At 62.3% G+C, this 549,465-nt stretch overlaps 2 protein-coding genes and 1 long non-coding RNA gene across 3 annotated transcripts; all 3 read left to right on the top strand.

The window, feature by feature from the left end:
- The first annotated feature begins 204,330 nt into the window (after positions 1 to 204,330).
- LOC126037116 (uncharacterized) lies at positions 204,331 to 206,262 on the top strand. The gene is made up of 3 exons (XR_007505513.1): positions 204,331 to 204,412; positions 205,248 to 205,382; positions 206,186 to 206,262. It is a non-coding gene; the product is annotated as an uncharacterized LOC126037116 (long non-coding RNA).
- Positions 206,263 to 221,341: 15,079 nt separating this feature from the next.
- LOC126037114 (electroneutral sodium bicarbonate exchanger 1-like) lies at positions 221,342 to 468,661 on the top strand. The gene is made up of 8 exons (XM_049797344.1): positions 221,342 to 221,395; positions 222,008 to 222,259; positions 223,090 to 223,158; positions 223,702 to 223,875; positions 223,975 to 224,112; positions 224,591 to 224,694; positions 225,216 to 225,320; positions 467,753 to 468,661. Exons 1-7 carry the CDS (start codon positions 221,342 to 221,344, stop codon positions 225,301 to 225,303), a joined length of 879 nt encoding a protein of 292 aa, XP_049653301.1. The 3' UTR covers positions 225,304 to 225,320; positions 467,753 to 468,661.
- On the top strand, positions 227,757 to 245,778 carry LOC126037113 (collagen alpha-1(XVII) chain-like). Its single transcript, XM_049797343.1, has 3 exons — positions 227,757 to 228,171; positions 228,553 to 229,064; positions 245,759 to 245,778. Exons 1-3 carry the CDS (start codon positions 228,032 to 228,034, stop codon positions 245,776 to 245,778), a joined length of 672 nt encoding a protein of 223 aa, XP_049653300.1. The 5' UTR covers positions 227,757 to 228,031.
- Positions 468,662 to 549,465: the final 80,804 nt, after the last annotated feature.

The raw sequence follows: 549,465 nt of genomic DNA on the forward strand, positions 1-549,465 counted from the left end.
CGGGCCGAGCCGGGCCGAGCCGGGCCGAGCCGGCGGGCAGGGGCCCGGCCTTGGCCGGGCCGGGCCGAGCCGGCGGGCAGGGGCCTGGCCTTGTCCGGGCCGGGCCGAGCCGGGCCGAGCCGGCGGGCAGGGGCCTGGCCTTGTCCGGGCCGGGCCGAGCCGGGCCGAGCCGGCGGGCAGGGGCCTGGCCTTGTCCGGGCCGGGCCGAGCCGGGCCGAGCCGGCGGGTAGGGGCATGGCCTTGTCCGGGCCGGGCCGAGTCGGGCCGAGCCGGCGGACAGGGGCCTGGACTTGGCCGGGCCGGGCCGGCGGGCAGGAGCCTGGCCTTGTCCGGGCCGGGCCGAGACGGGCCGAGCCGGCAGGCAGGGGCCTGGCCTTGTCCGGGCCGGGCCGAGCCAGCGGGCAGGGGCCTGGCCTTGGGCGGGCAGGGGCCGGGCCGAGCCGGCGGGCAGGGGCCTGGCCTTGGCCGGGCAGGGGCCTGGCCTGGGCCGGGCCGGGCCGAGCCGGCGGGCAGGGGCCTGGCCTCGGCTGGGCCGGGCCGAGCCGGCGGGCAGGTGCCTGGCCTCGGCCGGGCCTTGGCCGGGCCGGGCCGAGCCGGCGGGCAGGGGCCTGGCCTCGGCCGGGCCTTGGCCGGGTCGAGCCAGAGGGCAGGGGCCTGGCCTTGGCCGGGCCGGGCCGAGCCGGCGGGCAGGGGCCTGGCCTTGGCCGGGCCGAGTCGGCGGGCAGGGGCCTGGCCTGGGCCGGGCCGAGCCGGCGGGCAGGGGCCTGGCTTTGTCCGGGCCGAGCCGGGCCGAGCCGGCGGGCAGGGGCCTGGCCTGGGCCGGGCCGGGCCGTGCCGGCGGGCAGGGGCCTGGCCTTGGCCGGGCCGGGCCGGCGGGCAGGGGCCTGGCTTTGTCCGGGCCGAGCCGGGCCGAGCCGGCGGGCAGGGGCCTGGCCTGGGCCGGGCCGGGCCGTGCCGGCGGGCAGGGGCCTGGCCTTGGCCGGGCCGGGCCGTGCCGGCGGGCAGGGGCCTGGCCTTGGCCGGGCCGGGCCGAGCCGGCGGGCAGGAGCCTGCCCTTGGCCGGGCCGGGCCGAGCCGGCGGACAGGGGCCTGGCCTTGTCCGGGCCGGGCCGGGCCGAGCCGGCGGGCAGGGGCCTGGCATTGGCCGGGCCGGGCCGGGCCGGCGGGCAGGAGCCTGGCCTTGTCCGGGCCGGGCCGAGCCGGGCAGAGCCGGCGGGCAGGGGCCTGGCCTTGTCCGGGCCGGGCCGAGCCGGCGGGCAGGGGCCTGGCCTTGTCCGGGCCGGGCCAAGCCGGCGGGCAGGGGCCTAGCCTTGTCCGGGCCGGGCCGAGCCGGGCCGAGCCGAGCCGGGCCGAGCCGGCGGGCAGGGGCCTGGCCTTGTCCGGGCCGGGCCGAGCCGGGCCTAGCCGGCGGGCAGGGGCCTGGCATTGTCCGGGCCGGGCCGAGCCGGGCCTAGCCGGCGGGCAGGGGCCTGGCATTGTCCGGGCCGGGCCGAGCCGGGCCGAGCCGGCAGGCAGGGGCCTGGCCTTGTCCGGGCCTTGTCTGGGCCGGGCCGAGCCAGCGGGCAGGGGCCTGGCCTTGGGCGGGCAGGGGCCGGGCCGAGCCGGCGGGCAGGGGCCTGGCCTTGGCCGGGCAGGGGCCTGGCCTGGGCCGGGCCGGGCTGAGCCGGCGGGCAGGGGCCTGGCTTTGGCTGGGCCAGGCCGAGCCGGCGGGCAGGTGCCTGGCCTCGGCCGGGCCTTGGCCGGGCCGGGCCGAGCCGGCGGGCAGGGGCTGGCCTTGTCCGGGCCGGGCCGGGCCGAGACGGTGGGCAGGGGCCTGGCCTTGTCCGGGCCGGGCCCGGCCGGCGGGCAGGGGCTGGCCTTGTCCGGGCCGAGCCGGGCCGAGGCGGCGGACAGGGGCCCGGCCTTGGCCGGGCCGGGCCGAGCCGGCGGGCAGGGGCCTGGCCTTGTCCGGGCCGGGCCGGGCCGGGCCGAGCCGGCGGACAGGGGCCTGGCCTTGGCCGGGCCGGGCCGGGTCGGGCCGAGCCGACGGGCAGGGGCCTGGCCTTGGCCAGGCCGGGCCGGGCCGAGCAGGCGGGCAGGGGCCTGGCCTTGGCCAGGACGGGACGGGACGGGCCGAGCCGGCGGGCAGGGGCCTGGCCTTGGCCAGGCCGGGCCGGGCCGAGCAGGCGGGCAGGGGCCTGGCCTTGGCCAGGACGGGCTGGGCCGGGCCGAGCTGGCGGGCAGGGGCCTGGCCTTGGCCGGGCCGGGCCGAGCCGGCGGGCAGGGGCCTGGCCTTGGTCGGGCCGGGCCGAACCGGCGGGCAGGGGCTGGCCTTGTCCGGGCCGGGCCGGGCCGAGCCGGCGGGCAGGGGCCTGGCCTTGTCCGGGCCGGGCCGGGCCGGCGGGCAGGAGCCTGGCCTTGTCCGGGCCGGTCCGGGCCGGCGGGCAGGGGCTGGCCTTGTCCGGGCCGGGCCGGGCCGAGCCGGCGGGCAGGGGCCTGGCATTGGCCGGGCCGGGCCGAGCCGGCGGGCAGGGGCCTGGCCTTGTCCGGGCCGGGCCAAGACGGCGGGCAGGGGCCTGGCCTTGTCCGGGCCGGGCCGAGCCGGGCCGAGCCGGCGGGCAGGGGCCTGGCCTTGTCCGGGCCGGGCCGAGCCGGGCCGAGCCGGCGGGCAGGGGCCTGGCCTTGTCCGGGCCGGGCCGAGCCGGGCCTAGCCGGCGGGCAGGGGCTTGGCATTGTCCGGGCCGGGCCGAGACGGGCCGAGCCGGCAGGCAGGGGCCTGGCCTTGTCCGGGCCTTGTCTGGGCCGGGCCGAGCCAGCGGGCAGGGGCCTGGCCTTGGGCGGGCAGGGGCCGGGCCGAGCCGGCGGGCAGGGGCCTGGCCTTGGCCGGGCAGGGGCCTGGCCTGGGCCGGGCCGGGCTGAGCCGGCGGGCAGGGGCCTGGCTTTGGCTGGGCCAGGCCGAGCCGGCGGGCAGTTGCCTGGCCTCGGCCGGGCCTTGGCCGGGCCGGGCCGAGCCGGCGGGCAGGGGCTGGCCTTGTCCGGGCCGGGCCGGGCCGAGACGGTGGGCAGGGGCCTGGCCTTGTCCGGGCCGGGCCGGGCCGGCGGGCAGGGGCTGGCCTTGTCCGGGCCGAGCCGGGCCGAGCCGGGCCGAGCCGGCGGGCAGGGGCCCGGCCTTGGCCGGGCCGGGCCGAGCCGGCGGGCAGGGGCCTGGCCTTGTCCGGGCCGGGCCGAGCCGGGCCGAGCCGGCGGGCAGGGGCCTGGCCTTGTCCGGGCCGGGCCGAGCCGGGCCGAGCCGGCGGGCAGGGGCCTGGCCTTGTCCGGGCCGGGCCGAGCCGGGCCGAGCCGGCGGGTAGGGGCATGGCCTTGTCCGGGCCGGGCCGAGTCGGGCCGAGCCGGCGGACAGGGGCCTGGACTTGGCCGGGCCGGGCCGGCGGGCAGGAGCCTGGCCTTGTCCGGGCCGGGCCGAGACGGGCCGAGCCGGCAGGCAGGGGCCTGGCCTTGTCCGGGCCGGGCCGAGCCAGCGGGCAGGGGCCTGGCCTTGGGCGGGCAGGGGCCGGGCCGAGCCGGCGGGCAGGGGCCTGGCCTTGGCCGGGCAGGGGCCTGGCCTGGGCCGGGCCGGGCCGAGCCGGCGGGCAGGGGCCTGGCCTCGGCTGGGCCGGGCCGAGCCGGCGGGCAGGTGCCTGGCCTCGGCCGGGCCTTGGCCGGGCCGGGCCGAGCCGGCGGGCAGGGGCCTGGCCTCGGCCGGGCCTTGGCCGGGTCGAGCCGGAGGGCAGGGGCCTGGCCTTGGCCGGGCCGGGCCGAGCCGGCGGGCAGGGGCCTGGCCTTGGCCGGGCCGAGTCGGCGGGCAGGGGCCTGGCCTGGGCCGGGCCGAGCCGGCGGGCAGGGGCCTGGCTTTGTCCGGGCCGAGCCGGGCCGAGCCGGCGGGCAGGGGCCTGGCCTGGGCCGGGCCGGGCCGTGCCGGCGGGCAGGGGCCTGGCCTTGGCCGGGCCGGGCCGGCGGGCAGGGGCCTGGCTTTGTCCGGGCCGAGCCGGGCCGAGCCGGCGGGCAGGGGCCTGGCCTGGGCCGGGCCGGGCCGTGCCGGCGGGCAGGGGCCTGGCCTTGGCCGGGCCGGGCCGTGCCGGCGGGCAGGGGCCTGGCCTTGGCCGGGCCGGGCCGAGCCGGCGGGCAGGAGCCTGCCCTTGGCCGGGCCGGGCCGAGCCGGCGGACAGGGGCCTGGCCTTGTCCGGGCCGGGCCGGGCCGAGCCGGCGGGCAGGGGCCTGGCATTGGCCGGGCCGGGCCGGGCCGGCGGGCAGGAGCCTGGCCTTGTCCGGGCCGGGCCGAGCCGGGCAGAGCCGGCGGGCAGGGGCCTGGCCTTGTCCGGGCCGGGCCGAGCCGGCGGGCAGGGGCCTAGCCTTGTCCGGGCCGGGCCGAGCCGGGCCGAGCCGAGCCGGGCCGAGCCGGCGGGCAGGGGCCTGGCCTTGTCCGGGCCGGGCCGAGCCGGGCCTAGCCGGCGGGCAGGGGCCTGGCATTGTCCGGGCCGGGCCGAGCCGGGCCTAGCCGGCGGGCAGGGGCCTGGCATTGTCCGGGCCGGGCCGAGCCGGGCCGAGCCGGCGGGCAGGGGCCTGGCTTTGTCCGGGCCGAGCCGGGCCGAGCCGGCGGGCAGGGGCCTGGCCTGGGCCGGGCCGGGCCGTGCCGGCGGGCAGGGGCCTGGCCTTGGCCGGACCGGGCCGGCGGGCAGGGGCCTGGCTTTGTCCGGGCCGAGCCGGGCCGAGCCGGCGGGCAGGGGCCTGGCCTGGGCCGGGCCGGGCCGTGCCGGCGGGCAGGGGCCTGGCCTTGGCCGGGCCGGGCCGTGCCGGCGGGCAGGGGCCTGGCCTTGGCCGGGCCGGGCCGAGCCGGCGGGCAGGAGCCTGCCCTTGGCCGGGCCGGGCCGAGCCGGCGGACAGGGGCCTGGCCTTGTCCGGGCCGGGCCGGGCCGAGCCGGCGGGCAGGGGCCTGGCATTGGCCGGGCCGGGCCGGGCCGGCGGGCAGGAGCCTGGCCTTGTCCGGGCCGGGCCGAGCCGGGCAGAGCCGGCGGGCAGGGGCCTGGCCTTTTCCGGGCCGGGCCGAGCCGGCGGGCAGGGGCCTGGCCTTGTCCGGGCCGGGCCAAGCCGGCGGGCAGGGGCCTAGCCTTGTCCGGGCCGGGCCGAGCCGGGCCGAGCCGAGCCGGGCCGAGCCGGCGGGCAGGGGCCTGGCCTTGTCCGGGCCGGGCCGAGCCGGGCCTAGCCGGCGGGCAGGGGCCTGGCATTGTCCGGGCCGGGCCGAGCCGGGCCTAGCCGGCGGGCAGGGGCCTGGCATTGTCCGGGCCGGGCCGAGCCGGGCCGAGCCGGCAGGCAGGGGCCTGGCCTTGTCCGGGCCTTGTCTGGGCCGGGCCGAGCCAGCGGGCAGGGGCCTGGCCTTGGGCGGGCAGGGGCCGGGCCGAGCCGGCGGGCAGGGGCCTGGCCTTGGCCGGGCAGGGGCCTGGCCTGGGCCGGGCCGGGCTGAGCCGGCGGGCAGGGGCCTGGCTTTGGCTGGGCCAGGCCGAGCCGGCGGGCAGGTGCCTGGCCTCGGCCGGGCCTTGGCCGGGCCGGGCCGAGCCGGCGGGCAGGGGCTGGCCTTGTCCGGGCCGGGCCGGGCCGAGACGGTGGGCAGGGGCCTGGCCTTGTCCGGGCCGGGCCCGGCCGGCGGGCAGGGGCTGGCCTTGTCCGGGCCGAGCCGGGCCGAGGCGGCGGACAGGGGCCCGGCCTTGGCCGGGCCGGGCCGAGCCGGCGGGCAGGGGCCTGGCCTTGTCCGGGCCGGGCCGAGCCGGGCCGAGCCGGCGGGCAGGGGCCTGGCCTTGTCCGGGCCGGGCCGAGCCGGGCCGAGCCGGCGGGCAGGGGCCTGGCCTTGTCCGGGCCGGGCCGAGCCGGGCCGAGCCGGCGGGTAGGGGCATGGCCTTGTCCGGGCCGGGCCGAGTCGGGCCGAGCCGGCGGACAGGGGCCTGGCCTTGGCCGGGCCGGGCCGGGCCGAGCCGGCGGGCAGGGGCCTGTCCTTGGCCGGGCCGGGCCGGCGGGCAGGAGCCTGGCCTTGTCCGGGCCGGGCCGAGACGGGCCGAGCCGGCAGGCAGGGGCCTGGCCTTGTCCGGGCCGGGCCGAGCCAGCGGGCAGGGGCCTGGCCTTGGGCGGGCAGGGGCCGGGCCGAGCCGGCGGGCAGGGGCCTGGCCTTGGCCGGGCAGGGGCCTGGCCTGGGCCGGGCCGGGCCGAGCCGGCGGGCAGGGGCCTGGCCTCGGCTGGGCCGGGCCGAGCCGGCGGGCAGGTGCCTGGCCTCGGCCGGGCCTTGGCCGGGCCGGGCCGAGCCGGCGGGCAGGGGCCTGGCCTCGGCCGGGCCTTGGCCGGGTCGAGCCGGAGGGCAGGGGCCTGGCCTTGGCCGGGCCGGGCCGAGCCGGCGGGCAGGGGCCTGGCCTTGGCCGGGCCGAGTCGGCGGGCAGGGGCCTGGCCTGGGCCGGGCCGAGCCGGCGGGCAGGGGCCTGGCTTTGTCCGGGCCGAGCCGGGCCGAGCCGGCGGGCAGGGGCCTGGCCTGGGCCGGGCCGGGCCGTGCCGGCGGGCAGGGGCCTGGCCTTGGCCGGGCCGGGCCGGCGGGCAGGGGCCTGGCTTTGTCCGGGCCGAGCCGGGCCTAGCCGGCGGGCAGGGGCCTGGCCTGGGCCGGGCCGGGCCGTGCCGGCGGGCAGGGGCCTGGCCTTGGCCGGGCCGGGCCGAGCCGGCGGGCAGGAGCCTGCCCTTGGCCGGGCCGGGCCGAGCCGGCGGACAGGGGCCTGGCCTTGGCCGGGCCGGGCCGGGTCGGGCCGAGCCGACGGGCAGGGGCCTGGCCTTGGCCAGGCCGGGCCGGGCCGAGCAGGCGGGCTGGGGCCTGGCCTTGGCCAGGACGGGACGGGACGGGCCGAGCCGGCGGGCAGGGGCCTGGCCTTGGCCAGGCCGGGCCGGGCCGAGCAGGCGGGCAGGGGCCTGGCCTTGGCCAGGACGGGCTGGGCCGGGCCGAGCTGGCGGGCAGGGGCCTGGCCTTGGCCGGGCCGGGCCGAGCCGGCGGGCAGGGGCCTGGCCTTGGTCGGGCCGGGCCGAACCGGCGGGCAGGGGCTGGCCTTGTCCGGGCCGGGCCGGGCCGAGCCGGCGGGCAGGGGCCTGGCCTTGTCCGGGCCGGGCCGGGCCGGCGGGCAGGAGCCTGGCCTTGTCCGGGCCGGTCCGGGCCGGCGGGCAGGGGCTGGCCTTGTCCGGGCCGGGCCGGGCCGAGCCGGCGGGCAGGGGCCTGGCATTGGCCGGGCCGGGCCGGGCCGGCGAGCAGGAGCCTGGCCTTGTCCGGGCCGGGCCGAGCCGGGCAGAGCCGGCGGGCAGGGGCCTGGCCTTGTCCGGGCCGGGCCGAGCCGGCGGGCAGGGGCCTGGCCTTGTCCGGGCCGGGCCAAGACGGCGGGCAGGGGCCTGGCCTTGTCCGGGCCGGGCCGAGCCGGGCCGAGCCGGCGGGCAGGGGCCTGGCCTTGTCCGGGCCGGGCCGAGCCGGGCCGAGCCGGCGGGCAGGGGCCTGGCCTTGTCCGGGCCGGGCCGAGCCGGGCCTAGCCGGCGGGCAGGGGCTTGGCATTGTCCGGGCCGGGCCGAGACGGGCCGAGCCGGCAGGCAGGGGCCTGGCCTTGTCCGGGCCTTGTCTGGGCCGGGCCGAGCCAGCGGGCAGGGGCCTGGCCTTGGGCGGGCAGGGGCCGGGCCGAGCCGGCGGGCAGGGGCCTGGCCTTGGCCGGGCAGGGGCCTGGCCTGGGCCGGGCCGGGCTGAGCCGGCGGGCAGGGGCCTGGCTTTGGCTGGGCCAGGCCGAGCCGGCGGGCAGTTGCCTGGCCTCGGCCGGGCCTTGGCCGGGCCGGGCCGAGCCGGCGGGCAGGGGCTGGCCTTGTCCGGGCCGGGCCGGGCCGAGACGGTGGGCAGGGGCCTGGACTTGTCCGGGCCGGGCCGGGCCGGCGGGCAGGGGCTGGCCTTGTCCGGGCCGAGCCGGGCCGAGCCGGGCCGAGCCGGCGGGCAGGGGCCCGGCCTTGGCCGGGCCGGGCCGAGCCGGCGGGCAGGGGCCTGGCCTTGTCCGGGCCGGGCCGAGCCGGGCCGAGCCGGCGGGCAGGGGCCTGGCCTTGTCCGGGCCGGGCCGAGCCGGGCCGAGCCGGCGGGCAGGGGCCTGGCCTTGTCCGGGCCGGGCCGAGCCGGGCCGAGCCGGCGGGTAGGGGCATGGCCTTGTCCGGGCCGGGCCGAGTCGGGCCGAGCCGGCGGACAGGGGCCTGGACTTGGCCGGGCCGGGCCGGCGGGCAGGAGCCTGGCCTTGTCCGGGCCGGGCCGAGACGGGCCGAGCCGGCAGGCAGGGGCCTGGCCTTGTCCGGGCCGGGCCGAGCCAGCGGGCAGGGGCCTGGCCTTGGGCGGGCAGGGGCCGGGCCGAGCCGGCGGGCAGGGGCCTGGCCTTGGCCGGGCAGGGGCCTGGCCTGGGCCGGGCCGGGCCGAGCCGGCGGGCAGGGGCCTGGCCTCGGCTGGGCCGGGCCGAGCCGGCGGGCAGGTGCCTGGCCTCGGCCGGGCCTTGGCCGGGCCGGGCCGAGCCGGCGGGCAGGGGCCTGGCCTCGGCCGGGCCTTGGCCGGGTCGAGCCGGAGGGCAGGGGCCTGGCCTTGGCCGGGCCGGGCCGAGCCGGCGGGCAGGGGCCTGGCCTTGGCCGGGCCGAGTCGGCGGGCAGGGGCCTGGCCTGGGCCGGGCCGAGCCGGCGGGCAGGGGCCTGGCTTTGTCCGGGCCGAGCCGGGCCGAGCCGGCGGGCAGGGGCCTGGCCTGGGCCGGGCCGGGCCGTGCCGGCGGGCAGGGGCCTGGCCTTGGCCGGGCCGGGCCGGCGGGCAGGGGCCTGGCTTTGTCCGGGCCGAGCCGGGCCGAGCCGGCGGGCAGGGGCCTGGCCTGGGCCGGGCCGGGCCGTGCCGGCGGGCAGGGGCCTGGCCTTGGCCGGGCCGGGCCGTGCCGGCGGGCAGGGGCCTGGCCTTGGCCGGGCCGGGCCGAGCCGGCGGGCAGGAGCCTGCCCTTGGCCGGGCCGGGCCGAGCCGGCGGACAGGGGCCTGGCCTTGTCCGGGCCGGGCCGGGCCGAGCCGGCGGGCAGGGGCCTGGCATTGGCCGGGCCGGGCCGGGCCGGCGGGCAGGAGCCTGGCCTTGTCCGGGCCGGGCCGAGCCGGGCAGAGCCGGCGGGCAGGGGCCTGGCCTTGTCCGGGCCGGGCCGAGCCGGCGGGCAGGGGCCTGGCCTTGTCCGGGCCGGGCCAAGCCGGCGGGCAGGGGCCTAGCCTTGTCCGGGCCGGGCCGAGCCGGGCCGAGCCGGCGGGCAGGGGCTGGCCTTGTCCGGGCCGGGCCAAGACGGCGGGCAGGGGCCTGGCCTTGTCCGGGCCGGGCCGAGCCGGGCCGAGCCGGCGGGCAGGGGCCTGGCCTTGTCCGGGCCGGGCCGAGCCGGGCCGAGCCGGCGGGCAGGGGCTGGCCTTGTCCGGGCCGGGCCGGGCCGAGACGGTGGGCAGGGGCCTGGCCTTGTCCGGGCCGGGCCCGGCCGGCGGGCAGGGGCTGGCCTTGTCCGGGCCGAGCCGGGCCGAGGCGGCGGACAGGGGCCCGGCCTTGGCCGGGCCGGGCCGAGCCGGCGGGCAGGGGCCTGGCCTTGTCCGGGCCGGGCCGAGCCGGGCCGAGCCGGCGGGCAGGGGCCTGGCCTTGTCCGGGCCGGGCCGAGCCGGGCCGAGCCGGCGGGCAGGGGCCTGGCCTTGTCCGGGCCGGGCCGAGCCGGGCCGAGCCGGCGGGTAGGGGCATGGCCTTGTCCGGGCCGGGCCGAGTCGGGCCGAGCCGGCGGACAGGGGCCTGGCCTTGGCCGGGCCGGGCCGGGCCGAGCCGGCGGGCAGGGGCCTGTCCTTGGCCGGGCCGGGCCGGCGGGCAGGAGCCTGGCCTTGTCCGGGCCGGGCCGAGACGGGCCGAGCCGGCAGGCAGGGGCCTGGCCTTGTCCGGGCCGGGCCGAGCCAGCGGGCAGGGGCCTGGCCTTGGGCGGGCAGGGGCCGGGCCGAGCCGGCGGGCAGGGGCCTGGCCTTGGCCGGGCAGGGGCCTGGCCTGGGCCGGGCCGGGCCGAGCCGGCGGGCAGGGGCCTGGCCTCGGCTGGGCCGGGCCGAGCCGGCGGGCAGGTGCCTGGCCTCGGCCGGGCCTTGGCCGGGCCGGGCCGAGCCGGCGGGCAGGGGCCTGGCCTCGGCCGGGCCTTGGCCGGGTCGAGCCGGAGGGCAGGGGCCTGGCCTTGGCCGGGCCGGGCCGAGCCGGCGGGCAGGGGCCTGGCCTTGGCCGGGCCGAGTCGGCGGGCAGGGGCCTGGCCTGGGCCGGGCCGAGCCGGCGGGCAGGGGCCTGGCTTTGTCCGGGCCGAGCCGGGCCGAGCCGGCGGGCAGGGGCCTGGCCTGGGCCGGGCCGGGCCGTGCCGGCGGGCAGGGGCCTGGCCTTGGCCGGGCCGGGCCGGCGGGCAGGGGCCTGGCTTTGTCCGGGCCGAGCCGGGCCTAGCCGGCGGGCAGGGGCCTGGCCTGGGCCGGGCCGGGCCGTGCCGGCGGACAGGGGCCTGGCCTTGGCCGGGCCGGGCCGGGTCGGGCCGAGCCGACGGGCAGGGGCCTGGCCTTGGCCAGGCCGGGCCGGGCCGAGCAGGCGGGCAGGGGCCTGGCCTTGGCCAGGACGGGACGGGACGGGCCGAGCCGGCGGGCAGGGGCCTGGCCTTGGCCAGGCCGGGCCGGGCCGAGCAGGCGGGCAGGGGCCTGGCCTTGGCCAGGACGGGCTGGGCCGGGCCGAGCTGGCGGGCAGGGGCCTGGCCTTGGCCGGGCCGGGCCGAGCCGGCGGGCAGGGGCCTGGCCTTGGTCGGGCCGGGCCGAACCGGCGGGCAGGGGCTGGCCTTGTCCGGGCCGGGCCGGGCCGAGCCGGCGGGCAGGGGCCTGGCCTTGTCCGGGCCGGGCCGGGCCGGCGGGCAGGAGCCTGGCCTTGTCCGGGCCGGTCCGGGCCGGCGGGCAGGGGCTGGCCTTGTCCGGGCCGGGCCGGGCCGAGCCGGCGGGCAGGGGCCTGGCATTGGCCGGGCCGGGCCGGGCCGGCGAGCAGGAGCCTGGCCTTGTCCGGGCCGGGCCGAGCCGGGCAGAGCCGGCGGGCAGGGGCCTGGCCTTGTCCGGGCCGGGCCGAGCCGGCGGGCAGGGGCCTGGCCTTGTCCGGGCCGGGCCAAGACGGCGGGCAGGGGCCTGGCCTTGTCCGGGCCGGGCCGAGCCGGGCCGAGCCGGCGGGCAGGGGCCTGGCCTTGTCCGGGCCGGGCCGAGCCGGGCCGAGCCGGCGGGCAGGGGCCTGGCCTTGTCCGGGCCGGGCCGAGCCGGGCCTAGCCGGCGGGCAGGGGCTTGGCATTGTCCGGGCCGGGCCGAGACGGGCCGAGCCGGCAGGCAGGGGCCTGGCCTTGTCCGGGCCTTGTCTGGGCCGGGCCGAGCCAGCGGGCAGGGGCCTGGCCTTGGGCGGGCAGGGGCCGGGCCGAGCCGGCGGGCAGGGGCCTGGCCTTGGCCGGGCAGGGGCCTGGCCTGGGCCGGGCCGGGCTGAGCCGGCGGGCAGGGGCCTGGCTTTGGCTGGGCCAGGCCGAGCCGGCGGGCAGTTGCCTGGCCTCGGCCGGGCCTTGGCCGGGCCGGGCCGAGCCGGCGGGCAGGGGCTGGCCTTGTCCGGGCCGGGCCGGGCCGAGACGGTGGGCAGGGGCCTGGCCTTGTCCGGGCCGGGCCGGGCCGGCGGGCAGGGGCTGGCCTTGTCCGGGCCGAGCCGGGCCGAGCCGGGCCGAGCCGGCGGGCAGGGGCCCGGCCTTGGCCGGGCCGGGCCGAGCCGGCGGGCAGGGGCCTGGCCTTGTCCGGGCCGGGCCGAGCCGGGCCGAGCCGGCGGGCAGGGGCCTGGCCTTGTCCGGGCCGGGCCGAGCCGGGCCGAGCCGGCGGGCAGGGGCCTGGCCTTGTCCGGGCCGGGCCGAGCCGGGCCGAGCCGGCGGGTAGGGGCATGGCCTTGTCCGGGCCGGGCCGAGTCGGGCCGAGCCGGCGGACAGGGGCCTGGACTTGGCCGGGCCGGGCCGGCGGGCAGGAGCCTGGCCTTGTCCGGGCCGGGCCGAGACGGGCCGAGCCGGCAGGCAGGGGCCTGGCCTTGTCCGGGCCGGGCCGAGCCAGCGGGCAGGGGCCTGGCCTTGGGCGGGCAGGGGCCGGGCCGAGCCGGCGGGCAGGGGCCTGGCCTTGGCCGGGCAGGGGCCTGGCCTGGGCCGGGCCGGGCCGAGCCGGCGGGCAGGGGCCTGGCCTCGGCTGGGCCGGGCCGAGCCGGCGGGCAGGTGCCTGGCCTCGGCCGGGCCTTGGCCGGGCCGGGCCGAGCCGGCGGGCAGGGGCCTGGCCTCGGCCGGGCCTTGGCCGGGTCGAGCCGGAGGGCAGGGGCCTGGCCTTGGCCGGGCCGGGCCGAGCCGGCGGGCAGGGGCCTGGCCTTGGCTGGGCCGAGTCGGCGGGCAGGGGCCTGGCCTGGGCCGGGCCGAGCCGGCGGGCAGGGGCCTGGCTTTGTCCGGGCCGAGCCGGGCCGAGCCGGCGGGCAGGGGCCTGGCCTGGGCCGGGCCGGGCCGTGCCGGCGGGCAGGGGCCTGGCCTTGGCCGGGCCGGGCCGGCGGGCAGGGGCCTGGCTTTGTCCGGGCCGAGCCGGGCCGAGCCGGCGGGCAGGGGCCTGGCCTGGGCCGGGCCGGGCCGTGCCGGCGGGCAGGGGCCTGGCCTTGGCCGGGCCGGGCCGTGCCGGCGGGCAGGGGCCTGGCCTTGGCCGGGCCGGGCCGAGCCGGCGGGCAGGAGCCTGCCCTTGGCCGGGCCGGGCCGAGCCGGCGGACAGGGGCCTGGCCTTGTCCGGGCCGGGCCGGGCCGAGCCGGCGGGCAGGGGCCTGGCATTGGCCGGGCCGGGCCGGGCCGGCGGGCAGGAGCCTGGCCTTGTCCGGGCCGGGCCGAGCCGGGCAGAGCCGGCGGGCAGGGGCCTGGCCTTGTCCGGGCCGGGCCGAGCCGGCGGGCAGGGGCCTGGCCTTGTCCGGGCCGGGCCAAGCCGGCGGGCAGGGGCCTAGCCTTGTCCGGGCCGGGCCGAGCCGGGCCGAGCCGAGCCGGGCCGAGCCGGCGGGCAGGGGCCTGGCCTTGTCCGGGCCGGGCCGAGCCGGGCCTAGCCGGCGGGCAGGGGCCTGGCATTGTCCGGGCCGGGCCGAGCCGGGCCGAGCCGGCAGGCAGGGGCCTGGCCTTGTCCGGGCCTTGTCTGGGCCGGGCCGAGCCAGCGGGCAGGGGCCTGGCCTTGGGCGGGCAGGGGCCGGGCCGAGCCGGCGGGCAGGGGCCTGGCCTTGGCCGGGCAGGGGCCTGGCCTGGGCCGGGCCGGGCTGAGCCGGCGGGCAGGGGCCTGGCTTTGGCTGGGCCAGGCCGAGCCGGCGGGCAGGTGCCTGGCCTCGGCCGGGCCTTGGCCGGGCCGGGCCGAGCCGGCGGGCAGGGGCTGGCCTTGTCCGGGCCGGGCCGGGCCGAGACGGTGGGCAGGGGCCTGGCCTTGTCCGGGCCGGGCCCGGCCGGCGGGCAGGGGCTGGCCTTGTCCGGGCCGAGCCGGGCCGAGGCGGCGGACAGGGGCCCGGCCTTGGCCGGGCCGGGCCGAGCCGGCGGGCAGGGGCCTGGCATTGTCCGGGCCGGGCCGAGCCGGGCCGAGCCGGCAGGCAGGGGCCTGGCCTTGTCCGGGCCTTGTCTGGGCCGGGCCGAGCCGGCGGGCAGGGGCCTGGCCTTGGCCAGGCCGGGCCGGGCCGAGCAGGCGGGCAGGGGCCTGGCCTTGGCCAGGACGGGCTGGGCCGGGCCGAGCTGGCGGGCAGGGGCCTGGCCTTGGCCGGGCCGGGCCGAGCCGGCGGGCAGGGGCCTGGCCTTGGTCGGGCCGGGCCGAACCGGCGGGCAGGGGCTGGCCTTGTCCGGGCCGGGCCGGGCCGAGCCGGCGGGCAGGGGCCTGGCCTTGTCCGGGCCGGGCCGGGCCGGCGGGCAGGAGCCTGGCCTTGTCCGGGCCGGTCCGGGCCGGCGGGCAGGGGCTGGCCTTGTCCGGGCCGGGCCGGGCCGAGCCGGCGGGCAGGGGCCTGGCATTGGCCGGGCCGGGCCGGGCCGGCGAGCAGGAGCCTGGCCTTGTCCGGGCCGGGCCGAGCCGGGCAGAGCCGGCGGGCAGGGGCCTGGCCTTGTCCGGGCCGGGCCGAGCCGGCGGGCAGGGGCCTGGCCTTGTCCGGGCCGGGCCAAGACGGCGGGCAGGGGCCTGGCCTTGTCCGGGCCGGGCCGAGCCGGGCCGAGCCGGCGGGCAGGGGCCTGGCCTTGTCCGGGCCGAGCCGAGCCGGGCCGAGCCGGCGGGCAGGGGCCTGGCCTTGTCCGGGCCGGGCCGAGCCGGGCCTAGCCGGCGGGCAGGGGCCTGGCATTGTCCGGGCCGGGCCGAGCCGGGCCGAGCCGGCAGGCAGGGGCCTGGCCTTGTCCGGGCCTTGTCTGGGCCGGGCCGAGCCAGCGGGCAGGGGCCTGGCCTTGGGCGGGCAGGGGCCGGGCCGAGCCGGCGGGCAGGGGCCTGGCCTTGGCCGGGCAGGGGCCTGGCCTGGGCCGGGCCGGGCTGAGCCGGCGGGCAGGGGCCTGGCTTTGGCTGGGCCAGGCCGAGCCGGCGGGCAGTTGCCTGGCCTCGGCCGGGCCTTGGCCGGGCCGGGCCGAGCCGGCGGGCAGGGGCTGGCCTTGTCCGGGCCGGGCCGGGCCGAGACGGTGGGCAGGGGCCTGGCCTTGTCCGGGCCGGGCCGGGCCGGCGGGCAGGGGCTGGCCTTGTCCGGGCCGAGCCGGGCCGAGCCGGGCCGAGCCGGCGGGCAGGGGCCCGGCCTTGGCCGGGCCGGGCCGAGCCGGCGGGCAGGGGCCTGGCCTTGTCCGGGCCGGGCCGAGCCGGGCCGAGCCGGCGGGCAGGGGCCTGGCCTTGTCCGGGCCGGGCCGAGCCGGGCCGAGCCGGCGGGCAGGGGCCTGGCCTTGTCCGGGCCGGGCCGAGCCGGGCCGAGCCGGCGGGTAGGGGCATGGCCTTGTCCGGGCCGGGCCGAGTCGGGCCGAGCCGGCGGACAGGGGCCTGGACTTGGCCGGGCCGGGCCGGCGGGCAGGAGCCTGGCCTTGTCCGGGCCGGGCCGAGACGGGCCGAGCCGGCAGGCAGGGGCCTGGCCTTGTCCGGGCCGGGCCGAGCCAGCGGGCAGGGGCCTGGCCTTGGGCGGGTAGGGGCCGGGCCGAGCCGGCGGGCAGGGGCCTGGCCTTGGCCGGGCAGGGGCCTGGCCTGGGCCGGGCCGGGCCGAGCCGGCGGGCAGGGGCCTGGCCTCGGCTGGGCCGGGCCGAGCCGGCGGGCAGGTGCCTGGCCTCGGCCGGGCCTTGGCCGGGCCGGGCCGAGCCGGCGGGCAGGGGCCTGGCCTCGGCCGGGCCTTGGCCGGGTCGAGCCGGAGGGCAGGGGCCTGGCCTTGGCCGGGCCGGGCCGAGCCGGCGGGCAGGGGCCTGGCCTTGGCCGGGCCGAGTCGGCGGGCAGGGGCCTGGCCTGGGCCGGGCCGAGCCGGCGGGCAGGGGCCTGGCTTTGTCCGGGCCGAGCCGGGCCGAGCCGGCGGGCAGGGGCCTGGCCTGGGCCGGGCCGGGCCGTGCCGGCGGGCAGGGGCCTGGCCTTGGCCGGGCCGGGCCGGCGGGCAGGGGCCTGGCTTTGTCCTGGCCGAGCCGGGCCGAGCCGGCGGGCAGGGGCCTGGCCTGGGCCGGGCCGGGCCGTGCCGGCGGGCAGGGGCCTGGCCTTGGCCGGGCCGGGCCGTGCCGGCGGGCAGGGGCCTGGCCTTGGCCGGGCCGGGCCGAGCCGGCGGGCAGGAGCCTGCCCTTGGCCGGGCCGGGCCGAGCTGGCGGACAGGGTCCTGGCCTTGGCCGGGCCGGGCCGGGTCGGGCCGAGCCGACGGGCAGGGGCCTGGCCTTGGCCAGGCCGGGCCGGGCCGAGCAGGCGGGCAGGGGCCTGGCCTTGGCCAGGACGGGACGGGACGGGCCGAGCCGGCGGGCAGGGGCCTGGCCTTGGCCAGGCCGGGCCGGGCCGAGCAGGCGGGCAGGGGCCTGGCCTTGGCCAGGACGGGCTGGGCCGGGCCGAGCCGGCGGGCAGGGGCCTGGCCTTGGCCGGGCCGGGCCGAGCCGGCGGGCAGGGGCCTGGCCTTGGCCGGGCAGGGGCCGGGCCGAGCCGGCGGGCAGGGGCCTGGCCTTGGCCGGGCAGGGGCCTGGCCTTGGCCGGGCCGGGCCGAGCCGGCGGGCAGGGGCCCGGCCTGGGCCGGGCCGGGCCTGGCCGAGCCGGCGGGCCGGGGCCTGGCCTTGGCCGGGCCGGGCCAAGCCTGCGGGCAGGGGCCTGGACTTGTCCGGGCCGGGCCGGGCCGAGCCGGCGGGCAGGGGCCTGGCCTTGTCCGGGCCGGGGCGGGCCGGGCCGAGCCGGCGGGCAGGGGCCTGGCCTTGTCCGGGTTTTGTCTGGGCCGGGCCGAGCCAGCGGGCAGGGGCCTGGCCTTGGGCGGGCAGGGGCCGGGCCGAGCCGGCGGGCAGGGGCCTGGCCTTGGCCGGGCAGGGGCCTGGCCTGGGCCGGGCCGGGCTGAGCCGGCGGGCAGGGGCCTGGCCTTGGCTGGGCCAGGCCGAGCCGGCGGGCAGGTGCCTGGCCTCGGCCGGGACTTGGCTGGGCCGGGCCGAGCCGGCGGGCAGGAGCTGGCCTTGTCCGGGCCGGGCCGGGCCGAGCCGGCGGGCAGGGGCCTGGCCTTGGCCAGGACGGGACTGGACGGGCCGAGCCGGCGGGCAGGGGCCTGGCCTTGGCCAGGCCGGGCCGGGCCGAGCAGGCGGGCAGGGGCCTGGCCTTGGCCAGGACGGGCTGGGCCGGGCCGAGCCGGCGGGCAGGGGCCTGGCCTTGGCCGGGCCGGGCCGAGCCGGCGGGCAGGGGCCCGGCCTTGGTCGGGCCGGGCCGAACCGGCGGGCAGGGGCTGGCCTTGTCCGGGCCGGGCCGGGCCGAGCCGGCAGGCAGGGGCCTGGCCTTGTCCGGGCCGGGCCGGGCCGGCGGGCAGGAGCCTGGCCTTGTCCGGGCCGGTCCGGGCCGGCGGGCAGGGGCTGGCCTTGTCCGGGCCGGGCCGGGCCGAGCCGGCGGGCAGGGGCCTGGCATTGGCCGGGCCGGGCCGGGCCGGCGGGCAGGAGCCTGGCCTTGTCCGGGCCGGGCCGAGCCGGGCAGAGCCGGCGGGCAGGGGCCTGGCCTTGTCCGGGCCGGGCCGAGCCGGCGGGCAGGGGCCTGGCCTTGTCCGGGCCGGGCCAAGCCGGCGGGCAGGGGCCTAGCCTTGTCCGGGCCGGGCCGAGCCGGGCCGAGCCGGCGGGCAGGGGCCTGGCCTGGGCCGGGCCGGGCCGAGCCGGCGGGCAGGGGCCTGGCCTTGGCCGGGCAGGGGCCGGGCCGAGCCGGCGGGCAGGGGCCTGGCCTTGGCCGGGCAGGGGCCTGGCCTTGGCCGGGCCGGGCCGAGCCGGCGGGCAGGGGCCCCGCCTGGGCCGGGCCGGGCCTGGCCGAGCCGGCGGGCCGGGGCCTGGCCTTGGCCGGGCCGGGCCAAGCCTGCGGGCAGGGGCCTGGAATTGTCCGGGCCGGGCCGGGCCGAGCCGGCGGGCAGGGGCCTGGCCTTGTCCGGGCCGGGGCGGGCCGGGCCGAGCCGGCGGGCAGGGGCCTGGCCTTGTCCGGGTTTTGTCTGGGCCGGGCCGAGCCAGCGGGCAGGGGCCTGGCCTTGGGCGGGCAGGGGCCGGGCCGAGCCGGCGGGCAGGGGCCTGTCCTTGGCCGGGCCGGGCCGGCGGGCAGGAGCCTGGCCTTGTCCGGGCCGGGCCGAGACGGGCCGAGCCGGCAGGCAGGGGCCTGGCCTTGTCCGGGCCGGGCCGAGCCCGCGGGCAGGGGCCTGGCCTTGGGCGGGCAGGGGCCGGGCCGAGCCGGTGGGCAGGGGCCTGGCCTTGGCCGGGCAGGGGCCTGGCCTGGGCCGGGCCGGGCCGAGCCGGCGGGCAGGGGCCTGGCCTCGGCTGGGCCGGGCCGAGCCGGCAGGCAGGTGCCTGGCCTCGGCCGGGCCTTGGCCGGGCCGGGCCGAGCCGGCGGGCAGGGGCCTGGCCTCGGCCGGGCCTTGGCCGGGTCGAGCCGGAGGGCAGGGGCCTGGCCTTGGCCGGGCCGGGCCGAGCCGGCGGGCAGGGGCCTGGCCTTGGCCGGGCCGAGTCGGCGGGCAGGGGCCTGGCCTGGGCCGGGCCGAGCCGGCGGGCAGGGGCCTGGCTTTGTCCGGGCCGAGCCGGGCCGAGCCGGCGGGCAGGGGCCTGGCCTGGGCCGGGCCGGGCCGTGCCGGCGGGCAGGGGCCTGGCCTTGGCCGGGCCGGGCCGGCGGGCAGGGGCCTGGCTTTGTCCGGGCCGAGCCGGGCCGAGCCGGCGGGCAGGGGCCTGGCCTGGGCCGGGCCGGGCCGTGCCGGCGGGCAGGGGCCTGGCCTTGGCCGGGCCGGGCCGAGCCGGCGGGCAGGAGCCTGCACTTGGCCGGGCCGGGCCGAGCCGGCGGACAGGGGCCTGGCCTTGGCCGGGCCGGGCCGGGTCGGGCCGAGCCGACGGGCAGGGGCCTGGCCTTGGCCAGGCCGGGCCGGGCCGAGCAGGCGGGCAGGGGCCTGGCCTTGGCCAGGACGGGACGGGACGGGCCGAGCCGGCGGGCAGGGGCCTGGCCTTGGCCAGGCCTGGCCGGGCCGAGCAGGCGGGCAGGGGCCTGGCCTTGGCCAGGACGGGCTGGGCCGGGCCGAGCCGGCGGGCAGGGGCCTGGCCTTGGCCGGGCCGGGCCGAGCCGGCGGGCAGGGGCCTGGCCTTGGCCGGGCAGGGGCCGGGCCGAGCCGGCGGGCAGGGGCCTGGCCTTGGCCGGGCCGGGCCGAGCCGGCGGGCAGGGTCCTGGCCTTGGTCGGGCCGGGCCGAACCGGCGGGCAGGGGCTGGCCTTGTCCGGGCCGGGCCGGGCCGAGCCGGCGGGCAGGGGCCTGGCCTTGTCCGGGCCGGGCCGGGCCGGCGGGCAGGAGCCTGGCCTTGTCCGGGCCGGTCCGGGCCGGCGGGCAGGGGCTGGCCTTGTCCGGGCCGGGCCGGGCCGAGCCGGCGGGCAGGGGCCTGGCATTGGCCGGGCCGGGCCGGGCCGGCGGGCAGGAGCCTGGCCTTGTCCGGGCCGGGCCGAGCCGGGCAGAGCCGGCGGGCAGGGGCCTGGCCTTGTCCGGGCCGGGCCGAGCCGGCGGGCAGGGGCCTGGCCTTGTCCGGGCCGGGCCAAGCCGGCGGGCAGGGGCCTGGCCTTGTCCGGGCCGGGCCGAGCCGGGCCGAGCCGGCGGGCAGGGGCCTGGCCTTGTCCGGGCCGGGCCGAGCCGGGCCTAGCCGGCGGGCAGGGGCCTGGCATTGTCCGGGCCGGGCCGAGACGGGCCGAGCCGGCAGGCAGGGGCCTGGCCTTGTCCGGGCCTTGTCTGGGCCGGGCCGAGCCAGCGGGCAGGGGCCTGGCCTTGGGCGGGCAGGGGCCGGGCCGAGCCGGCGGGCAGGGGCCTGGCCTTGGCCGGGCAGGGGCCTGGCCTGGGCCGGGCCGGGCTGAGCCGGCGGGCAGGGGCCTGGCTTTGGCTGGGCCAGGCCGAGCCGGCGGGCAGTTGCCTGGCCTCGGCCGGGCCTTGGCCGGGCCGGGCCGAGCCGGCGGGCAGGGGCTGGCCTTGTCCGGGCCGGGCCGGGCCGAGACGGTGGGCAGGGGCCTGGCCTTGTCCGGGCCGGGCCGGGCCGGCGGGCAGGGGCTGGCCTTGTCCGGGCCGAGCCGGGCCGAGCCGGGCCGAGCCGGCGGGCAGGGGCCCGGCCTTGGCCGGGCCGGGCCGAGCCGGCGGGCAGGGGCCTGGCCTTGTCCGGGCCGGGCCGAGCCGGGCCGAGCCGGCGGGCAGGGGCCTGGCCTTGTCCGGGCCGGGCCGAGCCGGGCCGAGCCGGCAGGCAGGGGCCTGGCCTTGTCCGGGCCTTGTCTGGGCTGGGCCGAGCCAGCGGGCAGGGGCCTGGCCTTGGCCGGGCAGGGGCCTGGCCTGGGCCGGTCCGGGCTGAACCGGCGGACAGGGGCCTGGCTTTGGCTGGGCCAGGCCGAGCCGGCGGGCAGGTGCCTGGCCTCGGCCGGGCCTTGGCCGGGCCGGGCCGAGCCGGCGGGCAGGGGCCTGGCCTTGTCCGGGCCGGGCCGGGCCGAGACGGTGGGCAGGGGCCTGGCCTTGTCCGGGCCGGGCCGGGCCGGCGGGCAGGGGCTGGCCTTGTCCGGGCCGAGCCGGGCCGAGCCGGGCCGAGCCGGCGGGCAGGGGCCCGGCCTTGGCCGGGCCGGGCCGAGCCGGCGGGCAGGGGCCTGGCCTTGTCCGGGCCGGGCCGAGCCGGGCCGAGCCGGCGGGCAGGGGCCTGGCCTTGTCCGGGCCGGGCCGAGCCGGGCCGAGCCGGCGGGCAGGGGCCTGGCCTTGTCCGGGCCGGGCCGAGCCGGGCCGAGCCGGCGGGTAGGGGCATGGCCTTGGCCGGGCCGGGCCGAGTCGGGCCGAGCCGGCGGACAGGGGCCTGGCCTTGGCCGGGCCGGGCCGGGCCGAGCCGGCGGGCAGGGGCCTGTCCTTGGCCGGGCCGGGCCGGCGGGCAGGAGCCTGGCCTTGTCCGGGCCGGGCCGAGACGGGCCGAGCCGGCAGGCAGGGGCCTGGCCTTGTCCGGGCCGGGCCGAGCCAGCGGGCAGGGGCCTGGCCCTGGGCGGGCAGGGGCCGGGCCGAGCCGGCGGGCAGGGGCCTGGCCTTGGGCGGGCAGGGGCCGGGCCGAGCCGGCGGGCAGGGGCCTGGCCTTGGCCGGGCAGGGGCCTGGCCTCGGCTGGGCTGGGCCGAGCCGGAGGGCAGGGGCCTGGCCTCGGCTGGGCCGGGCCGAGCCGGCGGGCAGGGGCCTGGCCTTGGCCGGGCCGGGCCGGGCCGGCGGGCAGGGGCCTGGCCTTGGCCGGGCAGGGGCCAGGCCGAGCCGGCGGGCAGGGGCCTGGCCTTGGCCGGGCAGGGGCCTGGCCTTGGCCGGGCCGGGCCGAGCCGGCGGGCAGGGGCCCGGCCTGGGCCGGGCCGGGCCTGGCCGAGCCGGCGGGCCGGGGCCTGGCCTTGGCCGGGCCGGGCCAAGCCTGCGGGCAGGGGCCTGGAATTGTCCGGGCCGGGCCGGGCCGAGCCGGCGGGCAGGGGCCTGGCCTTGTCCGGGCCGGGGCGGGCCGGGCCGAGCCGGCGGGCAGGGGCCTGGCCTTGTCCGGGTTTTGTCTGGGCCGGGCCGAGCCAGCGGGCAGGGGCCTGGCCTTGGGCGGGCAGGGGCCGGGCCGAGCCGGCGGGCAGGGGCCTGTCCTTGGCCGGGCCGGGCCGGCGGGCAGGAGCCTGGCCTTGTCCGGGCCGGGCCGAGACGGGCCGAGCCGGCAGGCAGGGGCCTGGCCTTGTCCGGGCCGGGCCGAGCCCGCGGGCAGGGGCCTGGCCTTGGGCGGGCAGGGGCCGGGCCGAGCCGGTGGGCAGGGGCCTGGCCTTGGCCGGGCAGGGGCCTGGCCTGGGCCGGGCCGGGCCGAGCCGGCGGGCAGGGGCCTGGCCTCGGCTGGGCCGGGCCGAGCCGGCAGGCAGGTGCCTGGCCTCGGCCGGGCCTTGGCCGGGCCGGGCCGAGCCGGCGGGCAGGGGCCTGGCCTCGGCCGGGCCTTGGCCGGGTCGAGCCGGAGGGCAGGGGCCTGGCCTTGGCCGGGCCGGGCCGAGCCGGCGGGCAGGGGCCTGGCCTTGGCCGGGCCGAGTCGGCGGGCAGGGGCCTGGCCTGGGCCGGGCCGAGCCGGCGGGCAGGGGCCTGGCTTTGTCCGGGCCGAGCCGGGCCGAGCCGGCGGGCAGGGGCCTGGCCTGGGCCGGGCCGGGCCGTGCCGGCGGGCAGGGGCCTGGCCTTGGCCGGGCCGGGCCGGCGGGCAGGGGCCTGGCTTTGTCCGGGCCGAGCCGGGCCGAGCCGGCGGGCAGGGGCCTGGCCTGGGCCGGGCCGGGCCGTGCCGGCGGGCAGGGGCCTGGCCTTGGCCGGGCCGGGCCGAGCCGGCGGGCAGGAGCCTGCCCTTGGCCGGGCCGGGCCGAGCCGGCGGACAGGGGCCTGGCCTTGGCCGGGCCGGGCCGGGTCGGGCCGAGCCGACGGGCAGGGGCCTGGCCTTGGCCAGGCCGGGCCGGGCCGAGCAGGCGGGCAGGGGCCTGGCCTTGGCCAGGACGGGACGGGACGGGCCGAGCCGGCGGGCAGGGGCCTGGCCTTGGCCAGGCCTGGCCGGGCCGAGCAGGCGGGCAGGGGCCTGGCCTTGGCCAGGACGGGCTGGGCCGGGCCGAGCCGGCGGGCAGGGGCCTGGCCTTGGCCGGGCCGGGCCGAGCCGGCGGGCAGGGGCCTGGCCTTGGCCGGGCAGGGGCCGGGCCGAGCCGGCGGGCAGGGGCCTGGCCTTGGCCGGGCCGGGCCGAGCCGGCGGGCAGGGTCCTGGCCTTGGTCGGGCCGGGCCGAACCGGCGGGCAGGGGCTGGCCTTGTCCGGGCCGGGCCGGGCCGAGCCGGCGGGCAGGGGCCTGGCCTTGTCCGGGCCGGGCCGGGCCGGCGGGCAGGAGCCTGGCCTTGTCCGGGCCGGTCCGGGCCGGCGGGCAGGGGCTGGCCTTGTCCGGGCCGGGCCGGGCCGAGCCGGCGGGCAGGGGCCTGGCATTGGCCGGGCCGGGCCGGGCCGGCGGGCAGGAGCCTGGCCTTGTCCGGGCCGGGCCGAGCCGGGCAGAGCCGGCGGGCAGGGGCCTGGCCTTGTCCGGGCCGGGCCGAGCCGGCGGGCAGGGGCCTGGCCTTGTCCGGGCCGGGCCGAGCCGGGCCGAGCCGGCGGGCAGGGGCCTGGCCTTGTCCGGGCCGGGCCGAGCCGGGCCTAGCCGGCGGGCAGGGGCCTGGCATTGTCCGGGCCGGGCCGAGACGGGCCGAGCCGGCAGGCAGGGGCCTGGCCTTGTCCGGGCCTTGTCTGGGCCGGGCCGAGCCAGCGGGCAGGGGCCTGGCCTTGGGCGGGCAGGGGCCGGGCCGAGCCGGCGGGCAGGGGCCTGGCCTTGGCCGGGCAGGGGCCTGGCCTGGGCCGGGCCGGGCTGAGCCGGCGGGCAGGGGCCTGGCTTTGGCTGGGCCAGGCCGAGCCGGCGGGCAGTTGCCTGGCCTCGGCCGGGCCTTGGCCGGGCCGGGCCGAGCCGGCGGGCAGGGGCTGGCCTTGTCCGGGCCGGGCCGGGCCGAGACGGTGGGCAGGGGCCTGGCCTTGTCCGGGCCGGGCCGGGCCGGCGGGCAGGGGCTGGCCTTGTCCGGGCCGAGCCGGGCCGAGCCGGGCCGAGCCGGCGGGCAGGGGCCCGGCCTTGGCCGGGCCGGGCCGAGCCGGCGGGCAGGGGCCTGGCCTTGTCCGGGCCGGGCCGAGCCGGGCCGAGCCGGCGGGCAGGGGCCTGGCCTTGTCCGGGCCGGGCCGAGCCGGGCCGAGCCGGCAGGCAGGGGCCTGGCCTTGTCCGGGCCTTGTCTGGGCTGGGCCGAGCCAGCGGGCAGGGGCCTGGCCTTGGCCGGGCAGGGGCCTGGCCTGGGCCGGTCCGGGCTGAACCGGCGGACAGGGGCCTGGCTTTGGCTGGGCCAGGCCGAGCCGGCGGGCAGGTGCCTGGCCTCGGCCGGGCCTTGGCCGGGCCGGGCCGAGCCGGCGGGCAGGGGCCTGGCCTTGTCCGGGCCGGGCCGGGCCGAGACGGTGGGCAGGGGCCTGGCCTTGTCCGGGCCGGGCCGGGCCGGCGGGCAGGGGCTGGCCTTGTCCGGGCCGAGCCGGGCCGAGCCGGGCCGAGCCGGCGGGCAGGGGCCCGGCCTTGGCCGGGCCGGGCCGAGCCGGCGGGCAGGGGCCTGGCCTTGTCCGGGCCGGGCCGAGCCGGGCCGAGCCGGCGGGCAGGGGCCTGGCCTTGTCCGGGCCGGGCCGAGCCGGGCCGAGCCGGCGGGCAGGGGCCTGGCCTTGTCCGGGCCGGGCCGAGCCGGGCCGAGCCGGCGGGTAGGGGCATGGCCTTGGCCGGGCCGGGCCGAGTCGGGCCGAGCCGGCGGACAGGGGCCTGGCCTTGGCCGGGCCGGGCCGGGCCGAGCCGGCGGGCAGGGGCCTGTCCTTGGCCGGGCCGGGCCGGCGGGCAGGAGCCTGGCCTTGTCCGGGCCGGGCCGAGACGGGCCGAGCCGGCAGGCAGGGGCCTGGCCTTGTCCGGGCCGGGCCGAGCCAGCGGGCAGGGGCCTGGCCCTGGGCGGGCAGGGGCCGGGCCGAGCCGGCGGGCAGGGGCCTGGCCTTGGGCGGGCAGGGGCCGGGCCGAGCCGGCGGGCAGGGGCCTGGCCTTGGCCGGGCAGGGGCCTGGCCTCGGCTGGGCCGGGCCGAGCCGGCGGGCAGGGGCCTGGCCTCGGCTGGGCCGGGCCGAGCCGGCGGGCAGGTGCCTGACCTCGGCCGGGCCTTGGCCGGGCCGGGCCGAGCCGGCGGGCAGGGGCCCGGCCTCGGCCGGGCCTTGGCCGGGTCGAGCCGGAGGGCAGGGGCCTGGCCTTGGCCGGGCCGGGCCGGCGGGCAGGGGCCTGGCCTTGGCCGGGCCGAGCCGGCGGGCAGGGGCCTGGCTTTGTCCGGGCCGAGCCGGGCCGAGCCGGCGGGCAGGGGCCTGGCCTGGGCCGGGCCGGGCCGTGCCGGCGGGCAGGGGCCTGGCCTTGGCCGGGCCGGGCCGGCGGGCAGGGGCCTGGCTTTGTCCGGGCCGAGCCGGGCCGAGCCGGCGGGCAGGGGCCTGGCCTGGGCCGGGCCGGGCCGTGCCGGCGGGCAGGGGCCTGGCCTTGGCCGGGCCGGGCCGAGCCGGCGGGCAGGAGCCTGCCCTTGGCCGGGCCGGGCCGAGCCGGCGGACAGGGGCCTGGCCTTGGCCGGGCCGGGCCGGGTCGGGCCGAGCCGACGGGCAGGGGCCTGGCCTTGGCCAGGCCGAGCCGGGCCGAGCCGGCGGGCAGGGGCCTGGCCTTGTCCGGGCCGGGCCGAGCCGGGCCTAGCCGGCGGGCAGGGGCCTGGCATTGTCCGGGCCGGGCCGAGCCGGGCCTAGCCGGCGGGCAGGGGCCTGGCATTGTCCGGGCCGGGCCGAGCCGGGCCGAGCCGGCAGGCAGGGGCCTGGCCTTGTCCGGGCCTTGTCTGGGCCGGGCCGAGCCAGCGGGCAGGGGCCTGGCCTTGGGCGGGCAGGGGCCGGGCCGAGCCGGCGGGCAGGGGCCTGGCCTTGGCCGGGCAGGGGCCTGGCCTGGGCCGAGCCGGGCCTAGCCGGCGGGCAGGGGCCTGGCATTGTCCGGGCCGGGCCGAGCCGGGCCTAGCCGGCGGGAAGGGGCCTGGCATTGTCCGGGCCGGGCCGAGCCGGGCCGAGCCGGCAGGCAGGGGCCTGGCCTTGTCCGGGCCTTGTCTGGGCCGGGCCGAGCCAGCGGGCAGGGGCCTGGCCTTGGGCGGGCAGGGGCCGGGCCGAGCCGGCGGGCAGGGGCCTGGCCTTGGCCGGGCAGGGGCCTGGCCTGGGCCGGGCCGGGCTGAGCCGGCGGGCAGGGGCCTGGCTTTGGCTGGGCCAGGCCGAGCCGGCGGGCAGGTGCCTGGCCTCGGCCGGGCCTTGGCCGGGCCGGGCCGAGCCGGCGGGCAGGGGCTGGCCTTGTCCGGGCCGGGCCGGGCCGAGACGGTGGGCAGGGGCCTGGCCTTGTCCGGGCCGGGCCCGGCCGGCGGGCAGGGGCTGGCCTTGTCCGGGCCGAGCCGGGCCGAGCCGGGCCGAGCCGGCGGGCAGGGGCCCGGCCTTGGCCGGGCCGGGCCGAGCCGGCGGGCAGGGGCCTGGCCTTGTCCGGGCCGGGCCGAGCCGGGCCGAGCCGGCGGGCAGGGGCCTGGCCTTGTCCGGGCCGGGCCGAGCCGGGCCGAGCCGGCGGGCAGGGGCCTGGCCTTGTCCGGGCCGGGCCGAGCCGGGCCGAGCCGGCGGGTAGGGGCATGGCCTTGTCCGGGCCGGGCCGAGTCGGGCCGAGCCGGCGGACAGGGGCCTGGCCTTGGCCGGGCCGGGCCGGGCCGAGCCGGCGGGCAGGGGCCTGTCCTTGGCCGGGCCGGGCCGGCGGGCAGGAGCCTGGCCTTGTCCGGGCCGGGCCGAGACGGGCCGAGCCGGCAGGCAGGGGCCTGGCCTTGTCCGGGCCGGGCCGAGCCAGCGGGCAGGGGCCTGGCCTTGGGCGGGCAGGGGCCGGGCCGAGCCGGCGGGCAGGGGCCTGGCCTTGGCCGGGCAGGGGCCTGGCCTGGGCCGGGCCGGGCCGAGCCGGCGGGCAGGGGCCTGGCCTCGGCTGGGCCGGGCCGAGCCGGCGGGCAGGTGCCTGGCCTCGGCCGGGCCTTGGCCGGGCCGGGCCGAGCCGGCGGGCAGGGGCCTGGCCTCGGCCGGGCCTTGGCCGGGTCGAGCCGGAGGGCAGGGGCCTGGCCTTGGCCGGGCTGGGCCGAGCCGGCGGGCAGGGGCCTGGCCTTGGCCGGGCCGAGTCGGCGGGCAGGGGCCTGGCCTGGGCCGGGCCGAGCCGGCGGGCAGGGGCCTGGCTTTGTCCGGGCCGAGCCGGGCCGAGCCGGCGGGCAGGGGCCTGGCCTGGGCCGGGCCGGGCCGTGCCGGCGGGCAGGGGCCTGGCCTTGGCCGGGCCGGGCCGGCGGGCAGGGGCCTGGCTTTGTCCGGGCCGAGCCGGGCCTAGCCGGCGGGCAGGGGCCTGGCCTTGGCCAGGACGGGCTGGGCCGGGCCGAGCTGGCGGGCAGGGGCCTGGCCTTGGCCGGGCCGGGCCGAGCCGGCGGGCAGGGGCCTGGCCTTGGTCGGGCCGGGCCGAACCGGCGGGCAGGGGCTGGCCTTGTCCGGGCCGGGCCGGGCCGAGCCGGCGGGCAGGGGCCTGGCCTTGTCCGGGCCGGGCCGGGCCGGCGGGCAGGAGCCTGGCCTTGTCCGGGCCGGTCCGGGCCGGCGGGCAGGGGCTGGCCTTGTCCGGGCCGGGCCGGGCCGAGCCGGCGGGCAGGGGCCTGGCATTGGCCGGGCCGGGCCGGGCCGGCGAGCAGGAGCCTGGCCTTGTCCGGGCCGGGCCGAGCCGGGCAGAGCCGGCGGGCAGGGGCCTGGCCTTGTCCGGGCCGGGCCGAGCCGGCGGGCAGGGGCCTGGCCTTGTCCGGGCCGGGCCAAGACGGCGGGCAGGGGCCTGGCCTTGTCCGGGCCGGGCCGAGCCGGGCCGAGCCGGCGGGCAGGGGCCTGGCCTTGTCCGGGCCGGGCCGAGCCGGGCCGAGCCGGCGGGCAGGGGCCTGGCCTTGTCCGGGCCGGGCCGAGCCGGGCCTAGCCGGCGGGCAGGGGCTTGGCATTGTCCGGGCCGGGCCGAGACGGGCCGAGCCGGCAGGCAGGGGCCTGGCCTTGTCCGGGCCTTGTCTGGGCCGGGCCGAGCCAGCGGGCAGGGGCCTGGCCTTGGGCGGGCAGGGGCCGGGCCGAGCCGGCGGGCAGGGGCCTGGCCTTGGCCGGGCAGGGGCCTGGCCTGGGCCGGGCCGGGCTGAGCCGGCGGGCAGGGGCCTGGCTTTGGCTGGGCCAGGCCGAGCCGGCGGGCAGTTGCCTGGCCTCGGCCGGGCCTTGGCCGGGCCGGGCCGAGCCGGCGGGCAGGGGCTGGCCTTGTCCGGGCCGGGCCGGGCCGAGACGGTGGGCAGGGGCCTGGCCTTGTCCGGGCCGGGCCGGGCCGGCGGGCAGGGGCTGGCCTTGTCCGGGCCGAGCCGGGCCGAGCCGGGCCGAGCCGGCGGGCAGGGGCCCGGCCTTGGCCGGGCCGGGCCGAGCCGGCGGGCAGGGGCCTGGCCTTGTCCGGGCCGGGCCGAGCCGGGCCGAGCCGGCGGGCAGGGGCCTGGCCTTGTCCGGGCCGGGCCGAGCCGGGCCGAGCCGGCGGGCAGGGGCCTGGCCTTGTCCGGGCCGGGCCGAGCCGGGCCGAGCCGGCGGGTAGGGGCATGGCCTTGTCCGGGCCGGGCCGAGTCGGGCCGAGCCGGCGGACAGGGGCCTGGACTTGGCCGGGCCGGGCCGGCGGGCAGGAGCCTGGCCTTGTCCGGGCCGGGCCGAGACGGGCCGAGCCGGCAGGCAGGGGCCTGGCCTTGTCCGGGCCGGGCCGAGCCAGCGGGCAGGGGCCTGGCCTTGGGCGGGCAGGGGCCGGGCCGAGCCGGCGGGCAGGGGCCTGGCCTTGGCCGGGCAGGGGCCTGGCCTGGGCCGGGCCGGGCCGAGCCGGCGGGCAGGGGCCTGGCCTCGGCTGGGCCGGGCCGAGCCGGCGGGCAGGTGCCTGGCCTCGGCCGGGCCTTGGCCGGGCCGGGCCGAGCCGGCGGGCAGGGGCCTGGCCTCGGCCGGGCCTTGGCCGGGTCGAGCCGGAGGGCAGGGGCCTGGCCTTGGCCGGGCCGGGCCGAGCCGGCGGGCAGGGGCCTGGCCTTGGCCGGGCCGAGTCGGCGGGCAGGGGCCTGGCCTGGGCCGGGCCGAGCCGGCGGGCAGGGGCCTGGCTTTGTCCGGGCCGAGCCGGGCCGAGCCGGCGGGCAGGGGCCTGGCCTCGGCCGGGCCTTGGCCGGGTCGAGCCGGCGGGCAGGGGCCTGGCCTGGGCCGGGCCGGGCCGTGCCGGCGGGCAGGGGCCTGGCCTTGGCCGGGCCGGGCCGGCGGGCAGGGGCCTGGCTTTGTCCGGGCCGAGCCGGGCCGAGCCGGCGGGCAGGGGCCTGGCCTGGGCCGGGCCGGGCCGTGCCGGCGGGCAGGGGCCTGGCCTTGGCCGGGCCGGGCCGTGCCGGCGGGCAGGGGCCTGGCCTTGGCCGGGCCGGGCCGAGCCGGCGGGCAGGAGCCTGCCCTTGGCCGGGCCGGGCCGAGCCGGCGGACAGGGGCCTGGCCTTGTCCGGGCCGGGCCGGGCCGAGCCGGCGGGCAGGGGCCTGGCATTGGCCGGGCCGGGCCGGGCCGGCGGGCAGGAGCCTGGCCTTGTCCGGGCCGGGCCGAGCCGGGCAGAGCCGGCGGGCAGGGGCCTGGCCTTGTCCGGGCCGGGCCGAGCCGGCGGGCAGGGGCCTGGCCTTGTCCGGGCCGGGCCAAGCCGGCGGGCAGGGGCCTAGCCTTGTCCGGGCCGGGCCGAGCCGGGCCGAGCCGAGCCGGGCCGAGCCGGCGGGCAGGGGCCTGGCCTTGTCCGGGCCGGGCCGAGCCGGGCCTAGCCGGCGGGCAGGGGCCTGGCATTGTCCGGGCCGGGCCGAGCCGGGCCTAGCCGGCGGGCAGGGGCCTGGCATTGTCCGGGCCGGGCCGAGCCGGGCCGAGCCGGCAGGCAGGGGCCTGGCCTTGTCCGGGCCTTGTCTGGGCCGGGCCGAGCCAGCGGGCAGGGGCCTGGCCTTGGGCGGGCAGGGGCCGGGCCGAGCCGGCGGGCAGGGGCCTGGCCTTGGCCGGGCAGGGGCCTGGCCTGGGCCGGGCCGGGCTGAGCCGGCGGGCAGGGGCCTGGCTTTGGCTGGGCCAGGCCGAGCCGGCGGGCAGGTGCCTGGCCTCGGCCGGGCCTTGGCCGGGCCGGGCCGAGCCGGCGGGCAGGGGCTGGCCTTGTCCGGGCCGGGCCGGGCCGAGACGGTGGGCAGGGGCCTGGCCTTGTCCGGGCCGGGCCCGGCCGGCGGGCAGGGGCTGGCCTTGTCCGGGCCGAGCCGGGCCGAGGCGGCGGACAGGGGCCCGGCCTTGGCCGGGCCGGGCCGAGCCGGCGGGCAGGGGCCTGGCCTTGTCCGGGCCGGGCCGAGCCGGGCCGAGCCGGCGGGCAGGGGCCTGGCCTTGTCCGGGCCGGGCCGAGCCGGGCCGAGCCGGCGGGCAGGGGCCTGGCCTTGTCCGGGCCGGGCCGAGACGGGCCGAGCCGGCGGGTAGGGGCATGGCCTTGTCCGGGCCGGGCCGAGTCGGGCCGAGCCGGCGGACAGGGGCCTGGCCTTGGCCGGGCCGGGCCGGGCCGAGCCGGCGGGCAGGGGCCTGTCCTTGGCCGGGCCGGGCCGGCGGGCAGGAGCCTGGCCTTGTCCGGGCCGGGCCGAGACGGGCCGAGCCGGCAGGCAGGGGCCTGGCCTTGTCCGGGCAGGGGCCTGGCCTGGGCCGGGCCGGGCCGAGCCGGCGGGCAGGGGCCTGGCCTCGGCTGGGCCGGGCCGAGCCGGCGGGCAGGTGCCTGGCCTCGGCCGGGCCTTGGCCGGGCCGGGCCGAGCCGGCGGGCAGGGGCCTGGCCTCGGCCGGGCCTTGGCCGGGTCGAGCCGGAGGGCAGGGGCCTGGCCTTGGCCGGGCCGGGCCGAGCCGGCGGGCAGGGGCCTGGCCTTGGCCGGGCCGAGTCGGCGGGCAGGGGCCTGGCCTGGGCCGGGCCGAGCCGGCGGGCAGGGGCCTGGCTTTGTCCGGGCCGAGCCGGGCCGAGCCGGCGGGCAGGGGCCTGGCCTGGGCCGGGCCGGGCCGTGCCGGCGGGCAGGGGCCTGGCCTTGGCCGGGCCGGGCCGGCGGGCAGGGGCCTGGCTTTGTCCGGGCCGAGCCGGGCCTAGCCGGCGGGCAGGGGCCTGGCCTGGGCCGGGCCGGGCCGTGCCGGCGGGCAGGGGCCTGGCCTTGTCCGGGCCGGGCCGAGCCGGGCAGAGCCGGCGGGCAGGGGCCTGGCCTTGTCCGGGCCGGGCCGAGCCGGCGGGCAGGGGCCTGGCCTTGTCCGGGCCGGGCCAAGACGGCGGGCAGGGGCCTGGCCTTGTCCGGGCCGGGCCGAGCCGGGCCGAGCCGGCGGGCAGGGGCCTGGCCTTGTCCGGGCCGGGCCGAGCCGGGCCGAGCCGGCGGGCAGGGGCCTGGCCTTGTCCGGGCCGGGCCGAGCCGGGCCGAGCCGGCGGGCAGGGGCCTGGCCTTGTCCGGGCCGGGCCGAGCCGGGCCTAGCCGGCGGGCAGGGGCCTGGCATTGTCCGGGCCGGGCCGAGCCGGGCCGAGCCGGCAGGCAGGGGCCTGGCCTTGTCCGGGCCTTGTCTGGGCCGGGCCGAGCCAGCGGGCAGGGGCCTGGCCTTGGGCGGGCAGGGGCCGGGCCGAGCCGGCGGGCAGGGGCCTGGCCTTGGCCGGGCAGGGGCCTGGCCTGGGCCGGGCCGGGCTGAGCCGGCGGGCAGGGGCCTGGCTTTGGCTGGGCCAGGCCGAGCCGGCGGGCAGTTGCCTGGCCTCGGCCGGGCCTTGGCCGGGCCGGGCCGAGCCGGCGGGCAGGGGCTGGCCTTGTCCGGGCCGGGCCGGGCCGAGACGGTGGGCAGGGGCCTGGCCTTGTCCGGGCCGGGCCGGGCCGGCGGGCAGGGGCTGGCCTTGTCCGGGCCGAGCCGGGCCGAGCCGGGCCGAGCCGGCGGGCAGGGGCCCGGCCTTGGCCGGGCCGGGCCGAGCCGGCGGGCAGGGGCCTGGCCTTGTCCGGGCCGGGCCGAGCCGGGCCGAGCCGGCGGGCAGGGGCCTGGCCTTGTCCGGGCCGGGCCGAGCCGGGCCGAGCCGGCGGGCAGGGGCCTGGCCTTGTCCGGGCCGGGCCGAGCCGGGCCGAGCCGGCGGGTAGGGGCATGGCCTTGTCCGGGCCGGGCCGAGTCGGGCCGAGCCGGCGGACAGGGGCCTGGACTTGGCCGGGCCGGGCCGGCGGGCAGGAGCCTGGCCTTGTCCGGGCCGGGCCGAGACGGGCCGAGCCGGCAGGCAGGGGCCTGGCCTTGTCCGGGCCGGGCCGAGCCAGCGGGCAGGGGCCTGGCCTTGGGCGGGCAGGGGCCGGGCCGAGCCGGCGGGCAGGGGCCTGGCCTTGGCCGGGCAGGGGCCTGGCCTGGGCCGGGCCGGGCCGAGCCGGCGGGCAGGGGCCTGGCCTCGGCTGGGCCGGGCCGAGCCGGCGGGCAGGTGCCTGGCCTCGGCCGGGCCTTGGCCGGGCCGGGCCGAGCCGGCGGGCAGGGGCCTGGCCTCGGCCGGGCCTTGGCCGGGTCGAGCCGGAGGGCAGGGGCCTGGCCTTGGCCGGGCCGGGCCGAGCCGGCGGGCAGGGGCCTGGCCTTGGCCGGGCCGAGTCGGCGGGCAGGGGCCTGGCCTGGGCCGGGCCGAGCCGGCGGGCAGGGGCCTGGCTTTGTCCGGGCCGAGCCGTGCCGAGCCGGCGGGCAGGGGCCTGGCCTGGGCCGGGCCGGGCCGTGCCGGCGGGCAGGGGCCTGGCCTTGGCCGGGCCGGGCCGGCGGGCAGGGGCCTGGCTTTGTCCGGGCCGAGCCGGGCCGAGCCGGCGGGCAGGGGCCTGGCCTGGGCCGGGCCGGGCCGTGCCGGCGGGCAGGGGCCTGGCCTTGGCCGGGCCGGGCCGTGCCGGCGGGCAGGGGCCTGGCCTTGGCCGGGCCGGGCCGAGCCGGCGGGCAGGAGCCTGCCCTTGGCCGGGCCGGGCCGAGCTGGCGGACAGGGTCCTGGCCTTGGCCGGGCCGGGCCGGGTCGGGCCGAGCCGACGGGCAGGGGCCTGGCCTTGGCCAGGCCGGGCCGGGCCGAGCAGGCGGGCAGGGGCCTGGCCTTGGCCAGGACGGGACGGGACGGGCCGAGCCGTCGGGCAGGGGCCTGGCCTTGGCCAGGCCGGGCCGGGCCGAGCAGGCGGGCAGGGGCCTGGCCTTGGCCAGGACGGGCTGGGCTGGGCCGAGCCGGCGGGCAGGGGCCTGGCCTTGGCCGGGCCGGGCCGAGCCGGCGGGCAGGGGCCTGGCCTTGGCCGGGCAGGGGCCGGGCCGAGCCGGCGGGCAGGGGCCTGGCCTTGGCCGGGCAGGGGCCTGGCCTTGGCCGGGCCGGGCCGAGCCGGCGGGCAGGGGCCCGGCCTGGGCCGGGCCGGGCCTGGCCGAGCCGGCGGGCCGGGGCCTGGCCTTGGCCGGGCCGGGCCAAGCCTGCGGGCAGGGGCCTGGACTTGTCCGGGCCGGGCCGGGCCGAGCCGGCGGGCAGGGGCCTGGCCTTGTCCGGGCCGGGGCGGGCCGGGCCGAGCCGGCGGGCAGGGGCCTGGCCTTGTCCGGGTTTTGTCTGGGCCGGGCCGAGCCAGCGGGCAGGGGCCTGGCCTTGGGCGGGCAGGGGCCGGGCCGAGCCGGCGGGCAGGGGCCTGGCCTTGGCCGGGCAGGGGCCTGGCCTGGGCCGGGCCGGGCTGAGCCGGCGGGCAGGGGCCTGGCCTTGGCTGGGCCAGGCCGAGCCGGCGGGCAGGTGCCTGGCCTCGGCCGGGACTTGGCTGGGCCGGGCCGAGCCGGCGGGCAGGAGCTGGCCTTGTCCGGGCCGGGCCGGGCCGAGCCGGCGGGCAGGGGCCTGGCCTTGGCCAGGACGGGACGGGACGGGCCGAGCCGGCGGGCTGGGGCCTGGCCTTGGCCAGGCCGGGCCGGGCCGAGCAGGCGGGCAGGGGCCTGGCCTTGGCCAGGACGGGCTGGGCCGGGCCGAGCCGGCGGGCAGGGGCCTGGCCTTGGCCGGGCCGGGCCGAGCCGGCGGGCAGGGGCCCGGCCTTGGTCGGGCCGGGCCGAACCGGCGGGCAGGGGCTGGCCTTGTCCGGGCCGGGCCGGGCCGAGCCGGCGGGCAGGGGCCTGGCCTTGTCCGGGCCGGGCCGGGCCGGCGGGCAGGAGCCTGGCCTTGTCCGGGCCGGTCCGGGCCGGCGGGCAGGGGCTGGCCTTGTCCGGGCCGGGCCGGGCCGAGCCGGCGGGCAGGGGCCTGGCATTGGCCGGGCCGGGCCGGGCCGGCGGGCAGGAGCCTGGCCTTGTCCGGGCCGGGCCGAGCCGGGCAGAGCCGGCGGGCAGGGGCCTGGCCTTGTCCGGGCCGGGCCGAGCCGGCGGGCAGGGGCCTGGCCTTGTCCGGGCCGGGCCAAGCCGGCGGGCAGGGGCCTAGCCTTGTCCGGGCCGGGCCGAGCCGGGCCGAGCCGGCGGGCAGGGGCCTGGCCTTGGCCGGGCCGGGCCGAGCCGGCGGGCAGGGGCCTGGCCTTGGCCGGGCAGGGGCCGGGCCGAGCCGGCGGGCAGGGGCCCGGCCTGGGCCGGGCCGGGCCTGGCCGAGCCGGCGGGCCGGGGCCTGGCCTTGGCCGGGCCGGGCCAAGCCTGCGGGCAGGGGCCTGGAATTGTCCGGGCCGGGCCGGGCCGAGCCGGCGGGCAGGGGCCTGGCCTTGTCCGGGCCGGGGCGGGCCGGGCCGAGCCGGCGGGCAGGGGCCTGGCCTTGTCCGGGTTTTGTCTGGGCCGGGCCGAGCCAGCGGGCAGGGGCCTGGCCTTGGGCGGGCAGGGGCCGGGCCGAGCCGGCGGGCAGGGGCCTGTCCTTGGCCGGGCCGGGCCGGCGGGCAGGAGCCTGGCCTTGTCCGGGCCGGGCCGAGACGGGCCGAGCCGGCAGGCAGGGGCCTGGCCTTGTCCGGGCCGGGCCGAGCCCGCGGGCAGGGGCCTGGCCTTGGGCGGGCAGGGGCCGGGCCGAGCCGGTGGGCAGGGGCCTGGCCTTGGCCGGGCAGGGGCCTGGCCTGGGCCGGGCCGGGCCGAGCCGGCGGGCAGGGGCCTGGCCTCGGCTGGGCCGGGCCGAGCCGGCGGGCAGGTGCCTGGCCTCGGCCGGGCCTTGGCCGGGCCGGGCCGAGCCGGCGGGCAGGGGCCTGGCCTCGGCCGGGCCTTGGCCGGGTCGAGCCGGAGGGCAGGGGCCTGGCCTTGGCCGGGCCGGGCCGAGCCGGCGGGCAGGGGCCTGGCCTTGGCCGGGCCGAGTCGGCGGGCAGGGGCCTGGCCTGGGCCGGGCCGAGCCGGCGGGCAGGGGCCTGGCTTTGTCCGGGCCGAGCCGGGCCGAGCCGGCGGGCAGGGGCCTGGCCTTGTCCGGGCCGGGCCGAGCCGGGCCGAGCCGGCGGGCAGGGGCCTGGCCTTGTCCGGGCCGGGCCGAGCCGGGCCTAGCCGGCGGGCAGGGGCTTGGCATTGTCCGGGCCGGGCCGAGACGGGCCGAGCCGGCAGGCAGGGGCCTGGCCTTGTCCGGGCCTTGTCTGGGCCGGGCCGAGCCAGCGGGCAGGGGCCTGGCCTTGGGCGGGCAGGGGCCGGGCCGAGCCGGCGGGCAGGGGCCTGGCCTTGGCCGGGCAGGGGCCTGGCCTGGGCCGGGCCGGGCTGAGCCGGCGGGCAGGGGCCTGGCTTTGGCTGGGCCAGGCCGAGCCGGCGGGCAGTTGCCTGGCCTCGGCCGGGCCTTGGCCGGGCCGGGCCGAGCCGGCGGGCAGGGGCTGGCCTTGTCCGGGCCGGGCCGGGCCGAGACGGTGGGCAGGGGCCTGGCCTTGTCCGGGCCGGGCCGGGCCGGCGGGCAGGGGCTGGCCTTGTCCGGGCCGAGCCGGGCCGAGCCGGGCCGAGCCGGCGGGCAGGGGCCCGGCCTTGGCCGGGCCGGGCCGAGCCGGCGGGCAGGGGCCTGGCCTTGTCCGGGCCGGGCCGAGCCGGGCCGAGCCGGCGGGCAGGGGCCTGGCCTTGTCCGGGCCGGGCCGAGCCGGGCCGAGCCGGCGGGCAGGGGCCTGGCCTTGTCCGGGCCGGGCCGAGCCGGGCCGAGCCGGTGGGTAGGGGCATGGCCTTGTCCGGGCCGGGCCGAGTCGGGCCGAGCCGGCGGACAGGGGCCTGGACTTGGCCGGGCCGGGCCGGCGGGCAGGAGCCTGGCCTTGTCCGGGCCGGGCCGAGACGGGCCGAGCCGGCAGGCAGGGGCCTGGCCTTGTCCGGGCCGGGCCGAGCCAGCGGGCAGGGGCCTGGCCTTGGGCGGGCAGGGGCCGGGCCGAGCCGGCGGGCAGGGGCCTGGCCTTGGCCGGGCAGGGGCCTGGCCTGGGCCGGGCCGGGCCGAGCCGGCGGGCAGGGGCCTGGCCTCGGCTGGGCCGGGCCGAGCCGGCGGGCAGGTGCCTGGCCTCGGCCGGGCCTTGGCCGGGCCGGGCCGAGCCGGCGGGCAGGGGCCTGGCCTCGGCCGGGCCGGGCCGGGCCGGCGGGCAGGAGCCTGGCCTTGTCCGGGCCGGTCCGGGCCGGCGGGCAGGGGCTGGCCTTGTCCGGGCCGGGCCGGGCCGAGCCGGCGGGCAGGGGCCTGGCATTGGCCGGGCCGGGCCGGGCCGGCGGGCAGGAGCCTGGCCTTGTCCGGGCCGGGCCGAGCCGGGCAGAGCCGGCGGGCAGGGGCCTGGCCTTGTCCGGGCCGGGCCGAGCCGGCGGGCAGGGGCCTGGCCTTGTCCGGGCCGGGCCAAGCCGGCGGGCAGGGGCCTAGCCTTGTCCGGGCCGGGCCGAGCCGGGCCGAGCCGGCGGGCAGGGGCCTGGCCTTGGCCGGGCCGGGCCGAGCCGGCGGGCAGGGGCCTGGCCTTGGCCGGGCAGGGGCCGGGCCGAGCCGGCGGGCAGGGGCCTGGCCTTGGCCGGGCAGGGGCCTGGCCTTGGCCGGGCCGGGCCGAGCCGGCGGGCAGGGGCCCGGCCTGGGCCGGGCCGGGCCTGGCCGAGCCGGCGGGCCGGGGCCTGGCCTTGGCCGGGCCGGGCCAAGCCTGCGGGCAGGGGCCTGGAATTGTCCGGGCCGGGCCGGGCCGAGCCGGCGGGCAGGGGCCTGGCCTTGTCCGGGCCGGGGCGGGCCGGGCCGAGCCGGCGGGCAGGGGCCTGGCCTTGTCCGGGTTTTGTCTGGGCCGGGCCGAGCCAGCGGGCAGGGGCCTGGCCTTGGGCGGGCAGGGGCCGGGCCGAGCCGGCGGGCAGGGGCCTGTCCTTGGCCGGGCCGGGCCGGCGGGCAGGAGCCTGGCCTTGTCCGGGCCGGGCCGAGACGGGCCGAGCCGGCAGGCAGGGGCCTGGCCTTGTCCGGGCCGGGCCGAGCCCGCGGGCAGGGGCCTGGCCTTGGGCGGGCAGGGGCCGGGCCGAGCCGGTGGGCAGGGGCCTGGCCTTGGCCGGGCAGGGGCCTGGCCTGGGCCGGGCCGGGCCGAGCCGGCGGGCAGGGGCCTGGCCTCGGCTGGGCCGGGCCGAGCCGGCGGGCAGGTGCCTGGCCTCGGCCGGGCCTTGGCCGGGCCGGGCCGAGCCGGCGGGCAGGGGCCTGGCCTCGGCCGGGCCTTGGCCGGGTCGAGCCGGAGGGCAGGGGCCTGGCCTTGGCCGGGCCGGGCCGAGCCGGCGGGCAGGGGCCTGGCCTTGGCCGGGCCGAGTCGGCGGGCAGGGGCCTGGCCTGGGCCGGGCCGAGCCGGCGGGCAGGGGCCTGGCTTTGTCCGGGCCGAGCCGGGCCGAGCCGGCGGGCAGGGGCCTGGCCTTGTCCGGGCCGGGCCGAGACGGGCCGAGCCGGCGGGCAGGGGCCTGGCCTTGTCCGGGCCGGGCCGAGCCGGGCCTAGCCGGCGGGCAGGGGCTTGGCATTGTCCGGGCCGGGCCGAGACGGGCCGAGCCGGCAGGCAGGGGCCTGGCCTTGTCCGGGCCTTGTCTGGGCCGGGCCGAGCCAGCGGGCAGGGGCCTGGCCTTGGGCGGGCAGGGGCCGGGCCGAGCCGGCGGGCAGGGGCTGGCCTTGGCCGGGCCGGGCCGAGCCGGCGGGCAGGGGCCTGGCTTTGGCTGGGCCAGGCCGAGCCGGCGGGCAGTTGCCTGGCCTCGGCCGGGCCTTGGCCGGGCCGGGCCGAGCCGGCGGGCAGGGGCTGGCCTTGTCCGGGCCGGGCCGGGCCGAGACGGTGGGCAGGGGCCTGGCCTTGTCCGGGCCGGGCCGGGCCGGCGGGCAGGGGCTGGCCTTGTCCGGGCCGAGCCGGGCCGAGCCGGGCCGAGCCGGCGGGCAGGGGCCCGGCCTTGGCCGGGCCGGGCCGAGCCGGCGGGCAGGGGCCTGGCCTTGTCCGGGCCGGGCCGAGCCGGGCCGAGCCGGCGGGCAGGGGCCTGGCCTTGTCCGGGCCGGGCCGAGCCGGGCCGAGCCGGCGGGCAGGGGCCTGGCCTTGTCCGGGCCGGGCCGAGCCGGGCCGAGCCGGCGGGTAGGGGCATGGCCTTGTCCGGGCCGGGCCGAGTCGGGCCGAGCCGGCGGACAGGGGCCTGGACTTGGCCGGGCCGGGCCGGCGGGCAGGAGCCTGGCCTTGTCCGGGCCGGGCCGAGACGGGCCGAGCCGGCAGGCAGGGGCCTGGCCTTGTCCGGGCCGGGCCGAGCCAGCGGGCAGGGGCCTGGCCTTGGGCGGGCAGGGGCCGGGCCGAGCCGGCGGGCAGGGGCCTGGCCTTGGCCGGGCAGGGGCCTGGCCTGGGCCGGGCCGGGCCGAGCCGGCGGGCAGGGGCCTGGCCTCGGCTGGGCCGGGCCGAGCCGGCGGGCAGGTGCCTGGCCTCGGCCGGGCCTTGGCCGGGCCGGGCCGAGCCGGCGGGCAGGGGCCTGGCCTCGGCCGGGCCTTGGCCGGGTCGAGCCGGAGGGCAGGGGCCTGGCCTTGGCCGGGCCGGGCCGAGCCGGCGGGCAGGGGCCTGGCCTTGGCCGGGCCGAGTCGGCGGGCAGGGGCCTGGCCTGGGCCGGGCCGAGCCGGCGGGCAGGGGCCTGGCTTTGTCCGGGCCGAGCCGGGCCGAGCCGGCGGGCAGGGGCCTGGCCTCGGCCGGGCCTTGGCCGGGTCGAGCCGGCGGGCAGGGGCCTGGCCTGGGCCGGGCCGGGCCGTGCCGGCGGGCAGGGGCCTGGCCTTGGCCGGGCCGGGCCGGCGGGCAGGGGCCTGGCTTTGTCCGGGCCGAGCCGGGCCGAGCCGGCGGGCAGGGGCCTGGCCTGGGCCGGGCCGGGCCGTGCCGGCGGGCAGGGGCCTGGCCTTGGCCGGGCCGGGCCGTGCCGGCGGGCAGGGGCCTGGCCTTGGCCGGGCCGGGCCGAGCCGGCGGGCAGGAGCCTGCCCTTGGCCGGGCCGGGCCGAGCCGGCGGACAGGGGCCTGGCCTTGTCCGGGCCGGGCCGGGCCGAGCCGGCGGGCAGGGGCCTGGCATTGGCCGGGCCGGGCCGGGCCGGCGGGCAGGAGCCTGGCCTTGTCCGGGCCGGGCCGAGCCGGGCAGAGCCGGCGGGCAGGGGCCTGGCCTTGTCCGGGCCGGGCCGAGCCGGCGGGCAGGGGCCTGGCCTTGTCCGGGCCGGGCCAAGCCGGCGGGCAGGGGCCTAGCCTTGTCCGGGCCGGGCCGAGCCGGGCCGAGCCGAGCCGGGCCGAGCCGGCGGGCAGGGGCCTGGCCTTGTCCGGGCCGGGCCGAGCCGGGCCTAGCCGGCGGGCAGGGGCCTGGCATTGTCCGGGCCGGGCCGAGCCGGGCCTAGCCGGCGGGCAGGGGCCTGGCATTGTCCGGGCCGGGCCGAGCCGGGCCGAGCCGGCAGGCAGGGGCCTGGCCTTGTCCGGGCCTTGTCTGGGCCGGGCCGAGCCAGCGGGCAGGGGCCTGGCCTTGGGCGGGCAGGGGCCGGGCCGAGCCGGCGGGCAGGGGCCTGGCCTTGGCCGGGCAGGGGCCTGGCCTGGGCCGGGCCGGGCTGAGCCGGCGGGCAGGGGCCTGGCTTTGGCTGGGCCAGGCCGAGCCGGCGGGCAGGTGCCTGGCCTCGGCCGGGCCTTGGCCGCGCCGGGCCGAGCCGGCGGGCAGGGGCTGGCCTTGTCCGGGCCAGGCCGGGCCGAGACGGTGGGCAGGGGCCTGGCCTTGTCCGGGCCGGGCCCGGCCGGCGGGCAGGGGCTGGCCTTGTCCGGGCCGAGCCGGGCCGAGGCGGCGGACAGGGGCCCGGCCTTGGCCGGGCCGGGCCGAGCCGGCGGGCAGGGGCCTGGCCTTGTCCGGGCCGGGCCGAGCCGGGCCGAGCCGGCGGGCAGGGGCCTGGCCTTGTCCGGGCCGGGCCGAGCCGGGCCGAGCCGGCGGGCAGGGGCCTGGCCTTGTCCGGGCCGGGCCGAGCCGGGCCGAGCCGGCGGGTAGGGGCATGGCCTTGTCCGGGCCGGGCCGAGTCGGGCCGAGCCGGCGGACAGGGGCCTGGCCTTGGCCGGGCCGGGCCGGGCCGAGCCGGCGGGCAGGGGCCTGTCCTTGGCCGGGCCGGGCCGGCGGGCAGGAGCCTGGCCTTGTCCGGGCCGGGCCGAGACGGGCCGAGCCGGCAGGCAGGGGCCTGGCCTTGTCCGGGCCGGGCCGAGCCAGCGGGCAGGGGCCTGGCCTTGGGCGGGCAGGGGCCGGGCCGAGCCGGCGGGCAGGGGCCTGGCCTTGGCCGGGCAGGGGCCTGGCCTGGGCCGGGCCGGGCCGAGCCGGCGGGCAGGGGCCTGGCCTCGGCTGGGCCGGGCCGAGCCGGCGGGCAGGTGCCTGGCCTCGGCCGGGCCTTGGCCGGGCCGGGCCGAGCCGGCGGGCAGGGGCCTGGCCTCGGCCGGGCCTTGGCCGGGTCGAGCCGGAGGGCAGGGGCCTGGCCTTGGCCGGGCCGGGCCGAGCCGGCGGGCAGGGGCCTGGCCTTGGCCGGGCCGAGTCGGCGGGCAGGGGCCTGGCCTGGGCCGGGCCGAGCCGGCGGGCAGGGGCCTGGCTTTGTCCGGGCCGAGCCGGGCCGAGCCGGCGGGCAGGGGCCTGGCCTGGGCCGGGCCGGGCCGTGCCGGCGGGCAGGGGCCTGGCCTTGGCCGGGCCGGGCCGGCGGGCAGGGGCCTGGCTTTGTCCGGGCCGAGCCGGGCCTAGCCGGCGGGCAGGGGCCTGGCCTGGGCCGGGCCGGGCCGTGCCGGCGGGCAGGGGCCTGGCCTTGGCCGGGCCGGGCCGAGCCGGCGGGCAGGAGCCTGCCCTTGGCCGGGCCGGGCCGAGCCGGCGGACAGGGGCCTGGCCTTGGCCGGGCCGGGCCGGGTCGGGCCGAGCCGACGGGCAGGGGCCTGGCCTTGGCCAGGCCGGGCCGGGCCGAGCAGGCGGGCAGGGGCCTGGCCTTGGCCAGGACGGGACGGGACGGGCCGAGCCGGCGGGCAGGGGCCTGGCCTTGGCCAGGCCGGGCCGGGCCGAGCAGGCGGGCAGGGGCCTGGCCTTGGCCAGGACGGGCTGGGCCGGGCCGAGCTGGCGGGCAGGGGCCTGGCCTTGGCCGGGCCGGGCCGAGCCGGCGGGCAGGGGCCTGGCCTTGGTCGGGCCGGGCCGAACCGGCGGGCAGGGGCTGGCCTTGTCCGGGCCGGGCCGGGCCGAGCCGGCGGGCAGGGGCCTGGCCTTGTCCGGGCCGGGCCGGGCCGGCGGGCAGGAGCCTGGCCTTGTCCGGGCCGGTCCGGGCCGGCGGGCAGGGGCTGGCCTTGTCCGGGCCGGGCCGGGCCGAGCCGGCGGGCAGGGGCCTGGCATTGGCCGGGCCGGGCCGGGCCGGCGAGCAGGAGCCTGGCCTTGTCCGGGCCGGGCCGAGCCGGGCAGAGCCGGCGGGCAGGGGCCTGGCCTTGTCCGGGCCGGGCCGAGCCGGCGGGCAGGGGCCTGGCCTTGTCCGGGCCGGGCCAAGACGGCGGGCAGGGGCCTGGCCTTGTCCGGGCCGAGCCGGGCCGAGCCGGGCCGAGCCGGCGGGCAGGGGCCCGGCCTTGGCCGGGCCGGGCCGAGCCGGCGGGCAGGGGCCTGGCCTTGTCCGGGCCGGGCCGAGCCGGGCCGAGCCGGCGGGCAGGGGCCTGGCCTTGTCCGGGCCGGGCCGAGCCGGGCCGAGCCGGCGGGCAGGGGCCTGGCCTTGTCCGGGCTGGGCCGAGCCGGGCCGAGCCGGCGGGTAGGGGCATGGCCTTGTCCGGGCCGGGCCGAGTCGGGCCGAGCCGGCGGACAGGGGCCTGGACTTGGCCGGGCCGGGCCGGCGGGCAGGAGCCTGGCCTTGTCCGGGCCGGGCCGAGACGGGCCGAGCCGGCAGGCAGGGGCCTGGCCTTGTCCGGGCCGGGCCGAGCCAGCGGGCAGGGGCCTGGCCTTGGGCGGGCAGGGGCCGGGCCGAGCCGGCGGGCAGGGGCCTGGCCTTGGCCGGGCAGGGGCCTGGCCTGGGCCGGGCCGGGCCGAGCCGGCGGGCAGGGGCCTGGCCTCGGCTGGGCCGGGCCGAGCCGGCGGGCAGGTGCCTGGCCTCGGCCGGGCCTTGGCCGGGCCGGGCCGAGCCGGCGGGCAGGGGCCTGGCCTCGGCCGGGCCTTGGCCGGGTCGAGCCGGAGGGCAGGGGCCTGGCCTTGGCCGGGCCGGGCCGAGCCGGCGGGCAGGGGCCTGGCCTTGGCCGGGCCGAGTCGGCGGGCAGGGGCCTGGCCTGGGCCGGGCCGAGCCGGCGGGCAGGGGCCTGGCTTTGTCCGGGCCGAGCCGGGCCGAGCCGGCGGGCAGGGGCCTGGCCTGGGCCGGGCCGGGCCGTGCCGGCGGGCAGGGGCCTGGCCTTGGCCGGGCCGGGCCGGCGGGCAGGGGCCTGGCTTTGTCCGGGCCGAGCCGGGCCGAGCCGGCGGGCAGGGGCCTGGCCTGGGCCGGGCCGGGCCGTGCCGGCGGGCAGGGGCCTGGCCTTGGCCGGGCCGGGCCGTGCCGGCGGGCAGGGGCCTGGCCTTGGCCGGGCCGGGCCGAGCCGGCGGGCAGGGGCCTGCCCTTGGCCGGGCCGGGCCGAGCTGGCGGACAGGGTCCTGGCCTTGGCCGGGCCGGGCCGGGTCGGGCCGAGCCGACGGGCAGGGGCCTGGCCTTGGCCAGGCCGGGCCGGGCCGAGCAGGCGGGCAGGGGCCTGGCCTTGGCCAGGACGGGACGGGACGGGCCGAGCCGGCGGGCAGGGGCCTGGCCTTGGCCAGGCCGGGCCGGGCCGAGCAGGCGGGCAGGGGCCTGGCCTTGGCCAGGACGGGCTGGGCCGGGCCGAGCCGGCGGGCAGGGGCCTGGCCTTGGCCGGGCCGGGCCGAGCCGGCGGGCAGGGGCCTGGCCTTGGCCGGGCAGGGGCCGGGCCGAGCCGGCGGGCAGGGGCCTGGCCTTGGCCGGGCAGGGGCCTGGCCTTGGCCGGGCCGGGCCGAGCCGGCGGGCAGGGGCCCGGCCTGGGCCGGGCCGGGCCTGGCCGAGCCGGCGGGCCGGGGCCTGGCCTTGGCCGGGCCGGGCCAAGCCTGCGGGCAGGGGCCTGGACTTGTCCGGGCCGGGCCGGGCCGAGCCGGCGGGCAGGGGCCTGGCCTTGTCCGGGCCGGGGCGGGCCGGGCCGAGCCGGCGGGCAGGGGCCTGGCCTTGTCCGGGTTTTGTCTGGGCCGGGCCGAGCCAGCGGGCAGGGGCCTGGCCTTGGGCGGGCAGGGGCCGGGCCGAGCCGGCGGGCAGGGGCCTGGCCTTGGCCGGGCAGGGGCCTGGCCTGGGCCGGGCCGGGCTGAGCCGGCGGGCAGGGGCCTGGCCTTGGCTGGGCCAGGCCGAGCCGGCGGGCAGGTGCCTGGCCTCGGCCGGGACTTGGCTGGGCCGGGCCGAGCCGGCGGGCAGGAGCTGGCCTTGTCCGGGCCGGGCCGGGCCGAGCCGGCGGGCAGGGGCCTGGCCTTGGCCAGGACGGGACGGGACGGGCCGAGCCGGCGGGCAGGGGCCTGGCCTTGGCCAGGCCGGGCCGGGCCGAGCAGGCGGGCAGGGTCCTGGCCTTGGCCAGGACGGGCTGGGCCGGGCCGAGCCGGCGGGCAGGGGCCTGGCCTTGGCCGGGCCGGGCCGAGCCGGCGGGCAGGGGCCCGGCCTTGGTCGGGCCGGGCCGAACCGGCGGGCAGGGGCTGGCCTTGTCCGGGCCGGGCCGGGCCGAGCCGGCGGGCAGGGGCCTGGCCTTGTCCGGGCCGGGCCGGGCCGGCGGGCAGGAGCCTGGCCTTGTCCGGGCCGGTCCGGGCCGGCGGGCAGGGGCTGGCCTTGTCCGGGCCGGGCCGGGCCGAGCCGGCGGGCAGGGGCCTGGCATTGGCCGGGCCGGGCCGGGCCGGCGGGCAGGAGCCTGGCCTTGTCCGGGCCGGGCCGAGCCGGGCAGAGCCGGCGGGCAGGGGCCTGGCCTTGTCCGGGCCGGGCCGAGCCGGCGGGCAGGGGCCTGGCCTTGTCCGGGCCGGGCCAAGCCGGCGGGCAGGGGCCTAGCCTTGTCCGGGCCGGGCCGAGCCGGGCCGAGCCGGCGGGCAGGGGCCTGGCCTTGGCCGGGCCGGGCCGAGCCGGCGGGCAGGGGCCTGGCCTTGGCCAGGCAGGGGCCGGGCCGAGCCGGCGGGCAGGGGCCTGGCCTTGGCCGGGCAGGGGCCTGGCCTTGGCCGGGCCGGGCCGAGCCGGCGGGCAGGGGCCCGGCCTGGGCCGGGCCGGGCCTGGCCGAGCCGGCGGGCCGGGGCCTGGCCTTGGCCGGGCCGGGCCAAGCCTGCGGGCAGGGGCCTGGAATTGTCCGGGCCGGGCCGGGCCGAGCCGGCGGGCAGGGGCCTGGCCTTGTCCGGGCCGGGGCGGGCCGGGCCGAGCCGGCGGGCAGGGGCCTGGCCTTGTCCGGGTTTTGTCTGGGCCGGGCCGAGCCAGCGGGCAGGGGCCTGGCCTTGGGCGGGCAGGGGCCGGGCCGAGCCGGCGGGCAGGGGCCTGTCCTTGGCCGGGCCGGGCCGGCGGGCAGGAGCCTGGCCTTGTCCGGGCCGGGCCGAGACGGGCCGAGCCGGCAGGCAGGGGCCTGGCCTTGTCCGGGCCGGGCCGAGCCAGCGGGCAGGGGCCTGGCCCTGGGCGGGCAGGGGCCGGGCCGAGCCGGCGGGCAGGGGCCTGGCCTTGGGCGGGCAGGGGCCGGGCCGAGCCGGCGGGCAGGGGCCTGGCCTTGGCCGGGCAGGGGCCTGGCCTCGGCTGGGCCGGGCCGAGCCGGCGGGCAGGGGCCTGGCCTCGGCTGGGCCGGGCCGAGCCGGCGGGCAGGTGCCTGACCTCGGCCGGGCCTTGGCCGGGCCGGGCCGAGCCGGCGGGCAGGGGCCCGGCCTCGGCCGGGCCTTGGCCGGGTCGAGCCGGAGGGCAGGGGCCTGGCCTTGGCCGGGCCGGGCCGGCGGGCAGGGGCCTGGCCTTGGCCAGGCCGGGCCGAGCCGGCGGGCAGGGGCCTGGCCTTGGCCGGGCCGAGTCGGCGGGCAGGGGCCTGGCTTTGTCCGGGCCGAGCCGGGCCGAGCCGGCGGGCAGGGGCCTGGCCTGGGCCGGGCCGGGCCGTGCCGGCGGGCAGGGGCCTGGCCTTGGCCGGGCCGGGCCGGCGGGCAGGGGCCTGGCTTTGTCCAGGCCGAGCCGGGCCGAGCCGGCGGGCAGGGGCCTGGCCTGGGCCGGGCCGGGCCGTGCCGGCGGGCAGGGGCCTGGCCTTGGCCGGGCCGGGCCGAGCCGGCGGGCAGGAGCCTGCCCTTGGCCGGGCCGGGCCGAGCCGGCGGACAGGGGCCTGGCCTTGGCCGGGCCGGGCCGGGTCGGGCCGAGCCGACGGGCAGGGGCCTGGCCTTGGCCAGGCCGGGCCGGGCCGAGCAGGCGGGCAGGGGCCTGGCCTTGGCCAGGACGGGAGGGGACGGGCCGAGCCGGCGGGCAGGGGCCTGGCCTTGGCCAGGCCGGGCCGGTCCGGGCCGGCGGGCAGGGGCTGGCCTTGTCCGGGCCGGGCCGGGCCGAGCCGGCGGGCAGGGGCCTGGCATTGGCCGGGCCGGGCCGGGCCGGCGAGCAGGAGCCTGGCCTTGTCCGGGCCGGGCCGAGCCGGGCAGAGCCGGCGGGCAGGGGCCTGGCCTTGTCCGGGCCGGGCCGAGCCGGCGGGCAGGGGCCTGGCCTTGTCCGGGCCGGGCCAAGCCGGCGGGCAGGGGCCTGGCCTTGTCCGGGCCAGGCCGAGCCGGGCCGAGCCGGCGGGTAGGGGCCTGGCCTTGTCCGGGCCGGGCCGAGCCGGGCCTAGCCGGCGGGCAGGGGCCTGGCATTGTCCGGGCCGGGCCGAGACGGGCCGAGCCGGCAGGCAGGGGCCTGGCCTTGTCCGGGCCTTGTCTGGGCCGGGCCGCGCCAGGGGGCAGGGGCCTGGCCTTGGGCGGGCAGGGGCCGGGCCAAGCCGGCGGGCAGGGGCCTGGCCTTGGCCGGGCAGGGGCCTGGCCTGGGCCGGGCCGGGCTGAGCCGGCGGGCAGGGGCCTGGCTTTGGCTGGGCCAGGCCGAGCCGGCGGGCAGTTGCCTGGCCTCGGCCGGGCCTTGGCCGGGCCGGGCCGAGCCGGCGGGCAGGGGCTGGCCTTGTCCGGGCCGGGCCGGGCCGAGACGGTGGGCAGGGGCCTGGCCTTGTCCGGGCCGGGCCGGGCCGGCGGGCAGGGGCTGGCCTTGTCCGGGCCGAGCCGCGCCGAGCCGGGCCGAGCCGGCGGGCAGGGGCCCGGCCTTGGCCGGGCCGGGCCGAGCCGGCGGGCAGGGGCCTGGCCTTGTCCGGGCCGGGCCGAGCCGGGCCGAGCCGGCGGGCAGGGGCCTGGCCTTGTCCGGGCCGGGCCGAGCCGGGCCGAGCCGGCGGGCAGGGGCCTGGCCTTGTCCGGGCCGGGCCGAGCCGGGCCGAGCCGGCGGGTAGGGGCATGGCCTTGTCCGGGCCGGGCCGAGTCGGGCCGAGCCGGCGGACAGGGGCCTGGCCTTGGCCGGGCCGGGCCGGCGGGCAGGAGCCTGGCCTTGTCCGGGCCGGGCCGAGACGGGCCGAGCCGGCAGGCAGGGGCCTGGCCTTGTCCGGGCCGGGCCGAGCCAGCGGGCAGGGGCCTGGCCTTGGGCGGGCAGGGGCCGGGCCGAGCCGGCGGGCAGGGGCCTGGCCTTGGCCGGGCAGGGGCCTGGCCTGGGCCGGGCCGGGCCGAGCCGGCGGGCAGGGGCCTGGCCTCGGCTGGGCCGGGCCGAGCCGGCGGGCAGGTGCCTGGCCTCGGCCGGGCCTTGGCCGGGCCGGGCCGAGCCGGCGGGCAGGGGCCTGGCCTCGGCCGGGCCTTGGCCGGGTCGAGCCGGAGGGCAGGGGCCTGGCCTTGGCCGGGCCGGGCCGAGCCGGCGGGCAGGGGCCTGGCCTTGGCCGGGCCGAGTCGGCGGGCAGGGGCCTGGCCTGGGCCGGGCCGAGCCGGCGGGCAGGGGCCTGGCTTTGTCCGGGCCGAGCCGGGCCGAGCCGGCGGGCAGGGGCCTGGCCTGGGCCGGGCCGGGCCGTGCCGGCGGGCAGGGGCCTGGCCTTGGCCGGGCCGGGCCGGCGGGCAGGGGCCTGGCTTTGTCCGGGCCGAGCCGGGCCGAGCCGGCGGGCAGGGGCCTGGCCTGGGCCGGGCCGGGCCGTGCCGGCGGGCAGGGGCCTGGCCTTGGCCGGGCCGGGCCGAGCCGGCGGGCAGGAGCCTGCCCTTGGCCGGGCCGGGCCGAGCCGGCGGACAGGGGCCTGGCCTTGGCCGGGCCGGGCCGGGTCGGGCCGAGCCGACGGGCAGGGGCCTGGCCTTGGCCAGGCCGGGCCGGGCCGAGCAGGCGGGCAGGGGCCTGGCCTTGGCCAGGACGGGACGGGACGGGCCGAGCCGGCGGGCAGGGGCCTGGCCTTGGCCAGGCCGGGCCGGGCCGAGCAGGCGGGCAGGGGCCTGGCCTTGGCCAGGACGGGCTGGGCCGGGCCGAGCCGGCGGGCAGGGGCCTGGCCTTGGCCGGGCCGGGCCGAGCCGGCGGGCAGGGGCCTGGCCTTGGCCGGGCAGGGGCCGGGCCGAGCCGGCGGGCAGGGGCCTGGCCTTGGCCGGGCCGGGCCGAGCCGGCGGGCAGGGGCCCGGCCTGGGCCGGGCCGGGCCTGGCCGAGCCGGCGGGCCGGGGCCTGGCCTTGGCCGGGCCGGGCCAAGCCTGCGGGCAGGGGCCTGGCCTTGTCCGGGCCGGGCCGGGCCGAGCCGGCGGGCAGGGGCCTGGCCTTGTCCGGGCCGGGGCGGGCCGGGCCGAGCCGGCGGGCAGGGGCCTGGCCTTGTCCGGGTTTTGTCTGGGCCGGGCCGAGCCAGCGGGCAGGGGCCTGGCCTTGGGCGGGCAGGGGCCGGGCCGAGCCGGCGGGCAGGGGCCTGGCCTTGGCCGGGCAGGGACCTGGCCTGGGCCGGGCCGGGCTGAGCCGGCGGGCAGGGGCCTGGCCTTGGCTGGGCCAGGCCGAGCCGGCGGGCAGGGGCCTGGCCTCGGCCGGGACTTGGCCGGGCCGGGCCGAGCCGGCGGGCAGGAGCTGGCCTTGTCCGGGCCGGGCCGGGCCGAGCCGGCGGGCAGGGGCCTGGCCTTGGCCAGGACGGGACGGGACGGGCCGAGCCGGCGGGCAGGGGCCTGGCCTTGGCCAGGCCGGGCCGGGCCGAGCAGGCGGGCAGGGGCCTGGCCTTGGCCAGAACGGGCTGGGCCGGGCCGAGCCGGCGGGCAGGGGCCTGGCCTTGGCCGGGCCGGGCCGAGCCGGCGGGCAGGGGCCCGGCCTTGGTCGGGCCGGGCCGAACCGTCGGGCAGGGGCTGGCCTTGTCCGGGCCGGGCCGGGCCGAGCCGGCGGGCAGGGGCCTGGCCTTGTCCGGGCCGGGCCGGGCCGGCGGGCAGGAGCCTGGCCTTGTCCGGGCCGGTCCGGGCCGGCGGGCAGGGGCTGGCCTTGTCCGGGCCGGGCCGGGCCGAGCCGGCGGGCAGGGGCCTGGCATTGGCCGGGCCGGGCCGGGCCGGCGGGCAGGAGCCTGGCCTTGTCCGGGCCGGGCCGAGCCGGGCAGAGCCGGCGGGCAGGGGCCTGGCCTTGTCCGGGCCGGGCCGAGCCGGGCCGAGCCGGCGGGTAGGGGCCTGGCCTTGTCCGGGCCGGGCCGAGCCGGGCCGAGCCGGCGGGCAGGGGCCTGGCCTTGTCCGGGCCGGGCCGAGCCGGGCCGAGCCGGCGGGCAGGGGCCTGGCCTTGTCCGGGCCGGGCCGAGCCGGGCCGAGCCGGCGGGTAGGGGCATGGCCTTGTCGGGGCCGGGCCGAGTCGGGCCGAGCCGGCGGACAGGGGCCTGGCCTTGGCCGGGCCGGGCCGGGCCGAGCCGGCGGGCAGGGGCCTGTCCTTGGCCGGGCCGGGCCGGCGGGCAGGAGCCTGGCCTTGTCCGGGCCGGGCCGAGACGGGCCGAGCCGGCAGGCAGGGGCCTGGCCTTGTCCGGGCCGGGCCGAGCCAGCGGGCAGGGGCCTGGCCTTGGGCGGGCAGGGGCCGGGCCGAGCCGGCGGGCAGGGGCCTGGCCTTGGCCGGGCAGGGGCCTGGCCTGGGCCGGGCCGGGCCGAGCCGGCGGGCAGGGGCCTGGCCTCGGCTGGGCCGGGCCGAGCCGGCGGGCAGGTGCCTGGCCTCGGCCGGTCCTTGGCCGGGCCGGGCCGAGCCGGCGGGCAGGGGCCTGGCCTCGGCCGGGCCTTGGCCGGGTCGAGCCGGAGGGCAGGGGCCTGGCCTTGGCCGGGCCGGGCCGGCGGGCAGGGTCCTGGCCTTGGCCGGGCCGGGCCCAGCCGGCGGGCAGGGGCCTGGCCTTGGCCGGGCCGAGTCGGCGGGCAGGGGCCTGGCCTGGGCCGGGCCGAGCCGGCGGGCAGGGGCTGGCCTTGTCCGGGCCGGGCCGGGCCGAGACGGTGGGCAGGGGCCTGGCCTTGTCCGGGCCGGGCCCGGCCGGCGGGCAGGGGCTGGCCTTGTCCGGGCCGAGCCGGGCCGAGCCGGGCCGAGCCGGCGGGCAGGGGCCCGGCCTTGGCCGGGCCGGGCCGAGCCGGCGGGCAGGGGCCTGGCCTTGTCCGGGCCGGGCCGAGCCGGGCCGAGCCGGCGGGCAGGGGCCTGGCCTTGTCCGGGCCGGGCCGAGCCGGGCCGAGCCGGCGGGCAGGGGCCTGGCCTTGTCCGGGCCGGGCCGAGCCGGGCCGAGCCGGCGGGTAGGGGCATGGCCTTGTCGGGGCCGGGCCGAGTCGGGCCGAGCCGGCGGACAGGGGCCTGGCCTTGGCCGGGCCGGGCCGGGCCGAGCCGGCGGGCAGGGGCCTGTCCTTGGCCGGGCCGGGCCGGCGGGCAGGAGCCTGGCCTTGTCCGGGCCGGGCCGAGATGGGCCGAGCCGGCAGGCAGGGGCCTGGCCTTGTCCGGGCCGGGCCGAGCCAGCGGGCAGGGGCCTGGCCTTGGGCGGGCAGGGGCCGGGCCGAGCCGGCGGGCAGGGGCCTGGCCTTGGCCGGGCAGGGGCCTGGCCTGGGCCGGGCCGGGCCGAGCCGGCGGGCAGGGGCCTGGCCTCGGCTGGGCCGGGCCGTGCCGGCGGGCAGGGGCCTGGCCTTGGCCGGGCCAGGCCGGCGGGCAGGGGACTGGCTTTGTCCGGGCCGAGCCGGGCCGAGCCGGCGGGCAGGGGCCTGGCCTGGGCCGGGCCGGGCCGTGCCGGCGGGCAGGGGCCTGGCCTTGGCCGGGCCGGGCCGAGCCGGCGGGCAGGAGCCTGCCCTTGGCCGGGCCGGGCCGAGCCGGCGGACAGGGGCCTGGCCTTGGCCGGGCCGGGCCGGGTCGGGCCGAGCCGACGGGCAGGGGCCTGGCCTTGGCCAGGCCGGGCCGGGCCGAGCAGCGGGCAGGGGCCTGGCCTTGGCCAGGACGGGACGGGACGGGCCGAGCCGGCGGGCAGGGGCCTGGCCTTGGCCAGGCCTGGCCGGGCCGAGCAGGCGGGCAGGGGCCTGGCCTTGGCCAGGACGGGCTGGGCCGGGCCGAGCCGGCGGGCAGGGGCCTGGCCTTGGCCGGGCCGGGCCGAGCCGGCGGGCAGGGGCCTGGCCTTGGCCGGGCAGGGGCCGGGCCGAGCCGGCGGGCAGGGGCCTGGCCTTGGCCGGGCAGGGGCCTGGCCTTGGCCGGGCCGGGCCGAGCCGGCGGGCAGGGGCCTGGACTTGTCCGGGCCGGGCCGGGCCGAGCCGGCGGGCAGGGGCCTGGCCTTGTCCGGGCCGGGGCGGGCCGGGCCGAGCCGGCGGGCAGGGGCCTGGCCTTGTCCGGGTTTTGTCTGGGCCGGGCCGAGCCAGCGGGCAGGGGCCTGGCCTTGGGCGGGCAGGGGCCTGGCCTTGGGCGGGCAGGGGCCGGGCCGAGCCGGCGGGCAGGGGCCTGGCCTTGGCCGGGCAGGGGCCTGGCCTGGGCCGGGCCGGGCTGAGCCGGCGGGCAGGTGCCTGGCCTCGGCCGGGACTTGGCCGGGCCGGGCCGAGCCGGCGGGCAGGAGCTGGCCTTGTCCGGGCCGGGCCGGGCCGAGCCGGCGGGCAGGGGCCTGGCCTTGGCCAGGACGGGACGGGATGGGCCGAGCCGGCGGGCAGGGGCCTGGCCTTGGCCAGGCCGCGCCGGGCCGAGCCGGCGGGCAGGGGCCTGGCCTTGGCCAGGACGGGCTGGGCCGGGCCGAGCCGGCGGGCAGGGGCCTGGCCTTGGCCGGGCCGGGCCGAGCCGGCGGGCAGGGGCCTGGCCTTGGTCGGGCCGGGCCGAACCAGCGGGCAGGGGCTGGCCTTGTCCGGGCCGGGCCGGGCCGAGCCGGCGGGCAGGGGCCTGGCCTTGTCCGGGCCGGGCCGGGCCGGCGGGCAGGAGCCTGGCCTTGTCCGGGCCGGGCCGGCGGGCAGGAGCCTGGCCTTGTCCGGGCCGGTCCGGGCCGGCGGGCAGGGGCTGGCCTTGTCCGGGCCGGGCCGGGCCGAGCCGGCGGGCAGGGGCCTGGCCTTGGCCGGGCCGGGCCGGGCCGGCGGGCAGGAGCCTGGCCTTGTCCGGGCCGGGCCGAGCCGGGCAGAGCCGGCGGGCAGGGGCCTGGCCTTGTCCGGGCCGGGCCGAGCCGGCGGGCAGGGGCCTGGCCTTGTCCGGGCCGGGCCGAGCCGGGCCGAGCCGGCGGGCAGGGGCCTGGCCTTGTCCGGGCCGGGCCGAGCCGGGCCTAGCCGGCGGGCAGGGGCCTGGCATTGTCCGGGCCGGGCCGAGACGGGCCGAGCCGGCAGGCAGGGGCCTGGCCTTGTCCGGGCCTTGTCTGGGCCGGGCCGAGCCAGCGGGCAGGGGCCTGGCCTTGGGCGGGCAGGGGCCGGGCCGAGCCGGCGGGCAGGGGCCTGGCCTTGGCCGGGCAGGGGCCTGGCCTGGGCCGGGCCGGGCTGAGCCGGCGGGCAGGGGCCTGGCTTTGGCTGGGCCAGGCCGAGCCGGCGGGCAGTTGCCTGGCCTCGGCCGGGCCTTGGCCGGGCCGGGCCGAGCCGGCGGGCAGGGGCTGGCCTTGTCCGGGCCGGGCCGGGCCGAGACGGTGGGCAGGGGCCTGGCCTTGTCCGGGCCGGGCCGGGCCGGCGGGCAGGGGCTGGCCTTGTCCGGGCCGAGCCGGGCCGAGCCGGGCCGAGCCGGCGGGCAGGGGCCCGGCCTTGGCCGGGCCGGGCCGAGCCGGCGGGCAGGGGCCTGGCCTTGTCCGGGCCGGGCCGAGCCGGGCCGAGCCGGCGGGCAGGTGCCTGGCCTTGTCCGGGCCGGGCCGAGCCGGGCCGAGCCGGCAGGCAGGGGCCTGGCCTTGTCCGGGCCTTGTCTGGGCCGGGCCGAGCCAGCGGGCAGGGGCCTGGCCTTGGGCGGGCAGGGGCCGGGCCGAGCCGGCGGGCAGGGGCCTGGCCTTGGCCGGGCAGGGGCCTGGCCTGGGCCGGGCCGGGCTGAGCCGGCGGGCAGGGGCCTGGCCTTGTCCGGGCCGGGCCGAGTCGGGCCGAGCCGGCGGGCAGGGGCCTGGCCTTGTCCGGGCCGGGCCGAGTCGGGCCGAGCCGGCGGACAGGGGCCTGGCCTTGTCCGGGCCTTGTCTGGGCCGGGCCGAGCCGGCGGGCAGGGGCCTGTCCTTGGCCGGGCCGGGCCGGCGGGCAGGAGCCTGGCCTTGTCCGGGCCGGGCCGAGACAGGCCGAGCCGGCAGGCAGGGGCCTGGCCTTGTCCGGGCCGGGCCGAGCCAGCGGGCAGGGGCCTGGCCTTGGGCGGGCAGGGGCCTGGCCTTGGGCGGGCAGGGGCCGGGCCGAGCCGGCGGGCAGGGGCCTGGCCTTGACCGGGCAGGGGCCTGGCCTGGGCCGGGCCGGGCCGAGCCGGCGGACAGGGGCCTGGCCTCGGCTGGGCCGGGCCGAGCCGGCGGGAAGGTGCCTGGCCTCGGCCGGGCCTTGGCCGGGCCGGGCCGAGCCGGCGGGCAGGGGCCTGGCCTCGGCCGGGCCTTGGCCGGGTCGAGCCGGAGGGCAGGGGCCTGGCCTTGGCCGGGCCGGGCCGGCGGGCAGGGGCCTGGCCTTGGCCGGGCCGGGCCGAGCCGGCGGGCAGGGGCCTGGCCTTGGCCGGGCCGAGTCGGCGGGCAGGGGCCTGGCCTGGGCCGGGCCGAGCCGGCGGGCAGGGGCCTGGCTTTGTCCGGGCCGAGCCGGCGGGCAGGGGCCTGGCCTGGGCCGGGCCGGGCCGTGCCGGCAGGCAGGGGCCTGGCCTTGGCCGGGCCGGGCCGGCGGGCAGGGGCCTGGCTTTGTCCGGGCCGAGCCGGGCCGAGCCGGCGGGCAGGGTCCTGGCCTGGGCCGGGCCGGGCCGTGCCGGCGGGCAGGGGCCTGGCCTTGGCCGGGCCGGGCCGAGCCGGCGGGCAGGAGCCTGCCCTTGGCCGGGCCGGGCCGAGCCGGCGGACAGGGGCCTGGCCTTGGCCGGGCCGGGCCGGGTCGGGCCGAGCCGACGGGCAGGGGCCTGGCCTTGGCCAGGCCGGGCCGGGCCGAGCAGGCGGGCAGGGGCCTGGCCTTGGCCAGGACGGGACGGGACGGGCCGAGCCGGCGGGCAGGGGCCTGGCCTTGGCCAGGCCGGGCCGGGCCGAGCAGGCGGGCAGGGGCCTGGCATTGGCCAGGATGGGCAGGGCCGGGCCGAGCCGGCGGGCAGGGGCCTGGCCTTGGCCGGGCCGGGCCGAGCCGGCGGGCAGGGGCCTGGCCTTGGCCGGGCAGGGGCCGGGCCGAGCCGGCGGGCAGGGGCCTGGCCTTGGCCGGGCAGGGGCCTGGCCTTGGCCGGGCCGGGCCGAGCCGGCGGGCAGGGGCCCGGCCTGGGCCGGGCCGGGCCTGGCCGAGCCGGCGGGCCGGGGCCTGGCCTTGGCCGGGCCGGGCCAAGCCTGCGGGCAGGGGCCTGGACTTGTCCGGGCCGGGCCGGGCCGAGCCGGCGGGCAGGGGCCTGGCCTTGTCCGGGCCGGGGCGGGCCGGGCCGAGCCGGCGGGCAGGGGCCTGGCCTTGTCCGGGTTTTGTCTGGGCCGGGCCGAGCCAGCGGGCAGGGGCCTGGCCTTGGGCGGGCAGGGGCCGGGCCGAGCCGGCGGGCAGGGGCCTGGCCTTGGCCGGGCAGGGGCCTGGCCTGGGCCGGGCCGGGCTGAGCCGGCGGGCAGGGGCCTGGCCTTGGCTGGGCCAGGCCGAGCCGGCGGGCAGGTGCCTGGCCTCGGCCGGGACTTGGCCGGGCCGGGCCGATCCGGCGGGCAGGAGCTGGCCTTGTCCGGGCCGGGCCGGGCCGAGCCGGCGGGCAGGGGCCTGGCCTTGTCCGGGCCGGGCCGAGCGGGGGGGCAGGGGCCTGGCCTTGGCCGTGCCGGGCCGAAGCGGCGGGCAGGGGCCAGGCCTTGGCCGGGCCGGGCCAAACTGGCGGGCAGGGGCTGGCCTTGTCCGGGCCGGGCCGGGCCGAGCCAGCGGGCAGGGGCCTGGCCTTGTCCGGGCCGGTCCGGGCCGGCGGGCAGGGGCCTGGCCTTGTCCGGGCCGGGCGAGCCGGGCCGAGCCGGCGGGCAGGGGCCCGGCCTTGGCCTGGCCGGGCCGGGCTGGCGGGCAGGGGCCTGGCCTTGGCCGGGCCGAGCCGGCGGGCAGGGGCCTGGCCTTGGCCTGGCCGGGCCGGGCTGGCGAGCAGGGGCCTGGCCTTGGCCGGGCCGAGCCGGCGGGCAGGGGCCTGGTCTTGTCCGGGCCGGGCCGAGCCGGGCCGAGCCGGCGGGCAGGGGCCTGGCTTTGTCCGGGCCGGGCCGGGCCGAGCCGGCGGGCAGGGGCCTGGCATTGGCCGGGCCGGGCCGGGCCGGCGAGCAGGAGCCTGGCCTTGTCCGGGCCGGGCCGAGCCGGGCAGAGCCGGCGGGCAGGGGCCTGGCCTTGTCCGGGCCGGGCCGAGCCGGCGGGCAGGGGCCTGGCCTTGTCCGGGCCGGGCCAAGACGGCGGGCAGGGGCCTGGCCTTGTCCGGGCCGGGCCGAGCCGGGCCGAGCCGGCGGGCAGGGGCCTGGCCTTGTCCGGGCCGGGCCGAGCCGGGCCGAGCCGGCGGGCAGGGGCCTGGCCTTGTCCGGGCCTTGTCTGGGCCGGGCCGAGCCAGCGGGCAGGGGCCTGGCCTTGGGCGGGCAGGGGCCGGGCCGAGCCGGCGGGCAGGGGCCTGGCCTTGGCCGGGCAGGGGCCTGGCCTGGGCCGGGCCGGGCTGAGCCGGCGGGCAGGGGCCTGGCTTTGGCTGGGCCAGGCCGAGCCGGCGGGCAGTTGCCTGGCCTCGGCCGGGCCTTGGCCGGGCCGGGCCGAGCCGGCGGGCAGGGGCTGGCCTTGTCCGGGCCGGGCCGGGCCGAGACGGTGGGCAGGGGCCTGGCCTTGTCCGGGCCGGGCCGGGCCGGCGGGCAGGGGCTGGCCTTGTCCGGGCCGAGCCGGGCCGAGCCGGGCCGAGCCGGCGGGCAGGGGCCCGGCCTTGGCCGGGCCGGGCCGAGCCGGCAGGCAGGGGCCTGGCCTTGTCCGGGCCGGGCCGAGCCGGGCCGAGCCGGCGGGCAGGGGCCTGGCCTTGTCCGGGCCGGGCCGAGCCGGGCCGAGCCGGCGGGCAGGGGCCTGGCCTTGTCCGGGCCGGGCCGAGCCGGGCCGAGCCGGCGGGTAGGGGCATGGCCTTGTCCGGGCCGGGCCGAGTCGGGCCGAGCCGGCGGACAGGGGCCTGGACTTGGCCGGGCCGGGCCGGCGGGCAGGAGCCTGGCCTTGTCCGGGCCGGGCCGAGACGGGCCGAGCCGGCAGGCAGGGGCCTGGCCTTGTCCGGGCCGGGCCGAGCCAGCGGGCAGGGGCCTGGCCTTGGGCGGGCAGGGGCCGGGCCGAGCCGGCGGGCAGGGGCCTGGCCTTGGCCGGGCAGGGGCCTGGCCTGGGCCGGGCCGGGCCGAGCCGGCGGGCAGGGGCCTGGCCTCGGCTGGGCCGGGCCGAGCCGGCGGGCAGGTGCCTGGCCTCGGCCGGGCCTTGGCCGGGCCGGGCCGAGCCGGCGGGCAGGGGCCTGGCCTCGGCCGGGCCTTGGCCGGGTCGAGCCGGAGGGCAGGGGCCTGGCCTTGGCCGGGCCGGGCCGAGCCGGCGGGCAGGGGCCTGGCCTTGGCCGGGCCGAGTCGGCGGGCAGGGGCCTGGCCTGGGCCGGGCCGAGCCGGCGGGCAGGGGCCTGGCTTTGTCCGGGCCGAGCCGGGCCGAGCCGGCGGGCAGGGGCCTGGCCTGGGCCGGGCCGGGCCGTGCCGGCGGGCAGGGGCCTGGCCTTGGCCGGGCCGGGCCGGCGGGCAGGGGCCTGGCTTTGTCCGGGCCGAGCCGGGCCGAGCCGGCGGGCAGGGGCCTGGCCTGGGCCGGGCCGGGCCGTGCCGGCGGGCAGGGGCCTGGCCTTGGCCGGGCCGGGCCGAGCCGGCGGGCAGGAGCCTGCCCTTGGCCGGGCCGGGCCGAGCCGGCGGACAGGGTCCTGGCCTTGGCCGGGCCGGGTCGGGCCGAGCCGACGGGCAGGGGCCTGGCCTTGGCCAGGCCGGGCCGGGCCGAGCAGGCGGGCAGGGGCCTGGCCTTGGCCAGGACGGGACGGGACGGGCCGAGCCGGCGGGCAGGGGCCTGGCCTTGGCCAGGCCGGGCCGGGCCGAGCAGGCGGGCAGGGGCCTGGCCTTGGCCAGGACGGGCTGGGCCGGGCCGAGCCGGCGGGCAGGGGCCTGGCCTTGGCCGGGCCGGGCCGAGCCGGCGGGCAGGGGCCTGGCCTTGGCCGGGCAGGGGCCGGGCCGAGCCGGCGGGCAGGGGCCTGGCCTTGGCCGGGCAGGGGCCTGGCCTTGGCCGGGCCGGGCCGAGCCGGCGGGCAGGGGCCCGGCCTGGGCCGGGCCGGGCCTGGCCGAGCCGGCGGGCCGGGGCCTGGCCTTGGCCGGGCCGGGCCAAGCCTGCGGGCAGGGGCCTGGACTTGTCCGGGCCGGGCCGGGCCGAGCCGGCGGGCAGGGGCCTGGCCTTGTCCGGGCCGGGGCGGGCCGGGCCGAGCCGGCGGGCAGGGGCCTGGCCTTGTCCGGGTTTTGTCTGGGCCGGGCCGAGCCAGCGGGCAGGGGCCTGGCCTTGGGCGGGCAGGGGCCGGGCCGAGCCGGCGGGCAGGGGCCTGGCCTTGGCCGGGCAGGGGCCTGGCCTGGGCCGGGCCGGGCTGAGCCGGCGGGCAGGGGCCTGGCCTTGGCTGGGCCAGGCCGAGCCGGCGGGCAGGTGCCTGGCCTCGGCCGGGACTTGGCTGGGCCGGGCCGAGCCGGCGGGCAGGAGCTGGCCTTGTCCGGGCCGGGCCGGGCCGAGCCGGCGGGCAGGGGCCTGGCCTTGGCCAGGACGGGACGGGACGGGCCGAGCCGGCGGGCAGGGGCCTGGCCTTGGCCAGGCCGGGCCGGGCCGAGCAGGCGGGCAGGGGCCTGGCCTTGGCCAGGACGGGCTGGGCCGGGCCGAGCCGGCGGGCAGGGGCCTGGCCTTGGCCGGGCCGGGCCGAGCCGGCGGGCAGGGGCCCGGCCTTGGTCGGGCCGGGCCGAACCGGCGGGCAGGGGCTGGCCTTGTCCGGGCCGGGCCGGGCCGAGCCGGCGGGCAGGGGCCTGGCCTTGTCCGGGCCGGGCCGGGCCGGCGGGCAGGAGCCTGGCCTTGTCCGGGCCGGTCCGGGCCGGCGGGCAGGGGCTGGCCTTGTCCGGGCCGGGCCGGGCCGAGCCGGCGGGCAGGGGCCTGGCATTGGCCGGGCCGGGCCGGGCCGGCGGGCAGGAGCCTGGCCTTGTCCGGGCCGGGCCGAGCCGGGCAGAGCCGGCGGGCAGGGGCCTGGCCTTGTCCGGGCCGGGCCGAGCCGGCGGGCAGGGGCCTGGCCTTGTCCGGGCCAGGCCAAGCCGGCGGGCAGGGGCCTAGCCTTGTCCGGGCCGGGCCGAGCCGGGCCGAGCCGGCGGGCAGGGGCCTGGCCTTGGCCGGGCCGGGCCGAGCCGGCGGGCAGGGGCCTGGCCTTGGCCGGGCAGGGGCCGGGCCGAGCCGGCGGGCAGGGGCCTGGCCTTGGCCGGGCAGGGGCCTGGCCTTGGCCGGGCCGGGCCGAGCCGGCGGGCAGGGGCCCGGCCTGGGCCGGGCCGGGCCTGGCCGAGCCGGCGGGCCGGGGCCTGGCCTTGGCCGGGCCGGGCCAAGCCTGCGGGCAGGGGCCTGGAATTGGCCGGGCCGGGCCGGGCCGAGCCGGCGGGCAGGGGCCTGGCCTTGTCCGGGCCGGGGCGGGCCGGGCCGAGCCGGCGGGCAGGGGCCTGGCCTTGTCCGGGTTTTGTCTGGGCCGGGCCGAGCCAGCGGGCAGGGGCCTGGCCTTGGGCGGGCAGGGGCCGGGCCGAGCCGGCGGGCAGGGGCCTGGCCTTGGGCGGGCAGGGGCCTGGCCTGGGCCGGGCCGGGCTGAGCCGGCGGGCAGGGGCCTGGCCTTGGCTGGGCCAGGCCGAGCCGGCGGGCAGGTGCCTGGCCTCGGCCGGGACTTGGCCGGGCCGGGCCGAGCCGGCGGGCAGGAGCTGGCCTTGTCCGGGCCGGGCCGGGCCGAGCCGGCGGGCAGGGGCCTGGCCTTGGCCAGGACGGGACGGGACGGGCCGAGCCGGCGGGCAGGGGCCTGGCCTTGGCCAGGCCGGGCCGGGCCGAGCAGGCGGGCAGGGGCCTGGCCTTGGCCAGGACGGGCTGGGCCGGGCCGAGCCGGCGGGCAGGGGCCTGGCCTTGGCCGGGCCGGGCCGAGCCGGCGGGCAGGGGCCTGGCCTTGGTCGGGCCGGGCCGAACCGGCGGGCAGGGGCTGGCCTTGTCCGGGCCGGGCCGGGCCGAGCCGGAGGGCAGGGGCCTGGCCTTGTCCGGGCCGGGCCGGGCCGGCGGGCAGGAGCCTGGCCTTGTCCGGGCCGGTCCGGGCCGGCGGGCAGGGGCTGGCCTTGTCCGGGCCGGGCCGGGCCGAGCCGGCGGGCAGGGGCCTGGCATTGGCCGGGCCGGGCCGGGCCGGCGGGCAGGAGCCTGGCCTTGTCCGGGCCGGGCCGAGCCGGGCAGAGCCGGCGGGCAGGGGCCTGGCCTTGTCCGGGCCGGGCCGAGCCGGCGGGCAGGGGCCTGGCCTTGTCCGGGCCGGGCCAAGCCGGCGGGCAGGGGCCTAGCCTTGTCCAGGCCGGGCCGAGCCGGGCCGAGCCGAGCCGGGCCGAGCCGGCGGGCAGGGGCCTGGCCTTGTCCGGGCCGGGCCGAGCCGGGCCTAGCCGGCGGGCAGGGGCCTGGCATTGTCCGGGCCGGGCCGAGCCGGGCCTAGCCGGCGGGCAGGGGCCTGGCATTGTCCGGGCCGGGCCGAGCCGGGCCGAGCCGGCAGGCAGGGGCCTGGCCTTGTCCGGGCCTTGTCTGGGCCGGGCCGAGCCAGCGGGCAGGGGCCTGGCCTTGGGCGGGCAGGGGCCGGGCCGAGCCGGCGGGCAGGGGCCTGGCCTTGGCCGGGCAGGGGCCTGGCCTGGGCCGGGCCGGGCTGAGCCGGCGGGCAGGGGCCTGGCTTTGGCTGGGCCAGGCCGAGCCGGCGGGCAGGTGCCTGGCCTCGGCCGGGCCTTGGCCGGGCCGGGCCGAGCCGGCGGGCAGGGGCTGGCCTTGTCCGGGCCGGGCCGGGCCGAGACGGTGGGCAGGGGCCTGGCCTTGTCCGGGCCGGGCCGGGCCGAGCAGGCGGGCAGGGGCCTGGCCTTGGCCAGAACGGGCTGGGCCGGGCCGAGCCGGCGGGCAGGGGCCTGGCCTTGGCCGGGCCGGGCCGAGCCGGCGGGCAGGGGCCCGGCCTTGGTCGGGCCGGGCCGAACCGTCGGGCAGGGGCTGGCCTTGTCCGGGCCGGGCCGGGCCGAGCCGGCGGGCAGGGGCCTGGCCTTGTCCGGGCCGGGCCGGGCCGGCGGGCAGGAGCCTGGCCTTGTCCGGGCCGGTCCGGGCCGGCGGGCAGGGGCTGGCCTTGTCCGGGCCGGGCCGGGCCGAGCCGGCGGGCAGGGGCCTGGCATTGGCCGGGCCGGGCCGGGCCGGCGGGCAGGAGCCTGGCCTTGTCCGGGCCGGGCCGAGCCGGGCAGAGCCGGCGGGCAGGGGCCTGGCCTTGTCCGGGCCGGGCCGAGCCGGGCCGAGCCGGCGGGTAGGGGCCTGGCCTTGTCCGGGCCGGGCCGAGCCGGGCCGAGCCGGCGGGCAGGGGCCTGGCCTTGTCCGGGCCGGGCCGAGCCGGGCCGAGCCGGCGGGCAGGGGCCTGGCCTTGTCCGGGCCGGGCCGAGCCGGGCCGAGCCGGCGGGTAGGGGCATGGCCTTGTCGGGGCCGGGCCGAGTCGGGCCGAGCCGGCGGACAGGGGCCTGGCCTTGGCCGGGCCGGGCCGGGCCGAGCCGGCGGGCAGGGGCCTGTCCTTGGCCGGGCCGGGCCGGCGGGCAGGAGCCTGGCCTTGTCCGGGCCGGGCCGAGACGGGCCGAGCCGGCAGGCAGGGGCCTGGCCTTGTCCGGGCCGGGCCGAGCCAGCGGGCAGGGGCCTGGCCTTGGGCGGGCAGGGGCCGGGCCGAGCCGGCGGGCAGGGGCCTGGCCTTGGCCGGGCAGGGGCCTGGCCTGGGCCGGGCCGGGCCGAGCCGGCGGGCAGGGGCCTGGCCTCGGCTGGGCCGGGCCGAGCCGGCGGGCAGGTGCCTGGCCTCGGCCGGTCCTTGGCCGGGCCGGGCCGAGCCGGCGGGCAGGGGCCTGGCCTCGGCCGGGCCTTGGCCGGGTCGAGCCGGAGGGCAGGGGCCTGGCCTTGGCCGGGCCGGGCCGGCGGGCAGGGTCCTGGCCTTGGCCGGGCCGGGCCCAGCCGGCGGGCAGGGGCCTGGCCTTGGCCGGGCCGAGTCGGCGGGCAGGGGCCTGGCCTGGGCCGGGCCGAGCCGGCGGGCAGGGGCTGGCCTTGTCCGGGCCGGGCCGGGCCGAGACGGTGGGCAGGGGCCTGGCCTTGTCCGGGCCGGGCCCGGCCGGCGGGCAGGGGCTGGCCTTGTCCGGGCCGAGCCGGGCCGAGCCGGGCCGAGCCGGCGGGCAGGGGCCCGGCCTTGGCCGGGCCGGGCCGAGCCGGCGGGCAGGGGCCTGGCCTTGTCCGGGCCGGGCCGAGCCGGGCCGAGCCGGCGGGCAGGGGCCTGGCCTTGTCCGGGCCGGGCCGAGCCGGGCCGAGCCGGCGGGCAGGGGCCTGGCCTTGTCCGGGCCGGGCCGAGCCGGGCCGAGCCGGCGGGTAGGGGCATGGCCTTGTCGGGGCCGGGCCGAGTCGGGCCGAGCCGGCGGACAGGGGCCTGGCCTTGGCCGGGCCGGGCCGGGCCGAGCCGGCGGGCAGGGGCCTGTCCTTGGCCGGGCCGGGCCGGCGGGCAGGAGCCTGGCCTTGTCCGGGCCGGGCCGAGATGGGCCGAGCCGGCAGGCAGGGGCCTGGCCTTGTCCGGGCCGGGCCGAGCCAGCGGGCAGGGGCCTGGCCTTGGGCGGGCAGGGGCCGGGCCGAGCCGGCGGGCAGGGGCCTGGCCTTGGCCGGGCAGGGGCCTGGCCTGGGCCGGGCCGGGCCGAGCCGGCGGGCAGGGGCCTGGCCTCGGCTGGGCCGGGCCGTGCCGGCGGGCAGGGGCCTGGCCTTGGCCGGGCCAGGCCGGCGGGCAGGGGACTGGCTTTGTCCGGGCCGAGCCGGGCCGAGCCGGCGGGCAGGGGCCTGGCCTGGGCCGGGCCGGGCCGTGCCGGCGGGCAGGGGCCTGGCCTTGGCCGGGCCGGGCCGAGCCGGCGGGCAGGAGCCTGCCCTTGGCCGGGCCGGGCCGAGCCGGCGGACAGGGGCCTGGCCTTGGCCGGGCCGGGCCGGGTCGGGCCGAGCCGACGGGCAGGGGCCTGGCCTTGGCCAGGCCGGGCCGGGCCGAGCAGCGGGCAGGGGCCTGGCCTTGGCCAGGACGGGACGGGACGGGCCGAGCCGGCGGGCAGGGGCCTGGCCTTGGCCAGGCCTGGCCGGGCCGAGCAGGCGGGCAGGGGCCTGGCCTTGGCCAGGACGGGCTGGGCCGGGCCGAGCCGGCGGGCAGGGGCCTGGCCTTGGCCGGGCCGGGCCGAGCCGGCGGGCAGGGGCCTGGCCTTGGCCGGGCAGGGGCCGGGCCGAGCCGGCGGGCAGGGGCCTGGACTTGTCCGGGCCGGGCCGGGCCGAGCCGGCGGGCAGGGGCCTGGCCTTGTCCGGGCCGGGGCGGGCCGGGCCGAGCCGGCGGGCAGGGGCCTGGCCTTGTCCGGGTTTTGTCTGGGCCGGGCCGAGCCAGCGGGCTGGGGCCTGGCCTTGGGCGGGCAGGGGCCTGGCCTTGGGCGGGCAGGGGCCGGGCCGAGCCGGCGGGCAGGGGCCTGGCCTTGGCCGGGCAGGGGCCTGGCCTGGGCCGGGCCGGGCTGAGCCGGCGGGCAGGTGCCTGGCCTCGGCCGGGACTTGGCCGGGCCGGGCCGAGCCGGCGGGCAGGAGCTGGCCTTGGCCGGGCCGGGCCGGGCCGAGCCGGCGGGCAGGGGCCTGGCCTTGGCCAGGACGGGACGGGATGGGCCGAGCCGGCGGGCAGGGGCCTGGCCTTGGCCAGGCCGCGCCGGGCCGAGCCGGCGGGCAGGGGCCTGGCCTTGGCCAGGACGGGCTGGGCCGGGCCGAGCCGGCGGGCAGGGGCCTGGCCTTGGCCGGGCCGGGCCGAGCCGGCGGGCAGGGGCCTGGCCTTGGTCGGGCCGGGCCGAACCAGCGGGCAGGGGCTGGCCTTGTCCGGGCCGGGCCGGGCCGAGCCGGCGGGCAGGGGCCTGGCCTTGTCCGGGCCGGGCCGGGCCGGCGGGCAGGAGCCTGGCCTTGTCCGGGCCGGGCCGGCGGGCAGGAGAATGGCCTTGTCCGGGCCGGTCCGGGCCGGCGGGCAGGGGCTGGCCTTGTCCGGGCCGGGCCGGGCCGAGCCGGCGGGCAGGGGCCTGGCCTTGGCCGGGCCGGGCCGGGCCGGCGGGCAGGAGCCTGGCCTTGTCCGGGCCGGGCCGAGCCGGGCAGAGCCGGCGGGCAGGGGCCTGGCCTTGTCCGGGCCGGGCCGAGCCGGCGGGCAGGGGCCTGGCCTTGTCCGGGCCGGGCCGAGCCGGGCCGAGCCGGCGGGCAGGGGCCTGGCCTTGTCCGGGCCGGGCCGAGCCGGGCCTAGCCGGCGGGCAGGGGCCTGGCATTGTCCGGGCCGGGCCGAGACGGGCCGAGCCGGCAGGCAGGGGCCTGGCCTTGTCCGGGCCTTGTCTGGGCCGGGCCGAGCCAGCGGGCAGGGGCCTGGCCTTGGGCGGGCAGGGGCCGGGCCGAGCCGGCGGGCAGGGGCCTGGCCTTGGCCGGGCAGGGGCCTGGCCTGGGCCGGGCCGGGCTGAGCCGGCGGGCAGGGGCCTGGCTTTGGCTGGGCCAGGCCGAGCCGGCGGGCAGTTGCCTGGCCTCGGCCGGGCCTTGGCCGGGCCGGGCCGAGCCGGCGGGCAGGGGCTGGCCTTGTCCGGGCCGGGCCGGGCCGAGACGGTGGGCAGGGGCCTGGCCTTGTCCGGGCCGGGCCGGGCCGGCGGGCAGGGGCTGGCCTTGTCCGGGCCGAGCCGGGCCGAGCCGGGCCGAGCCGGCGGGCAGGGGCCCGGCCTTGGCCGGGCCGGGCCGAGCCGGCGGGCAGGGGCCTGGCCTTGTCCGGGCCGGGCCGAGCCGGGCCGAGCCGGCGGGCAGGTGCCTGGCCTTGTCCGGGCCGGGCCGAGCCGGGCCGAGCCGGCAGGCAGGGGCCTGGCCTTGTCCGGGCCTTGTCTGGGCCGGGCCGAGCCAGCGGGCAGGGGCCTGGCCTTGGGCGGGCAGGGGCCGGGCCGAACCGGCGGGCAGGGGCCTGGCCTTGGCCGGGCAGGGGCCTGGCCTGGGCCGGGCCGGGCTGAGCCGGCGGGCAGGGGCCTGGCCTTGTCCGGGCCGGGCCGAGTCGGGCCGAGCCGGCGGGCAGGGGCCTGGCCTTGTCCGGGCCGGGCCGAGTCGGGCCGAGCCGGCGGACAGGGGCCTGGCCTTGTCCGGGCCTTGTCTGGGCCGGGCCGAGCCGGCGGGCAGGGGCCTGTCCTTGGCCGGGCCGGGCCGGCGGGCAGGAGCCTGGCCTTGTCCGGGCCGGGCCGAGACAGGCCGAGCCGGCAGGCAGGGGCCTGGCCTTGTCCGGGCCGGGCCGAGCCAGCGGGCAGGGGCCTGGCCTTGGGCGGGCAGGGGCCTGGCCTTGGGCGGGCAGGGGCCGGGCCGAGCCGGCGGGCAGGGGCCTGGCCTTGACCGGGCAGGGGCCTGGCCTGGGCCGGGCCGGGCCGAGCCGGCGGACAGGGGCCTGGCCTCGGCTGGGCCGGGCCGAGCCGGCGGGAAGGTGCCTGGCCTCGGCCGGGCCTTGGCCGGGCCGGGCCGAGCCGGCGGGCAGGGGCCTGGCCTCGGCCGGGCCTTGGCCGGGTCGAGCCGGAGGGCAGGGGCCTGGCCTTGGCCGGGCCGGGCCGGCGGGCAGGGGCCTGGCCTTGGCCGGGCCGGGCCGAGCCGGCGGGCAGGGGCCTGGCCTTGGCCGGGCCGAGTCGGCGGGCAGGGGCCTGGCCTGGGCCGGGCCGAGCCGGCGGGCAGGGGCCTGGCTTTGTCCGGGCCGAGCCGGCGGGCAGGGGCCTGGCCTGGGCCGGGCCGGGCCGTGCCGGCAGGCAGGGGCCTGGCCTTGGCCGGGCCGGGCCGGCGGGCAGGGGCCTGGCTTTGTCCGGGCCGAGCCGGGCCGAGCCGGCGGGCAGGGTCCTGGCCTGGGCCGGGCCGGGCCGTGCCGGCGGGCAGGGGCCTGGCCTTGGCCGGGCCGGGCCGAGCCGGCGGGCAGGAGCCTGCCCTTGGCCGGGCCGGGCCGAGCCGGCGGACAGGGGCCTGGCCTTGGCCGGGCCGGGCCGGGTCGGGCCGAGCCGACGGGCAGGGGCCTGGCCTTGGCCAGGCCGGGCCGGGCCGAGCAGGCGGGCAGGGGCCTGGCCTTGGCCAGGACGGGACGGGACGGGCCGAGCCGGCGGGCAGGGGCCTGGCCTTGGCCAGGCCGGGCCGGGCCGAGCAGGCGGGCAGGGGCCTGGCATTGGCCAGGATGGGCAGGGCCGGGCCGAGCCGGCGGGCAGGGGCCTGGCCTTGGCCGGGCCGGGCCGAGCCGGCGGGCAGGGGCCTGGCCTTGGCCGGGCAGGGGCCGGGCCGAGCCGGCGGGCAGGGGCCTGGCCTTGGCCGGGCAGGGGCCTGGCCTTGGCCGGGCCGGGCCGAGCCGGCGGGCAGGGGCCCGGCCTGGGCCGGGCCGGGCCTGGCCGAGCCGGCGGGCCGGGGCCTGGCCTTGGCCGGGCCGGGCCAAGCCTGCGGGCAGGGGCCTGGACTTGTCCGGGCCGGGCCGGGCCGAGCCGGCGGGCAGGGGCCTGGCCTTGTCCGGGCCGGGGCGGGCCGGGCCGAGCCGGCGGGCAGGGGCCTGGCCTTGTCCGGGTTTTGTCTGGGCCGGGCCGAGCCAGCGGGCAGGGGCCTGGCCTTGGGCGGGCAGGGGCCGGGCCGAGCCGGCGGGCAGGGGCCTGGCCTTGGCCGGGCAGGGGCCTGGCCTGGGCCGGGCCGGGCTGAGCCGGCGGGCAGGGGCCTGGCCTTGGCTGGGCCAGGCCGAGCCGGCGGGCAGGTGCCTGGCCTCGGCCGGGACTTGGCCGGGCCGGGCCGATCCGGCGGGCAGGAGCTGGCCTTGTCCGGGCCGGGCCGGGCCGAGCCGGCGGGCAGGGGCCTGGCCTTGTCCGGGCCGGGCCGAGCGGGGGGGCAGGGGCCTGGCCTTGGCCGTGCCGGGCCGAAGCGGCGGGCAGGGGCCAGGCCTTGGCCGGGCCGGGCCAAACTGGCGGGCAGGGGCTGGCCTTGTCCGGGCCGGGCCGGGCCGAGCCAGCGGGCAGGGGCCTGGCCTTGTCCGGGCCCGTCCGGGCCGGCGGGCAGGGGCCTGGCCTTGTCCGGGCCGGGCGAGCCGGGCCGAGCCGGCGGGCAGGGGCCCGGCCTTGGCCTGGCCGGGCCGGGCTGGCGGGCAGGGGCCTGGCCTTGGCCGGGCCGAGCCGGCGGGCAGGGGCCTGGCCTTGGCCTGGCCGGGCCGGGCTGGCGAGCAGGGGCCTGGCCTTGGCCGGGCCGAGCCGGCGGGCAGGGGCCTGGTCTTGTCCGGGCCGGGCCGAGCCGGGCCGAGCCGGCGGGCAGGGGCCTGGCTTTGTCCGGGCCGGGCCGGGCCGAGCCGGCGGGCAGGGGCCTGGCATTGGCCGGGCCGGGCCGGGCCGGCGAGCAGGAGCCTGGCCTTGTCCGGGCCGGGCCGAGCCGGGCAGAGCCGGCGGGCAGGGGCCTGGCCTTGTCCGGGCCGGGCCGAGCCGGCGGGCAGGGGCCTGGCCTTGTCCGGGCCGGGCCAAGACGGCGGGCAGGGGCCTGGCCTTGTCCGGGCCGGGCCGAGCCGGGCCGAGCCGGCGGGCAGGGGCCTGGCCTTGTCCGGGCCGGGCCGAGCCGGGCCGAGCCGGCGGGCAGGGGCCTGGCCTTGTCCGGGCCTTGTCTGGGCCGGGCCGAGCCAGCGGGCAGGGGCCTGGCCTTGGGCGGGCAGGGGCCGGGCCGAGCCGGCGGGCAGGGGCCTGGCCTTGGCCGGGCAGGGGCCTGGCCTGGGCCGGGCCGGGCTGAGCCGGCGGGCAGGGGCCTGGCTTTGGCTGGGCCAGGCCGAGCCGGCGGGCAGTTGCCTGGCCTCGGCCGGGCCTTGGCCGGGCCGGGCCGAGCCGGCGGGCAGGGGCTGGCCTTGTCCGGGCCGGGCCGGGCCGAGACGGTGGGCAGGGGCCTGGCCTTGTCCGGGCCGGGCCGGGCCGGCGGGCAGGGGCTGGCCTTGTCCGGGCCGAGCCGGGCCGAGCCGGGCCGAGCCGGCGGGCAGGGGCCCGGCCTTGGCCGGGCCGGGCCGAGCCGGCAGGCAGGGGCCTGGCCTTGTCCGGGCCGGGCCGAGCCGGGCCGAGCCGGCGGGCAGGGGCCTGGCCTTGTCCGGGCCGGGCCGAGCCGGGCCGAGCCGGCGGGCAGGGGCCTGGCCTTGTCCGGGCCGGGCCGAGCCGGGCCGAGCCGGCGGGTAGGGGCATGGCCTTGTCCGGGCCGGGCCGAGTCGGGCCGAGCCGGCGGACAGGGGCCTGGACTTGGCCGGGCCGGGCCGGCGGGCAGGAGCCTGGCCTTGTCCGGGCCGGGCCGAGACGGGCCGAGCCGGCAGGCAGGGGCCTGGCCTTGTCCGGGCCGGGCCGAGCCAGCGGGCAGGGGCCTGGCCTTGGGCGGGCAGGGGCCGGGCCGAGCCGGCGGGCAGGGGCCTGGCCTTGGCCGGGCAGGGGCCTGGCCTGGGCCGGGCCGGGCCGAGCCGGCGGGCAGGGGCCTGGCCTCGGCTGGGCCGGGCCGAGCCGGCGGGCAGGTGCCTGGCCTCGGCCGGGCCTTGGCCGGGCCGGGCCGAGCCGGCGGGCAGGGGCCTGGCCTCGGCCGGGCCTTGGCCGGGTCGAGCCGGAGGGCAGGGGCCTGGCCTTGGCCGGGCCGGGCCGAGCCGGCGGGCAGGGGCCTGGCCTTGGCCGGGCCGAGTCGGCGGGCAGGGGCCTGGCCTGGGCCGGGCCGAGCCGGCGGGCAGGGGCCTGGCTTTGTCCGGGCCGAGCCGGGCCGAGCCGGCGGGCAGGGGCCTGGCCTGGGCCGGGCCGGGCCGTGCCGGCGGGCAGGGGCCTGGCCTTGGCCGGGCCGGGCCGGCGGGCAGGGGCCTGGCTTTGTCCGGGCCGAGCCGGGCCGAGCCGGCGGGCAGGGGCCTGGCCTGGGCCGGGCCGGGCCGTGCCGGCGGGCAGGGGCCTGGCCTTGGCCGGGCCGGGCCGTGCCGGCGGGCAGGGGCCTGGCCTTGGCCGGGCCGGGCCGAGCCGGCGGGCAGGAGCCTGCCCTTGGCCGGGCCGGGCCGAGCCGGCGGACAGGGTCCTGGCCTTGGCCGGGCCGGGTCGGGCCGAGCCGACGGGCAGGGGCCTGGCCTTGGCCAGGCCGGGCCGGGCCGAGCAGGCGGGCAGGGGCCTGGCCTTGGCCAGGACGGGACGGGACGGGCCGAGCCGGCGGGCAGGGGCCTGGCCTTGGCCAGGCCGGGCCGGGCCGAGCAGGCGGGCAGGGGCCTGGCCTTGGCCAGGACGGGCTGGGCCGGGCCGAGCCGGCGGGCAGGGGCCTGGCCTTGGCCGGGCCGGGCCGAGCCGGCGGGCAGGGGCCTGGCCTTGGCCGGGCAGGGGCCGGGCCGAGCCGGCGGGCAGGGGCCTGGCCTTGGCCGGGCAGGGGCCTGGCCTTGGCCGGGCCGGGCCGAGCCGGCGGGCAGGGGCCCGGCCTGGGCCGGGCCGGGCCTGGCCGAGCCGGCGGGCCGGGGCCTGGCCTTGGCCGGGCCGGGCCAAGCCTGCGGGCAGGGGCCTGGACTTGTCCGGGCCGGGCCGGGCCGAGCCGGCGGGCAGGGGCCTGGCCTTGTCCGGGCCGGGGCGGGCCGGGCCGAGCCGGCGGGCAGGGGCCTGGCCTTGTCCGGGTTTTGTCTGGGCCGGGCCGAGCCAGCGGGCAGGGGCCTGGCCTTGGGCGGGCAGGGGCCGGGCCGAGCCGGCGGGCAGGGGCCTGGCCTTGGCCGGGCAGGGGCCTGGCCTGGGCCGGGCCGGGCTGAGCCGGCGGGCAGGGGCCTGGCCTTGGCTGGGCCAGGCCGAGCCGGCGGGCAGGTGCCTGGCCTCGGCCGGGACTTGGCTGGGCCGGGCCGAGCCGGCGGGCAGGAGCTGGCCTTGTCCGGGCCGGGCCGGGCCGAGCCGGCGGGCAGGGGCCTGGCCTTGGCCAGGACGGGACGGGACGGGCCGAGCCGGCGGGCAGGGGCCTGGCCTTGGCCAGGCCGGGCCGGGCCGAGCAGGCGGGCAGGGGCCTGGCCTTGGCCAGGACGGGCTGGGCCGGGCCGAGCCGGCGGGCAGGGGCCTGGCCTTGGCCGGGCCGGGCCGAGCCGGCGGGCAGGGGCCCGGCCTTGGTCGGGCCGGGCCGAACCGGCGGGCAGGGGCTGGCCTTGTCCGGGCCGGGCCGGGCCGAGCCGGCGGGCAGGGGCCTGGCCTTGTCCGGGCCGGGCCGGGCCGGCGGGCAGGAGCCTGGCCTTGTCCGGGCCGGTCCGGGCCGGCGGGCAGGGGCTGGCCTTGTCCGGGCCGGGCCGGGCCGAGCCGGCGGGCAGGGGCCTGGCATTGGCCGGGCCGGGCCGGGCCGGCGGGCAGGAGCCTGGCCTTGTCCGGGCCGGGCCGAGCCGGGCAGAGCCGGCGGGCAGGGGCCTGGCCTTGTCCGGGCCGGGCCGAGCCGGCGGGCAGGGGCCTGGCCTTGTCCGGGCCGGGCCAAGCCGGCGGGCAGGGGCCTAGCCTTGTCCGGGCCGGGCCGAGCCGGGCCGAGCCGGCGGGCAGGGGCCTGGCCTTGGCCGGGCCGGGCCGAGCCGGCGGGCAGGGGCCTGGCCTTGGCCGGGCAGGGGCCGGGCCGAGCCGGCGGGCAGGGGCCTGGCCTTGGCCGGGCAGGGGCCTGGCCTTGGCCGGGCCGGGCCGAGCCGGCGGGCAGGGGCCCGGCCTGGGCCGGGCCGGGCCTGGCCGAGCCGGCGGGCCGGGGCCTGGCCTTGGCCGGGCCGGGCCAAGCCTGCGGGCAGGGGCCTGGAATTGGCCGGGCCGGGCCGGGCCGAGCCGGCGGGCAGGGGCCTGGCCTTGTCCGGGCCGGGGCGGGCCGGGCCGAGCCGGCGGGCAGGGGCCTGGCCTTGTCCGGGTTTTGTCTGGGCCGGGCCGAGCCAGCGGGCAGGGGCCTGGCCTTGGGCGGGCAGGGGCCGGGCCGAGCCGGCGGGCAGGGGCCTGGCCTTGGGCGGGCAGGGGCCTGGCCTGGGCCGGGCCGGGCTGAGCCGGCGGGCAGGGGCCTGGCCTTGGCTGGGCCAGGCCGAGCCGGCGGGCAGGTGCCTGGCCTCGGCCGGGACTTGGCCGGGCCGGGCCGAGCCGGCGGGCAGGAGCTGGCCTTGTCCGGGCCGGGCCGGGCCGAGCCGGCGGGCAGGGGCCTGGCCTTGGCCAGGACGGGACGGGACGGGCCGAGCCGGCGGGCAGGGGCCTGGCCTTGGCCAGGCCGGGCCGGGCCGAGCAGGCGGGCAGGGGCCTGGCCTTGGCCAGGACGGGCTGGGCCGGGCCGAGCCGGCGGGCAGGGGCCTGGCCTTGGCCGGGCCGGGCCGAGCCGGCGGGCAGGGGCCTGGCCTTGGTCGGGCCGGGCCGAACCGGCGGGCAGGGGCTGGCCTTGTCCGGGCCGGGCCGGGCCGAGCCGGAGGGCAGGGGCCTGGCCTTGTCCGGGCCGGGCCGGGCCGGCGGGCAGGAGCCTGGCCTTGTCCGGGCCGGTCCGGGCCGGCGGGCAGGGGCTGGCCTTGTCCGGGCCGGGCCGGGCCGAGCCGGCGGGCAGGGGCCTGGCATTGGCCGGGCCGGGCCGGGCCGGCGGGCAGGAGCCTGGCCTTGTCCGGGCCGGGCCGAGCCGGGCAGAGCCGGCGGGCAGGGGCCTGGCCTTGTCCGGGCCGGGCCGAGCCGGCGGGCAGGGGCCTGGCCTTGTCCGGGCCGGGCCAAGCCGGCGGGCAGGGGCCTAGCCTTGTCCAGGCCGGGCCGAGCCGGGCCGAGCCGAGCCGGGCCGAGCCGGCGGGCAGGGGCCTGGCCTTGTCCGGGCCGGGCCGAGCCGGGCCTAGCCGGCGGGCAGGGGCCTGGCATTGTCCGGGCCGGGCCGAGCCGGGCCTAGCCGGCGGGCAGGGGCCTGGCATTGTCCGGGCCGGGCCGAGCCGGGCCGAGCCGGCAGGCAGGGGCCTGGCCTTGTCCGGGCCTTGTCTGGGCCGGGCCGAGCCAGCGGGCAGGGGCCTGGCCTTGGGCGGGCAGGGGCCGGGCCGAGCCGGCGGGCAGGGGCCTGGCCTTGGCCGGGCAGGGGCCTGGCCTGGGCCGGGCCGGGCTGAGCCGGCGGGCAGGGGCCTGGCTTTGGCTGGGCCAGGCCGAGCCGGCGGGCAGGTGCCTGGCCTCGGCCGGGCCTTGGCCGGGCCGGGCCGAGCCGGCGGGCAGGGGCTGGCCTTGTCCGGGCCGGGCCGGGCCGAGACGGTGGGCAGGGGCCTGGCCTTGTCCGGGCCGGGCCCGGCCGGCGGGCAGGGGCTGGCCTTGTCCGGGCCGAGCCGGGCCGAGCCGGGCCGAGCCGGCGGGCAGGGGCCTGGCCTTGTCCGGGCCGGGCCGAGCCGGGCCGAGCCGGCGGGCAGGGGCCTGGCCTTGTCCGGGCCGGGCCGAGCCGGGCCGAGCCGGCGGGCAGGGGCCTGGCCTTGTCCAGGCCGGGCCGAGCCGGGCCGAGCCGGCGGGTAGGGGCATGGCCTTGTCCGGGCCGGGCCGAGTCGGGCCGAGCCGGCGGACAGGGGCCTGGCCTTGGCCGGGCCGGGCCGGGCCGAGCCGGCGGGCAGGGGCCTGTCCTTGGCCGGGCCGGGCCGGCGGGCAGGAGCCTGGCCTTGTCCGGGCCGGGCCGAGACGGGCCGAGCCGGCAGGCAGGGGCCTGGCCTTGTCCGGGCCGGGCCGAGCCAGCGGGCAGGGGCCTGGCCTTGGGCGGGCAGGGGCCGGGCCGAGCCGGCGGGCAGGGGCCTGGCCTTGGCCGGGCAGGGGCCTGGCCTGGGCCGGGCCGGGCCGAGCCGGCGGGCAGGGGCCTGGCCTCGGCTGGGCCGGGCCGAGCCGGCGGGCAGGTGCCTGGCCTCGGCCGGGCCTTGGCCGGGCCGGGCCGAGCCGGCGGGCAGGGGCCTGGCCTCGGCCGGGCCTTGGCCGGGTCGAGCCGGAGGGCAGGGGCCTGGCCTTGGCCGGGCCGGGCCGAGCCGGCGGGCAGGGGCCTGGCCTTGGCCGGGCCGAGTCGGCGGGCAGGGGCCTGGCCTGGGCCGGGCCGAGCCGGCGGGCAGGGGCCTGGCTTTGTCCGGGCCGAGCCGGGCCGAGCCGGCGGGCAGGGGCCTGGCTTTGTCCGGGCCGAACCGGGCCGAGCCGGCGGGCAGGGGCCTGGCCTGGGCCGGGCCGGGCCTTGCCGGCGGGCAGGGGCCTGGCCTTGGCCGGGCCGGGCCGGCGGGCAGGGGCCTGGCTTTGTCCGGGCCGAGCCGGGCCTAGCCGGCGGGCAGGGGCCTGGCCTGGGCCGGGCCGGGCCATGCCGGCGGGCAGGGGCCTGGCCTTGGCCGGGCCGGGCCGAGTCGGCGGGCAGGAGCCTGCCCTTGGCCGGGCCGGGCCGAGCCGGCGGACAGGGGCCTGGCCTTGGCCGGGCCGGGCCGGGTCGGGCCGAGCCGACGGGCAGGGGCCTGGCCTTGGCCAGGCCGGGCCGGGCCGAGCAGGCGGGCAGGGGCCTGGCCTTGGCCAGGACGGGACGGGACGGGCCGAGCCGGCGGGCAGGGGCCTGGCCTTGGCCAGGCCGGGCCGGGCCGAGCAGGCGGGCAGGGGCCTGGCCTTGGCCAGGACGGGCTGGGCCGTACCGAGCCGGCGGGCAGGGGCCTGGCCTTGGCCGGGCCGGGCCGAGCCGGCGGGCAGGGGCCTGGCCTTGGTCGGGCCGGGCCGAACCGGTGGGCAGGGGCTGGCCTTGTCCGGGCCGGGCCGGGCCGAGCCGGCGGGCAGGGGCCTGGCCTTGTCCGGGCCGGGCCGGGCCGGCGTGCAGGATCCTGGCCTTGTCCGGGCCGGTCCGGGCCGGCGGGCAGGGACTGGCCTTGTCCGGGCCGGGCCGGGCCGAGCCGGCGGGCAGGGGCCTGGCATTGGCCGGGCCGGGCCGGGCCGGCGGGCAGGAGCCTGGCCTTGTCCGGGCCGGGCCGAGCCGGGCAGAGCCGGCGGGCAGGGGCCTGGCCTTGTCCGGGCCGGGCCGAGCCGGCGGGCAGGGGCCTGGCCTTGTCCGGGCCGGGCCAAGCCGGCGGGCAGGGGCCTGGCCTTGTCCGGGCCGGGCCGAGCCGGGCCGAGCCGGCGGGCAGGGGCCTGGCCTTGTCCGGGCCGGGCCGAGCCGGGCCTAGCCGGCGGGCAGGGGCCTGGCATTGTCCGGGCCGGGCCGAGACGGGCCGAGCCGGCAGGCAGGGGCCTGGCCTTGTCCGGGCCTTGTCTGGGCCGGGCCGAGCCAGCGGGCAGGGGCCTGGCCTTGGGCGGGCAGGGGCCGGGCCGAGCCGGCGGGCAGGGGCCTGGCCTTGGCCGGGCAGGGGCCTGGCCTGGGCCGGGCCGGGCTGAGCCGGCGGGCAGGGGCCTGGCTTTGGCTGGGCCAGGCCGAGCCGGCGGGCAGTTGCCTGGCCTCGGCCGGGCCTTGGCCGGGCCGGGCCGAGCCGGCGGGCAGGGGCTGGCCTTGTCCGGGCCGGGCCGGGCCGAGACGGTGGGCAGGGGCCTGGCCTTGTCCGGGCCGGGCCGAGCCGGCAGGCAGGGGCCTGGCCTTGTCCGGGCCGGGCCGAGCCGGGCCGAGCCGGCGGGCAGGGGCCTGGCCTTGTCCGGGCCGGGCCGAGCCGGGCCGAGCCGGCGGGCAGGGGCCTGGCCTTGTCCGGGCCGGGCCGAGCCGGGCCGAGCCGGCGGGTAGGGGCATGGCCTTGTCCGGGCCGGGCTGAGTCGGGCCGAGCCGGCGGACAGGGGCCTGGCCTTGGCCGGGCCGGGCCGGCGGGCAGGAGCCTGGCCTTGTCCGGGCCGGGTCGAGACGGGCCGAGCCGGCAGGCAGGGGCCTGGCCTTGTCCGGGCCGGGCCGAGCCAGCGGGCAGGGGCCTGGCCTTGGGCGGGCAGGGGCCTGGCCTTGGGCGGGCAGGGGCCGGGCCGAGCCGGCGGGCAGGGGCCTGGCCTTGGCCGGGCAGGGGCCTGGCCTGGGCCGGGCCGGGCCGAGCCGGCGGGCAGAGGCCTGGCCTCGGCTGGGCCGGGCCGAGCCGGCGGGCAGGTGCCTGGCCTCGGCCGGGCCTTGGCCGGGCCGGGCCGAGCCGGCGGGCAGGGGCCTGGCCTCGGCCGGGCCTTGGCCGGGTCGAGCCGGAGGGCAGGGGCCTGGCCTTGGCCGGGCCGGGCCGGCGGGCAGGGGCCTGGCCTTGGCCGGGCCGGGCCGAGCCGGCGGGCAGGGGCCTGGCCTTGGCCGGGCCGAGTCGGCGGGCAGGGGCCTGGCCTGGGCCGGGCCGAGCCGGCGGGCAGGGGCCTGGCTTTGTCCGGGCCGAGCCGGGCCGAGCCGGCGGGCAGGGGCCTGGCCTGGGCCGGGCCGGGCCGTGCCGGCGGGCAGGGGCCTGGCCTTGTCCGGGCCGGGCCGGGCCGGCGGGCAGGGGCTGGCCTTGTCCGGGCCGAGCCGGGCCGAGCCGGGCCGAGCCGGCGGGCAGGGGCCCGGCCTTGGCCGGGCCGGGCCGAGCCGGCAGGCAGGGGCCTGGCCTTGTCCGGGCCGGGCCGAGCCGGGCCGAGCCGGCGGGCAGGGGCCTGGCCTTGTCCGGGCCGGGCCGAGCCGGGCCGAGCCGGCGGGCAGGGGCCTGGCCTTGTCCGGGCCGGGCCGAGCCGGGCCGAGCCGGCGGGTAGGGGCATGGCCTTGTCCGGGCCGGGCCGAGTCGGGCCGAGCCGGCGGACAGGGGCCTGGACTTGGCCGGGCCGGGCCGGCGGGCAGGAGCCTGGCCTTGTCCGGGCCGGGCCGAGACGGGCCGAGCCGGCAGGCAGGGGCCTGGCCTTGTCCGGGCCGGGCCGAGCCAGCGGGCAGGGGCCTGGCCTTGGGCGGGCAGGGGCCGGGCCGAGCCGGCGGGCAGGGGCCTGGCCTTGGCCGGGCAGGGGCCTGGCCTGGGCCGGGCCGGGCCGAGCCGGCGGGCAGGGGCCTGGCCTCGGCTGGGCCGGGCCGAGCCGGCGGGCAGGTGCCTGGCCTCGGCCGGGCCTTGGCCGGGCCGGGCCGAGCCGGCGGGCAGGGGCCTGGCCTCGGCCGGGCCTTGGCCGGGTCGAGCCGGAGGGCAGGGGCCTGGCCTTGGCCGGGCCGGGCCGAGCCGGCGGGCAGGGGCCTGGCCTTGGCCGGGCCGAGTCGGCGGGCAGGGGCCTGGCCTGGGCCGGGCCGAGCCGGCGGGCAGGGGCCTGGCTTTGTCCGGGCCGAGCCGGGCCGAGCCGGCGGGCAGGGGCCTGGCCTGGGCCGGGCCGGGCCGTGCCGGCGGGCAGGGGCCTGGCCTTGGCCGGGCCGGGCCGGCGGGCAGGGGCCTGGCTTTGTCCGGGCCGAGCCGGGCCGAGCCGGCGGGCAGGGGCCTGGCCTGGGCCGGGCCGGGCCGTGCCGGCGGGCAGGGGCCTGGCCTTGGCCGGGCCGGGCCGTGCCGGCGGGCAGGGGCCTGGCCTTGGCCGGGCCGGGCCGAGCCGGCGGGCAGGAGCCTGCCCTTGGCCGGGCCGGGCCGAGCCGGCGGACAGGGTCCTGGCCTTGGCCGGGCCGGGTCGGGCCGAGCCGACGGGCAGGGGCCTGGCCTTGGCCAGGCCGGGCCGGGCCGAGCAGGCGGGCAGGGGCCTGGCCTTGGCCAGGACGGGACGGGACGGGCCGAGCCGGCGGGCAGGGGCCTGGCCTTGGCCAGGCCGGGCCGGGCCGAGCAGGCGGGCAGGGGCCTGGCCTTGGCCAGGACGGGCTGGGCCGGGCCGAGCCGGCGGGCAGGGGCCTGGCCTTGGCCGGGCCGGGCCGAGCCGGCGGGCAGGGGCCTGGCCTTGGCCGGGCAGGGGCCGGGCCGAGCCGGCGGGCAGGGGCCTGGCCTTGGCCGGGCAGGGGCCTGGCCTTGGCCGGGCCGGGCCGAGCCGGCGGGCAGGGGCCCGGCCTGGGCCGGGCCGGGCCTGGCCGAGCCGGCGGGCCGGGGCCTGGCCTTGGCCGGGCCGGGCCAAGCCTGCGGGCAGGGGCCTGGACTTGTCCGGGCCGGGCCGGGCCGAGCCGGCGGGCAGGGGCCTGGCCTTGTCCGGGCCGGGGCGGGCCGGGCCGAGCCGGCGGGCAGGGGCCTGGCCTTGTCCGGGTTTTGTCTGGGCCGGGCCGAGCCAGCGGGCAGGGGCCTGGCCTTGGGCGGGCAGGGGCCGGGCCGAGCCGGCGGGCAGGGGCCTGGCCTTGGCCGGGCAGGGGCCTGGCCTGGGCCGGGCCGGGCTGAGCCGGCGGGCAGGGGCCTGGCCTTGGCTGGGCCAGGCCGAGCCGGCGGGCAGGTGCCTGGCCTCGGCCGGGACTTGGCTGGGCCGGGCCGAGCCGGCGGGCAGGAGCTGGCCTTGTCCGGGCCGGGCCGGGCCGAGCCGGCGGGCAGGGGCCTGGCCTTGGCCAGGACGGGACGGGACGGGCCGAGCCGGCGGGCAGGGGCCTGGCCTTGGCCAGGCCGGGCCGGGCCGAGCAGGCGGGCAGGGGCCTGGCCTTGGCCAGGACGGGCTGGGCCGGGCCGAGCCGGCGGGCAGGGGCCTGGCCTTGGCCGGGCCGGGCCGAGCCGGCGGGCAGGGGCCCGGCCTTGGTCGGGCCGGGCCGAACCGGCGGGCAGGGGCTGGCCTTGTCCGGGCCGGGCCGGGCCGAGCCGGCGGGCAGGGGCCTGGCCTTGTCCGGGCCGGGCCGGGCCGGCGGGCAGGAGCCTGGCCTTGTCCGGGCCGGTCCGGGCCGGCGGGCAGGGGCTGGCCTTGTCCGGGCCGGGCCGGGCCGAGCCGGCGGGCAGGGGCCTGGCATTGGCCGGGCCGGGCCGGGCCGGCGGGCAGGAGCCTGGCCTTGTCCGGGCCGGGCCGAGCCGGGCAGAGCCGGCGGGCAGGGGCCTGGCCTTGTCCGGGCCGGGCCGAGCCGGCGGGCAGGGGCCTGGCCTTGTCCGGGCCGGGCCAAGCCGGCGGGCAGGGGCCTAGCCTTGTCCGGGCCGGGCCGAGCCGGGCCGAGCCGGCGGGCAGGGGCCTGGCCTTGGCCGGGCCGGGCCGAGCCGGCGGGCAGGGGCCTGGCCTTGGCCGGGCAGGGGCCGGGCCGAGCCGGCGGGCAGGGGCCTGGCCTTGGCCGGGCAGGGGCCTGGCCTTGGCCGGGCCGGGCCGAGCCGGCGGGCAGGGGCCCGGCCTGGGCCGGGCCGGGCCTGGCCGAGCCGGCGGGCCGGGGCCTGGCCTTGGCCGGGCCGGGCCAAGCCTGCGGGCAGGGGCCTGGAATTGGCCGGGCCGGGCCGGGCCGAGCCGGCGGGCAGGGGCCTGGCCTTGTCCGGGCCGGGGCGGGCCGGGCCGAGCCGGCGGGCAGGGGCCTGGCCTTGTCCGGGTTTTGTCTGGGCCGGGCCGAGCCAGCGGGCAGGGGCCTGGCCTTGGGCGGGCAGGGGCCGGGCCGAGCCGGCGGGCAGGGGCCTGGCCTTGGGCGGGCAGGGGCCTGGCCTGGGCCGGGCCGGGCTGAGCCGGCGGGCAGGGGCCTGGCCTTGGCTGGGCCAGGCCGAGCCGGCGGGCAGGTGCCTGGCCTCGGCCGGGACTTGGCCGGGCCGGGCCGAGCCGGCGGGCAGGAGCTGGCCTTGTCCGGGCCGGGCCGGGCCGAGCCGGCGGGCAGGGGCCTGGCCTTGGCCAGGACGGGACGGGACGGGCCGAGCCGGCGGGCAGGGGCCTGGCCTTGGCCAGGCCGGGCCGGGCCGAGCAGGCGGGCAGGGGCCTGGCCTTGGCCAGGACGGGCTGGGCCGGGCCGAGCCGGCGGGCAGGGGCCTGGCCTTGGCCGGGCCGGGCCGAGCCGGCGGGCAGGGGCCTGGCCTTGGTCGGGCCGGGCCGAACCGGCGGGCAGGGGCTGGCCTTGTCCGGGCCGGGCCGGGCCGAGCCGGAGGGCAGGGGCCTGGCCTTGTCCGGGCCGGGCCGGGCCGGCGGGCAGGAGCCTGGCCTTGTCCGGGCCGGTCCGGGCCGGCGGGCAGGGGCTGGCCTTGTCCGGGCCGGGCCGGGCCGAGCCGGCGGGCAGGGGCCTGGCATTGGCCGGGCCGGGCCGGGCCGGCGGGCAGGAGCCTGGCCTTGTCCGGGCCGGGCCGAGCCGGGCAGAGCCGGCGGGCAGGGGCCTGGCCTTGTCCGGGCCGGGCCGAGCCGGCGGGCAGGGGCCTGGCCTTGTCCGGGCCGGGCCAAGCCGGCGGGCAGGGGCCTAGCCTTGTCCAGGCCGGGCCGAGCCGGGCCGAGCCGAGCCGGGCCGAGCCGGCGGGCAGGGGCCTGGCCTTGTCCGGGCCGGGCCGAGCCGGGCCTAGCCGGCGGGCAGGGGCCTGGCATTGTCCGGGCCGGGCCGAGCCGGGCCTAGCCGGCGGGCAGGGGCCTGGCATTGTCCGGGCCGGGCCGAGCCGGGCCGAGCCGGCAGGCAGGGGCCTGGCCTTGTCCGGGCCTTGTCTGGGCCGGGCCGAGCCAGCGGGCAGGGGCCTGGCCTTGGGCGGGCAGGGGCCGGGCCGAGCCGGCGGGCAGGGGCCTGGCCTTGGCCGGGCAGGGGCCTGGCCTGGGCCGGGCCGGGCTGAGCCGGCGGGCAGGGGCCTGGCTTTGGCTGGGCCAGGCCGAGCCGGCGGGCAGGTGCCTGGCCTCGGCCGGGCCTTGGCCGGGCCGGGCCGAGCCGGCGGGCAGGGGCTGGCCTTGTCCGGGCCGGGCCGGGCCGAGACGGTGGGCAGGGGCCTGGCCTTGTCCGGGCCGGGCCCGGCCGGCGGGCAGGGGCTGGCCTTGTCCGGGCCGAGCCGGGCCGAGCCGGGCCGAGCCGGCGGGCAGGGGCCTGGCCTTGTCCGGGCCGGGCCGAGCCGGGCCGAGCCGGCGGGCAGGGGCCTGGCCTTGTCCGGGCCGGGCCGAGCCGGGCCGAGCCGGCGGGCAGGGGCCTGGCCTTGTCCGGGCCGGGCCGAGCCGGGCCGAGCCGGCGGGTAGGGGCATGGCCTTGTCCGGGCCGGGCCGAGTCGGGCCGAGCCGGCGGACAGGGGCCTGGCCTTGGCCGGGCCGGGCCGGGCCGAGCCGGCGGGCAGGGGCCTGTCCTTGGCCGGGCCGGGCCGGCGGGCAGGAGCCTGGCCTTGTCCGGGCCGGGCCGAGACGGGCCGAGCCGGCAGGCAGGGGCCTGGCCTTGTCCGGGCCGGGCCGAGCCAGCGGGCAGGGGCCTGGCCTTGGGCGGGCAGGGGCCGGGCCGAGCCGGCGGGCAGGGGCCTGGCCTTGGCCGGGCAGGGGCCTGGCCTGGGCCGGGCCGGGCCGAGCCGGCGGGCAGGGGCCTGGCCTCGGCTGGGCCGGGCCGAGCCGGCGGGCAGGTGCCTGGCCTCGGCCGGGCCTTGGCCGGGCCGGGCCGAGCCGGCGGGCAGGGGCCTGGCCTCGGCCGGGCCTTGGCCGGGTCGAGCCGGAGGGCAGGGGCCTGGCCTTGGCCGGGCCGGGCCGAGCCGGCGGGCAGGGGCCTGGCCTTGGCCGGGCCGAGTCGGCGGGCAGGGGCCTGGCCTGGGCCGGGCCGAGCCGGCGGGCAGGGGCCTGGCTTTGTCCGGGCCGAGCCGGGCCGAGCCGGCGGGCAGGGGCCTGGCTTTGTCCGGGCCGAACCGGGCCGAGCCGGCGGGCAGGGGCCTGGCCTGGGCCGGGCCGGGCCTTGGCCGGGCCGGGCCGGCGGGCAGGGGCCTGGCTTTGTCCGGGCCGAGCCGGGCCTAGCCGGCGGGCAGGGGCCTGGCCTGGGCCGGGCCGGGCCGTGCCGGCGGGCAGGGGCCTGGCCTTGGCCGGGCCGGGCCGAGTCGGCGGGCAGGAGCCTGCCCTTGGCCGGGCCGGGCCGAGCCGGCGGACAGGGGCCTGGCCTTGGCCGGGCCGGGCCGGGTCGGGCCGAGCCGACGGGCAGGGGCCTGGCCTTGGCCAGGCCGGGCCGGGCCGAGCAGGCGGGCAGGGGCCTGGCCTTGGCCAGGACGGGACGGGACGGGCCGAGCCGGCGGGCAGGGGCCTGGCCTTGGCCAGGCCGGGCCGGGCCGAGCAGGCGGGCAGGGGCCTGGCCTTGGCCAGGACGGGCTGGGCCGGACCGAGCCGGCGGGCAGGGGCCTGGCCTTGGCCGGGCCGGGCCGAGCCGGCGGGCAGGGGCCTGGCCTTGGTCGGGCCGGGCCGAACCGGTGGGCAGGGGCTGGCCTTGTCCGGGCCGGGCCGGGCCGAGCCGGCGGGCAGGGGCCTGGCCTTGTCCGGGCCGGGCCGGGCCGGCGGGCAGGATCCTGGCCTTGTCCGGGCCGGTCCGGGCCGGCGGGCAGGGACTGGCCTTGTCCGGGCCGGGCCGGGCCGAGCCGGCGGGCAGGGGCCTGGCATTGGCCGGGCCGGGCCGGGCCGGCGGGCAGGAGCCTGGCCTTGTCCGGGCCGGGCCGAGCCGGGCAGAGCCGGCGGGCAGGGGCCTGGCCTTGTCCGGGCCGGGCCGAGCCGGCGGGCAGGGGCCTGGCCTTGTCCGGGCCGGGCCAAGCCGGCGGGCAGGGGCCTGGCCTTGTCCGGGCCGGGCCGAGCCGGGCCGAGCCGGCGGGCAGGGGCCTGGCCTTGTCCGGGCCGGGCCGAGCCGGGCCTAGCCGGCGGGCAGGGGCCTGGCATTGTCCGGGCCGGGCCGAGACGGGCCGAGCCGGCAGGCAGGGGCCTGGCCTTGTCCGGGCCTTGTCTGGGCCGGGCCGAGCCAGCGGGCAGGGGCCTGGCCTTGGGCGGGCAGGGGCCGGGCCGAGCCGGCGGGCAGGGGCCTGGCCTTGGCCGGGCAGGGGCCTGGCCTGGGCCGGGCCGGGCTGAGCCGGCGGGCAGGGGCCTGGCTTTGGCTGGGCCAGGCCGAGCCGGCGGGCAGTTGCCTGGCCTCGGCCGGGCCTTGGCCGGGCCGGGCCGAGCCGGCGGGCAGGGGCTGGCCTTGTCCGGGCCGGGCCGGGCCGAGACGGTGGGCAGGGGCCTGGCCTTGTCCGGGCCGGGCCGAGCCGGCAGGCAGGGGCCTGGCATTGTCCGGGCCGGGCCGAGCCGGGCCGAGCCGGCGGGCAGGGGCCTGGCCTTGTCCGGGCCGGGCCGAGCCGGGCCGAGCCGGCGGGCAGGGGCCTGGCCTTGTCCGGGCCGGGCCGAGCCGGGCCGAGCCGGCGGGTAGGGGCATGGCCTTGTCCGGGCCGGGCTGAGTCGGGCCGAGCCGGCGGACAGGGGCCTGGCCTTGGCCGGGCCGGGCCGGCGGGCAGGAGCCTGGCCTTGTCCGGGCCGGGCCGAGACGGGCCGAGCCGGCAGGCAGGGGCCTGGCCTTGTCCGGGCCGGGCCGAGCCAGCGGGCAGGGGCCTGGCCTTGGGCGGGCAGGGGCCTGGCCTTGGGCGGGCAGGGGCCGGGCCGAGCCGGCGGGCAGGGGCCTGGCCTTGGCCGGGCATGGGCCTGGCCTGGGCCGGGCCGGGCCGAGCCGGCGGGCAGGGGCCTGGCCTCGGCTGGGCCGGGCCGAGCCGGCGGGCAGGTGCCTGGCCTCGGCCGGGCCTTGGCCGGGCCGGGCCGAGCCGGCGGGCAGGGGCCTGGCCTCGGCCGGGCCTTGGCCGGGTCGAGCCGGAGGGCAGGGGCCTGGCCTTGGCCGGGCCGGGCCGGCGGGCAGGGGCCTGGCCTTGGCCGGGCCGGGCCGAGCCGGCGGGCAGGGGCCTGGCCTTGGCCGGGCCGAGTCGGCGGGCAGGGGCCTGGCCTGGGCCGGGCCGAGCCGGCGGGCAGGGGCCTGGCTTTGTCCGGGCCGAGCCGGGCCGAGCCGGCGGGCAGGGGCCTGGCCTGGGCCGGGCCGGGCCGTGCCGGCGGGCAGGGGCCTGGCCTTGGCCGGGCCGGGCCGGCGGGCAGGGGCCTGGCTTTGTCCGGGCCGAGCCGGGCCGAGCCGGCGGGCAGGGGCCTGGCCTGGGCCGGGCCGGGCCGTGCCGGCGGGCAGGGGCCTGGCCTTGGCCGGGCCGGGCCGAGCCGGCGGGCAGGAGCCTGCCCTTGGCCGGGCCGGGCCGAGCCGGCGGACAGGGGCCTGGCCTTGGCCGGGCCGGGCCGGGTCGGGCCGAGCCGACGGGCAGGGGCCTGGCCTTGGCCAGGCCGGGCCGGGCCGAGCAGGCGGGCAGGGGCCTGGCCTTGGCCAGGACGGGACGGGACGGGCCGAGCCGGCGGGCAGGGGCCTGGCCTTGGCCAGGCCGGGCCGGGCCGAGCAGGCGGGCAGGGGCCTGGCCTTGGCCAGGACGGGCTGGGCCGGGCCGAGCCGGCGGGCAGGGGCCTGGCCTTGGCCGGGCCGGGCCGAGCCGGCGGGCAGGGGCCTGGCCTTGGCCGGGCAGGGGCCGGGCCGAGCCGGCGGGCAGGGGCCTGGCCTTGGCCGGGCAGGGGCCTGGCCTTGGCCGGGCCGGGCCGAGCCGGCGGGCAGGGGCCCGGCCTGGGCCGGGCCGGGCCTGGCCGAGCCGGCGGGCCGGGGCCTGGCCTTGGCCGGGCCGGGCCAAGCCTGCGGGCAGGGGCCTGGACTTGTCCGGGCCGGGCCGGGCCGAGCCGGCGGGCAGGGGCCTGGCCTTGTCCGGGCCGGGGCGGGCCGGGCCGAGCCGGCGGGCAGGGGCCTGGCCTTGTCCGGGTTTTGTCTGGGCCGGGCCGAGCCAGCGGGCAGGGGCCTGGCCTTGGGCGGGCAGGGGCCGGGCCGAGCCGGCGGGCAGGGGCCTGGCCTTGGGCGGGCAGGGGCCTGGCCTGGGCCGGGCCGGGCTGAGCCGGCGGGCAGGGGCCTGGCCTTGGCTGGGCCAGGCCGAGCCGGCGGGCAGGTGCCTGGCCTCGGCCGGGACTTGGCCGGGCCGGGCCGAGCCGGCGGGCAGGAGCTGGCCTTGTCCGGGCCGGGCCGGGCCGAGCCGGCGGGCAGGGGCCTGGCCTTGGCCAGGACGGGACGGGACGGGCCGAGCCGGCGGGCAGGGGCCTGGCCTTGGCCAGGCCGGGCCGGGCCGAGCAGGCGGGCAGGGGCCTGGCCTTGGCCAGGACGGGCTGGGCCGGGCCGAGCCGGCGGGCAGGGGCCTGGCCTTGGCCGGGCCGGGCCGAGCCGGCGGGCAGGGGCCTGGCCTTGGTCGGGCCGGGACGAACCGGCGGGCAGGGGCTGGCCTTGTCCGGGCCGGGCCGGGCCGAGCCGGCGGGCAGGGGCCTGGCCTTGTCCGGGCCGGGCCGGGCCGGCGGGCAGGAGCCTGGCCTTGTCCGGGCCGGTCCGGGCCGGCGGGCAGGGGCTGGCCTTGTCCGGGCCGGGCCGGGCCGAGCCGGCGGGCAGGAGCCTGGCCTTGTCCGGGCCGGGCCGAGCCGGGCAGAGCCGGCGGGCAGGGGCCTGGCCTTGTCCGGGCCGGGCCGAGCCGGCGGGCAGGGGCCTGGCCTTGTCCGGGCCGGGCCAAGCCGGCGGGCAGGGGCCTAGCCTTGTCCGGGCCGGGCCGAGCCGGGCCGAGCCGAGCCGGGCCGAGCCGGCGGGCAGGGGCCTGGCCTTGTCCGGGCCGGGCCGAGCCGGGCCTAGCCGGCGGGCAGGGGCCTGGCATTGTCCGGGCCGGGCCGAGCCGGGCCTAGCCGGCGGGCAGGGGCCTGGCATTGTCCGGGCCGGGCCGAGCCGGGCCGAGCCGGCAGGCAGGGGCCTGGCCTTGTCCGGGCCTTGTCTGGGCCGGGCCGAGCCAGCGGGCAGGGGCCTGGCCTTGGGCGGGCAGGGGCCGGGCCGAGCCGGCGGGCAGGGGCCTGGCCTTGGCCGGGCAGGGGCCTGGCCTGGGCTGGGCCGGGCTGAGCCGGCGGGCAGGGGCCTGGCTTTGGCTGGGTCAGGCCGAGCCGGCGGGCAGGTGCCTGGCCTCGGCCGGGCCTTGGCCGGGCCGGGCCGAGCCGGCGGGCAGGGGCTGGCCTTGTCCGGGCCGGGCCGGGCCGAGACGGTGGGCAGGGGCCTGGCCTTGTCCGGGCCGGGCCCGGCCGGCGGGCAGGGGCTGGCCTTGTCCGGGCCGAGCCGGGCCGAGCCGGGCCGAGCCGGCGGGCAGGGGCCCGGCCTTGGCCGGGCCGGGCCGAGCCGGCGGGCAGGGGCCTGGCCTTGTCCGGGCCGGGCCGAGCCGGGCCGAGCCGGCGGGCAGGGGCCTGGCCTTGTCCGGGCCGGGCCGAGCCGGGCCGAGCCGGCGGGCAGGGGCCTGGCCTTGTCCGGGCCGGGCCGAGCCGGGCCGAGCCGGCGGGTAGGGGCATGGCCTTGTCCGGGCCGGGCCGAGTCGGGCCGAGCCGGCGGACAGGGGCCTGGCCTTGGCCGGGCCGGGCCGGGCCGAGCCGGCGGGCAGGGGCCTGTCCTTGGCCGGGCCGGGCCGGCGGGCAGGAGCCTGGCCTTGTCCGGGCCGGGCCGAGACGGGCCGAGCCGGCAGGCAGGGGCCTGGCCTTGTCCGGGCCGGGCCGAGCCAGCGGGCAGGGGCCTGGCCTTGGGCGGGCAGGGGCCTGGCCTTGGGCGGGCAGGGGCCGGGCCGAGCCGGCGGGCAGGGGCCTGGCCTTGGCCGGGCAGGGGCCTGGCCTGGGCCGGGCCGGGCCGAGCCGGCGGGCAGGGGCCTGGCCTCGGCTGGGCCGGGCCGAGCCGGCGGGCAGGTGCCTGGCCTCGGCCGGGCCTTGGCCGGGCCGGGCCGAGCCGGCGGGCAGGGGCCTGGCCTCGGCCGGGCCTTGGCCGGGTCGAGCCGGAGGGCAGGGGCCTGGCCTTGGCCGGGCCGGGCCGGCGGGCAGGGGCCTGGCCTTGGCCGGGCCGGGCCGAGCCGGCGGGCAGGGGCCTGGCCTTGGCCGGGCCGAGTCGGCGGGCAGGGGCCTGGCCTGGGCCGGGACGAGCCGGCGGGCAGGGGCCTGGCTTTGTCCGGGCCGAGCCGGGCCGAGCCGGCGGGCAGGGGCCTGGCCTGGGCCGGGCCGGGCCGTGCCGGCGGGCAGGGGCCTGGCCTTGGCCGGGCCGGGCCGGCGGGCAGGGGCCTGGCTTTGTCCGGGCCGAGCCGGGCCGAGCCGGCGGGCAGGGGCCTGGCCTGGGCCGGGCCGGGCCGTGCCGGCGGGCAGGGGCCTGGCCTTGGCCGGGCCGGGCCGAGCCGGCGGGCAGGAGCCTGCCCTTGGCCGGGCCGGGCCGAGCCGGCGGACAGGGGCCTGGCCTTGGCCGGGCCGGGCCGGGTCGGGCCGAGCCGACGGGCAGGGGCCTGGCCTTGGCCAGGCCGGGCCGGGCCGAGCAGGCGGGCAGGGGCCTGGCCTTGGCCAGGACGGGACGGGACGGGCCGAGCCGGCGGGCAGGGGCCTGGCCTTGGCCAGGCCGGGCCGGGCCGAGCAGGCGGGCAGGGGCCTGGCCTTGGCCAGGACGGGCTGGGCCGGGCCGAGCCGGCGGGCAGGGGCCTGGCCTTGGCCGGGCCGGGCCGAGCCGGCGGGCAGGGGCCTGGCCTTGGCCGGGCAGGGGCCGGGCCGAGCCGGCGGGCAGGGGCCTGGCCTTGTCCGGGCCGGGCCGGGCCGAGACGGTGGGCAGGGGCCTGGCCTTGTCCGGGCCGGGCCCGGCCGGCGGGCAGGGGCTGGCCTTGTCCGGGCCGAGCCGGGCCGAGCCGGGCCGAGCCGGCGGGCAGGGGCCCGGCCTTGGCCGGGCCGGGCCGAGCCGGCGGGCAGGGGCCTGGCCTTGTCCGGGCCGGGCCGAGCCGGGCCGAGCCGGCGGGCAGGGGCCTGGCCTTGTCCGGGCCGGGCCGAGCCGGGCCGAGCCGGCGGGCAGGGGCCTGGCCTTGTCCGGGCCGGGCCGAGCCGGGCCGAGCCGGCGGGTAGGGGCATGGCCTTGTCCGGGCCGGGCCGAGTCGGGCCGAGCCGGCGGACAGGGGCCTGGCCTTGGCCGGGCCGGGCCGGGCCGAGCCGGCGGGCAGGGGCCTGTCCTTGGCCGGGCCGGGCCGGCGGGCAGGAGCCTGGCCTTGTCCGGGCCGGGCCGAGACGGGCCGAGCCGGCAGGCAGGGGCCTGGCCTTGTCCGGGCCGGGCCGAGCCAGCGGGCAGGGGCCTGGCCTTGGGCGGGCAGGGGCCTGGCCTTGGGCGGGCAGGGGCCGGGCCGAGCCGGCGGGCAGGGGCCTGGCCTTGGCCGGGCAGGGGCCTGGCCTGGGCCGGGCCGGGCCGAGCCGGCGGGCAGGGGCCTGGCCTCGGCTGGGCCGGGCCGAGCCGGCGGGCAGGTGCCTGGCCTCGGCCGGGCCTTGGCCGGGCCGGGCCGAGCCGGCGGGCAGGGGCCTGGCCTCGGCCGGGCCTTGGCCGGGTCGAGCCGGAGGGCAGGGGCCTGGCCTTGGCCGGGCCGGGCCGGCGGGCAGGGGCCTGGCCTTGGCCGGGCCGGGCCGAGCCGGCGGGCAGGGGCCTGGCCTTGGCCGGGCCGAGTCGGCGGGCAGGGGCCTGGCCTGGGCCGGGACGAGCCGGCGGGCAGGGGCCTGGCTTTGTCCGGGCCGAGCCGGGCCGAGCCGGCGGGCAGGGGCCTGGCCTGGGCCGGGCCGGGCCGTGCCGGCGGGCAGGGGCCTGGCCTTGGCCGGGCCGGGCCGGCGGGCAGGGGCCTGGCTTTGTCCGGGCCGAGCCGGGCCGAGCCGGCGGGCAGGGGCCTGGCCTGGGCCGGGCCGGGCCGTGCCGGCGGGCAGGGGCCTGGCCTTGGCCGGGCCGGGCCGAGCCGGCGGGCAGGAGCCTGCCCTTGGCCGGGCCGGGCCGAGCCGGCGGACAGGGGCCTGGCCTTGGCCGGGCCGGGCCGGGTCGGGCCGAGCCGACGGGCAGGGGCCTGGCCTTGGCCAGGCCGGGCCGGGCCGAGCAGGCGGGCAGGGGCCTGGCCTTGGCCAGGACGGGACGGGACGGGCCGAGCCGGCGGGCAGGGGCCTGGCCTTGGCCAGGCCGGGCCGGGCCGAGCAGGCGGGCAGGGGCCTGGCCTTGGCCAGGACGGGCTGGGCCGGGCCGAGCCGGCGGGCAGGGGCCTGGCCTTGGCCGGGCCGGGCCGAGCCGGCGGGCAGGGGCCTGGCCTTGGCCGGGCAGGGGCCGGGCCGAGCCGGCGGGCAGGGGCCTGGCCTTGGCCGGGCAGGGGCCTGGCCTTGGCCGGGCCGGGCCGAGCCGGCGGGCAGGGGCCCGGCCTGGGCCGGGCCGGGCCTGGCCGAGCCGGCGGGCCGGGGCCTGGCCTTGGCCGGGCCGGGCCAAGCCTGCGGGCAGGGGCCTGGACTTGTCCGGGCCGGGCCGGGCCGAGCCGGCGGGCAGGGGCCTGGCCTTGTCCGGGCCGGGGCGGGCCGGGCCGAGCCGGCGGGCAGGGGCCTGGCCTTGTCCGGGTTTTGTCTGGGCCGGGCCGAGCCAGCGGGCAGGGGCCTGGCCTTGGGCGGGCAGGGGCCGGGCCGAGCCGGCGGGCAGGGGCCTGGCCTTGGGCGGGCAGGGGCCTGGCCTGGGCCGGGCCGGGCTGAGCCGGCGGGCAGGGGCCTGGCCTTGGCTGGGCCAGGCCGAGCCGGCGGGCAGGTGCCTGGCCTCGGCCGGGACTTGGCCGGGCCGGGCCGAGCCGGCGGGCAGGAGCTGGCCTTGTCCGGGCCGGGCCGGGCCGAGCCGGCGGGCAGGGGCCTGGCCTTGGCCAGGACGGGACGGGACGGGCCGAGCCGGCGGGCAGGGGCCTGGCCTTGGCCAGGCCGGGCCGGGCCGAGCAGGCGGGCAGGGGCCTGGCCTTGGCCAGGACGGGCTGGGCCGGGCCGAGCCGGCGGGCAGGGGCCTGGCCTTGGCCGGGCCGGGCCGAGCCGGCGGGCAGGGGCCTGGCCTTGGTCGGGCCGGGCCGAACCGGCGGGCAGGGGCTGGCCTTGTCCGGGCCGGGCCGGGCCGAGCCGGCGGGCAGGGGCCTGGCCTTGTCCGGGCCGGGCCGGGCCGGCGGGCAGGAGCCTGGCCTTGTCCGGGCCGGTCCGGGCCGGCGGGCAGGGGCTGGCCTTGTCCGGGCCGGGCCGGGCCGAGCCGGCGGGCAGGGGCCTGGCATTGGCCGGGCCGGGCCGGGCCGGCGGGCAGGAGCCTGGCCTTGTCCGGGCCGGGCCGAGCCGGGCAGAGCCGGCGGGCAGGGGCCTGGCCTTGTCCGGGCCGGGCCGAGCCGGCGGGCAGGGGCCTGGCCTTGTCCGGGCCGGGCCAAGCCGGCGGGCAGGGGCCTAGCCTTGTCCGGGCCGGGCCGAGCCGGGCCGAGCCGAGCCGGGCCGAGCCGGCGGGCAGGGGCCTGGCCTTGTCCGGGCCGGGCCGAGCCGGGCCTAGCCGGCGGGCAGGGGCCTGGCATTGTCCGGGCCGGGCCGAGCCGGGCCTAGCCGGCGGGCAGGGGCCTGGCATTGTCCGGGCCGGGCCGAGCCGGGCCGAGCCGGCAGGCAGGGGCCTGGCCTTGTCCGGGCCTTGTCTGGGCCGGGCCGAGCCAGCGGGCAGGGGCCTGGCCTTGGGCGGGCAGGGGCCGGGCCGAGCCGGCGGGCAGGGGCCTGGCCTTGGCCGGGCAGGGGCCTGGCCTGGGCTGGGCCGGGCTGAGCCGGCGGGCAGGGGCCTGGCTTTGGCTGGGTCAGGCCGAGCCGGCGGGCAGGTGCCTGGCCTCGGCCGGGCCTTGGCCGGGCCGGGCCGAGCCGGCGGGCAGGGGCTGGCCTTGTCCGGGCCGGGCCGGGCCGAGACGGTGGGCAGGGGCCTGGCCTTGTCCGGGCCGGGCCCGGCCGGCGGGCAGGGGCTGGCCTTGTCCGGGCCGAGCCGGGCCGAGCCGGGCCGAGCCGGCGGGCAGGGGCCCGGCCTTGGCCGGGCCGGGCCGAGCCGGCGGGCAGGGGCCTGGCCTTGTCCGGGCCGGGCCGAGACGGGCCGAGCCGGCAGGCAGGGGCCTGGCCTTGTCCGGGCCGGGCCGAGCCAGCGGGCAGGGGCCTGGCCTTGGGCGGGCAGGGGCCGGGCCGAGCCGGCGGGCAGGGGCCTGGCCTTGGCCGGGCAGGGGCCTGGCCTGGGCCGGGCCGGGCCGAGCCGGCGGGCAGGGGCCTGGCCTCGGCTGGGCCGGGCCGAGCCGGCGGGCAGGTGCCTGGCCTCGGCCGGGCCTTGGCCGGGCCGGGCCGAGCCGGCGGGCAGGGGCCTGGCCTCGGCCGGGCCTTGGCCGGGTCGAGCCGGAGGGCAGGGGCCTGGCCTTGGCCGGGCCGGGCCGGCGGGCAGGGGCCTGGCCTTGGCCGGGCCGGGCCGAGCCGGCGGGCAGGGGCCTGGCCTTGGCCGGGCCGAGTCGGCGGGCAGGGGCCTGGCCTGGGCCGGGCCGAGCCGGCGGGCAGGGGCCTGGCTTTGTCCGGGCCGAGCCGGGCCGAGCCGGCGGGCAGGGGCCTGGCCTGGGCCGGGCCGGGCCGTGCCGGCGGGCAGGGGCCTGGCCTTGGCCGGGCCGGGCCGGCGGGCAGGGGCCTGGCTTTGTCCGGGCCGAGCCGGGCCGAGCCGGCGGGCAGGGGCCTGGCCTGGGCCGGGCCGGGCCGTGCCGGCGGGCAGGGGCCTGGCCTTGGCCGGGCCGGGCCGAGCCGGCGGGCAGGAGCCTGCCCTTGGCCGGGCCGGGCCGAGCCGGCGGACAGGGGCCTGGCCTTGGCCGGGCCGGGCCGGGTCGGGCCGAGCCGACGGGCAGGGGCCTGGCCTTGGCCAGGCCGGGCCGGGCCGAGCAGGCGGGCAGGGGCCTGGCCTTGGCCAGGACGGGACGGGACGGGCCGAGCCGGCGGGCAGGGGCCTGGCCTTGGCCAGGCCGGGCCGGGCCGAGCAGGCGGGCAGGGGCCTGGCCTTGGCCAGGACGGGCTGGGCCGGGCCGAGCCGGCGGGCAGGGGCCTGGCCTTGGCCGGGCCGGGCCGAGCCGGCGGGCAGGGGCCTGGCCTTGGCCGGGCAGGGGCCGGGCCGAGCCGGCGGGCAGGGGCCTGGCCTTGGCCGGGCAGGGGCCTGGCCTTGGCCGGGCCGGGCCGAGCCGGCGGGCAGGGGCCCGGCCTGGGCCGGGCCGGGCCTGGCCGAGCCGGCGGGCCGGGGCCTGGCCTTGGCCGGGCCGGGCCAAGCCTGCGGGCAGGGGCCTGGACTTGTCCGGGCCGGGCCGGGCCGAGCCGGCGGGCAGGGGCCTGGCCTTGTCCGGGCCGGGGCGGGCCGGGCCGAGCCGGCGGGCAGGGGCCTGGCCTTGTCCGGGTTTTGTCTGGGCCGGGCCGAGCCAGCGGGCAGGGGCCTGGCCTTGGGCGGGCAGGGGCCGGGCCGAGCCGGCGGGCAGGGGCCTGGCCTTGGGCGGGCAGGGGCCTGGCCTGGGCCGGGCCGGGCTGAGCCGGCGGGCAGGGGCCTGGCCTTGGCTGGGCCAGGCCGAGCCGGCGGGCAGGTGCCTGGCCTCGGCCGGGACTTGGCCGGGCCGGGCCGAGCCGGCGGGCAGGAGCTGGCCTTGTCCGGGCCGGGCCGGGCCGAGCCGGCGGGCAGGGGCCTGGCCTTGGCCAGGACGGGACGGGACGGGCCGAGCCGGCGGGCAGGGGCCTGGCCTTGGCCAGGCCGGGCCGGGCCGAGCAGGCGGGCAGGGGCCTGGCCTTGGCCAGGACGGGCTGGGCCGGGCCGAGCCGGCGGGCAGGGGCCTGGCCTTGGCCGGGCCGGGCCGAGCCGGCGGGCAGGGGCCTGGCCTTGGTCGGGCCGGGCCGAACCGGCGGGCAGGGGCTGGCCTTGTCCGGGCCGGGCCGGGCCGAGCCGGCGGGTAGGGGCATGGCCTTGTCCGGGCCGGGCCGAGTCGGGCCGAGCCGGCGGACAGGGGCCTGGCCTTGGCCGGGCCGGGCCGGGCCGAGCCGGCGGGCAGGGGCCTGTCCTTGGCCGGGCCGGGCCGGCGGGCAGGAGCCTGGCCTTGTCCGGGCCGGGCCGAGACGGGCCGAGCCGGCAGGCAGGGGCCTGGCCTTGTCCGGGCCGGGCCGAGCCAGCGGGCAGGGGCCTGGCCTTGGGCGGGCAGGGGCCTGGCCTTGGGCGGGCAGGGGCCGGGCCGAGCCGGCGGGCAGGGGCCTGGCCTTGGCCGGGCAGGGGCCTGGCCTGGGCCGGGCCGGGCCGAGCCGGCGGGCAGGGGCCTGGCCTCGGCTGGGCCGGGCCGAGCCGGCGGGCAGGTGCCTGGCCTCGGCCGGGCCTTGGCCGGGCCGGGCCGAGCCGGCGGGCAGGGGCCTGGCCTCGGCCGGGCCTTGGCCGGGTCGAGCCGGAGGGCAGGGGCCTGGCCTTGGCCGGGCCGGGCCGGCGGGCAGGGGCCTGGCCTTGGCCGGGCCGGGCCGAGCCGGCGGGCAGGGGCCTGGCCTTGGCCGGGCCGAGTCGGCGGGCAGGGGCCTGGCCTGGGCCGGGACGAGCCGGCGGGCAGGGGCCTGGCTTTGTCCGGGCCGAGCCGGGCCGAGCCGGCGGGCAGGGGCCTGGCCTGGGCCGGGCCGGGCCGTGCCGGCGGGCAGGGGCCTGGCCTTGGCCGGGCCGGGCCGGCGGGCAGGGGCCTGGCTTTGTCCGGGCCGAGCCGGGCCGAGCCGGCGGGCAGGGGCCTGGCCTGGGCCGGGCCGGGCCGTGCCGGCGGGCAGGGGCCTGGCCTTGGCCGGGCCGGGCCGAGCCGGCGGGCAGGAGCCTGCCCTTGGCCGGGCCGGGCCGAGCCGGCGGACAGGGGCCTGGCCTTGGCCGGGCCGGGCCGGGTCGGGCCGAGCCGACGGGCAGGGGCCTGGCCTTGGCCAGGCCGGGCCGGGCCGAGCAGGCGGGCAGGGGCCTGGCCTTGGCCAGGACGGGACGGGACGGGCCGAGCCGGCGGGCAGGGGCCTGGCCTTGGCCAGGCCGGGCCGGGCCGAGCAGGCGGGCAGGGGCCTGGCCTTGGCCAGGACGGGCTGGGCCGGGCCGAGCCGGCGGGCAGGGGCCTGGCCTTGGCCGGGCCGGGCCGAGCCGGCGGGCAGGGGCCTGGCCTTGGCCGGGCAGGGGCCGGGCCGAGCCGGCGGGCAGGGGCCTGGCCTTGGCCGGGCAGGGGCCTGGCCTTGGCCGGGCCGGGCCGAGCCGGCGGGCAGGGGCCCGGCCTGGGCCGGGCCGGGCCTGGCCGAGCCGGCGGGCCGGGGCCTGGCCTTGGCCGGGCCGGGCCAAGCCTGCGGGCAGGGGCCTGGACTTGTCCGGGCCGGGCCGGGCCGAGCCGGCGGGCAGGGGCCTGGCCTTGTCCGGGCCGGGGCGGGCCGGGCCGAGCCGGCGGGCAGGGGCCTGGCCTTGTCCGGGTTTTGTCTGGGCCGGGCCGAGCCAGCGGGCAGGGGCCTGGCCTTGGGCGGGCAGGGGCCGGGCCGAGCCGGCGGGCAGGGGCCTGGCCTTGGGCGGGCAGGGGCCTGGCCTGGGCCGGGCCGGGCTGAGCCGGCGGGCAGGGGCCTGGCCTTGGCTGGGCCAGGCCGAGCCGGCGGGCAGGTGCCTGGCCTCGGCCGGGACTTGGCCGGGCCGGGCCGAGCCGGCGGGCAGGAGCTGGCCTTGTCCGGGCCGGGCCGGGCCGAGCCGGCGGGCAGGGGCCTGGCCTTGGCCAGGACGGGACGGGACGGGCCGAGCCGGCGGGCAGGGGCCTGGCCTTGGCCAGGCCGGGCCGGGCCGAGCAGGCGGGCAGGGGCCTGGCCTTGGCCAGGACGGGCTGGGCCGGGCCGAGCCGGCGGGCAGGGGCCTGGCCTTGGCCGGGCCGGGCCGAGCCGGCGGGCAGGGGCCTGGCCTTGGTCGGGCCGGGCCGAACCGGCGGGCAGGGGCTGGCCTTGTCCGGGCCGGGCCGGGCCGAGCCGGCGGGCAGGGGCCTGGCCTTGTCCGGGCCGGGCCGGGCCGGCGGGCAGGAGCCTGGCCTTGTCCGGGCCGGTCCGGGCCGGCGGGCAGGGGCTGGCCTTGTCCGGGCCGGGCCGGGCCGAGCCGGCGGGCAGGGGCCTGGCATTGGCCGGGCCGGGCCGGGCCGGCGGGCAGGAGCCTGGCCTTGTCCGGGCCGGGCCGAGCCGGGCAGAGCCGGCGGGCAGGGGCCTGGCCTTGTCCGGGCCGGGCCGAGCCGGCGGGCAGGGGCCTGGCCTTGTCCGGGCCGGGCCAAGCCGGCGGGCAGGGGCCTAGCCTTGTCCGGGCCGGGCCGAGCCGGGCCGAGCCGAGCCGGGCCGAGCCGGCGGGCAGGGGCCTGGCCTTGTCCGGGCCGGGCCGAGCCGGGCCTAGCCGGCGGGCAGGGGCCTGGCATTGTCCGGGCCGGGCCGAGCCGGGCCTAGCCGGCGGGCAGGGGCCTGGCATTGTCCGGGCCGGGCCGAGCCGGGCCGAGCCGGCAGGCAGGGGCCTGGCCTTGTCCGGGCCTTGTCTGGGCCGGGCCGAGCCAGCGGGCAGGGGCCTGGCCTTGGGCGGGCAGGGGCCGGGCCGAGCCGGCGGGCAGGGGCCTGGCCTTGGCCGGGCAGGGGCCTGGCCTGGGCTGGGCCGGGCTGAGCCGGCGGGCAGGGGCCTGGCTTTGGCTGGGTCAGGCCGAGCCGGCGGGCAGGTGCCTGGCCTCGGCCGGGCCTTGGCCGGGCCGGGCCGAGCCGGCGGGCAGGGGCTGGCCTTGTCCGGGCCGGGCCGGGCCGAGACGGTGGGCAGGGGCCTGGCCTTGTCCGGGCCGGGCCCGGCCGGCGGGCAGGGGCTGGCCTTGTCCGGGCCGAGCCGGGCCGAGCCGGGCCGAGCCGGCGGGCAGGGGCCCGGCCTTGGCCGGGCCGGGCCGAGCCGGCGGGCAGGGGCCTGGCCTTGTCCGGGCCGGGCCGAGACGGGCCGAGCCGGCAGGCAGGGGCCTGGCCTTGTCCGGGCCGGGCCGAGCCAGCGGGCAGGGGCCTGGCCTTGGGCGGGCAGGGGCCTGGCCTTGGGCGGGCAGGGGCCGGGCCGAGCCGGCGGGCAGGGGCCTGGCCTTGGCCGGGCAGGGGCCTGGCCTGGGCCGGGCCGGGCCGAGCCGGCGGGCAGGGGCCTGGCCTCGGCTGGGCCGGGCCGAGCCGGCGGGCAGGTGCCTGGCCTCGGCCGGGCCTTGGCCGGGCCGGGCCGAGCCGGCGGGCAGGGGCCTGGCCTCGGCCGGGCCTTGGCCGGGTCGAGCCGGAGGGCAGGGGCCTGGCCTTGGCCGGGCCGGGCCGGCGGGCAGGGGCCTGGCCTTGGCCGGGCCGGGCCGAGCCGGCGGGCAGGGGCCTGGCCTTGGCCGGGCCGAGTCGGCGGGCAGGGGCCTGGCCTGGGCCGGGCCGAGCCGGCGGGCAGGGGCCTGGCTTTGTCCGGGCCGAGCCGGGCCGAGCCGGCGGGCAGGGGCCTGGCCTGGGCCGGGCCGGGCCGTGCCGGCGGGCAGGGGCCTGGCCTTGGCCGGGCCGGGCCGGCGGGCAGGGGCCTGGCTTTGTCCGGGCCGAGCCGGGCCGAGCCGGCGGGCAGGGGCCTGGCCTGGGCCGGGCCGGGCCGTGCCGGCGGGCAGGGGCCTGGCCTTGGCCGGGCCGGGCCGAGCCGGCGGGCAGGAGCCTGCCCTTGGCCGGGCCGGGCCGAGCCGGCGGACAGGGGCCTGGCCTTGGCCGGGCCGGGCCGGGTCGGGCCGAGCCGACGGGCAGGGGCCTGGCCTTGGCCAGGCCGGGCCGGGCCGAGCAGGCGGGCAGGGGCCTGGCCTTGGCCAGGACGGGACGGGACGGGCCGAGCCGGCGGGCAGGGGCCTGGCCTTGGCCAGGCCGGGCCGGGCCGAGCAGGCGGGCAGGGGCCTGGCCTTGGCCAGGACGGGCTGGGCCGGGCCGAGCCGGCGGGCAGGGGCCTGGCCTTGGCCGGGCCGGGCCGAGCCGGCGGGCAGGGGCCTGGCCTTGGCCGGGCAGGGGCCGGGCCGAGCCGGCGGGCAGGGGCCTGGCCTTGGCCGGGCAGGGGCCTGGCCTTGGCCGGGCCGGGCCGAGCCGGCGGGCAGGGGCCCGGCCTGGGCCGGGCCGGGCCTGGCCGAGCCGGCGGGCCGGGGCCTGGCCTTGGCCGGGCCGGGCCAAGCCTGCGGGCAGGGGCCTGGACTTGTCCGGGCCGGGCCGGGCCGAGCCGGCGGGCAGGGGCCTGGCCTTGTCCGGGCCGGGGCGGGCCGGGCCGAGCCGGCGGGCAGGGGCCTGGCCTTGTCCGGGTTTTGTCTGGGCCGGGCCGAGCCAGCGGGCAGGGGCCTGGCCTTGGGCGGGCAGGGGCCGGGCCGAGCCGGCGGGCAGGGGCCTGGCCTTGGGCGGGCAGGGGCCTGGCCTGGGCCGGGCCGGGCTGAGCCGGCGGGCAGGGGCCTGGCCTTGGCTGGGCCAGGCCGAGCCGGCGGGCAGGTGCCTGGCCTCGGCCGGGACTTGGCCGGGCCGGGCCGAGCCGGCGGGCAGGAGCTGGCCTTGTCCGGGCCGGGCCGGGCCGAGCCGGCGGGCAGGGGCCTGGCCTTGGCCAGGACGGGACGGGACGGGCCGAGCCGGCGGGCAGGGGCCTGGCCTTGGCCAGGCCGGGCCGGGCCGAGCAGGCGGGCAGGGGCCTGGCCTTGGCCAGGACGGGCTGGGCCGGGCCGAGCCGGCGGGCAGGGGCCTGGCCTTGGCCGGGCCGGGCCGAGCCGGCGGGCAGGGGCCTGGCCTTGGTCGGGCCGGGCCGAACCGGCGGGCAGGGGCTGGCCTTGTCCGGGCCGGGCCGGGCCGAGCCGGCGGGCAGGGGCCTGGCCTTGTCCGGGCCGGGCCGGGCCGGCGGGCAGGAGCCTGGCCTTGTCCGGGCCGGTCCGGGCCGGCGGGCAGGGGCTGGCCTTGTCCGGGCCGGGCCGGGCCGAGCCGGCGGGCAGGGGCCTGGCATTGGCCGGGCCGGGCCGGGCCGGCGGGCAGGAGCCTGGCCTTGTCCGGGCCGGGCCGAGCCGGGCAGAGCCGGCGGGCAGGGGCCTGGCCTTGTCCGGGCCGGGCCGAGCCGGCGGGCAGGGGCCTGGCCTTTTCCGGGCCGGGCCAAGCCGGCGGGCAGGGGCCTAGCCTTGTCCGGGCCGGGCCGAGCCGGGCCGAGCCGAGCCGGGCCGAGCCGGCGGGCAGGGGCCTGGCCTTGTCCGGGCCGGGCCGAGCCGGGCCTAGCCGGCGGGCAGGGGCCTGGCATTGTCCGGGCCGGGCCGAGCCGGGCCTAGCCGGCGGGCAGGGGCCTGGCATTGTCCGGGCCGGGCCGAGCCGGGCCGAGCCGGCAGGCAGGGGCCTGGCCTTGTCCGGGCCTTGTCTGGGCCGGGCCGAGCCAGCGGGCAGGGGCCTGGCCTTGGGCGGGCAGGGGCCGGGCCGAGCCGGCGGGCAGGGGCCTGGCCTTGGCCGGGCAGGGGCCTGGCCTGGGCTGGGCCGGGCTGAGCCGGCGGGCAGGGGCCTGGCTTTGGCTGGGTCAGGCCGAGCCGGCGGGCAGGTGCCTGGCCTCGGCCGGGCCTTGGCCGGGCCGGGCCGAGCCGGCGGGCAGGGGCTGGCCTTGTCCGGGCCGGGCCGGGCCGAGACGGTGGGCAGGGGCCTGGCCTTGTCCGGGCCGGGCCCGGCCGGCGGGCAGGGGCTGGCCTTGTCCGGGCCGAGCCGGGCCGAGCCGGGCCGAGCCGGCGGGCAGGGGCCCGGCCTTGGCCGGGCCGGGCCGAGCCGGCGGGCAGGGGCCTGGCCTTGTCCGGGCCGGGCCGAGCCGGGCCGAGCCGGCGGGCAGGGGCCTGGCCTTGTCCGGGCCGGGCCGAGCCGGGCCGAGCCGGCGGGCAGGGGCCTGGCCTTGTCCGGGCCGGGCCGAGCCGGGCCGAGCCGGCGGGTAGGGGCATGGCCTTGTCCGGGCCGGGCCGAGTCGGGCCGAGCCGGCGGACAGGGGCCTGGCCTTGGCCGGGCCGGGCCGGGCCGAGCCAGCGGGCAGGGGCCTGTCCTTGGCCGGGCCGGGCCGGCGGGCAGGAGCCTGGCCTTGTCCGGGCCGGGCCGAGACGGGCCGAGCCGGCAGGCAGGGGCCTGGCCTTGTCCGGGCCGGGCCGAGCCAGCGGGCAGGGGCCTGGCCTTGGGCGGGCAGGGGCCTGGCCTTGGGCGGGCAGGGGCCGGGCCGAGCCGGCGGGCAGGGGCCTGGCCTTGGCCGGGCAGGGGCCTGGCCTGGGCCGGGCCGGGCCGAGCCGGCGGGCAGGGGCCTGGCCTCGGCTGGGCCGGGCCGAGCCGGCGGGCAGGTGCCTGGCCTCGGCCGGGCCTTGGCCGGGCCGGGCCGAGCCGGCGGGCAGGGGCCTGGCCTCGGCCGGGCCTTGGCCGGGTCGAGCCGGAGGGCAGGGGCCTGGCCTTGGCCGGGCCGGGCCGGCGGGCAGGGGCCTGGCCTTGGCCGGGCCGGGCCGAGCCGGCGGGCAGGGGCCTGGCCTTGGCCGGGCCGAGTCGGCGGGCAGGGGCCTGGCCTGGGCCGGGCCGAGCCGGCGGGCAGGGGCCTGGCTTTGTCCGGGCCGAGCCGGGCCGAGCCGGCGGGCAGGGGCCTGGCCTGGGCCGGGCCGGGCCGTGCCGGCGGGCAGGGGCCTGGCCTTGGCCGGGCCGGGCCGGCGGGCAGGGGCCTGGCTTTGTCCGGGCCGAGCCGGGCCGAGCCGGCGGGCAGGGGCCTGGCCTGGGCCGGGCCGGGCCGTGCCGGCGGGCAGGGGCCTGGCCTTGGCCGGGCCGGGCCGAGCCGGCGGGCAGGAGCCTGCCCTTGGCCGGGCCGGGCCGAGCCGGCGGACAGGGGCCTGGCCTTGGCCGGGCCGGGCCGGGTCGGGCCGAGCCGACGGGCAGGGGCCTGGCCTTGGCCAGGCCGGGCCGGGCCGAGCAGGCGGGCAGGGGCCTGGCCTTGGCCAGGACGGGACGGGACGGGCCGAGCCGGCGGGCAGGGGCCTGGCCTTGGCCAGGCCGGGCCGGGCCGAGCAGGCGGGCAGGGGCCTGGCCTTGGCCAGGACGGGCTGGGCCGGGCCGAGCCGGCGGGCAGGGGCCTGGCCTTGGCCGGGCCGGGCCGAGCCGGCGGGCAGGGGCCTGGCCTTGGCCGGGCAGGGGCCGGGCCGAGCCGGCGGGCAGGGGCCTGGCCTTGTCCGGGCCGGGCCGGGCCGAGACGGTGGGCAGGGGCCTGGCCTTGTCCGGGCCGGGCCCGGCCGGCGGGCAGGGGCTGGCCTTGTCCGGGCCGAGCCGGGCCGAGCCGGGCCGAGCCGGCGGGCAGGGGCCCGGCCTTGGCCGGGCCGGGCCGAGCCGGCGGGCAGGGGCCTGGCCTTGTCCGGGCCGGGCCGAGCCGGGCCGAGCCGGCGGGCAGGGGCCTGGCCTTGTCCGGGCCGGGCCGAGCCGGGCCGAGCCGGCGGGCAGGGGCCTGGCCTTGTCCGGGCCGGGCCGAGCCGGGCCGAGCCGGCGGGTAGGGGCATGGCCTTGTCCGGGCCGGGCCGAGTCGGGCCGAGCCGGCGGACAGGGGCCTGGCCTTGGCCGGGCCGGGCCGGGCCGAGCCGGCGGGCAGGGGCCTGTCCTTGGCCGGGCCGGGCCGGCGGGCAGGAGCCTGGCCTTGTCCGGGCCGGGCCGAGACGGGCCGAGCCGGCAGGCAGGGGCCTGGCCTTGTCCGGGCCGGGCCGAGCCAGCGGGCAGGGGCCTGGCCTTGGGCGGGCAGGGGCCGGGCCGAGCCGGCGGGCAGGGGCCTGGCCTTGGCCGGGCAGGGGCCTGGCCTGGGCCGGGCCGGGCCGAGCCGGCGGGCAGGGGCCTGGCCTCGGCTGGGCCGGGCCGAGCCGGCGGGCAGGTGCCTGGCCTCGGCCGGGCCTTGGCCGGGCCGGGCCGAGCCGGCGGGCAGGGGCCTGGCCTCGGCCGGGCCTTGGCCGGGTCGAGCCGGAGGGCAGGGGCCTGGCCTTGGCCGGGCCGGGCCGGCGGGCAGGGGCCTGGCCTTGGCCGGGCCGGGCCGAGCCGGCGGGCAGGGGCCTGGCCTTGGCCGGGCCGAGTCGGCGGGCAGGGGCCTGGCCTGGGCCGGGACGAGCCGGCGGGCAGGGGCCTGGCTTTGTCCGGGCCGAGCCGGGCCGAGCCGGCGGGCAGGGGCCTGGCCTGGGCCGGGCCGGGCCGTGCCGGCGGGCAGGGGCCTGGCCTTGGCCGGGCCGGGCCGGCGGGCAGGGGCCTGGCTTTGTCCGGGCCGAGCCGGGCCGAGCCGGCGGGCAGGGGCCTGGCCTGGGCCGGGCCGGGCCGTGCCGGCGGGCAGGGGCCTGGCCTTGGCCGGGCCGGGCCGAGCCGGCGGGCAGGAGCCTGCCCTTGGCCGGGCCGGGCCGAGCCGGCGGACAGGGGCCTGGCCTTGGCCGGGCCGGGCCGGGTCGGGCCGAGCCGACGGGCAGGGGCCTGGCCTTGGCCAGGCCGGGCCGGGCCGAGCAGGCGGGCAGGGGCCTGGCCTTGGCCAGGACGGGACGGGACGGGCCGAGCCGGCGGGCAGGGGCCTGGCCTTGGCCAGGCCGGGCCGGGCCGAGCAGGCGGGCAGGGGCCTGGCCTTGGCCAGGACGGGCTGGGCCGGGCCGAGCCGGCGGGCAGGGGCCTGGCCTTGGCCGGGCCGGGCCGAGCCGGCGGGCAGGGGCCTGGCCTTGGCCGGGCAGGGGCCGGGCCGAGCCGGCGGGCAGGGGCCTGGCCTTGGCCGGGCAGGGGCCTGGCCTTGGCCGGGCCGGGCCGAGCCGGCGGGCAGGGGCCCGGCCTGGGCCGGGCCGGGCCTGGCCGAGCCGGCGGGCCGGGGCCTGGCCTTGGCCGGGCCGGGCCAAGCCTGCGGGCAGGGGCCTGGACTTGTCCGGGCCGGGCCGGGCCGAGCCGGCGGGCAGGGGCCTGGCCTTGTCCGGGCCGGGGCGGGCCGGGCCGAGCCGGCGGGCAGGGGCCTGGCCTTGTCCGGGTTTTGTCTGGGCCGGGCCGAGCCAGCGGGCAGGGGCCTGGCCTTGGGCGGGCAGGGGCCGGGCCGAGCCGGCGGGCAGGGGCCTGGCCTTGGGCGGGCAGGGGCCTGGCCTGGGCCGGGCCGGGCTGAGCCGGCGGGCAGGGGCCTGGCCTTGGCTGGGCCAGGCCGAGCCGGCGGGCAGGTGCCTGGCCTCGGCCGGGACTTGGCCGGGCCGGGCCGAGCCGGCGGGCAGGAGCTGGCCTTGTCCGGGCCGGGCCGGGCCGAGCCGGCGGGCAGGGGCCTGGCCTTGGCCAGGACGGGACGGGACGGGCCGAGCCGGCGGGCAGGGGCCTGGCCTTGGCCAGGCCGGGCCGGGCCGAGCAGGCGGGCAGGGGCCTGGCCTTGGCCAGGACGGGCTGGGCCGGGCCGAGCCGGCGGGCAGGGGCCTGGCCTTGGCCGGGCCGGGCCGAGCCGGCGGGCAGGGGCCTGGCCTTGGTCGGGCCGGGCCGAACCGGCGGGCAGGGGCTGGCCTTGTCCGGGCCGGGCCGGGCCGAGCCGGCGGGCAGGGGCCTGGCCTTGTCCGGGCCGGGCCGGGCCGGCGGGCAGGAGCCTGGCCTTGTCCGGGCCGGTCCGGGCCGGCGGGCAGGGGCTGGCCTTGTCCGGGCCGGGCCGGGCCGAGCCGGCGGGCAGGGGCCTGGCATTGGCCGGGCCGGGCCGGGCCGGCGGGCAGGAGCCTGGCCTTGTCCGGGCCGGGCCGAGCCGGGCAGAGCCGGCGGGCAGGGGCCTGGCCTTGTCCGGGCCGGGCCGAGCCGGCGGGCAGGGGCCTGGCCTTGTCCGGGCCGGGCCAAGCCGGCGGGCAGGGGCCTAGCCTTGTCCGGGCCGGGCCGAGCCGGGCCGAGCCGAGCCGGGCCGAGCCGGCGGGCAGGGGCCTGGCCTTGTCCGGGCCGGGCCGAGCCGGGCCTAGCCGGCGGGCAGGGGCCTGGCATTGTCCGGGCCGGGCCGAGCCGGGCCTAGCCGGCGGGCAGGGGCCTGGCATTGTCCGGGCCGGGCCGAGCCGGGCCGAGCCGGCAGGCAGGGGCCTGGCCTTGTCCGGGCCTTGTCTGGGCCGGGCCGAGCCAGCGGGCAGGGGCCTGGCCTTGGGCGGGCAGGGGCCGGGCCGAGCCGGCGGGCAGGGGCCTGGCCTTGGCCGGGCAGGGGCCTGGCCTGGGCTGGGCCGGGCTGAGCCGGCGGGCAGGGGCCTGGCTTTGGCTGGGTCAGGCCGAGCCGGCGGGCAGGTGCCTGGCCTCGGCCGGGCCTTGGCCGGGCCGGGCCGAGCCGGCGGGCAGGGGCTGGCCTTGTCCGGGCCGGGCCGGGCCGAGCCGGCGGGCAGGGGCCTGGCCTTGTCCGGGCCGGGCCGGGCCGGCGGGCAGGAGCCTGGCCTTGTCCGGGCCGGTCCGGGCCGGCGGGCAGGGGCTGGCCTTGTCCGGGCCGGGCCGGGCCGAGCCGGCGGGCAGGGGCCTGGCATTGGCCGGGCCGGGCCGGGCCGGCGGGCAGGAGCCTGGCCTTGTCCGGGCCGGGCCGAGCCGGGCAGAGCCGGCGGGCAGGGGCCTGGCCTTGTCCGGGCCGGGCCGAGCCGGCGGGCAGGGGCCTGGCCTTGTCCGGGCCGGGCCAAGCCGGCGGGCAGGGGCCTAGCCTTGTCCGGGCCGGGCCGAGCCGGGCCGAGCCGAGCCGGGCCGAGCCGGCGGGCAGGGGCCTGGCCTTGTCCGGGCCGGGCCGAGCCGGGCCTAGCCGGCGGGCAGGGGCCTGGCATTGTCCGGGCCGGGCCGAGCCGGGCCTAGCCGGCGGGCAGGGGCCTGGCATTGTCCGGGCCGGGCCGAGCCGGGCCGAGCCGGCAGGCAGGGGCCTGGCCTTGTCCGGGCCTTGTCTGGGCCGGGCCGAGCCAGCGGGCAGGGGCCTGGCCTTGGGCGGGCAGGGGCCGGGCCGAGCCGGCGGGCAGGGGCCTGGCCTTGGCCGGGCAGGGGCCTGGCCTGGGCTGGGCCGGGCTGAGCCGGCGGGCAGGGGCCTGGCTTTGGCTGGGTCAGGCCGAGCCGGCGGGCAGGTGCCTGGCCTCGGCCGGGCCTTGGCCGGGCCGGGCCGAGCCGGCGGGCAGGGGCTGGCCTTGTCCGGGCCGGGCCGGGCCGAGACGGTGGGCAGGGGCCTGGCCTTGTCCGGGCCGGGCCCGGCCGGCGGGCAGGGGCTGGCCTTGTCCGGGCCGAGCCGGGCCGAGCCGGGCCGAGCCGGCGGGCAGGGGCCCGGCCTTGGCCGGGCCGGGCCGAGCCGGCGGGCAGGGGCCTGGCCTTGTCCGGGCCGGGCCGAGACGGGCCGAGCCGGCAGGCAGGGGCCTGGCCTTGTCCGGGCCGGGCCGAGCCAGCGGGCAGGGGCCTGGCCTTGGGCGGGCAGGGGCCTGGCCTTGGGCGGGCAGGGGCCGGGCCGAGCCGGCGGGCAGGGGCCTGGCCTTGGCCGGGCAGGGGCCTGGCCTGGGCCGGGCCGGGCCGAGCCGGCGGGCAGGGGCCTGGCCTCGGCTGGGCCGGGCCGAGCCGGCGGGCAGGTGCCTGGCCTCGGCCGGGCCTTGGCCGGGCCGGGCCGAGCCGGCGGGCAGGGGCCTGGCCTCGGCCGGGCCTTGGCCGGGTCGAGCCGGAGGGCAGGGGCCTGGCCTTGGCCGGGCCGTGCCGGCGGGCAGGGGCCTGGCCTTGGCCGGGCCGGGCCGAGCCGGCGGGCAGGGGCCTGGCCTTGGCCGGGCCGAGTCGGCGGGCAGGGGCCTGGCCTGGGCCGGGCCGAGCCGGCGGGCAGGGGCCTGGCTTTGTCCGGGCCGAGCCGGGCCGAGCCGGCGGGCAGGGGCCTGGCCTGGGCCGGGCCGGGCCGTGCCGGCGGGCAGGGGCCTGGCCTTGGCCGGGCCGGGCCGGCGGGCAGGGGCCTGGCTTTGTCCGGGCCGAGCCGGGCCGAGCCGGCGGGCAGGGGCCTGGCCTGGGCCGGGCCGGGCCGTGCCGGCGGGCAGGGGCCTGGCCTTGGCCGGGCCGGGCCGAGCCGGCGGGCAGGAGCCTGCCCTTGGCCGGGCCGGGCCGAGCCGGCGGACAGGGGCCTGGCCTTGGCCGGGCCGGGCCGGGTCGGGCCGAGCCGACGGGCAGGGGCCTGGCCTTGGCCAGGCCGGGCCGGGCCGAGCAGGCGGGCAGGGGCCTGGCCTTGGCCAGGACGGGACGGGACGGGCCGAGCCGGCGGGCAGGGGCCTGGCCTTGGCCAGGCCGGGCCGGGCCGAGCAGGCGGGCAGGGGCCTGGCCTTGGCCAGGACGGGCTGGGCCGGGCCGAGCTGGCGGGCAGGGGCCTGGCCTTGTCCGGGCCGGGCCGGGCCGGCGGGCAGGAGCCTGGCCTTGTCCGGGCCGGTCCGGGCCGGCGGGCAGGGGCTGGCCTTGTCCGGGCCGGGCCGGGCCGAGCCGGCGGGCAGGGGCCTGGCATTGGCCGGGCCGGGCCGGGCCGGCGGGCAGGAGCCTGGCCTTGTCCGGGCCGGGCCGAGCCGGGCAGAGCCGGCGGGCAGGGGCCTGGCCTTGTCCGGGCCGGGCCGAGCCGGCGGGCAGGGGCCTGGCCTTGTCCGGGCCGGGCCAAGCCGGCGGGCAGGGGCCTAGCCTTGTCCGGGCCGGGCCGAGCCGGGCCGAGCCGAGCCGGGCCGAGCCGGCGGGCAGGGGCCTGGCCTTGTCCGGGCCGGGCCGAGCCGGGCCTAGCCGGCGGGCAGGGGCCTGGCATTGTCCGGGCCGGGCCGAGCCGGGCCTAGCCGGCGGGCAGGGGCCTGGCATTGTCCGGGCCGGGCCGAGCCGGGCCGAGCCGGCAGGCAGGGGCCTGGCCTTGTCCGGGCCTTGTCTGGGCCGGGCCGAGCCAGCGGGCAGGGGCCTGGCCTTGGGCGGGCAGGGGCCGGGCCGAGCCGGCGGGCAGGGGCCTGGCCTTGGCCGGGCAGGGGCCTGGCCTGGGCTGGGCCGGGCTGAGCCGGCGGGCAGGGGCCTGGCTTTGGCTGGGTCAGGCCGAGCCGGCGGGCAGGTGCCTGGCCTCGGCCGGGCCTTGGCCGGGCCGGGCCGAGCCGGCGGGCAGGGGCTGGCCTTGTCCGGGCCGGGCCGGGCCGAGCCGGCGGGCAGGGGCCTGGCCTTGTCCGGGCCGGGCCGGGCCGGCGGGCAGGAGCCTGGCCTTGTCCGGGCCGGTCCGGGCCGGCGGGCAGGGGCTGGCCTTGTCCGGGCCGGGCCGGGCCGAGCCGGCGGGCAGGGGCCTGGCATTGGCCGGGCCGGGCCGGGCCGGCGGGCAGGAGCCTGGCCTTGTCCGGGCCGGGCCGAGCCGGGCAGAGCCGGCGGGCAGGGGCCTGGCCTTGTCCGGGCCGGGCCGAGCCGGCGGGCAGGGGCCTGGCCTTGTCCGGGCCGGGCCAAGCCGGCGGGCAGGGGCCTAGCCTTGTCCGGGCCGGGCCGAGCCGGGCCGAGCCGAGCCGGGCCGAGCCGGCGGGCAGGGGCCTGGCCTTGTCCGGGCCGGGCCGAGCCGGGCCTAGCCGGCGGGCAGGGGCCTGGCATTGTCCGGGCCGGGCCGAGCCGGGCCTAGCCGGCGGGCAGGGGCCTGGCATTGTCCGGGCCGGGCCGAGCCGGGCCGAGCCGGCAGGCAGGGGCCTGGCCTTGTCCGGGCCTTGTCTGGGCCGGGCCGAGCCAGCGGGCAGGGGCCTGGCCTTGGGCGGGCAGGGGCCGGGCCGAGCCGGCGGGCAGGGGCCTGGCCTTGGCCGGGCAGGGGCCTGGCCTGGGCTGGGCCGGGCTGAGCCGGCGGGCAGGGGCCTGGCTTTGGCTGGGTCAGGCCGAGCCGGCGGGCAGGTGCCTGGCCTCGGCCGGGCCTTGGCCGGGCCGGGCCGAGCCGGCGGGCAGGGGCTGGCCTTGTCCGGGCCGGGCCGGGCCGAGACGGTGGGCAGGGGCCTGGCCTTGTCCGGGCCGGGCCCGGCCGGCGGGCAGGGGCTGGCCTTGTCCGGGCCGAGCCGGGCCGAGCCGGGCCGAGCCGGCGGGCAGGGGCCCGGCCTTGGCCGGGCCGGGCCGAGCCGGCGGGCAGGGGCCTGGCCTTGTCCGGGCCGGGCCGAGCCGGGCCGAGCCGGCGGGCAGGGGCCTGGCCTTGTCCGGGCCGGGCCGAGCCGGGCCGAGCCGGCGGGCAGGGGCCTGGCCTTGTCCGGGCCGGGCCGAGCCGGGCCGAGCCGGCGGGTAGGGGCATGGCCTTGTCCGGGCCGGGCCGAGTCGGGCCGAGCCGGCGGACAGGGGCCTGGCCTTGGCCGGGCCGGGCCGGGCCGAGCCGGCGGGCAGGGGCCTGTCCTTGGCCGGGCCGGGCCGGCGGGCAGGAGCCTGGCCTTGTCCGGGCCGGGCCGAGACGGGCCGAGCCGGCAGGCAGGGGCCTGGCCTTGTCCGGGCCGGGCCGAGCCAGCGGGCAGGGGCCTGGCCTTGGGCGGGCAGGGGCCGGGCCGAGCCGGCGGGCAGGGGCCTGGCCTCGGCTGGGCCGGGCCGAGCCGGCGGGCAGGTGCCTGGCCTCGGCCGGGCCTTGGCCGGGCCGGGCCGAGCCGGCGGGCAGGGGCCTGGCCTCGGCCGGGCCTTGGCCGGGTCGAGCCGGAGGGCAGGGGCCTGGCCTTGGCCGGGCCGGGCCGAGCCGGCGGGCAGGGGCCTGGCCTTGGCCGGGCCGAGTCGGCGGGCAGGGGCCTGGCCTGGGCCGGGCCGAGCCGGCGGGCAGGGGCCTGGCTTTGTCCGGGCCGAGCCGGGCCGAGCCGGCGGGCAGGGGCCTGGCCTGGGCCGGGCCGGGCCGTGCCGGCGGGCAGGGGCCTGGCCTTGGCCGGGCCGGGCCGGCGGGCAGGGGCCTGGCTTTGTCCGGGCCGAGCCGGGCCTAGCCGGCGGGCAGGGGCCTGGCCTGGGCCGGGCCGGGCCGTGCCGGCGGGCAGGGGCCTGGCCTTGGCCGGGCCGGGCCGAGCCGGCGGGCAGGAGCCTGCCCTTGGCCGGGCCGGGCCGAGCCGGCGGACAGGGGCCTGGCCTTGGCCGGGCCGGGCCGGGTCGGGCCGAGCCGACGGGCAGGGGCCTGGCCTTGGCCAGGCCGGGCCGGGCCGAGCAGGCGGGCAGGGGCCTGGCCTTGGCCAGGACGGGACGGGACGGGCCGAGCCGGCGGGCAGGGGCCTGGCCTTGGCCAGGCCGGGCCGGGCCGAGCAGGCGGGCAGGGGCCTGGCCTTGGCCAGGACGGGCTGGGCCGGGCCGAGCTGGCGGGCAGGGGCCTGGCCTTGGCCGGGCCGGGCCGAGCCGGCGGGCAGGGGCCTGGCCTTGGTCGGGCCGGGCCGAACCGGCGGGCAGGGGCTGGCCTTGTCCGGGCCGGGCCGGGCCGAGCCGGCGGGCAGGGGCCTGGCCTTGTCCGGGCCGGGCCGGGCCGGCGGGCAGGAGCCTGGCCTTGTCCGGGCCGGTCCGGGCCGGCGGGCAGGGGCTGGCCTTGTCCGGGTCGGGCCGGGCCGAGCCGGCGGGCAGGGGCCTGGCATTGGCCGGGCCGGGCCGGGCCGGCGAGCAGGAGCCTGGCCTTGTCCGGGCCGGGCCGAGCCGGGCAGAGCCGGCGGGCAGGGGCCTGGCCTTGTCCGGGCCGGGCCGAGCCGGCGGGCAGGGGCCTGGCCTTGTCCGGGCCGGGCCAAGACGGCGGGCAGGGGCCTGGCCTTGTCCGGGCCGGGCCGAGCCGGGCCGAGCCGGCGGGCAGGGGCCTGGCCTTGTCCGGGCCGGGCCGAGCCGGGCCGAGCCGGCGGGCAGGGGCCTGGCCTTGGGCGGGCAGGGGCCGGGCCGAGCCGGCGGGCAGGGGCCTGGCCTTGGCCGGGCAGGGGCCTGGCCTGGGTCGGGCCGGGCCGAGCCGGCGGGCAGGGGCCTGGCCTCGGCTGGGCCGGGCCGAGCCGGCGGGCAGGTGCCTGGCCTCGGCCGGGCCTTGGCCGGGCCGGGCCGAGCCGGCGGGCAGGGGCCTGGCCTCGGCCGGGCCTTGGCCGGGTCGAGCCGGAGGGCAGGGGCCTGGCCTTGGCCGGGCCGGGCCGAGCCGGCGGGCAGGGGCCTGGCCTTGGCCGGGCCGAGTCGGCGGGCAGGGGCCTGGCCTGGGCCGGGCCGAGCCGGCGGGCAGGGGCCTGGCTTTGTCCGGGCCGAGCCGGGCCGAGCCGGCGGGCAGGGGCCTGGCCTGGGCCGGGCCGGGCCGTGCCGGCGGGCAGGGGCCTGGCCTTGGCCGGGCCGGGCCGGCGGGCAGGGGCCTGGCTTTGTCCGGGCCGAGCCGGGCCTAGCCGGCGGGCAGGGGCCTGGCCTGGGCCGGGCCGGGCCGTGCCGGCGGGCAGGGGCCTGGCCTTGGCCGGGCCGGGCCGAGCCGGCGGGCAGGAGCCTGCCCTTGGCCGGGCCGGGCCGAGCCGGCGGACAGGGGCCTGGCCTTGGCCGGGCCGGGCCGGGTCGGGCCGAGCCGACGGGCAGGGGCCTGGCCTTGGCCAGGCCGGGCCGGGCCGAGCAGGCGGGCAGGGGCCTGGCCTTGGCCAGGACGGGACGGGACGGGCCGAGCCGGCGGGCAGGGGCCTGGCCTTGGCCAGGCCGGGCCGGGCCGAGCAGGCGGGCAGGGGCCTGGCCTTGGCCAGGACGGGCTGGGCCGGGCCGAGCTGGCGGGCAGGGGCCTGGCCTTGGCCGGGCCGGGCCGAGCCGGCGGGCAGGGGCCTGGCCTTGGTCGGGCCGGGCCGAACCGGCGGGCAGGGGCTGGCCTTGTCCGGGCCGGGCCGGGCCGGCGGGCAGGAGCCTGGCCTTGTCCGGGCCGGTCCGGGCCGGCGGGCAGGGGCTGGCCTTGTCCGGGCCGGGCCGGGCCGAGCCGGCGGGCAGGGGCCTGGCATTGGCCGGGCCGGGCCGGGCCGGCGAGCAGGAGCCTGGCCTTGTCCGGGCCGGGCCGAGCCGGGCAGAGCCGGCGGGCAGGGGCCTGGCCTTGTCCGGGCCGGGCCGAGCCGGCGGGCAGGGGCCTGGCCTTGTCCGGGCCGGGCCAAGACGGCGGGCAGGGGCCTGGCCTTGTCCGGGCCGGGCCGAGCCGGGCCGAGCCGGCGGGCAGGGGCCTGGCCTTGTCCGGGCCGGGCCGAGCCGGGCCGAGCCGGCGGGCAGGGGCCTGGCCTTGTCCGGGCCGGGCCGAGCCGGGCCTAGCCGGCGGGCAGGGGCCTGGCATTGTCCGGGCCGGGCCGAGACGGGCCGAGCCGGCAGGCAGGGGCCTGGCCTTGTCCGGGCCTTGTCTGGGCCGGGCCGAGCCAGCGGGCAGGGGCCTGGCCTTGGGCGGGCAGGGGCCGGGCCGAGCCGGCGGGCAGGGGCCTGGCCTTGGCCGGGCAGGGGCCTGGCCTGGGCCGGGCCGGGCTGAGCCGGCGGGCAGGGGCCTGGCTTTGGCTGGGCCAGGCCGAGCCGGCGGGCAGTTGCCTGGCCTCGGCCGGGCCTTGGCCGGGCCGGGCCGAGCCGGCGGGCAGGGGCTGGCCTTGTCCGGGCCGGGCCGGGCCGAGACGGTGGGCAGGGGCCTGGCCTTGTCCGGGCCGGGCCGGGCCGGCGGGCAGGGGCTGGCCTTGTCCGGGCCGAGCCGGGCCGAGCCGGGCCGAGCCGGCGGGCAGGGGCCCGGCCTTGGCCGGGCCGGGCCGAGCCGGCGGGCAGGGGCCTGGCCTTGTCCGGGCCGGGCCGAGCCGGGCCGAGCCGGCGGGCAGGGGCCTGGCCTTGTCCGGGCCGGGCCGAGCCGGGCCGAGCCGGCGGGCAGGGGCCTGGCCTTGTCCGGGCCGGGCCGAGCCGGGCCGAGCCGGCGGGTAGGGGCATGGCCTTGTCCGGGCCGGGCCGAGTCGGGCCGAGCCGGCGGACAGGGGCCTGGACTTGGCCGGGCCGGGCCGGCGGGCAGGAGCCTGGCCTTGTCCGGGCCGGGCCGAGACGGGCCGAGCCGGCAGGCAGGGGCCTGGCCTTGTCCGGGCCGGGCCGAGCCAGCGGGCAGGGGCCTGGCCTTGGGCGGGCAGGGGCCGGGCCGAGCCGGCGGGCAGGGGCCTGGCCTTGGCCGGGCAGGGGCCTGGCCTGGGCCGGGCCGGGCCGAGCCGGCGGGCAGGGGCCTGGCCTCGGCTGGGCCGGGCCGAGCCGGCGGGCAGGTGCCTGGCCTCGGCCGGGCCTTGGCCGGGCCGGGCCGAGCCGGCGGGCAGGGGCCTGGCCTCGGCCGGGCCTTGGCCGGGTCGAGCCGGAGGGCAGGGGCCTGGCCTTGGCCGGGCCGGGCCGAGCCGGCGGGCAGGGGCCTGGCCTTGGCCGGGCCGAGTCGGCGGGCAGGGGCCTGGCCTGGGCCGGGCCGAGCCGGCGGGCAGGGGCCTGGCTTTGTCCGGGCCGAGCCGGGCCGAGCCGGCGGGCAGGGGCCTGGCCTGGGCCGGGCCGGGCCGTGCCGGCGGGCAGGGGCCTGGCCTTGGCCGGGCCGGGCCGGCGGGCAGGGGCCTGGCTTTGTCCGGGCCGAGCCGGGCCGAGCCGGCGGGCAGGGGCCTGGCCTGGGCCGGGCCGGGCCGTGCCGGCGGGCAGGGGCCTGGCCTTGGCCGGGCCGGGCCGTGCCGGCGGGCAGGGGCCTGGCCTTGGCCGGGCCGGGCCGAGCCGGCGGGCAGGAGCCTGCCCTTGGCCGGGCCGGGCCGAGCCGGCGGACAGGGGCCTGGCCTTGTCCGGGCCGGGCCGGGCCGAGCCGGCGGGCAGGGGCCTGGCATTGGCCGGGCCGGGCCGGGCCGGCGGGCAGGAGCCTGGCCTTGTCCGGGCCGGGCCGAGCCGGGCAGAGCCGGCGGGCAGGGGCCTGGCCTTGTCCGGGCCGAGCCGGCGGGCAGGGGCCTGGCCTTGTCCGGGCCGGGCCAAGCCGGCGGGCAGGGGCCTAGCCTTGTCCGGGCCGGGCCGAGCCGGGCCGAGCCGAGCCGGGCCGAGCCGGCGGGCAGGGGCCTGGCCTTGTCCGGGCCGGGCCGAGCCGGGCCTAGCCGGCGGGCAGGGGCCTGGCATTGTCCGGGCCGGGCCGAGCCGGGCCTAGCCGGCGGGCAGGGGCCTGGCATTGTCCGGGCCGGGCCGAGCCGGGCCGAGCCGGCAGGCAGGGGCCTGGCCTTGTCCGGGCCTTGTCTGGGCCGGGCCGAGCCAGCGGGCAGGGGCCTGGCCTTGGGCGGGCAGGGGCCGGGCCGAGCCGGCGGGCAGGGGCCTGGCCTTGGCCGGGCAGGGGCCTGGCCTGGGCCGGGCCGGGCTGAGCCGGCGGGCAGGGGCCTGGCTTTGGCTGGGCCAGGCCGAGCCGGCGGGCAGGTGCCTGGCCTCGGCCGGGCCTTGGCCGGGCCGGGCCGAGCCGGCGGGCAGGGGCTGGCCTTGTCCGGGCCGGGCCGGGCCGAGACGGTGGGCAGGGGCCTGGCCTTGTCCGGGCCGGGCCCGGCCGGCGGGCAGGGGCTGGCCTTGTCCGGGCCGAGCCGGGCCGAGCCGGGCCGAGCCGGCGGGCAGGGGCCCGGCCTTGGCCGGGCCGGGCCGAGCCGGCGGGCAGGGGCCTGGCCTTGTCCGGGCCGGGCCGAGCCGGGCCGAGCCGGCGGGCAGGGGCCTGGCCTTGTCCGGGCCGGGCCGAGCCGGGCCGAGCCGGCGGGCAGGGGCCTGGCCTTGTCCGGGCCGGGCCGAGCCGGGCCGAGCCGGCGGGTAGGGGCATGGCCTTGTCCGGGCCGGGCCGAGTCGGGCCGAGCCGGCGGACAGGGGCCTGGCCTTGGCCGGGCCGGGCCGGGCCGAGCCGGCGGGCAGGGGCCTGTCCTTGGCCGGGCCGGGCCGGCGGGCAGGAGCCTGGCCTTGTCCGGGCCGGGCCGAGACGGGCCGAGCCGGCAGGCAGGGGCCTGGCCTTGTCCGGGCCGGGCCGAGCCAGCGGGCAGGGGCCTGGCCTTGGGCGGGCAGGGGCCGGGCCGAGCCGGCGGGCAGGGGCCTGGCCTTGGCCGGGCAGGGGCCTGGCCTGGGCCGGGCCGGGCCGAGCCGGCGGGCAGGGGCCTGGCCTCGGCTGGGCCGGGCCGAGCCGGCGGGCAGGTGCCTGGCCTCGGCCGGGCCTTGGCCGGGCCGGGCCGAGCCGGCGGGCAGGGGCCTGGCCTCGGCCGGGCCTTGGCCGGGTCGAGCCGGAGGGCAGGGGCCTGGCCTTGGCCGGGCCGGGCCGAGCCGGCGGGCAGGGGCCTGGCCTTGGCCGGGCCGAGTCGGCGGGCAGGGGCCTGGCCTGGGCCGGGCCGAGCCGGCGGGCAGGGGCCTGGCTTTGTCCGGGCCGAGCCGGGCCGAGCCGGCGGGCAGGGGCCTGGCCTGGGCCGGGCCGGGCCGTGCCGGCGGGCAGGGGCCTGGCCTTGGCCGGGCCGGGCCGGCGGGCAGGGGCCTGGCTTTGTCCGGGCCGAGCCGGGCCTAGCCGGCGGGCAGGGGCCTGGCCTGGGCCGGGCCGGGCCGTGCCGGCGGGCAGGGGCCTGGCCTTGGCCGGGCCGGGCCGAGCCGGCGGGCAGGAGCCTGCCCTTGGCCGGGCCGGGCCGAGCCGGCGGACAGGGGCCTGGCCTTGGCCGGGCCGGGCCGGGTCGGGCCGAGCCGACGGGCAGGGGCCTGGCCTTGGCCAGGCCGGGCCGGGCCGAGCAGGCGGGCAGGGGCCTGGCCTTGGCCAGGACGGGACGGGACGGGCCGAGCCGGCGGGCAGGGGCCTGGCCTTGGCCAGGCCGGGCCGGGCCGAGCAGGCGGGCAGGGGCCTGGCCTTGGCCAGGACGGGCTGGGCCGGGCCGAGCTGGCGGGCAGGGGCCTGGCCTTGGCCGGGCCGGGCCGAGCCGGCGGGCAGGGGCCTGGCCTTGGTCGGGCCGGGCCGAACCGGCGGGCAGGGGCTGGCCTTGTCCGGGCCGGGCCGGGCCGAGCCGGCGGGCAGGGGCCTGGCCTTGTCCGGGCCGGGCCGGGCCGGCGGGCAGGGGCCTGGCCTTGTCCGGGCCGGGCCGGGCCGGGGGGCAGGGGCTGGCCTTGTCCGGGCCGGGCCGGGCCGAGCCGGCGGGCAGGGGCCTGGCATTGGCCGGGCCGGGCCGGGCCGGCGAGCAGGAGCCTGGCCTTGTCCGGGCCGGGCCGAGCCGGGCAGAGCCGGCGGGCAGGGGCCTGGCCTTGTCCGGGCCGGGCCGAGCCAGCGGGCAGGGGCCTGGCCTTGTCCGGGCCGGGCCAAGACGGCGGGCAGGGGCCTGGCCTTGTCCGGGCCGGGCCGAGCCGGGCCGAGCCGGCGGGCAGGGGCCTGGCCTTGTCCGGGCCGGGCCGAGCCGGGCCGAGCCGGGCCGAGCCGGCGGGCAGGGGCCTGGCCTTGTCCGGGCCGGGCCGAGCCGGGCCTAGCCGGCGGGCAGGGGCCTGGCATTGTCCGGGCCGGGCCGAGACGGGCCGAGCCGGCAGGCAGGGGCCTGGCCTTGTCCGGGCCTTGTCTGGGCCGGGCCGAGCCAGCGGGCAGGGGCCTGGCCTTGGGCGGGCAGGGGCCGGGCCGAGCCGGCGGGCAGGGGCCTGGCCTTGTCCGGGCCGGGCCGAGACGGGCCGAGCCGGCAGGCAGGGGCCTGGCCTTGTCCGGGCCGGGCCGAGCCAGCTGGCAGGGGCCTGGCCTTGGGCGGGCAGGGGCCGGGCCGAGCCGGCGGGCAGGGGCCTGGCCTTGGCCGGGCAGGGGCCTGGCCTGGGCCGGGCCGGGCCGAGCCGGCGGGCAGGGGCCTGGCCTCGGCTGGGCCGGGCCGAGCCGGCGGGCAGGTGCCTGGCCTCGGCCGGGCCTTGGCCGGGCCGGGCCGAGCCGGCGGGCAGGGGCCTGGCCTCGGCCGGGCCTTGGCCGGGTCGAGCCGGAGGGCAGGGGCCTGGCCTTGGCCGGGCTGGGCCGAGCCGGCGGGCAGGGGCCTGGCCTTGGCCGGGCCGAGTCGGCGGGCAGGGGCCTGGCCTGGGCCGGGCCGAGCCGGCGGGCAGGGGCCTGGCTTTGTCCGGGCCGAGCCGGGCCGAGCCGGCGGGCAGGGGCCTGGCCTGGGCCGGGCCGGGCCGTGCCGGCGGGCAGGGGCCTGGCCTTGGCCGGGCCGGGCCGGCGGGCAGGGGCCTGGCTTTGTCCGGGCCGAGCCGGGCCTAGCCGGCGGGCAGGGGCCTGGCCTGGGCCGGGCCGGGCCGTGCCGGCGGGCAGGGGCCTGGCCTTGGCCGGGCCGGGCCGAGCCGGCGGGCAGGAGCCTGCCCTTGGCCGGGCCGGGCCGAGCCGGCGGACAGGGGCCTGGCCTTGGCCGGGCCGGGCCGGGTCGGGCCGAGCCGACGGGCAGGGGCCTGGCCTTGGCCAGGCCGGGCCGGGCCGAGCAGGCGGGCAGGGGCCTGGCCTTGGCCAGGACGGGACGGGACGGGCCGAGCCGGCGGGCAGGGGCCTGGCCTTGGCCAGGCCGGGCCGGGCCGAGCAGGCGGGCAGGGGCCTGGCCTTGGCCAGGACGGGCTGGGCCGGGCCGAGCTGGCGGGCAGGGGCCTGGCCTTGGCCGGGCCGGGCCGAGCCGGCGGGCAGGGGCCTGGCCTTGGTCGGGCCGGGCCGAACCGGCGGGCAGGGGCTGGCCTTGTCCGGGCCGGGCCGGGCCGAGCCGGCGGGCAGGGGCCTGGCCTTGTCCGGGCCGGGCCGGGCCGGCGGGCAGGAGCCTGGCCTTGTCCGGGCCGGTCCGGGCCGGCGGGCAGGGGCTGGCCTTGTCCGGGCCGGGCCGGGCCGAGCCGGCGGGCAGGGGCCTGGCCTTGTCCGGGCCGGGCCGGGCCGGCGGGCAGGAGCCTGGCCTTGTCCGGGCCGGTCCGGGCCGGCGGGCAGGGGCTGGCCTTGTCCGGGCCGAGCCGGGCCGAGCCGGCGGGCAGGGGTCTGGCCTTGTCCGGGCCGGGCCGAGCCGGGCCGAGCCGGCGGGCAGGGGCCTGGCCTTGTCCGGGCCGGGCCGAGCCGGGCCGAGCCGGCGGGTAGGGGCATGGCCTTGTCCGGGCCGGGCCGAGTCGGGCCGAGCCGGCGGACAGGGGCCTGGACTTGGCCGGGCCGGGCCGGCGGGCAGGAGCCTGGCCTTGTCCGGGCCGGGCCGAGACGGGCCGAGCCGGCAGGCAGGGGCCTGGCCTTGTCCGGGCCGGGCCGAGCCAGCGGGCAGGGGCCTGGCCTTGGGCGGGCAGGGGCCGGGCCGAGCCGGCGGGCAGGGGCCTGGCCTTGGCCGGGCAGGGGCCTGGCCTGGGCCGGGCCGGGCCGAGCCGGCGGGCAGGGGCCTGGCCTCGGCTGGGCCGGGCCGAGCCGGCGGGCAGGTGCCTGGCCTCGGCCGGGCCTTGGCCGGGCCGGGCCGAGCCGGCGGGCAGGGGCCTGGCCTCGGCCGGGCCTTGGCCGGGACGAGCCGGAGGGCAGGGGCCTGGCCTTGGCCGGGCCGGGCCGAGCCGGCGGGCAGGGGCCTGGCCTTGGCCGGGCCGAGTCGGCGGGCAGGGGCCTGGCCTGGGCCGGGCCGAGCCGGCGGGCAGGGGCCTGGCTTTGTCCGGGCCGAGCCGGGCCGAGCCGGCGGGCAGGGGCCTGGCCTGGGCCGGGCCGGGCCGTGCCGGCGGGCAGGGGCCTGGCCTTGGCCGGGCCGGGCCGGCGGGCAGGGGCCTGGCTTTGTCCGGGCCGAGCCGGGCCGAGCCGGCGGGCAGGGGCCTGGCCTGGGCCGGGCCGGGCCGTGCCGGCGGGCAGGGGCCTGGCCTTGGCCGGGCCGGGCCGTGCCGGCGGGCAGGGGCCTGGCCTTGGCCGGGCCGGGCCGAGCCGGCGGGCAGGAGCCTGCCCTTGGCCGGGCCGGGCCGAGCCGGCGGACAGGGGCCTGGCCTTGTCCGGGCCGGGCCGGGCCGAGCCGGCGGGCAGGGGCCTGGCATTGGCCGGGCCGGGCCGAGCCGGGCCGAGCCGGCAGGCAGGGGCCTGGCCTTGTCCGGGCCTTGTCTGGGCCGGGCCGAGCCAGCGGGCAGGGGCCTGGCCTTGGGCGGGCAGGGGCCGGGCCGAGCCGGCGGGCAGGGGCCTGGCCTTGGCCGGGCAGGGGCCTGGCCTGGGCCGGGCCGGGCTGAGCCGGCGGGCAGGGGCCTGGCTTTGGCTGGGCCAGGCCGAGCCGGCGGGCAGGTGCCTGGCCTCGGCCGGGCCTTGGCCGGGCCGGGCCGAGCCGGCGGGCAGGGGCTGGCCTTGTCCGGGCCGGGCCGGGCCGAGACGGTGGGCAGGGGCCTGGCCTTGTCCGGGCCGGGCCCGGCCGGCGGGCAGGGGCTGGCCTTGTCCGGGCCGAGCCGGGCCGAGGCGGCGGACAGGGGCCCGGCCTTGGCCGGGCCGGGCCGAGCCGGCGGGCAGGGGCCTGGCCTTGTCCGGGCCGGGCCGGGCCGGGCCGAGCCGGCGGACAGGGGCCTGGCCTTGGCCGGGCCGGGCCGGGTCGGGCCGAGCCGACGGGCAGGGGCCTGGCCTTGGCCAGGCCGGGCCGGGCCGAGCAGGCGGGCAGGGGCCTGGCCTTGGCCAGGACGGGACGGGACGGGCCGAGCCGGCGGGCAGGGGCCTGGCCTTGGCCAGGCCGGGCCGGGCCGAGCAGGCGGGCAGGGGCCTGGCCTTGGCCAGGACGGGCTGGGCCGGGCCGAGCTGGCGGGCAGGGGCCTGGCCTTGGCCGGGCCGGGCCGAGCCGGCGGGCAGGGGCCTGGCCTTGGTCGGGCCGGGCCGAACCGGCGGGCAGGGGCTGGCCTTGTCCGGGCCGGGCCGGGCCGAGCCGGCGGGCAGGGGCCTGGCCTTGTCCGGGCCGGGCCGGGCCGGCGGGCAGGAGCCTGGCCTTGTCCGGGCCGGTCCGGGCCGGCGGGCAGGGGCTGGCCTTGTCCGGGCCGGGCCGGGCCGAGCCGGCGGGCAGGGGCCTGGCATTGGCCGGGCCGGGCCGAGCCGGCGGGCAGGAGCCTGGCCTTGTCCGGGCCGGGCCAAGACGGCGGGCAGGGGCCTGGCCTTGTCCGGGCCGGGCCGAGCCGGGCCGAGCCGGCGGGCAGGGGCCTGGCCTTGTCCGGGCCGGGCCGAGCCGGGCCGAGCCGGCGGGCAGGGGCCTGGCCTTGTCCGGGCCGGGCCGAGCCGGGCCTAGCCGGCGGGCAGGGGCTTGGCATTGTCCGGGCCGGGCCGAGACGGGCCGAGCCGGCAGGCAGGGGCCTGGCCTTGTCCGGGCCTTGTCTGGGCCGGGCCGAGCCAGCGGGCAGGGGCCTGGCCTTGGGCGGGCAGGGGCCGGGCCGAGCCGGCGGGCAGGGGCCTGGCCTTGGCCGGGTAGGGGCCTGGCCTGGGCCGGGCCGGGCTGAGCCGGCGGGCAGGGGCCTGGCTTTGGCTGGGCCAGGCCGAGCCGGCGGGCAGTTGCCTGGCCTCGGCCGGGCCTTGGCCGGGCCGGGCCGAGCCGGCGGGCAGGGGCTGGCCTTGTCCGGGCCGGGCCGGGCCGAGACGGTGGGCAGGGGCCTGGCCTTGTCCGGGCCGGGCCGGGCCGGCGGGCAGGGGCTGGCCTTGTCCGGGCCGAGCCGGGCCGAGCCGGGCCGAGCCGGCGGGCAGGGGCCCGGCCTTGGCCGGGCCGGGCCGAGCCGGCGGGCAGGGGCCTGGCCTTGTCCGGGCCGGGCCGAGCCGGGCCGAGCCGGCGGGCAGGGGCCTGGCCTTGTCCGGGCCGGGCCGAGCCGGGCCGAGCCGGCGGGCAGGGGCCTGGCCTTGTCCGGGCCGGGCCGAGCCGGGCCGAGCCGGCGGGTAGGGGCATGGCCTTGTCCGGGCCGGGCCGAGTCGGGCCGAGCCGGCGGACAGGGGCCTGGACTTGGCCGGGCCGGGCCGGCGGGCAGGAGCCTGGCCTTGTCCGGGCCGGGCCGAGACGGGCCGAGCCGGCAGGCAGGGGCCTGGCCTTGTCCGGGCCGGGCCGAGCCAGCGGGCAGGGGCCTGGCCTTGGGCGGGCAGGGGCCGGGCCGAGCCGGCGGGCAGGGGCCTGGCCTTGGCCGGGCAGGGGCCTGGCCTGGGCCGGGCCGGGCCGAGCCGGCGGGCAGGGGCCTGGCCTCGGCTGGGCCGGGCCGAGCCGGCGGGCAGGTGCCTGGCCTCGGCCGGGCCTTGGCCGGGCCGGGCCGAGCCGGCGGGCAGGGGCCTGGCCTCGGCCGGGCCTTGGCCGGGTCGAGCCGGAGGGCAGGGGCCTGGCCTTGGCCGGGCCGGGCCGAGCCGGCGGGCAGGGGCCTGGCCTTGGCCGGGCCGAGTCGGCGGGCAGGGGCCTGGCCTGGGCCGGGCCGAGCCGGCGGGCAGGGGCCTGGCTTTGTCCGGGCCGAGCCGGGCCGAGCCGGCGGGCAGGGGCCTGGCCTGGGCCGGGCCGGGCCGTGCCGGCGGGCAGGGGCCTGGCCTTGGCCGGGCCGGGCCGGCGGGCAGGGGCCTGGCTTTGTCCGGGCCGAGCCGGGCCGAGCCGGCGGGCAGGGGCCTGGCCTGGGCCGGGCCGGGCCGTGCCGGCGGGCAGGGGCCTGGCCTTGGCCGGGCCGGGCCGTGCCGGCGGGCAGGGGCCTGGCCTTGGCCGGGCCGGGCCGAGCCGGCGGGCAGGAGCCTGCCCTTGGCCGGGCCGGGCCGAGCCGGCGGACAGGGGCCTGGCCTTGTCCGGGCCGGGCCGGGCCGAGCCGGCGGGCAGGGGCCTGGCATTGGCCGGGCCGGGCCGGGCCGGCGGGCAGGAGCCTGGCCTTGTCCGGGCCGGGCCGAGCCGGGCAGAGCCGGCGGGCAGGGGCCTGGCCTTGTCCGGGCCGGGCCGAGCCGGCGGGCAGGGGCCTGGCCTTGTCCGGGCCGGGCCAAGCCGGCGGGCAGGGGCCTAGCCTTGTCCGGGCCGGGCCGAGCCGGGCCGAGCCGAGCCGGGCCGAGCCGGCGGGCAGGGGCCTGGCCTTGTCCGGGCCGGGCCGAGCCGGGCCTAGCCGGCGGGCAGGGGCCTGGCATTGTCCGGGCCGGGCCGAGCCGGGCCTAGCCGGCGGGCAGGGGCCTGGCATTGTCCGGGCCGGGCCGAGCCGGGCCGAGCCGGCAGGCAGGGGCCTGGCCTTGTCCGGGCCTTGTCTGGGCCGGGCCGAGCCAGCGGGCAGGGGCCTGGCCTTGGGCGGGCAGGGGCCGGGCCGAGCCGGCGGGCAGGGGCCTGGCCTTGGCCGGGCAGGGGCCTGGCCTGGGCCGGGCCGGGCTGAGCCGGCGGGCAGGGGCCTGGCTTTGGCTGGGCCAGGCCGAGCCGGCGGGCAGGTGCCTGGCCTCGGCCGGGCCTTGGCCGGGCCGGGCCGAGCCGGCGGGCAGGGGCTGGCCTTGTCCGGGCCGGGCCGGGCCGAGACGGTGGGCAGGGGCCTGGCCTTGTCCGGGCCGGGCCCGGCCGGCGGGCAGGGGCTGGCCTTGTCCGGGCCGAGCCGGGCCGAGGCGGCGGACAGGGGCCCGGCCTTGGCCGGGCCGGGCCGAGCCGGCGGGCAGGGGCCTGGCCTTGTCCGGGCCGGGCCGAGCCGGGCCGAGCCGGCGGGCAGGGGCCTGGCCTTGTCCGGGCCGGGCCGAGCCGGGCCGAGCCGGCGGGCAGGGGCCTGGCCTTGTCCGGGCCGGGCCGAGCCGGGCCGAGCCGGCGGGTAGGGGCCTGGCCTTGTCCGGGCCGGGCCGAGTCGGGCCGAGCCGGCGGACAGGGGCCTGGCCTTGGCCGGGCCGGGCCGGGCCGAGCCGGCGGGCAGGGGCCTGTCCTTGGCCGGGCCGGGCCGGCGGGCAGGAGCCTGGCCTTGTCCGGGCCGGGCCGAGACGGGCCGAGCCGGCAGGCAGGGGCCTGGCCTTGTCCGGGCCGGGCCGAGCCAGCGGGCAGGGGCCTGGCCTTGGGCGGGCAGGGGCCGGGCCGAGCCGGCGGGCAGGGGCCTGGCCTTGGCCGGGCAGGGGCCTGGCCTGGGCCGGGCCGGGCCGAGCCGGCGGGCAGGGGCCTGGCCTCGGCTGGGCCGGGCCGAGCCGGCGGGCAGGTGCCTGGCCTCGGCCGGGCCTTGGCCGGGCCGGGCCGAGCCGGCGGGCAGGGGCCTGGCCTCGGCCGGGCCTTGGCCGGGTCGAGCCGGAGGGCAGGGGCCTGGCCTTGGCCGGGCCGGGCCGAGCCGGCGGGCAGGGGCCTGGCCTTGGCCGGGCCGAGTCGGCGGGCAGGGGCCTGGCCTGGGCCGGGCCGAGCCGGCGGGCAGGGGCCTGGCTTTGTCCGGGCCGAGCCGGGCCGAGCCGGCGGGCAGGGGCCTGGCCTGGGCCGGGCCGGGCCGTGCCGGCGGGCAGGGGCCTGGCCTTGGCCGGGCCGGGCCGGCGGGCAGGGGCCTGGCTTTGTCCGGGCCGAGCCGGGCCTAGCCGGCGGGCAGGGGCCTGGCCTGGGCCGGGCCGGGCCGTGCCGGCGGGCAGGGGCCTGGCCTTGGCCGGGCCGGGCCGAGCCGGCGGGCAGGAGCCTGCCCTTGGCCGGGCCGGGCCGAGCCGGCGGACAGGGGCCTGGCCTTGGCCGGGCCGGGCCGGGTCGGGCCGAGCCGACGGGCAGGGGCCTGGCCTTGGCCAGGCCGGGCCGGGCCGAGCAGGCGGGCAGGGGCCTGGCCTTGGCCAGGACGGGACGGGACGGGCCGAGCCGGCGGGCAGGGGCCTGGCCTTGGCCAGGCCGGGCCGGGCCGAGCAGGCGGGCAGGGGCCTGGCCTTGGCCAGGACGGGCTGGGCCGGGCCGAGCTGGCGGGCAGGGGCCTGGCCTTGGCCGGGCCGGGCCGAGCCGGCGGGCAGGGGCCTGGCCTTGGTCGGGCCGGGCCGAACCGGCGGGCAGGGGCTGGCCTTGTCCGGGCCGGGCCGGGCCGAGCCGGCGGGCAGGGGCCTGGCCTTGTCCGGGCCGGGCCGGGCCGGCGGGCAGGAGCCTGGCCTTGTCCGGGCCGGTCCGGGCCGGCGGGCAGGGGCTGGCCTTGTCCGGGCCGGGCCGGGCCGAGCCGGCGGGCAGGGGCCTGGCATTGGCCGGGCCGGGCCGGGCCGGCGAGCAGGAGCCTGGCCTTGTCCGGGCCGGGCCGAGCCGGGCAGAGCCGGCGGGCAGGGGCCTGGCCTTGTCCGGGCCGGGCCGAGCCGGCGGGCAGGGGCCTGGCCTTGTCCGGGCCGGGCCAAGACGGCGGGCAGGGGCCTGGCCTTGTCCGGGCCGGGCCGAGCCGGGCCGAGCCGGCGGGCAGGGGCCTGGCCTTGTCCGGGCCGGGCCGAGCCGGGCCGAGCCGGCGGGCAGGGGCCTGGCCTTGTCCGGGCCGGGCCGAGCCGGGCCTAGCCGGCGGGCAGGGGCTTGGCATTGTCCGGGCCGGGCCGAGACGGGCCGAGCCGGCAGGCAGGGGCCTGGCCTTGTCCGGGCCTTGTCTGGGCCGGGCCGAGCCAGCGGGCAGGGGCCTGGCCTTGGGCGGGCAGGGGCCGGGCCGAGCCGGCGGGCAGGGGCCTGGCCTTGGCCGGGCAGGGGCCTGGCCTGGGCCGGGCCGGGCTGAGCCGGCGGGCAGGGGCCTGGCTTTGGCTGGGCCAGGCCGAGCCGGCGGGCAGTTGCCTGGCCTCGGCCGGGCCTTGGCCGGGCCGGGCCGAGCCGGCGGGCAGGGGCTGGCCTTGTCCGGGCCGGGCCGGGCCGAGACGGTGGGCAGGGGCCTGGCCTTGTCCGGGCCGGGCCGGGCCGGCGGGCAGGGGCTGGCCTTGTCCGGGCCGAGCCGGGCCGAGCCGGGCCGAGCCGGCGGGCAGGGGCCCGGCCTTGGCCGGGCCGGGCCGAGCCGGCGGGCAGGGGCCTGGCCTTGTCCGGGCCGGGCCGAGCCGGGCCGAGCCGGCGGGCAGGGGCCTGGCCTTGTCCGGGCCGGGCCGAGCCGGGCCGAGCCGGCGGGCAGGGGCCTGGCCTTGTCCGGGCCGGGCCGAGCCGGGCCGAGCCGGCGGGTAGGGGCATGGCCTTGTCCGGGCCGGGCCGAGTCGGGCCGAGCCGGCGGACAGGGGCCTGGACTTGGCCGGGCCGGGCCGGCGGGCAGGAGCCTGGCCTTGTCCGGGCCGGGCCGAGACGGGCCGAGCCGGCAGGCAGGGGCCTGGCCTTGTCCGGGCCGGGCCGAGCCAGCGGGCAGGGGCCTGGCCTTGGGCGGGCAGGGGCCGGGCCGAGCCGGCGGGCAGGGGCCTGGCCTTGGCCGGGCAGGGGCCTGGCCTGGGCCGGGCCGGGCCGAGCCGGCGGGCAGGGGCCTGGCCTCGGCTGGGCCGGGCCGAGCCGGCGGGCAGGTGCCTGGCCTCGGCCGGGCCTTGGCCGGGCCGGGCCGAGCCGGCGGGCAGGGGCCTGGCCTCGGCCGGGCCTTGGCCGGGTCGAGCCGGAGGGCAGGGGCCTGGCCTTGGCCGGGCCGGGCCGAGCCGGCGGGCAGGGGCCTGGCCTTGGCCGGGCCGAGTCGGCGGGCAGGGGCCTGGCCTGGGCCGGGCCGAGCCGGCGGGCAGGGGCCTGGCTTTGTCCGGGCCGAGCCGGGCCGAGCCGGCGGGCAGGGGCCTGGCCTGGGCCGGGCCGGGCCGTGCCGGCGGGCAGGGGCCTGGCCTTGGCCGGGCCGGGCCGGCGGGCAGGGGCCTGGCTTTGTCCGGGCCGAGCCGGGCCGAGCCGGCGGGCAGGGGCCTGGCCTGGGCCGGGCCGGGCCGTGCCGGCGGGCAGGGGCCTGGCCTTGGCCGGGCCGGGCCGTGCCGGCGGGCAGGGGCCTGGCCTTGGCCGGGCCGGGCCGAGCCGGCGGGCAGGAGCCTGCCCTTGGCCGGGCCGGGCCGAGCCGGCGGACAGGGGCCTGGCCTTGTCCGGGCCGGGCCGGGCCGAGCCGGCGGGCAGGGGCCTGGCATTGGCCGGGCCGGGCCGGGCCGGCGGGCAGGAGCCTGGCCTTGTCCGGGCCGGGCCGAGCCGGGCAGAGCCGGCGGGCAGGGGCCTGGCCTTGTCCGGGCCGGGCCGAGCCGGCGGGCAGGGGCCTGGCCTTGTCCGGGCCGGGCCAAGCCGGCGGGCAGGGGCCTAGCCTTGTCCGGGCCGGGCCGAGCCGGGCCGAGCCGAGCCGGGCCGAGCCGGCGGGCAGGGGCCTGGCCTTGTCCGGGCCGGGCCGAGCCGGGCCTAGCCGGCGGGCAGGGGCCTGGCATTGTCCGGGCCGGGCCGAGCCGGGCCTAGCCGGCGGGCAGGGGCCTGGCATTGTCCGGGCCGGGCCGAGCCGGGCCGAGCCGGCAGGCAGGGGCCTGGCCTTGTCCGGGCCTTGTCTGGGCCGGGCCGAGCCAGCGGGCAGGGGCCTGGCCTTGGGCGGGCAGGGGCCGGGCCGAGCCGGCGGGCAGGGGCCTGGCCTTGGCCGGGCAGGGGCCTGGCCTGGGCCGGGCCGGGCTGAGCCGGCGGGCAGGGGCCTGGCTTTGGCTGGGCCAGGCCGAGCCGGCGGGCAGGTGCCTGGCCTCGGCCGGGCCTTGGCCGGGCCGGGCCGAGCCGGCGGGCAGGGGCTGGCCTTGTCCGGGCCGGGCCGGGCCGAGACGGTGGGCAGGGGCCTGGCCTTGTCCGGGCCGGGCCCGGCCGGCGGGCAGGGGCTGGCCTTGTCCGGGCCGAGCCGGGCCGAGCCGGGCCGAGCCGGCGGGCAGGGGCCCGGCCTTGGCCGGGCCGGGCCGAGCCGGCGGGCAGGGGCCTGGCCTTGTCCGGGCCGGGCCGAGCCGGGCCGAGCCGGCGGGCAGGGGCCTGGCCTTGTCCGGGCCGGGCCGAGCCGGGCCGAGCCGGCGGGCAGGGGCCTGGCCTTGTCCGGGCCGGGCCGAGCCGGGCCGAGCCGGCGGGTAGGGGCATGGCCTTGTCCGGGCCGGGCCGAGTCGGGCCGAGCCGGCGGACAGGGGCCTGGCCTTGGCCGGGCCGGGCCGGGCCGAGCCGGCGGGCAGGGGCCTGTCCTTGGCCGGGCCGGGCCGGCGGGCAGGAGCCTGGCCTTGTCCGGGCCGGGCCGAGACGGGCCGAGCCGGCAGGCAGGGGCCTGGCCTTGTCCGGGCCGCGCCGAGCCAGCGGGCAGGGGCCTGGCCTTGGGCGGGCAGGGGCCGGGCCGAGCCGGCGGGCAGGGGCCTGGCCTTGGCCGGGCAGGGGCCTGGCCTGGGCCGGGCCGGGCCGAGCCGGCGGGCAGGGGCCTGGCCTCGGCTGGGCCGGGCCGAGCCGGCGGGCAGGTGCCTGGCCTCGGCCGGGCCTTGGCCGGGCCGGGCCGAGCCGGCGGGCAGGGGCCTGGCCTCGGCCGGGCCTTGGCCGGGTCGAGCCGGAGGGCAGGGGCCTGGCCTTGGCCGGGCCGGGCCGAGCCGGCGGGCAGGGGCCTGGCCTTGGCCGGGCCGAGTCGGCGGGCAGGGGCCTGGCCTGGGCCGGGCCGAGCCGGCGGGCAGGGGCCTGGCTTTGTCCGGGCCGAGCCGGGCCGAGCCGGCGGGCAGGGGCCTGGCCTGGGCCGGGCCGGGCCGTGCCGGCGGGCAGGGGCCTGGCCTTGGCCGGGCCGGGCCGGCGGGCAGGGGCCTGGCTTTGTCCGGGCCGAGCCGGGCCTAGCCGGCGGGCAGGGGCCTGGCCTGGGCCGGGCCGGGCCGTGCCGGCGGGCAGGGGCCTGGCCTTGGCCGGGCCGGGCCGAGCCGGCGGGCAGGAGCCTGGCCTTGGCCGGGCCGGGCCGGGTCGGGCCGAGCCGACGGGCAGGGGCCTGGCCTTGGCCAGGCCGGGCCGGGCCGAGCAGGCGGGCAGGGGCCTGGCCTTGGCCAGGACGGGACGGGACGGGCCGAGCCGGCGGGCAGGGGCCTGGCCTTGGCCAGGCCGGGCCGGGCCGAGCAGGCGGGCAGGGGCCTGGCCTTGGCCAGGACGGGCTGGGCCGGGCCGAGCTGGCGGGCAGGGGCCTGGCCTTGGCCGGGCCGGGCCGAGCCGGCGGGCAGGGGCCTGGCCTTGGTCGGGCCGGGCCGAACCGGCGGGCAGGGGCTGGCCTTGTCCGGGCCGGGCCGGGCCGAGCCGGCGGGCAGGGGCCTGGCCTTGTCCGGGCCGGGCCGGGCCGGCGGGCAGGGGCCTGGCCTTGTCCGGGCCGGTCCGGGCCGGCGGGCAGGGGCTGGCCTTGTCCGGGCCGGGCCGGGCCGAGCCGGCGGGCAGGGGCCTGGCATTGGCCGGGCCGGGCCGGGCCGGCGAGCAGGAGCCTGGCCTTGTCCGGGCCGGGCCGAGCCGGGCAGAGCCGGCGGGCAGGGGCCTGGCCTTGTCCGGGCCGGGCCGAGCCGGCGGGCAGGGGCCTGGCCTTGTCCGGGCCGGGCCAAGACGGCGGGCAGGGGCCTGGCCTTGTCCGGGCCGGGCCGAGCCGGGCCGAGCCGGCGGGCAGGGGCCTGGCCTTGTCCGGGCCGGGCCGAGCCGGGCCGAGCCGGCGGGCAGGGGCCTGGCCTTGTCCGGGCCGGGCCGAGCCGGGCCTAGCCGGCGGGCAGGGGCTTGGCATTGTCCGGGCCGGGCCGAGACGGGCCGAGCCGGCAGGCAGGGGCCTGGCCTTGTCCGGGCCTTGTCTGGGCCGGGCCGAGCCAGCGGGCAGGGGCCTGGCCTTGGGCGGGCAGGGGCCGGGCCGAGCCGGCGGGCAGGGGCCTGGCCTTGGCCGGGCAGGGGCCTGGCCTGGGCCGGGCCGGGCTGAGCCGGCGGGCAGGGGCCTGGCTTTGGCTGGGCCAGGCCGAGCCGGCGGGCAGTTGCCTGGCCTCGGCCGGGCCTTGGCCGGGCCGGGCCGAGCCGGCGGGCAGGGGCTGGCCTTGTCCGGGCCGGGCCGGGCCGAGACGGTGGGCAGGGGCCTGGCCTTGTCCGGGCCGGGCCGGGCCGGCGGGCAGGGGCTGGCCTTGTCCGGGCCGAGCCGGGCCGAGCCGGGCCGAGCCGGCGGGCAGGGGCCCGGCCTTGGCCGGGCCGGGCCGAGCCGGCGGGCAGGGGCCTGGCCTTGTCCGGGCCGGGCCGAGCCGGGCCGAGCCGGCGGGCAGGGGCCTGGCCTTGTCCGGGCCGGGCCGAGCCGGGCCGAGCCGGCGGGCAGGGGCCTGGCCTTGTCCGGGCCGGGCCGAGCCGGGCCGAGCCGGCGGGTAGGGGCATGGCCTTGTCCGGGCCGGGCCGAGTCGGGCCGAGCCGGCGGACAGGGGCCTGGACTTGGCCGGGCCGGGCCGGCGGGCAGGAGCCTGGCCTTGTCCGGGCCGGGCCGAGACGGGCCGAGCCGGCAGGCAGGGGCCTGGCCTTGTCCGGGCCGGGCCGAGCCAGCGGGCAGGGGCCTGGCCTTGGGCGGGCAGGGGCCGGGCCGAGCCGGCGGGCAGGGGCCTGGCCTTGGCCGGGCAGGGGCCTGGCCTGGGCCGGGCCGGGCCGAGCCGGCGGGCAGGGGCCTGGCCTCGGCTGGGCCGGGCCGAGCCGGCGGGCAGGTGCCTGGCCTCGGCCGGGCCTTGGCCGGGCCGGGCCGGGCCGGCGGACAGGAGCCTGGCCTTGTCCGGGCCGGGCCGAGCCGGGCAGAGCCGGCGGGCAGGGGCCTGGCCTTGTCCGGGCCGGGCCGAGCCGGCGGGCAGGGGCCTGGCCTTGTCCGGGCCGGGCCAAGCCGGCGGGCAGGGGCCTAGCCTTGTCCGGGCCGGGCCGAGCCGGGCCGAGCCGGCGGGCAGGGGCCTGGCCTTGGCCGGGCCGGGCCGAGCCGGCGGGCAGGGGCCTGGCCTTGGCCGGGCAGGGGCCGGGCCGAGCCGGCGGGCAGGGGCCTGGCCTTGGCCGGGCAGGGGCCTGGCCTTGGCCGGGCCGGGCCGAGCCGGCGGGCAGGGGCCCGGCCTGGGCCGGGCCGGGCCTGGCCGAGCCGGCGGGCCGGGGCCTGGCCTTGGCCGGGCCGGGCCAAGCCTGCGGGCAGGGGCCTGGAATTGTCCGGGCCGGGCCGGGCCGAGCCGGCGGGCAGGGGCCTGGCCTTGTCCGGGCCGGGGCGGGCCGGGCCGAGCCGGCGGGCAGGGGCCTGGCCTTGTCCGGGTTTTGTCTGGGCCGGGCCGAGCCAGCGGGCAGGGGCCTGGCCTTGGGCGGGCAGGGGCCGGGCCGAGCCGGCGGGCAGGGGCCTGTCCTTGGCCGGGCCGGGCCGGCGGGCAGGAGCCTGGCCTTGTCCGGGCCGGGCCGAGACGGGCCGAGCCGGCAGGCAGGGGCCTGGCCTTGTCCGGGCCGGGCCGAGCCCGCGGGCAGGGGCCTGGCCTTGGGCGGGCAGGGGCCGGGCCGAGCCGGTGGGCAGGGGCCTGGCCTTGGCCGGGCAGGGGCCTGGCCTGGGCCGGGCCGGGCCGAGCCGGCGGGCAGGGGCCTGGCCTCGGCTGGGCCGGGCCGAGCCGGCGGGCAGGTGCCTGGCCTCGGCCGGGCCTTGGCCGGGCCGGGCCGAGCCGGCGGGCAGGGGCCTGGCCTCGGCCGGGCCTTGGCCGGGTCGAGCCGGAGGGCAGGGGCCTGGCCTTGGCCGGGCCGGGCCGAGCCGGCGGGCAGGGGCCTGGCCTTGGCCGGGCCGAGTCGGCGGGCAGGGGCCTGGCCTGGGCCGGGCCGAGCCGGCGGGCAGGGGCCTGGCTTTGTCCGGGCCGAGCCGGGCCGAGCCGGCGGGCAGGGGCCTGGCCTGGGCCGGGCCGGGCCGTGCCGGCGGGCAGGGGCCTGGCCTTGGCCGGGCCGGGCCGGCGGGCAGGGGCCTGGCTTTGTCCGGGCCGAGCCGGGCCGAGCCGGCGGGCAGGGGCCTGGCCTGGGCCGGGCCGGGCCGTGCCGGCGGGCAGGGGCCTGGCCTTGGCCGGGCCGGGCCGAGCCGGCGGGCAGGAGCCTGCCCTTGGCCGGGCCGGGCCGAGCCGGCGGACAGGGGCCTGGCCTTGGCCGGGCCGGGCCGGGTCGGGCCGAGCCGACGGGCAGGGGCCTGGCCTTGGCCAGGCCGGGCCGGGCCGAGCAGGCGGGCAGGGGCCTGGCCTTGGCCAGGACGGGACGGGACGGGCCGAGCCGGCGGGCAGGGGCCTGGCCTTGGCCAGGCCTGGCCGGGCCGAGCAGGCGGGCAGGGGCCTGGCCTTGGCCAGGACGGGCTGGGCCGGGCCGAGCCGGCGGGCAGGGGCCTGGCCTTGGCCGGGCCGGGCCGAGCCGGCGGGCAGGGGCCTGGCCTTGGCCGGGCAGGGGCCGGGCCGAGCCGGCGGGCAGGGGCCTGGCCTTGGCCGGGCCGGGCCGAGCCGGCGGGCAGGGTCCTGGCCTTGGTCGGGCCGGGCCGAACCGGCGGGCAGGGGCTGGCCTTGTCCGGGCCGGGCCGGGCCGAGCCGGCGGGCAGGGGCCTGGCCTTGTCCGGGCCGGGCCGGGCCGGCGGGCAGGAGCCTGGCCTTGTCCGGGCCGGTCCGGGCCGGCGGGCAGGGGCTGGCCTTGTCCGGGCCGGGCCGGGCCGAGCCGGCGGGCAGGGGCCTGGCATTGGCCGGGCCGGGCCGGGCCGGCGGGCAGGAGCCTGGCCTTGTCCGGGCCGGGCCGAGCCGGGCAGAGCCGGCGGGCAGGGGCCTGGCCTTGTCCGGGCCGGGCCGAGCCGGCGGGCAGGGGCCTGGCCTTGTCCGGGCCGGGCCAAGCCGGCGGGCAGGGGCCTGGCCTTGTCCGGGCCGGGCCGAGCCGGGCCGAGCCGGCGGGCAGGGGCCTGGCCTTGTCCGGGCCGGGCCGAGCCGGGCCTAGCCGGCGGGCAGGGGCCTGGCATTGTCCGGGCCGGGCCGAGACAGGCCGAGCCGGCAGGCAGGGGCCTGGCCTTGTCCGGGCCTTGTCTGGGCCGGGCCGAGCCAGCGGGCAGGGGCCTGGCCTTGGGCGGGCAGGGGCCGGGCCGAGCCGGCGGGCAGGGGCCTGGCCTTGGCCGGGCAGGGGCCTGGCCTGGGCCGGGCCGGGCTGAGCCGGCGGGCAGGGGCCTGGCTTTGGCTGGGCCAGGCCGAGCCGGCGGGCAGTTGCCTGGCCTCGGCCGGGCCTTGGCCGGGCCGGGCCGAGCCGGCGGGCAGGGGCTGGCCTTGTCCGGGCCGGGCCGGGCCGAGACGGTGGGCAGGGGCCTGGCCTTGTCCGGGCCGGGCCGGGCCGGCGGGCAGGGGCTGGCCTTGTCCGGGCCGAGCCGGGCCGAGCCGGGCCGAGCCGGCGGGCAGGGGCCCGGCCTTGGCCGGGCCGGGCCGAGCCGGCGGGCAGGGGCCTGGCCTTGTCCGGGCTGGGCCGAGCCGGGCCGAGCCGGCGGGCAGGGGCCTGGCCTTGTCCGGGCCGGGCCGAGCCGGGCCGAGCCGGCAGGCAGGGGCCTGGCCTTGTCCGGGCCTTGTCTGGGCTGGGCCGAGCCAGCGGGCAGGGGCCTGGCCTTGGCCGGGCAGGGGCCTGGCCTGGGCCGGTCCGGGCTGAACCGGCGGACAGGGGCCTGGCTTTGGCTGGGCCAGGCCGAGCCGGCGGGCAGGTGCCTGGCCTCGGCCGGGCCTTGGCCGGGCCGGGCCGAGCCGGCGGGCAGGGGCCTGGCCTTGTCCGGGCCGGGCCGGGCCGAGACGGTGGGCAGGGGCCTGGCCTTGTCCGGGCCGGGCCGGGCCGGCGGGCAGGGGCTGGCCTTGTCCGGGCCGAGCCGGGCCGAGCCGGGCCGAGCCGGCGGGCAGGGGCCCGGCCTTGGCCGGGCCGGGCCGAGCCGGCGGGCAGGGGCCTGGCCTTGTCCGGGCCGGGCCGAGCCGGGCCGAGCCGGCGGGCAGGGGCCTGGCCTTGTCCGGGCCGGGCCGAGCCGGGCCGAGCCGGCGGGCAGGGGCCTGGCCTTGTCCGGGCCGGGCCGAGCCGGGCCGAGCCGGCGGGTAGGGGCATGGCCTTGGCCGGGCCGGGCCGAGTCGGGCCGAGCCGGCGGACAGGGGCCTGGCCTTGGCCGGGCCGGGCCGGGCCGAGCCGGCGGGCAGGGGCCTGTCCTTGGCCGGGCCGGGCCGGCGGGCAGGAGCCTGGCCTTGTCCGGGCCGGGCCGAGACGGGCCGAGCCGGCAGGCAGGGGCCTGGCCTTGTCCGGGCCGGGCCGAGCCAGCGGGCAGGGGCCTGGCCCTGGGCGGGCAGGGGCCGGGCCGAGCCGGCGGGCAGGGGCCTGGCCTTGGGCGGGCAGGGGCCGGGCCGAGCCGGCGGGCAGGGGCCTGGCCTTGGCCGGGCAGGGGCCTGGCCTCGGCTGGGCCGGGCCGAGCCGGCGGGCAGGGGCCTGGCCTCGGCTGGGCCGGGCCGAGCCGGCGGGCAGGTGCCTGACCTCGGCCGGGCCTTGGCCGGGCCGGGCCGAGCCGGCGGGCAGGGGCCCGGCCTCGGCCGGGCCTTGGCCGGGTCGAGCCGGAGGGCAGGGGCCTGGCCTTGGCCGGGCCGGGCCGGCGGGCAGGGGCCTGGCCTTGGCCAGGCCGGGCCGAACCGGCGGGCAGGGGCCTGGCCTTGGCCGGGCCGAGTCGGCGGGCAGGGGCCTGGCCTGGGCCGGGCCGAGCCGGCGGGCAGGGGCCTGGCTTTGTCCGGGCCGAGCCGGGCCGAGCCGGCGGGCAGGGGCCTGGCCTGGGCCGGGCCGGGCCGTGCCGGCGGGCAGGGGCCTGGCCTTGGCCGGGCCGGGCCGGCGGGCAGGGGCCTGGCTTTGTCCGGGCCGAGCCGGGCCGAGCCGGCGGGCAGGGGCCTGGCCTGGGCCGGGCCGGGCCGTGCCGGCGGGCAGGGGCCTGGCCTTGGCCGGGCCGGGCCGAGCCGGCGGGCAGGAGCCTGCCCTTGGCCGGGCCGGGCCGAGCCGGCGGACAGGGGCCTGGCCTTGGCCGGGCCGGGCCGGGTCGGGCCGAGCCGACGGGCAGGGGCCTGGCCTTGGCCAGGCCGAGCCGGGCCGAGCCGGCGGGCAGGGGCCTGGCCTTGTCCGGGCCGGGCCGAGCCGGGCCTAGCCGGCGGGCAGGGGCCTGGCATTGTCCGGGCCGGGCCGAGCCGGGCCTAGCCGGCGGGCAGGGGCCTGGCATTGTCCGGGCCGGGCCGAGCCGGGCCGAGCCGGCAGGCAGGGGCCTGGCCTTGTCCGGGCCTTGTCTGGGCCGGGCCGAGCCAGCGGGCAGGGGCCTGGCCTTGGGCGGGCAGGGGCCGGGCCGAGCCGGCGGGCAGGGGCCTGGCCTTGGCCGGGCAGGGGCCTGGCCTGGGCCGGGCCGGGCTGAGCCGGCGGGCAGGGGCCTGGCTTTGGCTGGGCCAGGCCGAGCCGGCGGGCAGGTGCCTGGCCTCGGCCGGGCCTTGGCCGGGCCGGGCCGAGCCGGCGGGCAGGGGCTGGCCTTGTCCGGGCCGGGCCGGGCCGAGACGGTGGGCAGGGGCCTGGCCTTGTCCGGGCCGGGCCCGGCCGGCGGGCAGGGGCTGGCCTTGTCCGGGCCGAGCCGGGCCGAGCCGGGCCGAGCCGGCGGGCAGGGGCCCGGCCTTGGCCGGGCCGGGCCGAGCCGGCGGGCAGGGGCCTGGCCTTGTCCGGGCCGGGCCGAGCCGGGCCGAGCCGGCGGGCAGGGGCCTGGCCTTGTCCGGGCCGGGCCGAGCCGGGCCGAGCCGGCGGGCAGGGGCCTGGCCTTGTCCGGGCCGGGCCGAGCCGGGCCGAGCCGGCGGGTAGGGGCATGGCCTTGTCCGGGCCGGGCCGAGTCGGGCCGAGCCGGCGGACAGGGGCCTGGCCTTGGCCGGGCCGGGCCGGGCCGAGCCGGCGGGCAGGGGCCTGTCCTTGGCCGGGCCGGGCCGGCGGGCAGGAGCCTGGCCTTGTCCGGGCCGGGCCGAGACGGGCCGAGCCGGCAGGCAGGGGCCTGGCCTTGTCCGGGCCGGGCCGAGCCAGCGGGCAGGGGCCTGGCCTTGGCCGGGCAGGGGCCTGGCCTTGGCCGGGCCGGGCCGAGCCGGCGGGCAGGGGCCCGGCCTGGGCCGGGCCGGGCCTGGCCGAGCCGGCGGGCCGGGGCCTGGCCTTGGCCGGGCCGGGCCAAGCCTGCGGGCAGGGGCCTGGAATTGTCCGGGCCGGGCCGGGCCGAGCCGGCGGGCAGGGGCCTGGCCTTGTCCGGGCCGGGGCGGGCCGGGCCGAGCCGGCGGGCAGGGGCCTGGCCTTGTCCGGGTTTTGTCTGGGCCGGGCCGAGCCAGCGGGCAGGGGCCTGGCCTTGGGCGGGCAGGGGCCGGGCCGAGCCGGCGGGCAGGGGCCTGTCCTTGGCCGGGCCGGGCCGGCGGGCAGGAGCCTGGCCTTGTCCGGGCCGGGCCGAGACGGGCCGAGCCGGCAGGCAGGGGCCTGGCCTTGTCCGGGCCGGGCCGAGCCCGCGGGCAGGGGCCTGGCCTTGGGCGGGCAGGGGCCGGGCCGAGCCGGTGGGCAGGGGCCTGGCCTTGGCCGGGCAGGGGCCTGGCCTGGGCCGGGCCGGGCCGAGCCGGCGGGCAGGGGCCTGGCCTCGGCTGGGCCGGGCCGAGCCGGCGGGCAGGTGCCTGGCCTCGGCCGGGCCTTGGCCGGGCCGGGCCGAGCCGGCGGGCAGGGGCCTGGCCTCGGCCGGGCCTTGGCCGGGTCGAGCCGGAGGGCAGGGGCCTGGCCTTGGCCGGGCCGGGCCGAGCCGGCGGGCAGGGGCCTGGCCTTGGCCGGGCCGAGTCGGCGGGCAGGGGCCTGGCCTGGGCCGGGCCGAGCCGGCGGGCAGGGGCCTGGCTTTGTCCGGGCCGAGCCGGGCCGAGCCGGCGGGCAGGGGCCTGGCCTGGGCCGGGCCGGGCCGTGCCGGCGGGCAGGGGCCTGGCCTTGGCCGGGCCGGGCCGGCGGGCAGGGGCCTGGCTTTGTCCGGGCCGAGCCGGGCCGAGCCGGCGGGCAGGGGCCTGGCCTGGGCCGGGCCGGGCCGTGCCGGCGGGCAGGGGCCTGGCCTTGGCCGGGCCGGGCCGAGCCGGCGGGCAGGAGCCTGCCCTTGGCCGGGCCGGGCCGAGCCGGCGGACAGGGGCCTGGCCTTGGCCGGGCCGGGCCGGGTCGGGCCGAGCCGACGGGCAGGGGCCTGGCCTTGGCCAGGCCGGGCCGGGCCGAGCAGGCGGGCAGGGGCCTGGCCTTGGCCAGGACGGGACGGGACGGGCCGAGCCGGCGGGCAGGGGCCTGGCCTTGGCCAGGCCTGGCCGGGCCGAGCAGGCGGGCAGGGGCCTGGCCTTGGCCAGGACGGGCTGGGCCGGGCCGAGCCGGCGGGCAGGGGCCTGGCCTTGGCCGGGCCGGGCCGAGCCGGCGGGCAGGGGCCTGGCCTTGGCCGGGCAGGGGCCGGGCCGAGCCGGCGGGCAGGGGCCTGGCCTTGGCCGGGCCGGGCCGAGCCGGCGGGCAGGGTCCTGGCCTTGGTCGGGCCGGGCCGAACCGGCGGGCAGGGGCTGGCCTTGTCCGGGCCGGGCCGGGCCGAGCCGGCGGGCAGGGGCCTGGCCTTGTCCGGGCCGGGCCGGGCCGGCGGGCAGGAGCCTGGCCTTGTCCGGGCCGGTCCGGGCCGGCGGGCAGTTGCTGGCCTTGTCCGGGCCGGGCCGGGCCGAGCCGGCGGGCAGGGGCCTGGCATTGGCCGGGCCGGGCCGGGCCGGCGGGCAGGAGCCTGGCCTTGTCCGGGCCGGGCCGAGCCGGGCAGAGCCGGCGGGCAGGGGCCTGGCCTTGTCCGGGCCGGGCCGAGCCGGCGGGCAGGGGCCTGGCCTTGTCCGGGCCGGGCCAAGCCGGCGGGCAGGGGCCTGGCCTTGTCCGGGCCGGGCCGAGCCGGGCCGAGCCGGCGGGCAGGGGCCTGGCCTTGTCCGGGCCGGGCCGAGCCGGGCCTAGCCGGCGGGCAGGGGCCTGGCATTGTCCGGGCCGGGCCGAGACAGGCCGAGCCGGCAGGCAGGGGCCTGGCCTTGTCCGGGCCTTGTCTGGGCCGGGCCGAGCCAGCGGGCAGGGGCCTGGCCTTGGGCGGGCAGGGGCCGGGCCGAGCCGGCGGGCAGGGGCCTGGCCTTGGCCGGGCAGGGGCCTGGCCTGGGCCGGGCCGGGCTGAGCCGGCGGGCAGGGGCCTGGCTTTGGCTGGGCCAGGCCGAGCCGGCGGGCAGTTGCCTGGCCTCGGCCGGGCCTTGGCCGGGCCGGGCCGAGCCGGCGGGCAGGGGCTGGCCTTGTCCGGGCCGGGCCGGGCCGAGACGGTGGGCAGGGGCCTGGCCTTGTCCGGGCCGGGCCGGGCCGGCGGGCAGGGGCTGGCCTTGTCCGGGCCGAGCCGGGCCGAGCCGGGCCGAGCCGGCGGGCAGGGGCCCGGCCTTGGCCGGGCCGGGCCGAGCCGGCGGGCAGGGGCCTGGCCTTGTCCGGGCCGGGCCGAGCCGGGCCGAGCCGGCGGGCAGGGGCCTGGCCTTGTCCGGGCCGGGCCGAGCCGGGCCGAGCCGGCAGGCAGGGGCCTGGCCTTGTCCGGGCCTTGTCTGGGCTGGGCCGAGCCAGCGGGCAGGGGCCTGGCCTTGGCCGGGCAGGGGCCTGGCCTGGGCCGGTCCGGGCTGAACCGGCGGACAGGGGCCTGGCTTTGGCTGGGCCAGGCCGAGCCGGCGGGCAGGTGCCTGGCCTCGGCCGGGCCTTGGCCGGGCCGGGCCGAGCCGGCGGGCAGGGGCCTGGCCTTGTCCGGGCCGGGCCGGGCCGAGACGGTGGGCAGGGGCCTGGCCTTGTCCGGGCCGGGCCGGGCCGGCGGGCAGGGGCTGGCCTTGTCCGGGCCGAGCCGGGCCGAGCCGGGCCGAGCCGGCGGGCAGGGGCCCGGCCTTGGCCGGGCCGGGCCGAGCCGGCGGGCAGGGGCCTGGCCTTGTCCGGGCCGGGCCGAGCCGGGCCGAGCCGGCGGGCAGGGGCCTGGCCTTGTCCGGGCCGGGCCGAGCCGGGCCGAGCCGGCGGGCAGGGGCCTGGCCTTGTCCGGGCCGGGCCGAGCCGGGCCGAGCCGGCGGGTAGGGGCATGGCCTTGGCCGGGCCGGGCCGAGTCGGGCCGAGCCGGCGGACAGGGGCCTGGCCTTGGCCGGGCCGGGCCGGGCCGAGCCGGCGGGCAGGGGCCTGTCCTTGGCCGGGCCGGGCCGGCGGGCAGGAGCCTGGCCTTGTCCGGGCCGGGCCGAGACGGGCCGAGCCGGCAGGCAGGGGCCTGGCCTTGTCCGGGCCGGGCCGAGCCAGCGGGCAGGGGCCTGGCCCTGGGCGGGCAGGGGCCGGGCCGAGCCGGCGGGCAGGGGCCTGGCCTTGGGCGGGCAGGGGCCGGGCCGAGCCGGCGGGCAGGGGCCTGGCCTTGGCCGGGCAGGGGCCTGGCCTCGGCTGGGCCGGGCCGAGCCGGCGGGCAGGGGCCTGGCCTCGGCTGGGCCGGGCCGAGCCGGCGGGCAGGTGCCTGACCTCGGCCGGGCCTTGGCCGGGCCGGGCCGAGCCGGCGGGCAGGGGCCCGGCCTCGGCCGGGCCTTGGCCGGGTCGAGCCGGAGGGCAGGGGCCTGGCCTTGGCCGGGCCGGGCCGGCGGGCAGGGGCCTGGCCTTGGCCAGGCCGGGCCGAGCCGGCGGGCAGGGGCCTGGCCTTGGCCGGGCCGAGTCGGCGGGCAGGGGCCTGGCCTGGGCCGGGCCGAGCCGGCGGGCAGGGGCCTGGCTTTGTCCGGGCCGAGCCGGGCCGAGCCGGCGGGCAGGGGCCTGGCCTGGGCCGGGCCGGGCCGTGCCGGCGGGCAGGGGCCTGGCCTTGGCCGGGCCGGGCCGGCGGGCAGGGGCCTGGCTTTGTCCGGGCCGAGCCGGGCCGAGCCGGCGGGCAGGGGCCTGGCCTGGGCCGGGCCGGGCCGTGCCGGCGGGCAGGGGCCTGGCCTTGGCCGGGCCGGGCCGAGCCGGCGGGCAGGAGCCTGCCCTTGGCCGGGCCGGGCCGAGCCGGCGGACAGGGGCCTGGCCTTGGCCGGGCCGGGCCGGGTCGGGCCGAGCCGACGGGCAGGGGCCTGGCCTTGGCCAGGCCGAGCCGGGCCGAGCCGGCGGGCAGGGGCCTGGCCTTGTCCGGGCCGGGCCGAGCCGGGCCTAGCCGGCGGGCAGGGGCCTGGCATTGTCCGGGCCGGGCCGAGCCGGGCCTAGCCGGCGGGCAGGGGCCTGGCATTGTCCGGGCCGGGCCGAGCCGGGCCGAGCCGGCAGGCAGGGGCCTGGCCTTGTCCGGGCCTTGTCTGGGCCGGGCCGAGCCAGCGGGCAGGGGCCTGGCCTTGGGCGGGCAGGGGCCGGGCCGAGCCGGCGGGCAGGGGCCTGGCCTTGGCCGGGCAGGGGCCTGGCCTGGGCCGGGCCGGGCTGAGCCGGCGGGCAGGGGCCTGGCTTTGGCTGGGCCAGGCCGAGCCGGCGGGCAGGTGCCTGGCCTCGGCCGGGCCTTGGCCGGGCCGGGCCGAGCCGGCGGGCAGGGGCTGGCCTTGTCCGGGCCGGGCCGGGCCGAGACGGTGGGCAGGGGCCTGGCCTTGTCCGGGCCGGGCCCGGCCGGCGGGCAGGGGCTGGCCTTGTCCGGGCCGAGCCGGGCCGAGCCGGGCCGAGCCGGCGGGCAGGGGCCCGGCCTTGGCCGGGCCGGGCCGAGCCGGCGGGCAGGGGCCTGGCCTTGTCCGGGCCGGGCCGAGCCGGGCCGAGCCGGCGGGCAGGGGCCTGGCCTTGTCCGGGCCGGGCCGAGCCGGGCCGAGCCGGCGGGCAGGGGCCTGGCCTTGTCCGGGCCGGGCCGAGCCGGGCCGAGCCGGCGGGTAGGGGCATGGCCTTGTCCGGGCCGGGCCGAGTCGGGCCGAGCCGGCGGACAGGGGCCTGGCCTTGGCCGGGCCGGGCCGGGCCGAGCCGGCGGGCAGGGGCCTGTCCTTGGCCGGGCCGGGCCGGCGGGCAGGAGCCTGGCCTTGTCCGGGCCGGGCCGAGACGGGCCGAGCCGGCAGGCAGGGGCCTAGCCTTGTCCGGGCCGGGCCGAGCCAGCGGGCAGGGGCCTGGCCTTGGGCGGGCAGGGGCCGGGCCGAGCCGGCGGGCAGGGGCCTGGCCTTGGCCGGGCAGGGGCCTGGCCTGGGCCGGGCCGGGCCGAGCCGGCGGGCAGGGGCCTGGCCTCGGGTGGGCCGGGCCGAGCCGGCGGGCAGGTGCCTGGCCTCGGCCGGGCCTTGGCCGGGCCGGGCCGAGCCGGCGGGCAGGGGCCTGGCCTCGGCCGGGCCTTGGCCGGGTCGAGCCGGAGGGCAGGGGCCTGGCCTTGGCCGGGCTGGGCCGAGCCGGCGGGCAGGGGCCTGGCCTTGGCCGGGCCGAGTCGGCGGGCAGGGGCCTGGCCTGGGCCGGGCCGAGCCGGCGGGCAGGGGCCTGGCTTTGTCCGGGCCGAGCCGGGCCGAGCCGGCGGGCAGGGGCCTGGCCTGGGCCGGGCCGGGCCGTGCCGGCGGGCAGGGGCCTGGCCTTGGCCGGGCCGGGCCGGCGGGCAGGGGCCTGGCTTTGTCCGGGCCGAGCCGGGCCTAGCCGGCGGGCAGGGGCCTGGCCTGGGCCGGGCCGGGCCGTGCCGGCGGGCAGGGGCCTGGCCTTGGCCGGGCCGGGCCGAGCCGGCGGGCAGGAGCCTGCCCTTGGCCGGGCCGGGCCGAGCCGGCGGACAGGGGCCTGGCCTTGGCCGGGCCGGGCCGGGTCGGGCCGAGCCGACGGGCAGGGGCCTGGCCTTGGCCAGGCCGGGCCGGGCCGAGCAGGCGGGCAGGGGCCTGGCCTTGGCCAGGACGGGACGGGACGGGCCGAGCCGGCGGGCAGGGGCCTGGCCTTGGCCAGGCCGGGCCGGGCCGAGCAGGCGGGCAGGGGCCTGGCCTTGGCCAGGACGGGCTGGGCCGGGCCGAGCCGGCGGGCAGGGGCCTGGCCTTGGCCGGGCCGGGCCGAGCCGGCGGGCAGGGGCCTGGCCTTGGTCGGGCCGGGCCGAACCGGCGGGCAGGGGCTGGCCTTGTCCGGGCCGGGCCGGGCCGAGCCGGCGGGCAGGGGCCTGGCCTTGTCCGGGCCGGGCCGGGCCGGCGGGCAGGAGCCTGGCCTTGTCCGGGCCGGTCCGGGCCGGCGGGCAGGGGCTGGCCTTGTCCGGGCCGGGCCGGGCCGAGCCGGCGGGCAGGGGCCTGGCATTGGCCGGGCCGGGCCGGGCCGGCGAGCAGGAGCCTGGCCTTGTCCGGGCCGGGCCGAGCCGGGCAGAGCCGGCGGGCAGGGGCCTGGCCTTGTCCGGGCCGGGCCGAGCCGGCGGGCAGGGGCCTGGCCTTGTCCGGGCCGGGCCAAGACGGCGGGCAGGGGCCTGGCCTTGTCCGGGCCGGGCCGAGCCGGGCCGAGCCGGCGGGCAGGGGCCTGGCCTTGTCCGGGCCGGGCCGAGCCGGGCCGAGCCGGCGGGCAGGGGCCTGGCCTTGTCCGGGCCGGGCCGAGCCGGGCCTAGCCGGCGGGCAGGGGCTTGGCATTGTCCGGGCCGGGCCGAGACGGGCCGAGCCGGCAGGCAGGGGCCTGGCCTTGTCCGGGCCTTGTCTGGGCCGGGCCGAGCCAGCGGGCAGGGGCCTGGCCTTGGGCGGGCAGGGGCCGGGCCGAGCCGGCGGGCAGGGGCCTGGCCTTGGCCGGGCAGGGGCCTGGCCTGGGCCGGGCCGGGCTGAGCCGGCGGGCAGGGGCCTGGCTTTGGCTGGGCCAGGCCGAGCCGGCGGGCAGTTGCCTGGCCTCGGCCGGGCCTTGGCCGGGCCGGGCCGAGCCGGCGGGCAGGGGCTGGCCTTGTCCGGGCCGGGCCGGGCCGAGACGGTGGGCAGGGGCCTGGCCTTGTCCGGGCCGGGCCGGGCCGGCGGGCAGGGGCTGGCCTTGTCCGGGCCGAGCCGGGCCGAGCCGGGCCGAGCCGGCGGGCAGGGGCCCGGCCTTGGCCGGGCCGGGCCGAGCCGGCGGGCAGGGGCCTGGCCTTGTCCGGGCCGGGCCGAGCCGGGCCGAGCCGGCGGGCAGGGGCCTGGCCTTGTCCGGGCCGGGCCGAGCCGGGCCGAGCCGGCGGGCAGGGGCCTGGCCTTGTCCGGGCCGGGCCGAGCCGGGCCGAGCCGGCGGGTAGGGGCATGGCCTTGTCCGGGCCGGGCCGAGTCGGGCCGAGCCGGCGGACAGGGGCCTGGACTTGGCCGGGCCGGGCCGGCGGGCAGGAGCCTGGCCTTGTCCGGGCCGGGCCGAGACGGGCCGAGCCGGCAGGCAGGGGCCTGGCCTTGTCCGGGCCGGGCCGAGCCAGCGGGCAGGGGCCTGGCCTTGGGCGGGCAGGGGCCGGGCCGAGCCGGCGGGCAGGGGCCTGGCCTTGGCCGGGCAGGGGCCTGGCCTGGGCCGGGCCGGGCCGAGCCGGCGGGCAGGGGCCTGGCCTCGGCTGGGCCGGGCCGAGCCGGCGGGCAGGTGCCTGGCCTCGGCCGGGCCTTGGCCGGGCCGGGCCGAGCCGGCGGGCAGGGGCCTGGCCTCGGCCGGGCCTTGGCCGGGTCGAGCCGGAGGGCAGGGGCCTGGCCTTGGCCGGGCCGGGCCGAGCCGGCGGGCAGGGGCCTGGCCTTGGCCGGGCCGAGTCGGCGGGCAGGGGCCTGGCCTGGGCCGGGCCGAGCCGGCGGGCAGGGGCCTGGCTTTGTCCGGGCCGAGCCGGGCCGAGCCGGCGGGCAGGGGCCTGGCCTCGGCCGGGCCTTGGCCGGGTCGAGCCGGCGGGCAGGGGCCTGGCCTGGGCCGGGCCGGGCCGTGCCGGCGGGCAGGGGCCTGGCCTTGGCCGGGCCGGGCCGGCGGGCAGGGGCCTGGCTTTGTCCGGGCCGAGCCGGGCCGAGCCGGCGGGCAGGGGCCTGGCCTGGGCCGGGCCGGGCCGTGCCGGCGGGCAGGGGCCTGGCCTTGGCCGGGCCGGGCCGTGCCGGCGGGCAGGGGCCTGGCCTTGGCCGGGCCGGGCCGAGCCGGCGGGCAGGAGCCTGCCCTTGGCCGGGCCGGGCCGAGCCGGCGGACAGGGGCCTGGCCTTGTCCGGGCCGGGCCGGGCCGAGCCGGCGGGCAGGGGCCTGGCATTGGCCGGGCCGGGCCGGGCCGGCGGGCAGGAGCCTGGCCTTGTCCGGGCCGGGCCGAGCCGGGCAGAGCCGGCGGGCAGGGGCCTGGCCTTGTCCGGGCCGGGCCGAGCCGGCGGGCAGGGGCCTGGCCTTGTCCGGGCCGGGCCAAGCCGGCGGGAAGGGGCCTAGCCTTGTCCGGGCCGGGCCGAGCCGGGCCGAGCCGAGCCGGGCCGAGCCGGCGGGCAGGGGCCTGGCCTTGTCCGGGCCGGGCCGAGCCGGGCCTAGCCGGCGGGCAGGGGCCTGGCATTGTCCGGGCCGGGCCGAGCCGGGCCTAGCCGGCGGGCAGGGGCCTGGCATTGTCCGGGCCGGGCCGAGCCGGGCCGAGCCGGCAGGCAGGGGCCTGGCCTTGTCCGGGCCTTGTCTGGGCCGGGCCGAGCCAGCGGGCAGGGGCCTGGCCTTGGGCGGGCAGGGGCCGGGCCGAGCCGGCGGGCAGGGGCCTGGCCTTGGCCGGGCAGGGGCCTGGCCTGGGCCGGGCCGGGCTGAGCCGGCGGGCAGGGGCCTGGCTTTGGCTGGGCCAGGCCGAGCCGGCGGGCAGGTGCCTGGCCTCGGCCGGGCCTTGGCCGGGCCGGGCCGAGCCGGCGGGCAGGGGCTGGCCTTGTCCGGGCCGGGCCGGGCCGAGACGGTGGGCAGGGGCCTGGCCTTGTCCGGGCCGGGCCCGGCCGGCGGGCAGGGGCTGGCCTTGTCCGGGCCGAGCCGGGCCGAGGCGGCGGACAGGGGCCCGGCCTTGGCCGGGCCGGGCCGAGCCGGCGGGCAGGGGCCTGGCCTTGTCCGGGCCGGGCCGAGCCGGGCCGAGCCGGCGGGCAGGGGCCTGGCCTTGTCCGGGCCGGGCCGAGCCGGGCCGAGCCGGCGGGCAGGGGCCTGGCCTTGTCCGGGCCGGGCCGAGCCGGGCCGAGCCGGCGGGTAGGGGCATGGCCTTGTCCGGGCCGGGCCGAGTCGGGCCGAGCCGGCGGACAGGGGCCTGGCCTTGGCCGGGCCGGGCCGGGCCGAGCCGGCGGGCAGGGGCCTGTCCTTGGCCGGGCCGGGCCGGCGGGCAGGAGCCTGGCCTTGTCCGGGCCGGGCCGAGACGGGCCGAGCCGGCAGGCAGGGGCCTGGCCTTGTCCGGGCCGGGCCGAGCCAGCGGGCAGGGGCCTGGCCTTGGGCGGGCAGGGGCCGGGCCGAGCCGGCGGGCAGGGGCCTGGCCTTGGCCGGGCAGGGGCCTGGCCTGGGCCGGGCCGGGCCGAGCCGGCGGGCAGGGGCCTGGCCTCGGCTGGGCCGGGCCGAGCCGGCGGGCAGGTGCCTGGCCTCGGCCGGGCCTTGGCCGGGCCGGGCCGAGCCGGCGGGCAGGGGCCTGGCCTCGGCCGGGCCTTGGCCGGGTCGAGCCGGAGGGCAGGGGCCTGGCCTTGGCCGGGCCGGGCCGAGCCGGCGGGCAGGGGCCTGGCCTTGGCCGGGCCGAGTCGGCGGGCAGGGGCCTGGCCTGGGCCGGGCCGAGCCGGCGGGCAGGGGCCTGGCTTTGTCCGGGCCGAGCCGGGCCGAGCCGGCGGGCAGGGGCCTGGCCTGGGCCGGGCCGGGCCGTGCCGGCGGGCAGGGGCCTGGCCTTGGCCGGGCCGGGCCGGCGGGCAGGGGCCTGGCTTTGTCCGGGCCGAGCCGGGCCTAGCCGGCGGGCAGGGGCCTGGCCTGGGCCGGGCCGGGCCGTGCCGGCGGGCAGGGGCCTGGCCTTGGCCGGGCCGGGCCGAGCCGGCGGGCAGGAGCCTGCCCTTGGCCGGGCCGGGCCGAGCCGGCGGACAGGGGCCTGGCCTTGGCCGGGCCGGGCCGGGTCGGGCCGAGCCGACGGGCAGGGGCCTGGCCTTGGCCAGGCCGGGCCGGGCCGAGCAGGCGGGCAGGGGCCTGGCCTTGGCCAGGACGGGACGGGACGGGCCGAGCCGGCGGGCAGGGGCCTGGCCTTGGCCAGGCCGGGCCGGGCCGAGCAGGCGGGCAGGGGCCTGGCCTTGGCCAGGACGGGCTGGGCCGGGCCGAGCCGGCGGGCAGGGGCCTGGCCTTGGCCGGGCCGGGCCGAGCCGGCGGGCAGGGGCCTGGCCTTGGTCGGGCCGGGCCGAACCGGCGGGCAGGGGCTGGCCTTGTCCGGGCCGGGCCGGGCCGAGCCGGCGGGCAGGGGCCTGGCCTTGTCCGGGCCGGGCCGGGCCGGCGGGCAGGAGCCTGGCCTTGTCCGGGCCGGTCCGGGCCGGCGGGCAGGGGCTGGCCTTGTCCGGGCCGGGCCGGGCCGAGCCGGCGGGCAGGGGCCTGGCATTGGCCGGGCCGGGCCGGGCCGGCGAGCAGGAGCCTGGCCTTGTCCGGGCCGGGCCGAGCCGGGCAGAGCCGGCGGGCAGGGGCCTGGCCTTGTCCGGGCCGGGCCGAGCCGGCGGGCAGGGGCCTGGCCTTGTCCGGGCCGGGCCAAGACGGCGGGCAGGGGCCTGGCCTTGTCCGGGCCGGGCCGAGCCGGGCCGAGCCGGCGGGCAGGGGCCTGGCCTTGTCCGGGCCGGGCCGAGCCGGGCCGAGCCGGCGGGCAGGGGCCTGGCCTTGTCCGGGCCGGGCCGAGCCGGGCCTAGCCGGCGGGCAGGGGCTTGGCATTGTCCGGGCCGGGCCGAGACGGGCCGAGCCGGCAGGCAGGGGCCTGGCCTTGTCCGGGCCTTGTCTGGGCCGGGCCGAGCCAGCGGGCAGGGGCCTGGCCTTGGGCGGGCAGGGGCCGGGCCGAGCCGGCGGGCAGGGGCCTGGCCTTGGCCGGGCAGGGGCCTGGCCTGGGCCGGGCCGGGCTGAGCCGGCGGGCAGGGGCCTGGCTTTGGCTGGGCCAGGCCGAGCCGGCGGGCAGTTGCCTGGCCTCGGCCGGGCCTTGGCCGGGCCGGGCCGAGCCGGCGGGCAGGGGCTGGCCTTGTCCGGGCCGGGCCGGGCCGAGACGGTGGGCAGGGGCCTGGCCTTGTCCGGGCCGGGCCGGGCCGGCGGGCAGGGGCTGGCCTTGTCCGGGCCGAGCCGGGCCGAGCCGGGCCGAGCCGGCGGGCAGGGGCCCGGCCTTGGCCGGGCCGGGCCGAGCCGGCGGGCAGGGGCCTGGCCTTGTCCGGGCCGGGCCGAGCCGGGCCGAGCCGGCGGGCAGGGGCCTGGCCTTGTCCGGGCCGGGCCGAGCCGGGCCGAGCCGGCGGGCAGGGGCCTGGCCTTGTCCGGGCCGGGCCGAGCCGGGCCGAGCCGGCGGGTAGGGGCATGGCCTTGTCCGGGCCGGGCCGAGTCGGGCCGAGCCGGCGGACAGGGGCCTGGACTTGGCCGGGCCGGGCCGGCGGGCAGGAGCCTGGCCTTGTCCGGGCCGGGCCGAGACGGGCCGAGCCGGCAGGCAGGGGCCTGGCCTTGTCCGGGCCGGGCCGAGCCAGCGGGCAGGGGCCTGGCCTTGGGCGGGCAGGGGCCGGGCCGAGCCGGCGGGCAGGGGCCTGGCCTTGGCCGGGCAGGGGCCTGGCCTGGGCCGGGCCGGGCCGAGCCGGCGGGCAGGGGCCTGGCCTCGGCTGGGCCGGGCCGAGCCGGCGGGCAGGTGCCTGGCCTCGGCCGGGCCTTGGCCGGGCCGGGCCGAGCCGGCGGGCAGGGGCCTGGCCTCGGCCGGGCCTTGGCCGGGTCGAGCCGGAGGGCAGGGGCCTGGCCTTGGCCGGGCCGGGCCGAGCCGGCGGGCAGGGGCCTGGCCTTGGCCGGGCCGAGTCGGCGGGCAGGGGCCTGGCCTGGGCCGGGCCGAGCCGGCGGGCAGGGGCCTGGCTTTGTCCGGGCCGAGCCGGGCCGAGCCGGCGGGCAGGGGCCTGGCCTCGGCCGGGCCTTGGCCGGGTCGAGCCGGCGGGCAGGGGCCTGGCCTGGGCCGGGCCGGGCCGTGCCGGCGGGCAGGGGCCTGGCCTTGGCCGGGCCGGGCCGGCGGGCAGGGGCCTGGCTTTGTCCGGGCCGAGCCGGGCCGAGCCGGCGGGCAGGGGCCTGGCCTGGGCCGGGCCGGGCCGTGCCGGCGGGCAGGGGCCTGGCCTTGGCCGGGCCGGGCCGTGCCGGCGGGCAGGGGCCTGGCCTTGGCCGGGCCGGGCCGAGCCGGCGGGCAGGAGCCTGCCCTTGGCCGGGCCGGGCCGAGCCGGCGGACAGGGGCCTGGCCTTGTCCGGGCCGGGCCGGGCCGAGCCGGCGGGCAGGGGCCTGGCATTGGCCGGGCCGGGCCGGGCCGGCGGGCAGGAGCCTGGCCTTGTCCGGGCCGGGCCGAGCCGGGCAGAGCCGGCGGGCAGGGGCCTGGCCTTGTCCGGGCCGGGCCGAGCCGGCGGGCAGGGGCCTGGCCTTGTCCGGGCCGGGCCAAGCCGGCGGGAAGGGGCCTAGCCTTGTCCGGGCCGGGCCGAGCCGGGCCGAGCCGAGCCGGGCCGAGCCGGCGGGCAGGGGCCTGGCCTTGTCCGGGCCGGGCCGAGCCGGGCCTAGCCGGCGGGCAGGGGCCTGGCATTGTCCGGGCCGGGCCGAGCCGGGCCTAGCCGGCGGGCAGGGGCCTGGCATTGTCCGGGCCGGGCCGAGCCGGGCCGAGCCGGCAGGCAGGGGCCTGGCCTTGTCCGGGCCTTGTCTGGGCCGGGCCGAGCCAGCGGGCAGGGGCCTGGCCTTGGGCGGGCAGGGGCCGGGCCGAGCCGGCGGGCAGGGGCCTGGCCTTGGCCGGGCAGGGGCCTGGCCTGGGCCGGGCCGGGCTGAGCCGGCGGGCAGGGGCCTGGCTTTGGCTGGGCCAGGCCGAGCCGGCGGGCAGGTGCCTGGCCTCGGCCGGGCCTTGGCCGGGCCGGGCCGAGCCGGCGGGCAGGGGCTGGCCTTGTCCGGGCCGGGCCGGGCCGAGACGGTGGGCAGGGGCCTGGCCTTGTCCGGGCCGGGCCCGGCCGGCGGGCAGGGGCTGGCCTTGTCCGGGCCGAGCCGGGCCGAGGCGGCGGACAGGGGCCCGGCCTTGGCCGGGCCGGGCCGAGCCGGCGGGCAGGGGCCTGGCCTTGTCCGGGCCGGGCCGAGCCGGGCCGAGCCGGCGGGCAGGGGCCTGGCCTTGTCCGGGCCGGGCCGAGCCGGGCCGAGCCGGCGGGCAGGGGCCTGGCCTTGTCCGGGCCGGGCCGAGCCGGGCCGAGCCGGCGGGTAGGGGCATGGCCTTGTCCGGGCCGGGCCGAGTCGGGCCGAGCCGGCGGACAGGGGCCTGGCCTTGGCCGGGCCGGGCCGGGCCGAGCCGGCGGGCAGGGGCCTGTCCTTGGCCGGGCCGGGCCGGCGGGCAGGAGCCTGGCCTTGTCCGGGCCGGGCCGAGACGGGCCGAGCCGGCAGGCAGGGGCCTGGCCTTGTCCGGGCCGGGCCGAGCCAGCGGGCAGGGGCCTGGCCTTGGGCGGGCAGGGGCCGGGCCGAGCCGGCGGGCAGGGGCCTGGCCTTGGCCGGGCAGGGGCCTGGCCTGGGCCGGGCCGGGCCGAGCCGGCGGGCAGGGGCCTGGCCTCGGCTGGGCCGGGCCGAGCCGGCGGGCAGGTGCCTGGCCTCGGCCGGGCCTTGGCCGGGCCGGGCCGAGCCGGCGGGCAGGGGCCTGGCCTCGGCCGGGCCTTGGCCGGGTCGAGCCGGAGGGCAGGGGCCTGGCCTTGGCCGGGCCGGGCCGAGCCGGCGGGCAGGGGCCTGGCCTTGGCCGGGCCGAGTCGGCGGGCAGGGGCCTGGCCTGGGCCGGGCCGAGCCGGCGGGCAGGGGCCTGGCTTTGTCCGGGCCGAGCCGGGCCGAGCCGGCGGGCAGGGGCCTGGCCTGGGCCGGGCCGGGCCGTGCCGGCGGGCAGGGGCCTGGCCTTGGCCGGGCCGGGCCGGCGGGCAGGGGCCTGGCTTTGTCCGGGCCGAGCCGGGCCTAGCCGGCGGGCAGGGGCCTGGCCTGGGCCGGGCCGGGCCGTGCCGGCGGGCAGGGGCCTGGCCTTGGCCGGGCCGGGCCGAGCCGGCGGGCAGGAGCCTGCCCTTGGCCGGGCCGGGCCGAGCCGGCGGACAGGGGCCTGGCCTTGGCCGGGCCGGGCCGGGTCGGGCCGAGCCGACGGGCAGGGGCCTGGCCTTGGCCAGGCCGGGCCGGGCCGAGCAGGCGGGCAGGGGCCTGGCCTTGGCCAGGACGGGACGGGACGGGCCGAGCCGGCGGGCAGGGGCCTGGCCTTGGCCAGGCCGGGCCGGGCCGAGCAGGCGGGCAGGGGCCTGGCCTTGGCCAGGACGGGCTGGGCCGGGCCGAGCTGGCGGGCAGGGGCCTGGCCTTGGCCGGGCCGGGCCGAGCCGGCGGGCAGGGGCCTGGCCTTGGTCGGGCCGGGCCGAACCGGCGGGCAGGGGCTGGCCTTGTCCGGGCCGGGCCGGGCCGAGCCGGCGGGCAGGGGCCTGGCCTTGTCCGGGCCGGGCCGGGCCGGCGGGCAGGAGCCTGGCCTTGTCCGGGCCGGTCCGGGCCGGCGGGCAGGGGCTGGCCTTGTCCGGGCCGGGCCGGGCCGAGCCGGCGGGCAGGGGCCTGGCATTGGCCGGGCCGGGCCGGGCCGGCGAGCAGAAGCCTGGCCTTGTCCGGGCCGGGCCGAGCCGGGCAGAGCCGGCAGGCAGGGGCCTGGCCTTGTCCGGGCCGGGCCGAGCCGGCGGGCAGGGGCCTGGCCTTGTCCGGGCCGGGCCAAGACGGCGGGCAGGGGCCTGGCCTTGTCCGGGCCGGGCCGAGCCGGGCCGAGCCGGCGGGCAGGGGCCTGGCCTTGTCCGGGCCGGGCCGAGCCGGGCCGAGCCGGCGGGCAGGGGCCTGGCCTTGTCCGGGCCGGGCCGAGCCGGGCCGAGCCGGCGGGCAGGGGCCTGGCCTTGTCCGGGCCGGGCCGAGCCGGGCCTAGCCGGCGGGCAGGGGCCTGGCATTGTCCGGGCCGGGCCGAGCCGGGCCGAGCCGGCAGGCAGGGGCCTGGCCTTGTCCGGGCCTTGTCTGGGCCGGGCCGAGCCAGCGGGCAGGGGCCTGGCCTTGGGCGGGCAGGGGCCGGGCCGAGCCGGCGGGCAGGGGCCTGGCCTTGGCCGGGCAGGGGCCTGGCCTGGGCCGGGCCGGGCTGAGCCGGCGGGCAGGGGCCTGGCTTTGGCTGGGCCAGGCCGAGCCGGCGGGCAGTTGCCTGGCCTCGGCCGGGCCTTGGCCGGGCCGGGCCGAGCCGGCGGGCAGGGGCTGGCCTTGTCCGGGCCGGGCCGGGCCGAGACGGTGGGCAGGGGCCTGGCCTTGTCCGGGCCGGGCCGGGCCGGCGGGCAGGGGCTGGCCTTGTCCGGGCCGAGCCGGGCCGAGCCGGGCCGAGCCGGCGGGCAGGGGCCCGGCCTTGGCCGGGCCGGGCCGAGCCGGCGGGCAGGGGCCTGGCCTTGTCCGGGCCGGGCCGAGCCGGGCCGAGCCGGCGGGCAGGGGCCTGGCCTTGTCCGGGCCGGGCCGAGCCGGGCCGAGCCGGCGGGCAGGGGCCTGGCCTTGTCCGGGCCGGGCCGAGCCGGGCCGAGCCGGCGGGTAGGGGCATGGCCTTGTCCGGGCCGGGCCGAGTCGGGCCGAGCCGGCGGACAGGGGCCTGGACTTGGCCGGGCCGGGCCGGCGGGCAGGAGCCTGGCCTTGTCCGGGCCGGGCCGAGACGGGCCGAGCCGGCAGGCAGGGGCCTGGCCTTGTCCGGGCCGGGCCGAGCCAGCGGGCAGGGGCCTGGCCTTGGGCGGGCAGGGGCCGGGCCGAGCCGGCGGGCAGGGGCCTGGCCTTGGCCGGGCAGGGGCCTGGCCTGGGCCGGGCCGGGCCGAGCCGGCGGGCAGGGGCCTGGCCTCGGCTGGGCCGGGCCGAGCCGGCGGGCAGGTGCCTGGCCTCGGCCGGGCCTTGGCCGGGCCGGGCCGAGCCGGCGGGCAGGGGCCTGGCCTCGGCCGGGCCTTGGCCGGGTCGAGCCGGAGGGCAGGGGCCTGGCCTTGGCCGGGCCGGGCCGAGCCGGCGGGCAGGGGCCTGGCCTTGGCCGGGCCGAGTCGGCGGGCAGGGGCCTGGCCTGGGCCGGGCCGAGCCGGCGGGCAGGGGCCTGGCTTTGTCCGGGCCGAGCCGGGCCGAGCCGGCGGGCAGGGGCCTGGCCTGGGCCGGGCCGGGCCGTGCCGGCGGGCAGGGGCCTGGCCTTGGCCGGGCCGGGCCGGCGGGCAGGGGCCTGGCTTTGTCCGGGCCGAGCCGGGCCGAGCCGGCGGGCAGGGGCCTGGCCTGGGCCGGGCCGGGCCGTGCCGGCGGGCAGGGGCCTGGCCTTGGCCGGGCCGGGCCGAGCCGGCGGGCAGGGGCCTGGCCTTGGCCGGGCCGAGTCGGCGGGCAGGGGCCTGGCCTGGGCCGGGCCGAGCCGGCGGGCAGGGGCCTGGCTTTGTCCGGGCCGAGCCGGGCCGAGCCGGCGGGCAGGGGCCTGGCCTGGGCCGGGCCGGGCCGTGCCGGCGGGCAGGGGCCTGGTCTTGGCCGGGCCGGGCCGGCGGGCAGGGGCCTGGCTTTGTCCGGGCCGAGCCGGGCCGAGCCGGCGGGCAGGGGCCTGGCCTGGGCCGGGCCGGGCCGTGCCGGCGGGCAGGGGCCTGGCCTTGGCCGGGCCGGGCCGTGCCGGCGGGCAGGGGCCTGGCCTTGGCCGGGCCGGGCCGAGCCGGCGGGCAGGAGCCTGCCCTTGGCCGGGCCGGGCCGAGCTGGCGGACAGGGTCCTGGCCTTGGCCGGGCCGGGCCGGGTCGGGCCGAGCCGACGGGCAGGGGCCTGGCCTTGGCCAGGCCGGGCCGGGCCGAGCAGGCGGGCAGGGGCCTGGCCTTGGCCAGGACGGGACGGGACGGGCCGAGCCGGCGGGCAGGGGCCTGGCCTTGGCCAGGCCGGGCCGGGCCGAGCAGGCGGGCAGGGGCCTGGCCTTGGCCAGGACGGGCTGGGCCGGGCCGAGCCGGCGGGCAGGGGCCTGGCCTTGGCCGGGCCGGGCCGAGCCGGCGGGCAGGGGCCTGGCCTTGGCCGGGCAGGGGCCGGGCCGAGCCGGCGGGCAGGGGCCTGGCCTTGGCCGGGCAGGGGCCTGGCCTTGGCCGGGCCGGGCCGAGCCGGCGGGCAGGGGCCCGGCCTGGGCCGGGCCGGGCCTGGCCGAGCCGGCGGGCCGGGGCCTGGCCTTGGCCGGGCCGGGCCAAGCCTGCGGGCAGGGGCCTGGACTTGTCCGGGCCGGGCCGGGCCGAGCCGGCGGGCAGGGGCCTGGCCTTGTCCGGGCCGGGGCGGGCCGGGCCGAGCCGGCGGGCAGGGGCCTGGCCTTGTCCGGGTTTTGTCTGGGCCGGGCCGAGCCAGCGGGCAGGGGCCTGGCCTTGGGCGGGCAGGGGCCGGGCCGAGCCGGCGGGCAGGGGCCTGGCCTTGGCCGGGCAGGGGCCTGGCCTGGGCCGGGCCGGGCTGAGCCGGCGGGCAGGGGCCTGGCCTTGGCTGGGCCAGGCCGAGCCGGCGGGCAGGTGCCTGGCCTCGGCCGGGACTTGGCTGGGCCGGGCCGAGCCGGCGGGCAGGAGCTGGCCTTGTCCGGGCCGGGCCGGGCCGAGCCGGCGGGCAGGGGCCTGGCCTTGGCCAGGACGGGACGGGACGGGCCGAGCCGGCGGGCAGGGGCCTGGCCTTGGCCAGGCCGGGCCGGGCCGAGCAGGCGGGCAGGGGCCTGGCCTTGGCCAGGACGGGCTGGGCCGGGCCGAGCCGGCGGGCAGGGGCCTGGCCTTGGCCGGGCCGGGCCGAGCCGGCGGGCAGGGGCCCGGCCTTGGTCGGGCCGGGCCGAACCGGCGGGCAGGGGCTGGCCTTGTCCGGGCCGGGCCGGGCCGAGCCGGCGGGCAGGGGCCTGGCCTTGTCCGGGCCGGGCCGGGCCGGCGGGCAGGAGCCTGGCCTTGTCCGGGCCGGTCCGGGCCGGCGGGCAGGGGCTGGCCTTGTCCGGGCCGGGCCGGGCCGAGCCGGCGGGCAGGGGCCTGGCATTGGCCGGGCCGGGCCGGGCCGGCGGGCAGGAGCCTGGCCTTGTCCGGGCCGGGCCGAGCCGGGCAGAGCCGGCGGGCAGGGGCCTGGCCTTGTCCGGGCCGGGCCGAGCCGGCGGGCAGGGGCCTGGCCTTGTCCGGGCCGGGCCAAGCCGGCGGGCAGGGGCCTAGCCTTGTCCGGGCCGGGCCGAGCCGGGCCGAGCCGGCGGGCAGGGGCCTGGCCTTGGCCGGGCCGGGCCGAGCCGGCGGGCAGGGGCCTGGCCTTGGCCGGGCAGGGGCCGGGCCGAGCCGGCGGGCAGGGGCCTGGCCTTGGCCGGGCAGGGGCCTGGCCTTGGCCGGGCCGGGCCGAGCCGGCGGGCAGGGGCCCGGCCTGGGCCGGGCCGGGCCTGGCCGAGCTGGCGGGCCGGGGCCTGGCCTTGGCCGGGCCGGGCCAAGCCTGCGGGCAGGGGCCTGGAATTGTCCGGGCCGGGCCGGGCCGAGCCGGCGGGCAGGGGCCTGGCCTTGTCCGGGCCGGGGCGGGCCGGGCCGAGCCGGCGGGCAGGGGCCTGGCCTTGTCCGGGTTTTGTCTGGGCCGGGCCGAGCCAGCGGGCAGGGGCCTGGCCTTGGGCGGGCAGGGGCCGGGCCGAGCCGGCGGGCAGGGGCCTGTCCTTGGCCGGGCCGGGCCGGCGGGCAGGAGCCTGGCCTTGTCCGGGCCGGGCCGAGACGGGCCGAGCCGGCAGGCAGGGGCCTGGCCTTGTCCGGGCCGGGCCGAGCCCGCGGGCAGGGGCCTGGCCTTGGGCGGGCAGGGGCCGGGCCGAGCCGGTGGGCAGGGGCCTGGCCTTGGCCGGGCAGGGGCCTGGCCTGGGCCGGGCCGGGCCGAGCCGGCGGGCAGGGGCCTGGCCTTGTCCGGGCCGGGCCAAGACGGCGGGCAGGGGCCTGGCCTTGTCCGGGCCGGGCCGAGCCGGGCCGAGCCGGCGGGCAGGGGCCTGGCCTTGTCCGGGCCGGGCCGAGCCGGGCCGAGCCGGCGGGCAGGGGCCTGGCCTTGTCCGGGCCGGGCCGAGCCGGGCCTAGCCGGCGGGCAGGGGCCTGGCATTGTCCGGGCCGGGCCGAGCCGGGCCGAGCCGGCAGGCAGGGGCCTGGCCTTGTCCGGGCCTTGTCTGGGCCGGGCCGAGCCAGCGGGCAGGGGCCTGGCCTTGGGCGGGCAGGGGCCGGGCCTAGCCGGCGGGCAGGGGCCTGGCCTTGGCCGGGCAGGGGCCTGGCCTGGGCCGGGCCGGGCTGAGCCGGCGGGCAGGGGCCTGGCTTTGGCTGGGCCAGGCCGAGCCGGCGGGCAGTTGCCTGGCCTCGGCCGGGCCTTGGCCGGGCCGGGCCGAGCCGGCGGGCAGGGGCTGGCCTTGTCCGGGCCGGGCCGGGCCGAGACGGTGGGCAGGGGCCTGGCCTTGTCCGGGCCGGGCCGGGCCGGCGGGCAGGGGCTGGCCTTGTCCGGGCCGAGCCGGGCCGAGCCGGGCCGAGCCGGCGGGCAGGGGCCCGGCCTTGGCCGGGCCGGGCCGAGCCGGCGGGCAGGGGCCTGGCCTTGTCCGGGCCGGGCCGAGCCGGGCCGAGCCGGCGGGCAGGGGCCTGGCCTTGTCCGGGCCGGGCCGAGCCGGGCCGAGCCGGCGGGCAGGGGCCTGGCCTTGTCCGGGCCGGGCCGAGCCGGGCCGAGCCGGCGGGTAGGGGCATGGCCTTGTCCGGGCCGGGCCGAGTCGGGCCGAGCCGGCGGACAGGGGCCTGGACTTGGCCGGGCCGGGCCGGCGGGCAGGAGCCTGGCCTTGTCCGGGCCGGGCCGAGACGGGCCGAGCCGGCAGGCAGGGGCCTGGCCTTGTCCGGGCCGGGCCGAGCCAGCGGGCAGGGGCCTGGCCTTGGGCGGGCAGGGGCCGGGCCGAGCCGGCGGGCAGGGGCCTGACCTTGGCCGGGCAGGGGCCTGGCCTGGGCCGGGCCGGGCCGAGCCGGCGGGCAGGGGCCTGGCCTCGGCTGGGCCGGGCCGAGCCGGCGGGCAGGTGCCTGGCCTCGGCCGGGCCTTGGCCGGGCCGGGCCGAGCCGGCGGGCAGGGGCCTGGCCTCGGCCGGGCCTTGGCCGGGTCGAGCCGGAGGGCAGGGGCCTGGCCTTGGCCGGGCCGGGCCGAGCCGGCGGGCAGGGGCCTGGCCTTGGCCGGGCCGAGTCGGCGGGCAGGGGCCTGGCCTGGGCCGGGCCGAGCCGGCGGGCAGGGGCCTGGCTTTGTCCGGGCCGAGCCGGGCCGAGCCGGCGGGCAGGGGCCTGGCCTGGGCCGGGCCGGGCCGTGCCGGCGGGCAGGGGCCTGGCCTTGGCCGGGCCGGGCCGGCGGGCAGGGGCCTGGCTTTGTCCGGGCCGAGCCGGGCCGAGCCGGCGGGCAGGGGCCTGGCCTGGGCCGGGCCGGGCCGTGCCGGCGGGCAGGGGCCTGGCCTTGGCCGGGCCGGGCCGTGCCGGCGGGCAGGGGCCTGGCCTTGGCCGGGCCGGGCCGAGCCGGCGGGCAGGAGCCTGCCCTTGGCCGGGCCGGGCCGAGCTGGCGGACAGGGTCCTGGCCTTGGCCGGGCCGGGCCGGGTCGGGCCGAGCCGACGGGCAGGGGCCTGGCCTTGGCCAGGCCGGGCCGGGCCGAGCAGGCGGGCAGGGGCCTGGCCTTGGCCAGGACGGGACGGGACGGGCCGAGCCGGCGGGCAGGGGCCTGGCCTTGGCCAGGCCGGGCCGGGCCGAGCAGGCGGGCAGGGGCCTGGCCTTGGCCAGGACGGGCTGGGCCGGGCCGAGCCGGCGGGCAGGGGCCTGGCCTTGGCCGGGCCGGGCCGAGCCGGCGGGCAGGGGCCTGGCCTTGGCCGGGCAGGGGCCGGGCCGAGCCGGCGGGCAGGGGCCTGGCCTTGGCCGGGCAGGGGCCTGGCCTTGGCCGGGCCGGGCCGAGCCGGCGGGCAGGGGCCCGGCCTGGGCCGGGCCGGGCCTGGCCGAGCCGGCGGGCCGGGGCCTGGCCTTGGCCGGGCCGGGCCAAGCCTGCGGGCAGGGGCCTGGACTTGTCCGGGCCGGGCCGGGCCGAGCCGGCGGGCAGGGGCCTGGCCTTGTCCGGGCCGGGGCGGGCCGGGCCGAGCCGGCGGGCAGGGGCCTGGCCTTGTCCGGGTTTTGTCTGGGCCGGGCCGAGCCAGCGGGCAGGGGCCTGGCCTTGGGCGGGCAGGGGCCGGGCCGAGCCGGCGGGCAGGGGCCTGGCCTTGGCCGGGCAGGGGCCTGGCCTGGGCCGGGCCGGGCTGAGCCGGCGGGCAGGGGCCTGGCCTTGGCTGGGCCAGGCCGAGCCGGCGGGCAGGTGCCTGGCCTCGGCCGGGACTTGGCTGGGCCGGGCCGAGCCGGCGGGCAGGAGCTGGCCTTGTCCGGGCCGGGCCGGGCCGAGCCGGCGGGCAGGGGCCTGGCCTTGGCCAGGACGGGACGGGACGGGCCGAGCCGGCGGGCAGGGGCCTGGCCTTGGCCAGGCCGGGCCGGGCCGAGCAGGCGGGCAGGGGCCTGGCCTTGGCCAGGACGGGCTGGGCCGGGCCGAGCCGGCGGGCAGGGGCCTGGCCTTGGCCGGGCCGGGCCGAGCCGGCGGGCAGGGGCCCGGCCTTGGTCGGGCCGGGCCGAACCGGCGGGCAGGGGCTGGCCTTGTCCGGGCCGGGCCGGGCCGAGCCGGCGGGCAGGGGCCTGGCCTTGTCCGGGCCGGGCCGGGCCGGCGGGCAGGAGCCTGGCCTTGTCCGGGCCGGTCCGGGCCGGCGGGCAGGGGCTGGCCTTGTCCGGGCCGGGCCGGGCCGAGCCGGCGGGCAGGGGCCTGGCATTGGCCGGGCCGGGCCGGGCCGGCGGGCAGGAGCCTGGCCTTGTCCGGGCCGGGCCGAGCCGGGCAGAGCCGGCGGGCAGGGGCCTGGCCTTGTCCGGGCCGGGCCGAGCCGGCGGGCAGGGGCCTGGCCTTGTCCGGGCCGGGCCAAGCCGGCGGGCAGGGGCCTAGCCTTGTCCGGGCCGGGCCGAGCCGGGCCGAGCCGGCGGGCAGGGGCCTGGCCTTGGCCGGGCCGGGCCGAGCCGGCGGGCAGGGGCCTGGCCTTGGCCGGGCAGGGGCCGGGCCGAGCCGGCGGGCAGGGGCCTGGCCTTGGCCGGGCAGGGGCCTGGCCTTGGCCGGGCCGGGCCGAGCCGGCGGGCAGGGGCCCGGCCTGGGCCGGGCCGGGCCTGGCCGAGCCGGCGGGCCGGGGCCTGGCCTTGGCCGGGCCGGGCCAAGCCTGCGGGCAGGGGCCTGGAATTGTCCGGGCCGGGCCGGGCCGAGCCGGCGGGCAGGGGCCTGGCCTTGTCCGGGCCGGGGCGGGCCGGGCCGAGCCGGCGGGCAGGGGCCTGGCCTTGTCCGGGTTTTGTCTGGGCCGGGCCGAGCCAGCGGGCAGGGGCCTGGCCTTGGGCGGGCAGGGGCCGGGCCGAGCCGGCGGGCAGGGGCCTGTCCTTGGCCGGGCCGGGCCGGCGGGCAGGAGCCTGGCCTTGTCCGGGCCGGGCCGAGACGGGCCGAGCCGGCAGGCAGGGGCCTGGCCTTGTCCGGGCCGGGCCGAGCCCGCGGGCAGGGGCCTGGCCTTGGGCGGGCAGGGGCCGGGCCGAGCCGGTGGGCAGGGGCCTGGCCTTGGCCGGGCAGGGGCCTGGCCTGGGCCGGGCCGGGCCGAGCCGGCGGGCAGGGGCCTGGCCTCGGCTGGGCCGGGCCGAGCCGGCGGGCAGGTGCCTGGCCTCGGCCGGGCCTTGGCCGGGCCGGGCCGAGCCGGCGGGCAGGGGCCTGGCCTCGGCCGGGCCTTGGCCGGGTCGAGCCGGAGGGCAGGGGCCTGGCCTTGGCCGGGCCGGGCCGAGCCGGCGGGCAGGGGCCTGGCCTTGGCCGGGCCGAGTCGGCGGGCAGGGGCCTGGCCTGGGCCGGGCCGAGCCGGCGGGCAGGGGCCTGGCTTTGTCCGGGCCGAGCCGGGCCGAGCCGGCGGGCAGGGGCCTGGCCTTGTCCGGGCCGGGCCGAGCCGGGCCGAGCCGGCGGGCAGGGGCCTGGCCTTGGCCGGGCCGGGCCGAGCCGGGCCTAGCCGGCGGGCAGGGGCTTGGCATTGTCCGGGCCGGGCCGAGACGGGCCGAGCCGGCAGGCAGGGGCCTGGCCTTGTCCGGGCCTTGTCTGGGCCGGGCCGAGCCAGCGGGCAGGGGCCTGGCCTTGGGCGGGCAGGGGCCGGGCCGAGCCGGCGGGCAGGGGCCTGGCCTTGGCCGGGCAGGGGCCTGGCCTGGGCCGGGCCGGGCTGAGCCGGCGGGCAGGGGCCTGGCTTTGGCTGGGCCAGGCCGAGCCGGCGGGCAGTTGCCTGGCCTCGGCCGGGCCTTGGCCGGGCCGGGCCGAGCCGGCGGGCAGGGGCTGGCCTTGTCCGGGCCGGGCCGGGCCGAGACGGTGGGCAGGGGCCTGGCCTTGTCCGGGCCGGGCCGGGCCGGCGGGCAGGGGCTGGCCTTGTCCGGGCCGAGCCGGGCCGAGCCGGGCCGAGCCGGCGGGCAGGGGCCCGGCCTTGGCCGGGCCGGGCCGAGCCGGCGGGCAGGGGCCTGGCCTTGTCCGGGCCGGGCCGAGCCGGGCCGAGCCGGCGGGCAGGGGCCTGGCCTTGTCCGGGCCGGGCCGAGCCGGGCCGAGCCGGCGGGCAGGGGCCTGGCCTTGTCCGGGCCGGGCCGAGCCGGGCCGAGCCGGCGGGTAGGGGCATGGCCTTGTCCGGGCCGGGCCGAGTCGGGCCGAGCCGGCGGACAGGGGCCTGGACTTGGCCGGGCCGGGCCGGCGGGCAGGAGCCTGGCCTTGTCCGGGCCGGGCCGAGACGGGCCGAGCCGGCAGGCAGGGGCCTGGCCTTGTCCGGGCCGGGCCGAGCCAGCGGGCAGGGGCCTGGCCTTGGGCGGGCAGGGGCCGGGCCGAGCCGGCGGGCAGGGGCCTGGCCTTGGCCGGGCAGGGGCCTGGCCTGGGCCGGGCCGGGCCGAGCCGGCGGGCAGGGGCCTGGCCTCGGCTGGGCCGGGCCGAGCCGGCGGGCAGGTGCCTGGCCTCGGCCGGGCCTTGGCCGGGCCGGGCCGAGCCGGCGGGCAGGGGCCTGGCCTCGGCCGGGCCTTGGCCGGGTCGAGCCGGAGGGCAGGGGCCTGGCCTTGGCCGGGCCGGGCCGAGCCGGCGGGCAGGGGCCTGGCCTTGGCCGGGCCGAGTCGGCGGGCAGGGGCCTGGCCTGGGCCGGGCCGAGCCGGCGGGCAGGGGCCTGGCTTTGTCCGGGCCGAGCCGGGCCGAGCCGGCGGGCAGGGGCCTGGCCTCGGCCGGGCCTTGGCCGGGTCGAGCCGGCGGGCAGGGGCCTGGCCTGGGCCGGGCCGGGCCGTGCCGGCGGGCAGGGGCCTGGCCTTGGCCGGGCCGGGCCGGCGGGCAGGGGCCTGGATTTGTCCGGGCCGAGCCGGGCCGAGCCGGCGGGCAGGGGCCTGGCCTGGGCCGGGCCGGGCCGTGCCGGCGGGCAGGGGCCTGGCCTTGGCCGGGCCGGGCCGTGCCGGCGGGCAGGGGCCTGGCCTTGGCCGGGCCGGGCCGAGCCGGCGGGCAGGAGCCTGCCCTTGGCCGGGCCGGGCCGAGCCGGCGGACAGGGGCCTGGCCTTGTCCGGGCCGGGCCGGGCCGAGCCGGCGGGCAGGGGCCTGGCATTGGCCGGGCCGGGCCGGGCCGGCGGGCAGGAGCCTGGCCTTGTCCGGGCCGGGCCGAGCCGGGCAGAGCCGGCGGGCAGGGGCCTGGCCTTGTCCGGGCCGGGCCGAGCCGGCGGGCAGGGGCCTGGCCTTGTCCGGGCCGGGCCAAGCCGGCGGGCAGGGGCCTCGCCTTGTCCGGGCCGGGCCGAGCCGGGCCGAGCCGAGCCGGGCCGAGCCGGCGGGCAGGGGCCTGGCCTTGTCCGGGCCGGGCCGAGCCGGGCCGAGCCGGCAGGCAGGGGCCTGGCCTTGTCCGGGCCGGGCCGAGCCAGCGGGCAGGGGCCTGGCCTTGGGCGGGCAGGGGCCGGGCCGAGCCGGCGGGCAGGGGCCTGGCCTTGGCCGGGCCGGGCCGAGCCGGCGGGCAGGGGCCTGGCCTTGTCCGGGCCGGGCCAAGCCGGCGGGCAGGGGCCTAGCCTTGTCCGGGCCGGGCCGAGCCGGGCCGAGCCGAGCCGGGCCGGGCCGGCGGGCAGGAGCCTGGCCTTGTCCGGGCCGGGCCGAGACGGGCCGAGCCGGCAGGCAGGGGCCTGGCCTTGTCCGGGCCGGGCCGAGCCAGCGGGCAGGGGCCTGGCCTTGGGCGGGCAGGGGCCGGGCCGAGCCGGCGGGCAGGGGCCTGGCCTTGGCCGGGCAGGGGCCTGGCCTGGGCCGGGCCGGGCCGAGCCGGCGGGCAGGGGCCTGGCCTCGGCTGGGCCGGGCCGAGCCGGCGGGCAGGTGCCTGGCCTCGGCCGGGCCTTGGCCGGGCCGGGCCGAGCCGGCGGGCAGGGGCCTGGCCTCGGCCGGGCCTTGGCCGGGTCGAGCCGGAGGGCAGGGGCCTGGCCTTGGCCGGGCCGGGCCGAGCCGGCGGGCAGGGGCCTGGCCTTGGCCGGGCCGAGTCGGCGGGCAGGGGCCTGGCCTGGGCCGGGCCGAGCCGGCGGGCAGGGGCCTGGCTTTGTCCGGGCCGAGCCGGGCCGAGCCGGCGGGCAGGGGCCTGGCCTGGGCCGGGCCGGGCCGTGCCGGCGGGCAGGGGCCTGGCCTTGGCCGGGCCGGGCCGGCGGGCAGGGGCCTGGCTTTGTCCGGGCCGAGCCGGGCCTAGCCGGCGGGCAGGGGCCTGGCCTGGGCCGGGCCGGGCCGTGCCGGCGGGCAGGGGCCTGGCCTTGGCCGGGCCGGGCCGAGCCGGCGGGCAGGAGCCTGCCCTTGGCCGGGCCGGTCCGAGCCGGCGGACAGGGGCCTGGCCTTGGCCGGGCCGGGCCGGGTCGGGCCGAGCCGACGGGCAGGGGCCTGGCCTTGGCCAGGCCGGGCCGGGCCGAGCAGGCGGGCAGGGGCCTGGCCTTGGCCAGGACGGGACGGGACGGGCCGAGCCGGCGGGCAGGGGCCTGGCCTTGGCCAGGCCGGGCCGGGCCGAGCAGGCGGGCAGGGGCCTGGCCTTGGCCAGGACGGGCTGGGCCGGGCCGAGCTGGCGGGCAGGGGCCTGGCCTTGGCCGGGCCGGGCCGAGCCGGCGGGCAGGGGCCTGGCCTTGGTCGGGCCGGGCCGAACCGGCGGGCAGGGGCTGGCCTTGTCCGGGCCGGGCCGGGCCGAGCCGGCGGGCAGGGGCCTGGCCTTGTCCGGGCCGGGCCGGGCCGGCGGGCAGGAGCCTGGCCTTGTCCGGGCCGGTCCGGGCCGGCGGGCAGGGGCTGGCCTTGTCCGGGCCGGGCCGGGCCGAGCCGGCGGGCAGGGGCCTGGCATTGGCCGGGCCGGGCCGGGCCGGCGAGCAGGAGCCTGGCCTTGTCCGGGCCGGGCCGAGCCGGGCAGAGCCGGCGGGCAGGGGCCTGGCCTTGTCCGGGCCGGGCCGAGCCGGCGGGCAGGGGCCTGGCCTTGTCCGGGCCGGGCCAAGACGGCGGGCAGGGGCCTGGCCTTGTCCGGGCCGGGCCGAGCCGGGCCGAGCCGGCGGGCAGGGGCCTGGCCTTGTCCGGGCCGGGCCGAGCCGGGCCTAGCCGGCGGGCAGGGGCTTGGCATTGTCCGGGCCGGGCCGAGACGGGCCGAGCCGGCAGGCAGGGGCCTGGCCTTGTCCGGGCCTTGTCTGGGCCGGGCCGAGCCAGCGGGCAGGGGCCTGGCCTTGGGCGGGCAGGGGCCGGGCCGAGCCGGCGGGCAGGGGCCTGGCCTTGGCCGGGCAGGGGCCTGGCCTGGGCCGGGCCGGGCTGAGCCGGCGGGCAGGGGCCTGGCTTTGGCTGGGCCAGGCCGAGCCGGCGGGCAGTTGCCTGGCCTCGGCCGGGCCTTGGCCGGGCCGGGCCGAGCCGGCGGGCAGGGGCTGGCCTTGTCCGGGCCGGGCCGGGCCGAGACGGTGGGCAGGGGCCTGGCCTTGTCCGGGCCGGGCCGGGCCGGCGGGCAGGGGCTGGCCTTGTCCGGGCCGAGCCGGGCCGAGCCGGGCCGAGCCGGCGGGCAGGGGCCCGGCCTTGGCCGGGCCGGGCCGAGCCGGCGGGCAGGGGCCTGGCCTTGTCCGGGCCGGGCCGAGCCGGGCCGAGCCGGCGGGCAGGGGCCTGGCCTTGTCCGGGCCGGGCCGAGCCGGGCCGAGCCGGCGGGCAGGGGCCTGGCCTTGTCCGGGCCGGGCCGAGCCGGGCCGAGCCGGCGGGTAGGGGCATGGCCTTGTCCGGGCCGGGCCGAGTCGGGCCGAGCCGGCGGACAGGGGCCTGGACTTGGCCGGGCCGGGCCGGCGGGCAGGAGCCTGGCCTTGTCCGGGCCGGGCCGAGACGGGCCGAGCCGGCAGGCAGGGGCCTGGCCTTGTCCGGGCCGGGCCGAGCCAGCGGGCAGGGGCCTGGCCTTGGGCGGGCAGGGGCCGGGCCGAGCCGGCGGGCAGGGGCCTGGCCTTGGCCGGGCAGGGGCCTGGCCTGGGCCGGGCCGGGCCGAGCCGGCGGGCAGGGGCCTGGCCTCGGCTGGGCCGGGCCGAGCCGGCGGGCAGGTGCCTGGCCTCGGCCGGGCCTTGGCCGGGCCGGGCCGAGCCGGCGGGCAGGGGCCTGGCCTCGGCCGGGCCTTGGCCGGGTCGAGCCGGAGGGCAGGGGCCTGGCCTTGGCCGGGCCGGGCCGAGCCGGCGGGCAGGGGCCTGGCCTTGGCCGGGCCGAGTCGGCGGGCAGGGGCCTGGCCTGGGCCGGGCCGAGCCGGCGGGCAGGGGCCTGGCTTTGTCCGGGCCGAGCCGGGCCGAGCCGGCGGGCAGGGGCCTGGCCTCGGCCGGGCCTTGGCCGGGTCGAGCCGGCGGGCAGGGGCCTGGCCTGGGCCGGGCCGGGCCGTGCCGGCGGGCAGGGGCCTGGCCTTGGCCGGGCCGGGCCGGCGGGCAGGGGCCTGGCTTTGTCCGGGCCGAGCCGGGCCGAGCCGGCGGGCAGGGGCCTGGCCTGGGCCGGGCCGGGCCGTGCCGGCGGGCAGGGGCCTGGCCTTGGCCGGGCCGGGCCGTGCCGGCGGGCAGGGGCCTGGCCTTGGCCGGGCCGGGCCGAGCCGGCGGGCAGGAGCCTGCCCTTGGCCGGGCCGGGCCGAGCCGGCGGACAGGGGCCTGGCCTTGTCCGGGCCGGGCCGGGCCGAGCCGGCGGGCAGGGGCCTGGCATTGGCCGGGCCGGGCCGGGCCGGCGGGCAGGAGCCTGGCCTTGTCCGGGCCGGGCCGAGCCGGGCAGAGCCGGCGGGCAGGGGCCTGGCCTTGTCCGGGCCGGGCCGAGCCGGCGGGCAGGGGCCTGGCCTTGTCCGGGCCGGGCCAAGCCGGCGGGCAGGGGCCTAGCCTTGTCCGGGCCGGGCCGAGCCGGGCCGAGCCGAGCCGGGCCGAGCCGGCGGGCAGGGGCCTGGCCTTGTCCGGGCCGGGCCGAGCCGGGCCTAGCCGGCGGGCATGGGCCTGGCATTGTCCGGGCCTGGCCGAGCCGGGCCTAGCCGGCGGGCAGGGGCCTGGCATTGTCCGGGCCGGGCCGAGCCGGGCCGAGCCGGCAGGCAGGGGCCTGGCCTGGTCCGGGCCTTGTCTGGGCCGGGCCGAGCCAGCGGGCAGGGGCCTGGCCTTGGGCGGGCAGGGGCCGGGCCGAGCCGGCGGGCAGGGGCCTGGCCTTGGCCGGGCAGGGGCCTGGCCTGGGCCGGGCCGGGCTGAGCCGGCGGGCAGGGGCCTGGCTTTGGCTGGGCCAGGCCGAGCCGGCGGGCAGGTGCCTGGCCTCGGCCGGGCCTTGGCCGGGCCGGGCCGAGCCGGCGGGCAGGGGCTGGCCTTGTCCGGGCCAGGCCGGGCCGAGACGGTGGGCAGGGGCCTGGCCTTGTCCGGGCCGGGCCCGGCCGGCGGGCAGGGGCTGGCCTTGTCCGGGCCGAGCCGGGCCGAGGCGGCGGACAGGGGCCCGGCCTTGGCCGGGCCGGGCCGAGCCGGCGGGCAGGGGCCTGGCCTTGTCCGGGCCGGGCCGAGCCGGGCCGAGCCGGCGGGCAGGGGCCTGGCCTTGTCCGGGCCGGGCCGAGCCGGGCCGAGCCGGCGGGCAGGGGCCTGGCCTTGTCCGGGCCGGGCCGAGCCGGGCCGAGCCGGCGGGTAGGGGCATGGCCTTGTCCGGGCCGGGCCGAGTCGGGCCGAGCCGGCGGACAGGGGCCTGGCCTTGGCCGGGCCGGGCCGGGCCGAGCCGGCGGGCAGGGGCCTGTCCTTGGCCGGGCCGGGCCGGCGGGCAGGAGCCTGGCCTTGTCCGGGCCGGGCCGAGACGGGCCGAGCCGGCAGGCAGGGGCCTGGCCTTGTCCGGGCCGGGCCGAGCCAGCGGGCAGGGGCCTGGCCTTGGGCGGGCAGGGGCAGGGCCGAGCCGGCGGGCAGGGGCCTGGCCTTGGCCGGGCAGGGGCCTGGCCTGGGCCGGGCCGGGCCGAGCCGGCGGGCAGGGGCCTGGCCTCGGCTGGGCCGGGCCGAGCCGGCGGGCAGGTGCCTGGCCTCGGCCGGGCCTTGGCCGGGCCGGGCCGAGCCGGCGGGCAGGGGCCTGGCCTCGGCCGGGCCTTGGCCGGGTCGAGCCGGAGGGCAGGGGCCTGGCCTTGGCCGGGCCGGGCCGAGCCGGCGGGCAGGGGCCTGGCCTTGGCCGGGCCGAGTCGGCGGGCAGGGGCCTGGCCTGGGCCGGGCCGAGCCGGCGGGCAGGGGCCTGGCTTTGTCCGGGCCGAGCCGGGCCGAGCCGGCGGGCAGGGGCCTGGCCTGGGCCGGGCCGGGCCGTGCCGGCGGGCAGGGGCCTGGCCTTGGCCGGGCCGGGCCGGCGGGCAGGGGCCTGGCTTTGTCCGGGCCGAGCCGGGCCTAGCCGGCGGGCAGGGGCCTGGCCTGGGCCGGGCCGGGCCGTGCCGGCGGGCAGGGGCCTGGCCTTGGCCGGGCCGGGCCGAGCCGGCGGGCAGGAGCCTGCCCTTGGCCGGGCCGGGCCGAGCCGGCGGACAGGGGCCTGGCCTTGGCCGGGCCGGGCCGGGTCGGGCCGAGCCGACGGGCAGGGGCCTGGCCTTGGCCAGGCCGGGCCGGGCCGAGCAGGCGGGCAGGGGCCTGGCCTTGGCCAGGACGGGACGGGACGGGCCGAGCCGGCGGGCAGGGGCCTGGCCTTGGCCAGGCCGGGCCGGGCCGAGCAGGCGGGCAGGGGCCTGGCCTTGGCCAGGACGGGCTGGGCCGGGCCGAGCTGGCGGGCAGGGGCCTGGCCTTGGCCGGGCCGGGCCGAGCCGGCGGGCAGGGGCCTGGCCTTGGTCGGGCCGGGCCGAACCGGCGGGCAGGGGCTGGCCTTGTCCGGGCCGGGCCGGGCCGAGCCGGCGGGCAGGGGCCTGGCCTTGTCCGGGCCGGGCCGGGCCGGCGGGCAGGAGCCTGGCCTTGTCCGGGCCGGTCCGGGCCGGCGGGCAGGGGCTGGCCTTGTCCGGGCCGGGCCGGGCCGAGCCGGCGGGCACGGGCCTGGCATTGGCCGGGCCGGGCCGGGCCGGCGAGCAGGAGCCTGGCCTTGTCCGGGCCGGGCCGAGCCGGGCAGAGCCGGCGGGCAGGGGCCTGGCCTTGTCCGGGCCGGGCCGAGCCGGCGGGCAGGGGCCTGGCCTTGTCCGGGCCGGGCCAAGACGGCGGGCAGGGGCCTGGCCTTGTCCGGGCCGGGCCGAGCCGGGCCGAGCCGGCGGGCAGGGGCCTGGCCTTGTCCGGGCCGGGCCGAGCCGGGCCGAGCCGGCGGGCAGGGGCCTGGCCTTGTCCGGGCCGGGCCGAGCCGGGCCGAGCCGGCGGGCAGGGGCCTGGCCTTGTCCGGGCCGGGCCGAGCCGGGCCTAGCCGGCGGGCAGGGGCCTGGCATTGTCCGGGCCGGGCCGAGCCGGGCCGAGCCGGCAGGCAGGGGCCTGGCCTTGTCCGGGCCTTGTCTGGGCCGGGCCGAGCCAGCGGGCAGGGGCCTGGCCTTGGGCGGGCAGGGGCCGGGCCGAGCCGGCGGGCAGGGGCCTGGCCTTGGCCGGGCAGGGGCCTGGCCTGGGCCGGGCCGGGCTGAGCCGGCGGGCAGGGGCCTGGCTTTGGCTGGGCCAGGCCGAGCCGGCGGGCAGTTGCCTGGCCTCGGCCGGGCCTTGGCCGGGCCGGGCCGAGCCGGCGGGCAGGGGCTGGCCTTGTCCGGGCCGGGCCGGGCCGAGACGGTGGGCAGGGGCCTGGCCTTGTCCGGGCCGGGCCGGGCCGGCGGGCAGGGGCTGGCCTTGTCCGGGCCGAGCCGGGCCGAGCCGGGCCGAGCCGGCGGGCAGGGGCCCGGCCTTGGCCGGGCCGGGCCGAGCCGGCGGGCAGGGGCCTGGCCTTGTCCGGGCCGGGCCGAGCCGGGCCGAGCCGGCGGGCAGGGGCCTGGCCTTGTCCGGGCCGGGCCGAGCCGGGCCGAGCCGGCGGGCAGGGGCCTGGCCTTGTCCGGGCCGGGCCGAGCCGGGCCGAGCCGGCGGGTAGGGGCATGGCCTTGTCCGGGCCGGGCCGAGTCGGGCCGAGCCGGCGGACAGGGGCCTGGACTTGGCCGGGCCGGGCCGGCGGGCAGGAGCCTGGCCTTGTCCGGGCCGGGCCGAGACGGGCCGAGCCGGCAGGCAGGGGCCTGGCCTTGTCCGGGCCGGGCCGAGCCAGCGGGCAGGGGCCTGGCCTTGGGCGGGCAGGGGCCGGGCCGAGCCGGCGGGCAGGGGCCTGGCCTTGGCCGGGCAGGGGCCTGGCCTGGGCCGGGCCGGGCCGAGCCGGCGGGCAGGGGCCTGGCCTCGGCTGGGCCGGGCCGAGCCGGCGGGCAGGTGCCTGGCCTCGGCCGGGCCTTGGCCGGGCCGGGCCGAGCCGGCGGGCAGGGGCCTGGCCTCGGCCGGGCCTTGGCCGGGTCGAGCCGGAGGGCAGGGGCCTGGCCTTGGCCGGGCCGGGCCGAGCCGGCGGGCAGGGGCCTGGCCTTGGCCGGGCCGAGTCGGCGGGCAGGGGCCTGGCCTGGGCCGGGCCGAGCCGGCGGGCAGGGGCCTGGCTTTGTCCGGGCCGAGCCGGGCCGAGCCGGCGGGCAGGGGCCTGGCCTGGGCCGGGCCGGGCCGTGCCGGCGGGCAGGGGCCTGGCCTTGGCCGGGCCGGGCCGGCGGGCAGGGGCCTGGCTTTGTCCGGGCCGAGCCGGGCCGAGCCGGCGGGCAGGGGCCTGGCCTGGGCCGGGCCGGGCCGTGCCGGCGGGCAGGGGCCTGGCCTTGGCCGGGCCGGGCCGTGCCGGCGGGCAGGGGCCTGGCCTTGGCCGGGCCGGGCCGAGCCGGCGGGCAGGAGCCTGCCCTTGGCCGGGCCGGGCCGAGCTGGCGGACAGGGTCCTGGCCTTGGCCGGGCCGGGCCGGGTCGGGCCGAGCCGACGGGCAGGGGCCTGGCCTTGGCCAGGCCGGGCCGGGCCGAGCAGGCGGGCAGGGGCCTGGCCTTGGCCAGGACGGGACGGGACGGGCCGAGCCGGCGGGCAGGGGCCTGGCCTTGGCCAGGCCGGGCCGGGCCGAGCAGGCGGGCAGGGGCCTGGCCTTGGCCAGGACGGGCTGGGCCGGGCCGAGCCGGCGGGCAGGGGCCTGGCCTTGGCCGGGCCGGGCCGAGCCGGCGGGCAGGGGCCTGGCCTTAGCCGGGCAGGGGCCGGGCCGAGCCGGCGGGCAGGGGCCTGGCCTTGGCCGGGCAGGGGCCTGGCCTTGGCCGGGCCGGGCCGAGCCGGCGGGCAGGGGCCCGGCCTGGGCCGGGCCGGGCCTGGCCGAGCCGGCGGGCCGGGACCTGGCCTTGGCCGGGCCGGGCCAAGCCTGCGGGCAGGGGCCTGGACTTGTCCGGGCCGGGCCGGGCCGAGCCGGCGGGCAGGGGCCTGGCCTTGTCCGGGCCGGGGCGGGCCGGGCCGAGCCGGCGGGCCGGGGCCTGGCCTTGTCCGGGTTTTGTCTGGGCCGGGCCGAGCCAGCGGGCAGGGGCCTGGCCTTGGGCGGGCAGGGGCCGGGCCGAGCCGGCGGGCAGGGGCCTGGCCTTGGCCGGGCAGGGGCCTGGCCTGGGCCGGGCCGGGCTGAGCCGGCGGGCAGGGGCCTGGCCTTGGCTGGGCCAGGCCGAGCCGGCGGGCAGGTGCCTGGCCTCGGCCGGGACTTGGCTGGGCCGGGCCGAGCCGGCGGGCAGGTGCTGGCCTTGTCCGGGCCGGGCCGGGCCGAGCCGGCGGGCAGGGGCCTGGCCTTGGCCAGGACGGGACGGGACGGGCCGAGCCGGCGGGCAGGGGCCTGGCCTTGGCCAGGCCGGGCCGGGCCGAGCAGGCGGGCAGGGGCCTGGCCTTGGCCAGGACGGGCTGGGCCGGGCCGAGCCGGCGGGCAGGGGCCTGGCCTTGGCCGGGCCGGGCCGAGCCGGCGGGCAGGGGCCCGGCCTTGGTCGGGCCGGGCCGAACCGGCGGGCAGGGGCTGGCCTTGTCCGGGCCGGGCCGGGCCGAGCCGGCGGGCAGGGGCCTGGCCTTGTCCGGGCCGGGCCGGGCCGGCGGGCAGGAGCCTGGCCTTGTCCGGGCCGGTCCGGGCCGGCGGGCAGGGGCTGGCCTTGTCCGGGCCGGGCCGGGCCGAGCCGGCGGGCAGGGGCCTGGCATTGGCCGGGCCGGGCCGGGCCGGCGGGCAGGAGCCTGGCCTTGTCCGGGCCGGGCCGAGCCGGGCAGAGCCGGCGGGCAGGGGCCTGGCCTTGTCCGGGCCGGGCCGAGCCGGCGGGCAGGGGCCTGGCCTTGTCCGGGCCGGGCCAAGCCGGCGGGCAGGGGCCTAGCCTTGTCCGGGCCGGGCCGAGCCGGGCCGAGCCGGCGGGCAGGGGCCTGGCCTTGGCCGGGCCGGGCCGAGCCGGCGGGCAGGGGCCTGGCCTTGGCCGGGCAGGGGCCGGGCCGAGCCGGCGGGCAGGGGCCTGGCCTTGGCCGGGCAGGGGCCTGGCCTTGGCCGGGCCGGGCCGAGCCGGCGGGCAGGGGCCCGGCCTGGGCCGGACCGGGCCTGGCCGAGCCGGCGGGCCGGGGCCTGGCCTTGGCCGGGCCGGGCCAAGCCTGCGGGCAGGGGCCTGGAATTGTCCGGGCCGGGCCGGGCCGAGCCGGCGGGCAGGGGCCTGGCCTTGTCCGGGCCGGGGCGGGCCGGGCCGAGCCGGCGGGCAGGGGCCTGGCCTTGTCCGGGTTTTGTCTGGGCCGGGCCGAGCCAGCGGGCAGGGGCCTGGCCTTGGGCGGGCAGGGGCCGGGCCGAGCCGGCGGGCAGGGGCCTGTCCTTGGCCGGGCCGGGCCGGCGGGCAGGAGCCTGGCCTTGTCCGGGCCGGGCCGAGACGGGCCGAGCCGGCAGGCAGGGGCCTGGCCTTGTCCGGGCCGGGCCGAGCCCGCGGGCAGGGGCCTGGCCTTGGGCGGGCAGGGGCCGGGCCGAGCCGGTGGGCAGGGGCCTGGCCTTGGCCGGGCAGGGGCCTGGCCTGGGCCGGGCCGGGCCGAGCCGGCGGGCAGGGGCCTGGCCTCGGCTGGGCCGGGCCGAGCCGGCGGGCAGGTGCCTGGCCTCGGCCGGGCCTTGGCCGGGCCGGGCCGAGCCGGCGGGCAGGGGCCTGGCCTCGGCCGGGCCTTGGCCGGGTCGAGCCGGAGGGCAGGGGCCTGGCCTTGGCCGGGCCGGGCCGAGCCGGCGGGCAGGGGCCTGGCCTTGGCCGGGCCGAGTCGGCGGGCAGGGGCCTGGCCTGGGCCGGGCCGAGCCGGCGGGCAGGGGCCTGGCTTTGTCCGGGCCGAGCCGGGCCGAGCCGGCGGGCAGGGGCCTGGCCTGGGCCGGGCCGGGCCGTGCCGGCGGGCAGGGGCCTGGCCTTGGCCGGGCCGGGCCGGCGGGCAGGGGCCTGGCTTTGTCCGGGCCGAGCCGGGCCGAGCCGGCGGGCAGGGGCCTGGCCTGGGCCGGGCCGGGCCGTGCCGGCGGGCAGGGGCCTGGCCTTGGCCGGGCCGGGCCGAGCCGGCGGGCAGGAGCCTGCCCTTGGCCGGGCCGGGCCGAGCCGGCGGACAGGGGCCTGGCCTTGGCCGGGCCGGGCCGGGTCGGGCCGAGCCGACGGGCAGGGGCCTGGCCTTGGCCAGGCCGGGCCGGGCCGAGCAGGCGGGCAGGGGCCTGGCCTTGGCCAGGACGGGACGGGACGGGCCGAGCTGGCGGGCAGGGGCCTGGCCTTGGCCAGGCCTGGCCGGGCCGAGCAGGCGGGCAGGGGCCTGGCCTTGGCCAGGACGGGCTGGGCCGGGCCGAGCCGGCGGGCAGGGGCCTGGCCTTGGCCGGGCCGGGCCGAGCCGGCGGGCAGGGGCCTGGCCTTGGCCGGGCAGGGGCCGGGCCGAGCCGGCGGGCAGGGGCCTGGCCTTGGCCGGGCCGGGCCGGGCCGAGCCGGCGGGCAGGGGCCTGGACTTGTCCGGGCCGGGCCGGGCCGGCGGGCAGGAGCCTGGCCTTGTCCGGGCCGGTCCGGGCCGGCGGGCAGGGGCTGGCCTTGTCCGGGCCGGGCCGGGCCGAGCCGGCGGGCAGGGGCCTGGCATTGGCCGGGCCGGGCCGGACCGGCGGGCAGGAGCCTGGCCTTGTCCGGGCCGGGCCGAGCCGGGCAGAGCCGGCGGGCAGGGGCCTGGCCTTGTCCGGGCCGGGCCGAGCCGGCGGGCAGGGGCCTGGCCTTGTCCGGGCCGGGCCAAGCCGGCGGGCAGGGGCCTGGCCTTGTCCGGGCCGGGCCGAGCCGGGCCGAGCCGGCGGGCAGGGGCCTGGCCTTGTCCGGGCCGGGCCGAGCCGGGCCTAGCCGGCGGGCAGGGGCCTGGCATTGTCCGGGCCGGGCCGAGACGGGCCGAGCCGGCAGGCAGGGGCCTGGCCTTGTCCGGGCCTTGTCTGGGCCGGGCCGAGCCAGCGGGCAGGGGCCTGGCCTTGGGCGGGCAGGGGCCGGGCCGAGCCGGCGGGCAGGGGCCTGGCCTTGGCCGGGCAGGGGCCTGGCCTGGGCCGGGCCGGGCTGAGCCGGCGGGCAGGGGCCTGGCTTTGGCTGGGCCAGGCCGAGCCGGCGGGCAGTTGCCTGGCCTCGGCCGGGCCTTGGCCGGGCCGGGCCGAGCCGGCGGGCAGGGGCTGGCCTTGTCCGGGCCGGGCCGGGCCGAGACGGTGGGCAGGGGCCTGGCCTTGTCCGGGCCGGGCCGGGCCGGCGGGCAGGGGCTGGCCTTGTCCGGGCCGAGCCGGGCCGAGCCGGGCCGAGCCGGCGGGCAGGGGCCCGGCCTTGGCCGGGCCGGGCCGAGCCGGCGGGCAGGGGCCTGGCCTTGTCCGGGCCGGGCCGAGCCGGGCCGAGCCGGCGGGCAGGGGCCTGGCCTTGTCCGGGCCGGGCCGAGCCGGGCCGAGCCGGCAGGCAGGGGCCTGGCCTTGTCCGGGCCTTGTCTGGGCTGGGCCGAGCCAGCGGGCAGGGGCCTGGCCTTGGCCGGGCAGGGGCCTGGCCTGGGCCGGTCCGGGCTGAACCGGCGGACAGGGGCCTGGCTTTGGCTGGGCCAGGCCGAGCCGGCGGGCAGGTGCCTGGCCTCGGCCGGGCCTTGGCCGGGCCGGGCCGAGCCGGCGGGCAGGGGCCTGGCCTTGTCCGGGCCGGGCCGGGCCGAGACGGTGGGCAGGGGCCTGGCCTTGTCCGGGCCGGGCCGAGCCGGGCCGAGCCGGCGGGCAGGGGCCTGGCCTTGTCCGGGCCGGGCCGAGCCGGGCCGAGCCGGCGGGCAGGGGCCTGGCCTTGTCCGGGCCGGGCCGAGCCGGGCCGAGCCGGCGGGTAGGGGCATGGCCTTGGCCGGGCCGGGCCGAGTCGGGCCGAGCCGGCGGACAGGGGCCTGGCCTTGGCCGGGCCGGGCCGGGCCGAGCCGGCGGGCAGGGGCCTGTCCTTGGCCGGGCTGGGCCGGCGGGCAGGAGCCTGGCCTTGTCCGGGCCGGGCCGAGACGGGCCGAGCCGGCAGGCAGGGGCCTGGCCTTGTCCGGGCCGGGCCGAGCCAGCGGGCAGGGGCCTGGCCCTGGGCGGGCAGGGGCCGGGCCGAGCCGGCGGGCAGGGGCCTGGCCTTGGGCGGGCAGGGGCCGGGCCGAGCCGGCGGGCAGGGGCCTGGCCTTGGCCGGGCAGGGGCCTGGCCTCGGCTGGGCCGGGCCGAGCCGGCGGGCAGGGGCCTGGCCTCGGCTGGGCCGGGCCGAGCCGGCGGGCAGGTGCCTGACCTCGGCCGGGCCTTGGCCGGGCCGGGCCGAGCCGGCGGGCAGGGGCCCGGCCTCGGCCGGGCCTTGGCCGGGTCGAGCCGGAGGGCAGGGGCCTGGCCTTGGCCGGGCCGGGCCGGCGGGCAGGGGCCTGGCCTTGGCCAGGCCGGGCCGAGCCGGCGGGCAGGGGCCTGGCCTTGGCCGGGCCGAGTCGGCGGGCAGGGGCCTGGCCTGGGCCGGGCCGAGCCGGCGGGCAGGGGCCTGGCTTTGTCCGGGCCGAGCCGGGCCGAGCCGGCGGGCAGGGGCCTGGCCTGGGCCGGGCCGGGCCGTGCCGGCGGGCAGGGGCCTGGCCTTGGCCGGGCCGGGCCGGCGGGCAGGGGCCTGGCTTTGTCCGGGCCGAGCCGGGCCGAGCCGGCGGGCAGGGGCCTGGCCTGGGCCGGGCCGGGCCGTGCCGGCGGGCAGGGGCCTGGCCTTGGCCGGGCCGGGCCGAGCCGGCGGGCAGGAGCCTGCCCTTGGCCGGGCCGGGCCGAGCCGGCGGACAGGGGCCTGGCCTTGGCCGGGCCGGGCCGGGTCGGGCCGAGCCGACGGGCAGGGGCCTGGCCTTGGCCAGGCCGGGCCGGGCCGAGCAGGCGGGCAGGGGCCTGGCCTTGGCCAGGACGGGACGGGACGGGCCGAGCCGGCGGGCAGGGGCCTGGCCTTGGCCAGGCCGGGCCGGTCCGGGCCGGCGGGCAGGGGCTGGCCTTGTCCGGGCCGGGCCGGGCCGAGCCGGCGGGCAGGGGCCTGGCATTGGCCGGGCCGGGCCGGGCCGGCGAGCAGGAGCCTGGCCTTGTCCGGGCCGGGCCGAGCCGGGCAGAGCCGGCGGGCAGGGGCCTGGCCTTGTCCGGGCCGGGCCGAGCCGGCGGGCAGGGGCCTGGCCTTGTCCGGGCCAGGCCAAGCCGGCGGGCAGGGGCCTGGCCTTGTCCGGGCCGGGCCGAGCCGGGCCGAGCCGGCGGGTAGGGGCCTGGCCTTGTCCGGGCCGGGCCGAGCCGGGCCTAGCCGGCGGGCAGGGGCCTGGCATTGTCCGGGCCGGGCCGAGACGGGCCGAGCCGGCAGGCAGGGGCCTGGCCTTGTCCGGGCCTTGTCTGGGCCGGGCCGAGCCAGCGGGCAGGGGCCTGGCCTTGGGCGGGCAGGGGCCGGGCCAAGCCGGCGGGCAGGGGCCTGGCCTTGGCCGGGCAGGGGCCTGGCCTGGGCCGGGCCGGGCTGAGCCGGCGGGCAGGGGCCTGGCTTTGGCTGGGCCAGGCCGAGCCGGCGGGCAGTTGCCTGGCCTCGGCCGGGCCTTGGCCGGGCCGGGCCGAGCCGGCGGGCAGGGGCTGGCCTTGTCCGGGCCGGGCCGGGCCGAGACGGTGGGCAGGGGCCTGGCCTTGTCCGGGCCGGGCCGGGCCGGCGGGCAGGGGCTGGCCTTGTCCGGGCCGAGCCGCGCCGAGCCGGGCCGAGCCGGCGGGCAGGGGCCCGGCCTTGGCCGGGCCGGGCCGAGCCGGCGGGCAGGGGCCTGGCCTTGTCCGGGCCGGGCCGAGCCGGGCCGAGCCGGCGGGCAGGGGCCTGGCCTTGTCCGGGCCGGGCCGAGCCGGGCCGAGCCGGCGGGCAGGGGCCTGGCCTTGTCCGGGCCGGGCCGAGCCGGGCCGAGCCGGCGGGTAGGGGCATGGCCTTGTCCGGGCCGGGCCGAGTCGGGCCGAGCCGGCGGACAGGGGCCTGGCCTTGGCCGGGCCGGGCCGGCGGGCAGGAGCCTGGCCTTGTCCGGGCCGGGCCGAGACGGGCCGAGCCGGCAGGCAGGGGCCTGGCCTTGTCCGGGCCGGGCCGAGCCAGCGGGCAGGGGCCTGGCCTTGGGCGGGCAGGGGCCGGGCCGAGCCGGCGGGCAGGGGCCTGGCCTTGGCCGGGCAGGGGCCTGGCCTGGGCCGGGCCGGGCCGAGCCGGCGGGCAGGGGCCTGGCCTCGGCTGGGCCGGGCCGAGCCGGCGGGCAGGTGCCTGGCCTCGGCCGGGCCTTGGCCGGGCCGGGCCGAGCCGGCGGGCAGGGGCCTGGCCTCGGCCGGGCCTTGGCCGGGTCGAGCCGGAGGGCAGGGGCCTGGCCTTGGCCGGGCCGGGCCGAGCCGGCGGGCAGGGGCCTGGCCTTGGCCGGGCCGAGTCGGCGGGCAGGGGCCTGGCCTGGGCCGGGCCGAGCCGGCGGGCAGGGGCCTGGCTTTGTCCGGGCCGAGCCGGGCCGAGCCGGCGGGCAGGGGCCTGGCCTGGGCCGGGCCGGGCCGTGCCGGCGGGCAGGGGCCTGGCCTTGGCCGGGCCGGGCCGGCGGGCAGGGGCCTGGCTTTGTCCGGGCCGAGCCGGGCCGAGCCGGCGGGCAGGGGCCTGGCCTGGGCCGGGCCGGGCCGTGCCGGCGGGCAGGGGCCTGGCCTTGGCCGGGCCGGGCCGAGCCGGCGGGCAGGAGCCTGCCCTTGGCCGGGCCGGGCCGAGCCGGCGGACAGGGGCCTGGCCTTGGCCGTGCCGGGCCGGGTCGGGCCGAGCCGACGGGCAGGGGCCTGGCCTTGGCCAGGCCGGGCCGGGCCGAGCAGGCGGGCAGGGGCCTGGCCTTGGCCAGGACGGGACGGGACGGGCCGAGCCGGCGGGCAGGGGCCTGGCCTTGGCCAGGCCGGGCCGGGCCGAGCAGGCGGGCAGGGGCCTGGCCTTGGCCAGGACGGGCTGGGCCGGGCCGAGCCGGCGGGCAGGGGCCTGGCCTTGGCCGGGCCGGGCCGAGCCGGCGGGCAGGGGCCTGGCCTTGGCCGGGCAGGGGCCGGGCCGAGCCGGCGGGCAGGGGCCTGGCCTTGGCCGGGCCGGGCCGAGCCGGCGGGCAGGGGCCCGGCCTGGGCCGGGCCGGGCCTGGCCGAGCCGGCGGGCCGGGGCCTGGCCTTGTCCGGGCCGGGGCGGGCCGGGCCGAGCCGGCGGGCAGGGGCCTGGCCTTGTCCGGGTTTTGTCTGGGCCGGGCCGAGCCAGCGGGCAGGGGCCTGGCCTTGGGCGGGCAGGGGCCGGGCCGAGCCGGCGGGCAGGGGCCTGGCCTTGGCCGGGCAGGGACCGGGCCTGGGCCGGGCCGGGCTGAGCCGGCGGGCAGGGGCCTGGCCTTGGCTGGGCCAGGTCGAGCCGGCGGGCAGGTGCCTGGCCTCGGCCGGGACTTGGCCGGGCCGGGCCGAGCCGGCGGGCAGGAGCTGGCCTTGTCCGGGCCGGGCCGGGCCGAGCCGGCGGGCAGGGGCCTGGCCTTGGCCAGGACGGGACGGGACGGGCCGAGCCGGCGGGCAGGGGCCTGGCCTTGGCCAGGCCGGGCCGGGCCGAGCAGGCGGGCAGGGGCCTGGCCTTGGGCAGAACGGGCTGGGCCGGGCCGAGCCGGCGGGCAGGGGCCTGGCCTTGGCCGGGCCGGGCCGAGCCGGCGGGCAGGGGCCCGGCCTTGGTCGGGCCGGGCCGAACCGTCGGGCAGGGGCTGGCCTTGTCCGGGCCGGGCCGGGCCGAGCCGGCGGGCAGGGGCCTGGCCTTGTCCGGGCCGGGCCGGGCCGGCGGGCAGGAGCCTGGCCTTGTCCGGGCCGGTCCGGGCCGGCGGGCAGGGGCTGGCCTTGTCCGGGCCGGGCCGGGCCGAGCCGGCGGGCAGGGGCCTGGCATTGGCCGGGCCGGGCCGGGCCGGCGGGCAGGAGCCTGGCCTTGTCCGGGCCGGGCCGAGCCGGGCAGAGCCGGCGGGCAGGGGCCTGGCCTTGTCCGGGCCGGGCCGAGCCGGGCCGAGCCGGCGGGTAGGGGCCTGGCCTTGTCCGGGCCGGGCCGAGCCGGGCCGAGCCGGCGGGCAGGGGCCTGGCCTTGTCCGGGCCGGGCCGAGCCGGGCCGAGCCGGCGGGCAGGGGCCTGGCCTTGTCCGGGCCGGGCCGAGCCGGGCCGAGCCGGCGGGTAGGGGCATGGCCTTGTCGGGGCCGGGCCGAGTCGGGCCGAGCCGGCGGACAGGGGCCTGGCCTTGGCCGGGCCGGGCCGGGCCGAGCCGGCGGGCAGGGGCCTGTCCTTGGCCGGGCCGGGCCGGCGGGCAGGAGCCTGGCCTTGTCCGGGCCGGGCCGAGACGGGCCGAGCCGGCAGGCAGGGGCCTGGCCTTGTCCGGGCCGGGCCGAGCCAGCGGGCAGGGGCCTGGCCTTGGGCGGGCAGGGGCCGGGCCGAGCCGGCGGGCAGGGGCCTGGCCTTGGCCGGGCAGGGGCCTGGCCTGGGCCGGGCCGGGCCGAGCCGGCGGGCAGGGGCCTGGCCTCGGCTGGGCCGGGCCGAGCCGGCGGGCAGGTGCCTGGCCTCGGCCGGTCCTTGGCCGGGCCGGGCCGAGCCGGCGGGCAGGGGCCTGGCCTCGGCCGGGCCTTGGCCGGGTCGAGCCGGAGGGCAGGGGCCTGGCCTTGGCCGGGCCGGGCCGGCGGGCAGGGGCCTGGCCTTGGCCGGGCCGGGCCCAGCCGGCGGGCAGGGGCCTGGCCTTGGCCGGGCCGAGTCGGCGGGCAGGGGCCTGGCCTGGGCCGGGCCGAGCCGGCGGGCAGGGGCTGGCCTTGTCCGGGCCGGGCCGGGCCGAGACGGTGGGCAGGGGCCTGGCCTTGTCCGGGCCGGACCCGGCCGGCGGGCAGGGGCTGGCCTTGGCCGGGCCGGGCCGGCGGGCAGGGGCCTGGCCTTGGCCGGGCCGGGCCGTGCCGGCGGGCAGGGGCCTGGCCTTGGCCGGGCCAGGCCGGCGGGCAGGGGACTGGCTTTGTCCGGGCCGAGCCGGGCCGAGCCGGCGGGCAGGGGCCTGGCCTGGGCCGGGCCGGGCCGTGCCGGCGGGCAGGGGCCTGGCCTTGGCCGGGCCGGGCCGAGCCGGCGGGCAGGAGCCTGCCCTTGGCCGGGCCGGGCCGAGCCGGCGGACAGGGGCCTGGCCTTGGCCGGGCCGGGCCGGGTCGGGCCGAGCCGACGGGCAGGGGCCTGGCCTTGGCCAGGCCGGGCCGGGCCGAGCAGGCGGGCAGGGGCCTGGCCTTGGCCAGGACGGGACGGGACGGGCCGAGCCGGCGGGCAGGGGCCTGGCCTTGGCCAGGCCTGGCCGGGCCGAGCAGGCGGGCAGGGGCCTGGCCTTGGCCAGGACGGGCTGGGCCGGGCCGAGCCGGCGGGCAGGGGCCTGGCCTTGGCCGGGCCGGGCCGAGCCGGCGGGCAGGGGCCTGGCCTTGGCCGGGCAGGGGCCGGGCCGAGCCGGCGGGCAGGGGCCTGGCCTTGGCCGGGCAGGGGCCTGGCCTTGGCCGGGCCGGGCCGAGCCGGCGGGCAGGGGCCTGGACTTGTCCGGGCCGGGCCGGGCCGAGCCGGCGGGCAGGGGCCTGGCCTTGTCCGGGCCGGGGCGGGCCGGGCCGAGCCGGCGGGCAGGGGCCTGGCCTTGTCCGGGTTTTGTCTGGGCCGGGCCGAGCCAGCGGGCAGGGGCCTGGCCTTGGGCGGGCAGGGGCCTGGCCTTGGGCGGGCAGGGGCCGGGCCGAGCCGGCGGGCAGGGGCCTGGCCTTGGCCGGGCAGGGGCCTGGCCTGGGCCGGGCCGGGCTGAGCCGGCGGGCAGGTGCCTGGCCTCGGCCGGGACTTGGCCGGGCCGGGCCGAGCCGGCGGGCAGGAGCTGGCCTTGTCCGGGCCGGGCCGGGCCGAGCCGGCGGGCAGGGGCCTGGCCTTGGCCAGGACGGGACGGGATGGGCCGAGCCGGCGGGCAGGGGCCTGGCCTTGGCCAGGCCGCGCCGGGCCAAGCCGGCGGGCAGGGGCCTGGCCTTGGCCAGGACGGGCTGGGCCGGGCCGAGCCGGCGGGCAGGGGCCTGGCCTTGGCCGGGCCGGGCCGAGCCGGCGGGCAGGGGCCTGGCCTTGGTCGGGCCGGGCCGAACCGGCGGGCAGGGGCTGGCCTTGTCCGGGCCGGGCCGGGCCGAGCCGGCGGGCAGGGGCCTGGCCTTGTCCGGGCCGGGCCGGGCCGGCGGGCAGGAGCCTGGCCTTGTCCGGGCCGGGCCGGCGGGCAGGAGCCTGGCCTTGTCCGGGCCGGTCCGGGCCGGCGGGCAGGGGCTGGCCTTGTCCGGGCCGGGCCGGGCCGAGCCGGCGGGCAGGGGCCTGGCATTGGCCGGGCCGGGCCGGGCCGGCGGGCAGGAGCCTGGCCTTGTCCGGGCCGGGCCGAGCCGGGCAGAGCCGGCGGGCAGGGGCCTGGCCTTGTCCGGGCCGGGCCGAGCCGGCGGGCAGGGGCCTGGCCTTGTCCGGGCCGGGCCGAGCCGGGCCGAGCCGGCGGGCAGGGGCCTGGCCTTGTCCGGGCCGGGCCGAGCCGGGCCTAGCCGGCGGGCAGGGGCCTGGCATTGTCCGGGCCGGGCCGAGACGGGCCGAGCCGGCAGGCAGGGGCCTGGCCTTGTCCGGGCCTTGTCTGGGCCGGGCCGAGCCAGCGGGCAGGGGCCTGGCCTTGGGCGGGCAGGGGCCGGGCCGAGCCGGCGGGCAGGGGCCTGGCCTTGGCCGGGCAGGGGCCTGGCCTGGGCCGGGCCGGGCTGAGCCGGCGGGCAGGGGCCTGGCTTTGGCTGGGCCAGGCCGAGCCGGCGGGCAGTTGCCTGGCCTCGGCCGGGCCTTGGCCGGGCCGGGCCGAGCCGGCGGGCAGGGGCTGGCCTTGTCCGGGCCGGGCCGGGCCGAGACGGTGGGCAGGGGCCTGGCCTTGTCCGGGCCGGGCCGGGCCGGCGGGCAGGGGCTGGCCTTGTCCGGGCCGAGCCGGGCCGAGCCGGGCCGAGCCGGCGGGCAGGGGCCCGGCCTTGGCCGGGCCGGGCCGAGCCGGCGGGCAGGGGCCTGGCCTTGTCCGGGCCGGGCCGAGCCGGGCCGAGCCGGCGGGCAGGTGCCTGGCCTTGTCCGGGCCGGGCCGAGCCGGGCCGAGCCGGCAGGCAGGGGCCTGGCCTTGTCCGGGCCTTGTCTGGGCCGGGCCGAGCCAGCGGGCAGGGGCCTGGCCTTGGGCGGGCAGGGGCCGGGCCGAGCCGGCGGGCAGGGGCCTGGCCTTGGCCGGGCAGGGGCCTGGCCTGGGCCGGGCCGGGCTGAGCCGGCGGGCAGGGGCCTGGCCTTGTCCGGGCCGGGCCGAGTCGGGCCGAGCCGGCGGGCAGGGGCCTGGCCTTGTCCGGGCCGGGCCGAGTCGGGCCGAGCCGGCGGACAGGGGCCTGGCCTTGTCCGGGCCTTGTCTGGGCCGGGCCGAGCCGGCGGGCAGGGGCCTGTCCTTGGCCGGGCCGGGCCGGCGGGCAGGAGCCTGGCCTTGTCCGGGCCGGGCCGAGACAGGCCGAGCCGGCAGGCAGGGGCCTGGCCTTGTCCGGGCCGGGCCGAGCCAGCGGGCAGGGGCCTGGCCTTGGGCGGGCAGGGGCCTGGCCTTGGGCGGGCAGGGGCCGGGCCGAGCCGGCGGGCAGGGGCCTGGCCTTGGCCGGGCAGGGGCCTGGCCTGGGCCGGGCCGGGCCGAGCCGGCGGACAGGGGCCTGGCCTCGGCTGGGCCGGGCCGAGCCGGCGGGAAGGTGCCTGGCCTCGGCCGGGCCTTGGCCGGGCCGGGCCGAGCCGGCGGGCAGGGGCCTGGCCTCGGCCGGGCCTTGGCCGGGTCGAGCCGGAGGGCAGGGGCCTGGCCTTGGCCGGGCCGGGCCGGCGGGCAGGGGCCTGGCCTTGGCCGGGCCGGGCCGAGCCGGCGGGCAGGGGCCTGGCCTTGGCCGGGCCGAGTCGGCGGGCAGGGGCCTGGCCTGGGCCGGGCCGAGCCGGCGGGCAGGGGCCTGGCTTTGTCCGGGCCGAGCCGGCGGGCAGGGGCCTGGCCTGGGCCGGGCCGGGCCGTGCCGGCAGGCAGGGGCCTGGCCTTGGCCGGGCCGGGCCGGCGGGCAGGGGCCTGGCTTTGTCCGGGCCGAGCCGGGCCGAGCCGGCGGGCAGGGGCCTGGCCTGGGCCGGGCCGGGCCGTGCCGGCGGGCAGGGGTCTGGCCTTGGCCGGGCCGGGCCGAGCCGGCGGGCAGGAGCCTGCCCTTGGCCGGGCCGGGCCGAGCCGGCGGACAGGGGCCTGGCCTTGGCCGGGCCGGGCCGGGTCGGGCCGAGCCGACGGGCAGGGGCCTGGCCTTGGCCAGGCCGGGCCGGGCCGAGCAGGCGGGCAGGGGCCTGGCCTTGGCCAGGACGGGACGGGACGGGCCGAGCCGGCGGGCAGGGGCCTGGCCTTGGCCAGGCCGGGCCGGGCCGAGCAGGCGGGCAGGGGCCTGGCATTGGCCAGGATGGGCAGGGCCGGGCCGAGCCGGCGGGCAGGGGCCTGGCCTTGGCCGGGCCGGGCCGGGCCGAGCCGGCGGGCAGGGGCCTGGCCTTGGGCGGGCCGGGCCGGGCCGAGCCGGCGGGCAGGGGCCTGGCCTTGTCCGGGCCGGGCCGGGCCGTGCCGAGCCGGCGGGCAGGGGCCTGGCCTTGGCCGGGCAGGGGCCTGGCCTGGGCCGGGCCGGGCCGAGCCGGCGGGCAGGGGCCCGGCCTGGGCCGGGCCGGGCCTGGCCGAGCCGGCGGGCCGGGGCCTGGCCTTGGCCGGGCCGGGCCAAGCCTGCGGGCAGGGGCCTGGACTTGTCCGGGCCGGGCCGGGCCGAGCCGGCGGGCAGGGGCCTGGCCTTGTCCGGGCCGGGGCGGGCCGGGCCGAGCCGGCGGGCAGGGGCCTGGCCTTGTCCGGGTTTTGTCTGGGCCGGGCCGAGCCAGCGGGCAGGGGCCTGGCCTTGGGCGGGCAGGGGCCGGGCCGAGCCGGCGGGCAGGGGCCTGGCCTTGGCCGGGCCGGGCCGGCGGGCAGGGGCCTGGCCTTGGCCTGGCCGGTCCGGGCTGGCGGGCAGGGGCCTAGCCTTGGCCGGGCCGGGCCGAGCCAGCGGGCAGGGGCCTGGCCTTGGCCGGGCCGGGCCGGGCCGAGACGGTGGGCAGGGGCCTGGCCTTGTCCGGGCCGGGCCCGGCCGGCGGGCAGGGGCTGGCCTTGTCCGGGCCGAGCCGGGCCGAGCCGGGCCGAGCCGGCGGGCAGGGGCCCGGCCTTGGCCGGGCCGGGCCGAGCCGGCGGGCAGGGGCCTGGCCTTGTCCGGGCCGGGCCGAGCCGGGCCGAGCCGGCGGGCAGGGGCCTGGCCTTGTCCGGGCCGGGCCGAGCCGGGCCGAGCCGGCGGGCAGGGGCCTGGCCTTGTCCGGGCCGGGCCGAGCCGGGCCGAGCCGGCGGGTAGGGGCATGGCCTTGTCGGGGCCGGGCCGAGTCGGGCCGAGCCGGCGGACAGGGGCCTGGCCTTGGCCGGGCCGGGCCGGGTTGAGCTGGCGGGCAGGGGCCTGTCCTTGGCCGGGCCGGGCCGGCGGGCAGGAGCCTGGCCTTGTCCGGGCCGGGCCGAGACGGGCCGAGCCGGCAGGCAGGGGCCTGGCCTTGTCCGGGCCGGGCCGAGCCAGCGGGCAGGGGCCTGGCCTTGGGCGGGCCGGGCCGGGCCCAGCCGGCGGGCAGGGGCCTGGCCTTGGCCGGGCCGAGTCGGCGGGCAGGGGCCTGGCCTGGGCCGGGCCGAGCCGGCGGGCAGGGGCCTGGCTTTGTCCGGGCCGAGCCGGGCCGAGCCGGCGGGCAGGGGCCTGGCCTGGGCCGGGCCGGGCCGTGCCGGCGGGCAGGGGCCTGGCCTTGGCCGGGCCAGGCCGGCGGGCAGGGGACTGGCTTTGTACGGGCCGAGCCGGGCCGAGCCGGCGGGCAGGGGCCTGGCCTGGGCCGGGCCGGGCCGTGCCGGCGGGCAGGGGCCTGGCCTTGGCCGGGCCGGGCCGAGCCGGCGGGCAGGAGCCTGCCCTTGGCCGGGCCGGGCCGAGCCGACGGGCAGGGGCCTGGCCTTGGCCAGGCCGGGCCGGGCCGAGCAGGCGGGCAGGGGCCTGGCCTTGGCCAGGACGGGACGGGATGGGCCGAGCCGGCGGGCAGGGGCCTGGCCTTGGCCAGGCCTGGCCGGGCCGAGCAGGCGGGCAGGGGCCTGGCCTTGGCCAGGACGGGCTGGGCCGGGCCGAGCCGGCGGGCAGGGGCCTGGCCTTGGCCGGGCCGGGCCGAGCCGGCGGGCAGGGGCCTGGCCTTGGCCGGGCAGGGGCCGGGCCGAGCCGGCGGGCAGGGGCCTGGCCTTGGCCGGGCAGGGGCCTGGCCTTGGCCGGGCCGGGCCGAGCCGGCGGGCAGGGGCCTGGACTTGTCCGGGCCGGGCCGGGCCGAGCCGGCGGGCAGGGGCCTGGCCTTGTCCGGGCCGGGGCGGGCCGGGCCGGCGGGCAGGGGCCTGGCCTTGGCCAGGACGGGACGGGACGGGCCGAGCCGGCGGGCAGGGGCCTGGCCTTGGCCAGGACGGGACGGGATGGGCCGAGCCGGCGGGCAGGGGCCTGGCCTTGGCCAGGCCGCGCCGGGCCGAGCAGGCGGGCAGGGGCCTGGCCTTGGCCAGGACGGGCTGGGCCGGGCCGAGCCGGCGGGCAGGGGCCTGGCCTTGGCCGGGCCGGGCCGAGCCGGCGGGCAGGGGCCTGGCCTTGGCCGGGCCGGGTAGAGCCGGCGGGCAGGGGCCTGGCCTTGGCCGGGCCTGGCCGAGCCGGCGGGCCGGGGCCTGGCCTTGGCCGGGCCGGGCCAAGCCTGCGGGCAGGGGCCTGGACTTGTCCGGGCCGGGCCGGGCCGAGCCGGCGGGCAGGGGCCTGGCCTTGTCCGGGCCGGGCCGAGCCGGGCCGAGCCGGCGGGCAGGGGCCTGGCCTTGTCCGGGCCGGGCCGAGCCGGGCCGAGCCGGCGGGTAGGGGCATGGCCTTGTCGGGGCCGGGCCGAGTCGGGCCGAGCCGGCGGACAGGGGCCTGGCCTTGGCCGGGCCGGGCCGGGCCGAGCCGGCGGGCAGGGGCCTGTCCTTGGCCGGGCCGGGCCGGCGGGCAGGAGCCTGGCCTTGTCCGGGCCGGGCCGAGACGGGCCGAGCCGGCAGGCAGGGGCCTGGCCTTGTCCGGGCCGGGCCGAGCCAGCGGGCAGGGGCCTGGCCTTGGGCGGGCAGGGGCCGGGCCGAGCCGGCGGGCAGGGGCCTGGCCTTGGCCGGGCCGGGCCGGGCCCAGCCGGCGGGCAGGGGCCTGGCCTTGGCCGGGCCGAGTCGGCGGGCAGGGGCCTGGCCTGGGCCGGGCCGAGCCGGCGGGCAGGGGCCTGGCTTTGTCCGGGCCGAGCCGGGCCGAGCCGGCGGGCAGGGGCCTGGCCTGGGCCGGGCCGGGCCGTGCCGGCGGGCAGGGGCCTGGCCTTGGCCGGGCCAGGCCGGCGGGCAGGGGACTGGCTTTGTCCGGGCCGAGCCGGGCCGAGCCGGCGGGCAGGGGCCTGGCCTGGGCCGGGCCGGGCCGTGCCGGCGGGCAGGGGCCTGCCCTTGGCCGGGCCGGGCCGATCCGGCGGACAGGGGCCTGGCCTTGGCCGGGCCGGGCCGGGTCGGGCCGAGCCGACGGGCAGGGGCCTGGCCTTGGCCAGGCCGGGCCGGGCCGAGCAGGCGGGCAGGGGCCTGGCCTTGGCCAGGACGGGACGGGACGGGCCGAGCCGGCGGGCAGGGGCCTGGCCTTGGCCAGGCCTGGCCGGGCCGAGCAGGCGGGCAGGGGCCTGGCCTTGGCCAGGACGGGCTGGGCCGGGCCGAGCCGGCGGGCAGGGGCCTGGCCTTGGCCGGGCCGGGCCGAGCCGGCGGGCAGGGGCCTGGCCTTGGCCGGGCAGGGGCCGGGCGGAGCCGGCGGGCAGGGGCCTGGCATTGGCCGGGCAGGGGCCTGGCCTTGGCCGGGCCGGGCCGAGCCGGCGGGCAGGGGCCTGGACTTGTCCGGGCCGGGCCGGGCCGAGCCGGCGGGCAGGGGCCTGGCCTTGTCCGGGCCGGGGCGGGCCGGGCCGAGCCGGCGGGCAGGGGCCTGGCCTTGTCCGGGTTTTGTCTGGGCCGGGCCGAGCCAGCGGGCAGGGGCCTGGCCTTGGGCGGGCAGGGGCCTGGCCTTGGGCGGGCAGGGGCCGGGCCGAGCCGGCGGGCAGGGGCCTGGCCTTGGCCGGGCAGGGGCCTGGCCTGGGCCGGGCCGGGCTGAGCCGGCGGGCAGGTGCCTGGCCTCGGCCGGGACTTGGCCGGGCCGGGCCGAGCCGGCGGGCAGGAGCTGGCCTTGTCCGGGCCGGGCCGGGCCGAGCCGGCGGGCAGGGGCCTGGCCTTGGCCAGGACGGGACGGGATGGGCCGAGCCGGCGGGCAGGGGCCTGGCCTTGGCCAGGCCGCGCCGGGCCGAGCCGGCGGGCAGGGGCCTGGCCTTGGCCAGGACGGGCTGGGCCGGGCCGAGCCGGCGGGCAGGGGCCTGGCCTTGGCCGGGCCGGGCCGAGCCGGCGGGCAGGGGCCTGGCCTTGGTCGGGCCGGGCCGAACCGGCGGGCAGGGGCTGGCCTTGTCCGGGCCGGGCCGGGCCGAGCCGGCGGGCAGGGGCCTGGCCTTGTCCGGGCCGGGCCGGGCCGGCGGGCAGGAGCCTGGCCTTGTCCGGGCCGGGCCGGCGGGCAGGAGCCTGGCCTTGTCCGGGCCGGTCCGGGCCGGCGGGCAGGGGCTGGCCTTGTCCGGGCCGGGCCGGGCCGAGCCGGCGGGCAGGGGCCTGGCATTGGCCGGGCCGGGCCGGGCCGGCGGGCAGGAGCCTGGCCTTGTCCGGGCCGGGCCGAGCCGGGCAGAGCCGGCGGGCAGGGGCCTGGCCTTGTCCGGGCCGGGCCGAGCCGGCGGGCAGGGGCCTGGCCTTGTCCGGGCCGGGCCGAGCCGGGCCGAGCCGGCGGGCAGGGGCCTGGCCTTGTCCGGGCCGGGCCGAGCCGGGCCTAGCCGGCGGGCAGGGGCCTGGCATTGTCCGGGCCGGGCCGAGACGGGCCGAGCCGGCAGGCAGGGGCCTGGCCTTGTCCGGGCCTTGTCTGGGCCGGGCCGAGCCAGCGGGCAGGGGCCTGGCCTTGGGCGGGCAGGGGCCGGGCCGAGCCGGCGGGCAGGGGCCTGGCCTTGGCCGGGCAGGGGCCTGGCCTGGGCCGGGCCGGGCTGAGCCGGCGGGCAGGGGCCTGGCTTTGGCTGGGCCAGGCCGAGCCGGCGGGCAGTTGCCTGGCCTCGGCCGGGCCTTGGCCGGGCCGGGCCGAGCCGGCGGGCAGGGGCTGGCCTTGTCCGGGCCGGGCCGGGCCGAGACGGTGGGCAGGGGCCTGGCCTTGTCCGGGCCGGGCCGGGCCGGCGGGCAGGGGCTGGCCTTGTCCGGGCCGAGCCGGGCCGAGCCGGGCCGAGCCGGCGGGCAGGGGCCCGGCCTTGGCCGGGCCGGGCCGAGCCGGCGGGCAGGGGCCTGGCCTTGTCCGGGCCGGGCCGAGCCGGGCCGAGCCGGCGGGCAGGTGCCTGGCCTTGTCCGGGCCGGGCCGAGCCGGGCCGAGCCGGCAGGCAGGGGCCTGGCCTTGTCCGGGCCTTGTCTGGGCCGGGCCGAGCCAGCGGGCAGGGGCCTGGCCTTGGGCGGGCAGGGGCCGGGCCGAGCCGGCGGGCAGGGGCCTGGCCTTGGCCGGGCAGGGGCCTGGCCTGGGCCGGGCCGGGCTGAGCCGGCGGGCAGGGGCCTGGCTTTGGCTGGGCCAGGCCGAGCCGGCGGGCAGTTGCCTGGCCTCGGCCGGGCCTTGGCCGGGCCGGGCCGAGCCGGCGGGCAGGGGCTGGCCTTGTTCGGGCCGTGCCGGGCCGAGACGGTGGGCAGGGGCCTGGCCTTGTCCGGGCCGGGCCGGGCCGGCGGGCAGGGGCTGGCCTTGTCCGGGCCGAGCCGGGCCGAGCCGGGCCGAGCCGGCGGGCAGGGGCCTGGCCTTGTCCGGGCCGGGCCGAGCCGGGCCGAGCCGGCGGGCAGGGGCCTGGCCTTGTCCGGGCCGGGCCGAGTCGGGCCGAGCCGGCGGACAGGGGCCTGGCCTTGTCCGGGCCTTGTCTGGGCCGGGCCGAGCCGGCGGGCAGGGGCCTGTCCTTGGCCGGGCCGGGCCGGCGGGCAGGAGCCTGGCCTTGTCCGGGCCGGGCCGAGACAGGCCGAGCCGGCAGGCAGGGGCCTGGCCTTGTCCGGGCCGGGCCGAGCCAGCGGGCAGGGGCCTGGCCTTGGGCGGGCAGGGGCCGGGCCGAGCCGGCGGGCAGGGGCCTGGCCTTGGCCAGGCAGGGGCCTGGCCTGGGCCGGGCCGGGCCGAGCCGGCGGACAGGGGCCTGGCCTCGGCTGGGCCGGGCCGAGCCGGCGGGAAGGTGCCTGGCCTCGGCCGGGCCTTGGCCGGGCCGGGCCGAGCCGGCGGGCAGGGGCCTGGCCTCGGCCGGGCCTTGGCCGGGTCGAGCCGGAGGGCAGGGGCCTGGCCTTGGCCGGGCCGGGCCGGCGGGCAGGGGCCTGGCCTTGGCCGGGCCGGGCCGAGCCGGCGGGCAGGGGCCTGGCCTTGGCCGGGCCGAGTCGGCGGGCAGGGGCCTGGCCTGGGCCGGGCCGAGCCGGCGGGCAGGGGCCTGGCTTTGTCCGGGCCGAGCCGGCGGGCAGGGGCCTGGCCTGGGCCGGGCCGGGCCGTGCCGGCAGGCAGGGGCCTGGCCTTGGCCGGGCCGGGCCGGCGGGCAGGGGCCTGGCTTTGTCCGGGCCGAGCCGGGCCGAGCCGGCGGGCAGGGGCCTGGCCTGGGCCGGGCCGGGCCGTGCCGGCGGGCAGGGGCCTGGCCTTGGCCGGGCCGGGCCGAGCCGGCGGGCAGGAGCCTGCCCTTGGCCGGGCCGGGCCGAGCCGGCGGACAGGGGCCTGGCCTTGGCCGGGCCGGGCCGGGTCGGGCCGAGCCGACGGGCAGGGGCCTGGCCTTGGCCAGGCCGGGCCGGGCCGAGCAGGCGGGCAGGGGCCTGGCCTTGGCCAGGACGGGACGGGACGGGCCGAGCCGGCGGGCAGGGGCCTGGCCTTGGCCAGGCCGGGCCGGGCCGAGCAGGCGGGCAGGGGCCTGGCATTGGCCAGGATGGGCAGGGCCGGGCCGAGCCGGCGGGCAGGGGCCTGGCCTTGGCCGGGCCGGGCCGAGCCGGCGGGCAGGGGCCTGGCCTTGGCCGGGCAGGGGCCGGGCCGAGCCGGCGGGCAGGGGCCTGGCCTTGGCCGGGCAGGGGCCTGGCCTTGGCCGGGCCGGGCCGAGCCGGCGGGCAGGGGCCCGGCCTGGGCCGGGCCGGGCCTGGCCGAGCCGGCGGGCCGGGGCCTGGCCTTGGCCGGGCCGGGCCAAGCCTGCGGGCAGGGGCCTGGACTTGTCCGGGCCGGGCCGGGCCGAGCCGGCGGGCAGGGGCCTGGCCTTGTCCGGGCCGGGGCGGGCCGGGCCGAGCCGGCGGGCAGGGGCCTGGCCTTGTCCGGGTTTTGTCTGGGCCGGGCCGAGCCAGCGGGCAGGGGCCTGGCCTTGGGCGGGCAGGGGCCGGGCCGAGCCGGCGGGCAGGGGCCTGGCCTTGGCCGGGCAGGGGCCTGGCCTGGGCCGGGCCGGGCTGAGCCGGCGGGCAGGGGCCTGGCCTTGTCCGGGCCAGGCCGAGCCGGCGGGCAGGTGCCTGGCCTCGGCCGGGACTTGGCCGGGCCGGGCCGAGCCGGCGGGCAGGAGCTGGCCTTGTCCGGGCCGGGCCGGGCCGAGCCGGCGGGCAGGGGCCTGGCCTTGTCCGGGCCGGGCCGAGCGGGGGGGCAGGGGCCTGGCCTTGGCCGTGCCGGGCCGAAGCGGCGGGCAGGGGCCTGGCCTTGGCCGGGCCGGGCCAAACTGGCGGGCAGGGGCTGGCCTTGTCCGGGCCGGGCCGGGCCGAGCCAGCGGGCAGGGGCCTGGCCTTGTCCGGGCCGGTCCGGGCCGGCGGGCAGGGGCCTGGCCTTGTCCGGGCCGGGCCGAGCCGGGCCGAGCCGGCGGGCAGGGGCCCGGCCTTGGCCTGGCCGGGCCGGGCTGGCGGGCAGGGGCCTGGCCTTGGCCGGGCCGAGCCGGCGGGCAGGGGCCTGGCCTTGGCCTGGCCGGGCCGGGCTGGCGAGCAGGGGCCTGGCCTTGGCCGGGCCGAGCCGGCGGGCAGGGGCCTGGTCTTGTCCGGGCCGGGCCGAGCCGGGCCGAGCCGGCGGGCAGGGGCCTGGCTTTGTCCGGGCCGGGCCGAGCCGGGCCGAGCCTGCGGGCAGGGGCCTGGCTTTGTCCGGGCCGAGCCGGGCCGAGCCGGCGGGCAGGGGCCTGGCCTTGGCCGGGCCGGGCCGGGCCGAGCCGGCGGGCAGGGGCCTGGCCTTGTCCGGGCCGGGCCGGGCCGTGCCGAGCCGGCGGGCAGGGGCCCGGCCTGGGCCGGGCCGGGCCTGGCCGAGCCGGCGGGCCGGGGCCTGGCCTTGGCCGGGCCGGGCCAAGCCTGCGGGCAGGGGCCTGGACTTGTCCGGGCCGGGCCGGGCCGAGCCGGCGGGCAGGGGCCTGGCCTTGTCCGGGCCGGGGCGGGCCGGGCCGAGCCGGCGGGCAGGGGCCTGGCCTTGTCCGGGTTTTGTCTGGGCCGGGCCGAGCCAGCGGGCAGGGGCCTGGCCTTGGGCGGGCAGGGGCCTGGCCTTGGGCGGGCAGGGGCCGGGCCGAGCCGGCGGGCAGGGGCCTGGCCTTGGCCGGGCCGGGCCGGCGGGCAGGGGCCTGGCCTTGGCCTGGCCGGTCCGGGCTGGCGGGCAGGGGCCTAGCCTTGGCCGGGCCGGGCCGAGCCAGCGGGCAGGGGCCTGGCCTTGGCCGGGCCGGGCCGGGCCGAGACGGTGGGCAGGGGCCTGGCCTTGTCCGGGCCGGGCCCGGCCGGCGGGCAGGGGCTGGCCTTGTCCGGGCCGAGCCGGGCCGAGCCGGGCCGAGCCGGCGGGCAGGGGCCCGGCCTTGGCCGGGCCGGGCCGAGCCGGCGGGCAGGGGCCTGGCCTTGTCCGGGCCGGGCCGAGCCGGGCCGAGCCGGCGGGCAGGGGCCTGGCCTTGTCCGGGCCGGGCCGAGCCGGGCCGAGCCGGCGGGCAGGGGCCTGGCCTTGTCCGGGCCGGGCCGAGCCGGGCCGAGCCGGCGGGTAGGGGCATGGCCTTGTCGGGGCCGGGCCGAGTCGGGCCGAGCCGGCGGACAGGGGCCTGGCCTTGGCCGGGCCGGGCCGGGCCGAGCTGGCGGGCAGGGGCCTGTCCTTGGCCGGGCCGGGCCGGCGGGCAGGAGCCTGGCCTTGTCCGGGCCGGGCCGAGACGGGCCGAGCCGGCAGGCAGGGGCCTGGCCTTGTCCGGGCCGGGCCGAGCCAGCGGGCAGGGGCCTGGCCTTGGGCGGGCCGGGCCGGGCCCAGCCGGCGGGCAGGGGCCTGGCCTTGGCCGGGCCGAGTCGGCGGGCAGGGGCCTGGCCTGGGCCGGGCCGAGCCGGCGGGCAGGGGCCTGGCTTTGTCCGGGCCGAGCCGGGCCGAGCCGGCGGGCAGGGGCCTGGCCTGGGCCGGGCCGGGCCGTGCCGGCGGGCAGGGGCCTGGCCTTGGCCGGGCCAGGCCGGCGGGCAGGGGACTGGCTTTGTACGGGCCGAGCCGGGCCGAGCCGGCGGGCAGGGGCCTGGCCTGGGCCGGGCCGGGCCGTGCCGGCGGGCAGGGGCCTGGCCTTGGCCGGGCCGGGCCGAGCCGGCGGGCAGGAGCCTGCCCTTGGCCGGGCCGGGCCGAGCCGACGGGCAGGGGCCTGGCCTTGGCCAGGCCGGGCCGGGCCGAGCAGGCGGGCAGGGGCCTGGCCTTGGCCAGGACGGGACGGGACGGGCCGAGCCGGCGGGCAGGGGCCTGGCCTTGGCCAGGCCTGGCCGGGCCGAGCAGGCGGGCAGGGGCCTGGCCTTGGCCAGGACGGGCTGGGCCGGGCCGAGCCGGCGGGCAGGGGCCTGGCCTTGGCCGGGCCGGGCCGAGCCGGCGGGCAGGGGCCTGGCCTTGGCCGGGCAGGGGCCGGGCCGAGCCGGCGGGCAGGGGCCTGGCCTTGGCCGGGCAGGGGCCTGGCCTTGGCCGGGCCGGGCCGAGCCGGCGGGCAGGGGCCTGGACTTGTCCGGGCCGGGCCGGGCCGAGCCGGCGGGCAGGGGCCTGGCCTTGTCCGGGCCGGGGCGGGCCGGGCCGGCGGGCAGGGGCCTGGCCTTGGCCAGGACGGGACGGGATGGGCCGAGCCGGCGGGCAGGGGCCTGGCCTTGGCCAGGACGGGACGGGATGGGCCGAGCCGGCGGGCAGGGGCCTGGCCTTGGCCAGGCCGCGCCGGGCCGAGCAGGCGGGCAGGGGCCTGGCCTTGGCCAGGACGGGCTGGGCCGGGCCGAGCCGGCGGGCAGGGGCCTGGCCTTGGCCGGGCCGGGCCGAGCCGGCGGGCAGGGGCCTGGCCTTGGCCGGGCCGGGCCGAGCCGGCGGGCAGGGGCCTGGCCTTGGCCGGGCCTGGCCGAGCCGGCGGGCCGGGGCCTGGCCTTGGCCGGGCCGGGCCAAGCCTGCGGGCAGGGGCCTGGACTTGTCCGGGCCGGGCCGGGCCGAGCCGGCGGGCAGGGGCCTGGCCTTGTCCGGGCCGGGGCGGGCCGGGCCGAGCCGGCGGGCAGGGGCCTGGCCTTGTCCGGGTTTTGTCTGGGCCGGGCCGAGCCAGCGGGCAGGGGCCTGGCCTTGGGCGGGCAGGGGCCGGGCCGAGCCGGCGGGCAGGGGCCTGGCCTTGGCCGGGCAGGGGCCTGGCCTGGGCCGGGCCAGGCCGAGCCGGCGGGCAGGTGCCTGGCCTCGGCCGGGACTTGGCCGGGCCGGGCCGAGCCGGCGGGCAGGAGCTGGCCTTGTCCGGGCCGGGCCGGGCCGAGCCGGCGGGCAGGGGCCTGGCCTTGTCCGGGCCGGGCCGAGCGGGAGGGCAGGGGCCTGGCCTTGGCCGTGCCTGGCCGAAGCGGCGGGCAGGGGCCTGGCCTTGGCCGGGCCGGGCCAAACTGGCGGGCAGGGGCTGGCCTTGTCCGGGCCGGGCCGGGCCGAGCCAGCGGGCAGGGGCCTGGCCTTGTCCGGGCCGGTCCGGGCCGGCGGGCAGGGGCCTGGCCTTGTCCGGGCCGGGCCGAGCCGGGCCGAGCCGGCGGGCAGGGGCCCGGCCTTGGCCTGGCCGGGCCGGGCTGGCGGGCAGGGGCCTGGCCTTGGCCGGGCCGAGCCGGCGGGCAGGGGCCTGGCCTTGGCCTGGCCGGGCCGGGCTGGCGAGCAGGGGCCTGGCCTTGGCCGGGCCGAGCCGGCGGGCAGGGGCCTGGTCTTGTCCGGGCCGGGCCGAGCCGGGCCGAGCCGGCGGGCAGGGGCCTGGCTTTGTCCGGGCCGGGCCGAGCCGGGCCGAGCCTGCGGGCAGGGGCCTGGCTTTGTCCGGGCCGAGCCGGGCCGAGCCGGCGGGCAGGGGCCTGGCCTTGGCCGGGCCGGGCCGGGCCGAGCCGGCGGGCAGGGGCCTGGCCTTGTCCGGGCCGGGCCGGGCCGTGCCGAGCCGGCGGGCAGGGGCCCGGCCTGGGCCGGGCCGGGCCTGGCCGAGCCGGCGGGCCGGGGCCTGGCCTTGGCCGGGCCGGGCCAAGCCTGCGGGCAGGGGCCTGGACTTGTCCGGGCCGGGCCGGGCCGAGCCGGCGGGCAGGGGCCTGGCCTTGTCCGGGCCGGGGCGGGCCGGGCCGAGCCGGCGGGCAGGGGCCTGGCCTTGTCCGGGTTTTGTCTGGGCCGGGCCGAGCCAGCGGGCAGGGGCCTGGCCTTGGGCGGGCAGGGGCCTGGCCTTGGGCGGGCAGGGGCCGGGCCGAGCCGGCGGGCAGGGGCCTGGCCTTGGCCGGGCCGGGCCGGCGGGCAGGGGCCTGGCCTTGGCCTGGCCGGTCCGGGCTGGCGGGCAGGGGCCTAGCCTTGGCCGGGCCGGGCCGAGCCAGCGGGCAGGGGCCTGGCCTTGGCCGGGCCGGGCCGGGCCGAGACGGTGGGCAGGGGCCTGGCCTTGTCCGGGCCGGGCCCGGCCGGCGGGCAGGGGCTGGCCTTGTCCGGGCCGAGCCGGGCCGAGCCGGGCCGAGCCGGCGGGCAGGGGCCCGGCCTTGGCCGGGCCGGGCCGAGCCGGCGGGCAGGGGCCTGGCCTTGTCCGGGCCGGGCCGAGCCGGGCCGAGCCGGCGGGCAGGGGCCTGGCCTTGTCCGGGCCGGGCCGAGCCGGGCCGAGCCGGCGGGCAGGGGCCTGGCCTTGTCCGGGCCGGGCCGAGCCGGGCCGAGCCGGCGGGTAGGGGCATGGCCTTGTCGGGGCCGGGCCGAGTCGGGCCGAGCCGGCGGACAGGGGCCTGGCCTTGGCCGGGCCGGGCCGGGCCGAGCTGGCGGGCAGGGGCCTGTCCTTGACCGGGCCGGGCCGGCGGGCAGGAGCCTGGCCTTGTCCGGGCCGGGCCGAGACGGGCCGAGCCGGCAGGCAGGGGCCTGGCCTTGTCCGGGCCGGGCCGAGCCAGCGGGCAGGGGCCTGGCCTTGGGCGGGCCGGGCCGGGCCCAGCCGGCGGGCAGGGGCCTGGCCTTGGCCGGGCCGAGTCGGCGGGCAGGGGCCTGGCCTGGGCCGGGCCGAGCCGGCGGGCAGGGGCCTGGCTTTGTCCGGGCCGAGCCGGGCCGAGCCGGCGGGCAGGGGCCTGGCCTGGGCCGGGCCGGGCCGTGCCGGCGGGCAGGGGCCTGGCCTTGGCCGGGCCAGGCCGGCGGGCAGGGGACTGGCTTTGTACGGGCCGAGCCGGGCCGAGCCGGCGGGCAGGGGCCTGGCCTGGGCCGGGCCGGGCCGTGCCGGCGGGCAGGGGCCTGGCCTTGGCCGGGCCGGGCCGAGCCGGCGGGCAGGAGCCTGCCCTTGGCCGGGCCGGGCCGAGCCGACGGGCAGGGGCCTGGCCTTGGCCAGGCCGGGCCGGGCCGAGCAGGCGGGCAGGGGCCTGGCCTTGGCCAGGACGGGACGGGACGGGCCGAGCCGGCGGGCAGGGGCCTGGCCTTGGCCAGGCCTGGCCGGGCCGAGCAGGCGGGCAGGGGCCTGGCCTTGGCCAGGACGGGCTGGGCCGGGCCGAGCCGGCGGGCAGGGGCCTGGCCTTGGCCGGGCCGGGCCGAGCCGGCGGGCAGGGGCCTGGCCTTGGCCGGGCAGGGGCCGGGCCGAGCCGGCGGGCAGGGGCCTGGCCTTGGCCGGGCAGGGGCCTGGCCTTGGCCGGGCCGGGCCGAGCCGGCGGGCAGGGGCCTGGACTTGTCCGGGCCGGGCCGGGCCGAGCCGGCGGGCAGGGGCCTGGCCTTGTCCGGGCCGGGGCGGGCCGGGCCGGCGGGCAGGGGCCTGGCCTTGGCCAGGACGGGACGGGATGGGCCGAGCCGGCGGGCAGGGGCCTGGCCTTGGCCAGGACGGGACGGGATGGGCCGAGCCGGCGGGCAGGGGCCTGGCCTTGGCCAGGCCGCGCCGGGCCGAGCAGGCGGGCAGGGGCCTGGCCTTGGCCAGGACGGGCTGGGCCGGGCCGAGCCGGCGGGCAGGGGCCTGGCCTTGGCCGGGCCGGGCCGAGCCGGCGGGCAGGGGCCTGGCCTTGGCCGGGCCGGGCCGAGCCGGCGGGCAGGGGCCTGGCCTTGGCCGGGCCTGGCCGAGCCGGCGGGCCGGGGCCTGGCCTTGGCCGGGCCGGGCCAAGCCTGCGGGCAGGGGCCTGGACTTGTCCGGGCCGGGCCGGGCCGAGCCGGCGGGCAGGGGCCTGGCCTTGTCCGGGCCGGGGCGGGCCGGGCCGAGCCGGCGGGCAGGGGCCTGGCCTTGTCCGGGTTTTGTCTGGGCCGGGCCGAGCCAGCGGGCAGGGGCCTGGCCTTGGGCGGGCAGGGGCCGGGCCGAGCCGGCGGGCAGGGGCCTGGCCTTGGCCGGGCAGGGGCCTGGCCTGGGCCGGGCCAGGCCGAGCCGGCGGGCAGGTGCCTGGCCTCGGCCGGGACTTGGCCGGGCCGGGCCGAGCCGGCGGGCAGGAGCTGGCCTTGTCCGGGCCGGGCCGGGCCGAGCCGGCGGGCAGGGGCCTGGCCTTGTCCGGGCCGGGCCGAGCGGGGGGGCAGGGGCCTGGCCTTGGCCGTGCCGGGCCGAAGCGGCGGGCAGGGGCCTGGCCTTGGCCGGGCCGGGCCAAACTGGCGGGCAGGGGCTGGCCTTGTCCGGGCCGGGCCGGGCCGAGCCAGCGGGCAGGGGCCTGGCCTTGTCCGGGCCGGTCCGGGCCGGCGGGCAGGGGCCTGGCCTTGTCCGGGCCGGGCCGAGCCGGGCCGAGCCGGCGGGCAGGGGCCCGGCCTTGGCCTGGCCGGGCCGGGCTGGCGGGCAGGGGCCTGGCCTTGGCCGGGCCGAGCCGGCGGGCAGGGGCCTGGCCTTGGCCTGGCCGGGCCGGGCTGGCGAGCAGGGGCCTGGCCTTGGCCGGGCCGAGCCGGCGGGCAGGGGCCTGGTCTTGTCCGGGCCGGGCCGAGCCGGGCCGAGCCGGCGGGCAGGGGCCTGGCTTTGTCCGGGCCGGGCCGAGCCGGGCCGAGCCGGCGGGCAGGGGCCTGGCTTTGTCCGGGCCGAGCCGGGCCGAGCCGGCGGGCAGGGGCCTGGCCTTGGCCGGGCCGGGCCGGGCCGAGCCGGCGGGCAGGGGCCTGGCCTTGTCCGGGCCGGGCCGGGCCGTGCCGAGCCGGCGGGCAGGGGCCTGGCCTTGTCCGGGCCGGGCCGGGCCGAGCCGGCGGGCAGGGACCTGGCCTGGTCCGGGCCGGGCCGAGCCGGGCCGAGCCGGCGGGTAGGGGCATGGCCTTGGCCGGGCCGGGCCGGGCCGAGCCGGCGGGCAGGGGCCTGGCCTTGTCCGGGCCGGGGAGGGCCGGGCCGAGCCGGCGGGCAGGGGCCTGGCCTTGTCCGGGTTTTGTCTGGGCCGGGCCGAGCCAGCGGGCAGGGGCCTGGCCTTGGGCGGGCAGGGGCCTGGCCTTGGGCGGGCAGGGGCCGGGCCGAGCCGGCGGGCAGGGGCCTGGCCTTGGCCGGGCCGGGCCGGCGGGCAGGGGCCTGGCCTTGGCCTGGCCGGTCCGGGCTGGCGGGCAGGGGCCTAGCCTTGGCCGGGCCGGGCCGAGCCAGCGGGCAGGGGCCTGGCCTTGGCCGGGCCGGGCCGGGCCGAGACGGTGGGCAGGGGCCTGGCCTTGTCCGGGCCGGGCCCGGCCGGCGGGCAGGGGCTGGCCTTGTCCGGGCCGAGCCGGGCCGAGCCGGGCCGAGCCGGCGGGCAGGGGCCCGGCCTTGGCCGGGCCGGGCCGAGCCGGGCCGAGCCGGCGGGCAGGGGCCTGGCCTTGTCCGGGCCGGGCCGAGCCGGGCCGAGCCGGCGGGTAGGGGCATGGCCTTGTCGGGGCCGGGCCGAGTCGGGCCGAGCCGGCGGACAGGGGCCTGGCCTTGGCCGGGCCGGGCCGGGCCGAGCCGGCGGGCAGGGGCCTGTCCTTGGCCGGGCCGGGCCGGCGGGCAGGAGCCTGGCCTTGTCCGGGCCGGGCCGAGACGGGCCGAGCCGGCAGGCAGGGGCCTGGCCTTGTCCGGGCCGGGCCGAGCCAGCGGGCAGGGGCCTGGCCTTGGGCGGGCAGGGGCCGGGCCGAGCCGGCGGGCAGGGGCCTGGCCTTGGCCGGGCCGGGCCGGGCCCAGCCGGCGGGCAGGGGCCTGGCCTTGGCCGGGCCGAGTCGGCGGGCAGGGGCCTGGCCTGGGCCGGGCCGAGCCGGCGGGCAGGGGCCTGGCTTTGTCCGGGCCGAGCCGGGCCGAGCCGGCGGGCAGGGGCCTGGCCTGGGCCGGGCCGGGCCGTGCCGGCGGGCAGGGGCCTGGCCTTGGCCGGGCCAGGCCGGCGGGCAGGGGACTGGCTTTGTCCGGGCCGAGCCGGGCCGAGCCGGCGGGCAGGGGCCTGGCCTGGGCCGGGCCGGGCCGTGCCGGCGGGCAGGGGCCTGCCCTTGGCCGGGCCGGGCCGATCCGGCGGACAGGGGCCTGGCCTTGGCCGGGCCGGGCCGGGTCGGGCCGAGCCGACGGGCAGGGGCCTGGCCTTGGCCAGGCCGGGCCGGGCCGAGCAGGCGGGCAGGGGCCTGGCCTTGGCCAGGACGGGACGGGACGGGCCGATCCGGCGGGCAGGGGCCTGGCCTTGGCCAGGCCTGGCCGGGCCGAGCAGGCGGGCAGGGGCCTGGCCTTGGCCAGGACGGGCTGGGCCGGGCCGAGCCGGCGGGCAGGGGCCTGGCCTTGGCCGGGCCGGGCCGAGCCGGCGGGCAGGGGCCTGGCCTTGGCCGGGCAGGGGCCGGGCGGAGCCGGCGGGCAGGGGCCTGGCCTTGGCCGGGCAGGGGCCTGGCCTTGGCCGGGCCGGGCCGAGCCGGCGGGCAGGGGCCTGGACTTGTCCGGGCCGGGCCGGGCCGAGCCGGCGGGCAGGGGCCTGGCCTTGTCCGGGCCGGGGCGGGCCGGGCCGAGCCGGCGGGCAGGGGCCTGGCCTTGTCCGGGTTTTGTCTGGGCCGGGCCGAGCCAGCGGGCAGGGGCCTGGCCTTGGGCGGGCAGGGGCCTGGCCTTGGGCGGGCAGGGGCCGGGCCGAGCCGGCGGGCAGGGGCCTGGCCTTGGCCGGGCAGGGGCCTGGCCTGGGCCGGGCCGGGCTGAGCCGGCGGGCAGGTGCCTGGCCTCGGCCGGGACTTGGCCGGGCCGGGCCGAGCCGGCGGGCAGGAGCTGGCCTTGTCCGGGCCGGGCCGGGCCGAGCCGGCGGGCAGGGGCCTGGCCTTGGCCAGGACGGGACGGGATGGGCCGAGCCGGCGGGCAGGGGCCTGGCCTTGGCCAGGCCGCGCCGGGCCGAGCCGGCGGGCAGGGGCCTGGCCTTGGCCGGGCCGGGCCGAGCCGGCGGGCAGGGGCCTGGCCTTGGCCGGGCCGGGCCGAGCCGGCGGGCAGGGGCCTGGCCTTGGCCGGGCCTGGCCTAGCCGGCGGGCGGGGCCTGGCCTTGGCCGGGCCGGGCCAAGCCTGCGGGCAGGGGCCTGGACTTGTCCGGGCCGGGCCGGGCCGAGCCGGCGGGCAGGGGCCTGGCCTTGTCCGGGCCGGGGCGGGCCGGGCCGAGCCGGCGGGCAGGGGCCTGGCCTTGTCCGGGTTTTGTCTGGGCCGGGCCGAGCCAGCGGGCAGGGGCCTGGCCTTGGGCGGGCAGGGGCCGGGCCGAGCCGGCGGGCAGGGGCCTGGCCTTGGCCGGGCAGGGGCCTGGCCTGGGCCGGGCCGGGCTGAGCCGGCGGGCAGGGGCCTGGCCTTGGCTGGGCCAGGCCGAGCCGGCGGGCAGGTGCCTGGCCTCGGCCGGGCCTTTGCCGGGCCGGGCCGAGCCGGCGGGCAGGAGCTGGCCTTGTCCGGGCCGGGCCGGGCCGAGCCGGCGGGCAGGGGCCTGGCCTTGTCCGGGCCGGGCCGAGCGGGGGGGCAGGGGCCTGGCCTTGGCCGTGCCGGGCCGAAGCGGCGGGCAGGGGCCTGGCCTTGGCCGGGCCGGGCCAAACTGGCGGGCAGGGGCTGGCCTTGTCCGGGCCGGGCCGGGCCGAGCCAGCGGGCAGGGGCCTGGCCTTGTCCGGGCCGGGCCGAGCCAGCGGGCAGGGGCCTGGCCTTGTCCGGGCCGGTCCGGGCCGGCGGGCAGGGGCCCGGCCTTGGCCTGGCCGGGCCGGGCTGGCGGGCAGGGGCCTGGCCTTGGCCGGGCCGAGCCGGCGGGCAGGGGCCTGGCCTTGGCTGGGCCAGGCCGAGCCGGCGGGCAGGTGCCTGGCCTCGGCCGGGCCTTGGCCGGGCCGGGCCGAGCCGGCGGGCAGGAGCTGGCCTTGTCCGGGCCGGGCCGGGCCGAGCCGGCGGGCAGGGGCCTGGCCTTGTCCGGGCCGGGCCGAGCGGGGGGGCAGGGGCCTGGCCTTGGCCGTGCCGGGCCGAAGCGGCGGGCAGGGGCCTGGCCTTGGCCGGGCCGGGCCGAACTGGCGGGCAGGGGCTGGCCTTGTCCGGGCCGGGCCGGGCCGAGCCAGCGGGCAGGGGCCTGGCCTTGTCCGGGCCGGTCCGGGCCGGCGGGCAGGGGCCTGGCCTTGTCCGGGCCGGGCCGAGCCGGGCCGAGCCGGCGGGCAGGGGCCCGGCCTTGGCCTGGCCGGGCCGGGCTGGCGGGCAGGGGCCTGGCCTTGGCCGGGCCGAGCCGGCGGGCAGGGGCCTGGCCTTGGCCTGGCCGGGCCGGGCTGGCGAGCAGGGGCCTGGCCTTGGCCGGGCCGAGCCGGCGGGCAGGGGCCTGGTCTTGTCCGGGCCGGGCCGAGCCGGGCCGAGCCGGCGGGCAGGGGCCTGGCTTTGTCCGGGCCGGGCCGAGCCGGGCCGAGCCGGCGGGCAGGGGCCTGGCTTTGTCCGGGCCGAGCCGGGCCGAGCCGGCGGGCAGGGGCCTGGCCTTGGCCGGGCCGGGCCGGGCCGAGCCGGCGGGCAGGGGCCTGGCCTTGTCCGGGCCGGGCCGGGCCGTGCCGAGCCGGCGGGCAGGGGCCTGGCCTTGTCCGGGCCGGGCCGGGCCGAGCCGGCGGGCAGGGACCTGGCCTGGTCCGGGCCTGGCCTGGGCCGGGCCGGGCCGAGCCGGCGGGCCGGGGCCTGGCCTGGGCCGGGCCGGGCCGGTGCCTGGCCTTGGGACAGCAGTGGGGAAAGAAGAACTTTTAAAGATAGTCTAGTGTTGCTCTCATTCTAGAGGTGAATGATCAACTTTCTGTACCATTCTTGACAAATGCTTGCCTAATTTATTCTTAAACATTTCCTGTAAGTATTACTACTGTTGTAAAGATTGCCACATACCCTAAGTTTTTCAGGTTGTAATTTAAGCCCCATGATTCCGTGTAACTGTGTGCAGTGGATGCACACAAAAGTTCTTCCTTACAGCTACCTTTTAGAGTTTAAACATTGTTATTTCTCTTCAGTATTGCCCTTTCTAGGTTAAGCGGCTGTTTTTCAATTTATGCTTTGAAGTCAGACTCCTGTACATCGTTGAGCACCCTCTTGGACTTACTGTAGACCCTCGCCAGTTATACTACACCCTTCTTGAAAAGCAGTACATCATCTGGAGGGTTCAGCAGCTAATCCGTGCAAATGTAGCGCGGCAGAAATAATGCTTGGACGTACTAACTCCAGTGTGATGTGTGAGGAGGAATCACTGGGCCTTTTGATTAGCAAGAAACGGTACGTAAAAACTAGGTGACAGAAATAGGACACGCAGCTGGCATCCTCGTCTTCAAGCTTACAGTGCAGCTCCGTGGGCTTTGGCTGACTAAAGAAGAGCATGAGGCACAGGAGGGAACTGCTGCTGGATCTTAGTGAAAGGATGGTAAGTCATTTGGAGAGAGGTTTTCAAAGCCGGGAATTCAAGTCGGGTGCCCGATTCCAGATTGCCTGTGAAATCCCTGTGTACTTCCCTCGCTTGTCTAACTTTGTGTTGTATATTGTCTAGCAGCTTTTCTTTGAAAGTTAACAAAGCTACACTTGTGTGATAGGTGATGTAATGATCTCATAACAATAGGCAAAATCCAAGTCGCAGAAAACGCCAGCATTTGAAAGAGAGCCCTGATAAATTGCTAGTGCCTTATACCACTGCCACTTACCAGGCCTTCCATGTTAGAGCTGTCTTAATCATTGATGCTGTTTCCTCAGACTTGGAGCTGTAATATCTGCTTCTTGTTTCAGGGTTTATTATGAAGTTGCTGATGGTACTGCCTTAGCCCTTTGGCTAAGAAGAATAGCAAATAATTTGTGGATTATCCGTAGAAGCAGCAGCCAAACAGCATTCTCTTCCAATCAATAGGGAAGAAAGCTGCTGCACCGGTTTGTCTGGGTTCCCTCATACCAAAGGTCTTTCTCACATTTATTGATCCTTTTTGCAACTTGTTCAGGGTCAGTTGATGACAGGAGCGAACTGTCACGTCTTTGAAAAGTGCTTGTAACTGTGAAAAGAGGTTTGTTGACTTCCTTACGTGATAAGTAGACATTGAAGAAATTGCATGTTGCTCATCTCTTAAGTCAGAGACCGGAATTGGATAGATGCTGTGTTACTAGAAAATAAAATACAACTGGGCCCCTTGAGACAGAAATGTCTTGATGAAATCGTGTCATATTATCACAGAGACATAGTGATTGTTTTCTCAACTAACAAACAGATCCTAGGCAAAAATAATGTTTGTTCCAGGTAATTCTGGTCAGTCTCCCAAGGCAGTGGATCTGCTTTGCAAATGAGAAAAAGTGGACCTAAATACTATTTTTGTTCCCCAGTTCAAAATGGGCACCGCAGAGCCTCTACAGTTTTCAAATCGGTAGCAGCTCCTTTGCCTGCTTGTTAGCAGACAGAGCAGAATCTGTACTTTCTCCTGTATGGCTCTTGAAAGAAACTTGGTTGAACTCCTTTGCTTGGTGGAAAAAAAAGTGGGATGTTGGATCAAGTGCAACTGTAGCAAATACTGACCTTCCTGAAACTATTTAGAGTGTTCATGTGTTGATACTCGTTAGAAAAAACCAAAACTTGAAAAAAATCCTATAAGGATTAAGCTATAAGATTGTTTTCAGGGGAAGAAAAGGAAAAAAAAAAAAAGGAAAACTAAATGGAAGATAGTTTTAGAGAAAGTAACGTTCATAGCACTTGGAGGTAACATAGCTGTCTGTAAACAGGATGCTTAAGGAAAAGATACTTGGTCTCTTTATGATTCTTTCTGTGGCCTTCTGACTGAAAAGTCTGACTGTGTGAACCCTGGTTATCTGTGTTACGGAAAACTGATGTGCTTTGCAAGCTGAGATTCTTCTGCAACAGAGCAAAGTAGGAGAGACATGGTCTTGTGGTTTGGGTTACTATCATGTAATTTACACAGACTGTGTAACAGCCAATTTTGTGATTTAAAAACTTCATTTAACTGCTAAAGGATGAATGTGCCCCATGAATAGTTTCTCGTGTTCATGCACATTGCCAGTGATTTACTACTGAGAGAAGTCCTAGCAATTGTAAACAACTAGATAATTCATCAGAACATCACACATAAATATATCTCCAGTGATTTTTATATCACAGTTAGTCTAATGCATTAACTTTTTATCTGTGGAGCTCTTCCGTAATAATCTACTTCTCATTTTATGGGATAGACCATGAAAGAATTTCTTGAAATATCTAAAAGACAACATTGGATGACAAAAGGGGAGAGACAGAATGGGTTTTGAAGTGTCGATGCAGTATTACAGATTGTGTTGCCATTCATAGAGGAGAAGACTACTTTGGTTATGATACCAAAAGATTTCTCTTCCACATCTGTAAGCTACACTAATTATTTTATGCTTAGAAGCTTAAAAGATCCTGAGAAGTTAATTTCAAGCTCTTAGTAAAGTCTACATGGCGAACATGATATTATTCCCCTTGTGTGGTTTAGATTAACACGTATCTTTCTCAGTGACAACTATTAAACTGAAAGATTTATTTTCACATATCATGGATATCAGAAATGATAAGAGTACGTAAATTGTTGGAGGTTTGGACTTACAAGTCTACTGAAGGCTTTAAGTGCCTGATTAATGTTTAAGAGCAGAAGAAACCCTACTGAATTCAGGTGGGACCATGTTTTTGTGAAGCAGCACAACTTGTTTTAGTACACCCCGTGCACTTTTGTACCCACACATACCCTACCCCCTGTGTCCGTGTCTCCCCCATATGCTCCCCGCTGCTCCACCCCACCCCCTTCACCCACACGAGTTGTTTCCCCCTGCGCCCCCTGCTCTCCTGTCTCCTGCCCTGCCTCCCTCCTTTCCCTCCTCCGTATTCCACACCACCACCCCCCATCATCCATCAGGCTCCAGACCCCTGATGTGTTGCCTGCACCATGTTCTCTGTAATTTTTTTTCCTTCTTTTCCTTACAAGTTGTTGTTGTTTCTTTTTAATGATGATTAAACTGTTTTTGTTTCAAGCCACGAGTTTTCTCACTTTTGCCCTTTCCGATTGTCTCCCCGTCCCGCTGGGGGCGGGGGAGCGAGTGAGCGGTCGCGTGGGCCTTCGTTGCTGGCTGGCGTTAAACCAGGACACGAGGTGAGTTGCAAGCCCTGTCTGGCTAATGCTGGAGGCTCTCTGTGTTCCTCCTGCCATCTCGACGGGCCGTCCTTGTTCTTCATCGCCGCTTTATAGCGAGCGCCTCTCGCTCTGTAAGCGGCAGTACTGGGGCCGTGTTGCAGGCGGCAAAGGGCAGTTGTGACGCTTGCTGGCAGGAGCGGCAAGGAGTGCGGAGCCACGCTCCTGTAGGGAGCAAAGATGGAACCTCGAGGGCTCTGTGGTCCTCTGCTGAGGACATCTAATATCCCGACAGGCCTCTTTGCTTTCCCTGCCTCAGTCTGATTACTTTGCACGCCAGAGGGCAGGGCGGTAAGTAACACTGTGCAGCGTCTTTTCGATAAGAGACAAGCCCCGCGCAAGAAGCCTTGCGTGCGTGCAGGATTAGGAGAGCAGCGTTCTGATAGCACGGAGGTGCCCACCCCGACCGAGCCCCAGGGTCGCCGGGGTATCGCTGGCTTGCAGGTGGGCCGCTCGCATCTGGTGTGCTGGGCCGCGGCCTTTCCTGCCGAACAGAGCTGCCCCTCTGGCACGAAGCAGCTTTGGGTCTCTTGTGGCCTGCCTTCAGGCTGTCACCTGAACCAGGCGTTATTTTTTGTTGTAAATCTCTCGCCAGCGTCTGCTGCCTGGCTGCTGTCGCTCCTGCAACCCTGATGCCACATGCAGAAGGATACAGCAGACCCTGGGGCTTGCTGAGGTGCACCGCGGGGTCCGTATGCCGCACGGCCACATAGCGTGCGAGCGAGCGAGGCTCCGTGCCTAGGAAGCCTCGTCTTGCAAGACCTGTGTTACTCCTAGGGGGAGGATGGCCGTGCTGCCGGAGTTACAGAAGAGGTGGGGAGCAGGAGAGGAGCAGAAAGAAGCATCTGAACTGGCAAATTCTCCTGGCAGTGCCAAGAACAAGAGCTGTGGTGAGCCCTGGGCCCTCGGGGCCCCGTCTCCCCTCTTCGGCGTTCTGGTCCCTCCCCTGGTCCCTTCTCTTTCCCACACCCCTGCCCATTTTTTCTTTTTTTTTTTTTTTTTTTTCTTTCCTCCCTTGTACCTCTGATACTGAAAAGCTGGTCAAAGAAACTCCCTAAGACTCGTTTTGGAGTTTTAGAAAGCGGGCATTCTTCATTGCAGTGCTGGATGCACGGGGGATAGTTCCACCTAGTGTGCATGCCACAGCTTTAGCACAAACAGGTTATATAGAATAACTAATTGCTTATTAATCAGATTAGTACACATATACATAAAAACGACGGCAACCGATTATCATAGTACTGCCTACATCCAATCATGCGCAATGAAGGATCCATTTGAGATGAAGGGCTGCTTTTGCGACCACCGACCTATTTGAAGTTCTTGCTGGCTGTCCTCGAAGTCTTTATTCTTGTCCTTGTTCTTTGATCTTGAAGCTTAATGCAGTTTCAATCACATGTGGTCAGTTTCAGCATTGTTCTCATTTAGCGTACAGGAACATCTAGTCATAAGAGCAAAGAACTGCAAAACTTATGAATAATTACTAGTTAGTCACTTCACTACACTTTTGTAATTATGTCCCCAGGTACCCTTTGTCTACTGTTTCAACAATAATGTTAATACATGATCATTTATCAAATCTCACTTATACAGTTATCTAACAGCAAACCAGTTTTCATCAGTCTACATTCTAAAGGAAGTGTTGTATTGTGAGCTGACCTGTTTAGCTCGAGTCCTAATTAGGGCAGCTGCTAGCCTCCCCCTTTGCTGGAATTCCTCTACTCATTTGGTGTTATTTTCTTAATATGCTGAAATACAGTTTGTGATTTTAATTTTTCAGATGTGTTGTCATAAGGGTGTGGTGATGCTCAACAGATGCCCCATCCTGTGGGAAGCACCCCCTCCATGGGGCAGGCAGTGTGGATTATCTGGTGTTGGGTCAAGAACCCAGAGCGGAATTGCTGTTGCAGATTATCCCAGATGAGGTTACCTACTCTGGATTACCTGGGTGGAGCCCCTGGTGAAGGTAAACCTCATGCATGACCCCCCCCAGCCTGTGCATGTTCTTGTGCACATATCTTACCACCGCAAACTAGCCATCTAACCCACCTTCCCTGTGAGTTTTTTCCCATGCCGATTGGTGGGGGCATCACCCCCTTCCCCCCACCCGCTGTGTATCCCTGAAGTTCCATGTTTTCTTGGTGTCATTTGTGGCTGCAGCCCCCCTCCCCCCCACCCCAAACCGCGGGGGTGTGGCTTCTGCTGACCCTTTCCTGCATGACTGCAGGGGGTGTTGTTGCCCCCCTGCCCTGCCCTGGCCTGTCCTTGTAGGGCATGGCTGCTGCCTGTTCCCCCCCATGTATTTCCATGGGGTTTTTTTGGTGTCTTTTGTGCTTTGGGGCTCTTGTACCTCTGTTAAGGGAGTCAGCTGGAGACATGCTCAGGGGGACTCTGCATCATTGGCTATTCACAGGAAATAATTTGTTTTGCAACCAGAGATATTTTGGAGACGGAATTCTTAAGGGATCTAATTCTGCTTTTTGATTCATTCCTATCCAGAAGGTAGTTCTGGTAGAAGTAAGGAGGTATGCACAGTCTTGCTAGAAATGAAGCATAACCCCAGAGTGTTTTGGCTTTTTTATAGGAAACTAAAGCACATCATTTTTGATAACAACATTGTCATTGCATTTAATGAGCTAGTTTCCTACCTAGTTTGGAAGGGCATCTATTGTTTTCTATCTAGGCCCCAGACAAATTAAGTTGAATTCCCTACCTGGTCCCATTGCTGATGCAATACGTGTAGCTGTAGCACAGGAGCGCAGGTATCATCGTTGTCAGTAAGGGTCACTTTCTCTGTTCAGGGTCTCATTTGCTGTAAATTTAAGGCAGGTGAGAACAGTGCTGCTGCTCCTCCAGCTGACTTTATAGCTGCTGGTGGTTTGCCCTTCCCCTTTCCCAGGGGATTGTGCTAAGGGTGGTGGGCGGGGGCTCGGGGGTATTTGAGCCACAGGCTCTGCTGAGGGAGCTCATTGTGCTCCTGGGTTTCTCTGGTGTTGGTGCTCAGCTCTTCCTTGAGTGCTTTGCAGCTTTTGAGCTGGCTCAGCCCTTTGGGAAGAGGTGTCTGCCTGAGGTAAGAGCTTCAGGACCAGTCAAGGTTCAGCAGCATGTGTGGTAGAAAGTAACACTTTGTCCTGGGTTCAGCTGGGATAGAGTTAATTTTTACAGGAACCTGGGATGTGGGGGGCATAGCTGGGGCAGCTGACCTGAACTAGCCAAGGAGCTATTCCATACCATGTGATATCATGCTCAGTATATAAATGGGGATCGGGCCCGGGGAGCGCTCGACTTTCGGTGGGGGAAGTGGTGGAGCGTTGGGTTCCGGGTGGTGAGCAGTTGCACTGTGCATCACTCTTTTTGTTTACTCTTTCGTTAGTACCGTTGTTGTTGTTGCAATTTTGTTTTGTGTTGTCCCAGTAAACTGCCTTTATCTTAACCCTTGAGGTTCCTTTTTTTTTTTCCTTTTCTCCCCTCTGTCTCCTCCCTATCCCACCGGAGGGGGGCGGGAGGAGTGAGCGAGCGGCTGCGTGGTCCTTTGTTACCGGCTGGGCTGAAACCACGACACACTTGTATGCAGCTTTTTTTTTTTTCCCCCTTTCTTTTTTTCAGGTCAGTAATTTTGTTTCGAGTGTTCTGTTTCTCGAAATGAGCATTCAGTGATGGAGTTAAGTATTCTTTATTGCAGCGCTGGAAGAACGGAGGATCGCTCCTCCAAATGTGCTTTCTGGCTGGGACTAATTGTATAGGTTAAATACCTGCCTTACATACATATTCATAAAATTTCTGAGAAATAATATACATATTCATTGATTTTCCGAGAAGTCATTAGCATATGTAAATGTCCTTTATGCATGCGTGTTGAAGGTCTTCGGTGGTCTTCTGGAGTCCTCTGGTGGTCTTCCATAGTCTTCCTCACTTGTCCGCTGTTTGAACTTTGTTGTACGAGTTTGCGCAGTACGATCCCCTTCTGGGCCCCACAAACAACTTCTCTGCTTATCACCTAGCTTTTGGCTCAGTCACCACAAGAGACAGAACATATTTTCTTATCAAACAGAATACCTCCTCAAAGAGGGCATGTTATTTTGTCTTATATTACAGACACAGGAATCTTGTGCTTTATGTCCTTGGCTTGTCTACGTAAATCAACTTACAGAGGCAGTTGTTAACCTTCTAACAAATTCCTGAGTCTTTTATTTAGCAATACACTGAGTCTAAACATATGTTCTATTTCTACATCTACTAGGCCTAGTGTCAGGTTCTGCATCAGTTCAGGGGTAGAAAGATGGTTTAATAGTATGCATTGTTTGGGGGTTTTTTTGTTGTTTGGGTTTTTTTTTTATTCTTCATGCATTGTGTTTTCCTGCAATTCCCAACTTTATTGAAGAAGGAACGTTGGGTTTTTAACAGTTCTGCTGTGTAAGTTATCTCTCTTAACGGGACTGATGGTGACATTGTTTAGCAGGAGTTAGGGTGAGCATCTTGTATGTATTTGTATATGGAGTTTTAGTACTACTGATGAAAGCAGAAGGGCCGTGAGGCACAGTGCCCTTCAGGGTTTGGGGTGCCTTTCCTCATTGCCCACAGAATGCCACGTTGTCCTTAGAATCTTTGCAGCTGGTGGCAGGCCCCTCGTAGATTACAAGGCTTGGGACTTGACTTTATTTTGTGGGCATGTAGCAGAGCTCAGAGTCTCTGGGGAGCTGTAGGTTAGGGGGTGCCCCCAGAATTTGGGATGTTGCTCAGAAGAGCGGCTCTTGAGGAGTAGCCACTGAAGGGGGTTCAGGAGTGCAGATTGAGGGCAGGAGGTGTCAGGAAGCAGTGGGGTTCCTTTCCTGACAGTTGAGGAGAAGAAAAGGGGTTTCTTAAGTTTTGGGACTGCTGGGGAAAGGGAGGAGGGTTCACCAGCCCTTCTCAGAGGAGTTTTGCAGTTGGATTTGAATGTCATAGAATCGTAGAATGGTTTGGGTTGGAAGGCACCATAAAGATCCTCTAGTTCCAACCCTCCCCCACGGACGCCGTCCGCAAGACCAGGTTGCTGAAAGCCCCATCTGACTTGGCCTTGAATGCTTCCAGGGAGGGAGCATCCGCAGGTTCTCTGGGCAACGCGTTCCAGTGCCTCGCCACCCCTAGTGAGAAACGTCTTCCTAACGCCTAAACTAAATGTACCCTCCTTAGGACTAAAGCCGTTACCGCCTTGTCCTATGGCTGTACTCCCTTGTAAAAAGTCCCTCTGCAGGTTTCTTATAGGCACCCTTTACGTACCGTGAAGTCTGCTATAAGGTCTCCCGAAAAGCTGCATGCCGGTGAGCGGTCCGAGAAGGTGAGGCGGTCGTCGGCCGGGTCGGTGTTGAATAGCAAAGTATTATGGGGCTGCTCGGTTCAGCCTTTACCTTCTGTTGTGGAGGTGCTGTGTGGGCTATCTTTGAATTGGATGAGCGTTTCAGGTGAGCTGTGGATTAGCGAGGAGGAGCGTGGGGCCGATGGCTTCTCATGAGTGCCACGCTAACGTGGTTTCTCTCGGTACCTTAGATACCACGAGTGATGATGGCTGCAGGGTCTGAGTCTGGAATGAGCGGGGAAGTGAACACGGTGGCACTTGTGAGGAGGGGGGAGTTGGGGAAGTAGTTGGCGTTGGCCAGCGGGATGCTTACTCCCTTTTCTGATTTGTTTGTGTTTGTTTTTTTCATTGCAGATGTTGAAGAGCAATGTTCCCCTTGAGGAACATCCCAGTTAGCCCGTGTGGTTTTGTGGAGGATGGATTTGGACCCTCAGCCCTCTGAAAGCTAAGTTGAGGGACCAGGCTGAGAGGAAGGGACAAAGCTGGGAATAGCAGGGAGGAGTTGTAAAGTTAGCGCAGGAGAGAGGGCTGTCCCAAAGCAGTCGCCTTTGCGCAGGAGAAGGGAGCGGGTTGCTTTTCAGCACAAGACCCGTGTGTGCCGGGCAGGGCAGTTCCAGCCCGTGTCCGCGGTGGCGTGTAGTTTGTGTAGTCTGTCTTGTGCGCTTAGACCTTCCTCGGGTCTCGATGTCCTTGTCGCGCTTTGCGCCAGAGGAGCGAGGCATGCGCTTCGGGTGCTGTCCCTAGGGTTTTGAATGCTCTTACTCATTGGCCCGGTGCCAATCGGGTGCTTCTTTTCTTGCGCTCGGAGCTCTAAAGCATGGATCGGTCTTGGCGGGTTCCGGTCAGTGCTCTATGGCAGCATTTTTTCAGCCTGCATCGGCAGCTCTGCTCTCTAGCCGTCCGTTTTCTCGGAGTGGGACTTCTTCCCCGCATCCTGACATCCTTAGGTCTCGACGCCAGGCTTCTGGCGCATCTGTCGTCTGGGTTTTGACAGTGCTGTCTTGTAACGGGCCGCTCCGTTTGACTCCTCTGGGTCTGCTGTGGAGCCTCCTGGCCTCGCGGTTGCGGCCCCGTAAGTCATCTTGCCCGACGGCGCCTCCCGTCCGGGGGTCATTCTTCTTGCTGAGAGTTTTCTCTCTCGTTGAATCACCTCGTTGGTGGCGTTCCACGTGGTGACGTTCTGCACACGGTGTGCTTGGCTTGGAGCTGCTCTGCCTGGGGGGGTGTGGAGTCAGGGGTAGGTGGAACAGCGATAAGAGTCTACGGGTGAAACGTTGATGTGCCTAGACCATTTAGGCGAGGGTTGTACAGTCATCTCGGCTCGAGTAGCCATCAGCGGCCTGCGCGGACAGCCGTGCCGATAGTGTTTCACGGAGACAATTGGAGCCGTGTGGCAGGGGTTGTTGAGGGGCAGTGAAGCGGATTTGAGTCTCTAAGGTGTTAAGACTTGCACGTGATGGGCTCCAAGTTTGGCCCTGGGTTTTTTTGGTTGGTGGGGTGTAGGGTTTAGGGTTACTCCGTGCAGGGCCCGGATGATAGAACACCAGTATGATGATCAAAGTCGCCCCTTTATTGAGCTTAGCTGATCATTCTTACACAACTCTCTAAGTTGTTTAGAAGCTTTGATTGGCTGCTGCACGCAAGCATGTGGTGTCCATGCGCACAAGCGTAAGCGGTGATTGGTTACATCGATACTGTCCACGCGTAGAAACATAAGATACAGTTAGTTATACTCGCTCTGTACACGTGCATACACACAGGATATAATTGGCTATGTTAGAGCATGCAAAACTTGTCTTAGTCCAACTGGTCGAGATAAGCCCCTGAATTGAGGTCGGTTGTGCCAAGTTCCCTTTATCGTGGAATGTGCACCTGTGTTTTTCTAATTGGGATCTTTCTTCTTCTGTCTTCTTGTTTGTTCTGTTCAGAGCCTTCAAAGGTGTCTGGAACTCTCTTGCGACCATGAGCTACTTTCAGGGCCAGTAACTAAGTTCCATATAATTGAACCCTACAGTAGGCAGGGGGGGGTGTGTGTTGGGTTTTTTTGTTGTTTTTTTGTTTGTTTTTTTGGTTGTGTGTTGTTTTTTTTTTTTTGTTGTTTTTAAAATGACAGGCTGTAGCTGCATTCCAGATGGTCTTTGTAGATGGAATCAAGACCTTTGGAGTTGTGAAGCTCTTGCTCTGCATCCAGGTGACTCATTCAATATGTTTGGGTTTTTTTTTTTCAGATGTGGAGGGACAGGATGTGTCCCACAGAGCGATGGGGGAAGGCAGCAGAGCACTGTAAGGAGTTGAGTCTGTGAGTGGACTCTGAAGGAAGATGCATCCGGTGGCTCTATGAGACTGCTTTGCTTTGCTGTGTTTTGCAGTTTTCTTGCATTGTATTGGTCTGTATTTGCCTTTGCCCTGTGGTGTTTTGTTGTGTATTTGTATCGACTGTCATGTGAGACTGTCTCGCATTGCCTGGCCCTGCATTGTGTTTTGTATTGCAGTGCTCTGTACTTGTATGGATTGCCACCTGAGACTGCCTTGCCTTCTATGGTTCTGTATTGGTTTTGTATTGTTTTGGTCTGTACTTGTATTGACTGTCACGTGAGAGTCTCTTGCATTGGCCCTGTTCTGTTTTGTCTGGTATGGCAAGGCTCTGAGTTGTTTTGCCTTGACTGAGGTAAGAGTACTGCCTTGTATGGCATTACATTTGCATGTGAATTACATGGCTCTATGTTTGTGTGTGTCTTGTATGGCATTGTAGAGGCAGCGTAGAAGGTTTAATGACTTTGGGCTCTTTGCATGCAGAGTTGAGGGGATCGCAATTGGACTGTGAACTAGCATTGAGTAAGGCAGGAACTGGGCAATGGTGTTCATCTTGTTTATGCAGATGCTTTGTGGCAAGTCTCTAGAAATGGTCAAGGCCTTGAGGTCTAAGTAGCAGCGTGATGGGTCTTGGAGCGATCGGTAACTTTGGGACAGCTCTGTGTTTGTGATGCTCTGGTTTTTTCAAGTGTCATGGAGGACACTGGCTGTGAGGATGTGTTATTTTTGGAATAGGTGGGAAGCAGGGTAGGGGAGTGGTGGAGGACTTCTCTCTCGAGGATGAAGTGTCTGTTGACAAGCTTTGTGTGTTGTTTTTGCAGGTGATGACAGGGCACGAGAGGTGCTTGAAGGAACCTTGCGTTTAGGTGACATGGCGCTACGGAGGTTGGACTGTGACACGTGGCACTGTGAAAGCTAATTATCGGGTTGAAAATGCACGGATGGTGGAGATGATGGTGCGTGTTGAAATGTTGGTGTAACGGAAGGGCAGTTTGTGGGGAGGTTGGTTGGAAGGAGGTTGGGCTGGGGCCTGGGTTTTTGCAGGTAGGGTGCTTTTTTGAGGCCCCTGCTGCTGCAGACGGGGTGACGGCCTCTTGAGGCCTGTGGACGGTATGATGGATGAGTTGAGAGTGAGGGCTGGCGTGCATGTGATCTGAACGAGTGGTGTGTTGTGAATGTCTCTAACCTTGTAGGGTTCTGTGGTTAAGCCTTTTTGGTTTTTTTTCCTTTCAGGTTGGATGTAGAGTTGAGATGTTTTTCAGGGAATTAGGAAAAAAACCCCAAACTTGGAATAAAAAACCCCAGCTGGGATATGGGTTGGTTTTTGGTGTGTCCTCCCCTGCCCCATTTATTTTTTCTTTTCCCTGGTCCCAGCTGCTCCATGAGGCAATGTTGATCGCCAATGTTTGGACTGGGGTCTGCCTCGGGCCTGGGTTTTCAAAGGCAGGGCGATTTTTTTGTTTGTTTTTTTTTTTTTTTTTTTCCAAGGCTCCCAGGAACGGTGTTCCTGTGGAGCGCTCCCCTGGAACCTGGTAATTGCCAGTCAGCACAGAGAGATATGTTGTTCGGTGGATGGTCTTTGGAAGACAGTTGAGGATTTTGTGGGGGGAGTTGGACTAGATGGCCAGCATGGAGTAGGCCAGGGTTGTGAAGTGCGTGAGTGTAACTGTATTTGTCTGTGGTGGGTTTGTAAAATATTTGGTTGCTCTTTGTAGCTTGTGATGTAATGATATTTTTCAATTTCTGGTTTTGTGTCGAGGTGTGGAAGTGGACGGTCTGTCAAGATGATTGGAGGTCACTCGTTTGGTGCCCGGGAACAGGGATCATGGCGGTAATGTCACCTCAGGGAGTAAAACTTCTGGATGTGCAGCGATGTATGTAATGGGAGCGAGGAATGTGGAAAAGACCACTCCGTAGAGCATTGCAGGTACTAAATAGTGGCATTTCTTCTTCAGGTAATGCTAAATTTTTGGAGTTTACATGTATTTGTAAAAATAGTGATTAAAAGAGGACTAAATCTAATAGTGTCAAATATTTGACGAGTGAGGCCATAAGTCTTTTCTATATATTGTAGAAAAAGTACATTGTAGAATTGGATTGAAATACTGACATAGCTGAATCTATGTGGAATGAGTAATGGACCAAATGAAGCACTAAAAATAAAATGTAAAAAAGACAGGTAATTATGTGTCCTTGTGGGAATTACAGTACTAATGGCAATCACAAAGGGAAGCGTAGAGGGAAGCATGGGCGTTTAGTGCCCATAGGTAAACTTAGCTGTTGAAGTAAGTGAAAGTGTCTGTTGGAATTAGGCATCCAAGGGCGAGTTGTAGATACCTTGAGGTAAATGTAGCTGCTGCTGGGTTAATGGAAAGGGGGTGCATTCCTTCCTCTAGTGATTGCAGAACTTTGAAATTGGAGCTGTAGGTAGAGAACCGTGAAATGGGCTCGGGCGCGGTGCGGCGCCGAAATGGGCTCGGGCGCGGTGCGGCGCCGAAATGGGCTCGGGCGCATGTGTTACTTTTCTTAAAGGGGCTGAGGTACTGTGTAACTCTGAAATGGGCTTGATGAGTGGATAACATGTGTGTAATATGTGAGGGGTTTTTTTATTCTGTTGTCCTTCTCTTTCCCTGACCCTTTGTGGTGCTCTCTACTCTTTTCATTCATGTCTTCTCTCTCTCTCCAACCTCCTGTGCTTTTCATAGTCTATCTCTTGTCATTATTATCATCTGACGCTCTGTGTTACTTTCTGTCCCATCGTATCATGTTGTATGTTTCTCCTGCTTTTTTCTTCATCTGTCCAGATCCCTGTCCCTTGTTTCTTCTATTGCTGTCCCTCTGCCTTGCTTCCTCTTGCCATCTTTTCTGTATTTCTCTCTGTTCCCTTCCCTCTTCCATCCTTTCTAACTGTATCCCCCTCTCCAGCTAGCTGTCCCTTCTCTTTTCTCTCTTCCTCCATGTCTCTCTCACAGCCTATCAATGACAGTTGTTTTTTCCTCCAGTGCTGTCCTGCTCTGTCCCTTGTTTCTCACTCTCGTTCTGTCATGCTCCCTGTGTCTTTTTGGAACTCCTCCATCTCTGTCCTGTAGCCTATCACTATTTTTTTCTTCTGCCATCCCTTTGTCCTTCTTCCAGTCTTTGTGTCTCTCTCCCTTTGTTCTCCCTCCCTTCTTTTTTTTCCTTTCTTGCTACATCTCTGTTCTGTACCACAAAAGCACGGAGGGTGTTTAGTAACAGAGAAGAAGGATATAGGCAAGGACAAAGGAAATTAATGGCTGTTATTCGGGAAGAAAGGGGAAGAGGGCCTAGACGAGACTTGCCCCGACTGGGCAAGGATCAATGCGCTTTGTGTAAGAAATTCAGTCATTGGTAGAGGGAATGCCCAGGGAACAAGGAGCATCAGAGGGCTCAAACAGGAAGAACAGTAGCCTCTGTGAAGGGAGACTGACGAGAACCTGGGGAATCTACCCTAGCGGATCCACCGGTTATAATTAAGCTAGGGAAAACAGAACAAGAGGTAGAATTTTTGGTAGATACAGGAGCAACATACTCGGTTTTGAATCAGGCTTTGATGCCCCGGGGAATGATTATGTCACGGTGAAAGGAGCGACTGGCCAAAGTGAAAAGGCATAGTTTTGTAAACCTTTAGAATATAAATTAGGAAAACAGTGGGGCATTCATAAATTTTTATATATGCCGAACTCCCCAAAGGCCCTTTGGGGAAGGGACTTGTTGGAACCATTGGGAGCAAAAATTGTATTCAAGAAGGGAGAAATTACTCTGGAGGTAAAAGATCAGCAAAATATTCAAATATTGAGCCTAACCTTAACCAGTCTCCCCCTAGAAGGAATCATTAATGAGGACATCTTAAAGCAAGTGTACCCGGGGGTATGGGCTACCGATGCACCTGGAAGAGCGAAAAGTGCTCCACCTGTTGAAGTTAGGATCAAGGAAGGCCAAAAGCTGGTAAGAATTAAACAATATCCCCTAAAGAAGAAAGACAGAGAAGGAATCCGGCCGGTGATAGAAAAATTTTTGCAGTTGGGACTATTAAAAGAGTGTGAGTCTGAATTCAATCCCCCTATATTACCTGTTCGGAAGCCTGATGGGTCATATTGGGTGGTCCAAGACTTATGGGCGGTGAATAAGATAACTGAAGATCTTTACCCGGTAGCGGCGAACCCATAGACCCTGTTAACCGTACTAACACCTGAATTGACTTGGTTTAGTGTTTTAGATTTGAAGGATGCTTTCGTTTGCCTCCCTCTCCATGAAGCCAGGCAAGACTTACTCACATTTGAATGGGAAAAGCCCAAGAGCGGTCGAAAGACCCAGCTCACTTGGACGGCCTTGCCACAAGGATTTAAGAATAGGCCTACCGTTTTTGGCAATCGGTTTGCGAAAGACTTGGAATCCTGGGAAACCCCGTCTGAGGAGGGGAAGCTGTTGCAGTATGTGGATGATATCCCGATCGCCACCAAAACAGAGAAAGATTGTACGACGTGGGCGGCGAGTCTGTTGAATTTCCTGGGACTTCAGGGGTACCGGGTATCCAAGCAAAAGGCACAGGTAATGCAAGGCAAAGTGAATTATTTGGGCTATGAAATTAGTGCGGGACAAAGACCTTTGGGACAGGCCTGTAAAGAGGCAATATGTCAAACTGGGAGACCTCAGACAGTAGAAGAGTTATGGACTTTTCTGGGAATGACAGGGTGGTGCCGATTGTGGATCTATAATTACGGATTGCTTGTTAAACCACTGTATGCGTTGACAGCCACTAAGCAGAAACACCTTGAGTGGAATAAGGAGACCGAACGAGCCTTTGAGCTACCGAAAAAGGCTTTGATGTCGGCCCTGGCCTTAGGACTCCCAGATGCGAGTAAGCTGTTTCTTCTTTACTCCCATGAGAAGCAGGGCATTGCTCTGGGAATATTAGCACAAAACCTGGGCCCGTATCGATGGGCAGTTGCCTACCTCTCTAAGCAGTTAGACACGACTGCAAAAGGTTGGCCTGGATGCCTGCGGGCGGTTGCGGCTGTGATACTAAATACACAGGAAGCCCGAAAGTTTACTCTGGGCCAGAAGATGACTGTTCTGGTGTCTCACGCAGTATCAGCAGTACTGGAAGCAAAAGGCGGACACTGGCTCTCTCCACAAAGATTCCTGAGATATCAAGCTATATTGGTAGCGCGGGATGACGTGGAGATTGTAGTCGCTAACATTGTCAACCCAGCTTCTTTTCTCAGCAGGAACACAGGAGAACCGGTACATCGTGACCGTTTGGAAACCATCAAAGCAACGTACGCCAGTTGCCCAGACGTGAAAGACGGCCCCATGGAAAACGGGGAAACTCGCTTCACAGACGGAAGCAGTTACGTCCTAAACAGTAATCGACACGCGGGATACGCCGTCACTGCCAGCCAAGAGGTAATAGAATCGGGGGCTTTGCCCAGGAACACCTCCGCACAGAAGGCAGAAATAATTGCTCTAACCCGCGCCCTGGAATTGGCCCAGGGCAAAGTTGTGAACATTTATACAGACTCAAAATATGCCTTTGGAGTTGTACACGCACGTGGAGCAATTTGGAAGGAGAGAGGACTAGTGAGTTCTCAAGGGAAAAATATCAAACACGCAGAAGAAATTCTGAAGTTACTGGAAGCTGTCCAGCTCCCTAAGAAAGTAGTAATTATGCATATTAAGGCACACCAGAAAGCGAGCTCAGATTTGGAAAAAGGGAACGAGCTGGCGGACAGAGAGGCAAAACAAGTGGCCAAAACACAGGTAAAAACAGAAGGGGCCTTAATTCCTGATAGGTGGATTTCCCTAGAAGGTAAGCCAGAATACACTAAGGAAGATCAAAAGCTCATTACAGGTTTAGAAGGGTCATATAATGAAGAGGGGTGGGCTCATACCCCACAGGGAAAGCTAATCGTTCCCTCTTGCTTATTATGGCATTTGATAGGGGAGGAACATAGGAAAAGACATTGGGGAACAGAAGCCCTGTATAATCATCTGATAGGAGAAATTGTGGCTAGGAATTTATACGCCACGGTGAGGCAGTGTGATCGCACAACAGTGTGATCTTTGCCTCCAAACTAATCCTAAGAGCACCCCCAAGCTGGAAATGGGCCAGACTGGAAAAGGCAATGGGCCTGGACAACAATGGCAAATTGCTAATGTTTATTCATTACTAAAACACACCCACTTGTGATTTGCAGCTATGCGTGTTCCGTAGCTTTCTCATGGGAACTTCTTCAAAAGTTACTTATGAAGTTATGCCAAGGTCACACTGTCCCTGTTTTTCTCCTGATATCAGCAAAGCCAGCTATTTTCGGCCAAGGCCTAGTCTTGCTGCTCAAACTGACATTCTTTCACACAGAACTCTGCTCGCACAGCTTTTCTATAGACCCATGTCCTTTTTCATGAAGCCAATTCCCAACAATTCCCCCTTTTTCTTTTTGTGCGAGTAGAGCTTGGTGTGTCAGCTTTGAGACTCCTTTTATCATGCACCCATACGGAATTCTAACTATTACACAGATTAATATCAATATACCCAACCATCATAAGGCTTCCTTAATCAATGACATTACCCATAGTGTTATCCCGCCGAATATTGATTGTAACACTCCATCAAACCAACTAGTTTCTTGCTGGATCTTTGTGTATGTTTCTTCAGCCAATCTATTTGTTTGTATATAGATTGAGGTAAAATTTTAACACCTGCTGTATTGCCCTTTGCAAAGATCTGTGAACACAATTAATTAAACACAGTAAAAACAACATTATACCTAATAAAATACATAAGCACACAAAAAGAGGTTTGATTAATAGCTTTAGCTAGTGACACCCAAACATTCTTACTGTCCCATGGTGTTAACCGATGTGGATCAATCACCGGTGTCACTGTCATGCTGCTTACTACAGTCAGTGTGTTCCATATCAATCTCAGCATAAGGTTTCAAATTTATGGGTAAATCAGGAACGTATCTGCCAGACATGGAGGACGTGATGGGGTTTTTTTGTTGTGGTTTTTTTTTTTTTTTTTTTTGGTCCAATTGCTGCCAAGGCTTGCCATCCCGGTGCACTTAGTTGTCTTGTAGAAGTTAAGGTACCGCTGCCCCACAATAAATCCAGCAGCGGCTGTAAGTCTGTATTTGTAATACCACAACAAGGTTGAATCCACTGTAGGTCTCCGTTTAAATCTTTCTCCCTCTTTTTGTTTTTGAGCAATCCAGGCTTGCTTAATAACTTGGGATGCCATTTTCCTTAATAAGCTGAACAAGGTAAAACTGTTACAATAGCTAAAATCACAGTAACTACAATAATGCCCATAATTCTTTGAGCCAACCCGTTACCCCTAATGACCCAGACCATGAGGAAAATGAACCATCTATACATTCTTGTGCCATCTTGCTCCACGAACTCAGCCCAGCAATCGGTAGGTGCCAACTTTCCGTGGGCGTCCCCACAGAGGCAACGATGGCCTCACTGTACACCAGCCCGATGCTCTTCGGAAAATCCCAGTATTTATACATTTGCAGAGGAACGGGTTTTAGCACACGTGGCCAGCGGGTGCCAAAAGTCCGCCTCGGTTGCAATCTATGACGCATGCGCTCGCTGGCCAGGCGCGCTGCACGAGTCATAGCCATCTTGTCTATTGGTTCATGGGCTTTACGATACAGTTGCGATGCACAGAGAATCTTGACCTGTTATGTTAGCCAAGGTGACCTATACATTAGTTTTTGGCTGAGGTAGTATTCATATTGCCACATCATCTATGATGCTCCAGATGATGATGGTCATGCAAATCGAACAGGAGTCCATCGTGGGCCTGTATCTGTGGAAACACAATCAACCTCGTTCCCAGGTTATTAATGGAAATAGACCTTACCCCTAATTTTGGCTTTAACTAACTTTTACCCCACACTGTCTTCCCGTAATCACACTATGTTTAATCAAATTATGCTTTACACACTTTTTACCTAAAGCAGGTTCTATATACAATAAGGCACGCTGTTCTGAAAACCTCTCTGAAGGACTCCGTGTCCACTAGTAATACTCTATTAGTTAGAATCTGTCAGATCAGTGGCTCCAGCACCCGCCGGTGCCGTGCCAGTCGCCATTGGAACAATTCCGGGTCCAGCATCAGTGCGAAGCCATGGCTTGTCCCACTTAGCGAGGATCTCCCAGTAAGTTTTACTTCTGCTGATCTGCACCATTTCCTGGATTCTGGGTCCTTATACATTACCATGATTCCTGTACTTTGTTGCGTCCTTTCTGCCTGTAAAAGAACATGATGCACTACCATTGGTGGGTCTTTGTGATCACCTGTCAATCTAAGATAATTTAGCACAAATAAGGCTTTGGCCAATCGTTCCTCTGGGAGTAAGCCCTGGGTTCCCCCCTTTTGTTTTTGCAGCATGTTCTTTTAGGGTTTGGTTGGCCCATTCGACAATAGCCTGTCCTGTGGGAAGATGTGGAATACCGGTACCGTGGTGAATTCCCCACAAATTACAAAATCGAGCAAATCGTGTAGAACCATAGGCTGGGCCGTTGTCCATCTTAATTTCTTGAGGCACACCCAGTACTGCAAAAGAAGCGTGAAGATGTCATTCAATATGTAAGGCCTTTTCTCCAGTTCGTGCCGTGGCCCACATGGCAGCAGGATAGGTATCAATACACACATGCACAGAACGCTTTGCACCAAACCACATGACATGGGTGAAATCCATTTGCCACAACTGCAATAGCAAAAGACCTCGTCGGTTAACCCCACAGCCCAAGCCGAGCCCTTCGTTTTGACAATCAGGGCATGCTTTAACGATACCTTGGGCATCAGTAAGTGGTAAGTCAAATTGCTTTGCTAACATCCTAGCGGGTTGGTGCAAGAACGCATGCGATTGCCGTGCTTTGTTGAAAACGATTCCCTGGAGGAGGCTCCCGTGGCGCTGCAACCAATTGGTCAGCTCTGTCATTTCCCGTTTCTCATCTGCACAGTGTTCTCATACCCAAGAGTTCTACCAGAGGGGTCATATTGCCATTAGTGATACCGCAAAGATTCCGCACCCACTGGATATCTCCCACAAGCTTCTGGACATGATGTAACATTGAAATTTCTCATGTTATTTGAACCTTCTGAGGTTTAACATTGCTAGCATTTATGTGCCACCCCAAATACTTCCAAGGTGCTGCCTTTTGCACCTTTTCAGGAGTGATTATTACTCCGCGATGGCTTAAGATGTCCTGCAATTGAGTTAAAATCTCATCCTGTGGCAAGTTACTGAGGTAACTGCTTTCTTACAGGCTCTGATGCCCAGGCCACATACACCTGACGCATCGTGGGGGAATTGCGCATTCATTGCGGTAACACGACCCAATGGTATCTCTTATAGGGTTCTGCCTTGTTAATCGATGGTACCGAAAAGGCGAACCGTTCAGCGCCATCTGGGTGCAATCTTTTAGATTTATAATTAACAAATCCCATTCTTCTGGAAGCATAACTGGAGATGGCAAACCTGGCTGCAGGGCTCCCATACTGTGCATCACCACATTCACAGCTCTGAGATCATGTAACAGTCTCCGCTTCCCACTTTTCTTGGGAATGGTAAATATTGATGTATTCCATGGACTAGTAGAAGGAACAACTTGTCCCGCTCTCAACTGGTCCTCAACTAACCCTTGTATTTTTAGTAGCCTTTCAGAATTTAGCAGCTACTGATCAATCCAAACAGGTTCATCTGTTTTCCAGTTAATTTTCAGAATCGGCTGCCCCTCAGTGACCGCTCCTAAAAAGGATGCGTCACTAACATTGCCTTCATTTGGCTCAATAAATCATGGCCTACGAGGCCAAACAATTCAGTTGGGGTAGTCATGACATACGGACACGTCGTAATGTGTTCACCATCGGGGAACACAAATGTAATTGGTAGCTGACTTACTAAGGTGGCTTGTGTGCCCCCTATCCCTGCAATACCAAAGTTTGGATTGATCGATGGCCATGATGGAGGCCAAATGCATTGTGAAATAATCATAACATCAGCACCTGTATTGATTGTCATTGGTTTCTTGACAACAACTCCATCGGGCCCTTCCAATTGCACTACCTTTTCTGGTTTACCTCTTGTTGCGTCCATGGCAAAGTATACCTGCGGTTTCCCTGTGGAGCCGAATCCACCATCTCCACGTTGTACTTCACCTGGGTTCGGAACACACGACCTGAATGGAACTAATTGTGCTATTCTGGTACCTTTAGGAATAGAAACAGGAGGGATTAAAACATGAATCATAATTTTCACAGTCCCACAATAATCTGCATCAATAAGCCCTGGGAGCACCAGAATTCCTTCTAGAGCTGTTGAAGATTGCCCCATTAAAAATGCACTAAGTCCAAACCCCAATGGTCCCTTTATGTTGACTGCGGTTTCCACATCCACTCTGGAGCTTCCTGCGGTGGCGGATCTGGTGGTTGCGAGGCTGCCTGAGGGCTGGCAGCTCAAGCCCCTTGCATTCGTGTCGTCGCGCGAGGGGCCTTCGCGGTCGGTGTAAAGTTTCCCTTCTTCCTGTATTCTTGGTGGTATGGTTATCTTTCTTACACTTGTTGCAGCACTTACTGTTAACAGTACCTGTACATTTGCTCCTAATGTGTCCACGTTTGCCACAGTTAGAACACTTGACCAAGGGTGTCTCACTGGCCTTGTGTTTCTTTGTAGCTCCTTGGAGAGCTGTGGCAGCATAGGCTACTTTCTGTGAGTCCACTGATCGATCCGTGTATTCTATCATATCAACGATGTCTGCATTTTTCGGCAAATTACACAATGCTTTGCGTGTCTTTTCAGTAGCATTTTCAAAAGCGAGTATTTTGAACGTGTTTTCTTTCATGCCCTCGTTCATGTCAGGGTGGTCATAAATTGTATTCTCCTGTTTCACCTGGGTAAAAGCATGGCTGTACATATTGTCTGGTACGGTAAGAAAAGCTTGATACGCCAAGATCTGTGATAGATGATGAACCTCAGTGACACATTGTAACTGAGCGTTCCCTGATGCGAAGGGTCCAGCACCCATCGGCATCTGCATGGTTACTCCCCATAGGGGATCTGTTTGTTGTCGTGATGTTGCTTGTTCCCTATCACAGAGCTTCTCCCACTGCCAGAAAAACACTAACATTCAGGCGGGTGTCAAAATCAACTGTGCTAGCTGTTTAATATCTTGAGGTATCAGCGTATCAGCAGAAAAAATGAATTGCAGTATTTGGTGAGTTAACGCAGATTTGATTCCGTACTGACTCACAACATTCCTTAATTTCTCAATGACCTTCCAGTCAAACACCTCCCATTTTTTCTGTCCATTTGATGCAATAACTGGGAATGCTTAGAGCATAGTCCCTTCTATAATGGCATCTGTTATTACACCCCTCCAATGTCTCTGCCTTTCTTCTGCAGCGGCTATTACAGGCGGCTCCGCGTCTGTCATGGGTGCGGTTGGTTTCCCCGTCTCTTTTCCCCATTTCCTTTAACAATTCTAACATTGTCTCTTTTTGTTCTATTATTAGAGTAGCCAAGTCCTTGTTTGCATTATTTGAATCAGGGTGTATGCTAGGTATAATTTGTTCATGTTGAACGGTGGTATCTGAGGGCTGGTTTTTCGTAGGCAGATTTTTACTCACTCCCTGATTCTGTAGGGTTTCCTTTAATCGTACGGTTAGGGAGGCTTGGGAACTGTCGGATGGCTGATTAATATCGGCAGTCCCAGGGAGTGGAGCAGAAGTCAAGGGCACGAGAGTAGGCGAACAAGCTCCAAAAAGTCTCTCTCGCTGCATTATGTTTTTCTCCCCACTTTTCCCTTTCGCTTGCGGTTGGAGAGAGAGAGCAGCAAAAGCAGACGCAGACGCTTTACGATCTGCTTTCATTTCTTACAGAGTTGTCTTAATCAATTTCCATAAAGTTACAAGATCTTTAACTTCTTTAGACCCGTCACTAATTTCATCCCATAGGGAGGTTCCGACGCTTTATGATCTGCTTTCATTTCTTACAGAGTTGTCTTAATCAATTTCCATAAAGTTACAAGATCTTTAACTTCTTTAGACCCGTCACTAATTTCATCCCATAGGGAGGTTCCGATAGCATTCCAGGTACTAAGCTCAAAAGCTGTACCCACACTAATTGAAAGGTTTCTGTCCTTGCTTCATTAGTTTTTTAGCTGATTTATCATCATCAGTTACCATATCCCATAATACGTCTCCTAATCTACGCCATTCACTCTCCTTAAATAATAAATCCGGATTCTTAAAGCATCCCTTAACGCGACCCAGCGTGACTAACCCCGAAATTTGCTTAATGCAGTTTACTCCCCGCTTTTCTAAAAAGCACTGTAATAATTTTAGGGCTACCTCTTGATCCATTGCCGGCCGGCTTCTTGATACTCCTGGGTGCTACCTTGATTAAGGCACCTCGGTTAAAAAGTCTTTGCAGCCTTTTTCCAGTAGCCCTTAGTGACGGCGAACCCCTTTTGGACGGTCCAGGCACGAGAGTTAACACACCAACCAAGACGATCAGCGTTCGGTTAATCTTTTGCCCCCCGGTCGCTGCTACCGGTGCTTCTCAGTGTCCGTCGCTCCAATTCCCCTTTCTTCGGTCCCCGTTCGGGCGCCATTTGTTGGAGCGGCGGAGGAATGCACATAAGTCGACCCAATATGAGTGATAGAAGTGATTCAACTTTATTTGCACGGATAGCTCATATTTATACAGTTTGCGATAATTATGCCTACTAGTCCTAATATGATTGGTACATTGCTAATGTTTATTCATTACTAAAACACACCCACTTGTGGTTGGCAGCTACGCGTGTTCAGTAACTTTCTCATGAGAACTTCTTCAAAAGTTACTTGTGAAGTTATGCCAAGGTCACACCGTCCCTGTCTTTCTCCTGATAACAGCGAGACCAGCTGTTGTTTTTCTCCCAATATCAGTAAAGCCAGCTATTTTCAGCCAAGGCCTAGTCTTGTTGCTCAAACTGACATTCTTTCACACAGAACTCTGCTCGCACAACTTTTCCACAGGCCCATGTCCTTTTTCAGCAAGCCACTTCCCAACAAAAGGTATTCCTAGAAAAAGTTTCCCGTTTATAAAGCAGGAGTTTGTTGGGGCTGAATTACAGTTCCTTGGTAACTGAATTGGGTCAATATTCCGAAAAAGGGGAATATGTTTATTTTTGAAACAGGTCAATACTTGCATGTGTTGTGCTGGCAAGGAGGAGGCTTCTTAAATGTAGAACTTGTTAAATTTAAAAGCACACCTCCACTCTCCATAGTATTGCTTCTATGTTAATTCAGGGTTAAGATATTCGTTCACTTCAGTTTCTGTGAATCTGTTAGGGCAGCGTGCTCTAAGGTGATGGGAGGGAGCAGGGGGAAGAAGGGGAGGAGGAAAAGCAAAATATCTGGAACCTGCTCTTCCATGACTCCTGCAAACTGTAATGTTATTTTTTTTTTCCCAAGCCTGAAAACTGTACTTGGCAGTGGGATTGTGGCTATCTTGTTAATATTCTTCCTTCCTTTCTTGTTTTGGCCTCTCCAGGAAGCGATTCGAGTAATCCTTGGAAATCTTGATGATTTACATGCATTTTCTACAGACCACTATCTTTCTGTGTACCCTTTCTTTCCTACTTGTAAAAGAAAAGGTCCAATGACTTGTATCTGTTGGGCATTGCTTAATTTGACATTCCTGCCTAGTAGTGCGCAGATCTTTAGCTGGAGTACGACTCCTCTGAGCTTCGCAGTTTTACATTAGCTGAAGATCCTCCTCAGTTGTTGCCTTCACCAGAGAACTGATGTATGTAAAAAGAATGTTTTGCAGTGTTTTCAGATGGCCACCCCTGCGTTCCAAATCTGATTTAGCCAGAGAAAACGAACGTGCATATATAAAGTCCCAGGAAGCCCACATAATGCGATTGCAAGGAAAGCTAGTGCGTTGTTTCAAAAGGTTAATAAAATGTAAAGCGCTCCTTACAGGCGCAGCAGCGTTGGCCCTCTAGTAGAGAAGACCGCAGTAGTTTTCTTGTAAGGTACATTAGGATTAAGTATTGTAGTTGCTGTAGTGTAAAGGGTTACGGAGAAGTTACTCTCCTGAGGCTGTTGTTGCAGAGAAAAGTAAGTTAGTGGAAGGAGAAGCCTTTTCAGTCCTAAGGTGCGTCAGTTTGTGAATCGGATCAGGCCCTTCGGCATCATCTCCTCCCGTGATTCCGAGTGCCCAGGAGTAATGAACACCCGCGTGTTTCCGCCTCCAAGGCATCCCCTTCCAGTCTCGGCAGACTGCGTTATTGCCACCCCTGGTCCTAGCAGGCAAGAACGAGATCATCCTCTTTCTCTGTCAGAAGCTGGTAGGTATGAGAGCAACTTATTCCTGTTGCTGCCAGGAAGAGAAAGTAGCCCAGAGCATCGTCAGACAGGAGGCACCCAAACAAAGGAAGCCTCGTTGTTGGTTTGCTTCGCTAAAGCGCAGCCAGTTTTGCCTGCGTGCTTGAGGAGGGTTTGATTCACGAGCTTGTATTTCTGGAACTGGGAAGTCCATCCACCTGCTCAGGCAGCACCGGGCCCTGCGGAGAACTGCAAGCTCAGAGGCCTGGCGTGATGAGTTGTCCTGCAGTCTGTGTGTCGGGCTCCTCGCTGTAGCATACCTCTTAGTTAATCGCCAGCTGTGGGAGTCCTTGAAGCCAAACTCAAACGAACAATTTCATCCCTTAAAGGAACTGACTGTGTCATCTAGGCAAATCTTGGGCTTCATCTCTGGTCCTCAGGATGCAAATGGAGTAAAAGTATTCATGTTACCTGTTTCTTCCTGAGATCAGAGGCACGTAAGGAGGCTGCTGCCTGGCGTCACCCATTCTTGCAGGCATGAGCTCCTAGGTGTGCGAACTGCACCCCCAGGAAGGAACGTCTGTAACTGTGGCGTTTGTCATGTCAATTATCTTTTGTCCTCCCATTTTGAGGAGGACTGTGAAGTGAATGTAATGACACTAGTCCTGTGAATCCTAGTCCTTTTCAGGTTTAAAAATAATTTTTAAAAGAATTACTTTTTAGTTAGGAAAGCTGATGAGGTTTTCTTCACAGGGTTGGGAGAGCCTGGCACGTTGTTTTTTGCGGGAAGATGTGAGGACTGAAGCCAGATGCAGTTAAGGAAACACAATGCTATGAATGCAAGCAACTGATGGAAGAGTGTCACCTGGATGAGTGTTTCTTGTAATGTGTTACTAGCGTATGGTGTCTCCTCACATCTCATTTCTCCGCTGTGTAGTTCGATGTGTCACTTGTTCAGCTGCTGCTGCTCATTAAATATAAATCTCCATTGGCAGGAGCAGTTACAGGGTCGTGGATCTTGGACCAAGATCCTCAAAACCCCCTAGCTATGCGAGGTTTCCCTGCCGCACGCGCACTGCCTTTGTGTCCTGACGCTCTGTTTCTCCAGGAATGTCGGTATTTGCGTGGGGAGTTTCAAGGACCTGCCTGTGGACGCGACGGCCCCTACACCCCTGATGTATTCTTCTGGTGCTGCATCCTCTTCTTCGCCACCTTTGCCCTGTCAAGCTTCTTGAAGAAGTTTAAAACCAGCCGCTACTTTCCAACCAGAGTAAGTAGAAGGAGGTGGCCAGCGTCCATCCTCCACACTCGTTTCCCAAAATGGCTTTCCTGGAGCACTAAGCAGTATTTGCCCTGCCTTGGTCAAGCTGGGAAACGTTGGCCTTGCAGGCCAAGCTCTCCAAGAGCTTGGATGTCCCACACTCATTTCCATGAGTGCAAAATCATCGTAGCGTTTCCCACCTGCCTCGTGACCTGCCCCAGATTGAAGATTTTTGGGGTTTGATTTTTTTTTATTTTTTTTCTTCTCCTCAGGTAGTAGGAAGTCAGGTTTCCCAAAGTTTTGGGGGTTGGGGTTTTCGGTTTGGTTTTTTTCCCCTACCTTCTGCGCATTATGTGCTCGAGTGGAAAGTAGATTCGAATGAGGAGCTTCCTTTTGAGGACTAAAGGATGCCTCAGTGCCTTGTTGCCATTGTAGCTGTGAGTGTAGCTGTAGTGGCAGACATGTGTTTTCTTATTTTTAATATTATTATTATTATTTTTAGATTTTGACTTAAACCAACCCTTGTTGGCCTAGTTAAGCTTTTTTTTATTGTCTGACCCCAGATCTCACAGGGACAAACACAGCAGCAGTATCTAAGCAAGGGATCAGGCTGCATGTGCTCAGAGGGGTGGTGGGATTTGGTTAAGCAGCCTTAATGTTGTGGATGTCTGCAACTGCAACTCTTGCATCTCACCTTACGGCCCTGTTTGCCATGCCCCTCTCACCTCTGGTTTCTCGCCCCAGGTACGGTCCACAGTGAGCGACTTTGCTGTTTTCCTCACCATCGTCATCATGGTGCTCCTTGACTTTGTGGTTGGGATCCCATTGCCGAAGCTCCAGGTCCCCCATGCGTTCAAGGTAACGGGGTGTTTTGGCACGTGGGGGTGCCACAAGGTGATGCCGGGGCAGGGCAGGGCTGAGTCTGGAGGAGATGCTGGTGGTGTGACCATCTCCTCTTCCACCTCCAAGTGCCTTGCTTCCTCCTGGAAATGAGAAGATGGCCCCAAAACTAGATACCTACAGGGGAAGTATCTAGAGCTGCTTGCAAGGAGGAGACTGGCACTGCTGAAGCCCCCGGGAGAGGGGGACATGAAGCCAGGGCTGGGAGGTGCTCTGACGCAAGGAGGGAGGGGAAAATGAAAGCCAGTGGAGTGCCTGGGCTGGGAGACGATGCTGATGTGTGGGCTTTGTTGCAGCCTACCAGAGACGACCGCGGGTGGTTCATCAACCCCATAGGACCCAACCCTTGGTGGACGGTGTTGGCTGCGCTCGTCCCAGCTCTGCTCTGCACCATCTTGATATTCATGGACCAGCAGATCAGTGCCGTTATTGTGAACAGGAAGGAGCACAAGCTGAAGGTAAGGGCCTGCGAGAGATGACTCCAGCCCCTTCTGGGCTGCAGGTCTGGGGGGAAGCTCTTATTCCTGATGCTTTCTGAAGGCATTGGTTTGGGACAAGGTCAGGCTGCGTGGCAGGATGCTCTCCTGGATTAACGATGATGCAGGGAGCAAGTGACAGGGCAGTTCAGATGAGCAACCTTTTGGAGGAGCTAATTAATCTTGGAGCAATAGAGAACTGCGTTTTTGTTTTAAAATGGCAGCAGCAGCAGGTGTGGGGAATGAATTGTTTTGATGCGCTGCCAGGGATAACTCAGAGTCACACCTTCTTTGCAAGTGGTACAGTTTTCTTTGTGAGTGGAAAAAATGGTTTGGTGCTTTTGGGTTGTGGCTTGTTGTTTTTTGGAGAAGTATTTAATGCACAAGCTCTGCATATCCATTGTGTCTGAACTCCTGCCAGATTTTCATGCCAGGTGCTTGTGCAAAGCCTGCATACACCCTTGCTTGTTTCCATTTCTTGTTTTGAATTCTGAAGAAGTTGACTTGTGCTCGAGCAGGGTTTGAGTCTGACTTGCGACGTTATCCTTGCTCTTGTGCTATGGGATGCTCTGTTTCTTGTTTTCCTGCCTGCAGAAAGGATGCGGGTACCACCTGGACCTTTTTGTGGTGGCCGTGATGCTCGGGGTGTGCTCTGTGATGGGGCTGCCCTGGTTTGTGGCTGCGACCGTCCTGTCCATCACCCACGTGAATAGCCTCAAAGTAGAGTCTGACTGCTCAGCTCCAGGAGAACAACCCAAGTTTCTGGGGATACGAGAGCAGAGAGTCACTGGCTTGCTGATCTTTGTGCTCATGGGCTGCTCTGTCTTCTTCACTTCCGTGTTAAAGGTGAGAGGAGAATGCAAACCACCCAACAACCGTGAGCTTGTTGGAGGTTACAGAAAAACAGTCCCCTCTCTGCAGGCCTGAGTAGTTAGTTGTGGAGCGGAGGAGGAGGAGGTGGTCCCAACCCTTGGGGCTTGACCAACGGTGGGAACCAGCCTCGGTTAGGTTTTGCAGCCCTTCAGGCCCCCATTTGGTGTGCTCGAGGCGAGCAAGCAACGCAACTGCTTGAATTTTTGGGTGTCTTTCAGGCCCGCCCATGTTTATGGGTTACAGTTGAGCATATTCAGACGAGCACATCTGCTCTGTTTCAAACAGGCAGCCCTTTAGTGGCTGCAATTTGCTCCCCAAATGCCGCGGAGCAGCCGTTCCCAGGAGCTAAACACACTGAGGTCATCCCCGTGGGCTTCCTTGCACGTTCCTCCCACAAAGTAATCTCGTCTCTAGGCTAAAAGGAGGCCTGTGGCCTTTGCCTGTTGCCCCAAGAATAGGCAGAAGTGTTTCTTCTACCGCCAGAGAATGCGGCATAGGGTAGCACGGGTGAAATTGCCTATTTTCCTCCAACCTTTCTGGAAAATAGGATTATTCTGAGGAGAGATAACTCCCAAGTTCAGCCTAAAGCAGAGCCTTAGCTCACTCGTGCGCACAAAATGGCAAAACAATGGTTAATATCTGACCCATCTCTAAGCCTGAATGGAAGCTGGAAAGCTTCAAGCAATTTTAGGCAGTGCCTGTGGAAGAGGGTGGTAATACTGAAAATGCAATACAGAAAAAGAAACGATTGCATTCTTTCTTTTTTTTTTTCTCCCCCCCCCCCCCCCCCCCCCCCCCCCCAGTTTATACCAATGCCTGTGCTTTATGGCGTCTTTCTCTACATGGGTGTGTCGTCGCTCAGAAGAATTCAGGTACGGACTCTTTTACAGCATGCAGCATGTCGGCTCCCTGGTATTTTGTCTCTGTAGCAGCAGGGAAAAAAGCAGTGGCATGGGAAAAACTTCTCGCAGAGCAAGCAATGAAACTCTTTTGTGTAAGAAAGAGATTGGTGGAGGCACAGGAGGTATAGAGGGCTGGGAGGACCAGGCAAGTTCAGCGCTCTCTGTTGCAGGGTTTAGGGCAGGTCAGTGTTTGGTTACGTGAAAAGCGGGGGAATTTGGTGCAAAGGGAAGGCAGTTTCTACCACTGGTGGAAATCCTCGCGGGGGGATTCAGTGGGCCGAGAAATGCTAATAATGGAATGGCATGGAATAGTTGCCGTTTGGTGGGCAGCTCTCAGGGGCAAGCCGGTTGCTAGATGGAGCGAAGGGAAAATGGGTGCTGCTCCCAGGAGGAATGCGGTGGGATCCAGGAGTTCTGACGGCAAGCGAGATGCTGCAAAGTGCCTCCACGTCTCGAGAGGGCCAGCAACTTGCCGCAGTCCCAAGGTGGCAACCTTTCCCTTTTATTTCACAGTTCTTTGATCGCTTGAAGCTGTTTTGGATGCCAGCGAAACACCAGCCGGATTTCATCTACCTGCGGCACGTGCCCTTGCGAAAGGTGCATTTCTTCACGGCGATCCAGCTGACCTGCCTCGTCCTGCTCTGGACCATCAAGGTGTCCCGTGCCGCCATCATCTTTCCCATGATGGTAAGAGCTGCCACCGCTCGGCAGCGGGGTGTTTGCAGCGTTGTTGTGAGAGGTGGCATCGTCTCTGAGCTCACCGCATCTTCCCTCTTATTCATGAAGGTTTTGGCTCTCGTATTTGTCCGGAAAGCGATGGATTTCTGCTTCTCAAAGCGAGAGCTCAGCTTTCTGGATGACCTTATGCCAGAAAGGAAGAAGAAGTTGGACGATGCCAGAAATGAAGCTGGAGAAGAAGAAGAGGTAAGGCTTGCTGTGTCCTCGGGGCTGGACATCTCCGTGTGTCTGTGAGATTGCCTGTTTCTCTTACAGCTTGTCTGGAAATGTTGGGGGAAGATCAGCACTCAATCGAAATAGATCCCAATAGCCTGTAACTTTTGTAACCTTTGTTTCCTCAAGTAGCAGTGAGCTGAACGCTTGAATACAGGTGTAATTTTTGAAACGAGTCGTTTTTCACAAAGGTCATTATCATTATGATGATTATTATTAGATGCTGCTGCGGCTGCTGCTGCTGGCAAGACTTGCTCATAATCGTGTTTTGAACACACAGTCCCCCTGCCCCGAAATCTTTGGAGTGAACGGTTTCTCCCCTGCTGCACTAATACCTATAGCTGCCAAGGGGCAGAAGCGGAGGGCAGACTGCTAAGTTTGTGCTGGGCATTCAGCTTATCTCCACTTTGATCAAAGACAGAGAACGTGATTTGTCCCTTTTTTACATCAGGAGTCCAGGAGGGCCATGGAAGCTGCTGCTGCTGCTGCAAGTTCAGTTCAGCTGAACGTGGGGAAGACCAGTGACGTGGATATCCCAAAGCAAAGCAGTGACAGGTAAAGCTCCACCAAGCGCCAGGAACCCCGGCAAGATTAGCTTGAAGGTGTTTGGCAGAGTTTTCTCCACTTGCCTCTTTGTGGGGCATCCCACAGAAACCAGCAGGCAGCTTGGTGGGAAAATCAAATTTGGGGGCAGGGCTGCAGGAAGTGATTGCAAGGCTCTGACCGCAAGCAGAGTGGCTGCAGCACTCGCGTTTGACCCCCAAACCTTGCCACATCAGTGCTTTTACGGTAGCTGGAGATCCTCATACTTAACACATGAGGAGTTGCAGGCGTGATCTGTACCAGCAGTGGCTTAGGAACCCGGACCGGGGCTAAGCCCCAGCAAGAGCCTTTGCACAGAGCTGTTGCTCTGCAGCTCCCCGGCTTGCCTCCCAAAACTCCTCATCCAGCAAAACCTCCCACGGTTATGCAGAGCTTTGATTCTCGGGGCTCCGTTGTTCCTCTTGCTGATGCTAATGCCCTTGGTGGCATCAGTTCCCATAATCACGGATTGCTATGTAAAATATTTATTGCAGGACTGATCCTTCTGAGATTGTTATCCTGGATGAAATGTCACAAACGACCATATGGAAGGCTCTCACTTTGAAGACAGAAACCCTTTGAATCCAGGGAGGAAAAAGGTAAAGGATTGTACGTGAACGTGACCGTGCTCCTCAGCAAGCGACGGCGCCCGCCTACGCTTTTCCCATGCTTTGGCCGGCAAGGCTGAGCAAACGGCCTGTCCCTGGGAACAGGCAGTGAGGACCGTGGCATGCAAACCAACTCCTCTCTGCTGGGGTGGTCTCCCAAACAGGGCTGAATCAGCAGCAGCTGGCAGGTCTTCCACTGATGATGCTTTCCCTCTTTTTCTCTTCCCTTCACCTTTCCCCACTCCCGCTTTTCACGTTTAGGAATCTTGACTTTGAAGGAGAGGAGTGAGAGCGTGACTCGGGGATGTGCCAACGCAGACAGAGGGAGAAAGCGCTTTGTTTCAGTTGGAGGATTCCCATTAAAGCCATGCAGATGTTTTCAGTTATCCTTGGTGTGCTTCAGGCATCCAGTATCTCTAGACCAGCAAGCTGAGGGGAACGTCACAGTCAAGGGGAGTTTGGTGGTGTTCAGTCTGTGTGCGTACGTGCGTGTGGGGGTGTGGGTTTGTAGTGGTAGAGGGACTGCTATGGCTTTATCATTCAGTGCTCTTCTTTTAATACCTAATTCCTCCTCTTTGTTTTCCTTCTCTTTTTTCCAAATGTAAACTGGGAATGTCCAAAATAATTTTCTGTTATATTTGATGCATTCTCCACTTTCTTCTTCATCACGACCAGGTTTTTGGTGTGGTTTGGGGTCCTGGCTTTAATTCACTCTTATGTCTCTTACTGGTACGAGAGGGATGCCCTCTGTGGCAGGGCAGCATAGAGAGCGTCCGAGCAGTTGGCCTAAGGTGAAAGAAAAGCATTTGCTCCCTGCGCTCCAGTTTTACCTCTCTTGGTTGGTTTGGTTTGGGGTTTGTTTTTTTTGCTTTGGCTCTGCCATCAGCCTGGGAGCTGCAAAATGCAGAACTGCCACCTTCTTGTCCCCTGGCTGTAAACTGCATCTAAGGGAGCACTTCAGGTATTTGATTTTGAATACACCATATGGTCACAGGAGCGGCCAGATGAGACCTGGGGCTCTGTGTCCCTGGGCTGCTCCCTCTGTTGTTTCTCCACTTTCCTTCTGTATTGGATCTGGATGAGTTGGAGTTCCTTTACCCCACAGCAGCCCTCGTAGTGCTGTGCTCTGTACTGGTAGCTAGAAAGCTGTTGATAACACAGCAGTGTTTTGGCCATGGCAGACAGCCAGAGCACACCCACACACCCAGACATCCAGGCGTCTTCCACATGGAGGCCACTTCCCACCTCGGCTGGCCAACGCAACGCGCTGCCTACCTTCTTCAAGGACGTCAGCAGTTTGATGCTGACGAAGCCCATCTTGTTCTTCTGGACATGTTTCAGGAAGAAAGCATCCTTGGCCAGGTTCTTGTCAGAGAGGTGGAATTCCACCCTGGACACAACCCTCCTGGCCAGCTGCCGGTCAGGGACGGGGTAGCTGTAGTCCAAGAGATCAGCCCCCAGAACATCGCTCGCATCGCAGAAGCTCCCGGAAAAGCAGGGACACGGGTGTGACTTGGTGGCCTTTGGGATGTGCAGCACTGCCCGGTCCCAGCCACAGCGGTGCAGATGGCAGAGTCTTGAGGAGCGGGGTGGCTCAGCTGCGCTCTGAAATGAAATGGAGTTTTATGCTTTTAGAAGCGCGCTTGCCTTCATGCCCCCAGCATCGGTCCCTGCCACAAGTTACGCAGCACATGGCATTGCACAATCTTGCAGCCAGAGGTGCCTCACGAACAGAGCGCAATCTCTTTGATTACCAGGATACAGGCCAGGAGAGATCTTTGGCCTCCGGTTCACGGCAGTTGTCCCGACTCCCCCAGGCCACACACTGTTCACACAGCGGGAGCGAGAGGCCTGTGTCCTTGGTACCCTTGGGGTGTCCTTGCTAGTGCCGAATCCTCCAAGCACGAGGAGGGGATGTACTAACCCCATCCCTGGGATCCCGTAGAGCGCAAACAGCCCCAGCGCCCTGACACCGGACGTTGGGCAGAATCCAGTCCTTTTCTGGGAGCACGCGGCAGCGGGTACTGTCTCCTCCGGGGTGTCACGCACCCAGGGAAAGGGCCACCCCCTCCCAGGGGGATCCAGAGCTGCTGCTTTTCCCAGCAGGAGACTGAAAGACCTGACAGCACTACTGGAGCGAGGGCTGGGGGAAAGCGTGCCACCGAGCAACATTGCATGACCTTCCTTCGTGCCCTCGAGGTCCTTTTTCCTATTTCTGCCTCGCTCCGGTCAACGCAGCGAACAGAAGCGCGGGCAACGGTCACAAACGCATTTGCCATCTGGCGCAAGGAGGCTGTGGCTGCAGCTTGGTGCCCACTCGGCTCGGCTGAATCAACTTGTTCTTCTTCCCCCACCGGAAAAATACTGTTGAAAGCCAAGAGCATTTGCACCCGCAGACCCCGAGAGCCGCCTGCAGGCCCCGGGGCCACCCCAGCCTCCCTTAACCCTTTCCCTCCCCAGGAGGAGCTGGGGAGGCTCTTGGGGGTGGGGCGGAACACAGGGAGCCCCCGCATTCCTTCCGGGGAGACACCAAAGAGTCCTTGGCAGCTAACAGCCAGAAGGGACCATGGCACGGCCACCAAAGCAGCTCCCACTGCCTGGGCCCTGGGGCCCCCCAGCGCTCCAGCTTTTCCAGCCATTCGTGCTCCCCAAAACCTTCTACCCTTGAGGTAGGGACCGACCCCAACCCCTGCAGCCCAGGGATGCTCTTGGAGGACAAGAGCAGAGGTGACCGCCGGCCATCGCTCCTGTCTCATTCTCTCAGGCTCAGCCAACCCGTGCCGCCTGCCCACGCGGGAGCAGCCCTTCCCTGCAGCCCGGGCCCCCCAGGCACCACCAGCAGGTATGGCACCCCAGTCTGCTCTGGCCCCTTCGCCATCCCCATCACACCCGTTCCCCCGGCACTTTTCGCATGGGGGTTCAGCAAGCCCCGGTGAGCATCCTTGCCCTCGCCCGGGCGGCGCGTGCCCAGTAAAGCCCATCTGCAGAGAATTCCCCAAATATTTGGGGCCACCTCTCCCCTTTCACCTCCTAGATGCCAGTCTCCTCCCCGATTTGCAACCCTGTCCCACCGGCACAGCGGCTCACCCCGTGGGGATCACCCCGGCCACAAGCTCCCCACGCCCCTGGCCCAGAGCTGGGGGATGTCGGCCATCGGGGCCGGCTCGGCGGGTGCCCCTGGACAGTTCCCCCGGCCCAGCACAGCTCCCCCTCACCCACACAGGTCTGCAGAGGGCTCCATGTGGCTGCCTCTTCGACCCCCGGGTCTTCCGCATCCAGTGGACAACCACCGACCTGCCTCCACGGCCACCGCCATGCTTGGCCAAGGCGCCGCTTCTCTGCCGGGTGCTGCCCTGTGGGGTCCCGGGGGCTGCGGGGCCCCCCAGGGCCAACCACAATACCTCACACCCTACAAAAACCAGAGGAGTGGGGTGGCCCCAGACCCTCTGGAGCTGCCAGTGTCCATCCCTGGCTACCAGCACATCAAGGGGCAGCTGGCACAGATCAACATCGCCAGCACGGCCACCCCTGTGGGGGCACCCCCGGGCAGCGATGTCCACACCAGCCCCTGCGCTGCCGCCAACAACGAAGCCCTTGGGGACACTGCTGGCAACCTTGCAGTGTCCGAGGAGATGCTCCTGGAAGAGACCCTAAGGCTCTTCGGTTGCGCCCTGGATAGAGTGGGGGTCAGCCAGGATGCTCCCAGCAGAGGTTCCGTGCCTGAGGATGCTGCTGGCACCAGCACAGACACCCCCGACCATGACTTCAGCTCGCTCTCGCTGCCTGAGGAGATGCTCACCCCCGACTACTGCATCCCCGAGCTCAGCGACGCCATGCTGAGCCTCAAACTAGTCAACGGCGGCGGGATGGAGCCCCAGGAGCCGTGGCAGGGTGCGGGGATGGACCTGCCACCGTCCCCACCTGCCACGGCAGGCAAGCGGAGGAAGAGGCAGGCGCAGAGCTCCTTGCCAATGGCACCCAGCAAGCGCAGGGCTCTGGCAGCCAACGTGAGGGTGTGTGTGTCGGGGGGGGATTAGACAGGGGTGAGAGGGATGGAGATGGGGGCAGTGCGGGGGGTGGGAGAGGAGGGGTGAGGTATATGGCAGGGGGGGTGGGCGGGGGTGGCTAGGGAGGGGTTAGACCAGCTTGGATGGGACCTTTTCTCTTGTCTTTTTAATTAAAAGCTCCTTCTCCAGAACTGCTCGGTGCCTGTGTGGGACGGGGAGGGAGCACAGGGGACACCAAGAAACAGCCCCCAAGAGGTGCAAAAGCCCCACTGAGCCCCAAATCTGAGCCAGCAAGCCACGAGGGGAACCCAGCCACCCCCAGGGCCCAGTCTCCACCAGCTGGGCAGGCGATGGTGGGGGGGTGGGAACGGGAACAACTCCCCTCTCCCCTTCCCCAGGGGAAGCAGCCCTTTGGTGGGGAAGCCAGGACAGACAGGTCCCTGCAGGACTCACGGACACGGCCCCACGCAGAAAGCAGCACAGAGCCCCTGCGACAACGACAGACCTTGGGGGCCGGGGGGGACACGGGCACACACGACAACAAGGGCTGCAAGGCCTTCGTCTTGAACACCACCAGCGTCCCCTCCAGTGGGGACAGGGCTCAGTGCACAGCCCTTCAAAGCCTCAAGACCATCACGGCCTTCCTCGGGTCCCACTGACCTCAGCCCCCAAGAGCCCAGCTTTGCCTCACTGACACAGCAACATAACCCCAAATCACCCCAAGAATGGCGAGGGAGGGAGCTGCAGGCCAGGCAGGGACCCTCCTCCGCTTGTCTGGCTGTGCCTTGGGCAGCCGCAAGACCAGGAAGTGGGGAGAAAAAATCAGAAGGGAAAAAAAAATAAAAAATCACTGCACCGGCCAGAAAGTGCCTGAAAACTTCATCCCTCTTCATTGCCCATTTCCCATGCGAGCTCCACAACCTGGGAGCAACGCAGCCAATAGAACCTTCGAGAAGCAGACTCACAGCCTGCTGCAGCTGGCCCTGCTCGAGCAGCCGAGGTGGGCTGGATGATCTCTAGAGGTCTCTTTCAGCATCCATTCTGTGCTGCTGTGACTCTGTCTCTGTCGTGGTTTAACCCCAGCCAGCAACTAAGCACCACCCAGCCGCTCACTCACTCCCCCCCCACCCAGTGGGATGGGGGAGAAAATCCGGAAAAAGAAGTAAAACTCGTGGGTTGAGATAAGCACGGTTTAATAGAACAGAAAGGAAGAAACTAATAATGATAATACTAATAAAATGACAACAGCAATAATAAAAGGATCGGAATGTACAAATGATGCGCAGTGCAATCGCTCACCACCCACCATTCACACCCAGCTCGTCCCCGAGCAGCGATTTCCCCCCCACTCCCCAGTTCCTATACTAGATGGGATGTCGCATGGTATGGAATACCCTGTTGGCCAGTTTGGGTCAGATGCCCTGGCTGTGTCCTGTGCCAACTTCTTCTGCCCCTCCAGTTTTCTCGCTGGTTGGGCATGAGAAGCTGAAAAATCCTTGACTTTAGTCTAAACACTCCTCGGCAACAACTGCAAACATCAGTGTTATCAAGGTTCTTTGCATACTGAACTCAAAACATAGCACTGTACCAGCTACTAGGAAGACAGTTAACTCTATCCAAGCTGAAACCAGGACACTTTTAACCACTTAACATTCCGTGAGAAATACTGCAAGAGCTCAAGAAGAAAGAGCAGAAAGACAGGAGACAGGTGAAAGCCTAGAGCGCCAGCTAGACGGAATGAAAGACCCTCTTCCTTCTCTGAAGCTTCAGCAAGGCTTCCTTCACCTGCTTGTTCCTCCGACTGTCAATGACGGGGTTCAAACTGGGGCTGACGAGACTGTAGAAAAGGGAAAGAACTTTCTCCCTCCCAGAGGAGTTACCGCTCCCAGGCCCCGCGTACACGAAGATGGCGTTTCCATAAAAGACACCCACCACGGTCGGGTGGGAGCCACAGGTGGAGGTGGTTTCGTGCCATCCTGGCACAGAGCGGATGCGCAGATCGGTGGCCAGGCTGTCCAGGGAGCAAATCGGGATTAGGGCTAAAGGGAAGAGGAAGAAGCACACACAAACAGCAAAGATCAGGATTTTATGGGCAGGAGCGGCAGGGCAGGCCAGCTTTGAGACAGCAAGAATTTCACAGGAGAAGTGGACAACCTCGCAGGGGCCACAGAAAGGCAGGTGTAAAGCCAGAGAGGCTTGCAGTGTACCAAATACAAACACCAAAGCCCACAAAACCGTGGCAAGGGTGAGGCGCAGCCTCCAGATCACGATGAGGGCATAGCACAGGGGACGGCAGATTGCCACATAGCGAACGTGAGACATGATGGCCAGCAGCACGCACGCCGTAAGTGCAAAGATTAAATAAAGATGGCTCTGTGCCCCACACCCAGCAAAGGAGGGGGTTCTGCCTTGTCCAAGGAGGCTCCTTAGCATACGGGGGACATTGCTGGAGGCGTAGCAGATGTCCGCGATGGAGAGGTGGCAGAGGAAGAAGTACATGGGGAGGCAGTAGTCCAGGCAGATAAGCAGAAAGACAAGTGCGTTTCCCATCAGAGTGGCAGAGCAGAGGGCAGAGAAAAGGCCAAAGAGGCAGCGCTGCAGGGCTGGGGTGCTGCAGAACCCCAGGAGGACGAATTCTGTGACCGTCGTTTCATTCTGCACGCTGTGCTGGAGGTGAGGCAGCACAAACTGCGACCACGGAGATCTGGAAGCGAAGGAGCAAGGAAAAGGAAAGAAAAAGGAGAGTTTTCCTAAGAATGTTGCGCAGGAGGAACCGCTGCACCGGCTCACCAGCGCCTGGTTCTGCTTCCCCAGCATGAATGACACGTCTGTCCAGGGCACCTCCCCCAGCACCCAAAACAGACTGCACCCCTGCACAGCGCAGCCCACCCTGCCTGCACCCCCCCATCACTCCAAACCACGCTACACCCGCACAGGCTGCACAAACCTGAACGGCACCACCCAGCTGATCACTGCGCCCACCCCACGGCTGGACCTCCCAGACAAGTGGCCCCCAGCCCCTCACTGACCATCCCTGACCCATCCCTGACCCCATCCCTGACCCCCTCATCGACCCCATCCCTGACCCCCTCATCGACCCCATCCCTGACCCATCACCAGACCCCTCTCCCCCTCCCCTTTCCCCCTTCCTTCCTTCCTTCCTTCCTTCCTTCCTTCTTCCCCCGCTCCCCCGTTCCCGTCCCCTTCCCGCCCGTACCCACCTGCCGGCCCCGCCGCCGCTGCCGTCCGCCTTGCTCCCCGCTGCTGGGCCGAGCTCGCCGCAACGGCCCGACCCGCAGCCTCCCGCTGCCCACCGGCCTCTCGCCTCACCTCCCGCCCGTCCCCACGCACCGACCCCTCTGTGCCCACGCCACCTCGCTCCCGGCCCCACCACCCCGGGCGTAGCGCGTCCCCCAGCACCCCGGCCCGGGCCCCCGCGCCCGCTCAGACGACCCAGCAGGCCCGGGCTGAGCCCAGCGGGGGCGTAGGCCCCGGGGAGGGGGGGAGGGGGGACTCCCCCCCTCCCTCGTGCCAGCGAACGGCTGATGGAACCCTGCCGCCTGCCGCGGCAGCCGTAACCAGGGCAACCCAGCAGACCCCAACGGTCGCAGATCGCTGTGGCTGAGCGCACAGGAAGGCCTCTGGTGTCCCGGTGTGCCCACCTGCCTTCGAGCGAGGGGAGCCCGGCGGGCCTTGTCCTGCGCCTCCTGAGGACGAGGGAAGAGCCTCGGCGTGCCTGAGGGGCTGGGGGCTGCTCCCCGGCTCGGCCTGGCCATAGGTGGGGGTGGCACCAGGCCCTGGGAGGGAAGGGACAGAGGACAGAGGGGTGTCTGCGACAAGGGGGATGCCCCCATACAGACAAACCCCAGCCCCATAGCGGGAGGAGGAGGAAGAGGGAGCCAGTCCCGTCCCCCCAGGGCGAGGAGGGGTCCACGTGCTCCGGGGCAGCCAGAGGGCTTCTGGGGAGGGGGGATCAGGGGGCTTAGGGGAGTGACATTGGGGTACTTTGCGACACCCTGTGGCAGCCAGCCCTGCTCCCGCAGTGTCTGGGAGGACAGTGTTGGGACAGGATGGGAGCGAGGAGCCCCTGAGCACAGCCACCTCTGCCCCCACCACCCCTGGGGTGGCAGGGGGTCCTCCTCACCCCTTTCCTCCCTCCCTCCTGCAGGATGGCGGAGAGACCCCCTGGCCACGTTAGGCAGGCCTGGGTGGAGAAGGCTGGAGCTGCCCTGGCTCCCAGATCCAGGCCAAAGCCCCATGAGATGTCCGAGGTCCAGCTGCTGCGGGCAGGTGAGTGTGCGGGTGCTGTGGAGCAGGGGGCTCCCCAGCCTGCCCTGCCTTGTCCTGGGCCAGGCTCACATCCCCCAGCCAGGCTGGCATCAGAGCTCCCACAGCGCAGTGGCCGGGAAGGGAGCTCTGTTCTGGCGTTCTGGGACAGGGACTCTCCCTGTGCCCTGGTGCCAGCGCATCCCTTACCAGACCACAGCAGGGCCCCCTCCCTGTGCTGCCCTCCAGCATCACACCCTCTCTCCTGGGGCACACAGGGGACACCGGTGTCCCAGCCTTGAGCAAGGGCTTGTGGCATCCCTGGGAGCTGGGCAGAGGGCTCGGGTTTTCCCTGCTGCTTGCCCCCCAGCCCTTCCTGCTCTCTCTTGGCCAGATCTGTGCTGCTCTGCCTTGGCTTTGCCCAGGGAGGAAGACAATACCCTGGACATCATTCGAGCCTTCCTCAGGAGCAGACCAAAGGTATCCGTGGCCACTTCTATGAGGCTGTGCCCGTGTCTCCCAGCCTGTCTTTCGGCCCCTGTCCCGTGCTCAGGAGGTGCTGGGGGCTGTGCTGGGCCCCCCACCTGGCTGTCTCTCCCCCCTGACACTGTCTGTCTGTCTGTCTCCTCCCTGGCTGGCAGCAAGAGGCCCAGAAGCTGAGGTTTCTGGCCTCCATCTGCACCGTCTGCAGCACCACCAGCATGGACTCCGCTGCGTGGGACATGCTTTACTTCTGCCAGCCGGAGGTGGTGGAGACCATCGAGGTGAGGGGACGGCCAGTCAGGCTGAGGCAGGGGCAGGGGCAGGGGCAGGGGCAGCAGGCAGCGACACAGCCCCGGGGGCAGATGAGAGCTTGGCCAGGCAGGGGGGTTGCGGATGAGCACTGCTCCAGGTCTCCATCCTTGGAGATGCTCCAAAGCCACCTGGGCGGCCTGGCTGGATGTTTGCAGGTCCCTTGGCCAGCCTGTGGCTCTGTGACGGGCACAGCCCTTCCAGCCATGGGGCTTGGGACCACTGGGTGCCAGGATGGGGGCACCTGGGCTCTGCCAGCCCCACAGGCTCTTGCTGGGCGAAGGAAACTGCCCCATCCTGAGCTGTCCCACGCTGCTGTGCTCCCCAGGTGCTGCTGCAAGAGGAGCCCGCTGGCCCCCAGGGCATTATGGTGCAGCAGCAAGCCATGCTGGCCATCATCTCCATGAGGTACCTGCCCCAGCCCCCAGCTTGGTGGCCCCGATGGCACCGGTCCCAGGTGGGGGGCATCCCCAGTCGTGGGTCTGAGAGGGAGGCAGAGAACAGGGCAGGGGGTGCCACAGGGTTTTCCCCGCAAATGCAAGTGCCAGTGTGATGGAGGGTTGAGGGGTCCCCCATGGCATGGGGCTCAGCTCAGGTCTCTAAGCCCAGGGTCTGCCTCCTCCTCTGTCCCCGCAGCAGAGCGGGGCTGCTTCTGCAGGAGAAGAAGAACAGCCTCCTGTATGCCTGCTTCTGCAACATCTTCCACCTGCCTCCTCAGGAGGACACTCTGATGCTTCACTCTGCTCCAAGGTGTGCCAGGGGGTGAACCATGGGGAGTTCCCTGGCTGCGAGGCCCCTTCCTGGGCACCGCAGGGCCATGGCCGTCCCCTGCCAGGCTTCCAGGGCTGCCCCCAAGACTCTGTCCCCCTCACAGACCCTGGCCACGATGGACAGCATGCTGCAGGTGCTGGTACGCAGTGCCGGCACCCTTGGCATCGTGGAGCTGCAGAACATCTTGGAGGTCTGACCTTGGCACAGGGTCCCCATGGGCAGTGACCCCTGGCTTGAGCGGTGCCCACCCCCAGCACCTGGTGCAAGGAGGGGGGCAGGGAATGTCTCTCCTTACCAGCCATGCCCCCCCCCCACCCCCCTGCCTCCTGGCTCCCGCCAGAGCCCCTTCTCCTGCCCCAGCCCACGCCACCTCTGCAGCCTTGCCCGCTGCCCGTCCTCCCCAACACTGCCTCCCAGATGGACCTGCCTGTCTGGCAAGGGGAGCCCAGCCCTGGGGCTTTCCCCCTCCAGCTTCACCATGGGCCATATCCCAGAGCCCCCACCACAGGTCCCCAGTGAGGTGGTCACCCCAAAGCCTTGGAGTCCTTGGGTGGGAGGCAGAGGGATGTTTTTTGGTGGGGAGTGAATGGAAGGCAGCAGAGGCAGCAGCAGAAGCGGGATGCAGTGACCTGCCTGCCCGCAGCAGGTTGCTGTGAGGGGCAAGAAGGACACATGCCCCATCCCAGGCACTGCCCCAGAGCAAGCCTGGCTGTGCCATGCTGTGCCATGCCACCTCCCTGGCACACCAGCAGCTTTTCTCCTCCCAGCTGCTGCTGCCCTTCACCGATTCCCAGCTGGCAGAGGTGCAGGAGAGGGCCATGGCACGGATCGCCAGGCTGGTGAACTTCATCACCACCTACTCCCTGCCGCAGGTACCGAGCTCCTGGTCTGGGCAGCCCCAGTGCCCTGTCCCTGTGCCCCTGAGCCCCGGCACCTCCCAGGGAAGCTGGGCACCCAGCCAGCAGGTCGGGAGCAGGGGTCTTTGCCCTGCCCCTGTCCTGTCGATGCTCTCTCCCAGGGCAGGGCAGGGCAGGGCAGGGCTGCCCCGGGCACAGGCAGGAACCTGGGTCCGGCAGCCCTGCCCTGCTCTTGGCTGCTGCCTAGCTGCTCTGGGAGCAGCTGGGGCTCCCGTTGTGCTCACACTGCCTCTCTTCCCCCAGGTCTGCCCCTGCTTTGCCCAAGCCACAGTCCGCAGGCATCAGTGCTCCAAGACACATCAGTTTGTAATGCTGGGGAAGCTGGTGGGGCACCTCACCCTCTGTTGCACCTGCAAGGACAAGGGGATGCGTCCTGAGGCTGCAGAAGCTCTCTATCACCTGCACACGTTTGTCCTGCAGCAGAGAAGTAAGACAAGCTGTGTCGGGCTGGATCCCCCAGGCATGGGCAGTCAGGGGCCACTCTCCTTGACGAGAGAAAGCCTTATCCAACCTGCCTGCCTGCCTGCAGTCTGAAAAGTCATTTTGCCTTGCCCCCGCTCACAATAGCCCTGGACCCTCCCTGGGTATCTGCTCCCTGGACCTGTCTGGTGCCCTTTTTCTTTGCCAGCAACTTTTCTGCCCAATGCTCTCAGACTGCACTTCCACTTCTGCACCCTCTCTCTAAGCACCCCGTTTTTGCTCCCCCCCAGGCAGGTGGCCCTGGCTGCATGGCACAGAGCAGCTGCAGCTCCAGGAGGACTGGCAAGCAATGAAGCCCTGGCAGCTTTTGAAAATCAGCCACACCCGCAAAATCTTCTTGGTAAGAAGTGCCTTTGGCTCAGTGTGAGTGAAGGGACACCCGATGCGTGGGGATGACAGGGGCTCACGCTGTTCCCTAGGCAAAGGCCCTCAGGGAGCTTCAGTCCCCTGCGGGACCCTGATGCCCACCATCAGTCTCCTCCCCAGCGCAGCCTGGCTCCGTGCCCCGCTCTCACTGCACAGTCAAGATGCTCTGGGTGAGGCAATAAATCTCCCCTCCTCTCCTTCATCCTGCAGATGTTCACAAAATACCTCCAGTCCTCCGACCAGGCAGACATCATCCTCATGGCTATCAAGAGCTTGAGACACCCAAGCGCCTACAGCATCAGGCTGGCTGCCCACATGGTGGATGTCCTTGTGGCGGACCGTGCCTTCCAGCCGGGGCAGGTGAATAGCCCATGGGTGGCACAGCTGATGCTCCAGCCCACTGGGGGACTGTTCCTCCCCTGGCTCTGTGCCTGGCTAGCACTGACGCCGTCTCGAGCTGGCATACCGCACTAGGAACGGAAGCAGCTCCCAGTAGGAGCTGGGGAAATGGCTGCGCTCACCATGCTGACATCCCCACTCCCACCCGTGTCTCCCCTCCAGGTGCTGAACGTCGTGTGGGCCATCTACAGAAGCCGGCCCTCCGTCAGGGCGGTGGTAGCCCGCAAAAGCCTGGACAGGGCCCTGGTGGTGCTTGTGCACAAACACCCCAGGGAGTTGGTGGCCAGCCTGCTGCAGTGCTCCCCGACGTGCACCCGGTAAGGGGACCACCAGCCTTTGGGGGCTCCTCTCACACTAGGAGAGGGGCCCCAAGACCCTCCCGAGGGATTTCAGCCCGGCCATCCTCTGGGGTGTCCCTGCTGACAGAGCCCCGTGTCCCTGCAGTGTCGCCAGGGCCATGTGGAGGGCGATGATGTCTGACCTCCGGGCTGCGGACAAGGTGCTGAGGGAGCTGCTCAGCTTGCTGGTGAACCAGTCACTGCGCAAGACCTCCACCTCCACCAAGGACAACCCGCGCATCCTCTCCCTGGCTGTGAGTTGCTGGACGAAGCCTTGCTGACCTCCGGGGCTGATCTCAGCTGTCCGGGGCCCCTGCTCCCCTTCCCTGCCCGCCCCAAGGCTTTACCTCCCCAGGGATGAGGGGACATCTCAGCGTCCGGGTGTCTTCTGCAGGCAACCAGGGCGATAAGCGAGATCCTCCTGCAGTCTGTCTGCCTCTGGCAGGTGGAGGCAATTTTCCCCCAGCTTTTCCTGGCGCTGCTTTTCCAAGCGTCATTCACCACGGAGCTGACGCTGCAGGAAGTGCACATCTTCTGGACGGAGCACCGACAGGATCAGCTCACTCCCATCAGGTGCTCCATCCCTTTCCTCTCATCCCTGCCAACCACCCGGAGCCAAGCCAGGGTGGGAGCTAAGCATTTCTCCTTGTGCAGGTCTGCGGTGCAGTCCCTGAAAGTGCTGCTCTGCAGCATGGGCTTTGAGAGCCAGGTACTGGCCATCGAGGCGCAGGGTGGCTGGGACACCCTGCTCAGCTCCCAGACCCACCTCATGGGAGTGCGCATTATCGCCAGGTGAGAGCCCCTTCTCCCTGCTCCTTGGGGACAGGGTACCCCATGCCACCCCCTCCCTTGGGGCTGATGGCAGTGGGGTCCCCATTACTTGGAGAAAGTGGTACAGACTGGCGATGTCCAGGCTGGTGCAAACCCCCAAAAGATGTGCCTGCCTGGCTCAGGCCTGACAGTGCCTCCTTCCCCGTCAGGGAGATGATGAAGATGCCAAGGCGCCTGCGCTCCGCCATCTTCTGCCATCTGGTAGAGCTCCTCCGGACAGAGGACCCCACCTGGCAGATGGTCGCTATGGTCTTCTTCATTGAGGTGAGCCTGATGGCACCACTCCAAGCTCCCCCCGATGCTCGGTTCTCCCATGCCCACCACTGTGGGGAAAGCTGGGGCAGTGGGTGGGCTCTGGTTGGTACCATGGAGGAGCAGATGAGCAAGCAATGTGCTGTGGTGTGGGGCACGGGGACTCTCTGCAATCCCTGCTGCCTCTCTCTGTCTGGGCTTGGTCTTGCCCTGCGTCCTTGTCCTGAGCTGATGGTTGGAGCCAGCACCACACCTCAGCAGCTCCCACTGCCTGTGTTTCAGATGCTGGACTTTACCAACATCAGTGAAGAGCTGGTCCGTGCCCTGGAAATCTTCCCCATTTATCTGCAGAGCCAGTGCCTGGGGATGCCCAGCCTGGTGCTCAGGGCCATCCTCAGGCTCACCGAGAGGCCTGACACAGTGAGTAGGGGGCAGCCGGGACAGCAGCCCAGGGTGGAACAGTGGGTAACGTGGCAGCTCAGGCTTTCCTGGGCATTGTGGGCTGTGCTGGCTGCTGCCAGCTCTCCTGCCTCCCCGGCCCTCTGCCCCATGGCTGTGCCATGCCAAGGAGAGAAGCAGCAGTGCTGACGGGAACGGGCTCCCACTGCCAGCACGTCCCAGCAGGGATGCTGGCGGCAGAGCAACCGGCCTGAGCGTGGGGTCTGCAGGGCCTGGCCGTGAGGTGTTGAGCCCCAGGGTGAAACACAGCAGCCATGGCAGGGGCTGCTGGCAGCTTGGGCAGCTTTCCAGGCAGCGCCAGTCACCCACCAGCCTATCCAGGGGGGTCTGGTGGAGAAGGGGGCAGCCGAAGGGCTGGCAAGGAGCCAGTGCTGTCTGTCCTCCCCCTCTGTGCCCTGCTCTTCCCATGGGCATGCTGGTGAGCCCTGTCTGCCGGGACCTTGCCCTCGTAACCTGCACTGCCTGCAGAGAACCCAGTGGGGAGGCCGGTGTTCGTGGAGAGGGTTTTCACCCCTGTGATCGGTGGCTCCTTTACAAAAAGGAGGTGGCATGTCTCACACAGGAAAGGAAAGCCCTTATCCTGCTGCCGTACGTTATGGACCAGCTGCTGGATGATGACAGTGATGCCAGCGCCGCGGCCCTGCCCGTGCTTGGCAACATGCTCTGGCTGCTGGAGGGGAAGAGACTCAGCCTCACTGCCCTGGCACTGGCTGGAAAGCTCCTGCTGCTTTTCAACAATGTAAGGCTGGGGGAGAGCCCCATGTCCCCCTTCCTGGGCACCTCCATTCACGCCTCCCACTGCAGCCCCTGTGCTCTGCAGGGGGATGCTTTGCCCTGCAGTCCCCAGACCCCATTGCTGCCCTTGGTGGCTCCGTGCTGTGTCACAAACCCCCCACCAAGGACTCACTCCGGCTCGGCCTCCCTGCCGCAGCGGGGGACAGTGGTGGCAGGATGGCAGCAGGCGTGCTGAGCCCCACCAATGCACACCCTGCTCTGGCAGCATCCTCCAGCCTTCTGCAGGGCCTCCCTCTCTGGCCCTCAGCCCCGGAGACCCCAGTCTCCCTGGGCAGACCATCTGCATGCCGCAGCTCGCTGCCTTTTGCAGCAGGGCTGCCTGCAGCCATTTTGGGGATGTCTGTCTCCATGTCAGCCCCTTGCTTGCCATGGGCTTGTGGCTGAGGTCCTCCTCCCCTCTTCCCCCAGGAGCTGGACACAGTGCGGGAGCTCTCCATCCATCTCTTCCAAATTGCAATGGGGCTCGTGGTGGGTGCTGAAAAGAAGAAGATGAAGAAGGTGGTGTGGGACAGCCTGCTGCCACTGCTCTTTCACCTGCATGACCAGGACGAGAGTGTGGCCAAGGTGGGATTCCCAACCTGACTGGTCCTTTGGGGAGGGCAATGCTGACACTGCACTGTGAGGTCTAGCTTGTTGAGTCCCTAGGAACAGGCAGAGCCCCCCTCCCTGCCCACTGCTGCCTTTTTCCTCCTGCTGCCTGGTGGATGGGCAGGTGGGTCCCTTTCCCACCCAGCTCCCTCCACACAGCCCCTGGCATGGGTCCCTGCAGCCCCAGAGACTGGACTACGGCTCCGCAGCAGCCTGGGGCCACCAAAGCTGAAACGCTGAAGCCCCGACAGGCTTCCAGCCAGAGAGGGTGGCTGCCCTCCTCTTCCCCTGGGGTGCTGAACCTGCTGGCAGCATCAGTCCCCAGCTGGTGCGTCTTCCCTGCATGGGCCAGGACAGGCTCTGAGCCCCACCAGGAGGGAGGACACAGGGTCCTGTGCCCCCCATGGTGGTGGTAGCATCTGTGCTGCTCACCAGGCCTCCCAGGAAGCCCTCCGCAGCGCTGGCCAGTTCCTGAAGTGGAGGCAGCTGGTGCGACTGGCCGAGACGGCGCAGGCATGGAGGATCTGCGAGTGCTTGGTAAGCATAGCCCGAACACCCCTGGGATCTGCCCTGGGTAAGCCCTGCCCGTGCCCAGCAGAGGGGACCAAGGGCAGTGTCCCCACAGCTGCATGCACCCTCCTGGAACAGGCTCTGCTCCAGGCTGTCCTCACCTCCGGGGTCCCAAAGGGGACCCCGCCACCAGGATGGCACCCTAGCATTGCCTGGGAGCCCTCTGCTCCCTCCGAACCCCAATGCGGAGAGCGGAGAGCTGGGAATGTCCTGCTGGGGAGAAGAAGGGTGGTCCTTGGTGGAGGGATGGCCCAACGGGGGGGCCATCTCTGTGCCAACTCTGCACCCTTCTCTCCAGCTGGCCAGGAAGAGGAGCAGGGCCACGTACTACCTGTGGAAGAGCCAGACCTACCTGCGGAGCCCGCAGGAGTCCCTGCGGCTGGAGGCTGTCAGGTTCATCGGTGAGCCCCTAGCCCCAGGGTCCCTTTCTCTCCCAGGGTCCCTGTGTCCCAGTGCAGGACCTGTGGGGCACCCCTTCACTCTCTCCCACTCCTGCCTGCACAGGTAGGGCTGGCAGGAGGCTCATCCATCCCCTCCCCGATGCTGCACCCTGGGGTCAGCCCTCCCCAGGGAACTGTGTGGCCAGACAGACTGGCTGGTGGGTCCCTGATGGCCAGTGGGTCCCTGACATGCTGTGTCCCCCCAGGACTCCTTGGACGGGATGTGGATGAGCACGAGAACGAGCACAAGTACATCAGAGAGAGTGAGTGAGGGCAGCGGGGAGGAGGAAGGACCTTGGCATGGAGCTCCCCGCCCAGCCTGGGCAAGGGGGGCTCTGCTCCCAGCACATCTGTGGGAAGAGGGGTGTTTCGGGAGGGGCGTATTCCTAACCAGCAGCTTCGAGCTGAGCCATCTGCCCCCTGGTTCCCTCCTGGCCCTGGGAATCGTGAGGTGCAATGTGCCCTGCCTGGAAGGGATATGGGGCTGTCACCTCACCTCTGCTGCTTTGTCCCCACAGTCCTTCAAGGCCCAAGCAAAGACACCAGCCCCTTGGTCTCCTCCCTGGCAACTCAGACACTCCTCATCCTGGGACGAGGAAGGCTGAAGTCGAGGTTTAACCTACCACGGCTGAGTTTACAGATGACGAGGGCACGGATGAGGTCACACTCAGTCCCCAGCGAGGACTCTGCTCAGGCAGAGACAACGCTGGAGCCCCAGCCCTAGGATGCTCTGCAGGCTGGGGTATCTCCTCTTCCTGAGGTCTAACAGGAAAGGAGACACCTCAGCTGGAGGAGGACCCGGCAGCCTCCGGAGAGTGGCAGGACAGCCACTCTTTCCAGTGGTCTAGGACAACGCCTGTCCACGTGCTTCATCTTTGCCACAAAGCACCAGCTGCTCTGCTGGGCTGTTGAAACAGAGGGAAGGAGAAGGCCACGCCAAAGCTGAAGCCAAAGTTGAAACTGAAGCCTTCCCTCCCCTCTGCGGGGCCACGCCGGGGCGAATCCCTTTTTCTGCCTCCCACCGTCCAAGGATCCTGTGCTGCTTTGGGCTGACGTGGCCGAGCTCGGGAGCTACAAAGCCACCAATGCTCTGACTCCAGCAGCATCCTCCCCTCCACGTCCCCAGCAGGAAGGGCAGCTCTGCCTCCTGCCCGCACCGCCAGCTGCGCAGCCACTCCTGCCTGGGGATGTCAGAAGTCACAAGAGCCAGCAGGCCCGGGGGAGTTGTGGTAGCAGAGGGCCCTGCTTGCCACAGCACTTTGCCATCTCCTTCTCCAGGTTCGGGCACCAGGATGTCATCATGGGGCTGGACAGCCTGAGCCGGGAGTGCTGTGTGACGGCAGGGGGCCGGGACGGTACCGTGCGGCTCTGGAAGATCCCGGAGGAGTCGCAGCTTGTGTTTTACGGGCACCAGTAGGTCTGGGGCGGGAGAGGGGGCTGCAGGCAGGGGGGTCAGGCTGGGGCAGCGGTGTGCAGGTGCCAAGCATCACTAGGAGCCTGCCGGCACTGTGGGGATGCTGATGCCCCGGTGAGCCCTTGTCTCCTAAATAGGATCCCAAAGCATGCTCATAACTGATGGCAGTTGCCCCTTCTCTTCACAGGGGCTCCATCGATTGTATCCAGCTCATCAGTGAGGAGCACATGGTGTCAGGCGCCGATGACGGGTGAGCACAGGGCCGGGGTGGTGCCTGGGGTGCGCAGGCGGTGCCCCCCTCGGCCCCCTCGCCCCTTCCCTCCCTGGCAGGTCCCTAGCCCTGTGGGGGCTAACGAAAAAGAAGCCGCTGGCACTGGCCCGGCAGGCACATGGCATGCAGGATGCCCAGGGCCTGCAGCAGCCATACTGGATCTCAGCAGTGGCCGCCCTGCGCAACAGGGACCTCCTGGCTACAGGTGTGTGGCAGCTGCTTTGGAGTGGGGGTGTGGAGAGGAGGGCGTCCTGCTCCCTTACCTGGGTGGGAGTGCATGGCAGTCTTCTCTCTCTGCCCCAGGCTCCCACAGCGCCAGCGTGAAGCTCTGGAAGTGCGGTGAGGGATTTCGGAAGCTGGAGCCCCTCTGGGACATCCCGTTGGTATGGATGGGGAGGTGGGGGATTGGAGCTGGGCTTGGGGCATCTCTGGGCGGGGGCTCCCCTCCCTGGGCGGCAGGAGGAGGCTGCCAGAGCCCCTCACCCTGCCCTGTCCCCTCCAGGTGGGTTTTGTTAACAGCCTCAAGTTCTCTGCAGCCGGTGACTTCCTGGTGGCTGGCCTTGGACAGCAGCACCGGTACTGTCCCCCCTCCCTGGTGCTGCCCAGGGGCACAGCCCCCCCCTGCTCCTCCAAGGGCTCGGCGGAGGGTAGCCCCCATCTCTCTCATCTGCAGGCTTGGCCGGTGGTGGAGAGTCAAAGAGGCCAAGAACAGCGTCTGCATCGTCCCTCTGAAGCGGAGGGCTGCAGCCCCCAGTCCCGAAGCCCCTGACAGCCCTGAAGCCCCCGACAGCTCCTAGCCCCTGGCCCCAGAGGCACTGGAGCCAGGTCACCAAACCCCTGTCCCTGGAGCTGCGCCCCGAGTCCTTTGTGCAACCATCTTCCTGGAGCCGGCAGGACGTGAGCAGGGGGTGTCGCATGGCCCCCTGATCCTGCTGGCCCCCCTATCATGATGTGGCTCTGCCCTCTGCGAGGGTCTGCCCCTTTCCCTCAGGTTCAGCCTGACCTGAGCTCTGGAAGAGTCTTATTTAAAAAATAAAACAAACCAAACCCACTTTATTTACATAAATTACAAAATAAAATAATCACACTTTTGCTCACACTAAGAATCTACTCTTAAAAACGCGGTTGGGCTCAGCACAGCAAGGAGCCACAGCAAGGTCGTTGCTAGCAGAGCCTTGTGCTCTTAACACAGCGTTCCATTTTTATAGCTCTCATTTTTATAGCTTAAACCATGAGAGACAGAGTCACAGCAGCACAGAATGGATGCTGAAAGAGACCTCTAGAGATCATCCAGCCCACCTCGGCTGCTCGAGCAGGGCCAGCTGCAGCAGGCTGTGAGTCTGCTTCTCGAAGGTTCTATTGGCTGCGTTGCTCCCAGGTTGTGGAGCTCGCATGGGAAATGGGCAATGAAGAGGGATGAAGTTTCCAGGCACTTTCTGGCCGGTGCAGTGATTTTTTTTTTTTTTTCCTTCTGATTTTTTCTCCCCCCTTGCTGGTCTTGCAGCTGCCCAAGGTGCAGCCAGACAAGCGGAGGAGGGTCCCTGCCTGGCCTGCAGCTCCCTCCCTCGCCATTCTTAGGGTGATTTGGCATTATTTTGCTGTGTCAGTGAGGCAAAGCTGGGCTCTTGGGGGCTGAGGTCAGTGGGACCCGAGGAAGGCCGTGATGGTCTTGAGGCTTTGAAGGGCTGTGCACCGAGCCCTGTCCCTGCTGGAGGGGACCCTGGTGGTGTTCAAGACGAAGGCCTTGCAGGCCTTGTTGTCGTGTGTGCCCGTGTCCCCCCCGGCCCCCAAGGTCTGTTGTTGTTGCAGGGGCTCTGTGCTGCTTTCTGCGTGGGGCCGTGTCCGTGAGTCCTGCAGGGACCTGTCTGTCCTGGCTTCCCCACCAAAGGGCTGCTTCCCCTGGGGAAGGGGACAGGGAAGTTGTTCCCGTTCCCGTCCCCCCCCCCCCCCCCCCCGCATCGCCTGCCCAGCTGGTGGAGACTGGGCCCTGGGGGTGGCTGGGTTCCCCTCGTGGCTTGCTGGCTCAGATTTGGGGCTCAGTGGGGCTTTTGCACCTCTTGGGGGCTGTTTCTTGGTGTCCCCTGTGCTCCCTCCCCCTCCCACATAGGCACCGAGCGGTTCTGGAGAAACAGCTTTTAATTGAAAAGACAAGAGAAAATGTCCCATCAAAGCTGGTCTGACCCCTCCCTAGCCCCCCCCCGCCCACCCCCCCAGCCATATACCCCACCCCTCCTCTCCCACCCCCCACTCCCCCCATCTCCATCCCTCTCACCCCTGTCTAATCCCCCACACACACACACACCCTCACGTTGGCTGCCAGAGCCCTGCGCTTGCTGGGTGCCATTGGCAAGGAGCTCTGCGCCTGCCTCTTCCTCCGCTTGCCGGCCATGGCAGGTGGGGACCGTGGCAGGTCCATCCCCGCATCCTGCCACGGCTCCTGGGGCTCCATCCCGCCGCCGTTCACTATTTTCAGGCTCAGCATGGCGTCACTGAGCTCGGGGATGCAGTAGTCGGGGGTGAGCATCTCCTCAGGCAGCGAGAGCGAGCTGAAGTCGTGGTCGGGGGTGTCTGTGCTGGTGCCACCAGCGTCCTTGGGCACGGAGCTCCTGCTGGGATCATCCTGGCTGACCCCCACTCCATCCAGGGAGCAACCGAAGAGCCTTAGGGCCTCTTCCAGGACCATCTCCTCGGACACTGCAAGGTTGCCTGCAGTGTCCCCAAGGGCTTTGTTGTTGGTGGCAGCGCAGGGGCTGGTGTGGACATCGCCGCCCGGGGCTGCCCCCACAGGGGTGGCTGTGCTGGGGATGTTGATCTGTGCCAGCTGCCCCTCGCTGTGCTGGTAGCCAGGGATGGACACTGGCAGCTCCAGAGGGTCTGGGGTCAACCAACTCCTCTGATTTTTGTAGTGTGTGAGGTATCATGGTTGGCCCTGGGGGGCCCCACAGCCCCCGGGACCCCACAGGGCAGCACCCGGCAGAGAAGCGGCGCCTTGGCCGAGCGTGGCGCTGGCCGGTGGAGGCAGGTCGGTGGTTGTCCACGGGATGCGGAAGACCCGGGGGTCGAAGAGGCAGCCACATGGAGCCCTCTGCAGACCTGTGTGGGTGAGGGGGGAACCGTGCTGGGCCGGGGTGGCTGTCCAGGGGCACCCGCTGAGCCGGCCCTGATGGCCGACATCCCCCAGCTCTGGGCCAGGGGCGTGGGGAGCTTGTGGCCGGGGTGATCCCCACGGGGTGAGCCGCTGTGCCGGTGGGACAGGGTTGCAAATCGGGGAGGAGACTGGCATCTAGGAGGTGAAAGGGGAGAGGTGGCCCCAAATATTTGGGGAATTCTCTGCAGATGGGCTTTACTGGGCACGCGCCACCCGGGCGAGGGCAAGGATGCTCACCGGGGCTTGCTGAACCCCCATGCGAAAAGTGCTGGGGGAACGGGTGTGATGGGGATGGCGAAGGGGCCAGAGCAGACTGGGGTGCCATACCTGCTGGTGGTGCTGGGGGGCCCGGGGTGCCCGGGCTGCAGGGAAGGGCTGCTCCCGCGTGGGCAGGCGGCACGGGTTGGCTGAGCCTAAGAGAATGAGACAGGAGCGATGGCCGGCGGTCACCTCTGCTCTTGTCCTCCAAGAGCATCCCTGGGCTGCAGGGGTTGGGGTCGGTCCCTACCTCGAGGGTAGAAAGTTTTGGGGAGCACGAATGGCTGGAAAAGCTGGGGCGCCGGGGGGCCCCAGGGCCCAGGCAGTGGGAGCTGCGTTGGTGGCCGTGCCATGGTCCCTTCTGGCTGTTGGCTGCCAAGGACTCTGTGGCGTCTCCCCGGAAGGAATGTGGGGGCTCCCTGTGTTCCGCCCCACCCCAAGAGCCTCCCCAGCTCCTCCTGGGGAGGGAAAGGGTTAAGGGAGGCTGGGGTGGCCCCGGGGCCTACAGGCGGCTCTTGGGGTCTGCGGGTGCAAATGCTCTTGGCTTTCAACAGTATTTTTCCGGTGGGGGAAGAACAACAAGTTGATTCAGCCGAGCCAAGCGGGGACCAAGCTGCAGCCGCAGCCTCCTTGCGCCAGATGGCAAATGCGTTTGTGACCGTTGCCCGCGCTTCTGTTCGCTGCGTTGACCGGAGCGAGGCAGAAATAGGAAAAAGGACGTCGAGGGCGTGAAGGAAGGTCACGCGGTGTCGCTCGGTGGCACGCTTTCCCCCAGCCCTCGCTCCAGTAGTGCTGTCAGGTCTTTCAGTCTCCTGCTGGGAAAAGCAGCAGCTCTGGATCCCCCTGGGAGGGGGCGGCGCTTTCCCTGGGTGTGTGACACCCCAGAGGAGACGGTACCCGCCGCGGCGTGCTCCCAGAAAAGGACTGGATTCTGCCCAACGTCCGGTGTCGGGGCGCTGGGGCTGTTTGCGCTCTACGGGATCCCAGGGATGGGGTTAGTACATCCCCTCCTCATGCTTGGAGGATTCGGCACTAGCAAGGACACCCCAAGGGTACCAAGGACACAGGCCTCTCGCTCCCGCTGTGTGAACAGTGTGTGGCCTGGGGGAGTCGGGACAACTGCCGTGAACCGGAGGCCAAAGATCTCTCCTGGCCTGTATCCTGGTAATCAAAGAGATTGCGCTCTGTTCGTGAGGCACCTCTGGCTGCAAGATTGTGCAAGGCCATGTGCCGCGTAAATTGTGGCAGGGACCGATGCTGGGGGCATGAAGGCAAGCGCGCTTCTAAAAGTATAAAACTCCGTTTCATTTCAGAGCGCAGCTGAGCCACCCCACTCCTCAAGACTCTGCCATCTGCACTGCTGTGGCTGGGACTGGGCAGTGCTGCACATCCCAAAGGCCACCAAGTCACACCCGTGTCCCTGCTGCTTTGCCGGGAGCTTCTGCGATGCGAGCGATGTTCTGGGGGCTGATCTCTTGGACTGCAGCTACTCCGTCCCTGACCGCCAGCTGGCCAGGAGGGTTGTGTCCAAGGTGGAATTCCACCTCTCTGACGAGAACCTGGCCAAGGATGCTTTCCTCCTGAAACATGTCCAGAAGAACAAGATGGGCTTCGTCAGCATCAAACCGCTGACGTCCTTGAAGAAGGTAGGCAGCGCGCTGCGTTGGCCAGCCAAGGTGGGAAGTGGCCTCCACGTGGAGGATGCCTGGGTGTGTGGGTGTGCTCTGGCTGTCTGCCATGGCCAAAACACTGCTGTGTTATCAACAGCTTTCTAGCTACCAGTACAGAGCACAGCACTACGAGGGCTGCTGTGGGGTAAAGGAACTCCAACTCATCCAGATCCAATACAGAAGGAAAGTGGAGAAACAACAGAGGGAGCAGCCCAGGGACACAGAGCCCCAGGTCTCATCTGGCCGCTCCTGTGACCATATGGTGTATTCAAAATCAAATACCTGAAGTGCTCCCTTAGATGCAGTTTACAGCCAGGGGACAAGAAGGTGGCAGTTCTGCATTTTGCAGCTCCCAGGCTGATGGCAGAGCCAAAGCAAAAAAAACAAACCCCAAACCAAACCAACCAAGAGAGGTAAAACTGGAGCGCAGGGAGCAAATGCTTTTCTTTCACCTTAGGCCAACTGCTCGGACGCTCTCTATGCTGCCCTGCCACAGAGGGCATCCCTCTCGTACCAGTAAGAGACATAAGAGTGAATTAAAGCCAGGACCCCAAACCACACCAAAAACCTGGTCGTGATGAAGAAGAAAGTGGAGAATGCATCAAATATAACAGAAAATTATTTTGGACATTCCCAGTTTACATTTGAAAAAAAGAGAAGGAAAACAAAGAGGAGGAATTAGGTATTAAAAGAAGAGCACTGAATGATAAAGCCATAGCAGTCCCTCTACCACTACAAACCCACACCCCCACACGCACGTACGCACACAGACTGAACACCACCAAACTCCCCTTGACTGTGACGTTCCCCTCAGCTTGCTGGTCTAGAGATACTGAATGCCTGAAGCACACCAAGGATAACTGAAAACATCTGCATGGCTTTAATGGGAATCCTCCAACTGAAACAAAGCGCTTTCTCCCTCTGTCTGCGTTGGCACATCCCCGAGTCACGCTCTCACTCCTCTCCTTCAAAGTCAAGATTCCTAAACGTGAAAAGCGGGAGTGGGGAAAGGCGAAGGGAAGAGAAAAAGAGGGAGAGCATCATCAGTGGAAGACCTGCCAGCTGCTGCTGATGTTGCCCTGTTCGGGGGACCACCCCAGCAGAGAGGAGCTGGTTTGCGTGCCACAGACCTCCCTGCCTGTTCCCAGGGACAGGCCGTTTGCTCAGCCTTGCCGGCCAAAGCGTGGGAAAAGCGTAGGTGTGCGCCGTCGCTTGCTGAGGAGCACGGTCACGTTCACGTACAATCCTTTACCTTTTTCCTCCCTGGATTCAAAGGGTTTCTGTCTTCAAAGTGAGAGCCTTCCATACGGTCATTTGTGACATTTCATCCAGGATAACAATCTCAGAAGGATCAGTCCTGCAATAAATATTTTACATAGCAATCCGTGATTATGGGAACTGATGCCACCAAGGGCATTAGCATCAGCAAGAGGAACAGCGGAGCCCCGAGAATCAAAGCTCCGCATAAGCGTGGGAGGTTTTGCTGGATGAGGAGTTTTGGGAGGCAAGCCGGGGAGCTGCAGAGCAACAGCTCTGTGCAAAGGCTCTTGCTGGGGCTTAGCCCCGGTCCGGGTTCCTAAGCCACTGCTGGTACAGATCACGCCTGCAACTCCTCATGTGTAAGTATGAGGATCTCCAGCTACCGTAAAGGCACTGATGAGGCAAGGTTTGGGGGTCAAACGCGAGTGCTGCAGCCACTCTGCTTGGGGTCAGAGCCCTGCAATCACCTCCTGCAGCCCTGCCCCTACCCAGCTCCGTCCACACAGCCCCTGGCATGGGTCCTTGCAGCCCCAGAGACTGGACTACGGCTCCGCAGCAGCCTGGGGCCACCAAAGCTGAAACGCTGAAGCCCTGACAGGCTTCCAGCCAGAGAGGGTGGCTGCCCTCCTCTTCCCCTGGGGTGCTGAACCTGCTGGCAGCATCAGTCCCCAGCTGGTGCGTCTTGCGTACATCTTTCTCAATTAAATGTACAGTGGATGTCTTCTCGTTCAGCTAGTCTGGAGCTTAAAAAGCAGCTTAAAAATACGGGACAGGGTAATTTTTGGTGGACATGGCCAGAGCCTGCATGTTCTTGAGAGAAACTTTGGAAGAAGACCTAAGCCTTAAGGCACTGCCCTGAGGGGGTCTCCTTCCATGACGCAAATGCTGCTCTGGAGCATGGCGAGCTCTGTCCCAGCAGTGCCCAGTGCCTTTCCCTGCCTGCTGTCACAGGATGGCCACACGGGAGAACTGTGGCCAAGCTGCTGGAGCACTCCGGCCTTACAACACCAGAAGGGCTCAGGAGGAGAGTGTGGCAGTGGAAAGAGCAGCTCTGGACACAGCAGGCGCTGGGGCTCCCTGGCAGTGCTGCTGTTCCGGGACTCTGCACACAAGCACTGCCCCTGCAGTTCCAGAAGTGGACTCGGAGAAAGGATTGTGGACAAACAGGTCGCTGCAGGATCCTTTGGGGCGGCTCCTCCTTCACACAGGCTCTGGGTCACACTAGATCGGTAGATACTGAATTAGAAATGGGATGGATAATGACATTTCTTTGTGGACAACATGATTCCAAGGAAGAAAACCTGAAAACACAAAACAAACCGACTACCAACCACAGATAGTCATACTCGGGCCACGCTCGGAGCTGGGCACCCCAGGGGTAGATGGTGGCTGAAGAAACCCTCAGGCACAGGGAAGGGGAGGGAGTCCATGCTGACCAGCATGCTAGGAGGCAGCAGGCAGTGCTCAACAGCCCACCCCTCGCCTCCTTCTCGGAAAACACCCCACTGGACTCTGCTTAGTCCAACCTGGCCCCGCAGCACTCGACGAAAGGCAGAGCAACAGCAGAGCTGGCCAGGAAGCAGGGGGCTGCGGCTGGACCCCCCAACCCCTCTATTTATTACTTGCTCTCTCTAGTTTCTGCAGTTGCAGAAGCAGTAGCAAGAAGTTACACCAACCCACTGCAGTAGCAGAAGCGGAGGCGACTTCACATGAACCACTTCTTTGCTTAGACCTAACAAGTAAAACCACAGGAGACGTTAATTCCTGCAATGGAACGTCTTGCTCAAAGTTACTAACCGTACACAATCTCAACGCAGTGCTGCTCCTCTTTAAGGAGACTGATCATGCATCCCTCACCCCCTCCAGCTGGACCTCCAAGCCACACACACAGCAACCAGCTAAGAAAGCAGACAGAAAACAGCAAAGTTTGCAGGAAGTCTGGCATCAAGGAGCCTCCCTCACCTTCAAGTCCAAGGTATTTTCTGGCTCTGGTCATCTTGTGTTCAGCACAATCACAATTAAATACATTCAGTATTGGGTTTAGGGTCTTAGGGGGATGTATTGTGGCAGAAGCAAGAGAAAACAATGCATTTGTTACTGGGGTTTGTTTTAGTTTAGGCATTTACTTACCTGGGGTTTGTCGATAACCCTGAGGATCTTGCAAAGCTAGCACCGATTGCTTTGCTTTTCAGTAAAAACAAAAATGAGAAAGAAGGCCACATACAGCTTTTCTCTCCTTCAGGTATTCCAGAAAGAACTTGCCCTACTACCAGCTCCATCTGGCAAATGAATAAAAACCTCTGTCCCCAGATGATCAGCGATAAGACACTATGCCAGGAAGCGATGTGATGATGCAATTGCTAACAGCTAAGAAGCGCTGCTTCTAGCACTGACTCTTGGTGACCTGCGCTGGACCAGATTCAGACAGGACTGCTAGAGCCAACAGCAGCTGCAAAGTTATAACCGCAGATGTTTCCCAGAGCATAGAAAAGCCTGCTGGAGGGATTCACCCTAAAGGACAGGAACCACGCTTGGCAATACTGTCTCTAGCTTGGGCTGCTTCCTTCTGAGTATTGTAGGGAGAGGAGTCTTTATGCATGAGGAACTTGCCTTTCAATCACTTTGACAGAAGACTTGCTCCATAAACAAAGGAAAACACTTCAGTTGAACTGGTGCAGTTTGAACTTTATTTAAAACAGCTGTAATCTAATCTGCATAGTGCTGGGGCAGCATCCAACCTCTGCAATAGCCAGGGAAACTCCAGAACAGCAACATCTCTCTGCACGCGGCCAAGCGCTGAGTCAGGGTACATTAAAATAAAGCGTGTAATCTGACCCATGCTGGATCAAGTCCAGGAAACTAGTAACCTGACTTCTTCCTAAACTTCTTCTTAACACCCTAAGAGTGAGGGGGGGGGGAAACAACAACAACAACAAAGCACAATTAGAAGATAATTCTGCAAAGCAAGAGTTAAAAAAAATAAATCCATGTACAGGCATATACTTTGATATCAATTAGCTAGGTTAGTTTGAGACCAGCTGCAGAAATGCATGTGCTGACTAGAGGTTAAGGGCACAACAGCCTTTAACAGGTCAAGTGGAAGAATTTGTTTAAAAGCATGGTAATATTACAGGCTTGTAGACCATTACAAAACACTTTTCATAGTTGCTTTGCCGTTTATCTCATCACCTACTTCAGCTTTAATTCCTTCAAATTAACGATGGAGTTTTATTTACACAAGTGCTGAAGTTGTATACCTACTGTAACTAGTACACAGACTTGACAGTATTGAAAGACCATGGTTTTAACCCAGGTCACAAAACCAAGGTAACCATTTTATAAACTCAGGGTGTAGCTCTGCTAAAAGCCACTGAAGTAACATAGGTTCTCTTTCTTAATTTCAACCTGTGAGTAAACGTAAGCCTTGCACCCTTAAGTTTTGGGTTTTTTTCGAGGGGAGAAGGAGGAGTAAGACCTCTCAAACCCACTAAGGCACATTTTCTAAGAGATGAATTGCACTTGAAGCAAGCTGGAAAACAGAGGTAATAAGGAAAAAAGGTAAGTATACGGTCATGGTCATGCTTTCTCCACAAGTTTGGAATACCAGCAGTAGGGGGAATGCTGGAGAATGAAGACCGTGCAAGGTAGCTACATGCCCCTTTGGTCTTGTCACTAGGGTTTGAGGTGGATGCTTAAAATGATCAGAGCTCAGAATTGCGGTTTAAGCCAAGCAACTAATTTTAAAAGAAGTCAGGGGTATCTGTTGTCCGCACAGCAAAATGGGACTTCAGCTGTCAGCGCAGTTTGCAAGCTGCACTATTCAGAGGGTGTTAATTCAAAACCTGGAAATACTAGAAGCAGGAAAGCAGTGTTCCTAGTCTCCTCAAATTTACTCTACCATGACATCATCATTTTGTAGAACATACTTTTTCTGGCACTGCCCTGCCCACCTTACATTTGGTTTACTTGTTTGGGGTTTTTAAGCAGATCCCACGTGCATTAAAAAAAATTAATAATAATTAAAAAAAAATCTTTTTGGAAGACAGTATTTTACAGTACATACGAAAATTCTCTGGAAAAACATACAACTTCATTTACAAAAACACCAAGTTATAAAGAAGTTACAATAGAGAGAGAGCACAACATTTGTTTCACAGGATCAGAATTTCTCCCCACCCCTCAAAAAACCCTCATGCACTTAACTGGGTAAGCAGTGTTACCAGTTTACAGAACCGGAACTTCAGACTACTACAAGTTTTCATGTAACCACGTAGAACAGCTTTCAGGGTTTATCTGAAAACACTCTCTGCATGCCAATTCCTTTCAAGACTCTCCCTTGCAGGTGGGTAGCAGTGCCACAACAGCCTTGGCTATTGCAATGTTTAAGTACATCTTCAGCTGTGTGTTCCGAGTTTAGCTTTCCTACCCAGCGACAACAAAAAAAGCCCTCAAGTCTCATGCTGGAGCAGTCTCAAGACAAAAATCAGATACAACGGCATGGGACACGTCTATCATCTCCATACCTTGGTAGCATCCTCTGCTGCGTTGTCTTCAATACCACAATTATTTATGGGCCTCCATGGGAGGCAATACTTGTGTAGCGCGTGGCCGTGTTAGGCAGGGGACAGCTGCTAGCTGAGGAAGCTGAGCACCATTCTGATAGATGCCCAGGAGTGTATGTGCCAACCGGGAAAATAGTTTAGGAGAAGAACAATACATGCACGTGCACTAGGAAAGCACAAATGAATACAAGCACGTTCAGACACACTTGACACCACAACGTGGTTGCAGTAACTAGTTAACCTGTTTACCTACATTCTGAATCCAAGTCACAGGGCAGCTTGGTTTTTGTGGCTTTTCCAAAGCTGTTTCAGCTAGTGACAGTCAAGACTTTTAAAAAGACTAATAGGGATAACTCTTACAAGAACATATTTGGGAAATGAAGGCTGAAAGAAGTTAAACTAAAAAGCATATTTTTGTTTACATCAATAAACGCGTAGAGTACTGACGTGAGGTAGTCTAGGCACTAGCAGAGTCCATTCAGCTTTTCAGTTAGCCCACTGAGTAAAACCCCTTCCTAATTACATTGTCTGTAGATCTGCTGCTGACATCTTCTGGACTGCCGCCACCTTTGAATGCTGAATCCTGGCCAGTTAACTAGAAGAACAGAATACACAGACTCAAAATAATTGCTATACTGAAGTTACCTTCATATTTGAGTACAGCTTCCAGTCAACACATTAACTGTATTAGTGGCCATTCTTAAAACAACATTTAGACAACACTACCCTTACCGCACAGGAATCTCAAGCCTCGCAAGAAGTCGTACTACCCAAACCTTGAAATCTGTACCTGAAGTATTCAATAGTAGGTAACAGTTCTGCAAGCTGATTCTTTACAAGTGTCAAAATGGAGTTTTTTCTAGTTGTTCTTTGCCTCAAATCAGAGGTCAAGCCACGCAAACAGCTGTTTAAGGAGAGTTATGTATAGCAAGAAAACAAATCAAGCATTAATCAAAAGCTCCCACAAAACCCAGATTTAACAAGCAACTCCACACGGTCGTTTCAGCAGTGGACAACCTGTTGAGTAGGCTGCTGATTTCTAAAGCAGCAAAACTATCAAGAGGCATTCGAAAATCATCTGCCAGAACAAGATTAGCTCATACGTCTACATTTATAACATTCATGTCCTCTTCCTTTTGAGATTTGGGTTTTTTCTGAATGAAGAACTGTTTCCAGTTCATTGAGCAATGGGTCAGTGCAGTAATATACAACTACAGTAGTATTTAGAGAGCCTGCCACCAGACCAAAACCAGTCACTAGTGCCAGATCTCGGGGGAAAAAAATTGTTTAATAGCTATACAGTCCGTTCAAGACAATTTCTCACACCTACATCCTAGTAAAACTAGCATTATGCTTAAATTTAGATTCCTGAATCCATTGGGGATGTATATATGCATTTCTTCTCGGTTATGTCATGCATTGTACATCAAGAATTAATTCTACTTCAAACCCTCCCTGGCCTAGCCCCCCTTCCTTACCTTTTCTCCGTCTGCTAGTGTTTTGGGGCGTTCTTCTGATGGAGGTGAATGAGGTCCTTCAGTGGTCACTGAATAAGGTCGTTTAGGTGCACTGTTCTTAGGATCTGTAATTCCAGTCCCACTTAATTCATGCTGTCCTTGGACAAAACGTCCTCCTGGTTGAGAAACTGTGTTACGTCCTGGAATGGTGCTACCAACTGGAGGTCCCAATGTTCTTATTGCAACTGTAGCCTCCACTTCTGTAAGAGACACCGCGCTTCTAGAGTTCAGCCGTGAAATTAAAGACTGCATTCCACCCACCACGTCAATACATACTTGAATCAGTAACAGGAATGGAGAGTCCCTTAGACACTGATGGCTCAGCTACACGAGGTAGCTTCTCTCTCTTGTTAGCACCGTTAGATTTCTGGTACGCAGCATTTCTGTAAGAGTCAGATGCTAGAGTTATAAAAAGCTCGTTTGTAAAATACTATACATTTCCTTTCCAGAAAGCCCATGCAAGACAAATGTCTGTCTTCTTAGCTCATTGTCACAGCTCTACCAAACAACAAACTCCCAGGCAATCTAGCACGAGATCTTCATTTTGACCGCTGAACTTCAGACCGCAAATTTAAACTTCAGCGTTGTCTTTAGTCAGTCTCTATGTACTTGCACTGTCTTCCAGCTTAGTACCTCCAGCACTCTGTACTGCTTTCCATGAATGGATCTGCTCTACCCATACGGGCATCCCATTTTATTTTAGTTTTAATGCCACTCCTCCAGTACCAAATGGTCTGAACACAGCAGGCATTACACATTTGGTACTCTTGGGCTATTACTCTCAAGATTACATATTCCTCCTGGGCTGAAGTAGCTTATGAACAAGCAGACCTCCCAGGAAGTGACACACACTTTTACTGCCCGAGTTCTCATACTGCTGCACCAAGGCAGCAGCAGCTCTAGTGTTGCTGTGATCAAGATCAGCACTTCGTTAGAACATCATACTGCTTGGCATTAACCATACTTTTTGTTAGAAAGAACAAAATTACCTACATGGAAAACACTCCGGCTTCAAGTTACACACTAACCCAAGGAGATCTACATTCAAGACCAAATAATTCCTCCGGTATCCACTTCTCCTTTCTTCCGACATGTCTTCATGGATATTAAATTCATTTTTTCAAGGATTTCTTTAACCTGCCTCCCCCCACGTGCCCAAAGGAGATGACAGCTTTCTTCCTGAAGCCATTAGAGCCCTCCACGTGCTTATGAACAACACAGATTCAACCAAGAAATCCCAGACCTCATTCCCATCGCGAGTCAGTTAAAAAGCAGCTTCTTCACAGCTTTAAGGTTATGGTGCTAACCTTTCTCTCTCGGCTGGAGAGGTGTCCACTTTAGCAATCTTATGTGATGAAGAGGAATTTTCTGGTGTTCTGGAGCCCGTGTCTCTGGAACTGTCCAAACAGCTTCCATCTGAAGAAGTCCTTTTGCGCTGAAGCCCACCAGCATTTTGACTAGTACCTGGCATGCTTTGCTGAAACAACAACATCAAAATAATGAAGTCTTCAAGTAATTATTAAAGGAAAAAAAAAATATTGCCAGAAGAGCCCAATTTTTAATATACCTTCTTTCTTTTCGGTAAGGTTTCTGCAGGCAAAAAATGGTGGAGGTGCTTTCTCTTCACATGAGCTGCCTCAATCTTCATACCTTCCTTTAGCACATTGAGGTGGTTAGCCTGGCTGTAAACTAACAGGAAATTTAGTGTTGTAGCTCAGTGGGAATGTTTGCATTGGGTATTTGTCAAAGTTGTTGACATGATTTACATTTGCCACAACATTCAAACACAGTGCCACTGGATGTAACGTACAAGACAAGCATCGGTTCGGGTAACAGTGCAAGTCTGAGGAAGTCACCCCACCTGGCCTGAAACTCAGACAAGCGTTTTGATGCCTTTTTTCTGTGCTTGTCTCATATCCCAAAGCATGAGCTAAAAAGAAGGTCCGCTTTTACTGCATTTACTCATGTTGTCTGAGCAACACAACACACAGCTCATGCTGGTACCATGGAGAAATGTTTGTTTGCACTGATGAAGAGTTTAAAGGAGTCCACTGCTTAGAACTTTTTGTCCAAACACACTCGTCACTCCCGAAGAGTAACCCGATTTCCTTAGTTTGTCGTTACGATAGCAAGGCATAAGCCTCACAGCACACGTGCACTTCTGAAAGGCACAAGAGCAGTCAGCTTGGGAAGAAGTAAACAGACTTTGGAACCAAAGACCTGTACTTTCAAATGACTGCTCCCCCCCAAGCCCCTTTATTCTAGCATTATCTAACAACGCTTGCGATATGACTTTATTTCTGCATCTATCAAAAGGAATAAAGGAATATGAACACGGAGCTTGATGTGCAAGACTGCATGTCATTACAATGTGACCACTCACTGCCTTTCAAAGTTCTGGGATGGTATCATACAGAAACTGTTATTTTGGAAACAATACTGTCAGCAGGCATTCACAACTTCTTTTAGAGCCTGATACAGTTAATTCCCACTTCCAAAGTCCAGTAACTGACAACTGCTTTTGACAAGTGTAGCTACACCCAGTAAACGGGCATCTCTCTCCTGGCTTCACATCTGACTGTCCACTTCAGGAATCGCAGTTCCTTTCTGATCGTTCACTATGATCTGCAGAACTGTTATTTCACATATGGGATATGGTACATAGGGCTGTAGTACACACTTCTGTTTCAAGGTGGACTTACATTGCCAAGGTGTCAAAATAGTATGTTTCTAAGGCTAATCTTCTACGTGTCACGCTCTACAGAAATAGCTAATAGCTAATACCAGAAGGAAGCACAATTCACTTTGTGAAGCAACTTGCACTGGCATTAAAAAATGAAACCCTACGAGACTAGAGCAAAATAGAGGCTTACCTGTATCCTTGAATGACTGTATAACGCACGTTAGATCAACGTTAACACTTTCTGCATTCTCCACTTTCCTAAACACGATTCCAAGAAACCACATTGACACATATCCACTCCTAAAAAGACAGTCACAAATCTATCATTTATGCACAGATGCCAGTTATTTGGGTGCTAGCATCTACTCTCAAGAAGGGATTAAGCAAAACAGTTTAGTTGTACGCAGCAGCTAAAGATTGGAGTCAGCCCATACTCAAGTTCTCCAAGAACTCCTCCCTCAAGTTCTCCCTTCCTTAAAAAGATCCTACATGCTCAGAACCTTGCCCGCCAGACCTCGTACCTACAAAACAGTAGCTACGTAACTGAACATCTCTCACAGGTAAGCTGAGGTGAAGGAATATAAACGAGGTACAATACATGGGCCAAACTCTAGTTCAGAAAAGTAATGAAACTCACTGTTTACAAAGTTCTCGGCTGCCAGGGAAAGACTGTGGCTTTACATGTGCAATAGATATAAATTCATTCCTCTCCAAGTTTCCAACCAGCACATGAATTTTAGATTCCACAAGGCCAATCCTGATAAGAACAAGAGACATTTACTCGTTTTTGACTGTATCCAGCACAGTAGTTATCTGCCTTCTTATAATACAATGCTAATACCAAAAATGCTAACCAGTCAGTAAGTAGTAAGACTCATTCAGCTCAGCAGATACTAGATATTTATATCACACACACTGGAGTTGGAGATGTTTTCAGGGACATTGGAGCTTCAAAGTTTCCAAAGACAGAGGCAGTAAGTAAGTTTAACTTGTACTCTTAACAGGTCAGACACAACACTTCAACATATAACCTATGATGAAAATGTCAACAAGAAGCAGATTCCCAGCACCTCTGGCTGCATTTTGAAGTGCAGCAAAGCTCCTTTTTACCCCAAAGATCAAGGAGAACAACCGTTTAGAAAAGGCTCAAGCACAACTCTTCCATTACACCTGAGTAAAGATGCTATTCTTCTTGCAGACTGATCTGTGAAAAGAGTTTACCCTCTTCCAGCCAAACTGAAAAATATCGTTCCTTTAATAAACAAACGATCCAGTCAACACAGTCTCATCAGAGACTTACCCAAGAAATGTATCATGACCACCAAGGCTACTCTTTTAAATGAAGTACTGGCATTTTACCCTTCTACCTAAAACACTGCTGCCCTTGAAAGCAGTCAGAACTCTGTACGTTCTTCACAAGTATCTTATGTTGATGAACAACAGAGATGTGCCATCTATTCCCAAATCCATTCAAGAGTTGGTGAACTAAACTTGTTCTTATAGCAAACGGAAGCAAGTTTGTCTTCTGCTTTTCATTTTCCCAGATGCAAAACTAAGCCCCGTTTGCTGCCATTTCTGTCACTGCAAAAACATCAGCTTTTACTGCAGCCAGAACTTTCCTCATCTTTATTGTGAGATACAATGAGCCTTCTCCACTTAAAACATCTCACATTAAAAACTATTTGGCTCTAGGCCCTCTGCCCAGAACTCCTTGTTGTATACCTAACTGCGACTGACATCAAGCTGTAGCTGACACGATTTTTAAGTGAACAAATTAACAAGTTCAGGTAAGAGGTATTACCTACTAGAGCTGTTTTTAAACAGGAAATAAGGTGTCTTTCAGAGGTAGCTCAAGAATTCAATCATTTGCCTTAGACCGCAAGCCGAACCCTGAAGTATAACCAAGGTGCCCTCAGAACAGGGGTCTGGTACACACAGCTATTTTCCTTGCTTACTTGAGCAAGGCAGGCAAAGCACTCGTTTCTTCAGAAAAAGAACACCACACACATTACAGTACCTTAATTCCTCACCGTTTCCCCTTATTTCAAGACTCACAGTTAGTCACCCCATTCACACAGGTTCAACAAGTTATTACTGGCATGTCTGCCTTGAGACAGTGACAAATACCACGTCAGCAGCAGTCATTTTCTCTAACCACAGTTGAAGGGGTTCTCACATTACCTTTCACAAAGTAGATCAGCACTCCTGCAATTTACCTATCCACTACCAAGCATGCCGAGATGATCATTTCCAGCACTAAACACAAGGTGCCTGAGCACACTACTAGATTAAAACGTAGTAAACACTATTTATCAGCATTCAGGTACTCTGTGCAGACGGTCAGGTTTCACCCCGATTAAACAGCCTTGTTTCACTTCACTGGAGAAAAGTAGGCTCTGGAACAGGCAGACTACATTACCAGAGCAACTTAGCGTTGAGTGCAATCTAGTCCTAAATTAAATATTGCATCCAGTAAAAAAGCTATGAAACCAAGCCTTCTAAGGCTCTACAACAGTCATCTTCAAAGTGTCGGAGGGGGATGTACCCCAGGGGGTGCACAAGACAATCCACTGAGTCCGGGAAGAAAAGATTAGAACTTCAGTAATGTGTACGTAACTTGTAAAGAAGTAGACATAGACCGCAACTATGTGTTCAAAAATTACTTTTTTTTTTGTTTGTTTTGCTCACAGGAGTGCACAAAAGTTTGGAGACCACTGCTCTATAAGTCAGTAAAAGATCAAGCTCTCCAGTGTCCACTACACATCTGATGACATCAAGTAATCCCCATTTACTTCAGTCTCTGCAACAAGGAACATCTTCCTAACTGAAGTAGCCTTGGGTAAGTAGTCTCCTTAGACTCCTAAGGAGTCTGCTTCTCCAGATGGCACAGAGCATACGCACGCTAACCCTCTTTGTTCCTTCTCATCATGACTTAGGTCTTTAGCTTAACTTCTTAAACAGCAAGATAACTTACGCTAACTTCCCTTCACAAGAAAGCTTTTAGTTTTGCTGAGGAACTGTCTACTTACCTCCCTACTGTATTCCATGCCGAGCTGCACAGTCAAATACTTTAGTTTTGTGAACTGTATTAACCAAATGAAGCGCAACACTGAATTGAGCGTCAATGATGTATTGAACCCACACTCAAAGCAAGACTTACCACTCTAAGTGATGCTCTTTAGTAGAGGCACTAGCAGTCAGCACAATATAATGTCTAGAAGAAAAGAAAAAGTAACATTCTAGCTCAGGACTTGATATTCCTTCAAATGAAACCAAAACTGCCTTAAATGTATAGAAAATGACTTCCAGACAAGACACATTATATCCTGCAGGCAGCACAGTATTAACTGAAGAAAAACTGATTACATCCTTCAGAATCGTGTTCTGCTGCATTCTAAGTATCAGAGCTGGTATTTTTGTTAATAAAAACAGTGTCAGTGGCAAAACACAAACAGTTTTTCTATCTTCCCTATACTTATCCTTACCAAAATTCCTATGACTACCTCCAGCTTCTGAAAAACAAACATATCAATGCCATCTTGTATTTCGACTGCAAGCTAAAAGTCACTATGCTAACCAGTACGGCAATCATTTCAAGTTCAGGTAACAGATTTCATACATACTTGTATTTCTGAAAAAAGTCCAGTGGTTCAAAGAGCTTTGACCAGTCTGATTTTCCTTGGAGAATCTCATTCGTAACTGCAAGACCTACAATTAAGGTTGAAAACCTTACTACCATTTTGTTTTTAAGACTAGCAGAGCGTGATAGAAACTTTACAAGAGAAAGGTTTTGAACAGTAATTGACAGATCAAAAAGCAGGAATTCCCTTGACACAATACACGCCTACTACAACAGTTCATTGTAAAACTGCTCCCTTGTTGCCTGCAACAGGTAGACTTCCCAGAGAACTCTTCTGCCTAAAAGGGCACAACACCGCACGGAATATAACCAAGTCAGGTAATGTGGTTTCATATTGCAAGAATGACACCTTTTAAGCAGTTAATAAGCATGGAAAGAACTTTACCATGTCTGAACTCCTCCACCATTACCGCTCGCGTTGATGTAGATACGTTGTACGTAGAGTTCTGCTGCGGATAGGCTGGGGTGATGATAGGCATTACGTGGTATCGGTCTGATGGGTTCACCTGTGATGTTAAAACAATTGTGCTCAGCACCAGCAGCTTAGCTTAGAAGAAAGGTTCAAGGCTTCCAAATTCCATGTCTACATACCCTGGGGTCCCATACCGCTAAGTTAAGATTGCTCTCTTCCTGTTGTTTCAGCAATACAGGTCTTGGCCACTCCCTAAACAAGAAAAGCCAGGCACTGACTCTGCCATGTAATTCAGGGTAGGACTGAATGGTGTTGGTCTAAATCTTATATAAAGAACCACCTCAGAAAGTGTTACTGCTTTACGCAAATCAAAATAGTCATCGATAGCTCTTACCATTCTGAAAAAACCAAGAAGAACTTGTTCACCAGAGTAGAAGCCAAAGCGTTTGGATAGAGTTGACACGTTCTCGCTACTAGCACAGCACAGGAAACCCCACCAAGAAATCCCAGCACGTTGGAGTAAATGCCACGTCCTACAATGCAGACATTGTCGTTGCCCTGTAGTCTTCCCATGCCCAAGTATAGTCCTTCAAATTTACAGCACCACCTTCACAATCTATGGAATACCTAGCACCCTTCAGCCTCCAAGTCAGTTATTTTTGCAGTGCAACGAGGCCAAAACTGTTGGTCCTTACAGCGATGCGAAAAAGAATCGTTACCACACCACTTCCCAAAATACCGCTACTCTGAAATTTGCCTGCACTGCTACAGCTACTGCTTCGCTCCAACTTCCCTTGAGAAGAAGGTTCTGCCATTCTTCTAGCACTTGCTCTAGTCACATGCGCAAACGGTATTTTCTTATTCCTTATCTATCAAGCTTTTATACTTCACTGGGCATTTTTTATCCTTTCTAGTCAGGTTCCTGGTAAGCAATGCAGCACCTTGTCTTGTAGGCACTCCCCTCATCTCCCCACTCCACCCCCATTAAAAAAAACCACAGAATCTACCCCACAGACAGTCCTTGAATCTAAACTAAAACACAGGTTTTGAACTAAAACCTGATATTTAAACAGCTATCCAAAGATGAAGGACTTCTAGTGCCATTGTTTTTTCAGCACGAGGTGCCTCTGGAAAGTTTAAAGATCACAAACAATCACATTACTCACGTTTTGCCCACAGTTTAATTGCACGGAGCGTGAGCCGGAAGTTCTCTTTATTTGGCACTAGGTGCAGGATTTCGTCAGTAACTCTGCAGCCTGTAAGAAAAAACAGTTGAAGTACAGCACTTCCTGGTAACAGGTACGAGTCAGTTCTGTGCTGTACTGGATCAGTAGCTTACAGTTTCTCCTGCAAGTCTATGAAAACAAGTTTGCATTACTTGCTTTGTATTACCTTAAAAATCAAAGGTTACACATAACCTTACAGGCACATAACATAACAAATTAGAGGTTACACATTCCGTATCACCTCAGGTAACTGGTACCCTCAACAGCTTTTTCATACTTTAGACTACAGCCAACAATTGTCAATAAGGCCCTTCGACAGGATTCCGAAAGCTAGGTTTCTTTCGACAGCCAGGAACAATTAAACCAGTCAGCGTTAAACAGTGAGCAACTTCGGCTTCAGGTATTTTAAATATCCTTTTTTTTTTAATGAACTACCACACAATCTTCTCTATCAAGTGCTCTACCTATTCACCTGAAGCAGTTTCTGTAGCAAACTGGAACACCACACACCCCCCAATCGAAGAAACATGAAACACAGGTCTATCTAAACACACAACTTGAAACAGCTGAATTTAAGCCCACTCGCCACCTCCTCAGATCTCAAGTATACAGGGGATCAGTTTCTGCATCCTGTACAGAAACTTGGGGTGTGTAACGTGCATTCCATACCAACTTTAGTAACATTTTCTTGTTAAAGATGTGCAAATATGCTTACCATTTAAGCTCCGTATACATCTTATATCCAGGCTTCTGAGACACGAGTTGTCTCTGAGATCAAGATTATCAGCAACAATTGGCACAGACAGTCTTGCAAACACGAGATCAATCTTAAGAGGGAAAAAGTGCCAACCGTTAGAATGCCCCGCAGTTTGCAAAGAGCACACTGGTGGGGGACAGTTACTCAAGTCTAAAAAGAGTGGTTAACATCTGTATTTAGAATTATGTGACTATAGATACATCTCCCAAGAGATTCATTTGCCAGAAGACTCAATACAATTTCTAGAAGTTCCCAATTTTATTTACAAAGCCTTCACTGCATCACCCCTTTCTTTTTAAGCTAGGGAAAGGAAGAGGGCATTTTAAGTTGGAAAAGATTACTCTAGACTTAGAGTTTCAGTTAAAAGGGAACTTAAAATTATTCACAGAATTAAGACTTAAGTTCAGTCACCTCAACTATACTTCAGCAAAGGAGAGAGCATTTCCTTTATGCAGTAAGCCCTTTTGATCCTGAAGTATCTGCTTTTTAGTACAGTCTGAGGCAAGAAGATTATCCTGTGAAAGTCTGTACCAGATGAAGGCCACAAAAAGGTCACTGAATAAATCTCTTTGTGATAGTGATACCAAGCAGTAACTTGCTTAGGGACTACAGCAGGCAGGTCTTGATTCATTGTATAGGATGTATTCAAGATAGCTGGATTCCTGCAGCTGACAGACCCAGGCGGGAGTCAAATGAGTACTTTCACTTTCCATTTTCCAGATTGTTTGTCCCATGACCACTTCATTTTGGATGTGCAGCAAAACATTTAGTCTGCTCACACGATTCGTACAGTGAACTACACTGTACACATCCCTCTGTAGATACCTAGCTTGGCAGAGCTAAGAAGACTGAGCAAGGACACCGCCTCTGCTCCCACTCTGCATGATCCTAGGGATAAATGCTATTCAAGCAGACTACCCTGGTCTACAGCACAGGCCTAGAAAAAGATGTCCCTGATGCTCCCATGCCTGCTAGGCTCCCTAGGGGCTTATTTTCCTATAAGCTCCCATTCTACTGCAATGTCTTCTCCTGGGATACTTTGCGGTCCAAAATAGCACAGTCACAGCTCCCTGGAAAAGGTATCCTATTCCAAAGCAAGAAAAAATTTACTCACTTAAAAAAACCCAAAAAATGCTTACCTCAACGCCATCAAACTCAAACTTGACAACTGGTACATATGCGTCTTCAACTGCCTGGAAAGGAGAGGATAACTGTGTAAGAAAACATGGTTTGCTACTTTAATGTTTCTCCTGAACTACGATCAAATGCAGAATTTACACTGCTAACTACTCAGTATAAAGACTGAGTTGCTTCCAAACCAGAAGAATTGTTCATAAGCTGCAAGCAGTATAGCACTAAGACGGTATAATACTAGCTTTAACAAGTTATTTAGCCAAGAGATCCGGAGGCTGATCACGTATTGTAATGAACAAACAGTGCACAATGAGCCATCAGTATCAGAGGTTGTAAGGTACTTACCTTGGTGGTGAGGAAGAAAAGCAAGAGATTTCTGTAGCTATCTTACTCCTGGTTAACATCCAGAGAAATCGAGAACATTCTGTCCGCGTTTGACAGCGCGCACTAGCCTCCTGTATTTTTATTTTCTACCATGCCTGAGATGCTATCAGCTACCTTATGGGACAGTTTTCAATTTTGTAGCCCACTCGTCAGAACTGTGCCACAGCCCACTGACCCTGTCTTCGGTCACCTAAACAAAGGCTCATTAGCTATGCACGTGAAGTCTTTCAAAATGTCTGCACAAGGAAGACCAGCCTGAGAGAAACGCTTCTCAGGAGTTCGGTTCTATATGCAAAGTACACAGCATATGCACCGGAGGGTCATTTTACAAGGCAGTTTTGTACATTCACAGCACAGCTCCTATTGACTTTATGCAAAGCTGACTGTGCGTCTCTTCTACAAAGTCTCGGGCTGAGTAGCCAGAGAAGAACAGGACCAGAGAAGAATGAATTCGAGGTCCTAAAGTACACCCAAGGAACACCATGGCAAAGATACTGACAGAAACCTTTCCACATCACATTCAACTCCCTTAGCTCTCAGGCTGCCCCTTCCTCTACCTGCATGCAGTTACTTTCTTGCCAAGCCCCTTACTACAGCTAGGATGAAAGCAAGGCTCCTAGGCACAACCTTGCTTTTTGATACTATAGCCCACTCATTCCCAAACCATGGGTAGGGGAGAAGTGAACCACAGAGATTCGGATCGGACATACAGTCACTGGGGAAGGGAACCAAAAGCTTGACTTCCACACTTTCATGCTGCGTAGACAGTATTTTAGAAGGGGCTCAGAAACAAGGCCCTTTTTCATTTTGGTTTGCAAGACAATCACTACCAATAGGAGTCTTTAACAGGAATATTCTTATTGTCGGAGTTGCACAATCTATCAAGGAGAGAGCTTGCTTACTCTTAGGTTTTTTATTTCCTCCTGACGTTTCAGTTTTTCAAAGAACGACTGAAAGAAATCCGATCTTTCTACATGTCTAGGAGCAACACAAGCCACGTCTATGTCAGCACCTGCAAAGAGATGCCATTTGTTCTGTTACTGTTGGAAGACACTTTCAAACATTACAACTATGACCAGACACCAAAAGTTTACCTTTAGTGTGTACTCCAAGCCTGTAAGAACCAAACGTAAATATTTTGCCACCAACATTTGCTACTACTGAAGGGGGAAGATTCTGTGGGTAGAAGAGAAAGAGTTTTCTGGAGAACAGAAGATACACGTTGACCTACGTGCAAGTTTAACTAGCATAGAAGTTACTTAGAAAGACTACAACAGCCTCCATAAACAATGTCTTCTCCCTCCCGTACTGTTAGTCTAATAGACTGATTCTGTTTTTCTGAAGGGAGTGCTGGCAACTCACAAACAACAACAACAACAAAAAAGGTGAGTACTGTAGCAGTCGCTTCATCAGTTTAAACAAAGACCTATTATCAGTCTTCCCTGCAGCAGACCCACATAAATGAACACCATCTAAGAGCCATACCAAAGGCAAGTCTAGAGTAATAATTTCAAACTAGATTGAGTGCTGTAGGCTGTCTGGGGCAAGTTTACTGCCCTGTTACCATCTGTCTCCCCCCACAATGTCTTGTTTCAGCTTTGTTAACCGCTACAAGTCAACTGACAGAGCCACTTCACAAACTTATTCAGTGCCCCAAGGACTTGAAGGTCTTCATCTAAAGGATCTTTTATACATTATTTCAATGGCTCTTACTACAGATCTCCTTGATACTTAAGAAGGAAGTTAAATGTTGAACTTTAGCATAAATCCTAGTAGTATCGCCTTTGAAAGAAACAAAAAGGCTTCAGCTGTTTTGATAAGAACCTATCAAAAAACCTTACCTGGCTCTCACCAAGTTCTGAAATCCATTCTTTGACCAAGTTATTCAGTCTGCCAAGAACAACCAGCCTGTAAAGAAAACTCATGTTAAGTTTGCCCTAAAAAAACCCCAGGACATTAACAAATTTTACAGTCTTGTTATACCTGTGATTCAGTTCTTCCTCCTCTTCAAATACCCCCAATGCTTTCATCGCTTCAAGCAGCTTCTGAGTATGAATGGAATCTCTATCCGTAGGAGGAGCCAAGCTAATTGCAGAAGTCATTCCATAGTGCCTTGGAGGCTGGTTCTGCAGCCTAGGAGTACTGGGGGAGAAAATAAAATACCGAAGACTCCACAAAAGAGAAAAACAAAACCCAACAAAACAACAACCACCACCTTACTGCAAAACACCCTTCCACTTACAGGTTTCCAAATCAGCTTCTGCCCTTTTGCCCAGCATTAATATAAATGAGGGAAGAAAGATCCTGCTTATGGTTTTTAGATAACTTGACCTAACTTAGAACCAACTTCTTTAAAAAACACTTGTGGATATAAGAAAAGATCCAAGTTGCTGCTATCTGAAGACAGCTTATTTGCATTGCGCTAGACAGTTGGAACTGATCGCCAGGAAATGAAAAGGTTTGAAATCCACTAAGGGCAACACTATGTACAGCACAAGTTTTTTTGGACCCATTTCAGTTTCACAGCACTTTTGACTTAAGGTTATTCCCATCAGCTTCCTGATCACATTAAACAAGACAATTTAACACTGGCTTCTTTTAGTTCAATGTATTGGCTGTGCTTCTACTGATTCTGAAAGGACATTAGAGTTGATTGCAGAGCAGGGACAAAGTGGTCTGTTAAACAGAGTTGTTGCAGTAAATGCAGCATTACCTTGGTTTTGTCTATGGAAGAGGATGAAGGAAAACATCAACCAATCTGCAACTAATGTTGCTAGCAGAGCCTTGTGCTCTTAACACAGCGTTCCACTTTTATAGCTCAGAGGCTTAGCTCTACATACATCTGGTTTAATCTAAATCCAAGAGATGTACATCAGCACGCAGAGCAGCACAAGTTAAGCTCTGCTTGTAGAAGGTGCTCGAATCTGCTTTCACTAGCTCACTGCCCAGTCAGGCAGAGCATTACCAGCTGAAACCAGGAGAGAGAAAGGAGGGGCACCGGAGGTAAGAACTGTACTTAATGGATCAAGGGTCTCTACAGAAACACTAGTAGCAAAAGGGGGACACCCATTAAAAAGGTCTCTACAACTCATCATGCTTGTCAAAGAGTCCATATCCAGACCCTAAGGCTACAGGGATTAATGATGGCATTATTCAAACCGGCTATTTTCCTACTTCACAAATGGACGGCTTCAAATCTGAGCTGGGTTAGTCAAGAGACGCTTAGAACTATTTAAGGTATCTGACCCACTTTGGCTGGAATGGGATGAGGAAATGCTCAAAGGACAGCCTCAACACTTGATTTTAAAAAGATAGCTTATTACAACTCCTGATTTCTAATTGTTGCCTTTACTCTGCCACTGAGGGAAGATGGATTTCTCTCTCGCAGAGTAGCTTTGTCCAACTACAGACGTAGCTTTTAGTCACCTAGTGGGCTCCCCCACCCCCCTTCTCTATGAGCTCATTTTTCAAACTTTTTTTTTCTAGGCATTTTCCAAAAAGCTGGCGGGGGTGGGGGGGTGGTATTAGGACTGTAGTCCTATGAACTACTCTCCCCAGTCAGAATGGCTGTTTACTTTCAAGTGTAACTAGGCCCTGACCTAATTTGCCTTGCCTTCTTTATAGGCATGTCAACTTCCACTTCATAAGTCAAAATATTCCTAATGAGTATTTTCCTTCTTATGATACCATTTTCATAACAAATACAGAAGGAAAGCCAATGAAGCGGGAGTGTGGTGGCAAGCACTTCTTGTTCTCAACTGAAGCCTTTTTCTCCCTGCTCTCTGTTCATTTGAGACTACACTCATTTCTTGACCCTCCTACTTGCCTTCCACCCCCAACATCCTCACCCCCAACACTTCCCTCAGTCTGCTCTCCTCAGACTCAGCTTTGCGACTGTGGATGGAGGCTGCCCAGGCTTAAAAGAGACTCCCATCTCGCATGTGCCCACACTTCTTCACACTTCTGATCTGCAAAGTACTGCACAGATAGTAACTCATCTTCTCCCAAACTTCTTTCATCTTCTTCCACGTACGCTTCCTACGTCGTTGCCTCACCATGATGTATTTGGCCTGCTCTTGTCCCCGACTTGTTATTCTCCTGCTTACTCGATTGGAGATTTTAGACAATCTGTGGGATGGATCCTGGGGTTTGTTTTGATTTATCTTAAGATTTTATAAACACAGGGCACCCTTACAATCTACCTATCTAGAACACATATATACTAAAAGGAAGGACTGACCTGACCCTGCAGTCACAGATAAAACAGACTCCTCTCTCGCCAACTGAGAGAAAGCAGCTTGGCTATTTGGGCTGACTACATTGAAGACATTCAAAATGGTCATAACAGAGCAGTGTTGACTTTTCCAAGAATTTGCTCAATCAGCATCAACTAAGTTGTTAGAAAAAAAGAATGTGGAGGCTGACTCCTACTGGGAAATCAATTTCTACAGTCCTGTTCAGCCAGGAACCAAAAGGGTGCCTTTCCACTTGATCCTTTAACTGTATTTAATTTTGATAGGTAATTCTGGTTTCCTCAAAAAGACTTCCTTTGTCAGAGTCCTCTTCTCAATCAGGTACTGGAGGTTTATTTTAAATAATTTCACTGCAAGCACAGATCCCCTTTGTTAAAGCCAGTTCAAATTAGGCCATTGAAAAATTAACGACCACTTGTATTCTCCACAACTATCTGTGCATACGTACTTCACTATGAATCAGCCGTTGCAGAAGTCAAGTGCTACGGCCTCGTTTAACAGTTTACAAGTAGTAATACATTGAATTTCTATATAATACTTACAGTTCCCAGCCTGGTCTGCCACCTGCTGAGCCAATTGTATTGCCTCTCCCCGGATGACCTTTTGGAGTGGAGAGAGGAAAAAGCAAAAAATCCCATGCAGTTTATCTGAAGATAATGTTTTGAAAGGAATTCTAAAGTTACAGTTCCTTACCAGTGGTGGGTATTGACTGTCCTTGGGGGCCCAGACGACTTGCTAATGCTGCTTGTCTTCGCACAGGAAGCCGACAGCCCTTGTGAATAAACGCAGACAGTTGGAAAAGAAGCTCTACTACAATATAAGAATCACTGCATATGTTGAAATAAAGCTTACCTTCTCTTCCAACAAACTGCTGACTGACAGAGAGGAAGATGTAGATGGTTCAGCGGCACTCACCAGAACAGCGGGAGGTCTAACAGTCTTGGGTGATGGTGGAGGCGGTGGCGGCTGCTGCTGCTGCTGCTGCTGTTGCTGCTGAATCTGCTGATGGAGCCTTTTTGTGTATCCAGTTCCATTTTTGAAGTTGTTCACAGCCTAGAGGCAGAAAAGCATTTACAAGAAGCTACGATGGAACTTCAGCAGATATACGAACAAAAGCCTTCACAGAGGAAAATTACTCATGTATTCCGTAAATGCCATCAATCCTCAAAGAAACCAACATACAGATGTATGAACACGTCACATTGAACACTGATACTAATGACTGGTAGCTCAGAGGACCTGTATTTCAAGTACTTCAGCGTTAACGCCAAATGTGAAAGCAAGGCAATCGTGTTCAGTAAGAGCGGGACCCGAATTTGCCAGATCATCTCTAAAGAGTCGTAAGCTTCTGTGACAGCAGCAAACAGTGCATTTGAAAAGTCAATTTAGCCTTATTCAATTACGCCTTGCTTAAGGAGATGTAAATTAATATTTTCTTCCCTTTCCGCTTTTTACAAAGAGCCTTTTCTTACAAGCACTTTATGTAAAAGTCGTCATGTTACCTGGCGTATGCACTTGTTGGGAATTAAAGCATCAGGTGAAACATCTGTCTCCTGACACGTTGGGCATATATGTTCCTCAGATTCCAGTAATGCTGTTCTAATACCTGCATAGAATTAGAATAATCAAAACAGTATTTAGCCAAACTAAGGAAGTTTTGGGGGTTCTCACCAATCATAAAGACATGTCTATGATTAATAGGTGAATATAGTCTTGAACTGAGAGCATGAAGCTATAAATGTTCAATAGTGTAAAAAATTTCTAGTATGCAGCAAATAACTATACAGTTTTGTATTTCACCATTGGAACATCTGCAGATGTAGCATAGGCTGTGTCTTGATGTTGCAGCTAGTCTTTTTCCCCACTATCTAGTACAGCGAGAAGTCCCCAACCTCAAGGTTAATGAACAAAACATGTTTCAAAAAAACCTCATTAATAGGTTCAAAAAACCATTAGGAGGTTCGAGTTCTGAAGGTTTTAACCAACTCTCCCATGGAGAAGAATGTGGATTAAATGCCTAACTATCTGTTTGTTGCAGACCACTGTAAGTCACCAGAGTCGGCTATATAATTTTGTATGAGACAAAGGGCTGTGGACCAACTAAAAGCATTCAGTGTCTAATACTGTAATCCCCTGCACAATTAGCCACTCTCCTCATACTCGTCCTTCCGCTTGTAAAGAAGACTTAACTAGATACCTAAAAAGGGGAAAAGGCTTCCTGGCTTTTTTCGCCCTTGATACCAGAAGAGCCCTTTCCCGTCCAGGGTATACTTCAGCATAAAATAGAACTGGTAGCAAAGTAATTTTGTTCCCTCCTCTTTCTGCTTTCAGAAAATCAGATGTGATGTTTAGAATTAACAAACACGGGCGTAACACTTACATTTGTCACAATAACTGTTGCCACAGCAGGGAATAACAGCTGCATCAGTCATTATGTCCTGACAGATGAGACATGACAACTCATCTGGAACGGGAGCATCTGAGGTGGAGGAAGAGGAGGAGGAGGAGGAGGAGGAAGAAGAAGACGGCTCCTCTGGTAAAAAGGGAGGCTTCTCCATCCTTCCTCTAGCATAAGCTTCCCTGGAGGAGGGGTGGGGAAGGAAAAAGAAACGAGTTAAAGATGGGTAGAGGAAAACTTTTCCAAGCTCTGCATTTTCTCAAAGCAAGAGAAGAGATGGAATTCTTCTCGCTCCACATGAGCCTCCTAAAAGGTAGGCGCTTAGTTTAAACTACTTTTCTATAGCCACAACACTAGAAGAGGGAGGGAGGAACAATCTTCCTTCTGCAGAACTCTCCCATTCATTGGAGCAACTAAGAAAGAAGCTCAGACTAGAAAATTAACCTTTTCACAGCTAGAAAGCAGGTGAAATGAATCCCACCTCTCCTTTGCCAGAGGACACATGTAAATTGCAGGCTCAGCATAACGTTAGTCTCCGAGCAATTACATTTTATAAAAGCAAGAAGTCGATGTTACAGCTTCTACAAAAGGAGATCCAGGACGGAAAACCAGAAGTGCTACCACGGTCATTTTAAAAGAGCCACTCCTGTCAGCACACGGCAGTATTTTCTCACTGTATAGCAACAGGAAAACTTCAGCCTGTTTCACACATGGGATTTCAGAAAAGTCAGAGGGGGAGGAAATCTCAGTCCAACAGCCACCTGTTAGACTTGGCAAGAAGCCTTTGAAACATAAAACAGAAGCAAAATGAGCTTTCAGTGACTACGGTTAAATGGCATCAATACTCAGCCAGGGACTTAGTGCAATTAAAACACGCAAATATTCAATAGATGGGGCAGAGAGAAATGTCTTGGTTTTGTACAAAATAATAAAAACTGTGAACTGCCATTAAGAAGAGTGGAAAACAGAAACATTTCCACTAATACTGAAAGATATAAAAACATGCACGAGTGTTCACCCAGAAAGACCTATGGATATATTGAATGTCTACGACCTAGGAAAAAGAAAATTTCACACTTCTAATTCCAGCTTCCCCTGGAATTTTGAAGGCCTTTGCAACATTGCCATACAACCTCTGCATTTCACCCCAACAGAAACAATTCTTAATATGAGGATTCATGTATTTGTTACGTAACTGCCAAGGCAAAACAATTAAAAACTAAGTAACACCACAAGTCCCCCACAATCTTACCCCATTTGTCGGGCAGTTCTTTATGTAGTGGCCACGTTTTCCGCAGTGAAAGCAAGTAGATGATGGCGGAGCGGACCCAAGGGTTTCTTCAGGTAACTAAATGGTTTGGGGGAGAAAACCAAAGAGGTAGGCATGTGTCTCTCTCGTTAAAACAAACATCTCTGCAATTTTTCCACGATCTGCAAAGATCAGATGGGACACAATCAACACTTACTTGACTGGGTCGTATTCGCAGCAGGACCCTATCTTCAAAGCTTTTATTTCACCTTCTTCGGAAGCACTGGCTTCAGCCACACTGGCAGTCTGTTTAACAGGCAATTATTTGACACGCACATTAGAAACACATTTAAGCCCACACAGCCAAAGACAACACCGCTCACCCGACCCTGCAAAGAGCAGCACAACGCTAGCTGAGGTTGCATGAAAACAGGGGCTTGCATAAAATATAGCTGTCCTGAAGATGTTCTGGGGAGTCCTTACGTCATTACAGGGTGTATATGTGCCTGTTAACCTACTTGAAAAGAGCATTCTAGGGCACTCAAAACCTTAGGCTCTCTTTGGGCCTCACATAAAGACTGGTGTAACCAATCCAATTTTCTTCCAAGCAGGCTCTGGCCATGTCCACCAAAAATTACCCTGTCCAGTATTTTTAAGCTGCTTTTTAAGCTCCAGACTAGCTGAACGAGAAGACATCCACTGTACATTTAATTGAGAAAGATGTACGCAAGGATCATTATTTACATTTTTGCAGCATTAAAAGGACACACAGCTTAAAGAGTCGGGGAAGCTGTTTTTTTGCTTGTGGAAATTCAGCTTCTAACACAGAAGCATCATTCAACCTTCAGGCGCACAATCTCTCTTACATCCTTCACAGAGCTGATGGGGATAGGCACACCTTGCATCCCTGAATACCTGGGTCTGGGAAAAGGCCTTGTCAGAGCATGCCTTCACAGCCTTAAAAAGGATGAGACATCCAGCAACCATCCTTACCATGTGTATTCTAAGATAAAAAGAAATACTGGCAACACTCTTTATCATGGGGACGAGGAATACAGCTGGAAAACTACTGTAAAAAAAACCATGGAACAGCAACACAGCATTCTGGCTGCAATGTGTGTTACTTCATGACAAATGTTATGAAATAAAAACTGATGGTTGGTGGGACTTGTGCATTGTAACATGTAGCTGGGGTAGGTTCAGAATACTTTAACCAGGGAATCCAAAAGCTATTTGAAATGTTGGCATAAATACTTCAGATCGTAACTCAAGAGCAGAGCACAAAAAAATATCTCCTAAGGGAAGACGCATAACGGGCTCTTTCATACGCACGGTATCTCTTTCTGTGGAGGTGAAGCAGGCTGAAAACCACAGAAGACGGCCAGGAAGAGCAGAAAATTTGCTGCAGTAAATACACCAATTGCAAAGCACGTTCTAGCTTGACCTCACACCTATTTTAAAACAAATACTTAAGTGTGTCCAGCGTGTACAGCGTCGGTTTCTCTTTATTGGCTCATATTCCACACTGGATTAGCAGAGGAGAGAAAAAAACCTGCTTGAATATACAAAAATAATTTTTTTGCACTAATGATCACAGCTATTGCCATCTTCCATACCTGCCTCAGCTCTGACCTCTAAACCCCAGTGCCCTTCTTACACCAGGAACTCAGCCATCTTTTCCAGATGCAGGAGCACGTCCCCACAATCCCCAGGAGACCTGCATCTCTATCAAAAGGCACTTGGAGCTAAAAGATGAATTGGCTGGCACAGGTCTCACCCTGCCCAGCAGCCTGGAGATTTGGGTTCACAAATACAAAACACTTTAAAGCCAAAACACTCTCTCTAGCTGCTACTTTGCTTATTCTTGTTTGAAAGAAATACTTGTCAATTTGAACATCTTTTCCACATCAATTCAACCAGATTTGTTTACATTCAAACTTTAAATCAAAAATGTATAAAAACCCAAACTAAAAAAATTGCACCGTGCTCTTCATTTTTACCTAACTTTTTAAGCATCTTTTGCTCAAAATACTTCTATTTTCATTATAATCCAGTATTATTTCTCGGGAGTTATAGAGCACTTTTTTCACTTGAGTGCAATTTAGTTAGCTTATCTCCTAAAAGTACTTCATTCCTGATGACTTAACAAGACTCACAGTGCAAAATGAGATGCAGCATCTCCCTGTGCAATGCTACGCGCCTTGGGCAGTGGTCCTCCGAAACAGGACAAACAGAGAGTGCCTAAGCTTATCAGGGATGAAGCAAAGAGGAAAAGGCATCTAATTAGACCTACTCAAAGATCCAAGCACGATCTTCAAACACAAACTTTCTTCCGCAACCAAATGTCTAAGACTGACTTTCCTTTCTGTTAAAATCAATCTATCAATCAATGAGAGACTGTACTTGGCTTCAGTAAGGGCTAACAGCAGAGTTGCCAGAGACCTGATGAGGAACACAGGAGACTGGGGTGTGATTCATCTGACTAAACGTGGATGTCTCTAATGTAGACGCCCACGGCCGAGCCAAACTTGGTCCCATTTTTAGGCAACACAGAGTTAAGTCCGTGTAACCAGTGCTTCAAGGGACCGTTTATCTTATCCTAAATAAACATTTATATATTTGGTCAGAAAGACCGCCCATTAGATTCACTGATTTTATTCACTATGTCTCCTTTAAAATAAAACAGGACCTCATGCCAGTTGTGCAGGCAGAGACGATTGCAACTGCGTTACAGATACACTGTTGAGGTCTGACAAATCACAGTCCACCTCTGCTCCATCCAGGTTGGCTCAAGACCGGGAATTCACATCTCCCTCACCTCCAAAACGGCTCCCGTAACCCCCAGAAGAAGGGAAACGGCAGAGTCGCCTGGTAAAGCTCTTCCTATGAGCAATGACACCAGTCGCTGGACCAGAGACAGAGAGCCAGTCCCCACCCACAGCCCACAGCTCCTGAAGGTCACCTAAGGAGATCTGCAGATTCCAACTTTACCTCTTCTCAAGCCCAAACGCCGAGGGATTTATGCCAGAGAGAGGAGCTCCAACGGGATCTTCTGGCTGCGCTGGGTCCGTTGACCCAACTGGGAGGGACCATTCAAAAACTGCCACAGGGACCCCAACATTCTGAAGCATGCGGGGGGGGCTGGGCTATGCAAATGACGGAACCCCCAACAGCTGCTTCCACCCCACTGCCACCCACCCACCAGACCCCACAGCACCGACTGCTACAACACACCAAACCTTCGTGGGGTGATGCCCCTCCACGCTCAACTCCAGGACGCAAGCTTTGAGGGTGGCATGGGCTTGAGATGGCATCCTTGCTCCTGGAGGGCGAGATGGGCATGTTCACCTCCCTCCGAAAGAGGGAAAAATAACATCAGAAACTCTCAACCGGACACAACAATAGCTTGAACTCATTGAAACCCGACACAGAAGATGTCTCCATGAACTTCTCCTCCTACTTTTTAACAACCAAAACACATTACTATGCTTTAGTGGTACGCTTCAGACAACCATGATTAATTGCAAGAAATCACACGAGATCATCTGAACGCCACTGTGAAGGCTGTTTAATGTTTAAGCAAGCTGGGAAGAGATTTTGTCAGCCAGGAGTCCATCAGTTAGCACTTGCATCTTCAAGGGAACCAATTTTTGTAATACAAAACGGGTATTTTTATTCCTAAACCCATTTACTCTCAGCAGGGGAAGGTAATTCACTGTATACTAGCACTCAGCTGTTCACACACACTTCCCCAATTTTAAAAAAAACAAACAACCCAACAAGTTGCACTAAGCAGTATTTCAGATGGAAGGCAAATGTAGGTAATCCTTCCTGAAATAGAGGCAGCTCAAAGCAATTGTCCTCCTGTCCCACAGGGAGCATCCCAATAGAAGACTGAACGCTTTAGGACTGAAGGCCACTTTTTAGAGTACACAGCTTCGTTTATAAGGCCCAAGTACACATTTTTCTGTCCCAAAGCCTTGTTTCGACTGTCCAAATACTCCTTTTCGCGTCCCAACCCTTCTTTTTTGTGAACAAATCCTCATTTTGATGGTCCAAAGCTTTATTTATAAACTCCAGAGCCCCATTTCAGGCTCCGCAACCTTGTTTCTAAACTCAAATTTTGAGGCTCCGAACCTCAGTTTTAGGGCCCAATGCCTCATTTTCGGGGTCCAAAGAATTGTTTCCACAATCCACCCCTTCATTTTTAGGGTCCTGAAGCCTCATTGCAGGGGCCCAAATACCCATTTGTAAGGCCCAAGCCTTCCTTTTACAGCACAAACCCCACCGTTAGAGCCCCAAGCCTCATTCTTTACCTTCCAAAGCCTCCTCTTCAGGGAAGAGAGCCTCCTTTCCAGGGACCATAGGCTCATTTTTAGGATCCAGTCTGCAACTAGGGAGAGCCCAAGGCCTCATTTTGAGGGTCCAAATATTCAATTGGAGGGCCCAAAGCCTCATTTTAGAGGCCAAGCTCCTCATCTGGGGTGCAAGGCATCTCTTGTTTAACGCACAACCCCTCATTTGGAGCTTCCAAAGACCCATTTCTAGGGCGCAAAGCCCTCGTTTTTGGTACTGAAGCATCCCTTGAAGGCACAAAACCTAATGCAGGGTTCAAAGCCTCAGTTTCATTTCCAAAGCCCCACTCTTAGGGCCCAAACCCTCCATTGGAGGGTCCAAAGGCCTCTTTTAACAGCTGAGGGCCTCCCCTGGAGTGACCCAAGCCCTCTCTTCGGGACCAAAGCCTCATGTCTTGGGGCCCTATCGACACCAATAGGTTCCCCTCCTTTGCAGAGCCCAAAGGGTCACATGTAGCATCTCCCCCACCATTTTTAGTGCCCAAAGCCTCATCTGGAGGGCCAAACTCCTCATTGTTCTGGTCCAAACCATTTGGCCTTTTATGACCCATAGCTGTTCTTTAGGGCCCACAGTTTCACTTGGAGGGTTTAAACCCTCAGCTTTAAGGCACAAAGCCACGCTTTTAGGCTCCAAAGTTACACTTACAGGGCAGAAAGCCTCGTTTTCCCTTCCCAAAGTCTTAGTTTTGGCTTCCAGAGCCCCATTTCAGGCTCCAAACCCCCATTTTGAGGGTCCACGGGCTCCCTTGCAGTTGGCAAAGTCTCCTTTTTAGAGCCCAAGGCCACTTTTTTAGTTGCCGAACTCCCATTTTCAGTCTCCAAAGCCTCATTTTTAGGATCCAGCCAGTCGTTTTCAGGGTCCAAGCCACATCCTGAGTTTCCAAACCCTCATTTTTATGCTCCAAACCCTTCTCTTAGGGCCCAAAGCCTCATTTTGAAGGCCAGTCCCTTGTTGTGACACAGACAGGACTGTCGGGGGATGCAACGGGTCTACAAAATGCCTGACAGTTCGAGAACAGCGCGACCTTGAGCAGCTTGTAGTGTATCCTTGAAAGTCTGGGAAGATCCGAGAAGAGCGGTACAAAAACAAGATAGCGATAAGAAGAACCGTTACTAACTAAACCAATCATCTACTAACACATACTCTGAAGTAGGGGATAAAAAGGTGTGTTAGAACAATAAAGGAGCCATTTTGCATGATCTGTTACTTGTCGTGTCCGTCTCTACCGCGACACAGGACCACCAACGGGCCTGGGTAGGAACCCCAAGGCCCATCAGGAGGTCGTGAGGGGACGAGAGAATAAACGCACAGAACAAGGCGCAGCCTTCAACAGCGCCCACCTATGGGACTCACAGAAGGCATGAGTACAGCTTTACAGAGCTGGACCAGCCCCCCCAATAGCCCAGCCACAAAGCTTTCTAAACAAGGCAGAAACATTGACTCCTTTTCTCGTCCCTACTTAAGATTCCCTGTAGAACTGGGTCTTGGCCTGACCGAGGCTGTAGGAGGGAGGAAGACGAGGGAAAACTTTGCAGGGAAAACACCCAGACACAGTATGGCCTGGCATCAATAAATGTAGGCACAAGCAAGCCCTTGGGAGCAAACTCTTTATTCTCTGCCTGGGGGAGCTGCCTGGGGGCTCTGTGGCCCTGGAGCCACACACCTCCTCAGGACATCCTCCACAAGGCTCCCAGCTACCGCCCTCTTCAACGACTCGGGCTGCACGGGCTCCTCCGGGAGAAGCTTTAAACGCACTGGTCTGTGCCGTGCTCCTGCCTGGGTAGGGCGCTTGGGACCCGCTGGAGGCATGGGCTCTCTTGGAAACTGGGGGCCCGTGGAGGGAAGGGTGTCTGCGGTGCTCCCTGGCCGGAGTATACGCAGAGTTTCCAGTGCAGGCACTGAAGACCTTGCTGTGGCTCCTTGCTGTGCTGAGCCCAACTGAGTTTTTAAGAGTAGAAAAAATCACTGCACCGGCCAGAAAGTGCCTGGAAACTTCATCCCTCTTCATTGCCCATTTGCCATGTGAGCTCCACAACCTGGGAGCAACGCAGCCAATAGAACCTTCGAGAAGCAGACTCACAGCCTGCTGCAGCTGGCCCTGCTCGAGCAGCCGAGGTGGGCTGGATGATCTCTAGAGGTCTCTTTCAGCATCCATTCTGTGCTGCTGTGACTCTGTCTCTATCATGGTTTAACCCCAGCCAGCAACTAAGCACCACCCAGCCGCTCACTCACTCCCCCCCCACCCAGTGGGATGGGGGAAAAAATCCGGAAAAAGAAGTAAAACTCGTGGGTTGAGATAAGCACGGTTTAATAGAACAGAAAGGAAGAAACTAATAATGATAATACTAATAAAATGACAACAGCAATAATAAAAGGATCGGAATGTACAAATGATGCGCAGTGCAATCGCTCACCACCCACCATTCACACCCAGCTAGTCCCCGAGCAGCGATTCCCCCCCCCACTCCCCAGTTCCTATACTAGATGGGATGTCGCATGGTATGGAATACCCTGTTGGCCAGTTTGGGTCAGGTGCCCTGGCTGTGTCCTGTGCCAAGTTCTTGTGCCCCTCCAGCTTTCTCACTGGCTGGGCATGAGAAGCTGAAAAATCCTTGACTTTATCTAAACACTCCTCGGCAACAACTGCAAACATCAGTGTTATCAAGGTTCTTTGCATACTGAACTCAAAACATAGCACTGTACCAGCTACTAGGAAGACAGTTAACTCTATCCAAGCTGAAACCAGGACACTTTTAACCACTTAACCTTCCGTGACAAATACCCCAAGAGCTCAAGAAGAAAGAGCAGAAAGACAGGAGACAGGTGAAAGCCTAGAGCACCAGCTAGACGGAATGAAAGACCCTCTTCCTTCTCTGAAGCTTCAGCAAGGCTTCCTTCACCTGCTTGTCTTGGAGTCTTGGGTCGATCCCGGAGAAGAGAGCTTCCTGCAAAAGAGAAGAATCATCTAGGGTAGCCTCATTGGTCAAGTCTGGGGCTGCTACCTGGGATCTCCGGTCCTTATAAGAAAAGGCCAAAAGACGCTAGGAGACGTCTGGAAGGAATCACAGGGGATCCCGGAGGGCACAGCTTCCTACAAAAAAGAAAAAAACCTCAACGGTAGCTTCCTAGGAGGAGTCTGGGGCTTCTTCCTGACCCCTTAGTAGGTAAAGCAGAGGACAGAAGACTGTGGGAGATGCCTGGGAGGAGTCTCAGGTGGCTGTCGGAGTTGAGAGATTTCTCTACAGGAGAACAAAAATGTCTCAAGCTACTTACTTGGAGGAGTCTGGGGCAGGTAGCTGGGATCTCCGGTCCCGAACGCAGATGTCAAAACGTTCTGGGATGACACCTGGGAGGAGTCTTGGGTCGATCCCGGAGAAGAGAGCTTCCTGCAAAAGAGAAGAATCATCTAGGGTAGCCTCATTAGTCAAGTCTGGCGCTGCTACCTGGGATCTCCGGTCCTTATAAGAAAAGGCCAAAAGACGCTAGGAGACGTCTGGAAGGAATCACAGGGAATCCCAGAGGGCAGAGGCTCCTCGAAAACAAGAAAAAACGTCAACGGTAGCTTCCTTGGAGGAGTCTGGGGCTTCTACCTGACCCCTTAGGTAGGTAAAGCAGAGGACAGAAGACTGTGGGAGATGCCTGGGAGGAGTCTCAGGTGCCTGTCGGAGTTGAGAGATTTCTCTACAGGGGAACAAAAATGTCTCGAGCTGCTTACTTGGAGGAGTCCGGTGCACGTAGATGGGATCTCCGGTCCCGAATGCAGAGGTCAAGACGTTTTTGGATGATGCCTGGGAGGAGTCTTGGGTCGATCCCGGAGAAGAGAGCTTCCTGCAAAAGAGAAGAATCATCTAGGGTAGCCTCAGTAGTCAAGTCTGGGGCTGCTACCTGGGATCTCCGGTCCTTATAAGAAAAGGCCAAAAGACGCTAGGAGACGTCTGCAAGGAATCACAGGGAATCCCGGAGGGCAGAGGCTCCTCCAAAAAAAGAAAAAAACCTCAACGGTAGCTTCCTTGGAGGAGTCTGGGGCTTCTACCTGACCCCTTAGGTAGGTAAAGCAGAGGACAGAAGACTGTGGGAGATGCCTGGGAGGAGTCTCAGGTGGCTGTCGGAGTTGAGAGATTTCTCTACAGGAGAACAAAAATGTCTCGAGCTACTTACTTGGAGGAGTCTGGGGCAGGTAGCTGGGATCTCCGGTCCCGAACGCAGAGGTCAAAACGTTCTGGGATGACCCCTGGGAGGAGTCTTGGGTCGATCCCGGAGAAGAGAGCTTCCTGCAAAAGAGAAGAATCATCTAGGGTAGCCTCGTTAGTCAAGTCTGGGGCTGCTACCTGGGATCTCCGGCCCTTATAAGAAAAGGCCAAAAGACGCTAGGAGACGTCTAGAAGGAATCACAGGGGATCCCGGAGGACAGAGTTTCCTCCAAAAAAGAAAAAAACCTCAACGGTAGCTTCCTAGGAGGAGTCTGGGGTTTCACCCTGACCCCTTAGGTAGGTAAAGCAGAGGACAGAAGACTCTGGGAGATGCCTGGGAGGAGTCTCAGGTGGCTGTCAGAGTTGAGACATTTCTCTACAGGAGAAGAAAAATGACTCTAGCTGCTCACTTGGAGGAGTCCGGTGCACGTAGATGGGATCTCCGGTCCCGAACGCAGAGGTCAAAACGTTCTGGGATGACGCCTGGGAGGAGTCTTGAGTCGATCCCGGAGAAGAGAGCTTCCTGCAAAAGAGAAGAATCATCTAGGGTAGCATCATTAGACAAGTCTGGGGCTGCTACCTGGGATCTCTGGTCCTTATAAGAAAAGGCCAAAAGACGCTAGGAGACGTCTGCAAGGAATCACAGGGAATCCTGGAGGTCAGAGGCTCCTCCAAAAAAAGAAAAAAACCTCAACGGTAGCTTCCTTGGAGGAGTCTGGGGCTTCACCCTGACCCCTTAGGTAGGTAAAGCAGAGGACAGAAGACTGTGGGAGATGCCTGGGAGGAGTCTCAGGTGCCTGTCGGAGTTGAGAGATTTCTCTGCAGGGGAACAAAAATGTCTCGAGCTACTTACTTGGAGGAGTCTGGGGCAGGTAGCTGGGATCTCCGGTCCCGAACGCAGAGGTCAAAACGTTCTGGGTTGACGCCTGGGAGGAGTCTTGGGTCGATCCCGGAGAAGAGAGCTTCCTGCAAATGAGAAGAATCATCTAGGGTAGCCTCATTAGTCAAGTCTGGCGCTGCTACCTGGGATCTTCGGTCCTTATAAGAAAAGGCCTAAAGACTCTAGGAGACGTCTGGAAGGAATCACAGGGGATCCCGGAGGACAGAGGTTCCTCCAAAAAAGAAAAAACGTCAACGGTGCAACTGTGCTACTGATCCAGGAAGCTCGTAAGTTCGCCTGAGGAGAAAGGATTACTGTACGTTTCCCATATGATAACTGTTGTGCTAAAACGGAAAGGGGGGCACTGGTTATCCTCTAGCAGAATGCTGAAATACCAAGTGGTGTTGTTGCTGGAACAAGATGATGTTTACCTAAAAACTACTACCGCCGTTAACCCTGTTGCGTTTTCAACAACTGACCGAGTTAAGGGAGAACTGGAACGTGACTGCTTGCAGGCAATCGAAAGAGTTTACTCCAGCTGACTGGATCTCTGAGATGTGCCACTAGAAGAAACAGATTGGGAACTATATGCCGACGGAAGCGGTTCCATCTGTGAAGGAAAACGTTTTATCGAGATAGACAATAACTACTGAGGAGGTACTTGCGTTGCCAACTTTGCCTTCGATGATCTCTGCCCAAAAGGCTGAATTGATAGCTCTTACTCGAGCTCTGGAACTAAGTCAAGGAAAGCGAGTCAACACTTGGACAGACTCAAAGTATGCTTTTGGAGTGGTACGTGCGCATGGAGCGATACGGGGAGAAAGAGGACTGTTATCTGCACCAGGAACCGCCGTTCAGCACGCAGAACAAATACTGAAATTGTTAGAAAGCATTCAAAAACCAACAGCAGTCACGATGATGCACTGTAAAGCACATCCGTTAGGTAAGACCGGTCCTAACGCAGGTAACCGACTGGCTGATAAAGCTGCTGAAGAGGCTGCAGAAAAAGGCATCCTAGCACTAGTTCCAGAGAAAGGTACAAAATTGCCTAAAGAAACTCCAAATTATAATGAAAAAGATGAAGAATTAATTATTAGATTGCAGGCTAACAAAATGAAACAGGATAGGCTGTAACACCGACAGGTTGAATAATAGTCCCACCCACAATAATAAGAGAAATTGCCCCATTGAACATCACAGAGTATACTGGGAAACAGAAAGCGAAATATGACAAAGATTGTTTAAACAATTATAAGGGACATGAAATGTATATGTAAAATTATCCCCGAACCAGTAATAAGATCATCTTTGGGATTATTAAATAAGGAAATTTTTTAGAAGAATATTAGCAAATTGATTTTATAGAATTGCCTTGAAAATAAGGATATGTCCTAGTTTTAGTTGATATCTTTACTGGGTGGCCCAAGGCTTTCCCTTGTCGCACCAACAAAGCAAGGGAAGTAGTCAAAGTCTTGCTCAAAGAGATAATACCAAAATATGGGGTGCCTGTAAGAATGTCATCTGACAATGGCCCTCATTTTATAGCAAAGATTATGAGACAAGTTGAGCCAAGTATTATCTATGGATTGAGACTATCACACCCCACATAGACCACAGGCAAGTGTGTGGGGGGAGAGAGAGAGAGAGAGAGAGAATGAACTATATCCTTAAGCAACAGTCGAGTAAAATTTGTCAGGAAACCTCACTCCTCACATGGGTTAAAGCGTTACCTGTGGCTCTATTAAGAATCGGAGTATAGCCAGAAGAGAAAGAAAAGTCAAGTCTTTAGGAAATGTTGTATGAAAGACCATATCAAGAGTCCTGTGTTCTGAGTATCTTCAGTGCCTTTGGAGATATGTTTTTAAAAGGTGTTATGATTTCTTTAAGCAATTCTTTTCAAGAACTTTGTCAGTATGTCTCCACAGCTGGACCCTTAGAACTGGACGTAGCAGCGCATCCCTTCCGACCAGGAGATTGAATATATATAAAATCACCGAGAAGTGGAAAGGACCGTATCGAGTCATTTTAACAACACTTGTAGCAGTAAAGGTCTGGGAGAAGAACCTTGGCTTCATTATTCGAGAATAAAGAAAGCACCCAACAAGAAGCTGGAAGTCTAAAGAAACTGGCCCTTTAAAACGGAAAATCTATAAGTAAGTTTCACGTTATCTATTTGGGAGAACAGTTGTGTAAAGTTTATAATGTTGGGGTTGCTATTAGGAATATTGTCGAGGGCAATAATCTTTTTGTGTGTTTAGAGGGTGTATGTGGGTTTTTTTGAGGGGTTCTAAACATGAGATAAACAAAATGAAACAATTATTGTTTGAGCTATTCATCTTGATATTAACCGGTTTTGTAATTTGAATTAAAAAAAATAATCTAGTTTTGTAACTGATTCAAAGTTTTGTAAAGACACAGAATTTAACCTCGGTAACAGCCTGCCTTTCCAATTCCAAAGTCAGATGAAAATCTAGTTCCGTGGAGAATACTGACATTGAATTTAACCAAAACTTGAGAAAAGAGGTAGAACAACGAGAATCATTTTAGCAGATTAAATTGGATGGATTTAAAAGGCAATTATTTTTTTTAAATTTGAAAGAAGGAATTATAGCGTTATGAATTATAACGTTACCAAACCATCCACCTCACGGACAAAAGAATTAATTTACTCGCCCTTCGGGAGAAACTTGTACAAGCACCCCTTGGGGCTGTCAGCTGCCAAAACCGTAGAGACAAGTGCAAAAAGGAACTTGGGATCATGTTTAAAATATAAAACGATGTTTAGAACTTACTGGAGTTCCAGGATCCTTGTTAGAGCCACCCAGAGTCGGGACCATCTGTGGAAATTTAGACCGGTTTAGACAACCAGAGAAACATCACACATCCTAAACAGAGCTGTATGAAAGTTTGTACTTGCAGCTAGCTCCTCTGACCCCAAACTCCCAAGACCTTCTCTAGTAGCTAAAGCTCTAAGATGGGGGTGTATTTGTAGAAAGGATAATAATACTTCACATGATCTTTGGTCCCCTCTTAATAACGGGAAAAATTTAGCTTGGAGTTGACGGCATTAAAGGACAGGTGAAAAGTTCAGGCTTAACTGCTTGGGTGACTAGTGATGCTATATGATCCACTCACCTCTTCACGAAGGAGAAAAGCAAATCGTGGTCTTGAGACTTAATAACTCTATCCTCTCTCTGGAAGAAATCTCCCTTGTGGCCTCGCTCGCGGGTGGACCTGGGGAAATCGAAAAGATGATACCTGGCAATCGCCAAGTCTTAGAACTAAAATAAGATGGGTATTAAAATCTGTATTTTGACCCCAGTTAACACCTCTTCCACATCAGATGACTCTTGACATCTGTCACTCATTCAAGGCAGTGCCTGATGCTTCAGTTCACCTTGGTGTTGAGGGGTTTGGTTCCGGGTTTCGGTACCACAGCTGCGGGCCGGGGCTGGAGGAGCCGCAGGTGCGGGCAGTGAGAGGCTGATGGCGACGCCCCCTCCCTGGCAAGGGGAGGGGCTGCCGGGGGAGGAGGGGCTGCCGGGGGAGGAGGGGCTGCCGGGGGAGGAGGGGCTGCCGGGGGAGGAGGGGCTGCCGGGGGAGGAGGGGCTGCCGGGGGAGGAGGGGCTGCCGGGGGAGGAGGGGCTGCCGGGGGAGGAGGGGCTGCCGGGGGAGGAGGGGCTGCCGGGGGAGGGGCCGCCGGGAGCCCAAGCAGGAGCGGAGCTGAGCAGTGACCGGGCTGCGGCTGGCCCGAGGGAGAAGGTGAGCGGGGCCGGGCGCCCCTCGGAGCGCGAACGTCGGAGGCGGGGGTGGCCCGCGGGAGGTGGGGGCCGCCTGTGCCGAGGCCGGGGGGGAGCCCTGGGGGCTCACAGGGCGGCTGAGAGAACGTGCCCGCGGGGGGGGGGAGGGGGGGCGCTGACAGGGCGGCTGAGAGAACGGGCGCGCGGGGGTGGGGGGGGGAGGCGCTGACAGGGCGGCTGAGAGAACGGGCGCGCGGGGGGTGGGGGGGGGAGGCGCTGACAGGGCGGCTGAGAGAACGGGCGCGCGGGGGTGGGGGGGGGCGCTGACGGGGCGGCTGAGAGAACGGGCGCGCGGGGGTGTGGGGGGGGGGGGCGCTGACGGGGCGGCGGAGAGAACGGGCGCGCGGGGGTGGGGGCTCACCGGGCCCCGTGGCGGGGCTGCGCAGTCGGCCGGCGGGTCCCGGGGAAAGCCCCGAGGAGGACGTCGGGGTCCATGTTGCACGCACGGAGCGGCAGCGGGGCCGCGCCGTGCCGGAGCTACCCGGAGCGGCGCTGGGGGCTCGGCGGGAACTGCCGCTGCGCCGGCGTGGGGAGGTGGGGGGGAACGGAAGCGGCGTCCCCTCGGGGTCAGGCAGCAGGGCAGGCTGCCTCCCGGGGCATGCCGGGAGCTGTAGTTTTCGCGGACTCGGCAGCCGGGCAGCAGCGCGGCTCTCGGGCGCGGCGTAGTCCGACCAGGTCAGACTCAGGAGCGTTGCCGGTTTCGCGTGGTTTTCCGCGGGCTTCCCGCTCTGCCCGCTCCCCGACCAGCCGTGCGGATGCGCCTCCTGGGCGCATGCGCCGTGCTTCGCGTTGGGGCAGCCCGGCGTTCGCTCGCCGGCGCAGGCGCCGTCCCCGTCCCCGGAGGTTTGTGATCTTGGGCAGCCCATGTCCTGGATAGCTGGGGTTGTGGCTTGCAAGCCTGTGACTCCCACCAAGTTCCCAACAAATTCAAACGTAGAAATTGTGCATCGGCCCTCCTCGCCCCCTCCGAGCTGGTCTGTTCTCTGTGGTCACCATTAGTAGCCTCGGTTTCCCACCTGTGGTTCTCCACAAACCCAGAGCCTCGCAGCTCCATGCTGAAGGGAGTGGGGAGCTACACACGGAGAAGGCAGAGGCCCGAGTTTGTCTTTTGGGGATGAGAAGTGGCGAGGAACTGCCATAAATGGGACGCATCCCTGCTTGAGGCATGGCTGTTTCAGCTGTGCACATGGAAAATCCTCAGATACGTTGCATCTAGCCCTCCTTTCCATTGACCCCGGGAGAACTGGCCTCCTGTGTCCCCCAAGTTTATTTACTTCCTGCTGCAGTGAAGTGGCTATTTTTCTTCTTTTCTCTGAGGATTTTGTGGATCTGGGCGTGGGAAGGAGTGCCTTAATGCTGGCTTTCTCAGCCTACTTCTGGGAAGCCAGGCATATCTGCAGATTAGAGCTGGGGGAGTGGCCCAGACGCCTTTTATTCCTCGGAGGGCAGTGGATTTGGGGAGTTAGAGCAAGGCATGCCTGGATGTTGGTCTCCCTGAGGGGGGAGGGGGTTTACAGCCAGATGACTGAAAAGCCTCCCCCAGTCACTTCTGGGGAAAGAGTTGGGGGGTGGCTTTTAATGTACCCACGGTATCGATGTGGCAGGTGAGCATACACCCCCCTCTTGGCTGGGGGATCTTATGTGGACGCCTGCTGAGCCAGGGCTGGAAGCCCCTCTGCACACCCTGGAGGAGCTGGGTGCAGACTGGGGACGTGAGGGCAGTCGTGACATGGACACGGAGCGGCAGAGAGTCCTGCTCTTTCAGCAGTTAACGGTGCTACCGCGTGGTCAAAATCTCAAGTGCACCCGTCCAACTGTGCATTCTCTTTCCTGGGGTTTGTTTGTGGGACAAATAAACTGCCCAGCACTAGATGAGAAGGTTGTCTGCACTCCACCTCAAATCAGGTGCATCACCTCTCCGTTGGGAAAGAAGTATGGGGCTGGGCATAAAAGGAACAGTAACTCCAACGTCGGGATTCTTTTTGGCTCTGGGCACAGAGCAGGTAACCACAGCGATACAGAGAGGGAAGGAGGTGCTGATGGGTTTGTACCTTGGACTTAAACTGTAGAGGATGATCTGTTCAGGACATCCATGTCATAGAGTAGCTGTTGCATGATTTATACTCGTAATCCAGTTCCTACTTGATAGCCTTAACTTTGCGTGGCTTGCGTATTGAACTTTGCAGTAGTTTGTTTGTTTTTACATTTCCTTAAGGTCTAGGCAAAGGTTTAGAAAGTTAGCAGACTTAAGGATAAGCATTTATTACTTTGTCCTGCCACGTTGCCATTTGAAACCTGTTCTGAGTGTTGGTGGTATTCAAGAAATTGGCCGAGATTTAGAGGGTGAATCTGTATCTTTAGGTGTACTGAGCAGAAAAGTACAATGGATCTTTTTAGTTGCCAGATAGCTTTTTTTTATCCAGGCGGTCAATTTGTCAAGATCAGGCTGCAGTGTCCAGGGGGCCGGGGAGGGAAGGTTGGTGTTCAAGCTTCTCATTCCTATCAGCGGTGACTCCGCTTGCACCACTAAGTGGTGCTGTGTACATACGCTTTATTAAATTGGCAGCGGCCTGTGCCTGCCTGCTTGTGCAGTTCGGAGTGGTCATTTTAGAGAAGATGTTCTTTTGGCTGCATTTGTTCTCCTGTGATACAAAAACTTGACAGCGATTGGGGGCAACTACTACTTTAGGAGGATTTCTATAAAGTAAGAAATTGCTGGTTTTATTTTGTCATGATGGGCAAAACGATAACTGATTCAGAATCATGTCCACTGCAGCTTATGCTTCTGTAACACACCACTCAACTGATTTCTATGCGTAAATGTCTTCGGAGAGGAATCACAGGTGCCTGCTGTGACTATAGGGACAAGCAGTATGGGCTCACAGGAACAGAACATGCTTTGCCTTCCCATCACCAGAAGAAAGAGAGAAAGAGGTGAAGGAGGGTGCTCAGGAGCAAGAGGCTGCAAGGAAGTTGCTGTACGTGATCCTTTTGCCTTGCTTTATCTGACAGAAAAGCTGCCTTCTGCTAGTTGGGTCTTGGCTTGAAAGACAAGAAGAGAGAGACTCCCCCCCCTCTCCCAGGGAGTGTGCTACTTTTGACTGGCTTGTTCTGACTATGTGATCTGCAATTACAATATTGAGATTGCATGGTGACAGTCTATACCACTGACTCCCTGAATGGTTTTTCATTTCTGTCCCCGCTTCCTTCTCCAGCTTTTTTCAATATATCAATTTAAAAAAAAAAAAAAAAATTAATAAAAATTTAACCTTACATGACCATCATGCGTTGGCTTTGGCCCCAAACACTTTATTTCCTAGAAATAAGTTGAGTCTTTTCATCAGAATATGTAAAAGATTTCTAGCCACTGTAGTACTATTGTATTGTTTGTTTTTTTAAATAAGATTCTGTCCAGGTTCCAGCATGTGCACTAAATTTCTACTGCAGTAGAAGAGAGTCTTAAGCTGAAGAGAGATTTCATGCTTGGGAGAGAAAAAGGGCAGATCTTGACTCAAAAGTAACTTTTCCAAGGGAAAGGTAAACTCTTTTGTTTCTTTGGGGATTTTTATTCTGATAGCACAAGCATCTTGTTCTCTCAGGATTTTGTTATCTCTGGGAAAAAAACCCTTGGTGTTGTGTCACTTTCCTCCTTCCCTGGTTGTGTTTTTTTCACTCCTTTCAGAGGAAGTGCTAATACTTTTATAATTTAGGAAGACATTTTTAACTTGTGACTCGGAGGTCTGCAGACATCACTGTAAAGACAGTTTCTGTGCATCCAAATCCCTTAAAATACGAAATGAAAGATGTGTAACTTGGAGCTGAGAGGTCAGATTATTCCAGATGGGTCTGGTTTACTTTGCATTCAGTGTTCCTGTAGCCTGTTGCTTTGGAAGGTGCAGGTAATAAGCTTTTCAATTGAATAAATGAGCGGTAGTGTTTTTTTGTTTTCCTCCCCTAGAAATGTAGTGCTTGATCAGACTGCACTGACCTGTAGAAGTTGTGGGCACTGTGGTGTTCTCCAGAATGCTACTTGGGCTGCCACTACAAGTAGGTCATTTAAAATAGTAACCTTAGACCTTAAAAACACATAAAAACTTCACGATGCTTAAAGTATAGAGCAGAGTAGTCACCAGGTTAAAATAACTTCATGCTTATGACATGCACAGCGATGGTTCCTTTCAGGTTTTTTGGTGTTGGTTTTTTTTTTTTTTTTCTTCTTCTTTAAGATGGCACTGGTTGCAGTGATCTTCAGTTTTACGACACAGCTAACTGTCTTAGTATGGATATGGTTCCTTTCTGCCTACTATTTCCGTTTACTGGCAGACATAGTTAAGATAGCTCTTTGGAGTTGTGGAGTGCGCGTGTGTGTATAGATATATGTGTGTGTGTGTGTGTGTGAATGTGTCTGAAAATAAGAAGACCTAAAGTCCCCTCCCCACATCATTAGTTTTTGCTGCCCTGTATTTCAGTGTTACCAAGATTTTAAAGTGACCCAAGTATTGCTGTTGCAAATGTTTCCATGTTTGTCTAACTATTGTGATGACATAAATAAAAAGAAAAAAATCAAAACACTAAATGTTTTATTACTTGCCCTATAACTATATAGGTGTTCCCTGTCTAATATCGATTTCTTTTTTCAGGATTCACTGTATTTATTTTTTTTTTACCCTATGAAACGGAAAGAGATTTCTGGCTTACTGTTGGCTTTTGATAGACGTTTTATCCTTGGGGAATTGCCCACCAATTACTTCATCGAGTTTGGAATTTAACTGAAGGACATTTTGCATGCCCGTGTTCAAATAGCGATGCTAACAGGCCACCGTACGGTTCATGTTGATAGCTTTATGGATACTTAAAGGTAGGCAATAGTCTTATTTTTTAATAATGCTTAACCTTTTTCTCTTTGGCAAGAACAAGCAAGTCTGCCTGGTTTTGTAGGACTTGCAGCTTTTCCTTAACATCAGACTTTAAAAAGGGGAGAACCAGTAGTATCAGGTACGCAGTTAGGATGGTGATTTTTAAAATACTAAGCTGCGTAACAGTCTCGGGAAGAACATGTGTGAATGGGCGTGAGAGTCTGTGGTACAGCATTACTAACCTTTGCTGAAAAAAGTTTTGAAGAATGAAGCATTTGCTTTATGAACGGTACTTGAGGACGAATTCTGATGCTGCTGCTAAAGTTTATTGAAAAATAGGCACTGATTTCAGTGATGATGCAGGTGTGGTTTCTGTTCATGCCTTAAATCTGAAAAGAAGAGAAGAGAAACCTCCATTTGAAGGAGGATTTTGTATGAAGGGTAATCAAACCAGTAACCTGCTTTAAGAACGACTTTAACATATTTGGAGCATCGGTTAAAGGCAAATAAGTAAGGTTTATCATATCCTCCTACCTAAGCTGTGACTATTGAATACAGTCAGCAGTCCACCTCAGAACTTGTTGGTGTGCAACTGCAACGTGTTAAGTTGTAAGGCTTCACAGCCACGAGCTGATGGGCCACAGTTCTCTCCCAGCATGAAGCGCTGTAAGTTTTAGTTTCTTGCACAGCAGTGACTCTTTTCAACATTAGTAACTATACAACAGGGTAAAAGGCAAAGGCAAATTTAGTGAATAATAATGTGTCGTTATCAGAGTAGCTGTTTGCATTTCACCGTGATGCAGATGCTTTTTATAGCAGTTGTGTTGGCACATGTGTTAGAATTCGGTTAATTCTCTCCTGAACTCATTTAAACTTTTGGCTTCAACTGCATCACTGACAATATGTTTCACAATAGAATAATTATTTCCCTTAAAAAAAAAAAAAAGGGGGGGGGGGGGAATAGGAAGAAGGGGTGGAGGAAGTGGGTATAAAACAATCTGTTGTCTGCCAGTGCTGTGGGCTGCTCACTCATCTTTCTGTAAGACTCCTGGGGTTTTTTTTGTTGTTGTTGTTTTTCTACCTTAGCCTATTAGCCTATCCTCTGCACCTTTGGTCATTTCCTGAAGTTTGTCTGTAGTTTCCTACATTAGTAGGTAAATGTATCTTTTTTACTTTACAGAGTTTTGATAGTTTTTTAAATTATACAAGTAATTTAAATCTTGGAACAAATGTCTTTGCTTATTGATTTTTGTGAGTAGCTGCAAAAATCTTATGTATTAGTTGCCCCTTTTAAAATTAAAATAAAAATGAATGCTATGCAAGAAATAGGTTGCAAGTAACTGTTAGGGTCTTACTACTGCTCGCTGTTGAGAGATCGTGGGAAGTGCAGAGAATTTGTGTTAAAAGTAATGGGCATTTTTCAAGATAGTTTTCCAGGTCTGAGGCATGCTGAAATACCTCTTTCCTGTGATAGTGTGTTTAGTTTCATTGACTTCAGCGTAACACACAGAATACATTGACTTAAACTAGCTGAGAATCTGATGATAAGGTTTTATACTCTACCTAACATAGTGTTGTGATGACCTGTCCTCCAAACTCAAAATTATGTTTGATGATCTTAACAGGAGGCCGGATCTTTGATCTGGAAGTTATGCTGATAGCGACCTTACAGAATCCAGGCTTGTGACTTCACTGGTTTCTTGCAGCCCCTCAGGTTCATGAAGGACAATTAAGACCCATTCTCTTTTGTTCTTGTGCTATGATCAGTGATGGAAGTATGACATTGTCAGTTGTAAGAAGTGGCTTAACTGCTGTTGGAGTCTGCTTTTATGCCTGAAAAACCTGTTGATTTGCATGGGTTTGCACAGCTTATGCTAATGATGTGGCTGGAATGAGACAGGATCTTGTGTAGTCTGCAAGGGCTGTATATGGTCCTGGTTTATAGCTGGGTGGGAGGGATTGGTTCAAGTTACTTCTGATTTGCCCTATTTAATATCTTAAATAGGAGTGAACAGGGTGATTGGAACGGTTTCATTTTTACAAGAGGACATTTATAAATCGGTTTTTATCCTGTGTTAGAATTAAGATGTGTATTTACTGGAGACAAGGAGTCTAGCCTGAACACTGAAACACCTCCGTTTTGGGCACACTATTAGAACTTTTTTAAAATTTTCAAATCATAACAGTCTGTCAGTTTATGCTTGTTGAGTCTGAGACAGTAAGTGATGCCCTTCGAACAGGTAAATATTGCTAGTACTTGATACTTGGTTTGTAGACTATACCTTTTGTATGTTCTGAAATCACATATAAATAACTTCTGTTGTTTCCCTTTCATTTATAGAAGCTCTGTTCATCAAACCATATAAGCACATACCTAAATTCAGTGTTAAACTTCCTGAATTGCTCTAAACTATTGTGTTGCTGTAAACTGTTTTGGCTGATAAACCTAAGCGGTCAGCTTGGTATTCCTACGTGTATATGTGATTAAGATGCAATAGCTCGGAACAACTTACCAGGCAACTGCATGCTCCAGCTGCATAGGAGGCACAAAGCAGCTGGCCCGTTCCTTGTAATCAGTGGGAAAGTACAGATTCTCCTGTGACCTCGGTCACTCTTGTCTAACATATTAGATAAGAGTATTTTGATACTCCTCTCGCAGTGGGAGAAACACTGCTTGTGTCTGTGCAGTGTGTGAAAATCACTTTACCAAGATGCTTTTATTTCTAAAACCCTTGGAGAAAAAAACTCAAAACGGAATTTAAAAACTTTTTTAATCCAAGGCAAACGTCAGGATTCTCATTCTTACAAAGTATTTTACAATTGTGTAACCTTGTAGACTGTACGGAGAATGAGGATCTTGCATGTGACATACTCAAAAGTTTCATTTTCGGTGTTCTACACGCTTCTACTGATCACAGTGCCTTTGTTTCCTAACAGCAAGTGGCAACAGACAATGCGTATGGGTTTCAAGGCCCTGTGGAACAGAGAAGGTAGTTTGCCAGTGTTCTTACTGCTGTTGCAGACATTGTTTCAGTGGACTGAAAGTGGCACGTTCCAAGTACCTTTTCCTACCATTGCTGCGTATTTATTTTTTTTTTTTTAATCCAGAAGAATGTTTCTGTACTTCCCTTCCCTATAGGTGCATGTTGATTTACATTGCATGCTATTGCAGTGTTCTTAGTCTACCAGTTACAGATTACTCCTTTCAGTTCTTGTGCATTTCTGAATGTGTATCTACCTACTAAACTCACATTTCTTCAGACCTGATATGCAACTGCTACGGAAGTCAGCTATTGTGCTAGTTATGGTGTTTGCCCCGTCAGTTGTTTTACTATCTAATAAGTACCTGATGACAGAGAAGGGGAGTGTCAGAAAATAGACCAGTCAGGTCAGGCTTTACGTTAGAAATGGTTTTCATAAGATTTAAGAGAACGCAGTTTTGGCATAAGGATTTACATACCGCTCCCGGTGTTCTGTTGGGCTGATGTTTTGCAAGAAGCTGAGGTGTTTAACTTTCAGAAGCTGTTTATGTAAATTGGCTTACCTCTGAGTACTCTCCTTCAGCTGTGTGTAACGAAGAAATAAATGTGCATCTCTAGACATGTGCATATGCAGATATAATTGTAAGTGCAGAGCTGAGGATGATGCTTGTGTTTGAGGGTAGAAATACAGAGAGGGACAGCAGTGGGGAAAGAAGAACTTTTAAACATAGTCTAGTGTTGCTCTCATTCTAGAGGTGAATGATCAACTTTCTGTACCATTCTTGACAAATGCTTGCCTAATTTATTCTTAAACATTTCCTGTGATTATTACTACTGTTGCAAAGATTGCCACATACCCTAAGTTTTTCAGGTTGTAATTTAAGCCCCATGATTCCGTGTAACTGTGTGCAGTGGATGCACAGAAAAGTTCTTCCTTATAGCTACCTTTTAGAGTTTAAACATTGTTCTTTCTCTTCAGTATTGCCCTTTCTAGGTTAAGCGGCTGTTTTTCAATTTATGCTTTGAAGTCAGACTCCTGTACATCGTTGAGCACCCTCTTGGACTTACTGTAGACCCTCGCCAGTTATACTACACCCTTCTTGAAAAGCAGTACATCATCTGGAGGGTTCAGCAGCTAATCCGTGCAAATGTAGCGCGGCAGAAATAATGCTTGGACGTACTACCTCAAGTGTGATGTGTGACGAGGATTCACTGGGCCTTTTGATTAGCAAGAAACGGTACGTAAAAACTAGGTGACAGAAATAGGACACGCAGCTGGCATCCTCGTCTTCAAGCTTACAGTGCAGCTCCGTGGGCTTTGGCTGACTAAAGAAGAGCATGAGGCACAGGAGGGAACTGCTGCTGGATCTTAGTGAAAGGATGGTAAGTCATTTGGAGAGAGGTTTTCAAAGCCGGGAATTCAAGTCGGGTGCCGGATTCCAGATTGCCTGTGAAATCCCTGTGTACTTCCCTCGCTTGTCTAACTTTGTGTTGTATATTGTCTAGCAGCTTTTCTTTGAAAGTTAACAAAGCTACACTTGTGTGATAGGTGATGTAATGATCTCATAACAATAGGCAAAATCCAAGTCACAGAAAACGCCAGCATTTGAAAGAGAGCCCTGAGAAATTGCTAGTGCCTTATACCACTGCCACTTACCAGGCCTTCCATGTTAGAGCTGTCTTAATCATTGATGCTGTTTCCTCAGACTTGGAGCTGTAATATCTGCTTCTTGTTTCAGGGTTTATTATGAAGTTGCTGATGGTACTGCCTTAGCCCTTTGGCTAAGAAGAATAGCAAATAATTTGTGGATTATCCGTAGAAGCAGCAGCCAAACAGCATTCTCTTCCAATCAATAGGGAAGAAAGCTGCTGCACCGGTTTGTCTGGGTTCCCTCATACCAAAGGTCTTTCTCACATTTATTGATCCTTTTTGCAACTTGTTCAGGGTCAGTTGATGACAGGAGCGAACTGTCACGTCTTTGAAAAGTGCTTGTAACTGTGAAAAGAGGTTTGTTGACTTCCTCACGTGATAAGTAGACATTGAAGAAATTGCATGTTGCTCATCTCTTAAGTCAGAGACCGGAATTGGATAGATGCTGTGTTACTAGAAAATAAAATACAACTGGGCCCCTTGAGACAGAAATGTCTTGATGAAATCGTGTCATATTATCACAGAGACATAGTGATTGTTTTCTCAACTAACAAACAGATCCTAGGCAAAAATAATGTTTGTTCCAGGTAATTCTGGTCAGTCTCCCAAGGCAGTGGATCTGCTTTGCAAATGAGAAAAAGTGGACCTAAATACTATTTTTGTTCCCCAGTTCAAAATGGGCACCGCAGAGCCTCTACAGTTTTCAAATCGGTAGCAGCTCCTTCGCCTGCTTGTTAGCAGACAGAGCAGAATCTGTACTTTCTCCTGTATGGCTCTTGAAAGAAACTTGGTTGAACTCCTTTGCTTGGTGGAAAAAAAAGTGGGATGTTGGATCAAGTGCAACTGTAGCAAATACTGACCTTCCTGAAACTATTTAGAGTGTTCATGTGTTGATACTCGTCAGAAAAAAACAAAACTTGAAAAAAATCCTATAAGGATTAAGCTATAAGATTGTTTTCAGGGGAAGAAAAGGGGAAAAAAAAAAAAAAAAGGAAAACTAAATGGAAGATAGTTTTAGAGAAAGTAACGTTCATAGCACTTGGAGGTAACATAGCTGTCTGTAAACAGGATGTTTAAGGAAAAGATACTCGGTCTCTTTATGATTCTTTCTGTGGCCTTCTGACTGAAAAGTCTGACTGTGTGAACCCTGGTTATCTGTGTTACAGAAAACTGATGTGTTTTGCAAGCTGAGATTCTTCTGCAACAGAGCAAAGTAGGAGAGACATGGTCTTGTGGTTTGGGTTACTATCATGTAATTTACACAGACGGTGTAACAGCCAGATCTTTTTGTGATTTAAAAACTTCATTTAACTGCATAAAGGATGAATGTGCCCCGTGAAGAGTTTCTTGTGTTCGTGCACATTGCCAGTGATTTACCGCTGAGAGAAGTCCTAGCAATTGTAAACAACTAGATAATTCATCAGAACATCACACATAAATATATCTCCAGTAATTTTTATATCACAGTTAGTCTAATGCATTAACTTTTTATCTGTGGAGCTCTTCCGTAATAATCTACTTCTCATTTTATGGGATAGACCATGAAAGAATTTCTTGAAATATTTAAAAGACAACATTGGATGACAAAAGGGGAGAGACAGAATGGGTTTTGAAGTGTCGATGCAGTATTACAGATTGTGTTGCCATTCATAGAGGAGAAGACTACTTTGGTTATGATACCAAAAGATTTCTCTTCCACATCTGTAAGCTACACTAATTATTTTACGCTTAGAAGCTTAAACGATCCCGAGAAGGTAATTTCAACCTCTTAATAAAGGCTACATGGCTAACATGATATTATTCACTTTGTGTGATTTAGGTTAACACACATCATTCTCGGTGAAAACTGTTGAATTGAGAGTGTTATTTTCACATATCCTGGATATCAGAAATTAGAAGACTACGTAAATTGTCAGAGGTTTCAGTTTGCAAGTCTACTGAAGCTTTTAAATGCCTGATTAATGTTTAAGCGCAGAAGAAAGCCTACTACTGAATTCAGGTGGGACCGTATTTCTGTGAAGCAGCACGTCTGGTTTTAGTACCCCCCCGTGCACCTTTGTACCCTCACCTACCCTCCCCACTAGGTCCGTGTCTCCCCCATGCACACCCCCATCTCCTGCTCCAGCCCACCCCCTTCACCCACAGGAGTTTTTAACCCACGCGAGTTGTTTCGCCCTGCGCACCCTGCTCTCCTATCTCCTGCCCTGCCTCCCTCCTTTCCCTCCTCCATATTCCACACCACCACCCCCCCATCATCCATCAGGCTCCAGACCCCTGGTGTGTTGCCTGCACCCTGTTCTCTGTCATTTGTTCTTCTTCTTTTCCTTACAAGTTGTTGTTGTTGTTTCTTTTTCATGATGATTAAACTGTTTTTGTTTCAAGCCACGAGTTTTCTCACTTTTGCCCTTCCGCTTGTCTCCCCGTCCCGCTGGGGGCGGGGGAGCGAGTGAGCGGTCGCGTGGGCCTTCGTCGCCGGCTGGCATTAAACCAGGACACGAGGTGAGTTGCAAACCCTGCCTGGCTAATGCTGGAGGCTCTCTGTGTTCCTCCTGCCATCTCGACGGGCCGTCCTTGTTCTTCATCGCCGCTTTATAGCGAGCGCCTCTCGCTCTGTAAGCGGCAGTACTGGGGCCGTGTTGCAGGCGGCAAAGGGCAACTGTGACGCTTGCTGGCAGGAGCGGCAAGGAGTGCGGAGCCACGCTCCTGTAGGGAGCGAAGATGGAACCTCGAGGGCTCTGTGGTCCTCTGCTGAGGACATCTAATATCCCGACAGGCCTCTTTGCTTTCCCTGCTTCACGTCTGATTACGTTGAACGCCGGAGGGCAGGGCGGTAAGTAACACCGTGCAGCGTCTTTTCGATAAGAGACGAGCCCCGCGCAAGAAGCCTTGCGTGCGTGCAGGATTAGGAGAGCCGCGTTCTGATAGCACGGAGGTGCCCACCCCGACCGAGCCCCAGGGTCGCCGGGGTATCGCTAGCTTGCAGGTGGGCCGCTCGCATCTGGTGCGCTGGGTCGCGGCCTTTCCTGCCGAACAGAGCTGCCCCTCCGGCACGAAGCAGCTTTGGGTCTCTTGTGGCCTGCCTTCAGGCTGTCACCTGAACCAGGCGTTATTTTTTGTTGTAAATCTCTCGCCAGCGTCTGCTGCCTGGCTGCTGTCGCTCCCGCAACCCTGATGCCCCATGCAGAGGGATACAGCAGTCCCTGGGGCTTGCTCCAGGGGACACCCCCCTTGCCCCCCCCCCATTTGCAGGTTCCCTGTGCTGCTTCTCCTCTCTAGATAACGGGGTGGGGGGGCAGGGACAGAAGCGGCCGCCCGAATTGTCTGTTCCTTGCACTTGACTGCTGTAAACGCTCCAGCCGCTCGGGTGCTTTTTGGAAGGGAGGCGATGAAGAGGAGTGCCCGGGCTGCGAGTGAGGAGAGGGCAGGGCGACGTCAGCCCTGTGCCCCCAGCAAGGAGTGCGGGTGTCGGCGGCAGCGGGCGAGGGCCGGGACCGCGGGTGAGGCGAGCGATCCCCTCCGGCGGGGGCGGCGGCGGCCGCGGCGGCGGGTGCCTCCTGCCCGCTGGCCGCCTGGGGCCGGCGGGACGGGAAGCTGCGAAGCGGCCGCCACGGCAGGCTCCTGGTCCGCCGGAGGCGAGCCGGGCCAGGGCAGCGCCGGGCAGGTCCCCGAGAGCCGACAGGAGGGAAGAGGGGACGGAGGCGGGCACCCCCCAGGCGCGGCCAGCGGGCGCCTCCCCGAGTCGCCGGAGCTCCCCCGGCGCCTTTCCCCAGCCCCGCTCGGCCCCTGCGGCTGCCCCCAGCTGCAGCCCCTCCCCTGAAGCCTGTGCTGCAGCCGCAGGCAGCCCCCGAGCCCTGTCGTGAGGGCGGCAAGCTGGCCCTCCGGTGTTCTCGAGTCTCCCTTAAGGCGGGTGCCGTTAGCAGCGGCGCGGGGAAGGAGCGGCGTCCGTCCCCGGAAGCCCCTGCGGACGGAGGGGCTCCGGCCAGGGTGGAGCTGCGGTAATAACGGTCGCTGCTGCCTCTTTCCCTCTGCCAGAGCCCACGCCGTGAGCGGGGTTGTCCGTTCGTCCCCGGGGATGCCGCTGACTGCAGCAGCCTCAGGCTCGCGTGGCCTGTCTCTGCCCGGCCTCCCTCTCCTCGCGGCGCAGAGGGACAGGCGGAGCGCTTACTGGCTGTGGACGGGAGCTGCTGAAGCTGGAGAGGCCACAGAAAGGTAAAGAAGAAGAAACGGAAGGCCATCTGGCTGGCAGCTGCCTCCCGCTGCAGGCCAGAGGGACCCTGCCTCTGTGGGTGTGGGAGGATCCCTCCTCGTAGTCCACAGCAGGTCAGACCGCCAGGGTCTGTATGCGTGACCAGCAGCGCGGTACGGCCACGTAGTGAGCGAGCGAGCGAGGCTACGTGTCTAGGAGGCCTCATCTCGCAAGAGCTGCGAGGGGCTCGCGTGTTCCGTTATGCGGAGGACAGCCAAGCGACTGGAGTTACAGAAGAGGAAGGGAGGAGAAAAGGAGAAAGAAGCGGCTGAACTGGCAAAGTCTCTTGGCAGCGCCAAGAACAAGAGCTGCGGTGAGCCCCGGGCCCTCGGGGCCCCGTCTCCCCTCTTCGGTGTTGTGGTCCCTCCCTGCCCCCTCCGTCCCCTGGTCCCCTCTCTTTCCCACACCCCTGCTTTTTTTTTTTTTCCTTTCCTCCCTTGTACCTCTGATACTGAAAAGCCGGTCGACGAAACTCCCTAAGACTCGTTTTGGAGTTTTAGAAAGCAGGCGTTCTTCATTGCAGCGCTGGATGCACGGGGGATAGTTCCACCTAGTGTGCGTGCCACAGCTTTAGCACAAACAGGTTATATAGAATAACTAATTGCTTATTAATCAGATGAGTATACATATACATAAAAACGATGGCAACCGATTATCATAGCACTGCCTACATCCGATCACGTGCAAGGAAGGATCCATTTGAGACGAAGGGCTGCTTTTGCGACCACCGACCCATTTGAAGTTCTTGCTGGCTGTCCTCGAAGTCTTTATTCTTGTCCTTGTTCTTTGATCTTGAAGCTTAACGCAGTTTCAATCGCATGTGGTCAGTTTCAGCATTGTTCCCATTTAGCTTACAGGGGAACATCTAGTCATAAGAGCAAAGAACTGCAAAACTTAGGAGTACCTACCTCTGCTAGTTAATTGCTCGGCTATACTTTTGTCTGTTGTTTCAGTTGTAGCGTTAGTATAAGATTTCTAACCATTATTTACCAAATCTCACTTTTACAGTCACCTAGCAGCAAACCACAGCTGGTACAAAGTATTAAAACCACCCAAATATTTAGACGTGCCATACAGAACGTATGGAAATGTGCTATCAGAGGTGTCCGAGGGGCAGGGGGAGCGCCGGGGGGCGCCCCGAGCCCCGGAGCAGACTCGCTGGCAGGACTCGATAGGCGCGCGACTGACTGAATAGACGCTGGCCGGCCGGCCCCTTTGCCCTCCGGGCTGCGTTTGCGCTCCCTCTGCACGGGGCGAGGGGCTGTGAGGGAGCCCAGGGGAGGAGGAGGAGGTGAGGCGCTGGGGGGGGTCGGGCCGTGCCCCCCCTGTTCCTGCTGGGCTCCAGCTGTTGCAAATGTTCTGGTAAAGAAATCAACATTTAATCACATAGAAGAGTTAGGTTTGATTAAGAAGTAAAATTGTGAAGCGTAACGTATAGGATTGTTAAGTTTGAAACGTAGCCATAGAAACTTTAGGAGCTGTGTTATGCGTGACGCTAGGAACCGTAATATTGTTAAAGTCTGAAACAGCTAACCCTAGAAACCTCACCAGGAAGTTACTGGTTTTCCTACGTTCTGTTTCAGGAAACTAAGGAAACCGTCGTGGACACCAGTTTGCTGCTTGGAAACCCCCTTACCCTTCCCATCTCGATTTGAGTATCGACGATGCCAGTCAGCAGAGCCAAGTGTCACTGACCAATGATTGTTTTTAAATAAGAATATTGATAAGGTTATATAATCACAGGACCGATCGTTACAACGGTTAAATTTAAGAACGAGCATAGTATGCGTTTTTACGGAAGGAGCTTAGGTAACAATGACCTGACGGGAAAAGCCTGTAAAAACTGATGGATTTTGATACTAAGTGGGACACGCCTTTGGAGGAGCGATCCCCCGTGTCCCCAGCGCTGCGATAAACAAAGTGCCTGCTTCTTAACTTCACGTTGGCGTTAAGGAGTTTTATTCTGGATTTCGGTAACGGTTTTGGCGACCCAGATGGGACCTTGCGAGTGAGACTGGACGAGATGGCGTGTCGATCGAGCTCCGGCCGGCACCGAGGTATTCTCGGGGAGAACCGTCACCCTCGACACGCAAAGCTCCTCGCAGCGTTCCCTGGAAAAAAGGTAAGGCGCTGCTTCTTTGGAATTTGTTTGGAAAGCCTGCCCGTGAGGCGCGGCGAAAGCTTCCCAGGGTTGGGGCTTGGAGGGTAGCCGTCTGCAGTGGAAGCCTAGGCGTCTGCCCGTAAGTCATAAGCGAAAGCTATTGCTGGGTTGGACTTTGTGTATTATTTGGGACAGCTGTCGTTTGCATTTGTTTGGTATTTGGTATTTGAATGTATATAAGTATAATGGCATTAGCAAAATTGTTTAAGAATAAGAGTGCAGGAAATAGAACTGCTGATGAAAAGTTACCAGAAACATCACCGCTGGGATGTTTATTGGCACGTTGGGGTGAACTGCAGGAAAAATGGTAAACAAACAGAACTTTGAGTTACAATACTATATTGCAATTACTGTTGTTTTGTAGGAGAGAGAGTAAATGGAATAAAGTGCCATATGTAGATTTGTTCTTTTTAAGTGAACGTATCGGACGGGGACCGGAGGGGAGTCTCCCAGCAGAACCTCTGGTTACAGCTAAACTGGGAGAACAGAAAATTGAATTTGAGTTGACACTAGAGTCACCTTTTCAGTTTTAAATACCTCAGAGGGAGAGTTAAGTTTTGAAGAAATTGGTGGTGTTGGTGCAACAAGCGAACGAGAAACTAGACCCTTCTTTAAATCTTTAACAATGAAATTAGGAAAGCAATGGGTCACTCGGCAGTTTTTGTATGTGCCAAATTCTCCTAAACTCCTGTTAAGGAGAGGTCTATTTGAGAACTTAGAGGCAGAAATTAAAGTTAAAAATGGAGAGCTTAAAATTTTAATTCCAGAAACTAAACGTATCGAAGCAGCGGCTTTGTTGTTAACAGGATGTTTACCGAAAGCAGAAGATTATACCGGTCCAAGTGTAATGCTGTCATTCCAGTCGTCTGGACTGGGAAGTTCCCGGTAAATCCAAAAAGCAGAACCTGTGAGAGTTGATTTAAAGCCAGGATCGAATCCGGTAAGAATGAAACAATACCCCCTAAAACCGGAAAGTCGGAAAGAGTTAGTAATAGTAATACAAAAATTTTTAAGATACAAATTGTTAATAGAATGTGAATCCAGATATAACACCCCGATCTTGCCTTTTAAAAGGCTGATGAAAAAGATGATAGATTAGTTCAAGACCTCCTCAGAGCAATAAATCAAATAGTACAAGGTATTCATCCGGTCGTAGCAAATCCTTATACTTTGTTAACAACCCTAACGGAGAAATGAGAATGGTTCACAGTGTTGGACCGAAAAGATGCCTTTTTCTGTATTCCCTTGGATCCCAATAGTCACGAGGTTTTTGCTTTGGAATGGGAAAATCCTGAGACTGGGAGAAAAACACGATATACGTGGACAGTCTTGCCTCAAGGCTTAAAGAATAGTCTTACCATTTTTGGAAATCAATTGGCACGAGAATTAGAGATTTGGAAGAAAGAAAATAATCAAGAAATCTTGCTGAAATATATGGACGATCTGTTAATGGTAGCTGAGACGGAAGAACAATGCACAAAGTCAACTCTTAACTTTTTGAACTTTTTGGGAATCAATAGATATCGAGTGTCAAAAGAAAAAAACCCAAATAACCCAGAAAGAAGAAACTTAAATTTGAGTTTTAAAATCCTAAAAGGACAGAGACAATTGGGAACTGAGAGAAAAGAGGCAATGTGTCGTCTCCCCGAACCTAAGACTAAAAAAATGAATGACAAGCATTTCCGGGAATGGTCGAGTGGTGTCACCTGTAGATTATAAATTGTGGCTTGCTGGCCTGACCTTTATAGGAGCAGCTCAAAACCTCAAACGACGGATTGGACCGATGCCGAGAAAGCTACCTTCCAAGAATTGAAACAGGCTGTAACAGGGGTGCCAGCCCTAGCGTCTGCCAGATCTCACAAGAGACACTTGAACTTTCTGCTCGTGAAAGAAGAGGTAGAGCTCTAGGTATCCTGGCCCAATATTTAGGGCCAAATGGGCGAGCTGTGGCCTACTTCTCGAAGTGATTGGATAACGTGAGTCTGGGATGCTCCGGTCGTCCGAGAGCCGTCGCTGCAACTGTGCTACTGATCCAGGAAGCTCGTAAGTTCGCCTGAGGAGAAAGGATTACTGTACGTTTCCCATATGATAACTGTTGTGCTAAAACGGAAAGGGGGGCACTGGTTATCCTCTAGCAGAATGCTGAAATACCAAGTGGTGTTGTTGCTGGAACAAGATGATGTTTACCTAAAAACTACTACCGCCGTTAACCCTGTTGCGTTTTCAACAACTGACCGAGTTAAAGGAGAACTGGAACGTGACTGCTTGCAGGCAATCGAAAGAGTTTACTCCAGCTGACTGGATCTCTGAGATGTGCCACTAGAAGAAACAGATTGGGAACTATATGCCGACGGAAGCGGTTCCATCTGTGAAGGAAAACGTTTTATCGAGATAGACAATAACTACTGAGGAGGTACTTGCGTTGCCAACTTTGCCTTCGATGATCTCTGCCCAAAAGGCTGAATTGATAGCTCTTACTCGAGCTCTGGAACTAAGTCAAGGAAAGCGAGTCAACACTTGGACAGACTCAAAGTATGCTTTTGGAGTGGTACGTGCGCATGGAGCGATACGGGGAGAAAGAGGACTGTTATCTGCACCAGGAACCGCCGTTCAGCACGCAGAACAAATACTGAAATTGTTAGAAAGCATTCAAAAACCAACAGCAGTCACGATGATGCACTGTAAAGCACATCCGTTAGGTAAGACCGGTCCTAACGCAGGTAACCGACTGGCTGATAAAGCTGCTGAAGAGGCTGCAGAAAAAGGCATCCTAGCACTAGTTCCAGAGAAAGGTATAAAATTGCCTAAAGAAACTCCAAATTATAATGAAAAAGATGAAGAATTAATTATTAGATTGCAGGCTAACAAAATGAAACAGGATAGGCTGTAACACCGACAGGTCGAATAATAGTCCCACCCACAATAATAAGAGAAAATGCCCCATTGAACATCACAGAGTATACTGGGAAACAGAAAGCGAAATATGACAAAGATTGTTTAAACAATTATAAGTGGACGTGAAATGTATATGTAAATTTATCCCCGAACCAGTAATAAGACCATCTTTGGGATTATTAAATAAGGAAATTTTTTAGAAGAATATTAGCAAATTGATTTTATAGAATTGCCTTGAAAATAAGGATATGTCCTAGTTTTAGTTGATATCTTTACTGGGTGGCCCAAGGCTTTCCCTTGTCGCACCAACAAAGCAAGGGAAGTAGTCAAAGTCTTGCTCAAAGAGATAATACCAAAATATGGGGTGCCTGTAAGAATGTCATCTGACAATGGCCCTCATTTTATAGCAAAGATTATGAGACAAGTTGAGCCAAGTATTATCTATGGATTGAGACTATCACACCCCACATAGACCACAGGCAAGTGTGTGGGGGGGGAGAGAGAGAGAGAGAGAGAGAATGAACTATATCCTTAAGCAACTGTCGAGTAAAATTTGTCAGGAAACCTCACTCCTCACATGGGTTAAAGCGTTACCCGTGGCTCTATTAAGAATCGGAGTATAGCCAGAAGAGAAAGAAAAGCCAAGTCTTTAGGAAATGTTGTATGAAAGACCATATCAAGAGTCCTGTGTTCTGAGTATCTTGAGTGCCTTTGGAGATATGTTTTTAAAAGGTGTTATGATTTCTTTAAGCAATTCTTTTCAAGAACTTTGTCAGTATGTCTCCACAGCTGGACCCTTAGAATTGGACGTAGCAGCGCATCCCTTCCGACCAGGAGATTGAATATATATAAAATCACCGAGAAGTGGAAAGGACCGTATCGAGTCATTTTAACAACACTTGTAGCAGTAAAGGTCTGGGAGAAGAACCTTGGCTTCATTATTCGAGAATAAAGAAAGCACCCAACAAGAAACTGGAAGTCTAAAGAAACTGTCCCTTTAAAACGGAAAATCTATAAGTAAGTTTCACGTTATCTATTTGGGAAAACAGTTGTGTAAAGTTTATAATGTTGGGGTTGCTATTAGGAATATTGTCGAGGGCAATAATCTTTTTGTGTGTTTAGAGGGTGTATGTGGTTTTTTTGAGGGGTTCTAAACATGAGATAAACAAAATGAAACAATTATTGTTTGAACTGTTCATCTTGATATTAACCGGTTTTGTAATTTGAATTAAAAAAAAAATCTAGTTTTGTAACTGATTCAAAGTTTTGTAAAGACACAGAATTTAACCTCGGTAACAGCCTGCCTTTCCGATTCCAAAGTCAGATGAAAATCTAGTTCCGTGGAGAATACTGACATTGAATTTAACCAAAACTTGAGAAAAGAGGTAGAACAACGAGAATCATTTTAGCAGATTAAATTGGATGGATTTAAAAGGCAATTATTTTTTTTAAATTTGAAAGAAGGAATTATAGCGTTGTGAATTATAACGTTACCAAACCATCCACCTCACGGACAAAAGAATTAATTTACTCGCCCTTCGGGAGAAACTTGTACAAGCACCCCTCGGGGCTGTCAGCTGCCAAAACCATAGAGACAAGTGCAAAAAGGAACTTGGGATCATGTTTAAAATATAAAACGATGTTTAGAACTTACTGGAGTTCCAGGATCCTTGTTAGAGCCACCCAGAGTCGGGACCATCTGTGGAAATTTAGACCGGTTTAGACAACCAGAGAAACATCACACATCCTAAACAGAGCTGTATGAAAGTTTGTACTTGCAGCTAGCTCCTCTGACCCCAAACTCCCAAGACCTTCTCTAGTAGCTAAAGCTCCAAGATGGGGGTGTATTTGTAGAAAGGATAATAATACTTCACATGATCTTTGGTCCCCTCTTAATAACGGGAAAAATTTAGCTTGGAGTTGACGGCATTAAAGGACAGGTGAAAAGTTCAGGCTTAACTGCTTGGGTGACTAGTGATGCTATATGACCCACTCACCTCTTCATGAAGGAGAAAAGCAAATCGTGGTCTTGAGACTTAATAACTCTATCCTCTCTCTGGAAGAAATCTCCCTTGTGGCCTCGCTCGCGGGTGGACCTGGGGAAATGGAAAAGATGATACCTGGCAATCGCCAAGTCTTAGAACTAAAATAAGATGGGTATTAAAATCTGTATTTTGACCCCAGTTAACACGTCTTCCACATCAGATGACTCTTGACATCTGTCACTCATTCAAGGCAGTGCCTGATGCTTCAGTTCACCTTGGTGTTGAGGGGTTTGGTTCCGGGTTTCGGTACCACAGCTGCGGGCCGGGGCTGGAGGAGCCGCAGGTGCGGGCAGTGAGAGGCTGATGGCGACGCCCCCTCCCTGGCAAGGGGGGGGCCGCCGGGGGAGGAGGGGCTGCCGGGGGAGGGGCCGCCGGGAGCCCAGGCAGGAGCGGAGCAGAGCGGAGCTGAGCGGTGACCGGGCTGCGGCTGGCCCGAGGGAGAAGGTGAGCGGGGCCGGGCGCCCCTCGGAGCACGAACGTCGGAGGCGGGGGTGGCCCGGGGGCGGTGGGGGTGCCGAGGCCGAGGGGGAGCCCTGGGGGCTCACAGGGCGGCTGAGAGAACGTGCGCGCGGGGGTGGGGGGTGGGGCGCTGACAGGGCGGCTGAGAGAACGGGCGCGTGGGGGTGGGGGGTGGGGCGCTGACAGGGCGGCTGAGAGAACGGGCGCGCGGGGGTGGGGGCTCACCGGGCCCCGTGGCGGGGCTGCGCAGTCGGCCGGCGGGTCCCGGGGAAAGCCCCGAGGAGGACGGCGGGGTCCGTGTTGCACGCACGGAGCGGCAGCGGGGCCGCGCCGTGCCGGAGCTACCCGGAGCGGCGCTGGGGGCTCGGCGGGAACTGCCGCTGCGCCGGCGTGGGGAGGTGGGGGGGAACGGAAGCGGCGTCCCCTCGGGGTCAGGCAGCAGGGCAGGCTGCCTCCCGGGGCATGCCGGGAGCTGTAGTTTTCGCGGACTCGGCGGCCGGGCAGCAGCGCGGCTCTCGGGCGCGGCGTAGTCCTCGCGGCCCCCGGAGTCCGACCAGGTCAGACTCGGGAGCGTTGCCGGTTTCGCGTGGTTTTCCGCGGGCTTCCCGCTGCGCCCGCTCCCCGACCAGCCGTGCGGACGCGCCTCCCGGGCGCATGCGCCGTGCTTCGCGTTGGGGCAGCCCGGCGTTCGCTCGCCGGCGCAGGCGCCGTCCCCGTCCCCGGAGGTTTGTGATCTTGGGAAGCCCATGTCTTGGATAGCTGGGGTTGTGCCTTGCAAGCTTGTGGGTTGTGGCTTGCAAGCTTGTGACTCCCACCAAGTTCCCAACAAATTCAAACGTAGAAATTGTGCATCGGCCCTCCTCGCCCCCTCCGAGCTGGTCTGTTCTCTGTGGTCACCATTAGTAGCCTCGGTTTCCCACCTGTGGTTCTCCACAAACCCAGAGCCTCGCAGCTCCATGCTGAAGGGAGTGGGGAGCTACACACGGAGAAGGCAGAGGCCCGAGTTTGTCTTTTGGGGATGAGAAGTGGCGAGGAACTGCCATAAATGGGACGCATCCCTGCTTGAGGCATGGCTGTTTCAGCTGTGCACATGGAAAATCCTCAGATACGTTGCATCTAGCCCTCCTTTCCATTGACCCCAGGAGAACTGGCCTCCTGTGTCCCCCAAGTTTATTTACTTCCTGCTGCAGTGAAGTGGCTATTTTTCTTCTTTTCTCTGAGGATTTTGTGGATCTGGGCGTGGGAAGGACTGCCTTAATGCTGGCTTTCTCAGCCTACTTCTGGGAAGCCAGGCATATCTGCAGATTAGAGCCGGGGGAGTGGCGCAGACGCCTTTTATTCCTCGGAGGGCAGTGGATTTGGGGAGTTAGAGCAAGGCATGCCTGGATGTTGGTCTCCCTGAGGGGGAGGGGGTTTACAGCCAGATGACTGAAAAGCCTCCCCCAGTCACTTCTGGGGAAAGAGTTGGGGGGTGGCTTTTAATGTACCCACGGTATCGATGTGGCAGGTGAGCATACACCCCCCTCTTGGCTGGGGGATCTTATGTGGACGCCTGCTGAGCCAGGGCTGGAAGCCCCTCTGCACACCCTGGAGGAGCTGGGTGCAGACTGGGGACGTGAGGGCAGTCGTGACATGGACACGGAGCGGCAGAGAGTCCTGCTCTTTCAGCAGTTAACGGTGCTACCGCGTGTTCAAAACCTCAAGTGCACCCGTCCAACCGTGCATTCTCTTTCCTGGGGTTTGTTTATGGGACAAATAAACTGCCCAGCACTAGATGAGAAGGTTGTCTGCACTCCACCTCAAATCAGGTGCGTCACCTCTCCGTCGGGAAAGAAGTATGGGGGTGGGCATAAAAGGAACAGTAACTCCAACGTTGGGATTCTTTTTGGCTCTGGGCACAGAGCAGGTAACCACAGCGATACAGAGAGGGAAGAAGGTGCTGATGGGTTTGTACCTTGGACTTACACTGTAGAGGATGATCTGTTCAGGACATCCATGTCATAGAGTAGCTGTTGCATGATTTATACTTGTAATCAGGTTCCTACTTGATAGCCTTAACTTTGCGTGGCTTGCATATTGAACTTTGCAGTAGTTTGTTTGTTTTTACATTTCCTTAAGGTCTAGGCAAAGGTTTAGAAAGTTAGCAGACTTAAGGATAAGCATTTATTACTTTGTCCTGCCACGTTGCCATTTGAAACCTGTTCTGAGTGTTGGTGGTATTCAAGAAATTGCCGAGATTTCGAGGGTGAATCTGTATCTTTAGGTGTACTGAGCAGAAAAGTACAATGGATCTTTTTAGTTGCCAGATAGCTTTCTTTATCCAGGCGGTCAATTTGTCAAGATCAGGCTGCAGTGTCCAGGGGGCCGGGGAGGGAAGGTTGGTGTTCAAGCTTCTCATTCCTGTCAGCGGTGACTCCGCTTGCACCACTAAGTGGTGCTGTGTACATACGCTTTATTAAATCGGGAGCTGCCTGGGCCTGCCTGCTTGTGTAGTTCGGAGCGGTCCTTTTAGAGAAAATGTTCTTTTGGCTGCATTTGTTCTCCTGTGATACAAAAACTTGACAGCTGTTGGGGGCAACAACTACTTTAGGAGAATTTCTATAAAGTAAGAAATTGCTGGTTTTATTTTGTCATGGTGGGCACAAAATTAACTGATTCAAAATCACGTCCACTGCAGCTTATGCTTCCGTAACACACCACTCAACTGATTTCTATGCGTAAATGTCTTCGGAGAGGAATCACAGGTGCCTGCTGTGACTATAGGGACAAGCAGTATGGGCTCACAGGAACAGAACATGCTTTGCCTTCCCATCACCAGAAGAAAGAGAGAAAGAAAGAAAGAGGTGAAGAAGGGTGCTCAGGAGCAAGAGGTTGCAAGGAAGTTGCTGTACGTGATCCTTTTGCCTTGCTTTATCTGACAGAAAAGCTGCCTTCTGCTAGTTGGGTCTTGGCTTGAAAGACAAGGGGAGAGAGACTCCCGCCCCTCTCCCAGGGAGTGTGCTACTTTTGACTGGCTTGTTCTGACTATGTGATCTGCAATTACAATATTGAGATTGCATGGTGACAGTCTATACCACTGACTCCCTGAGTGGTTTTTCATTTCTGTCCCCGCTTCCTTCTCCAGCTTTTTTCAATATATCAATTTAAAAAAAAAAAAAAAAATTAATAAAAATTTAACCTTACATGAACATCATGCGTTGGCTTTGGCCCCAAACACTTTATTTCCTAGAAATAAGTTGAGTCTTTTCATCAGAATATGTAAAAGATTTCTGGCCACTGTAGTACTATTGTATTGTTTGTTTTTTTAAATAAGATTCTGTCCAGGTTCCAGCATGTGCACTAAATTTCTACTGCAGTAGAAGAGAGTCTTAAGCTGAAGAGAGATTTCATGCTTGGGAGAGAAAAAGGGCAGATCTTGACTCAAAAGTAACTTTTCCAAGGGAAAGGTAAACTCTTTTGTTTCTTTGGGGATTTTTATTCTGATAGCACAAGCATCTTGTTCTCTCAGGATTTTGTAATCTCTGGGAAAAAAACCCTTGGTGTTGTGTCACTTTCCTCCTTCCCTGGTTGTGTTTTTTTCACTCCTTTCAGAGGAAGTGCTAATACTGTTATAATTTAGGAAGACATTTTAACTTTTGACTCGGAGGTCTGCAGACTTCACTGTAAAGACAGTTTCTGTGCATCCAAGTGCTGTTAATCCCTTAAAATACGAAATGAAAGATGTGTAACTTGGAGCTGAGACTGAGTCAGAGTATTCCAGATGGGTCTGGTTTACTTTGCATTCAGTGTTCCTGTAGCCTGTTGCTTTGGAAAGTGCAGGTAATAAGCTTTTCAATTGAATAAATGAGCGGTAGTGGTTTTTTGTTTTCCTCCCCTAGAAATGTAGTGCTTGATCAGACTGCACTGACCTGTAGAAGTTGTGGGCACTGTGGTGTTCTCCAGAATGCTACTTGGGCTGCCACTACAAGTAGGCCATTTAAAATAATAACCTTAGACTTTAAAAATACATAAAAACTTCATGATGCTTAAAGTATAGAGCAGAGTAGTCACCAGGTTAAAATAACTTCATGCTTATGACATGCACAGTGATGGTTCCTTTCAGGTTTTTTGGTTGTTGGTGGTGGTGGTTGTTTTTTCTTCTTTAAGATGGCACTGGTTGCAGTGATCTTCAGTTTTACAGCACAGCTAACTGTCTTAGTATAGATATGGTTCCTTTCTGCCTACTATTTCCGTTTACTGGCAGACATAGTTAAGATAGCTCTTTGGAGTTGTGGAGTGCGCGTGTGTATATAGATATATGTGTGTGTGTGTGTGAATGTGTCTGAAAATAATAAGACCTAAAGTCCCCTCCCCACATCATTAGCTTTCGCTGCCCTGTATTTCAGTGTTACCAAGATTTTAAAGTGACCCAAGTATTGCTGTTGCAAATGTTTCCATGTTTGTCTAACTATTGTGATGACATAAAAAAAAATAAAATCAAAACACTAAATGTTTTATTACTTGCCCTATAAGTATATAGGCGTTCCCTGTCTAATATCTATTTCTTTTTTCAGGATTCACTGTATTTATTTTTTTTTACCCTATGAAACGGAAAGAGATTTCTGGCTTACTGTTGGCTTTTGATAGACGTTTTATCCTTGGGGAATTGCCCACCAATTACTTCACAGAGTTTGGAATTTAACTGAAGGACATTTTGCATGCCCGTGTTCAAATAGCGATGCTAACAGGCCACCATACGGTTCATGTTGATAGCCTTATGGATACTTAAAGGTAGGCAATAGTCTTATTTTTTAATAATGCTTAACCTTTTTCTCTTTGGCATGAACAAGCAAGTCTGCCTGGTTTTGTAGGACTTGCAGCTTTTCCTTAACATCAGACTTTAAAAAGGGGAGAACCAGTAGTATCAGGTACGCAGTTAGGATGGCGATTTTTAAAATACTAAGCTGCGTAACAGTCTCGGGAAGAACATGCGTGACTGGGCGTGAGAGTCTGTGGTACAGCATTACTAACCTTTGCTAAAAAAAGTTTTGAAGAATGAAGCATTTGCTTTATGAACGGTACTTGAGGACGAATTCTGATGCTGCTGCTAAAGTTTATTGAAAAATAGGCACTGATTTCAGTGATGATGCAGGTGTGGTTTCTGTTCATGCCTTAAATCTGAAAAGAAGAGAAGAGAAACCTCCATTTGAAGGAGAATTTTGTATGAAGGGTAATCAAACCAGTAACCTACTTTAAGAACGACTTTAAAATATTTGGAGCATCGGTTAAAGGCAAATAAGTCAAGTTTATCATATCCTCCTACATAAGCTGTGACTATTGAATACAGTCAGCAGTCCGCCTCAGAACTTGCTGTTGTGCAACTGCAACGTGTTAAGTTGTAAGACTTCACAGCCACGAGCTGATGGGCCACAGTTCTCTCCGAGCATAAAGCGCTGTAAGTTTTAGTTTCTTGCACAGCAGTGACTCTTTTCAACATTAGTAACTATACAACAGGGTAAAAGGCAAATTTAGTGAAGAATAATGTGTCATTCTCAGAGTAGCTGTTTGCATTTCACCGTGATGCAGATGCTTTCTATAGCGGTTGTGTTGGCACATGTCTTAGAATTCGGTTAATTCTCTCCTGAACTCATTTAAACTTTTGGCTTCAACTGCATCACTGGCAATATGTTTCAGAATAGAATAATTATTTCCTTTAAAAAAAAACAGGGGTGGGGGGGTAAGAAGAAGGGGTGGAGGAAGCGGGGATAAAAAAATCTGTTGTCTGCCAGTGCTGTGGGCTGCTCACTCATTTTTCTGTAGAACTTCTGGGGGTTTTTTGTTGTTGTTGTTGTTGTTCTTCTACCTTAATGCTAATAGGCATTTCTACCTTTTCTACCTTGTTTTTCTACCTAATGCTAATAGGCATTAGCCTATCCTCTGCACCTTTGGTCATTTCCTGAAGTTTGTCTGTAGTTTCCTACATTAGTAGGTAAATGTATCTATTTTACTTTACAGAGTTTTGATAGTTTTTTAAATTATACAAGAAATTTAAGTCTTGGAACAAATGTCTTTGCTTATTGATTTTTGTGAGTAGCTGCAAAAATCTTATTTATTAGGAATGCTATGCAAGAAATAGGTTGCAAGTAACTGTTAGGGTCTTACTACTGCTCGCTGTTGAGAGATCGTGGGAAGTGCAGAGAATTTGTGTTAAAAGTTACGGGCATTTTTCAAGATAGTTTTCCAGGTCTGAGGCGTGCTGAAATATCTCTTTCCTATGATAGTGTGTTTAGTTTCGTTGACTTCAGCGGAACACACAGAATACATTGACTTAAACTAGCTGAGAATCTGATGATAAGGTTTTATACTCTACCTAACATAGTGTTGTGATGACCTGTCCCCTGAACTCAAAATTATGTTTGATGATCTTAACAGGAGGCCGGATCTTTGATCTGGAAATTATGCTGGTAGCGACGTTACAGAATCCAGGCTTGTAACTTCACTGGTTTCTTGCAGCCCCTCAAGTTCATGAAGGACAATAAAGACCCATTCTCTTTTGTTCTTGTGCTATGATCAGGGATGGAAGTATGACCTTGTCAGTTGTAAGAAGTGGCTTAACTGCTGTTGGAGTCTGCTTTTATGCCTGGAAAACCTGTTGATTTGCATGGGTTTGCACAGCTTGTGCTAATGATATGGCTGGAATGAGACAGGGTCTTGTGTATTCTGCAAGGGCTGTATATGGTCCTGGTTTATAGCTGGGTGGGAGGGATTGGTTCAAGTTACTTCTGATTTGCCCTATTTAATATCTTAAATAGGAGTGAACAGGGTGATTGGAACAGTTTCATTTTTACAAGAGGAAATTTATAAATCGGTTTTTATCCTGTGTTAGAATTAAGATATGTATTTACTGGAGACAACGAGTCTAGCCTGAACACTGAAACAGCTCTGTTTTGGGCACACTATTAGAACTTTTTTAAAATTTTCAAATCATAACAGTCTGTCAGTTCATGCTTGTTGAGTCTGAGACAGTAAGTGATGCCCTTTGAACAGGGAAACATTGCTAATAATTGATATTTGGTTTGTAGACTATACCTTTTGTATGCTCTAAAGTCACCTGTTGTTTCCCTTTCATTTATAAAAGTTCTGTTCGTCAAACCATATAAGCGCATACCTAAATTCAGTGTTAAACTTCCTGAATTGCTCTAAACTATTGTGTTGCTGTAAACTGTTTTGGCTGATAAACCTAAGCGGTCAGCTTGGTATTCCTACGTGTATATGTGATTAAGATGCAATAGCTCGGAACAAGTTACCAGGCAACTGCATGCTCCAGCTGCATAGGAGGCACAAAGCAGCTGGCCCGTTCCTTGTAATCAGTGGGAAAGTACAGATTCTCCTGTGACCTTGGTCACTTTTGTCTATAACATATTAGATAAGAGTATTTTGATACTCCTCTCGCAGTGGGAGAAACACTGCTTGTGTCTGTGCAGTGTGTGAAAATCACTTTACCAAGATGCTTTTATTTCTAAAACCCTTGGAAAAAAACCTCAAAACGGAGTTTTAAAACTTTTATAATCCAAGGCAAACTTCAGGATTTTCATTCTTACAAAGTATTTTACAATTGTGTAACCTTGTAGACTGTACGGAGAATGAGGATCTTGCATGTGACATACTCAAAAGTTTCATTTTCGGTGTTCTACACGCTTCTACTGATCGCAGCGCCTTTGTTTCCTAAGGGCAACTGGCAACAGACAATGCGTATGGGTTTCAAGGCCCTGTGGAACAGAGAAGGTAGTTTGCCAGTGTTCTTACTGCTGTTGCAGACATTGTTTCAGTGGATTGAAAGTGGCACGTTCCAAGTACCTTTTCCTACCATTGCTGCGTATATATTTTTTTTTAATCCAGAAGAATGTTTCCGTACTTCCCTTCCCTATAGGTGCATGTTGATTTACATTGCATGCTATTGCAGTGTTCTTAGTCTACCAGTTACAGATTACTCCTTTCAGTTCTTGTGCATTTCTGAATGTGTATCTACCTACTAAACTCACATTTCTTCAGACCTGATATGCAACTGCTACGGAAGTCAGCTATTGTGCTAGTTATGGTGTTTACCCCGTCAGTTGTTTTACTATCTAATAAGTACCTGATGACAGAGAAGGGGAGTGTCAGAAAATAGACCAGTCAGGTCAGGCTTTACGTTAGAAATGGTTTTCATAAGATTTAAGAGAATGCAGTTTTGGAATAAGGATTTACATACCGCTCCCGGTGTTCTGTTGGGCTGACGTTTTGCAAGAGGCTGAGGTGTTTTACTTTCAGAAGCTGTTTATGTAAATTGGCTTGCCTATGAGTACTCTCCTTCAGCTGTGTGTAACGAAGAAATAAATGTGCATCTCTAGACATGTGCATATGCAGATAGAATTGTAAGTACACAGCTGGGGATGATGCTTGTATTGGATGAGCGTAGAAATACAGAGAGGGACAGCACTGGGGAAAGAAGAACCTTTGAAGATAGTCTAGCGTTGCTCTCGTTCTAGAGGTGAATGATCAACTTTCTGTACCATTCTTGACAAATGCTTGCCTAATTTATTCTTAAACATTTCCTGTAATTATTACTACTGTTGCAAAGATTGCCACATACCCTAAGTTTTTCAGGTTGTAATTTAAGCCCCATGATTCCGTGTAACTGTGTGCAGTGGATGCACAGAAAAGTTCTTCCTTATAGCTACCTTTTAGAGTTTAAACATTGTTCTTTCTCTTCAGTATTGCCCTTTCTAGGTTAAGCGGCTGTTTTTCAATTTATGCTTTGAAGTCAGACTCCTGTACATCGTTGAGCACCCTCTTGGACTTACTGTAGACCCTCGCCAGTTATACTACACCCTTCTTGAAAGGCAGTACATCATCTGGAGGGTTCAGCAGCTAATCCGTGCAAATGTAGCGCGGCAGAAATAATGCTTGGATGTACTACCTCAAGTGTGATGTGTGACGAGGATTCACTGGGCCTTTTGATTAGCAAGAAACGGTACGTAAAAACTAGGTGACAGAAATAGGACACGCAGCTGGCATCCTCGTCTTCAAGCTTACAGTGCAGCTCCGTGGGCTTTGGCTGACTAAAGAAGAGCATGAGGCACAGGAGGGAACTGCTGCTGGATCTTAGTGAAAGGATGGTAAGTCATTTGGAGAGAGGTTTTCAAAGCCGGGAATTCAAGTCGGGTGCCGGATTCCAGATTGCCTGTGAAATCCCTGTGTACTTCCCTCGCTTGTCTAACTTTGTGTTGTATATTGTCTAGCAGCTTTTCTTTGAAAGTTAACAAAGCTACACTTGTGTGATAGGTGATGTAATGATCTCATAACAATAGGCAAAATCCAAGTCACAGAAAATGCCAGCATTTGAAAGAGAGCCCTGATAAATTGCTAGTGCCTTATACCACTGCCACTTACCAGGCCTTCCATGTTAGAGCTGTCTTAATCATTGATGCTGTTTCCTCAGACTTGGAGCTGTAATATCTGCTTCTTGTTTCAGGGTTTATTATGAAGTTGCTGATGGTACTGCCTTAGCCCTTTGGCTAAGAAGAATAGCAAATAATTTGTGGATTATCCGTAGAAGCAGCAGCCAAACAGCATTCTCTTCCAATCAATAGGGAAGAAAGCTGCTGCACCGGTTTGTCTGGGTTCCCTCATACCAAAGGTCTTTCTCACATTTATTGATCCTTTTTGCAACTTGTTCAGGGTCAGTTGATGACAGGAGCGAACTGTCACGTCTTTGAAAAGTGCTTGTAACTGTGAAAAGAGGTTTGTTGACTTCCTTACGTGATAAGTAGACATTGAAGAAATTGCATGTTGCTCATCTCTTAAGTCAGAGACCGGAATTGGATAGATGCTGTGTTACTAGAAAATAAAATACAACTGGGCCCCTTGAGACAGAAATGTCTTGATGAAATCGTGTCATATTATCACAGAGACATAGTGATTGTTTTCTCAACTAACAAACAGATCCTAGGCAAAAATAATGTTTGTTCCAGGTAATTCTGGTCAGTCTCCCAAGGCAGTGGATCTGCTTTGCAAATGAGAAAAAGTGGACCTAAATACTATTTTTGTTCCCCAGTTCAAAATGGGCACCGCAGAGCCTCTACATTTTTCAAATCGGTAGCAGCTCCTTTGCCTGCTTGTTAGCAGACAGAGCAGAATCTGTACTTTCTCCTGTATGGCTCTTGAAAGAAACTTGGTTGAACTCCTTTGCTTGGTGGAAAAAAAAGTGGGATGTTGGATCAAGTGCAACTGTAGCAAATACTGACCTTCCTGAAACTATTTAGTGTTCATGTGTTGATACTCGTTAGAAAAAAACAAAACTTGAAAAAAATCCTATAAGGATTAAGCTATAAGATTGTTTTCAGGGGAAGAAAAGGGGGAAAAAAAAAAAAAAAAAAAAAAGGGAAACTAAATGGAAGATAGTTTTAGAGAAAGTAACGTTCATAGCACTTGGAGGTAACATAGCTGTCTGTAAACAGGATGTTTAAGGAAAAGATACTCGGTCTCTTTATGATTCTTTCTGTGGCCTTCTGACTGAAAAGTCTGACTGTGTGAACCCTGGTTATCTGTGTTACAGAAAACTGATGTGTTTTGCAAGCTGAGATTCTTCTGCAACAGAGCAAAGTAGGAGAGACATGGTCTTGTGGTTTGGGTTACTATCATGTAATTTACACAGACGGTGTAACAGCCAGATCTTTTTGTGATTTAAAAACTTCATTTAACTGCATAAAGGATGAATGTGCCCCGTGAAGAGTTTCTTGTGTTCGTGCACATTGCCAGTGATTTACCGCTGAGAGAAGTCCTAGCAATTGTAAACAACTAGATAATTCATCAGAACATCACACATAAATATATCTCCAGTAATTTTTATATCACAGTTAGTCTAATGCATTAACTTTTTATCTGTGGAGCTCTTCCGTAATAATCTACTTCTCATTTTATGGGATAGACCATGAAAGAATTTCTTGAAATATTTAAAAGACAACATTGGATGACAAAAGGGGAGAGACAGAATGGGTTTTGAAGTGTCGATGCAGTATTACAGATTGTGTTGCCATTCATAGAGGAGAAGACTACTTTGGTTATGATACCAAAAGATTTCTCTTCCACATCTGTAAGCTACACTAATTATTTTACGCTTAGAAGCTTAAACGATCCCGAGAAGGTAATTTCAACCTCTTAATAAAGGCTACATGGCTAACATGATATTATTCACTTTGTGTGATTTAGGTTAACACACATCATTCTCGGTGAAAACTGTTGAATTGAGAGTGTTATTTTCACATATCCTGGATATCAGAAATTAGAAGACTACGTAAATTGTCAGAGGTTTCAGTTTGCAAGTCTACTGAAGCTTTTAAATGCCTGATTAATGTTTAAGCGCAGAAGAAAGCCTACTACTGAATTCAGGTGGGACCGTATTTCTGTGAAGCAGCACGTCTGGTTTTAGTACCCCCCCGTGCACCTTTGTACCCTCACCTACCCTCCCCACTAGGTCCGTGTCTCCCCCATGCACACCCCCATCTCCTGCTCCAGCCCACCCCCTTCACCCACAGGAGTTTTTAACCCACGCGAGTTGTTTCGCCCTGCGCACCCTGCTCTCCTATCTCCTGCCCTGCCTCCCTCCTTTCCCTCCTCCATATTCCACACCACCACCCCCCCATCATCCATCAGGCTCCAGACCCCTGGTGTGCTGCCTGCACCCTGTTCTCTGTCATTTGTTCTTCTTCTTTTCCTTACAAGTTGTTGTTGTTGTTTCTTTTTCATGATGATTAAACTGTTTTTGTTTCAAGCCACGAGTTTTCTCACTTTTGCCCTTCCGCTTGTCTCCCCGTCCCGCTGGGGGCGGGGGAGCGAGTGAGCGGTCGCGTGGGCCTTCGTCGCCGGCTGGCATTAAACCAGGACACGAGGTGAGTTGCAAACCCTGCCTGGCTAATGCTGGAGGCTCTCTGTGTTCCTCCTGCCATCTCGACGGGCCGTCCTTGTTCTTCATCGCCGCTTTATAGCGAGCGCCTCTCGCTCTGTAAGCGGCAGTACTGGGACCGTGTTGCAGGCGGCAAAGGGCAACTGTGACGCTTGCTGGCAGGAGCGGCAAGGAGTGCGGAGCCACGCTCCTGTAGGGAGCGAAGATGGAACCTCGAGGGCTCTGTGGTCCTCTGCTGAGGACATCTAATATCCCGACAGGCCTCTTTGCTTTCCCTGCTTCACGTCTGATTACGTTGAACGCCGGAGGGCAGGGCGGTAAGTAACACCGTGCAGCGTCTTTTCGATAAGAGACGAGCCCCGCGCAAGAAGCCTTGCGTGCGTGCAGGATTAGGAGAGCCGCGTTCTGATAGCACGGAGGTGCCCACCCCGACCGAGCCCCAGGGTCGCCGGGGTATCGCTAGCTTGCAGGTGGGCCGCTCGCATCTGGTGCGCTGGGTCGCGGCCTTTCCTGCCGAACAGAGCTGCCCCTCCGGCACGAAGCAGCTTTGGGTCTCTTGTGGCCTGCCTTCAGGCTGTCACCTGAACCAGGCGTTATTTTTTGTTGTAAATCTCTCGCCAGCGTCTGCTGCCTGGCTGCTGTCGCTCCTGCAACCCTGATGCCCCATGCAGAGGGATACAGCAGTCCCTGGGGCTTGCTCCAGGGGACACCCCCCTTGCCCCCCCCCCATTTGCAGGTTCCCTGTGCTGCTTCTCCTCTCTAGATAACGGGGTGGGGGGGCAGGGACAGAAGCGGCCGCCCGAATTGTCTGTTCCTTGCACTTGACTGCTGTAAACGCTCCAGCCGCTCGGGTGCTTTTTGGAAGGGAGGCGATGAAGAGGAGTGCCCGGGCTGCGAGTGAGGAGAGGGCAGGGCGACGTCAGCCCTGTGCCCCCAGCAAGGAGTGCGGGTGTCGGCGGCAGCGGGCGAGGGCCGGGACCGCGGGTGAGGCGAGCGATCCCCTCCGGCGGGGGCGGCGGCGGCCGCGGCGGCGGGTGCCTCCTGCCCGCTGGCCGCCTGGGGCCGGCGGGACGGGAAGCTGCGAAGCGGCCGCCACGGCAGGCTCCTGGTCCGCCGGAGGCGAGCCGGGCCAGGGCAGCGCCGGGCAGGTCCCCGAGAGCCGACAGGAGGGAAGAGGGGACGGAGGCGGGCACCCCCCAGGCGCGGCCAGCGGGCGCCTCCCCGAGTCGCCGGAGCTCCCCCGGCGCCTTTCCCCAGCCCCGCTCGGCCCCTGCGGCTGCCCCCAGCTGCAGCCCCTCCCCTGAAGCCTGTGCTGCAGCCGCAGGCAGCCCCCGAGCCCTGTCGTGAGGGCGGCAAGCTGGCCCTCCGGTGTTCTCGAGTCTCCCTTAAGGCGGGTGCCGTTAGCAGCGGCGCGGGGAAGGAGCGGCGTCCGTCCCCGGAAGCCCCTGCGGACGGAGGGGCTCCGGCCAGGGTGGAGCTGCGGTAATAACGGTCGCTGCTGCCTCTTTCCCTCTGCCAGAGCCCACGCCGTGAGCGGGGTTGTCCGTTCGTCCCCGGGGATGCCGCTGACTGCAGCAGCCTCAGGCTCGCGTGGCCTGTCTCTGCCCGGCCTCCCTCTCCTCGCGGCGCAGAGGGACAGGCGGAGCGCTTACTGGCTGTGGACGGGAGCTGCTGAAGCTGGAGAGGCCACAGAAAGGTAAAGAAGAAGAAACGGAAGGCCATCGGGCTGGCAGCTGCCTCCCGCTGCAGGCCAGAGGGACCCTGCCTCTGTGGGTGTGGGAGGATCCCTCCTCGTAGTCCACAGCAGGTCAGACCGCCAGGGTCTGTATGCGTGACCAGCAGCGCGGTACGGCCACGTAGTGAGCGAGCGAGCGAGGCTACGTGTCTAGGAGGCCTCATCTCGCAAGAGCTGCGAGGGGCTCGCGTGTTCCGTTATGCGGAGGACAGCCAAGCGACTGGAGTTACAGAAGAGGAAGGGAGGAGAAAAGGAGAAAGAAGCGGCTGAACTGGCAAAGTCTCTTGGCAGCGCCAAGAACAAGAGCTGCGGTGAGCCCCGGGCCCTCGGGGCCCCGTCTCCCCTCTTCGGTGTTGTGGTCCCTCCCTGCCCCCTCCATCCCCTGGTCCCCTCTCTTTCCCACACCCCTGCTTTTTTTTTTTTTCCTTTCCTCCCTTGTACCTCTGATACTGAAAAGCCGGTCGACGAAACTCCCTAAGACTCGTTTTGGAGTTTTAGAAAGCAGGCGTTCTTCATTGCAGCGCTGGATGCACGGGGGATAGTTCCACCTAGTGTGCGTGCCACAGCTTTAGCACAAACAGGTTATATAGAATAACTAATTGCTTATTAATCAGATGAGTATACATATACATAAAAACGATGGCAACCGATTATCATAGCACTGCCTACATCCGATCACGTGCAAGGAAGGATCCATTTGAGACGAAGGGCTGCTTTTGCGACCACCGACCCATTTGAAGTTCTTGCTGGCTGTCCTCGAAGTCTTTATTCTTGTCCTTGTTCTTTGATCTTGAAGCTTAACGCAGTTTCAATCGCATGTGGTCAGTTTCAGCATTGTTCCCATTTAGCTTACAGGGGAACATCTAGTCATAAGAGCAAAGAACTGCAAAACTTAGGAGTACCTACCTCTGCTAGTTAATTGCTCGGCTATACTTTTGTCTGTTGTTTCAGTTGTAGCGTTAGTATAAGATTTCTAACCATTATTTACCAAATCTCACTTTTACAGTCACCTAGCAGCAAACCACAGCTGGTACAAAGTATTAAAACCACCCAAATATTTAGACGTGCCATACAGAACGTATGGAAATGTGCTATCAGAGGTGTCCGAGGGGCAGGGGGAGCGCCGGGGGGCGCCCCGAGCCCCGGAGCAGACTCGCTGGCAGGACTCGATAGGCGCGCGACTGACTGAATAGACGCTGGCCGGCCGGCCCCTTTGCCCTCCGGGCTGCGTTTGCGCTCCCTCTGCACGGGGCGAGGGGCTGTGAGGGAGCCCAGGGGAGGAGGAGGAGGTGAGGCGCTGGGGGGGGTCGGGCCGTGCCCCCCCTGTTCCTGCTGGGCTCCAGCTGTTGCAAATGTTCTGGTAAAGAAATCAACATTTAATCACATAGAAGAGTTAGGTTTGATTAAGAAGTAAAATTGTGAAGCGTAACGTATAGGATTGTTAAGTTTGAAACGTAGCCATAGAAACTTTAGGAGCTGTGTTATGCGTGACGCTAGGAACCGTAATATTGTTAAAGTCTGAAACAGCTAACCCTAGAAACCTCACCAGGAAGTTACTGGTTTTCCTACGTTCTGTTTCAGGAAACTAAGGAAACCGTCGTGGACACCAGTTTGCTGCTTGGAAACCCCCTTACCCTTCCCATCTCGATTTGAGTATCGACGATGCCAGTCAGCAGAGCCAAGTGTCACTGACCAATGATTGTTTTTAAATAAGAATATTGATAAGGTTATATAATCACAGGACCGATCGTTACAACGGTTAAATTTAAGAACGAGCATAGTATGCGTTTTTACGGAAGGAGCTTAGGTAACAATGACCTGACGGGAAAAGCCTGTAAAAACTGATGGATTTTGATACTAAGTGGGACACGCCTTTGGAGGAGCGATCCCCCGTGTCCCCAGCGCTGCGATAAACAAAGTGCCTGCTTCTTAACTTCACGTTGGCGTTAAGGAGTTTTATTCTGGATTTCGGTAACGGTTTTGGCGACCCAGATGGGACCTTGCGAGTGAGACTGGACGAGATGGCGTGTCGATCGAGCTCCGGCCGGCACCGAGGTATTCTCGGGGAGAACCATCACCCTCGACACGCAAAGCTCCTCGCAGCGTTCCCTGGAAAAAAGGTAAGGCGCTGCTTCTTTGGAATTTGTTTGGAAAGCCTGCCCGTGAGGCGCGGCGAAAGCTTCCCAGGGTTGGGGCTTGGAGGGTAGCCGTCTGCAGTGGAAGCCTAGGCGTCTGCCCGTAAGTCATAAGCGAAAGCTATTGCTGGGTTGGACTTTGTGTATTATTTGGGACAGCTGTCGTTTGCATTTGTTTGGTATTTGGTATTTGAATGTATATAAGTATAATGGCATTAGCAAAATTGTTTAAGAATAAGAGTGCAGGAAATAGAACTGCTGATGAAAAGTTACCAGAAACATCACCGCTGGGATGTTTATTGGCACGTTGGGGTGAACTGCAGGAAAAATGGTAAACAAACAGAACTTTGAGTTACAATACTATATTGCAATTACTGTTGTTTTGTAGGAGAGAGAGTAAATGGAATAAAGTGCCATATGTAGATTTGTTCTTTTTAAGTGAACGTATCGGACGGGGACCGGAGGGGAGTCTCCCAGCAGAACCTCTGGTTACAGCTAAACTGGGAGAACAGAAAATTGAATTTGAGTTGACACTAGAGTCACCTTTTCAGTTTTAAATACCTCAGAGGGAGAGTTAAGTTTTGAAGAAATTGGTGGTGTTGGTGCAACAAGCGAACGAGAAACTAGACCCTTCTTTAAATCTTTAACAATGAAATTAGGAAAGCAATGGGTCACTCGGCAGTTTTTGTATGTGCCAAATTCTCCTAAACTCCTGTTAAGGAGAGGTCTATTTGAGAACTTAGAGGCAGAAATTAAAGTTAAAAATGGAGAGCTTAAAATTTTAATTCCAGAAACTAAACGTATCGAAGCAGCGGCTTTGTTGTTAACAGGATGTTTACCGAAAGCAGAAGATTATACCGGTCCAAGTGTAATGCTGTCATTCCAGTCGTCTGGACTGGGAAGTTCCCGGTAAATCCAAAAAGCAGAACCTGTGAGAGTTGATTTAAAGCCAGGATCGAATCCGGTAAGAATGAAACAATACCCCCTAAAACCGGAAAGTCGGAAAGAGTTAGTAATAGTAATACAAAAATTTTTAAGATACAAATTGTTAATAGAATGTGAATCCAGATATAACACCCCGATCTTGCCTTTTAAAAGGCTGATGAAAAAGATGATAGATTAGTTCAAGACCTCCTCAGAGCAATAAATCAAATAGTACAAGGTATTCATCCGGTCGTAGCAAATCCTTATACTTTGTTAACAACCCTAACGGAGAAATGAGAATGGTTCACAGTGTTGGACCGAAAAGATGCCTTTTTCTGTATTCCCTTGGATCCCAATAGTCACGAGGTTTTTGCTTTGGAATGGGAAAATCCTGAGACTGGGAGAAAAACACGATATACGTGGACAGTCTTGCCTCAAGGCTTAAAGAATAGTCTTACCATTTTTGGAAATCAATTGGCACGAGAATTAGAGATTTGGAAGAAAGAAAATAATCAAGAAATCTTGCTGAAATATATGGACGATCTGTTAATGGTAGCTGAGACGGAAGAACAATGCACAAAGTCAACTCTTAACTTTTTGAACTTTTTGGGAATCAATAGATATCGAGTGTCAAAAGAAAAAAACCCAAATAACCCAGAAAGAAGAAACTTAAATTTGAGTTTTAAAATCCTAAAAGGACAGAGACAATTGGGAACTGAGAGAAAAGAGGCAATGTGTCGTCTCCCCGAACCTAAGACTAAAAAAATGAATGACAAGCATTTCCGGGAATGGTCGAGTGGTGTCACCTGTAGATTATAAATTGTGGCTTGCTGGCCTGACCTTTATAGGAGCAGCTCAAAACCTCAAACGACGGATTGGACCGATGCCGAGAAAGCTACCTTCCAAGAATTGAAACAGGCTGTAACAGGGGTGCCAGCCCTAGCGTCTGCCAGATCTCACAAGAGACACTTGAACTTTCTGCTCGTGAAAGAAGAGGTAGAGCTCTAGGTATCCTGGCCCAATATTTAGGGCCAAATGGGCGAGCTGTGGCCTACTTCTCGAAGTGATTGGATAACGTGAGTCTGGGATGCTCCGGTCGTCCGAGAGCCGTCGCTGCAACTGTGCTACTGATCCAGGAAGCTCGTAAGTTCGCCTGAGGAGAAAGGATTACTGTACGTTTCCCATATGATAACTGTTGTGCTAAAACGGAAAGGGGGGCACTGGTTATCCTCTAGCAGAATGCTGAAATACCAAGTGGTGTTGTTGCTGGAACAAGATGATGTTTACCTAAAAACTACTACCGCCGTTAACCCTGTTGCGTTTTCAACAACTGACCGAGTTAAAGGAGAACTGGAACGTGACTGCTTGCAGGCAATCGAAAGAGTTTACTCCAGCTGACTGGATCTCTGAGATGTGCCACTAGAAGAAACAGATTGGGAACTATATGCCGACGGAAGCGGTTCCATCTGTGAAGGAAAACGTTTTATCGAGATAGACAATAACTACTGAGGAGGTACTTGCGTTGCCAACTTTGCCTTCGATGATCTCTGCCCAAAAGGCTGAATTGATAGCTCTTACTCGAGCTCTGGAACTAAGTCAAGGAAAGCGAGTCAACACTTGGACAGACTCAAAGTATGCTTTTGGAGTGGTACGTGCGCATGGAGCGATACGGGGAGAAAGAGGACTGTTATCTGCACCAGGAACCGCCGTTCAGCACGCAGAACAAATACTGAAATTGTTAGAAAGCATTCAAAAACCAACAGCAGTCACGATGATGCACTGTAAAGCACATCCGTTAGGTAAGACCGGTCCTAACGCAGGTAACCGACTGGCTGATAAAGCTGCTGAAGAGGCTGCAGAAAAAGGCATCCTAGCACTAGTTCCAGAGAAAGGTATAAAATTGCCTAAAGAAACTCCAAATTATAATGAAAAAGATGAAGAATTAATTATTAGATTGCAGGCTAACAAAATGAAACAGGATAGGCTGTAACACCGACAGGTCGAATAATAGTCCCACCCACAATAATAAGAGAAAATGCCCCATTGAACATCACAGAGTATACTGGGAAACAGAAAGCGAAATATGACAAAGATTGTTTAAACAATTATAAGTGGACGTGAAATGTATATGTAAATTTATCCCCGAACCAGTAATAAGACCATCTTTGGGATTATTAAATAAGGAAATTTTTTAGAAGAATATTAGCAAATTGATTTTATAGAATTGCCTTGAAAATAAGGATATGTCCTAGTTTTAGTTGATATCTTTACTGGGTGGCCCAAGGCTTTCCCTTGTCGCACCAACAAAGCAAGGGAAGTAGTCAAAGTCTTGCTCAAAGAGATAATACCAAAATATGGGGTGCCTGTAAGAATGTCATCTGACAATGGCCCTCATTTTATAGCAAAGATTATGAGACAAGTTGAGCCAAGTATTATCTATGGATTGAGACTATCACACCCCACATAGACCACAGGCAAGTGTGTGGGGGGGGAGAGAGAGAGAGAGAGAGAGAATGAACTATATCCTTAAGCAACTGTCGAGTAAAATTTGTCAGGAAACCTCACTCCTCACATGGGTTAAAGCGTTACCCGTGGCTCTATTAAGAATCGGAGTATAGCCAGAAGAGAAAGAAAAGCCAAGTCTTTAGGAAATGTTGTATGAAAGACCATATCAAGAGTCCTGTGTTCTGAGTATCTTGAGTGCCTTTGGAGATATGTTTTTAAAAGGTGTTATGATTTCTTTAAGCAATTCTTTTCAAGAACTTTGTCAGTATGTCTCCACAGCTGGACCCTTAGAATTGGACGTAGCAGCGCATCCCTTCCGACCAGGAGATTGAATATATATAAAATCACCGAGAAGTGGAAAGGACCGTATCGAGTCATTTTAACAACACTTGTAGCAGTAAAGGTCTGGGAGAAGAACCTTGGCTTCATTATTCGAGAATAAAGAAAGCACCCAACAAGAAACTGGAAGTCTAAAGAAACTGTCCCTTTAAAACGGAAAATCTATAAGTAAGTTTCACGTTATCTATTTGGGAAAACAGTTGTGTAAAGTTTATAATGTTGGGGTTGCTATTAGGAATATTGTCGAGGGCAATAATCTTTTTGTGTGTTTAGAGGGTGTATGTGGTTTTTTTGAGGGGTTCTAAACATGAGATAAACAAAATGAAACAATTATTGTTTGAACTGTTCATCTTGATATTAACCGGTTTTGTAATTTGAATTAAAAAAAAAATCTAGTTTTGTAACTGATTCAAAGTTTTGTAAAGACACAGAATTTAACCTCGGTAACAGCCTGCCTTTCCGATTCCAAAGTCAGATGAAAATCTAGTTCCGTGGAGAATACTGACATTGAATTTAACCAAAACTTGAGAAAAGAGGTAGAACAACGAGAATCATTTTAGCAGATTAAATTGGATGGATTTAAAAGGCAATTATTTTTTTTAAATTTGAAAGAAGGAATTATAGCGTTGTGAATTATAACGTTACCAAACCATCCACCTCACGGACAAAAGAATTAATTTACTCGCCCTTCGGGAGAAACTTGTACAAGCACCCCTCGGGGCTGTCAGCTGCCAAAACCAGAGAGACAAGTGCAAAAAGGAACTTGGGATCATGTTTAAAATATAAAACGATGTTTAGAACTTACTGGAGTTCCAGGATCCTTGTTAGAGCCACCCAGAGTCGGGACCATCTGTGGAAATTTAGACCGGTTTAGACAACCAGAGAAACATCACACATCCTAAACAGAGCTGTATGAAAGTTTGTACTTGCAGCTAGCTCCTCTGACCCCAAACTCCCAAGACCTTCTCTAGTAGCTAAAGCTCCAAGATGGGGGTGTATTTGTAGAAAGGATAATAATACTTCACATGATCTTTGGTCCCCTCTTAATAACGGGAAAAATTTAGCTTGGAGTTGACGGCATTAAAGGACAGGTGAAAAGTTCAGGCTTAACTGCTTGGGTGACTAGTGATGCTATATGACCCACTCACCTCTTCATGAAGGAGAAAAGCAAATCGTGGTCTTGAGACTTAATAACTCTATCCTCTCTCTGGAAGAAATCTCCCTTGTGGCCTCGCTCGCGGGTGGACCTGGGGAAATGGAAAAGATGATACCTGGCAATCGCCAAGTCTTAGAACTAAAATAAGATGGGTATTAAAATCTGTATTTTGACCCCAGTTAACACGTCTTCCACATCAGATGACTCTTGACATCTGTCACTCATTCAAGGCAGTGCCTGATGCTTCAGTTCACCTTGGTGTTGAGGGGTTTGGTTCCGGGTTTCGGTACCACAGCTGCGGGCCGGGGCTGGAGGAGCCGCAGGTGCGGGCAGTGAGAGGCTGATGGCGACGCCCCCTCCCTGGCAAGGGGGGGGCCGCCGGGGGAGGAGGGGCTGCCGGGGGAGGGGCCGCCGGGAGCCCAGGCAGGAGCGGAGCAGAGCGGAGCTGAGCGGTGACCGGGCTGCGGCTGGCCCGAGGGAGAAGGTGAGCGGGGCCGGGCGCCCCTCGGAGCACGAACGTCGGAGGCGGGGGTGGCCCGGGGGCGGTGGGGGTGCCGAGGCCGAGGGGGAGCCCTGGGGGCTCACAGGGCGGCTGAGAGAACGTGCGCGCGGGGGTGGGGGGTGGGGCGCTGACAGGGCGGCTGAGAGAACGGGCGCGTGGGGGTGGGGGGTGGGGCGCTGACAGGGCGGCTGAGAGAACGGGCGCGCGGGGGTGGGGGCTCACCGGGCCCCGTGGCGGGGCTGCGCAGTCGGCCGGCGGGTCCCGGGGAAAGCCCCGAGGAGGACGGCGGGGTCCGTGTTGCACGCACGGAGCGGCAGCGGGGCCGCGCCGTGCCGGAGCTACCCGGAGCGGCGCTGGGGGCTCGGCGGGAACTGCCGCTGCGCCGGCGTGGGGAGGTGGGGGGGAACGGAAGCGGCGTCCCCTCGGGGTCAGGCAGCAGGGCAGGCTGCCTCCCGGGGCATGCCGGGAGCTGTAGTTTTCGCGGACTCGGCGGCCGGGCAGCAGCGCGGCTCTCGGGCGCGGCGTAGTCCTCGCGGCCCCCGGAGTCCGACCAGGTCAGACTCGGGAGCGTTGCCGGTTTCGCGTGGTTTTCCGCGGGCTTCCCGCTGCGCCCGCTCCCCGACCAGCCGTGCGGACGCGCCTCCCGGGCGCATGCGCCGTGCTTCGCGTTGGGGCAGCCCGGCGTTCGCTCGCCGGCGCAGGCGCCGTCCCCGTCCCCGGAGGTTTGTGATCTTGGGAAGCCCATGTCTTGGATAGCTGGGGTTGTGCCTTGCAAGCTTGTGGGTTGTGGCTTGCAAGCTTGTGACTCCCACCAAGTTCCCAACAAATTCAAACGTAGAAATTGTGCATCGGCCCTCCTCGCCCCCTCCGAGCTGGTCTGTTCTCTGTGGTCACCATTAGTAGCCTCGGTTTCCCACCTGTGGTTCTCCACAAACCCAGAGCCTCGCAGCTCCATGCTGAAGGGAGTGGGGAGCTACACACGGAGAAGGCAGAGGCCCGAGTTTGTCTTTTGGGGATGAGAAGTGGCGAGGAACTGCCATAAATGGGACGCATCCCTGCTTGAGGCATGGCTGTTTCAGCTGTGCACATGGAAAATCCTCAGATACGTTGCATCTAGCCCTCCTTTCCATTGACCCCAGGAGAACTGGCCTCCTGTGTCCCCCAAGTTTATTTACTTCCTGCTGCAGTGAAGTGGCTATTTTTCTTCTTTTCTCTGAGGATTTTGTGGATCTGGGCGTGGGAAGGACTGCCTTAATGCTGGCTTTCTCAGCCTACTTCTGGGAAGCCAGGCATATCTGCAGATTAGAGCCGGGGGAGTGGCGCAGACGCCTTTTATTCCTCGGAGGGCAGTGGATTTGGGGAGTTAGAGCAAGGCATGCCTGGATGTTGGTCTCCCTGAGGGGGAGGGGGTTTACAGCCAGATGACTGAAAAGCCTCCCCCAGTCACTTCTGGGGAAAGAGTTGGGGGGTGGCTTTTAATGTACCCACGGTATCGATGTGGCAGGTGAGCATACACCCCCCTCTTGGCTGGGGGATCTTATGTGGACGCCTGCTGAGCCAGGGCTGGAAGCCCCTCTGCACACCCTGGAGGAGCTGGGTGCAGACTGGGGACGTGAGGGCAGTCGTGACATGGACACGGAGCGGCAGAGAGTCCTGCTCTTTCAGCAGTTAACGGTGCTACCGCGTGTTCAAAACCTCAAGTGCACCCGTCCAACCGTGCATTCTCTTTCCTGGGGTTTGTTTATGGGACAAATAAACTGCCCAGCACTAGATGAGAAGGTTGTCTGCACTCCACCTCAAATCAGGTGCGTCACCTCTCCGTCGGGAAAGAAGTATGGGGGTGGGCATAAAAGGAACAGTAACTCCAACGTTGGGATTCTTTTTGGCTCTGGGCACAGAGCAGGTAACCACAGCGATACAGAGAGGGAAGAAGGTGCTGATGGGTTTGTACCTTGGACTTACACTGTAGAGGATGATCTGTTCAGGACATCCATGTCATAGAGTAGCTGTTGCATGATTTATACTTGTAATCAGGTTCCTACTTGATAGCCTTAACTTTGCGTGGCTTGCATATTGAACTTTGCAGTAGTTTGTTTGTTTTTACATTTCCTTAAGGTCTAGGCAAAGGTTTAGAAAGTTAGCAGACTTAAGGATAAGCATTTATTACTTTGTCCTGCCACGTTGCCATTTGAAACCTGTTCTGAGTGTTGGTGGTATTCAAGAAATTGCCGAGATTTCGAGGGTGAATCTGTATCTTTAGGTGTACTGAGCAGAAAAGTACAATGGATCTTTTTAGTTGCCAGATAGCTTTCTTTATCCAGGCGGTCAATTTGTCAAGATCAGGCTGCAGTGTCCAGGGGGCCGGGGAGGGAAGGTTGGTGTTCAAGCTTCTCATTCCTGTCAGCGGTGACTCCGCTTGCACCACTAAGTGGTGCTGTGTACATACGCTTTATTAAATCGGGAGCTGCCTGGGCCTGCCTGCTTGTGTAGTTCGGAGCGGTCCTTTTAGAGAAAATGTTCTTTTGGCTGCATTTGTTCTCCTGTGATACAAAAACTTGACAGCTGTTGGGGGCAACAACTACTTTAGGAGAATTTCTATAAAGTAAGAAATTGCTGGTTTTATTTTGTCATGGTGGGCACAAAATTAACTGATTCAAAATCACGTCCACTGCAGCTTATGCTTCCGTAACACACCACTCAACTGATTTCTATGCGTAAATGTCTTCGGAGAGGAATCACAGGTGCCTGCTGTGACTATAGGGACAAGCAGTATGGGCTCACAGGAACAGAACATGCTTTGCCTTCCCATCACCAGAAGAAAGAGAGAAAGAAAGAAAGAGGTGAAGAAGGGTGCTCAGGAGCAAGAGGTTGCAAGGAAGTTGCTGTACGTGATCCTTTTGCCTTGCTTTATCTGACAGAAAAGCTGCCTTCTGCTAGTTGGGTCTTGGCTTGAAAGACAAGGGGAGAGAGACTCCCGCCCCTCTCCCAGGGAGTGTGCTACTTTTGACTGGCTTGTTCTGACTATGTGATCTGCAATTACAATATTGAGATTGCATGGTGACAGTCTATACCACTGACTCCCTGAATGGTTTTTCATTTCTGTCCCCGCTTCCTTCTCCAGCTTTTTTCAATATATCAATTTAAAAAAAAAAAAAAAATTAATAAAAATTTAACCTTACATGAACATCATGCGTTGGCTTTGGCCCCAAACACTTTATTTCCTAGAAATAAGTTGAGTCTTTTCATCAGAATATGTAAAAGATTTCTGGCCACTGTAGTACTATTGTATTGTTTGTTTTTTTAAATAAGATTCTGTCCAGGTTCCAGCATGTGCACTAAATTTCTACTGCAGTAGAAGAGAGTCTTAAGCTGAAGAGAGATTTCATGCTTGGGAGAGAAAAAGGGCAGATCTTGACTCAAAAGTAACTTTTCCAAGGGAAAGGTAAACTCTTTTGTTTCTTTGGGGATTTTTATTCTGATAGCACAAGCATCTTGTTCTCTCAGGATTTTGTAATCTCTGGGAAAAAAACCCTTGGTGTTGTGTCACTTTCCTCCTTCCCTGGTTGTGTTTTTTTCACTCCTTTCAGAGGAAGTGCTAATACTGTTATAATTTAGGAAGACATTTTAACTTTTGACTCGGAGGTCTGCAGACTTCACTGTAAAGACAGTTTCTGTGCATCCAAGTGCTGTTAATCCCTTAAAATACGAAATGAAAGATGTGTAACTTGGAGCTGAGACTGAGTCAGAGTATTCCAGATGGGTCTGGTTTACTTTGCATTCAGTGTTCCTGTAGCCTGTTGCTTTGGAAGGTACAGGTAATAAGCTTTTCAATTGAATAAATGAGCGGTAGTGGTTTTTTGTTTTCCTCCCCTAGAAATGTAGTGCTTGATCAGACTGCACTGACCTGTAGAAGTTGTGGACACTGTGGTGTTCTCCAGAATGCTACTTGGGCTGCCACTACAAGTAGGCCATTTAAAATAATAACCTTAGACTTTAAAAATACATAAAAACTTCATGATGCTTAAAGTATAGAGCAGAGTAGTCATCAGGTTAAAATAACTTCATGCTTATGACATGCACAGTGATGGTTCCTTTCAGGTTTTTTGGTTGTTGGTGGTGGTGGTTGTTTTTTCTTCTTTAAGATGGCACTGGTTGCAGTGATCTTCAGTTTTACAGCACAGCTAACTGTCTTAGTATAGATATGGTTCCTTTCTGCCTACTATTTCCGTTTACTGGCAGACATAGTTAAGATAGCTCTTTGGAGTTGTGGAGTGCGCGTGTGTATATAGATATATGTGTGTGTGTGTGTGAATGTGTCTGAAAATAATAAGACCTAAAGTCCCCTCCCCACATCATTAGCTTTCGCTGCCCTGTATTTCAGTGTTACCAAGATTTTAAAGTGACCCAAGTATTGCTGTTGCAAATGTTTCCATGTTTGTCTAACTATTGTGATGACATAAAAAAAAATAAAATCAAAACACTAAATGTTTTATTACTTGCCCTATAAGTATATAGGCGTTCCCTGTCTAATATCTATTTCTTTTTTCAGGATTCACTGTATTTATTTTTTTTTACCCTATGAAACGGAAAGAGATTTCTGGCTTACTGTTGGCTTTTGATAGACGTTTTATCCTTGGGGAATTGCCCACCAATTACTTCATAGAGTTTGGAATTTAACTGAAGGACATTTTGCATGCCCGTGTTCAAATAGCGATGCTAACAGGCCACCATACGGTTCATGTTGATAGCCTTATGGATACTTAAAGGTAGGCAATAGTCTTATTTTTTAATAATGCTTAACCTTTTTCTCTTTGGCATGAACAAGCAAGTCTGCCTGGTTTTGTAGGACTTGCAGCTTTTCCTTAACATCAGACTTTAAAAAGGGGAGAACCAGTAGTATCAGGTACGCAGTTAGGATGGCGATTTTTAAAATACGAAGCTGCGTAACAGTCTCGGGAAGAACATGCGTGACTGGGCGTGAGAGTCTGTGGTACAGCATTACTAACCTTTGCTAAAAAAAGTTTTGAAGAATGAAGCATTTGCTTTATGAACGGTACTTGAGGACGAATTCTGATGCTGCTGCTAAAGTTTATTGAAAAATAGGCACTGATTTCAGTGATGATGCAGGTGTGGTTTCTGTTCATGCCTTAAATCTGAAAAGAAGAGAAGAGAAACCTGCATTTGAAGGAGAATTTTGTATGAAGGGTAATCAAACCAGTAACCTACTTTAAGAACGACTTTAAAATATTTGGAGCATCGGTTAAAGGCAAATAAGTCAAGTTTATCATATCCTCCTACATAAGCTGTGACTATTGAATACAGTCAGCAGTCCGCCTCAGAACTTGCTGTTGTGCAACTGCAACGTGTTAAGTTGTAAGACTTCACAGCCACGAGCTGATGGGCCACAGTTCTCTCCGAGCATAAAGCGCTGTAAGTTTTAGTTTCTTGCACAGCAGTGACTCTTTTCAACATTAGTAACTATACAACAGGGTAAAAGGCAAATTTAGTGAAGAATAATGTGTCATTCTCAGAGTAGCTGTTTGCATTTCACCGTGATGCAGATGCTTTCTATAGCGGTTGTGTTGGCACATGTCTTAGAATTCGGTTAATTCTCTCCTGAACTCATTTAAACTTTTGGCTTCAACTGCATCACTGGCAATATGTTTCAGAATAGAATAATTATTTCCTTTAAAAAAAAACGGGGGTGGGGGGGTAAGAAGAAGGGGTGGAGGAAGCGGGGATAAAAAAATCTGTTGTCTGCCAGTGCTGTGGGCTGCTCACTCATTTTTCTGTAGAACTTCTGGGGGTTTTTTGTTGTTGTTGTTGTTGTTCTTCTACCTTAATGCTAATAGGCATTTCTACCTTTTCTACCTTGTTTTTCTACCTAATGCTAATAGGCATTAGCCTATCCTCTGCACCTTTGGTCATTTCCTGAAGTTTGTCTGTAGTTTCCTACATTAGTAGGTAAATGTATCTATTTTACTTTACAGAGTTTTGATAGTTTTTTAAATTATACAAGAAATTTAAGTCTTGGAACAAATGTCTTTGCTTATTGATTTTTGTGAGTAGCTGCAAAAATCTTATTTATTAGGAATGCTATGCAAGAAATAGGTTGCAAGTAACTGTTAGGGTCTTACTACTGCTCGCTGTTGAGAGATCGTGGGAAGTGCAGAGAATTTGTGTTAAAAGTTACGGGCATTTTTCAAGATAGTTTTCCAGGTCTGAGGCGTGCTGAAATATCTTTTTCCTATGATAGTGTGTTTAGTTTCGTTGACTTCAGCGGAACACACAGAATACATTGACTTAAACTAGCTGAGAATCTGATGATAAGGTTTTATACTCTACCTAACATAGTGTTGTGATGACCTGTCCCCTGAACTCAAAATTATGTTTGATGATCTTAACAGGAGGCCGGATCTTTGATCTGGAAATTATGCTGGTAGCGACGTTACAGAATCCAGGCTTGTAACTTCACTGGTTTCTTGCAGCCCCTCAAGTTCATGAAGGACAATAAAGACCCATTCTCTTTTGTTCTTGTGCTATGATCAGGGATGGAAGTATGACCTTGTCAGTTGTAAGAAGTGGCTTAACTGCTGTTGGAGTCTGCTTTTATGCCTGGAAAACCTGTTGATTTGCATGGGTTTGCACAGCTTGTGCTAATGATATGGCTGGAATGAGACAGGGTCTTGTGTATTCTGCAAGGGCTGTATATGGTCCTGGTTTATAGCTGGGTGGGAGGGATTGGTTCAAGTTACTTCTGATTTGCCCTATTTAATATCTTAAATAGGAGTGAACAGGGTGATTGGAACAGTTTCATTTTTACAAGAGGAAATTTATAAATCGGTTTTTATCCTGTGTTAGAATTAAGATATGTATTTACTGGAGACAACGAGTCTAGCCTGAACACTGAAACAGCTCTGTTTTGGGCACACTATTAGAACTTTTTTAAAATTTTCAAATCATAACAGTCTGTCAGTTCATGCTTGTTGAGTCTGAGACAGTAAGTGATGCCCTTTGAACAGGGAAACATTGCTAATAATTGATATTTGGTTTGTAGACTATACCTTTTGTATGCTCTAAAGTCACCTGTTGTTTCCCTTTCATTTATAAAAGTTCTGTTCGTCAAACCATATAAGCGCATACCTAAATTCAGTGTTAAACTTCCTGAATTGCTCTAAACTATTGTGTTGCTGTAAACTGTTTTGGCTGATAAACCTAAGCGGTCAGCTTGGTATTCCTACGTGTATATGTGATTAAGATGCAATAGCTCGGAACAAGTTACCAGGCAACTGCATGCTCCAGCTGCATAGGAGGCACAAAGCAGCTGGCCCGTTCCTTGTAATCAGTGGGAAAGTACAGATTCTCCTGTGACCTTGGTCACTTTTGTCTATAACATATTAGATAAGAGTATTTTGATACTCCTCTCGCAGTGGGAGAAACACTGCTTGTGTCTGTGCAGTGTGTGAAAATCACTTTACCAAGATGCTTTTATTTCTAAAACCCTTGGAAAAAAACCTCAAAACGGAGTTTTAAAACTTTTATAATCCAAGGCAAACTTCAGGATTTTCATTCTTACAAAGTATTTTACAATTGTGTAACCTTGTAGACTGTACGGAGAATGAGGATCTTGCATGTGACATACTCAAAAGTTTCATTTTCGGTGTTCTACACGCTTCTACTGATCGCAGCGCCTTTGTTTCCTAAGGGCAACTGGCAACAGACAATGCGTATGGGTTTCAAGGCCCTGTGGAACAGAGAAGGTAGTTTGCCAGTGTTCTTACTGCTGTTGCAGACATTGTTTCAGTGGATTGAAAGTGGCACGTTCCAAGTACCTTTTCCTACCATTGCTGCGTATATATTTTTTTTTAATCCAGAAGAATGTTTCCGTACTTCCCTTCCCTTCCCTATAGGTGCATGTTGATTTACATTGCATGCTATTGCAGTGTTCTTAGTCTACCAGTTACAGATTACTCCTTTCAGTTCTTGTGCATTTCTGAATGTGTATCTACCTACTAAACTCACATTTCTTCAGACCTGATATGCAACTGCTACGGAAGTCAGCTATTGTGCTAGTTATGGTGTTTACCCCGTCAGTTGTTTTACTATCTAATAAGTACCTGATGACAGAGAAGGGGAGTGTCAGAAAATAGACCAGTCAGGTCAGGCTTTACGTTAGAAATGGTTTTCATAAGATTTAAGAGAATGCAGTTTTGGAATAAGGATTTACATACCGCTCCCGGTGTTCTGTTGGGCTGACGTTTTGCAAGAGGCTGAGGTGTTTTACTTTCAGAAGCTGTTTATGTAAATTGGCTTGCCTATGAGTACTCTCCTTCAGCTGTGTGTAACGAAGAAATAAATGTGCATCTCTAGACATGTGCATATGCATATAGAATTGTAAGTACACAGCTGGGGATGATGCTTGTATTGGATGAGCGTAGAAATACAGAGAGGGACAGCACTGGGGAAAGAAGAACCTTTGAAGATAGTCTAGCGTTGCTCTCGTTCTAGAGGTGAATGATCAACTTTCTGTAACCATTCTTGACAAATGCTTGCCTAATTTATTCTTAAACATTTCCTGTAATTATTACTACTGTTGCAAAGATTGCCACATACCCTAAGTTTTTCAGGTTGTAATTTAAGCCCCATGATTCCGTGTAACTGTGTGCAGTGGATGCACAGAAAAGTTCTTCCTTATAGCTACCTTTTAGAGTTTAAACATTGTTCTTTCTCTTCAGTATTGCCCTTTCTAGGTTAAGCGGCTGTTTTTTTCAATTTATGCTTTGAAGTCAGACTCCTGTACATCGTTGAGCACCCTCTTGGACTTACTGTAGACCCTCGCCAGTTATACTACACCCTTCTTGAAAAGCAGTACATCATCTGGAGGGTTCAGCAGCTAATCCGTGCAAATGTAGCGCGGCAGAAATAATGCTTGGATGTACTACCTCAAGTGTGATGTGTGACGAGGATTCACTGGGCCTTTTGATTAGCAAGAAACGGTACGTAAAAACTAGGTGACAGAAATAGGACACGCAGCTGGCATCCTCGTCTTCAAGCTTACAGTGCAGCTCCGTGGGCTTTGGCTGACTAAAGAAGAGCATGAGGCACAGGAGGGAACTGCTGCTGGATCTTAGTGAAAGGATGGTAAGTCATTTGGAGAGAGGTTTTCAAAGCCGGGAATTCAAGTCGGGTGCCGGATTCCAGATTGCCTGTGAAATCCCTGTGTACTTCCCTCGCTTGTCTAACTTTGTGTTGTATATTGTCTAGCAGCTTTTCTTTGAAAGTTAACAAAGCTACACTTGTGTGATAGGTGATGTAATGATCTCATAACAATAGGCAAAATCCAAGTCACAGAAAACGCCAGCATTTGAAAGAGAGCCCTGATAAATTGCTAGTGCCTTATACCACTGCCACTTACCAGGCCTTCCATGTTAGAGCTGTCTTAATCATTGATGCTGTTTCCTCAGACTTGGAGCTGTCTTCTTGTTTCAGGCTTTATTATGAAGTTGCTGATGGTACTGCCTTAGCCCTTTGGCTAAGAAGAATAGCAAATAATTTGTGGATTATCCGTAGAAGCAGCAGCCAAACAGCATTCTCTTCCAATCAATAGGGAAGAAAGCTGCTGCACCGGTTTGTCTGGGTTCCCTCATACCAAAGGTCTTTCTCACATTTATTGATCCTTTTTGCAACTTGTTCAGGGTCAGTTGATGACAGGAGCGAACTGTCACTTCTTTGAAAAGTGCTTGTAACTGTGAAAAGAGGTTTGTTGACTTCATCACGTGATAAGTAGACATTGAAGAAATTGCATGTTGCTCATCTCTTAAGTCAGAGACCGGAATTGGATAGATGCTGTGTTACTAGAAAATAAAATACAACTGGGCCCCTTGAGACAGAAATGTCTTGATGAAATCGTGTCATATTATCACAGAGACATAGTGATTGTTTTCTCAACTAACAAACAGATCCTAGGCAAAAATAATGTTTGTTCCAGGTAATTCTGGTCAGTCTCCCAAGGCAGTGGATCTGCTTTGCAAATGAGAAAAAGTGGACCTAAATACTATTTTTGTTCCCCAGTTCAAAATGGGCACAGCAGAGCCTCTACAGTTTTCAAATCGGTAGCAGCTCCTTCGCCTGCTTGTTAGCAGACAGAGCAGAATCTGTACTTTCTCCTGTATGGCTCTTGAAAGAAACTTGGTTGAACTCCTTTGCTTGGTGGAAAGAAAAGTGGGATGTTGGATCAAGTGCAACTGTAGCAAATACTGACCTGCCTGAAACTATTTAGAGTGTTCATGTGTTGATACTCGTTAGAAAAAAACAAAACTTGAAAAAAATCCTATAAGGATTAAGCTATAAGATTGTTTTCAGGGGAAGAAAAGGGGAAAAAAAAAAAAAGGAAAACTAAATGGAAGATAGTTTTAGAGAAAGTAACTTTCATAGCACTTGGAGGTAACATAGCTGTCTGTAAACAGGATGTTTAAGGAAAAGATACTCGGTCTCTTTATGATTCTTTCTGTGGCCTTCTGACTGAAAAGTCTGACTGTGTGAACCCTGGTTATCTGTGTTACAGAAAACTGATGTGTTTTGCAAGCTGAGATTCTTCTGCAACAGAGCAAAGTAGGAGAGACATGGTCTTGTGGTTTGGGTTACTATCATGTAATTTACACAGACTGTGTAACAGCCAAATCTTTTTGTGATTTAAAAACTTCATTTAACTGCATAAAGGATGAATGTGCCCCGTGAAGAGTTTCTTGTGTTCGTGCACATTGCCAGTGATTTACCGCTGAGAGAAGTCCTAGCAATTGTAAACAACTAGATAATTCATCAGAACATCACACATAAATATATCTCCAGTAATTTTTATATCACAGTTAGTCTAATGCATTAACTTTTTATCTGTGGAGCTCTTCCGTAATAATCTACTTCTCATTTTATGGGATAGACCATGAAAGAATTTCTTGAAATATTTAAAAGACAACATTGGATGACAAAAGGGGAGAGACAGAATGGGTTTTGAAGTGTCGATGCAGTATTACAGATTGTGTTGCCATTCATAGAGGAGAAGACTACTTTGGTTATGATACCAAAAGATTTCTCTTCCACATCTGTAAGCTACACTAATTATTTTACGCTTAGAAGCTTAAACGATCCCGAGAAGGTAATTTCAACCTCTTAATAAAGGCTACATGGCTAACATGATATTATTCACTTTGTGTGATTTAGGTTAACACATATCATTCTCGGTGAAAACTGTTGAATTGAGAGTGTTATTTTCACATATCCTGGATATCAGAAATTAGAAGACTACGTAAATTGTCAGAGGTTTCAGTTTGCAAGTCTACTGAAGCTTTTAAATGCCTGATTAATGTTTAAGCGCAGAAGAAAGCCTACTACTGAATTCAGGTGGGACCGTATTTCTGTGAAGCAGCACGTCTGGTTTTAGTACCCCCTCGTGCACCTTTGTACCCTCACCTACCCTCCCCACTAGGTCCGTGTCTCCGCCATGCACACCCCCATCTCCTGCTCCAGCCCACCCCCTTCACCCACAGGAGTTTTTAACCCACGCGAGTTGTTTCGCCCTGCGCACCCTGCTCTCCTATCTCCTGCCCTGCCTCCCTCCTTTCCCTCCTCCATATTCCACACCACCACCCCCCCATCATCCATCAGGCTCCAGACCCCTGGTGTGCTGCCTGCACCCTGTTCTCTGTCATTTGTTCTTCTTCTTTTCCTTACAAGTTGTTGTTGTTGTTTCTTTTTCATGATGATTAAACTGTTTTTGTTTCAAGCCACGAGTTTTCTCACTTTTGCCCTTCCGCTTGTCTCCCCGTCCCGCTGGGGGCGGGGGAGCGAGTGAGCGGTCGCGTGGGCCTTCGTCGCCGGCTGGCATTAAACCAGGACACGAGGTGAGTTGCAAACCCTGCCTGGCTAATGCTGGAGGCTCTCTGTGTTCCTCCTGCCATCTCGACGGGCCGTCCTTGTTCTTCATCGCCGCTTTATAGCGAGCGCCTCTCGCTCTGTAAGCGGCAGTACTGGGGCCGTGTTGCAGGCGGCAAAGGGCAACTGTGACGCTTGCTGGCAGGAGCGGCAAGGAGTGCGGAGCCACGCTCCTGTAGGGAGCGAAGATGGAACCTCGAGGGCTCTGTGGTCCTCTGCTGAGGACATCTAATATCCCGACAGGCCTCTTTGCTTTCCCTGCTTCACGTCTGATTATGTTGAACGCCGGAGGGCAGGGCGGTAAGTAACACCGTGCAGCGTCTTTTCGATAAGAGACGAGCCCCGCGCAAGAAGCCTTGCGTGCGTGCAGGATTAGGAGAGCCGCGTTCTGATAGCACGGAGGTGCCCACCCCGACCGAGCCCCAGGGTCGCCGGGGTATCGCTAGCTTGCAGGTGGGCCGCTCGCATCTGGTGCGCTGGGTCGCGGCCTTTCCTGCCGAACAGAGCTGCCCCTCCGGCACGAAGCAGCTTTGGGTCTCTTGTGGCCTGCCTTCAGGCTGTCACCTGAACCAGGCGTTATTTTCTGTTGTAAATCTCTCGCCAGCGTCTGCTGCCTGGCTGCTGTCGCTCCTGCAACCCTGATGCCCCATGCAGAGGGATACAGCAGTCCCTGGGGCTTGCTCCAGGGGACACCCCCCTTGCCCCCCCCCCATTTGCAGGTTCCCTGTGCTGCTTCTCCTCTCTAGATAACGGGGTGGGGGGGCAGGGACAGAAGCGGCCGCCCGAATTGTCTGTTCCTTGCACTTGACTGCTGTAAACGCTCCAGCCGCTCGGGTGCTTTTTGGAAGGGAGGCGATGAAGAGGAGTGCCCGGGCTGCGAGTGAGGAGAGGGCAGGGCGACGTCAGCCCTGTGCCCCCAGCAAGGAGTGCGGGTGTCGGCGGCAGCGGGCGAGCGCCGGGACCGCGGGTGAGGCGAGCGATCCCCTCCGGCGGGGGCGGCGGCGGCCGCGGCGGCGGGTGCCTCCTGCCCGCTGGCCGCCTGGGGCCGGCGGGACGGGAAGCTGCGAAGCGGCCGCCGCGGCAGGCTCCCGGTCCGCCGGAGGCGAGCCGGGCCAGGGCAGCGCCGGGCAGGTCCCCGAGAGCCGACAGGAGGGAAGAGGGGACGGAGGCGGGCACCCCCCAGGCGCGGCCAGCGGGCGCCTCCCCGAGTCGCCGGAGCTCCCCCGGCGCCTTTCCCCAGCCCCGCTCGGCTCCTGCGGCTGCCCCCAGCTGCAGCCCCTCCCCTGAAGCCTGTGCTGCAGCCGCAGGCAGCCCCCGAGCCCTGTCGTGAGGGCGGCAAGCTGGCCCTCCGGTGTTCTCGAGTCTCCCTTAAGGCGGGTGCCGTTAGCAGCGGCGCGGGGAAGGAGCGGCGTCCGTCCGCGGAAGCCCCTGCGGACGGAGGGGCTCCGGCCAGGGTGGAGCTGCGGTAATAACGGTCGCTGCTGCCTCTTTCCCTCTGCCAGAGGCCACGCCGTGAGTGCGGTTGTCCGTTCATCCCCGGGGATGCCGCTGACTGCAGCAGCCTCAGGCTCGCGTGGCCTGTCTCTGCCCGGCCTCCCTCTCCTCGCGGCGCAGAGGGACAGGCGGAGCGCTTACTGGCTGTGGACGGGAGCTGCTGAAGCTGGAGAGGCCACAGAAAGGTAAAGAAGAAGAAACGGAAGGCCATCTGGCTGGCAGCTGCCTCCCGCTGCAGGCCAGAGGGACCCTGCCTCTGTGGGTGTGGGAGGATCCCTCCTCGTAGTCCACAGCAGGTCAGACCGCCAGGGTCTGTATGCGTGACCAGCAGCGCGGTACGGCCACGTAGTGAGCGAGCGAGCGAGGCTACGTGTCTAGGAGGCCTCATCTCGCAAGAGCTGCGAGGGGCTCGCGTGTTCCGTTATGCGGAGGACAGCCAAGCGACTGGAGTTACAGAAGAGGAAGGGAGGAGAAAAGGAGAAAGAAGCGGCTGAACTGGCAAAGTCTCTTGGCAGCGCCAAGAACGAGAGCTGCGGTGAGCCCCGGGCCCTCGGGGCCCCGTCTCCCCTCTTCGGTGTTGTGGTCCCTCCCTGCCCCCTCCGTCCCCTGGTCCCCTCTCTTTCCCACACCCCTGCTTTTTTTTTTTTTCCTTTCCTCCCTTGTACCTCTGATACTGAAAAGCCGGTCGACGAAACTCCCTAAGACTCGTTTTGGAGTTTTAGAAAGCAGGCGTTCTTCATTGCAGCGCTGGATGCACGGGGGATAGTTCCACCTAGTGTGCGTGCCACAGCTTTAGCACAAACAGGTTATATAGAATAACTAATTGCTTATTAATCAGATGAGTATACATATACATAAAAACGATGGCAACCGATTATCATAGCACTGCCTACATCCGATCACGTGCAAGGAAGGATCCATTTGAGACGAAGGGCTGCTTTTGCGACCACCGACCCATTTGAAGTTCTTGCTGGCTGTCCTCGAAGTCTTTATTCTTGTCCTTGTTCTTTGATCTTGAAGCTTAACGCAGTTTCAATCGCATGTGGTCAGTTTCAGCATTGTTCCCATTTAGCTTACAGGGGAACATCTAGTCATAAGAGCAAAGAACTGCAAAACTTAGGAGTACCTACCTCTGCTAGTTAATTGCTCGGCTATACTTTTGTCTGTTGTTTCAGTTGTAGCGTTAGTATAAGATTTCTAACCATTATTTACCAAATCTCACTTTTACAGTCACCTAGCAGCAAACCACAGCTGGTACAAAGTATTAAAACCACCCAAATATTTCGACGTGCCATACAGAACGTATGGAAATGTGCTATCAGAGGTGTCCGAGGGGCAGGGGGAGCGCCGGGGGGCGCCCCGAGCCCCGGAGCAGACTCGCTGGCAGGACTCGATAGGCGCGCGACTGACTGAATAGACGCTGGCCGGCCGGCCCCTTTGCCCTCCGGGCTGCGTTTGCGCTCCCTCTGCACGGGGCGAGGGGCTGTGAGGGAGCCCAGGGGAGGAGGAGGAGGTGAGGCGCTGGGGGGGGTCGGGCCGTGCCCCCCCTGTTCCTGCTGGGCTCCAGCTGTTGCAAATGTTCTGGTAAAGAAATCAACATTTAATCACATAGAAGAGTTAGGTTTGATTAAGAAGTAAAATTGTGAAGCGTAACGTATAGGATTGTTAAGTTTGAAACGTAGCCATAGAAACTTTAGGAGCTGTGTTACGCGTGACGCTAGGAACCGTAATATTGTTAAAGTTTGAAACAGCTAACCCTAGAAACCTCACCAGGAAGTTACTGGTTTTCCTACGTTCTGTTTCAGGAAACTAAGGAAACCGTCGTGGACACCAGTTTGCTGCTTGGAAACCCCCTTACCCTTCCCATCTCGATTTGAGTATCGACGATGCCAGTCAGCAGAGCCAAGTGTCACTGACCAATGATTGTTTTTAAATAAGAATATTGATAAGGTTATATAATCACAGGACCGATCGTTACAACGGTTAAATTTAAGAACGAGCATAGTATGCGTTTTTACGGAAGGAGCTTAGGTAACAATGACCTGACGGGAAAAGCCTGTAAAAACTGATGGATTTTGATACTAAGTGGGACACGCCTTTGGAGGAGCGATCCCCCGTGTCCCCAGCGCTGCGATAAACAAAGTGCCTGCTTCTTAACTTCACGTTGGCGTTAAGGAGTTTTATTCTGGATTTCGGTAACGGTTTTGGCGACCCAGATGGGACCTTGCGAGTGAGACTGGACGAGATGGCGTGTCGATCGAGCTCCGGCCGGCACCGAGGTATTCTCGGGGAGAACCGTCACCCTCGACACGCAAAGCTCCTCGCAGCGTTCCCTGGAAAAAAGGTAAGGCGCTGCTTCTTTGGAATTTGTTTGGAAAGCCTGCCCGTGAGGCGCGGCGAAAGCTTCCCAGGGTTGGGGCTTGGAGGGTAGCCGTCTGCAGTGGAAGCCTAGGCGTCTGCCCGTAAGTCATAAGCGAAAGCTATTGCTGGGTTGGACTTTGTGTATTATTTGGGACAGCTGTCGTTTGCATTTGTTTGGTATTTGGTATTTGAATGTATATAAGTATAATGGCATTAGCAAAATTGTTTAAGAATAAGAGTGCAGGAAATAGAACTGCTGATGAAAAGTTACCAGAAACATCACCGCTGGGATGTTTATTGGCACGTTGGGGTGAACTGCAGGAAAAATGGTAAACAAACAGAACTTTGAGTTACAATACTATATTGCAATTACTGTTGTTTTGTAGGAGAGAGAGTAAATGGAATAAAGTGCCATATGTAGATTTGTTCTTTTTAAGTGAACGTATCGGACGGGGACCGGAGGGGAGTCTCCCAGCAGAACCTCTGGTTACAGCTAAACTGGGAGAACAGAAAATTGAATTTGAGTTGACACTAGAGTCACCTTTTCAGTTTTAAATACCTCAGAGGGAGAGTTAAGTTTTGAAGAAATTGGTGGTGTTGGTGCAACAAGCGAACGAGAAACTAGACCCTTCTTTAAATCTTTAACAATGAAATTAGGAAAGCAATGGGTCACTCGGCAGTTTTTGTATGTGCCAAATTCTCCTAAACTCCTGTTAAGGAGAGGTCTATTTGAGAACTTAGAGGCAGAAATTAAAGTTAAAAATGGAGAGCTTAAAATTTTAATTCCAGAAACTAAACGTATCGAAGCAGCGGCTTTGTTGTTAACAGGATGTTTACCGAAAGCAGAAGATTATACCGGTCCAAGTGTAATGCTGTCATTCCAGTCGTCTGGACTGGGAAGTTCCCAGTAAATCCAAAAAGCAGACCCTGTGAGAGTTGATTTAAAGCCAGGATCGAATCCGGTAAGAATGAAACAATACCCCCTAAAACCGGAAAGTCGGAAAGAGTTAGTAATGGTAATACAAAAATTTTTAAGATACAAATTGTTAATAGAATGTGAATCCAGATATAACACCCCGATCTTGCCTTTTAAAAGGCTGATGAAAAAGATGATAGATTAGTTCAAGACCTCCTCAGAGCAATAAATCAAATAGTACAAGGTATTCATCCGGTCGTAGCAAATCCTTATACTTTGTTAACAACCCTAACGGAGAAATGAGAATGGTTCACAGTGTTGGACCGAAAAGATGCCTTTTTCTATATTCCCTTGGATCCCAATAGTCAAGAGGTTTTTGCTTTGGAATGGGAAAATCCTGAGACTGGGAGAAAAACACGATATACGTGGACAGTCTTGCCTCAAGGCTTTAAGAATAGTCTTACCACTTTTGGAAATCAATTGGCACGAGAATTAGAGATTTGGAAGAAAGAAAATAATCAAGAAATCTTGCTGAAATATATGGACGATCTGTTAATGGTAGCTGAGACGGAAGAACAATGCACAAAGTCAACTCTTAACTTTTTGAACTTTTTGGGAATCAGTAGATATCGAGTGTCAAAAGAAAAAACCCCAAATAACCCAGAAAGAAGAAACTTAAATTTGAGTTTTAAAATCCTAAAAGGACAGAGACAATTGGGAACTGAGAGAAAAGAGGCAATGTGTCGTCTCCCCGAACCTAAGACTAAAAAAATGAATGACAAGCATTTCCGGGAATGGTCGAGTGGTGTCACCTGTAGATTATAAATTGTGGCTTGCTGGCCTGACCTTTATAGGAGCAGCTCAAAACCTCAAACGACGGATTGGACCGATGCCGAGAAAGCTACCTTCCAAGAATTGAAACAGGCTGTAACAGGGGTGCCAGCCCTAGCGTCTGCCAGATCTCACAAGAGACACTTGAACTTTCTGCTCGTGAAAGAAGAGGTAGAGCTCTGGGTATCCTGGCCCAATATTTAGGGCCAAGTGGGCGAGCTGTGGCCTACTTCTCGAAGCGATTGGATAACGTGAGTCTGGGATGCTCCGGTCGTCCGAGAGCCGTCGCTGCAACTGTGCTACTGATCCAGGAAGCTCGTAAGTTCGCCTGAGGAGAAAGGATTACTGTACGTTTCCCATATGATAACTGTTGTGCTAAAACGGAAAGGGGGGCACTGGTTATCCTCTAGCAGAATGCTGAAATACCAAGTGGTGTTGTTGCTGGAACAAGATGATGTTTATCTAAAAACTACTACCGCCGTTAACCCTGTTGCGTTTTCAACAACTGACCGAGTTAAAGGAGAACTGGAACGTGACTGCTTGCAGGCAATCGAAAGAGTTTACTCCAGCTGACTGGATCTCTGAGATGTGCCACTAGAAGAAACAGATTGGGAACTATATGCCGACGGAAGCGGTTCCATCTGTGAAGGAAAACGTTTTATCGAGATAGACAATAACTACTGAGGAGGTACTTGCGTTGCCAACTTTGCCTTCGATGATCTCTGCCCAAAAGGCTGAATTGATAGCTCTTACTCGAGCTCTGGAACTAAGTCAAGGAAAGCGAGTCAACACTTGGACAGACTCAAAGTATGCTTTTGGAGTGGTACGTGCGCATGGAGCGATACGGGGAGAAAGAGGACTGTTATCTGCACCAGGAACCGCCGTTCAGCACGCAGAACAAATACTGAAATTGTTAGAAAGCATTCAAAAACCAACAGCAGTCACGATGATGCACTGTAAAGCACATCCGTTAGGTAAGACCGGTCCTAACGCAGGTAACCGACTGGCTGATAAAGCTGCTAAAGAGGCTGCAGAAAAAGGCATCCTAGCACTAGTTCCAGAGAAAGGTATAAAATTGCCTAAAGAAACTCCAAATTATAATGAAAAAGATGAAGAATTAATTATTAGATTGCAGGCTAACAAAATGAAACAGGATAGGCTGTAACACCGACAGGTCGAATAATAGTCCCACCCACAATAATAAGAGAAAATGCCCCATTGAACATCACAGAGTATACTGGGAAACAGAAAGCGAAATATGACAAAGATTGTTTAAACAATTATAAGTGGACGTGAAATGTATATGTAAATTTATCCCCGAACCAGTAATAAGATCATCTTTGGGATTATTAAATAAGGAAATTTTTTAGAAGAATATTAGCAAATTGATTTTATAGAATTGCCTTGAAAATAAGGATATGTCCTAGTTTTAGTTGATATCTTTACTGGGTGGCCCAAGGCTTTCCCTTGTCGCACCAACAAAGCAAGGGAAGTAGTCAAAGTCTTGCTCAAAGAGATAATACCAAAATATGGGGTGCCTGTAAGAATGTCATCTGACAATGGCCCTCATTTTATAGCAAAGATTATGAGACAAGTTGAGCCAAGTATTATCTATGGATTGAGACTATCACACCCCACATAGACCACAGGCAAGTGTGTGTGTGGGGGGGGGGGGAGAGAGAGAGAGAGAGAATGAACTATATCCTTAAGCAACAGTCGAGTAAAATTTGTCAGGAAACCTCACTCCTCACATGGGTTAAAGCGTTACCCGTGGCTCTGTTAAGAATCGGAGTATAGCCAGAAGAGAAAGAAAAGCCAAGTCTTTAGGAAATGTATGAAAGACCATATCAAGAGTCCTGTGTTCTGAGTATCTTGAGTGCCTTTGGAGATATGTTTTTAAAAGGTGTTATGATTTCTTTAAGCAATTCTTTTCAAGAACTTTGTCAGTATGTCTCCACAGCTGGACCCTTAGAATTGGACGTAGCAGCGCATCCCTTCCGACCAGGAGATTGAATATATATAAAATCACCGAGAAGTGGAAAGGACCGTATCGAGTCATTTTAACAACACTTGTAGCAGTAAAGGTCTGGGAGAAGAACCTTGGCTTCATTATTCGAGAATAAAGAAAGCACCCAACAGGAAACTGGAAGTCTAAAGAAACTGTCCCTTTAAAACGGAAAATCTATAAGCAAGTTTCACGTTATCTATTTGGGAAAACAGTTGTGTAAAGTTTATAATGTTGGGGTTGCTATTAGGAATATTGTCGAGGGCAATAATCTTTTTGTGTGTTTAGAGGGTGTATGTGTTTTTTTTGAGGGGTTCTAAACATGAGATAAACAAAATGAAACAATTATTGTTTGAACTGTTCATCTTGATATTAACCGGTTTTGTAATTTGAATTAAAAAAAATAATCTAGTTTTGTAACTGATTCAAAGTTTTGTAAAGACACAGAATTTAACCTCGGTAACAGCCTGCCTTTCCGATTCCAAAGTCAGATGAAAATCTAGTTCCGTGGAGAATACTGACATTGAATTTAACCAAAACTTGAGAAAAGAGGTAGAACAACGAGAATCATTTTAGCAGATTAAATTGGATGGATTTAAAAGGCAATTATTTTTTTTAAATTTGAAAGAAGGAATTATAGCGTTGTGAATTATAACGTTACCAAACCATCCACCTCACGGACAAAAGAATTAATTTACTCGCCCTTCGGGAGAAACTTGTACAAGCACCCCTCGGGGCTGTCAGCTGCCAAAACCGTAGAGACAAGTGCAAAAAGGAACTTGGGATCATGTTTAAAATATAAAACGATGTTTAGAACTTACTGGAGTTCCAGGATCCTTGTTAGAGCCACCCAGAGTTGGGACCACCTGTGGAAATTTAGACCGGTTTAGACAACCAGAGAAACATCACACATCCTAAACAGAGCTGTATGAAAGTTTGTACTTGCAGCTAGCTCCTCTGACCCCAAACTCCCAAGACCTTCTCTAGTAGCTAAAGCTCCAAGATGGGGGTGTAGTTGTAGAAAGGATAATAATACTTCACATGATCTTTGGTCCCCTCTTAATAACGGGAAAAATTTAGCTTGGAGTTGACAGCATTAAAGGACAGGTGAAAAGTTCAGGCTTAACTGCTTGGGTGACTAGTGATGCTATATGACCCACTCACCTCTTCATGAAGGAGAAAAGCAAATCGTGGTCTTGAGACTTAGTAACTCTATCCTCTCTCTGGAAGAAATCTCCCTTGTGGCCTCGCTCGCGGGTGGACCTGGGGAAATGGAAAAGATGATACCTGGCAATCGCCAAGTCTTAGAACTAAAATAAGATGGGTATTAAAATCTGTATTTTGACCCCAGTTAACACCTCTTCCACATCAGATGACTCTTGACATCTGTCACTCATTCAAGGCAGTGCCTGATGCTTCAGTTCACCTTGGTGTTGAGGGGTTTGGTTCCGGGTTTCGGTACCACAGCTGCGGGCCGGGGCTGGAGGAGCCGCAGGTGCGGGCAGTGAGAGGCTGATGGCGACGCCCCCTCCCTGGCAAGGGGGGGGCCGCCGGGGGAGGAGGGGCTGCCGGGGGAGGGGCCGCCGGGAGCCCAGGCAGGAGCGGAGCAGAGCGGAGCTGAGCGGTGACCGGGCTGCGGCTGGCCCGAGGGAGAAGGTGAGCGGGGCCGGGCGCCCCTCGGAGCACGAACGTCGGAGGCGGGGGTGGCCCGGGGGCGGTGGGGGTGCCGAGGCCGAGGGGGAGCCCTGGGGGCTCACAGGGCGGCTGAGAGAACGTGCGCGCGGGGGTGGGGGGTGGGGCGCTGACAGGGCGGCTGAGAGAACGGGCGCGTGGGGGTGGGGGGTGGGGCGCTGACAGGGCGGCTGAGAGAACGGGCGCGCGGGGGTGGGGGCTCACCGGGCCCCGTGGCGGGGCTGCGCAGTCGGCCGGCGGGTCCCGGGGAAAGCCCCGAGGAGGACGGCGGGGTCCGTGTTGCACGCACGGAGCGGCAGCGGGGCCGCGCCGTGCCGGAGCTACCCGGAGCGGCGCTGGGGGCTCGGCGGGAACTGCCGCTGCGCCGGCGTGGGGAGGTGGGGGGGAACGGAAGCGGCGTCCCCTCGGGGTCAGGCAGCAGGGCAGGCTGCCTCCCGGGGCATGCCGGGAGCTGTAGTTTTCGCGGACTCGGCGGCCGGGCAGCAGCGCGGCTCTCGGGCGCGGCGTAGTCCTCGCGGCCCCCGGAGTCCGACCAGGTCAGACTCGGGAGCGTTGCCGGTTTCGCGTGGTTTTCCGCGGGCTTCCCGCTGCGCCCGCTCCCCGACCAGCCGTGCGGATGCGCCTCCCGGGCGCATGCGCCGTGCTTCGCGTTGGGGCAGCCCGGCGTTCGCTCGCCGGCGCAGGCGCCGTCCCCGTCCCCGGAGGTTTGTGATCTTGGGAAGCCCATGTCTTGGATAGCTGGGGTTGTGCCTTGCAAGCTTGTGGGTTGTGGCTTGCAAGCTTGTGACTCCCACCAAGTTCCCAACAAATTCAAACGTAGAAATTGTGCATCGGCCCTCCTCGCCCCCTCCGAGCTGGTCTGTTCTCTGTGGTCACCATTAGTAGCCTCGGTTTCCCACCTGTGGTTCTCCACAAACCCAGAGCCTCGCAGCTCCATGCTGAAGGGAGTGGGGAGCTACACACGGAGAAGGCAGAGGCCCGAGTTTGTCTTTTGGGGATGAGAAGTGGCGAGGAACTGCCATAAATGGGACGCATCCCTGCTTGAGGCATGGCTGTTTCAGCTGTGCACATGGAAAATCCTCAGATACGTTGCATCTACCCCTCCTTTCCATTGACCCCAGGAGAACTGGCCTCCTGTGTCCCCCAAGTTTATTTACTTCCTGCTGCAGTGAAGTGGCTATTTTTCTTCTTTTCTCTGAGGATTTTGTGGATCTGGGCGTGGGAAGGACTGCCTTAATGCTGGCTTTCTCAGCCTACTTCTGGGAAGCCAGGCATATCTGCAGATTAGAGCCGGGGGAGTGGCGCAGACGCCTTTTATTCCTCGGAGGGCAGTGGATTTGGGGAGTTAGAGCAAGGCATGCCTGGATGTTGGTCTCCCTGAGGGGGAGGGGGTTTACAGCCAGATGACTGAAAAGCCTCCCCCAGTCACTTCTGGGGAAAGAGTTGGGGGGTGGCTTTTAATGTACCCACGGTATCGATGTGGCAGGTGAGCATACACCCCCCTCTTGGCTGGGGGATCTTATGTGGACGCCTGCTGAGCCAGGGCTGGAAGCCCCTCTGCACACCCTGGAGGAGCTGGGTGCAGACTGGGGACGTGAGGGCAGTCGTGACATGGACACGGAGCGGCAGAGAGTCCTGCTCTTTCAGCAGTTAACGGTGCTACCGCGTGTTCAAAACCTCAAGTGCACCCGTCCAACCGTGCATTCTCTTTCCTGGGGTTTGTTTATGGGACAAATAAACTGCCCAGCACTAGATGAGAAGGTTGTCTGCACTCCACCTCAAATCAGGTGCGTCACCTCTCCGTCGGGAAAGAAGTATGGGGGTGGGCATAAAAGGAACAGTAACTCCAACGTTGGGATTCTTTTTGGCTCTGGGCACAGAGCAGGTAACCACAGCGATACAGAGAGGGAAGAAGGTGCTGATGGGTTTGTACCTTGGACTTACACTGTAGAGGATGATCTGTTCAGGACATCCATGTCATAGAGTAGCTGTTGCATGATTTATACTTGTAATCCAGTTCCTACTTGATAGCCTTAACTTTGCGTGGCTTGCGTATTGAACTTTGCAGTAGTTTGTTTGTTTTTACATTTCCTTAAGGTCTAGGCAAAGGTTTAGAAAGTTAGCAGACTTAAGGATAAGCATTTATTACTTTGTCCTGCCACGTTGCCATTTGAAACCTGTTCTGAGTGTTGGTGGTATTCAAGAAATTGCCGAGATTTCGAGGGTGAATCTGTATCTTTAGGTGTACTGAGCAGAAAAGTACAATGGATCTTTTTAGTTGCCAGATAGCTTTCTTTATCCAGGCGGTCAATTCGTCAAGATCAGGCTGCAGTGTCCAGGGGGCCGGGGAGGGAAGGTTGGTGTTCAAGCTTCTCATTCCTGTCAGCGGTGACTCCGCTTGCACCACTAAGTGGTGCTGTGTACATACGCTTTATTAAATCGGGAGCTGCCTGGGCCTGCCTGCTTGTGTAGTTCGGAGCGGTCCTTTTAGAGAAAATGTTCTTTTGGCTGCATTTGTTCTCCTGTGATACAAAAACTTGACAGCTGTTGGGGGCAACAACTACTTTAGGAGAATTTCTATAAAGTAAGAAATTGCTGGTTTTATTTTGTCATGGTGGGCACAAAATTAACTGATTCAAAATCACGTCCACTGCAGCTTATGCTTCCGTAACACACCACTCAACTGATTTCTATGCGTAAATGTCTTCGGAGAGGAATCACAGGTGCCTGCTGTGACTATAGGGACAAGCAGTATGGGCTCACAGGAACAGAACATGCTTTGCCTTCCCATCACCAGAAGAAAGAGAGAAAGAAAGAAAGAGGTGAAGAAGGGTGCTCAGGAGCAAGAGGCTGCAAGGAAGTTGCTGTACGTGATCCTTTTGCCTTGCTTTATCTGACAGAAAAGCTGCCTTCTGCTAGTTGGGTCTTGGCTTGAAAGACAAGGGGAGAGAGACTCCCGCCCCTCTCCCAGGGAGTGTGCTACTTTTGACTGGCTTGTTCTGACTATGTGATCTGCAATTACAATATTGAGATTGCATGGTGACAGTCTATACCACTGACTCCCTGAATGGTTTTTCATTTCTGTCCCCGCTTCCTTCTCCAGCTTTTTTCAATATATCAATTTAAAAAAAAAAAAAAAAATTAATAAAAATTTAACCTTACATGAACATCATGCGTTGGCTTTGGCCCCAAACACTTTATTTCCTAGAAATAAGTTGAGTCTTTTCATCAGAATATGTAAAAGATTTCTGGCCACTGTAGTACTATTGTATTGTTTGTTTTTTTAAATAAGATTCTGTCCAGGTTCCAGCATGTGCACTAAATTTCTACTGCAGTAGAAGAGAGTCTTAAGCTGAAGAGAGATTTCATGCTTGGGAGAGAAAAAGGGCAGATCTTGACTCAAAAGTAACTTTTCCAAGGGAAAGGTAAACTCTTTTGTTTCTTTGGGGATTTTTATTCTGATAGCACAAGCATCTTGTTCTCTCAGGATTTTGTAATCTCTGGGAAAAAAACCCTTGGTGTTGTGTCACTTTCCTCCTTCCCTGGTTGTGTTTTTTTCACTCCTTTCAGAGGAAGTGCTAATACTGTTATAATTTAGGAAGACATTTTAACTTTTGACTCGGAGGTCTGCAGACTTCACTGTAAAGACAGTTTCTGTGCATCCAAGTGCTGTTAATCCCTTAAAATACGAAATGAAAGATGTGTAACTTGGAGCTGAGGCTGAGTCAGAGTATTCCAGATGGGTCTGGTTTACTTTGCATTCAGTGTTCCTGTAGCCTGTTGCTTTGGAAGGTACAGGTAATAAGCTTTTCAATCGAATAAATGAGCGGTAGTGGTTTTTTGTTTTCCTCCCCTAGAAATGTAGTGCTTGATCAGACTGCACTGACCTGTAGAAGTTGTGGGCACTGTGGTGTTCTCCAGAATGCTACTTGGGCTGCCACTACAAGTAGGCCATTTAAAATAATAACCTTAGACTTTAAAAATACATAAAAACTTCATGATGCTTAAAGTATAGAGCAGAGTAGTCATCAGGTTAAAATAACTTCATGCTTATGACATGCACAGTGATGGTTCCTTTCAGGTTTTTTGGTTGTTGTTGGTGGTGGTTGTTTTTTCTTCTTTAAGATGGCACTGGTTGCAGTGATCTTCAGTTTTACAGCACAGCTAACTGTCTTAGTATAGATATGGTTCCTTTCTGCCTACTATTTCCGTTTACTGGCAGACATAGTTAAGATAGCTCTTTGGAGTTGTGGAGTGCGCATGTGTATATAGATATATGTGTGTGTGTGTGTGTGTGAATGTGTCTGAAAATAATAAGACCTAAAGTCCCCTCCCCACATCATTAGCTTTCGCTGCCCTGTATTTCAGTGTTACCAAGATTTTAAAGTGACCCAAGTATTGCTGTTGCAAATGTTTCCATGTTTGTCTAACTATTGTGATGACATAAAAAAAAATAAAATCAAAACACTAAATGTTTTATTACTTGCCCTATAAGTATATAGGCGTTCCCTGTCTAATATCTATTTCTTTTTTCAGGATTCACTGTATTTATTTTTTTTTACCCTATGAAACGGAAAGAGATTTCTGGCTTACTGTTGGCTTTTGATAGACGTTTTATCCTTGGGGAATTGCCCACCAATTACTTCATCGAGTTTGGAATTTAACTGAAGGACATTTTGCATGCCCGTGTTCAAATAGCGATGCTAACAGGCCACCATACGGTTCATGTTGATAGCCTTATGGATACTTAAAGGTAGGCAATAGTCTTATTTTTTAATAATGCTTAACCTTTTTCTCTTTGGCATGAACAAGCAAGTCTGCCTGGTTTTGTAGGACTTGCAGCTTTTCCTTAACATCAGACTTTAAAAAGGGGAGAACCAGTAGTATCAGGTACGCAGTTAGGATGGCGATTTTTAAAATACTAAGCTGCGTAACAGTCTCGGGAAGAACATGCGTGACTGGGCGTGAGAGTCTGTGGTACAGCATTACTAACCTTTGCTAAAAAAAGTTTTGAAGAATGAAGCATTTGCTTTATGAACGGTACTTGAGGACGAATTCTGATGCTGCTGCTAAAGTTTATTGAAAAATAGGCACTGATTTCAGTGATGATGCAGGTGTGGTTTCTGTTCATGCCTTAAATCTGAAAAGAAGAGAAGAGAAACCTGCATTTGAAGGAGAATTTTGTATGAAGGGTAATCAAACCAGTAACCTACTTTAAGAACGACTTTAAAATATTTGGAGCATCGGTTAAAGGCAAATAAGTCAAGTTTATCATATCCTCCTACATAAGCTGTGACTATTGAATACAGTCAGCAGTCCGCCTCAGAACTTGCTGTTGTGCAACTGCAACGTGTTAAGTTGTAAGACTTCACAGCCACGAGCTGATGGGCCACAGTTCTCTCCGAGCATAAAGCGCTGTAAGTTTTAGTTTCTTGCACAGCAGTGACTCTTTTCAACATTAGTAACTATACAACAGGGTAAAAGGCAAATTTAGTGAAGAATAATGTGTCATTCTCAGAGTAGCTGTTTGCATTTCACCGTGATGCAGATGCTTTCTATAGCGGTTGTGTTGGCACATGTCTTAGAATTCGGTTAATTCTCTCCTGAACTCATTTAAACTTTTGGCTTCAACTGCATCACTGGCAATATGTTTCAGAATAGAATAATTATTTCCTTTAAAAAAAAACGGGGGTGGGGGGGTAAGAAGAAGGGGTGGAGGAAGCGGGGATAAAAAAATCTGTTGTCTGCCAGTGCTGTGGGCTGCTCACTCATTTTTCTGTAGAACTTCTGGGGGTTTTTTGTTGTTGTTGTTGTTGTTCTTCTACCTTAATGCTAATAGGCATTTCTACCTTTTCTACCTTGTTTTTCTACCTAATGCTAATAGGCATTAGCCTATCCTCTGCACCTTTGGTCATTTCCTGAAGTTTGTCTGTAGTTTCCTACATTAGTAGGTAAATGTATCTATTTTACTTTACAGAGTTTTGATAGTTTTTTAAATTATACAAGAAATTTAAGTCTTGGAACAAATGTCTTTGCTTATTGATTTTTGTGAGTAGCTGCAAAAATCTTATTTATTAGGAATGCTATGCAAGAAATAGGTTGCAAGTAACTGTTAGGGTCTTACTACTGCTCGCTGTTGAGAGATCGTGGGAAGTGCAGAGAATTTGTGTTAAAAGTTACGGGCATTTTTCAAGATAGTTTTCCAGGTCTGAGGCGTGCTGAAATATCTTTTTCCTATGATAGTGTGTTTAGTTTCGTTGACTTCAGCGGAACACACAGAATACATTGACTTAAACTAGCTGAGAATCTGATGATAAGGTTTTATACTCTACCTAACATAGTGTTGTGATGACCTGTCCCCTGAACTCAAAATTATGTTTGATGATCTTAACAGGAGGCCGGATCTTTGATCTGGAAATTATGCTGGTAGCGACGTTACAGAATCCAGGCTTGTAACTTCACTGGTTTCTTGCAGCCCCTCAAGTTCATGAAGGACAATAAAGACCCATTCTCTTTTGTTCTTGTGCTATGATCAGGGATGGAAGTATGACCTTGTCAGTTGTAAGAAGTGGCTTAACTGCTGTTGGAGTCTGCTTTTATGCCTGGAAAACCTGTTGATTTGCATGGGTTTGCACAGCTTGTGCTAATGATATGGCTGGAATGAGACAGGGTCTTGTGTATTCTGCAAGGGCTGTATATGGTCCTGGTTTATAGCTGGGTGGGAGGGATTGGTTCAAGTTACTTCTGATTTGCCCTATTTAATATCTTAAATAGGAGTGAACAGGGTGATTGGAACAGTTTCATTTTTACAAGAGGAAATTTATAAATCGGTTTTTATCCTGTGTTAGAATTAAGATATGTATTTACTGGAGACAACGAGTCTAGCCTGAACACTGAAACAGCTCTGTTTTGGGCACACTATTAGAACTTTTTTAAAATTTTCAAATCATAACAGTCTGTCAGTTCATGCTTGTTGAGTCTGAGACAGTAAGTGATGCCCTTTGAACAGGGAAACATTGCTAATAATTGATATTTGGTTTGTAGACTATACCTTTTGTATGCTCTAAAGTCACCTGTTGTTTCCCTTTCATTTATAAAAGTTCTGTTCGTCAAACCATATAAGCGCATACCTAAATTCAGTGTTAAACTTCCTGAATTGCTCTAAACTATTGTGTTGCTGTAAACTGTTTTGGCTGATAAACCTAAGCGGTCAGCTTGGTATTCCTACGTGTATATGTGATTAAGATGCAATAGCTCGGAACAAGTTACCAGGCAACTGCATGCTCCAGCTGCATAGGAGGCACAAAGCAGCTGGCCCGTTCCTTGTAATCAGTGGGAAAGTACAGATTCTCCTGTGACCTTGGTCACTTTTGTCTATAACATATTAGATAAGAGTATTTTGATACTCCTCTCGCAGTGGGAGAAACACTGCTTGTGTCTGTGCAGTGTGTGAAAATCACTTTACCAAGATGCTTTTATTTCTAAAACCCTTGGAAAAAAACCTCAAAACGGAGTTTTAAAACTTTTATAATCCAAGGCAAACTTCAGGATTTTCATTCTTACAAAGTATTTTACAATTGTGTAACCTTGTAGACTGTACGGAGAATGAGGATCTTGCATGTGACATACTCAAAAGTTTCATTTTCGGTGTTCTACACGCTTCTACTGATCGCAGCGCCTTTGTTTCCTAAGGGCAACTGGCAACAGACAATGCGTATGGGTTTCAAGGCCCTGTGGAACAGAGAAGGTAGTTTGCCAGTGTTCTTACTGCTGTTGCAGACATTGTTTCAGTGGATTGAAAGTGGCACGTTCCAAGTACCTTTTCCTACCATTGCTGCGTATATATTTTTTTTTAATCCAGAAGAATGTTTCCGTACTTCCCTTCCCTTCCCTATAGGTGCATGTTGATTTACATTGCATGCTATTGCAGTGTTCTTAGTCTACCAGTTACAGATTACTCCTTTCAGTTCTTGTGCATTTCTGAATGTGTATCTACCTACTAAACTCACATTTCTTCAGACCTGATATGCAACTGCTACGGAAGTCAGCTATTGTGCTAGTTATGGTGTTTACCCCGTCAGTTGTTTTACTATCTAATAAGTACCTGATGACAGAGAAGGGGAGTGTCAGAAAATAGACCAGTCAGGTCAGGCTTTACGTTAGAAATGGTTTTCATAAGATTTAAGAGAATGCAGTTTTGGAATAAGGATTTACATACCGCTCCCGGTGTTCTGTTGGGCTGACGTTTTGCAAGAGGCTGAGGTGTTTTACTTTCAGAAGCTGTTTATGTAAATTGGCTTGCCTATGAGTACTCTCCTTCAGCTGTGTGTAACGAAGAAATAAATGTGCATCTCTAGACATGTGCATATGCATATAGAATTGTAAGTACACAGCTGGGGATGATGCTTGTATTGGATGAGCGTAGAAATACAGAGAGGGACAGCACTGGGGAAAGAAGAACCTTTGAAGATAGTCTAGCGTTGCTCTCGTTCTAGAGGTGAATGATCAACTTTCTGTACCATTCTTGACAAATGCTTGCCTAATTTATTCTTAAACATTTCCTGTAATTATTACTACTGTTGCAAAGATTGCCACATACCCTAAGTTTTTCAGGTTGTAATTTAAGCCCCATGATTCTGTGTAACTGTGTGCAGTGGATGCACAGAAAAGTTCTTCCTTATAGCTACCTTTTAGAGTTTAAACATTGTTCTTTCTCTTCAGTATTGCCCTTTCTAGGTTAAGCGGCTGTTTTTCAATTTATGCTTTGAAGTCAGACTCCTGTACATCGTTGAGCACCCTCTTGGACTTACTGTAGACCCTCGCCAGTTATACTACACCCTTCTTGAAAAGCAGTACATCATCTGGAGGGTTCAGCAGCTAATCCGTGCAAATGTAGCGCGGCAGAAATAATGCTTGGATGTACTACCTCAAGTGTGATGTGTGACGAGGATTCACTGGGCCTTTTGATTAGCAAGAAACGGTACGTAAAAACTAGGTGACAGAAATAGGACACGCAGCTGGCATCCTCGTCTTCAAGCTTACAGTGCAGCTCCGTGGGCTTTGGCTGACTAAAGAAGAGCATGAGGCACAGGAGGGAACTGCTGCTGGATCTTAGTGAAAGGATGGTAAGTCATTTGGAGAGAGGTTTTCAAAGCCGGGAATTCAAGTCGGGTGCCGGATTCCAGATTGCCTGTGAAATCCCTGTGTACTTCCCTCGCTTGTCTAACTTTGTGTTGTATATTGTCTAGCAGCTTTTCTTTGAAAGTTAACAAAGCTACACTTGTGTGATAGGTGATGTAATGATCTCATAACAATAGGCAAAATCCAAGTCACAGAAAACGCCAGCATTTGAAAGAGAGCCCTGAGAAATTGCTAGTGCCTTATACCACTGCCACTTACCAGGCCTTCCATGTTAGAGCTGTCTTAATCATTGATGCTGTTTCCTCAGACTTGGAGCTGTCTTCTTGTTTCAGGCTTTATTATGAAGTTGCTGATGGTACTGCCTTAGCCCTTTGGCTAAGAAGAATAGCAAATAATTTGTGGATTATCCGTAGAAGCAGCAGCCAAACAGCATTCTCTTCCAATCAATAGGGAAGAAAGCTGCTGCACCGGTTTGTCTGGGTTCCCTCATACCAAAGGTCTTTCTCACATTTATTGATCCTTTTTGCAACTTGTTCAGGGTCAGTTGATGACAGGAGCGAACTGTCACGTCTTTGAAAAGTGCTTGTAACTGTGAAAAGAGGTTTGTTGACTTCCTCACGTGATAAGTAGACATTGAAGAAATTGCATGTTGCTCATCTCTTAAGTCAGAGACCGGAATTGGATAGATGCTGTGTTACTAGAAAATAAAATACAACTGGGCCCCTTGAGACAGAAATGTCTTGATGAAATCGTGTCATATTATCACAGAGACATAGTGATTGTTTTCTCAACTAACAAACAGATCCTAGGCAAAAATAATGTTTGTTCCAGGTAATTCTGGTCAGTCTCCCAAGGCAGTGGATCTGCTTTGCAAATGAGAAAAAGTGGACCTAAATACTATTTTTGTTCCCCAGTTCAAAATGGGCACAGCAGAGCCTCTACAGTTTTCAAATCGGTAGCAGCTCCTTCGCCTGCTTGTTAGCAGACAGAGCAGAATCTGTACTTTCTCCTGTATGGCTCTTGAAAGAAACTTGGTTGAACTCCTTTGCTTGGTGGAAAAAAAAGTGGGATGTTGGATCAAGTGCAACTGTAGCAAATACTGACCTGCCTGAAACTATTTAGAGTGTTCATGTGTTGATACTCGTTAGAAAAAAACAAAACTTGAAAAAAATCCTATAAGGATTAAGCTATAAGATTGTTTTCAGGGGAAGAAAAGGGAAAAAAAAAAAAAAAAAGGAAAACTAAATGGAAGATAGTTTTAGAGAAAGTAACTTTCATAGCACTTGGAGGTAACATAGCTGTCTGTAAACAGGATGTTTAAGGAAAAGATACTCGGTCTCTTTATGATTCTTTCTGTGGCCTTCTGACTGAAAAGTCTGACTGTGTGAACCCTGGTTATCTGTGTTACAGAAAACTGATGTGTTTTGCAAGCTGAGATTCTTCTGCAACAGAGCAAAGTAGGAGAGACATGGTCTTGTGGTTTGGGTTACTATCATGTAATTTACACAGACTGTGTAACAGCCAAATCTTTTTGTGATTTAAAAACTTCATTTAACTGCATAAAGGATGAATGTGCCCCGTGAAGAGTTTCTTGTGTTCGTGCACATTGCCAGTGATTTACCGCTGAGAGAAGTCCTAGCAATTGTAAACAACTAGATAATTCATCAGAACATCACACATAAATATATCTCCAGTAATTTTTATATCACAGTTAGTCTAATGCATTAACTTTTTATCTGTGGAGCTCTTCCGTAATAATCTACTTCTCATTTTATGGGATAGACCATGAAAGAATTTCTTGAAATATTTAAAAGACAACATTGGATGACAAAAGGGGAGAGACAGAATGGGTTTTGAAGTGTCGATGCAGTATTACAGATTGTGTTGCCATTCATAGAGGAGAAGACTACTTTGGTTATGATACCAAAAGATTTCTCTTCCACATCTGTAAGCTACACTAATTATTTTACGCTTAGAAGCTTAAACGATCCCGAGAAGGTAATTTCAACCTCTTAATAAAGGCTACATGGCTAACATGATATTATTCACTTTGTGTGATTTAGGTTAACACATATCATTCTCGGTGAAAACTGTTGAATTGAGAGTGTTATTTTCACATATCCTGGATATCAGAAATTAGAAGACTACGTAAATTGTCAGAGGTTTCAGTTTGCAAGTCTACTGAAGCTTTTAAATGCCTGATTAATGTTTAAGCGCAGAAGAAAGCCTACTACTGAATTCAGGTGGGACCGTATTTCTGTGAAGCAGCACGTCTGGTTTTAGTACCCCCTCGTGCACCTTTGTACCCTCACCTACCCTCCCCACTAGGTCCGTGTCTCCACCATGCACACCCCCATCTCCTGCTCCAGCCCACCCCCTTCACCCACACGAGTTTTTAACCCACGCGAGTTGTTTCGCCCTGCGCACCCTGCTCTCCTATCTCCTGCCCTGCCTCCCTCCTTTCCCTCCTCCATATTCCACACCACCACCCCCCCATCATCCATCAGGCTCCAGACCCCTGGTGTGCTGCCTGCACCCTGTTCTCTGTCATTTGTTCTTCTTCTTTTCCTTACAAGTTGTTGTTGTTGTTTCTTTTTCATGATGATTAAACTGTTTTTGTTTCAAGCCACGAGTTTTCTCACTTTTGCCCTTCCGCTTGTCTCCCCGTCCCGCTGGGGGCGGGGGAGCGAGTGAGCGGTCGCGTGGGCCTTCGTCGCCGGCTGGCATTAAACCAGGACACGAGGTGAGTTGCAAACCCTGCCTGGCTAATGCTGGAGGCTCTCTGTGTTCCTCCTGCCATCTCGACGGGCCGTCCTTGTTCTTCATCGCCGCTTTATAGCGAGCGCCTCTCGCTCTGTAAGCGGCAGTACTGGGGCCGTGTTGCAGGCGGCAAAGGGCAACTGTGACGCTTGCTGGCAGGAGCGGCAAGGAGTGCGGAGCCACGCTCCTGTAGGGAGCGAAGATGGAACCTCGAGGGCTCTGTGGTCCTCTGCTGAGGACATCTAATATCCCGACAGGCCTCTTTGCTTTCCCTGCTTCACGTCTGATTATGTTGAACGCCGGAGGGCAGGGCGGTAAGTAACACCGTGCAGCGTCTTTTCGATAAGAGACGAGCCCCGCGCAAGAAGCCTTGCGTGCGTGCAGGATTAGGAGAGCCGCGTTCTGATAGCACGGAGGTGCCCACCCCGACCGAGCCCCAGGGTCGCCGGGGTATCGCTAGCTTGCAGGTGGGCCGCTCGCATCTGGTGCGCTGGGTCGCGGCCTTTCCTGCCGAACAGAGCTGCCCCTCCGGCACGAAGCAGCTTTGGGTCTCTTGTGGCCTGCCTTCAGGCTGTCACCTGAACCAGGCGTTATTTTCTGTTGTAAATCTCTCGCCAGCGTCTGCTGCCTGGCTGCTGTCGCTCCTGCAACCCTGATGCCCCATGCAGAGGGATACAGCAGTCCCTGGGGCTTGCTCCAGGGGACACCCCCCTTGCCCCCCCCCCATTTGCAGGTTCCCTGTGCTGCTTCTCCTCTCTAGATAACGGGGTGGGGGGGCAGGGACAGAAGCGGCCGCCCGAATTGTCTGTTCCTTGCACTTGACTGCTGTAAACGCTCCAGCCGCTCGGGTGCTTTTTGGAAGGGAGGCGATGAAGAGGAGTGCCCGGGCTGCGAGTGAGGAGAGGGCAGGGCGACGTCAGCCCTGTGCCCCCAGCAAGGAGTGCGGGTGTCGGCGGCAGCGGGCGAGCGCCGGGACCGCGGGTGAGGCGAGCGATCCCCTCCGGCGGGGGCGGCGGCGGCCGCGGCGGCAGGTGCCTCCTGCCCGCTGGCCGCCCGGGGCCGGCGGGACGGGAAGCTGCGAAGCGGCCGCCGCGGCAGGCTCCCGGTCCGCCGGAGGCGAGCCGGGCCAGGGCAGCGCCGGGCAGGTCCCCGAGAGCTGACAGGAGGGAAGAGGGGACGGAGGCGGGCACCCCCCAGGCGCGGCCAGCGGGCGCCTCCCCGAGTCGCCGGAGCTCCCCCGGCGCCTTTCCCCAGCCCCGCTCGGCTCCTGCGGCTGCCCCCAGCTGCAGCCCCTCCCCTGAAGCCTGTGCTGCAGCCGCAGGCAGCCCCCGAGCCCTGTCGTGAGGGCGGCAAGCTGGCCCTCCGGTGTTCTCGAGTCTCCCTTAAGGCGGGTGCCGTTAGCAGCGGCGCGGGGAAGGAGCGGCGTCCGTCCGCGGAAGCCCCTGCGGACGGAGGGGCTCCGGCCAGGGTGGAGCTGCGGTAATAACGGTCGCTGCTGCCTCTTTCCCTCTGCCAGAGGCCACGCCGTGAGTGCGGTTGTCCGTTCATCCCCGGGGATGCCGCTGACTGCAGCAGCCTCAGGCTCGCGTGGCCTGTCTCTGCCCGGCCTCCCTCTCCTCGCGGCGCAGAGGGACAGGCGGAGCGCTTACTGGCTGTGGACGGGAGCTGCTGAAGCTGGAGAGGCCACAGAAAGGTAAAGAAGAAGAAACGGAAGGCCATCTGGCTGGCAGCTGCCTCCCGCTGCAGGCCAGAGGGACCCTGCCTCTGTGGGTGTGGGAGGATCCCTCCTCGTAGTCCACAGCAGGTCAGACCGCCAGGGTCTGTATGCGTGACCAGCAGCGCGGTACGGCCACGTAGTGAGCGAGCGAGCGAGGCTACGTGTCTAGGAGGCCTCATCTCGCAAGAGCTGCGAGGGGCTCGCGTGTTCCGTTATGCGGAGGACAGCCAAGCGACTGGAGTTACAGAAGAGGAAGGGAGGAGAAAAGGAGAAAGAAGCGGCTGAACTGGCAAAGTCTCTTGGCAGCGCCAAGAACGAGAGCTGCGGTGAGCCCCGGGCCCTCGGGGCCCCGTCTCCCCTCTTCGGTGTTGTGGTCCCTCCCTGCCCCCTCCGTCCCCTGGTCCCCTCTCTTTCCCACACCCCTGCTTTTTTTTTTTTCCTTTCCTCCCTTGTACCTCTGATACTGAAAAGCCGGTCGACGAAACTCCCTAAGACTCGTTTTGGAGTTTTAGAAAGCAGGCGTTCTTCATTGCAGCGCTGGATGCACGGGGGATAGTTCCACCTAGTGTGCGTGCCACAGCTTTAGCACAAACAGGTTATATAGAATAACTAATTGTTTATTAATCAGATGAGTATACATATACATAAAAACGATGGCAACCGATTATCATAGCACTGCCTACATCCGATCACGTGCAAGGAAGGATCCATTTGAGACGAAGGGCTGCTTTTGCGACCACCGACCCATTTGAAGTTCTTGCTGGCTGTCCTCGAAGTCTTTATTCTTGTCCTTGTTCTTTGATCTTGAAGCTTAACGCAGTTTCAATCGCATGTGGTCAGTTTCAGCATTGTTCCCATTTAGCTTACAGGGGAACATCTAGTCATAAGAGCAAAGAACTGCAAAACTTAGGAGTACCTACCTCTGCTAGTTAATTGCTCGGCTATACTTTTGTCTGTTGTTTCAGTTGTAGCGTTAGTATAAGATTTCTAACCATTATTTACCAAATCTCACTTTTACAGTCACCTAGCAGCAAACCACAGCTGGTACAAAGTATTAAAACCACCCAAATATTTAGACGTGCCATACAGAACATATGGAAATGTGCTATCAGAGGTGTCCGAGGGGCAGGGGGAGCGCCGGGGGGCGCCCCGAGCCCCGGAGCAGACTCGCTGGCAGGACTCGATAGGCGCGCGACTGACTGAATAGACGCTGGCCGGCCGGCCCCTTTGCCCTCCGGGCTGCGTTTGCGCTCCCTCTGCACGGGGCGAGGGGCTGTGAGGGAGCCCAGGGGAGGAGGAGGAGGTGAGGCGCTGGGGGGGGTCGGGCCGTGCCCCCCCTGTTCCTGCTGGGCTCCAGCTGTTGCAAATGTTCTGGTAAAGAAATCAACATTTAATCACATAGAAGAGTTAGGTTTGATTAAGAAGTAAAATTGTGAAGCGTAACGTATAGGATTGTTAAGTTTGAAACGTAGCCATAGAAACTTTAGGAGCTGTGTTACGCGTGACGCTAGGAACCGTAATATTGTTAAAGTCTGAAACAGCTAACCCTAGAAACCTCACCAGGAAGTTACTGGTTTTCCTACGTTCTGTTTCAGGAAACTAAGGAAACCGTCGTGGACACCAGTTTGCTGCTTGGAAACCCCCTCACCCTTCCCATCTCGATTTGAGTATCGACGATGCCAGTCAGCAGAGCCAAGTGTCACTGACCAATGATTGTTTTAAAATAAGAATATTGATAAGGTTATATAATCACAGGACCGATCGTTACAACGGTTAAATTTAAGAACGAGCATAGTATGCGTTTTTACGGAAGGAGCTTAGGTAACAATGACCTGACGGGAAAAGCCTGTAAAAACTGATGGATTTTGATACTAAGTGGGACACGCCTTTGGAGGAGCGATCCCCCGTGTCCCCAGCGCTGCGATAAACAAAGTGCCTGCTTCTTAACTTCACGTTGGCGTTAAGGAGTTTTATTCTGGATTTCGGTAACGGTTTTGGCGACCCAGATGGGACCTTGCGAGTGAGACTGGACGAGATGGCGTGTCGATCGAGCTCCGGCCGGCACCGAGGTATTCTCGGGGAGAACCGTCACCCTCGACACGCAAAGCTCCTCGCAGCGTTCCCTGGAAAAAAGGTAAGGCGCTGCTTCTTTGGAATTTGTTTGGAAAGCCTGCCCGTGAGGCGCGGCGAAAGCTTCCCAGGGTTGGGGCTTGGAGGGTAGCCGTCTGCAGTGGAAGCCTAGGCGTCTGCCCGTAAGTCATAAGCGAAAGCTATTGCTGGGTTGGACTTTGTGTATTATTTGGGACAGCTGTCGTTTGCATTTGTTTGGTATTTGGTATTTGAATGTATATAAGTATAATGGCATTAGCAAAATTGTTTAAGAATAAGAGTGCAGGAAATAGAACTGCTGATGAAAAGTTACCAGAAACATCACCGCTGGGATGTTTATTGGCACGTTGGGGTGAACTGCAGGAAAAATGGTAAACAAACAGAACTTTGAGTTACAATACTATATTGCAATTACTGTTGTTTTGTAGGAGAGAGAGTAAATGGAATAAAGTGCCATATGTAGATTTGTTCTTTTTAAGTGAACGTATCGGACGGGGACCGGAGGGGAGTCTCCCAGCAGAACCTCTGGTTACAGCTAAACTGGGAGAACAGAAAATTGAATTTGAGTTGACACTAGAGTCACCTTTTCAGTTTTAAATACCTCAGAGGGAGAGTTAAGTTTTGAAGAAATTGGTGGTGTTGGTGCAACAAGCGAACGAGAAACTAGACCCTTCTTTAAATCTTTAACAATGAAATTAGGAAAGCAATGGGTCACTCGGCAGTTTTTGTATGTGCCAAATTCTCCTAAACTCCTGTTAAGGAGAGGTCTATTTGAGAACTTAGAGGCAGAAATTAAAGTTAAAAATGGAGAGCTTAAAATTTTAATTCCAGAAACTAAACGTATCGAAGCAGCGGCTTTGTTGTTAACAGGATGTTTACCGAAAGCAGAAGATTATACCGGTCCAAGTGTAATGCTGTCATTCCAGTCATCTGGACTGGGAAGTTCCCAGTAAATCCAAAAAGCAGAACCTGTGAGAGTTGATTTAAAGCCAGGATCGAATCCGGTAAGAATGAAACAATACCCCCTAAAACCGGAAAGTCGGAAAGAGTTAGTAATGGTAATACAAAAATTTTTAAGATACAAATTGTTAATAGAATGTGAATCCAGATATAACACCCCGATCTTGCCTTTTAAAAGGCTGATGAAAAAGATGATAGATTAGTTCAAGACCTCCTCAGAGCAATAAATCAAATAGTACAAGGTATTCATCCGGTCGTAGCAAATCCTTATACTTTGTTAACAACCCTAACGGAGAAATGAGAATGGTTCACAGTGTTGGACCGAAAAGATGCCTTTTTCTATATTCCCTTGGATCCCAATAGTCAAGAGGTTTTTGCTTTGGAATGGGAAAATCCTGAGACTGGGAGAAAAACACGATATACGTGGACAGTCTTGCCTCAAGGCTTTAAGAATAGTCTTACCACTTTTGGAAATCAATTGGCACGAGAATTAGAGATTTGGAAGAAAGAAAATAATCAAGAAATCTTGCTGAAATATATGGACGATCTGTTAATGGTAGCTGAGACGGAAGAACAATGCACAAAGTCAACTCTTAACTTTTTGAACTTTTTGGGAATCAGTAGATATCGAGTGTCAAAAGAAAAAAACCCAAATAACCCAGAAAGAAGAAACTTAAATTTGAGTTTTAAAATCCTAAAAGGACAGAGACAATTGGGAACTGAGAGAAAAGAGGCAATGTGTCGTCTCCCCGAACCTAAGACTAAAAAAATGAATGACAAGCATTTCCGGGAATGGTCGAGTGGTGTCACCTGTAGATTATAAATTGTGGCTTGCTGGCCTGACCTTTATAGGAGCAGCTCAAAACCTCAAACGACGGATTGGACCGATGCCGAGAAAGCTACCTTCCAAGAATTGAAACAGGCTGTAACAGGGGTGCCAGCCCTAGCGTCTGCCAGATCTCACAAGAGACACTTGAACTTTCTGCTCGTGAAAGAAGAGGTAGAGCTCTGGGTATCCTGGCCCAATATTTAGGGCCAAGTGGGCGAGCTGTGGCCTACTTCTCGAAGCGATTGGATAACGTGAGTCTGGGATGCTCTGGTCGTCCGAGAGCCGTCGCTGCAACTGTGCTACTGATCCAGGAAGCTCGTAAGTTCGCCTGAGGAGAAAGGATTACTGTACGTTTCCCATATGATAACTGTTGTGCTAAAACGGAAAGGGGGGCACTGGTTATCCTCTAGCAGAATGCTGAAATACCAAGTGGTGTTGTTGCTGGAACAAGATGATGTTTACCTAAAAACTACTACCGCCGTTAACCCTGTTGCGTTTTCAACAACTGACCGAGTTAAAGGAGAACTGGAACGTGACTGCTTGCAGGCAATCGAAAGAGTTTACTCCAGCTGACTGGATCTCTGAGATGTGCCACTAGAAGAAACAGATTGGGAACTATATGCCGACGGAAGCGGTTCCATCTGTGAAGGAAAACGTTTTATCGAGATAGACAATAACTACTGAGGAGGTACTTGCGTTGCCAACTTTGCCTTCGATGATCTCTGCCCAAAAGGCTGAATTGATAGCTCTTACTCGAGCTCTGGAACTAAGTCAAGGAAAGCGAGTCAACACTTGGACAGACTCAAAGTATGCTTTTGGAGTGGTACGTGCGCATGGAGCGATACGGGGAGAAAGAGGACTGTTATCTGCACCAGGAACCGCCGTTCAGCACGCAGAACAAATACTGAAATTGTTAGAAAGCATTCAAAAACCAACAGCAGTCATGATGATGCACTGTAAAGCACATCCGTTAGGTAAGACCGGTCCTAACGCAGGTAACCGACTGGCTGATAAAGCTGCTAAAGAGGCTGCAGAAAAAGGCATCCTAGCACTAGTTCCAGAGAAAGGTATAAAATTGCCTAAAGAAACTCCAAATTATAATGAAAAAGATGAAGAATTAATTATTAGATTGCAGGCTAACAAAATGAAACAGGATAGGCTGTAACACCGACAGGTCGAATAATAGTCCCACCCACAATAATAAGAGAAAATGCCCCATTGAACATCACAGAGTATACTGGGAAACAGAAAGCGAAATATGACAAAGATTGTTTAAACAATTATAAGTGGACGTGAAATGTATATGTAAAATTATCCCCGAACCAGTAATAAGATCATCTTTGGGATTATTAAATAAGGAAATTTTTTAGAAGAATATTAGCAAATTGATTTTATAGAATTGCCTTGAAAATAAGGATATGTCCTAGTTTTAGTTGATATCTTTACTGGGTGGCCCAAGGCTTTCCCTTGTCGCACCAACAAAGCAAGGGAAGTAGTCAAAGTCTTGCTCAAAGAGATAATACCAAAATATGGGGTGCCTGTAAGAATGTCATCTGACAATGGCCCTCATTTTATAGCAAAGATTATGAGACAAGTTGAGCCAAGTATTATCTATGGATTGAGACTATCACACCCCACATAGACCACAGGCAAGTGTGTGTGTGGGGGGAGAGAGAGAGAGAGAGAGAATGAACTATATCCTTAAGCAACAGTCGAGTAAAATTTGTCAGGAAACCTCACTCCTCACATGGGTTAAAGCGTTACCCGTGGCTCTGTTAAGAATCGGAGTATAGCCAGAAGAGAAAGAAAAGCCAAGTCTTTAGGAAATGTATGAAAGACCATATCAAGAGTCCTGTGTTCTGAGTATCTTGAGTGCCTTTGGAGATATGTTTTTAAAAGGTGTTATGATTTCTTTAAGCAATTCTTTTCAAGAACTTTGTCAGTATGTCTCCACAGCTGGACCCTTAGAATTGGACGTAGCAGCGCATCCCTTCCGACCAGGAGATTGAATATATATAAAATCACCGAGAAGTGGAAAGGACCGTATCGAGTCATTTTAACAACACTTGTAGCAGTAAAGGTCTGGGAGAAGAACCTTGGCTTCATTATTCGAGAATAAAGAAAGCACCCAACAGGAAACTGGAAGTCTAAAGAAACTGTCCCTTTAAAACGGAAAATCTATAAGTAAGTTTCACGTTATCTATTTGGGAAAACAGTTGTGTAAAGTTTATAATGTTGGGGTTGCTATTAGGAATATTGTCGAGGGCAATAATCTTTTTGTGTGTTTAGAGGGTGTATGTGTTTTTTTTGAGGGGTTCTAAACATGAGATAAACAAAATGAAACAATTATTGTTTGAACTGTTCATCTTGATATTAACCGGTTTTGTAATTTGAATTAAAAAAAATAATCTAGTTTTGTAACTGATTCAAAGTTTTGTAAAGACACAGAATTTAACCTCGGTAACAGCCTGCCTTTCCGATTCCAAAGTCAGATGAAAATCTAGTTCCGTGGAGAATACTGACATTGAATTTAACCAAAACTTGAGAAAAGAGGTAGAACAACGAGAATCATTTTAGCAGATTAAATTGGATGGATTTAAAAGGCAATTATTTTTTTTAAATTTGAAAGAAGGAATTATAGCGTTGTGAATTATAACGTTACCAAACCATCCACCTCACGGACAAAAGAATTAATTTACTCGCCCTTCGGGAGAAACTTGTACAAGCACCCCTCGGGGCTGTCAGCTGCCAAAACCGTAGAGACAAGTGCAAAAAGGAACTTGGGATCATGTTTAAAATATAAAACGATGTTTAGAACTTACTGGAGTTCCAGGATCCTTGTTAGAGCCACCCAGAGTTGGGACCACCTGTGGAAATTTAGACCGGTTTAGACAACCAGAGAAACATCACACATCCTAAACAGAGCTGTATGAAAGTTTGTACTTGCAGCTAGCTCCTCTGACCCCAAACTCCCAAGACCTTCTCTAGTAGCTAAAGCTCCAAGATGGGGGTGTAGTTGTAGAAAGGATAATAATACTTCACATGATCTTTGGTCCCCTCTTAATAACGGGAAAAATTTAGCTTGGAGTTGACAGCATTAAAGGACAGGTGAAAAGTTCAGGCTTAACTGCTTGGGTGACTAGTGATGCTATATGACCCACTCACCTCTTCATGAAGGAGAAAAGCAAATCGTGGTCTTGAGACTTAGTAACTCTATCCTCTCTCTGGAAGAAATCTCCCTTGTGGCCTCGCTCGCGGGTGGACCTGGGGAAATGGAAAAGATGATACCTGGCAATCGCCAAGTCTTAGAACTAAAATAAGATGGGTATTAAAATCTGTATTTTGACCCCAGTTAACACGTCTTCCACATCAGATGACTCTTGACATCTGTCACTCATTCAAGGCAGTGCCTGATGCTTCAGTTCACCTTGGTGTTGAGGGGTTTGGTTCCGGGTTTCGGTACCACAGCTGCGGGCCGGGGCTGGAGGAGCCGCAGGTGCGGGCAGTGAGAGGCTGATGGCGACGCCCCCTCCCTGGCAAGGGGGGGGCCGCCGGGGGAGGAGGGGCTGCCGGGGGAGGGGCCGCCGGGAGCCCAGGCAGGAGCGGAGCAGAGCGGAGCTGAGCGGTGACCGGGCTGCGGCTGGCCCGAGGGAGAAGGTGAGCGGGGCCGGGCGCCCCTCGGAGCACGAACGTCGGAGGCGGGGGTGGCCCGGGGGCGGTGGGGGTGCCGAGGCCGAGGGGGAGCCCTGGGGGCTCACAGGGCGGCTGAGAGAACGTGCGCGCGGGGGTGGGGGGTGGGGCGCTGACAGGGCGGCTGAGAGAACGGGCGCGTGGGGGTGGGGGGTGGGGCGCTGACAGGGCGGCTGAGAGAACGGGCGCGCGGGGGTGGGGGCTCACCGGGCCCCGTGGCGGGGCTGCGCAGTCGGCCGGCGGGTCCCGGGGAAAGCCCCGAGGAGGACGGCGGGGTCCGTGTTGCACGCACGGAGCGGCAGCGGGGCCGCGCCGTGCCGGAGCTACCCGGAGCGGCGCTGGGGGCTCGGCGGGAACTGCCGCTGCGCCGGCGTGGGGAGGTGGGGGGGAACGGAAGCGGCGTCCCCTCGGGGTCAGGCAGCAGGGCAGGCTGCCTCCCGGGGCATGCCGGGAGCTGTAGTTTTCGCGGACTCGGCGGCCGGGCAGCAGCGCGGCTCTCGGGCGCGGCGTAGTCCTCGCGGCCCCCGGAGTCCGACCAGGTCAGACTCGGGAGCGTTGCCGGTTTCGCGTGGTTTTCCGCGGGCTTCCCGCTCTGCCCGCTCCCCGACCAGCCGTGCGGACGCGCCTCCCGGGCGCATGCGCCGTGCTTCGCGTTGGGGCAGCCCGGCGTTCGCTCGCCGGCGCAGGCGCCGTCCCCGTCCCCGGAGGTTTGTGATCTTGGGAAGCCCATGTCTTGGATAGCTGGGGTTGTGCCTTGCAAGCTTGTGGGTTGTGGCTTGCAAGCTTGTGACTCCCACCAAGTTCCCAACAAATTCAAACGTAGAAATTGTGCATCGGCCCTCCTCGCCCCCTCCGAGCTGGTCTGTTCTCTGTGGTCACCATTAGTAGCCTCGGTTTCCCACCTGTGGTTCTCCACAAACCCAGAGCCTCGCAGCTCCATGCTGAAGGGAGTGGGGAGCTACACACGGAGAAGGCAGAGGCCCGAGTTTGTCTTTTGGGGATGAGAAGTGGCGAGGAACTGCCATAAATGGGACGCATCCCTGCTTGAGGCATGGCTGTTTCAGCTGTGCACATGGAAAATCCTCAGATACGTTGCATCTACCCCTCCTTTCCATTGACCCCAGGAGAACTGGCCTCCTGTGTCCCCCAAGTTTATTTACTTCCTGCTGCAGTGAAGTGGCTATTTTTCTTCTTTTCTCTGAGGATTTTGTGGATCTGGGCGTGGGAAGGACTGCCTTAATGCTGGCTTTCTCAGCCTACTTCTGGGAAGCCAGGCATATCTGCAGATTAGAGCCGGGGGAGTGGCGCAGACGCCTTTTATTCCTCGGAGGGCAGTGGATTTGGGGAGTTAGAGCAAGGCATGCCTGGATGTTGGTCTCCCTGAGGGGGAGGGGGTTTACAGCCAGATGACTGAAAAGCCTCCCCCAGTCACTTCTGGGGAAAGAGTTGGGGGGTGGCTTTTAATGTACCCACGGTATCGATGTGGCAGGTGAGCATACACCCCCCTCTTGGCTGGGGGATCTTATGTGGACGCCTGCTGAGCCAGGGCTGGAAGCCCCTCTGCACACCCTGGAGGAGCTGGGTGCAGACTGGGGACGTGAGGGCAGTCGTGACATGGACACGGAGCGGCAGAGAGTCCTGCTCTTTCAGCAGTTAACGGTGCTACCGCGTGTTCAAAACCTCAAGTGCACCCGTCCAACCGTGCATTCTCTTTCCTGGGGTTTGTTTATGGGACAAATAAACTGCCCAGCACTAGATGAGAAGGTTGTCTGCACTCCACCTCAAATCAGGTGCGTCACCTCTCCGTCGGGAAAGAAGTATGGGGGTGGGCATAAAAGGAACAGTAACTCCAACGTTGGGATTCTTTTTGGCTCTGGGCACAGAGCAGGTAACCACAGCGATACAGAGAGGGAAGAAGGTGCTGATGGGTTTGTACCTTGGACTTACACTGTAGAGGATGATCTGTTCAGGACATCCATGTCATAGAGTAGCTGTTGCATGATTTATACTTGTAATCCAGTTCCTACTTGATAGCCTTAACTTTGCGTGGCTTGCGTATTGAACTTTGCAGTAGTTTGTTTGTTTTTACATTTCCTTAAGGTCTAGGCAAAGGTTTAGAAAGTTAGCAGACTTAAGGATAAGCATTTATTACTTTGTCCTGCCACGTTGCCATTTGAAACCTGTTCTGAGTGTTGGTGGTATTCAAGAAATTGCCGAGATTTCGAGGGTGAATCTGTATCTTTAGGTGTACTGAGCAGAAAAGTACAATGGATCTTTTTAGTTGCCAGATAGCTTTCTTTATCCAGGCGGTCAATTCGTCAAGATCAGGCTGCAGTGTCCAGGGGGCCGGGGAGGGAAGGTTGGTGTTCAAGCTTCTCATTCCTGTCAGCGGTGACTCCGCTTGCACCACTAAGTGGTGCTGTGTACATACGCTTTATTAAATCGGGAGCTGCCTGGGCCTGCCTGCTTGTGTAGTTCGGAGCGGTCCTTTTAGAGAAAATGTTCTTTTGGCTGCATTTGTTCTCCTGTGATACAAAAACTTGACAGCTGTTGGGGGCAACAACTACTTTAGGAGAATTTCTATAAAGTAAGAAATTGCTGGTTTTATTTTGTCATGGTGGGCACAAAATTAACTGATTCAAAATCACGTCCACTGCAGCTTATGCTTCCGTAACACACCACTCAACTGATTTCTATGCGTAAATGTCTTCGGAGAGGAATCACAGGTGCCTGCTGTGACTATAGGGACAAGCAGTATGGGCTCACAGGAACAGAACATGCTTTGCCTTCCCATCACCAGAAGAAAGAGAGAAAGAAAGAAAGAGGTGAAGAAGGGTGCTCAGGAGCAAGAGGCTGCAAGGAAGTTGCTGTACGTGATCCTTTTGCCTTGCTTTATCTGACAGAAAAGCTGCCTTCTGCTAGTTGGGTCTTGGCTTGAAAGACAAGGGGAGAGAGACTCCCGCCCCTCTCCCAGGGAGTGTGCTACTTTTGACTGGCTTGTTCTGACTATGTGATCTGCAATTACAATATTGAGATTGCATGGTGACAGTCTATACCACTGACTCCCTGAATGGTTTTTCATTTCTGTCCCCGCTTCCTTCTCCAGCTTTTTTCAATATATCAATTTAAAAAAAAAAAAAAAAATTAATAAAAATTTAACCTTACATGAACATCATGCGTTGGCTTTGGCCCCAAACACTTTATTTCCTAGAAATAAGTTGAGTCTTTTCATCAGAATATGTAAAAGATTTCTGGCCACTGTAGTACTATTGTATTGTTTGTTTTTTTAAATAAGATTCTGTCCAGGTTCCAGCATGTGCACTAAATTTCTACTGCAGTAGAAGAGAGTCTTAAGCTGAAGAGAGATTTCATGCTTGGGAGAGAAAAAGGGCAGATCTTGACTCAAAAGTAACTTTTCCAAGGGAAAGGTAAACTCTTTTGTTTCTTTGGGGATTTTTATTCTGATAGCACAAGCATCTTGTTCTCTCAGGATTTTGTAATCTCTGGGAAAAAAACCCTTGGTGTTGTGTCACTTTCCTCCTTCCCTGGTTGTGTTTTTTTCACTCCTTTCAGAGGAAGTGCTAATACTGTTATAATTTAGGAAGACATTTTAACTTTTGACTCGGAGGTCTGCAGACTTCACTGTAAAGACAGTTTCTGTGCATCCAAGTGCTGTTAATCCCTTAAAATACGAAATGAAAGATGTGTAACTTGGAGCTGAGGCTGAGTCAGAGTATTCCAGATGGGTCTGGTTTACTTTGCATTCAGTGTTCCTGTAGCCTGTTGCTTTGGAAGGTACAGGTAATAAGCTTTTCAATCGAATAAATGAGCGGTAGTGGTTTTTTGTTTTCCTCCCCTAGAAATGTAGTGCTTGATCAGACTGCACTGACCTGTAGAAGTTGTGGGCACTGTGGTGTTCTCCAGAATGCTACTTGGGCTGCCACTACAAGTAGGCCATTTAAAATAATAACCTTAGACTTTAAAAATACATAAAAACTTCATGATGCTTAAAGTATAGAGCAGAGTAGTCATCAGGTTAAAATAACTTCATGCTTATGACATGCACAGTGATGGTTCCTTTCAGGTTTTTTGGTTGTTGGTGGTGGTGGTTGTTTTTTCTTCTTTAAGATGGCACTGGTTGCAGTGATCTTCAGTTTTACAGCACAGCTAACTGTCTTAGTATAGATATGGTTCCTTTCTGCCTACTATTTCCGTTTACTGGCAGACATAGTTAAGATAGCTCTTTGGAGTTGTGGAGTGCGCATGTGTATATAGATATATGTGTGTGTGTGTGTGTGTGAATGTGTCTGAAAATAATAAGACCTAAAGTCCCCTCCCCACATCATTAGCTTTCGCTGCCCTGTATTTCAGTGTTACCAAGATTTTAAAGTGACCCAAGTATTGCTGTTGCAAATGTTTCCATGTTTGTCTAACTATTGTGATGACATAAAAAAAAATAAAATCAAAACACTAAATGTTTTATTACTTGCCCTATAAGTATATAGGCGTTCCCTGTCTAATATCTATTTCTTTTTTCAGGATTCACTGTATTTATTTTTTTTTACCCTATGAAACGGAAAGAGATTTCTGGCTTACTGTTGGCTTTTGATAGACGTTTTATCCTTGGGGAATTGCCCACCAATTACTTCATCGAGTTTGGAATTTAACTGAAGGACATTTTGCATGCCCGTGTTCAAATAGCGATGCTAACAGGCCACCATACGGTTCATGTTGATAGCCTTATGGATACTTAAAGGTAGGCAATAGTCTTATTTTTTAATAATGCTTAACCTTTTTCTCTTTGGCATGAACAAGCAAGTCTGCCTGGTTTTGTAGGACTTGCAGCTTTTCCTTAACATCAGACTTTAAAAAGGGGAGAACCAGTAGTATCAGGTACGCAGTTAGGATGGCGATTTTTAAAATACTAAGCTGCGTAACAGTCTCGGGAAGAACATGCGTGACTGGGCGTGAGAGTCTGTGGTACAGCATTACTAACCTTTGCTAAAAAAAGTTTTGAAGAATGAAGCATTTGCTTTATGAACGGTACTTGAGGACGAATTCTGATGCTGCTGCTAAAGTTTATTGAAAAATAGGCACTGATTTCAGTGATGATGCAGGTGTGGTTTCTGTTCATGCCTTAAATCTGAAAAGAAGAGAAGAGAAACCTGCATTTGAAGGAGAATTTTGTATGAAGGGTAATCAAACCAGTAACCTACTTTAAGAACGACTTTAAAATATTTGGAGCATCGGTTAAAGGCAAATAAGTCAAGTTTATCATATCCTCCTACATAAGCTGTGACTATTGAATACAGTCAGCAGTCCGCCTCAGAACTTGCTGTTGTGCAACTGCAACGTGTTAAGTTGTAAGACTTCACAGCCACGAGCTGATGGGCCACAGTTCTCTCCGAGCATAAAGCGCTGTAAGTTTTAGTTTCTTGCACAGCAGTGACTCTTTTCAACATTAGTAACTATACAACAGGGTAAAAGGCAAATTTAGTGAAGAATAATGTGTCATTCTCAGAGTAGCTGTTTGCATTTCACCGTGATGCAGATGCTTTCTATAGCGGTTGTGTTGGCACATGTCTTAGAATTCGGTTAATTCTCTCCTGAACTCATTTAAACTTTTGGCTTCAACTGCATCACTGGCAATATGTTTCAGAATAGAATAATTATTTCCTTTAAAAAAAAACGGGGGTGGGGGGGTAAGAAGAAGGGGTGGAGGAAGCGGGGATAAAAAAATCTGTTGTCTGCCAGTGCTGTGGGCTGCTCACTCATTTTTCTGTAGAACTTCTGGGGGTTTTTTGTTGTTGTTGTGGTTGTTCTTCTACCTTAATGCTAATAGGCATTTCTACCTTTTCTACCTTGTTTTTCTACCTAATGCTAATAGGCATTAGCCTATCCTCTGCACCTTTGGTCATTTCCTGAAGTTTGTCTGTAGTTTCCTACATTAGTAGGTAAATGTATCTATTTTACTTTACAGAGTTTTGATAGTTTTTTAAATTATACAAGAAATTTAAGTCTTGGAACAAATGTCTTTGCTTATTGATTTTTGTGAGTAGCTGCAAAAATCTTATTTATTAGGAATGCTATGCAAGAAATAGGTTGCAAGTAACTGTTAGGGTCTTACTACTGCTCGCTGTTGAGAGATCGTGGGAAGTGCAGAGAATTTGTGTTAAAAGTTACGGGCATTTTTCAAGATAGTTTTCCAGGTCTGAGGCGTGCTGAAATATCTCTTTCCTATGATAGTGTGTTTAGTTTCGTTGACTTCAGCGGAACACACAGAATACATTGACTTAAACTAGCTGAGAATCTGATGATAAGGTTTTATACTCTACCTAACATAGTGTTGTGATGACCTGTCCCCTGAACTCAAAATTATGTTTGATGATCTTAACAGGAGGCCGGATCTTTGATCTGGAAATTATGCTGGTAGCGACGTTACAGAATCCAGGCTTGTAACTTCACTGGTTTCTTGCAGCCCCTCAAGTTCATGAAGGACAATAAAGACCCATTCTCTTTTGTTCTTGTGCTATGATCAGGGATGGAAGTATGACCTTGTCAGTTGTAAGAAGTGGCTTAACTGCTGTTGGAGTCTGCTTTTATGCCTGGAAAACCTGTTGATTTGCATGGGTTTGCACAGCTTGTGCTAATGACATGGCTGGAATGAGACAGGGTCTTGTGTATTCTGCAAGGGCTGTATATGGTCCTGGTTTATAGCTGGGTGGGAGGGATTGGTTCAAGTTACTTCTGATTTGCCCTATTTAATATCTTAAATAGGAGTGAACAGGGTGATTGGAACAGTTTCATTTTTACAAGAGGAAATTTATAAATCGGTTTTTATCCTGTGTTAGAATTAAGATATGTATTTACTGGAGACAACGAGTCTAGCCTGAACACTGAAACAGCTCTGTTTTGGGCACACTATTAGAACTTTTTTAAAATTTTCAAATCATAACAGTCTGTCAGTTCATGCTTGTTGAGTCTGAGACAGTAAGTGATGCCCTTTGAACAGGGAAACATTGCTAATAATTGATATTTGGTTTGTAGACTATACCTTTTGTATGCTCTAAAGTCACCTGTTGTTTCCCTTTCATTTATAAAAGTTCTGTTCGTCAAACCATATAAGCGCATACCTAAATTCAGTGTTAAACTTCCTGAATTGCTCTAAACTATTGTGTTGCTGTAAACTGTTTTGGCTGATAAACCTAAGCGGTCAGCTTGGTATTCCTACGTGTATATGTGATTAAGATGCAATAGCTCGGAACAAGTTACCAGGCAACTGCATGCTCCAGCTGCATAGGAGGCACAAAGCAGCTGGCCCGTTCCTTGTAATCAGTGGGAAAGTACAGATTCTCCTGTGACCTTGGTCACTTTTGTCTATAACATATTAGATAAGAGTATTTTGATACTCCTCTCGCAGTGGGAGAAACACTGCTTGTGTCTGTGCAGTGTGTGAAAATCACTTTACCAAGATGCTTTTATTTCTAAAACCCTTGGAAAAAAACCTCAAAACGGAGTTTTAAAACTTTTATAATCCAAGGCAAACTTCAGGATTTTCATTCTTACAAAGTATTTTACAATTGTGTAACCTTGTAGACTGTACGGAGAATGAGGATCTTGCATGTGACATACTCAAAAGTTTCATTTTCGGTGTTCTACACGCTTCTACTGATCGCAGCGCCTTTGTTTCCTAAGGGCAACTGGCAACAGACAATGCGTATGGGTTTCAAGGCCCTGTGGAACAGAGAAGGTAGTTTGCCAGTGTTCTTACTGCTGTTGCAGACATTGTTTCAGTGGATTGAAAGTGGCACGTTCCAAGTACCTTTTCCTACCATTGCTGCGTATATATTTTTTTTTAATCCAGAAGAATGTTTCCGTACTTCCCTTCCCTTCCCTATAGGTGCATGTTGATTTACATTGCATGCTATTGCAGTGTTCTTAGTCTACCAGTTACAGATTACTCCTTTCAGTTCTTGTGCATTTCTGAATGTGTATCTACCTACTAAACTCACATTTCTTCAGACCTGATATGCAACTGCTACGGAAGTCAGCTATTGTGCTAGTTATGGTGTTTACCCCGTCAGTTGTTTTACTATCTAATAAGTACCTGATGACAGAGAAGGGGAGTGTCAGAAAATAGACCAGTCAGGTCAGGCTTTACGTTAGAAATGGTTTTCATAAGATTTAAGAGAATGCAGTTTTGGAATAAGGATTTACATACCGCTCCCGGTGTTCTGTTGGGCTGACGTTTTGCAAGAGGCTGAGGTGTTTTACTTTCAGAAGCTGTTTATGTAAATTGGCTTGCCTATGAGTACTCTCCTTCAGCTGTGTGTAACGAAGAAATAAATGTGCATCTCTAGACATGTGCATATGCAGATAGAATTGTAAGTACACAGCTGGGGATGATGCTTGTATTGGATGAGCGTAGAAATACAGAGAGGGACAGCACTGGGGAAAGAAGAACCTTTGAAGATAGTCTAGCGTTGCTCTCGTTCTAGAGGTGAATGATCAACTTTCTGTACCATTCTTGACAAATGCTTGCCTAATTTATTCTTAAACATTTCCTGTAATTATTACTACTGTTGCAAAGATTGCCACATACCCTAAGTTTTTCAGGTTGTAATTTAAGCCCCATGATTCCGTGTAACTGTGTGCAGTGGATGCACAGAAAAGTTCTTCCTTATATAGCTACCTTTTAGAGTTTAAACATTGTTCTTTCTCTTCAGTATTGCCCTTTCTAGGTTAAGCGGCTGTTTTTCAATTTATGCTTTGAAGTCAGACTCCTGTACATCGTTGAGCACCCTCTTGGACTTACTGTAGACCCTCGCCAGTTATACTACACCCTTCTTGAAAAGCAGTACATCATCTGGAGGGTTCAGCAGCTAATCCGTGCAAATGTAGCGCGGCAGAAATAATGCTTGGATGTACTACCTCAAGTGTGATGTGTGAGGAGGATTCACTGGGCCTTTTGATTAGCAAGAAACGGTACGTAAAAACTAGGTGACAGAAATAGGACACGCAGCTGGCATCCTCGTCTTCAAGCTTACAGTGCAGCTCCGTGGGCTTTGGCTGACTAAAGAAGAGCATGAGGCACAGGAGGGAACTGCTGCTGGATCTTAGTGAAAGGATGGTAAGTCATTTGGAGAGAGGTTTTCAAAGCCGGGAATTCAAGTCGGGTGCCGGATTCCAGATTGCCTGTGAAATCCCTGTGTACTTCCCTCGCTTGTCTAACTTTGTGTTGTATATTGTCTAGCAGCTTTTCTTTGAAAGTTAACAAAGCTACACTTGTGTGATAGGTGATGTAATGATCTCATAACAATAGGCAAAATCCAAGTCACAGAAAACGCCAGCATTTGAAAGAGAGCCCTGATAAATTGCTAGTGCCTTATACCACTGCCACTTACCAGGCCTTCCATGTTAGAGCTGTCTTAATCATTGATGCTGTTTCCTCAGACTTGGAGCTGTCTTCTTGTTTCAGGCTTTATTATGAAGTTGCTGATGGTACTGCCTTAGCCCTTTGGCTAAGAAGAATAGCAAATAATTTGTGGATTATCCGTAGAAGCAGCAGCCAAACAGCATTCTCTTCCAATCAATAGGGAAGAAAGCTGCTGCACCGGTTTGTCTGGGTTCCCTCATACCAAAGGTCTTTCTCACATTTATTGATCCTTTTTGCAACTTGTTCAGGGTCAGTTGATGACAGGAGCGAACTGTCACGTCTTTGAAAAGTGCTTGTAACTGTGAAAAGAGGTTTGTTGACTTCCTCACGTGATAAGTAGACATTGAAGAAATTGCATGTTGCTCATCTCTTAAGTCAGAGACCGGAATTGGATAGATGCTGTGTTACTAGAAAATAAAATACAACTGGGCCCCTTGAGACAGAAATGTCTTGATGAAATCGTGTCATATTATCACAGAGACATAGTGATTGTTTTCTCAACTAACAAACAGATCCTAGGCAAAAATAATGTTTGTTCCAGGTAATTCTGGTCAGTCTCCCAAGGCAGTGGATCTGCTTTGCAAATGAGAAAAAGTGGACCTAAATACTATTTTTGTTCCCCAGTTCAAAATGGGCACAGCAGAGCCTCTACAGTTTTCAAATCGGTAGCAGCTCCTTTGCCTGCTTGTTAGCAGACAGAGCAGAATCTGTACTTTCTCCTGTATGGCTCTTGAAAGAAACTTGGTTGAACTCCTTTGCTTGGTGGAAAAAAAAGTGGGATGTTGGATCAAGTGCAACTGTAGCAAATACTGACCTGCCTGAAACTATTTAGAGTGTTCATGTGTTGATACTCGTTAGAAAAAAACAAAACTTGAAAAAAATCCTATAAGGATTAAGCTATAAGATTGTTTTCAGGGGAAGAAAAGGGAAAAAAAAAAAAAAAAAGGAAAACTAAATGGAAGATAGTTTTAGAGAAAGTAACTTTCATAGCACTTGGAGGTAACATAGCTGTCTGTAAACAGGATGTTTAAGGAAAAGATACTCGGTCTCTTTATGATTCTTTCTGTGGCCTTCTGACTGAAAAGTCTGACTGTGTGAACCCTGGTTATCTGTGTTACAGAAAACTGATGTGTTTTGCAAGCTGAGATTCTTCTGCAACAGAGCAAAGTAGGAGAGACATGGTCTTGTGGTTTGGGTTACTATCATGTAATTTACACAGACTGTGTAACAGCCAAATCTTTTTGTGATTTAAAAACTTCATTTAACTGCATAAAGGATGAATGTGCCCCGTGAAGAGTTTCTTGTGTTCGTGCACATTGCCAGTGATTTACCGCTGAGAGAAGTCCTAGCAATTGTAAACAACTAGATAATTCATCAGAACATCACACATAAATATATCTCCAGTAATTTTTATATCACAGTTAGTCTAATGCATTAACTTTTTATCTGTGGAGCTCTTCCGTAATAATCTACTTCTCATTTTATGGGATAGACCATGAAAGAATTTCTTGAAATATTTAAAAGACAACATTGGATGACAAAAGGGGAGAGACAGAATGGGTTTTGAAGTGTCGATGCAGTATTACAGATTGTGTTGCCATTCATAGAGGAGAAGACTACTTTGGTTATGATACCAAAAGATTTCTCTTCCACATCTGTAAGCTACACTAATTATTTTACGCTTAGAAGCTTAAACGATCCCGAGAAGGTAATTTCAACCTCTTAATAAAGGCTACATGGCTAACATGATATTATTCACTTTGTGTGATTTAGGTTAACACATATCATTCTCGGTGAAAACTGTTGAATTGAGAGTGTTATTTTCACATATCCTGGATATCAGAAATTAGAAGACTACGTAAATTGTCAGAGGTTTCAGTTTGCAAGTCTACTGAAGCTTTTAAATGCCTGATTAATGTTTAAGCGCAGAAGAAAGCCTACTACTGAATTCAGGTGGGACCGTATTTCTGTGAAGCAGCACGTCTGGTTTTAGTACCCCCTCGTGCACCTTTGTACCCTCACCTACCCTCCCCACTAGGTCCGTGTCTCCGCCATGCACACCCCCATCTCCTGCTCCAGCCCACCCCCTTCACCCACACGAGTTTTTAACCCACGCGAGTTGTTTCGCCCTGCGCACCCTGCTCTCCTATCTCCTGCCCTGCCTCCCTCCTTTCCCTCCTCCATATTCCACACCACCACCCCCCCATCATCCATCAGGCTCCAGACCCCTGGTGTGCTGCCTGCACCCTGTTCTCTGTCATTTGTTCTTCTTCTTTTCCTTACAAGTTGTTGTTGTTGTTTCTTTTTCATGATGATTAAACTGTTTTTGTTTCAAGCCACGAGTTTTCTCACTTTTGCCCTTCCGCTTGTCTCCCCGTCCCGCTGGGGGCGGGGGAGCGAGTGAGCGGTCGCGTGGGCCTTCCTCGCCGGCTGGCATTAAACCAGGACACGAGGTGAGTTGCAAACCCTGCCTGGCTAATGCTGGAGGCTCTCTGTGTTCCTCCTGCCATCTCGACGGGCCGTCCTTGTTCTTCATCGCCGCTTTATAGCGAGCGCCTCTCGCTCTGTAAGCGGCAGTACTGGGGCCGTGTTGCAGGCGGCAAAGGGCAACTGTGACGCTTGCTGGCAGGAGCGGCAAGGAGTGCGGAGCCACGCTCCTGTAGGGAGCGAAGATGGAACCTCGAGGGCTCTGTGGTCCTCTGCTGAGGACATCTAATATCCCGACAGGCCTCTTTGCTTTCCCTGCTTCACGTCTGATTACGTTGAACGCCGGAGGGCAGGGCGGTAAGTAACACCGTGCAGCGTCTTTTCGATAAGAGACGAGCCCCACGCAAGAAGCCTTGCGTGCGTGCAGGATTAGGAGAGCCGCGTTCTGATAGCACGGAGGTGCCCACCCCGACCGAGCCCCAGGGTCGCCGGGGTATCGCTAGCTTGCAGGTGGGCCGCTCGCATCTGGTGCGCTGGGTCGCGGCCTTTCCTGCCGAACAGAGCTGCCCCTCCGGCACGAAGCAGCTTTGGGTCTCTTGTGGCCTGCCTTCAGGCTGTCACCTGAACCAGGCGTTATTTTCTGTTGTAAATCTCTCGCCAGCGTCTGCTGCCTGGCTGCTGTCGCTCCTGCAACCCTGGTGCCCCATGCAGAGGGATACAGCAGTCCCTGGGGCTTGCTCCAGGGGACACCCCCCTTGCCCCCCCCCCACTTGCAGGTTCCCTGTGCTGCTTCTCCTCTCTAGATAACGGGGTGGGGGGGCAGGGACAGAAGCGGCCGCCCGAATTGTCTGTTCCTTGCACTTGACTGCTGTAAACGCTCCAGCCGCTCGGGTGCTTTTTGGAAGGGAGGCGATGAAGAGGAGTGCCCGGGCTGCGAGTGAGGAGAGGGCAGGGCGACGTCAGCCCTGTGCCCCCAGCAAGGAGTGCGGGTGTCGGCGGCAGCGGGCGAGCGCCGGGACCGCGGGTGAGGCGAGCGATCCCCTCCGGCGGGGGCGGCGGCGGCCGCGGCGGCGGGTGCCTCCTGCCCGCTGGCCGCCCGGGGCCGGCGGGACGGGAAGCTGCGAAGCGGCCGCCGCGGCAGGCTCCCGGTCCGCCAGAGGCGAGCCGGGCCAGGGCAGCGCCGGGCAGGTCCCCGAGAGCCGACAGGAGGGAAGAGGGGACGGAGGCGGGCACCCCCCAGGCGCGGCCAGCGGGCGCCTCCCCGAGTCGCCGGAGCTCCCCCGGCGCCTTTCCCCAGCCCCGCTCGGCTCCTGCGGCTGCCCCCAGCTGCAGCCCCTCCCCTGAAGCCTGTGCTGCAGCCGCAGGCAGCCCCCGAGCCCTGTCGTGAGGGCGGCAAGCTGGCCCTCCGGTGTTCTCGAGTCTCCCTTAAGGCGGGTGCCGTTAGCAGCGGCGCGGGGAAGGAGCGGCGTCCGTCCGCGGAAGCCCCTGCGGACGGAGGGGCTCCGGCCAGGGTGGAGCTGCGGTAATAACGGTCGCTGCTGCCTCTTTCCCTCTGCCAGAGGCCACGCCGTGAGTGCGGTTGTCCGTTCATCCCCGGGGATGCCGCTGACTGCAGCAGCCTCAGGCTCGCGTGGCCTGTCTCTGCCCGGCCTCCCTCTCCTCGCGGCGCAGAGGGACAGGCGGAGCGCTTACTGGCTGTGGACGGGAGCTGCTGAAGCTGGAGAGGCCACAGAAAGGTAAAGAAGAAGAAACGGAAGGCCATCTGGCTGGCAGCTGCCTCCCGCTGCAGGCCAGAGGGACCCTGCCTCTGTGGGTGTGGGAGGATCCCTCCTCGTAGTCCACAGCAGGTCAGACCGCCAGGGTCTGTATGCGTGACCAGCAGCGCGGTACGGCCACGTAGTGAGCGAGCGAGCGAGGCTACGTGTCTAGGAGGCCTCATCTCGCAAGAGCTGCGAGGGGCTCGCGTGTTCCGTTATGCGGAGGACAGCCAAGCGACTGGAGTTACAGAAGAGGAAGGGAGGAGAAAAGGAGAAAGAAGCGGCTGAACTGGCAAAGTCTCTTGGCAGCGCCAAGAACGAGAGCTGCGGTGAGCCCCGGGCCCTCGGGGCCCCGTCTCCCCTCTTCGGTGTTGTGGTCCCTCCCTGCCCCCTCCGTCCCCTGGTCCCCTCTCTTTCCCACACCCCTGCTTTTTTTTTTTTTTGCTTTTTTTTTTTTTTCCTTTCCTCCCTTGTACCTCTGATACTGAAAAGCCGGTCGACGAAACTCCCTAAGACTCGTTTTGGAGTTTTAGAAAGCAGGCGTTCTTCATTGCAGCGCTGGATGCACGGGGGATAGTTCCACCTAGTGTGCGTGCCACAGCTTTAGCACAAACAGGTTATATAGAATAACTAATTGCTTATTAATCAGATGAGTATACATGTACATAAAAACGATGGCAACCGATTATCATAGCACTGCCTACATCCGATCACGTGCAAGGAAGGATCCATTTGAGACGAAGGGCTGCTTTTGCGACCACCGACCCATTTGAAGTTCTTGCTGGCTGTCCTCGAAGTCTTTATTCTTGTCCTTGTTCTTTGATCTTGAAGCTTAACGCAGTTTCAATCGCATGTGGTCAGTTTCAGCATTGTTCCCATTTAGCTTACAGGGGAACATCTAGTCATAAGAGCAAAGAACTGCAAAACTTAGGAGTACCTACCTCTGCTAGTTAATTGCTCGGCTATACTTTTGTCTGTTGTTTCAGTTGTAGCGTTAGTATAAGATTTCTAACCATTATTTACCAAATCTCACTTTTACAGTCACCTAGCAGCAAACCACAGCTGGTACAAAGTATTAAAACCACCCAAATATTTAGACGTGCCATACAGAACATATGGAAATGTGCTATCAGAGGTGTCCGAGGGGCAGGGGGAGCGCCGGGGGGGCGCCCCGAGCCCCGGAGCAGACTCGCTGGCAGGACTCGATAGGCGCGCGACTGACTGAATAGACGCTGGCCGGCCGGCCCCTTTGCCCTCCGGGCTGCGTTTGCGCTCCCTCTGCACGGGGCGAGGGGCTGTGAGGGAGCCCAGGGGAGGAGGAGGAGGTGAGGCGCTGGGGGGGGTCGGGCCGTGCCCCCCCTGTTCCTGCTGGGCTCCAGCTGTTGCAAATGTTCTGGTAAAGAAATCAACATTTAATCACATAGAAGAGTTAGGTTTGATTAAGAAGTAAAATTGTGAAGCGTAACGTATAGGATTGTTAAGTTTGAAACGTAGCCATAGAAACTTTAGGAGCTGTGTTACGCGTGACGCTAGGAACCGTAATATTGTTAAAGTCTGAAACAGCTAACCCTAGAAACCTCACCAGGAAGTTACTGGTTTTCCTACGTTCTGTTTCAGGAAACTAAGGAAACCGTCGTGGACACCAGTTTGCTGCTTGGAAACCCCCTCACCCTTCCCATCTCGATTTGAGTATCGACGATGCCAGTCAGCAGAGCCAAGTGTCACTGACCAATGATTGTTTTAAAATAAGAATATTGATAAGGTTATATAATCACAGGACCGATCGTTACAACGGTTAAATTTAAGAACGAGCATAGTATGCGTTTTTACGGAAGGAGCTTAGGTAACAATGACCTGACGGGAAAAGCCTGTAAAAACTGATGGATTTTGATACTAAGTGGGACACGCCTTTGGAGGAGCGATCCCCCGTGTCCCCAGCGCTGCGATAAACAAAGTGCCTGCTTCTTAACTTCACGTTGGCGTTAAGGAGTTTTATTCTGGATTTCGGTAACGGTTTTGGCGACCCAGATGGGACCTTGCGAGTGAGACTGGACGAGATGGCGTGTCGATCGAGCTCTGGCCGGCACCGAGGTATTCTCGGGGAGAACCGTCACCCTCGACACGCAAAGCTCCTCGCAGCGTTCCCTGGAAAAAAGGTAAGGCGCTGCTTCTTTGGAATTTGTTTGGAAAGCCTGCCCGTGAGGCGCGGCGAAAGCTTCCCAGGGTTGGGGCTTGGAGGGTAGCCGTCTGCAGTGGAAGCCTAGGCGTCTGCCCGTAAGTCATAAGCGAAAGCTATTGCTGGGTTGGACTTTGTGTATTATTTGGGACAGCTGTCGTTTGCATTTGTTTGGTATTTGGTATTTGAATGTATATAAGTATAATGGCATTAGCAAAATTGTTTAAGAATAAGAGTGCAGGAAATAGAACTGCTGATGAAAAGTTACCAGAAACATCACCGCTGGGATGTTTATTGGCACGTTGGGGTGAACTGCAGGAAAAATGGTAAACAAACAGAACTTTGAGTTACAATACTATATTGCAATTACTGTTGTTTTGTAGGAGAGAGAGTAAATGGAATAAAGTGCCATATGTAGATTTGTTCTTTTTAAGTGAACGTATCGGACGGGGACCGGAGGGGAGTCTCCCAGCAGAACCTCTGGTTACAGCTAAACTGGGAGAACAGAAAATTGAATTTGAGTTGACACTAGAGTCACCTTTTCAGTTTTAAATACCTCAGAGGGAGAGTTAAGTTTTGAAGAAATTGGTGGTGTTGGTGCAACAAGCGAACGAGAAACTAGACCCTTCTTTAAATCTTTAACAATGAAATTAGGAAAGCAATGGGTCACTCGGCAGTTTTTGTATGTGCCAAATTCTCCTAAACTCCTGTTAAGGAGAGGTCTATTTGAGAACTTAGAGGCAGAAATTAAAGTTAAAAATGGAGAGCTTAAAATTTTAATTCCAGAAACTAAACGTATCGAAGCAGCGGCTTTGTTGTTAACAGGATGTTTACCGAAAGCAGAAGATTATACCGGTCCAAGTGTAATGCTGTCATTCCAGTCGTCTGGACTGGGAAGTTCCCGGTAAATCCAAAAAGCAGAACCTGTGAGAGTTGATTTAAAGCCAGGATCGAATCCGGTAAGAATGAAACAATACCCCCTAAAACCGGAAAGTCGGAAAGAGTTAGTAATGGTAATACAAAAATTTTTAAGATACAAATTGTTAATAGAATGTGAATCCAGATATAACACCCCGATCTTGCCTTTTAAAAGGCTGATGAAAAAGATGATAGATTAGTTCAAGACCTCCTCAGAGCAATAAATCAAATAGTACAAGGTATTCATCCGGTCGTAGCAAATCCTTATACTTTGTTAACAACCCTAACGGAGAAATGAGAATGGTTCACAGTGTTGGACCGAAAAGATGCCTTTTTCTGTATTCCCTTGGATCCCAATAGTCACGAGGTTTTTGCTTTGGAATGGGAAAATCCTGAGACTGGGAGAAAAACACGATATACGTGGACAGTCTTGCCTCAAGGCTTAAAGAATAGTCTTACCATTTTTGGAAATCAATTGGCACGAGAATTAGAGATTTGGAAGAAAGAAAATAATCAAGAAATCTTGCTGAAATATATGGACGATCTGTTAATGGTAGCTGAGACGGAAGAACAATGCACAAAGTCAACTCTTAACTTTTTGAACTTTTTGGGAATCAATAGATATCGAGTGTCAAAAGAAAAAAACCCAAATAACCCAGAAAGAAGAAACTTAAATTTGAGTTTTAAAATCCTAAAAGGACAGAGACAATTGGGAACTGAGAGAAAAGAGGCAATGTGTCGTCTCCCCGAACCTAAGACTAAAAAAATGAATGACAAGCATTTCCGGGAATGGTCGAGTGGTGTCACCTGTAGATTATAAATTGTGGCTTGCTGGCCTGACCTTTATAGGAGCAGCTCAAAACCTCAAACGACGGATTGGACCGATGCCGAGAAAGCTACCTTCCAAGAATTGAAACAGGCTGTAACAGGGGTGCCAGCCCTAGCGTCTGCCAGATCTCACAAGAGACACTTGAACTTTCTGCTCGTGAAAGAAGAGGTAGAGCTCTAGGTATCCTGGCCCAATATTTAGGGCCAAATGGGCGAGCTGTGGCCTACTTCTCGAAGTGATTGGATAACGTGAGTCTGGGATGCTCCGGTCGTCCGAGAGCCGTCGCTGCAACTGTGCTACTGATCCAGGAAGCTCGTAAGTTCGCCTGAGGAGAAAGGATTACTGTACGTTTCCCATATGATAACTGTTGTGCTAAAACGGAAAGGGGGGCACTGGTTATCCTCTAGCAGAATGCTGAAATACCAAGTGGTGTTGTTGCTGGAACAAGATGATGTTTACCTAAAAACTACTACCGCTGTTAACCCTGTTGCGTTTTCAACAACTGACCGAGTTAAAGGAGAACTGGAACGTGACTGCTTGCAGGCAATCGAAAGAGTTTACTCCAGCTGACTGGATCTCTGAGATGTGCCACTAGAAGAAACAGATTGGGAACTATATGCCGACGGAAGCGGTTCCATCTGTGAAGGAAAACGTTTTATCAAGATAGACAATAACTACTGAGGAGGTACTTGCGTTGCCAACTTTGCCTTCGATGATCTCTGCCCAAAAGGCTGAATTGATAGCTCTTACTCGAGCTCTGGAACTAAGTCAAGGAAAGCGAGTCAACACTTGGACAGACTCAAAGTATGCTTTTGGAGTGGTACGTGCGCATGGAGCGATACGGGGAGAAAGAGGACTGTTATCTGCACCAGGAACCGCCGTTCAGCACGCAGAACAAATACTGAAATTGTTAGAAAGCATTCAAAAACCAACAGCAGTCACGATGATGCACTGTAAAGCACATCCGTTAGGTAAGACCGGTCCTAACGCAGGTAACCGACTGGCTGATAAAGCTGCTGAAGAGGCTGCAGAAAAAGGCATCCTAGCACTAGTTCCAGAGAAAGGTATAAAATTGCCTAAAGAAACTCCAAATTATAATGAAAAAGATGAAGAATTAATTATTAGATTGCAGGCTAACAAAATGAAACAGGATAGGCTGTAACACCGACAGGTCGAATAATAGTCCCACCCACAATAATAAGAGAAAATGCCCCATTGAACATCACAGAGTATACTGGGAAACAGAAAGCGAAATATGACAAAGATTGTTTAAACAATTATAAGTGGACGTGAAATGTATATGTAAATTTATCCCCGAACCAGTAATAAGATCATCTTTGGGATTATTAAATAAGGAAATTTTTTAGAAGAATATTAGCAAATTGATTTTATAGAATTGCCTTGAAAATAAGGATATGTCCTAGTTTTAGTTGATATCTTTACTGGGTGGCCCAAGGCTTTCCCTTGTCGCACCAACAAAGCAAGGGAAGTAGTCAAAGTCTTGCTCAAAGAGATAATACCAAAATATGGGGTGCCTGTAAGAATGTCATCTGACAATGGCCCTCATTTTATAGCAAAGATTATGAGACAAGTTGAGCCAAGTATTATCTATGGATTGAGACTATCACACCCCACATAGACCACAGGCAAATGCGTGTGTGTGGGGGGAGAGAGAGAGAGAGAGAGAGAATGAACTATATCCTTAAGCAACAGTCGAGTAAAATTTGTCAGGAAACCTCACTCCTCACATGGGTTAAAGCGTTACCCGTGGCTCTGTTAAGAATCGGAGTATAGCCAGAAGAGAAAGAAAAGCCAAGTCTTTAGGAAATGTATGAAAGACCATATCAAGAGTCCTGTGTTCTGAGTATCTTGAGTGCCTTTGGAGATATGTTTTTAAAAGGTGTTATGATTTCTTTAAGCAATTCTTTTCAAGAACTTTGTCAGTATGTCTCCACAGCTGGACCCTTAGAATTGGACGTAGCAGCGCATCCCTTCCGACCAGGAGATTGAATATATATAAAATCACCGAGAAGTGGAAAGGACCGTATCGAGTCATTTTAACAACACTTGTAGCAGTAAAGGTCTGGGAGAAGAACCTTGGCTTCATTATTCGAGAATAAAGAAAGCACCCAACAAGAAACTGGAAGTCTAAAGAAACTGTCCCTTTAAAACGGAAAATCTATAAGTAAGTTTCACGTTATCTATTTGGGAAAACAGTTGTGTAAAGTTTATAATGTTGGGGTTGCTATTAGGAATATTGTCGAGGGCAATAATCTTTTTGTGTGTTTAGAGGGTGTATGTGGTTTTTTTGAGGGGTTCTAAACATGAGATAAACAAAATGAAACAATTATTGTTTGAACTGTTCATCTTGATATTAACCGGTTTTGTAATTTGAATTAAAAAAAAAATCTAGTTTTGTAACTGATTCAAAGTTTTGTAAAGACACAGAATTTAACCTCGGTAACAGCCTGCCTTTCCGATTCCAAAGTCAGATGAAAATCTAGTTCCGTGGAGAATACTGACATTGAATTTAACCAAAACTTGAGAAAAGAGGTAGAACAACGAGAATCATTTTAGCAGATTAAATTGGATGGATTTAAAAGGCAATTATTTTTTTTAAATTTGAAAGAAGGAATTATAGCGTTGTGAATTATAACGTTACCAAACCATCCACCTCACGGACAAAAGAATTAATTTACTCGCCCTTCAGGAGAAACTTGTACAAGCACCCCTCGGGGCTGTCAGCTGCCAAAACCATAGAGACAAGTGCAAAAAGGAACTTGGGATCATGTTTAAAATATAAAACGATGTTTAGAACTTACTGGAGTTCCAGGATCCTTGTTAGAGCCACCCAGAGTCGGGACCATCTGTGGAAATTTAGACCGGTTTAGACAACCAGAGAAACATCACACATCCTAAACAGAGCTGTATGAAAGTTTGTACTTGCAGCTAGCTCCTCTGACCCCAAACTCCCAAGACCTTCTCTAGTAGCTAAAGCTCCAAGATGGGGGTGTATTTGTAGAAAGGATAATAATACTTCACATGATCTTTGGTCCCCTCTTAATAACGGGAAAAATTTAGCTTGGAGTTGACGGCATTAAAGGACAGGTGAAAAGTTCAGGCTTAACTGCTTGGGTGACTAGTGATGCTATATGACCCACTCACCTCTTCATGAAGGAGAAAAGCAAATCGTGGTCTTGAGACTTAATAACTCTATCCTCTCTCTGGAAGAAATCTCCCTTGTGGCCTCGCTCGCGGGTGGACCTGGGGAAATGGAAAAGATGATACCTGGCAATCGCCAAGTCTTAGAACTAAAATAAGATGGGTATTAAAATCTGTATTTTGACCCCAGTTAACACCTCTTCCACATCAGATGACTCTTGACATCTGTCACTCATTCAAGGCAGTGCCTGATGCTTCAGTTCACCTTGGTGTTGAGGGGTTTGGTTCCGGGTTTCGGTACCACAGCTGCGGGCCGGGGCTGGAGGAGCCGCAGGTGCGGGCTGTGAGAGGCTGATGGCGACGCCCCCTCCCTGGCAAGGGGGGGGCCGCCGGGGGAGGAGGGGCTGCCGGGGGAGGGGCCGTCGGGAGCCCAGGCAGGAGCGGAGCAGAGCGGAGCTGAGCGGTGACCGGGCTGCGGCTGGCCCGAGGGAGAAGGTGAGCGGGGCCGGGCGCCCCTCGGAGCACGAACGTCGGAGGCGGGGGTGGCCCGGGGGCGGTGGGGGTGCCGAGGCCGAGGGGGAGCCCTGGGGGCTCACAGGGCGGCTGAGAGAACGTGCGCGCGGGGGTGGGGGGTGGGGCGCTGACAGGGCGGCTGAGAGAACGGGCGCGTGGGGGTGGGGGGTGGGGCGCTGACAGGGCGGCTGAGAGAACGGGCGCGCGGGGGTGGGGGCTCACCGGGCCCCGTGGCGGGGCTGCGCAGTCGGCCGGCGGGTCCCGGGGAAAGCCCCGAGGAGGACGGCGGGGTCCATGTTGCACGCACGGAGCGGCAGCGGGGCCGCGCCGTGCCGGAGCTACCCGGAGCGGCGCTGGGGGCTCGGCGGGAACTGCCGCTGCGCCGGCGTGGGGAGGTGGGGGGGGAACGGAAGCGGCGTCCCCTCGGGGTCAGGCAGCAGGGCAGGCTGCCTCCCGGGGCATGCCGGGAGCTGTAGTTTTCGCGGACTCGGCGGCCGGGCAGCAGCGCGGCGTTCGCTCGCCGGCGCAGGCGCCGTCCCCGTCCCCGGAGGTTTGTGATCTTGGGAAGCCCATGTCTTGGATAGCTGGGGTTGTGCCTTGCAAGCTTGTGGGTTGTGGCTTGCAAGCTTGTGACTCCCACCAAGTTCCCAACAAATTCAAACGTAGAAATTGTGCATCGGCCCTCCTCGCCCCCTCCGAGCTGGTCTGTTCTCTGTGGTCACCATTAGTAGCCTCGGTTTCCCACCTGTGGTTCTCCACAAACCCAGAGCCTCGCAGCTCCATGCTGAAGGGAGTGGGGAGCTACACACGGAGAAGGCAGAGGCCCGAGTTTGTCTTTTGGGGATGAGAAGTGGCGAGGAACTGCCATAAATGGGACGCATCCCTGCTTGAGGCATGGCTGTTTCAGCTGTGCACATGGAAAATCCTCAGATACGTTGCATCTAGCCCTCCTTTCCATTGACCCCAGGAGAACTGGCCTCCTGTGTCCCCCAAGTTTATTTACTTCCTGCTGCAGTGAAGTGGCTATTTTTCTTCTTTTCTCTGAGGATTTTGTGGATCTGGGCGTGGGAAGGACTGCCTTAATGCTGGCTTTCTCAGCCTACTTCTGGGAAGCCAGGCATATCTGCAGATTAGAGCCGGGGGAGTGGCCCAGACGCCTTTTATTCCTCGGAGGGCAGTGGATTTGGGGAGTTAGAGCAAGGCATGCCTGGATGTTGGTCTCCCTGAGGGGGAGGGGGTTTACAGCCAGATGACTGAAAAGCCTCCCCCAGTCACTTCTGGGGAAAGAGTTGGGGGGTGGCTTTTAATGTACCCACGGTATCGATGTGGCAGGTGAGCATACACCCCCCTCTTGGCTGGGGGATCTTATGTGGACGCCTGCTGAGCCAGGGCTGGAAGCCCCTCTGCACACCCTGGAGGAGCTGGGTGCAGACTGGGGACGTGAGGGCAGTCGTGACATGGACACGGAGCGGCAGAGAGTCCTGCTCTTTCAGCAGTTAACGGTGCTACCGCGTGTTCAAAACCTCAAGTGCACCCGTCCAACCGTGCATTCTCTTTCCTGGGGTTTGTTTATGGGACAAATAAACTGCCCAGCACTAGATGAGAAGGTTGTCTGCACTCCACCTCAAATCAGGTGCGTCACCTCTCCGTCGGGAAAGAAGTATGGGGGTGGGCATAAAAGGAACAGTAACTCCAACGTTGGGATTCTTTTTGGCTCTGGGCACAGAGCAGGTAACCACAGCGATACAGAGAGGGAAGAAGGTGCTGATGGGTTTGTACCTTGGACTTACACTGTAGAGGATGATCTGTTCAGGACATCCATGTCATAGAGTAGCTGTTGCATGATTTATACTTGTAATCAGGTTCCTACTTGATAGCCTTAACTTTGCGTGGCTTGCGTATTGAACTTTGCAGTAGTTTGTTTGTTTTTACATTTCCTTAAGGTCTAGGCAAAGGTTTAGAAAGTTAGCAGACTTAAGGATAAGCATTTATTACTTTGTCCTGCCACGTTGCCATTTGAAACCTGTTCTGAGTGTTGGTGGTATTCAAGAAATTGCCGAGATTTCGAGGGTGAATCTGTATCTTTAGGTGTACTGAGCAGAAAAGTACAATGGATCTTTTTAGTTGCCAGATAGCTTTCTTTATCCAGGCGGTCAATTTGTCAAGATCAGGCTGCAGTGTCCAGGGGGCCGGGGAGGGAAGGTTGGTGTTCAAGCTTCTCATTCCTGTCAGCGGTGACTCCGCTTGCACCACTAAGTGGTGCTGTGTACATACGCTTTATTAAATCGGGAGCTGCCTGGGCCTGCCTGCTTGTGTAGTTCGGAGCGGTCCTTTTAGAGAAAATGTTCTTTTGGCTGCATTTGTTCTCCTGTGATACAAAAACTTGACAGCTGTTGGGGGCAACAACTACTTTAGGAGAATTTCTATAAAGTAAGAAATTGCTGGTTTTATTTTGTCATGGTGGGCACAAAATTAACTGATTCAAAATCACGTCCACTGCAGCTTATGCTTCCGTAACACACCACTCAACTGATTTCTATGCGTAAATGTCTTCGGAGAGGAATCACAGGTGCCTGCTGTGACTATAGGGACAAGCAGTATGGGCTCACAGGAACAGAACATGCTTTGCCTTCCCATCACCAGAAGAAAGAGAGAAAGAAAGAAAGAGGTGAAGAAGGGTGCTCAGGAGCAAGAGGCTGCAAGGAAGTTGCTGTACGTGATCCTTTTGCCTTGCTTTATCTGACAGAAAAGCTGCCTTCTGCTAGTTGGGTCTTGGCTTGAAAGACAAGGGGAGAGAGACTCCCGCCCCTCTCCCAGGGAGTGTGCTACTTTTGACTGGCTTGTTCTGACTATGTGATCTGCAATTACAATATTGAGATTGCATGGTGACAGTCTATACCACTGACTCCCTGAATGGTTTTTCATTTCTGTCCCCGCTTCCTTCTCCAGCTTTTTTCAATATATCAATTTAAAAAAAAAAAAAAAAAATTAATAAAAATTTAACCTTACATGAACATCATGCGTTGGCTTTGGCCCCAAACACTTTATTTCCTAGAAATAAGTTGAGTCTTTTCATCAGAATATGTAAAAGATTTCTGGCCACTGTAGTACTATTGTATTGTTTGTTTTTTTAAATAAGATTCTGTCCAGGTTCCAGCATGTGCACTAAATTTCTACTGCAGTAGAAGAGAGTCTTAAGCTGAAGAGAGATTTCATGCTTGGGAGAGAAAAAGGGCAGATCTTGACTCAAAAGTAACTTTTCCAAGGGAAAGGTAAACTCTTTTGTTTCTTTGGGGATTTTTATTCTGATAGCACAAGCATCTTGTTCTCTCAGGATTTTGTAATCTCTGGGGAAAAAAACCCTTGGTGTTGTGTCACTTTCCTCCTTCCCTGGTTGTGTTTTTTTCACTCCTTTCAGAGGAAGTGCTAATACTGTTATAATTTAGGAAGACATTTTAACTTTTGACTCGGAGGTCTGCAGACTTCACTGTAAAGACAGTTTCTGTGCATCCAAATGCTGTTAATCCCTTAAAATACGAAATGAAAGATGTGTAACTTGGAGCTGAGACTGAGTCAGAGTATTCCAGATGGGTCTGGTTTACTTTGCATTCAGTGTTCCTGTAGCCTGTTGCTTTGGAAGGTACAGGTAATAAGCTTTTCAATTGAATAAATGAGCGGTAGTGGTTTTTTGTTTTCCTCCCCTAGAAATGTAGTGCTTGATCAGACTGCACTGACCTGTAGAAGTTGTGGACACTGTGGTGTTCTCCAGAATGCTACTTGGGCTGCCACTACAAGTAGGCCATTTAAAATAATAACCTTAGACTTTAAAAATACATAAAAACTTCATGATGCTTAAAGTATAGAGCAGAGTAGTCATCAGGTTAAAATAACTTCATGCTTATGACATGCACAGTGATGGTTCCTTTCAGGTTTTTTGGTTGTTGTTGTTGGTTGTTTTTTCTTCTTTAAGATGGCACTGGTTGCAGTGATCTTCAGTTTTACAGCACAGCTAACTGTCTTAGTATAGATATGGTTCCTTTCTGCCTACTATTTCCGTTTACTGGCAGACATAGTTAAGATAGCTCTTTGGAGTTGTGGAGTGCGCGTGTGTATATAGATATATGTGTGTGTGTGTGTGAATGTGTCTGAAAATAATAAGACCTAAAGTCCCCTCCCCACATCATTAGCTTTCGCTGCCCTGTATTTCAGTGTTACCAAGATTTTAAAGTGACCCAAGTATTGCTGTTGCAAATGTTTCCATGTTTGTCTAACTATTGTGATGACATAAAAAAAAATAAAATCAAAACACTAAATGTTTTATTACTTGCCCTATAAGTATATAGGCGTTCCCTGTCTAATATCTATTTCTTTTTTCAGGATTCACTGTATTTATTTTTTTTTACCCTATGAAACAGAAAGAGATTTCTGGCTTACTGTTGGCTTTTGATAGACGTTTTATCCTTGGGGAATTGCCCACCAATTACTTCATAGAGTTTGGAATTTAACTGAAGGACATTTTGCATGCCCGTGTTCAAATAGCGATGCTAACAGGCCACCATACGGTTCATGTTGATAGCCTTATGGATACTTAAAGGTAGGCAATATTCTTATTTTTTAATAATGCTTAACCTTTTTCTCTTTGGCATGAACAAGCAAGTCTGCCTGGTTTTGTAGGACTTGCAGCTTTTCCTTAACATCAGACTTTAAAAAGGGGAGAACCAGTAGTATCAGGTACGCAGTTAGGATGGCGATTTTTAAAATACTAAGCTGCGTAACAGTCTCGGGAAGAACATGCGTGACTGGGCGTGAGAGTCTGTGGTACAGCATTACTAACCTTTGCTAAAAAAAGTTTTGAAGAATGAAGCATTTGCTTTATGAACGGTACTTGAGGACGAATTCTGATGCTGCTGCTAAAGTTTATTGAAAAATAGGCACTGATTTCAGTGATGATGCAGGTGTGGTTTCTGTTCATGCCTTAAATCTGAAAAGAAGAGAAGAGAAACCTGCATTTGAAGGAGAATTTTGTATGAAGGGTAATCAAACCAGTAACCTACTTTAAGAACGACTTTAAAATATTTGGAGCATCGGTTAAAGGCAAATAAGTCAAGTTTATCATATCCTCCTACATAAGCTGTGACTATTGAATACAGTCAGCAGTCCGCCTCAGAACTTGCTGTTGTGCAACTGCAACGTGTTAAGTTGTAAGACTTCACAGCCACGAGCTGATGGGCCACAGTTCTCTCCGAGCATAAAGCGCTGTAAGTTTTAGTTTCTTGCACAGCAGTGACTCTTTTCAACATTAGTAACTATACAACAGGGTAAAAGGCAAATTTAGTGAAGAATAATGTGTCATTCTCAGAGTAGCTGTTTGCATTTCACCGTGATGCAGATGCTTTCTATAGCGGTTGTGTTGGCACATGTCTTAGAATTCGGTTAATTCTCTCCTGAACTCATTTAAACTTTTGGCTTCAACTGCATCACTGGCAATATGTTTCAGAATAGAATAATTATTTCCTTTAAAAAAAAACGGGGGTGGGGGGGTAAGAAGAAGGGGTGGAGGAAGCGGGGATAAAAAAATCTGTTGTCTGCCAGTGCTGTGGGCTGCTCACTCATTTTTCTGTAGAACTTCTGGGGGTTTTTTGTTGTTGTTGTTGTTGTTCTTCTACCTTAATGCTAATAGGCATTTCTACCTTTTCTACCTTGTTTTTCTACCTAATGCTAATAGGCATTAGCCTATCCTCTGCACCTTTGGTCATTTCCTGAAGTTTGTCTGTAGTTTCCTACATTAGTAGGTAAATGTATCTATTTTACTTTACAGAGTTTTGATAGTTTTTTAAATTATACAAGAAATTTAAGTCTTGGAACAAATGTCTTTGCTTATTGATTTTTGTGAGTAGCTGCAAAAATCTTATTTATTAGGAATGCTATGCAAGAAATAGGTTGCAAGTAACTGTTAGGGTCTTACTACTGCTCGCTGTTGAGAGATCGTGGGAAGTGCAGAGAATTTGTGTTAAAAGTTACGGGCATTTTTCAAGATAGTTTTCCAGGTCTGAGGCGTGCTGAAATATCTTTTTCCTATGATAGTGTGTTTAGTTTCGTTGACTTCAGCGGAACACACAGAATACATTGACTTAAACTAGCTGAGAATCTGATGATAAGGTTTTATACTCTACCTAACATAGTGTTGTGATGACCTGTCCCCTGAACTCAAAATTATGTTTGATGATCTTAACAGGAGGCCGGATCTTTGATCTGGAAATTATGCTGGTAGCGACGTTACAGAATCCAGGCTTGTAACTTCACTGGTTTCTTGCAGCCCCTCAAGTTCATGAAGGACAATAAAGACCCATTCTCTTTTGTTCTTGTGCTATGATCAGGGATGGAAGTATGACCTTGTCAGTTGTAAGAAGTGGCTTAACTGCTGTTGGAGTCTGCTTTTATGCCTGGAAAACCTGTTGATTTGCATGGGTTTGCACAGCTTGTGCTAATGATATGGCTGGAATGAGACAGGGTCTTGTGTAGTCTGCAAGGGCTGTATATGGTCCTGGTTTATAGCTGGGTGGGAGGGATTGGTTCAAGTTACTTCTGATTTGCCCTATTTAATATCTTAAATAGGAGTGAACAGGGTGATTGGAACAGTTTCATTTTTACAAGAGGAAATTTATAAATCGGTTTTTATCCTGTGTTAGAATTAAGATATGTATTTACTGGAGACAACGAGTCTAGCCTGAACACTGAAACAGCTCTGTTTTGGGCACACTATTAGAACTTTTTTAAAATTTTCAAATCATAACAGTCTGTCAGTTCATGCTTGTTGAGTCTGAGACAGTAAGTGATGCCCTTTGAACAGGGAAACATTGCTAATAATTGATATTTGGTTTGTAGACTATACCTTTTGTATGCTCTAAAGTCACCTGTTGTTTCCCTTTCATTTATAAAAGTTCTGTTCGTCAAACCATATAAGCGCATACCTAAATTCAGTGTTAAACTTCCTGAATTGCTCTAAACTATTGTGTTGCTGTAAACTGTTTTGGCTGATAAACCTAAGCGGTCAGCTTGGTATTCCTACGTGTATATGTGATTAAGATGCAATAGCTCGGAACAAGTTACCAGGCAACTGCATGCTCCAGCTGCATAGGAGGCACAAAGCAGCTGGCCCGTTCCTTGTAATCAGTGGGAAAGTACAGATTCTCCTGTGACCTTGGTCACTTTTGTCTATAACATATTAGATAAGAGTATTTTGATACTCCTCTCGCAGTGGGAGAAACACTGCTTGTGTCTGTGCAGTGTGTGAAAATCACTTTACCAAGATGCTTTTATTTCTAAAACCCTTGGAAAAAAACCTCAAAACGGAGTTTTAAAACTTTTATAATCCAAGGCAAACTTCAGGATTTTCATTCTTACAAAGTATTTTACAATTGTGTAACCTTGTAGACTGTACGGAGAATGAGGATCTTGCATGTGACATACTCAAAAGTTTCATTTTCGGTGTTCTACACGCTTCTACTGATCGCAGCGCCTTTGTTTCCTAAGGGCAACTGGCAACAGACAATGCGTATGGGTTTCAAGGCCCTGTGGAACAGAGAAGGTAGTTTGCCAGTGTTCTTACTGCTGTTGCAGACATTGTTTCAGTGGATTGAAAGTGGCACGTTCCAAGTACCTTTTCCTACCATTGCTGCGTATATATTTTTTTTTAATCCAGAAGAATGTTTCCGTACTTCCCTTCCCTTCCCTATAGGTGCATGTTGATTTACATTGCATGCTATTGCAGTGTTCTTAGTCTACCAGTTACAGATTACTCCTTTCAGTTCTTGTGCATTTCTGAATGTGTATCTACCTACTAAACTCACATTTCTTCAGACCTGATATGCAACTGCTACGGAAGTCAGCTATTGTGCTAGTTATGGTGTTTACCCCGTCAGTTGTTTTACTATCTAATAAGTACCTGATGACAGAGAAGGGGAGTGTCAGAAAATAGACCAGTCAGGTCAGGCTTTACGTTAGAAATGGTTTTCATAAGATTTAAGAGAATGCAGTTTTGGAATAAGGATTTACATACCGCTCCCGGTGTTCTGTTGGGCTGACGTTTTGCAAGAGGCTGAGGTGTTTTACTTTCAGAAGCTGTTTATGTAAATTGGCTTGCCTATGAGTACTCTCCTTCAGCTGTGTGTAACGAAGAAATAAATGTGCATCTCTAGACATGTGCATATGCATATAGAATTGTAAGTACACAGCTGGGGATGATGCTTGTATTGGATGAGCGTAGAAATACAGAGAGGGACAGCACTGGGGAAAGAAGAACCTTTGAAGATAGTCTAGCGTTGCTCTCGTTCTAGAGGTGAATGATCAACTTTCTGTACCATTCTTGACAAATGCTTGCCTAATTTATTCTTAAACATTTCCTGTAATTATTACTACTGTTGCAAAGATTGCCACATACCCTAAGTTTTTCAGGTTGTAATTTAAGCCCCATGATTCCGTGTAACTGTGTGCAGTGGATGCACAGAAAAGTTCTTCCTTATAGCTACCTTTTAGAGTTTAAACATTGTTCTTTCTCTTCAGTATTGCCCTTTCTAGGTTAAGCGGCTGTTTTTTTCAATTTATGCTTTGAAGTCAGACTCCTGTACATCGTTGAGCACCCTCTTGGACTTACTGTAGACCCTCGCCAGTTATACTACACCCTTCTTGAAAAGCAGTACATCATCTGGAGGGTTCAGCAGCTAATCCGTGCAAATGTAGCGCGGCAGAAATAATGCTTGGATGTACTACCTCAAGTGTGATGTGTGACGAGGATTCACTGGGCCTTTTGATTAGCAAGAAACGGTACGTAAAAACTAGGTGACAGAAATAGGACACGCAGCTGGCATCCTCGTCTTCAAGCTTACAGTGCAGCTCCGTGGGCTTTGGCTGACTAAAGAAGAGCATGAGGCACAGGAGGGAACTGCTGCTGGATCTTAGTGAAAGGATGGTAAGTCATTTGGAGAGAGGTTTTCAAAGCCGGGAATTCAAGTCGGGTGCTGGATTCCAGATTGCCTGTGAAATCCCTGTGTACTTCCCTCGCTTGTCTAACTTTGTGTTGTATATTGTCTAGCAGCTTTTCTTTGAAAGTTAACAAAGCTACACTTGTGTGATAGGTGATGTAATGATCTCATAACAATAGGCAAAATCCAAGTCACAGAAAACGCCAGCATTTGAAAGAGAGCCCTGATAAATTGCTAGTGCCTTATACCACTGCCACTTACCAGGCCTTCCATGTTAGAGCTGTCTTAATCATTGATGCTGTTTCCTCAGACTTGGAGCTGTCTTCTTGTTTCAGGGTTTATTATGAAGTTGCTGATGGTACTGCCTTAGCCCTTTGGCTAAGAAGAATAGCAAATAATTTGTGGATTATCCGTAGAAGCAGCAGCCAAACAGCATTCTCTTCCAATCAATAGGGAAGAAAGCTGCTGCACCGGTTTGTCTGGGTTCCCTCATACCAAAGGTCTTTCTCACATTTATTGATCCTTTTTGCAACTTGTTCAGGGTCAGTTGATGACAGGAGCGAACTGTCACGTCTTTGAAAAGTGCTTGTAACTGTGAAAAGAGGTTTGTTGACTTCCTCACGTGATAAGTAGACATTGAAGAAATTGCATGTTGCTCATCTCTTAAGTCAGAGACCGGAATTGGATAGATGCTGTGTTACTAGAAAATAAAATACAACTGGGCCCCTTGAGACAGAAATGTCTTGATGAAATCGTGTCATATTATCACAGAGACATAGTGATTGTTTTCTCAACTAACAAACAGATCCTAGGCAAAAATAATGTTTGTTCCAGGTAATTCTGGTCAGTCTCCCAAGGCAGTGGATCTGCTTTGCAAATGAGAAAAAGTGGACCTAAATACTATTTTTGTTCCCCAGTTCAAAATGGGCACAGCAGAGCCTCTACAGTTTTCAAATCGGTAGCAGCTCCTTCGCCTGCTTGTTAGCAGACAGAGCAGAATCTGTACTTTCTCCTGTATGGCTCTTGAAAGAAACTTGGTTGAACTCCTTTGCTTGGTGGAAAAAAAAGTGGGATGTTGGATCAAGTGCAACTGTAGCAAATACTGACCTGCCTGAAACTATTTAGAGTGTTCATGTGTTGATACTCGTTAGAAAAAAAACAAAACTTGAAAAAAATCCTATAAGGATTAAGCTATAAGATTGTTTTCAGGGGAAGAAAAGGGAAAAAAAAAAAAAAAAAAGGAAAACTAAATGGAAGATAGTTTTAGAGAAAGTAACTTTCATAGCACTTGGAGGTAACATAGCTGTCTGTAAACAGGATGTTTAAGGAAAAGATACTCGGTCTCTTTATGATTCTTTCTGTGGCCTTCTGACTGAAAAGTCTGACTGTGTGAACCCTGGTTATCTGTGTTACAGAAAACTGATGTGTTTTGCAAGCTGAGATTCTTCTGCAACAGAGCAAAGTAGGAGAGACATGGTCTTGTGGTTTGGGTTACTATCATGTAATTTACACAGACGGTGTAACAGCCAGATCTTTTTGTGATTTAAAAACTTCATTTAACTGCATAAAGGATGAATGTGCCCCGTGAAGAGTTTCTTGTGTTCGTGCACATTGCCAGTGATTTACCGCTGAGAGAAGTCCTAGCAATTGTAAACAACTAGATAATTCATCAGAACATCACACATAAATATATCTCCAGTAATTTTTATATCACAGTTAGTCTAATGCATTAACTTTTTATCTGTGGAGCTCTTCCGTAATAATCTACTTCTCATTTTATGGGATAGACCATGAAAGAATTTCTTGAAATATTTAAAAGACAACATTGGATGACAAAAGGGGAGAGACAGAATGGGTTTTGAAGTGTCGATGCAGTATTACAGATTGTGTTGCCATTCATAGAGGAGAAGACTACTTTGGTTATGATACCAAAAGATTTCTCTTCCACATCTGTAAGCTACACTAATTATTTTACGCTTAGAAGCTTAAACGATCCCGAGAAGGTAATTTCAACCTCTTAATAAAGGCTACATGGCTAACATGATATTATTCACTTTGTGTGATTTAGGTTAACACATATCATTCTCGGTGAAAACTGTTGAATTGAGAGTGTTATTTTCACATATCCTGGATATCAGAAATTAGAAGACTACGTAAATTGTCAGAGGTTTCAGTTTGCAAGTCTACTGAAGCTTTTAAATGCCTGATTAATGTTTAAGCGCAGAAGAAAGCCTACTACTGAATTCAGGTGGGACCGTATTTCTGTGAAGCAGCACGTCTGGTTTTAGTACCCCCTCGTGCACCTTTGTACCCTCACCTACCCTCCCCACTAGGTCCGTGTCTCCGCCATGCACACCCCCATCTCCTGCTCCAGCCCACCCCCTTCACCCACAGGAGTTTTTAACCCACGCGAGTTGTTTCGCCCTGCGCACCCTGCTCTCCTATCTCCTGCCCTGCCTCCCTCCTTTCCCTCCTCCATATTCCACACCACCACCCCCCCATCATCCATCAGGCTCCAGACCCCTGGTGTGCTGCCTGCACCCTGTTCTCTGTCATTTGTTCTTCTTCTTTTCCTTACAAGTTGTTGTTGTTGTTTCTTTTTCATGATGATTAAACTGTTTTTGTTTCAAGCCACGAGTTTTCTCACTTTTGCCCTTCCGCTTGTCTCCCCGTCCCGCTGGGGGCGGGGGAGCGAGTGAGCGGTCGCGTGGGCCTTCGTCGCCGGCTGGCATTAAACCAGGACACGAGGTGAGTTGCAAACCCTGCCTGGCTAATGCTGGAGGCTCTCTGTGTTCCTCCTGCCATCTCGACGGGCCGTCCTTGTTCTTCATCGCCGCTTTATAGCGAGCGCCTCTCGCTCTGTAAGCGGCAGTACTGGGGCCGTGTTGCAGGCGGCAAAGGGCAACTGTGACGCTTGCTGGCAGGAGCGGCAAGGAGTGCGGAGCCACGCTCCTGTAGGGAGCGAAGATGGAACCTCGAGGGCTCTGTGGTCCTCTGCTGAGGACATCTAATATCCCGACAGGCCTCTTTGCTTTCCCTGCTTCACGTCTGATTATGTTGAACGCCGGAGGGCAGGGCGGTAAGTAACACCGTGCAGCGTCTTTTCGATAAGAGACGAGCCCCGCGCAAGAAGCCTTGCGTGCGTGCAGGATTAGGAGAGCCGCGTTCTGATAGCACGGAGGTGCCCACCCCGACCGAGCCCCAGGGTCGCCGGGGTATCGCTAGCTTGCAGGTGGGCCGCTCGCATCTGGTGCGCTGGGTCGCGGCCTTTCCTGCCGAACAGAGCTGCCCCTCCGGCACGAAGCAGCTTTGGGTCTCTTGTGGCCTGCCTTCAGGCTGTCACCTGAACCAGGCGTTATTTTTTGTTGTAAATCTCTCGCCAGCGTCTGCTGCCTGGCTGCTGTCGCTCCTGCAACCCTGATGCCCCATGCAGAGGGATACAGCAGTCCCTGGGGCTTGCTCCAGGGGACACCCCCCTTGCCCCCCCCCCATTTGCAGGTTCCCTGTGCTGCTTCTCCTCTCTAGATAACGGGGTGGGGGGGCAGGGACAGAAGCGGCCGCCTGAATTGTCTGTTCCTTGCACTTGACTGCTGTAAACGCTCCAGCCGCTCGGGTGCTTTTTGGAAGGGAGGCGATGAAGAGGAGTGCCCGGGCTGCGAGTGAGGAGAGGGCAGGGCGACGTCAGCCCTGTGCCCCCAGCAAGGAGTGCGGGTGTCGGCGGCAGCGGGCGAGCGCCGGGACCGCGGGTGAGGCGAGCGATCCCCTCCGGCGGGGGCGGCGGCGGCCGCGGCGGCGGATGCCTCCTGCCCGCTGGCCGCCCGGGGCCGGCGGGACGGGAAGCTGCGAAGCGGCCGCCGCGGCAGGCTCCTGGTCCGCCGGAGGCGAGCCGGGCCAGGGCAGCGCCGGGCAGGTCCCCGAGAGCCGACAGGAGGGAAGAGGGGACGGAGGCGGGCACCCCCCAGGCGCGGCCAGCGGGCGCCTCCCCGAGTCGCCGGAGCTCCCCCGGCGCCTTTCCCCAGCCCCGCTCGGCTCCTGCGGCTGCCCCCAGCTGCAGCCCCTCCCCTGAAGCCTGTGCTGCAGCCGCAGGCAGCCCCCGAGCCCTGTCGTGAGGGCGGCAAGCTGGCCCTCCGGTGTTCTCGAGTCTCCCTTAAGGCGGGTGCCGTTAGCAGCAGCGCGGGGAAGGAGCGGCGTCCGTCCGCGGAAGCCCCTGCGGACGGAGGGGCTCCGGCCAGGGTGGAGCTGCGGTAATAACGGTCGCTGCTGCCTCTTTCCCTCTGCCAGAGGCCACGCCGTGAGTGCGGTTGTCCGTTCATCCCCGGGGATGCCGCTGACTGCAGCAGCCTCAGGCTCGCGTGGCCTGTCTCTGCCCGGCCTCCCTCTCCTCGCGGCGCAGAGGGACAGGCGGAGCGCTTACTGGCTGTGGACGGGAGCTGCTGAAGCTGGAGAGGCCACAGAAAGGTAAAGAAGAAGAAACGGAAGGCCATCTGGCTGGCAGCTGCCTCCCGCTGCAGGCCAGAGGGACCCTGCCTCTGTGGGTGTGGGAGGATCCCTCCTCGTAGTCCACAGCAGGTCAGACCGCCAGGGTCTGTATGCGTGACCAGCAGCGCGGTACGGCCACGTAGTGAGCGAGCGAGCGAGGCTACGTGTCTAGGAGGCCTCATCTCGCAAGAGCTGCGAGGGGCTCGCGTGTTCCGTTATGCGGAGGACAGCCAAGCGACTGGAGTTACAGAAGAGGAAGGGAGGAGAAAAGGAGAAAGAAGCGGCTGAACTGGCAAAGTCTCTTGGCAGCGCCAAGAACGAGAGCTGCGGTGAGCCCCGGGCCCTCGGGGCCCCGTCTCCCCTCTTCGGTGTTGTGGTCCCTCCCTGCCCCCTCCGTCCCCTGGTCCCCTCTCTTTCCCACACCCCTGCTTTTTTTTTTTTTCCTTTCCTCCCTTGTACCTCTGATACTGAAAAGCCGGTCGACGAAACTCCCTAAGACTCGTTTTGGAGTTTTAGAAAGCAGGCGTTCTTCATTGCAGCGCTGGATGCACGGGGGATAGTTCCACCTAGTGTGCGTGCCACAGCTTTAGCACAAACAGGTTATATAGAATAACTAATTGCTTATTAATCAGATGAGTATACATATACATAAAAACGATGGCAACCGATTATCATAGCACTGCCTACATCCGATCACGTGCAAGGAAGGATCCATTTGAGACGAAGGGCTGCTTTTGCGACCACCGACCCATTTGAAGTTCTTGCTGGCTGTCCTCGAAGTCTTTATTCTTGTCCTTGTTCTTTGATCTTGAAGCTTAACGCAGTTTCAATCGCATGTGGTCAGTTTCAGCATTGTTCCCATTTAGCTTACAGGGGAACATCTAGTCATAAGAGCAAAGAACTGCAAAACTTAGGAGTACCTACCTCTGCTAGTTAATTGCTCGGCTATACTTTTGTCTGTTGTTTCAGTTGTAGCGTTAGTATAAGATTTCTAACCATTATTTACCAAATCTCACTTTTACAGTCACCTAGCAGCAAACCACAGCTGGTACAAAGTATTAAAACCACCCAAATATTTAGACGTGCCATACAGAACGTATGGAAATGTGCTATCAGAGGTGTCCGAGGGGCAGGGGGAGCGCCGGGGGGCGCCCCGAGCCCCGGAGCAGACTCACTGGCAGGACTCGATAGGCGCGCGACTGACTGAATAGACGCTGGCCGGCCGGCCCCTTTGCCCTCCGGGCTGCGTTTGCGCTCCCTCTGCACGGGGCGAGGGGCTGTGAGGGAGCCCAGGGGAGGAGGAGGAGGTGAGGCGCTGGGGGGGGTCGGGCCGTGCCCCCCCTGTTCCTGCTGGGCTCCAGCTGTTGCAAATGTTCTGGTAAAGAAATCAACATTTAATCACATAGAAGAGTTAGGTTTGATTAAGAAGTAAAATTGTGAAGCGTAACGTATAGGATTGTTAAGTTTGAAACGTAGCCATAGAAACTTTAGGAGCTGTGTTATGCGTGACGCTAGGAACCGTAATATTGTTAAAGTCTGAAACAGCTAACCCTAGAAACCTCACCAGGAAGTTACTGGTTTTCCTACGTTCTGTTTCAGGAAACTAAGGAAACCGTCGTGGACACCAGTTTGCTGCTTGGAAACCCCCTTACCCTTCCCATCTCGATTTGAGTATCGACGATGCCAGTCAGCAGAGCCAAGTGTCACTGACCAATGATTGTTTTTAAATAAGAATATTGATAAGGTTATATAATCACAGGACCGATCGTTACAACGGTTAAATTTAAGAACGAGCATAGTATGCGTTTTTACGGAAGGAGCTTAGGTAACAATGACCTGACGGGAAAAGCCTGTAAAAACTGATGGATTTTGATACTAAGTGGGACACGCCTTTGGAGGAGCGATCCCCCGTGTCCCCAGCGCTGCGATAAACAAAGTGCCTGCTTCTTAACTTCACGTTGGCGTTAAGGAGTTTTATTCTGGATTTCGGTAACGGTTTTGGCGACCCAGATGGGACCTTGCGAGTGAGACTGGACGAGATGGCGTGTCGATCGAGCTCCGGCCGGCACCGAGGTATTCTCGGGGAGAACCGTCACCCTCGACACGCAAAGCTCCTCGCAGCGTTCCCTGGAAAAAAGGTAAGGCGCTGCTTCTTTGGAATTTGTTTGGAAAGCCTGCCCGTGAGGCGCGGCGAAAGCTTCCCAGGGTTGGGGCTTGGAGGGTAGCCGTCTGCAGTGGAAGCCTAGGCGTCTGCCCGTAAGTCATAAGCGAAAGCTATTGCTGGGTTGGACTTTGTGTATTATTTGGGACAGCTGTCGTTTGCATTTGTTTGGTATTTGGTATTTGAATGTATATAAGTATAATGGCATTAGCAAAATTGTTTAAGAATAAGAGTGCAGGAAATAGAACTGCTGATGAAAAGTTACCAGAAACATCACCGCTGGGATGTTTATTGGCACGTTGGGGTGAACTGCAGGAAAAATGGTAAACAAACAGAACTTTGAGTTACAATACTATATTGCAATTACTGTTGTTTTGTAGGAGAGAGAGTAAATGGAATAAAGTGCCATATGTAGATTTGTTCTTTTTAAGTGAACGTATCGGACGGGGACCGGAGGGGAGTCTCCCAGCAGAACCTCTGGTTACAGCTAAACTGGGAGAACAGAAAATTGAATTTGAGTTGACACTAGAGTCACCTTTTCAGTTTTAAATACCTCAGAGGGAGAGTTAAGTTTTGAAGAAATTGGTGGTGTTGGTGCAACAAGCGAACGAGAAACTAGACCCTTCTTTAAATCTTTAACAATGAAATTAGGAAAGCAATGGGTCACTCGGCAGTTTTTGTATGTGCCAAATTCTCCTAAACTCCTGTTAAGGAGAGGTCTATTTGAGAACTTAGAGGCAGAAATTAAAGTTAAAAATGGAGAGCTTAAAATTTTAATTCCAGAAACTAAACGTATCGAAGCAGCGGCTTTGTTGTTAACAGGATGTTTACCGAAAGCAGAAGATTATACCGGTCCAAGTGTAATGCTGTCATTCCAGTCGTCTGGACTGGGAAGTTCCCGGTAAATCCAAAAAGCAGAACCTGTGAGAGTTGATTTAAAGCCAGGATCGAATCCGGTAAGAATGAAACAATACCCCCTAAAACCGGAAAGTCGGAAAGAGTTAGTAATGGTAATACAAAAATTTTTAAGATACAAATTGTTAATAGAATGTGAATCCAGATATAACACCCCGATCTTGCCTTTTAAAAGGCTGATGAAAAAGATGATAGATTAGTTCAAGACCTCCTCAGAGCAATAAATCAAATAGTACAAGGTATTCATCCGGTCGTAGCAAATCCTTATACTTTGTTAACAACCCTAACGGAGAAATGAGAATGGTTCACAGTGTTGGACCGAAAAGATGCCTTTTTCTGTATTCCCTTGGATCCCAATAGTCACGAGGTTTTTGCTTTGGAATGGGAAAATCCTGAGACTGGGAGAAAAACACGATATACGTGGACAGTCTTGCCTCAAGGCTTAAAGAATAGTCTTACCATTTTTGGAAATCAATTGGCACGAGAATTAGAGATTTGGAAGAAAGAAAATAATCAAGAAATCTTGCTGAAATATATGGACGATCTGTTAATGGTAGCTGAGACGGAAGAACAATGCACAAAGTCAACTCTTAACTTTTTGAACTTTTTGGGAATCAATAGATATCGAGTGTCAAAAGAAAAAAACCCAAATAACCCAGAAAGAAGAAACTTAAATTTGAGTTTTAAAATCCTAAAAGGACAGAGACAATTGGGAACTGAGAGAAAAGAGGCAATGTGTCGTCTCCCCGAACCTAAGACTAAAAAAATGAATGACAAGCATTTCCGGGAATGGTCGAGTGGTGTCACCTGTAGATTATAAATTGTGGCTTGCTGGCCTGACCTTTATAGGAGCAGCTCAAAACCTCAAACGACGGATTGGACCGATGCCGAGAAAGCTACCTTCCAAGAATTGAAACAGGCTGTAACAGGGGTGCCAGCCCTAGCGTCTGCCAGATCTCACAAGAGACACTTGAACTTTCTGCTCGTGAAAGAAGAGGTAGAGCTCTAGGTATCCTGGCCCAATATTTAGGGCCAAATGGGCGAGCTGTGGCCTACTTCTCGAAGTGATTGGATAACGTGAGTCTGGGATGCTCCGGTCGTCCGAGAGCCGTCGCTGCAACTGTGCTACTGATCCAGGAAGCTCGTAAGTTCGCCTGAGGAGAAAGGATTACTGTACGTTTCCCATATGATAACTGTTGTGCTAAAACGGAAAGGGGGGCACTGGTTATCCTCTAGCAGAATGCTGAAATACCAAGTGGTGTTGTTGCTGGAACAAGATGATGTTTACCTAAAAACTACTACCGCTGTTAACCCTGTTGCGTTTTCAACAACTGACCGAGTTAAAGGAGAACTGGAACGTGACTGCTTGCAGGCAATCGAAAGAGTTTACTCCAGCTGACTGGATCTCTGAGATGTGCCACTAGAAGAAACAGATTGGGAACTATATGCCGACGGAAGCGGTTCCATCTGTGAAGGAAAACGTTTTATCGAGATAGACAATAACTACTGAGGAGGTACTTGCGTTGCCAACTTTGCCTTCGATGATCTCTGCCCAAAAGGCTGAATTGATAGCTCTTACTCGAGCTCTGGAACTAAGTCAAGGAAAGCGAGTCAACACTTGGACAGACTCAAAGTATGCTTTTGGAGTGGTACGTGCGCATGGAGCGATACGGGGAGAAAGAGGACTGTTATCTGCACCAGGAACCGCCGTTCAGCACGCAGAACAAATACTGAAATTGTTAGAAAGCATTCAAAAACCAACAGCAGTCACGATGATGCACTGTAAAGCACATCCGTTAGGTAAGACCGGTCCTAACGCAGGTAACCGACTGGCTGATAAAGCTGCTGAAGAGGCTGCAGAAAAAGGCATCCTAGCACTAGTTCCAGAGAAAGGTATAAAATTGCCTAAAGAAACTCCAAATTATAATGAAAAAGATGAAGAATTAATTATTAGATTGCAGGCTAACAAAATGAAACAGGATAGGCTGTAACACCGACAGGTCGAATAATAGTCCCACCCACAATAATAAGAGAAAATGCCCCATTGAACATCACAGAGTATACTGGGAAACAGAAAGCGAAATATGACAAAGATTGTTTAAACAATTATAAGTGGACGTGAAATGTATATGTAAATTTATCCCCGAACCAGTAATAAGATCATCTTTGGGATTATTAAATAAGGAAATTTTTTAGAAGAATATTAGCAAATTGATTTTATAGAATTGCCTTGAAAATAAGGATATGTCCTAGTTTTAGTTGATATCTTTACTGGGTGGCCCAAGGCTTTCCCTTGTCGCACCAACAAAGCAAGGGAAGTAGTCAAAGTCTTGCTCAAAGAGATAATACCAAAATATGGGGTGCCTGTAAGAATGTCATCTGACAATGGCCCTCATTTTATAGCAAAGATTATGAGACAAGTTGAGCCAAGTATTATCTATGGATTGAGACTATCACACCCCACATAGACCACAGGCAAATGCGTGTGTGTGGGGGGAGAGAGAGAGAGAGAGAGAGAGAATGAACTATATCCTTAAGCAACAGTCGAGTAAAATTTGTCAGGAAACCTCACTCCTCACATGGGTTAAAGCGTTACCCGTGGCTCTGTTAAGAATCGGAGTATAGCCAGAAGAGAAAGAAAAGCCAAGTCTTTAGGAAATGTATGAAAGACCATATCAAGAGTCCTGTGTTCTGAGTATCTTGAGTGCCTTTGGAGATATGTTTTTAAAAGGTGTTATGATTTCTTTAAGCAATTCTTTTCAAGAACTTTGTCAGTATGTCTCCACAGCTGGACCCTTAGAATTGGACGTAGCAGCGCATCCCTTCCGACCAGGAGATTGAATATATATAAAATCACCGAGAAGTGGAAAGGACCGTATCGAGTCATTTTAACAACACTTGTAGCAGTAAAGGTCTGGGAGAAGAACCTTGGCTTCATTATTCGAGAATAAAGAAAGCACCCAACAAGAAACTGGAAGTCTAAAGAAACTGTCCCTTTAAAACGGAAAATCTATAAGTAAGTTTCACGTTATCTATTTGGGAAAACAGTTGTGTAAAGTTTATAATGTTGGGGTTGCTATTAGGAATATTGTCGAGGGCAATAATCTTTTTGTGTGTTTAGAGGGTGTATGTGGTTTTTTTGAGGGGTTCTAAACATGAGATAAACAAAATGAAACAATTATTGTTTGAACTGTTCATCTTGATATTAACCGGTTTTGTAATTTGAATTAAAAAAAAAATCTAGTTTTGTAACTGATTCAAAGTTTTGTAAAGACACAGAATTTAACCTCGGTAACAGCCTGCCTTTCCGATTCCAAAGTCAGATGAAAATCTAGTTCCGTGGAGAATACTGACATTGAATTTAACCAAAACTTGAGAAAAGAGGTAGAACAACGAGAATCATTTTAGCAGATTAAATTGGATGGATTTAAAAGGCAATTATTTTTTTTAAATTTGAAAGAAGGAATTATAGCGTTGTGAATTATAACGTTACCAAACCATCCACCTCACGGACAAAAGAATTAATTTACTCGCCCTTCGGGAGAAACTTGTACAAGCACCCCTCGGGGCTGTCAGCTGCCAAAACCATAGAGACAAGTGCAAAAAGGAACTTGGGATCATGTTTAAAATATAAAACGATGTTTAGAACTTACTGGAGTTCCAGGATCCTTGTTAGAGCCACCCAGAGTCGGGACCATCTGTGGAAATTTAGACCGGTTTAGACAACCAGAGAAACATCACACATCCTAAACAGAGCTGTATGAAAGTTTGTACTTGCAGCTAGCTCCTCTGACCCCAAACTCCCAAGACCTTCTCTAGTAGCTAAAGCTCCAAGATGGGGGTGTATTTGTAGAAAGGATAATAATACTTCACATGATCTTTGGTCCCCTCTTAATAACGGGAAAAATTTAGCTTGGAGTTGACGGCATTAAAGGACAGGTGAAAAGTTCAGGCTTAACTGCTTGGGTGACTAGTGATGCTATATGACCCACTCACCTCTTCATGAAGGAGAAAAGCAAATCGTGGTCTTGAGACTTAATAACTCTATCCTCTCTCTGGAAGAAATCTCCCTTGTGGCCTCGCTCGCGGGTGGACCTGGGGAAATGGAAAAGATGATACCTGGCAATCGCCAAGTCTTAGAACTAAAATAAGATGGGTATTAAAATCTGTATTTTGACCCCAGTTAACATCTCTTCCACATCAGATGACTCTTGACATCTGTCACTCATTCAAGGCAGTGCCTGATGCTTCAGTTCACCTTGGTGTTGAGGGGTTTGGTTCCGGGTTTCGGTACCACAGCTGCGGGCCGGGGCTGGAGGAGCCGCAGGTGCGGGCAGTGAGAGGCTGATGGCGACGCCCCCTCCCTGGCAAGGGGGGGGCCGCCGGGGGAGGAGGGGCTGCCGGGGGAGGGGCCGCCGGGAGCCCAGGCAGGAGCGGAGCAGAGCGGAGCTGAGCGGTGACCGGGCTGCGGCTGGCCCGAGGGAGAAGGTGAGCGGGGCCGGGCGCCCCTCGGAGCACGAACGTCGGAGGCGGGGGTGGCCCGGGGGCGGTGGGGGTGCCGAGGCCGAGGGGGAGCCCTGGGGGCTCACAGGGCGGCTGAGAGAACGTGCGCGCGGGGGTGGGGGGTGGGGCGCTGACAGGGCGGCTGAGAGAACGGGCGCGTGGGGGTGGGGGGTGGGGCGCTGACAGGGCGGCTGAGAGAACGGGCGCGCGGGGGTGGGGGCTCACCGGGCCCCGTGGCGGGGCTGCGCAGTCGGCCGGCGGGTCCCGGGGAAAGCCCCGAGGAGGACGGCGGGGTCCGTGTTGCACGCACGGAGCGGCAGCGGGGCCGCGCCGTGCCGGAGCTACCCGGAGCGGCGCTGGGGGCTCGGCGGGAACTGCCGCTGCGCCGGCGTGGGGAGGTGGGGGGGGACCGGAAGCGGCGTCCCCTCGGGGTCAGGCAGCAGGGCAGGCTGCCTCCCGGGGCATGCCGGGAGCTGTAGTTTTCGCGGACTCGGCGGCCGGGCAGCAGCGCGGCTCTCGGGCGCGGCGTAGTCCTCGCGGCCCCCGGAGTCCGACCAGGTCAGACTCGGGAGCGTTGCCGGTTTCGCGTGGTTTTCCGCGGGCTTCCCGCTGCGCCCGCTCCCCGACCAGCCGTGCGGACGCGCCTCCCGGGCGCATGCGCCGTGCTTCGCGTTGGGGCAGCCCGGCGTTCGCTCGCCGGCGCAGGCGCCGTCCCCGTCCCCGGAGGTTTGTGATCTTGGGAAGCCCATGTCTTGGATAGCTGGGGTTGTGCCTTGCAAGCTTGTGGGTTGTGGCTTGCAAGCTTGTGACTCCCACCAAGTTCCCAACAAATTCAAACGTAGAAATTGTGCATCGGCCCTCCTCGCCCCCTCCGAGCTGGTCTGTTCTCTGTGGTCACCATTAGTAGCCTCGGTTTCCCACCTGTGGTTCTCCACAAACCCAGAGCCTCGCAGCTCCATGCTGAAGGGAGTGGGGAGCTACACACGGAGAAGGCAGAGGCCCGAGTTTGTCTTTTGGGGATGAGAAGTGGCGAGGAACTGCCATAAATGGGACGCATCCCTGCTTGAGGCATGGCTGTTTCAGCTGTGCACATGGAAAATCCTCAGATACGTTGCATCTAGCCCTCCTTTCCATTGACCCCAGGAGAACTGGCCTCCTGTGTCCCCCAAGTTTATTTACTTCCTGCTGCAGTGAAGTGGCTATTTTTCTTCTTTTCTCTGAGGATTTTGTGGATCTGGGCGTGGGAAGGACTGCCTTAATGCTGGCTTTCTCAGCCTACTTCTGGGAAGCCAGGCATATCTGCAGATTAGAGCCGGGGGAGTGGCCCAGACGCCTTTTATTCCTCGGAGGGCAGTGGATTTGGGGAGTTAGAGCAAGGCATGCCTGGATGTTGGTCTCCCTGAGGGGGAGGGGGTTTACAGCCAGATGACTGAAAAGCCTCCCCCAGTCACTTCTGGGGAAAGAGTTGGGGGGTGGCTTTTAATGTACCCACGGTATCGATGTGGCAGGTGAGCATACACCCCCCTCTTGGCTGGGGGATCTTATGTGGACGCCTGCTGAGCCAGGGCTGGAAGCCCCTCTGCACACCCTGGAGGAGCTGGGTGCAGACTGGGGACGTGAGGGCAGTCGTGACATGGACACGGAGCGGCAGAGAGTCCTGCTCTTTCAGCAGTTAACGGTGCTACCGCGTGTTCAAAACCTCAAGTGCACCCGTCCAACCGTGCATTCTCTTTCCTGGGGTTTGTTTATGGGACAAATAAACTGCCCAGCACTAGATGAGAAGGTTGTCTGCACTCCACCTCAAATCAGGTGCGTCACCTCTCCGTCGGGAAAGAAGTATGGGGGTGGGCATAAAAGGAACAGTAACTCCAACGTTGGGATTCTTTTTGGCTCTGGGCACAGAGCAGGTAACCACAGCGATACAGAGAGGGAAGAAGGTGCTGATGGGTTTGTACCTTGGACTTACACTGTAGAGGATGATCTGTTCAGGACATCCATGTCATAGAGTAGCTGTTGCATGATTTATACTTGTAATCAGGTTCCTACTTGATAGCCTTAACTTTGCGTGGCTTGCATATTGAACTTTGCAGTAGTTTGTTTGTTTTTACATTTCCTTAAGGTCTAGGCAAAGGTTTAGAAAGTTAGCAGACTTAAGGATAAGCATTTATTACTTTGTCCTGCCACGTTGCCATTTGAAACCTGTTCTGAGTGTTGGTGGTATTCAAGAAATTGCCGAGATTTCGAGGGTGAATCTGTATCTTTAGGTGTACTGAGCAGAAAAGTACAATGGATCTTTTTAGTTGCCAGATAGCTTTCTTTATCCAGGCGGTCAATTTGTCAAGATCAGGCTGCAGTGTCCAGGGGGCCGGGGAGGGAAGGTTGGTGTTCAAGCTTCTCATTCCTGTCAGCGGTGACTCCGCTTGCACCACTAAGTGGTGCTGTGTACATACGCTTTATTAAATCGGGAGCTGCCTGGGCCTGCCTGCTTGTGTAGTTCGGAGCGGTCCTTTTAGAGAAAATGTTCTTTTGGCTGCATTTGTTCTCCTGTGATACAAAAACTTGACAGCTGTTGGGGGCAACAACTACTTTAGGAGAATTTCTATAAAGTAAGAAATTGCTGGTTTTATTTTGTCATGGTGGGCACAAAATTAACTGATTCAAAATCACGTCCACTGCAGCTTATGCTTCCGTAACACACCACTCAACTGATTTCTATGCGTAAATGTCTTCGGAGAGGAATCACAGGTGCCTGCTGTGACTATAGGGACAAGCAGTATGGGCTCACAGGAACAGAACATGCTTTGCCTTCCCATCACCAGAAGAAAGAGAGAAAGAAAGAAAGAGGTGAAGAAGGGTGCTCAGGAGCAAGAGGTTGCAAGGAAGTTGCTGTACGTGATCCTTTTGCCTTGCTTTATCTGACAGAAAAGCTGCCTTCTGCTAGTTGGGTCTTGGCTTGAAAGACAAGGGGAGAGAGACTCCCGCCCCTCTCCCAGGGAGTGTGCTACTTTTGACTGGCTTGTTCTGACTATGTGATCTGCAATTACAATATTGAGATTGCATGGTGACAGTCTATACCACTGACTCCCTGAATGGTTTTTCATTTCTGTCCCCGCTTCCTTCTCCAGCTTTTTTCAATATATCAATTTAAAAAAAAAAAAAAAATTAATAAAAATTTAACCTTACATGAACATCATGCGTTGGCTTTGGCCCCAAACACTTTATTTCCTAGAAATAAGTTGAGTCTTTTCATCAGAATATGTAAAAGATTTCTGGCCACTGTAGTACTATTGTATTGTTTGTTTTTTTAAATAAGATTCTGTCCAGGTTCCAGCATGTGCACTAAATTTCTACTGCAGTAGAAGAGAGTCTTAAGCTGAAGAGAGATTTCATGCTTGGGAGAGAAAAAGGGCAGATCTTGACTCAAAAGTAACTTTTCCAAGGGAAAGGTAAACTCTTTTGTTTCTTTGGGGATTTTTATTCTGATAGCACAAGCATCTTGTTCTCTCAGGATTTTGTAATCTCTGGGAAAAAAACCCTTGGTGTTGTGTCACTTTCCTCCTTCCCTGGTTGTGTTTTTTTCACTCCTTTCAGAGGAAGTGCTAATACTGTTATAATTTAGGAAGACATTTTAACTTTTGACTCGGAGGTCTGCAGACTTCACTGTAAAGACAGTTTCTGTGCATCCAAGTGCTGTTAATCCCTTAAAATACGAAATGAAAGATGTGTAACTTGGAGCTGAGACTGAGTCAGAGTATTCCAGATGGGTCTGGTTTACTTTGCATTCAGTGTTCCTGTAGCCTGTTGCTTTGGAAGGTACAGGTAATAAGCTTTTCAATTGAATAAATGAGCGGTAGTGGTTTTTTGTTTTCCTCCCCTAGAAATGTAGTGCTTGATCAGACTGCACTGACCTGTAGAAGTTGTGGACACTGTGGTGTTCTCCAGAATGCTACTTGGGCTGCCACTACAAGTAGGCCATTTAAAATAATAACCTTAGACTTTAAAAATACATAAAAACTTCATGATGCTTAAAGTATAGAGCAGAGTAGTCATCAGGTTAAAATAACTTCATGCTTATGACATGCACAGTGATGGTTCCTTTCAGGTTTTTTGGTTGTTGGTGGTGGTGGTTGTTTTTTCTTCTTTAAGATGGCACTGGTTGCAGTGATCTTCAGTTTTTCGGCACAGCTAACTGTCTTAGTATAGATATGGTTCCTTTCTGCCTACTATTTCCGTTTACTGGCAGACATAGTTAAGATAGCTCTTTGGAGTTGTGGAGTGCGCGTGTGTATATAGATATATGTGTGTGTGTGTGTGAATGTGTCTGAAAATAATAAGACCTAAAGTCCCCTCCCCACATCATTAGCTTTCGCTGCCCTGTATTTCAGTGTTACCAAGATTTTAAAGTGACCCAAGTATTGCTGTTGCAAATGTTTCCATGTTTGTCTAACTATTGTGATGACATAAAAAAAAATAAAATCAAAACACTAAATGTTTTATTACTTGCCCTATAAGTATATAGGCGTTCCCTGTCTAATATCTATTTCTTTTTTCAGGATTCACTGTATTTATTTTTTTTTACCCTATGAAACGGAAAGAGATTTCTGGCTTACTGTTGGCTTTTGATAGACGTTTTATCCTTGGGGAATTGCCCACCAATTACTTCATAGAGTTTGGAATTTAACTGAAGGACATTTTGCATGCCCGTGTTCAAATAGCGATGCTAACAGGCCACCATACGGTTCATGTTGATAGCCTTATGGATACTTAAAGGTAGGCAATAGTCTTATTTTTTAATAATGCTTAACCTTTTTCTCTTTGGCATGAACAAGCAAGTCTGCCTGGTTTTGTAGGACTTGCAGCTTTTCCTTAACATCAGACTTTAAAAAGGGGAGAACCAGTAGTATCAGGTACGCAGTTAGGATGGCGATTTTTAAAATACGAAGCTGCGTAACAGTCTCGGGAAGAACATGCGTGACTGGGCGTGAGAGTCTGTGGTACAGCATTACTAACCTTTGCTAAAAAAAGTTTTGAAGAATGAAGCATTTGCTTTATGAACGGTACTTGAGGACGAATTCTGATGCTGCTGCTAAAGTTTATTGAAAAATAGGCACTGATTTCAGTGATGATGCAGGTGTGGTTTCTGTTCATGCCTTAAATCTGAAAAGAAGAGAAGAGAAACCTGCATTTGAAGGAGAATTTTGTATGAAGGGTAATCAAACCAGTAACCTACTTTAAGAACGACTTTAAAATATTTGGAGCATCGGTTAAAGGCAAATAAGTCAAGTTTATCATATCCTCCTACATAAGCTGTGACTATTGAATACAGTCAGCAGTCCGCCTCAGAACTTGCTGTTGTGCAACTGCAACGTGTTAAGTTGTAAGACTTCACAGCCACGAGCTGATGGGCCACAGTTCTCTCCGAGCATAAAGCGCTGTAAGTTTTAGTTTCTTGCACAGCAGTGACTCTTTTCAACATTAGTAACTATACAACAGGGTAAAAGGCAAATTTAGTGAAGAATAATGTGTCATTCTCAGAGTAGCTGTTTGCATTTCACCGTGATGCAGATGCTTTCTATAGCGGTTGTGTTGGCACATGTCTTAGAATTCGGTTAATTCTCTCCTGAACTCATTTAAACTTTTGGCTTCAACTGCATCACTGGCAATATGTTTCAGAATAGAATAATTATTTCCTTTAAAAAAAAACGGGGGTGGGGGGGTAAGAAGAAGGGGTGGAGGAAGCGGGGATAAAAAAATCTGTTGTCTGCCAGTGCTGTGGGCTGCTCACTCATTTTTCTGTAGAACTTCTGGGGGTTTTTTGTTGTTGTTGTTCTTCTACCTTAATGCTAATAGGCATTTCTACCTTTTCTACCTTGTTTTTCTACCTAATGCTAATAGGCATTAGCCTATCCTCTGCACCTTTGGTCATTTCCTGAAGTTTGTCTGTAGTTTCCTACATTAGTAGGTAAATGTATCTATTTTACTTTACAGAGTTTTGATAGTTTTTTAAATTATACAAGAAATTTAAGTCTTGGAACAAATGTCTTTGCTTATTGATTTTTGTGAGTAGCTGCAAAAATCTTATTTATTAGGAATGCTATGCAAGAAATAGGTTGCAAGTAACTGTTAGGGTCTTACTACTGCTCGCTGTTGAGAGATCGTGGGAAGTGCAGAGAATTTGTGTTAAAAGTTACGGGCATTTTTCAAGATAGTTTTCCAGGTCTGAGGCGTGCTGAAATATCTTTTTCCTATGATAGTGTGTTTAGTTTCGTTGACTTCAGCGGAACACACAGAATACATTGACTTAAACTAGCTGAGAATCTGATGATAAGGTTTTATACTCTACCTAACATAGTGTTGTGATGACCTGTCCCCTGAACTCAAAATTATGTTTGATGATCTTAACAGGAGGCCGGATCTTTGATCTGGAAATTATGCTGGTAGCGACGTTACAGAATCCAGGCTTGTAACTTCACTGGTTTCTTGCAGCCCCTCAAGTTCATGAAGGACAATAAAGACCCATTCTCTTTTGTTCTTGTGCTATGATCAGGGATGGAAGTATGACCTTGTCAGTTGTAAGAAGTGGCTTAACTGCTGTTGGAGTCTGCTTTTATGCCTGGAAAACCTGTTGATTTGCATGGGTTTGCACAGCTTGTGCTAATGATATGGCTGGAATGAGACAGGGTCTTGTGTATTCTGCAAGGGCTGTATATGGTCCTGGTTTATAGCTGGGTGGGAGGGATTGGTTCAAGTTACTTCTGATTTGCCCTATTTAATATCTTAAATAGGAGTGAACAGGGTGATTGGAACAGTTTCATTTTTACAAGAGGAAATTTATAAATCGGTTTTTATCCTGTGTTAGAATTAAGATATGTATTTACTGGAGACAACGAGTCTAGCCTGAACACTGAAACAGCTCTGTTTTGGGCACACTATTAGAACTTTTTTAAAATTTTCAAATCATAACAGTCTGTCAGTTCATGCTTGTTGAGTCTGAGACAGTAAGTGATGCCCTTTGAACAGGGAAACATTGCTAATAATTGATATTTGGTTTGTAGACTATACCTTTTGTATGCTCTAAAGTCACCTGTTGTTTCCCTTTCATTTATAAAAGTTCTGTTCATCAAACCATATAAGCGCATACCTAAATTCAGTGTTAAACTTCCTGAATTGCTCTAAACTATTGTGTTGCTGTAAACTGTTTTGGCTGATAAACCTAAGCGGTCAGCTTGGTATTCCTACGTGTATATGTGATTAAGATGCAATAGCTCGGAACAAGTTACCAGGCAACTGCATGCTCCAGCTGCATAGGAGGCACAAAGCAGCTGGCCTGTTCCTTGTAATCAGTGGGAAAGTACAGATTCTCCTGTGACCTTGGTCACTTTTGTCTATAACATATTAGATAAGAGTATTTTGATACTCCTCTCGCAGTGGGAGAAACACTGCTTGTGTCTGTGCAGTGTGTGAAAATCACTTTACCAAGATGCTTTTATTTCTAAAACCCTTGGAAAAAAACCTCAAAACGGAGTTTTAAAACTTTTATAATCCAAGGCAAACTTCAGGATTTTCATTCTTACAAAGTATTTTACAATTGTGTAACCTTGTAGACTGTACGGAGAATGAGGATCTTGCATGTGACATACTCAAAAGTTTCATTTTCGGTGTTCTACACGCTTCTACTGATCGCAGCGCCTTTGTTTCCTAAGGGCAACTGGCAACAGACAATGCGTATGGGTTTCAAGGCCCTGTGGAACAGAGAAGGTAGTTTGCCAGTGTTCTTACTGCTGTTGCAGACATTGTTTCAGTGGATTGAAAGTGGCACGTTCCAAGTACCTTTTCCTACCATTGCTGCGTATATATTTTTTTTTAATCCAGAAGAATGTTTCCGTACTTCCCTTCCCTTCCCTATAGGTGCATGTTGATTTACATTGCATGCTATTGCAGTGTTCTTAGTCTACCAGTTACAGATTACTCCTTTCAGTTCTTGTGCATTTCTGAATGTGTATCTACCTACTAAACTCACATTTCTTCAGACCTGATATGCAACTGCTACGGAAGTCAGCTATTGTGCTAGTTATGGTGTTTACCCCGTCAGTTGTTTTACTATCTAATAAGTACCTGATGACAGAGAAGGGGAGTGTCAGAAAATAGACCAGTCAGGTCAGGCTTTACGTTAGAAATGGTTTTCATAAGATTTAAGAGAATGCAGTTTTGGAATAAGGATTTACATACCGCTCCCGGTGTTCTGTTGGGCTGACGTTTTGCAAGAGGCTGAGGTGTTTTACTTTCAGAAGCTGTTTATGTAAATTGGCTTGCCTATGAGTACTCTCCTTCAGCTGTGCGTAACGAAGAAATAAATGTGCATCTCTAGACATGTGCATATGCATATAGAATTGTAAGTACACAGCTGGGGATGATGCTTGTATTGGATGAGCGTAGAAATACAGAGAGGGACAGCACTGGGGAAAGAAGAACCTTTGAAGATAGTCTAGCGTTGCTCTCGTTCTAGAGGTGAATGATCAACTTTCTGTACCATTCTTGACAAATGCTTGCCTAATTTATTCTTAAACATTTCCTGTAATTATTACTACTGTTGCAAAGATTGCCACATACCCTAAGTTTTTCAGGTTGTAATTTAAGCCCCATGATTCCGTGTAACTGTGTGCAGTGGATGCACATAAAAGTTCTTCCTTATAGCTACCTTTTAGAGTTTAAACATTGTTCTTTCTCTTCAGTATTGCCCTTTCTAGGTTAAGCGGCTGTTTTTTTCAATTTATGCTTTGAAGTCAGACTCCTGTACATCGTTGAGCACCCTCTTGGACTTACTGTAGACCCTCGCCAGTTATACTACACCCTTCTTGAAAAGCAGTACATCATCTGGAGGGTTCAGCAGCTAATCCGTGCAAATGTAGCGCGGCAGAAATAATGCTTGGATGTACTACCTCAAGTGTGATGTGTGACGAGGATTCACTGGGCCTTTTGATTAGCAAGAAACGGTACGTAAAAACTAGGTGACAGAAATAGGACACGCAGCTGGCATCCTCGTCTTCAAGCTTACAGTGCAGCTCCGTGGGCTTTGGCTGACTAAAGAAGAGCATGAGGCACAGGAGGGAACTGCTGCTGGATCTTAGTGAAAGGATGGTAAGTCATTTGGAGAGAGGTTTTCAAAGCCGGGAATTCAAGTCGGGTGCCGGATTCCAGATTGCCTGTGAAATCCCTGTGTACTTCCCTCGCTTGTCTAACTTTGTGTTGTATATTGTCTAGCAGCTTTTCTTTGAAAGTTAACAAAGCTACACTTGTGTGATAGGTGATGTAATGATCTCATAACAATAGGCAAAATCCAAGTCACAGAAAACGCCAGCATTTGAAAGAGAGCCCTGAGAAATTGCTAGTGCCTTATACCACTGCCACTTACCAGGCCTTCCATGTTAGAGCTGTCTTAATCATTGATGCTGTTTCCTCAGACTTGGAGCTGTCTTCTTGTTTCAGGGTTTATTATGAAGTTGCTGATGGTACTGCCTTAGCCCTTTGGCTAAGAAGAATAGCAAATAATTTGTGGATTATCCGTAGAAGCAGCAGCCAAACAGCATTCTCTTCCAATCAATAGGGAAGAAAGCTGCTGCACCGGTTTGTCTGGGTTCCCTCATACCAAAGGTCTTTCTCACATTTATTGATCCTTTTTGCAACTTGTTCAGGGTCAGTTGATGACAGGAGCGAACTGTCACGTCTTTGAAAAGTGCTTGTAACTGTGAAAAGAGGTTTGTTGACTTCCTCACGTGATAAGTAGACATTGAAGAAATTGCATGTTGCTCATCTCTTAAGTCAGAGACCGGAATTGGATAGATGCTGTGTTACTAGAAAATAAAATACAACTGGGCCCCTTGAGACAGAAATGTCTTGATGAAATCGTGTCATATTATCACAGAGACATAGTGATTGTTTTCTCAACTAACAAACAGATCCTAGGCAAAAATAATGTTTGTTCCAGGTAATTCTGGTCAGTCTCCCAAGGCAGTGGATCTGCTTTGCAAATGAGAAAAAGTGGACCTAAATACTATTTTTGTTCCCCAGTTCAAAATGGGCACAGCAGAGCCTCTACAGTTTTCAAATCGGTAGCAGCTCCTTTGCCTGCTTGTTAGCAGACAGAGCAGAATCTGTACTTTCTCCTGTATGGCTCTTGAAAGAAACTTGGTTGAACTCCTTTGCTTGGTGGAAAGAAAAGTGGGATGTTGGATCAAGTGCAACTGTAGCAAATACTGACCTGCCTGAAACTATTTAGAGTGTTCATGTGTTGATACTCGTTAGAAAAAAACAAAACTTGAAAAAAATCCTATAAGGATTAAGCTATAAGATTGTTTTCAGGGGAAGAAAAGGGAAAAAAAAAAAAAAAAAAGGAAAACTAAATGGAAGATAGTTTTAGAGAAAGTAACTTTCATAGCACTTGGAGGTAACATAGCTGTCTGTAAACAGGATGTTTAAGGAAAAGATACTCGGTCTCTTTATGATTCTTTCTGTGGCCTTCTGACTGAAAAGTCTGACTGTGTGAACCCTGGTTATCTGTGTTACAGAAAACTGATGTGTTTTGCAAGCTGAGATTCTTCTGCAACAGAGCAAAGTAGGAGAGACATGGTCTTGTGGTTTGGGTTACTATCATGTAATTTACACAGACTGTGTAACAGCCAAATCTTTTTGTGATTTAAAAACTTCATTTAACTGCATAAAGGATGAATGTGCCCCGTGAAGAGTTTCTTGTGTTCGTGCACATTGCCAGTGATTTACCGCTGAGAGAAGTCCTAGCAATTGTAAACAACTAGATAATTCATCAGAACATCACACATAAATATATCTCCAGTAATTTTTATATCACAGTTAGTCTAATGCATTAACTTTTTATCTGTGGAGCTCTTCCGTAATAATCTACTTCTCATTTTATGGGATAGACCATGAAAGAATTTCTTGAAATATTTAAAAGACAACATTGGATGACAAAAGGGGAGAGACAGAATGGGTTTTGAAGTGTCGATGCAGTATTACAGATTGTGTTGCCATTCATAGAGGAGAAGACTACTTTGGTTATGATACCAAAAGATTTCTCTTCCACATCTGTAAGCTACACTAATTATTTTACGCTTAGAAGCTTAAACGATCCCGAGAAGGTAATTTCAACCTCTTAATAAAGGCTACATGGCTAACATGATATTATTCACTTTGTGTGATTTAGGTTAACACATATCATTCTCGGTGAAAACTGTTGAATTGAGAGTGTTATTTTCACATATCCTGGATATCAGAAATTAGAAGACTACGTAAATTGTCAGAGGTTTCAGTTTGCAAGTCTACTGAAGCTTTTAAATGCCTGATTAATGTTTAAGCGCAGAAGAAAGCCTACTACTGAATTCAGGTGGGACCGTATTTCTGTGAAGCAGCACGTCTGGTTTTAGTACCCCCTCGTGCACCTTTGTACCCTCACCTACCCTCCCCACTAGGTCCGTGTCTCCGCCATGCACACCCCCATCTCCTGCTCCAGCCCACCCCCTTCACCCACACGAGTTTTTAACCCACGCGAGTTGTTTCGCCCTGCGCACCCTGCTCTCCTATCTCCTGCCCTGCCTCCCTCCTTTCCCTCCTCCATATTCCACACCACCACCCCCCCATCATCCATCAGGCTCCAGACCCCTGGTGTGCTGCCTGCACCCTGTTCTCTGTCATTTGTTCTTCTTCTTTTCCTTACAAGTTGTTGTTGTTGTTTCTTTTTCATGATGATTAAACTGTTTTTGTTTCAAGCCACGAGTTTTCTCACTTTTGCCCTTCCGCTTGTCTCCCCGTCCCGCTGGGGGCGGGGGAGCGAGTGAGCGGTCGCGTGGGCCTTCGTCGCCGGCTGGCATTAAACCAGGACACGAGGTGAGTTGCAAACCCTGCCTGGCTAATGCTGGAGGCTCTCTGTGTTCCTCCTGCCATCTCGACGGGCCGTCCTTGTTCTTCATCGCCGCTTTATAGCGAGCGCCTCTCGCTCTGTAAGCGGCAGTACTGGGGCCGTGTTGCAGGCGGCAAAGGGCAACTGTGACGCTTGCTGGCAGGAGCGGCAAGGAGTGCGGAGCCACGCTCCTGTAGGGAGCGAAGATGGAACCTCGAGGGCTCTGTGGTCCTCTGCTGAGGACATCTAATATCCCGACAGGCCTCTTTGCTTTCCCTGCTTCACGTCTGATTACGTTGAACGCCGGAGGGCAGGGCGGTAAGTAACACCGTGCAGCGTCTTTTCGATAAGAGACGAGCCCCGCGCAAGAAGCCTTGCGTGCGTGCAGGATTAGGAGAGCCGCGTTCTGATAGCACGGAGGTGCCCACCCCGACCGAGCCCCAGGGTCGCCGGGGTATCGCTAGCTTGCAGGTGGGCCGCTCGCATCTGGTGTGCTGGGTCGCGGCCTTTCCTGCCGAACAGAGCTGCCCCTCCGGCACGAAGCAGCTTTGGGTCTCTTGTGGCCTGCCTTCAGGCTGTCACCTGAACCAGGCGTTATTTTCTGTTGTAAATCTCTCGCCAGCGTCTGCTGCCTGGCTGCTGTCGCTCCTGCAACCCTGATGCCCCATGCAGAGGGATACAGCAGTCCCTGGGGCTTGCTCCAGGGGACACCCCCCTTGCCCCCCCCCCATTTGCAGGTTCCCTGTGCTGCTTCTCCTCTCTAGATAACGGGGTGGGGGGGCAGGGACAGAAGCGGCCGCCCGAATTGTCTGTTCCTTGCACTTGACTGCTGTAAACGCTCCAGCCGCTCGGGTGCTTTTTGGAAGGGAGGCGATGAAGAGGAGTGCCCGGGCTGCGAGTGAGGAGAGGGCAGGGCGACGTCAGCCCTGTGCCCCCAGCAAGGAGTGCGGGTGTCGGCGGCAGCGGGCGAGCGCCGGGACCGCGGGTGAGGCGAGCGATCCCCTCCGGCGGGGGCGGCGGCGGCCGCGGCGGCGGGTGCCTCCTGCCCGCTGGCCGCCCGGGGCCGGCGGGACGGGAAGCTGCGAAGCGGCCGCCGCGGCAGGCTCCTGGTCCGCCGGAGGCGAGCCGGGCCAGGGCAGCGCCGGGCAGGTCCCCGAGAGCCGACAGGAGGGAAGAGGGGACGGAGGCGGGCACCCCCCAGGCGCGGCCAGCGGGCGCCTCCCCGAGTCGCCGGAGCTCCCCCGGCGCCTTTCCCCAGCCCCGCTCGGCTCCTGCGGCTGCCCCCAGCTGCAGCCCCTCCCCTGAAGCCTGTGCTGCAGCCGCAGGCAGCCCCCGAGCCCTGTCGTGAGGGCGGCAAGCTGGCCCTCCGGTGTTCTCGAGTCTCCCTTAAGGCGGGTGCCGTTAGCAGCGGCGCGGGGAAGGAGCGGCGTCCGTCCGCGGAAGCCCCTGCGGACGGAGGGGCTCCGGCCAGGGTGGAGCTGCGGTAATAACGGTCGCTGCTGCCTCTTTCCCTCTGCCAGAGCCCACGCCGTGAGCGGGGTTGTCCGTTCGTCCCCGGGGATGCCGCTGACTGCAGCAGCCTCAGGCTCGCGTGGCCTGTCTCTGCCCGGCCTCCCTCTCCTCGCGGCGCAGAGGGACAGGCGGAGCGCTTACTGGCTGTGGACGGGAGCTGCTGAAGCTGGAGAGGCCACAGAAAGGTAAAGAAGAAGAAACGGAAGGCCATCTGGCTGGCAGCTGCCTCCCGCTGCAGGCCAGAGGGACCCTGCCTCTGTGGGTGTGGGAGGATCCCTCCTCGTAGTCCACAGCAGGTCAGACCGCCAGGGTCTGTATGCGTGACCAGCAGCGCGGTACGGCCACGTAGTGAGCGAGCGAGCGAGGCTACGTGTCTAGGAGGCCTCATCTCGCAAGAGCTGCGAGGGGCTCGCGTGTTCCGTTATGCGGAGGACAGCCAAGCGACTGGAGTTACAGAAGAGGAAGGGAGGAGAAAAGGAGAAAGAAGCGGCTGAACTGGCAAAGTCTCTTGGCAGCGCCAAGAACGAGAGCTGCGGTGAGCCCCGGGCCCTCGGGGCCCCGTCTCCCCTCTTCGGTGTTGTGGTCCCTCCCTGCCCCCTCCGTCCCCTGGTCCCCTCTCTTTCCCACACCCCTGCTTTTTTTTTTTTTTGCTTTTTTTTTTTTTTCCTTTCCTCCCTTGTACCTCTGATACTGAAAAGCCGGTCGACGAAACTCCCTAAGACTCGTTTTGGAGTTTTAGAAAGCAGGCGTTCTTCATTGCAGCGCTGGATGCACGGGGGATAGTTCCACCTAGTGTGCGTGCCACAGCTTTAGCACAAACAGGTTATATAGAATAACTAATTGCTTATTAATCAGATGAGTATACATGTACATAAAAACGATGGCAACCGATTATCATAGCACTGCCTACATCCGATCACGTGCAAGGAAGGATCCATTTGAGACGAAGGGCTGCTTTTGTGACCACCGACCCATTTGAAGTTCTTGCTGGCTGTCCTCGAAGTCTTTATTCTTGTCCTTGTTCTTTGATCTTGAAGCTTAACGCAGTTTCAATCGCATGTGGTCAGTTTCAGCATTGTTCCCATTTAGCTTACAGGGGAACATCTAGTCATAAGAGCAAAGAACTGCAAAACTTAGGAGTACCTACCTCTGCTAGTTAATTGCTCGGCTATACTTTTGTCTGTTGTTTCAGTTGTAGCGTTAGTATAAGATTTCTAACCATTATTTACCAAATCTCACTTTTACAGTCACCTAGCAGCAAACCACAGCTGGTACAAAGTATTAAAACCACCCAAATATTTAGACGTGCCATACAGAACATATGGAAATGTGCTATCAGAGGTGTCCGAGGGGCAGGGGGAGCGCCGGGGGGCGCCCCGAGCCCCGGAGCAGACTCGCTGGCAGGACTCGATAGGCGCGCGACTGACTGAATAGACGCTGGCCGGCCGGCCCCTTTGCCCTCCGGGCTGCGTTTGCGCTCCCTCTGCACGGGGCGAGGGGCTGTGAGGGAGCCCAGGGGAGGAGGAGGAGGTGAGGCGCTGGGGGGGGTCGGGCCGTGCCCCCCCTGTTCCTGCTGGGCTCCAGCTGTTGCAAATGTTCTGGTAAAGAAATCAACATTTAATCACATAGAAGAGTTAGGTTTGATTAAGAAGTAAAATTGTGAAGCGTAACGTATAGGATTGTTAAGTTTGAAACGTAGCCATAGAAACTTTAGGAGCTGTGTTATGCGTGACGCTAGGAACCGTAATATTGTTAAAGTCTGAAACAGCTAACCCTAGAAACCTCACCAGGAAGTTACTGGTTTTCCTACGTTCTGTTTCAGGAAACTAAGGAAACCGTCGTGGACACCAGTTTGCTGCTTGGAAACCCCCTTACCCTTCCCATCTCGATTTGAGTATCGACGATGCCAGTCAGCAGAGCCAAGTGTCACTGACCAATGATTGTTTTTAAATAAGAATATTGATAAGGTTATATAATCACAGGACCGATCGTTACAACGGTTAAATTTAAGAACGAGCATAGTATGCGTTTTTACGGAAGGAGCTTAGGTAACAATGACCTGACGGGAAAAGCCTGTAAAAACTGATGGATTTTGATACTAAGTGGGACACGCCTTTGGAGGAGCGATCCCCTGTGTCCCCAGCGCTGCGATAAACAAAGTGCCTGCTTCTTAACTTCACGTTGGCGTTAAGGAGTTTTATTCTGGATTTCGGTAACGGTTTTGGCGACCCAGATGGGACCTTGCGAGTGAGACTGGACGAGATGGCGTGTCGATCGAGCTCCGGCCGGCACCGAGGTATTCTCGGGGAGAACCGTCACCCTCGACACGCAAAGCTCCTCGCAGCGTTCCCTGGAAAAAAGGTAAGGCGCTGCTTCTTTGGAATTTGTTTGGAAAGCCTGCCCGTGAGGCGCGGCGAAAGCTTCCCAGGGTTGGGGCTTGGAGGGTAGCCGTCTGCAGTGGAAGCCTAGGCGTCTGCCCGTAAGTCATAAGCGAAAGCTATTGCTGGGTTGGACTTTGTGTATTATTTGGGACAGCTGTCGTTTGCATTTGTTTGGTATTTGGTATTTGAATGTATATAAGTATAATGGCATTAGCAAAATTGTTTAAGAATAAGAGTGCAGGAAATAGAACTGCTGATGAAAAGTTACCAGAAACATCACCGCTGGGATGTTTATTGGCACGTTGGGGTGAACTGCAGGAAAAATGGTAAACAAACAGAACTTTGAGTTACAATACTATATTGCAATTACTGTTGTTTTGTAGGAGAGAGAGTAAATGGAATAAAGTGCCATATGTAGATTTGTTCTTTTTAAGTGAACGTATCGGACGGGGACCGGAGGGGAGTCTCCCAGCAGAACCTCTGGTTACAGCTAAACTGGGAGAACAGAAAATTGAATTTGAGTTGACACTAGAGTCACCTTTTCAGTTTTAAATACCTCAGAGGGAGAGTTAAGTTTTGAAGAAATTGGTGGTGTTGGTGCAACAAGCGAACGAGAAACTAGACCCTTCTTTAAATCTTTAACAATGAAATTAGGAAAGCAATGGGTCACTCGGCAGTTTTTGTATGTGCCAAATTCTCCTAAACTCCTGTTAAGGAGAGGTCTATTTGAGAACTTAGAGGCAGAAATTAAATTTAAAAATGGAGAGCTTAAAATTTTAATTCCAGAAACTAAACGTATCGAAGCAGCGGCTTTGTTGTTAACAGGATGTTTACCGAAAGCAGAAGATTATACCGGTCCAAGTGTAATGCTGTCATTCCAGTCGTCTGGACTGGGAAGTTCCCGGTAAATCCAAAAAGCAGAACCTGTGAGAGTTGATTTAAAGCCAGGATCGAATCCGGTAAGAATGAAACAATACCCCCTAAAACCGGAAAGTCGGAAAGAGTTAGTAATGGTAATACAAAAATTTTTAAGATACAAATTGTTAATAGAATGTGAATCCAGATATAACACCCCGATCTTGCCTTTTAAAAGGCTGATGAAAAAGATGATAGATTAGTTCAAGACCTCCTCAGAGCAATAAATCAAATAGTACAAGGTATTCATCCGGTCGTAGCAAATCCTTATACTTTGTTAACAACCCTAACGGAGAAATGAGAATGGTTCACAGTGTTGGACCGAAAAGATGCCTTTTTCTGTATTCCCTTGGATCCCAATAGTCACGAGGTTTTTGCTTTGGAATGGGAAAATCCTGAGACTGGGAGAAAAACACGATATACGTGGACAGTCTTGCCTCAAGGCTTAAAGAATAGTCTTACCATTTTTGGAAATCAATTGGCACGAGAATTAGAGATTTGGAAGAAAGAAAATAATCAAGAAATCTTGCTGAAATATATGGACGATCTGTTAATGGTAGCTGAGACGGAAGAACAATGCACAAAGTCAACTCTTAACTTTTTGAACTTTTTGGGAATCAGTAGATATCGAGTGTCAAAAGAAAAAAACCCAAATAACCCAGAAAGAAGAAACTTAAATTTGAGTTTTAAAATCCTAAAAGGACAGAGACAATTGGGAACTGAGAGAAAAGAGGCAATGTGTCGTCTCCCCGAACCTAAGACTAAAAAAATGAATGACAAGCATTTCCGGGAATGGTCGAGTGGTGTCACCTGTAGATTATAAATTGTGGCTTGCTGGCCTGACCTTTATAGGAGCAGCTCAAAACCTCAAACGACGGATTGGACCGATGCCGAGAAAGCTACCTTCCAAGAATTGAAACAGGCTGTAACAGGGGTGCCAGCCCTAGCGTCTGCCAGATCTCACAAGAGACACTTGAACTTTCTGCTCGTGAAAGAAGAGGTAGAGCTCTAGGTATCCTGGCCCAATATTTAGGGCCAAATGGGCGAGCTGTGGCCTACTTCTCGAAGTGATTGGATAACGTGAGTCTGGGATGCTCTGGTCGTCCGAGAGCCGTCGCTGCAACTGTGCTACTGATCCAGGAAGCTCGTAAGTTCGCCTGAGGAGAAAGGATTACTGTACGTTTCCCATATGATAACTGTTGTGCTAAAACGGAAAGGGGGGCACTGGTTATCCTCTAGCAGAATGCTGAAATACCAAGTGGTGTTGTTGCTGGAACAAGATGATGTTTACCTAAAAACTACTACCGCCGTTAACCCTGTTGCGTTTTCAACAACTGACCGAGTTAAAGGAGAACTGGAACGTGACTGCTTGCAGGGAATCGAAAGAGTTTACTCCAGCTGACTGGATCTCTGAGATGTGCCACTAGAAGAAACAGATTGGGAACTATATGCCGACGGAAGCGGTTCCATCTGTGAAGGAAAACGTTTTATCGAGATAGACAATAACTACTGAGGAGGTACTTGCGTTGCCAACTTTGCCTTCGATGATCTCTGCCCAAAAGGCTGAATTGATAGCTCTTACTCGAGCTCTGGAACTAAGTCAAGGAAAGCGAGTCAACACTTGGACAGACTCAAAGTATGCTTTTGGAGTGGTACGTGCGCATGGAGCGATACGGGGAGAAAGAGGACTGTTATCTGCACCAGGAACCGCCGTTCAGCACGCAGAACAAATACTGAAATTGTTAGAAAGCATTCAAAAACCAACAGCAGTCACGATGATGCACTGTAAAGCACATCCGTTAGGTAAGACCGGTCCTAACGCAGGTAACCGACTGGCTGATAAAGCTGCTGAAGAGGCTGCAGAAAAAGGCATCCTAGCACTAGTTCCAGAGAAAGGTATAAAATTGCCTAAAGAAACTCCAAATTATAATGAAAAAGATGAAGAATTAATTATTAGATTGCAGGCTAACAAAATGAAACAGGATAGGCTGTAACACCGACAGGTCGAATAATAGTCCCACCCACAATAATAAGAGAAAATGCCCCATTGAACATCACAGAGTATACTGGGAAACAGAAAGCGAAATATGACAAAGATTGTTTAAACAATTATAAGTGGACGTGAAATGTATATGTAAATTTATCCCCGAACCAGTAATAAGACCATCTTTGGGATTATTAAATAAGGAAATTTTTTAGAAGAATATTAGCAAATTGATTTTATAGAATTGCCTTGAAAATAAGGATATGTCCTAGTTTTAGTTGATATCTTTACTGGGTGGCCCAAGGCTTTCCCTTGTCGCACCAACAAAGCAAGGGAAGTAGTCAAAGTCTTGCTCAAAGAGATAATACCAAAATATGGGGTGCCTGTAAGAATGTCATCTGACAATGGCCCTCATTTTATAGCAAAGATTATGAGACAAGTTGAGCCAAGTATTATCTATGGATTGAGACTATCACACCCCACATAGACCACAGGCAAGTGTGTGGGGGGGGAGAGAGAGAGAGAGAGAGAGAGAATGAACTATATCCTTAAGCAACTGTCGAGTAAAATTTGTCAGGAAACCTCACTCCTCACATGGGTTAAAGCGTTACCCGTGGCTCTGTTAAGAATCGGAGTATAGCCAGAAGAGAAAGAAAAGCCAAGTCTTTAGGAAATGTTGTATGAAAGACCATATCAAGAGTCCTGTGTTCTGAGTATCTTGAGTGCCTTTGGAGATATGTTTTTAAAAGGTGTTATGATTTCTTTAAGCAATTCTTTTCAAGAACTTTGTCAGTATGTCTCCACAGCTGGACCCTTAGAATTGGACGTAGCAGCGCATCCCTTCCGACCAGGAGATTGAATATATATAAAATCACCGAGAAGTGGAAAGGACCGTATCGAGTCATTTTAACAACACTTGTAGCAGTAAAGGTCTGGGAGAAGAACCTTGGCTTCATTATTCGAGAATAAAGAAAGCACCCAACAAGAAACTGGAAGTCTAAAGAAACTGTCCCTTTAAAACGGAAAATCTATAAGTAAGTTTCACGTTATCTATTTGGGAAAACAGTTGTGTAAAGTTTATAATGTTGGGGTTGCTATTAGGAATATTGTCGAGGGCAATAATCTTTTTGTGTGTTTAGAGGGTGTATGTGTTTTTTTTGAGGGGTTCTAAACATGAGATAAACAAAATGAAACAATTATTGTTTGAACTGTTCATCTTGATATTAACCGGTTTTGTAATTTGAATTAAAAAAAATAATCTAGTTTTGTAACTGATTCAAAGTTTTGTAAAGACACAGAATTTAACCTCGGTAACAGCCTGCCTTTCCGATTCCAAAGTCAGATGAAAATCTAGTTCCGTGGAGAATACTGACATTGAATTTAACCAAAACTTGAGAAAAGAGGTAGAACAACGAGAATCATTTTAGCAGATTAAATTGGATGGATTTAAAAGGCAATTATTTTTTTTAAATTTGAAAGAAGGAATTATAGCGTTGTGAATTATAACGTTACCAAACCATCCACCTCACGGACAAAAGAATTAATTTACTCGCCCTTCGGGAGAAACTTGTACAAGCACCCCTCGGGGCTGTCAGCTGCCAAAACCGTAGAGACAAGTGCAAAAAGGAACTTGGGATCATGTTTAAAATATAAAACGATGTTTAGAACTTACTGGAGTTCCAGGATCCTTGTTAGAGCCACCCAGAGTTGGGACCATCTGTGGAAATTTAGACCGGTTTAGACAACCAGAGAAACATCACACATCCTAAACAGAGCTGTATGAAAGTTTGTACTTGCAGCTAGCTCCTCTGACCCCAAACTCCCAAGACCTTCTCTAGTAGCTAAAGCTCCAAGATGGGGGTGTATTTGTAGAAAGGATAATAATACTTCACATGATCTTTGGTCCCCTCTTAATAACGGGAAAAATTTAGCTTGGAGTTGACGGCATTAAAGGACAGGTGAAAAGTTCAGGCTTAACTGCTTGGGTGACTAGTGATGCTATATGACCCACTCACCTCTTCATGAAGGAGAAAAGCAAATCGTGGTCTTGAGACTTAATAACTCTATCCTCTCTCTGGAAGAAATCTCCCTTGTGGCCTCGCTCGCGGGTGGACCTGGGGAAATGGAAAAGATGATACCTGGCAATCGCCAAGTCTTAGAACTAAAATAAGATGGGTATTAAAATCTGTATTTTGACCCCAGTTAACATCTCTTCCACATCAGATGACTCTTGACATCTGTCACTCAGTCAAGGCAGTGCCTGCTGCTTCACTTCACCTTGGTGGTGAGGGGTTTGGTTCCGGGTTTCGGTACCACAGCTGCGGGCCGGGGCTGGAGGAGCCGCAGGTGCGGGCAGTGAGAGGCTGATGGCGACGCCCCCTCCCTGGCAAGGGGGGGGCCGCCGGGGGAGGAGGGGCTGCCGGGGGAGGGGCCGCCGGGAGCCCAGGCAGGAGCGGAGCAGAGCGGAGCTGAGCGGTGACCGGGCTGCGGCTGGCCCGAGGGAGAAGGTGAGCGGGGCCGGGCGCCCCTCGGAGCACGAACGTCGGAGGCGGGGGTGGCCCGGGGGCGGTGGGGGTGCCGAGGCCGAGGGGGAGCCCTGGGGGCTCACAGGGCGGCTGAGAGAACGTGCGCGCGGGGGTGGGGGGTGGGGCGCTGACAGGGCGGCTGAGAGAACGGGCGCGTGGGGGTGGGGGGTGGGGCGCTGACAGGGCGGCTGAGAGAACGGGCGCGCGGGGGTGGGGGCTCACCGGGCCCCGTGGCGGGGCTGCGCAGTCGGCCGGCGGGTCCCGGGGAAAGCCCCGAGGAGGACGGCGGGGTCCGTGTTGCACGCACGGAGCGGCAGCGGGGCCGCGCCGTGCCGGAGCTACCCGGAGCGGCGCTGGGGGCTCGGCGGGAACTGCCGCTGCGCCGGCGTGGGGAGGTGGGGGGGAACGGAAGCGGCGTCCCCTCGGGGTCAGGCAGCAGGGCAGGCTGCCTCCCGGGGCATGCCGGGAGCTGTAGTTTTCGCGGACTCGGCGGCCGGGCAGCAGCGCGGCTCTCGGGCGCGGCGTAGTCCTTGCGGCCCCCGGAGTCCGACCAGGTCAGACTCGGGAGCGTTGCCGGTTTCGCGTGGTTTTCCGCGGGCTTCCCGCTGCGCCCGCTCCCCGACCAGCCGTGCGGACGCGCCTCCCGGGCGCATGCGCCGTGCTTCGCGTTGGGGCAGCCCGGCGTTCGCTCGCCGGCGCAGGCGCCGTCCCTGTCCCCGTCCCCGGAGGTTTGTGATCTTGGGAAGCCCATGTCTTGGATAGCTGGGGTTGTGCCTTGCAAGCTTGTGGGTTGTGGCTTGCAAGCTTGTGACTCCCACCAAGTTCCCAACAAATTCAAACGTAGAAATTGTGCATCGGCCCTCCTCGCCCCCTCCGAGCTGGTCTGTTCTCTGTGGTCACCATTAGTAGCCTCGGTTTCCCACCTGTGGTTCTCCACAAACCCAGAGCCTCGCAGCTCCATGCTGAAGGGAGTGGGGAGCTACACACGGAGAAGGCAGAGGCCCGAGTTTGTCTTTTGGGGATGAAAAGTGGCGAGGAACTGCCATAAATGGGACGCATCCCTGCTTGAGACATGGCTGTTTCAGCTGTGCACATGGAAAATCCTCAGATACGTTGCATCTAGCCCTCCTTTCCATTGACCCCGGGAGAACTGGCCTCCTGTGTCCCCCAAGTTTATTTACTTCATGCTGCAGTGAAGTGGCTATTTTTCTTCTTTTCTCTGAGGATTTTGTGGATCTGGGTGTGGGAAGGACTGCCTTAATGCTGGCTTTCTCAGCCTACTTCTGGGAAGCCAGGCATATCTGCAGATTAGAGCCGGGGGAGTGGCCCAGACGCCTTTTATTCCTCGGAGGGCAGTGGATTTGGGGAGTTAGAGCAAGGCATGCCTGGATGTTGGTCTCCCTGAGGGGGAGGGGGTTTACAGCCAGATGACTGAAAAGCCTCCCCCAGTCACTTCTGGGGAAAGAGTTGGGGGGTGGCTTTTAATGTACCCACGGTATCGATGTGGCAGGTGAGCATACACCCCCCTCTTGGCTGGGGGATCTTATGTGGACGCCTGCTGAGCCAGGGCTGGAAGCCCCTCTGCACACCCTGGAGGAGCTGGGTGCAGACTGGGGACGTGAGGGCAGTCGTGACATGGACACGGAGCGGCAGAGAGTCCTGCTCTTTCAGCAGTTAACGGTGCTACCGCGTGTTCAAAACCTCAAGTGCACCCGTCCAACCGTGCATTCTCTTTCCTGGGGTTTGTTTATGGGACAAATAAACTGCCCAGCACTAGATGAGAAGGTTGTCTGCACTCCACCTCAAATCAGGTGCGTCACCTCTCCGTCGGGAAAGAAGTATGGGGGTGGGCATAAAAGGAACAGTAACTCCAACGTTGGGATTCTTTTTGGCTCTGGGCACAGAGCAGGTAACCACAGCGATACAGAGAGGGAAGAAGGTGCTGATGGGTTTGTACCTTGGACTTACACTGTAGAGGATGATCTGTTCAGGACATCCATGTCATAGAGTAGCTGTTGCATGATTTATACTTGTAATCAGGTTCCTACTTGATAGCCTTAACTTTGCGTGGCTTGCGTATTGAACTTTGCAGTAGTTTGTTTGTTTTTACATTTCCTTAAGGTCTAGGCAAAGGTTTAGAAAGTTAGCAGACTTAAGGATAAGCATTTATTACTTTGTCCTGCCACGTTGCCATTTGAAACCTGTTCTGAGTGTTGGTGGTATTCAAGAAATTGCCGAGATTTCGAGGGTGAATCTGTATCTTTAGGTGTACTGAGCAGAAAAGTACAATGGATCTTTTTAGTTGCCAGATAGCTTTCTTTATCCAGGCGGTCAATTTGTCAAGATCAGGCTGCAGTGTCCAGGGGGCCGGGGAGGGAAGGTTGGTGTTCAAGCTTCTCATTCCTGTCAGCGGTGACTCCGCTTGCACCACTAAGTGGTGCTGTGTACATACGCTTTATTAAATCGGGAGCTGCCTGGGCCTGCCTGCTTGTGTAGTTCGGAGTGGTCCTTTTAGAGAAAATGTTCTTTTGGCTGCATTTGTTCTCCTGTGATACAAAAACTTGACAGCTGTTGGGGGCAACTACTACTTTAGGAGAATTTCTATAAAGTAAGAAATTGCTGGTTTTATTTTGTCATGGTGGGCACAAAATTAACTGATTCAAAATCACGTCCACTGCAGCTTATGCTTCCGTAACACACCACTCAACTGATTTCTATGCGTAAATGTCTTCGGAGAGGAATCACAGGTGCCTGCTGTGACTATAGGGACAAGCAGTATGGGCTCACAGGAACAGAACATGCTTTGCCTTCCCATCACCAGAAGAAAGAGAGAAAGAAAGAAAGAGGTGAAGAAGGGTGCTCAGGAGCAAGAGGCTGCAAGGAAGTTGCTGTACATGATCCTTTTGCCTTGCTTTATCTGACAGAAAAGCTGCCTTCTGCTAGTTGGGTCTTGGCTTGAAAGACAAGGGGAGAGAGACTCCCGCCCCTCTCCCAGGGAGTGTGCTACTTTTGACTGGCTTGTTCTGACTATGTGATCTGCAATTACAATATTGAGATTGCATGGTGACAGTCTATACCACTGACTCCCTGAGTGGTTTTTCATTTCTGTCCCCGCTTCCTTCTCCAGCTTTTTTCAATATATCAATTTTAAAAAAAAAAAAATTAATAAAAATTTAACCTTACATGAACATCATCTGTTGGCTTTGGCCCCAAACACTTTATTTCCTAGAAATAAGTTGAGTCTTTTCATCAGAATATGTAAAAGATTTCTAGCCACTGTAGTACTATTGTATTGTTTGTTTTTTTAAATAAGATTCTGTCCAGGTTCCAGCATGTGCACTAAATTTCTACTGCAGTAGAAGAGAGTCTTAAGCTGAAGAGAGATTTCATGCTTGGGAGAGAAAAAGGGCAGATCTTGACTCAAAAGTAACTTTTCCAAGGGAAAGGTAAACTCTTTTGTTTCTTTGGGGATTTTTATTCTGATAGCACAAGCATCTTGTTCTCTCAGGATTTTGTAATCTCTGGGAAAAAAACCCTTGGTGTTGTGTCACTTCCTCCTTCCCTGGTTGTGTTTTTTTCACTCCTTTTCAGAGGAAGTGCTAATACTGTTATAATTTAGGAAGACATTTTAACTTTTGACTCGGAGGTCTGCAGACTTCACTGTAAAGACAGTTTCTGTGCATCCAAATGCTGTTAATCGCTTCAAATACGAAATGAAAGATGTGTAACTTGGAGCTGAGACTGAGTCAGAGTATTCCAGATGGGTCTGGTTTACTTTGCATTCAGTGTTCCTGTAGCCTGTTGCTTTGGAAGGTACAGGTAATAAGCTTTTCAATTGAATAAATGAGCGGTAGTGGTTTTTTGTTTTCCTCCCCTAGAAATGTAGTGCTTGATCAAACTGCACTGACCTGTAGAAGTTGTGGGCACTGTGGTGTTCTCCAGAATGCTACTTGGGCTGCCACTACAAGTAGGCCATTTAAAATAGTAACCTTAGACTTTAAAAATACATAAAAACTTCATGATGCTTAAAGTATAGAGCAGAGTAGTCATCAGGTTAAAATAACTTCATGCTTATGACATGCACAGTGATGGTTCCTTTCAGGTTTTTTGGTTGTTGTTGGTGGTGGTGGTTGTTTTTTCTTCTTTAAGATGGCACTGGTTGCAGTGATCTTCAGTTTTACGGCACAGCTAACTGTCTTAGTATAGATATGGTTCCTTTCTGCCTACTATTTCCGTTTACTGGCAGACATAGTTAAGATAGCTCTTTGGAGTTGTGGAGTGCGCGTGTGAATGTGTCTGAAAATAATAAGACCTAAAGTCCCCTCCCCACATCATTAGCTTTCGCTGCCCTGTATTTCAGTGTTACCAAGATTTTAAAGTGACCCAAGTATTGCTGTTGCAAATGTTTCCATGTTTGTCTAACTATTGTGATGACATAAAAAAAAATAAAATCAAAACACTAAATGTTTTATTACTTGCCCTATAACTATATAGGTGTTCCCTGTCTAATATCGATTTCTTTTTTCAGGATTCACTGTATTTATTTTTTTTTTTTTACCCTATGAAACGGAAAGAGATTTCTGGCTTACTGTTGGCTTTTGATAGACGTTTTATCCTTGGGGAGTTGCCCACCAATTACTTCATAGAGTTTGGAATTTAACTGAAGGACATTTTGCATGCCCGTGTTCAAATAGCAATGCTAACAAGCCACCGTACGGTTCATGTTGATAGCTTTATGGATACTTAAAGGTAGGCAATAGTCTTATTTTTTAATAATGCTTAACCTTTTTCTCTTTGGCAAGAACAAGCAAGTCTGCCTGGTTTTGTAGGACTTGCAGCTTTTCCTTAACATCAGACTTTAAAAAGGGGAGAACCAGTAGTATCAGGTACGCAGTTAGGATGGCGATTCTTAAAATACTAAGCTGCGTAACAGTCTCGGGAAGAACATGTGTGACTGGGCATGAGAGTCTGTGGTACAGCATTACTAACCTTTGCTAAAAAAAGTTTTGAAGAATGAAGCATTTGCTTTATGAACGGTACTTGAGGACGAATTCTGATGCTGCTAAAGTTTATTGAAAAATAGGCACTGATTTCAGTGATGATGCAGGTGTGATTTCTGTTCATGCCTTAAATCTGAAAAGAAGAGAAGAGAAACCTGCATTTGAAGGAGGGTTTTGTATGAAGGGTAATCAAACCAGTAACCTACTTCAAGAACGACTTTAAAATATTTGGAGCATCGGTTAAAGGCAAATAAGTCAAGTTTATCATATCCTCCTACATAAGCTGTGACTATTGAATACAGTCAGCAGTCCGCCTCAGAACTTGCTGGTGTGCAACTGCAACGTGTTAAGTTGTAAGACTTCACAGCCACGAGCTGATGGGCCACAGTTCTCTCCGAGCATAAAGCGCTGTAAGTTTTAGTTTCTTGCACAGCAGTGACTCTTTTCAACATTAGTAACTATACAACAGGGTAAAAGGCAAATTTAGTGAAGAATAATGTGTCGTTTTCAGAGCAGCTGTTTGTATTTCACCATGATGCAGATGCTTTCTATAGGAGTTGTGTTGGCACATGTCTTAGAATTCGGTTAATCCTCTCCTGAACTCATTTAAACTTTTGGCTTCAACTGCATCACTGGCAATATGTTTCAGAATAGAATAATTATTTCCTTTAAAAAAAACCGGGGGTGGGGGGATAAGAAGAAGGGGTGGAGGAAGCGGGGATAAAAAAATCTGTTGTCTGCCAGTGCTGTGGGCTGCTCACTCATTTTTCTGTAGAACTTCTGGGGGTTTTTTGTTGTTCTTCTTCTTCTTCTACCTTAATGCTAATAGGCATTTCTACCTTTTCTACCTTGTTTTTCTACCTAATGCTAATAGGCATTAGCCTATCCTCTGCACCTTTGGTCATTTCCTGAAGTTTGTCTGTAGTTTCCTACATTAGTAGGTAAATGTATCTATTTTACTTTACAGAGCTTTGCTAGTTTTTTTAATTATACAAGAAATTTAAGTCTTGGAACAAATGTCTTTGCTTATTGATTTTTTGTGAGTAGCTGCAAAAATCTTATTTATTAGTTGCCCCTTTTAAAATTAAAATAAAAATGAATGCTATGCAAGAAATAGGTTGCAAGTAACTGTTAGGGTCTTACTACTGCTTGCTGTTGAGAGATCGTGGGAAGTGCAGAGAATTTGTGTTTAAAAGTTACGGGCATTTTTCAAGATAGTTTTCCAGGTCTGAGGCGTGCTGAAATATCTCTTTCCTATGATAGTGTGTTTAGTTTCATTGACTTCAGCGGAACACACAGAATACATTGACTTAAACTAGCTGAGAATCTGATGATAAGGTTTTATACTCTACCTAACATAGTGTTGTGATGACCTGTCCCCTGAGCTCAAAATTATGTTTGATGATCTTAACAGGAGGCCGGATCTTTGATCTGGAAATTATGCTGATAGCGACATTACAGAATCCAGGCTTGTAACTTCACTGGTTTCTTGCAGCCCCTCAAGTTCATGAAGGACAATAAAGACCCATTCTTTCTTATTCTTGTGCTATAATCAGTGATGGAAGTATGACATTGTCAGTTGTAAGAAGTGGCTTAACTGCTGTTGGAGTCTGCTTTTATGCCTGAAAAACCTGTTGATTTGCATGGGTTTGCACAGCTTATGCTAATGATGTGGCTGGAATGAGACAGGATCTTGTGTAGTCTGCAAGGGCTGTATATGGTCCTGGTTTATAGCTGGGTGGGAGGGATTGGTTCAAGTTACTTCTGATTTGCCCTATTTAATATCTTTGTTTCCTAATGGCAACTGGCAACAGACAATGCGTATGGGTTTCAAGGCCCTGTGGAACAGAGAAGGTAGTTTGCCAGTGTTCTTACTGCTGTTGCAGACGTCGTTTCAGTGGATTGAAAGTGGCACATTCCAAGTACCTTTTCCTACCATTGCTGCGTTTTGGTTTTTTTTAAATCCAGAAGAATGTTTCTGTACTTCCCTTCCCTTCCCTATAGGTGCATGTTGATTTACATTGCATGCTATTGCAGCGTTCTTAGTCTACCAGTTACAGATTACTCCTTTCAGTTCTTGTGCATTTCTGAATGTGTATCTACCTATACACCTACTAAACTCACATTTATTCATACATGATATGCGGCTGCGTGGTCCTTTGTTACCGGCTGGGCTGAAACCACGACACACTTGTATGCAGCTTTTTTTTTTCCCCTTTTCTTTTTTTCAGGTCAGTAATTTTGTTTCGAGTGTTCTGTTTCTCGAAATGAGCATTCAGTGATGGAGTTAAGTATTCTTTATTGCAGCGCTGGAAGAACGGAGGATCGCTCCTCCAAATGTGCTTTCTGGCTGGGACTAATTGTATAGGTTAAATACCTGCCTTACATACATATTCATAAAATTTCTGAGAAATAATATACATATTCATTGATTTTCCGAGAAGTCATTAGCATATGTAAATGTCCTTTATGCATGCGTGTTGAAGGTCTTCGGTGGTCTTCTGGAGTCCTCTGGTGGTCTTCCATAGTCTTCCTCACTTGTCCGCTGTTTGAACTTTGTTGTACGAGTTTGCGCAGTACGATCCCCTTCTGGGCCCCACAAACAACTTCTCTGCTTATCACCTAGCTTTTGGCTCAGTCACCACAAGAGACAGAACATATTTTCTTATCAAACAGAATACCTCCTCAAAGAGGGCATGTTATTTTGTCTTATATTACAGACACAGGAATCTTGTGCTTTATGTCCTTGGCTTGTCTACGTAAATCAACTTACAGAGGCAGTTGTTAACCTTCTAACAAATTCCTGAGTCTTTTATTTAGCAATACACTGAGTCTAAACATATGTTCTATTTCTACATCTACTAGGCCTAGTGTCAGGTTCTGCATCAGTTCAGGGGTAGAAAGATGGTTTAATAGTATGCATTGTTTGGGGGTTTTTTTGTTGTTTGGTTTTTTTTTTTTATTCTTCATGCATTGTGTTTTCCTGCAATTCCCAACTTTATTGAAGAAGGAACGTTGGGTTTTTAACAGTTCTGCTGTGTAAGTTGTTATCTCTCTTAACGGGACTGATGGTGACATTGTTTAGCAGGGGTTAGGGTGAGCATCTTGTATGTATTTGTATATGGAGTTTTAGTACTACTGATGAAAGCAGAAGGGCCGTGAGGCACAGTGCCCTTCAGGGTTTGGGGTGCCTTTCCTCATTGCCCACAGAATGCCACGTTGTCCTTAGAATCTTTGCAGCTGGTGGCAGGCCCCTCGTAGATTACAAGGCTTGGGACTTGACTTTATTTTGTGGGCATGTAGCAGAGCTCAGAGTCTCTGGGGAGCTGTAGGTTAGGGGGTGCCCCCAGAATTTGGGATGTTGCTCAGAAGAGCGGCTCTTGAGGAGTAGCCACTGAAGGGGGTTCAGGAGTGCAGATTGAGGGCAGGAGGTGTCAGGAAGCAGTGGGGTTCCTTTCCTGACAGTTGAGGAGAAGAAAAGGGGTTTCTTAAGTTTTGGGACTGCTGGGGAAAGGGAGGAGGGTTCACCAGCCCTTCTCAGAGGAGTTTTGCAGTTGGATTTGAATGTCATAGAATCGTAGAATGGTTTGGGTTGGAAGGCACCATAAAGATCCTCTAGTTCCAACCCTCCCCCATGGACGCCGTCCGCAAGACCAGGTTGCTGAAAGCCCCATCTGACTTGGCCTTGAATGCTTCCAGGGAGGGAGCATCCGCAGGTTCTCTGGGCAACGCGTTCCAGTGCCTCGCCACCCCTAGTGAGAAACGTCTTCCTAACGCCTAAACTAAATGTACCCTCCTTAGGACTAAAGCCGTTACCGCCTTGTCCTATGGCTGTACTCCCTTGTAAAAAGTCCCTCTGCAGGTTTCTTATAGGCACCCTTTACGTACCGTGAAGTCTGCTATAAGGTCTCCCGAAAAGCTGCATGCCGGTGAGCGGTCCGAGAAGGTGAGGCGGTCGTCGGCCGGGTCGGTGTTGAATAGCAAAGTATTATGGGGCTGCTCGGTTCAGCCTTTACCTTCTGTTGTGGAGGTGCTGTGTGGGCTATCTTTGAATTGGATGAGCGTTTCAGGTGAGCTGTGGATTAGCGAGGAGGAGCGTGGGGCCGATGGCTTCTCACGAGTGCCACGCTAACGTGGTTTCTCTCGGTACCTTAGATACCACGAGTGATGATGGCTGCAGGGTCTGAGTCTGGAATGAGCGGGGAAGTGAACACGGTGGCACTTGTGAGGAGGGGGGAGTTGGGGAAGTAGTTGGCGTTGGCCAGCGGGATGCTTACTCCCTTTTCTGATTTGTTTGTGTTTGTTTTTTTCATTGCAGATGTTGAAGAGCAATGTTCCCCTTGAGGAACATCCCAGTTAGCCCGTGTGGTTTTGTGGAGGATGGATTTGGACCCTCAGCCCTCTGAAAGCTAAGTTGAGGGACCAGGCTGAGAGGAAGGGACAAAGCTGGGAATAGCAGGGAGGAGTTTTAAAGTTAGCGCAGGAGAGAGGGCTGTCCCAAAGCAGTCGCCTTTGCGCAGGAGAAGGGAGCGGGTTGCTTTTCAGCACGAGACCCGTGTGTGCCGGGCAGGGCAGTTCCAGCCCGTGTCCGCGGTGGCGTGTAGTTTGTGTAGTCTGTCTTGTGCGCTTAGACCTTCCTCGGGTCTCGATGTCCTTGTCGCACTTTGCGCCAGAGGAGCGAGGCATGCGCTTCGGGTGCTGTCCCTAGGGTTTTGAATGCTCTTACTCATTGGCCTGGTGCCAATCGGGTGCTTCTTTTCTTGCGCTCGGAGCTCTAAAGCATGGATCGGTCTTGGCGGGTTCCGGTCAGTGCTCTATGGCAGCATTTTTTCAGCCTGCATCGGCAGCTCTGCTCTCTAGCCGTCCGTTTTCTCGGAGTGGGACTTCTTCCCCGCATCCTGACATCCTTAGGTCTCGACGCCAGGCTTCTGGCGCATCTGTCGTCTGGGTTTTGACAGTGCTGTCTTGTAACGGGCCGCTCCGTTTGACTCCTCTGGGTCTGCTGTGGAGCCTCCTGGCCTCGCGGTTGCGGCCCCGTAGGTCATCTTGCCCGACGGCGCCTCCCGTCCGGGGGTCATTCTTCTTGCTGAGAGTTTTCTCTCTCGTTGAATCACCTCGTTGGTGGCGTTCCACGTGGTGACGTTCTGCACACGGTGTGCTTGGCTTGGAGCTGCTCTGCCTGGGGGGGTGTGGAGTCAGGGGTAGGTGGAACAGCGATAAGAGTCTACAGGTGAAACGTTGATGTGCCTAGACCGTTTAGGCGAGGGTTGTACAGTCATCTCGGCTCGAGTAGCCATCAGCGGCCTGCGCGGACAGCCGTGCCGATAGTGTTTCACGGAGACAATTGGAGCCGTGTGGCAGGGGTTGTTGAGGGGCAGTGAAGCGGATTTGAGTCTCTAAGGTGTTAAGACTTGCACGTGATGGGCTCCAAGTTTGGCCCTGGGTTTTTTTGGTTGGTGGGGTGTAGGGTTTAGGGTTACTCCGTGCGGGGCCCGGATGATAGAACACCAGTATGATGATCAAAGTCGCCCCTTTACTGAGCTTAGCTGATCATTCTTACACAATTCTCTAAGTTGTTTAGAAGCTTTGATTGGCTGCTGCACGCAAGCATGTGGTGTCCACGCGCACAAGCGTAAGCGGTGATTGGTTACATCGATACTGTCCACGCGTAGAAACATAAGATACAGTTAGTTATACTCGCTCTGTACACGTGCATACACACAGGATATAATTGGCTATGTTAGAGCATGCAAAACTTGTCTTAGTCCAACTGGTCGAGATAAGCCCCTGAATTGAGGTCGGTTGTGCCAAGTTCCCTTTATCGTGGAATGTGCACCTGTGTTTTTCTAATTGGGATCTTTCTTCTTCTATCTTCTTGTTTGTTCTGTTCAGAGCCTTCAAAGGTGTCTGGAACTCTCTTGCGACCATGAGCTACTTTCAGGGCCAGTAACTAAGTTCCATATAATTGAACCCTACAGTGGGCAGGGGGGTGTGTGTGTTGGGTTTTTTTGTTGTTTTTTTGTTTGTTTTTTGGTTGTGTGTTGTTTTTTGTTGTTGTTCTTTTTAAAATGACAGGCTGTAGCTGCATTCCAGATGGTCTTTGTAGATGGAATCAAGACCTTTGGAGTTGTGAAGCTCTTGCTCTGCATCCAGGTGACTCATTCAATATGTTTGGTTTGGTTTTTTTTCAGATGTGGAGGGACAGGATGTGTCCCACAGAGCGATGGGGGAAGGCAGCAGAGCACTGTAAGGAGTTGAGTCTGTGAGTGGACTCTGAAGGAAGATGCATCCGGTGGCTCTACGAGACTGCTTTGCTTTGCTGTGTTTTGCAGTTTTCTTGCATTGTATTGGTCTGTATTTGCCTTTGCCCTGTGGTGTTTTGTTGTGTATTTGTATCGACTGTCATGTGAGACTGTCTCGCATTGCCTGGCCCTGCATTGTGTTTTGTATTGCAGTGCTCTGTACTTGTATGGATTGCCACCTGAGACTGCCTTGCCTTCTATGGTTCTGTATTGGTTTTGTATTGTTTTGGTCTGTACTTGTATTGACTGTCACGTGAGAGTCTCTTGCATTGGCCCTGTTCTGTTTTGTCTGGTATGGCAAGGCTCTGAGTTGTTTTGCCTTGACTGAGGTAAGAGTACTGCCTTGTATGGCATTACATTTGCATGTGAATTACATGGCTCTATGTTTGTGTGTGTCTTGTATGGCATTGTAGAGGCAGCGTAGAAGGTTTAATGACTTTGGGCTCTTTGCATGCAGAGTTGAGGGGATCGCAATTGGACTGTGAACTAGCATTGAGTAAGGCAGGAACTGGGCAATGGTGTTCATCTTGTTTATGCAGATGCTTTGTGGCAAGTCTCTAGAAATGGTCAAGGCCTTGAGGTCTAAGTAGCAGCGTGATGGGTCTTGGAGCGATCGGTAACTTTGGGACAGCTCTGTGTTTGTGATGCTCTGGTTTTTTCAAGTGTCATGGAGGACACTGGCTGTGAGGATGTGTTATTTTTGGAATAGGTGGGAAGCAGGGTAGGGGAGTGGTGGAGGACTTCTCTCTCGAGGATGAAGTGTCTGTTGACAAGCTTTGTGTGTTGTTTTTGCAGGTGATGACAGGGCACGAGAGGTGCTTGAAGGAACCTTGCGTTTAGGTGACATGGCGCTACGGAGGTTGGACTGTGACACGTGGCACTGTGAAAGCTAATTATCGGGTTGAAAATGCACGGATGGTGGAGATGATGGTGCGTGTTGAAATGTTGGTGTAACGGAAGGGCAGTTTGTGGGGAGGTTGGTTGGAAGGAGGTTGGGCTGGGGCCTGGTTTTTTGCAGGTAGGGTGCTTTTTTGAGGCCCCTGCTGCTGCAGACGGGGTGACGGCCTCTTGAGGCCTGTGGACGGTATGATGGATGAGTTGAGAGTGAGGGCTGGCGTGCATGTGATCTGAACGAGTGGTGTGTTGTGAATGTCTCTAACCTTGTAGGGTTCTGTGGTTAAGCCTTTTTGGTTTTTTTTCCTTTCAGGTTGGATGTAGAGTTGAGATGTTTTTCAGGGAATTAGGAAAAAAACCCCAAACTTAGAATAAAAAACCCCAGCTGGGATATGGGTTGGTTTTTGGTGTGTCCTCCCCTGCCCCATTTATTTTTTCTTTTCCCTGGTCCCAGCTGCTCCATGAGGCAGTGTTGATCGCCAATGTTTGGACTGGGGTCTGCCTCGGGCCTGGGTTTTCAAAGGCAGGGCGATTTTTTTGTTTGTTTGTTTGTTTGTTTGTTTGTTTTTTTTCCAAGGCTCCCGGGAACGGTGTTCCTGTGGAGCGCTCCCCTGGAACCTGGTAATTGCCAGTCAGCACAGAGAGATATGTTGTTCGGTGGATGGTCTTTGGAAGACAGTTGAGGATTTTGTGGGGGGAGTTGGACTAGATGGCCAGCATGGAGTAGGCCAGGGTTGTGAAGTGCGTGAGTGTAACTGTATTTGTCTGTGGTGGGTTTGTAAAATATTTGGTTGCTCTTTGTAGCTTGTGATGTAATGATATTTTTCAATTTCTGGTTTTGTGTCGAGGTGTGGAAGTGGACGGTCTGTCAAGATGATTGGAGGTCACTCGTTTGGTGCCCGGGAACAGGGATCATGGCGGTAATGTCACCTCAGGGAGTAAAACTTCTGGATGTGCAGCGATGTATGTAATGGGAGCGAGGAATGTGGAAAAGACCACTCCATAGAGCATTGCAGGTACTAAATAGTGGCATTTCTTCTTCAGGTAATGCTAAATTTTTGGAGTTTACATGTATTTGTAAAAATAGTGATTAAAAGAGGACTAAATCTAATAGTGTCAAATATTTGACGAGTGAGGCCATAAGTCTTTTCTATATATTGTAGAAAAAGTACATTGTAGAATTGGATTGAAATACTGACATAGCTGAATCTATGTGGAATGAGTAATGGACCAAATGAAGCACTAAAAATAAAATGTAAAAAAGGCAGGTAATTATGTGTCCTTGTGGGAATTACAGTACTAATGGCAATCACAAAGGGAAGCGTAGAGGGAAGCATGGGCGTTTAGTGCCCATAGGTAAACTTAGCTGTTGAAGTAAGTGAAAGTGTCTGTTGGAATTAGGCATCCAAGGGCGAGTTGTAGATACCTTGAGGTAAATGTAGCTGCTGCTGGGTTAATGGAAAGGGGGTGCATTCCTTCCTCTAGTGATTGCAGAACTTTGAAATTGGAGCTGTAGGTAGAGAACCGTGAAATGGGCTTGGGCGCGGTGCGGCGCTGAAATGGGCTCGGGCGCGGTGCGGCGCCGAAATGGGCTCGGGCGCATGTGTTACTTTTCTTAAAGGGGCTGAGGTACTGTGTAACTCTGAAATGGGCTTGATGAGTGGATAACGTGTGTGTAATATGTGAGGGTTTTTTTTATTCTGTTGTCCTTCTCTTTCCCTGACCCTTTGTGGTGCTCTCTACTCTTTTCATTCATGTCTTCTCTCTCTCTCTCCAACCTCCTGTGCTTTTCATAGTCTCTCTCTATCTCTTGTCATTATTATCATCTGACGCTCTGTGTTACTTTCTGTCCCACCGTATCATGTTGTATGTTTCTCCTGCTTTTTTCTTCATCTGTCCAGATCCCTGTCCCTTGTTTCTTCTATTGCTGTCCCTCTGCCTTGCTTCCTCTTGCCATCTTTTCTGTATTTCTCTCTGTTCCCTTCCCTCTTCCATCCTTTCTAACTGTATCCCCCTCTCCAGCTAGCTGTCCCTTCTCTTTTCTCTCTTCCTCCATGTCTCTCTCACAGCCTATCAATGACAGTTGTTTTTTCCTCCAGTGCTGTCCTGCTCTGTCCCTTGTTTCTCACTCTCGTTCTGTCATGCTCCCTGTGTCTTTTTGGAACTCCTCCATCTCTGTCCTGTAGCCTATCACTATTTTTTTCTTCTGCCATCCCTTTGTCCTTCTTTCAGTCTTTGTGTCTCTCTCCCTTTGTTCTCCCTCCCTTCTTTTTTTTCCTTTCTTGCTACATCTCTGTTCTGTACCACAAAAGCACGGAGGGCGTTTAGTAACAGAGAAGAAGGATATAGGCAAGGACAAAGGAAATTAATGGCTGTTATTCGGGAAGAAAGGGGAAGAGGGCCTAGACGAGACTTGCCCCGACTGGGCAAGGATCAATGCGCTTTGTGTAAGAAATTCAGTCATTGGTAGAGGGAATGCCCAGGGAGCAAGGAGCATCAGAGGGCTCAAACAGGAAGAACAGTAGCCTCTGTGAAGGGAGACTGACGAGAACCTGGGGAATCTACCCTAGCGGATCCACTGGTTATAATTAAGCTAGGGAAAAGAGAACAAGAGGTAGAATTTTTGGTAGATACAGGAGCAACATACTCGGTTTTGAATCAGGCTTTGATGCCCCGGGGAATGATTATGTCACGGTGAAAGGAGCGACTGGCCAAAGTGAAAAGGCATAGTTTTGTAAACCTTTAGAATATAAATTAGGAAAACAGTGGGGCATTCATAAATTTTTATATATGCCGAACTCCCCAAAGGCCCTTTTGGGAAGGGACTTGTTGGAACCATTGGGAGCAAAAATTGTATTCAAGAAGGGAGAAATTACTCTGGAGGTAAAAGATCAGCAAAATATTCAAATATTGAGCCTAACCTTAACCAGTCTCCCCCTAGAAGGAATCATTAATGAGGACATCTTAAAGCAAGTGTACCCGGGGGTATGGGCTACCGATGCACCTGGAAGAGCGAAAAGTGCTCCACCTGTTGAAGTTAGGATCAAGGAAGGCCAAAAGCTGGTAAGAATTAAACAATATCCCCTAAAGAAGAAAGACAGAGAAGGAATCCGGCCGGTGATAGAAAAATTTTTGCAGTTGGGACTATTAAAAGAGTGTGAGTCTGAATTCAATCCCCCTATATTACCTGTTCGGAAGCCCGATGGGTCATATTGGGTGGTCCAAGACTTATGGGCGGTGAATAAGATAACTGAAGATCTTTACCCGGTAGCGGCGAACCCATAGACCCTGTTAACCGTACTAACACCTGAATTGACTTGGTTTAGTGTTTTAGATTTGAAGGATGCTTTCGTTTGCCTCCCTCTCCATGAAGCCAGGCAAAACTTACATTTGAATGGGAAAAGCCCAAGAGCGGTCGAAAGACCCAGCTCACTTGGACGGCCTTGCCACAAGGATTTAAGAATAGGCCTACCGTTTTTGGCAATCGGTTTGCGAAAGACTTGGAATCCTGGGAAACCCCGTCTGAGGAGGGGAAGCTGTTGCAGTATGTGGATGATATCCCAATCGCCACCAAAACAGAGAAAGATTGTACGATGTGGGCGGTGAGTCTGTTGAATTTCCTGGGACTTCAGGGGTACCGGGTATCCAAGAAAAAGGCACAGGTAATGCAAGGCAAAGTGAATTATTTGGGCTATGAAATTAGTGCGGGACAAAGACCTTTGGGACAGGCCTGTAAAGAGGCAATATGTCAAACTGGGAGACCTCAGACAGTAGAAGAGTTATGGACTTTTCTGGGAATGACAGGGTGGTGCCGATTGTGGATCTATAATTACGGATTGCTTGTTAAACCACTGTATGCGTTGACAGCCACTAAGCAGAAACACCTTGAGTGGAATACGGAGACTGAACGAGCCTTTGAGCTACCGAAAAAGGCTTTGATGTCGGCCCTGGCCTTAGGACTCCCAGATGCGAGTAAGCTGTTTCTTCTTTACTCCCATGAGAAGCAGGGCATTGCTCTGGGAATATTAGCACAAAACCTGGGCCCGTATCGATGGGCAGTTGCCTACCTCTCTAAGCAGTTAGACACGACTGCAAAAGGTTGGCCTGGATGCCTGCGGGCGGTTGCGGCTGTGATACTAAATACACAGGAAGCCCGAAAGTTTACTCTGGGCCAGAAGATGACTGTTCTGGTGTCTCACGCAGTATCAGCAGTACCGGAAGCAAAAGGCGGACACTGGCTCTCTCCACAAAGATTCCTGAGATATCAAGCTATATTGGTAGCGCGGGATGACGTGGAGATTGTAGTCGCTAACATTGTCAACCCAGCTTCTTTTCTCAGCAGGAACACAGGAGAACTGGTACATCGTGACCGTTTGGAAACCATCGAAGCAACGTACGCCAGTTGCCCAGACGTGAAAGACGGCCCCATGGAAAACGGGGAAACTCGCTTCACAGACGGAAGCAGTTACGTCCTAAACAGTAATCGACACGCGGGATACGCCGTCACTGCCAGCCAAGAGGTAATAGAATCGGGGGCTTTGCCCAGGAACACCTCCGCACAGAAGGCAGAAATAATTGCTCTAACCCGCGCCCTGGAATTGGCCCAGGGCAAAGTTGTGAACATTTATACAGACTCAAAATATGCCTTTGGAGTTGTACACGCACGTGGAGCAATTTGGAAGGAGAGAGGACTAGTGAGTTCTCAAGGGAAAAATATCAAACACGCAGAAGAAATTCTGAAGTTACTGGAAGCTGTCCAGCTCCCTAAGAAAGTAGCAATTATGCATATTAAGGCACACCAGAAAGCGAGCTCAGATTTGGAAAAAGGGAACGAGCTGGCGGACAGAGAGGCAAAACAAGTGGCCAAAACACAGGTAAAAACAGAAGGGGCCTTAATTCCTGATAGGTGGATTTCCCTAGAAGGTAAGCCAGAATACACTAAGGAAGATCAAAAGCTCATTACAGGTTTAGAAGGGTCATATAATGAAGAGGGGTGGGCTCATACCCCACAGGGAAAGCTAATCGTTCCCTCTTGCTTATTACGGCATTTGATAGGGGAGGAACATAGGAAAAGACATTGGGGAACAGAAGCCCTGTATAATCATCTGATAGGAGAAATTGTGGCTAGGAATTTATACGCCACGGTGAGGCAGTGTGATCGCACAACAGTGTGATCTTTGCCTCCAGACTAATCCTAAGAGCACCTCCAAGCTGGAAATGGGCCAGACTGGAAAAGGCAATGGGCCTGGACAACAATGGCAAATTGCTAATGTTTATTCATTACTAAAACACACCCACTTGTGATTTGCAGCTATGCATGTTCCGTAGCTTTCTCATGGGAACTTCTTCAAAAGTTACTTATGAAGTTATGTCAAGGTCACACTGTCCCTGTTTTTCTCCTGATATCAGCAAAGCCAGCTATTTTCGGCCAAGGCCTAGTCTTGCTGCTCAAACTGACATTCTTTCACACAGAACTCTGCTCGCACAGCTTTTCTATAGACCCATGTCCTTTTTCATGAAGCCAATTCCCAACAATTCCCCCTTTTTCTTTTTGTGCGAGTAGAGCTTGGTGTGTCAGCTTTGAGACTCCTTTTATCATGCACCCATATGGAATTCTAACTATTACACAGATTAATATCAATATACCCAACCATCATAAGGCTTCCTTAATCAATGACATTACCCATAGTGTTATCCCGCCGAATATTGATTGTAACACTCCATCAAACCAACTAGTTTCTTGCTGGATCTTTGTGTATGTTTCTTCAGCCAATCTATTTGTTTGTATATAGATTGAGGTAAAATTTTAACACCTGCTGTATTGCCCTTTGCAAAGATCTGTGAACACAATTAATTAAACACAGTAAAAACAACATTATACCTAATAAAATACATAAGCACACAAAAAGAGGTTTGATTAGTAGCTTTAGCTAGTGACACCCAAACATTCTTACTGTCCCATGGTGTTAACCGATGTGGATCAATCACCGGTGTCACTGTCATGCTGCTTACTACAGTCAGTGTGTTCCATATCAATCTCAGCATAAGGTTTCAAATTTATGGGTAAATCAGGAACGTATCTGCCAGACATGGATGATGTGATTTTTTTGTCCAATTGCTGTCAAGGCTTGCCGTCCCGGTGCACTTAGTTGTCTTGTAGAAGTTAAGCTATCGCTGCCCCTCAATAAATCCAGCAGCGGCTGTAAGTCTGTATTTGTAATACCACAACAAGGTTGAATCCACTGTAGGTCTCCGTTTAAATCTTTCTCCCTATTTTTGTTTTTGAGCAATCCAGGCTTGCTTAATAACTTGGGATGCCATTTTCCTTAATAAGCTGAACAAGGTAAAACTGTTACAATAGCTAAAATCACAGTAACTACAATAATGCCCATAATTCTTTGAGCCAACCCGTTACCCCTAATGACCCAGACCATGAGGAAAATGAACCATCTATACATTCTTGTGCCATCTTGCTCCACGAACTCAGCCCAGCAATCGGTAGGTGCCAGCTTTCCGTGGGCGTCCCCACAGAGGCAACGATGGCCTCACCGTACACCAGCCCGATGCTCTTCGGAAAATCCCAGTATTTATACATTTGCAGAGGAACGGGTTTTAGCACACGTGGCCAGCGGGTGCCAAAAGTCCGCCTCGGTTGCAATCTATGACGCATGCGCTCGCTGGCCAGGCGCGCTGCACGAGTCATAGCCATCTTGTCTATTGGTTCATGGGCTTTACGATACAGTTGCGATGCACAGAGAATCTTGACCTGTTATGTTAGCCAAGGTGACCTATACATTAGTTTTTGGCTGAGGTAGTATTCATATTGCCACATCATCTATGATGTTCCAGATGATGATGGTCATGCAAATCGAACAGGAGTCCATCGTGGGCCTGTATCTGTGGAAACACAATCAACCTCGTTCCCAGGTTATTAATGGAAATAGACCTTACCCCTAATTTTGGCTTTAACTAACTTTTACCCCACACTGTCTTCCCGTAATCACACTATGTTTAATCAAATTATGCTTTACACACTTTTTACCTAAAGCAGGTTCTATATACAATAAGGCACGCTGTTCTGAAAACCTCTCTGAAGGACTCCGTGTCCACTAGTAATACTCTATTAGTTAGAATCTGTCAGATCAGTGGCTCCAGCACCCGCCGGTGCCGTGCCAGTCGCCATTGGAACAATTCCGGGTCCAGCATCAGTGCGAAGCCATGGCTTGTCCCACTTAGCCAGGATCTCCCAGTAAGTTTTACTTCTGCTGATCTGCACCATTTCCTGGATTCTGGGTCCTTATACATTACCATGATTCCTGTACTTTGTTGCGTCCTTTCTGCCTGTAAAAGAACATGATGCACTACCATTGGTGGGTCTTTGTGATCACCTGTCAATCTAAGATAATTTAGCACAAATAAGGCTTTGGCCAATCGTTCCTCTGGGAGTAAGCCCTGGGTTCCCCCCTTTTGTTTTTGCAGCATGTTCTTTTAGGGTTTGGTTGGCCCATTCGACAATAGCCTGTCCTGTGGGAAGATGTGGAATACCGGTACCGTGGTGAATTCCCCACAAATTACAAAATCGAGCAAATCGTGTAGAACCATAGGCTGGGCCGTTGTCCATCTTAATTTCTTGAGGCACACCCAGTACTGCAAAAGAAGCGTGAAGATGTCATTCAATATGTAAGGCCTTTTCTCCAGTTCGTGCCGTGGCCCACATGGCAGCAGGATAGGTATCAATACACACATGCACAGAACGCTTTGCACCAAACCACATGACATGGGTGAAATCCATTTGCCACGACTGCAATGGCAAAAGACCTCGTCGGTTAACCCCACAGCCCAAGCCGAGCCCTTCCTTTTGACAATCAGGGCATGCTTTAACGATACCTTGGGCATCAGTAAGTGGTAAGTCAAATTGCTTTGCTAACATCCTAGCGGGTTGGTGCAAGAACGCATGCGATTGCCGTGCTTTGTTGAAAACGATTCCCTGGAGGAGGCTCCCGTGGCGCTGCAACCAATTGGTCAGCTCTGTCATTTCCCGTTTCTCATCTGCACAGTGTTCTCATACCCAAGAGTTCTACCAGAGGGGTCATATTGCCATTAGTGATACCGCAAAGATTCCGCACCCACTGGATATCTCCCACAAGCTTCTGGACATCATGTAACATTGAAATTTCTCATGTTATTTGAACCTTCTGAGGTTTAACATTGCTAGCATTTATGTGCCACCCCAAATACTTCCAAGGTGCTGCCTTTTGCACCTTTTCAGGAGTGATTATTACTCCGCGATGGCTTAAGATGTCCTGCAATTGAGTTAAAATCTCATCCTGTGGCAAGTTACTGAGGTAACTGCTTTCTTACAGGCTCTGATGCCCAGGCCACATACACCTGACGCATCGTGGGGGAATTGCGCATTCATTGCGGTAACACGACCCAATGGTATCTCTTATAGGGTTCTGCCTTGTTAATCGATGGTACCGAAAAGGCGAACCGTTCAGCGCCATCTGGGTGCAATCTTTTAGATTTATAATTAACAAATCCCATTCTTCTGGAAGCATAACTGGAGATGGCAAACCTGGCTGCAGGGCTCCCATACTGTGCATCACCACATTCACAGCTCTGAGATCATGTAACAGTCTCCGCTTCCCACTTTTCTTGGGAATGGTAAATATTGATGTATTCCATGGACTAGTAGAAGGAACAACTTGTCCCGCTCTCAACTGGTCCTCAACTAACCCTTGTATTTTTAGTAGCCTTTCAGAATTTAGCAGCTACTGATCAATCCAAACAGGTTCATCTGTTTTCCAGTTAATTTTCAGAATCGGCTACCCCTCAGTGACCGCTCCTAAAAAGGATGCGTCACTAACATTGCCTTCATTTGGCTCAATAAATCATGGCCTACGAGGCCAAACAATTCAGTTGGGGTAGTCATGACATACGGACACGTCGTAATGTGTTCACCATCGGGGAACACAAATGTAAGCGGTAGCTGACTTACTAAGGTGGCTTGTGTGCCCCCTATCCCTGCAATACCAAAGTTTGGATTGATCGATGGCCATGATGGAGGCCAAATGCATTGTGAAATAATCATAACATCAGCACCTGTATTGATTGTCATCGGTTTCTTGACAACAACTCCATCGGGCCCTTCCAATTGCACTACCTTTTCTGGTTTACCTCTTGTTGCGTCCATGGCAAAGTATACCTGCGGTTTCCCTGGGGAGCCGAATCCACCATCTCCACGTTGTACTTCACCTGGGTTCGGAACACACGACCTGAATGGAACTAATTGTGCTATTCTGGTACCTTTAGGAATAGAAACAGGAGGGATTAAAACATGAATCATAATTTTCACAGTCCCACAATAATCTGCATCAATAAGCCCTGGGAGCACCAGAATTCCTTCTAGAGCTGTTGAAGATTGCCCCATTAAAAATGCACTAAGTCCAAACCCCAATGGTCCCTTTATGTTGACTGCGGTTTCCACATCCACTCTGGAGCTTCCTGCGGTGGCGGATCTGGTGGTTGCGAGGCTGCCTGAGGGCTGGCAGCTCAAGCCCCTTGCATTCGTGTCGTCACGCGAGGGGCCTTCGCGGTCGGTGTAAAGTTTCCCTTCTTCCTGTATTCTTGGTGGTATGGTTATCTTTCTTACACTTGTTGCAGCACTTACTGTTAACAGTACCTGTACATTTGCTCCTAATGTGTCCACGTTTGCCACAGTTAGAACACTTGACCAAGGGTGTCTTACTGGCCTTGTGTTTCTTTGTAGCTCCTTGGAGAGCTGTGGCAGCATAGGCTACTTTCTGTGAGTCCACTGATCGATCCGTGTATTCTATCATATCAACGATGTCTGCATTTTTCGGCAAATTACACAATGCTTTGCGTGTCTTTTCAGTAGCATTTTCAAAAGCGAGTATTTTGAACATGTTTTCTTTCATGCCCTCGTTCATGTCAGGGTGGTCATAAATTGTATTCTCCTGTTTCACCTGGGTAAAAGCATGGCTGTACATATTGTCTGGTACGGTAAGAAAAGCTTGATACGCCAAGATCTGTGATAGATGATGAACCTCAGTGACACATTGTAACTGAGCGTTCCCTGATGCGAAGGGTCCAGCACCCATCGGCATCTGCATGGTTACTCCCCATAGGGGATCTGTTTGTTGTCGTGATGTTGCTTGTTCCCTATCACAGAGCTTCTCCCACTGCCAGAAAAACACTAACATTCGGGCGGGTGTCAAAATCAACTGTGCTAGCTGTTTAATATCTTGAGGTATCAGCGTATCAGCAGAAAAAATGAATTGCAGTATTTGGTGAGTTAACGCAGATTTGATTCCGTACTGACTCACAGCATTCCTTAATTTCTCAATGACCTTCCAGTCAAACACCTCCCATTTTTTCTGTCCATTTGATGCAATAACTGGGAATGCTTAGAGCATAGTCCCTTCTATAATGGCATCTGTTATTACACCCCTCCAATGTCTCTGCCTTTCTTCTGCAGCGGCTATTACAGGCGGCTCCGCGTCTGTCACGGGTGCGGTTGGTTTCCCCGTCTCTTTTCCCCATTTCCTTTAACAATTCTAACATTGTCTCTTTTTGTTCTATTATTAGAGTAGCCAAGTCCTTGTTTGCATTGTTTGAATCAGGGTGTATGCTAGGTATAATTTGTTCATGTTGAACGGTGGTATCTGAGGGCTGGTTTTTCGTAGGCAGATTTTTACTCACTCCCTGATTCTGTAGGGTTTCCTTTAATCGTACGGTTAGGGAGGCTTGGGAACTGTCGGATGGCTGATTAATATCGGCAGTCCCAGGGAGTGGAGCAGAAGTCAAGGGCACGAGAGTAGGCGAACAAGCTCCAAAAAGTCTCTCTCGCTGCATTATGTTTTTCTCCCCGCTTTTCCCTTTCGCTTGCGGTTGGAGAGAGAGAGCAGCAAAAGCAGACGCAGACGCTTTACGATCTGCTTTCATTTCTTACAGAGTTGTCTTAATCAATTTCCATAAAGTTACAAGATCTTTAACTTCTTTAGACCCGTCACTAATTTCATCCCATAGGGAGGTTCCGATAGCATTCCAGGTACTAAGCTCAAAAGCTGTACCCACACTAATTGAAAGGTTTCTGTCCTTGCTTCATTAGTTTTTTAGCTGATTTATCATCATCAGTTACCATATCCCATAATACGTCTCCTAATCTACGCCATTCACTCTCCTTAAATAATAAATCTGGATTCTTAAAGCATCCCTTAACGCGACCAACCCCGAAATTTGCTTAATGCAGTTTACTCCCCGCTTTTCTAAAAAGCACTGTAATAATTTTAGGGCTACCTCTTGATCCATTGCCGGCCGGCTTCTTGATACTCCTGGGTGCTACCTTGATTAAGGGACCTCGGTTAAAAAGTCTTTGCAGCCTTTTTCCAGTAGCCCTCACTGACGGCGAACCCCTTTTGGATGGTCCAGGCACGAGAGTTAACACACCAACCAAGACGATCAGCGTTCGGTTAATCTTTTGCCCCCCGGTCGCTGCTACCGGTGCTTCTCAGTGTCCGTCGCTCCAATTCCCCTTTCTTCGGTCCCCGTTCGGGCACCATTTGTTGGAGCGGCGGAGGAATGCACATAAGTCGACCCAATATGAGTGATAGAAGTGATTCAACTTTATTTGCACGGATAGCTCATATTTATACAGTTTGCGATAATTATGCCTACTAGTCCTAATATGATTGGTACATTGCTAATGTTTATTCATTACTAAAACACACCCACTTGTGGTTGGCAGCTACGCGTGTTCAGTAACTTTCTCATGAGAACTTCTTCAAAAGTTACTTGTGAAGTTATGCCAAGGTCACACCGTCCCTGTCTTTCTCCTGATAACAGCGAGACCAGCTGTTGTTTTTCTCCCAATATCAGTAAAGCCAGCTATTTTCAGCCAAGGCCTAGTCTTGTTGCTCAAACTGACATTCTTTCACACAGAACTCTGCTCTGTGTGAACTTTTCCACAGGCCCATGTCCTTTTTCAGCAAGCCACTTCCCAACAAAAGGTATTCCTAGAAAAAGTTTCCCGTTTATAAAGCAGGAGTTTGTTGGGGCTGAATTACAGTTCCTTTGTAACTGAATTGGGTCAATATTCCAAAAAAGGGGAATATGTTTATTTTTGAAACAGGTCAATACTGCATGTGTTGTGCTGGCAAGGAGGAGGCTTCTTAAATGTAGAACTTGTTAAATTTAAAAGCACACCTCCACTCTCCATAGTATTGCTTCTATGTTAATTCAGGGTTAAGATATTCGTTCACTTCAGTTTCTGTGAATCTGTTAGGGCAGCGTGCTCTAAGGTGATGGGAGGGAGCAGGGGGAAGAAGGGGAGGAGGAAAAGCAAAATATCTGGAACCTGCTCTTCCATGACTCCTGCAAACTGTAATGTTATTTTTTTTTCCCAAGCCTGAAAACTGTACTTGGCAGTGGGATTGTGGCTATCTTGTTAATATTCTTCCTTCCTTTCTTGTTTTGGCCTCTCCAGGAAGCGATTCGAGTAATCCTTGGAAATCTTGATGATTTACATGCATTTTCTACAGACCACTATCTTTCTGTGTACCCTTTCTTTCCTACTTGTAAAAGAAAAGGTCCAATGACTTGTATCTGTTGGGCATTGCTTAATTTGACATTCCTGCCTAGTAGTGCGCAGATCTTTAGCTGGAGTACGACTCCTCTGAGCTTCGCAGTTTTACATTAGCTGAAGATCCTCCTCAGTTGTTGCCTTCACCAGAGAACTGATGTATGTAAAAAGAATGTTTTGCAGTGTTTTCAGATGGCCACCCCTGCGTTCCAAATCTGATTTAGCCAGAGAAAACGAACGTGCATATATGAAGTCCCAGGAAGCCCACGTAATGCGATTGCAAGGAAAGCTAGTGCGTTGTTTCAAAAGGTTAATAAAATGTAAAGCGCAGCAGCGTTGGCCCTCTAGTAGAGAAGACCGCAGTAGTTTTCTTGTAAGGTACATTAGGATTAAGTATTGTAGTTGCTGTAGTGTAAAGGGTTACGGAGAAGTTACTCTCCTGAGGCTGTTGTTGCAGAGAAAAGTAAGTTAGTGGAAGGAGAAGCCTTTTCAGTCCTAAGGTGCGTCAGTTTGTGAATCGGATCAGGCCCTTCGGCATCATCTCCTCCCGTGATTCCGAGTGCCCAGGAGTAATGAACACCCGCGTGTTTCCGCCTCCAAGGCATCCCCTTCCAGTCTCGGCAGACTGCGTTATTGCCACCCCTGGTCCTAGCAGGCAAGAACGAGATCATCCTCTTTCTCTGTCAGAAGCTGGTAGGTATGAGAGCAACTTATTCCTGTTGCTGCCAGGAAGAGAAAGTAGCCCAGAGCATCGTCAGACAGGAGGCACCCAAACAAAGGAAGCCTCGTTGTTGGTTTGCTTTGCTAAAGCGCAGCCAGTTTTGCCTGCGTGCTTGAGGAGGGTTTGATTCACGAGCTTGTATTTCTGGAACTGGGAAGTCCATCCACCTGCTCAGGCAGCACCGGGCCCTGCGGAGAACTGCAAGCTCAGAGGCCTGGCGTGATGAGTTGTCCTGCAGTCTGTGTGTCGGGCTCCTCGCTGTAGCATACCTCTTAGTTAATCGCCAGCTGTGGGAGTCCTTGAAGCCAAACTCAAACGAACAATTTCATCCCTTAAAGGAACTGACTGTGTCATCTAGGCAAATCTTGGGCTTCATCTCTGGTCCTCAGGATGCAAATGGAGTAAAAGTATTCATGTTATCTGTTTCTTCCTGAGGTCAGAGGCACGTAAGAAGGCTGCTGCCTGGCGTCACCCATTCGTGCATGCATGAGCTCCTAGGTGTGCGAACTGCACCCCCAGGAAGGAACGTCTGTAACTGTGGCGTTTGTCATGTCAATTATCTTTTGTTCTCCCATTTTGAGGAGGACTGTGAAGTGAATGTAATGATGCTAGTCCTGTGAATCCTAGTCCTTTTCAGGTTTAAAAATAATTTTTAAAAGAATTACTTTTTAGTTAGGAAAGCTGATGAGGTTTTCTTCACAGGGTTGGGAGAGCCTGGCATGTTGTTTTTTGCGGGAAGATGTGAGGACTGAAGCCAGATGCAGTTAAGGAAACACAGTGCTATGAATGCAAGCAACTGATGGAAGAGTGTCACCTGGATGAGTGTTTCTTGTAATGTGTTACTAGCGTATGGTGTCTCCTCACATCTCATTTCTCCGCTGTGTAGTTCGATGTGTCACTTGTTCAGCTGCTGCTGCTCATTAAATATAAATCTCCATTGGCAGGAGCAGTTACAGGGTCGTGGATCTTGGACCAAGATCCTCAAAACCCCCTAGCTATGCGAGGTTTCCCTGCCGCACGTGCACTGCCTTTGTGTCCTGACGCTCTGTTTCTCCAGAAATGTCAGTATTTGCGTGGGGAGTTTCAAGGACCTGCCTGTGGACGCGACGGCCCCTACACCCCTGATGTATTCTTCTGGTGCTGCATCCTCTTCTTCGCCACCTTTGCCCTGTCAAGCTTCTTGAAGACGTTTAAAACCAGCCGCTACTTTCCAACCAGAGTAAGTAGAAGGAGGTGGCCAGTGTCCATCTCCGCACTCGTTTCCCAAAATGGCTTTCCTGGAGCACTAAGCAGTATTTGCCCTGCCTTGGTCAAGCTGGGAAACGTTGGCCTTGCAGGCCAAGCTCTCCAAGAGCTTGGATGTCCCACACTCATTTCCATGAGTGCAAAATCATCGTAGCGTTTCCCACCTGCCTCGTGACCTGCCCCAGATTGAAGATTTTTGGGGTTTGATTTTTTTTAATTTTTTTTCTTCTCCTCACGTAGTAGGAAGTAAGGTTTCCCAAAGTTTTGGGGGTTGGGGTTTTCGGTTTGGTTTTTTTCCCCTACCTTCTGTGCATTATGTGCTCGAGTGGAAAGTAGATTCGAATGAGGAGCTTCCTTTTGAGGACTAAAGGATGCCTCAGTGCCTTGTTGCCATTGTAGCTGTGAGTGTAGCTGTAGTGGCAGACATGTGTTTTCTTATTTTTAATATTATTATTATTATTTTTAGATTTTGACTTAAACCAACCCTTGTTGGCCTAGTTAAGCTTTTTTTTATTGTCTGACCCCAGATCTCACAGGGACAAACACAGCAGCAGTATCTAAGCAAGGGATCAGGCTGCATGTGCTCAGAGGGGTGGTGGGATTTGGTTAAGCAGCCTTAATGTTGTGGATGTCTGCAACTCTTGCATCTCACCTTACGGCCCTGTTTGCCATGCCCCTCTCACCTCTGGTTTCTCGCCCCAGGTACGGTCCACAGTGAGCAACTTTGCTGTTTTCCTCACCATCGTCATCATGGTGCTCCTTGACTTTGTGGTTGGGATCCCATTGCCGAAGCTCCAGGTCCCCCATGCGTTCAAGGTACGGGGTGTTTTGGCACGTGGGGGTGCCACAAGGTGATGCCGGGGCAGGGCAGGGCTGAGTCTGGAGGAGATGCTGGTGGTGTGACCATCTCCTCTTCCACCTCCAAGTGCCTTGCTTCCTCCTAGAAATGAGAAGATGGCCCCAAAACTAGATACCTACAGGGGAAGTATCTAGAGCTGCTTGCAAGGAGGAGACTGGCACTGCTGAAGCCCCCGGGAGAGGGGGACATGAAGCCAGGGCTGGGAGGTGCTCTGACGCAAGGAGGGAGGGGAAAATGAAAGCCAGTGGAGTGCCTGGGCTGGGAGACGATGCTGATGTATGGGCTTTGTTGCAGCCTACCAGAGACGACCGCGGGTGGTTCATCAACCCCATAGGACCCAACCCTTGGTGGACGGTGTTGGCTGCGCTCGTCCCAGCTCTGCTCTGCACCATCTTGATATTCATGGACCAGCAGATCAGTGCCGTTATTGTGAACAGGAAGGAGCACAAGCTGAAGGTAAGGGCCTGCGAGAGATGACTCCAGCCCCTTCTGGGCTGCAGGTCTGGGGGGAAGCTCTTATTCCCGATGCTTTCTGAAGGCATTGGTTTGGGACAAGGTCAGGCTGCGTGGCAGGATGCTCTCCTGGATTAACGATGATGCAGGGAGCAAGTGACAGGGCAGTTCAGATGAGCAACCTTTTGGAGGAGCAAATTAATCTTGGAGCAATAGAGAACTGCGTTTTTGTTTTAAAATGGCAGCAGCAGCAGGTGTGGGGAATGAATTGTTTTGATGCGCTGCCAGGGATAACTCAGAGTCACACCTTCCTTGCAAGTGGTACAGTTTTCTTTGTGAGTGGAAAAAATGGTTTGGTGCTTTTGGGTTGTGGCTTGTTGTTTTTTGGAGAAGTATTTAATGCACAAGCTCTGCATATCCATTGTGTCTGAACTCCTGCCAGATTTTCATGCCAGGTGCTTGTGCAAAGCCTGCATACACCCTTGCTTGTTTCCATTTCTTGTTTTGAATTCTGAAGAAGTTGACTTGTGCTCGAGCAGGGTTTGAGTCTGACTTGCGACGTTATCCTTGCTCTTGTGCTATGGGATGCTCTGTTTCTTGTTTTCCTGCCTGCAGAAAGGATGCGGGTACCACCTGGACCTTTTTGTGGTGGCCATGATGCTCGGGGTGTGCTCTGTGATGGGGCTGCCCTGGTTTGTGGCTGCGACCGTCCTGTCCATCACCCACGTGAATAGCCTCAAAGTAGAGTCTGACTGCTCAGCTCCAGGAGAACAACCCAAGTTGCTGGGGATACGAGAGCAGAGAGTCACTGGCTTGCTGATCTTTGTGCTCATGGGCTGCTCTGTCTTCTTCACTTCCGTGTTAAAGGTGAGAGGAAAATGCAAACCACCCAACAACCGTGAGCTTGTTGGAGGTTACAGAAAAACAGTCCCCTCTCTGCAGGCCTGAGTAGTTAGTTGTGGAGCGGAGGAGGAGGAGGTGGTCCCAACCCTTGGGGCTTGACCAACGGTGGGAACCAGCCTCGGTTAGGTTTTGCAGCCCTTCAGGCCCCCGTTTGGTGTGCTCGAGGCGAGCAAGCAACGCAACTGCTTGAATTTTTGGGTGTCTTTCAGGCCCACCCATGTTTATGGGTTACAGTTGAGCATATTCAGACAAGCACATCTGCTCTGTTTCAAACAGGCAGCCCTTTAGTGGCTGCAATTTGCTCCCCAAATGCCGCGGAGCAGCCGTTCCCAGGAGCTAAACACACTGAGGTCATCCCTGTGGGCTTCCTTGCACGTTCCTCCCACAAAGTAATCTCGTCTCTAGGCTAAAAGGAGGCCTGTGGCCTTTGCCTGTTGCCCCAAGAATAGGCAGAAGTGTTTCTTCTACCGCCAGAGAATGCGGCATAGGGTAGCACGGGTGAAATCGCCTATTTTCCTCCAACCTTTCTGGAAAATAGGATTATTCTGAGGAGAGATAACTCCCAAGTTCAGCCTAAAGCAGAGCCTTAGCTCACTCGTGCGCACAAAATGGCAAAACAATGGTTAATATCTGACCCATCTCTAAGCCTGAATGGAAGCTGGAAAGCTTCAAGCAATTTTAGGCAGTGCCTGTGGAAGAGGGTGGTAATACTGAAAATGCAATACAGAAAAAGAAACGATTGCATTCTTTCTTTTTTTTTTCTTCCCCCCCCCCCCCCCCCAGTTTATACCAATGCCTGTGCTTTATGGCGTCTTTCTCTACATGGGTGTGTCGTCGCTCAGAAGAATTCAGGTACGGACTCTTTTACAGCGTGCAGCATGTCGGCTCCCTGGTATTTTGTCTCTGTAGCAGCAGGGAAAAAAGCAGTGGCATGGGAAAAACTTCTCGCAGAGCAAGCAATGAAACTCTTTTGTGTAAGAAAGAGATTGGTGGAGGCACAGGAGGTATAGAGGGCTGGGAGGACCAGGCAAGTTCAGCGCTCTCTGTTGCAGGGTTTAGGGCAGGTCAGTGTTTGGTTACGTGAAAAGCGGGGGAATTTGGTGCAAAGGGAAGGCAGTTTCTACCACTGGTGGAAATCCTCGCGGGGGGATTCAGTGGGCCGAGAAATGCTAATAATGGAATGGCATGGAATAGTTGCCGTTTGGTGGGCAGCTCTCAGGGGCAAGCCGGTTGCTAGATGGAGCGAAGGGAAAATGGGTGCTGCTCCCAGGAGGAATGCGGTGGGATCCAGGAGTTCTGACGGCAAGCGAGATGCTGCAAAGTGCCTCCACGTCTCGAGAGGGCCAGAAACTTGCCGCAGTCCCAAGGTGGCAACCTTTCCCTTTTATTTCGCAGTTCTTTGATCGCTTGAAGCTGTTTTGGATGCCAGCGAAACACCAGCCGGATTTCATCTACCTGCGGCACGTGCCCTTGCGAAAGGTGCATTTCTTCACGGCGATCCAGCTGACCTGCCTCGTCCTGCTCTGGACCATCAAGGTGTCCCGTGCCGCCATCATCTTTCCCATGATGGTAAGAGCTGCCACCGCTCGGCAGCGGGGTGTTTGCAGCGTTGGAGTGAGAGGTGGCATCGTCTCTGAGCTCACCGCATCTTCCCTCTTATTCATGAAGGTTTTGGCTCTCGTATTTGTCCGGAAAGCGATGGATTTCTGCTTCTCAAAGCGAGAGCTCAGCTTTCTGGATGACCTTATGCCAGAAAGGAAGAAGAAGTTGGACGATGCCAGAAATGAAGCTGGAGAAGAAGAAGAGGTAAGGCTTGCTGTGTCCTCGGGGCTGGACATCTCCGTGTGTCTGTGAGATTGCCTGTTTCTCTTACAGCTTGTCTGGAAATGTTGGGGGAAGATCAGCACTCAATCGAAATAGATCCCAATAGCCTGTAACTTTTGTAACCTTTGTTTCCTCAAGTAGCAGTGAGCTGAACGCTTGAATACAGGTGTAATTTTTAAAACGAGTCGTTTTTCACAAAGGTCATTATCATTATGATGATTATTATTAGATGCTGCTGCGGCTGCTGCTGCTGGCAAGACTTGCTCATAATCATGTTTTGAACACACAGTCCCCCTGCCCCGAAATCTTTGGAGTGAACGGTTTCTCCCCTGCTGCACTAATACCTATAGCTGCCAAGGGGCAGAAGCGGAGGGCAGACTGCTAAGTTTGTGCTGGGCATTCAGCTTATCTCCACTTTGATCAAAGACAGAGAACGTGATTTGTCCCTTTTTTACATCAGGAGTCCAGGAGGGCCATGGAAGCTGCTGCTGCTGCAAGTTCAGTTCAGCTGAACGTGGGGAAGACCAGTGACGTGGATATCCCAAAGCAAAGCAGTGACGGGTAAAGCTCCACCAAGCGCCAGGACCCCCGGCAAGATTAGCTTGATGGTGTTTGGCAGAGTTTTCTCCACTTGCCTCTTTGTGGGGCATCCCACAGAAACCAGCAGGCAGCTTGGTGGGAAAATCGAATTCGGGGGCAGGGCTGCAGGAAGTGATTGCAAGGCTCTGACCGCAAGCAGAGTGGCTGCAGCACTCGCGTTTGACCCCCAAACCTTGCCTCATCAGTGCTTTTACGGTAGCTGGAGATCCTCATACTTAACACATGAGGAGTTGCAGGCGTGATCTGTACCAGCAGTGGCTTAGGAACCCGGACCGGGGCTAAGCCCCAGCAAGAGCCTTTGCACAGAGCTGTTGCTCTGCAGCTCCCCGACTTGCCTCCCCAAACTCCTCATCCAGCAAAACCTCCCACACTTATGCAGAGCTTTGATTCTCGGGGCTCCGCTGTTCCTCTTGCTGATGCTAATGCCCTTGGTGGCATCAGTTCCCATAATCACGGATTGCTATGTAAAATATTTATTGCAGGACTGATCCTTCTGAGATTGTTATCCTGGATGAAATGTCACAAACGACCATATGGAAGGCTCTCACTTTGAAGACAGAAACCCTTTGAATCCAGGGAGGAAAAAGGTAAAGGATTGCATGTGATCGTGACCGTGCTCCTCAGCAAGCGACGGCGCACACCTACGCTTTTCCCACGCTTTGGCCGGCAAGGCTGAGCAAACGGCCTGTCCCTGGGAACAGGCAGTGAGGACCGTGGCATGCAAACCAACTCCTCTCTGCTGGGGTGGTCCCCCAAACAGGGCTGAATCAGCAGCAGCTGGCAGGTCTTCCACTGATGATGCTTTCCCTCTTTTTCTCTTCCCTTCACCTTTCCCCACTCCCGCTTTTCCCGTTTAGGAATCTTGACTTTGAAGGAGAGGAGTGAGAGCGTGACTCGGGGATGTGCCAACGCAGACAGAGGGAGAAAGTGCTTTGTTTCAGTTGGAGGATTCCCATTAAAGCCATGCAGATGTTTTCAGTTATCCTTGGTGTGCTTCAGGCATTCAGTATCTCTAGACCAGCAAGCTGAGGTGAACGTCACAGTCAAGGGGAGTTTGGTGGTGTTAAGTCTGTGTGCGTACGTGTGTGTGGGGGTGTGGGTTTGTAGTGGTAGAGGGACTGCTATGGCTTTATCATTCAGTGCTCTTCTTTTAATACCTAATTCCTCCTCTTTGTTTTCCTTCTCTTTTTTCCAAATGTAAACTGGGAATGTCCAAAATAATTTTCTGTTATATTTGATGCATTCTCCACTTTCTTCTTGATCACAACCGGGTTTTTGGTCTGGTTTGGGGTCCTGGCTTTAATTCACTCTTATGTCTCTTACTGGTACGAGAGGGATGCCCTCTGTGGCAGGGCAGCATAGAGAGCGTCCAAGCAGTTGGCCTAAGGTGAAAGAAAAGCATTTGCTCCCTGCGCTCCAGTTTTACCTCTCTTGGTTGGTTTGGTTTGGGGTTTGTTTTTTTTGCTTTGGCTCTGCCACCAGCCTGGGAGCTGCAAAATGCAGAACTGCCACCTTCTTGTCCCCTGGCTGTAAACTGCATCTAAGGGAGCACTTCAGGTATTTGATTTTGCATACACCGTATGGTCACAGGAGCGGCCAGATGAGACCTGGGGCTCTGTGTCCCTGGGCTGCTCCCTCTGTTGTTTCTCCACTTTCCTTCTGTATTGGATCTGGATGAGTTGGAGTTCCTTTACCTGACAGCAGCCCTCGTAGTGCTGTGCTCTGTACTGGTAGCTAGAAAGCTGTTGATAACACAGCAGTGTTTTGGCCATGGCAGACAGCCAGAGCACACCCACACACCCAGGCGTCTTCCACATGGAGGCCACTTCCCACCTCGGCTGGCCAACGCAACGCGCTGCCTACCTTCTTCAAGGACGTCAGCAGTTTGATGCTGACGAAGCCCATCTTGTTCTTCTGGACATGTTTCAGGAGGAAAGCATCCTTGGCCAGGTTCTTGTCAGAGAGGTGGAATTCCACCCTGGACACAACCCTCCTGGCCAGCTGCCGGTCAGGGACGGGGTAGCTGTAGTCCAAGAGATCAGCCCCCAGAACATCGCTCGCATCGCAGAAGCTCCCGGAAAAGCAGGGACACGGGTGTGACTTGGTGGCCTTTGGGATGTGCAGCACTGCCCGGTCCCAGCCACAGCGGTGCAGATGGCAGAGTCTTGAGGAGCGGGGTGGCTCAGCTGCGCTCTGAAATGAAATGGAGTTTTATGCTTTTAGAAGCGCGCTTGCCTTCATGCCCCCAGCATCGGTCCCTGCCACAAGTCACGCAGCACATGGCCTTGCACAATCTTGCAGCCAGAGGTGCCTCACGAACAGAGCGCAATCTCTTTGATTACCAGGATACAGGCCAGGAGAGATCTTTGGCCTCCGGTTCACGGCAGTTGTCCCGACTCCCCCAGGCCACACACTGTTCACACAGCGGGAGCGAGAGGCCTGTGTCCTTGGTACCCTTGGGGTGTCCTTGCTAGCGCCGAATCCTCCAAGCACGAGGAGGGGATGTACTAACCCCATCCCTGGGATCCCGTAGAGCGCAAACAGCCCCAGCGCCCTGACACCGGACGTTGGGCAGAATCCAGTCCTTTTCTGGGAGCACGCGGCAGCGGGAACTGTCTCCTCCGGGGTGTCACGCACCCAGGGAAAGGGCCGCCCCCTCCCAGGGGGATCCAGAGCTGCTGCTTTTCCCAGCAGGAGACTGAAAGACCTGACAGCACTACTGGAGCGAGGGCTGGGGGAAAGCGTGCCACCGAGCGACACCGCGTGACCTTCCTTCGTGCCCTCGAGGTCCTTTTTCCTATTTCTGCCTCGCTCCGGTCAACGCAGTGAACAGAAGCGCGGGCAACGGTCACAAACGCATTTGCCATCTGGCGCAAGGAGGCTGTGGCTGCAGCTTGGTGCCCACTCGGCTCAGCTGAATCAACTTGTTCTTCTTCCCCCACCGGAAAAATACTGTTGAAAGCCAAGAGCATTTGCACCCGCAGACCCCGAGAGCCGCCTGTAGGCCCCGGGGCCACCCCAGCCTCCCTTAACTCTTTCCCTCCCCAGGAGGAGCTGGGGAGGCTCTTGGGGGTGGGGCGGAACACAGGGAGCCCCCGCATTCCTTCCGGGGAGACGCCAAAGAGTCCTTGGCAGCTAACAGCCAGAAGGGACCATGGCACGGCCACCAACGCAGCTCCCACTGCCTGGGCCCTGGGGCCCCCCAGTGCCCCAGGTTTTCCAGCCATTCGTGCTCCCCAAAACCTTCTACCCTTGAGGTAGGGACCGACCCCAACCCCTGCAGCCCAGGGATGCTCTTGGAGGACAAGAGCAGAGGTGACCGCCGGCCATCGCTCCTGTCTCATTCTCTCAGGCTCAGCCAACCTATGCCGCCTGCCCGCACGGGAGCAGCCCTTCCCTGCAGCCCGGGCACCCCAGGCACCACCAGCAGGTATGGCACCCCAGTCTGCTCTGGCCCCTTCGCCATCCCCATCACACCCGTTCCCCCGGCACTTTTCGCATGGGGGTTCAGCAAGCCCCGGTGAGCATCCTTGCCCTCGCCCGGGCGGCGCGTGCCCAGTAAAGCCCATCTGCAGAGAATTCCCCAAATATTTGGGGCCACCTCTCCCCTTTCACCTCCTAGATGCCAGTCTCCTCCCCGATTTGCAACCCTGTCCCACCGGCACAGCGGCTCACCCCGTGGGGATCACCCCGGCCACAAGCTCCCCACGCCCCTGGCCCAGAGCTGGGGGATGTCGGCCATCGGGGCCGGCTCGGCGGGTGCCCCTGGACAGTTCCCCCGGCCCAGCACAGCTCCCCCTCACCCACACATGTCTGCAGAGGGCTCCATGTGGCTGCCTCTTCGACCCCCGGGTCTTCCGCATCCAGTGGACAACCACCGACCTGCCTCCACCGGCCACCGCCACGCTTGGCCAAGGCACCGCTTCTCTGCCGGGTGCTGCCCTGTGGGGTCCCGCGGGCTGCGGGGCCCCCCAGGGCCAACCACGATACCTCACACCCTACAAAAACCAGAGGAGTGGGGTGGCCCCAGACCCTCTGGAGCTGCCAGTGTCCATCCCTGGCTACCAGCACATCAAGGGGCAGCTGGCACAGATCAACATCGCCAGCACGGCCACCCCTGTGGGCGCACCCCTGGGCAGCGATGTCCACACCAGCCCCTGCGCTGCCGCCAACAACGAAGCCCTTGGGGACACTGCTGGCGACCCTGCAGTGTCCGAGGAGATGCTCCTGGAAGAGGCCCTAAGGCTCTTCGGTTGCGCCCTGGATAGAGTGGGGGTCAGCCAGGATGCTCCCAGCAGAGGTTCCGTGCCTGAGGATGCTGCTGGCACCAGCACAGACACCCCCGACCACAACTTCAGCTCGCTCTCGCTGCCTGAGGAGATGCTCACCCCCGACTACTGCATCCCCGAGCTCAGCGACGCCATGCTGAGCCTCAAAATAGTCAACGGCAGCGGGATGGAGCCCCAGGAGCCGTGGCAGGGTGCGGGGATGGACCTGCCACCGTCCCCACCTGCCACGGCAGGCAAGCGGAGGAAGAGGCAGGCGCAGAGCTCCTTGCCAATGGCACCCAGCAAGCGCAGGGCTCTGGCAGCCAACGTGAGGGTGTGTGTGTGTGTGGGGGATTAGACAGGGGTGAGAGGGATGGAGATGGGGGCAGTGGGGGGGGTGGGAGAGGAGGGGTGGGGTATATGGCAGGGGGGGTGGGCGGGGGTGGCTAGGGAGGGGTTAGACCAGCTTGGATGGGACCTTTTCTCTTGTCTTTTTAATTAAAAGCTCCTTCTCCAGAACTGCTCGGTGCCTGTGTGGGACGGGGAGGGAGCACAGGGGACCCCAAGAAACAGCCCCCAAGAGGTGCAAAAGCCCCACTGAGCCCCAAATCTGAGCCAGCAAGCCACGAGGGGAACCCAGCCACCCCCAGGGCCCAGTCTCCACCAGCTGGGCAGGCGATGGTGGGGGGGTGGGAACGGGAACAACTCCCCTCTCCCCTTCCCCAGGGGAAGCAGCCCTTTGGTGGGGAAGCCAGGACAGACAGGTCCCTGCAGGACTCACGGACACGGCCCCACGCAGAAAGCAGCACAGAGCCCCTGCGACAACGACAGACCTTGGGGGCCGGGGCGGACACGGGCACACACGACAACAAGGGCTGCAAGGCCTTCGTCTTGAACACCACCAGCGTCCCCTCCAGCGGGGACAGGGCTCGGTGCACAGCCCTTCAAAGCCTCAAGACCATCACGGCCTTCCTCGGGTCCCACTGACCTCAGCCCCCAAGAGCCCAGCTTTGCCTCACTGACACAGCAACATAACCCCAAATCACCCCAAGAATGGCGAGGGAGGGAGCTGCAGGCCAGGCAGGGACCCTCCTCCGCTTGTCTGGCTGTGCCTTGGGCAGCCGCAAGACCAGGAAGTGGGGAGAAAAAATCAGAAGGGAAAAAAAAAAAAAAAATCACTGCATCGGCCAGAAAGTGCCTGAAAACTTCATCCCTCTTCATTGCCCATTTCCCATGCAAGCTCCACAACCTGGGAGCAACGCAGCCAATAGAACCTTCGAGAAGCAGACTCACAGCCTGCTGCAGCTGGCCCTGCTCGAGCAGCCGAGGTGGGCTGGATGATCTCTAGAGGTCTCTTTCAGCATCCATTCTGTGCTGCTGTGACTCTGTCTCTGTCGTGGTTTAACCCCAGCCAGCAACTAAGCACCACCCAGCCGCTCACTCACTCCCCCCCCACCCAGTGGGATGGGGGAGAAAATCCGGAAAAAGAAGTAAAACTCGTGGGTTGAGATAAGCACGGTTTAATAGAACAGAAAGGAAGAAACTAATAATGATAATACTAATAAAATGACAACAGCAATAATAAAAGGATCGGAATGTACAAATGATGCGCAGTGCAATCGCTCACCACCCACCATTCACACCCAGCTCGTCCCCGAGCAGCGATTCCCCCCCCACTCCCCAGTTCCTATACTAGATGGGATGTCGCATGGTATGGAATACCCTGTTGGCCAGTTTGGGTCAGGTGCCCTGGCTGTGTCCTGTGCCAACTCCAGCTTTCTCACTGGCTGGGCATGAGAAGCTGAAAAATCCTTGACTTTAGTCTAAACACTCCTCGGCAACAACTGCAAACATCAGTGTTATCAAGGTTCTTTGCATACTGAACTCAAAACATAGCACTGTACCAGCTACTAGGAAGACAGTTAACTCTATCCAAGCTGAAACGAGGACACTTTTAACCACTTAACATTCCGTGAGAAATACTGCAAGAGCCCAAGAAGAAAGAGCAGAAAGACAGGAGACAGGTGAAAGCCTAGAGCGCCAGCTAGACGGAATGAAAGACCCTCTTCCTTCTCTGAAGCTTCAGCAAGGCTTCCTTCACCTGCTTGTTCCTCCGACTGTCAATGACGGGGTTCAAACTGGGGCTGACGAGACTGTAGAAAAGGGAAAGAACTTTCTCCCTCCCAGAGGAGTTACCGCTCCCAGGCCCCGCGTACACGAAGATGGCGTTTCCATAAAAGACACCCACCACGGTCGGGTGGGAGCCACAGGTGGAGGTGGTTTCGTGCCATCCTGGCACAGAGCGGATGCGCAGATCGGTGGCCAGGCTGTCCAGGGAGCAAATCGGGATTAGGGCTAAAGGGAAGAGGAAGAAGCACACACAAACAGCAAAGATCAGGACTTTATTGGCAGGAGCGGCAGGGCAGGCCAGCTTTGAGACAGCAAGAATTTCACAGGAGAAGTGGACAACCTCGCAGGGGCCACAGAAAGGCAGGTGTAAAGCCAGAGAGGCTTGCAGTGTACCAAATACAAACACCAAAGCCCACAAAACCGTGGCAAGGGTGAGGCGCAGCCTCCAGATCACGATGAGGGCATAGCACAGGGGACGGCAGATTGCCACATAGCGAACGTGAGACATGATGGCCAGCAGCACGCACGCCGTAAGTGCAAAGATTAAATAAAGATGGCTCTGTGCCCCACACCCAGCAAAGGAGGGGGTTCTGCCTTGTCCAAGGAGGCTCCTTAGCATACGGGGGACATTGCTGGAGGCGTAGCAGATGTCCGCGATGGAGAGGTGGCAGAGGAAGAAGTACATGGGGAGGCAGTAGTCCAGGCAGATAAGCAGAAAGACAAGTGCGTTTCCCATCAGAGTGGCAGAGCAGAGGGCAGAGAAAAGGCCAAAGAGGCAGCGCTGCAGGGCTGGGGTGCTGCAGAACCCCAGGAGGACGAATTCTGTGACCGTCGTTTCATTCTGCACGCTGTGCTGGAGGTGAGGCAGCACAAACTGCGACCACGGAGATCTGGAAGCGAAGGAGCAAGGAAAAGGAAAGAAAAAGGAGAGTTTTCCTAAGAATGTTGCGCAGGAGGAACCGCTGCACCGGCTCACCAGCGCCTGGTTCTGCTTCCCCAGCATGAATGACACGTCTGTCCAGGGCACCTCCCCCAGCACCCAAAACAGACTGCACCCCTGCACAGCGCAGCCCACCCTGCCTGCACCCCCCCATCACTCCAAACCACGCTACACCCGCACAGGCTGCACAAACCTGAACGGCACCACCCAGCTGATCACTGCGCCCACCCCACGGCTGGACCTCCCAGACAAGTGGCCCCCAGCCCCTCACTGACCATCCCTGACCCATCCCTGACCCCATCCCTGACCCCCTCATCGACCCCATCCCTGACCCATCACCAGACCCCTCTCCCCCTCCCCTTTCCCCCTTCCTTCCTTCTTCCCCCGCTCCCCCGTTCCCGTCCCCTTCCCGCCCGTACCCACCTGCCGGCCCCGCCGCCGCTGCCGTCCGCCTTGCTCCCCGCTGCTGGGCCGAGCTCGCCGCAACGGCCCGACCCGCAGCCTCCCGCTGCCCACCGGCCTCTCGCCTCACCTCCCGCCCGTCCCCACGCACCGACCCCTCTGTGCCCACGCCACCTTGCTCCCGGCCCCACCACCCCGGGCGTAGCGCGTCCCCCAGCACCCCGGCCCGGGCCCCCGCGCCCGCTCAGACGACCCAGCAGGCCCGGGCTGAGCCCAGCGGGGGCGTAGGCCCCGGGGAGGGGGGGAGGGGGGACTCCCCCCCTCCCTCGTGCCAGCGAACGGCCGATGGAACCCTGCCGCCTGCCGCGGCAGCCGTAACCAGGGCAACCCAGCAGACCCCAACGGTCACAGATCGCTGTGGCTGAGCGCACAGGAAGGCCTCTGGTGTCCCGGTGTGCCCACCTGCCTTCGAGCGAGGGGAGCCCGGCGGGCCTTGTCCTGCGCCTCCTGAGGACGAGGGAAGAGCCTCGGCGTGCCTGAGGGGCTGGGGGCTGCTCCCCGGCTCGGCCTGGCCATAGGTGGGGGTGGCACCAGGCCCTGGGAGGGAAGGGACAGAGGACAGAGGGGTGTCTGCGACAAGGGGGATGCCCCCATACAGACAAACCCCAGCCCCATAGCGGGAGGAGGAGGAAGAGGGAGCCAGTCCCGTCCCCCCAGGGCGAGGAGGGGTCCATGTGCTCCGGGGCAGCCAGAGGGCTTCTGGGGAGGGGGGATCAGGGGGCTTAGGGGAGTGACATTGGGGTACTTTGCGACACCCTGTGGCAGCCAGCCCTGCTCCCGCAGTGTCTGGGAGGACAGTGTTGGGACAGGATGGGAGCGAGGAGCCCCTGAGCACAGCCACCTCTGCCCCCACCACCCCTGGGGTGGCAGGGGGTCCTCCTCACCCCTTTCCTCCCTCCCTCCTGCAGGATGGCGGAGAGACCCCCTGGCCACGTTAGGCAGGCCTGGGTGGAGAAGGCTGGAGCTGCCCCGGCTCCCAGATCCAGGCCAAAGCCCCATGAGATGTCCGAGGTCCAGCTGCTGCGGGCAGGTGAGTGTGCGGGTGCTGTGGAGCAGGGGGCTCCCCAGCCTGCCCTGCCTTGTCCTGGGCCAGGCTCACATCCCCCAGCCAGGCTGGCATCAGAGCTCCCACAGCGCAGTGGCCGGGAAGGGAGCTCTGTTCTGGCGTTCTGGGACAGGGACTCTCCCTGTGCCCTGGTGCCAGCGCATCCCTTACCAGACCACAGCAGGGCCCCCTCCCTGTGCTGCCCTCCAGCATCACACCCTCTCTCCTGGGGCACACAGGGGACACCGGTGTCCCAGCCTTGAGCAAGGGCTTGTGGCATCCCTGGGAGCTGGGCAGAGGGCTCGGGTTTTCCCTGCTGCTTGCCCCCCAGCCCTTCCTGCTCTCTCTTGGCCAGATCTGTGCTGCTCTGCCTTGGCTTTGCCCAGGGAGGAAGACAATACCCTGGACATCATTCGAGCCTTCCTCAGGAGCAGACCAAAGGTATCCGTGGCCACTTCTATGAGGCTGTGCCCGTGTCTCCCAGCCTGTCTTTCGGCCCCTGTCCCGTGCTCAGAAGGTGCTGGGGGCTGTGCTGGGCCCCCCACCTGGCTGTCTCTCCCCCCTGACACTGTCTGTCTGTCTGTCTCCTCCCTGGCTGGCAGCAAGAGGCCCAGAAGCTGAGGTTTCTGGCCTCCATCTGCACCATCTGCAGCACCACCAGCGTGGACTCCGCTGCGTGGGACATGCTTTACTTCTGCCAGCCGGAGGTGGTGGAGACCATCGAGGTGAGGGGACGGCCAGTCAGGCTGAGGTAGGGGCAGGGGCAGGGGCAGCAGGCAGCGACACAGCCCCGGGGGCAGATGAGAGCTTGGCCAGGCAGGGGGGTTGCGGATGAGCACTGCTCCAGGTCTCCATCCTTGGAGATGCTCCAAAGCCACCTGGGCGGCCTGGCTGGATGTTTGCAGGTCCCTTGGCCAGCCTGTGGCTCTGTGACGGCCACAGCCCTTCCAGCCATGGGGCTTGGGACCACTGGGTGCTGGGTGGGGAGGGGGTGCCAGGATGGGGGCACCTGGGCTCTGCCAGCCCCACAGGCTCTTGCTGGGTGAAGGAAACTGCCCCATCCTGAGCTGTCCCACGCTGCTGTGCTCCCCAGGTGCTGCTGCAAGAGGAGCCTGCTGGCCCCCAGGGCATTATGGTGCAGCAGCAAGCCATGCTGGCCATCATCTCCATGAGGTACCTGCCCCAGCCCCCAGCTTGGTGGCCCCGATGGCACCGGTCCCAGGTGGGGGGCATCCCCAGTCCTGGGTCTGAGAGGGAGGCAGAGAACAGGGCAGGGGGTGCCACAGGGTTTTTCCTGCAAAGGCAAGTGCCAGTGTGATGGAGGGTTGAGGGGTCCCCCATGGCATGGGGCTCAGCTCAGGTCTCTAAGCCCAGGGTCTGCCTCCTCCTCTGTCCCCACAGCAGAGCGGGGCTGCTTCTGCAGGAGAAGAAGAACAGCCTCCTGTATGCCTGCTTCTGCAACATCTTCCACCTGCCTCCTCAGGAGGACGCTCAGGGCCCTGATGCTTCACTCTACTCCAAGGTGTGCCAGGGGGTGAACCATGGGGAGTTCCCTGGCTGCGAGGCCCCTTCCTGGGCACCGCAGGGCCATGGCCGTCCCCTGCCAGGCTTCCAGGGCTGCCCCCAAGACTCTGTCCCCCTCACAGACCCTGGCCACGATGGACAGCATGCTGCAGGTGCTGGTACGCAGTGCCGGCACCCTTGGCATCGTGGAGCTGCAGAACATCTTGGAGGTCTGACCTTGGCACAGGGTCCCCATGGGCAGTGACCCCTGGCTTGAGCGGTGCCCACCCCCAGCACCTGGTGCAAGGAGGGGGGCAGGGAATGTCTCTCCTTACCAGCCATGCCCCCCCCCCACCCCCCTGCCTCCTGGCTCCCGCCAGAGCCCCTTCTCCTGCCCCAGCCCACGCCACCTCTGCAGCCTTGCCCGCTGCCCGTCCTCCCCAACACTGCCTCCCAGATGGACCTGCCTGTCTGGCAAGGGGAGCCCAGACCTGGGGCTTTCCCCCTCCAGCTTCACCATGGGCCATATCCCAGAGCCCCCACCACAGGTCCCCAGTGAGGTGGTCACCCCAAAGCCTTGGAGTCCTTGGGTGGGAGGCAGAGGGATGTTTTTTGGTGGGGAGTGAATGGAAGGCAGCAGAGGCAGCAGCAGAAGCGGGATGCAGTGACCTGCCTGCCCGCAGCAGGTTGCTGTGAGGGGCAAGAAGGACACATGCCCCATCCCAGGCACTGCCCCAGAGCAAGCCTGGCTGTGCCATGCTGTGCCATGCCACCTCCCTGGCACACCAGCAGCTTTTCTCCTCCCAGCTGCTGCTGCCCTTCACCGATTCCCAGCTGGCAGAGGTGCAGGAGAGGGCCATGGCACGGATCGCCAGGCTGGTGAACTTCATCACCACCTACTCCCTGCCGCAGGTACCGAGCTCCTGGTCTGGGCAGCCCCAGTGCCCTGTCCCTGTGCCCCTGAGCCCCGGCACCTCCCAGGGAAGCTGGGCACCCAGCCAGCAGGTCGGGAGCAGGGGTCTTTGCCCTGCCCCTGTCCTGTCGATGCTCTCTCCCAGGGCAGGGCAGGGCAGGGCAGGGCAGGGCTGCCCCGGGCACAGGCAGGAACCTGGGTCCGGCAGCCCTGCCCTGCTCTTGGCTGCTGCCTAGCTGCTCTGGGAGCAGCTGGGGCTCCCGTTGTGCTCACACTGCCTCTCTTCCCCCAGGTCTGCCCCTGCTTTGCCCAAGCCACAGTCCGCAGGCATCAGTGCTCCAAGACACATCAGTTTGTAATGCTGGGGAAGCTGGTGGGGCACCTCACCCTCTGTTGCACCTGCAAGGACAAGGGGATGCGTCCTGAGGCTGCAGAAGCTCTCTATCACCTGCACACGTTTGTCCTGCAGCAGAGAAGTAAGACAAGCTGTGTCAGGCTGGATCCCCCAGGCATGGGCAGTCAGGGGCCACTCTCCTTGACGAGAGAAAGCCTTATCCAACCTGCCTGCCTGCCTGCAGTCTGAAAAGTCATTTTGCCTTGCCCCCGCTCACAATAGCCCTGGACCCTCCCTGGGTATCTGCTCCCTGGACCTGTCTGGTGCCCTTTTTCTTTGCCAGCAACTTTTCTGCCCAATGCTCTCAGACTGCACTTCCACTTCTGCACCCTCTCTCTAAGCACCCCGTTTTTGCTCCCCCCCAGGCAGGTGGCCCTGGCTGCATGGCACAGAGCAGCTGCAGCTCCAGGAGGACTGGCAAGCAATGAAGCCCTGGCAGCTTTTGAAAATCAGCCACACCCGCAAAATCTTCTTGGTAAGAAGTGCCTTTGGCTCAGTGTGAGTGAAGGGACACCCGATGCGTGGGGATGACAGGGGCTCACGCTGTTCCCTAGGCAAAGGCCCTCAGGGAGCTTCAGTCCCCTGCGGGACCCTGATGCCCACCATCAGTCTCCTCCCCAGCGCAGCCTGGCTCCGTGCCCCGCTCTCACTGCACAGTCAAGATGCTCTGGGTGATGCTCTGGGTGAGGCAACAAATCTCCCCTCCTCTCCTTCATCCTGCAGATGTTCACAAAATACCTCCAGTCCTCCGACCAGGCAGACATCATCCTCATGGCTATCAAGAGCTTGAGACACCCAAGCGCCTACAGCATCAGGCTGGCTGCCCACATGGTGGATGTCCTTGTGGCGGACCGTGCCTTCCAGCCGGGGCAGGTGAATAGCCCATGGGTGGCACAGCTGATGCTCCAGCCCACTGGGGGACTGTTCCTCCCCTGGCTCTGTGCCTGGCTAGCACTGATGCCGTCTCGAGCTGGCATACCGCACTAGGAACGGAAGCAGCTCCCAGTAGGAGCTGGGGAAATGGCCGCGCTCACCATGCTGACATCCCCACTCCCGCCCGTGTCTCCCCTCCAGGTGCTGAACGTCGTGTGGGCCATCTACAGAAGCCGGCCCTCCGTCAGGGCGGTGGTAGCCCGCAAAAGCCTGGACAGGGCCCTGGTGGTGCTTGTGCGCAAACACCCCAGGGAGTTGGTGGCCAGCCTGCTGCAGTGCTCCCCGACGTGCACCCGGTAAGGGGACCACCAGCCTTTGGGGGCTCCTCTCACACTAGGAGAGGGGCCCCAAGACCCTCCCGAGGGATTTCAGCCCGGCCATCCTCTGGGGTGTCCCTGCTGACAGAGCCCCGTGTCCCTGCAGTGTCGCCAGGGCCATGTGGAGGGCGATGATGTCTGACCTCCGGGCTGCGGACAAGGTGCTGAGGGAGCTGCTCAGCTTGCTGGTGAACCAGTCACTGCGCAAGACCTCCACCTCCACCAAGGACAACCCGCGCATCCTCTCCCTGGCTGTGAGTTGCTGGACGAAGCCTTGCTGACCTCCGGGGCTGATCTCAGCTGTCTGGGGCCCCTGCTCCCCTTCCCTGCCCGCCCCAAGGCTTTACCTCCCCAGGGATGAGGGGACATCTCAGCGTCCGGGTGTCTTCTGCAGGCAACCAGGGCGATAAGCGAGATCCTCCTGCAGCCTGTCTGCCTGTGGCAGGTGGAGGCAATTTTCCCCCAGCTTTTCCTGGCGCTGCTTTTCCAAGCGTCATTCACCACGGAGCTGACGCTGCAGGAAGTGCACATCTTCTGGACGGAGCACCGACAGGATCAGCTCACTCCCATCAGGTGCTCCATCCCTTTCCTCTCATCCCTGCCAACCACCCGGAGCCAAGCCAGGGTGGGAGCTAAGCATTTCTCCTTGTGCAGGTCTGCGGTGCAGTCCCTGAAAGTGCTGCTCTGCAGCATGGGCTTTGAGAGCCAGGTACTGGCCATCGAGGCGCAGGGTGGCTGGGACACCCTGCTCAGCTCCCAGACCCACCTCATGGGAGTGCGCATTATCGCCAGGTGAGAGCCCCTTCTCCCTGCTCCTTGGGGAAAGGGTACCCCATGCCACCCCCTCCCTTGGGGCTGATGGCAGTGGGGTCCCCATTACTTGGAGAAAGTGGTACAGACTGGCGATGTCCAGGCTGGTGCAAACCCCCAAAAGATGTGCCTGCCTGGCTCAGGCCTGACAGTGCCTCCTTCCCCGTCAGGGAGATGATGAAGATGCCAAGGCGCCTGCGCTCCGCCATCTTCTGCCATCTGGTAGAGCTCCTCCGGACAGAGGACCCCACCTGGCAGATGGTCGCTATGGTCTTCTTCATTGAGGTGAGCCTGATGGCACCACTCCAAGCTCCCCCCGATGCTCGGTTCTCCCATGCCCACCACTGTGGGGAAAGCTGGGGCAGTGGGTGGGCTCTGGTTGGTACCATGGAGGAGCAGATGAGCAAGCAATGTGCTGTGGTGTGGGGCACGGGGACTCTCTGCAATCCCTGCTGCCTCTCTCCGTCTGGGCTTGGTCTTGCCCTGCGTCCTTGTCCTGAGCTGATGGTTGGAGCCAGCACCACACCTCACCAGCTCCCACTGCCTGTGTTTCAGATGCTGGACTTTACCAACATCAGTGAAGAGCTGGTCCGTGCCCTGGAAATCTTCCCCATTTATCTGCAGAGCCAGTGCCTGGGGATGCCCAGCCTGGTGCTCAGGGCCATCCTCAGGCTCACCGAGAGGCCTGACACAGTGAGTAGGGGGCAGCCGGGACAGCAGCCCAGGGTGGAACAGTGGGTAACGTGGCAGCTCAGGCTTTCCTGGGCATTGTGGGCTGTGCTGGCTGCTGCCAGCTCTCCTGCCTCCCCGGCCCTCTGCCCCATGGCTGTGCCATGCCAAGGAGAGAAGCAGCAGTGCTGACGGGAACGGGCTCCCACTGCCAGCACGTCCCAGCAGGGATGCTGGCAGCAGAGCAACCGGCCTGAGCGTGGGGTCTGCAGGGCCTGGCCGTGAGGTGTTGAGCCCCAGGGTGAAACACAGCAGCCATGGCAGGGGCTGCTGGCAGCTTGGGCAGCTTTCCAGGCAGCGCCAGTCACCCACCAGCCTATCCAGGGGGGTCTGGTGGAGAAGGGGGCAGCCGAAGGGCTGGCAAGGAGCCAGTGCTGTCTGTCCTCCCCCTCTGTGCCCTGCTCTTCCCATGGGCATGCTGGTGAGCCCTGTCTGCCGGGACCTTGCCCTCGTAACCTGCACTGCCTGCAGAGAACCCAGTGGGGAGGCCGGTGTTCGTGGAGAGGGTTTTCACCCCTGTGATCGGTGGCTCCTTTACAAAAAGGAGGTGGCATGTCTCACACAGGAAAGGAAAGCCCTTATCCTGCTGCCGTACGTTATGGACCAGCTGCTGGATGATGACAGTGATGCCAGCGCCGCGGCCCTGCCCGTGCTTGGCAACATGCTCTGGCTGCTGGAGGGGAAGAGACTCAGCCTCACTGCCCTGGCACTGGCTGGAAAGCTCCTGCTGCTTTTCAACAATGTAAGGCTGGGGGAGAGCCCCATGTCCCCCTTCCTGGGCACCTCCATTCACGCCTCCCACTGCAGCCCCTGTGCTCTGCAGGGGGATGCTTTGCCCTGCAGTCCCCAGACCCCATTGCTGCCCTTGGTGGCTCCGTGCTGTGTCACAAACCCCCCACCAAGGACTCACTCCGGCTCGGCCTCCCTGCCGCAGCGGGGGACAGTGGTGGCAGGATGGCAGCAGGCGTGCTGAGCCCCACCAATGCACACCCTGCTCTGGCAGCATCCTCCAGCCTTCTGCAGGGCCTCCCTCTCTGGCCCTCAGCCCCGGAGACCCCAGTCTCCCTGGGCAGACCATCTGCATGCCGCAGCTCGCTGCCTTTTGCAGCAGGGCTGCCTGCAGCCATTTTGGGGATGTCTGTCTCCATGTCAGCCCCTTGCTTGCCATGGGCTTGTGGCTGAGGTCCTCCTCCCCTCTTCCCCCAGGAGCTGGACACGGTGCGGGAGCTCTCCATCCATCTCTTCCAAATTGCAATGGGGCTCGTGGTGGGTGCTGAAAAGAAGAAGATGAAGAAGGTGGTGTGGGACAGCCTGCTGCCGCTGCTCTTTCACCTGCATGACCAGGACGAGAGTGTGGCCAAGGTGGGATTCCCAACCTGACTGGTCCTTTGGGGAGGGCAATGCTGACACTGCACTGTGAGGTCTAGCTTGTTGAGTCCCTAGGAACAGGCAGAGCCCCCCTCCCTGCCCACTGCTGCCTTTTTCCTCCTGCTGCCTGGTGGATGGGCAGGTGGGTCCCTTTCCCACCCAGCTCCCTCCACACAGCCCCTGGCATGGGTCCCTGCAGCCCCAGAGACTGGACTACGGCTCCGCAGCAGCCTGGGGCCACCAAAGCTGAAACGCTGAAGCCCCGACAGGCTTCCAGCCAGAGAGGGTGGCTGCCCTCCTCTTCCCCTGGGGTGCTGAACCTGCTGGCAGCATCAGTCCCCAGCTGGTGCGTCTTCCCTGCATGGGCCAGGACAGGCTCTGAGCCCCACCAGGAGGGAGGACACAGGGTCCTGTGCCCCCCATGGTGGTGGTAGCATCTGTGCTGCTCACCAGGCCTCCCAGGAAGCCCTCCGCAGCGCTGGCCAGTTCCTGAAGTGGAGGCAGCTGGTGCGACTGGCCGAGACGGCGCAGGCATGGAGGATCTGCGAGTGCTTGGTAAGCATAGCCCGAACACCCCTGGGATCTGCCCTGGGTAAGCCCTGCCCGTGCCCAGCAGAGGGGACCAATGGCAGTGTCCCCACAGCTGCATGCACCCTCCTGGAACAGGCTCTGCTCCAGGCTGTCCTCACCTCCGGGGTCCCAAAGGGGACCCCGCCACCAGGATGGCACCCTAGCATTGCCTGGGAGCCCTCTGCTCCCTCCGAACCCCAACGCGGAGAGCGGAGAGCTGGGAATGTCCTGCTGGGGAGAAGAAGGGTGGTCCTTGGTGGAGGGATGGCCCAACGGGGGGGCCATCTCTGTGCCAACTCTGCACCCTTCTCTCCAGCTGGCCAGGAAGAGGAGCAGGGCGTCCCTGCGGCTGGAGGCTGTCAGGTTCATCGGTGAGCCCCTAGCCCCAGGGTCCCTTTCTCTCCCAGGGTCCCTGTGTCCCAGTGCAGGACCTGTGGGGCACCCCTTCACTCTCTCCCACTCCTGCCTGCACAGGTAGGGCTGGCAGGAGGCTCATCCATCCCCTCCCCGATGCTGCACCCTGGGGTCAGCCCTCCCCAGGGAACTGTGTGGCCAGACAGGCTGGCTGGCGGGTCCCTGATGGCCAGTGGGTCCCTGACATGCTGTGTCCCCCCAGGACTCCTTGGACGGGATGTGGATGAGCACGAGAACGAGCACAAGTACATCAGAGAGAGTGAGTGAGGGCAGCGGGGAGGAGGAAGGACCTTGGCATGGAGCTCCCCCCCCAGCCTGGGCAAGGGGGGCTCTGCTCCCAGCACATCTGTGGGAAGAGGGGTGTTTCGGGAGGGGTGTATTCCTAACCAGCAGCTTCCAGCTGAGCCATCTGCCCCCTGGTTCCCTCCTGGCCCTGGGAATCGTGAGGTGCAATGTGCCCTGCCTGGAAGGGATATGGGGCTGTCACCTCACCTCTGCTGCTTTGTCCCCACAGTCCTTCAAGGCCCAAGCAAAGACACCAGCCCCTTGGTCTCCTCCCTGGCAACTCAGACACTCCTCATCCTGGGACGAGGAAGGCTGAAGTCGAGGTTTAACCTACCACGACTGAGTTTACAGATGACGAGGGCACGGATGAGGTCACACTCAGTCCCCAGCGAGGACTCTGCTCAGGCAGAGACAACGCTGGAGCCCCAGCCCTAGGATGCTCTGCAGGCTGGGGTATCTCCTCTTCCTGAGATCTAACAGGAAAGGAGACACCTCAGCTGGAGGAGGACGCGGCAGCCTCCGGAGAGTGGCAGGACAGCCACTCTTTCCAGTGGTCTAGGACAACGCCTGTCCACGCGCTTCATCTTTGCCACAAAGCACCAGCTGCTCTGCTGGGCTGTTGAAACAGGCTGAAGCCAAAGTTGAAACTGAAGCCTTCCCTCCCCTCTGCGGGGCCACGCCGGGGCGAATCCCTTTTTCTGCCTCCCACCGTCCAAGGATTCTGTGCTGCTTTGGGCTGACGTGGCCGAGCTCGGGAGCTACAAAGCCACCAATGCTCTGACTCCAGCAGCATCCTCCCCTCCACGTCCCCAGCAGGAAGGGCAGCTCTGCCTCCTGCCTGCACCGCAAGCTGCGCAGCCACTCCTGCCTGGGGATGTCAGAAGTCACAAGAGCCAGCAGGCCCGGGGGAGTTGTGGTAGCAGAGGGCCCTGCTTGCCACAGCACTTTGCCATCTCCTTCTCCAGGTTCGGGCACCAGGATGTCATCATGGGGCTGGACAGCCTGAGCCGGGAGTGCTGTGTGACGGCAGGGGGCCGGGACGGTACCGTGCGGCTCTGGAAGATCCCGGAGGAGTCACAGCTTGTGTTTTACGGGCACCAGTAGGTCTGGGGCGGGAGAGGGGGCTGCAGGCAGGGGGGTCAGGCTGGGGCAGCGGTGTGCAGGTGCCAAGCATCACTAGGAGCCTGCCGGCACTGTGGGGATGCTGATGCCCCGGTGAGCCCTTGTCTCCTAAATAGGATCCCAAAGCATGCTCATAACTGATGGCAGTTGCCCCTTCTCTTCACAGGGGCTCCATCGATTGTATCCAGCTCATCAGTGAGGAGCACATGGTGTCAGGCGCCGATGACGGGTGAGCACAGGGCCGGGGTGGTGCCTGGGGTGCGCAGGCGGTGCCCCCCTCGGCCCCCTCGCCCCTTCCCTCTCTGGCAGGTCCCTAGCCCTGTGGGGGCTAACGAAAAAGAAGCCACTGGCACTGGCCCGGCAGGCACATGGCATGCAGGATGCCCAGGGCCTGCAGCAGCCATACTGGATCTCAGCAGTGGCCGCCCTGCGCAACAGGGACCTCCTGGCTACAGGTGTGTGGCAGCTGCTTTGGAGTGGGGGTGTGGAGAGGGGGGCGTCCTGCTCCCTTACCTGGGTGGGAGTGCATGGCAGTCTTCTCTCTCTGCCCCAGGCTCCCACAGCGCCAGCGTGAAGCTCTGGAAGTGCGGTGAGGGATTTCGGAAGCTGGAGCCCCTCTGGGACATCCCGTTGGTATGGATGGGGAGGTGGGGGATTGGAGCTGGGCTTGGGGCATCTCTGGGCAGGGGCTCCCCTCCCTGGGCGGCAGGAGGAGGCTGCCAGAGCCCCTCACCCTGCCCTGTCCCCTCCAGGTGGGTTTTGTTAACAGCCTCAAGTTCTCTGCAGCCGGTGACTTCCTGGTGGCTGGCCTTGGACAGGAGCACCGGTACTGTCCCCCCTCCCTGGTGCTGCCCAGGGGCACAGCCCCCCCCTGCTCCTCCAAGGGCTCGGCGGAGGGTAGCCCCCATCTCTCTCATCTGCAGGCTTGGCCGGTGGTGGAGAGTCAAAGAGGCCAAGAACAGCGTCTGCATCGTCCCTCTGAAGCGGAGGGCTGCAGCCCCCAGTCCCGAAGCCCCTGACAGCCCTGAAGCCCCCGACAGCTCCTAGCCCCTGGCCCCAGAGGCACTGGAGCCAGGTCACCAAACCCCTGTCCCTGGAGCTGCGCCCCGAGTCCTTTGTGCAACCATCTTCCTGGAGCCGGCAGGACGTGAGCAGGGGGTGTCGCATGGCCCCCTGATCCTGCTGGCCCCCCTATCATGATGTGGCTCTGCCCTCTGCGAGGGTCTGCCCCTTTCCCTCAGGTTCAGCCTGACCTGAGCTCTGGAAGAGTCTTATTTAAAAAAAAAAACAAACCAAACCCACTTTATTTACATAAATTACAAAATAAAATAATCACACTTTTGCTCACACTAAGAATCTACTCTTAAAAACGCGGTTGGGCTCAGCACAGCAAGGAGCCACAGCAAGGTCGTTGCTAGCAGAGCCTTGTGCTCTTAACACAGCGTTCCATTTTTATAGCTCTCATTTTTATAGCTTAAACCATGATAGAGACAGAGTCACAGCAGCACAGAATGGATGCTGAAAGAGACCTCTAGAGATCATCCAGCCCACCTCGGCTGCTCGAGCAGGGCCAGCTGCAGCAGGCTGTGAGTCTGCTTCTCGAAGGTTCTATTGGCTGCGTTGCTCCCAGGTTGTGGAGCTCGCATGGGAAATGGGCAATGAAGAGGGATGAAGTTTTCAGGCACTTTCTGGCCGGTGCAGTGATTTTTATTTTTATTTTCCTTCTGATTTTTTTCTCCCCCCTTCCTGGTCTTGCAGCTGCCCAAGGTGCAGCCAGACAAGCGGAGGAGGGTCCCTGCCTGGCCTGCAGCTCCCTCCCTCGCCATTCTTGGGGTGATTTGGGGTTATGTTGCTGTGTCAGTGAGGCAAAGCTGGGCTCTTGGGGGCTGAGGTCAGTGGGACCCGAGGAAGGCCGTGATGGTCTTGAGGCTTTGAAGGGCTGTGCACCGAGCCCTGTCCCCACTGGAGGGGACGCTGGTGGTGTTCAAGACGAAGGCCTTGCAGCCCTTGTTGTCGTGTGTGCCCGTGTCCCCCCCGGCCCCCAAGGTCTGTCGTTGTCGCAGGGGCTCTGTGCTGCTTTCTGCGTGGGGCCGTGTCCGTGAGTCCTGCAGGGACCTGTCTGTCCTGGCTTCCCCACCAAAGGGCTGCTTCCCCTGGGGAAGGGGAGAGGGGAGTTGTTCCCGTTCCCGTCCCCCCCCCACCATCGCCTGCCCCGCTGGTGGTGACTGGGCCCTGGGGGTGGCTGGGTTCCCCTCATGGCTTGCTGGCTCGGATTTGGGGCTCAGTGGGGCTTTTGCACCTCTTGGGGGCTGTTTCTTGGGGTCCCCTGTGCTCCCTCCCCCTCCCACATAGGCACCGAGCGGTTCTGGAGAAACAGCTTTTAATTGAAAAGACAAGAGAAAAGGTCCCATCCAAGCTGGTCTAACCCCTCCCTAGCCACCCCCGCCCACCCCCCCTGCCATATACCCCACCCCTCCTCTCCCACCCCCCCACTCCCCCCATCTCCATCCCTCTCACCCCTGTCTAATCCCCCACACACACACACCCTCATGTTGGCTGCCAGAGCCCTGCGCTTGCTGGGTGGCATTGGCAAGGAGCTCTGCGCCTGCCTCTTCCTCCGCTTGCCTGCCGTGGCAGGTGGGGACGGTGGCAGGTCCTTCCCCGCATCCTGCCACGGCTCCTGGGGCTCCATCCCGCTGCCGTTGACTATTTTGAGGCGCAGCATGGCGTCGCTGAGCTTGGGGATGCAGTAGTCGGGGGTGAGCATCTCCTCAGGCAGCGAGAGCGAGCTGAAGTCGCGGTCGGGGGTGTCTGTGCCGGTGCCACCAGCGTCCTCGGGCACGGAGCTCCTGCTGGGAGCATCCTGGCTGACCCCCACTCCATCCAGGGAGCAACCGAAGAGCCTTAGGGCCTCTTCCAGGACCATCTCCTCGGACACTGCAAGGTCGCCTGCAGTGTCCCCAAGGGCTTCGTTGTTGGTGGCAGCGCAGGGGCTGGTGTGGACATCGCCGCCCGGGGGTGCCCCCACAGGGGTGGCCGTGCTGGGGATGTTTACCTGTGCCAGCTGCCCCTCGCTGTGCTGGTAGCCAGGGATGGACACTGGCGGCTCCAGAGGGTCTGGGGTCACCCCACTCCTCTGATTTTTGTAGGGTGTGAGGTATCATGGTTGGCCCTGGGGGGCCCCGCAGCCCGCGGGACCCCACAGGGCAGCACCCGGCAGAGAAGCGGCGCCTTGGCCGAGCGTGGCGGTGGCCGGTGGAGGCAGGTCGGCGGTTGTCCACTGGATGCAGAAGACCCGGGGGTCGAAGAGGCAGCCACATGGAGCCCTCTGCAGACCTGTGTGGGTGAGGGGGGAACCGTGCTGGGCCGGGGTGGCTGTCCAGGAGCACCCGCTGAGCCAGCCCTGATGGCCGACATCCCCCAGCTCTGGGCCAGGGGCGTGGGGAGCTTGTGGCCGGGGTGATCCCCACGGGGTGAGCCGCTGTGCCGGTGGGACAGGGTTGCAAATCGGGGAGGAGACTGGCATCTAGGAGGTGAAAGGGGAGAGGTGGCCCCAAATATTTGGGGAATTCTCTGCAGATGGGCTTTACTGGGCACGCGCCGCCCGGGCGAGGGCAAGGATGCTCACCAGGGCTTGCTGAACCCCCATGCGAAAAGTGCCGGGGGAACGGGTGTGATGGGGATGGCGAAGGTGCCAGAGCAGACTGGGGTGCCATATCTGCTGGTGGTGCCTGGGGGGCCCGGGGTGCCCGGGCTGCAGGGAAGGGCTGCTCCCGCGTGGGCAGGCGGCACGGGTTGGCTGAGCCTAAGAGAATGAGACAGGAGCGATGGCCGGCGGTCACCTCTGCTCTTGCCCCCCAAGAGCATCCCTGGGCTGCAGGGCTTGGGGTCGGTCCCTACCTCGAGGGTAGAAAGTTTTGGGGAGCACGAATGGCTGGAAAAGCTGGGGCGCCGGGGGGCCCCAGGGCCCAGGCAGTGGGAGCTGCGTTGGTGGCCGCGCCATGGTCCCTTCTGGCTGTTGGCTGCCAAGGACTCTTTGGCGTCTCCCCGGAAGGAATGTGGGGGCTCCCTGTGTTCCACCCCACCCCAAGAGCCTCCCCAGCTCCTCCTGGGGAGGGAAAGGGTTAAGGGAGGCTGGGGTGCCCCCGGGGACTACAGGCGGCTCTCGGGGTCTGCGGGTGCAAATGCTCTTGGCTTTCAACAGTATTTTTCCGGTGGGGGAAGAACAACAAGTTGATTCAGCCGAGCCAAGCGGGGACCAAGCTGCAGCCGCAGCCTCCTTGCGCCAGATGGCAAATGCCTTTGTGACCGTTGCCCGCGCTTCTGTTTGCTGCGTTGACCGGAGTGAGGCAGAAATAGGAAAAAGGACCTCGAGGGCACGAAGGAAGGTCACGCGGTGTCGCTCGGTGGCACGCTTTCCCCCAGCCCTCGCTCCAGTAGTGCTGTCAGGTCTTTCAGTCTCCTGCTGGGAAAAGCAGCAGCTCTGGATCCCCCTGGGAGGGGGCGGCCCTTTCCCTGGGTGCGTGACACCCCGGAGGAGACGGTACCCGCCGCTGCGTGCTCCCAGAAAAGGACTGGATTCTGCCCAACGTCCGGTGTCGGGGCGCTGGGGCTGTTTGCACTCTACGGGATGCCAGGGATGGGGTTAGTACATCCCCTCCTCGTGCTTGGAGGATTCGGCGCTAGCAAGGACACCCCAAGGGTACCAAGGACACAGGCCTCTCGCTCCCGCTGTGTGAACAGTGTGTGGCCTGGGGGAGTCAGGACAACTGCCGTGAACCGGAGGCCAAAGATCTCTCCTGGCCTGTATCCTGGTAATCAAAGAGATTGCGCTCTGTTTGTGAGGCACCTCTGGCTGCAAGATTGTGCAAGGCCATGTGCCGCATAACTTGTGGCAGGGACCGATGCTGGGGGCATGAAGGCAAGCGCGCTTCTAAAAGTATAAAACTCCGTTTCATTTCAGAGCGCAGCTGAGCCACCCCGCTCCTCAAGACTCTGCCATCTGCACTGCTGTGGCTGGGACCGGGCAGTGCTGCACAGCCCAAAGGCCACCAAGTCACACCCGTGTCCCTGCTGCTTTGCCGGGAGCTTCTGTGATGCGAGCGATGTTCTCGGGGCTGATCTCTTGGACTGCAGCTACTCCGTCCCTGACCGCCAGCTGGCCAGGAGGGTTGTGTCCCAGGTGGAATTCCACCTCTCTGACGAGAACCTGGCCAAGGATGCTTTCCTCCTGAAACATGTCCAGAAGAACAAGATGGGCTTCGTCAGCATCAAACCGCTGACGTCCTTGAAGAAGGTAGGCAGCGCGTTGCGTTGGCCAGCCAAGGTGGGAAGTGGCCTCCACGTGGAGGATGCCTGGGTGTGTGGGTGTGCTCTGGCTGTCTGCCATGGCCAAAACACTGCTGTGTTATCAACAGCTTTCTAGCTACCAGTACAGAGCACAGCACTACGAGGGCTGCTGTGGGGTAAAGGAACTCCAACTCATCCAGATCCAATACAGAAGGAAAGTGGAGAAACAACAGAGGGAGCAGCCCAGGGACACAGAGCCCCAGGTCTCATCTGGCCGCTCCTGTGACCATATGGTGTATTCAAAATCAAATACCTGAAGTGCTCCCTTAGATGCAGTTTACAGCCAGGGGACAAGAAGGTGGCAGTTCTGCATTTTGCAGCTCCCAGGCTGATGGCAGAGCCAAAGCAAAAAAAACAAACCCAAAACCAAACCAACCAAGAGAGGTAAAACTGGAGCGCAGGGAGCAAATGCTTTTCTTTCACCTTAGGCCAACTGCTCGGACGCTCTCTATGCTGCCCTGCCACAGAGGGCATCCCTCTCGTACCAGTAAGAGACATAAGAGTGAATTAAAGCCAGGACCCCAAACCACACCAAAAACCTGGTCGTGATGAAGAAGAAAGTGGAGAATGCATCAAATATAACAGAAAATTATTTTGGACATTCCCAGTTTACATTTGGAAAAAAGAGAAGGAAAACAAAGAGGAGGAATTAGGTATTAAAAGAAGAGCACTGAATGATAAAGCAGTAGCAGTCCCTCTACCACTACAAACCCACACCCCCCCACACACGTACACACACAGACTGAACACCACCAAACTCCCCTTGACTGTGATGTTCCCCTCAGCTTGCTGGTCTAGAGATACTGAATGCCTGAAGCACACCAAGGATAACTGAAAACATCTGCATGGCTTTAATGGGAATCCTCCAACTGAAACAAAGCGCTTTCTCCCTCTGTCTGCGTTGGCACATCCCCGAGTCACGCTCTCACTCCTCTCCTTCAAAGTCAAGATTCCTAAACGTGAAAAGCGGGAGTGGGGAAAGGCGAAGGGAAGAGAAAAAGAGGGAGAGCATCATCAGTGGAAGACCTGCCAGCTGCTGCTGATGTTGCCCTGTTCGGGGGACCACCCCAGCAGAGAGGAGCTGGTTTGCGTGCCACAGACCTCCCTGCCTGTTCCCAGGGACAGGCCGTTTGCTCAGCCTTGCCGGCCAAAGCGTGGGAAAAGCGTAGGTGTGCGCCGTCGCTTGCTGAGGAGCACGGTCACGTTCACGTACAATCCTTTACCTTTTTCCTCCCTGGATTCAAAGGGTTTCTGTCTTCAAAGTGAGAGCCTTCCATACGGTCATTTGTGACATTTCATCCAGGATAACAATCTCAGAAGGATCAGTCCTGCAATAAATATTTTACATAGCAATCCATGATTATGGGAACTGATGCCACCAAGGGCATTAGCATCAGCAAGAGGAACAGCGGAGCCCCGAGAATCAAAGCTCCGCATAAGCGTGGGAGGTTTTGCTGGATGAGGAGTTTTGGGAGGCAAGCCGGGGAGCTGCAGAGCAACAGCTCTGTGCAAAGGCTCTTGCTGGGGCTTAGCCCCGGTCCGGGTTCCTAAGCCACTGCTGGTACAGATCACGCCTGCAACTCCTCATGTGTAAGTATGAGGATCTCCAGCTACCGTAAAGGCACTGATGAGGCAAGGTTTGGGGGTCAAACGCGAGTGCTGCAGCCACTCTGCTTGGGGTCAGAGCCCTGCAATCACCTCCTGCAGCCCTGCCCCTACCCAGCTCCGTCCACACAGCCCCTGGCATGGGTCCTTGCAGCCCCAGAGACTGGACTACGGCTCCGCAGCAGCCTGGGGCCACCAAAGCTGAAACGCTGAAGCCCCGACAGGCTTCCAGCCAGAGAGGGTGGCTGCCCTCCTCTTCCCCTGGGGTGCTGAACCTGCTGGCAGCATCAGTCCCCAGCTGGTGCGTCTTGCGTACATCTTTCTCAATTAAATGTACAGTGGATGTCTTCTCGTTCAGCTAGTCTGGAGCTTAAAAAGCAGCTTAAAAATACGGGACAGGGTAATTTTTGGTGGACATGGCCAGAGCCTGCATGTTCTTGAGAGAAACTTTGGAAGAAGACCTAAGCCTTAAGGCACTGCCCTGAGGGGGTCTCCTTCCATGACGCAAATGCTGCTCTGGAGCATGGCGAGCTCTGTCCCAGCAGTGCCCAGTGCCTTTCCCTGCCTGCTGTCACAGGATGGCCACACGGGAGAACTGTGGCCAAGCTGCTGGAGCACTCCGGCCTTACAACACCAGAAGGGCTCAGGAGGAGAGTGTGGCGGTGGAAAGAGCAGCTCTGGACACAGCAGGCGCTGGGGCTCCCTGGCAGTGCTGCTGTTCCGGGACTCTGCACACAAGCACTGCCCCTGCAGTTCCAGAAGTGGACTCGGAGAAAGGATTGTGGACAAACAGGTCGCTGCAGGATCCTTTGGGGCGGCTCCTCCTTCACACAGGCTCTGGGTCACACTAGATCGGTAGATACTGAATTAGAAATGGGATGGATAATGACATTTCTTTGTGGACAACATGATTCCAAGGAAGAAAACCTGAAAACACAAAACAAACCGACTACCAACCACAGGTAGTCATACTCGGGCCACGCTCGGAGCTGGGCACCCCAGGGGTAGATGGTGGCTGAAGAAACCCTCAGGCACAGGGAAGGGGAGGGAGTCCATGCTGACCAGCATGCTAGGAGGCAGCAGGCAGTGCTCAACAGCCCACCCCTCGCCTCCTTCTCGGAAAACACCCCACTGGACTCTGCTTAGTCCAACCTGGCCCCGCAGCACTCGACGAAAGGCAGAGCAACAGCAGAGCTGGCCAGGAAGCAGGGGGCTGCGGCTGGACCCCCCAACCCCTCTATTACTTGCTCTCTCTAGTTTCTGCAGTTGCAGAAGCAGTAGCAAGAAGTTACACCAACCCACTGCAGTAGCAGAAGCAGAGGCGACTTCACATGAACCACTTCTTTGCTTAGACCTAGCAAGTAAAACCACAGGAGACGTTAATTCCTGCAATGGAACGTCTTGCTCAAAGTTACTAACCGTACACAATCTCAACGCAGAGCTGCTCCTCTTTAAGGAGACTGATCATGCATCCCTCACCCCCTCCAGCTGGACCTCCAAGCCACACACACAGCAACCAGCTAAGAAAGCAGACAGAAAACAGCAAAGTTTGCAGGAAGTCTGGCATCAAGGAGCCTCCCTCACCTTCAAGTCCAAGGTATTTTCTGGCTCTGGTCATCTTGTGTTCAGCACAATCACAATTAAATACATTCAGTATTGGGTTTAGGGTCTTAGGGGGATGTATTGTGGCAGAAGCAAGAGAAAACAATGCATTTGTTACTGGGGTTTGTTTTAGTTTAGGCATTTACTTACCTGGGGTTTGTCGATAACCCTGAGGATCTTGCAAAGCTAGCACCGATTGCTTTGCTTTTCAGTAAAAACAAAAATGAGAAAGAAGGCCACATACAGCTTTTCTCTCCTTCAGGTATTCCAGAAAGAACTTGCCCTACTACCAGCTCCATCTGGCAAATGAATAAAAACCTCTGTCCCCAGATGATCAGCGATAAGACACTATGCCAGGAAGCGATGTGATGATGCAATTGCTAACAGCTAAGAAGCGCTGCTTCTAGCACTGACTCTTGGTGACCTGCGCTGGACCAGATTCAGACAGGACTGCTAGAGCCAACAGCAGCTGCAAAGTTATAACCGCAGATGTTTCCCAGAGCATAGAAAAGCCTGCTGGAGGGATTCACCCTAAAGGACAGGAACCACGCTTGGCAATACTGTCTCTAGCTTGGGCTGCTTCCTTCTGAGTATTGTAGGGAGAGGAGTCTTTATGCATGAGGAACTTGCCTTTCAATCACTTTGACAGAAGACTTGCTCCATAAACAAAGGAAAACACTTCAGTTGAACTGGTGCAGTTTGAACTTTATTTAAAACAGCTGTAATCTAATCTGCATAGTGCTGGGGCAGCATCCAACCTCTGCAATAGCCAGGGAAACTCCAGAACAGCAACATCTCTCTGCACGCGGCCAAGCGCTGAGTCAGGGTACATTAAAATAAAGCGTGTAATCTGACCCATGCTGGATCAAGTCCAGGAAACTAGTAACCTGACTTCTTCCTAAACTTCTTCTTAACACCCTAAGAGTGAGGGGGGGAAAAACAACAACAACAACAACAAAGCACAATTAGAAGATAATTCTGCAAAGCAAGAGTTAAAAAAAATAAATCCATGTACAGGCATATACTTTGATATCAACTAGCTAGGTTAGTTTGAGACCAGCTGCAGAAATGCATGTGCTGACTAGAGGTTAAGGGCACAACAGCCTTTAACAGGTCAAGTGGAAGAATTTGTTTAAAAGCATGGTAATATTACAGGCTTGTAGACCATTACAAAACACTTTTCATAGTTGCTTTGCCGTTTATCTCATCACCTACTTCAGCTTTAATTCCTTCAAATTAACGATGGAGTTTTATTTACACAAGTGCTGAAGTTGTATACCTACTGTAACTAGTACACAGACTTGACAGTATTGAAAGACCATGGTTTTAACCCAGGTCACAAAACCAAGGTAACCATTTTATAAACTCAGGGTGTAGCTCTGCTAAAAGCCACTGAAGTAACATAGGTTCTCTTTCTTAATTTTAACCTGTGAGTAAACGTAAGCCTTGCACTCTTAAGTTTTGGGGTTTTTTCGAGGGGAGAAGGAGGAGTAAGACCTCTCAAACCCACTAAGGCACATTTTCTAAGAGATGAATTGCACTTGAAGCAAGCTGGAAACCAGAGGTAATAAGGAAAAAAGGTAAGTATACGGTCATGGTCATGCTTTCTCCACAAGTTTGGAATACCAGCAGTAGGGGGAATGCTGGAGAATGAAGACCGTGCAAGGTAGCTACATGCCCCTTCGGTCTTGTCACTAGGGTTTGAGGTGGATGCTTAAAATGATCAGAGCTCAGAATTGCGGTTTAAGCCAAGCAACTAATTTTAAAAGAAGTCAGGGGTATCTGTTGTCCGCACAGCAAAATGGGACTTCAGCTGTCAGCGCAGTTTGCAAGCTGCACTATTCAGAGGGTGTTAATTCAAAACCTGGAAATACTAGAAGCAGGAAAGCAGTGTTCCTAGTCTCCTCAAATTTACTCTACCATGACATCATCATTTTGTAGAACATACTTTTTCTGGCACTGCCCTGCCCGCCTTACATTTGGTTTACTTGTTTGGGGTTTTTAAGCAGATCCCACGTGCATTAAAAAAAATTAATAATAATTAAAAAAAAATCTTTTTGGAAGACAGTATTTTACAGTACATACGAAAATTCTCTGGAAAAACATACAACTTCATTTACAAAAACACCAAGTTATAAAGAAGTTACAATAGAGAGAGAGCACAACATTTGTTTCACAGGATCAGAATTTCTCCCCACCCCTCAAAAAACCCTCATGCACTTAACTGGGTAAGCAGTGTTACCAGTTTACAGAACCGGAACTTCAGACTACTACAAGTTTTCATGTAACCACGTAGAACAGCTTTCAGGGTTTATCTGAAAACACTCTCTGCATGCCAATTCCTTTCAAGACTCTCCCTTGCAGGTGGGTAGCAGTGCCACAACAGCCTTGGCTATTGCAATGTTTAAGTACATCTTCAAGCTGTGTGTTCCGAGTTTAGCTTTCCTACCCAGCGACAACAAAAAAAGCCCTCAAGTCTCATGCTGGAGCAGTCTCAAGACAAAAATCAGATACAACGGCATGGGACACGTCTATCATCTCCATACCTTGGTAGCATCCTCTGCTGCGTTGTCTTCAATACCACAATTATTTATGGGCCTCCATGGGAGGCAATACTTGTGTAGCGCGTGGCCGTGTTAGGCAGGGGACTAGCTAGCTGAGGAAGCTGAGCACCATTGTGATAGATGCCCAGGAGTGTATGTGCCAACCGGGAAAATAGTTTAGGAGAAGAACAATATATGCACATGCACTAGGAAAGCACAAATGAATACAAGCACGTTCAGACACACTTGACACCACAATGTGGTTGCAGTAACTAGTTAACCTGTTTACCTACATTCTGAATCCAAGTCACAGGGCAGCTTGGTTTTTGTGGCTTTTTCCAAAGCTGTTTCAGCTAGTGACAGTCAAGACTTTTAAAAAGACTAATAGGGATAACTCTTACAAGAACATATTTGGGAAATGAAGGCTGAAAGAAGTTAAACTAAAAAGCATATTTTTGTTTACATCAATAAACGCGTAGAGTATTGATGTGAAGTAGTCTAGGCACTAGCAGAGTCCATTCAGCTTTTCAGTTAGCCCACCGAGTAAAACCCCTTCCTAATTACATTGTCTGTAGATCTGCTGCTGACATCTTCTGGACTGCCGCCGCCTTTGAATGCTGAATCCTGGCCAGTTAACTAGAAGAACAGAATACACAGACTCAAAATAATTGCTATACTGAAGTTACCTTCATATTTGAGTACAGCTTCCAGTCAACACATTAACTGTGTTAGTGGCCATTCTTAAAACAACATTTAGACAACACTCCCCTTACCGCACAGGAATCTCAAGCCTCGCAAGAAGTCGTACTACCCAAACCTTGAAATCTGTACCTGAAGTATTCAATAGTAGGTAACAGTTCTGCAAGCTGATTCTTTATAAGTGTCAAAATGGAGTTTTTTCTAGTTGTTCTTTGCCTCAAATCAGAGGTCAAGCCACGCAAACAGCTGTTTAAGGAGAGTTATGTATAGCAAGAAAACAAATCAAGCATTAATCAAAAGCTCCCACAAAACCCAGATTTAACAAGCAACTCCACACGGTCGTTTCAGCAGTGGACAACCTGTTGAGTAGGCTGCTGATTTCTAAAGCAGCAAAACTATCAAGAGGCATTCGAAAATCATCTGCCAGAACAAGATTAGCTCATACGTCTACATTTATAACATTCATGTCCTCTTCCTTTTGAGATTTGGGTTTTTTCTGAATGAAGAACTGCTTCCAGTTCATTGAGCAATGGGTCAGTGCAGTAATATACAAGTACAGTAGTATTTAGAGAGCCTGCCACCAGACCAAAACCAGTCACTAGTGCCAGATCTCAGGGAAAAAAAATTGTTTAATAGCTATACAGTCCGTTCAAGACAATTTCTCACACCTACATCCTAGTAAAACTAGCATTATGCTTAAATTTAGATTCCTGAATCCATTGGGGATGTATATATGCATTTCTTCTCAGTTATGTCATGCATTGTACATCAAGAATTAATTCTACTTCAAACCCTCCCTGGCCTAGCCCCCCTTCCTTACCTTTTCTCCATCTGCTAGTGTTTTGGGGCGTTCTTCTGATGGAGGTGAACGAGGTCCTTCAGTGGTCACTGAATAAGGTCGTTTAGGTGCACTGTTCTTAGGATCTGTAATTCCAGTCCCACTTAATTCATGCTGTCCTTGGACAAAACGTCCTCCTGGTTGAGAAACTGTGTTACGTCCTGGAATGGTGCTACCAACTGGAGGTCCCAATGTTCTTATTGCAACTGTAGCCTCCACTTCTGTAAGAGACACCGCGCTTCTAGAGTTCAGCCGTGAAATTAAAGACTGCATTCCACCCACCACGTCAATACATACTTGAATCAGTAACAGGAATGGAGAGTCCCTTAGACACTGATGGCTCAGCTACACGAGGTAGCTTCTCTCTCTTGTTAGCACCGTTAGATTTCTGGTGCGCAGCATTTCTGTAAGAGTCAGATGCTAGAGTTATAAAAAGCTCGTTTGTAAAATACTATACATTTCCTTTCCAGAAAGCCCATGCAAGACAAATGTCTGTCTTCTTAGCTCATTGTCACAGCTCTACCAAACAACAAACTCCCAGGCAATCTAGCACGAGATCTTCATTTTGACCGCTGAACTTCAGACCGCAAATTTAAACTTCAGCGTTGTCTTTAGTCAGTCTCTATGTACTTGCACTGTCTTCCAGCTTAGTACCTCCAGCACTCTGTACTGCTTTCCATGAATGGATCTGCTCTACCCATACGGGCATCCCATTTTATTTTAGTTTTAATGCCACTCCTCCAGTACCAAATGGTCTGAACACAGCAGGCATTACACATTTGGTACTCTTGGGCTATTACTCTCAAGATTACATATTCCTCCTGGGCTGAAGTAGCTTATGAACAAGCAGACCTCCCAGGAAGTGACACACACTTTTACTGCCCGAGTTCTCATACTGCTGCACCAAGGCAGCAGCAGCTCTAGTGTTGCTGTGATCAAGATCAGCACTTCGTTAGAACATCATACTGCTTGGCATTAACCATACTTTTTGTTAGAAAGAACAAAATTACCTACATGGAAAACACTCCGGCTTCAAGTTACACACTAACCCAAGGAGATCTACATTCAAGACCAAATAATTCCTCCGGTATCCACTTCTCCTTTCTTCCGACATGTCTTCATGGATATTAAATTCATTTTTTCAAGGATTTCTTTAACCTGCCTCCCCCCACGTGCCCAAAGGAGATGACAGCTTTCTTCCTGAAGCCATTAGAGCCCTCCACGTGCTTATGAACAACACAGATTCAAACAAGAAATCCCAGACCTCATTCCCATCGCAAGTCAGTTAAAAAGCAGCTTCTTCACAGCTTTAAGGTTATGGTGTTAACGTTTCTCTCTCGGCTGGAGAGGTGTCCACTTTAGCAATCTTATGTGATGAAGAGGAATTTTCCGGTGTTCTGGAGCCCGTGTCTCTGGAACTGTCCAAACAGCTTCCATCTGAAGAAGTCCTTTTGCGCTGAAGCCCACCAGCATTTTGACTAGTACCTGGCATGCTTTGCTGAAACAACAACATCAAAATAATGAAGTCTTCAAGTAATTATTAAAGGAAAAAAAAAATATTGCCAGAAGAGCCCAATTTTTAATATACCTTCTTTCTTTTCGGTAAGGTTTCTGCAGGCAAAAAATGGTGGAGGTGCTTTCTCTTCACATGAGCTGCCTCAATCTTCATACCTTCCTTTAGCACATTGAGGTGGTTAGCCTGGCTGTAAACTAACGGGAAATTTAGTGTTGTAGCTCAGTGGGAATGTTTGCATTGGGTATTTGTCAAAGTTGTTGACATGATTTACATTTGCCACAACATTCAAACACAGTGCCACTGGATGTAACGTACAAGACAAGCATCGGTTCGGGTAACAGTGCAAGTCTGAGGAAGTCACCCCACCTGGCCTGAAACTCAGACAAGCGTTTTGATGCTTTTTTTCTGTGCTTGTCTCATATCCCAAAGCATGAGCTAAAAAGAAGGTCCGCTTTTACTGCATTTACTCATGTTGTCTGAGCAACACAACACACAGCTCATGCTGGTACCATGGAGAAATGTTTGTTTGCACTGATGAAGAGTTTAAAGGAGTCCACTGCTTAGAACTTTTTGTCCAAACACACTCGTCACTCCCGAAGAGTAACCCGATTTCCTTAGTTTGTCGTTACGATAGCAAGGCATAAGCCTCACAGCACACGTGCACTTCTGAAAGGCACAAGAGCAGTCAGCTTGGGAAGAAGTAAACAGACTTTGGAACCAAAGACCTGTACTTTCAAATGACTGCTCACCCCCAAGCCCCTTTATTCTAGCATTATCTAACAACGCTTGCGATATGACTTTATTTCTGCATCCATCAAAAGGAATAAAGGAAGATGAACACGGAGCTTGACGTGCAAGACTGCATGTCATTACAATGTGACCACTCACTGCCTTTCAAAGTTCTGGGATGGTATCGTACAGAAACTGTTATTTTGGAAACAATACTGTCAGCAGGCATTCACAACTTCTTTTAGAGCCTGATACAGTTAATTCCCACTTCCAAAGTTCAGTAACTGACAACTGCTTTTGACAAGTGTAGCTACACCCAGTAAACGGGCATCTCTCTCCTGGCTTCACATCTGACTGTCCACTTCAGGAATCGCAGTTCCTTTCTGATCGTTCACTATGATCTGCAGAACTGTTATTTCACATATGGGATATGGTACATAGGGCTGTAGTACACACTTCTGTTTCAAGGTGGACTTACATTGCCAAAGTGTCAAAATAGTATGTTTCTAAGGCTAATCTTCTACGTGTCACGCTCTACAGAAATAGCTAATAGCTAATACCAGAAGGAAGCACAATTCACTTTGTGAAGCAACTTGCACTAGAATTAAAAATCAAAACCCTACGAGACTAGAGCAAAATAGAGGCTTACCTGTATCCTTGAATGACTGTATAATGCACGTTAAATCAACGTTAACACTTTCTGCATTCTCCGCTTTCCTAAACACGATTCCAAGAAACCACATTGACACATATCCACTCCTAAAAAGACAGAGTCACAAATCTATCATTTATGCACAGATGCCAGTTATTTGGGTGCTAGCATCTACTCTCAAGAAGGGATTAAGCAAAACAGTTTAGTTGTACGCAGCAGCTAAAGATTGGAGTCAGCCCATACTCAAGTTCTCCGAGAACTCCTCCCTCAAGTTCTCCCTTCTTTAAAAAGATCCTACATGCTCAGAACCTTGCCCGCCAGACCTCCTACCTACAAAACAGTAGCTACGTAACTGAACATCTCTCACAGGTAAGCTGAGGTGAAGGAATATAAACGAGGTACAATACATCGGCCAAACTCTAGTTCAGAAAAGTAATGAAACTCACTGTTTACAAAGTTCTCGGCTGCCAGGGAAAGACTGTGGCTTTACATGTGCAATAGATATAAATTCATTCCTCTCCAAGTTTCCAACCAGCACACGAATTTTAGATTCCACAAGGCCAATCCTGATAAGAACAAGAGACATTTACTCATTTTTGACTGTATCCAGCACAGTAGTTATCTGCCTTCTTATAATACAATGCTAATACCAAAAATGCTAACCAGTCAGTAAGTAAGTAGTAAGTTTCATTCAGCTCAGCAGATACTAGATATTTATATCACACACACTGGAGTTGGAGATGTTTTCAGGGACATTGGAGCTTCAAAGTTTCCAAAGACAGAGGCAGTAAGTAAGTTTAACTTGTACTCTTAACAGGTCAGACACAACACTTCAACATATAACCTATGATGAAAATGTCAACAAGAAGCAGATTCCCAGCACCTCTGGCTGCATTTTGAAGTGCAGCAAAGCTCCTTTTTACCCCAAAGATCAAGGAGAACAACCGTTTAGAAAAGGCTCAAGCACAACTCTTCCATTACACCTGAGTAAAGATGCTATTCTTCTTGCAGACTGATCTGTGAAAAGAGTTTACCCTCTTCCAGCCAAACTGAAAAATATCGTTCCTTTAATAAACAAACGATCCAGTCAACACAGTCTCATCAGAGACTTACCCAAGAAATGTATCATGACCACCAAGGCTATTCTTTTAAATGAAGTACTGGCATTTTACCCTTCTACCTAAAACACTGCTACCCTTGAAAGCAGTCAGAACTCTGTACGTTCTTCACAAGTATCTTATGTTGATGAACAACAGAGATGTGCCATCTATTCCCAAATCCATTCAAGAGTTGGTGAACTAAACTTGTTCTTATAGCAAACGGAAGCAAGTTTGTCTTCTGCTTTTCATTTTCCCAGATGCAAAACTAAGCCCCGTTTGCTGCCATTTCTGTCACTGCAAAAACGTCAGCTTTTACTGCAGCCAGAACTTTCCTCATCTTTATTGTGAGATACAATAAGCCTTCTCCACTTAAAACATCTCACATTAAAAACTATTTGGCTCTAAGCCCTCTGCCCAGAACTCCTTGTTGTATACCTAACTGCGACTGACATCAAGCTGTAGCTGACACGATTTTTAAGTGAACACATTAACAAGTTCAGGTAAGAGGTATTACCTACTAGACCTGTTTTTAAACAGGAGATAAGGTGTCTTTCAGAGGTAGCTCAAGAATTCAATCATTTGCCTTAGACCGCAAGCCGAACCCTGAAGTATAACCAAGGTGCCCTCAGAACAGGGGTCTGGTACACACAGCTATTTTCCTTGCTTACTTGAGCAAGGCAGGCAAAGCACTCATTTCTTCAGAAAAAGAACACCACACACATTACAGTACCTTAATTCCTCACCGTTTCCCCTTATTTCAAGACTCACAGTTAGTCACCCCATTCACACAGGTTCAACAAGTTATTACTGGCATGTCTGCCTTGAGACAGTGACAAATACCACGTCAGCAGCAGTCATTTTCTCTAACCACAGTTGAAGGGGTTCTCACATTACCTTTCACAAAGTAGATCAGCACTCCTGCAATTTACCTATCCACTACCAAGCATGCCGAGATGATCATTTCCAGCACTAAACACAAGATGCCTGAGCACACTACTAGATTAAAACGTAGTAAACACTATTTATCACCATTCAGGTACTCTGTGCAGACGGTCAGGTTTCACCCCGATTAAACAGCCTTGTTTCACTTCACTGGAGAAAAGTAGGCTCTGGAACAGGCAGACTACATTACCAGAGCAACTTAGCGTTGAGTGCAATCTAGTCCTAAATTAAATATTGCATCCAGTAAAAAAGCTATGAAACCAAGCCTTCTAAGGCTCTACAACAGTCATCTTCAAAGTGTCGGAGGGGGATGTACCCCAGGGGGTGCACAAGACAATCCACTGGGTCCGGGAAGAAAAGATTAGAACTTCAGTAATGTGTACGTAACTTGTAAAGAAGTAGATATAGACCGCAACTATGTGTTCAAAAATTACTTGTTTTTTTTTGTTTTGCTCACAGGAGTGCACAAAAGTTTGGAGACCACTGCTCTATAAGTCAGTAAAAGATCAAGCTCTCCAGTGTCCACTACACATCTGATGACATCAAGTAATCCCCATTTACTTCAGTCTCTGCAACAAAGAACATCTTCCTAACTGAAGTAGCCTTGGGTAAGTAGTCTCCTTAGACTCCTAAGGAGTCTGCTTCTCCAGATGGCACAGAGCATACGCATGCTAACCCTCTTTGTTCCTTCTCATCATGACTTAGGTCTTTAGCTTAACTTCTTAAACAGCAAGATAACTTACGCTAACTTCCCTTTACAAGAAAGCTTTTAGTTTTGCTGAGGAACTGTCTACTTACCTCCCTACTGTATTCCATGCCGAGCTGCACAGTCAAATACTTTAGTTTTGTGAACTGTATTAACCAAATGAAGCGCAACACTGAATTGAGCGTCAATGATGTATTGAACCCACACTCAAAGCAAGACTTACCACTCTAAGTGATGCTCTTTAGTAGAGGCACTAGCAGTCAGCACAATATAATGTCTAGAAGAAAAGAAAAAGTAACATTCTAGCTCAGGACTTGATATTCCTTCAAATGAAACCAAAACTGCCTTAAATGTATAGAAAATGACTTCCAGACAAGACACATTATATCCTGCAGGCAGCACAGTATTAACTGAAGAAAAACTGATTACATCCTTCAGAATCGTGTTCTGCTGCATTCTAAGTATCAGAGCTGGTATTTTTGTTAATAAAAACAGTGTCAGTGGCAAAACACAAACAGTTTTTCTATCTTCCCTATACTTATCCTTACCAAAATTCCTATGACTACCTCCAGCTTCTGAAAAACAAACATATCAATGCCATCTTGTATTTCGACTGCAAGCTAAAAGTCACTATGCTAACCAGTACGGCAATCATTTCAAGTTCAGGTAACAGATTTCATACATACTTGTATTTCTGAAAAAAGTCCAGTGGTTCAAAGAGCTTTGACCAGTCTGATTTTCCTTGGAGAATCTCATTCGTAACTGCAAGACCTACAATTAAGGTTGAAAACCTTACTACCATTTTGTTTTTAAGACTAGCAGAGCGTGATAGAAACTTTACAAGAGAAAGGTTTTGAACAGTAATTGACAGATCAAAAAGCAGGAATTCCCTTGACACAATACACGCCTACTACAACAGTTCATTGTAAAACTGCTCCCTTGTTGCCTGCAACAGGTAGACTTCCCAGAGAACTCTTCTGCCTAAAAGGGCACAACACCGCACGGAATATAACCAAGTCAGGTAATGTGGTTTCATATTGCAAGAATGACACCTTTTAAGCAGTTAATAAGCATGGAAAGAACTTTACCATGTCTGAACTCCTCCACCATTACCGCTCGCGTTGATGTAGATACGTTGTACGTAGAGTTCTGCTGCGGATAGGCTGGGGTGATGATAGGCATTACGTGGTATCGGTCTGATGGGTTCACCTGTGATGTTAAAACAATTGTGCTCAGCACCAGCAGCTTAGCTTAGAAGAAAGGTTCAAGGCTTCAAAATTCCATGTCTACATACCCTGGGGTCCCATACTGCTAAGTTAAGATTGCTCTCTTCCTGTTGTTTCAGCAATACAGGTCTTGGCCACTCCCTAAACAAGAAAAGCCAGGCACTGACTCTGCCATGTAATTCAGGGTAGGACTGAATGGTGTTGGTCTAAATCTTATATAAAGAACCACCTCAGAAAGTGTTACTGCTTTACGCAAATCAAAATAGTCATCAATAGCTCTTACCATTCTGAAAAAAACAAGAAGAACTTGTTCACCAGAGTAGAAGCCAAAGCGTTTGGATAGAGTTGACACGTTCTCGCTACTAGCACAGCACAGGAAACCCCACCAAGAAATCCCAGCACGTTGGAGTAAATGCCACGTCCTACAATGCAGACATTGTCGTTGCCCTGTAGTCTTCCCGTGCCCAAGCATAGTCCTTCAAATTTACAGCACCACCTTCACAACCTATAGGATACCTAGCACCCTTCAGCCTCCAAGTCAGTTATTTTTGCCGTGCAACGAGGCCAAAACTGTTGGTCCTTACAGCGATGCGAAAAAGAATCGTTACCACACCACTTCCCAAAATACCGCTACTCTGAAATTTGCCTGCACTGCTACAGCTACTGCTTCGCTCCAACTTCCCTTGAGAAGAAGGTTCTGCCATTCTTCTAGCACTTGCTCTAGTCACATGCGCAAACGGTATTTTCTTATTCCTTATCTATCAAGCTTTTATACTTCACTGGGCACTTTTTATCCTTTCTAGTCAGGTTCCTGGTAAGCAATGCAGCACCTTGTCTTGTAGGCACTCCCCTCATCTCCCCACTCCACCCCCATTAAAAAAAACCACAGAATCTACCCCACAGACAGTCCTTGAATCTAAACTAAAACACAGGTTTTGAACTAAAACCTGATATTTAAACAGCTATCCAAAGATGAAGGACTTCTAGTGCCATTGTTTTTTCAGCACGAGGTGCCTCTGGAAAGTTTAAAGATCACAAACAATCACATTACTCACGTTTTGCCCACAGTTTAATTGCACAGAGCGTGAGCCGGAAAGTCTCTTTATTTGGCACTAGGTGCAGGATTTCGTCAGTAACTCTGCAGCCTGTAAGAAAAAACAGTTGAAGTACAGCACTTCCTGGTAACAGGTACGAGTCAGTTCTGTGCTGTACTGGATCAATAGCTTACAGTTTCTCCTGCAAGTCTATGAAAACAAGTTTGCATTACTTGCTTTGTATTACCTTAAAAATCAGAGGTTACACATAACCTTACAGGCACATAACATAACAAATTAGAGGTTACACATTCCGTATCACCTCAGGTAACTGGTACCCTCAACAGCTTTTTCATACTTTAGACTACAGCCAACAATTGTCAATAAGGCCCTTCGACAGGATTCCGAAAGCTAGGTTTCTTTCGACAGCCAGGAACAATTAAACCAGTCAGCGTTAAACAGTGAGCAACTTCGGCTTCAGGTATTTTAAATATCCTTTTTTTTTTAATGAACTGCCACACAATCTTCTCTATCAAGTGCTCTACCTATTCACCTGAAGCAGTTTCTGTGGCAAACTGGAACACCACACACCCCCCAATCGAAGAAACATGAAACACAGGTCTATCTAAACACACAACTTGAAACAGCTGAATTTAAGCCCACTCGCCACCTCCTCAGATCTCAAGTATACAGGGGATCAGTTTCTGCATCCTGTACAGAAACTTGGGGTGTGTAACGTGCATTCCATACCAACTTTAGTAACATTTTCTTGTTAAAGATGTGCAAATATGCTTACCATTTAAGCTCCGTATACATCTTATATCCAGGCTTCTGAGACACGAGTTGTCTCTGAGATCAAGATTATCAGCAACAATTGGCACAGACAGTCTTGCAAACACGAGATCAATCTTAAGAGGGAAAAAGTGCCAACCGTTAGAATGCCCCGCAGTTTGCAAACAGCACACTGGTGGGGGACAGTTACTCAAGTCTAAAAAGAGTGGTTAACATCTGTATTTAGAATTATGTGACTATAGATACATCTCCCAAGAGATTTACTTGCCAGAAGATTCAATACAATTTCTAGAAGTTCCCAATTTTATTTACAAAGCCTTCACTGCATCACCCCTTTCTTTTTAAGCTAGGGAAAGGAAGAGGGCATTTTAAGTTGGAAAAGATTACTCTAGACTTAGAGTTTCAATTAAAAGGGAACTTAAAATTATTCACAGAATTAAGACTTAAGTTCAGTCACCTCAACTATACTTCAGCAAAGGAGAGAGCATTTCCTTTATGCAGTAAGCCCTTTTGATCCTGAAGTATCTGCTTTTTAGTACAGTCTGAGGCAAGAAGATTATCCTGTGAAAGTCTGTACCAGATGAAGGCCACAAAAAGGTCACTGAATAAATCTCTTTGTGATAGTGATACCAAGCAGTAACTTGCTTTAGGGACTACAGCAGGCAGGTCTTGATTCATTGTATAGGATGTATTCAAGATAGCTGGATTCCTGCAGCTGACAGACCCAGGCGGGAGTCAAATGAGTACTTTCACTTTCCATGTTCCAGATTGTTTGTCCCATGACCACTTCATTTTGGATGTGCAGCAAAACATTTAGTCTGCTCACACGATTCGTACAGTGAACTACACTGTACACATCCCTCTGTAGATACCTAGCTTGGCAGAGCTAAGAAGACTGAGCAAGGACACCGCCTCTGCTCCCACTCTGCATGATCCTAGGGATAAATGCTATTCAAGCAGGCTACCCTGGTCTACAGCACAGGCCTAGAAAAAGATGTCCCTGATGCTCCCATGCCTGCTAGGCTCCCTAGGGGCTTATTTTCCTATAAACTCCCATTCTACTGCAATGTCTTCTCCTGGGATACTTTGCGGTCCAAAATAGCACAGTCACAGCTCCCTGGAAAAGTTATCCTATTCCAAAGCAAGAAAAAATTTACTCACTTAAAAAAACCCAAAAAATGCTTACCTCAACGCCATCAAACTCAAACTTGACAACTGGTACATATGCGTCTTCAACTGCCTGGAAAGGAGAGGATAACTGTGTAAGAAAACATGGTTTGCTACTTTAATGTTTCTCCTGAACTACGATCAAATGCAGAATTTACACTGCTAACTACTCAGTATAAAGACTGAGTTGCTTCCAAACCAGAAGAATTGTTCATAAGCTGCAAGCGGTATAGCACTAAGACGGTATAATACTAGCTTTAACAAGTTATTTAGCCAAGAGATCCGGAGGCTGATCACGTATTGTAATGAACAAACAGTGCACAATGAGCCATCAGTATCAGAGGTTGTAAGGTACTTACCTTGGTGGTGAGGAAGAAAAGCAAGAGATTTCTGTAGCTATCTTACTCCTGGTTAACATCCAGAGAAATCGAGAACATTCTGTCCGCGTTTGCAGCGCGCACTAGCCTCCTGTATTTTTATTTTCTACCATGCCTGAGATGCTATCAGCTACCTTATGGGACAGTTTTCAATTTTGTAGCCCACTCGTCAGAACTGTGCCACAGCCCACTGACCCTGTCTTCGGTCACCTAAACAAAGGCTCATTAGCTATGCACGTGAAGTCTTTCAAAATGTCTGCACAAGGAAGACCAGCCTGAGAGAAACGCTTCTCAGGAGTTCGGTTCTATATGCAAAGTACACAGCATATGCACCGGAGGGTCATTTTACAAGGCAGTTTTGTACATTCACAGCACAGCTCCTATTGACTTTATGCAAAGCTGACTGTGCATCTCTTCTACAAAGTCTTGGGCTGAGTAGCCAGAGAAGAACAGGACCAGAGAAGAATGAATTCGAGGTCCTAAAGTACACCCAAGGAACACCATGGCAAAGGTACTGACAGAAACCTTTCCACATCACATTCAACTTCCTTAGCTCTCAGGCTGCCCCTTCCTCTACCTGCATGCAGTTACTTTCTTGCCAAGCCCCTTACTACAGCTAGGATGAAAGCAAGGCTCCTAGGCACAACCTTGCTTTTTGATACTATAGCCCACTCATTCCCAAACCATGGGTAGGGGAGAAGTGAACCACAGAGATTCGGATCGGACATACAGTCACTGGGGAAGGGAACCAAAAGCTTGACTTCCACGCTTTCATGCTGCGTAGACAGTATTTTAGAAGGGGCTCAGAAACAAGGCCCTTTTTCATTTTGGTTTGCAAGACAATCACTACCAATAGGAGTCTTTAACAGGAATATTCTTATTGTCAGAGTTGCACAATCTATCAAGGAGAGAGCTTGCTTACTCTTAGGTTTTTTATTTCCTCCTGACGTTTCAGTTTTTCAAAGAACGACTGAAAGAAATCTGATCTTTCTACACGTCTAGGAGCAACACAAGCCACGTCTATGTCAGCACCTGCAAAGAGATGCCATTTGTTCTGTTACTGTTGGAAGACACTTTCAAACATTATAACTATGACCAGACACCAAAAGTTTACCTTTAGTGTGTACTCCAAGCCTGTAAGAACCAAATGTAAATATTTTGCCACCAACATTTGCTACTACTGAAGGGGGAAGATTCTGTGGGTAGAAGAGAAAGAGTTTTCTGGAGAACAGAAGATACACGTTGACCTACGTGCAAGTTTAACTAGCATAGAAGTTACTTAGAAAGACTACAGCAGCCTCCATAAACAATGTCTTCTCCCTCCCATACTGAGCTGTTAGTCTAATAGACTGATTCTGTTTTTCTGAAGGGAGTGCTGGCAACTCACAAACAACAACAACAACAAAAAAGGTGAGTACTGTAGCAGTCGCTTCATCAGTTTAAACAAAGACCTATTATCAGTCTTCCCTGCAGCAGACCCACATAAATGAACACCATCTAAGAGCCATACCAAAGGCAAGTCTAGAGTAATAATTTCAAACTAGATTGAGTGCTGTAGGCTGTCTGGGGCAAGTTTACTGCCCTGTTACCATCTGTCTCCCCCCACAATGTCTTGTTTCAGCTTTGTTAACCGCTACAAGTCAACTGACAGAGCCACTTCACAAACTTATTCAGTGCCCCAAGGACTTGAAGGTCTTCATCTAAAGGATCTTTTATACATTATTTCAATGGCTTTTACTACAGATCTCCTTGATACTTAAGAAGGAAGTTAAATGTTGAACTTTAGCATAAATCCTAGTAGTATCGCCTTTGAAAGAAACTAAAAGGCTTCAGCTGTTTTGATAAGAACCTATCAAAAAACCTTACCTGGCTCTCACCAAGTTCTGAAATCCATTCTTTGACCAAGTTATTCAGTCTGCCAAGAACGACCAGCCTGTAAAGAAAACTCATGTTAAGTTTGCCCTAAAAAAACCCCAGGACATTAACAAATTTTACAGTCTTGTTATACCTGTGATTCAGTTCTTCCTCCTCTTCAAATACCCCCAATGCTTTCATCGCTTCAAGCAGCTTCTGAGTATGAATGGAATCTCTATCCGTAGGAGGAGCCAAGCTAATTGCAGAAGTCATTCCATAGTGCCTTGGAGGCTGGTTCTGCAGCCTAGGAGTACTGGGGGAGAAAATAAAATACCGAAGACTCCACAAAAGAGAAAAACAAAACCCAACAAAACAACAACCACCACCTTACTGCAAAACACCCTTCCACTTACAGGTTTCCAAATCAGCTTCTGCCCTTTTGCCCAGCATTAATATAAATGAGGGAAAAAAGATCCTGCTTATGGTTTTTAGATAACTTGACCTAACTTAGAAGCAACTTCTTTAAAAAACACTTGTGGATATAAGAAAAGATCCAAGTTGCTGCTATCTGAAGACAGCTTATTTGCATTGCGCTAGACAGTTGGAACTGATCGCCAGGAAATGAAAAGGTTTGAAATCCACTAAGGGCGACACTATGTAGAGCACAAGTTTTTTTGGACCCATTTCAGTTTCACAGCACTTTTGACTTAAGGTTATTCCCATCAGCTTCCCAATCACATTAAACAAGACAATTTAACACTGGCTTCTTTTAGTTCAATGTATTGGCTGTGCTTCTACTGATTCTGAAAGGACATTAGAGTTGATTGCAGAGCAGGGACAAAGTGGTCTGTTAAACAGAGTTGTTGCAGTAAATGCAGCATTGTTTCAGTAAATTCAGCAGGTTTTGTCTATGGAAGAGGATGAAGGAAAACACCAACCAATCTGCAACTAATGTTGCTAGCAGAGCCTTGTGCTCTTAACACAGCGTTCCACTTTTATAGCTCAGAGGCTTAGCTCTACATACATCTGGTTTAATCTAAATCCAAGAGATGTACATCAGCACGCAGAGCAGCACAAGTTAAGCTCTGCTTGTAGAAGGTGCTCAAATCTGCTTTCGCTAGCTCACTGCCCAGTCAGGCAGAGCATTACCAGCTGAAACCAGGAGAGAGAAAGGAGGGGCACCGGAGGTAAGAACTGTACTTAATGGATCAAGGGTCTCTACAGAAACACTAGTAGCAAAAGGGGGACACCCATTAAAAAGGTCTCTACAACTCATCATGCTTGTCAAAGAGTCCATATCCAGACCCTAAGGCTACAGGGATTAATGATGGCATTATTCAAACCGGCTATTTTCCTACTTCACAAATGGACGGCTTCAAATCTTAGCTGGGTTAGTCAAGAGACGCTTAGAACTATTTAAGGTATCTGACCCACTTTGGCTGGAATGGGATGAGGAAATGCTCAAAGGACAGCCTCAACACTTGATTTTAAAAAGATAGCTTATTACAACTCCTGATTTCTAATTGTTGCCTTTACTCTGCCACTGAGGGAAGATGGATTTCTCTCTCGCAGAGTAGCTTTGTCCAACTACAGACGTAGCTTTTAGTCACCTAGTGGGCTCCCCCACCCCCCTTCTCTATGAGCTCATTTTTCAAACTTTTTTTTCTAGGCATTTTCCAAAAAGCTGGCGGGGGTGGGGGGGTGGTATTAGGACTGTAGTCCTATGAACTACTCTCCCCAGTCAGAACGGCTGTTTACTTTCAAGTGTAACTAGGCCCTGACCTAATTTGCCTTGTCTTCTTTATAGGCATGTCAACTTCCACTTCATAAGTCAAAATATTCCTAATGAGTATTTTCCTTCTTATGATACCATTTTCATAACAAATACAGAAGGAAAGCCAATGAAGCGGGAGTGTGGTGGCAAGCACTTCTTGTTCTCAACTGAAGCCTTTTTCTCCCTGCTCTCTGTTCATTTGAGACTACACTCATTTCTTGACCCTCCTACTTCCCTTCCACATCCTCACCCCCAACACTTCCCTCAGTATTGCTCGGCTATACTTTTGTCTGTTGTTTCAGTTGTAGCGTTAGTATAAGATTTCTAACCATTATTTACCAAATCTCACTTTTACAGTCACCTAGCAGCAAACCACAGCTGGTACAAAGTATTAAAACCACCCAAATATTTCGACGTGCCATACAGAACGTATGGAAATGTGCTATCAGAGGTGTCCGAGGGGCAGGGGGAGCGCCGGGGGGCGCCCCGAGCCCCGGAGCAGACTCGCTGGCAGGACTCGATAGGCGCGCGACTGACTGAATAGACGCTGGCCGGCCGGCCCCTTTGCCCTCCGGGCTGCGTTTGCGCTCCCTCTGCACGGGGCGAGGGGCTGTGAGGGAGCCCAGGGGAGGAGGAGGAGGTGAGGCGCTGGGGGGGGTCGGGCCGTGCCCCCCCTGTTCCTGCTGGGCTCCAGCTGTTGCAAATGTTCTGGTAAAGAAATCAACATTTAATCACATAGAAGAGTTAGGTTTGATTAAGAAGTAAAATTGTGAAGCGTAACGTATAGGATTGTTAAGTTTGAAACGTAGCCATAGAAACTTTAGGAGCTGTGTTATGCGTGACGCTAGGAACCGTAATATTGTTAAAGTCTGAAACAGCTAACCCTAGAAACCTCACCAGGAAGTTACTGGTTTTCCTACGTTCTGTTTCAGGAAACTAAGGAAACCGTCGTGGACACCAGTTTGCTGCTTGGAAACCCCCTTACCCTTCCCATCTCGATTTGAGTATCGACGATGCCAGTCAGCAGAGCCAAGTGTCACTGACCAATGATTGTTTTTAAATAAGAATATTGATAAGGTTATATAATCACAGGACCGATCGTTACAACGGTTAAATTTAAGAACGAGCATAGTATGCGTTTTTACGGAAGGAGCTTAGGTAACAATGACCTGACGGAAAAAGCCTGTAAAAACTGATGGATTTTGATATTAAGTGGGACACGCCTTTGGAGGAGCGATCCCCCGTGTCCCCAGCGCTGCGATAAACAAAGTGCCTGCTTCTTAACTTCACGTTGGCGTTAAGGAGTTTTATTCTGGATTTCGGTAACGGTTTTGGCGACCCAGATGGGACCTTGCGAGTGAGACTGGACGAGATGGCGTGTCGATCGAGCTCCGGCCGGCACCGAGGTATTCTCGGGGAGAACCGTCACCCTCGACACGCAAAGCTCCTCGCAGCGTTCCCTGGAAAAAAGGTAAGGCGCTGCTTCTTTGGAATTTGTTTGGAAAGCCTGCCCGTGAGGCGCGGCGAAAGCTTCCCAGGGTTGGGGCTTGGAGGGTAGCCGTCTGCAGTGGAAGCCTAGGCGTCTGCCCGTAAGTCATAAGCGAAAGCTATTGCTGGGTTGGACTTTGTGTATTATTTGGGACAGCTGTCGTTTGCATTTGTTTGGTATTTGGTATTTGAATGTATATAAGTATAATGGCATTAGCAAAATTGTTTAAGAATAAGAGTGCAGGAAATAGAACTGCTGATGAAAAGTTACCAGAAACATCACCGCTGGGATGTTTATTGGCACGTTGGGGTGAACTGCAGGAAAAATGGTAAACAAACAGAACTTTGAGTTACAATACTATATTGCAATTACTGTTGTTTTGTAGGAGAGAGAGTAAATGGAATAAAGTGCCATATGTAGATTTGTTCTTTTTAAGTGAACGTATCGGACGGGGACCGGAGGGGAGTCTCCCAGCAGAACCTCTGGTTACAGCTAAACTGGGAGAACAGAAAATTGAATTTGAGTTGACACTAGAGTCACCTTTTCAGTTTTAAATACCTCAGAGGGAGAGTTAAGTTTTGAAGAAATTGGTGGTGTTGGTGCAACAAGCGAACGAGAAACTAGACCCTTCTTTAAATCTTTAACAATGAAATTAGGAAAGCAATGGGTCACTCGGCAGTTTTTGTATGTGCCAAATTCTCCTAAACTCCTGTTAAGGAGAGGTCTATTTGAGAACTTAGAGGCAGAAATTAAATTTAAAAATGGAGAGCTTAAAATTTTAATTCCAGAAACTAAACGTATCGAAGCAGCGGTTTTGTTGTTAACAGGATGTTTACCGAAAGCAGAAGATTATACCGGTCCAAGTGTAATGCTGTCATTCCAATCGTCTGGACTGGGACGTTCCTGGTAAATCCAAAAAGCAGAACCTGTGAGAGTTGATTTAAAGCCAGGATCGAATCCGGTAAGAATGAAACAATACCCCCTAAAACCGGAAAGTCGGAAAGAGTTAGTAATGGTAATACAAAAATTTTTAAGATACAAATTGTTAATAGAATGTGAATCCAGATATAACACCCCGATCTTGCCTTTTAAAAGGCTGATGAAAAAGATGATAGATTAGTTCAAGACCTCCTCAGAGCAATAAATCAAATAGTACAAGGTATTCATCCGGTCGTAGCAAATCCTTATACTTTGTTAACAACCCTAACGGAGAAATGAGAATGGTTCACAGTGTTGGACCGAAAAGATGCCTTTTTCTGTATTCCCTTGGATCCCAATAGTCACGAGGTTTTTGCTTTGGAATGGGAAAATCCTGAGACTGGGAGAAAAACACGATATACGTGGACAGTCTTGCCTCAAGGCTTTAAGAATAGTCTTACCATTTTTGGAAATCAATTGGCACGAGAATTAGAGATTTGGAAGAAAGAAAATAATCAAGAAATCTTGCTGAAATATATGGACGATCTGTTAATGGTAGCTGAGACGGAAGAACAATGCACAAAGTTAACTCTTAACTTTTTGAACTTTTTGGGAATCAGTAGATATCGAGTGTCAAAAGAAAAAAACCCAAATAACCCAGAAAGAAGAAACTTAAATTTGAGTTTTAAAATCCTAAAAGGACAGAGACAATTGGGAACTGAGAGAAAAGAGGCAATGTGTCGTCTCCCCGAACCTAAGACTAAAAAAATGAATGACAAGCATTTCCGGGAATGGTCGAGTGGTGTCACCTGTAGATTATAAATTGTGGCTTGCTGGCCTGACCTTTATAGGAGCAGCTCAAAACCTCAAACGACGGATTGGACCGATGCCGAGAAAGCTACCTTCCAAGAATTGAAACAGGCTGTAATAGGGGTGCCAGCCCTAGCGTCTGCCAGATCTCACAAGAGACACTTGAACTTTCTGCTCGTGAAAGAAGAGGTAGAGCTCTGGGTATCCTGGCCCAATATTTAGGGCCAAGTGGGCGAGCTGTGGCCTACTTCTCGAAGCGATTGGATAACGTGAGTCTGGGATGCTCTGGTCGTCCGAGAGCCGTCGCTGCAACTGTGCTACTGATCCAGGAAGCTCGTAAGTTCGCCTGAGGAGAAAGGATTACTGTACGTTTCCCATATGATAACTGTTGTGCTAAAACGGAAAGGGGGGCACTGGTTATCCCCTAGCAGAATGCTGAAATACCAAGTGGTGTTGTTGCTGGAACAAGATGATGTTTACCTAAAAACTACTACCGCCGTTAACCCTGTTGCGTTTTCAACAACTGACCGAGTTAAAGGAGAACTGGAACGTGACTGCTTGCAGGCAATCGAAAGAGTTTACTCCAGCTGACTGGATCTCTGAGATGTGCCACTAGAAGAAACAGATTGGGAACTATATGCCGACGGAAGCGGTTCCATCTGTGAAGGAAAACGTTTTATCGAGATAGACAATAACTACTGAGGAGGTACTTGCGTTGCCAACTTTGCCTTCGATGATCTCTGCCCAAAAGGCTGAATCGATAGCTCTTACTTGAGCTCTGGAACTAAGTCAAGGAAAGCGAGTCAACACTTGGACAGACTCAAAGTATGCTTTTGGAGTGGTACGTGCGCATGGAGCGATACGGGGAGAAAGAGGACTGTTATCTGCACCAGGAACCGCCGTTCAGCACGCAGAACAAATACTGAAATTCTTAGAAAGCATTCAAAAACCAACAGCAGTCACGATGATGCACTGTAAAGCACATCCGTTAGGTAAGACCGGTCCTAACGCAGGTAACCGACTGGCTGATAAAGCTGCTGAAGAGGCTGCAGAAAAAGGCATCCTAGCACTAGTTCCAGAGAAAGGTATAAAATTGCCTAAAGAAACTCCAAATTATAATGAAAAAGATGAAGAATTAATTATTAGATTGCAGGCTAACAAAATGAAACAGGATAGGCTGTAACACCGACAGGTCGAATAATAGTCCCACCCACAATAATAAGAGAAAATGCCCCATTGAACATCACAGAGTATACTGGGAAACAGAAAGCGAAATATGACAAAGATTGTTTAAACAATTATAAGTGGATGTGAAATGTATATGTAAAATTATCCCCGAACCAGTAATAAGATCATCTTTGGGATTATTAAATAAGGAAATTTTTTAGAAGAATATTAGCAAATTGATTTTATAGAATTGCCTTGAAAATAAGGATATGTCCTAGTTTTAGTTGATATCTTTACTGGGTGGCCCAAGGCTTTCCCTTGTCGCACCAACAAAGCAAGGGAAGTAGTCAAAGTCTTGCTCAAAGAGATAATACCAAAATATGGGGTGCCTGTAAGAATGTCATCTGACAATGGCCCTCATTTTATAGCAAAGATTATGAGACAAGTTGAGCCAAGTATTATCTATGGATTGAGACTATCACACCCCACATAGACCACAAGCAAGTGTGTGGGCAGAGAGAGAGAGAGAGAGAATGAACTATATCCTTAAGCAACTGTCGAGTAAAATTTGTCAGGAAACCTCACTCCTCACATGGGTTAAAGCGTTACCCGTGGCTCTATTAAGAATCGGAGTATAGCCAGAAGAGAAAGAAAAGCCAAGTCTTTAGGAAATGTTGTATGAAAGACCATATCAAGAGTCCTGTGTTCTGAGTATCTTGAGTGCCTTTGGAGATATGTTTTTAAAAGGTGTTATGATTTCTTTAAGCAATTCTTTTCAAGAACTTTGTCAGTATGTCTCCACAGCTGGACCCTTAGAACTGGACGTAGCAGCGCATCCCTTCCGACCAGGAGACTGAATATATATAAAATCACCGAGAAGTGGAAAGGACCGTATCGAGTCATTTTAACAACACTTGTAGCAGTAAAGGTCTGGGAGAAGAACCTTGGCTTCATTATTCGAGAATAAAGAAAGCACCCAACAAGAAACTGGAAGTCTAAAGAAACTGTCCCTTTAAAACGGAAAATCTATAAGTAAGTTTCACGTTATCTATTTGGGAAAACAGTTGTGTAAAGTTTATAATGTTGGGGTTGCTATTAGGAATATTGTCGAGGGCAATAATCTTTTTGTGTGTTTAGAGGGTGTATGTGTTTTTTTTGAGGGGTTCTAAACATGAGATAAACAAAATGAAACAATTATTGTTTGAACTGTTCATCTTGATATTAACCGGTTTTGTAATTTGAATTAAAAAAAATAATCTAGTTTTGTAACTGATTCAAAGTTTTGTAAAGACACAGAATTTAACCTCGGTAACAGCCTGCCTTTCCGATTCCAAAGTCAGATGAAAATCTAGTTCCGTGGAGAATACTGACATTGAATTTAACCAAAACTTGAGAAAAGAGGTAGAACAACGAGAATCATTTTAGCAGATTAAATTGGATGGATTTAAAAGGCAATTATTTTTTTTAAATTTGAAAGAAGGAATTATAGCGTTGTGAATTATAACGTTACCAAACCATCCACCTCACGGACAAAAGAATTAATTTACTCGCCCTTCGGGAGAAACTTGTACAAGCACCCCTCGGGGCTGTCAGCTGCCAAAACCATAGAGACAAGTGCAAAAAGGAACTTGGGATCATGTTTAAAATATAAAACGATGTTTAGAACTTACTGGAGTTCCAGGATCCTTGTTAGAGCCACCCAGAGTCGGGACCATCTGTGGAAATTTAGACCGGTTTAGACAACCAGAGAAACATCACACATCCTAAACAGAGCTGTATGAAAGTTTGTACTTGCAGCTAGCTCCTCTGACCCCAAACTCCCAAGACCTTCTCTAGTAGCTAAAGCTCCAAGATGGGGGTGTATTTGTAGAAAGGATAATAATACTTCACATGATCTTTGGTCCCCTCTTAATAACAGGAAAAATTTAGCTTGGAGTTGACAGCATTAAAGGACAGGTGAAAAGTTCAGGCTTAACTGCTTGGGTGACTAGTGATGCTATATGACCCACTCACCTCTTCATGAAGGAGAAAAGCAAATCGTGGTCTTGAGACTTAATAACTCTATCCTCTCTCTGGAAGAAATCTCCCTTGTGGCCTCGCTCGCGGGTGGACCTGGGGAAATGGAAAAGATGATACCTGGCAATCGCCAAGTCTTAGAACTAAAATGAGATGGGTATTAAAATCTGTATTTTGACCCCAGTTAACACCTCTTCCACATCAGATGACTCTTGACATCTGTCACTCAGTCAAGGCAGTGCCTGCTGCTTCACTTCACCTTGGTGGTGAGGGGTTTGGTTCCGGGTTTCGGTACCACAGCTGCGGACCGGGGCTGGAGGAGCCGCAGGTGCGGGCAGTGAGACGCTGATGGCGACGCCCCCTCCCTGGCAAGGGGAGGGGCTGCCGGGGGAGGGGCTGCCGGGAGCCCAGGCAGGAGCGGAGCTGAGCAGTGACCGGGCTGCGGCTGCCCCGAGGGAGAAGGTGAGCGGGGCCGGGCACCCCTCGGAGCGCGAACGTCGGAGGCGGGGGTGGCCCGGGGGAGGTGGGGGCCGCCTGTGCCGAGGCCGGGGGGGAGCCCTGGGGGCTCACAGGGCGGCTGAGAGAACGTGCGCGCGGGGGTGGGGGGCGGGGCGCTGACAGGGCGGCTGAGAGAACGTGCGCGCGGGGGTGGGGGGCGGGGCGCTGACAGGGCGGCTGAGAGAACGTGCGCGCGGGGGTGGGGGGCGGGGCGCTGACAGGGCGGCTGAGAGAACGTGCGCGCGGGGGTGGGGGGTGGGGCGCTGACAGGGCGGCTGAGAGAACGGGCGCGCGGGGATGGGGGGGGGGGGCGCTGACAGGGCGGCTGAGAGAACGGGCGCGCGGGGGTGGGGGCTCACCGGGCCCCGTGGCGGGGCTGCGCAGTCGGCCGGCGGGTCCCGGGGAAAGCCCCGAGGAGGACGGCGGGGTCCGTGTTGCACGCACGGAGCGGCAGCGGGGCCGCGCCGTGCCGGAGCTACCCGGAGCGGCGCTGGGGGCTCGGCGGGAACTGCCGCTGCGCCGGCGTGGGGAGGTGGGGGGGAACGGAAGCGGCGTCCCCTCGGGGTCAGGCAGCAGGGCAGGCTGCCTCCCGGGGCATGCCGGGAGCTGTAGTTTTTCGCGGACTCGGCGGCCGGGCAGCAGCGCGGCTCTCGGGCGCGGCGTAGTCCTCGCGGCCCCCGGAGTCCGACCAGGTCAGACTCGGGAGCGTTGCCGGTTTCGCGTGGTTTTCCGCGGGCTTCCCGCTGCGCCCGCTCCCCGACCAGCCGTGCGGACGCGCCTCCCGGGCGCATGCGCCGTGCTTCGCGTTGGGGCAGCCCGGCGTTCGCTCGCCGGCGCAGGCGCCGTCCCCGTCCCCGGAGGTTTGTGATCTTGGGAAGCCCATGTCCTGGATAGCTGGGGTTGTGGCTTGCAAGCCTGTGACTCCCACCAAGTTCCCAACAAATTCAAACGTAGAAATTGTGCATCAGCCCTCCTCGCCCCCTCCGAGCTGGTCTGTTCTCTGTGGTCACCATTAGTAGCCTCGGTTTCCCACCTGTGGTTCTCCACAAACCCAGAGCCTCGCAGCTCCATGCTGAAGGGAGTGGGGAGCTACACACGGAGAAGGCAGAGGCCCGAGTTTGTCTCTTGGGGATGAGAAGTGGGGAGGAACTGCCGTAAATGGGACGTATCCCTGCTTGAGACATGGCTGTTTCAGCTGTGCACATGGAAAATCCTCAGATACGTTGCATCTAGCCCTCCCTTCCATTGACCCCGGGAGAACTGGCCTCCTGTGTCCCCCAAGTTTATTTACTTCCTGCTGCAGTGAAGTGGCTATTTTTCTTCTTTTCTCTGAGGATTTTGTGGATCTGGGCGTGGGAAGGAGTGCCTTAATGCTGGCTTTCTCAGCCTACTTCTGGGAAGCCAGGCATATCTGCAGATTAGAGCCGGGGGAGTGGCCCAGACGCCTTTTATTCCTCGGAGGGCAGTGGATTTGGGGAGTTAGAGCAAGGCATGCCTGGATGTTGGTCTCCCTGAGGGGGAGGGGGTTTACAGCCAGATGACTGAAGAGCCTCCCCCAATCACTCCTGGGGAAAGAGTTGGGGGGTGGCTTTTAATGTACCCACGGTATCGATGTGGCAGGTGAGCATACACCCCCCTCTTGGCTGGGGGATCTTATGTGGACGCCTGCTGAGCCAGGGCTGGAAGCCCCTCTGCACACCCTGGAGGAGCTGGGTGCAGACTGGGGACGTGAGGGCAGTCGTGACATGGACACAGAACGGCAGAGAGTCCTGCTCTTTCAGCAGTTAACGGTGCTACCGCGTGGTCAAAATCTCAAGTGCACCCGTCCAACCGTGCATTCTCTTTCCTGGGGTTTGTTTGTGGGACAAATAAACTGCCCAGCACTAGATGAGAAGGTTGTCTGCACTCCACCTCAAATCAGGTGCGTCACCTCTCCGTCAGGAAAGAAGTATGGGGCTGGGCATAAAAGGAACAGTAACTCCAACGTCGGGATTCTTTTTGGCTCTGGGCACAGAGCAGGTAACCACAGCGATACAGAGAGGGAAGGAGGTGCTGATGGGTTTGTACCTTGGACTTACACTGTAGAGGATGATCTGTTCAGGACATCCATGTCATAGAGTAGCTATTGCATGATTTATACTCGTAATCAGGTTCCTACTTGATAGCCTTAACTTTGCGTGGCTTGCGTATTGAACTTTGCAGTAGTTTGTTTGTTTTTACATTTCCTTAAGGTCTAGGCAAAGGCTTAGAAAGTTAGCAGACTTAAGGATAAGTATTTATTACTTTGTCCTGCCACGTTGCCATTTGAAACCTGTTCTGAGTGTTGGTGGTATTCAAGAAATTGGCCGAGATTTAGAGGGTGAATCTGTATCTTTAGGTGTACTGAGCAGAAAAGTGCAATGGATCTTTTTAGTTGCCAGATAGCTTTCTTTATCCAGGCGGTCAATTTGTCAAGATCAGGCTGCAGTGTCCAGGGGGCCGGGGAGGGAAGGTTGGTGTTCAAGCTTCTCATTCCTATCAGCGGTGACTCCGCTTGCACCACTAAGTGGTGCTGTGTACATACGCTTAATTAAATCGGGAGCTGCCTGTGCCTGCCTGCTTGTGCAGTTCGGAGTGGTCATTTTAGAGAAAATGTTCTTTTGGCTGCATTTGTTCTCCTGTGATACAAAAACTTGACAGCGATTGGGGGCAACTACTACTTTAGGAGGATTTCTATAAAGTAAGAAATTGCCGGTTTTATTTTGTCATGATGGGCAAAACAATAACTGATTCAGAATCACGTCCACTGCAGCTTATGCTTCCGTAACACACCACTCAACTGATTTCTATGCGTAAATGTCTTCGGAGAGGAATCACAGGTGCCTGCTGTGACTATAGGGACAAGCAGTATGGGCTCACAGGAACAGAACATGCTTTGCCTTCCCATCACCAGAAGAAAGAGAGAAAGAGGTGAAGAAGGGTGCTCAGGAGCAAGAGGCTGCAAGGAAGTTGCTGTACATGATCCTTTTGCCTTGCTTTATCTGACAGAAAAGCTGCCTTCTGCTAGTTGGGTCTTGGCTTGAAAGACAAGGGGGAAGAGACTCCCGCCCCTCTCCCAGGGAGTGTGCTACTTTTGACTGGCTTGTTCTGACTATGTGATCTGCAATTACAATATTTAGGTTGCGTGCTGACAGTCTATACCACTGACTCCCTGAATGGTTTTTCATTTCTGTCCCTGCTTCCTTCTCCAGCTTTTTTCAATATATCAATTTAAAAAAAGAAAAAAATTAATAAAAATTTAACCTTACATGAACATCATGCGTTGGCTTTGGCCCCAAACACTTTATTTCCTAGAAATAAGTTGAGTCTTTTCATCAGAATATGTAAAAGATTTCTAGCCACTGTAGTACTATTGTATTGTTTGTTTTTTTAAATAAGATTCTGTCCAGGTTCCAGCATGTGCACTAAATTTCTACTGCAGTAGAAGAGAGTCTTAAGCTGAAGAGAGATTTCATGCTTGGGAGAGAAAAAGGGCAGATCTTGACTCAAAAGTAACTTTTCCAAGGGAAAGGTAAACTCTTTTGTTTCTTTGGGGATTTTTATTCTGATAGCACAAGCATCTTGTTCTCTCAGGATTTTGTTATCTCTGGGAAAAAAAACCTTGGTGGTGTGTCACTTTCCTCCTTCCCTGGTTGTGTTTTTTTCACTCCTTTCAGAGGAAGTGCTAATACTGTTATAATTTAGGAAGACATTTTTAACTTGTGACTCGGAGGTCTGCAGACATCACTGTAAAGACAGTTTCTGTGCATCCAAATGCTGTTAATCCCTTAAAATACGAAATGAAAGATGTGTAACTTGGAGCTGAGAGGTCAGATTATTCCAGATGGGTCTGGTTTACTTTGCATTCAGTGTTCCTGTAGCCTGTTGCTTTGGAAGGTGCAGGTAATAAGCTTTTCAATTGAATAAATGAGCGGTAGTGGTTTTTTGTTTTCCTCCCCTAGAAATGTAGTGCTTGATCAGACTGCACTGACCTGTAGAAGTTGTGGGCACTGTGGTGTTCTCCAGAATGCTACTTGGGCTGCCACTACAAGTAGGTCATTTAAAATAGTAACCTTAGACCTTAAAAACACATAAAAACTTCACGATGCTTAAAGTATAGAGCAGAGTAGTCATCAGGTTAAAATAACTTCATGCTTATGACATGCACAGCGATGGTTCCTTTCAGGTTTTTTGGTGTTGGTTTTTTTTTTTTTTTTCTTCTTCTTTAAGATGGCACTGGTTGCAGTGATCTTCAGTTTTACAGCACAGCTAACTGTCTTAGTATAGATATGGTTCCTTTCTGCCTACTATTTCCGTTTACTGGCAGACATAGTTAAGATAGCTCTTTGGAGTTGTGGAGTGCGCGTGTGTATATAGATATATGTGTGTGTGTGTGTGAATGTGTCTGAAAATAATAAGACCTAAAGTCCCCTCCCCACATCATTAGCTTTCGCTGCCCTGTATTTCAGTGTTACCAAGATTTTAAAGTGACCCAAGTATTGCTGTTGCAAATGTTTCCATGTTTGTCTAACTATTGTGATGACATAAAAAAAAATAAAATCAAAACACTAAATGTTTTATTACTTGCCCTATAACTATATAGGCGTTCCCTGTCTAATATCTATTTCTTTTTTCAGGATTCACTGTATTTATTTTTTTTTACCCTATGAAACGGAAAGAGATTTCTGGCTTACTGTTGGCTTTTGATAGACGTTTTATCCTTGGGGAATTGCCCACCAATTACTTCATAGAGTTTGGAATTTAACTGAAGGACATTTTGCATGCCCGTGTACAAGTATTGGTGCTAACAAGCCACCATACGGTTCATGTTGATAGCCTTATGGATACTTAAAGGTAGGCAATAGTCTTATTTTTTAATAATGCTTAACCTTTTTCTCTTTGGCAAGAACAAGCAAGTCTGCCTGGTTTTGTAGGACTTGCAGCTTTTCCTTAACATCAGACTTTAAAAAGGGGAGAACCAGTAGTATCAGGTATGCAGTTAGGATGGTGATTTTTAAAATACTAAGCTGCGTAACAGTCTCGGGAAGAACATGTGTGACTGGGCGTGAGAGTCTGTGGTACAGCATTACTAACCTTTGCTAAAAAAAGTTTTGAAGAATGAAGCATTTGCTTTATGAACGGTACTTGAGGACGAATTCTGATGCTGCTACTAAAGTTTATTGAAAAATAGGCACTGATTTCAGTGATGATGCAGGTGTGGTTTCTGTTCATGCCTTAAATCTGAAAAGAAGAGAAGAGAAACCTCCATTTGAAGGAGGATTTTGTATGAAGGGTAATCAAACCAGTAACCTGCTTTAAGAACGACTTTAACATATTTGGAGCATCGGTTAAAGGCAAATAAGTAAGGTTTATCATATCCTCCTACCTAAGCTGTGACTATTGAATACAGTCAGCAGTCCACCTCAGAACTTGTTGGTGTGCAACTGCAACGTGTTAAGTTGTAAGGCTTCACAGCCACGAGCTGACGGGCCACAGTTCTCTCCGAGCATAAAGCGCTGTAAGTTTTAGTTTCTTGCACAGCAGTGACTCTTTTCAACATTAGTAACTATACAACAGGGTAAAAGGCAAAGGCAAATTTAGTGAATAATAATGTGTCGTTATCAGAGTAGCTGTTTGCATTTCACCGTGATGCAGATGCTTTCTATAGCAGTTGTGTTGGCACATGTCTTAGAATTCGGTTAATCCTCTCCTGAACTCATGTAAACTTTTGGCTTCAACTGCATCACTGACAATATGTTTCACAATAGAATAATTATTTCCCTTAAAAAAAAAAAAGGGGGGGGGGAGGGAATAGGAAGAAGGGGTGGAGGAAGTGGGTATAAAAAAATCTGTTGTCTGCCAGTGCTGTGGGCTGCTCACTCATTTTTCTGTAGAACTCCTGGGTTTTTTTTTGTTGTTGTTGTTTTTCTACCTTAGCCTATTAGCCTATCCTCTGCACCTTTGGTCATTTCCTGAAGTTTGTCTGTAGTTTCCTACATTAGTAGGTAAATGGATCTTTTTTACTTTACAGAGCTTTGATAGTTTTTTAAATTATACAAGTAATTTAAATCTTGGAACAAATGTCTTTGCTTATTGATTTTTGTGAGTAGCTGCAAAAATCTTATTTATTAGTTGCCCCTTTTAAAATTAAAATAAAAATGAATGCTATGCAAGAAATAGGTTGCAAGTAACTGTTAGGGTCTTACTACTGCTCGCTGTTGAGAGATCGTGGGAAGTGCAGAGAATTTGTGTTAAAAGTTACGGGCATTTTTCAAGATAGTTTTCCAGGTCTGAGGCATGCTGAAATACCTCTTTCCTGTGATAGTGTGTTTAGTTTCATTGACTTCAGCGGAACACACAGAATACATTGACTTAAACTAGCTGAGAATCTGATGATAAGGTTTTATACTCTACCTAACATAGTGTTGTGATGACCTGTCCTCCAAACTCAAAATTATGTTTGATGATCTTAACAGGAGGCCGGATCTTTGATCTGGAAATTATGCTGATAGCGACCTTACAGAATCCAGGCTTGTGACTTCACTGGTTTCTTGCAGCCCCTCAGGTTCATGAAGGACAATTAAGACCCATTCTCTTTTGTTCTTGTGCTATGATCAGTGATGGTAGTATGACATTGTCAGTTGTAAGAAGTGGCTTAACTGCTGTTGGAGTCTGCTTTTATGCCTGAAAAACCTGTTGATTTGCATGGGTTTGCACAGCTTATGCTAATGATGTGGCTGGAATGAGACAGGATCTTGTGTAGTCTGCAAGGGCTGTATATGGTCCTGGTTTATAGCTGGGTGGGAGGGATTGGTTCAAGTTACTTCTGATTTGCCCTATTTAATATCTTAAATAGGAGTGAACAGGGTGATTGGAACGGTTTCATTTTTACAAGAGGACATTTATAAATCGGTTTTTATCCTGTGTTAGAATTAAGATGTGTATTTACTGGAGACAAGGAGTCTAGCCTGAACACTGAAACACCTCCGTTTTGGGCACACTATTAGAACTTTTTTAAAATTTTCAAATCATAACAGTCTGTCAGTTTATGCTTGTTGAGTCTGAGACATTACATGATGCCCTTTGAACAGGTAAATATTGCTAGTACTTGATACTTGGTTTGTAGACTATACCTTTTGTATGTTCTGAAATCACATATAAATAACTTCTGTTGTTTCCCTTTCATTTATAGAAGCTCTGTTCATCAAACCATATAAGCACATACCTAAATTCAGTGTTAAACTTCCTGAATTGCTCTAAACTATTGTGTTGCTGTAAACTGTTTTGGCTGATAAACCTAAGCGGTCAGCTTGGTATTCCTACGTGTATATGTGATTAAGATGCAATAGCTCGGAACAAGTTACCAGGCAACTGCATGCTCCAGCTGCATAGGAGGCACAAAGCAGCTGGCCTGTTCCTTGTAATCAGTGGGAAAGTACAGATTCTCCTGTGACCTCGGTCACTCTTGTCTAACATATTAGATAAGAGTATTTTGATACTCCTCTCGCAGTGGGAGAAACACTGCTTGTGTCTGTGCAGTGTGTGAAAATCACTTTACCAAGATGCTTTTATTTCTAAAACCCTTGGGGAAAAAAACCTCGAAACGGAATTTAAAAACTTTTTTAATCCAAGGCAAACGTCAGGATTCTCATTCTTACGAAGTATTTTACAATTGTGTAACCTTGTAGACTGTACGGAGAATGAGGATCTTGCATGTGACATACTCAAAAGTTTCATTTTCGGTGTTCTACACGCTTCTACTGATCGCAGTGCCTTTGTTTCCTAACAGCAAGTGGCAACAGACAATGCGTATGGGTCTCAAGGCCCTGTGGAACAGAGAAGGTAGTTTGCCAGTGTTCTTACTGCTGTTGCAGACATTGTTTCAGTGGACTGAAAGTGGCACGTTCCAAGTACCTTTTCCTACCATTGCTGCGTATATTTTTTTTTTTTTCAATCCAGAAGAATGTTTCTGTACTTCCCTTCCCTATAGGTGCATGTTGATTTACATTGCATGCTATTGCAGTGTTCTTAGTCTACCAGTTACAGATTACTCCTTTCAGTTCTTGTGCATTTCTGAATGTGTATCTACCTATACACCTACTAAACTCACATTTCTTCAGACATGATATGCAACTGCTACGGAAGTCAGCTATTGTGCTAGTTATGGTGTTTACCCCGTCAGTTGTTTTACTATCTAATAAGTACCTGATGACAGAGAAGGGGAGTGTCAGAAAATAGACCAGTCAGGTCAGGCTTTATGTTAGAAATGGTTTTCATAAGATTTAAGAGAACGCAATTTTGGCATAAGGATTTACATACCGCTCCCGGTGTTCTGTTGGGCTGACGGTGTTCTGTTGGGCTGACGTTTTGCAAGAAGCTGAGGTGTTTAACTTTCAGAAGCTGTTTATGTAAATTGGCTTACCTATGAGTACTCTCCTTCAGCTGTGTGTAACGAAGAAATAAATGTGCATCTCTAGACATGTGCATATGCAGATAGAATTGTAAGTGCAGAGCTGGGGATGATGCTTGTGTTTGAGGGTAGAAATACGGAGAGGGACAGCAGTGGGGAAAGAAGAACCTTTGAAGATAGTCTAGTGTTGCTCTCATTCTAGAGGTGAATGATCAACTTTCTGTACCATTCTTGACAAATGCTTGCCTAATTTATTCTTAAACATTTCCTGTAATTATTACTACTGTTGCAAAGATTGCCACATACCCTAAGTTTTTCAGGTTGTAATTTGAGCCCCATGATTCCGTGTAACTGTGTGCAGTGGATGCACAGAAAAGTTCTTCCTTACAGCTACCTTTTAGAGTTTAAACATTGTTATTTCTCTTCAGTATTGCCCTTTCCAGGTTAAGCAGCTGTTTTTCAATTTATACTTTGAAGTCAGACTTCTGTACATCGTTGAGCACCCTCTTGGACTTACTGTAGACCCTCGCCAGTTATACTACACCCTTCTTGAAAAGCAGTACATCATCTGGAGGGTTCAGCAGCTAATCCGTGCAAATGTAGCGCGGCAGAAATAATGCTTGGACGTACTACCTCAAGTGTGATGTGTGAGGAGGAATCACTGGGCCTTTTGATTAGCAAGAAACGGTACGTAAAAACTAGGTGACAGAAATAGGACACGCAGCTGGCATCCTGGTCTTCAAGCTTGCAGTGCAGCTCCGTGGGCTTTGGCTGACTACAGAAGAGCATGAGGCACAGGAGAGAACTGCTGCTGGATCTTAGTGAAAGGATGGTAAGTCATTTGGAGAGAGGTTTTCAAAGCCAGGAATTCAAGTCAGGTGCCCGATTCCAGATTGCCTGTGAAATCCCTGTGTACTTCCCTCGCTTGTCTAACTTTGTGTTCTATATTGTCTAGCAGCTTTTCTTTCAAAGTTAACAAAGCTACACTTGTGTGATAGGTGATGTAATGATCTCATAATAATAGGCAAAATCCAAGTCACAGAAAATGCCAGCATTTGAAAGAGAGCCCTGATAAATTGCTAGTGCCTTATACCACTGCCACTTACCAGGCCTTCCATGTTAGAGCTGTCTTAATCATTGATGCTGTTTCCTCAGACTTGGAGCTGTAATATCTGCTTCTTGTTTCAGGGTATGTTATGAAGTTGCTGATGGCACTGCCTTAGCCCTTTGGCTAAGAAGAATAGCAAATAATTTGTGGATTATCCGTAGAAGCAGCTGCCAAACAGCATTCTCTTCCAATCAATAGGGAAGAAAGCTGCTGCACGGGTTTGTCTGGGTTCCCTCATACCAAAGGTCTTTCTCACATTTATTGATCCTTTTATATTTTCCAACTTGTTCAGGGTCAGCTGATGACCGGAGGGAACTGTCACATCTTTGAAAAGTGCTTGTAACTGTGAAAAGAGGTTTGTTGACTTCCTCACGTGATAAGTAGACATTGAAGAAATTGCATGTTGCTCATCTCTTAAGTCAGAGACGGGAATTGGATAGATGCTGTGTTAATAGAAAATAAAATACAGCTGGGCCCCTTGAGACAGAAATGTAGTGATGAAATCGTGTCATATTATCACAGGGACGTAGTGACTGTTTTCTGAACTAACAAACAGATCCTAGGCAAAAAGACTGTTTGTTCCAAGTAATTCTGGTCAGTCTCCCAAGGCAGCGGATCTGCTTTGCAAATGAGAAAAAGTGGACCTAAATGTTGAAACAGGAAGGGCTATTTTTCTTCCCCAGTTCAAAATGGGCACAGCAGAGCCTGTAAAGTATTCAAATTAGTAGCAGCTCCTTCGCCTGCTTGTTAGCAGACAGAGCAGAATCTGTACTTTCTCCTGTATGGCTCTTGAATGAAAATTGGTTGAACTCATTTGCTTGTTGGAAAAAAAAGGTGGGATGTTGGATCAAGTGCAACTGTAGCAAATACTGACCTTCCTGAAACTATTTAGAGTTTTCATGTGTTGATACTCGTTAGAAAAAACCAAAACTTGAAAAAAATCCTATAAGGATTAAGCTATAAGATTGTTTTCAGGGGAAGAAAAGGAAAAAAAAAAAAAAAAAGGAAAACAAAATGGAAGATAGTTTTAGAGAAAGTAACGTTCATAGCACTTGGAGGTAACATAGCTGTCTGTAAACAGGATGTTTAAGGAAAAGATACTCGGTCTCTTTATGATTCTTTCTGTGGCCTTCTGACTGAAAAGTCTGACTGTGTGAACCCTGGTTATCTGTGTTACAGAAAACTGATGTGTTTTGCAAGCTGAGATTCTTCTGCAACAGAGCAAAGTAGGACAGACATGGTCTTGTGGTTTGGGTTACTATCCTGTGACGTGCCAAAAGAGGTCAGAAACTGTTTACAGAGACTCTGGTGTCAGGGCAGAGGTTTCTGGGGAGATTGGAGCTCAGCCCATCAGCTCAGCTCACCCCGGGGGTGCGGGGCTGTGCGGAGGTGGCGGCTGCTGTCAGGTGAGGGTTTCCTCGGGCAGCGCCGGGCTGCGGCTGTGTGCGGAGGCGGCGGGAAGAGAGGGAGGGCGAGCGGCTGGATGGGGTGAGGGGGGCCGGCGGGCAGGGGCCTGGCCTGGGCCGGGCCGAGCCGGCGGGCAGGGGCCTGGCCTGGGCAGGGCCGGGCCGAGCCGGCGGGCAGGGGCCTGGCCTGGGCCGGACCGGGCTGGGCCGAGCCGGCGGGCAGGGGCCTGGCCTTGTCCGGGCCGGGCCGAGCCGGGCCGAGCCGGCGGGCAGGGGCCTGGCCTTGGCCGGGCCGGGCCGAGCCGGGCCGAGCCGGCGGGCAGGGGCCTGGCCTTGGCCGGGCCGAGCCGGGCCGAGCCGGCGGGCAGGGGCCTGGCCTTGGCCGGGCAGGGGCCTGGCCTGGGCCGGGCCGGGCCCAGCCGGCGGGCAGGGGCCTGGCCTTGGCCGGGCAGGGGCCTGGCCTGGGCCGGGCCGGCCCCAGCCGGCGGGCAGGGGCCTGGCCTCGGCCGGACCTTGGCCGGGCCGGGCCAAGCCTGCGGGCAGGGGCCTGGACTTGGCCGGGCCGGGCCGGGCCGGGCCGGGCCGGCGGGCAGGGGCCTGGCCTTGTCCGGGCCGGGCCGGGCCGAGCCGGCGGGCAGGGGCCTGGCCTTGTCCGGGCCGGGCCGGGCCGGGCCGAGCCGGCGGGCAGGGGCCTGGCCTTGTCCGGGTCTTGTCTGGGTCGGGCCGAGCCAGCGGGCAGGGGCCTGGCCTTGGGCGGGCAGGGGCCGGGCCGAGCCGGCGGGCAGGGGCCTGGCCTTGGCCGGGCAGGGGCCTGGCCTGGGCCGGGCCGGGCTGAGCCGGCGGGCAGGGGCCTGGCCTTGGCTGGGCCAGGCCGAGCCGGCGGGCAGGTGCCTGGCCTCGGCCGGGCCTTGGCCGGGCCGGGCCGAGCCGGCGGGCAGGAGTTGGCCTTGTCCGGGCCGGGACGGGCCGAGCCGGCGGGCAGGGGCCTGGCCTTGTCCGGGCTGGGCCGAGCGGGGGGGCAGGGGCCTGGCCTTGGCCGTGCCGGGCCGAAGCGGCGGGCATGGGCCTGGCCTTGGCCGGGCCGGGCCGAACTGGCGGGCAGGGGCTGGCCTTGTCCGGGCCGGGCCGGGCCGAGCCAGCGGGCAGGGGCCTGGCCTTGTCCGGGCCGGGCCGGGCCGGCGGGCAGGGGCTGGCCTTGTCCGGGCCGGGCCGGGCCGAGCCAGCGGGCAGGGGCCTGGCCTTGTCCGGGCCGGGCCGGGCCGGCGGGCAGGGGCTGGCCTTGTCCGGGCCGAGCCGGGCCGAGCCGGGCCGAGCCGGCGGGCAGGGGCCTGGCCTTGGCCGGGCCGGGCCGAGCCGGCGGGCAGGGGCCTGGCCTTGTCCGGGCCGGGCCGGGCCGGGCCAAGCCGGCGGGCAGGGGCCTGGCCTTGTCCGGGCCGGGCCGGGCCAAGCCGGCGGGCAGGGGCCTGGCCTTGTCCGGGCCGGGCCGAGCCGGGCCGAGCCGGCGGGCAGGGGCCTGGCCTTGTCCGGGCCGGGCCGAGCCGGGCCGAGCCGGTGGGCAGGGGCCTGGCTTTGTCCGGGCCGAGCCGGGCCGAGCCGGCGGGCAGGGGCCTGGCCTTGGCCGGGCCGGGCCGGGCCGAGCCGGCGGGCAGGGGCCTGGCCTTGTCCGGGCCGGGCCGTGCCGAGCCGGCGGGCAGGGGCCTGGCCTTGTCCGGGCCGGGCCGAGCCGGCGGGCAGGGACCTGGCCTTGTCCGGGCCGGGCCGAGCCGGGCCGAGCCGGCGGGTAGGGGCATGGCCTTGTCCGGGCCGGGCCGAGCCGGGCCGAGCCGGCGGGCAGGGGCCTGTCCTTGGCCGGGCCGGGCCGGGCCGGGCCGAGCCGGCGGGCAGGGGCCTGGCCTTGTCCGGGCCGGGGCGGGCCGGGCCGAGCCGGCGGGCAGGGGCCTGGCCTTGTCCGGGTCTTGTCTGGGCCTGGCCGAGCCGGTGGGCCGGGGCCTGGCCTTGGCCGGGCCGGGCCAAGCCTGCGGGCAGGGGCCTGGACTTGTCCGGGCCGGGCCGGGCCGAGCCGGCGGGCAGGGGCCTGGCCTTGTCCGGGCCGGGCCGGGCCGGGCCGAGCCGGCGGGCAGGGGCCTGGCCTTGTCCGGGCCGGGGCGGGCCGGGCCGAGCCGGCGGGCAGGGGCCTGGCCTTGTCCGGGCCGGGGCGGGCCGGGCCGAGCCGGCGGGCAGGGGCCTGGCCTTGTCCGGGCCGGGGCGGGCCGTGCCGAGCCGGCGGGCAGGGGCCTGGCCTTGTCCGGGTCTTGTCTGGGCCGGGCCGAGCCGGCGGGCAGGGGCCTGGCCTTGTCCGGGCCGGGCCGGGCCGTGCCAAGCCGGCGGGCAGGGGCCTGGCCTTGTCCGGGCCGGGCCGGGCCGAGCCGGCGGGCAGGGACCTGGCCTTGTCCGGGCCGGGCCGAGCCGGGCCGAGCCGGCGGGTAGGGGCATGGCCTTGTCCGGGCCGGGCCGAGCCGGGCCGAGCCGGCGGGCAGGGGCCTGTCCTTGGCCGGGCCGTGCCGGGCCGGGCCGAGCCGACGGGCAGGGGCCTGGCCTTGTCCGGGCCGGGGCGGGCCGGGCCGAGCCGGCGGGCAGGGGCCTGGCCTTGTCCGGGTCTTGTCTGGGCCTGGCCGAGCCGGCGGGCCGGGGCCTGGCCTTGGCCGGGCCGGGCCAAGCCTGCGGGCAGGGGCCTGGACTTGTCCGGGCCGGGCCGGGCCGAGCCGGCGGGCAGGGGCCTGGCCTTGTCCGGGCCGGGCCGGGCCGGGCCGAGCCGGCGGGCAGGGGCCTGGCCTTGTCCGGGCCAGGGCGGGACGGGCCGAGCCGGCGGGCAGGGGCCTGGCCTTGTCCGGGTCTTGTCTGGGCCGGGCCGAGCCAGCGGGCAGGGGCCTGGCCTTGGGCGGGCAGGGGCCGCGACGAGCCGGCGGGCAGGGGCCTGGCCTTGGCCGGGCAGGGGCCTGGCCTGGGCCGGGCCGGGCTGAGCCGGCGGGCAGGGGCCTGGCCTTGGCTGGGCCAGGCCGAGCCGGGGGGCAGGTGCCTGGCCTCGGCCGGGACTTGGCCGGGCCGGGCCGAGCCGGCGGGCAGGAGCTGGCCTTGTCCGGGCCGGGCCGAGCGGGGGGGCAGGGGCCTGGCCTTGGCCGTGCCGGGCCGAAGCGGCGGGCAGGGGCCTGGCCTTGGCCGGGCCGGGCCGAACTGGCGGGCAGGGGCTGGCCTTGTCCGGGCCGGGCCGAGACGGGCCGAGCCGGCAGGCAGGGGCCTGGCCTTGTCCGGGCCGGGCCGAGCCAGCGGGCAGGGGCCTGGCCTTGGGCGGGCAGGGGCCGGGCCGAGCCGGCGGGCAGGGGCCTGGCCTTGGCCGGGCAGGGGCCTGGCCTGGGCCGGGCCGGGCCGAGCCGGCGGGCAGGGGCCTGGCCTCGGCTGGGCCGGGCCGAGCCGGCGGGCAGGTGCCTGGCCTCGGCCGGGCCTTGGCCGGGCCGGGCCGAGCCGGCGGGCAGGGGCCTGGCCTCGGCCGGGCCTTGGCCGGGTCGAGCCGGAGGGCAGGGGCCTGGCCTTCTCCGGGCCGGGCCGGCGGGCAGGGGCCTGGCCTTGGCCGGGCCGGGCCGAGCCGGCGGGCAGGGGCCTGGCCTTGGCCGGGCCGAGTCGGCGGGCAGGGGCCCGGCCTGGGCCGGGCCGGGCCTGGCCGAGCCGGCGGGCCGGGGCCCGGCCTGGGCCGGGCCGGGCCTGGCCGAGCCGGCGGGCCGGGGCCTGGCCTTGGCCGGGCCGGGCCGGGCCAAGCCTGCGGGCAGGGGCCTGGACTTGGCCGGGCCGGGCCGAGCCGGCGGGCAGGGGCCTGGCCTTGTCCGGGCCGGGCCGGGCCGAGCCGGCGGGCAGGGGCCTGGCCTTGTCCGGGCAGGGGCCTGGCCTTGTCCGGGTCTGGGCCGGGCCGGGCCGAGCCGGCGGGCAGGGGCCTGGCCTTGTCCGGGTCTTGTCTGGGTCGGGCCGAGCCAGCGGGCAGGGGCCTGGCCTTGGGCGGGCAGGGGCCGGGCCGAGCCGGCGGGCAGGGGCCTGGCCTTGGCCGGGCAGGGGCCTGGCCTGGGCCGGGCCGGGCTGAGCCGGCGGGCAGGGGCCTGGCCTTGGCTGGGCCAGGCCGAGCCGGCGGGCAGGTGCCTGGCCTCGGCCGGGCCTTGGCCGGGCCGGGCCGAGCCGGCGGGCAGGAGTTGGCCTTGTCCGGGCCGGGACGGGCCGAGCCGGCGGGCAGGGGCCTGGCCTTGTCCGGGCCGGGCCGAGCGGGGGGGCAGGGGCCTGGCCTTGGCCGTGCCGGGCCGAAGCGGCGGGCATGGGCCTGGCCTTGGCCGGGCCGGGCCGAACTGGCGGGCAGGGGCTGGCCTTGTCCGGGCCGGGCCGGGCCGAGCCAGCGGGCAGGGGCCTGGCCTTGTCCGGGCCGGGCCGGGCCGGCGGGCAGGGGCTGGCCTTGTCCGGGCCGGGCCGGGCCGAGCCAGCGGGCAGGGGCCTGGCCTTGTCCGGGCCGGGCCGGGCCGGCGGGCAGGGGCTGGCCTTGTCCGGGCCGAGCCGGGCCGAGCCGGGCCGAGCCGGCGGGCAGGGGCCTGGCCTTGGCCGGGCCGGGCCGAGCCGGCGGGCAGGGGCCTGGCCTTGTCCGGGCCGGGCCGGGCCAAGCCGGCGGGCAGGGGCCTGGCCTTGTCCGGGCCGGGGCGGGCCGGGCCGAGCCGGCGGGCAGGGGCCTGGCCTTGTCTGGGTCTTGTCTGGGCCGGGCCGAGCCAGCGGGCAGGGGCCTGGCCTTGGGCGGGCAGGGGCCGCGACGAGCCGGCGGGCAGGGGCCTGGCCTTGGCCGGGCAGGGGCCTGGCCTGGGCCGGGCCGGGCTGAGCCGGCGGGCAGGGGCCTGGCCTTGGCTGGGCCAGGCCGAGCCGGGGGGCAGGTACCTGGCCTCGGCCGGGACTTGGCCGGGCCGGGCCGAGCCGGCGGGCAGGAGCTGGCCTTGTCCGGGCCGGGCCGAGCGGGGGGGCAGGGGCCTGGCCTTGGCCGTGCCGGGCCGAAGAGGCGGGCAGGGGCCTGGCCTTGGCCGGGCCGGGCCGAACTGGCGGGCAGGGGCTGGCCTTGTCCGGGCCGGGCCGAGACGGGCCGAGCCGGCAGGCAGGGGCCTGGCCTTGGCCGGGCCGAGTCGGCGGGCAGGGGCCCGGCCTGGGCCGGGCCGGGCCTGGCCGAGCCGGCGGGCCGGGGCCCGGCCTGGGCCGGGCCGGGCCTGGCCGAGCCGGCGGGCCGGGGCCTGGCCTTGGCCGGGCCGGGCCGGGCCAAGCCTGCGGGCAGGGGCCTGGACTTGGCCGGGCCGGGCCGAGCCGGCGGGCAGGGGCCTGGCCTTGTCCGGGCCGGGCCGGGCCGAGCCGGCGGGCAGGGGCCTGGCCTTGTCCGGGCCGGGCCGGGCCGAGCCGGCGGGCAGGGGCCTGGCCTTGTCCGGGTCTGGGCCGGGCCGGGCCGAGCCGGCGGGCAGGGGCCTGGCCTTGTCCGGGTCTTGTCTGGGTCGGGCCGAGCCAGCGGGCAGGGGCCTGGCCTTGGGCGGGCAGGGGCCGGGCCGAGCCGGCGGGCAGGGGCCTGGCCTTGGCCGGGCAGGGGCCTGGCCTGGGCCGGGCCGGGCTGAGCCGGCGGGCAGGGGCCTGGCCTTGGCTGGGCCAGGCCGAGCCGGCGGGCAGGTGCCTGGCCTCGGCCGGGCCTTGGCCGGGCCGGGCCGAGCCGGCGGGCAGGAGTTGGCCTTGTCCGGGCCGGGACGGGCCGAGCCGGCGGGCAGGGGCCTGGCCTTGTCCGGGCCGGGCCGAGCGGGGGGGCAGGGGCCTGGCCTTGGCCGTGCCGGGCCGAAGCGGCGGGCATGGGCCTGGCCTTGGCCGGGCCGGGCCGAACTGGCGGGCAGGGGCTGGCCTTGTCCGGGCCGGGCCGGGCCGAGCCAGCGGGCAGGGGCCTGGCCTTGTCCGGGCCGGGCCGGGCCGGCGGGCAGGGGCTGGCCTTGTCCGGGCCGGGCCGGGCCGAGCCAGCGGGCAGGGGCCTGGCCTTGTCCGGGCCGGGCCGGGCCGGCGGGCAGGGGCTGGCCTTGTCCGGGCCGAGCCGGGCCGAGCCGGGCCGAGCCGGCGGGCAGGGGCCTGGCCTTGGCCGGGCCGGGCCGAGCCGGCGGGCAGGGGCCTGGCCTTGTCCGGGCCGGGCCGGGCCAAGCCGGCGGGCAGGGGCCTGGCCTTGTCCGGGCCGGGGCGGGCCGGGCCGAGCCGGCGGGCAGGGGCCTGGCCTTGTCTGGGTCTTGTCTGGGCCGGGCCGAGCCAGCGGGCAGGGGCCTGGCCTTGGGCGGGCAGGGGCCGCGACGAGCCGGCGGGCAGGGGCCTGGCCTTGGCCGGGCAGGGGCCTGGCCTGGGCCGGGCCGGGCTGAGCCGGCGGGCAGGGGCCTGGCCTTGGCTGGGCCAGGCCGAGCCGGGGGGCAGGTACCTGGCCTCGGCCGGGACTTGGCCGGGCCGGGCCGAGCCGGCGGGCAGGAGCTGGCCTTGTCCGGGCCGGGCCGAGCGGGGGGGCAGGGGCCTGGCCTTGGCCGTGCCGGGCCGAAGAGGCGGGCAGGGGCCTGGCCTTGGCCGGGCCGGGCCGAACTGGCGGGCAGGGGCTGGCCTTGTCCGGGCCGGGCCGAGACGGGCCGAGCCGGCAGGCAGGGGCCTGGCCTTGTCCGGGCCGGGCCGAGCCAGCGGGCAGGGGCCTGGCCTTGGGCGGGCAGGGGCCGGGCCGAGCCGGCGGGCAGGGGCCTGGCCTTGGCCGGGCAGGGGCCTGGCCTGGGCCGGGCCGGGCCGAGCCAGCGGGCAGGGGCCTGGCCTCGGCTGGGCCGGGCCGAGCCGGCGGGCAGGTGCCTGGCCTCGGCCGGGCCTTGGCCGGGCCGGGCCGAGCCGGCGGGCAGGGGCCTGGCCTCGGCCGGGCCTTGGCCGGGTCGAGCCGGAGGGCAGGGGCCTGGCCTTCTCCGGGCCGGGCCGGCGGGCAGGGGCCTGGCCTTGGCCGGGCCGAGTCGGCGGGCAGGGGCCTGGCCTGGGCGGGGCCAAGCCGGCGGGCAGGGGCCTGGCCTTGGCCGGGCCGGGCCGAGCCGGCGGGCAGGGGCCCGGCCTGGGCCGGGCCGGGCCGGGCCGAGCCGGCGGGCAGGGGCCCGGCCTGGGCCGGGCCGGGCCTGGCCGAGCCGGCGGGCCGGGGCCTGGCCTTAGCCGGGCCGGGCCAAGCCTGCGGGCAGGGGCTGGCCTTGTCCGGGCCGGGCCGGGCCGAGCCAGCGGGCAGGGGCCTGGCCTTGTCCGGGCCGGGCCGGCGGGCAGGGGCCTGGCCTTGTCCGGGCCGGTCCGGGCCGGCGGGCAGGGGCTGGCCTTGTCCGGGCCGGTCCGGGCCGGCGGGCAGGGGCTGGCCTTGTCCAGGCCGAGCCGGGCCGAGCCGGCGGGCAGGGGCCTGGCCTTGTCCGGGCCGGGCCGGGCCGAGCCGGCGGGCAGGGGCCTGGCCTTGTCCGGGCCGGGCCGAGCCGCGCCGAGCCGGCGGGCAGGGGCCTGGCCTTGTCCGGGCCGGGCCGGGCCGGGCCGAGCCGGCGGGCAGGGGCCTGGCCTTGTCCGGGCCGGGCCGAGCCGCGCCGAGCCGGCGGGCAGGGGCCTGGCCTTGTCCGGGCCGGGCCGAGCCGGGCCGAGCCGGCGGGCAGGGGCCTGGCTTTGTCCGGGCCGAGCCGGGCCGAGCCGGCGGGCAGGGGCCTGGCCTTGGCCGGGCCGGGCCGGGCCGAGCCGGCGGGCAGGGGCCTGGCCTTGTCCGGGCCGGGCCGGGCCGTGCCGAGCCGGCGGGCAGGGGCCTGGCCTTGTCCGGGCCGGGCCGGGCCGAGCCGGCGGGCAGGGACCTGGCCTTGTCCGGGCCGGGCCGAGCCGGCCCGAGCCGGCGGGTAGGGGCATGGCCTTGTCCGGGCCGGGCCGAGCCGGGCCGAGCCGGCGGGCAGGGGCCTGTCCTTGGCCGGGCCGGGCCGGGCCGGGCCGGGCCGAGCCGGCGGGCAGGGGCCTGGCCTTGTCCGGGCCGGGGCGGGCCGGGCCGAGCCGGCGGGCAGGGGCCTGGCCTTGTCCGGGTCTTGTCTGGGCCTGGCCGAGCCGGCGGGCCGGGGCCTGGCCTTGGCCGGGCCGGGCCAAGCCTGCGGGCAGGGGCCTGGCCTTGTCCGGGCCGGGCCGGGCCGAGCCGGCGGGCAGGGGCCTGGCCTTGTCCGGGCCGGGCCGGGCCGAGCCGGCGGGCAGGGGCCTGGCCTTGTCCGGGCCGGGGCGGGCCGGGCCGAGCCGGCGGGCAGGGGCCTGGCCTTGTCCGGGCCGGGGCGGGCCGTGCCGAGCCGGCGGGCAGGGGCCTGGCCTTGTCCGGGTCTTGTCTGGGCCGGGCCGAGCCGGCGGGCAGGGGCCTGGCCTTGTCTGGGCCGGGCCGGGCCGTGCCGAGCCGGCGGGCAGGGGCCTGGCCTTGTCCGGGCCGGGCCGAGCCGGCGGGCAGGGACCTGGCCTTGTCCGGGCCGGGCCGAGCCGGGCCGAGCCGGCGGGCAGGGGCCTGGCCTTGTCCGGGCCGGGCCGGGCCGAGCCGGCGGGCAGGGGCCTGGCCTTGTCCGGGCCGGGCCGGGCCGAGCCGGCGGGCAGGGGCCTGGCCTTGTCCGGGTCTTGTCTGGGTCGGGCCGAGCCAGCGGGCAGGGGCCTGGCCTTGGGCGGGCAGGGGCCGGGCCGAGCCGGCGGGCAGGGGCCTGGCCTTGGCCGGGCAGGGGCCTGGCCTGGGCCGGGCCGGGCTGAGCCGGCGGGCAGGGGCCTGGCCTTGGCTGGGCCAGGCCGAGCCGGCGGGCAGGTGCCTGGCCTCGGCCGGGCCTTGGCCGGGCCGGGCCGAGCCGGCGGGCAGGAGTTGGCCTTGTCCGGGCCGGGACGGGCCGAGCCGGCGGGCAGGGGCCTGGCCTTGTCCGGGCCGGGCCGAGCGGGGGGGCAGGGGCCTGGCCTTGGCCGTGCCGGGCCGAAGCGGCGGGCATGGGCCTGGCCTTGGCCGGGCCGGGCCGAACTGGCGGGCAGGGGCTGGCCTTGTCCGGGCCGGGCCGGGCCGAGCCAGCGGGCAGGGGCCTGGCCTTGTCCGGGCCGGGCCGGGCCGGCGGGCAGGGGCTGGCCTTGTCCGGGCCGGGCCGGGCCGAGCCAGCGGGCAGGGGCCTGGCCTTGTCCGGGCCGGGCCGGGCCGGCGGGCAGGGGCTGGCCTTGTCCGGGCCGAGCCGGGCCGAGCCGGGCCGAGCCGGCGGGCAGGGGCCTGGCCTTGGCCGGGCCGGGCCGAGCCGGCGGGCAGGGGCCTGGCCTTGTCCGGGCCGGGCCGGGCCAAGCCGGCGGGCAGGGGCCTGGCCTTGTCCGGGCCGGGGCGGGCCGGGCCGAGCCGGCGGGCAGGGGCCTGGCCTTGTCCGGGTCTTGTCTGGGCCGGGCCGAGCCAGCGGGCAGGGGCCTGGCCTTGGGCGGGCAGGGGCCGCGACGAGCCGGCGGGCAGGGGCCTGGCCTTGGCCGGGCAGGGGCCTGGCCTGGGCCGGGCCGGGCTGAGCCGGCGGGCAGGGGCCTGGCCTTGGCTGGGCCAGGCCGAGCCGGGGGGCAGGTACCTGGCCTCGGCCGGGACTTGGCCGGGCCGGGCCGAGCCGGCGGGCAGGAGCTGGCCTTGTCCGGGCCGGGCCGAGCGGGGGGGCAGGGGCCTGGCCTTGGCCGTGCCGGGCCGAAGAGGCGGGCAGGGGCCTGGCCTTGGCCGGGCCGGGCCGAACTGGCGGGCAGGGGCTGGCCTTGTCCGGGCCGGGCCGAGACGGGCCGAGCCGGCAGGCAGGGGCCTGGCCTTGTCCGGGCCGGGCCGAGCCAGCGGGCAGGGGCCTGGCCTTGGGCGGGCAGGGGCCGGGCCGAGCCGGCGGGCAGGGGCCTGGCCTTGGCCGGGCAGGGGCCTGGCCTGGGCCGGGCCGGGCCGAGCCAGCGGGCAGGGGCCTGGCCTCGGCTGGGCCGGGCCGAGCCGGCGGGCAGGTGCCTGGCCTCGGCCGGGCCTTGGCCGGGCCGGGCCGAGCCGGCGGGCAGGGGCCTGGCCTCGGCCGGGCCTTGGCCGGGTCGAGCCGGAGGGCAGGGGCCTGGCCTTCTCCGGGCCGGGCCGGCGGGCAGGGGCCTGGCCTTGGCCGGGCCGAGTCGGCGGGCAGGGGCCTGGCCTGGGCGGGGCCAAGCCGGCGGGCAGGGGCCTGGCCTTGGCCGGGCAGGGGCCGGGCCGAGCCGGCGGGCAGGGGCCTGGCCTTGGCCGGGCCGGGCCGAGCCGGCGGGCAGGGGCCCGGCCTGGGCCGGGCCGGGCCGGGCCGAGCCGGCGGGCAGGGGCCCGGCCTGGGCCGGGCCGGGCCTGGCCGAGCCGGCGGGCCGGGGCCTGGCCTTGGCCGGGCCGGGCCAAGCCTGCGGGCAGGGGCTGGCCTTGTCCGGGCCGGGCCGGGCCGAGCCAGCGGGCAGGGGCCTGGCCTTGTCCGGGCCGGGCCGGCGGGCAGGGGCCTGGCCTTGTCCGGGCCGGTCCGGGCCGGCGGGCAGGGGCTGGCCTTGTCCGGGCCGAGCCGGGCCGAGCCGGCGGGCAGGGGCCTGGCCTTGTCCGGGCCGGGCCGGGCCGAGCCGGCGGGCAGGGGCCTGGCCTTGTCCGGGCCGGGCCGAGCCGCGCCGAGCCGGCGGGCAGGGGCCTGGCCTTGTCCGGGCCGGGCCGAGCCGGGCCGAGCCGGCGGGCAGGGGCCTGGCTTTGTCCGGGCCGAGCCGGGCCGAGCCGGCGGGCAGGGGCCTGGCCTTGGCCGGGCCGGGCCGGGCCGAGCCGGCGGGCAGGGGCCTGGCCTTGTCCGGGCCGGGCCGGGCCGTGCCGAGCCGGCGGGCAGGGGCCTGGCCTTGTCCGGGCCGGGCCGGGCCGAGCCGGCGGGCAGGGACCTGGCCTTGTCCGGGCCGGGCCGAGCCGGCCCGAGCCGGCGGGTAGGGGCATGGCCTTGTCCGGGCCGGGCCGAGCCGGGCCGAGCCGGCGGGCAGGGGCCTGTCCTTGGCCGGGCCGGGCCGGGCCGGGCCGGGCCGAGCCGGCGGGCAGGGGCCTGGCCTTGTCCGGGCCGGGGCGGGCCGGGCCGAGCCGGCGGGCAGGGGCCTGGCCTTGTCCGGGTCTTGTCTGGGCCTGGCCGAGCCGGCGGGCCGGGGCCTGGCCTTGGCCGGGCCGGGCCAAGCCTGCGGGCAGGGGCCTGGCCTTGTCCGGGCCGGGCCGGGCCGAGCCGGCGGGCAGGGGCCTGGCCTTGTCCGGGCCGGGCCGGGCCGGGCCGAGCCGGCGGGCAGGGGCCTGGCCTTGTCCGGGCCGGGCCGGGCCGGGCCGAGCCGGCGGGCAGGGGCCTGGCCTTGTCCGGGCCGGGGCGGGCCGTGCCGAGCCGGCGGGCAGGGGCCTGGCCTTGTCCGGGTCTTGTCTGGGCCGGGCCGAGCCGGCGGGCAGGGGCCTGGCCTTGTCTGGGCCGGGCCGGGCCGTGCCGAGCCGGCGGGCAGGGGCCTGGCCTTGTCCGGGCCGGGCCGAGCCGGCGGGCAGGGACCTGGCCTTGTCCGGGCCGGGCCGAGCCGGGCCGAGCCGGCGGGTAGGGGCATGGCCTTGTCCGGGCCGGGCCGAGCCGGGCCGAGCCGGCGGGCAGGGGCCTGTCCTTGGCCGGGCCGGGCCGGGCCGGGCCGAGCCGGCGGGCAGGGGCCTGGCCTTGTCCGGGCCGGGGCGGGCCGGGCCGAGCCGGCGGGCAGGGGCCTGGCCGAGCCGGCGGGCCGGGGCCTGGCCTTGGCCGGGCCGGGCCAAGCCTGCGGGCAGGGGCCTGGACTTGTCCGGGCCGGGCCGGGCCGAGCCGGCGGGCAGGGGCCTGGCCTTGTCCGGGCCGGGCCGGGCCGAGCCGGCGGGCAGGGGCCTGGCCTTGTCCGGGCCGGGGCGGGCCGGGCCGAGCCGGCGGGCAGGGGCCTGGCCTTGTCCGGGTCTTGTCTGGGCCGGGCCGAGCCAGCGGGCAGGGGCCTGGCCTTGGGCGGGCAGGGGCCGGGCCGAGCCGGCGGGCAGGGGCCTGGCCTTGGCCGGGCAGGGGCCTGGCCTGGGCCGGGCCGGGCTGAGCCGGCGGGCAGGGGCCTGGCCTTGGCTGGGCCAGGCCGAGCCGGCGGGCAGGTGCCTGGCCTCGGCCGGGACTTGGCCGGGCCGGGCCGAGCCGGCGGGCAGGAGCTGGCCTTGTCCGGGCCGGGCCGAGCGGGGGGGGCAGGGGCCTGGCCTTGGCCGTGCCGGGCCGAAGCGGCGGGCAGGGGCCTGGCCTTGGCCGGGCCGGGCCGAACTGGCGGGCAGGGGCTGGCCTTGTCCGGGCCGGGCCGAACCGAGACGGGCCGAGCCGGCAGGCAGGGGCCTGGCCTTGTCCGGGCCGGGCCGAGCCAGCGGGCAGGGGCCTGGCCTTGGGCGGGCAGGGGCCGGGCCGAGCCGGCGGGCAGGGGCCTGGCCTTGGCCGGGCAGGGGCCTGGCCTGGGCCGGGCCGGGCCGAGCCTGCGGGCAGGGGCCTGGTCTCGGCTGGGCCGGGCCGAGCCGGCGGGCAGGTGCCTGGCCTCGGCCGGGCCTTGGCCGGGCCGGGCCGAGCCGGCGGGCAGGGGCCTGGCCTCGGCCGGGCCTTGGCCGGGTCGAGCCGGAGGGCAGGGGCCTGGCCTTCTCCGGGCCGGGCCGGCGGGCAGGGGCCTGGCCTTGGCCGGGCCGGGCCGAGCCGGCGGGCAGGGGCCTGGCCTTGGCCGGGCCGAGTCGGCGGGCAGGGGCCTGGCCTGGGCGGGGCCGAGCCGGCCGGCAGGGGCCTGGCCTGGGCCGGGCCGGGCCGAGCCGGCGGGCAGGGGCCTGGCCGGGGCCGGGCCGGGCCGGCGGGCAGGGGCCTGGCTTTGTCCGGGCCGAGCCGGGCCGAGCCGGCGGGCAGGGGCCTGGCCTGGGCCGGGCCGGGCCGTGCCGGCGGGCAGGGGCCTGGCCTTGGCCGGGCCGGGCCGGGCCGAGCCGGCGGGCAGGAGCCTGCCCTTGGCCGGGCCGGGCCGAGCCGGCGGACAGGGGCCTGGCCTTGGCCGGGCCGGGCCGAGCCGTCGGGCAGGGGCCTGGCCTTGGCCTGGCCGGGCCGGGTCGGGCCGAGCCGACGGGCAGGGGCCTGGCCTTGGCCAGGCCGGGCCGGGCCGAGCAGGCGGGCAGGGGCCTGGCCTTGGCCAGGACGGGACGGGACGGGCCGAGCCGGCGGGCAGGGGCCTGGCCTTGGCCAGGCCGGGCCGGGCCGAGCAGGCGGGCAGGGGCCTGGCCTTGGCCAGGACGGGCTGGGCCGGGCCGAGCCGGCGGGCAGGGGCCTGGCCTTGGCCGGGCCGGGCCGAGCCGGCGGGCAGGGGCCTGGCCTTGGCCGGGCAGGGGCCGGGCCGAGCCGGCGGGCAGGGGCCTGGCCTTGGCCGGGCCGGGCCGAGCCGGCGGGCAGGGGCCCGGCCTGGGCCGGGCCGGGCCGGGCCGAGCCGGCGGGCAGGGGCCCGGCCTGGGCCTGGCCGGGCCTGGCCGAGCCGGCGGGCCGGGGCCTGGCCTTGGCCGGGCCGGGCCAAGCCTGCGGGCAGGGGCCTGGCCTTGTCCGGGCCGGGCCGGGCCGAGCCGGCGGGCAGGGGCCTGGCCTTGTCCGGGCCGGGCCGGGCCGAGCCGGCGGGCAGGGGCCTGGCCTTGTCCGGGCCGGGCCGGGCCGTGCCGAGCCGGCGGGCAGGGGCCTGGCCTTGTCCGGGTCTTGTCTGGGCCGGGCCGAGCTAGCGGGCAGGGGCCTGGCCTTGGGCGGGCAGGGGCCGCGACGAGCCGGCGGGCAGGGGCCTGGCCTTGGCCGGGCAGGGGCCTGGCCTGGGCCGGGCCGGGCTGAGCCGGCGGGCAGGGGCCTGGCCTTGGCTGGGCCAGGCCGAGCCGGCGGGCAGGTGCCTGGCCTCGGCCGGGACTTGGCCGGGCCGGGCCGAGCCGGCGGGCAGGAGCTGGCCTTGTCCGGGCCGGGCCGAGCGGGGGGGCAGGGGCCTGGCCTTGGCCGTGCCGGGCCGAAGCGGCGGGCAGGGGCCTGGCCTTGGCCGGGCCGGGCCGAACTGGCGGGCAGGGGCTGGCCTTGTCCGGGCCGGGCCGAACCGAGACGGGCCGAGCCGGCAGGCAGGGGCCTGGCCTTGTCCGGGCCGGGCCGAGCCAGCGGGCAGGGGCCTGGCCTTGGGCGGGCAGGGGCCGGGCCGAGCCGGCGGGCAGGGGCCTGGCCTTGGGCGGGCAGGGGCCTGGCCTGGGCCGGGCCGGGCCGAGCCGGCGGGCAGGGGCCTGGCCTCGGCTGGGCCGGGCCGAGCCGGCGGGCAGGTGCCTGGCCTCGGCCGGGCCTTGGCCGGGCCGGGCCGAGCCGGCGGGCAGGGGCCTGGCCTCGGCCGGGCCTTGGCCGGGTCGAGCCGGAGGGCAGGGGCCTGGCCTTCTCCGGGCCGGGCCGGCGGGCAGGGGCCGGGCCTTGGCCGGGCCGGGCCGAGCCGGCGGGCAGGGGCCTGGCCTTGGCCGGGCCGGCGGGCAGGGGCCTGGCCTTGGCCGGGCCGGGCCGAGCCGGCGGGCAGGGGCCTGGCCTTGGCCGGGCCGAGTCGGCGGGCAGGGGCCTGGCCTGGGCGGGGCCGAGCCGGCCGGCAGGGGCCTGGCCTGGGCCGGGCCGGGCCGAGCCGGCGGGCAGGGGCCTGGCCGGGGCCGGGCCGGGCCGGCGGGCAGGGGCCTGGCTTTGTCCGGGCCGAGCCGGGCCGAGCCGGCGGGCAGGGGCCTGGCCTGGGCCGGGCCGGGCCGTGCCGGCGGGCAGGGGCCTGGCCTTGGCCGGGCCGGGCCGGGCCGAGCCGGCGGGCAGGAGCCTGCCCTTGGCCGGGCCGGGCCGAGCCGGCGGACAGGGGCCTGGCCTTGGCCGAGCCGGGCCGAGCCGTCGGGCAGGGGCCTGGCCTTGGCCTGGCCGGGCCGGGTCGGGCCGAGCCGACGGGCAGGGGCCTGGCCTTGGCCAGGCCGGGCCGGGCCGAGCAGGCGGGCAGGGGCCTGGCCTTGGCCAGGACGGGACGGGACGGGCCGAGCCGGCGGGCAGGGGCCTGGCCTTGGCCAGGCCGGGCCGGGCCGAGCAGGCGGGCAGGGGCCTGGCCTTGGCCAGGACGGGCTGGGCCGGGCCGAGCCGGCGGGCAGGGGCCTGGCCTTGGCCGGGCAGGGGCCGGGCCGAGCCGGCGGGCAGGGGCCTGGCCTTGGCCGGGCAGGGGCCTGGCCTTGGCCGGGCCGGGCCGAGCCGGCGGGCAGGGGCCCGGCCTGGGCCGGGCCGGGCCGGGCCGAGCCGGCGGGCAGGGGCCCGGCCTGGGCCGGGCCGGGCCTGGCCGAGCCGGCGGGCCGGGGCCTGGCCTTGGCCGGGCCGGGCCAAGCCTGCGGGCAGGGGCCTGGACTTGTCCGGGCCGGGCCGGGCCGAGCCGGCGGGCAGGGGCCTGGACTTGTCCGGGCCGGGCCGGGCCGAGCCGGCGGGCAGGGGCCTGGCCTTGTCCGGGCCGGGCCGGGCCGGGCCGAGCCGGCGGGCAGGGGCCTGGCCTTGTCCGGGTCTTGTCTGGGTCGGGCCGAGCCAGCGGGCAGGGGCCTGGCCTTGGGCGGGCAGGGGCCGGGCCGAGCCGGCGGGCAGGGGCCTGGCCTTGGCCGGGCAGGGGCCTGGCCTGGGCCGGGCCGGGCTGAGCCGGCGGGCAGGGGCCTGGCCTTGGCTGGGCCAGGCCGAGCCGGCGGGCAGGTGCCTGGCCTCGGCCGGGCCTTGGCCGGGCCGGGCCGAGCCGGCGGGCAGGAGTTGGCCTTGTCCGGGCCGGGCCGGGCCGAGCCGGCGGGCAGGGGCCTGGCCTTGTCCGGGCCGGGCCGAGCGGGGGGGCATGGGCCTGGCCTTGGCCGGGCCGGGCCGAACTGGCGGGCAGGGGCTGGCCTTGTCCGGGCCGGGCCGGGCCGAGCCAGCGGGCAGGGGCCTGGCCTTGTCCGGGCCGGGCCGGGCCGGCGGGCAGGGGCCTGGCCTTGGGCGGGCAGGGGCCGGGCCGAGCCGGCGGGCAGGGGCCTGGCCTTGGCCGGGCAGGGGCCCGGCCTGGGCCGGGCCGGGCCGAGCCGGCGGGCAGGGGCCCGGCCTGGGCCGGGCCGGGCCTGGCCGAGCCGGCGGGCCGGGGCCTGGCCTTGGCCGGGCCGGGCCAAGCCTGCGGGCAGGGGCCTGGCCTTGTCCGGGCCGGGCCGGGCCGAGCCGGCGGGCAGGGGCCTGGCCTTGTCCGGGCCGGGCCGGGCCGGGCCGAGCCGGCGGGCAGGGGCCTGGCCTTGTCCGGGTCTTGTCTGGGTCGGGCCGAGCCAGCGGGCAGGGGCCTGGCCTTGGGCGGGCAGGGGCCGGGCCGAGCCGGCGGGCAGGGGCCTGGCCTTGGCCGGGCAGGGGCCTGGCCTGGGCCGGGCCGGGCTGAGCCGGCGGGCAGGGGCCTGGCCTTGGCTGGGCCAGGCCGAGCCGGCGGGCAGGTGCCTGGCCTCGGCCGGGCCTTGGCCGGGCCGGGCCGAGCCGGCGGGCAGGAGTTGGCCTTGTCCGGGCCGGGCCGGGCCGAGCCGGCGGGCAGGGGCCTGGCCTTGTCCGGGCCGGGCCGAGCGGGGGGGCATGGGCCTGGCCTTGGCCGGGCCGGGCCGAACTGGCGGGCAGGGGCTGGCCTTGTCCGGGCCGGGTCGGGCCGAGCCAGCGGGCCGGGGCCTGGCCTTGTCCGGGCCGGGCCGGGCCGGCGGGCAGGGGCCTGGCCTTGTCCGGGCCGGGCCGGGCCGGCGGGCAGGGACTGGCCTTGTCCGGGCCGAGCCGGGCCGAGCCGGGCCGAGCCGGCGGGCAGGGGCCTGACCTTGGCCGAGCCGGGCCGAGCCTGTGGGCAGGGGCCTGACCTTGGCCGGGCCGGGCCGAGCCGGCGGGCAGGGGCCTGGCCTTGTCCGGGCCGGGCCGGGCCGGGCCAAGCCGGCGGGCAGGGGCCTGGCCTTGTCCGGGCCGGGCCGGGCCAAGCCGGCGGGCAGGGGCCTGGCCTTGTCCGGGCCGGGCCGAGCCGGGCCGAGCCGGCGGGCAGGGGCCTGGCCTTGTCCGGGCCAGGCCGAGCCGGGCCGAGCCGGCGGGCAGGGGCCTGGCTTTGTCCGGGCCGAGCCGGGCCGAGCCGGCGGGCAGGGGCCTGGCCTTGGCCGGGCCGGGCCGGGCCGAGCCGGCGGGCAGGGGCCTGGCCTTGGCCGGGCCGGGCCGGGCCGTGCCGAGCCGGCGGGCAGGGGCCTGGCCTTGTCCGGGCCGGGCCGGGCCGAGCCGGCGGGCAGGGACCTGGCCTTGTCCGGGCCGGGCCGAGCCGGGCCGAGCCGGCGGGTAGGGGCATGGCCTTGTCCGGGCCGGGCCGAGCCGGGCCGAGCCGGCGGGCAGGGGCCTGTCCTTGGCCGGGCCGGGCCGGCGGGCAGGAGCCTGGCCTTGTCCGGGCCGGGCCGAGACGGGCCGAGCCGGCAGGCAGGGGCCTGGCCTTGTCCGGGCCGGGCCGAGCCAGCGGGCAGGGGGCTGGCCTTGGGCGGGCAGGGGCCGGGCCGAGCCGGCGGGCAGGGGCCTGGCCTGGGCCGGGCAGGGGCCTGGCCTGGGCCGGGCCGGGCCGAGCCGGCGGGCAGGGGCCTGGCCTCGGCTGGGCCGGGCCGAGCCGGCGGGCAGGTGCCTGGCCTCGGCCGGGCCTTGGCCGGGCCGGGCCGAGCCGGCGGGCAGGGGCCTGGCTTTGTCCGGGCCGAGCCGGGCCGAGCCGGCGGGCAGGGGCCTGGCCTTGGCCGGGCCGGGCTGGCGGGCAGGGGCCTGGCCTTGGCCGTGCCGGGCCGAACCGGCGGGCAGGGGCCTGGCCATGTCCGGGCCGGGCCGGGCCGAGCCGGCGGGCAGGAGCCTGGCCTTGTCCGGGCCGGGCCGAGACAGGCCGGCGGGCAGGGGCCTGGCCTTGGCCGGGCCGGGCCGAGACGGGCCGGCGGGCAGGGGCCTGGCCTTGGCCGGGCCGGGCCAGGCCGGTGGGCAGGGGCTGGCCTTGTCCAGGCCGAGCCGGGCCGAGACGGCGGGCAGGGGCCTGGCCTTGGCCGGGCCGGTCCGAGCCGGCGGGCAGGGGCCTGGCCTTGTCCGGGCCAGGCCGGGCCTAGCCGGTGGGCAGGGGCCTGGCCTTGTCCGGGCCGGGCCGAGACGGGCCGAGCCGTCAGGCAGGGGCCTGGCCTTGTCCGGGCCTTGTCTGGGCCGGGCCGAGCCAGCGGGCAGGGGCCTGGCCTTGGGCGGGCAGGGGCCGTGCCGAGCCGGCGGGCAGGGGCCTGTCCATGGCCGGGCAGGGGCCTGGCCTGGGCCGGGCCGGGCTGAGCCAGCGGGCAGGGGCCTGGCCTTGGCTGGGCCAGGCCGAGCCGCCGGGCAGGGACCTGGCCTTGTCCGGGCCGGGCCGAGCCGGGCCGAGCCGGCGGGTAGGGGCATGGCCTTGTCCGGGCCGGGCCGAGCCGGGCCGAGCCAGCGGACAGGGGCCTGGCCTTGGCCGGGCCGGGCCGGGCCGAGCCGGCGGGCAGGGGCCTGTCCTTGGCCGGGCCGGGCCGGCGGGAAGGAGCCTGGCCTTGTCCGGGCCGGGCCGAGACGGGCCGAGCCGTCAGGCAGGGGCCTGGCCTTGTCCGGGCCTTGTCTGGGCCGGGCCGAGCCAGCGGGCAGGGTCCTGGCCTTGGGCGGGCAGGGGCCGGGCCGAGCCGGCGGGCAGGGGCCTGGCCTTGGCCGGGCAGGGGCCTGGCCTGGGCCGGGCCGGGCTGAGCCAGCGGGCAGGGGCCTGGCCTTGGCTGGGCCAGGCCGAGCCGCCGGGCAGGTGCCTGGCCTCGGCCGGGCCTTGGCCGGGCCGGGCCGAGCCGGCGGGCAGGTGCCTGGCCTCGGCCGGGCCTTGGCCGGGTCGAGCCGGAGGGCAGGGGCCTGGCCTTGGCCGGGCCGGGCCGGCGGGCAGGGGCCTGGCCTTGGCCTGGCCGGGCTGGGCTGGCGGGCAGGGGCCTGGCCTTGGCCGGGCCGGGCCGAACTGGCGGGCAGGGGCTGGCCTTGTCCGGGCCGGGCCGGGCCGAGCCAGCGGGCAGGGGCCTGGCCTTGTCCGGGCCGGGCCGGGCCGGCGGGCAGGGGCTGGCCTTGTCCGGGCCGGGCCGGGCCGAGCCAGCGGGCAGGGGCCTGGCCTTGTCCGGGCCGGGCCGGGCCGGCGGGCAGGGGCTGGCCTTGTCCGGGCCGAGCCGGGCCGAGCCGGGCCGAGCCGGCGGGCAGGGGCCTGGCCTTGGCCGGGCCGGGCCGAGCCGGCGGGCAGGGGCCTGGCCTTGTCCGGGCCGGGCCGGGCCGGGCCAAGCCGGCGGGCAGGGGCCTGGCCTTGTCCGGGCCGGGGCGGGCCGGGCCGAGCCGGCGGGCAGGGGCCTGGCCTTGTCCGGGTCTTGTCTGGGCCGGGCCGAGCCAGCGGGCAGGGGCCTGGCCTTGGGCGGGCAGGGGCCGCGACGAGCCGGCGGGCAGGGGCCTGGCCTTGGCCGGGCAGGGGCCTGGCCTTGGCCGGGCAGGGGCCTGGCCTGGGCCGGGCCGGGCTGAGCCGGCGGGCAGGGGCCTGGCCTTGGCTGGGCCAGGCCGAGCCGGGGGGCAGGTGCCTGGCCTCGGCCGGGACTTGGCCGGGCCGGGCCGAGCCGGCGGGCAGGAGCTGGCCTTGTCCGGGCCGGGCCGAGCGGGGGGGCAGGGGCCTGGCCTTGGCCGTGCCGGGCCGAAGAGGCGGGCAGGGGCCAGGCCTTGGCCGGGCCGGGCCGAACTGGCGGGCAGGGGCTGGCCTTGTCCGGGCCGGGCCGAGACGGGCCGAGCCGGCAGGCAGGGGCCTGGCCTTGTCCGGGCCGGGCCGAGCCAGCGGGCAGGGGCCTGGCCTTGGGCGGGCAGGGGCCGGGCCGAGCCGGCGGGCAGGGGCCTGGCCTTGGCCGGGCAGGGGCCTGGCCTGGGCCGGGCCGGGCCGAGCCAGCGGGCAGGGGCC

This window comes from Accipiter gentilis, unplaced genomic scaffold, assembly GCF_929443795.1.
Source record: "Accipiter gentilis unplaced genomic scaffold, bAccGen1.1, whole genome shotgun sequence".
Lineage (NCBI taxonomy): Eukaryota > Metazoa > Chordata > Aves > Accipitriformes > Accipitridae > Astur > Astur gentilis.

Bases quoted from the DNA above. Each gene is read 5' to 3' on its own strand.
- LOC126037114 (XM_049797344.1), top strand. From the start codon at position 221,342: ATGGACCAGCAGATCAGTGCCGTTATTGTGAACAGGAAGGAGCACAAG. The intron at 223,876-223,974 runs GTAAGAGCTGCC...TTATTCATGAAG, and splicing joins CCATCATCTTTCCCATGATG to GTTTTGGCTCTCGTATTTGT. The intron at 224,113-224,590 runs GTAAGGCTTGCT...TTTTTACATCAG, and splicing joins AAGCTGGAGAAGAAGAAGAG to GAGTCCAGGAGGGCCATGGA.
- LOC126037113 (XM_049797343.1), top strand. From the start codon at position 228,032: ATGCTCTTGGAGGACAAGAGCAGAGGTGACCGCCGGCCATCGCTCCTG. The intron at 228,172-228,552 runs GTATGGCACCCC...TCACCCACACAG, and splicing joins CCCCCAGGCACCACCAGCAG to GTCTGCAGAGGGCTCCATGT. The intron at 229,065-245,758 runs GCACCAGCACAG...CACTATTTTCAG, and splicing joins CGTGCCTGAGGATGCTGCTG to GCTCAGCATGGCGTCACTGA.